At 38.2% G+C, this 576,716-nt stretch overlaps 1 protein-coding gene and 2 pseudogenes across 1 annotated transcript; 2 read left to right on the forward strand and 1 right to left on the reverse strand.

Moving 5' to 3' along the window:
* Positions 1-3,900: 3,900 nt before the first annotated feature.
* On the forward strand, positions 3,901-300,767 carry CHSY3 (chondroitin sulfate synthase 3). Its single transcript, XM_055428857.2, has 3 exons — positions 3,901-4,816; positions 7,412-7,695; positions 298,100-300,767. Exons 1-3 carry the CDS (start codon positions 4,015-4,017, stop codon positions 299,660-299,662), a joined length of 2,649 nt encoding a protein of 882 aa, XP_055284832.2. The 5' UTR covers positions 3,901-4,014; the 3' UTR covers positions 299,663-300,767.
* Positions 127,321-131,191, forward strand: LOC129558064 (RWD domain-containing protein 2A pseudogene; annotated as a pseudogene).
* A 136,290-nt stretch (positions 300,768-437,057) lies between the features above and the next one.
* LOC129558868 (PR domain zinc finger protein 14 pseudogene) lies at positions 437,058-443,288 on the reverse strand (annotated as a pseudogene).
* Positions 443,289-576,716: the final 133,428 nt, after the last annotated feature.

Below are 576,716 nucleotides of genomic sequence, written 5' to 3' on the forward strand. Positions count from 1 at the left end.
TTAGCAAGTCACCAACTCCCTTCCATTTTCAACTTATATTGGTCTCTCTGTTGTTCTAAAATTTACCATGTCTATCTCAGGCCTTTGCGTTGACTATTCTGTCTTCCTGGACAGTCTTCTCTTGGATATACTTAAAGTTTCCTCACTTTCTTTTGTTCTCTGCTAAACTTATCAGAAAGAATTTTGCTGACCAATACATTTAAAAAAGGCCTCATCTGAGCGGCTTTACTTTCACTTTTCACTTTCATGCGTTGGAGAAGGAAATGGCAACCCACTCCAGTGTTCTTGCCTGGAGAATCCCAGGGACGGCGGAGCCTGGTGGGCTGCCGTCTCTGGGGTCGCACCGAGTCGGACATGACTGAAGTGACTTAGCAGCAGCAGCAGCATCTGACACAAGTGCACATCCACTATCTCTTTTTTTCAGAATAATTATCACCTGGCATATTATATGTAGAACGGTGTGTGTGTGTGTAATCTTTCCTTAGTAGAATATAATCCCTACGAATTCAAGGGCTTTGACTGTTTTGTTTGCTGTTTCTTTAGAATAGTGTCTAGCTTATTGTAGACACTAAATAAATATCTGTTAAATAAAAAGTGGAACATCATTAAAAATAAGCAAGGTGATATCGAAGAGATTTTATTATGAAGGGTTAGAAAATGAGAACATTTCCTGAGCGCCTAAATGAACTAGACACTGTGCTAAGTATTTACATATAATATCTTAATAAATCCCCACAGAAATGTACTTACATTCAGATGAGAAATCTGAAGCTCAGATAATTTAAACAATTTTCCCAAGGTCCCTTAGCCAGTATGGAACATCATTTCTTTTCATTTTATTTCAGTATCTAAAAATTAATTCTCTGGCTCCCACACTGAATTAGATGATCTTGTCAATACCCTTTGAGTACTCCACACTTTCCTATCATATCAATTGTCATCACGGTAATTCATTTTGTATTGTGGTATTTAATGTCTGTCTTCTTCATGGCACTATAAACTTCAGATAGGTGGCAGTGAGTCTCTTGTGATATTTCTGTGTCTAGAGCCTCCCACCTTGTCTATTGTTTAGTTTCGTTCACATGCTGCTGCCAAGTCACTTCAGTCGTGTCCGACTCTGTGTGACCCCATAGGCGAAGCCTACCAGGCTCCCCCGTCCCTGGGATTCTCCAGGCAAGAACACTGGAGTGGGTTGCCATTTCCTTCTCCAATGTGTGAAAGTGAAAAGTGAAAGTGAAGTTGCTCAGTTGTGTCCGACCCTTAGCGACCCCACAGACTGCAGCCTACCAGGCTCCTCCATCCATGGGATTTTCTAGGCAAGAGTACTGGAGTGGCTTGCCATTGCCTTCTCCGTTCGTTCACATAGATATTGAATAAATGAAGTTCACTTTATCCCCAAATAGTGTAAAAGTTAACTAGTAATTTATCCGTGCCTGATGAGAATTAATGATTTTTTAGATCGACTACATGAACCGCATCCAGTGGAAGGATGACCAGCTAGATATCCTGGTGTGTTGGTGGACTCTTTGTTCTTCACAATGGACCACAGGTAGGGGGACACTAAATATCATGAATTTCCTCTTGAAATGTGCTGTCCAACATGGCAACCCCCTAGTCACATGGAGCTACTTAAATAAATATTAATAATAAATAAAATTGAAAATTCCTTTGCCCAACCATTTTAGCCAATGCTCATTGGCATTTGGCTGCTTTATTGGACAGCACAGATGAAGAAAATTCCATTGTAGGAGAGTTCTGTTGAACAGCACTGCTTTAGAAAGTTTAAAATGTCCTTGGGAAGATGTACTTTTAAATCAGAAGGGGCCTGTTTGTTTGATTAGTTTTGTATTCTAACATTAAACTTCGAGAAAGAGTTCAGTAATCTGTATTCCCAAGTGTTTCTGGGCAAGACCTAGACATGGAAAAGGAGCTTCATTGTCCAGCAGATGAAACATTTAGTCAGACGTGCTCCTGCACAGCCAGTGACTGGTGTGGAAAGAACCACCCCTCCAAGGGCTCCAGGCAGGCCTACTGTTCCAAGGACGCTGCCAGCACCTTGCTGGATCCAGCCCTATGTCTAACGCCATTCAATACCATCCCTTTGCATTTGATGTACAAAACAGAAGACTGAAATTTGGAGAAGAGGAAAGGGCTTGGGATGCCAAATATACCTCAGACTGTAGTTAGATTCACAATTTCTAGAGAGAAAGCTTTTAAATGTTCCCTTCTTCCAAATGTCAGTTATCTTCAGGTGATTTCTTCATAATATAACTTTCAAGCCATTTTGGCCAATACAGGTTCACCTTTTTTGAGATTCTGTTGCTGGAGATTTTCCCTCCCTAATTGGAGAGGTAAAACAGTTTCTGTCATTGCCTTAGTAAAGAAAATGCTTTATAGACACGAATAAACATTCTATTTTCTGTGGCTCAGACGGTAAAGCATCTGACTACAATGCGGGAGACCTGGGTTCAGTCCCTGGGTTGAGAAGATCTCCTGGAGAAGGAAATGGCAACCCACTCCAGTGTTCTTGCCTAGAAAATCCCATGGACGAAGCAACCTAGTAGGCTACAGTCCACGGGGTCGCAAAGAGTCGGACACGACTGAGCGACTTCACTTTCACCTTAAGTTCTGGGGTGGGGGGATAAGAATTTTCTTAGTTTCAATCTTCTGGGTGATGACTCTGTTATTTGTTCACATTTCTCCATCATTTGCCAATCCTTCTCAGCTAGTCTCTACCAAGACTGCAAATATGTTCTAGCCATGAAACCAAAGGAGAGCTGAGGAGTGGACCACTAGGCAGCCTCACATGCCCCAGCTACACAGGTGGGGAAGATGGAATGTTCATTGTCTTTAGGGATTAAGCCCCCACTCACTGTGACCTCCCCTAGCCTTTCAGGGTAGGTATTTCTAGTCCCTCCGAGATTTTCTTAGGAGTGACAATGGTGCTTCTGTGCATGGCTGGGGAGTAGCTTTGAAAGTGGTAAAGGATGCAGGTAGGGACTGGGGAGTTGGTAAGGCTGGGAGGAGAGGTGCTAGGGTGGAACAGATGGTTTCCTGAGCAGTGACCGGGATAAGAAGAGAGTAGACACGAAGTGGCAGCCTCCAGACTAAAGCGAAAAGGACCGAAAAACGCGAAGACCGGAGCCTAGGCGGACCTGGGCGGGGCAGAATGGGGAAGGGTCACGCCAGGACTTACGGCTGCGGGCCGGGGGAAACGAGTAGGGAGGGAGATGCGGGCGCTCGCCCGGGGATCTGGGACCCGAGCTCAGCCGATGAGGTCAGCGGAGCCGACGCGCTGGGAGGGGGGCGACGGAGCCCCCGGACGCGGGTGTGTTGCGAGGCGGCGGAGGGGCGGGACGGGACGGGAAATGGGACGGCGAACTAGGACCCGGGGAGGAGGCACGAGGGGGCGTTGGCGCTGAAAGCCGGAGGCGGCCGGACCCGGATCGTTTCCTTCCGGAGAGGAGGCCGGCTCTGGACCGAGGCGCGGGCGGGGGGCGTCCAAGGGCGGGTAACGGGGAAGTACCGCGGCCCGCGCTTCCCCACGGCTGGCGGCGGCGGGGCCGTGGCTCCTCCTCCGGGCCGGGCCGGGGCTCGGCCGCGTGGGGGTGGGGAGCGAGGGCGGGGGCTCGGGGAGGAGGGAGGGACCAAGCGCGCCAGTGACAGGGTGGCAGCCTAGGAGCGGGCGCGTTGCCGCCGCCGCCGCTCCACCTCCTCGTCCTCCGGCAGCTCCTCTCGCTGCCGCCGCCGCCGCCGCCTCCGCCGGGAGAAGTTTCACTCCCGACCCTCGCTCGGAACCCGGACCCGGAGCGGAGCGGGGAGCTCGGCTGGCAGCTGCAAGGCGCCGCCGGCTAGGCGCCGGGAGCGCTCCGACCCCGATCGGGCGTCGGAGCCTGGGCAGCGGGCTGCGGCAGGGGCTGGGGGCGTGGAGGCGGAGGAGGGGTGGGTGTGAACAGCGAGACCCGCGCGAGCACCGCAGCCACTCAGCCAGCGTCCGCTCCCGGGGCAGCCGCGATGGCCGTGCGCTCCCGCCGTCCGTGGATGAGCGTGGCACTGGGGCTGGTGCTGGGCTTCACCGCTGCGTCCTGGCTCATCGCCCCCAGAGTGGCCGAGCTGAGCGAGAGGAAGAGACGCGGTTCCAGCCTTTGCTCCTACTACGGCCGCTCGGCAGCTGGCCCCGGCGCGCAGAAGCCGCTCCCCGAGCCTCGTGCCCGGCAGTGGCCAGGGCAGTCGCCGCCCCCAGCGCGCCAGGAGCCCCGGGGGCCGCAGCTCCCTGAAGCAGCGCCCGGGGTAACCAGTTTTCGGAGCAGCCCTTGGCAGCAGCCACCTCCGCTGCAGCAGCGGCGGCGAGGACGGGAGCCCGAAGGCGCGACGGGGCTCCCCGGAGCCCCGGTGGCTGAAGGGGAACCAGAGGAAGAAGATGGGGGCGCGGCTGGGCACCGGAGAGGCGGCCGGCCGGGGAGTAGCCACAACGGCAGTGGGGACGGGGGCGCCGCTGCCTCTAGCTCGCGACCCCGCGATTTCCTGTACGTGGGGGTGATGACCGCGCAGAAGTACCTGGGCAGCCGCGCGCTGGCAGCGCAGCGGACTTGGGCGCGCTTCATTCCCGGCCGCGTGGAGTTCTTTTCCAGCCAGCAGCCCCCCAACGCTGGAGTTGGCCAGCCCCCGCCACCCCTGCCTGTCATCGCGCTGCCTGGGGTGGACGACTCCTACCCTCCCCAGAAAAAGTCCTTCATGATGATCAAGTACATGCACGACCACTACCTGGACAAGTATGAGTGGTTCATGCGCGCCGACGATGATGTCTACATTAAAGGTGACCTCCCAGCGCCGGCTGTCCCGCCTCCCCGCCTCCTTTCTCTGCAGCCAGCCCCAATCCCTGCCCAGCCCCGATCCCTGCCCAGCCCCTGTCTTGCTTCTCTGCCTGCACGTGCTCCGGGCTCCTGCAGCCCCCAGCTGTTCGCCCCCACCTCTCGCCTCCGCCCACAATTCCAACTCCGCTCCTCCTCCTCTGCTGCGGGTCTGGACCCTCCTCAGACCTGCCTGGCTTTTTTTTCGCCTTCCTCACTCTTGCTGCTCTGGTTTCCGCCCATCGCTTGCTGCTACTTCTTCCCGTGTAGGAAGGTGAGGAAAGGGACCTTGGGGTTAAACCTGAGGCTATTCCCATTCTACCCTGCCAGGTGGTGGTAGTTTCCCACGTTGGCCCAGAGGGGCGTGTCCCCCGTGGAGAAAAGGAGGATGGAGGATTCCGCGAGAGCCAGACTGGCGATCGGTGATCTTCGTTATTCCCCGACCCTTTTGTTTTAACCCACTCCAGTGTTCTTGCCTGGAGAATCCCAGGGACGGGGGAGCCTGGTGGGCTTCCGTTTATGGGGTCGCACAGAGTCGGACACGACTGAAGCGACCTAGCAGCAGCAGCAGCAGCTTAGTTTCGGGACTGGTGAGAGCGAGGAACCATCCTTGTCGTCCCAAACCCTTTTCTGTGCGTTTCCTTCCCTTTCGCATCACCGGGCGCGCAATGGGAGTCCTTGGGCACCCCAACCACTCCAGCGGGCAGCTCCTTCCAGCCACCACAGTGGAGCAGCAAACCTTTCCCTACCCCTTGGCAACAGCTCAGTAAACCCCAGAGGGGATGACTGTATTGACAGGAATTAGTGGTGGGGGGAAAGGGGTCGGTGCACTCGAATTATCCAGACTCTAGGAGCTCCAGCCTGTACCAGCATTCACTAGTGTGGATCCCTTCCCGTCTGTCTCGGTGGTTGAGGCGTTAAGCAGAGGCTGGAAGTCCTTCCCCAAACCACGCGCAGCCCCAGCTCGAAAAAACTTTGTCAGTTTTAAAAGAGGCGCCGTCCTTCACCCTGAGTGTGAGTGGCTCTGGCCAGAGATTGCTAAACTCAGCGAAAGAATGTTCCTTAGGGCAGGATGAAATCTTTCCAGCTCTGTTCTTTGCAGAGAGGTACACAAGGGAAGTAGCAGGCTTGTATTGAAGGAGGTGTTTCTTTCCGCATTCCCTAGCTTCTTGGTCAAAGTGGGGCAGCCCTTACTCAGTTTAACCCTCTCTACTTGCAGCCTCGTTGCTTTCTCCTGGTTCAGGTAGCATCATTTACATAACTCTTTTAGCAAAGAAGCACTGAATGTAGAGTTAATAACTAGAGATTTCCTGGGTTTGGGTTGAGAGGAATGAAATCCTTAGGGCTGGTTGGCAGAGGAAATATTGGTAATTAGATACGAAAATAAAGAACTGAATAATTTGATACAAAAATTTAAAAGAAATTGCATTCCTGGTGAACCCACTGTCTCATAGGTAGATACGATATATGTAGATATCTTTATCTATAATTGATAGATCCGCTATCTTACAGTCCCCATGTCTTTTCTGCCTCATTAAAATCACAAAGGTTTCCTGGCAGAAGTTTGCCACACTCTGCAGTTTCCAAAATGCATTAACACCATCCATGTCATATCTTTTAATGAAAGACTGTCCTTCAGAACACTGAAATGCCATATTCTTTCCATCTCTATTAAGAATGAAATGCATTTTGTATCAAGAACCCAATAATATAAAACTCATTGAGCTCCGAGGGGGCGTGGCATAGGATCAAGATAATGACTGCAGATTCTGTGCTCATCAAAAATGATAGCAGAAATGCTGATTGGGAAAATAAAGACGGCAACTACTTATGCCCGTGTATCACTTTGTAGAGTACCTAATGCTCTGGAACTGTTTTGGCTACAGAACCTTATTTTAAGATTGTTTTTCTTGATGAGCTTATAAACTTATAATTATATCAATTTTAACAAATGTTAATTTTTTTCCAAAAGGGTGCTTTCCAAAGTTCCAAAGTGTTATATTTCAAGATAAGTTTGATATTCTCACTCTCTCCCAGACTCCCTTTCTCTCTCTCTCTATATATATATATATGTATGTACATATGTACACAGACACATCTACATCTTTTGGGTTGTTTATGGCTTGTGTTTAATTAAGGATGAAGCAGTAAACTAAATCAATTATCAAGAAAAAATAATTCCTGGCTGTCAATGATCTTCCTATCGGTGCTAAATATTGATATTTGATATTATGTTTCTGAGAATTTAATCACTACTTCATACATATTAAAAAGCCTGTCTTTATTCTCAGCATTAGTTAAGCTTTAAAAAAATCCAATGACTGGTAGACTTACTAAGGTTTTTCATTGACTAGAAGGTTGATAAAATCTAATTTTAATTTAATACCTATGAATTAGTATTTTTTAAATAATGAAATATTCGAAGAGGTTTTTCTTCTTTTCAATTGTATGAGACTTGTCAAGAGTTTATGCACAATATTGGGAGTTCTTTCCCTTACTTGGTGTGTTATAAATGATTATGAAATTAGGAAAAGGAGTGATTGTTGGTTTTTTCTTTGTAGGTGATAAGTTGGAAGAGTTTCTTAGATCACTGAATAGCAGCAAGCCCCTCTACCTGGGCCAGACTGGCCTGGGGAATATTGAAGAACTCGGAAAGCTGGGGCTGGAGCCTGGGGAGAACTTCTGCATGGGAGGACCTGGCATGATCTTCAGTCGCGAGGTTCTCAGGAGGATGGTGCCACATATCGGTGAATGCCTCAGAGAAATGTACACGACTCATGAGGACGTGGAAGTAGGAAGATGTGTTCGACGTTTCGGTGGGACTCAGTGTGTCTGGTCTTATGAGGTAAGGCTTGAGCTGTGATGAAAATGTTCCCATTTTACAGGTAGGTGACAATTTATAGTCTGGATCAGTGATTCTATTTATTTATTCTCTCTGTATCTTTGTCTGCTTGAAAATGATAGCAACAGCCAGTGATGGACACACGGGCTATTGTGGGAGAGGCTGTTCTTAGAGCTAAGGTGTGTCTGAGGTTTTCTTATTAGTGTGGCCCATACCTTTAAGCAGTATCTTACATGTATAGTCTTATCTCTTGAAGAGGCTATTTCCTGTTTATTTGCTTTATTGGTGTTTAAATACATTTCCTGTCTCTTAACAAGAGGACTGATTTTATGCTCTTAGGCTGTAGCTTTAGCATTTTGTCCTTTGTGGTCATTTTGGTTAGGTATGTGATTGCATCTCTTTGTTTGCAAATAATTCAACTCTGAAATTTCTTGGAAGATGCTTATATGGAAATTTAACATGCAGTGTTTTTAAAGCATAGAAAAAGTTACCTTATAATGTTGTATCACTTTTAATAGATTTATTCACAACATTTTAAAAGGCATGTCTATCTGGTAAAACAGTTCTGAAGATGATAAGTTACTGCTTAATATTATGGCTGGTTCTTTAAAATTTTTTCTGTACCTTTATTCCATTTTTCTCAGTAGCAGCCATTATTTAAATAATCTGAGTTTATGAATTGTTGTTTCATTATAGTAATTAGTTTTACAAAATAATCTGAGTTTTTTTTTTTCTTCAGAAATTGGTTTTGACATGAAAAGCAGTTGTATTTAAAACAGTTTTCCTGAAAGTTAATCTGAGTAAAAATTACGTAACACTTAAATAAGGTACTGCAATTTTCAGTATACTTTAGTTTTCAAGTGGTTGGAATTAAATATGTTTTAGCTATCCAGTGCACACCTCTGTAAATTATAACTTAACTCACGTAGATATCTTTTCAAATTTTTCACGCTTTCTTAGTGTAGAAGAAATAATTTATGAAAACATGTTCCCTGTGAAGTTGTTATACCTCAAGATTACACAGTTCCATTCACTTTTCTTTTAGAAGTGTAATCCTACTTTCCTTAATTTAGCTTTATTTTTAATGATTCATGGTATCTACACTTTGGGAAGTATTTCTTATGTTTATTACAGAGAGTAAATATTAATAACAACCAGTTACTTGGAATATGCACTATACAAATTTAAAATTAGTATATACCTTATTCCTGTTATTGATAGAAATAGTAATTTTCTTTTATAAAACTGACTAATGACTACTTTTATAATAAAGATATAGGTGAGTACATTTTAGTTGAAAATAGGTAATATGGAATAAATTCAATGAAAAAGATTTGTCTCCATTTAATATAAAACTAGCAGGAAGGTGAGAATGAATATTTAACATGAAAATCTCAGGTGATTTTTGTTTACATGAAAATATCATTTTGTAGATGTTGACTCTATATGGATGAGTAAAAATATCATCCATATTTTAAATAAAAGATGGAAAATTATTGTGTTTTAACTGATACTGTATTGCCTTAATAGTACATAGACAGTTTTAAAAAACCTTTTGTTTCATGTCCTTCCATTTAAGTTTTCATTGATTCTGCTATGAAGGTGCAATCCTCAAAAAGCCGTCTACCCATTCATGATCCAAGACAGTAAAATATGCTCAGGTGACATACATGCTCAAGAATTGACTTAGTATTTTATTTATAATATAGGTATTTGTTTGCTTAAAAGGGAATTATCATAGATCTGTACCCTCTCTATTGGAATAAGTGGAACCTTAGGTATTTTCATTAATTGACATAAGAGAAGAGACAGAGGGGATGCCAAACCTTGTAGGATGTAACTTCATTATCACCATATTTACTTTAATGTTTGGTAATACATTTGAATTTTACACTGACAATTGTCCATCACTAAGTTCAGAATCTATTTAAAAAATAGTTTCTACATTTCCCCCTAGCTTTACAAAGCATTATTTTCTAAAGAAATATTGTTTCAGAATGTTGACTTGATGTTTTGCTAAGCAATTGTATAGAATTTACTTTATTTTAGGATTTCAGTCTTTAAAGGAGCAGTTTAAACAACATATATTTTAGAGCTGGCATTGATTTAACCCTAACTCTGACCCTGACCTAAACCACAACTCTGTCTTATTTAAAGGAATGATGGTAACTTTCATTACTAAGGAATATATTAAACAGTATCTGTTAATAAATTTAATAATGATAAGCATACAGTTAAGTTATATCTAAGTGTTTTAACATTAGGGTGTATTCTACATTTAATAGATACCTGAGTTAGGTGGACTGGGACACAGCAAAATTAGGGCTTTCCAGTTTGGATTTTAGATTACTTGAAATGTCCAACTATGCTGCTGTTTGCATTATATTAAAAAATTTATTTATTCCATTCTGGGTTGGCATTCACATAAAGATGAGATTTCACATCCAGTCACAGAATAAACTATGAAATTGCTCCATAATTTTGTTGCCATATTTCTTTTAAAAGAACCATCTGCAGAAATATTTTCTTAAAATTTTGAATTTTCTTTGCTGAACTTTTGATGGATTTCAGAATTTTGTTTGATCTTTCCTCCTCATAGAAGTTCTTGCAAAGTTTAGAGGACTGTTACCGAAACATGTTCACACTTTCTGAGTCTGAATAAATTAAACATGATGGAATGTTGTCTTTTTTATAATATTTATTTATTTTTGGCTGTGCTGGGCCTTTTTGCTGTGTGGGCTTTCATCTAGTTGTGGAGAGTAGGGACTACTCTCTAGTTGTAGCGCACAGGCTTCTCATTGAGGTAGCTTTTATCGTTGCAAAGCATGGGTTGTTGGGTGCTTGGACTTCCGTAGTTGAGGCTCTTGGGCTCCAGAGCACAGGTTCAATAGTTGTGGCACTCCAGCTTAGTTGCTATGTGGCTTGTGGGATCATCCCTGACCAGGGATCGAACCCGTGTCTCTTGTATTGGCAGGTGGACTCCTCACCACTGAGCCACTAGGGAAGCCTGAATATTTTAAAAATGATAAACAGGCTTGCAGATCGTGTGGGAAGAGAATTGAGAGAAAATATTAAAATTATAGATTGTATCAGTTCAGTTCAGTTCAGTCGCTCAGTCGTGTCTGACTCTCCGTGACCCCATGAATCACAGCACGCCAGGCCTCCCTGTCCATCACCAACTCCCGGAGTTCACTCAAATTCATGTTCACAGAGTCGGTGATGCCATCCAGCCATCTCATTCTCTGTCGTCCCCTTCTCCCCCCGCCCCCAACCCCTCCCATCATCAGAGTCTTTTCCAGTGAGTCAACTCTTCGCATGAGGTGGCCAAAGTATTGGATAGCATGTAGCTATTCTTGACTATAAATTACATTTTTTGAAACTCTCAGAATCTTCTAGTTTTCTTTACTGCTAGATTGAAGTCTACTTTCTCTGTAATATATATACAATTAAGCACAATATTGGCAAGGGGGAAGAGAGAAAAGAAGTGGCGGGGGGCGGGGGGGTGAAGAGACGGAGGTATAAACTTGAATTTGGATTTGAGTCACTAGTGTACCGCTCATTAGTTTCATTGTCTTTTTAAATTACTTCTCTGAGTCTTGTTTAATTCAGTTGAAAGTAGATATTGTAATGGTGTCTGCCTCATAGATTTTGTAGAAGATTAAGTGAATTGATGACATGATCCATGTATAGTTCTGTATAGTTTTGACAGTATATATCTGGCACGTAGTAAATTGTCAACAGATGTTAGTTATTATTGTCATAATGCTGAATAGATCATATTCTATATTACATACAACACAATTCATCAATTTTATTCATTTAATAATTATTAGTCATAAGTGATTCGGTTGTATCAGAAAAGTTAGACTGGAAATAAATGAAATTTTTTTCATTGAAGAATTCAAGTTTGAGGTTTTTTTTGTCAAAGGACAAGAATTCAGTATGCTTCTATAATATTTTAGAATTATAAAGAATCCAATATTAGTAAAACATAAAACATGGAAGACTTTAAAACACGCACTACAAATATTTGCTTCAGTCTTTGAACATCATATTAAATAACTATCTTAGGGAGACAGTGGAAAATATTATTTAACAAGTGATATTTAATATATGTATTTAAGGATTCCCATACAGATTAGACTGTATCTCCATTATAAAAAAATGACTGTGTGGCTTTCTAGGTTAACCTCCTTTTCTGAGTTTCATTGGAATTTTCAGTAGGAAGGGATTTCAGTATCTCATCCTGCAGTCAGTTCACAGGACCCACTGAGGAACTTATCTCTCAAGGCAACTAGAACCCCATCCTGGGGTTTCCCAGGTATTTCAGGAACTGATATATAGCTTCGGTTCTTCCTCACCATCTGGTTCTGGTGGTCTGGGAAAATGTCTTGCTTGTTGGTCCTTTGATCTGTTTCTTCCTCTGTCATCTCTACCTACTTTTTCTTTCTTCTGTCATTAACGATAAATAAAATAAATTACAGATGCATTTTGATATGCACTGTTCCTTATCAAGTTCTCAGTAAATTAAAGTGCTCATGACAGGCCAACCTTGATATTCCAAGACATCAATCATAGGGCCCAGGAATGGCTAGGCTTCTTCTGAACAGAGAGGCCATTGGTTGCTAATGGATCTTAGACTGGTTCTCTCTATACTTGAGACCATTGGAGAGTCAGAATTGAGATTCTTACTTTCCCACCTGGAGTTAGAAACATCTAGTTTTCAAGGACATGTGGCAGGTGTTCAAAATCAACAGATTTCATGAGTTGCCGTTATACTTATTTATACCTCAAATTGTGTAAGAATAGATGACTAACTGAAGCATGATCGTGAAAAATTATTCTATGCTTTACACTCTGTGAGTGTTAGAATTTATTGGCATCTACTCTCGGCTAAGTTCACATTTTTGGTTGAGCTCTATCTTGGCTACTGTTTTTCTAGTTATCTGGGCTGCAATCTGGCAGTTTAGGAGGCTGCATATGGCTCTTGAACGTTGTTTGGCATGTAAGTTGTTTTAAGGTTTTTTTAAATTTTGTTTTTTGATGCCGTTAGCAGAGGCAGGCAGTCTTGTCTCTTCACGTCTTATTGTTGTGCACCAACCTCCCCTTGCACTCTTATTTAACTGCCTGGCCCAGATATGTAAAAGAGGGTTATACTTTGAATCAATAATCCACATGTTGAAAATTTCATTAAAGTATTCACCAGGATATGAAGAAATTTTCTAGTGAAAATGAGATGTTTATTTTAAATAGTGTACAGAAGAATTAATTTTTTCAAACTTGGCCATTTAGAGTTGTACATCATATAATATAGTTATACTTTCTTTGTTAAGGGAATTTTTTGGTAAATAACTAGAAAGTTCTCACTGTTGAAAATTTCTTTATACAATTCATATTCATCTGTGTCTTAGTAGAATTGGAAGTTCCTTTTCTCTGGTTCTGGTTTTAGTAAGATCACTTACATTAAAGCATTAAAACAATTTAATTTCCATAATTCTTCTCCCTGTGAGGGAGTTTTGCATTTCATCTATCTAAGAGTCATTTTCAGAATAGTGTGTATTTTTCAATGTTTGCAGTTAAATGGAACCAAAGAATATATATCTTTATTGTCTAATTAAATGTTGTTTCAAACAAGGCAGAGCTCCATGTTGATAGCAATATTTCTCTGTGGTTTAAAAAACCATTTCTTATGACTAAACAGATTTTTATTAGATTTCTTAAAAGAGTTAATTTCATACTAAAGTGTCTTATGTCTTATCTTGGCCCCCTAAAGGCTATAAACACATAGAAAATTCCATTATTTCACAAAAGAAGATATTTTGGCAGAGTTTCCCTGGGCTTCTAATAACAGAGAGCTAAACTATAAAAAATTTAAGTATATATAAGTTCTTTGTAACATAACCATTAAGATTAAAATATGTGCCCCGTTCTTATAGGGCTGTTACACATCCTGCGTAGCTTCTTTCTCTTACTTATGAGCTTCCCTTTTCTAGAATTTTAATTTTACTGCATCATGAACACAGTTTATGCCCCCAAAGTATATTAGTATCTGTGGAAAAGTATAAGTCTGGGATTTTTATCTTAAATTCAGTCTTTCAAAAATCATTTCTTGGTTCTGATTCAGTCATATTTAGTTTTTAACTTCACTAAAAGCAGTAAGCTTCTCACACCTACTCTTCCCACCCCCATTCCACTTGTCAGATGAAATCATCACACACTGATTTTATGAAATCTCTTTCTGCCCCACTGTTTTCTTCATTGTACAAAATAAAATTACATTCTGAGTTGAAGGAGAAACTTGGTACAGATTTTCCATGTTTTGTAGCCTTAGGTAGTTCGTTTTCATTGTTAACTAGTGCCTTACCACCTGAATTATGAAAAATGTGTGCTTTTTAACAGTTATGGAAAATGCTAAGCTGGGAAGATGCTTCCATGCAATTTGAAATTAGCTCCATGATAACATAATTCTCACTAGTTTAAAATCTTTAATACTCTTCTTTCTTAATCAATCAAAAGTATTCTAATTTCCTGAAAACAATCCAAGTCAGTTTTCTGCTTGCACTTCCTTTGTATTGGTTTCCAAAAAGCTATGTGAGAAACATTTATTTCAATCTCTTTTCTATCTATTGAATTGATGAATTAGGGTTCAGCATACAAAGAAATGTAATTTCTCATATAACCGTACTGCACTTCACTTTGACTATAGCATGTTATTTCTTTTGCTCAAAATATAATAAGATTAACTTTTAATAAGGTGTTTAAGCTAAGCATAAACTTATTAAAATTTTAAAAATCTGTGTCTTGAATCATGAAGTCATTATTTAACATTATTGAACAATAGGAAGACATGTAAACTGAAAAGCTGAAGGGTTGCAGTTTCTCAGAATTCTAATTCTTTAAAGTCTTTCATTCTTCACAGTCGGTTTCTTTTCATATTCCTTTCTGTTTCTTTCATTTTTATTGTAGACCTGTTTATTTATAGAGTACCAGTACCTTCAAAAACTGATGGTTTAAAGAAATATACATATTAATACACATAACATAAAATAAGGGGAAAAAGGAAGATGTATAGAAAAAAAAATTTTTTTTTTTCAAAAAGGAAAAATGCATGTTGAACTCCTTTTTTCATGGCATTAAAGAGAACACTGGCTTGACATTATACTGATACCTAAGAGAAGTCTTCCCCATGGAGCAGACAGGGGCTATGAGGGATCATATACTCAGCACCACTTCTTTGATAAGTGGAATAGTATGATTGGCTTGGATGTTTCTTATGATTTCCCTTGATATAAACCTGGACTGTGGCACAGAAGGGGAATTCTTCAGGAGGAATTCTAGAGAGCTCTCCATGGGTATTTCTTACTTGACTGATCTATATTAGTTGACCAACAGGAAGTTTGATTTATGCACCTTGTTCTGTGGGAACCCAGAGTATAGGCACTGTGTCCTTGATTATGGGAAGCTTTATGTTTGTGCTTTGCTCATTAAGAGGAAGGTAGAGATGCCAGCTACAACTGGAGGAATAAAACCAGATCATGGACAGATAGTGGACCTTACACGAGGAGCCCAGGGTCAGGCCCAAGAGAATTCCTAACAACTCAGCCTAGAGTTACCTAGTTTTTGAACTGATTATTAGAAATGTCTTTTTTTCATGAATTTAATAAGTATTATATATTATATAAGTTATATAATTATATGTATCAGTAGCAGCAGCAAAATTTATTATATAAATTTTAATTTTAACATAAATTTTACATGCATAGATTAAAAGTTAAAGATCCACATTTTAATGATGAAATGGTATATTATAATAATCTATTATACAAGAATGAATCTTAAATAATGATATTTAATATTCATGATGGGTATCTTAAAATGTGAAAAATATATAAGGTTATAATAAATTGAAGTGTTCTGCCTTAGAATTCAGTTATCTTACATCTTAAAAGATGGCTCATTTCATTTGCTCAAATAGATCTGTTGAGCACTTTTTATCAGCAGTGGGCACACACACCTTCCTTGTCTTTATGGAGCTCCCAGGGAGGGAGAGTCAGTCTTCCAACCAATTTCTGCTTTCATATCTGATATAGAATTGAGTTTCCATCTCTGTCATCCTTCTCAGTCTTTTTCCTTCTAAATCATGAGTGCTCCAGTTGTGTCCAACAGCGGTGCTTGTCTTGGAACTAGAATCAAGTGATTCTTATTTTAATTTTCTTAAGTGAGCATCATCCTCTCTTGTTTGTATTACAGTCTCCTGAAGAGGAGAAAGCTAAAGACATATTTAGCAATTTTATTGCATATTAATATGTCTTAGGTCTGTTTTATGGGCTTCCCTCATAGCTCAGTTGGTAAAGAATCCACCTGCAATGCAGGAGACCCCAGTTCGATTCCTGGGTCAGGAAGATCCCCTGGAGAAGGGATAGGCTACCCACTCTAGTATTCTTGGGTTTCCCTTGTGGCTCAGCTGGTAAAGAACCCAACTGCAATGTAGGAGACCTGGGTTGGGAAGATCCCTAGGAGAGGGGAAAGGCTACCCTCTTGTATTCTGGCCTGGAGAATTCCATTAACTGTATAAACCATGGGGTTGCAAAGAGTCGGACACGACTGAGTGAAACGCAGATCACTAGAATTTTGTTTTTTAATTAAGTCTGGAGCTAAAGTACCTGGCTTCAAACCCCAGCTCTGCCATTCACTAGCTGTGTGACCTTGGTCAGGTTATTTGACTTCTCAGTGCCTTAGTTTCCTCATCTGTCAAGTCGATATAACAGTACTTACCTCACAACACTGAGGTGAAGATTAAATGAGTTAATGTATATGACAGCACTCAGAATAATACCTCACAGTGGTAAGCATTCTGTAACTATTAGCTATTTTTGCAGAAATAGATCAGCATACAATAGTGCCAACTTTACAGAGCCATTGCAAGGAATGAAAAGATCGATGTATTGGAAGCTGTTAGAATAATGCTTGACATATACTAATTCCTGCATAACAACTATCATTAATATTTTCCAATGTGCAATGTTAATATGCCTTTTTCCCCTCATGGGAAGGAAATCATGTTGATTGGAAAGTTGTATTGCAATTGCCTTTTGAAAGATGGACCTTGCTGTAGTAGGGAGGGTGCTGGTTCAGCGGCACTTTATCCTGATGGCACGATGGGAGCTCTGTGGGGTCTTTGAAAAAATTCTCACGCTGGAACACATCCCTGACTCATTATATCAGAATCTGTGACAAGTGAGTCCAGTAGCATGGATAGTGTTAAAAACTTGTGATTCTCATGTGGCTTATTAATTTTCTGTTTTCAAATATACAATCCATCTTTAACTATTCCTTGAAAGTTATATTTTTTCCTTTTGTTATATTTCCCTTTTGGGAAAAATCATAGGAGAAGAATCAGCACTTCTGCATTTCTTTCTATGTCTGTTTCTTGTCTGTTCCAAGTGAATATATGAATATACAAAATGAAAACAATTGTATGTTTTCTCATGGTTTGATTTTCATGGTTCATATATTACTCTTTTTGCTTTAGAAAAACACATGATTTAAAACATTAAAAAAATACATTGTTTATCCATGCAAGGCTTAAGGTGTTTCTGTTTTTATTTATTGTATTTGACTACTGTATAGTAATAGAGCTCTTAAAATACAGGTGAAAGGTTTCCATTGAATTATTTGCTTTAACGATGACTTTGAATTAGAGCTCGGCAGGGAGAAAGCTATTAATGATCTATTTCATTGAGTACAGAAACCATAACTTAAAGGGATGACTTTAATTTCAGCCTGTCATTCTCAAATATTTCCTTGTCCACTGCTATAGCTGACTGCTATCATGGAGGAAAGTATAGGATACACAGGGGGCTTCTCAGGTGGTGCAGTGGTAAAGAATCCGCCTGCCAATGCAAGAGACACTTGCATTGGAGACTCAAGTTTGATTCCTGGGTCAGGATGATCCCCTGGAGTAGAAAATGGCAACATGCTCCACTATTCTTGCTTGGAAAATTCCGTGGACGAAGGAGCCTGGTAGGCTACAGCCCATGCGGTCACAAAGAGTCAGATTCGACTGAGCACAGCCCAATAGCAGCAGCCTAGGGAACACAGGAATGTAAGGGAAGAAGTCCCCAAAGAGAATAGAAAGATGCAGTGCTTCCTCCAAATGAGGTCATGTATAGGGACATTGCCAAGTAAGTGTGGATATATGAGAAGTCGAGGGCAAAAGAATAGCATGGTAGTGAATAGTGTGTTTGATTCAATCATATCTAGTGGCAGGAGACATGAGGCTCCAAAGCTGTTGGTAGAACTTGATTGTGAAAGGCCCTGTATGACATCCTCAAAAGTTTAGATACCTTGTAGATGAGTGGTTCTTAGAGTTAGTGGGATTGATATAATAGATTTAGACTCAGTTGGTGGGGAGACCATGAATAGTTTGTTAAAAATCTTTCTGGGTGATTCTAATGAGCAGTGAGTGAAAAATCGGTTGCATAATGGAGAGCTTTGAAGAATTCTTCATACGTAGCCACGATCAGTTTACCCCTTAGTGGCCAGAGCACAGAAAGATGGATTGGAGGCTCTATTGAAGGACAGTGAAACAAGACAGTTAGGAGGCTATTGCCCCATACCCAAGTTAGAGATGAGTCTTAATCAAAGAGTCAAAGTGGAAGCGAAAGTGAAGAGATGGAATTGAGAGGTAGTGAGGGCAGAGAATTGACAGAGTAGGTGATTGGTTAGATGTAGGGGGGAAGGGGGTCTAAGGTGACTCCTAGGTTTTGGTCTCAGGTGAGAGTAGTATCTCTAGAGGGAGGGAGTAATGGAAGAAGGAGTTTTCAGTGATTGGTTTCTCTGAGGCATGGGCAAAGGAGAAATGAGTTCTATTTTGCGTATATTGAGTCTCACTCATCATTCATTTATTTAGCAAATACTTAAAAAGTAAGGCCCACATAACTTGAACAACTTTCCCAGATTATACAGGCAGGAGTATTTCTCTGCTGTATTATCCAACTATACATAAATGCCTTTTTTAAAAACAAGCTTCACTCATAGATTAAGCAGTTATTATTTAAAAATAAAAAAGAATCAAATCATAGTCATAGGATGAAATAGTTTAGTTTGTTTAAAATTTAATTTGTTAATGTTAGTAACTTATCTTAAAATTATTTAAAACGTAAATTGTAGTTAGTGCTCTGACCAAGTAATATTATAAAGTGGCTCAAAAAAAAAAACAAACCTAAAAGCATAAAAATACATACAGTGAAAAATTCTGTCTTCCATCTGCCTGGAGAAACCCTCCACCTATTAAGTATCCACTCTTTTCTTCCAGGGTTTGTCTTGGGTGTCAGACAACTGTGTATATATTGTATTCTCCCCAGTCACTAATTTTTGTGTGTCACAAAAGGTAGCCTATAGAAATATTGTTCTGAATGCTGCTTTTTCAGTAAAGAATATATTTTAGAGTTATTCTTATAAAATCATTTTATAAGGTTTCTGTTTGAAATGGCTTTAGTTCAGTGTTCCATTATCTCTTAGATACATGTCTTCCTTTGTCAAACGGGAGTTTCAGATTTATGAACATATAATTCTGTTTTGTGTCTTAATTAATTGCACTGTAGGTGCTTCTGTTACAGGTAGATTTAGAGCAGGATAATTTTAGATTATTGTGTAGCATATAAATCTATCATACCCATATAATTGCTTACATTAAGATTCATGTCTTTACCCCAAGGTTTTTTTAAAATTCTGCACTTCTCATATTTAATGTATAGCTTTCTTGCTTTCCTTGTTTTAAATTAAATATTCTTAAAGATTTAAAAAGTTGTAGTCAATCACATTATAGAAAGAGTATTTCCTAACTTTGAAAAGTCTGTAGAGAGACCCACCACAGTCAAATAACCTTTGTTAATCAATAGTTGTTCTTCTGACAATATATTTTATAATAGTGTTTGTGAATATTTATTTTCATTGGTTTTAAGTGTGTAACTGATGATTACTTTTGCTAGTGTATACATTTGTTACACATATATTACTGTAATATATATTCAATTGAGTAAATTCTACATATGGACTGTTTAACACTTAGTCAATTGTAAAAATAATTTCAAGTTCATTTTAACTGATGTTTTTTCATTTAAAGAACATTTAAGACTATACCATAAATTAGTGTTTTGAAACCTAAGCAATATAATAAATGGCATTGTATTAATTGAAATATATTTTTACTATAATTATGAGTTATGCAATAAAAAAAGTCATGAAGCAAACCCTATAAATGTAGGCATTTATCATGAGGTCCTATAAGTCTCTAATTTAAGTAAAGTTTATTTTTATAACCTTTTTCTTACCCAACTTTTAATTTTCTTAATCTTAAATTTAGTTAAAACTAAAATTTAACTTTCTGTCCTTTATTTACCTAATATTTCTGTTTTCTAGAGTTCATAGTGTTCAGCATGTGTTATCAGATTTTATTCTCCCTCAGTTCATTTTTAGAATGATTTCTAAGCTTACAAAGTAAACTTGACCTAATAATCTGGACACGTTATGAAATTTGATTATACTTTTCTTGTAAAACTTAATTGCCAGATTAAGAGAGAAAATATGACATTTCTGTTTGACATTTTTAATAAAGGGTCACATGCAGTGGGTTTTGTGCTCATAGATGCAAATAGAATCCTAGCAAGCACTTTCAAAATATTCAAGGCCTGTAAAACTTAAATCTCAGTTGAATTAGACCAAAGTTCTGGTTTGTCAAATACATCATTTTGAAGAATCACTTGAAACAGTTGATAATGGGTGTAGTTGATTTTTACCGAATATGACAGACAGTTGTAAAATGTGTATGAAAATAGCAGATCGGTTCCATTGCTTTCCAGGTGTTACTGTTTAGCAATTATCAGTTTTATGTAAAGTATGTAAGTAATAATACTGACAGTTCCTGCTTATGTAAAACATTTGTGCTTTTATTTTTTAAAGAGCTCCCACTTTCAGCTTATTCTTTGTCCAAAGATAAATTTGTGATTGAAAACACTATGTGAAAAAATATTTGGGGGGATTTGAGTGATGAATTTCTTTTTTGGTTTTCTGTTTCAATATCCTAGTTGTAAATTTCAGTTTACATGTATGTATTGATGTGATACAAACACAGACAGCCTCCACAATTCCTGTGTAAGCTGAATCAAGAATGATGTTAATGGCATATTATTCTTATTGCCATTTTATATACATTTGTTAGGCACAGATTTTGGAATATTAGAAAATTGTGAACACATTTTTGGGTTGGCATATTTACCATATTTTTTTTTTCTATAGAATAGAACCAATGTGGCTTGGCCAAATTAATCTAGATCTGGGTAAAATCAATTTTCATTTATTTAAAAAATTGATTAGTAGTGCTGGCTCATGTTATAGTGCTGTTTGATCAGATTTTTTTTTTAATGCTATCCTTACTCTTGAAGTAAATTTGGATTCATCTCTGTATCTTTTAATAGTTAAGCTATATTGCCTGTGGAGAAAATGGAAGTCAAAAGAAGGACTTATTGTAGTGTAAAAAGCAGTATAGACAGTGTGATCAAATGCTGGCCTGAAGCTTGGTGTGGTTTTATTAATTTCTACTTCATCTCATGAATATATGCTAGGAAATGTCTGAAATGTTTAGTATTTTATGATGTTTATGATAAGTAATAATCTGAGATATTTTAACTTTTCTAGGTCTATAATGTAATCAAATTAACCACCGATTTGATTTATATTTATATGAGCCATGAAAATAAATGATTGATCACTAGTTATGTAGTAGGCATTATACTGGCTGTAAGGGGGATTCAGTGAGATGAAGTTTACCTTGTCTTATGCTAGAAGTGGACAACAGGCTCAGAGCATTTCAGTAACTTGCCAAGGTCACACAACTAGAGAGCTGTCAGAGTTGAGCTTCAAACTCTGTTTTACTTGATTCCCAAGACCATATTTTTCTTGAAATGTTACATTCACCTTCTGCCTAAGGATTCAAAAATGGCATTTAATTTTTATTTTGAATCTATGATGTCATATAGGAATTGGCCAGTTCAAGTATATTCAGTATCAGAAAATTGGAAAGAAAACAGGTGGGCTACAGAGGTCGGACAGTAAAGACCCTGAATGGAGAGGCACTGCCCCCAGTCTCAGCATTCCCTCCCCTAGACCCGCTTGCCTGTTAGAGAGAGAGAGTCTCTTAATCTTTCTGGAAGAGATCTGTGAAGAGTGAATGAAAGGCACCAAACTTGTTCGAGTTCTTCCAGTCCTTAGCATTTATGTTTACGAGAAAAATATCTAACATTAAAGTTTTCATTCTCAGTAGAAACAGAAAATTGTATATTTTACTCTACCTCAGGGCAAGAGTAAAAATGTAGGCTGTCAGTTTTATCTAAATTGTTTTCCCAGCTGTACTGTTTAGAAATGAAGTACACATGGGCATATATATCACACTAGAATTTCAATTATTGGGGTGTATTCTGTGAGCTCATTTTATCTTAAAAATATTTCTTGTTTTGATAATTAGTTTATGTTAGAATGAATATTTCTCCCTTACTTCTCAAAAAAGCACGCACATAGAGGTAATATCTCAGAAATGGTAAAATGTATTTTTTTCAAAGAGTGAAGACTTTGTAAAAACCCTTATTGTTTCTGAGATTTTTAATATGAATGTTTCATAATTATTAGTTTCTAAGAGTGACTTTTACATGGACTTATATTGAATAACTTCTCACGAAAAGCCCTATGTGTAAATGGAGTTATTAACATACTTATTAGAATTATCAGAGTGAACTGATTGTGTTGACTGTCAGTCGTACACTTAGCTGTAGACATAATACAAAAATAAAGATGGTGCTTCAGATAACAGTTTTAGAAAGATATAGCTACTTCTTGAGTTTAAACAAAATGATGTTATACAGTAGAAATATCATGATATTAGACCATATCCTAGACAGCATATTAAAAAGCAGAGACATTATTTGCCAACAAAGGTCCATCTAGTCAAGGCTATGGTTTTTCCAGTAGTCAGGTATGGATGTGAGAGTTGGACTATAAAGAAAGCTGAGGACCGAAGAATTGATGCTTTTGAACTGTGGTGTTCGAGAAGACTCTTGAGAGTCCCTTGGACAGCAAGGAGATCCAACCAGTCCATCCTAAAGGAGATCAGTCCTGGATATTCATTGGAAGGACTGATGCTGAAGCTGAAACTCCAATACTTTGGCCACCTGATGCAAAGAACTGACTCATTGGAAAAGACCCTGATGCTGGTAAAGATTGAATGTGGGAGGAGAAGGGGATGACAGAGGGTGAGATGGTTGGATGGCATCACCGACTTAACAGACATGAGTTTGAGTAAACTCCAGGAGTTGGTGATGGACAGGGAGCCTTGGCGTGCTGCAATCTGTGGGGTCACAAGAATAGGACTGACTGAGCCACCGAACTGAACTGAACTGAGACCGTATCTGAATAAGTGCATTTAAAGCACTTAACCAAATATAAAAGTCCATGAATTGTTCTTCTCTTGAAGAAGTTAGAGTGCAGCTGGGAAAAAGGATAGTGAAATTGAGAATATTAATAGTGTTGAAATGAGGATGGAATTGATGAGTTGTATATAGATGAGTACTGTAAATGTTTAAAAGGCGCATCAATGGGGGCTATGCCATTTTGGCAGGAGGGCTTCATGGAAAAGTTGATCTTCACTTTAAAGAGTAGGCAGGTCAGTTTCCTCAGCATAGTCGAGCCAAGGTGGGCTGTGCCTGATGCTCTCTGGGTACTGTGTGGGCAGTCTGGACCCACTGAGGTCAAAGCTGTAGAAGAGGAGGTCACAGCATGAAAGAAGAAAATAGAGATATCGACCCACATGAGGCTGATTGTGTCAATGTGTAACTGAGAGCAGAACTGTTGCCAAAAAGTAGTACATAAGACTACAGACAAGAGCTGCCAGACGGACCCTGAAAAGTACGAATGACAGTCCTCTTTTCCCACAGGGAATTGAGGCTCTCTTCTGGTTTCGCATTTAAAGTCTTGGAATTCTGGGAAACCTTAAGCCACTAGGTTAATTTAATGTACTCTGAAAACTGCTTTATTCAAATTCCTGTGCAATGTGCCTCAATCTTTCCAAACTAGTTCATTTTGAAATGCCTCTATTTCAGCCTCCATAATCATGGGGTCACGGAGAGTCAGACACGACTGAGCGACTGAACTGAACTGAACTGAACTGAATCTTATTAAAACCTGCCTATAACCCTATTTTTTAGGGTCATATATCATGCTAAATAATTTTTTTTCATTTTTATTAATTCACCCAAAACAGTTTCTGATTCGTGCAACTTTGTAAATGTGTATTTGTGAAAAGTATATCTAGCCTGAAGATGTGGCTACATTCTTATTTATTAATCCTGTTCTAGAACTATTTGTACCAACGGGTGAACTGACTTCTTAGTCTTGCTTTGTGGGTATCAATTGATTAGCATGGCTGATTTCTTCCAGCATAGCTGTAAATGAGGCCTTTTAAAAAAGATACTCATTAATTGTTGTCTCAGATTTTCATTAAGGAAATCATTAAGTGCTTAATTATACTCAGGCTTCTAATCTTTTACTTTTTAAAATTATTTTTTACTAACCTTTTTATAAGGAAACAAATACTTACCAGTTTAATGCTATAAATATTGGGGTAGATCTGTAAAAGCCATTTTTTGAGTTATTATATCAGATACGAATATGTTTAACTAAAAAAACAAACAAAAAATCTTGGCCATAGTGGCTTTTGTTTGTCAGCTTTCCAGATATATAGGTGAGTAGGCCATGACTAAGTAGATACTAATGATCCATCATGGTCCCATGCTTTTACTGTCTTTCTGGTCTGCTTTTGCTAAGAGTGTTGACTCTGTTCCCATGCGTATGGATTTCATGCATCTAAAAGAAACTAACCCTAGTACCAGGTAGGAAGGGGGAATAATTTCTACTGGCTTGAGCTTAGTCCTTTTTCTCAGGAATTGAAGTCTCCATAGACGTCTGCCTCCATATACCTGGTTAGAGTTATTTGTAACTGCAGGAGAGGTGAGTAAATTGAGTACTTCTGGCTTCCATCGGAGAAGGCAATGGCAAGCCACTCCAGTACTCTTGCCTAGAAAATTGCATGGACAGAGGAGCCTGGTGGGCTGCAGTCCATGGGGTCGCTCACACGTTGGAGAAGAAAATGGCAACCCACTCCAGTGTTCTTGCCTGGAGAATCCCAGGGACGGGGGAGCCTGGTGGGCTGCCGTCTGTGGGGTCGCACAGAGTCGGACACAACTGAATCGACTTAGCAGCAGCTTCCATAGCCCAAAGAAAGAAAAACAGAAGGAGCTTAGGAATAGGTGTTAATAAATCTAACCTAGTGCATTAGGGTTCTCCAGGGAAACAGAACCAATAGTATGTATGTCTGGAAACAGAACCAATAGTATGTATGTCTGTCTATCCACCTATCTATCTATCTCTCTGTAGAGAGACAGAGAGGTTTTAGGAATTGGTTCACACACTGCGGGAGCTGCTAAGTCCAAAATCTGTAGAAAGTCTTGATAGGCTGGAAATTCTGGCAGGGGTTGATGTTGCAGCTCATATCTGAAAACAGTCTGAAGGCAGGATGCCTTGCTCTCTGGGGGACTCTTATTCTTGTCTCTGAATGCCTTCAACTGATTGGATGAGGCCCACCCACACTGTGAAGAGTAATTTGCTTTACTCAGAGTTCACTGATTTAAATGTTAATCACATCTAAAAATACCTTCATAACAATATCAAAGACTGTTGTTTGACCAAACAGCTGGGCATCATAGCCTTGCCAAGCTGACAGATAAAATTAGCCATCATACCTACATTACTTACTAAGGTTTGATAATATCCAGTGGTTTAGAACATTTGCATCCTCAAATCCTGCCTTACCCTCAGTGGATTGACATTTTTCATGGTGTAGTTCATGTTTATCAAATACAATAATTTTTTATGTATTGTAGAAAATTGTCTATGCTAATTCTGAAATGGATTTCAAACACTAATATTTATTTAAATAAGAGAAATCTCAATAAAAAAAAGATCTACTGAGATTTCTTAGGCTCTTGTATATTTTAAGGTGGTAAATGACAGATAATTTTAAGCAATAGATTATTTTTGCCTAAATGACCAGAGAATGTTAGAAGAAATAGTGGAATGTTGACTGTCTTGGACATGAAGAGACCTAGGTATTTATAATATCTCTAACATCAGTTATTTTATCATCTTATCTTCCTGAATCACCTATGAAAGAGGACTAAGATTTCATACATTTTCTATTGGATTGTGACAGTTACATGAGATAATGGATCTAAAAATGCTTTATGAACCACAGAGTGATAAAAATATATTGAGACACTAAGATATAAAAATAAATGTCTCATAACAACCTCCTCTTTGATTGGAGGGTGGCATGGCTGATGAGCTGTCAAATGAAAGTTAGAGCTGAATGCAGACTCAGAAATGGTCTGCTCCAAACTGATGGAATAAACTTTAGCCTAGAGGGCCTCAAAGGAACGTTCATTCCATGAGATTGTGATTCTTCGGAAAGCAATAGGAGGCCATTCCCTGGCAGAATGAGGAATGTTTCAAAATTAACATCAGGCTGTTAGATTTGGTAGCATGACAGCTGTTTCAATCCATGCTTCTCCTGCTCTCTCCTTTGGAAATATGCAATTGTTCAACTAATGCTGGAAAATATAATTCAAGGAATATTTCAAGAACAAATTCTATAGCTAAATATTAATTTAAAAAACTAAATAGAGGAGGGAATAACAGAAGAGTTTATCTAATGTTGCATTAATGAAGAGCAGCCTTTAAATAGTCTTGAGTGTTACTTAATTTTTCTTATATGTAGAATGGTTAGGCACAAGTAAAAGTCATTGACAGTTTCTTAATTCAGTGAGCCATCATTTCAAGCATATCAAAATCAAGTAAACTTTAAAAATAGGTGATAGTAAATCTATCTATGGAATGGGATTTATATAACCCTAACCAAATTTATCATTAATCTCTGACTTCTGTCATATAATTTTAAATGTCTTTGGGAGAATGATTTTTTAATGTGTTTTATATGTGATATGAACTTATTTATAAGATTTATAAGGTGAACCTAACAATTTGATTCCTTTAGAAGTATTGATTTTGAACTTCTTAAACACTAGCTTATAACACTTTTTCTTGAGGTTCATTTGAAATGAACACTTAAAGTATCAAAGTTGATTTCAAGTTTTCAATGTTGGTTATTTTTAATGTAGCCTTTGTCCTGGTAATTTCACTTTCATCCTTTTATCCTAAAGAAAGCAGAGATGACTTTAGATTTGTGAGTGTTACTTAATAAGTGAGAAAACATATAGAGGTAATGATGAAATTACTGTGCACCCTATGACAGAATTACAATCATTAAAAATGATTTCCTACATTCACTATATGAAACTGAAAAATACTTATGACATAATGCTATGAAAAAATAGGCTAACAATGGAGCATAAGTCATTACCTCAATTCAACATATAAATTATATATTGCAGTATAATTAGGACTTCAGGGACAGTACATTGCATGCTTTTATTCTTCACAAGAATATATTAATACATAAAATACTGTGAGTGCTCTCCTTAATGAAATGTAGAGTGATTTTTCACGCGGGGAAATGAATAAACAAATATGATACATTTATTACTAGGTAATAGGCATATAGTCAATATAGAAGGATTTAATGCAATATACACTATCATATATTCTTCAGTAATTAAGTTCCATGATTACAATAGTCTTTGAGGAAGATAGCTGAAGCACAGTATGTGGAAAATTCTAGAGGAGTAACTGGATTTGAAAGGGTAGATAGGAAGCTTTTGTTATTCATCTAGAATGGGTTGTTCATTGGTACTTGACTGTGAAAAAAAGAGCCAGCTTTAGTTCTTGGAAAACATAAAATTAAACTTAAGTATTTTACTTTGGTTTCAAAAAGTGATACATCTTTTTATTTCCAGTAAAGGTCTGATCTAAATGAGAGAAGAGAAGTGATGGGAAAAAAGGTTGCTTTAAGAGGTCTAGCTTTGACAACTGGAAAGCGTTTCACTGTTAACAACCTACTTGGGAACATCATGGTATAAACTTAGGAGCACGTAGTTTAAAGGTGGTGCTTAGAAATACAGAAAGAAATTCTTACTCATAATAAGAATTAGACCCTCACATTACATGAATCATACTGGGTTGGGCTATAAAAAGAAGACAAACTCCTAAAAAGAGCTATTTTAATTACTGTGCCAAGAAGTACATTTCTAGTAAAGATAGAATTTTCCTTGGTTGCAATATGTTTTTTTCTTGTGCAGTTCCCTCTTTTTTTATTGTAAGAAAATTTTAATTTGAATATTCAAATTCCTTTTTCTGTGGTAGACCTCTAAAATAATGTTTAAATAAGTCCCTTTAATGTTTAAATAATCTCTTTCTGATCATAGTCATGAAAGAGGTTGTCTTATTATGTATCACTTTTCCTCCTAGGAGTCACATATAGTTCTATGAGATATATGAAATAAGAAGATTTTTGTTTATTTTATCAATCTATATCCATTCTGTGTCCCTAAATTAGATTCACTGCAGAGCCTTACCTCAGCACACTCATATTGCGTGCTGAATAAATAAGGACAGACATTACTCTTGAGGCCACTTTGTCGTTCATCCAGTTAAAAGGTGGGTTCTTAACAATCTATCATTTGGACAAATATTAATTTGGCAGAGTGTGCATTTTCATAATTCATTTATGCACAACAAGAATAACAAAGGGAATTTCTCCATAAGCAGAATTGCCTGAATGAAAAGGTAGAATGCATGAGAAAGAAAACCTAAAATTGTTGGGCTTAGAAATGAGATGGGAATGTTCTTTTGATTGATTGATTTTTTACTGAATTCTGAGTTGATCACATGGAAATACTGCATTTTTAAAGTTAAGTGTAAAAACACAGCATTTTCAATTCTCAAATTCTAATCTGACGTGGCCACATTCAGGTGCTAACTTACATAGTTTATAAATTACTGACCACTGTTTAGACAGTATTTATCTGTAAAGTTTTTGCAGGAAAGTGTCCTCTTGAATGCTTTTTAAAAGCAGATTGCTGCAGAGAAGTTTCTGACTACACAGTTCTAGGAGTAGGGAACAACTTCTTATTTGTTGATTGAGGACAATTTTGGAAAAAAAGATAAAGGTTAAAAAAGTCAGGATTTCAAAGCTTCAGTAAAATACTAATAATTAAAAGATAATCTGTATTCAAAAAAGATGATCTATATCCATATTCTTTTTAACTATCAATTGAATAATACATATGTCCTTATGTAAAATTTTGGGAAAATTTGATCAACTTTATAAAATTCTTTAAAGCATAAGAGATAAACACTTCTAAATTAAACCCACATTGGAGAAAATTAACTTGCCTCTGACTGACTTTTGGTTCTATGAAAAAAAATGAAAATGTTAGTCGCTTCGTCGTGTCCAACTGTTTGCGACCCCATGGAGTGTAGCCTGCCAGGGTTTTCTGTCCAGGCAAGAATATTGGAGAGGGTAACCATTTCCTTCTCCAGGTGATCTTCCCAACCCAGAGATCAAACCCTGGTGTCCTCCACTGCAGGTAGCTTCTTTACCACTGAGCCACCAGGGAAGCCCCATTAGGTTCTATACTCTCTACAAAAGGGTCAAGAACTTCTGAATGGCATATCAGTCAGGATTCTTGGTTGAGAAAGGAAGTCCCTCCTCTGGATAGACAGAAGGGGACTTATTAAAGTATCTTGGGCATTTTACAAAATTCTGGCGGACTCTGAGAAGCAGGTTGAGGCTAGGGTGCCAGGGACAGGCCTAGAGTTATGCTCCAGTCGCAGTGTGGTGTGATGTTGTTTGCTTCTGTGGCTAAGCATACACCAGACCTCACTTACCAGACCCTGCCCTTGGATGCACAACAATCGTCCCTTGCAGGGAAACGACCTGCACAGCTTATGCTTCTTCATGTCACTAGCTTACTGAATCATGTGGGGCGATGGGAAAATCCCTGGCAGATTTCTGGACCCTAGCTCTAAGGAAGGTTGTGAATGTGGCTATGTTTCATTCCTTGCTTCTTGGATAGGCTAAAATGGAGGATTCCTCAAACACAGGAAAGGACTATAGATCATCAGAGTCCATATATAAAATATATATGGCCTGCAAGGTCTTCAAGTTTCAGCTCCATAGCTTACTCTCTTCCACCCTTACATTGACCCATACACTGCATTGTGGCCATCAACTCTTCAGCACCCCTTAGAATTTTCTGACACTGCGGTTTTGCTACATTGTTCCCTGAGCCTGAAATTTTCCTTTTTATGTAGATTGTCCTTCAAGGGCTGCCTCAGTAACCACATCATACGCAAAATATTCCTTTTTTCCCTAGAAAGAAATACTGTCAGTCAGTTTGAGTTCACTCTCTTGCTTTCACTCTTATTCTCTTTTTGGTTTCTGTCTTATTCCCTCGAGTGGAAAACTCCTCCAGATGGTGGAGCTTCAAGTCATACTGATCATTAGGCGGTATTCACTGGTACATTCTTTTGACTCTAGTCAAAAGAGTTTTTAATGGGACTCTTTAAGACTCTAATTTTGTAATAGTTGAATAAGAATTTACAATTTTACTTATTTTCTCCAAGCACTGTTTTGCATACAGCTTCAGGTATTTTCTCTACATGAAATTTGAAAAATAAAAAGTAAAACAAACCCAGAAATTAACATGTTTTGAATTTTTCTCCCCAAATACTAGTGTGTAATGTTATAAGTTGCTTTGGATTAAAACCAAGTCTGCCTGCCTGCTTGTTTAAATGTCGGTTCAGTGATATTGGTAGGCTATTATGTAAGGAATTTTTCAGATTAAAAATAAAAGACAAACAGAAACTGGGAATATTGCTAGATGAAGGCTTGAAATATGAATAGTCTTAATTTATCAAATGATGCTCTGAATTTATGCCATGCAGTGGGCTTTGTTACAGTGGTTGTGGATTTCCATTTGAGACATGAATAATCTTCAGCGGTATTAAAAATGATACACTGGAAACAAGGTGTTCATACTGTTTTAATGCAGAGCCCATAATATCAATTAACATGGGAAATCTTTTTATAAGTACTGCCTCACAATGAGATGATAAAGCCTGAGGATACGAAGACGTAAAGATCAAGCATATCAGAAGTTCTGATTATTTTGTTTCCTATCATAGGGGCTGATATTATTCCCATTCACTGGGGACCTTTTTCTGTTATCTGATTTATAGAAGTATTAAAGAAAGATCTTGCTACATTATCTTAGATTCTAAGTAGTTTATGCTAATCAAATTATGATACCATTGAAAGGATTCTTTAAAGGCTCAACATCAAATAGAAATGTTCTAAATTCCTTTTGCCAGTTTGGGTTACTTTAGTCTTTGGGGACATAGGGGATATATTCTCACTGCCTGCAGCATCACACATAGTCTCTGGACAAGGTATGTGTTAGTTGCTCAGTTGTGTTGGACTCTTTGTGACCCCATGAACTGTAGCCCACCAGGGTCCTCTGTCTTGAGGCAAGCATACGGGAATAGGTTGCCATTTCCTTCTCCAGGGGATCTTCCCAACCCATGGATCGAACCTGGGTCTCCTTCATTGCAGCCAGATTCTTTAGGCAAGCCTCCACCTTAAAACCATTTTCTAGATCTAAAAGAATGTGGGAGTGGCATGTTGCTTGCTTTTTAAAAGAGAAAATGATATCTTTGTTTACTACCAATATAAGATGAGCTTCTGATCTGAATTATTTAAGATGTGAGGAATCTTTTGATTCTTCTCACTCATTCTTTTCACTTTTAGTGATAACTTACATGTGAATCAGAAAGTAAAATTTTTCAGAGAAAGTAGTTGTCAAAAATATATCATTAGACTTTTGCAAAAAATTTTTTATGCATATAGTCTTTAGCCATTATGTTAACTTTTATCAAAATACATTGAGAACAAATCTACACATAAGTAATTCTATGCAGATGCTTAAAAATGGAAAAACATGCTTGGGAGACTGAAATTATCTGAAGCTGACCTTGTTCGTCTTTTTATAAATTCTGCTTTAAAAATTTCACTTTTACAAATTTACTAATATGAAATATCTATCAATCATTAAGTATTCATTAAACCCTGAATTAGGTGTTTTAACAAAAAGAATGGAGTAAGAGACATCGCATTGTGTCTTTTTATTTTCTACCAAAACAAAGTGTGGATAGCGATTGTGTTAAAAATTTTCTTCCAATTTATAATTACCAGAAAGTATTATATTAAATCATATTGCAAAACTATAAAAAGTTTTCACTTTTATGTTTTAAAAAATGAGGTAGGACATATCTGTACATATATCAGTTCAGTTCAGTCGCTCAGTCGTGTCCGACTCTTTGGGACCCCATGAATCACAGCACGCCAGGTCTCCATGTCCATCACCAACTCCCAGAGTTCACTCAAACTCATGTCCATCGAGTCGGTGAAGCCATCCAGCCATCTCATTCTCTGTCGTCCCCGTCTCCTCCCACCCCGAATCCTTCCCAGCATCAGAGTCTTTTCCAGTGAGTCAACTCATCGCATGAGGTGGCCAGAGTATTGGAGTTTCAGCGTTACCTAAATAGTAATTACAGGTAAATTTGTCTATATACAGCTTTCCCTGATGGCTCAGCGGTGAAGAATCTGCCTGCATTGCAGGAGATGCTGGTTTAATCCCTGGGAAGATGTGGGAAGATCCCCTGGAGGAGGGCACGGCAACCACTCCAGTATTCTTGCCTGGAGAATCCCATGGACAGAGGAGCCTGGCAGGCTACAGTCCATGGGTTCACAAAGAGTCAGATACAACTGAAGTGACAGAGCACACCCATATCCGTCTATCTGTCTGTATACATATATTTATGTCTGTAATTGTATATATGTTCACAGACACACATACACACACACAGAGCTTTAGTAGCAGACTGATTTATACCAGTGTCTTGATTATGATTTTTGTACCATGTTTCTTAGTGAAACTTTCCTATACACGTTTGAAAACATCACTTTTGATGTTTTCATCAAAGCAAGCAAGGCCCACTTAAATTCTAATAAGGTGAATTCTCGCTCATCAGTTCAGTTCAATATAACCCATCTAACATGTGAATATTACCAGAGATTAACATTTATTGAAACCATAAGAGCAGTTAATTTATTTAAATGAGTATGAAGTGAAAGTGAATTCGCTCAGTTGTGTCCGACTCTTTGTGACCCCATGGACTGTGGTCTACCAGGCTCCTCTGTCCGTGGGATTTTCTAGGCAAGAATATTGCAGTGGGTTGCCATTTCCTTCTCCAAGAGATCTTCCAAACCCAGGGATTGAACCCCGGTCTCCTGCATTGTAGGCAGACACTTTACTATCTGAGCCAACAGGGAAGTCCCTTTAAATGAGTATATTATTCTCTTAAAAATATCTCTAAAATTTCTATTGTTATTTGTAAATTATATTTGTAGTTTTCTGTCACTTTTCTAAAATAAGTTTATATTCTTGAGTATAAATTTTATTTTGGTACAAAAATAAAATCAAATAATAATTACTCAAAAATTTTCCCCAACAGAGATTATCCTAATAAACTGAAATAATGGAAAAAGTTCACATTTATTTAGCTATGCACAGTGCCTACCATGTTCCATATTATTTTGTTTAGTTTTTTTTTGTGACCCTGAGTGTATTTGCTTTTATCTCATTGTACAAATAATGAAAATTGATGCTTAGATTGGTTAAATAATCTTACTAAAATCTGACTTCAAAACCTGTACTCTTAGCATTCCACCTTCACCAACTGGGGCGAAAATACACATTTTGTTTTGAATTTTTAAAAATATCTTTTGTGTAATGATGGATTTTGGAGGAAGAACTTATGTGTGACTTCCTTCACTTATAGCATGTTGCAAATAGTGTTGATAACAGTTTATGAGATTAGCTTCATTTGATCTTTATCTTGCTTCTAATGGAAAAGTTCCATAGGGGTGTTTTGTTTGTTTTTTTTTTACCTTATGGAATCAAGAGTTGCTATTTTATGAGTCTGAAAGTTCTTCATGGAAGTTATTCTGTGTTTTTATTTTGATTATAATTAAAAATACATAGCAAAACATGAACAGATTCTGGAAGGTTTGGATGGTGTGTTATAATAGAATCTTGCTGGTGGTGGTTTAGTCGCTAAGTTGTGTCCTATTCTTACAACCACATGGACTGGAGCCCACCAGGCTTCTCTCTCCATGGGATTTTCCAGGCAAAAATACTGGAGTGGGTTGCCATTTCCTTCTCCAAATACAATCCTAAAGGATGTTACTATGCAGGATGAGTCTGTAGATTTTATACATAGTGATAGGTTTGTGATCCACACAGTCAAAGGCTTTGGCATAGTCAATGAAGCAGAAATAGATGTTTTTCTGGAACTCTCTTGCTGTCTCCATGATCCAGCGGATATTGGCAATTTGATCGCTGGTTCCTCTGCCTTTTCTAAAACCTGCTTGTACATCTGGAAGTTCATGGTTCACATATTGCTGAAGCCTGGTTTGGAGAATTTTGAGCATTGTGAGATGAGTGCAATTGTGCCGTAGTTTGAGCATTCTTTGGCATTGCCTTTATTTGGGATTGGGATGAAGACTGACCTTTTCCAGTCCTGTGGCCACTGCTGAGTTTTCCAAATTTGCTGGCATATTGAGTGCAGCACTTTCATAGCATCAAACTGGAATTCCATTACCTCCACTAGCTTTATTCATAGTGATGCTCTCTAAGGCCCAGTTGACTTCACATTCCAAGATGTCTGGCTCTAGGTGAGTGATCACGCCATGGTGATCATCTTGGTCATGAAGCTCTTTTTTGTACAGTACTTCTGTGTATTCTTGCCACCTCTTCTTAAAATCTTCTGCTTCTGTTAGGTCCATACCATTTCTGTCCTTTATTGAGCCCATCTTTGCATGAAATGTTCCCTTGGTATCTCTAATCTTCTTGAAGCGATCTCTTGTTTTTCCCATTCTGTTGTTTTCCTCTATTTCTTTGCACTGATCACTAAGGAAGGCTTTCTTATCTATCCTTGCTTTTCTTTAGAACTCTGAATTCAAATGCTTATATCTTTCCTTTTCTCCTTTGCTTTTCACTTCTCTTCTTTTCACAGCTATTTGTAAGGCCTCCTCAGACAGCCATTTTGCTTTTTTGCATTTCTTTTCCATGGGGATGGTCTTGGTCCCTGTCTCCTGTACAATGTCACGAACCTCCATCCAGAGTTCATCAGGCACTCTTAGCTATCAGATCTAGTCCCTTAAATCTGTTTCTCACTTCCACTGTATAATCATAAGGGATTTGATTGAGGTCATATCTGAATGGTCTAGTGGTTTTCTCTACTTTCTTCAATTTCAGTCTGAATTTGGCAATAAGGAGTTCATGATCTGAGCCATAGTCAGCTCCTGGTCTTGTTTTTGCTAACTGTATACAGCTTCTCCATCTTTGGCTGCAAAGAATATAATCAGTCTGATTTCGGTGTTGACCATCTGGTGATGTCCATGTGTAGAGTCTTCTCTTGTGTTGTTGGAAGAGGGTGTTTGCTATGACCAGTGCATTCTCTTGACAAAACTCTATTAACCTTTGCCCTGCTTCATTCCGTGCTCCAAGGCCAAATTTGCCTGTTACTCCAGGTGTTTCTTGACCTCCTACTTTTGCATTCCAGTCACCTAGAATGAAAAGGACATCTTTTTTGGGTGTTAGTTCTAAAAGGTCTTGTAGGTCTTCATAGAACCATTCAACTTCAGCTTCTTCAGCATTACTGGTTGGGGCATAGGCTTGGATTACTGTAATATTGAATGGTTTGCCTTGGAAACGAACAGAAATCATTCTGTCATTTTTAAGATTGCATCCTATTACCAGACCACCTGACCTGCCTCTTGAGAAACCTGTATGCAGGTCAGGAAGCTACAGTTAGAACGGGACATGGAACAACAGACTGGTTCCAAATAGGAAAAGGAGTACATCAAGGTTGTATATTGTCACCCTGCTTATTTAACCTCTATGCAGAGTACATCATGAGGAACACTGGGCTGGAAGAAGCACAAGCTGGAATCAAGATTGTGGGGAGAAATATCAATAACCTCAGATATGCAGATGACACCACCCTTGTGGCAGAAAGTGAAGAGGAACTCAAAAGCCTCTTGATGAAAGTGAAAGAGGAGAGTGAAAAAGTTGGCTTGAAGCTCAACATTCAGAAAATGAAGATCATGGCATCTGGTCCCATCACTTCATGGGAAATAGATGGGGAAACAGTGGAAACAGTGTCAGACTTTATTTTTGGGGGCTCCAAAATCACTGTGGATGCTGATTGCAGCCATGAAATTAAAAGATGCTTACTCCTTGGAAGGAAAGTTATGACCAACCTAGATAGTATATTAAAAAGCAGAGACATTACTTTGCCAACTAAGGTCCGTCTAGTGAAGGCTATGGTTTTTCCCGTGGTCATGTATGGATGTGAGAGTTGGACTGTGAGGAAAGCTGAGCACCGAAGAATTGATGCTTTTGAACTGTGGTGCTGGAGAAGACTCTTGAGAGTCCCTTGTACTGCAAGGAGATCCAACCAGTCCATTCTGAAGGAGATCAATCCTGGGTGTTCATTGGAAGGACTGATGCTAAAGCTGAAACTCCAATATTTTGGCCACCTCATGTGACGAGTTGACTCACTGGAAAAAACTCTGATGCTGGGAAGGATTGGGGACGGGAGAAGAAGAAGACGACAGGGAATGAGATGGCTGGATGGCATCACCGACTCGATGGACATGAGTTTGAGTGAACTCCGGGAGTTGGTGATGGACAGGGAGGCCTGGTGTGCTGTGATTCATGGGGTCTCAAAGAGTCGGTCACGACTGAGCGACTGAACTGAACTTAACTGATAGGTTTGTACATGTTTAGGTACAATAGAAATAAATAGTTCAAGTCAACAATCATGATCCTTAAGAATTTTTTTCCTATCACAGTGTTTTATACATAAACTTTGATGACGAGTTGATCTGGATACTCCAAATGGCTTGACAGCTACCAGGTCTTATTCAGAGCTCTAGAGAATAGATGTTTTCCATAAATTTGTGAAGAATTGTGAGGAGAAAGGAGCAGTGACCCCACAAGAGACTGACCCAGACTTGCACATGAGTGTCAGGAGTCTCCGGTGGGTGTGGGTCATCTACATGACCTGGTGACTTTGCACCAGACGTGGCCTGGGGTAGGGCTGGGGGCACTGACTGTGGCCGTGCATGCAGGGACCTTTTGAAGAAGGTCGCCGTTATCCTCATTACCTCCACCTATCTGACCTCAGTTCAAACAACAGGGAGGGAACACAGACCTGCCCCTCCAAAGAAAATTGGATTAAAGGTTTACTGAGCATACCCTGCACAAGACCCAGCTTCCCCTTCAGTTAGTCTCTCCAGTCAGGAAGCTTCCATAAGTCTCTTATCCATCAGAGGGCAGACAGAATGAACACCACAATCACAGAAAACTAATCAAACTGATCACATGGACCACAGCCTTGTCTGATTCAATGAAACCATGAGCTATGCCATGTAGGGCCACCCAAGACTGACAGGTCATGATGAAGAGTTCTGACAAAACATGGCCCACTGGAGAAGGAAATAGCAAACTACTTCAGTATTCTTGCCTTGAGAACCCCATGAATAGTATGAAAAGGCAAAAAGATAGGACACTGAAAGATGACCTCCCCAGGTTGGGAGGTACCAATATTGTTACTGGAGAGTAGTGGAGAAATAACTCCAGAAAGAATGAAGAGATGGAGCCAAAGCAAAAACAACACCCCATTGTAGACGTGACTGGTGATGGAAGTCCAATGCTGTAAAGAACAATGTTGCAAAGGAACCAGGACTATTAGGTCCTTGAATCAAGGTAAATTGAAAGTGATCAAACAGGAGATGGCAAGAGTGAACATCAACATTTTTGGAATCAGCCAACTAAAATGGACTGGAATGGGTGAATTTAACTCAGATAACAGTTATATTCACTACTGTGGGCAAGAATCCCTTAGAAGAAATGGAATAGCCCTCATAGTCAACAAAAGAGCCTGAAATACTGTACTTGGGTGCAATGTCAACAACAACAGAATGATCTCTGTTCATTTCCAAGGGAGACCATTCAATATCACAGTCATCCAAGTCTATGCCCCAACCAGTAATGCTGAAGAAGCTGAAGTTTAACAGGTCTATGAAGACCTACAAGACCTTCTAGAACTAACACCCAAAAAAGATGTCCTTTTCTTTATGGGGGACTGGAATGCAAAGGTAGGAAGTCAAGAGCTACCTGGAGTAACAGGCAAGTTTTGCCTTGGAGTACAGAATGAAGCAGGGCAAAGGCTAACAGTTTTACCTAGAGAACGCACTGGTCATAGCAAACACCCTCTTCCAACAACACAAGAGAAGACTCTACCCATGGACATCACCAGATGCTCAATACCAAAAAGAGATTGATTATATTCTTTGCAGCCAAAGATGGAGAAGCTCTATACAGTCAGCAAAAACAAGACCAGGAGCTGACTGTGGCTCAGATCATGAACTCCTTATTGCCAAATTCAGACTTAAATTGAAGAAAGTAGAGAAAACCACTAGACCATTCAGGTATGACCTGAATCAAATCCCTTAACGATTATACAGTGGAAGTGAGAAATAGATTAAAGAGATTAGATCTGATAGAGTGCCTGAAGAACTATGGACAGAGGTTCATAACATTGTACAGGAGGCAGTGATCAAGACCATCCCCAAGAGATAGAAATGCAAAAGGCAAAATGGTTGTCTGAAGAGGCCTTACAGATGGCTGAGAAAAGAAGAGAAGCTAAAGGCAAAGGATAAAAGGAAGGGTATACCTATTTGAATGCAGAGTTCCAAAGTATAGAAAGGAGAGATAAAAAAGCCTTCCTCAGTGATCAATGCAGAAAAATAGAGGAAAACAATAGAATGGGAAAGACTAGAGATCTCTTCAAGAAAATTAGAGATACCAAGGGAACATTTCATGCAAAGATGGGCACAATAAAGGACAGAAGTGGTATGGACCTAACAGAAATAGAAGATAAATTAAGAAAAGGTGGCAAGAATGTACAGAAGAACTATACAAAAAAGATCTTCATGACCCAGTTAACCATGATGGTGTGATCACTCATCTAGAGCCTGACATCCTGGAATGCAAAGTCAAGTGGGCCTTAGGAGAATGAAGCTAGCAGAGGTGATGGTATTCCAGTTGAGCTATTTCAAATCCAAAAGATGATGCTGTGAAAGTGCTCCGCTGAATATGCCAGCAAATTTGGAAAACTCAGCAGTGGCCACAGGACTGGAAAAGGTCAGTCTTCATTCCAGTCCCAAAGAAAGTCAATGCCAAAGAATGTTCAAACTACTGATCAACTGCACTCTTATCACACGCTAGCAAAGTAATGCTGAAATCCATCAAGCCAGTCTTCAACAGTACGTGAACCATGAACTTCCAGATGTTCAAGCTGGATTTAGAAAAGGCAGAGGAACTAGAGATCAAATTGCCAACTTCCGTTGGATCATAGACAAAGCAAGAGAGTTCCAGAAAAACATGTACTTCTGCTTTATTGACTATGCCAAGGCCTTTGACTGTGTGGATCTCAGCAAACTGTGGAAAATTCTTCAAAAGATGTGAAATACCAGACATCCTGACTTGCCTCCTGAGAAATTTGTATGCAGGTCAAGAAGCGACAGAACTGTACGTGGAATAACAGACTGGTTTCAAATCAGGAAAGGAGTACATCAAGGCTGTATATTGTCACCCTGCTTACTTAATTTATATGCACAGAACATCATGTGAAATGCCCGGCTGGAAGAAGCACAAACTGGAATCAAGATTGCCGTGAGAAATATCAATAACCTCAGATATGCAGATGACACCACCCTTATGGCAGAAAGTGAAGAAGAACTAAAAGCCTCTTGATGAAAGTGAAAGAAGAGAGTGAAAAAGTTGGCTTAAAACTCAACATTCAGAAAACTAAGATCATGGCATCTGGTCCCATCACTTCATGGTAAATAGATGGGGAAAAAATGGAAACAGTGAGAGCCTTTATTTTTTTGGACTCCAAAATCACTGCAGATGGTGACTGCAGCCTCCTTTGAAGAAAAGCTATGACCAACCTAAACAGCTTATTAAAAAGCAGAGACATTACTTTGCCAACTAAGGCCTGTCTAGTCAAAGCTATGGTTTTTCCAGTAGTGATGTATGGATGTGAGAGTTGAACTGCAAAGAAGGCTCAGCACCAAAGAATTAATGCTTTTGAACTGTGGTGTTGGAGAAGACTCTTGACAGTCCCTTGCACTGCAAGCAGATCCAACCAGTAAATCCTAAAGGAAATCAGTTCCGAATATTCATTGGAAGGACTAATGCTGAAGCTCCAATACTTTGGCCACCAGATGCGAAGAACTGACTCATTGGAAAAGACTCTGATGCTGGGAAAGATTGAATGCGGGAAGAGAATGGGACAACAGAGGATGAGACTTTTGGATGGCATCACCTACTTAATGGACATGAGTTTGAGTAAGCTTCAGGAGTTGCTGATGGACAGAGAAGCTTGGCGTGCTGCAGTCCATAGGGTCACAAAGAGTCAGATAAGACTGAGTGACTGAACTGATATATAGTATAAATATAAATAGTATGAAATGTACTATTAAAGAGACACTGGTCATCATACACAGAGAACATAGAACTCTATAATAATGACATCCATTGGAAATCTCATGAGTTAGATGAATGCTAACATGAATTGCGCAAAGCTGGGGAGCACACAAGTGTGAGTTATATTAAAGTTGCTTTCTATGAATATCTTTCTTCTGTTCAGTACTGCCTCTCTTTTATAGTGATAGCTCTTCAGGAATTCTTATTAAACTCAGGGTTTCCAGTTAGAAAGCAATAGTCAGGAAATTATCCCTTTTCCCCTGTGCTTCAACACTAAGTCTATAGCATCCCCTCCTATGGTGCTTGGAAGGGGGTTAGTTGAAATTAATCTGAGGAAAAGTCATCACCTTTAACCTAGAGGTCTCCTCTCTTGGACTAGGTAGCCCAACTGGATACCCATGGTATTATAATTAACTGGTGGTGGTGAGGAGGAGAGAGAAGACTAGTCGTTCTAGGCTGGTGATGTAAGATAACAAGGAAGATAACCATTTTAATTTCCTTAAATAGAGTTATAAACTGTGTGCAGATGGCCTAATAAATCACCTGTGTTAGAGGGTTTTCGGGTCACTCATTTGGGACAATGAAATTGGTTTAGTATTTTGAATTGTTGACTAGAATATATATTTGTAACTATGTGATCTAATTTTAAAGATCAATACACTTGCAAAAGTGTAACATGAAAACAGTGTTATCCTGCTTATAGATGTAAATTCCAAGTTCTAAAGTTTTTCTCCTTTTTTACATTGCAAAAGTAATACATGCTTCTTATTAAGTAAAATTGCTAATAGGTAAGTGGAACAAAGTCAGTCCCCTTTCTCTGTATCTTTCACAATATGTGTTCATTTTAAACAATGGATTTTTAATTGAAAAATGAATGGAACAGCAAGGATGATTTTGTCATTTTCTTATAAAATGCTGATGTCAAATGATAATTTTTGTATATTAATATTTCCTGATAAGATGTCTATTAGATTTTTTAAATTTCTTTATATTTGTCTTCACAAGTTAACTGGACTGGAAACTAACATGAAAGGAGCCCACAGGTTGGACCCGTTGTGCTTCAGTAACAACAGATGTCTGTTTAAATACCTCATTACTCCACTTTTCAAAGTCCTTGAATCATTCTGAAGCCTTCTTTGAGCTACTGCCTTGGGTTTAGTAGGTAAAGATGGGCATTCAAACACTCTGTGGGACAGGAGAAATATGGAACATGCATTCACCTACTGGGAGAAAACAAAAACCAAAATCACTGGCCTGTTCTTTTCAGATGGGCTTGAGCACCCTAAGAAAAGCCACAGGAGAAATATGGCATAGTTTCCTGAAGTATCAACTGTGCTTCAAGTTTTGAGGGCAAAAAGTTAAAATAAATGAGGTGTTAAGGAATAAAATTAAATGCCTAATTTGTAGGAATTGTAAAATTTTAGCAATAAGACAGGATAAAGTCTTTTTAAGCATTGAGCTTACATCTCTCTGAGGTTGTGTGTCCTGTCTGGGAAAATTTGAGTAACTCTATATGATGAGGATGTAGAGAAAGAGAGGAGATTCATGGATTTTTCATTTTGGGTAATATGGGAGAAAAGATGGGTCGATAAAAATTGAGGATTTCTCACAGTATGTAATAAAGTACTTTGCACACGGTGGGCATGTAAAAATACTTGTGGGATTTTAAATTTAGTTTCTCTTCTTATTAAGGAGCAGCAATGCTGGTATTGAGCACTAGCTCCCAAACTTTGCCAGTAATTTTTTCTTTAAAACTCTTCAACTGGCTGGTACTTTTTCTTCTTTTTTTTTTAAGTCCTGTGGATTTGAGAGGCTCTGACTTTCTCTGAGAAAAAAAGAACAAGACTTTGAGAGAAGTGAAACTATAAAAATATTATTGGAGCCACAAAACTTATTTTTAACAGTCTTCCCACACTTAGCAGTGACTTGAATAGCAACAGAGAAGCCCAACTTGACTTGGGGAAGTATAACACAATGAGAGTACTTCACCTTGATGAATATTCCTATATTATTCACCAGCTATTTCTTTTGCTTTTAACCATGTCTGTGTTTATGTGTGTTGGCTGATTTTAAATAAAATGATTGAAATAAAGTATTTCTTTTAGAAAACACAATGTTTCTAGAAATTTTTATTTCTCATTTCATATCTGCATCCTAGAGAATGGGGACAGGTTAGGGAATTTTGGTAAGCATATTTCTAGAAGAGATTTCTGTAGATTGAGGCAATTATTATCCAAGATAAGGTCAAGATAAAATATTAGGGTATAGGGTTAAAACTGAAATTTTTAACCTAATAATCTAAACACAATTATAAATTTATGTGAACTTTTTGTTTATGTTAGATTTTGCATTAATGTGTACCTTCTCCACTTTTAATTTAAAAAGATGTATTTAAGTTAAATACATGCAGTTTTTGATTTGATATAATTGTGAGTTACATTAAATACCATACTGTCTTGGTTTAAGTTGCTTTTTATTATTTCATCATTGGTATCAATAGGAGTATATTTAAGTGATAAATGTCTATATAAATAAATGTGATTGGGTAGAAAAGTTATTATGATAATTAATATAATATTTTTTTGTAATTTCATTTCATCACTTTGAGAGTTAATATTATTTCTCAGGTTTTTTTCTAATCTGTAAATTTAAATGTATTATGTTAGTACAAAAACTGACATATAAGGTTTTCAATGTGACTTGCATTTTTGAAAAACAATTGGAAGGGAATAAATAAAAGTGAAATCTATATTGCTTTAATTAATAGATATTATAGAATAACATGGATACTTTGAGAATAATGTTTGGAACATGGCTTCATTCAACAATAGTTAAATTAATACACATACACAAGATATTTTTAATCCTATCAATTTTCTTTTACCAAATCTAGTAATTTTGTGTAATCTTTGGCAGCTAACAGCTCAAAAGTGTCATTCTTCTTTCTGAGCTGCTACAAAACCTTTCTCCTAGTGTTCATTGATGCTATTTTAATCTTCATCTTGCTAATATATTATGTCCATATTGAATCAGACTCTTTTCTGCTATCGTTAGCTCATGATAATGAAGAGAACCCTATTTGGCTCCAGTGAAGGAGTAAACATGGTTGTAAACAGTTATAATATGCCGAGGTGTCCAGGTTCCTATTCATCTTAACATAAATACTTGTGCCCTTTCAATTTGGGATATTTTCCCACTATTGTGTCTTTGGTACACTCCTCCATTACATTTTTTCCCATTTTCCCCTGAAATTAATGCTTGTTATTCAGATCTTTTACCTGCTGATTCGATTCTCTGTTTTGTCTTTCTTTCATATTTTCCTCTTTCTTAGGTTTACATCTTGGGCAAAATATTCGAATTTATCTTCCAGACCTACTGTTGATCTTAAATTGACAGTCGTGTAACTTTCTGAGTTTTTAATGTTCTCAAGTGTTTCTTTTCAGAGCATCCAGTTATTTTTATGGGATTCATGTCCTTCTTGAGCATTTGGGTATTATTAATTTCTCTGTTTTTCTTTTATATCTTGAAATAGCCCTTTTATTCCCATTCTTTCTTGCTCATGTTGTTGATTTACCTTGGAAATCAGGCGAACTTTTGGTTGTCTGCCATATTTGAGTGAAAACTTTGGTTGCTTATTCTAATTAGGCTGTGTGGATTTCTTTCTAATGTCTCACTGGCCTCTCTCCTACTGGGCCTTTCTCTGGAGTAGACCATCTCCCTGGGACCCACATGTGTGTATGAGAGAGATGAGCTGACTGATGAGTATTACTCAGAGCGAGTAGGCAGGCAAGTGGATGACCTCCAAGCCTGCATGAGAAAGCTGTCCTCCGGATTACTTGATTTTTGGAACTTAAACGCTTTTGTTGAATCATTTTTGTTATCCATTAAGTTTCACTTTAATGCAGGTTCTACTTTCATGGAAATCCTACTTATTAACAAGTTCAGTCAATTATTTTTAACTTGCAAAGCAAGGTTGAAAGTAAACAAAGAAAGGTACTGTGATTTCAAAATTTCTGTCACAGAAACCTTAGAGAAAAATAAAGAACTTTATTTCTTATCCTTCATAAAGGACTTCATTGATTTATGTGTTTCCCTATTTTTCTAACCAGATTGCTTTCTTGTTTCTTTACCCGTAGATTTAAAAAAAGGATAAAATAATGAAAAAAGGTATGGTTAAAAGTGGGTGCTCTGCTGGACTAGAAGTAAATAGAGGATGGAACTATAGAATTTGAAAGAGTCATATAATCTCCAAGTTAAACTGTTTTCAATGCCTTCTTTCTAAAGAAAATAGAGAAGTAATTTCTTCTAGAGAGAGATTATTTTTGAATGGACAAAGAAACATACAAAGATTAATCCCTGAAAGAATGAAAGACAGAATTTGATATTTCCCTACTAGCCTAAACAAGTGCATTGTTACCCTAGTTTGTTAGCCAAACATAGCAAAGTCCAATTTATCATTCAAAGGTCAGCTTGAATCTTGCCCCTTTTAATGAAGTCTTCCTGGACAAACCCCAGCTAAATGTGTTCTTTAATCAGTTTACATAAACACATCTTTGTTTCCCTCTCTCATGAGACTTATGATATTTTGCTTCATATGCAGATTTGTGTGCTAATATTATAGTGTTAGCTGTCAATCTTGTTTGTGAAAAATATTTTATATTTTATTGTCTTTATATATTTCCAAGATATTTTTGCCTCATAGACATGCAAATAATATTAAGGGGTTGGAACTATTCCAGTCTTACCATTTTCCAATAATAATTTCTTACTTTTTTCTAAGCAAAGTCATTGTTCATATATGCAGAATATTGCTGCCTTTTGTTGCGCTCTCTTCATATTTCCTGTTTATCTATGGAATTATAATTTGTATTTTGATTATGGTTTACATCTTAAAATATGGATGTTACAAATAAAAATTTGAAAAAAATTACTCTTTTCTCTATTTTTTCACATTCATATTTATTATAACTCAGTAAAGCAAAGAAACTGCTAATTTGCATGTAAAAGGATGTGAGCTGTGTCATTTTCAATATGGATAAATAGAGAAAAATAACAATAAACATATATCTATGATCTGTAATAGTTGAGCTCATTGTTATTCAGCTTGAATATGCAGCTTAAAGAGGCAAGATTTTAAATATAAGTGGTTTCCATAGATAGCATTTTTAGGTTGATTTGCATTAAGATTTCTATGTCACCAGCATGGGAGAGATGCTGAGAGCTATACTAAATTTGAAAATTGTCTTCAGTCACAGTTGTACTTTCATGTACTTTTTGTTACAGTTTAAGGTATTGTTTTTCCTTTTATTATACTTGATGTAAATCTTTTCTTTTTTAAACTTCTTGACAGCATCTTAAAACTTGTTATCTTTTTTTTTTTTTTAACATTGCTACAGAATTGAGTCTTGTTGAATATTTAAGTATTTCTTTTGCTGGTAATGTTGTTTAAACAAACCTTCAGTTCAGTTCAGTTCAGTCGCTCAGTCGTGTCTGACTCTCCGCGACCCCATGAATCACAGCACGCCAGGCCTCCCTGTCCATCACCAACTCCCGGAGTTCACTCAAACTCATGTCCACAGAGTCGGTGATGCCATCCAGCCATCTCATTCTCTGTCGTCCCCGTCTCCTCCCACCCCCAATCCCTCCCAGCATCAGAGTCTTTTCCAGTGAGTCAACTCGTCGCATGAGGTGGCCAAAGTATTGCAGTTTCAGCTTTAGCATCAGTTTGATGAAAGTGAAAGAGGAGAGTGAAAAGGTTGGCTTGAAGCTCAACATTCAGAAAACGAAGATCATGGCATCTGGTCCCATCACTTCATGGGAAATAGATGGGGAAACAGTGGAAACAGTGTCAGACTTTATTTGTTTGGGGCTCCAAAATCACCGCAGATGCTGATTGTAGCCATGAAATTAAAAGACGCTTACTCCTTGGAAGGAAAGTTATGACCAACCTAGATAGCATATTAAAAAGCAGAGACATTACTTTGCCAACAAAGGTCCGTCTAGTCAAGGCTATGGTTTTTCCCGTGGTCATGTATGGATGTGAGAGTTGGACTGTGAAGAAAGCTGATCGCCGAAGAATTGATGCTTTTGAACTGTGCTGGAGAAGACTCTTGAGAGTCCTTAAAAAATCCCTAATCCTGAGAACTCTGAATAGAATTGGTTTTATGACAGTAGGCCACCATTTGATGAAATTAAAATGGCTTTTCTGGGACCCCATTAATGCCTACCTTTTTTCTGTTCCCAAAGCTCTGAGCACATCTTTCCAACAAGGTCATTATACAGCCTTGGTTGGTTTTATAGGCCTCTGTATCTGCTTGGCTTTGTCCACAGGAGGATAGTTAGGGCTTGGCATATAGCAGAGAGAGAGTGAATAAATTAATGAAACTTGCTTTCGTGAACACTGGAGGGCCTTTGAAGGTTATTAACCAAAAGTAACATGGTAAAAATGTGTCTCCAAAATACTTATTTTCAGAAATTAAATTGCCTTTTAAAATGCCATTGATCTTGTTATTTTATTACTGAATACATTTTTTAATAAATAAAAAATTCAAAAGTTTATTTTTTCATGGAATGACTCAAGTAAATTTATTTTTAATTTTAAAAGATGGCTGTAGTGAGATGAGCAAGGATTTGGACACTTTACTTGAATACATGAGAAAATGGAAATTATAAAAAGGGTAATTTTAACTCCAGCTCTGGTTTTGGATTTATCTGTTTTAATGTTTTAAAACTCTTGATGTAAAATCTGTGATAATTTAGATAGATGTGTAATTGCATCAGCATTGTTTTAGTAATTCCATTGTTTTATATACTGTCACTTTTTTTTAAACAATGAACTTGTTTCATTGTTTAAGAAATAAACTAATTTTTACTTTTCCCGAAGTCTGTTTGGTAGATTTTATGAAACATTTTATATCTACTCTACTTCCAGTGTTAGCATGATTAAGGAAGAGTGTAAGAAAGGACTGCCCTTGTAGTAATTTTACTTTGGGTCTAGTGTTCTGAGTTATCAAGTTATAATTTATCTTCTAAGATATTCTAAATACTGTGTCTACCAGTGGATATGCTCAAACCAGTAGAAAATTTCTGCAGCATGTTGTGAGCTGAAATTCTTCCCAGAGTGACTTGAATTGGAATGTTGGTTGATTGCGGCAAGTCTGACTGGCTTTTCACCATAAATGGTACAGACGTGAGTTTTCAGAAAATGGGCAATGGAAATTACAGCTAATGCATGGAATACACCAAAAGGGGTAATTGCTTACTTCCTTCCCTCTTTAAATTTAGTACTTCTGACATTACTAAAGTTGCTCAAAATGCTTCCTTTCCTAATTGTAACATATAAAGTCAGTAAAAGCAGGAGAGGTATGTGATAGTGATAAAAGGGTTTGAACTGAGAGAGAATAACAAATGTGTTCACATTGGCCCATTATCTCTTACAGTACTTTCATGTGAAACCATAGCAATATAGGGGAAATTTCTCCTCCAAATTGTCTGCAGTTCCCAAGTTGAACCCTTTCATTCAAGAGTAAAATTTTAGATTACTTACCCCTTTTAAGGAACAGTTGCCATCACCTCCTCATCTAATATCTGAGCAAACTTTACACAATATGCACTTAGCCCTGGGATGTTACACTGATACCAGGGAAGCCCTTCTCTGACACACCGAAGCCCTGAACTGTTCCAGACTTTCTCCTCTGTGTTCCTAATTTTAAACACCACCTCAGAGAGCCCTTTCTCTGGTAACATTTTCTTTCAGAATAATCATTCAGCTCTTCCCTACTTGTCCTTCCACTAGCCATTTTAGGGCCTTCCATCCTTTCACACCACCTGTGAGATATACATATATATATATATATGTCAGAATCTGCCTGTAATGCAGGAGACCTGGGTCGGGAAGATCCCCTGCTGAAGGGAATGACTACCCACTCCAGTATTCTTGCCTGGAAAATTCCATGGACAGAGGGGAGCCTGGTGGGTATGAGTCAATGGGGTCACAAAGAGTTGGACATGTCAGAGCGACTAATACTTTCTTAAGTATGAAAGGTGTTATATATATGTGTACACACACAGACAGAGAGTGTGTGTGTTATCCCCACAGCATATTCTACAGTTTCACTAACTCTTTGTTTTATCATGACTCCCTTTAAGCCCAAACTTTATTACAAAAATACAACCTGATGCCAATTTATAGAATGACTGTACTTTCTGTAATCAACACACTTTAACAAAGAAACTTTCAATAGCCATTCAAACCTCCTCTTATTTCTCATGTCATTTTCTACAGAAGACCCTGTTTCTTCTGTGCAAAAGAAAATGAATGGCATTATAGGATAACACAGCTTCCCTCAACCCAAATCAGGAAGCTACCTGCATCTGCAGCCATCCTTTCAATTTTCCCCTCAGTTACTGAAGAGAGGTTCTGGCCCCGTCATGCCAGTTCCTTCATCTGGGATTTGTTTCCTGTATCAACAGCTCTCTCAGGAAATTTCCCTTGTCAGTTAAACTCTCTTCTCTTTCCCAAGCTAGCTGTTTCATCTCACTAGGGATCACAAAAAGAATCACTGTAATCAAGCCTCAGAGTCAGACCTCCAGCATTGAAAGCCTGACACTCAACACCATCAACCCCTGGTCTCAGTGAGTAGCACAGCTCCAAGCCAATTGCACATAGAAACATGGGTCATTCGTGAGCTCTCGTCTCCCACTTCCTGAATTCAGTCTGTCACCAAGTCTTACTGCTATTGCTTCCTAAAGGTCTCCAGAATATTTACTTCTTCCCATGTCACCTCCCTAAACACCCTCATCTAGGCTAGGATCACCTGCTACCGGAGAGATTCCAAAACTCTCCTAATTCTTCAAGACTGTTCTCCAGTAGGAAGCTGTGTTTATCTTTTCTGATTGTAACTATGACCCATACTCTTCTGCTTAACACTCTTTAGTTACTTTGAATAACGAGCAAAATAAAAAGCAGAGTCCTTCCTGTAGCTGTAAGATCCCACCTGGACTGGACCCCACCGGCATTTGCAGCCCTGACATTTTCTGTCTGCTTCCCAATTTCCAGTCACACCAGCTTTCTCTCTCTGGCCCAGCAAAGGGATCCTGTTTCCTCCTCTTTGATGGCGACATCAGGTGTCTGGACTCAGGGTTTTTGTAGATGTTAACTCAGTGGTAGAATTCTGGCCTCAAGGATTGTGTTAAAAATAAGACTCCAGAAGTAAGAGAGGAGTTCTCTAGAATCATCTAAATGATCTCGAAGGATAAATTGACTCTGTAAGGTTAGAGCTCATGGATTGTGAACTAGATGATAGCTACGTCGGGTGATAGTAGCCATCCTGGAGCAGCTGGTTCAGGTGAGATTTATGGTACATGTTGTGCTGCTGGAGTTCTGCCAGCCTCAAGGTGGTTTCTAGGAAACTCAGGTGGTTGCTGTGGAGTTCCAGCTTCAGTGGTGAGGCCAGGATGACCATAGTTGTCCATTGCTTATAATCCTCCCAGTGAAACTATGGTGTGGTAGAGAGAGATGATCTCTGTGCTAAGTGGTTAGAACATTATTGATTATTAAAGGAAAATATGATCTTATTTTATTTCTCAAGCTAGGGAAGTGGATTATAGCTACTGCAAATAATTTACATTTCTATAGCATTTAGTGTTTATAAAGCTATGTTTAGCTGCTAACTTGGTTTATATCTCAGCGCTTGAAGTGGGCACAAGCACCATTTTGCAAATTCTTTTGGTATAGAGAAGGAAGCTAAAATAAAGGTTATAGATTCAACATGACTCATAAGTTTCAAAGCCAGAACGAGCAACCACATTTCATTTCTGTGCTGCACATAGTGGGGTTTGTAGAAAATTCAACACTATTCCGATCACAGTGTATGCTATTAACATATTAGTGAAGTGTAATGCAGTGGGAAAATAACTAGCAGATGACATTGAGGAGTCAATTTTCAGCTGCTTTTCACAATGCAGCCCTCTATTCAGCAGTTAAGATGACCTATTTTTAGTTGGGTTTGGGACGGAGCCCAGAGCAGCACTGAGCAGTGTCTACAACCTTCTACTTGGTGTTACTTGCCCTTAGTCATCAATTGAAAGTCTCTGATGTTTTCTGACTCAGAAAATACACATTTTCATTTTCTTCTACAGCATTGGCTCAGCTGATCTTGAGTCCTATAGAATGTCAGGATTTTCTAAATTTTCTTTGAGAATTAAAAAAACTAATAAATTCTGCATGTGTGTGTGTGTGTTGTGTGTGTGCCCTTTAATTCACTTGTGATTAACTACTTCTGAGTCATGGTGGAGCTTCATTTTTCTCTCCTCACCTCTCAGAATGTGGGTGCCATCAGCAGTAGATAAAATGGGTTATTTCCCCTTCAGGCCCACCTCATGGACCACAGAAAAGTCAAGGCTGGGTAGGAATGAGAAAATCACTCAGTTTCTCCCTCAGGAGCCAGACTTTCTATGTGGGCTGGAAGCTGCTTCAAGAGGAGAATCTGATGTGCCTTTTGGCATGTAATTCTAGAGTGACTGACTGCAGGTCTGATTTGACTCTGTGCATATTTGTGTAGAAGAAGGGGTGGGTCCTTTTTTAAGGTGAAATTCCCAGTAAGTACTGCCACCATGGACTTCCCTTGTGGCTCAGTTGGTAAAGAATCCGCCTGCAATGCGAGAGACCTGGGTTCAACCCCTGGGTTGGGAAGATCCCCTGGAGAAGGGAAAGGCGACCCACTCCAGTATTCTGGCCTGGAGAATTCCATGGACTGAATACTGTATATACTATATACTGTATAGTCCATGGTGTCGCAAAGAGTTGGAAACAACTGAGCAACTTTCTCTTCATTTCACTGCCACCATAACCTCCTTGGTCCCAACAGTCAGGCTCTTGCCTATCTTGGGGAGGAGGTCGGTGAAGGTGCTAGAGATCCAGGAAAGAGACTAAATATAACCTTCCTAGAAGTTTGGGACTAGTGTAGCCCCAGTGTGCGTCCATACACGGCTAGGGCAGTTCCCATAGCTCCTAATCCATCCCTGACAATATCAGGTGTCTCTTTTCTGTTTCGGATTCTACCTGGAAACAGTGCATGGTCTCCAATACTCCTTATTTTAACAGCCCCTATTTAACAGTCTAGGAATGAGTTATTTAGTATGATTTTTTTCCCCTGGTATATAGCAAATAGTAGGTACAGAATCCTAATCACTTTAGAAATAATCTTAATGACAAACATAAGATAGGTTATTAGGAATTCTGATATATTTAGAATTCAAATGCATATGAACAGTCTTTATTCCTCCCTGTACAAACTAACTCTTGAGCTATAAAGCTGCTCACACTGTAAACATTTCTTTACTTTTATTTTTTTTAACGTTTAGAGATGTGATTGAAAACACAAAATATTCTTACCTTAACCTTTCTTTCCACACACCCCCCAAATATTTTTTCTGTCATTCAAACACGGATATGTTTTTGAAGTATATTTAGTCTGCTATCAAAAATACAGGTTGAACCATTTAGAGGGTTTCATTTCTACCAATTTGAACTTTTGATTTTTGTAACTGAGAAAAGGTTTACATGTCTCATGAGAATGCTGTGTTGGTATCTACCTTATTACCAGTCTAAACACAGTGAGCTATGATTGTCCACCTCATCAGCATCAGGGGCTGTACAGAGGCTTTTTTTTTTTTTTGCCATCAGGACTCTAATCTTTGAGTGTTTTCTGGACTGTAGTTTGAAATAGATGTCAGTGCTGGTGGCTGTGCAGTGCCAGCAGGGGCGTGTGTGTGTGGGCGGGAGGTGAGGGGATGAAGAGTGCTGGGTACTAGAAATTGTCAGGCTGTTTGGCCACACACACATTAGGAGCCATCTCTGCTGGTATCTACTTCTGTTGCAACTATGTCATTTTAAAGTTAATAGTTCTCTCTTATTGAAGATTTTGGTGACTGGGATTGTGATTGTTCTTTTGGCAATTCATAATGTTAAGTTCATAATAGGAGATTTTAAAAAAAGTGCTTTGTTCACTGGCTCTTCAGATATCCATATCTGTGTGGGTTCGTAGTAAGCACTCAGTAAATAACTTTTCAATGACTGAATAAATGAGTGAACTGGCCTTCAAGGGAAAAGTTAAATACTCTGGAACTAATCCCTTTACTGGAGAAGGAAATGGCAGCCCGCTCCATTGTTCTTGCCTGGAGAATCCCAGAGATGGTGGAGCCTGGTGGGCTACCATCTATGGGGTCGCACAGAGTCGGACACGACTGAAGTGACTTCGCAGCAATCCCTTTACATTCGTGTGCTAATTGATTTAGGTCATTGTCTTCTAAAATTTAATTTTGATGTGATATTTTTGTAAGTATAGGCATTAGCGTGCTTATTTTCATTAATGTAATCAGTTCAGGTCAGTGGCTCAGTCATGTCCAACTCTTTGTGACCCCATGTACTACAGCACGCCAGGCTTCCTTTCCATCACCAACTCCCAGAGCTTGTTCAGACTCATGTCCATTGAGTTGGTGATGCCATCTAACCGTTAATGTAATAATTTTTATAAATATAAACATTGAAGGAAGGCTGATATGCTGAAATCCATGGGGTCACAAAGAGTCACACAGGTTGACTGGACAACAACAAAACAAGCATTAATGCAAGCTTTGAATGTTACACTTACTTGTTCAAAATTTCAGTGCCTATTATATGCCAAGAAGAGTTTTAGGTGCTAAAGATTTCAAGATGAAGAAAACCAAATCCCAGCCCTCTTGGAATTTGCATTTTAGTTCAGAAAGACAGACAATGAATCAGCAAATATTCTGTGTTAAGTGCCGCCGATTGCTACAAAGAAAAATTTTAAAAAATCTCTCTCTGACATAACATGTAAGCAGAGGCTAAAGCAAGTGTGGTAGCGATCCCTGTGAATAACGAAAGAAAGAAAGTTCTAGGCAGAGAAAGTACAGAGGCTTTGTGGCAGCCATGGGCTTGGTGTACTCAGAGGCTTAACAAGCAGGCCATTAAGACGAGAGATGTGAGCAAGGCTAAGAATAGTAGTATGGAATAAGTAAAATCTTGGGGTGCAAGCAGACCATTGCAGGCTTGGGATCCTTTGTAAGCACGTTGCTTTTCCTTTGAGTGAACAGGGAAGCCAGTGAAGGCTTGCTGAATGACTTAGTGACTGGAATCATCAAGAAGAGACAGTAGGACCTTCTCTGTCACCTCTGTGGGTGATTGGCTAATGAGGCCACCCCATTCTTGTATCCCTTTAGTGTCTTCAGTGTTGCTATATTTGCCCAGGACAATATACTTATAATCAGAGATAGGCCATGTGAGATTTATAGGTAAGGCAGGTGACACTCCTGATATCTTCAAGCTCTCAGCACACATTTATTTAAAATGTTTTTCCTTGAATTTTTTTTTTTTTTTAATTCCAAGGTTCTACATTGCTTTGAATTCTCTGGGTATGAGTATTAGCAAAAACTTAGGTTTAAGAGGAGCTTCCATTTTAGGATTAAGAGGCAAGAGATTGGGCAGTGGTGAGGATGCATGTTATATCTGTTACCCATGTAATGAGTATCAGAAGTCTGGTTTTCAGGTCAATTTCTGATAAACACTGACATTTAACTTTGGGCAAATGGTATTACTGCTTTAATACTTAAATTCATCATCTTAGGTACTTCCCTGGTGGCACAGTGGTTAAGACTTGGTCTAATCCAGGGGCTACAGGTTTGATCCCTGGTGAGAGAGCTAAGATCTCACATACTTTGCAGCCAAAAATTATCAAAACATAAAACAGAAGCAATATAGTAACAAATTCAGTAAAGACTTTAAAAGTGTTCCACATCGAAAAACAAATCTTTAAAAAATATTGATCGTCTTAAAATAAGCAGAATTTGGCTAGATCTATTCCAGGGCTTTTGATAGGCCAGAGACTTAGCTTGGGTTTCTTAAACAAAATAAACACAGGCTGGGTAGCTTAAACATTTGTTGTTGTTCAGTCGCTAAGTTGTGTCCTGGTCTTTACAACCCCATGGACTGCAGTCCACTGGGCTCCTCTGTCTATAGGGTTTTCCAGGGAAGAACACTGGAGTGGGTTTCCATTTCCTCCTCCAGGGGATCTTCCAGACCAGGGATTGAACCTGTGTGTCCTGCACTGGCAGGTGGATTCTTTAACCTTGAGCCACCAGGGAAGCCCAGCTTAAACAACTGACGTTTATTTTTCATGGTTCTGGAGGCTCGGAGTCCAAAATCAAGGTCCCGGCCACTTTGGTCCCAACTGAGAATTCCTGTCCTTGTCTGTTCCTGTAAGGGCACTAATTCCATCACGTGGGCTCCACCCTCATGACCTAATAACCTTCCCAATACCAATAAATTGAGGCTTCAACATATGATTTGAGGGACACAATAGTCAGTCCTTTAAAACAGCTAGTTTTAAAATCTGTGACACCATCATGTGTTCTTTCATTGTAGTCAAGAATTTCCATGTTACCTGCAGCTCATCTGAAGTTTGTTTTAGCTGTCAGTACTGACAGTTATATAAATATTGTGTGCACTTGCTTTGTGGAAGTCTTGATTTTAGTTATCATATGCCATTTTGGTGCAGAAGTGGGCCTTGCTGTTGTTCCATTTAAACTCATTGTAAATCAATACATTGCTTCTGAGAGTAGTTGAAGAAAAGTTTTCTCTCTACTATTTTTCATTGAAGTGAGATAATTGACAGTTTTCAAAAAGAAACCTAGAATAGTTGGGAGGTTACTAATTCCAACATATAATTGATAAGGGTAATTTTCCACATTTGCCAGACATTTTCTTCTACAGCAATTATTTGTTCCAGCAGTAAGAAAGGAAGTGTAGGGATGTCCCTTCTGGGGTCACCGGAGGCTTTGTTTTATATTATAAAACACTTGTTCATCACCCATTGTCACTTGTAAAACCTGCTGGTAGAAATGCGTATCATTTAGTGAGGTCAGAGTCTTAAATTCCTGTTTAAAAGCTATTCAGTGAGCAGTAGTTGACTGAGGAAGTCTTGTTATGTTCCATGCATTGTGGATTCTTTTCATCAGAAGTGTGTTTTGATAGGGGGAGATCTCTCTACACACATGTGAAAATTAATGGTACAAGCTGTTGCTGCTGCTGCTGCTGCTGCTGCTGCTAAGTCACTTCAGTCGTGTCCGACTCTGTGTGACCCCATAGACGGAAGCCCACCAGGCTCCCCCATCCCTGGGATTCTCCAGGCAAGAACACTGGAGTGGGTTGCCATTTCCTTCTCCAATGTGTGAAAGTGGAAAGTGAAAAGTGAAAGTGAAGTCGCTCAGTCGTGTCCGACCCTTAGCGACCCCACGGACTGCAGCCTACCAGGCTCCTCCATCCATGGGATTTCTAGGCAACAGTACTGGAGTGGCTTGCCATTGCCTTCTCCGGTACAAGCTGTTATGGAATATTTTTCTTCCAAGTAAATTTATCTTTGGAAATCATCCAGTGCCTTTTATTTAAAGGATATATATGGTGAATAAGTAACCAAGGCCTCATTTCTTAGTGCACAATTCAACAGGTAGACAGGTCATCTGTTCAATTTGCTGCCCTGGAGTGGCTTGCCTCCTGACTCTCCAACCTGCTTGTCCAATAGCCCTTATCTTGAACTTCTGTGTGTTCTTCGGAAAATGCGGCAATCATAAAACCCATGCCTTGGGGCTGTTAAAAGGATTAAATTGGATAATAAGATATAAACAAAGTAATATGATTTTAATAATAGATATGTTTATTTGGGACTTAGCACATTTTAAAGAAATCAAAACAGAAGAACTCCCAGGATATACCCATCAAATCAGTTTGGAGTTTATGAAGCCTGCAAATTCAGCAGAAATTCTTTACTAAATGGGAGCTTTTCAGTTCCATAAAAATGTCCAGTTTTATTCAGTGGCTTCTTGAAGGAGAGCCTGTAACTTGCTATTGAGGATCAGTTTTCTTGAAATGTGTTTAGCTCTGGCCTTAGAAAGGGAAAGAAAAAAGGCAATAAGAAGTAACAATAAGAAGGGAGCTGGGTCTGACTTTATTTTCTCTCTTGGTGCCCAGTTGCCTGTCTCACACTGTGCATGCTGTGAGTAATTTTATACTTAAAGTCAAAGGACTCCTTGTGTAGGATCTCAACGTGTCTAGTGTTACTTGAGTCGAAAGCAATTTAAGAAGGCAGTAAATGAATGATTCTGACCATCTTCTATTTATATGACCAATTTAGAGTGACAAGGTTGTAATGGAAAAAACACTCATCTTATAATCAAAGGACCTATGTTTAAAATCAGACTTCATTCCTCTACTGCCCTCTGTTTTAATCTGTAGAATAAAAATGTTATATTTCTCTTACTGATTCTCCAGTTTAATGTACTTCACATATAGTAGGTACCCCCTATATGTCAATATGAAACTTAGTCCAGTTATTTGAGGTTGGCTTGGTTCAAACATAGGTTTGCAGAAATATCAAAAATCTAACTTGAGCTTCTTTGAAATTGTGGTCATTGGGGTATTGCTCTGACCCGTGGTGTGTCACCAGCTGTGTAACAAAATGGTTCTTCTATATAGAGGAAGAGGAAATGGCTTAAATCTAGCTTCAAATAGTGGGGTTTACTTATTTCAATTTTCTTTATTTTTCAGAACTGAAAATCAATTATCTTTTGTTAAAATTGTTCAAAGTGTAAATACTTAACATCATAGAGTCTTTCACATTGCAATACTTTAAAATGCAATTTATAACAATTCTCAAAATTGGGGTTTGGATTTTATGTGCTGAAAAATTAATAAAAGATAAATGAATAAGCCATAAAAAGAATTTTTTCTATAGCTATTTGTAATCTTCCTTAGAATTCCCTTCATTTCATTTTTTCATTAAAAAGGGAAGGGAAATGGAAGGTTACCTCTCTCTTCAGATAATTGTATTTATCTAAATGAAATTGGCTGAATAGAATCAAGTTGAGTGCAAAGAAGCTACCTGACTCAGGTACCAGTGACCTGGGGAGGACAAAGAAATGGCTCTAGCTCCTGGAAGTCTTTAACATAATCAATAGGATTATGTTTGGTTTTATAGTAGAACTAAAAAGTGGTTCCTGGGCACACTGAACTCAAGTGTGGAGATATCTGGCTCAGACAGGATTAGTGAACACAGAAAATCCTAAGAGAATTCCAAGCAAAAACTTGTCCTCTTAATGCATGTGGGTGGATGGGAAGAGAAGAACACTTTAGGGCATGAGGTACAGTTCAGAAAGTATGAGTTTAGGAAGGATGAGAATGAGGCTGATTATACAGGATAGTGTATAACTTCCCTGGCCACATTTATGTAGGGTGAGAAAGAGTCTGAAGGGAGATGAAATCAGTAAATGGTGTTTTTTCCCAGTCTGAAGAGTGAACATTTGATCCAAGAGAAATCAAGTAATATGAATGAAAACTATTTTCAAATGATCCTGCTTGATAAAAAGTATTTATATGACATTTAAGTTATAGATGTGCACATTTATGTGTACCTTGTTTTCCTTTAAATATCTTTTGAAGATAATAAAACATTTATTTCTGTAGAAATTAAAAATAACTTTGTTCTTTTTCTGACTAAATATGGCATTTATTTAAAAGGTCTAATATTTACCACTGTCTGCTACTATTTGGTTCCATAAAACCCTCCTAATTATCCGAGAAAGCCAAATGTGATCTGGGCTTTCTTGGCAAAAGGATATTGACTTTCATTAAGACTGAATTGCAGTACAGACCTTTAGGCCTTTATCTGCATCTCATTAACTGGCATGTGATTTGGGAGAGTGGCTATTAATTATACAGAAGACGATGAGTGAATAGAAAGGATCATTCAAAGGCAAACCATGCTTAAACCTGACTGTGTCTTCAAGCGTTATTCACTTCCTCTGACAGGCATTAATTTGCCTAAGTATTTGGAATCAGCCAGAGTAAGGGTTTTTAAAGGACACATCTAGAAGCAGCATTAATGTCAAGTTTTTTCATTTAATTAAATTTACTGCTAAGTCATTTTTCTTGAGTTTGCATGAATGCTTGAAGTGGCAAGGAAAGAGCATATATGATATAATAATAGGAGTCAGTCCTGAGAAGCTGCAGATTAGTTTTTATGAACTAAATTCTTCCCTTAAGTAGAATGGTGCACTCTTCTAAAATCTATCACAGGTTAAAATAAAATGTTTCCTTAGTATGAAGATTAAAGAAGAGGCAATCTTCACACCTATTGTTAAGATATCAGCCAGTTGATTGTGTCGTATTAAATATAAACTGTACTGGAAATCTGCATTCTGCTTTCCTTTCTCTTAGAGTAGCATCTTCTCATAATATATTTTTATAAACTCATCGTGTATGCGTGCTAAGGTGCTTCAGTCGTGTCCGGCTCGTTGCAGCACTATGAACCGTAGCCCGCCAGATTCCTCTGTCCATGGGAATTCTCCGGGCAAGAGTACTGGAGTAGGTTGCCATGCACTCCTCCAGGTGATCTTCTCAACCCCAGGGATCGAACCCATGTCTCTTTTGTCTCCTGTGTTGTCAGACAGGTTCTTTACCACTAGCACCACCTGGGAAACCCTATAAACCCATTATATGGATCGATTGAAATGATTGTACAATAAGCTCTGTGGATTCTCTGTTTTCAGTTTTGATTGTGCAGCTGATGTTTTTAAAATGTGGCAATGTGCTCTCAAGTTTGGCTTCTTTTTGAAGTTAAACGCTTGTATTTGATTTTTGCATGCAAAATCCATATCATTTCCAATATTAAAATGATATGCCTTAATGTCATGTGGCAAACTTATATTGAATATGGTGTGCAAAATGCCTTGTGCTATATTTAATCATTCATATGTATATGTGTGTGTGTATATGTATGTATGTAGGCACATTAAATCATTCTGATGGGTGGTAGAAATTTGGGACAGTTAGCATTTACCTTGGAAAGGCAAGGAAAGAAAGAGAGGATTTTCCCACACCGCTTATGGTGTGGATGGAATGTTTAGTAATCTTATCTGACCACTTGGTTTCTCATTGGTTCCTTATAAGTAGAGATGTAACTATGTCTGTAAATGGCAGATATTTCTCACACTTTGAGCAAAAGCAAAAGGGAATCAATAATTTTGATTGTAGTTCAGTTCAGTTCAGTCGCTCAGTCATGTCCAACTCTTGGCGACCCCATGAATCACAGCACACCAGGCCTCCCTGTCCATCACCAACTCCTGGAGTTCACTCATGTCCATTGAGTTGGTGATGCCATTCAGCCATCTCATTCTCTGTCGTCCCCTTCTCCTCCCACCCCCAATCCCTCCTAACATCAGACTCTTCCAGTGAGTCAACTTGTCGCATGAGATGGCCAAAGTATTGGAGTTTCAGCTTTAACATCAGTCCTTCCAATGAACACCCAGGATTGATCTCCTTTAGAATGGACTGGTTGGATCTCCTTGCAGTCCAAGGGACTCTCAAGAGTCTTCTCCAGCACCACAGTTCAAAAGCATCAATTCTTCGGCGATCAGCTTTCTTCACAGTCCAACTCTCACATCCATACATGACCACGGGAAAAACCATAGCCTTGACTAGACGGACCTTGGTTGGCAAAGTAATGTCTCCTTTTTAATATGCTATCTAGGTTGGTCATAACTTTCCTTTCAAGGAGTAAGCGTCTTTTAATTTCCTGGCTGCGATCAGCATCTGCAGTGATTTTGGAGCCCCAAAATAAGAAGTCTGACACTGTTTCCACTGTTTTCCCATCTATTTCTCATGAAGTGATGGGACCAGATGCCATGATCTTCGTATTCTGAATGTTGAGCTTCAAGCCAAACTTTTCACTCTCCTCTTTCACTTTCATCAAGAGGCTTTTTAGTTCCTCTTCACTTTCTGCCATAAGGGTAGTGTCATCAGCATATCTGAGGTTATTGATATTTCTCCCAGCAATTTTGATTCCAGCTTGTGCTTCTTCCAGCCCAGCATTCCTCATGATGTACTCTGCATATAAATTAAGTCAGCAGGGTGACAATATACAACCTTGACGTACACCTTTTCCTATTTGGAACTAGTCCGTTGTTCCATGTCCAGTTCTAACTGTTGCTTCCTGACCTACATACAGGTTTCTCAAGAGGCAGGTCAGGTGGTCTGGTATTCCCATCTCTTTCAGAATGTTCCACAGTCTATTGTGATCCACACAGTCAAAGGCTTTGGCATAGTCAATGAAGCAGAAATAGATGTTTTTCTGGAACTCTCTTGCTTTCTCCATGATCCAGCGGATGTTGGCTATTTGATCTCTGGTTCCTCTGCCTTTTCTAAAACCTGCTTGTACATCTGGAAGTTCACGGTTCACATATTGCTGAAGCCTGGCTTGGAGAATTTTGAGCATGACTTTACTAGCATGTGAGATGAGTGCAATTGTGCGGTAGTTTGAGCATTCTTTGGCATTGCCTTTCTTTGGGATTGGAATGAAGACTGACCTTTTCCAGTCCTGTGTCCACTGCTGAGTTTTTCAAATTTGCTGGCATATTGAGTGCAGCACTTTCACAGCATCATCTTTTAGGATTTGAAATAGCTCAATTGGAATTCCATCACCTTCACTAGCTTTGTTCGTCGTGATGCTCTCTAAGGCCCACTTGACTTCAAATTCCAAGATGTCTGGCTCCAGGTCAGTGATCATGCCATCGTGATTATCTTCGTCATGAAGATCTTTTTTGTACAGTTTTGTGTATTCTTGCCACCTCTTCTTAATATCTTCTGCTTCTGTTAGGTCCATACCATTTCTGTCCTTTATCGAGCCCATCTTTGCATGAAATGTTCCCTTGATGTCTTTAATTTTTTTGAAAAGATCTCTTGTTTTTCCTATTCTATTGTTTTCCTCTATTTCTAAATGATTAAGCATTCTTACAATAATATCTTGGAGCAAATAGGCCAGAGTGTATTTAAACACTCTTCTTGAAATTTTCCAGGCTGTATAATTCAGGCTACTGAGAGTCTATCTGCATCTGAAATATACGTTAATGCGGATTTCTTGACCCCACTCCAGACTTAACTGAGTCAGAATCTCTAAGAGGTGGAGCTTGGAAATCTGCGTTTAAACCACTTCTTGGGTAATACTTAACCGCGGATTTAAGTTATCTTTTTAGCGTTTGGGGTGGTGAAGAATTTATTTCTCTGAAAAATGTTTATACTTAGTGGATATCACGTTACAGTTTAATCTGCGTTGTTATGTATTGATATACATTTTACAGGATTACTGTATCTTTCAAAAGATGGGAGAAGAGTGGGTCAGTGAAAGTAAATTGATGCTGTTGTGACAGATGTTTTCCCTTTTCTTATAAAATGATACTTCAAAACAATTTACTTTGTATGTGTACACATAACACACATGTGATGTTAACAGGTGGCATAGCCAGGGTTAAATAAGTTGGTACAAATTTGGGACCAGATTTCTGGAGTCGGTATAAATACCACTATATTTAAAGTAATTGATACTACTTCTGTTATCAAGGTAATGATTTACTCATTAATGTTTAATGCTTAAACATTACTTAATGTAATTAAATGGATCATGTTTTATGGTGCATATTTTCTTCAACTAAGCATTAGATAATTGTAGTTAAGTCATTAAGTATGCTGATTGCATGCTAACCACATTTTCTTGCTCTTTATAGACATTTAATTTGAAATACTATAAGAACAACTATCAGTTACTATTTTTTTTTTTTAACCTATGACTGAACTCAGGCCTAACAGAAACCTTATCCTAAAGCATTTAATTCATTTCTCTTTACACAGAGGATGTGCAGTTTCAAAGCATGGTGTAAGTGGATTTGCAAGATTCTTTGGAGTAGAAAATGTATCCTCCTCCCCAATTTTCAATTATTTTATTTCGCAGTGGAATCCTGTTGGTAAGGTATTCCTAGTGCTTTGTCTACAATAGCTAATGGTCAGCCAGCATTATAAGCTTGAACAAAATGTTCTATTTTAATTAATTCATTAAGACAGTTTATGTTGAATCAAGGGGAAAAAAAGAACTTACAACAAACCAACTATTAGTGAAGCACTGTGCATGTATTCAGCTTTAGCATCAGTCCCTCCAATGAACATCCAGGATTGATCTCCTTTAGAATGGACTGGTTAGAGTCGGACATGACTGAGCGACTGAACTGAACTGAACTGATGCATGTGTTCATTTGTTGAATAAATAAAATGAATACTGCAATTCTTTCAGTCTCCCCAGTACTCAGAGCCGTTTTCTGTCCTCGGTTCTTGTGCCTCTGCCTATGCAAAGGCCCCGTTTGCAAAGCTCCCTTCTCATCCTTTAGATTCTCACTTAAAGGTCATCGTCTCAGGCTGGCCTCATCTGACCACTGTATTTAAAGTAGATCTTTAGTTACAACCATTCCTTTGCTTCTTTCTTAAGACTTGTTACATTTGTAATTGTTTTATTTGTCTGTAGACTCCTTGATTGTCTTTTCCACTGGGCTGTAAGCAATTTGAGATTACTCTTTTAAACATTTGTATCCTCTGAGCCTAGCAGAAGGACTGGCACATAAGATGTACTCAATATATACATTTGACTTCAGGGTTGGATGGATACATGGATGAGTAGCTGAATGATATTGGGTTGAAAATGTTTATATAGAGAGATCTTAAATGGCATGCTAACATAAAATATGGCATCTGGTCCCATCACTTCATGGGAAATAGATGGGAAAACAGTGGAAACAGTGTCAGGCTTTATTTTTTTGGGCTCCAAAATCACTGCAGATGCTGATTGTAGCCATGGAATTAAAAGACGCTTACTCCTTGGAAGGAAAGTTATGACCAACCTTGATAGTATATTAAAAAGCAGAGACATTACTTTTCCAACCAAGCTCCGTCTAGTCAAGGCTATGGTTTTTCCCGTGGTCATGTATGGATGTGAGAGTTGGACTGTGAAGAAAGCTGATCGCCGAAGAACTGATGCTTTTGAACTGTGGTGCTGGAGAAGACTCTTGAGAGTCCCTTGGACTGCAAGGAGATCCAACCAGTCCATTCTAAAGGAGATCAATCCTGGGTGTTCATTGGAAGGACTGATGCTAAAGCTGAAGCTCCAATACTTTGGCCACCTCATGCGACGAGTTGTCTCACTGGAAAAGACTCTGATGCTGGGAAAGCTTGGGGGCGGGAGGAGAAGTGGACGACATAGAATGAGATGGCTGGATGGCATCACCAACTCTGTGGACATGAGTTTGAGTGAACTCCGGGAGTTGGGGATGAACAGGGAGGCCTGGCGTGCTGTGATTCATGGGGTCGCGGAGAGTCGGACACGACTGAGCGACTGAACTGAACATGAAATACTACTTACATTTGATCAGTGTTAAGGAATGGAGAAACCTTCAGAGTAATTTTGTGTTTATCTAAGCTATTTAAGTGGAATTGGGCTAATCAAGCTATAGCATTTGGTGGCTTGTGTCATTTTTCCAGAGATCCTTTGCTTTATTACTGTGATTTGGTTGATACTGCAGATGAAATTTTCTTTGTATGATGGTGGACATACTTTTTCTCTGTTTTGTAAGAGATATGACTTATGGGTATAATATGATTAATAATACCCTAGGCTGTAAAGCACGCTGTCAAAAGTCATGCTGTGATTTGAATTTGGTAAATGTCTAAACTTGATGATACATAGGATGGCACTGGAGAAAAAAGAATTGATGTATGTAACTCTAAATTATTATTGGCATTTATCAGTGTAAATGCCTCTACTATGCCAGATAAATATATGAATTTGGCAGTTCTTTTCCATGAAGGAAGAAAAAGAAACTTTCTTGCAGTATGTACCTATAAAATATATACTTAGCACATTCCTTAGTGTTCTTTTTAAAAATACATGAAAACATTTAGAGCAAAATAGACTTTTTTAATTGAAAGATAATGTAATGAACAGATCCCAGAGATTGAAAAAGAGAAGTTTTCAAAATTACTCTTTCCTCTAATGTATTCTAAGATGAAAGGAGCTCTGCGTGTATTTTAGTTTTGACAGTAAAGTAAGAAACTGTGCATTTTAGGTTTGGCATCATTTTGCTGAGAAAGATAGTAGATAATATGTTATTTAATTAGACAGTATATAAGTTGTGTTAAGGCATGCTGTTTTAAAGATATCCAAAGATAATAATAATTTGTGCGGTTGGTTCTTAATTTTATTTTCACATGCTAATCTTTTAGCTTTATAAATCTTCAACCATTGATTAATAAAGACTAGCATGGAGAAGGAAATGGCAACCCACTCCAGTGTTCTTGCCTGGAGAATCCCAAGGACGGAGGAGCCTGATGGGCTGCCATCTCTGGGGTCACACAGAGTCGGACACGACTGACGTGACTTAGCAGCAGCAGCAGCATGAGAATACTATACACTGTAAATGTAATTGTTTATTATATTATTTTATCAGGCTCTGAGCTAGATAAGTTTTTTAATGTATCTATCTTCCCAGCAACTCTGCAAGTTAGTATTATTACTTCTGTTTTACAGATGAGAAAACTGTGGCTTAGAGAAGGTTTTGGTCTAAAGCCAGATCACTAAAAAATTGCTGAGTCAAGTTTATCTGCTTTCAAAACCTCAGTTCTTTATGGTGTATCACATTGCTTCTAGAAAATAGCTTCAGCAACTTAAAATGATATTCAGAGATATTATTAATGTAGTTTGTATTTTCCATTAGACATTTATAAGGAGTGACCAGGTACTGAATGAGAATTAGGAGCAGTCTAAAATTGTGCATGAAATCTGTCCCCGAGGACTTTATTTTGGTAAGAAGAGATTGTCACTAGTGGCTATAAATTTCTGTACATGCTTGGGTTCTACTGGGAATTTAGCCGCACTGTTTCTTCATCTCTAGCTAATTCAAACTGGGAAAGGACTGCCTCCCCTAGAGCAACTCTCAATGTGCCTTGTTAACCAACAATGACTAAATCATTCTGGCAAGACAGATTTTCCCTTATGAATCAGATTGGAATTTTGACTGTATTAAAGTAGTTAATTTACAAAAATAAATTCAATATTGCTTGCTACCTATGGAGTAAATCTCAATTAGATTGACTTAAAAATACGTCATCAGTTTCTAAATGTAAAAACATTCCAAATTGTCTCTAGATTACCACTCTGAGTCCTCAAATCCGAAAGGCCAATTATCTTCCTCATATTCCCTAAATTTGCCCTGGTGGTTATTGACACTAATCCTTTCCTGTAGGGTTCTCTGTGCTTGGAGAGTTTTTGCTGCTTTGGCAAATCTTACTTGTATTTCACGTCTGGCTCAAGTCAACTTCCTTGGCAAAGGCATTCTCAACTATTCCCATCCCTATTAATCATTCTTTCCCAGAACTCTTTTAGCCCATATTGTTTCACAGTTCTTTGTTCCCTAACCTTTTGTATCCTCATTCATCTCTATACTCAGAGTGTGACTATATTTTCAAATAGATTGTAAACATCTGATGATCAGGGATCATATCATACATTTTGTTTGTTTCTGTAACACCCAGCTGGGACTGTGGACACAACTGACTTTTATTTAATGCATGTGGGTTCAATTAATAAATCCAGTTACTAGGCGAGGGTTTATAATTTCTAGTGATGACCAGCTGTAATTATTTAACTCCTTTCAAGGTGAAACTTTATTAGACTAGGACTAATTCATTAGCACTGAGCATTTCAGCTGGGAAAGATTTTACTTTCAAGAATAAGGGAGAAATTCTAAGCAGAGGTACTTACTTGCTACCATTGTCAATTGCCTGTGAGAAAGGGACCAGGGCACAAACTTTTTTAGCTGCGAGGAATCTGCAAGGAAAGAATTGGTATGTATACTTGGTTTGATTCTTTAATTTTGAAGATTCACAAAAACAAAATTGTTTCCATTTAAAAATGAGAAATCTCATGTTGAAAAACATTAAAGGCTTAATTGAACATAGGATGTGTTTACAACATCATCTTTGCTAGCGTGAGGACTGTCATATTGTTCCATGCAGTCAAATTGTCTCTCCAACAGTGTCATCATGGCCTGTATGCGATTGTGTTTGTTTTTGCTTTTAACTAGATAATAAAACTTAAATGTGTCTAATTTCCTGTAATAACCGACTGTCAGGGTACCATCTGTAAACTTGTATATTTTCATATTTTTCCAATCCTGTTATGATCTGAGTAACAAAATACACACACAGTATATATACACAAGAGTAATGCTTCCAATATTTAGCTTTAGGAATTATCATTAAAGCTGTGTGTCACGTAGGAGATGGGGAGAAGAGTTCCTCAGTGTCTGGGGTGAACAGTATCCTAAGAACATGTGCCTGTGATGTCTTTCAATTGGAGTGACCTCTAACCATACTTTCATTGCCTCTTCCTAAAAGTGAGAAATAATCCTATGCATATTTGTTGTTTTGTGTTTAGTATTTTAGTCCATGTTCACCTTTAAAATAACAATATAAAAGTATTTTTTCATTTAAATTCAGAATTTGTTAAGCACTCTTGTGGTACCTAAGAAAAGCATCCTAAGAACACCCCGGTGTCTAAAGGGATGTCAGAGTTCTAGAAAGATAAAAGGATGAAAAATCATGCAAGAGAGAGGAGATGACCAAAGGACACTTAACCCCTGTCCCTGGCATGTTTCCCTTCCCTCTTTCTATTTCTAGTATTCCAGGATGTGGTGAAACAAACCCAGTTTAGTCCTCTCAGCCTGTGTGTATATAGAAGGAGATATCGTGATTTTTTTTTCATAACCTAAAGTTCATGACCTTATTAGCTCATTAAAACTCTTCGTGTCTGTTTCAAGAGCTCTGTTCTGGGAAATCTGCACCATGAAAGCACACTCTAGCCTATTTCTGCAGTTGTGTTGTGTGTGTGTGTATATCTGTTCATCTTAGATGAATATGGGGAAAATGCCGCTTGACTGAACCGTTAAAGGCTATTTCTCCCCCACTCAGAACCTGACCTGTGACAGGCAAGAGATAAGTAGGGAATCTCTCCTCTTGGTTCTTCTCCCAGCGCGGTTCTTAGGGTTGGCCAACGTACGTCCTCTTGGATACCTGTGTCCTCTAGTCACCTATCTTGGTCACGTGTGGTGTGTCTTCTCATGCCCATCATGAGAAGTAGCCCTGTAGTCCTGTCTCGCCTACTCTGCCCTTTTCTCCCATGTACCACCCTGTTCCTTCTTATGTAACTTTTAGCTCATTGACTGGATCTTGTGAGGGGTCACCATCCCTTCTCATCTCAGGATGAGTCTCAGGCCTTCTGTTGCTCTCCGACTGTAGTTCTAACTCTCTCCACATGATGCTTCCTGCCCCTCCATCCCTTTTGAAGGCTCTTTTACTACATGCCTCTCTTGTGAGTTCTTTTTCCGATCTAGTGTTTGTGGTCCCGCCTGTACCAACCTTTGGAGCAGGAAATGGCAACCCACTCCAGTATTCTTGCCTGGAGAATTCCATGGACAGAGGAGCGTAGCAGGCTACAGTACATTGGGGTCACAAAGAGCTGGACACGACTGAGCGACTATCACTGTACCAAACATGTCTTATCATGACTTTAGTCCTGTTAAGCCATAATTGTTGATTCATCTGTTACTCAGTGCAAGATTGTCAGCTTTCTGAAAAGAGCTCGTTCCTATTTTATTTCTTCAAATTTTATGACACCTTTTATGAAGAATTTTAAAGAGAATCTAGAATCCTGTCATACTCCCAGGTTAACGACCTCTAACTGCACATTCAAGTGAACTGAGCGAATTTTGCCAATTTTTATATACCTCTGAATTATGTTTCTGTATGACTGGCTGTTTTCTGAAAGATAAAACTCTTGTTCCTATTCGAATGAATATAAAGTGTTTCTTTTTCAGTGTTTGCTAAATTTTTGAGGTTAAAATGTAACTTAGTTTCTTCAGGATTTCAAAATTTTTATTACTCTTCTTCTCTGTCTCTCTAATGCCCATGGCTGTTTGGTATGATTTCTGTTAAAAATTTTCAGCAGTCTGTATTGTCATTTTGTAAAATCTCTCTTCCATTTTTAGAGGCAGTGCTTTGATTAAAGGCTTCATTACCTCTCCCAGAGGATTGATGAGCTGCATCCTCACAGTCCTTCCCTTTTCCACACAATTGCTTGTACAGTAATCTTTCTAAAATGTGTCACTCTGGGTAAGGTGTTTTTATGCTGAGGGCTCTTCAACGTCTCCCTATTGACAAAAACCCAGCTCTCCAGCAAGATCTACCCCTGCTTGCCTTCTCAATAAAATTTACCCTACTTGCTGTAAAACCCAAACCACTTATGTTTTCTCTTAGAATGATATGCTATTACACAACACTGTGACTTTTTCCATGCTGGTTCCTCAGCCTGGAATGCTTTTATTTTGTCTATTTGGCAAATTCCGATCTGCCCCGCATTCTTCATAGATTGACCACCCCTGGAACTTTCTGTCATTGCAAAAATAACTCGTTAGCACAAGTACCTAGATATGACATGTTAGAAATACATTTCTAAGGAAATGGGGTTTCTTGGGCATGTAACTTCTTTCTAGTAGTCCTTCATGGGAAGGGGCGCCTTTTGAATTCTTGGTGCCTTTTATACTGATCTAGTTTCACTCCTGCCTGGACCTCCTTCCAGTTCACGTACAAGGGATGGAATGTGCTGGTCCGGGTGTGCAGATGATTACCACAGGATGGAGAAACTAACTAGCGCTTATGTGGACTGACTCTGGCTTGGAAATCCTGTTACTCTTAATAAGGATTGAACCGTCCGAGGAACAGCAGTTCCAATTGAAATGTTTAAAATGTGTTTATGCTCTCTCTTCTACCCTTCACTGCTCGTGATATCATTATTTTGCTCGTCTTTGAACTGGGATTCTGAAGCACCAGAATCTTTTAAATTATCTCTGGTGAGATAAAAGTACCATGGTTGAGAATAAAAAGCAAAAGCCACTGTGTAGTTGTGGTTCTTCAGGGCTGTTGAGCTGGGTTAGTTGGTGCACCTCACGGTTTCAGAGAAACTGCCAGGTGCCCCTGGGAACAGAAAGCTGAGCAGGTTTCCTTCACTGGGTGTCCAGGTGAACAGCACAGCAGATGGTGAAGGAGTCACAGCTGCCCTTACAGATTTCGTGCCACTGCGGAGTAGCCTATGTTCTTTTTGTAGAAAAGATTTAAATTTATAATTTATACTGGAAAATAGGTTTCTGGCATAAAATAAGAGTGTATACAGAAGTAATGTCAGGCATGATGATATTTAAAATCTAGTAAGACTGTTGCTTTCATTGTTTCTGATATTTTAGCATCTACTCAGAACTTTGGGGGCTTCCCAGGTGGCGCTATTGGTAAAGAACCTGCCTGTCAGTGCAGGAGACAGAAGAGTGTGATCCCTGGGTTCAGGAAGACCCCCTGGAGGAGGGTATGACAACCCACTCCAGTGTTCTTGCCTGGAGAATACCCATGGACAGAGGAGCCTGGTTGGCTACAGTCCATAGGGTCGTAAAGAGTCTGACACGACTGAGCAACTTAGCACAGGCAGAACTTTAGCTTTCAATCTATATATAATTATTACTTAAAAATGGTTACTTCAGAATTTATATGACAAAATGACTTCTCCTTGACCCTAGATTTCTAAAGGAAGCAGAGAGCTGAAAAATGTAAGCAAAGCATTGATAGTAAGTTGATTGTCAAGCTCTTTAATGTGAAGACAGTATTTTAATACCATAATGAATTATTAATTACTTCATATGTAACAAAGTTATTTCTTTTCAAAGGTGTCTCTGATGGTCAAATTTAAATGTTAAATAGAAAGCACTTTCTCTAATCTGATGATTTGATGATTGTGTTTCATTTTATAAAACAGTTTTGGCATAGACTATATGCCATTCTATGCATATTTAAATAGAATTTTCCTTTGAAACTTCCCATATGTTCTGCATAGTGAGGCATCAGTGTAATGAAGAAATTACTTTTGAACCACCTTCCTTATGAATTTTCTCTCTGGTGACAGTGATGATAATAGTGATGATGATGACAAGGTGATAGTTACTGTGTGAAATCTGAGCTCACATTTTATGCATATCAGTGTTCCCTGTATTTTGTGTAGGGCTGTTACAGTAATTGAAAGATAGTTTCTGAGGTGGTTGCCATCATTTTCTTCTTTGGGCAGGTAAGGAGACTGAAGCTTGGGGGTTTGAAGTGACTTACCCAAGTAAGTGGCTGTAGTTAAGAGCTGTATTCCAACTGGTCTGACCCAATTTACCGTTCTGTGTATAAAATAAAAGAAAATGAAAGCTTCTCTGATTGAAATTAGGGGCACAACCTAGATCCAGTTGCATAGCATCTGCCCTGCATCTGTAGGTTCAGTTCAGTACTTTGAATCAGTAGACTTGTCCGAGCTCTTTGTTTTGGAAGTTAAGACACTACCTAATTATCTCTTCAGATAGACTTAGTGACTGTCATATGCTTCCACTGGGTCACATACCTGTAGTCAGTTAGGAGTAGGATCTTATGACTGCAAATTAAGCATTATTTCTGCAATATGATTTGCTCTAAGATTTCGTTTTACTCTATTGCAGCTTGTTATGTGATGCATAAGACATTTATTAATTCAACATATAGCAAGCATTTGTACATTTACCTAAAGTGCACCAGAGTCATCTCTTTCTTCCTGAAAGTTGACTTAGACACTTAATAAGGCTGATCAGTAGTTAAAGGCAGGGACTGAATTCGCTGGCTCAGATGCCTGAAGCCATTACAGTAGCTCTCCTCTCCTCGGTTTGTGCAAGAAGGTCCCCAAGAGACGTGTGTCAGGACTGAAACAGTTGGCTGCAGTTTCATCTTGTTCAAGAATGTCTGCTTTATTTGCTCTCTTTTTGATACAGTCATTGGTTTGAAAACGCCTCTGTCTTGGAACCCCCACAGTTGTCAGAAATGAGCCCTGAAAGTCTCACAAAGAAGGAAGATGTGATAAGTCAGTTTGGAACTAGAATCCGTCTTTTATAAACTGGAAATTGTAGAGATAGGCAGAAAATTCCCAAGGAAGAAGTCTGAAACTTGGCCCCCCAGAGCACTACCTTCAGCTGTATAAAGAGCCAAATGAACCCTTTTCCTCCACCATCAACAGATGTGGTGTCTTTTAAACTTATCCCCTCCCCTTGGACTCAGAACATGTTCTCATAGTCAACTTCATTCAGTAACCATCTCATCTTTAATGAACATTTCAGATTCTTACATGTTGTATTTGGATGCCAGCATACTGGTTGATCTTACCAGTGTTCTGTTACCAATTCAGGTATTTCTGCTATTATAGCTGTATACCTGAAACTAACACAACATTGTAAATCAACTGTACTCCAATGAAATTAAAAAACAAAACAAGCTGAGGTGACCATCCAGTGAGCAAATACTTGTGAAGCTTCCAGAACCTCAGCAGGCCAAATTCTAGCTGATTGCCTCACATCCTTGGAAACCAGGGATTCCCAAAGTTGATCCTAAATAAAAACCTATTTCACACACAAAAAAGCCACCCTGCTTACCTGCCAACTGAGTCACAAGGGAAGCCCAAGAATACTGGAATGGGTAGCCTATCCCTTCTCCAGCAGATCTTCCTGACCCAGAAATTGAACCAGGGTCTCCTGCAATGCAGGTGGATTCTTTACCAACTGAGCTATAGGAAAGTATTCTTGGGCTTCGCTTGTGGCTCAGCTGGTAAAGAATCCGCCTGCAATGCGGGAAACTGGGGTTCAATCCCTGGGTTGGGAAGATCTCCTGGAGAAGGGAAAGGCTACCCAGTCTAGTATTCTGGCGTGGAGAATTCCATGGACTGTATAGTCCATGGGATCGCAAAGAGTCGGACACAACTGAGCAGCTTTCCACTTTCACTTACCTGCCAGGAAGGGCAAGATTCAAGAATTTACACTTTTAGAGAGTGTAGTCATCACTTAACTTGTCAGAACTTTCTATGGGATGACTCATGTATTTCCATATGTATTTATATAGGTATATTGCTGAGATATTAGGTAACTAGGGTTAAAGATATTGAAAAGTCTTTATGGATTGTCTTACTCATTCTAAAACATAATCATCTTTTAGTAAATAAGAGTATAATGCAAAAATAAACAAATTCTAAATATTTAGAGTGACATGCTCCAGTTTCTGTAATATGGAGCATAGTGTTTCCCTCTGAATTATTTGAGGAACATTAAGGACAGCATTTAAAGAAAAAAGGATAATCTGTAATCAACACTGAATATTCATTGGAAGGACTGATGCTGAAGTTGAAGCTCCAGTACTGTGGCCACCTGATACGAAGTGTTGACTCACTGGGAAAGACCCTGATGCTGGGAAATATTGAGGGCAGGAGGAGAAGGGGGTGACAGAGGATGAAATGTTTGGATGGCATCACCAACTCAATGGCCATGAGTTTGAGCAATCTCAGCAAGATAGTGAAGGACAGGGAAGCCTGGTGTGGTGCAGTCCATGGGGTTGCAAAAAGTTTGACACAACTAAGCAACTGCACAACAAAAGCCTATAAATTATAAAAGGTAAAATAAGGAAATATATAGTGATTTGAGGTCTGTAATAATTCCTGTTGTTTTCATATATAACACCCCTGTGATTGTACTCAGATATTTGCTGTGACACATGTCTGCTTAAAATCACAGAGGATTTCCTTGGAACATTAGAATCAAATGTTATGAAAGAGGGGTTGAATGAAGAGTATCTGAGGACCTTACCTTTTTTTTTGAAAATATATTCCTTTAGCAATGTTTAATATAGATTTTTTTTCTGATTTAAAGATTTACATGTACATAAAAGTCTTCACACATAGATCTTTGATTTTAATGGTGGGATTTCAGGCTATGTATGTAATACTTTGTAGCTGGAAGACTATAGCAGATTTTTAGGAACTGGCTACTTTAGGGGTTTTTAACCTCATGATGAAGAAATCTTTATCATAACATGAAAAGATTAGTTAAAAAGAAGAACAAAGTAAATCACTTTTTCTTATGATAGTCTCTAGGGATAGTTCCTTTGAGCAGTCCATAAAAAATATATATAAAATTTTCTTCTTTGTTGAGAAAGCAACATTCTTACATATTAGACATAGGCAAGTTAGGTATAAGATATTTTATATAAGTAAGATTTTCTTGTTTATTTTAGTTTTGCTTTTTGTTTCTCATTAGTCTAATAATCTATATCATTTAATTGAGTAGCTACTATGAAAGTCACTAGTGATTTTATATATATATGTATTATATATCACCTTTATAATCTGCAAAGAAACTACTTAGGGTAGAATTTATTAACCCTGATTTACTTACAAAAAAGCCAAAGTTCAGATAACTTTAAGTGAAGTAATATGTTCCAGAGGTCATGCAGGAGATGACACTGTTGCAGTCCAAACCCCAAGTCCCTTCACCCCAGAGGTTGCACCGTTTCCCTGGTATCACACCAACCTCCAAGGACAAAATGAATTAAAAAAAAAAGTATTTTCAAGGGTAGATTGTATTTTGACCTACTGATCAACAAACATATGATAAAGTCTAAGCAAGCTTGTAAGGACAGTGCTTTTATTTGGACGCAGATTTCTTGGGACTAACTGCCCTCGTGAGCCCTTCCTACTCACTCCTGTGGCAGCTCCAGGTAAAGGGGTCCTTTGTGTACATACATGGTGGTGGTGGTTTAGTCGCTAAGTCATGTCCGACTCTTGTGATCCCAGGGACTGTAACCTGCCAGGCTCCTCTGTCCATGGGATTCTCCAAGCAAGAACACTGGAGTGGGTTGCCATTTCCTTCTCCATGTGTACATACATAATGTGTCTTCATTAAGTTAATTCAGTGCACATTTGTCTAATGTCACCCAAGCTGTTTTAATTTATCTGTGAGAGTTTTAACAATGTAGGCTGAGAATAAATACATTATGCTGATGGTGCATCAAAATCTAGAAAAAGAGTGCAGTGAACATACCTTTGAAGCTGGTATCTGCATTTCTATGGTAATAATCCCCCTTAAGTAAATATTCTTTTACTTTGTGGGGAAATAAAAGATTGAAAAGTACCGTTTTTTTATGACCATAAAGCTGTCAAAGATGAATAATGATGAGATAATCTGTATTACAGTTTTAATTTAAAAGAAACATTTTAACAACATATGTGGAAATATCACACCATTTCCTTGATTTTGATATGCTTAGTATTACCATTGTATGTATGAGTAAAAACAAAACAATTTACTTCAGGAGAAAAAAAATAAAGGAGAGGTGGATTTCTAAGTGAGAATTATAGAAAGGCAGTCCTGAAAGAAATCCATCAGAACTTTCTTTCACCAGATTTCCCTAGTCCCTTTTCCTTTTCAGTTTTTGTTGTATTTGTCTCTAGTTTAAACACAGTTTTCTGTCTTTCCAGAAAGTAAATGTGTTAAGTACTTACAGGAGTTTACAGTGCTGTAAATTGAATATTCAGTTCAGTTCAGTTCAGTTCAGTTGAATATTAACATAATTTATTTTTGGATATTCCTCAAGTTCCAAGCTTGGGGTTCTGATTATATTGTTGACTTTCATTGTTGTTTTTTGCTTTTGAAAAGAAGATGATCAAAATTATGCTGCTGATGAATTGGTTTAATATTTATGCTGTGTCTTTGATCCCCAAACATGTTAATATCTAATTAAAATATTTATTTTAGTCATTCTAAGTTATTTAAAATATATTTTAGCAATGGAGATCATACTAATGTGAGTTTCTTAATACCTTTATTCATATTCTTCTCTTAAGGTAGATATATTGAAAGCTCCTTGAGTTTTAAGAGTTAATTCATCTTTATATCTCCACAGAAATTAGTACAGTTTCTAAAATGCAGCAGGCTTTCAAATGTCTGTTATGTTGAACATTAATTGTAAGAGTTTTCAAAGCAGTTGTATATTTATATCTTTGAAAATGTACTGATATATATGTGAAAATTCTTTGTGAATTCTCTCGTGAATTCTAATGTGCCTGCTTTTAGTACTGTAGTCCTTGTCTTTTACAACTTTCAAAACTAGGGGGAATTAAGCTTCACATCTTCCTCATCTGAGTGCATTCTCCACTGGACCAAATTTAGAGGTGTGTATGTATTTTTTTTTTTAAGTAGTAGTTTTGAGATATGTGATAAGACTGGATGAAATTTTTTAGTTTCTTTGCTGTTTTGATGTGGCTTCTTTGACTTTAATATGATAGATTTGAATGAGAGACTACATGTACATAGAAAGAAATCACATGGAATTGCATCTGTGTTAATTGTAACCATTGTGTGTATGTGTGTGCTCAGTCACTCAGTCATGTCTGATTCTTTGTGACCCCATGGACTGTAGCCTACCAGGCTCTTCTGTCCATGGAATCATCTTGGCAAGAATTCTGGAGCAGGCTGCCATTTCCTACTCCAGAGGATCTTCCCAAATCAGGGGTCAGTCCCATGTCTCCTGCATCTCCTGTGTCTCCTTCATTGGCAGGCGGATTCTTTACCATACCTGGGAAGCCCCATTTGTGACCACTGGTTGCATTCTTGCTGTCAGTTCAGTTGTCTCTGTGAGACCCTATGGACTGTACTCTGTCCTTGAGATTCTCCAGGCAAGAATGCTGGAGTGGATTGCCATGCCTTCTTCCAGGGGTATTTCCTGACCCAGGGATCGAACCCGCGTCTCTTATGTCTTCTGCACTGGCAGACAGGTTCTTTACCATTAGTGCCACTTTACCACTAGACCACATTATTTTGAATTAAACTGAGGAAAAGAGGATTGTTCAGATACAGAAGAAATGAGGATATGGAAAGTTGGAGGGAAGTTACAAATTATTACAAATTATGATAGGTACTGTCTCTTGGTGCTAAATAGTAGTTTAAAGTAGTAAGAGATTCTTGGGTGCAATGTCAATATATTTAAGGACAATCTTTAATCCAGAAATTTGACTCCTTGGTATTTATTTTCAGGATAAAACACATTGGCAGGTAATGTGAATGAAAGTATTTCTTGAAGCACTGTTTGTAATAATGAAAAAAATAGAAGCAGTCTATATGTCAATTACTGGGGTGTAAGAAAAAAAATCATGATATATTAATAAAATGTAACAAGGTACAGGCACTGAAAAGTATACTGTCTGTTACTTATATTCATTATCCTAGAAAGATCTTCTGATGATGCAATAGAAAAACACATGGTAAAACATGTTTGGAATTGTTTTATTTATAAAACATATGTATGTATATAGACAGGTCATCCTAAAGATAAGCTGATGGGATTTTCCTATGAGCACTGAGTATTTTGTCTTTTTGAATGCTTTTATGAATTTTCTACAGTAATTATATATTATCTTAGTTTATCTAAGTATATGAAAGTCTATCTGGCAAAAGAAAAAACACTATGTTTGATAATTTATTTTTTTAAGCCTGAAATTATGGTTAACTTCCCAACTACAACTGTATTTATTTATTTATGTATTTACTGACCTAAGAGGTCAGAGAATTGTGCGTTTGTATCACACTGTCATTAGCAAAATTATTGTTAGTTTAGTAGTAAGCAGTGTAAACCAGAAAGTAATATGGAAAATATTGCGTTAGAAAGTTAATTACTTCTGTGGCAGTCCAGTGGTTAAGACTTTACCTTCCAGTGCAGGAGTTGCAGATTCGATCCCAAAAAACCAAAACATAAACAGAAGCAATATTGTAACAAATTCAATAAAGACGTTAAAAATGGTTCCACGTCAAAAAGTCTTAAAAAAAAAGTTAAAATCATAAATGAGAATTAAAATGGGCTTAAGGTTTAGATCTTATATACTCTTCACTGGATGATATTATGTAGTATTTCAATGGTTCAGTTCATTAAAAAATGGTTCAATTAGAATGAGAGTCTTGCTTGACTTTTAATAGAATTTGAGTGCCATGTATATTTTAAATTTTACTGATGTAAGTACTGTTTTTTAGTAATCATCTATAATTTGCTTTGTAAGTCTTCTTTTAGGTTCTTTATAGTACACTATATACTTAATTCATTTATATGATGGGAAGTCAGTTTTCAAAGATTCTTTTTATGTATTTCTATATTTAACTTTATTCTTCTGATATAAAAGCACCGCCCCACACCACCACCACTCCTGCCATGATGACCTCTACACTAGAATGGTTGGCTTGGTTTTCTTTATAAACACAAATATTTTAAAACATAGGACAAAGACATAGTTTATCTCTTTCATCTATTTATTACATATAGATGTGAGCATATTGCTTTAATCATCTTTTCTTCTTTAGAGAATAGAATAATGTCTTAAAAACAGTTACATGATTTGATCAAAATTAGTATCTAGTATTATTAGCCCAGTGTGTAGTTTTCTTTTGAACAATTTAGATCTATGGTTTAAAAAAAAAATGGGAGAGAGACAGTTACTATATAAAATAGAGTGCCTTTCATTTACTCTTTCCAATTTATTTTAATAGTTTCATCAAATTCAAATGTAAATTAAACATTCCATTTCTAGGCTTTAGAAAATTTATATTAATCTAACTAAAGCAAAGTGTCAGAGGCAGCACTCAGCAAGTTCTATAAACATTAATAGAGTTAAATTTGATGTGGAGTGTATGTACTTTTAGCTTTTGATTTAAATGTGAAGTTTAATTCACTTATTAATGCTTCCTTATCTGATAGAAGCTAAAATGGTACCTGCTTCACAAAGCACTTTTAAGAATTAAATTAACCAATGTAGATAAAGGGATTGGCAAAATACCTGGCATACAATAAATGCTTAATAAATGGTAGCATTTATCCATAGTTATGTTCATTATAATTTTCTGATTGGGATTTGAATTTTATTTTTATCATTAACCAGTTTGTAACTTTCCATACTATATGGAAGCATATTTTTTTTAAATAAAAATTTAATTTTAAGGTATACTTTGAAAAAGACCGTAATACATCCACTGAGTTAAAAGTAAAATTTAGTGGGTATCCTTTGTGTATTTTCAGTTGTGTTTCTGCTTTACTTCTCTTCTCTGTTTCCTGAATGGAAAGATGAAATTTCTGTTTTCAGGGTCTCATTCGTCCTAAAGAGACCTTTAGTACTGAGCTATATTGTAATTATTTTAAACTTATACTCACTGAGACTGTAATTAAATCTATATTTTGCCTAGTATTCCTTGTCCTCCTAGAACCATCTTTGTCAATATTATAAATGTAAGCAGTGCAATATATTAATTATTATGAAAGAAATCAGTTTATTATTTGCTCCATTTTTAGAAGCATATCAACATTCTACTGTATACACTTAGATTAAGTTTAACTATTCTTTTGATCTCTGAGGAAGATGAAGTCTTTTCAGTTTCTCTGATGTGGGCTATGAATGACTGAGTTCAGCACATATTTATTGAGTACCAACTGTATACTTAAACCATGAAAATTGCCTTAGGATGCTTCAGTTTAGTTCATTTCAGTTCAGTTCAGTCGCTCAGTCGTGTCCGACTCTCTGCGACCCCATGAATCACAGCACGCCAGGCCTCCCTATCCATCCCCAACTCCCAGAGTTCACTCAGACTCATGTCCATCGAGCTGGTGATGCCATCCAGCCATCTCATTCTCTGTCGTCCCCGTATCCTCCCGCCCCCAATCCCTCCCAGCATCAGAGTCTTTTCCAGTGAGTCAACTCTTCGCATGAGGTGGCCAAAGTATTGGAGTTTCAGTTTTAGCATCAGTCCTTCCAATGAACACCCAGGATTGATCTCCTTTAGAATGGACTGGTTGGATCTCCTTGCAGTCCAAGGGACTCTCAAGAGTCTTCTCCAGCACCACAGTTCAAAAGCATCAATTCTTCGGCGATCAGCTTTCTTCACAGTCCAACTCTCACATCCATACATGACCACTGGAAAAACCATAGCCTTGACTAGACGGACCTTTGTTGGCAAAGTAATGTCTCTGCTTTTTAATATACTATCTAGGTTGGTCCTAACTTTCCTTCCAAGGAGTAAGCATCTTTTAATTTCATGGCTGCAATCAGCATCTGCAGTGATTTTGGAGCCCAAAAAAATAAAGTCTGGCACTGTTTCCACTGTTTCCCCATCCATCTCCCATGAAGTGATGGGACCAGATGCCATGATCTTTGTTTTCTGAATGTTGAGCTTCAAGCCAACCTTTTCACTCTCCTCTTTCACTTTCATGAAGAGGCTTTTGAGTTCCTCTTCACTTTCTGCCATAAGGGTGGTGTCATCTGCATATCTGAGGTTATTGGTATTTCTCCCAGCAATCTTGATTCCAGCTTGTGCTTCTTCCAGCCCAGTGTTCCTCATGATGTACTCTGCATATAAGTTACATAGCAGGGTGACAATATACAGCCTTGACGTACTCCTTTTCCTATGGTACATACAAAAACTCATTTCAGTGCAGTGTATGAAATGTTAAGACCAATTCATGCATAAAGTGCTAGGAAAATAAGGTGTCAGAAAAACACCTAATCTAGCTTCCAGGAAGTGAATTCAGCCCAAACAACTCTTCAGAAAGTAGAATGATAATTATATTCCTAATTATCCTTCTGAATTATCACTAAACCCTCAGTCATCAGTAAAGATTCACTTATGACCATGATAATTTCCTGAATATTAAGCAAAACATCCTAATGCACTTTAGTTAAAAAAAAATTTAAGTATGGTAAGCAAGAAGGGTTGTCTGCCTGACAATTAACTAGAAAATGCATTAGAAACCTCATTTTTAAAGAATTCTTACTAATAAAGCATTCACACTTTATTTGATTGAGACTGTCTTTTAGTTTTTAATATATTACTGAGTTTTTAAATACCAGCTTGATGGTTATTGCCACTTTCTGAATTATAAAAATTTTCTTATTAATGAATTTTCTTTGATTAAAGGAAATTGGAAAATAGATATAAAAACTGAAGCAATATTTTTCACTTATAAGTATTTAAATTGCTAAAAATTTGCTTTTATTAAAAGTTTATATTTTTCAAAGTTTGCTGGTTGTATTAGAACTTGATGTTTAACAGAATAAAAATATTAAAATAAAGAATGTAGAAAACATAAAGATTTACCCACTGCTCTAGAATTCAGTTTGTGGTGGAAGGGATTCGGTTCACCTATCTGCTCATAAGTTCTCTGGGTCATATTCTGGGGACTTAACTTTATGTTATCTGTACAGCTATTTGAAAAATAGAGGAATCTAATACAAGACTAATATCAAATATCATCCCAATTAATGATGTTGAGAATGTAAAATTCTGTCCCTATTATGTGAAGTGGGTATAAAATATTTTTATTGTAGTAAGGTTTTTTTTTTTTAACTAATTGGACCTTAATATAGATTCTGTATAATTAGTGATCGGAATTGTTTCTTGATATCATTTCCTTTATAGTATTGGCGGGGGGTAATGTCGAAGGACAGATGCTAAAGCTGAAACTCCAATACTTTGGCCATCTCATGCAAAGAGTTGACTCACTGGAAAAGACTCTGATCCTGGGAAGGATTAGGGGTGGGAGGAGAAGGGGATGACAGAAAATGAGATGGCTGGATGGCATCACCAACTTGATGGACATGAGTTTGAGTGAACTCTGGGAGTTGGTGATGGACAGGGAGGCCTGGCGTGCTGTGATTCATGGGGTCGCAAAGAGTCGGACACGACTGAGCGACTGAACTGAACTGAATGTCTTAATTGAAATATACTGAGTTTCTATAAAAGATATATATCACTCACGTTTAAGGGAATGACTTCTCAAGGAAAGTAATAATCTCATTCATAGATAATAGATATTTAATGCTATTCCCTGGCTTGGTTTTAGTTCTTCTCCAAAGAAGATTACCATGTTAACTCCCTTTTCTCCCCCTGTCTTGGTCATATGTATAAGCTAGCATATTTGTGTTATATATGAGTTGACCATAAATTATACCTAAATGATAGCTGGCCAGAAAGAAAAAAAATATTTTGGGAAGCATGATTTTATTTGGGGGCCATTTCTTTCAGTTGTTGTTAAATATGTGGAAAGAGTTGCTAACTCTATTAGCTGCATCTGTGGCTCTGAAGTCATTTAATGTCAACTAAGTTGGCTTAAAGCTCAACATTCAGAAAACTATGATCATGGCATCTTGTCCTATCACTTCATGGGAAATAGATGGGGAAACAGTGGAAACAGTGTCAGACTTTATTTTTTTGGACTCCAAAATCACTGCGGATGCTGACTGCAGCCAGGAAATTAAAAGACGCTTACCCCTTGGAAGGAAAGTTATGACCAACCTAGATAGCATATTAAAAAGCAGAGACATTACTTTGCCAGCAAAGGTCCATCTAGTCAAGGCTATGGTTTTTCCCGTGGTCATGTATGGATGTGAGAGTTGGACTATAAACAAAACTGAGTGTTGAAGAATTGATGCTTTTGAACTGTGGTATTGGAGAAGACTCTTGAGAGTCCCTTGGGCAGCAAGGAGATCCAACCAGTCCTTCCTAAAGGAAATCAGTCCTGAATATTCATTGGAAGGACTGGTGCTGAAGTTCGAACTCCAGTACTTTGGCCACCTCATGCGAAGAGTTGACTCATTGGAAAAGCCTCTAATGCTGGGAGGTATTGGGGGCAGGAGGAGAAAGGGACGACAGAGAATGAGATGGCTGGATGGCATCACTGACTCGATGGACGTGAGTTTGAGTGAACTCCGGGAGTTGGTGATGGACAGGGAGGCCTGGCATGCTGTGATTCATGAGGTCGCAAAGAGTCAGACCTGACTGAGCCTCTGAACTGAACTGAACTGAAAGATGTCATTACTTCCTGTTTCAGATCATTCTCAAATATCTTCCCTTTATATTTGTGCTATAGTTTATAATTAGCAGTTAGATTAAAAAAAAAAATAATCTGTGTGTGTATGTTAGTGAACCAAGAAGTGCAATAAAATTTTATAAAACATTTAGAGACACAGGTTGACATTTACTTCAAAATGACATTTGAATTCAGGGCTAAAACAGGTTACCGTTCTTGTCCAGGGACATTTACTCTCCTGATAACGGCATCTTGTTCCCTGAATTTGGATGAGTAATAACACCACAGCCATTTTACCTGTTCAGTTCAGTTCAGTCGCTCAGTCATGTCCGACTCTTTGCGAGCCCATGAATCACAGCATGCCAGGCCTCCGTGTCCATCACCAACCCCTGGAGTTCACCCAAACTCATGTGCATCGAGTTGGTGATGCCATCCGGCCATCTCATTCTCTGTCGTTCCCTTCTCCTCCTGCCCCCAATCCCTCGCAGCATCAGGGTCTTTTCAATGAGTCAACTCTTTGCATGAGGTTGCCAAAGTATTGTAGTTTCAGCTCTAGCATCAGTCCTTCAAATGAACACCCAGGACTGATCTCCTTTAGGATGGACTGGTTAGATCCCCTTGCAGTTCAAGGGACTCACAAGAATCTTGTCCAGCACCACAGTTCAAAAGCATCAATACCTTGGTGCTCACCTTTCTTCACAGTCAAACTGTCACATCCATACATGACCACTGAAAAATCCATAGCCTTGACCAGACGGACCTTGGTTGGCAAAGTAATGTCTCTGCTTTTTAATATGCTCTCTAGGTTGGTCATAACTTTCCTTCCAAGGAGTAAGCATCTTTTAATTTCATGGTTGCAATCGCCATCTGCGGTGATTTTGGAGCCCAGAAAAATGAAGTCTGACACTGTTTCCACTGTTTCCCCATCTATTTCCCATGAAGTGATGGGACCATAAGGGTAGTGTCATCTGCATATCTGAGATTATTGATATTTCTCCCAGCAATCTTAATTCCAGCTTGTGCTTCTTCCAGCCCAGCGTTCCTCATGATGTACACTGCATATAAGTTAAATAAGCAGGGTGACAATATACAGCCTTGACGTACTGCTTTTCCTATTTGGATCCAGTCTGTTGTTCCATGTCCAGTTCTAACTGTTGCTTCCTGACCTGCATATAGGTTTCTCAAGAGGCAGGTCAGGTGGTCTGGTATTCCCATCTACTTCAGAATTTTCCACAGTTTATTGTGATCCTCACAGTCAAAGGCTTTGGCATAGTCAATAAACCGGAAATAGACTCTTTTCTGTAACTCTCTTGCTTTTTCAATGATCCATTGGATGTTGGCAATTTGATCTCTGGTTCCTCTGCCTTTTCTAAAACCAGCTTGAACATCTGGAATTTATGTGAATAATTGCCAGCAAGTTAAAGTTTTGCTTTTTGGAACTTTCTGTATTTTTTTCCCCAATACTTTCAATCCTTGTTTGGTTGAATCTGTGGATGTGGAACCTGCAGATATAGAGGCCTGGAGAGTTGACTGTATTTTAGAAAGAGGATGAACAGCAGTGGGCTCTGCATTTCCTGTATCGCCACGTGTCATGCTTTGTCTACTCTATCCTCAGTGTCTGTAATCTCAGCATATAAATAATGGTCTGGTTGCTGACTCTCCTTTCATGTTGTTGGGCAAAAATTATCATCTTTCCACTTACTCTCCAAAGCTATAACTTTGACTTGAAAGAGTCCTTTTCTGACAAGAGGAAAAAAGTTAAATATTAGCATTTTAAGAACATGTATAAAAGTTTCAAAGGAAGAATCTAGCAAATAAGGCACAGAAAACCAGAATGAAAAGTAGTATTTGTTAGCAGTTACTGTCTTACGCCAACTGTATAAATGATAACACTATTTTACTACTCTTCATATTTTGACTTTGAAAGAGAAAAATGCATATACTGTAGAGTATAATTATGTTAAACTTTAAGTACGACTCAGCAGAAATTTTTATTAGTTTTGTTTACTGCTATATCTCCAACATCTAGAACAGAACCTATCATATGGTAAACACTCAATGTTACTGAATGAATGAATACATTATATATTTTCTACTAGAAGTGTCACTTGTGTATCAGTTAACTTTTATGAGATCATTTGGCTACAGTTGAAGATTTCGCCATTTGGAGGTACTTACTTCTCAAGAGACAATTCTGATCTTTGCAATAATTACATTATTTTAATTACTCATTAAGACATTAGAAAATGTGGAAGTATGTAAATGCTGCTATAGAATTTAAAGCTGGAAGGACTTTACAAACTGTTCTTCTGTACCAGTGTCATCCAAGGGGCATACCTCCTGGAAGGGCAATTTGGAACATTTCTGCCTGAAACATTTCATCACTGGCTGTACTACTTCACAGAGTTGCATTCCAGTGAGGGAAGCCTCCAAAGGGGAGGAAGTGCACAGTAAGAGATTTTGAAAGCCAGTAAAATCTGCTTGATATCATTGGTAATCCTGATACTTTCTAACAGTTTGGCCCCAAATTGTTTTAGAAGTGTGCTTTAGAAGCCACTTCCAAAAAGGGTATCATTGAAAGAAGAAAGCATCAGGGTTACCAATTACTTCCTCAGAGATTTTACTGGATTTCATAGCATATAGCATGACTCTGAAGAAAAGTGCTATATGTTTTACATAAATAATTACTGTTTATGAGATATGTATAGAAGTATTCATTATTTATAAAGCAGTTATTAATTTTAAAATTAGCAAAGCATTAAAGTGCATCAAGTTAACTTGGATTACAGACACTGTGACAACTAGGTTTCCTAGTTTGCAGATACAAGCTCTTCTCTCTTACGTCAGGTTTTGTAAAATTGATGTGTTGTAGTGGAAAATAACATAAAGAGTAAGCAACAGTCAAGAAAAGTGATTTCGAGTAGTGTTCTTTGCTTAGATTCTTTATATTATATTAACTTGACAGGCAGTGGTTTAAAAAGTGCCATTGTCTCAGCTCTGCCACTTGCTAACTTTGTGACTTTGGACAAATTACTTAATTTTTTGGTGCCTCAGTTTATCATCCATAAAATGGGAATAATCATGGTGCCAACTTTATAGTATTGTTTTTGTGATTCAATGACTCAATATAGGTAAAGATCCTCGAGCAGGGTTCAGGAAACTTTCCTGCCAAAGAAGAGATAGTAAACATTTCAGGCTCTTGCAGCTCCTCAGCTCCACTGTTCTGATGTGCAAGCATCATAGATTATCCATAAATAAATGAATCGACTATGTGGCAGTGAAAATGTATTTACCAAAACAGGCAGTCCAGAAGTCATTCTGATTCCTTTTGAGACTTTTCATCAATTAACCTATTATGGACACAAGAGTTGCCCAGTGTATAAAGAAAAGAGAGTGTACTTGAAGATCTAATTTTTTTTTTAAACAAACGCAAAATTATTATTGTGTGAAAGAATGTCTGAAGATTTCTGGCAGGAAACCTCAGATTAGTTGAAGGAAATGATTAGAAAATATTTTTTAAAAATGTAAATGAAATTGTCTTAGGGACACTTAGTGATTTTCTACAAGTCAAGAAGCTGGGTAACAGCAGGAATAGGGGCTGAGTTGGTGTGTGTACACTTTTGTGTGTGCATGTACATGTGTGTGTACACTTGTATGTGTGTGTGTACACACCTGCACGCACCCACTGCTTTCTCATTCTATGGCCTTTCTATCCGCTAGTCTATAATATGATTGGATTCAGAATATTTACCTCTTGGCCAAATAGAAATTTAATATGAAGCAATGTGTATATTTGAAGATGGGTAGGTAATATGTTTTCAGCTCAGACTATTGATTTTAGAGACCTTAATCTTTACTATCTGGTTGTAACTGACTTAGTATTAGAAATATTATCCCAGTCTCTTTTCCATTGAAGTTGGATTGATCTAATCAAACTCCATTGCTTATGCAGTAGTAGTTTTCACTTAATATTCATTTATATCTGGACTCAGTTTTTCCTTCATGAATTCATTTAGTAATAACTTACTGAGCACCTTCTCTCGGTTAGGATGTGAGAACAACAGAATGAATAAGAAAAAGCCCATAGTCCCAGCGATTAAGATGTTAGCAGTAGAATAAGAACAGTAGGGAAACGATAAAGTGACTGTATTTTGATGGACAAAGGCGCCATAGTGAGGCATCAGAGGGCTGTGATTATGCAGAGAAATGGCACGTGATGTATAATACGGCCTTCCCAAGGAGACCACACCTAAATAAGACCTAGTGGAGAGGTTGTTGTTATCGGGTTTAAGGATGCCAGGAAAGGCATTTCAGACAGGTGGAACACCAAGGTTAAAGCTCGCGGAGGGACACCAAGTGAACTCATTAGGGGTGAGCCACGTGAGAAAGGACTGAGAGGTTGCGCATCTCTGTATAATTACAGCGATGGTGGCTAAAGTAAGCTGAGGAAGAGCGTCATTGTATTTGTCCTTAGGAAAATATCTAGTGGCAGGTGAGGGGTTAATTGGAAGAAAGAACTGTCTGGAGCTTGATACAAATTAAGGGTTTTGTAGTGGTAATCCAGGTGAGAGATGATGTCAGCTTGGACATCTGAAGAAAATTTACAAGGTAGAGATAAAAGATTTGAAGACAGATTCAAAGTGAAAAGGAAGCGTGCAGATGGAATCAGGATGGCCTTGAGATTCCTGGCTTTTATACCAGAGTATGCTTGGCAACTCAAGTATGAGATTTCAACATACGTTAATTACCCTTTGTGTTCTAATTACAAAATAATGATAGTGCTCATGTGTTTGATATTTTGGTCCTTGGATAATGTAACAGTAATAAAGGTAACAATGGATGAGGCATTGAGAGCCAATCAACAATCTTCCAAGTTTTTTAAAAAGTCAAGTCTTAACCAGCTTCTGCCATAATGAAATTGATTGTGTTGCCGTTGTTACAGCCATGAATGTCAGATTCTATAAGTAATGTAACTTTGAAGCAGCCATGGGTAATGCAAAAACGTGCTTGCATGGGTAGTCTGTCACTGCAAGGAGTCGAAAGAAGAGAAGGAAGGGGCGAGGGGAAGAGGAGGAGCCTTATTCTGGATTGGAAATCAGGAAGGTAGGTAACCCTTAGCCCTTAGATTAAAACAGAATCCAAGGAACAGTGTTATCCCTGGGACTTTTAGCAGAGATAGAGTTGCTTCTTGCAGTTCGCTAGGTAACTGCATTATGGTAAGCACTCTCTCTGTTTAGAGTGTATGGACAGATCCATCTTATGGTACAAGCTACTGTCTGTTCTCCATTTAATTCTGTCTGGGAAGCACTGGATACAGACAATTGTGGATGAAGAGAGTCTTTTATGTAATTAATTGTTTTGTAGTTTTCCTCTGAAGTCTTCTTTTCTGGGTGCTCCTTTAGAAGTTCAAACCAGCCACGTGATGGTGTAAGTCAGCTTGCTGAAATTGAAGACCTGTGAGCATTCTCTTCTAGGATGTTATATGCTTTTGCTAAGACACATACTTTTTTTTTTTTAATCTTTTAGACACAACAACAATAAAAGCAGATTAAAATCTGACTAGAGTTCAATAGTACATTACCTTGGCCTCACAACTAAATGATTTCCTTGATTAAGCCAGTGTGGTTTTCAGAAGGAATAAGAATATCTCTCCTACTCATATTTCTTTTTTAATAACATTTGATTTTATGTAAACTTCAGAAACAGGAAATCACTGAGTTACTGCTATTTTTAATTATGAAAAGAAGATGAAGTAAATGACAAGTCCAAGATAAAATACAGAATGGAAATAATTGGCACTCTTTGGAACATAAAGACTACCTCGAGTTGTTGAATACATTTCAAAGGAAATGTATTTTTATATCATCCAGCCAAAAATGCAGGAAAGCAGTCTTGTTGTTTGTTATTGGCAGTATTGAAAGCGAAGTAGATAGATTGCAATCAGGAGTCCTGTCCCATCAGTCACTCCTGTGTTTTATAGCTGGAGTGACTGTAGTCACTTTTACCTTTTGTGGCTTTGGCTTTTCAATCTCTGATCTACCTAAATGTTTTGTTCAAAAGAACCAAGCCATTTCTAATTGCAGCCTGCTGGTCTATTTGTAGCAATTTCCTAGCAAATCCCCAGTCATGCCATGTTATGTCAAATTATGCCCTAAATCTATAGTTCTATGTTTAATTCTCACGCGTATTCTTTATTACTCTTATTAGAGATAAGTTAACAACAAAGGTTTGTTCAGTATTTTTGAATGTTCGGAGTTCAGTGTTTTGAAAAGCAAACTTTTCTTCAGTGTTCTAACACTCAGAACACTGTCCTGAATGCCTTATAAATATTACCACTTAATTTTCACCCCGAATATAAGAAGTGGGTATACTAGTATATGGTGCTTCAGGTGAGAAAATTGAGCTCAGAAAGTTGCACTGACTTGCTGAAGTTTATGTTGCAACTAATATGTATTGGAATCAAGATTCTAGTTTTAGTCATTCATTATGACTGTAGCACCTGATATCCACTCTACTCTGTCTTGTAAGAATGATCTGGTTCCATAGTATTTGTGTATGTTAAAAAAATGTAGTACATGTTCATAGAGGTTGCCTTTATTCCTTTTAGAAAGTGAATATACAGTAAGAGATTTCCACTGCATTCAATAGCCCTCTCAATTCACATGTTGGAAAACCCTGGATGTATGTGTTTGGGCATTTTGTTTCTTTTTTTGTTTTTCTTTTGTTTCTTCTTTCTCTTTGCTTGCTTCTTTCCCCCTCCCATCCCTCTCTCAACTTATAAATAAAGAGCATGGGGCTTGGAACCAAGCAGACCTCATTTCAAGACCTGGTCTGTCTTTAGTTCACCTCCTTGTTTTGAGAAAGATACTGAATTCCCTCAAGACTCAGTTTTCCCGTCTTAAAGAGAAAGTAATAATCCTTGTCAGAGTAATTTCCATTTAAATGATTTTGTGTCTGGGAAGTTCTTAACCATGGTAACTGTTGTTGTTATGATTAAGTATTGTTATTATTATCCGTATTATTATTTTAGGTCCCATTGGAGGGTGACTCTCAAAGCAGAGGTCACTGATACACTCAGTGTAGCCCAGTTTCTTTGTCACCTCTTAGAGCTGATGGGATAGTTTGCTCCTAAGATCTTTTGAGAAGCTGTGTTATTTCAGACACCATCTGTGAATGTCTTAACAAACTGTACAAGAAGCTAGTGGAACCGGATGGTGGTTTTGCCTCTTAGAACCCTGGAGTTGTTTGGATATGTGGGATGTGTTTACTGTTACATCTTCCTACATTTTAAAATGTTGTTGAACTAAATGCCAGCAAGTTTCTGTCTCCCAACCAGTATACTGGATTTTTAAATTTGATTTCCTAGTTCACTGTTAGAACTTGTCTTAAAAGTACACAGCCAGTTGATGAACATTATAGATAAATTTCATGTGGTCAAGTTTCTGAAGAAGAAGACTTCTGAACCAGATTGGATGTTTCAAAGAATTTCTTATTATCTTAATCACAAACACATAGCAGTCCTAAGGTCTGCCATCCCCGATACACACACACGTGCTCACACATACACACACATGTTCTTATATCATTGGCTTTGTTTTTCTTTTCTTTATAGCATTTATCCTGTATCCTGTACTATCTGTAATGGTCTTATTTTCCTCTTTATGGTGTTTCCCCCACCATACTCAAAGACTAATAAAAGTAGGGCTCTTATATGACTTGTTTTCAATATCCCTAGTGCAAAGCACAGCTGCTGAATTTATGAGTTTCGTGAACTAATGAATGAAACTATGTGAAGTGCCAATGTCTGGCTCATAACTGTGCCCCCGTAAATGTTTGTTAGTTTCTCTTTCTTGAATTGTCTTTGCATGAACTTCTGATGTTTGAAGTCCACCAATGGATGCATTTCTCAGATGACTCAAAGTATCTTTAAGAATTTATAGCTCTTTTGTTTCATTCTTGAGGATGACTTTTAAAAAAAAAGAACAAGTTAAAGAAAACCAGACCACTGTTTTCACTTACTTTGTAAAATCAGTTATTTGAAAACATATGCCATATATATGACCAATATATAACACCCATCTCATCTTCTCTTAGACAATAAAGTTCTAGGGGCAGCACTCCTCCTTGTTTAAATTGATTTTTCTTAAGCTAGCTTTTTTTTTTCATAAAAAATTTTATATCCATGTATGGATTTAAAAAGTCAAACAGTAACCGTAGAATGACATGAAAGTCTCTTTGCCACCTCAGACCCTTTGGCTTCATGCCCAGAAATGATCAAGTATTTGATTTGCAGTAACTTAACAGTAAAATATTTGGAAACATTTTTAACTCTTCTGCCAGCATCAAGGTGTGTAAATGAATGAATACTACATTCACTGTTATAACCGTTGGTTATTTTTCCCCACTTAAAAGTACGCATCTTTAAGGTGATACTATACTACTACATGAGGATTTGCTTCTTTTTAAAAACCAACTGTGGGGTGTTTCATTGTGTGGACATAATTTCATTTATAGATTCAGTCTGTAAATGAACATTAAGATAGTTTTAGCCTTTGGTTTAAAAACAATGCTGCAGTGTATATTACTAAAATACTTTTATATACAAATTTAAATATATCTATTGGGTGAATCTTTGAAGCAAAATGTTGGGTCAGAGGATTTGTGCTTTCTCAGTGATAATAGACCCTGCCAAATTTTATCACAAGCCAGTTGCCACAGTTTATGTTCCTTCCATGACTTTCTGAAAGCACCTTTCATGCCAGCTACTCACCAATATTGTTTATGATCAGTCTTTTTGAATTTTCTTAGTCTGATTAGTGAGAAGTGGCAGGTCCCTCTTCAGCTGTTTTAACTTGCATTTTTTAATTATGTAAGAGGCTTTTCTTACTCATTTGTAGGAAACCTTCATTCAGTGAGAAAGTTGGTCCTTTGCCATATGGGGCAAAATTATTTTTTCAGTTTGTTGTTGGCCTTTTAAATAAAGTTTCTATAATATTCTTCATGAATGGTTTTTAAAAGTGCATAGGTATTAATTTTTTCTAAGGCGTCTGCTCTGCTATCCCCTTCTCAGTGGTCTCTCAAGGCACCCAGTAATAGCACTTAGCACAGTATATTCCATCTTTGTGTGATTATTCATCTAATTTCTGTCTTGCTCGTTGGACTATAAACCCTACAAGGTCAGGCACTGTCTTTTTGCAAATCCCTGTCATGCCTATCACATAAAATAGCGCCTGCCTACTATTAAGAGTCTCTATGGAAATTTTTGTTGAAGGAATAAAGGAGGGAAGTAATAATGACATAATTCATTAACCTCAAGTATGTGAGTATGTTCAGAGTGTGTATTTATCACAGGCTCAAGTCCCATTGGCATATAAATGTATCTTTAAAAAGAAAAAAAAAACTATCCTCAATCCAGTTTATGTCAGTACAAATCTTGAAGACTATATTTGAAATCATTTCATATTCGCTGTAAGAGCTACTGGTTTTTGTAAGGCTGTGGCTTATTTGGTTGTCATTTCCCTCTTACACAGCATCACTTTGTTCATTCAGAAACCTAAAATCTTTCGCCTGCCAAGAAACTTGTGATGAATTTCAGCATTATGTCTCACTAGCAGCTAACTTTGAACAGTGGTGAAAAATATTTTTCATAAAGATGATCACTGTATTCAAAGAACTCATGACTTTTTAAAAGAAGAGACACTTAGTTTTCCAAAATAATGATGAAGAATAATAAATATTTTACCTTCTGTTGCTTTTTAGGAGAGATAAGGGCATGCTTCCTGGAAAAAGTCTCTTTTTCCATCTTAAGAGATGGAAACTAAGGTTTAAAAGCATTTTGGTATAAACTTGTGAAAGGTTGCACTATAAAATAACACTTTTACTCACAGGTCCAAATAACTAGGTAAATAGAGTGAGGGTGTATAATCTTTATTTGCCTGTCTGTAATTTAAGAGTTAATGACTAGAATTATCTCTGATTTTAAATTTCAGGTCAACCAAAATTTATACTTCATTTTAAAAATTCACATTATTTCTGTTAGTTTGAAAGATCTTTCTAACATGGATTATATTCAGATGTATTATGCCTGCTACCTTTTAATTATATATTCATTGTGTTCATTATGTTTTCATATTCTTTATCACCCTCCCTTCCCTTCCGCTCTTCTTCCCCAAACTAAGTGACCTGCAGCCTGACAGTTATTTTACAGGCTGTAGTAAAAGCCAGGTACACATCTGGGGTTCTTTTTGATGTGTGTGCTTAAAATTTAGGCAAAGGGCTCCACCTCTCAACCCTCAGTTTCCTTGGAGGTTGAATTTATTTTTACAGGAAAGAAAAGGTTATCTAAGAAATAGTCTTGATTCAAAAAATTTTAGAATTAGAGTTTCATTGGAATTCATTTTTTAAAAATTCTCCTTTTCTTTTCCTTTGAAGACATTCAGTAGGTGGGCCACTGAAGAAATTGCCAAATGATGGAGGTGTTGACAATAACACATTAGGCAATGTCCTGTTGTGCCTGTGGCAGAGATTGGTACAGGGGTCCAGTGAAGGGCCTGGGATGGGAACCAAGATAAACAGGACCTCACTGAGTATGTCTTTCCCTCCTTCCTTTATTCCACAAGAAGAGTACTAAGTGAGCATTCTGTGAGAATTGATGTGTTGTTGCTTCTAGTAAGAGGGTAAGGTAATAGGTATAGAGTAATTTGAAAGCTGTGTATTACCTGTTTTCCATAGTGATTTCATAAAAATTAATAGCATATTATTTTTAAAAGATCCTTATGCTCATAAAAAATGTCATCTCTTACTCTGAATATGCACTGACCAATAGTTTTCTGTGTTTTTAGGTTCAGTTCAGTTCAGTCGCTCAGTTGTGTCCGACTCTTTGCAACCCCATGAATAACAGCACGCCAGGCCTCCCTGTCCATCACCAACTCTCAGAGTTCACTCAAATTCATGTCTATCGAGTCGGTGATGCCATCCAGCCATCTCATTCTCTGTCGTCCCCTTCTCCTCCCGCCCCCAATCCTTCCCAGCATCAGAGTCTTTTCCAGTGAGTCAACTCGTCGCATGAGGTGGCCAAAGTATTGGAGTTTCAGCTTTAGCATCAATCCTTCCAATGAACACCCAGGACTGATCTCCTTTAGAATGAACTGGTCGGATCTCCTTGCAGTCCAAGGGACTCTCAAGAGTCTTCTCCAGCACCACAGTTCAAAAGCATCAATTCTTCGGCGATCAGCTTTCTTCACAGTCCAACTCTCACATCCATACATGACCACTGGAAAAACCATAGCCTTGACTAGACGGAACTTTGTTGGCAAAGTAACGTCTCTGCTTTTTAATATGCTGTCTAGGTTGGTAATAACTTTCCTTCCAAGGAGTAAGTGTCTTTTAATTTCACGGCTAGGGGAATACAAATGTCTGTATGCCTGCAACTGACATTCAGAGATTTAACCCATACAACTATAGTGTGAAAGTGATGTCGCTCAGTCGTGTCCGACCCTTAGCGACCCCATGGACTGCAGCCTACCAGGCTCCTCCATCCATGGGATTTTCTAGGCAAGAGCACTGGAGTGGCTTGCCATTGCCTTCTCCACCCATTATATACAACTATAATCCTATGTTAACCAAAAAGGCCCCCCGCCCCCAACAACAAAAAAAGGTAGCTCAAACAGTTAGTTAAAATTCTGCCTTGTTGCCTTTAGGTTATTGATATGTAAGCAAATCCTCATATGTACATTTGAATTACTCTCTATACTCTTGTTCTATTCTTTTTAACCCATGACTTAATAACAATGAAAGATGACATTCTATTGCCTATATATGAAGGTAGGGAAAGGTGGTTTCCTTCTATGTCTCTTAACTGTTGTCTCTTACAAGAACCATTATGGGTCTCTGCCTTTTTTTGCCCAGGGTTCAGGACAAATTCTACAAAGCCTTCTTAGTTAAGGAATAGACTTTATCTGGACAGTATACCTAGCCAGAGATCAACAAGAGAAGGGAAAGTGGGGCCCTCTCTTCCTCCTGTTCAGTCACTCAGTCGTGTCTGACTCTTTAAGACCTCATGGACTGCAACACGCTCAGCTTCCCTGGCCTTCACTACATCCTGAAGTTTGCTCAAACTCTTGTCCATTGAGTTGATGATGCCATTCAACCATCTCATCCTCCGTCACCCTCTTCTCCTCCTGCCATCAGTCTTTCCCAGCATCAGGGTCTTTTCCAAAGTATTGGCTCTTTGCATCAGTGGCCAAAGTGTTGGAGCTTCAGCATCAGGCCTTCCAATGAATATTCAGGGTTGATTTCCTTTCAGATTGATGGGTTTGATCTCCTTACAGTCCATAGGTCTCTCAAGAGTCTTCCTCAGCACCACAGTTCTAAAGCATCAATTCTTCGGTGCTCAGCCTTCTTTATGGTCCACCTTTGTACCTGATTACTGGAAAGACCATATCTTTGACTAGACGGACCTTTGTTGCCAAAGTGATGTCCTGCTTTTTCTTTCCATAGAGAAATGTGTCCAGGCTGGGTGCTTCTGGGGACATTGTTTAGAGGGGGTTACATAGGCTGATGGGTGCCAGAGAGTCTGAATTTAGGATGCCAGCCATTAAAAAATCTGGAAATGCCAGCTGCCCTGTGTTGCAGATGTTTCATCCTCTAAGATATCATCTAATTCATCCTCCATTTCTCTCTGTAGGTAGAGGTAAGTCGTGGGAAGCTGAGCCGCCTGGTCCCTCCTGTCAGGAGACAGGGGAACTCCCATCACAGCCAACTCAGTGTCTAAGCAGCCAGGATATTCTCAGAATCATTTTCAGACAATCCTGAGCCTCATACTGTAATGAAGGGGCCACTGAGAGCAGATTAGAGCCTAAAGGGGCAAATTTTAATAGCTGGAACCTTGACATATGTTGTGTTTTCTTTCTTTCTCCCTTCCCTCCCTTCCTCCCTCCCTTCCTTCTTTCTTTCTTTCTTGGTAGGTTTTTGTTTTTGTTTTATTAATACATACCCACCTTTCCAATGTAACTGATGTGCTCCCAAATGGTTTTATAAATGCTTTCATTTCTTTGTCTTTGAATTACTGTTTCTGATTTCTCTTTGTCTAAATTTCCTGTGTCCCGTCTCACTTTCCTCTTGTCCCTTTGCACAGGAATGTTATCTGGATGTCTCAGATAACTTCCTACTCAAACTGATTTGTTCTAAGCTGTCCTGTAACAAATGAACTCAGCTGTGTGTATTGTGAGAAGCCGTGCCCTGCTTTCTGATGTTGTGATGGGATCGTTGCCCGTTGAATTATTAGGACTCCAGATGGGAGGTCCGTGACAGTCCAGGTTCTTGTTTTCAAAACTGTAACGTGGTTATCAGCATGGTTACTCAGGTCACGAGTTTTTCATAAGGAACATGCCATGTGATAATCACCTTTGCTGGTATGTAAAGGGGATGTGTGATGTCCTTGTTTCCTTTGGATGGGCCTGCATGCATGCTAAGTTATTTCAGTCATGTCCAACTCTTTGTAACCCTGTGCGCTGTAGCTCACCAGGCTCCTCTGTCCAAGGGATTCTCTCCAGGTAAGAATACTGGAGTGGGTTGCCATGCCCTCCTCCAGGGGATCTTCCAAACCCAGGGATCAAACCCGAGTCTCTTATGTCTTCTGCATTGGCAGCTGGGTTCTTTACCACTAGTACCACCTGGGAAGCCCCATGGATGGGCACATGGCTTTAAAAGAGCCATACACTATGGTTCCTTATGGGGGTTAGTGTGGTTAGAGTGACCTTTCACCCTTGTATCTGGTAGATGATTACTCTAAATGGTGAACTGATTATAAAGGAAAAATTTGCAGGAAACCTTATCTCAGGGACCTTGTTGTGGTGGGGAGGCTCAGGTTAGATTTGGCCAAGGGTGGGGTAACTCTGGGCCCTGTGGGTGGCCGTCTTGCTCCTGGGAAAAGTGGGGGGAAAAGATCCCATTCCATTCTGTCCTTGGCTCGTGTGCTCAGGAGGCAAAATAGAGAAGGATAAGCCAGACAGCATAAAACAATATTTTATTAAAAAATAATCCCAAAGAATAAAAGGAGAAGAATTTTAAAGTTCTTCTGTGGGCAACTTGAGACGCTGTGGTCCAATTTTCCTGAACTTTGTATAAGGAGGAAAATTAAATGTCCCATGGTAGGGCTGGTTTATGAGCCTTGCGTGCATGCATGCTAAGTTGCTTCAGTCGTGTCCAACTCTTTGTGACCCTTGGACTTTGGCCCACCAGGCTTCTCTGTCCATGGGATTCTCTAGGCAGGAATACTGGAGTGGGTTGCCATGCCCTCCTCAGGGGATCTTCCTGACCCAGGGATCGAACCTGCAACTCCTACATTGCAGGCAGATTCTTTACTGCTAAATCACCAGGGAAATCCATGTGCACCTTAAAGCACCCAAAAGTTACTTCTGACCTATACAGATTTTTTTGAAATACCATCCTTTAGGATGTTATAAATCAATTTTTATATCTTTTATTTTTTTAGGATGATTTATTCCTTTACTCGTTGGAAAATAGATGTTAAAGAATTAGTACTTTTGATAACTTACTATGAAATTTCATATTTATCTCATGTTTAAATCAGAAAAGCATTGATGTAAGAGCTTTACCAGTAGTCAGTATAGCTATGATGAAAAGTAGTGACTTCAGAGTTACGGTGACAATTACTACAGTCATTTTAGTGCTGAGATTTGAGATTCAAAAAACATATTTCCTTTATTAAAATTGATATATAGGAAATTCAGTAATTTTTTAATAAGCTAGAGTACATTTTTTAAGCATCTTATTCTTGGTCCATACTGCATAGAAAAGTTCTTGTGTAACTGAGAGATGTTCACTTTTTTTTTTTCCTTCAGCCTTTATTGAGGTATAAATGAATGAAATTTTAAGATTTTTAAAGTATGCATATATATATATACACACACACACACACATTGTAAACAGATTTCCTCCTCTGTCACCTCACATATTTATCTGTGTGTGTGTGTGTGTAGAACATTTAAGTTTTACTTTCTTAGGAAATTTCAATTATAAAATACATATCATTAACTATAGTCACCATATAATACATTAAATCCTCAGAACTTGTTAATCATATAGCTAGAAGTTTGTACCCTTTTACCAACCTTTCCTTATTTCCTCTGTCCCCGACCTCCAACAATCCATTTTCTACTCTGTTTCCAAGGATTTAGCATTTTTTCTAAAAAGGATTCCACATATAAGTGATGGCAAGCCACTCCAGTACTATTGCCTAGAAAATCCCATGGATGGAGGAGCCTGGTAGGCTGTAGTCCATGGGGTCGCTAAGGGTCGGACATGACTGAGCGACTTCACTTTCACTTTTTACTTTCACACATTGGAGAAGGAAATGGCAACCCACTCCAGTGTTCTTGCCTGGAGAATCCCAGGGATGGGGGACCCTGGTGGGCTTCCGTCTGTGGGGTCACACAGAGTCGGAAACGACTGAAGTGACTTAGCAGCAGCAGCAGTAGCAGCATGCAGTATTTTTCTTCTTCTGTCTAACTTATCTCAGTTAGCATAATGTTTTCAAGTTCCATCATGACAACAAGTTCCGTGTTGTCACAGATAGCGGGATGTTGTTTCTGAATAATATTCAGAAATATAAATGGCTGAATGATATTCCATTTTGTACATACCACATTTTTTTGGTCCACTTACATTGTTTCTGAGTCTTAGCTGTAGGGAATAATGGCTTTTTAATGAACATGCGAGTACAGATATCTTTTTGAGATACTGTTTTCACTTCTGTTAGGAAAATTAGAGATACCAAGGGAAATTTCATGCAAAGATGGGCTCAATAAAGGACAGAAATGGTATGAACCTAACAGAAGCAGAAGATATTAAGAAGAGGTGGCAAAAATACACAGGAGAACTGTACAAAAAAGATCTTCACGACCCAGATAATCATGATGGTGTGATCACTCACCTAGAGCCAGACATCCTGGAATGTGAAGTCAAGTGGGCCTTGGGAAGCATCACTATGAACAAAGCTAGTGGAGGTGATAGAATTCCAGCTGAACTATTTCAAATCCTGAAAGGTGATGCTATGAAAGTGCTGCCCTCAACATGCCAGCAAATTTGGAACACTCAGCAGTGTCCACAGGACTGGAAAAGGTCAGTTTTCATCCCAATCTCAAAGAAAGGCAATGCCAAAGAATGCTCAAACTACTGCACAATTGCACTCATCTCACATGCTAGTAAAGTAATGCTCAAAATTCTCCAAGCCAAGCTTCAGCAATGTGTGAACCGTGAACTTCCAGATGTTAAAGCTGGTTTTAGAAAAGGCAGAGGAACCAGAGATCAAATTGGCGACATCTGCTGGATCATGGAAAAAGCAAGAGAGTTCCAGAAAAACATCTATTTCTGCTTTATTGACTATGCCAAGGGCTTTGCCTGTATGGATCACAGTAAACTGTGGAAAATTCTTCAAGAGATGGGAATACCAGCCCACCTGACCTGCCTCTTGAGAAACCTATATGCAGGTCAGGAAGCAACAGTTAGAACTGGACATGGAACAACAGACTGGTTCCAAATAGGAAAAGGAGTAAGTCAAGGCTGTATATTGTCACCCTGCTTGTTGAACTTCTATTCAGAGTACATCATGAGAAACGCTGGGCTGGAGGAAGCACAAGCTGGAATCAAGATTGCCGGGAGAAATATCAATAACCTCAGATATGCAGATGACACCACCCTTATGGCAGAAAGTGAAGAAGAACTAAAGAGCCTCTTGATGAAAGTGAAAGAGGAGAGTGAAAAAGTTGGCTTAAAGCTCAACATTCAGAAAACTAAGATCATGGCATCCGGTCCCATCACTTCATGGCAGATAGGTGGGGAAACAGTGGAAACAGTGGCTGACTTTATTTTTCTGGGCTCCGTAATCACTGCAGATGGTGATTGCAACAATGAAATTACTCCTTGGAAGGAAAGTTATGACCAACCTAGAAAGCATATTAAAAATCAGAGACATTACTTTGCAGGACGAGAAGGGGACGGCAGAGGATGATATGGTTGGATGGCATCATTGACTCAATGGACATGGGTTTGGGTGGACTCTGGGAGTTGGTGATGGACAGGGAAGCCTGGCGTGCTGTGGTTCATGGGGTCTTAAAGAGTCAGACACGACTGAGATGAACTGAACTTAACATTGCTAGAACTGAGATTGCTGTATCATGTAATAGTTTTATTTTTAATTTTTTGAGGAACCTCCATACTGCTTTCTGTAGAGACTGCACCAATTTACATTCTCATCACCAGTGCCAAAAAGTTCCTTTTTCTCCACATCCTCACCAACACTTGTCTCTTGTGTTTTAAAGAATAGTCATTCTTAGGGGTGTAAGGTCATACCTCAAGTAGTTTTGATTTACACATTCCTGAAGATTACTAATGTGGAACATAATTTTATGTACCTGTTGACTATGTTTATGTTTTCTTCGGGAAAATGTCTATTTAATAATCTGCCCGTTTTAAAATTAGATTGTTTAGTTCTTTTTCTTGTGTCATGTGAATTCTTCATATATTTTGATTAGTAATGCCTGTAATGCAGGAGTTACAGGTTCAGTCCCTAGGTCAGAAAGATCCTGTGGAGGAGGGGAAGTAAGTTAACATGATTTGCAGTTTCTCCCATTCCATAGGTTGCCTTTTCATGTGTTCATGCTTTCCTTTGCTGTGCAGCTTTTTAGTTTGATATAGTGCCACTTACTTATTTTTCCTTTTGTTGTCTTTACTTTTGACATGAAATCCAAAAAACTCATTGCCGAGACTGATGTCAAGGATCTTGTTTTCTTCTAGGAGTTTTACAGTGATAGGTTTTAAATTTAAGTTTTTTAATCCGTTTGCAGTTGATTTTTGTGGGTAATGTAAGAGAGAGGTGTAGTTTCAATGTGGCTGTCCAGTTTTCAGAACACTTTTTTTTGAAATTTTAAAATTGGCTCAAATCTCTCTTGCAATATGGATATTTATTCATTTAAAGACTAGTTTGATAGGATAGCCGTTATGTTTTCTTTTTGTTTTTCCTTTGAGAATGTTTTTATTTGAGATCTGTACCTGGAATATGTTTCAAAACATGTGAAGCTATTGAGAAGTTAAACATTTTCTGAATATATGCGATCTTTAAACTTGCTTTATACTGTAAACTTTGAAGTCCTGAAATATGGGAAGGAATTTGCCTCTTGTTTTTAGATTCTCCATATAGTGACCATTCAACCACTTTTCTTAAATTAAACTATCCTTTTTTCTTGTCTGATCCATAGTATGAGATTGATTGTGGCAAATAGTGAATATTGCAACATCTTTTATTAAATAAACTTATATTTTGCAGTATTTAAAATTTTTAGATCTTTGAATGTCAGTGATATGGTTATATTTACTTTGAAAATTTTAAATCCTCTAGAGTAGATAAGTAAATAGGAACTTGATATTTATTAATGACTAAATGATAAAGTAAAAAAGTGACTAAAACATGGAAGCTACAGTTACCCAGCTATTTCTGTTTTTCCTATTGTTTTATTTGTTAACAACATCTGCTTGAACAGGGAAGGGATAGGATGAGGAAAACATATGAGATTTCATTAGGTAAGAATGTGAAGACCTAAATATATTTCAGTTTTTTAAATTGGTTTTTGTGGATTGAGGCAGTTCTGAATTATTTATTTGCATACTTCTAAAAATGAATAATTTTCAATATGAATATTTTATTTAAAGTGATTTGAATACTGTTTAGGAGATGGGGAAATACAATTTATGAAACTAGAAGATAATAACATAGGACTTGAGTATATTTGTCACTTTAAAGTTATATTTATGCATGTTTTAATTTATTTTGTTACCTAATATCCTTCCAATCTCAATCTTATTTTGTATGTAGCATTTTTTTTATGATATATGAGTAACTTTATGCCATTTACCATTATATCAAGTATTGGATTAGGTGAATATTATTTGAATATTATCTGAAGATGATGGCTTGTGTGTATATATAACATTAGTAATTTGAGAATTATATTTCAACAACACATGTTAAAACTCTATATAAAACTTTTAAAAGATAATTATAGAGTCCAGTTTTGCAAAACTCACCATTATTTAGATTAATAATTAGCGAAGATTTTTAAAAGTTATAGTTTAAAACAAGCTATTATTAATATTGATAAAAGTTAATTTTCTTTTTTTTTTTTTTTTTTACCACCAGGGAAGTTCCAAAAATGGCTATATTATTTTAAACTTTCATTTTTCTTTTGGTGCTGAGAAAAGTTAATTTTTAAAAGGTCACTTCTGTAGTAAATATTTCTGTATATGAGTCAACACAGTACTGAATTTCAATTTCAATTTACATTAACATTCTGGAGATATGGAACTTTAAAAACCTATGATGTTTTAAAATTAATTTTTTCTTTCTAATTACATTTTTAATATGTAGATATTTCTGGTAAGATTTCAAATTAAAGTGCTAGAAAAGAGCCTAACAATCTTTATTTTATCTGTTCAGATTTGCAGTCAGATACTAATGAATAACTTCTGCCCTAAACAGTTTAGCACTCTCAACTGCAAATTGGAAATGTGGTCAGCTCTAAAGCTTTCTATTGAAGGAGGGAGGTATTGCACATATAATCCCCAAATAATTTATTTTTGGCTATAGAATACATTAAGTCATGCCTTTTTTCTTTTTCATTTATCTTCATTGTACTATCAACAGCACATGCTCATCTCCTCTGTTGCCTCTTTAGAGTATGCCTAAAGGTAACAGAAATCCCAGAGGATCAGGCATGGAACTTGGTCTGCTGGGCAAATTGTATTTGAAAAGATGAAATAAAAAACACATGATTACACACAGTAGTGTGTGTGGAAAATGTGTGCCCAAAATAATCTAAGTATTGTAGGAAGTAGGAGGTATTTGGGATACTGGGGTTTTTAGAGTGGTCAGCGAACTCATGCTCTTGGATTTTATACTTGGTTATCACCTTCAGGACTGAGCTCAATAAGGCAGGAAACAAGGAGGAACATTTTCCAAACAGTGAAGATTACTGAGCTCAATAAGGCAGGAAACAAGGAGGAACATTTTCCAAACAGTGAAGATTTGGGTTAAGATGTCGAGTTAGGACTGTGCATAAAATGTTTGTCTGGAAGAGGACGAGGTCATGCAGTGTGACACAAGGTGATAGAGATGGAGCAGTGTTAGGCTGCAGAGTTTGTTCTCTGGCTTCTGAAAGTCTCTGGGCTGAGGGCAACAAGTGCTAAAGAACCAGCTGTGTCATGGATCAGAAGGTGGTAAGCGTCATGAGGCTCTGGGTTGGGGTCATGTGTTTGAAAATGTTTCATGAGGTCGACAGTTTATGCTACAGATTTTGACAATATTTAAACTGTTAATAAAATTTTCCATTTTCTAAAATACTGTGCTGAATTACCTGAAAGGTAGATGAAGCACAGGGGTGGCACATCAGCAAAATATCCTCAAAAAATCTTATGAAAGACTTTGACATCTTTAAGAAAGGCATTGCAGTATTCATTAGTGGGAAAAAAATATCAGAGCTTTATACTTTAAAATTTTATTATTGTCATTTAAATTGCATATAGGAAGGGTTTATATTTTTATTGCTTGAGGCCTCTAAGAATTTATCTAATCCTGTGTAAATATAATCAGTAAGGAGGGGTCCCTAACCTATAGCGTTGGATGACCCATGTGGCTCAGCTAGTAAAGAATCCACCTGCAATGCAGGAGACCCTGGTTCGATTCCTGAGTGGGGAAGATCCCCTGGAGAAGGGAAAGGCTACCCACTCTAGTATTCTGGCTTGGAGAATTCCATGAACTATATAGTCCATAGGGTCACAAAGAGTCCGACACGACTGAGTTTCACTTTCACTTAAATGTTAATGTCATACTAATCAACCAGGAATCTTGTTAAAAATACAAATCTTGAGGACTTCTTTGGTGCTCCAGGGGCCAAAACTCCATGCTTCCAATGTAGGGGGCCTGGGTTTGTTTCCTGGTCAGGAAAATTGATCCCATACGCTACAACTAAAACCTGGTATAGCCAAATAAATAATAGAAAATGAATATTTTAAAAATGATCCCCTTTAAAGAAAAAGGATCTGACTCAGTAGGCCTGGAGTGGAGCCAGTGTGCCTTTCTAGCAAGCTCACAGGTGATACCAATGATGTAATCCTTGGATTACACTTTGAGTAATAAAATGGAATTTTCAATAAGTTAGTTTCTTAATGTAGTCATGAAAGGATATGAGAGTTGGACCAAAAAGAAGGCTGAGCACTGAAGAATTTATGGTTTTGAACTGTCATGTTGGAGAAGACTCTTGAGAGTCCCTTGGACTACAGAGATCGAGCCAGTCATTCCTAAAGGAAATCAACCCTCAGTACTCATTGGAAGGACTGATGCTGAAGCTGAAACTCCAGTACTTTGACCACCTGATGCAAAGAACTGACTCACTGGAAAGGACCCTGATGCTGGGAAAGATTGAGCGCAGGAAAAGGGGGTGATAGAGGATAAGATGGTTGGATGACATCATCAACTCAGTGGATATCAGTTTGAGCAAAGTTTGAGAGATGGCAAAGAATTGGGAAGCCTGGTGTGCTGCAGTCCATGGGATTGCAAAGAGTTGGGCACGACTAAGCGACTGAAAAAGTTTCTTAATGTGCAGTGCATGGACAACAATGTACACCTTGTTGCTGGTGTTAATTTGTATTGAAAATGCTGTCCTAAGATTCTATCCAGGCACCTTTAAATACTGTGAAAAATTCAGCAGTCTCTATATTTTTCCTTTATGTTGTTTGTTTAGTGACTAATCTGTTGTGAAGGGCAAAAAGTTGTAAAAGATGTTATCATCACCCTTACGAAATTTCCATTTAAAAGCGGAGATAAAGACACACAATCAGGAAATTAGGCTGTGCATAGATTGGATGATAGATCCTGTGTGTGGAGTGAGTAGATAAAGCTGAGTGGCATAGCTGATGTTTTTGTGTATCCACCATTTCATAAACGTTAATAACATTCGAGAGAGTTAGCCCTAGCATGCCTGAAGCATAGAGATCACACTGAGGATTGCTTAGACGTGAGGCCAAAAAGATGTGTTGGACCTAGGATTTCTGCTTGCATTTTATTTAGTAGGCAATGGACACCATTCAGTAAAGGCTCTTGAGGTTGTAGAAGAGTTTGGGAAGGAGGGCTGGTATGGGAAATATGATCAGGAGATACATCAGAATGGGGTGTGGTGTAGGTGATGTTGGCAAGGACCTGAAGAGAGTTGGGTCATAGGAGACTGCTGTAACCATCTGATCATGATAAGGAGGACCAGGATGAGGGCAAGAGCCTGAAAATTGAAAGACACTGAGATAACCCAGATTTACCTAGGCTTTACTTTTTTTTTTTAAACTAGTTGCTTTGTGGTATTTGAAGTCCTTTGAGGGAAAGCATAGTGTTGGCAGTGTCTCTGTTTGCGGTGATGCAGATACAGAGGTTTGAGTGTGAAAGGTCTGCATTTAGGATGCTTCCTGCCTCTAGATATTCTGGAGTTTAGTGGCTGCACCACATTAAGATTCCTGCTGCTTGTTTTTCCCCAGTCAGAAACCGAGACTCCCTATCAAGCTAGTCTGTTGGTTGCCGCAGGCTTTCTTGAGTCATGAACGCCCCCCACGGCCTCTCCAGCAGGTCTCTTAGTGTCTACAGGAACCGCCGGGGGTGGTGGTGAGGGTGGGGATTCATCCTGATGGCAGGAGAAAGCAATGAAAGTGAAAATTTTGCTTGGCCGAACTGATCTCCTGAGAAATCCTTATTATCTTTATTTTCTCCAATAAGAAAGTTTGACAGGCTCTCACAAAGTCTCTTTTCAAGGAAATCTCACCCCATATTCCTTTCTCTTGATCAGTGTTTACACTTACTTATTGTTTCCTTCAGACATCTTGAATGCTAAGGTTCTGAAACAAATTTTTAAAAAGCCTCTAAACATAATGTTGCAAAATATAAAGCGTCTCTAAACAATCTTTTGTTGCAAAATATAAAGCTTACTAAAATCGCTGCGGATGCTGATTGCAGCCATGAATTAAAAGACGCTTACTCCTTGGAAGGAAAGTTATGACCAACCTAGATAGTATATTAAAAAGGAGAGACATTACTTTGCCAACAAAGGTCTGTCTAGTCAAGGCTATGGTTTTTCCCTTGGTCATGTATGGATGTGAGAGTTGGACTGTGAAGAAAGCTGATCGCCAAAGAATTTATGTTTTTGAACTGTGGTGCTGGAGAAGACTCTTGAGAGTCCCTTGGACTGGAAGGAGATCCAACCAGTTCATTCTAAAGGAGATCAATCCTGGATGTTCATTGGAGGGACTGATGCTAAAGCTGAAACTCTAATACTTTGGCACTCCACCTCATGAGAAGAATTGACTCACTGGGAAAGAGTCTGATGCTGGGAAGGATTGGGGGCGGGAGGAGACGGGGACGACAGAGAGTGAGATGGCTGGATGGCATCACCGACTCGATGGACATGAGTTTGAGTGAACTCCGGGAGTTGGTGATGGACAGGGAGGCCTGGCGTGCTGTGATTCATGGGGTCGCAAAGAGTCAGACACGACTGAGCGACCTGAACTGAACTGAACTGAAAACATAGCTTTGGAACCCATTTAAATACAAAATTAAACAGGGACATTAAGTGGATTTAATTCAGGAAATTCAGAAAATAACAAAAGTAACAAAAACAGCTTTGTTTCCACTTCCAGTATTGCCAGAAGAGGAGAAAATCAATCCTAACTCTCTTCAAGCCTCTTGAACAAGGGAACTTACTCTTGGGAGAATGGGGCTGAAGGACATGCAACTCCTTTGTAGTAACTGCTATGTTTCCTGGGAAGTGGCCTGGGGGTTACAGCTGTGTGCCCGCTGCCTGGTCATCTCATGTGGGAATTGCCATTGAAGACAGCAGAGATGCTCTTTTTAGGTTCTCTTATTTTTAATTTTTTTTAATAGCAAACTTCTCCTACCTCAACTATTTTGTTTTTCTCCTTAAAGAGAGAATATGATTTGATATTTGTTTAAATAAGTCATATTAACTCAGTAGAAAGATAGCAGGTACTTATTTGCTAGATGAATCGCTATGTTTCTTGCCTAGATAGACATCTCCTGGTGTTTTAACGAGCATCTAGAAATGATACTGTTTACATTGAAAGCATCCATCTATTTCCAACTATTTAACATAATAAATAACGAAATGTAATTGAGATAATAAACACTTCTTTAGTACTCTGCTTCTGGTTCAGCCTGTACTTTTCACAGGATGCTGTAACTCTGTCTCTTGAAGAACGTATTTTTGTTATGAAAGATTTTGTGGTGATTCTATTGGGTCAAACAGATTTGTTGGAGTTTGATTATTTATAAAAATGATTTGACATCCTAACTGCCAGCCAGCCTTGCATTTTCATGCCTAATATTTTGTCTAGAAAATATTTTTTTCCTAAAATGTGTCATGTTGTCATTTAAATATCAGTCTCTACATCTGCTTATTAAAAAGCAGAGATATTACTTTGCCAACAAAAGTCTGTCTAGTCAAAGCTTTGGTTTTTCCAGTAGTCATGTATGGATGTGCGAGTTGAACTATAAAGAAAGCTGAGCACCAAAGAATTGATGCTTTTGAACTGTGGTGTTGGAGAAGACTCTTGGACTGCAAGGGCATACAACCAGTCCATCCTACAGGATATCAGTCCTGAATATTAATTGGAAGGACTGATGTTGAAGCTGAAACTCCAATACTTTGGCCACCTGATGCTAAGAACTGACTCATTTGAAAAAACCCTGATGCTCGGAAAGATTGAAGGTGGGGGTAGAAGCAGGCAACAGAGGATGAGATGGCTGGATGGCATCACTGACTCAGTAGACATGAGTTTGAGTAAGCTCCAGGAGTTGGTGATGGACAGGGAAGCCTGGCGTGCTGCAGTCCATGGGGTCTCAAAGCATTGGACATGACTGAGCTATTGAAATGAACAGAACTTAACATGTGCTTATTTGAGGAGTTCTTACAGCTACCATCAGCATGGAAATATTGTTAGACTATAACATACATTCTAGAACAACTCATTTTGCTCTTGTCTGGCGTTTCCCTTTTCTCCTCATGTGATCTTTATTTCCATGAATGGCAACATCAGCTACCCCATCACCAACCTAGAAAACTGGGCATCCTTTGCCTTCCAGAATGCATTCATCTCCCTCAGTTATTACCTGATTGATCTTATCTCTCAAATAACTCTTATTTTCATCACTTCTCCACTCGATTCTTTATTCCCACTTGGATCCCCTTTTCCTTAGTTCAAATCCCTATCTTTTCTCACTTAGATTATTGCAATTTCTATCTAATTAATCTATTTCCAGACTGGCCAGTCTTTCTACAGATTTATCCCACAGATGACAACCTGGTTCATGTTTTCCTGGTAGAACTCATTTTGGTTTTTGAAACTAAAGCATCATAGAATATTTTCCCTTGATCTTTGGATTGGAAAAGTTTATACAATTTTAATTTAGTAAAGATACCTTAGGTTGAGTACCAGCTAAAAGTTTGTGCATCTTTGATATCACTGAAATGAGAAGCTATGGTACTCTTCACAAAGCTTTGTGGTTTCACAATCATATTGTTCTATCTGGAAATATAATAATAGTCTGTAGTTATTTAAAATATGCTTTAGAAAGTCTGTAGTTATTTAAAATATGCTTTAGAAAAATGTTAAGGATTTGGGTTGATTTATTTATTATGCATTATAATTCTTTCCACTTGAAATAATGGAAAATAAGCTCTAATGAACACTTTACTGAAAATATCAGAACATCTTATTTTCATGGGTTATTGATGTTAAGAATGAGACGCATATACTTTCTCCACACTGTTGTCTTAGAGATCTTACTAAAACACAAGTTTGATCCCCCCTGTTAAATTTTTTCCAATTCCCCCACATCTTACTGATTAAAGTTCATAATCTGCTCCCTTGAAGAAAGCCTTCTGTACCTCCTTGAGACTTTTCACTTCGCCTTTCTGGTGGTCTTTTCCCACCTACAACCACGTGTGTCTGAGTCACCTGAGACGCATATTAAAATTATTAATTCCCAGGCTGTTTCCCAGATCTGCAGAATTAGGGACTCTGGGAGTGAGACGTAGGAATCTGGACTCCACCCCAAGCTCATCAACATGAAATCACTGACTTTCATCCAAGGAGTAAATAACTGTGGCTGATGAAGTGCTTGTGTTGTTCCCCTGGGAATCCCCTTGCCTCTTCCCCTGATCCCTGCCCGGGATGTTACATGTCTGTGCTCCGATCTGTCCTTGTACAGCCTTTTATCTACTTTCCTCCACACGATAACATTCTCAGTTATTTGCAGGGTTTTCCTTCTCAGCTTTCTTGTAGGCTCACAAGAAAAAGAGAAGGAGCTGTAACATTCAGTGTCCCCAGAATTTGCTGTGCAGCGAATATCCATATAGAAGTGACTCTCAAATATTAATAGATAAATGAAATTGTATAATTGTATTTATAAGGTGATAATCCTTGGAGGCAGCATATTTGTTTATTTGTTGCTATATTTATATTTATGTATTGCACTTATGTTTTCTTTATTACTCTATATATTACTTTATTAAGATGATGGGTTTAATCACAAGAATCTTGTCCCAATTCACACTCTAATAAGTATGTATTACCATCTACATAACCTTATTAATAGCTGAGGAATCATGGCTAAGTATGGGCTTCCCTAGTAGCCCATTGGTAAAAAATCTGCCTGCAATGCAAAAGATTCACTGAGAAGACTCGGGTTTGATCCCTAGGTTGAAAAAAATCCCCCGGGGAAGAAAATGGCAACCCATTCCAATATACTTGCCTGGAAAATTCCATGGACAGAAGAGCCTGGTGGTCTGCAGTCCATGAGGTTGCAAAGAGTCGGACACACTGAGCAACTGAACACCCACACCTGACTAAGTGCTGTACTAAGAAATTCTTGGTTTCAGTGCCTATAGATGTTGTAATGCTATCTTTTCTACCACCACCAATAACGTGCCCCCAGTAGTAATAGTACTTAACGAACAATACTGGAGCTTTTCATTACTATTATTTTGAGTCATAACTGAAATCCTGTTCTAACTACAACAGTGCAACCTGATTTTTTTCTTCATCTTGCTAAATATGAGAAAAGAATAAATGAAAAAAAAATTGCTTCTCTTGATGGTTTCCATGGTAATGGAGCCTTCTATGTGTTTAACCAGCAGAGAATGCTATCACAACCTGTTTTCTCTCTCTTTCTCATACATACACACAATATATAGGTATATATACATGCACACACACATACATGGTCACATATATAACATACACTGTAAAAATTTATTCTGTCAAAATTTGTCAAAACTAGAATCAATGTTAATACTTCTTTTTGCTTCAGTTAATTTGCCTTACCAATGCTGTTTCCCTTTTCAGAAAAGGGTAAACAGTATCTGAATTCATGTTATGATAAATATTTAGAAAGTAAGAAAGGAGCAAATGTGTCATATTTTCAAAATATACTACAACTTCTTAAAAGTTATGAAGACTTTTACTTCTCTAATTATTGGGGTTTTTAATAAAATTTGAAAATAAAAGTTTCTATTGCTATTGTTTACTTATTCTTATGCCAGTATGCATTTTGTTTGTTCATCATCTTACCAATATGCATTTTGTGTAATTGTGTTCCATCTCTCAGAAGAGACACATGGAGTTTGGTGGTAATTAACACATTATTCTTTATAGGTATGAATGAATTAGCTCATTTAATGGGGAAGTAGATTACATTTCTTCTGTCCTCTAAAAGGCTGAATTTGCTTTTGGAAATACCTCCCCTCATTATGGGACCTGGATAGATTTGGTAACTTGATTTATAGTGTTAATGCAGAAAACAATTTTAATTCTGTACCTGTGAGATTAGTGAATATCTATTTCTACCTATTCCAACTTATTATTGTCAGTGATTTGAATTTATTATGGCTACTAAAGATCTGTGCTGCCTTCTTCTTCTTCTTTTTTTTTTTTTTTGTTGGCTACTCAAAGGGTCTTTAACTTGGAAGACCAGTAAGTTTTCTAGAATAGCTCTGTTTTGACCTTTCTGAGCCATTTCCTCTTGGAGGATGATGTGTTCTTTCAGTTTCTCCTAGTAGTTTTTCTTAAATGGTAAATTCAGAATTATTCTGTTCTATTGTTTTGGTTTTCTTTGGAAAGACAAAAAAAGTAACCACTAGTTTGTTATCTGTATCTATGAGTCTGTTTCTTTTTTTGTTACATTCACTAGTTTGTCATATTTTTTAAATTCCACATGTAAGTGATATCGTATTATATTTGTCATTCTCTGACTTACTTAGCATAATACCCTTCAAGTCCATTCATGTTATTACTAATGGCAAAATTTCATTTTTTATGACTGAGTAGTATTCCACTGTTCGTGCGTGCATCTATATGCATATACATATAGATATATAAGTGTATATATATCAGTCCCATCTTGTTGATCCATTCATCTGGTGATAGACAGGTTGCTTCCATATTTGATCATTGTAAATAATGCTGCTATGAACATTGTGCTGCATGTGTCTTCTCAAATTAGTGTTTTCTTTTTTTTCAGATATATACCCAGGAGTGGAATTGATAGGTCCTATGGTAGCTCTATATTTAGTTTTTTGACAAAATCCAATCTATATATAGTGGATATACCTGTTTACATTCCCAGTAACAGTGCTTTGAAGTCAAATAATGATGGACTTAAACTTGAGATACTGTAAACTTGACTTGAAGTGGACTCATAAACTTGAGATACTGGAAGCCATAAACAGTGACTAGAATATCCCTGAATATTCCTGGAGAATACTTATAAAAATCCTTGAAAGACTTCATAATACCTCCTAGGATGTTCCAGGCTAGAATGATTTTCTCCAGGGCACACTCTTAGATAATGGGAGCCTCAACTCCCCCTTCAGAAATGGAAAAACCTCAACATGTAAACTGCATAGTCTCTGAGTTTTTTGCTTTCTGTTTCAATTTTTAAATTTCCCCACTCTGCAGAAAAAAAAAAAAAAAGAGTTTGTAGTTGTTGCCAATGCTGGTGAACTCAGTTATAGGGAATTTAGTAAATGCCAAGAGGTGTTGGGTGTATACATTACTTCTACGGAAATTGTACAGTGCACAAGGGACCCCAGTCAGGCCTTTGATTCTGACTGTGCCACGACTTAATTTCTCTGTGAGTCTGTTTCCCACTGTGTCTCACAATAGCTATCATGGAGCTAAATGTAGTACAATAATAGTAATAAGTGCAAAATATAATGGAAAATAAATTTGGGAAATGAATAAAGAGTGTTTATGAGAATTTCGTCAGCTGTTTAAAACCATTGTGTCTTATGCCTCCAATTTGCAAGTTTTCAAGAAAACATATATAAGCAGTGAATATAGGATGTTGAACTCTATCTTCACAGGATATTAAAGACCATCCTAAGAACAGTGTTGTGGAAATTGACAACCAGGTTGTAATGTAACACTCTCCACTCCCTGCAACTCTGTTTTTTATCTCCTGTGTTATTAAAATGTGCAGAGAGGGAAGATGAGTCAGGCAGTTTAACCTAACATAGGCGGATACTCTTGTTCTCTAAATACGCAGCATTAAAGTACACACTATTTAAATCCAGCGTAGCAAAACTTAAAAATATATATATATTTTTACACAAAATAGCTTTTTAAAGGGAAATGAAACTTTATGGCATGAATGACTATGATGCCTCATAGTATCACATTTTCCTAATATCAGGTATTATAAGCACCTCTCAAAATTTTTGAACAGTTTATTCCACATAAAATAAGTAATCAGTATAGATGCTTTTCCTGGGTCCCACTTATACCTCCTCTGTACTAATCCAGTGCCACCCCCATCCTACCCTGTAATAAGAGAACCATAAGATATTGAAAACTGCCTTTGCTCCATGGAGGGCTCTCTCACTGCCTGTCTGGTAACCCCAACCTCCAGGAGGATGTTAGGTCTTTCCACATTAGGAATAACATATCATCAAGGTTTTTTTTTCCTCGCTTTTCCAGCAGATATAGAATCCAATTTAAATGAGTTTGATAAAATTTCAAAATGACAGCAGTTCACCTAAATATTTTTAATACGAAAGCCCAGTGGGTCTCTAATTTATACTTGGTTAGTATAAGGGAAATGTCTTGAGTGCTTTGAACGTGCAAGCAGTTAGTTTGGGGAGGGTGTGCGCCGAGAGAGAGACTGTGTATAGACCCTGAAGCAGATTCCCTGCCTTGGGCACCGTGTGGCGGTCACATAGCTGCTCTCCATTTTAACTTCAGTCATGAGACAGCGTAAGACAGTCTTAATCACACCATAGTTTACAAAATGTATTTTTGCTGATTTCTTATAGACCATACAGAGAGTAAATTTTTTTCTACATGCCTAGAAAAGTGGTGAGAGATTAGATGGTCTTTCTTACCGTGGATGGCATGAAAGAAAATTAGATATAACGTTGAGGCAGTCAGTTTCCATTGAAGAATCTGCAGTTTTGAGATTGGCAAATTCTGACTGGTCCCTACCATTGCTCTGTCAACTACTATATATAAACTTGATTGACAGGGGAATTCGAAAGGTAACTGATATTATTTAGCACAGAAATAGCCTTCCAACCACAGCTCCTGTCCCCCCTGCAAAAGGAAATATGTGAGACCTCAGTAGGAATTCACTTGGCAAGTTGACGATGTTGACAAATAGTAAAAAGTATTTTACACAGGTAAGATACCTTACATATTCACCACCCAATTTAATCTTTGGTAAACACCATGAAGTAGGCTGGACAGCTATTATTTTAATTCCAGTTTGGAAAATAAGTTATCAGAAGTTCAGATCAGCACTGGATCAAAACTGAGAGTGGCAGCACTGTGATTGAATTGTTTTATGATTCTGCAGCAGTCATTAATTGGTTCAGCAGATGTCCGCGTCATTAATTTACAATCTGAAGCAAGTTTCACAGTGAAAAGGAAAACCAAGACTTTATCACTTGGGAAAAACTTGGATAAATACATTTTTTCTTCAGTCTGTAATACTCATTCCTGTGTCATCTTCGGGACCTTTATGGATTGGTCCCCTAAATATCCTTCCTGGCTGGCCGGCCCCATGATTTGGCTTTGCATGAGAGAAAATAACAGAAGGATCCTAAGTTGGGTTTGGTGGAGTGATCGGTGAAGTCTCTAAAGAAGTAACCTTTAGGTTGAAACCTGGTGAAGTCAGCCATGTGAAAAATCCACAGAAGTGTGCTCCAGGCAAAAGAAGCAACACGCCAAAGAGAACCTAGCTGAGAGAGGTGACCACTCTAGCTGCAGTGAAGGAAGCAAGGGAAATGGGGCCTCAGACAAGCTGGAGAGCCAAGAGGAGCCAGGTTGCGTGGGCCCTTTTGGATCACCAGAAAGCTTTGTCTTTTAACAAAAGCAGCTGAGGAGTTATTAAGGCAGAAAAGTGGTACGTTCTGATTTAACATCATCTGGGCTGCCAGGTTGAGAATGCACTGAAAAGGAAGCAAGGAGAGATCAGTTTCAAGGTCACTCACAGCCCCCTGCGGCATCTAGGTGAGAGTTGGTGGTGCCTCTCGGGACCAGGGCAGTAAGGAGGAAGTGAACGGATGTGCAGGAAACTGCTCACGGGACCACGTTGTCTCAAACCAAGGAAGCTTACTGTTCATCTTTTTTTTTTTGAAGGTTACTGTTCAAAATTTTTTCCTTAAAATTTTCCCCCTTTTTTTCCCTGTAACCCCTGCATTCCAGCCCTCCTTTCCTTGAACTTTCCATATTACTCTGAATTCCCTAGCAGTTTCCTATAGCATCTATAAATAGGAATTACTGTGTATCTGTAGTATTTCCTCTTAATTACCATTTTGAAAAACATCACATTTATTGGATAAGCATTAAAATATGAGTAATGAAGTGATTAAAATATCAACTGCTTTCACTATAATTAAATACTGTAGTAAAGGAGGATAATCATTTTCTAAATAAATTGCCTGCTGAAAACACTTGTAAGCAGGATTTCCTTCAATAGAATTCATTGCATTGTATCAGCAAAAAAAATATTATGGATTTATCAGGTGGGATCTATAAATAGAAGTGATATATTTTAGTGGTATTGTGTAAATGGATTTATGCTTTCTAATTTCTGGGCCTAATTTGCTAATTTGCATTCTTACAGGAAAATCACATTTAATAACCATAGTCCAGAACTAATTCTTAGAAAATGGAATTTTGCTGCCCTTAAAATTGTATGTAACTTTTTGGGCATTTTATATTAGACTGTGTTTTTGCAATTATGTTGTTATAAAGAAATTATAATTTAAAAATTACCTCCCTTCTGAAAGTTGGCAGATTAATATATTTAAATTTGTATTAAAGTATGGGAATGAACCAAAATGCTTATAACATTTTATTCTGTTATCACACTGAAAAAAATACTACCTAGTTCACTTGTGTTGTTTTTACTTTGTGAGAAGAAAATATTATTCTTCCCAAGGGCTTTATGTATACCAATCTAAAAGTAATAGATAGTGGGAAGGTTAGTGTTCTCTTTTCCTGCATTTATGGCCTTAATCAATGAGGAATCCCTACCTCATATGACTTACCCTTGCAGCCCTTTAAGGAAATATGTGCCCGAAGTACCATGGTAAATTCAGCCTTTGGGATTCTCTTGCACCTGGTACTTCTGGATAAGTGGGGAAGGAATTTTACACTGGCACTGACACTGCTTTGCGTCAAACTGAATGATTTTTATAACATAAGTCTAATGAACATAGAGGAGAATAAGGACCTAGTCTTTCATTTGCTGTCTAGAAAAGTCTAAACCCTAGACCAGTTTGGAGAGGAGGATATAGTGAGAAGAAAAGCCATGGCTCTGCTGGTTATTAGCTGGTCATTAAAATGAATGTGATACCAGCAGAGGCCCTAAACCTCTCTGAACATTTATTTTATTTGTAAAATAAATGTGATCATAGGATTAATGTAAGGATTAAATTAAATATGGCATGCAACAAAATTCTAGATGTGTAGCCGTTTTCAATATTTAAGGATGATGATGGTGGTGGTGGTGGTAGTGGTGGTGATGATTTGTTATTTACTTGAGCATCCAACATGCTGCTTGGTACATCAGTTCAGTTCAGTTCAGTCGCTCAGTCGTGTCCGACTCTTTGCGACCCCATGAATCACAGCACGCCAGGCCTTCCTGTCCATCATCAACTCCCGGAGTTCACTCAAACTCATGTCCATCAAGTCGGTGATGCCATCCAGCCATCTCATTCTCTGTCGTCCCCTTCTCCTCCCGCCCCCAATCCCTCCCAGCATCAGAGTATTTTCCAGTGAGTCAACTCGTTGCATGAGGTGGCCAAAGTATTGGAGTTTCAGCTTCAGCATCAGTCCTTCTTTGAAGTGAAACCCAATTTAAGTCTCTGTAATAAAAACTATAATATATTGTCTCACATTCCTGAAACATCCAGGGGTGGTACTAGTTCCTGATTCATTCAGAAAAGGCGCTGACAAAGCTCAATCAGTTTTCTCTCGCACGCGTGTCACCTCCTGTGACTCTCTTGATGTTTCTGTCTTTCTGTCTCTACTTTTCTCTCTGCCTCTGTTGCTCTCTCTGCCTTTTCTATCTCCTAAAAACTGTCTCCTTTGTCATTTCTTCCACCAGCTCTTTCCTCCTGCCTCTGTCGGCACCTCTGCTCGTCTCTTTTCTCTCCCTCTCGCCTTGCCCTCTCCTCTACCTCAGGTCCCTTCTCTTTCCCGCCTTCTCTCTGTCCCTCTAGATGCGTCTCTTTGTCACCTCCTCTATTCTGTCTCCCTCCCACCTACTTTCCTGTTTGTTGCTTATAATTCCTGGCAGCCTCTGGTGTCAGGATGGCTTCTGACAGTTTGTATGAAAGTCAGTGCTGGTGACCCCATAGAAACAAGAATACCACTTCTTCCATATCTCCAGCAAAAACGCATTTACGCCAGTCCCCCAGGAGTAAGTACAATTCTGTTTTGCCCATATCTGTATCCAGGAGCTTTGTTTCACCCAGATGTGTTAGACTCAGAATGGATTCTGTGTGACGATAATAAATGCTATGGTTTTGGGTATTTACTGTGTGGCAGAACCTGTGTTGCATGTTTATTATGATCTTGTGTCCTCATAACATCTTTGAATGTTTAGAACCATACTATCCCTCTTCAACAAATGAGGAGATTGTGGTTTAGAGAAAAATGAAGTATTGCAATCTCAAAAACAACAGAAGGATCTCTGTTCGTTTCCAAGGCAAACCATTCAATATCATGGTAATTCAAGTCTATGCCCCGACCAGTAATGCTGAAGAAGCTGAAGTTGAATGGTTCTGGGAAGACCTACAAGACCTTGTAGAACTAACACCCAAAAAAGATGTCCTTTTCATTATAGGGGACTGGAATGCAAAAGTAGAAAGTCAAGAAACACCTGGATTAACAGGCAAGTTTGGCCTTGGAGTACAGAAGGAAGCAGGGCAAAGGCTAATAGAGCTTTGCCAAGAGAACGCACTGGTCATAACAACCACCCTCTTCCAACAACACAAGGGAATACCCTACACGTGGGCATCACCATATAATCAACACTGAAATCAGATTGATTATATTCTTTGCAGCCAAAGATGGAAAAGCTCTATACAGTCAGCAAAAACAAGACCGGGAGCTGACTGTGGCTCAGATCATGAACAACTTATTGCCTAATTCAGACTTAAATTGAAGAAAGTACGGAAAACAACTAGACCATTCAGGTATGGTCAAATCCCTTATGATTGTATAGTGCAAGTGAGAAATAGATTCAAGGGATTAGATATGACAGAGGACCTGAAGAACTATGGACAGAGGTTTGTAACACTGTACAAGAGGCAGTGATCAAGAATGTCCCCAAGAAAAAGAAATGCAAAAAGGCAAAATGGTTGTCGGACGAGGCCTTACAAATAGCTGAAAAAAGAAGAGAAGCTAAAAGCAAAGGAGAAAAGGAAAGATATACCCATTTGAATGCAGAGTTCCAAAGAATAGCAAGGAGAGATAAGAAAGCCTTACTCAGTGATCAGAGCAAAGAAATAAAGAAAACAATAGAATGGGAAAGACTAGAGATCTATTCAAGAAAATAAGATATAGCAAAGGAACATTTCATGCAAAGATGGGCTCGATAAAGGACAGAAATGGTATGGACCTAACAGAAGCAGAAGATATTAAGAAGAGGTGTCAAGAATACACAGAAGAACTATACAAGAAAGATCTTCGTGGCCCAGATAACCATGATGGTGTGATCACTCACCTAGAGTCAGACATCCTGGAATGTGAAGTCAAGTGGACCTTAGGAAGCATCACTACAAACAAAGTTAGTGGAGGTGATGGAATTCCAGTTGAGCTATTTCAAATCCTAAAAGATGATGCTGTGATAAAGTGCTGCACTCAATACGCCATAAAATTTGGAAAACTCAGCAGTGGCCACAGGACTAGAAAAGTTCAGTTTTCATGCCAATCCCAAAGAAAGGCAATGCCAAAGAATGCTCAAACTACCACACAATTACACTCATCTCATATGCTAGCAAAGTAATGCTCAAAATTCTCCAATCCAGGCTACAACAATACATGAACCTTGAACTTCCAGATGTTCAAGTTTGATTTAGAAAAGGCAGAGGAACCAGAGATCAAATTGCCAACATCAGCTGGATTATCAAAAAAGCAAGAGAGTTCCAGAAAAACATCTATTTTTGCTTTATTGACTATGCCAAAGTCCATTCTAAAGGAGATCTATCCTGGGTGTTCATTGGAAGGACTCATGCTAAAGCTGAAACTCCAATACTTTGGCCACCTCATGCACGAGTTGACTCACTGGTAAAGACTCTGATGCTGGGAAGGATTGGGGGCCGGAGGCGAAGGGGACGACAGAGAATGAAATGGCTAGATGGCATCACCGACTCGATGGACATGAGTTTGAGTGAACTCCGGGAGTTGGTGATGGACAGGGAGGCCTGGTGTGCTGTGATTCATGGGGTCGCAAAGAGTCGGACACGACTGAGTGACTGAACTGAGCTGAACTGAAAGTCTTTGACTATATGGATCACAATAAACAGTGGAAAATTCTGAAAGAGATGGGAATACCAGACCACCTGACCTGCCTCTTGAGAAATCTGTATGCAGATCAGGAAGCAACAGTTAGAACTGGACATGGAACAACAGACTGGTTCCAAATAGGGAAAGGAGTACGTCAAGACTGTATACTGTCACCCTGCTTATTTAACTTACGTGCAGAGTACATCACAAGAAATGCTGGGCTGGAAGAAGCACAAGCTGGAATCAAGATTGCTGGGAGAAATATCAATAATCTCATATGTGCAAATGACACCATCCTTATGGCAGATAGCAAAGAACTTGAAGAGCCTCTTGATGAAAGAGGAGAGTGAAAAAGTTTGCTTAAAACTCAACGTTCAGAAAACTAAGATCATGGCATCTCGTCCCATCACTTCATGGTAAATAGAAGGGGAGACAGTGGAAACAGTAGCAGACTTTATTTGTTTGGTTTCCAAAATCACTGCCAATGGTGATTGTAGCCATGAAATTAAAAGACGCTTACTCCTTGGAAGGAAAGTTATTAGACAGCATATTAAAAAGCAGAGATATTACCTTTCCAACAGAAGTCTGTCTAGTCAATGCTATGGTTTTTCCAGTAGTCTTTTATATGTGAGCACTGGACTATAAAGAAAGCTGAGCATTGAAGAATTGATCCTTTTGTATTGTGGTGTTGGAGAAGAGTCTTGAGAGTCCCTTGGACTGCAAGGAGATCCAACCAGTCCATCCTAAAGGAGATCAGTCCTGAGTGTTCATTGGAAGGACTGATGTTGAAGCTGAAACTCCAATAGTTTGGCCACCTGATGTGAAGAGCTGACTCATTTGAAAAGTCCCTGATGCTGGGAAAGATTGAAGGTGGGAGAATGGGACGACAGAGGATGAGATGGTTGGATGGCATCACCAACTCAGTGGACATGAGTTTGAGTAAACTCCCGGAGTTGATGGACACGAAGGCCTGACGTTCTGCAGTCCATGGGGTCGCAATGAGTTGGACATGACTGAGCAACTCTACTGAACTGACCTAAAATATTTTAACCAGGGTATATTAAACAAGCAACTGAGCTGGTATTAGAAAATAGACAATCTGGCTAAGCTCTTGTGCTCTGAATTCTACCCATGTCAAAGCCTCACAAGGCATTTAAATTCTCTGGGTCTTCCTTTCCTCATCTATAAGACAAGATGTTTGATTTAGTTATTTATACTATTTAGTGCTTATAAGGCTAATGTTGCAGGTGATCTGAAATATATTGTAAATGTATTTAATCATGTTCTGCTCCCCAGTAGCTCTTATTTCCCTTTTTTTTTCTTTTTTTAATAACAATGCCTGCGGTTTTATTTAACACATTGTTTTAGATCATCCAGACTTCCCAGTAGTACAATCTCTTCTTGCTGTCAGAGAGCACATTTGCATCCATTGCCATTTTGCACACAAAGAAATCGTGCGCATTTCTATCTTTGCTTCAGGAATGGAGGCTGGAAGCCCCACTTCCCCTTCTCAACAACATGCCAAATCATATCTTTGTTGGACAGCTGAAAAGCATAAGAAGTAGTGTATTAGCCCTCTTTCCTCCGAATATTATAAATGAAAGCTATCACAGGCACAAACGTTTACATCTGTCCTGTTCTTAATGTTTTTCCTAAATTACTTTTCTGATTTTTCTTTCTCATTTTTCTATTTACTTTCCAGAGATCCTCTAATTTAGTCTCCAGTTTGATCTTTTATATTATTGTGGATACTTTAACAGTATTTGAATTTTTCTCTCTTAAAATATCTTTATCATAGATGATCTTTTGTTCTAGTCAACTGAAAAGGGAAACTTTAAATGTCACAGTTTTCCATTTCTGTGACATTTAGCTTTTTGTGCATTGCAGGTTTAGAAGAGCAATTTTTTTAAGACTTTATTTTACTTTTCTTAGAACAGTTTATGGTGCTTAGCAAAATTAAGGGGAAGGTAGCAGAGATTTCCCATATCATCACTGCCTCTTCATGCCCTATGCATCCCAGACTGAGTGGTATATTTGCTACAGTTGATGAACCTATATTGACACATTGTAATCATATACCGCAATCACCCAAAAGTCCCTACTTTGCATTAGAGTTTACTTTTGGTGTTGCACATTCTGTGGGTTTGGATAACTGTATAATGACATGTATCTACTGTTATAGGAGGAGAAGGAGGCAACAGAGGATGAGATGGCCGGGTGGCATTACTGACTCAATGGAGTTGAGTTTGAGCAAGCTCCAGGAGATAGTGAAGCACAGGGAAGCCTGGTATGCTGCAGTCCATGGGGTCCCACAGAGTCAGACATGACTAAGTGACTGAACAACAGCTGTTACAGTACCATACATAGTGCTTCGTCGCCCTCCAGATCCTCTCTTCTCCACCTGTATGTCCCTCCCCATCCTCTCCAGCTGATCTTTTTACTCTCTACATAGTTTTCAGGAGAGTTTTTTAAATGTGTATTTTTTTAATTTCTTCTAGCAACGGATGCAGCCTTGTTTAAACTTCCTTTATCAGGAAGTCCAATAAAGTTATTTTTATTATTAAAACTCTATTTCAAGGTTAACTTCCCCCAGAGGAGCCTGTGTCACAACTCTGATTCAAATACTCCTGCTTTTGTCATAGTTTAAAAAGAAAAATTTCAATGTTACTCTTTATTATTATTTTGTTTTCTGAAAATGTTAATTCAATTGTGGTCTTTAAATAGTTTTTTAAAAGTGTTATATTAGTAATAATTAGACATTTTAAATTCCAAATCCACCTTTGAAATACTGTTAAGCTCATATCCTACAGTGCCCTATGGGTGGGCTCTTTACTCAGAGTAGCTCTGTGTGGCTCTTGGGGATTCCATCTTACTCCCTGGAGGTGCTATTGAAGAGTGCCTGTGAGCCCAGGCTCTTTGAATTTGCCTTTGAAGGTTCAAAGAGGGTCTGAGGATGGTAGTTAAGGCTCATTAGCATTTTAGTTTCTTATAAAACATTTTGTTATGCAGAAAATGAAAAATTTTGCCTAATTGCTTGGAAATAGTTTTGATTTTCTTAATTTTAATAGCTAAATCAAATCTCTTACGAATATACAGTGAAAGTGACAAGTAGATTCAAGGGATCAGATCTGATAGACAGAGTGCCTGATGAACTATGGACGGAGGTTCGTGACATTGTCCAGGAGTCTGTGATCAAGACCATCCCCAAGAAAAAGAAATGTAAAAAGGCAAAGTGGTTGTCTGATGAGTCCTTACATATAGCTGTGAAAAGAAGAGAAGCTAAAAGCAAAGGAGAAAAGGAAAGATATACCCATTTGAATGCAAAGTTCCAAAAAAATATCAAGGAGAGATAAGAAAGCCTTACTCGGTGATCAGTTCAAAGAAATGGGGGAAAAGACAATAGAATGGGAAAGACTAGAGATCTCTTCAAGAAAATTAGAGATACCATGGGAACATTTCATGCAAAGATGGGCACAGTAAAGGACAGAAATGATATGGACCTAACAGAAGCAGAAGATACTAAAAAGAGATGGCAACAGTACACAGAAAAACTGTACAAAAAAGATCTTCATGGCCCAGATAACCATGATGGTGTGATCACTCACCTAGAGCCAGATATCCTGGTATGCGAAGTCAAGTGGGCCTTAGGAAGCATCACTACAAACAAAGTTAGTGGAGGTGATGGAATTCCAGTTGAGCTATTTCAAATCCGAAAAGATGATTCTGTGAAAGTGCCGCACTCAATATGCCAGCAAATCTGGAAAACTCATCAGTGGCCATAGGACTGGAAAAGGTCAGTCTTCATTCCAATCCCAAAGAAAGGTAATGCCAAAGAATGCTCAAACTACTGCACAATCACACTCATCTCACATGCTAGCAAAGTAATGCTCAAAATTCTCCAAGCCAGGCTGCAGCAGTACATGAACTGTGAACTTCCAGATGTTCAAGTTGGATTTAGAAAAGGTAGAGGAACCAGAGATCAAATTGTCAATACCTGCTGGATCATAAAAAGCAAAAAATTTCCAGAAAAACATCAACTTTTGCTTTATTGACTATGCCAAAGCCTTTGACTGTGTGGATCACCACAAACTGGAAAATTCTTCAAGAGATGGGCATACCAGACCACCTGACTTTCCTCTTGAGAAATCTGTGTGCAGGTCAGGAAGCAACAGTTAGAACTGGACATGGAACAACAGACTGGTTCCAAATAGGAAAAGGAATACGTAAAGGCTGTATATTGTTATCCTGCTTACTTAACTTATATGCAGAGTACATCATGCAAAATACCAGGAAGGATGAAGCACAAGCTGAAATCAGGATTGCTGGGAGAAATATCAATAACCTTAGATATGCAGATGACACCATCCTTATGGCAGAAAGTAAAGAAGGACTAAAGAGCCTCTTGATAAAAGTGAAAGAGCAGATTTAAAAAGTTGACTTAAAACTCAACATTCAGAAAACTAAGATTATGGCTTCTGATCCCATGACTTCATGGCAAATAGACGGGGAAAAGTGGCAACAGTGACAGACTTTATTTTTTTGAGCTCCAAAATCACTGCAGATGGTGATTGCAGCCATGAAATTAAAAGACTCTTGCTCCTTGGAAGAAAAACTCAGAGCAACATAGACAGCATATTAAAAAGCAGAGATGTTACTTTACCAACAAAGGTCCACCTAGTCAAAGCTATGGTTTTTCCAGTAGTCGTGTATGGATGTGAGATTTGGATGATAAAAAGGCTGACTGTCGAAGAAGTGATGCTTTTGAACTGTGGTGTTGGAGAAGACTCTTGAGAGTCCCTTGGACTGCAAGGATATACAACCAGTCCATCCTAAAGGGAATCAGTTCTGAATATTCATTAGAAGGACTGATGCTGAAGCTGAAACTCCAATGCTTTGGCTACCTGATGCGCAGAACTGACTAATTGGAGAAGACCCTGATGCTGGGAAAGATTGAAGGTGGGCGGAGAAGGGATTGACAGAGGATGAGATGGTTGGACGGCATCACTGACACGATGCACATGAATTTGAGTAGGCTTTGGTAGTTGGTTCTGGACAGGGGAGCCTGGCGTGTTGCAGTCGATGGGGTCGCAAAGAGTCGGACACAACTGAGTGACTGAACTGAGAGTAGCTTTTCTATAGGCACGTTCTGAGAGTAGGAAGTCTTCGTTCTTAATGTTTTCTTTGAAAAAAAAAAATTATTAAAGATAAAAGAGGATGTAATATATGAAGATTTGGATGCTGCTTCTCCCTGTGTGTGTCCGGATGGGTCCTTAACTTGTGCATCTTTATTGACATGAGGTAACCGAAGGTCTGTTCAAGGACTGATATTATTAGGCTCTAATTGTTTTGATTCGTCCAGGATATACTATTTTGCTGCTCTCTCATCCTTTAATAGATTTTATGCAATTTTGCATAATATAAACTTTGAATAGTATTATATATGATATTTTTGTCTCACTGTATGTACAAAATTTTTAGTAAGTGCACATTAACTCTTTACCTGTTAAAGAATTGCAGAATTCCAAAGATAGCTGATTAAGTAATATATATATTTCATTTATGATATTCCATGTGACATCATTGCTTAGGCTAGTAAACCAGTAAAGCTCTCGGTCATCAGGATTCATGTGAATTATGAAAGTTTTGAATTGGTTGAGATTTCCAAGGGTACATAATCATGGCAAAGCTTTGAACTGGTTGAGATTTCCAAGGGTACATAATCATGGCAAAGCAGAGACGCATATCATGCATAAATGTGAATACCATGTACATTGTTTTATAGAATATATTTAATACCATACATGGTTTGCAAACAGTTAACTTATTTTTTCAGCAATGTACCCAAACTATGTAAGATGCTGGTACACAAAAGTGAACCAAATAGATGCAATATTTTCCTTCATGAAGCATGCAAATTGATGTCACAAAGTGACATTTAAGTAAATATGTAGCAATCTGTTGTTTTCAGCTTTAAAAATAAATTCTCTCTATTGAGAGAAATTTATTTGAACAGAAGTATGCCCAAGCAAACACTCTGATATGTCACAAAAACAGGCTAGGAACTTTTAGGAGGAAGAAAATGATCTTTGACTCAGATGTACCTTAATAAATTTGCAATTTGAAAAATAAGAGAATTTAGGCATTTAGTGAACCACTTAGTAAATTCCAAGTGAAAGCAGACTTGTGTTTCACCCATGACTGACCCCCGTTCCTTTACTTATTTTCTGTAAATTCAGCTATATAACTGTGTATGCATGGGTTTGGAATGTGTCTGTTGCATCTCCGTAGTATGTTCTTTTCTCTATATATGGTCTCTTATGTGAGGTATTTGCAAATTGTTTTTCCCCATGTATCAGAGACGTGTGACAATTTTAAACAGCAAGAGAGTGTTTCCCTCCTAAAATAGTTATTGTATGAAAAATAGTATCCCTAGCACTTAAATCATATGTATTCCATTTCTAATAACGTAATAATATTTCGTTAGTGCTTATTTGTGTGACAGAGGGTTAAAATGGAAGCCTTGACAGAAACTCATTGTCAAGGCAGATCTTGCCTAGGCTTCCCTCAGGGAGAAACTGGCTCTGAGTCAACATCTCCTAGATCCAAAATGAGAGGAGTGCAGGATTTCAGCTCCTACCGGAGCCATGTGACACAGTCTTCAAGGAGATTTACCGGAGAGAGCTCTGCAGTGTCTTCTGGTCCCCCACCTTCTAAGGGGTGCTTCTCCCTTCACCTTGGGTTAAGAAAGGGAAGATTTAAGGAGACTACTCTAAGGGCTCCGGGAGTTGGTGATGGACAGGGTGGCCTGGCGTGCTGTGATTCACGGGGTCGCGGAGATTCGGACATCACTGAGCGACTGAACTGAACTCCAAGGGCATGAAATAAGTCCCCTGAAACTTAGAGTAAAATACTGTCTAAAAGACGCCTAAGAAATCAAGGTTGAATACAAGTGAAAGAGAGTTGGGTGCTATGGGGTACACCTGTACTCCTAAAGTTTGTTGGAGTTTCCTGAGGTGAATCTTCAGTAATTCTTACTGAAGGTTGGATTCTCCAGGAAGCAGACAATAGGATGGAGTTAGTGCAGAAGGATTTATTGCAGAGTTAACACATGTGAACAGAAAAGGAAAGGGGCAGGATTGATTGATTGAACCGGAAAGTCCTCAGTCAGCCGTGCAGACCTGATGAAGTCTCAGCCGGTCTAGCAGGAGGAGCTCTGAGCGGAGAGTACTTGAGAAACATCTCACATTGGGTGGAAATGGCCAGGCCCTTGTACGCAAAGCCTTGTTCAGTCATACACTGGGTACCACCCAGAGAAAATGGTGCCCTTGGCTTAAAAGCTGAGGCAGACCCAAGTCTGGATGCCAGTCATGCTCCTCATACTTAGGCTTCCAGTGCTTTCTTGGAGAAGAATCTGAATGGGGCGTCTCCATTTGTGAAAAAACCTAGTATTTCCGTTTGGAGTCATAAAGTCCTCCATGTACTTTTAGTCATGAAACAGTTTCATTTAAGTAATTAAATTTTATCAGTCTAGTGTAATAATTCAGAATTCTGAATTTTCTTCCAAGTTTCTCTTTTCCTTCCAACTCCAGCATGTGTTTGACCACACTGTTTCCTTCTCTTGCTTTTTAACTCATCTTCCTCCCACTTGCCAGAGGTAGTTTCTCACCCTTTCAGTTTAAACACAGAAGGAGAGATACTGATGGAAAGACGAGATACTGTGCGGGTCTCTCTGACCAACAGATGCACAATTACTGATTCTCTTTTCATGAAACTATTGTGTGATAAATGGAACTTTATTGAATGGTGAAAGTATTTAGATACTTTTGATGTGCTTTCACTAATCATAATACCTACCACTAATTTGGCAGACACTCAAACACTCTACTAAGCACTTTATTCATAACCCTGTTGAATGTTGCTGCTGCTGCTGCTAAGTTGCTTCAATTGTGTCCGACTCTGTGCGACCCCATAGACGGCAGCCCACCAGGCTCCTCCGTCCCTGGGATTCTCCAGGCAAGAACACTGGAGTGGGTTGCCATTTTCTTCTCCAATGCATGAAAGTGAAAAGTGAAAGTGAAGTCGCTCAGTCGTGTCTGACCCTTAGTGACTCCATGGACTGCGGCCTACAAGGCTCCTCCATCCATGGGATTTTCCAGGCAAGAGTACTGGAGTGGGGTGCCATTGCGTTCTCCGCTGTTGAATGTTAACCCTTGTATTAATCCTTATATATATGAGAACCAAAGCCAGCTGGTAAATGGAGGAGCTGGAATCTGAGTGTCTGAGGATCCCACAGTTCTTATTCGTAGGCTGCCCAAAGGTAGGGTAGACTTGTTTACTTTATATTTCCTTTTTTATTTTTAGTGCAATAAAACCCTTGGGTTTGATAATACTTATCAATTACTGCTCTTACTCTTAGTAAAATCAAGTGAGTAAATACAGTTAACTATATCAGAACAGAATGACTTCCTCACTGGCTCAGTAGTAAAGAACCTGCCTGCCCACACAAGAGACATGGGTTCAGTCTCTGATACAGGGAGATCCCCTGGACAAGGAAATGTCAACATAATCCCGTATTCTTCCCTAGGAAACCCCATGGACAGAGGAGCCTGGCTGGCAGGTTACAGTCCATGGGCTCGCAAAGAGTCAGACATGACTTAGTGACAGAACAACAACAATATCAGAACAGATTCATGAAGTTCAACTTGCAATTCTCTGCATCTTTGGAAGACAGCTTTACGGGAAAGATGTGGGTTTTGGCCTTAGGAAAATACATTTTAGTAAGTTTCAAAAAGAGTGAATTTTTAGGGAAGATGTTGTTGAGGAGAGTAACGTATCAAATTCAACTAAATCTTGCCTTTGGCTGTTGTTTAAGTGTGTCTAAAGTCTCCAGATGCTTGTTTGCAAATTGCTTTGTTGTTTACCACTTGAAATAGAATTTACATTAATTGTGGCTAGTTCTACTTTTCTTAGTTAGAATAATACGGAAGTCAAGATTTGTGGGGGTTGCTATTATTGTTTATAAAGAACATAAATGAAATGGAAGCACATTTTACTTTCTTTTACAATGAGTATTCTGATGAATTTTAGCTTTTAATCTTGAATGATTCTCCTATGGGAGACTCTAGCATTATTAATTTCAAGTTACTCAGAATTCATCTCTTCCATATTTATAAGAGGTACAGCTTTATATTTTTTAAAAAGAATGGTTCATTTCCCCAAATAGAATCTGAGCACTTACAATTTTAGCAACATTTCATTATAAGCATTTGTCACTATTCTCATCTTTGACATTTAATTGGTTTTCTTTCAAAACCAAGAAAGGATCCATTCCACAGATATTTATGGCACAGGCACAGATCTAGGGGCTGTGACTGAACTTTGAACAAAACAGACAAAGCTATTCACTGCACAGAGCTCATATTTATAAAAACGAGATAAACAATTTTTAAAAAAGAAAAATATTTAGCATACCTTATGTTAGTAAGTGCTATGGTGAAAAACTGAAGCAAGAACTCAGAGCAGAGAGGGCTGATGGGTGAGAGTGGCCCGTGTGTTGTAAGATTAAATCAGAAAGTGGTCACTAAGAAAATAACATTTGAATAAAGACTTTGTGGAGGTCAGAAAGCAAGTCAGATGAATACATAGAAGATGAACATCCCAGGCAGGGAGAAGAGCAAGTGCAAAGGCCTTGATACAAGAACTTCCTTGGTGTATTAAAGGAGGAGAAGGGAGGTTGGTGTGGTTAGTATGGTGTGGACAGAGGAAGGGACCAAAAGATGAGAAGGAGCAGGGACATGGTGGAGAAGGTCTTCTAAGTTGTCTGAGGAACTAGGACTTTTATGATGAGTGAGATGGGAATGCACAGAAGTATTCTGATCACAGGAGTGATAGTGTTCTGACTTCCATTTCAACATGTATTGAAAATATATCAAAACGAAGAAGCAGTGAGATCATGTAGGAGGTGGTGGTTGCAATCCAAACGAGAGGTGATGGTGACCTGAACCAAACATAGTAACAGAGGAGAGAAGGAGAAAAGGCAATTTTATGGATATGTTTTAAAGACTGAGCCAGTGGGATTTCCTAATGGACTGACAGCAAAACAAAAAGAGGAATCGGCCTGCCTTCAGGATCTTCCAAATGGGGACTTCCCTGGTGGTCCAGTGGTTGATTCCACGTTTCCAATGCAAGGGACGTGGGTTCCATCCCTACTCAGGAAGCTAAGCTCCTATATGCCACTTGGTGCAGCCAAAAGATTTTGAAATAAAAAAGATGAGTTATCACAATATGTGAATATCTGTGATCCAATCATAATCATGTCTACATTTGGTGCTGCACACTCCATAGTATTAGGTATTGCTAGATAGGAGAGAGAAAAGCAAATTAAATTGGCTATAGTACATAAAACAATGTGAGGCTTATAGATGATCTCAGGCTATACACAACACTGAGAAAATGCTCAGTGAAGAGACATGAGTGATACGTCACATAGTCCTCAAGATACAGGAAGCAGAAAATGAACTGAGGTCAGTAGCAACAAGTAGAGAACACTGTGTGAAGGGGGTAATCAGTTCTGTTCATGAAAAGCCTGATAGATCCGATCTTCACTTTGAAAACAATGGCTTCTTGCTAAATTACTTTCTTTTAAAATTAAAATGGAGATTACCTGGACCCAGATCGGAACCGGGGTCGGGGATGGGGGAAAAGAGAATCTGAATTTTAACAACGCATCTTGGGAGATGTGTATGCTAGATTTGGGGGTCAGGAAATAAAGCAGAAGAGTGTAAGTGTCCCGCTTTGTGCCCATAGCTCTCGGCGCGTAATAGCACTCCTGCAGAACGGCTACCACGGAGAGGGAACTGCAGGAAATTTCCCTGGACACCGCCGACGTTGTCAAACCCAGTGTCCCTGGGCCTTTCCAGTTTTCCTGGCAGGTTGATTTCGAGTCAGCATGTCGGCTTCAATGAAGGAATGCCTTCAGCTTCAGCTGCTGGAGATGGAAATGCTGTTTTCTATGTTTCCTAACCAAGGAGAAGTAAAACTTGAAGATGTCAATGTCCTGACGAACATGAAAAGATACTTGGACGGCGTAAGTGAGGCGCTGCCACCAAAAATTGAATTTGTGATCACCCTGCAGATCAAGGAGCCCAAGGTGAAAATTGACTTGCAAGTATGCAGCACTACAGATGTTTGCACGGTCACCAGAACTTGACAGCAGCAGCTGCTTCTCAACAAAGGCCTCACTTTTGATCCAGGGGAGCTCTGTGTGTGTGCGGCCATCCAGTGGTTACAGGACAACAGTGCCTCCTACTTCCTGAACAGAAAGCTCGTGGACGAACCATCGACACAGACAAAGCCAGTCAAGAATACCTTCCTCCGCATGTGGATCTACAGTCACCTTATATATCAGCAGGACCTCCGGAAAAAGATCCTGGAGGTCGGGTAAAGGTTGGATGTAACAGGATTTTGCATGACGGGAAAGCCAGGGATAATCTGTGTGGAGGGCTTCAAAGAGCACTGTGAGGAATTCTGGCACACAATCAGGTACCCCAACTGGAAACACATTTCCTGTAAGCATGCGGAGAGTATCGAAACAGAAGGAGATGGGCAAGACCTGCGCCTTTTCCATTCTTTTGAAGAATTACTTCTTGAGGCCCACGATGACTACGGCTTGAGGAATGACGGTCACATGAATCTGGGCCAGTTCTTAGAATTTCTCAAAAAACACAAATGTGAGCATGTTTTCCAGATATGATTTGGTATTGAAAGCAAAAGTTCTGACTCCTAGGAAGCTATGAAGAGGCCTACATAACTAAGCTCACTAAGTTATATTTCTATCAATAAGAGCAAAATAAAAGGACTAGTAGCTGGTTAGCATCGTCGGTGGGGAACCCAGCTCCAGTATCTTTCCCTGGTATTGAAACAAACACATAAGCCTTTTAACTTTATAACAGTGTGATGGCGATGTTACCTCTATGTTTTGTGTTAATTGAAAACTATTTCACGGTAAACTAATAAAAACCAGTCAGTCTAAAAAAATAAAATAAAATAAATAAAATTAAAATGGCATCTTGAAATCTCTGCAGCTATTTGATATCATAATGAAATTAAGAACAAAGTATGTGGCTGATGCTAAAGCTGAAACTGCAATACTTTGGCCACCTCATGCGACGAGTTGACTCACTGGAAAAGACTCTGATGCTGGGAAAGGTTGGGGGCGGGAGGAGAAGGGGACGACGGAGAATGAGATGGCTGGATGGCATCACCGACTCTGTGGACATGAGTTTGAGTGACCTCCGGGAGTTGGTGATGGACAGGGAGGCCTGGCGTGCTGTGATTCATGGGGTCGCGGAGAGTCGGACACGACTGAGCGACTGAACTGAACTGAACTGAACTGATGTGGTTGATCAGAATAGTGGCCTATGCAGCATAATTCTAGAGCCCCTTCAGTACTGCTTTACAAGTACTTCATTCACATCCTGGTGTCAGGCATGGTTGTCTTGAATTTAAAAGTTGTGGATGATTAAAATGTTCTAAGTCACTTTGCTCGACCCTGAGTGAAGACCACTGGCTTGATTCCAGATGCACTGCTGGTCTTAACCCAAAGGGGGAAGGTGGATTTAGCTTGTCAATATTATCCTGCACCCTGCCGTACCCTGACAATGGTTCATACTCACTTCTCTTACGCTGTTTCCAGGACGCTGTGAAGAATTAATTAGACAATGCTCATGAAGCATGCACTCCTTAGGGACTGTACTCAGCAAAACTCTAGCAGGCGCCTTCCCATACCCTCCATTAATTGCATCTCCTGTATCTTCTCATTTTGTCTTGAGACTACCAAATTTAGAATTTGCGTGCATTGTTAAGCTCTCTGGATAGTATTTTCCTAATTATATTTCTTCCATTTCACTGCTTATATTTCATAAATTATCCAGAGCACCATATTTCAAAAGTATCTTAAATGCACAAAGGTTACTTTTGAAATTGGTGGTAATTACCATCATTTTAGTTTGATTTGTTGTCAGTCTTCTTTTTTTGTATGTTTTTTCGAGTTTTTTTGAGATATGGTTGGCATACAATATTGTATAAATCTAAAGTGCATGGCATAATATTTGATATAATGTATCAAATATATATGCATATGCTATGAAATGATTAACACAATAACTTTAATGCTTAAAATATTCTAAATCATTGAGCGAAGACCATTGGCTTGGTTCCAGATGCACTGTTGGTCTTAACAAAAAGGTGGAAGATGGATTTAGCATCTCATTATTATCCTGAGGTTATTCATAACCTCACATAGTTATACACTTTTTTCCTGTGATGAAAACTTTTTAAGATGTACTCTCTTAGCTACTTTCATATATATAATACAGTATTAACTATAGTCACAATGCTATATTTATATCCACAGAACTTATCACTGTAAGTTTCTAGGTTTTGACTCCCTTCACCCCCTTCTCCCACCACCTACCCTGTGCCACTGGCAACCAGTCTGTTCTCTCATTCTGTGAGGTGTTTTTTGATTGTTGTTTTTCAGATTCCACATGTAAGTGGGGAGATCATAAAGCATTTGTCCTTGTGTAACTTATTTCGCTTAGCATAATTCCCACTGCTGCTGCTGCTGCTAAGTCACGTCAGTCGTGTCCAACTCTGTGTGACCCCATAGACGGAGGCCCACCGGGCTCCCCCTTCCCTGGGATTCTCCAGGCAAGAACACTGGAGTGGGTTGCCATTTCCTTCTCCAACGTGTGAAAGTGAAAAGTGAAAGTGAAGTCGCTCAGTCGTGTCCGACCCTTAGCGACCCCACGGACTGCAGCCTACCAGACTTATTCATATTGTCACCAATGGCAGAATGTCCTTTCTTTTTGCAAATAAACTGTATTTCATTCACACATACAACATTTTCTTTACCTACGCATCTGTCAATGGACACTGAGTTTATTTCCATTTCTTAGCTATTATAAATAATGATGAATCTCTTTAAGATAGTAATCTTGTTTCTTCTTATATATACCAAGATGTGGAATTGTAGAATCACTTGGTAGCTCTATTTTTAATTTTTTGAGAGATCTCTATACTGTTTTCTATGGTGTTTGTACCAATTTACATTCCCAACAGTGATTTGCAAGGGTTCTCTTTTGTCTCTATCTTCACCAGCACTTGTTAATCTCTTGTCATTTTTATAGTAATCATTCTAACAGGTGTAAGGTGATATCTCACATTGCATTTTCTTGATGATTAGAGATGTTGAATACCTCTTCATGAACCTGTTAGCCATTTGAATTTATTTTTTTTGGAAAAATGTCTGTTCAGGTCCTTTGCTCAGTTTTTTAAGTTGGATTGTTTGTGTTTTTGCTATTGAGTTGTTGAGTTCCGTATATATTTTTGGATATTAACTGCTTATCAGCTAGTTGGTTTGCAAATATTTTCTCTTGTCTGTTGGTAGTCTTTTTAATTTGTTGATGATTTCCTTTACGAAACAGAAGCTTTCTAAGTGTAAGGTTTCTAGTTTGAGGTAGTTCACTTCTGTGATATTTTATATAATAAAAACTAAATAGTGACTGTCTTACAAGAATGAGATGGAGAAAGTACTTTTCCTTTTCACTTCAGAATCTCCTATTTTGTTTTCTTTGTTAAGAATATGATTTACGCTTCTATTATTTAACATATTTTAAATGAAGGACAGAAGTAGATATTCCTCAAAGTGGCCAGCACAGTACTGGGTTCATAGTGGGCAGAAGAGTGTGTCCCAGAGTCTGATCTCCTGGAAGAAATAACCATCTTCTTGGGATGTTAGCTACTCAGCTATTTGAATCCTCCCTTCACCTAAAAGTAGTCATCTGTTCATGTATAGAGAAAAGAGTGTAGATTGGTTTTTAATCCCAGGGTCATTAGGATTGGTAATGAGATACTTATTTTTAGAATCACTTAACCTCTTGACCCTTAATTTGTCTGATATTTGACTGTTAAGGAGTGTCTGTGAGAGGGTGGTAAGTGAGATAAATATTATTAACCTGAACTTGATCTTTCATTAACCCCTGTGATATGCAATGCTGCTGAATCCAAAAGATACCTGTTTTGCTAGGTTAATTTCTACAGCAGAGGGAGTTCCTGAAATTTACATTTCCTTTGTATTTAACTCTCTGCAGGAAATGACTTTAAATACTTCTGCCTAGCAAAATGGCAGAATATTCATATGCTGTAATTATCCTGTCCTTTCTGTCCCCAGATCATTTGTCCCAGAAAAGGATTCAGTTAGAGTGAAAAGGACCCCTCTTTATGTTTATCTCCTTGCTGCTGCTGCTGCTGCTGCTAAGTCGCTTCAGTCATGTCTGACTCTGTGTGACCCCATAGATGGCAGCCTACCAGGCTCCTCTGTCCATGGGATTTTCCAGGCAAGGGTCCTGGAGTGAGGTGCCAGTTCCTTCTCCTTTATCTCCTTGAGAAGTTATAAATCAATATTGTTCTGTTATCTTCTCATATTATAGCTGATTGTTATTAAACTTGAAAATACACTTCTTACAGAGTGACTGTGCTGGTTTTGGTCATAATTATAACTTTATAGAAAAGGCTTTATAAACTTTCCCTGAAATATGACCATGAATTTGTATAAAAAATAAGTAATGTAGAGATTTTACATGCATAGATTCATACCCTGCATGCAGAGATTGGGAAAGAATGAAGTACATCAAAGCCTTAGTGATACTGGGAGGCAGCTAATTCAGTTGAGGGATTCTCTGCCTTCCTCTGCACAGTGCATTGTTTGACTGTTTTTGTCCTTTTGCCAAATGGTTATTTCCCTCTACACCTGCAACAGAAGACAATGAATGTTCTGTGGCCTGGATAGAAAATGTTTATCTGCACCTCACTATACAATATGTCAACCATTATTATGGTTAAGAATGAATGCCTGGTTTTAAGTAGAGTTATAACAGAAGACATTAGGAAAGAAGAAGCAAACTTAGTTTACAAGATTATCTTTACTTCCCAGGCTCTTTTCCTTTTCCACCTATGGTAATTAAATTTACTTGAAATTAAATTTTATTTGGCAAACAAGAAACAGCATAACATTAATGCCAAAATTAGGAGGTTTCTATAGTGGAATGGTTCCTCAGAAACTATTAGAGATGGAAGGAAAAAATCTGAAATATTTTCCAGATTTTCAAAATGAGTAAAATGTCATGAAGATGTTATAACTATAATTTCTTATAATATCTTCATGACATTTTTCTGATTTTGATTTATCTCTAATTAAAGATACACTAAGAGCAAGGTGGCAGTTGTGTGGCAGATACCCTTTCTAAGGACATCAGAGTGATTGAAAAGTATCTACCAGGATAGAATTCCAGCAACAGGATAGTTCATAGAATGAAAATAGATGATGAGATAGAAAGTGTGTGTGTGTGCACACGCGCGCTGGAGAGCCTACGTTAGGCAGGGAGTGGTGGAGCAGGAAAGACAGTTTTGTGATTATTTCATTGCATTCCTAAAGCTACTTGACTGAATGCTAAAGCATTTTATAAGACTGTTTAATATACCGGAATTTTGTTGCAGTCATTGTCTAGGATTTAGAGTTCCTCCCCGTGGCATAAACAGTTTTCTTTACCTACACACAAATTGTGGCAAAGGGATTTGTCCGGTAAGAACTTTACTGCTGCCCTTTTCTCTTTGTGATGTTTGATTTTCCAGCACTCCATTTTGAAATAGTCTGGATATTAGTCTGCTGCTACTGCTGCTGCTAAGTCACTTCAGTCGTGTCCGTGTGACCCCATAGACGGAAGCCCACCAGGCTCCCCCGTCCCTGGGATTCTCCAGGCAAGAACACTGGAGTGGGTTGCCATTTCCCTCTCCAATGTGTGAAAGTGAAAAGTGAAAGTGAAGTCGCTCAGTCGTGTCCAACCCTTTGCCACCCCACGGACTGCAGCCTACCAGGCTCCTCCATCCATGGGATTTTCTAGGCAAGAGTACTGGAGTGGCTTGCCATTGCCTTCTCCGGGATATTAGTCTAAGTAGTTCAAATTTTAACACTGACACTATGGATTTAGGGAGGTTGACTTGGTGAAATTAATCTATTTCTTCCATGAGGAAAGTGAAGAGTGTGGCTGTAAACATTCTGAACCTCAGTCCAGAGTTTTGTGATCTGTTGAACGCATCACTGATTGCTGAGAATCTAGATACTTGGAAGTTTGGGTTCATGAGCGCTAATTGAGGCCATTGGGTGTCTTTCCATTAAATTTAAGATAAAGTTGCTTTCAAAATAAATTGAATTTTCAACCACTAATCAGTGTCCATTTTCATGGAAACACTGAGTAATTGTCTTGCATTTAGAGTGTACTGTGAGCAATCAGGAGAAGGCAAAGGCAAGCCACTCCAATACTCTTGCCTAGAAAATCGCATGGACAGAGGAGCCTGGTGGGCTGCAGTCCATGGGGTCGCTACTAGTGGGACACGACTGAGCGACTTCACTTTCACTTTTCACTTTCACTCATTGGAGAAGGAACTGGCAACCCACTCCAGTGTTCTTGCCTGGAGAATCCCAGGGACGGCGGAGCCTGATCGGCTGCCGTCTATGGGATCGCACAGAGTCGGACACGACTGAAGCGACTCAGCAGCAGCAGCAGCAGTGAGCAATCAAGTCTCAGGGGAAGCTTTCTTTGTCCAGATGTCAGTCTTAGATTGTCATCAGACTTCCAGAGTACCAATTTCCATATCTTGTGACAAGATAGTCATTCTAAAATTTGCTCCCTCAAATTATTCAGACATGTAATGATATGTATTTGAGACTGTGAAAAGGTTCCCACTATCCAAATTGCCTTTCTTTGCCCATATTTGATTTTGAGGCAGTGGGGAGGTCTCAGACTAGCGGGGAATTTACTCAGTAGTCTATGATGAATTCTCTGTGGGTCTTACATTTTCAGTACTGTATTATGAAATGCTGTAAATTATAACATGCAGCTATGATGTTGAAAATTAGAAAGGCAAATAATTTGAGACTTCACGGGCACTCAAAATGAGGAAATGATTAGGTTTCAGAAAAATGGATTCTTCACATCAAAAACCTAAATGAACAGTTTTCAACCTAAGTTGACACAGTATTTCTTGAGGAAAGAGAAAAAGTGGTTCTTTCAAGGCTCCTTTTAAACATCCTCAGTGTATATACCATACAGATCATTTTTGGAGGCCAACTTATGATTAAATATACTAAGTCTGTTTGTTTTCCGAAGAAAAAATAATATTTAGTAAGATCAAGCAGAAAAAAAAACAAGTTTGGGTATTTCTTTAACAGAAGCAAATTCATATTGATGAGTAGATATGATGGCTAAGGAAGACCTATTTATCTGCACTATTGGAGCTCACATCTTCACCTGTCCTGTCAGTGAACCCATCTGGAAGCTGCTGCAAGGGCTGACTGCTGTCAACTCAAACCGTCTGCTTCTCTGGGAATTGCTGTTGGCACAACAGGCATTATCTTTCCCTTGAAGGAGGCATCCGTTTTTCACCCAGTGATGGACTGATTCAAGGGTATAGAAGAAGGCCGCCTTACTTCAAGGTGGAATATACCCTGATGTGTAGGTGGCATCCATTTTTCTCCAAGCAGTCACAGTGCAGCCGGACTCTACTTGAGGGATCTTCCCGACCCAGGGATCGAACCCGGGTCTCCCGCATTGGAGGCAGACGCTTTAACCTCTGAGCCACCAGGGAAGCCCTGGGCAACCCATTCCAAGACAAAGGTGAGTGCTGCGTTTCATCACCTCTGCTCTTAACTGTTGGTCAGAGACACCAGAGTGATGCACAAACTGTCGGTTGCCTAGCTCCAGTCATCGTACTAAACTAACAATGATCAGAATAATGAGTGTTTTCTGAGAAGTATGTTCTAATTCTGTAAAGATGAGGCTCAGAGAAAGAGAAAGGCACAGATAGTGAATTTAAGATACCGATGTATGGGTCATTAAATTTCCATTTTTGACATTTTAAAAGATTTGCTTATTTTGAAAGTCATAAAGCTATATTTTAGCATAGTTATAGGTAAGCAGTACAGAGACAGAGATTAAATGGATAACCATTGCATTCCAAAATTCAGAGAATGTAAAAGTATTTCTTACATCTTTTATCCATGCCTGTGTCTTTCTAAATTTTAAATTAGAAAGAGTGCGAAAAGGGGACCCTGATAGAAGTGATAAAATCTTTCTAAGAAACTTTAAGGAAGGCTGGCATTAAGATTCATGAATATCCTGTTACCAGATAGCATTACTACCTTCTAGATTCTAATTTGCATATGAATTATTGAAGCATAGCCTCTAACTAATATGCATTTCCCCCCAGACAGTAATTATTCAGGCAAATCTTTAATTAGATCAAGGGAAAATAAATATTAATATACCCTAACTTTGAATTATTTGCACCTTCTATTATAATTTTTAAATGATAAATGCTCATCATGCGATCAGTTCCTTTCTGTATACTGACTTGAACAAGCCAAGCTCATCATTTTGTTCCATCACCATCTTGTAGATATAACAGGGTTTCAATATTATTTGCTTTTTGTTGATATATTGTGTTTATGTTCTAAGTTTGATAAAAGTGCTCAATAAAATTGTGTTTTTAATTTTTCTAAATAACAGTGAAATCAATCTTTTGAGGTGAAATCAATCACTTTCTTCTCATGTAGGGACATGTTTATAGTGGTTACAGTTAGCAGGACTGTTATTATGGGGTAAAGTGGTACCCTGATGTTTTTAATCTTCCTCGCTCCTCATGTAGCAAATAAACATTAATTCCTTATTTTGTTTCTTGTGTGAAAAGCCCTCGAGCAGTTTGTGCTTGTTTTAATGGCACATGTTATCTAACTCTCATTAGTAGAGACACAGGAATGTGTTTAGAAAAGGAGTTTAAATTTCTGGTTCCTCAGCAAGCTCATGAGAATAACTTACAAAATTCTACCCTCAAGAACTGACAGCACCAAATTTGAACATAGAGAGCTAAGTAACTGACCTCAGGTAGTTATCCTAAAACCTGAAACCCATCTAGAGCTATGACTGACCTAGTAAGCAAGCTGAAATGTTTTTCTTAATCTTGATATAAATTTTAGGTTAACAAGCAGTCCTCTTGTTTTCAAGAGTACCTCTCCTAACTAGATCAGAAAGGCTAAAATCTTCCATGTTAGAAATTAACTTTTATTTATTTATTTTTTTAGTTAGTTTGGTTTTTGTTTGCTTTACTAAACTGTAACTTTATTTATTGTTAAATGTCTGCTGCTGCTGCTAAGTTGCTTCAGTTGTGTCCGATTCTATGTGACCCCATAGACAGCAGCCCACCAGGCTCCCCCATCCCTGGGATTCTCCAGGCAAGAACGCTGGAGTGGGTTGCCATTTCCTTCTCCAATGCGTGAAAGTGAAAAGTGAAAGTGAGGTCCCTCAGTCGTGTCCGACTTAGTGACCCCATGGACTGCAGCCTACCAGGCTCCTCCATCCATGGGATTTTCTAGGCAAGAGTACTGGAGTGGCTTGCCATTGTCTTCTCTGGTTAAATGTCTGCTGCTACTGCTGCTGCTAAGTCACTTCAGTCGTGTCCGACTCTGTGCGACCCCATAGATGGTAGCCCACCAGGCTCCGCCGTCTCTGGGATTCTCCAGGCAAGAACAATGGAGTGGGCTGCCATTTCCTTCTCCAGTGCATGAAAGTGAAAAGTGAAAAGTGAAAGTGAAGTCGCTCAGTCGTGTCCGACTCCTCGCGACCCCATGGACTACAGCCTACCAGGCTCCTCCATCCATGGGATTTTCCAGGCAAGAGTACTGGAGTGGGTTGCCATTGCCTTCTCCCGGTTAAATGTCTACATAATGTTAATTGTTCAAATAGGGAGGAGTCACCTATTTTCTTGTCTTATAGTCTATAATACCAGGTGAATGATTCACCAGATCTTTTCCTGAGGATAGATTTTAATAAAGGGATAAGGGATCAAAGGGCTTCACTGAGGGCCCAACTGGTAAAGTATCTCCCTGCAATGCAGGAGACACAGGAGACGTGGTTTGGTTCCTGGGTCAGAAAGATCCCCTGGAGGAGGGCATGGCAACCCACTCCAGTATTCTTGGCTGGAGAATCCCATGGACAAAGAAGCCTGATGGGCTACACTCCAGAGGGTTGCAAAGAGTGAGATACAACTGGGAGGCTAACACTTTCACTTCTCAAGGAATCAAAAGGAGATTTTGCATGGATTTGGATGTGTGGGATGGGGAAAACCCAGAAAGTGGAGATAGGTAGCAAAGTTATTTGAGATATTTCCCATTTCACAGTCTTCCCTACATAGGTCTGTTTTGGCAGACAGGAATAATGCATATGCTTTCTCTGAGTCAAAGTGTTAGAGCGTTAGCCATCTACAATCCCAAATGAAGGGTGCTGACTCTACGGTTACCTTTTGCAGTACTACTGCAGTGTTTTGCCTTCTAATTTGAAAATAAGTCACATATAACACAGATTATCCATTTGTTGCATTTGATATAATGTAGCAGAATCAGTTTAAGAAATCATTGGAAAATAACTGAAGTATGCACACGTTTTTACGATGTTTATGACTGTGCTAGAGATCATGGGACAAGAGCAGTCTTTCAAGACAAATATTAGCTTCTGAATTCAATTGCAATTTAGTTCTAGATTCAGGATCAGTGTATTTTTACAGTGAAAACCATTTCACCATGTAAGGCTTCTTTTATCAGCTTTGTGGTTTTGTAACAAATCTGTGTGCTATAAATGAGAATTTTGAACAGGAATTTGGTGATCTCATACATTCCTTCATTTTGTTCATTAAGCAAGTGTTTATTAAGTGCCTACCCAGTGCTCTTCACTGTGCTCATTTCTGGGAACACTGAGGTGAAAAGGAGAGCAGATACCTGCCCTAATAAAACTCAAGGTCTTTTAGAGGAGACAGATCAACAGGAAAATAAGCAAGGTAAGTATAAATCTTGAAAATGCAGTGAAGGGAGCTAAGGAGGTAATGTGAATGAAAGGAATGGGCAGAGAGGCAACTTTATGGAAGTTGTTTAGTAGTGAAGCTGCCATGGGTGACGGTTGGTGTATCTGAGGAGAGGTACAAAGGCCGGGCTTCCTGCTGTACATTGAGTGGTACTGCAAGCCAAGCTGCAGCATGAGGATGTAAAAGCAGGCAAGACCCCTGTCTCTGAAGGTCTTATAGACAAATGCGAGGGCTTTATTGTAAGGCAAGTGGAAAACCATTCATAGTATAACAGAGAAGCAATGTGATCTAATTGGGCTTCCTAGAAGCTCAGCTGGTAAAGAATCTGCCTGCAATGCAGGAGACCCCAGTTCGATTCCTGGGTTGGGAAGATCTGCTGGAGAAGAGATAGGCTAACCACTCCAGTATTCTTGGGCTTCCCTGGTTGCTCAGCTGGTAAAGGATCTGCCCACAGTGTGGGAAACCTGGGTTTGATCCCTTGGAGAAGGGAATGGTAATGTTTTAAGAGATTTCTCTGGAGAAATAGAATAGAGGCACAAGGTTGTAAGCTGGGAAATCAGTTAGGCTCCTGAGATGCATGTGTATGAGCGTGAGACCAGTGGAAATAAGTAATAAATGATAACAATTTTTGGAGATAAAACCACAAGAACCTGCTGATTTTAAAACAGAGAAGAAAAACAATAATTAAAGATATCTTCTATTTATTTTTTAATTTGAGCAACCTAGGTGAATGGTAGGGTCGTTTATTGAGATGACGGATACCAGCCTGGGCAGGCAGTATCAAGGTGGGGATCAAGACTTAGATTTGGCCATGCTGAGGTTAAAATTCTTGTTAGACATCCGATACAGAGATGGCAGGTATACAGCTGAATTGAGTCGATAGTGTAGATTATAGATCAGAGTTTAAAATGTTATACATATGCTAGAATGTATACATTTTCAGTGGCACTTAAAGGCCCAGGATCAGATAAGTTTGCTTCAAGCAGACGATATAGATCAAGAAAATCTGAGCTAGACTGATGTCAAGGAGTTCATTGTTTAGAAGTCAAGTAGAGAAGAAAGAGCAAGGAAATAAGCCCAAGGAGTTACTGAGAAAGAAGGATAAAAATCAGCAGAATATGGTAACATGGAGAACAACATAATTGGATATTTTGAGAAGGAGACAGGAGGTCATCTGTGGCTAAAAAATGAATCTAGAGACATTGTCATTGAATTTAATAACACAGAGTTTGTAGGTGACCTTGATGAGAAATTTCAGAAGTGCAGTAGACAGACGTCAGATTGAAGTATACTGAAGCATGATTAGTAGGAGAAAAAGGACAGAAAAAAAGTTAAGCCAAATCTTTTAAGGGCTTTTGCTTTGAAATAGGGACAAGAAAAATGGTTGCTGGAGAGAAGATGAGGTCAAAGGAAATGTATATTTTTTAAAGATAAAAAGCTGTTAACCATGCTTGTGCATACTGATGAGACTGACCTAATAGAAAGGAGAAATTCAAGTTACAAGACAAAGATAGTATCTTGCAAAATCCCAGAGGAGATAAGGCAGGGTGTGATGCAGAGTCAAAAGTTGAAAAGAGAAGAGGAGAAGGTGGCCGTTAGTAAGAAAAGAAACTCCTCCTCCATCATGACAGGAGTGAAGGCAGAGAGGATGTGTGCAGATGCAGGCAGGTCTGTAGATTCAGTGATAGGAAGGTGGGGAATCCTCACCTAATAGCTTCTATTTTCTCAATAAAGTAAAAGGTATAATCACGAGCCAAGAATGAGTAAGGGAAGGCATGGGACAGTTTAAGGGAGAAGAAAATGTATCGAATGATCTTTCTGAAGAGTAGGAAATTGACATTATTAGAAAACAAAAAGACTTCCTGGCACTTTTGAGAACCATCCGATATTGACTGCTGTGAATCTGATTTGGAAGCAGTCAGCCCATTGTGTGATTTCTTCCAGCAATATTAGATACTCAGATATAGATGTAGATAATGGCAGAAAATTGGGTCAAGGTTTTTATAGGGTGGCCAAGAAGTTGGAATTATTTATAAGGCAGCAACTATAATGATGGATCATGGAATAAAAGTCAGATGAGGAAATAAGTGGGCTTCCCTGGTGACACAGTGGTAAAGAACCTGCCTGCTAATGTAAGAGATGCAAGAGACCGGGGTTGATCCCTAAGTTGGAAAGATCTCCTGGAGAAGGAAATGGCAACCTACTCCAGTATTCTTGCCTGGAGAATCCCCTGAACAGAGGAGCCTGGAGGGCACAGTCCATAGGGTCACAAAGAGTCAGAACATGACTAAGCGAAGGGACCACAAAAACAAAGGAAATAATTCGAAGTTGAGAGAATGGTGATGAGCAGTGAAAAAAGTAGATGAGTTGGTGACAGTGATTATGAGGTAGTAGGATTTTTGAGTTGTGTGTGTGTGTAAATGAAAAGGGTGGGAAGATGTAGTTAGTACTGATACTTGTATACAAGATGAAAGCTGGTGGAGTATTCTCAGTTGAAAACTAGGACTAGGATATTGGGGGAGCTTTTGAACTGTGGTGCTGGAAAATACTCTTGAGAGTCCCTTGGACTGCAAGGAGATCCAACCAGTCCATTCTAAAGGAGATCAATCCTGGGTGTTCATTGGAAGGACTGATGCTAAAGCTGAAACTCCAATACTTTGGCCACCTCATGTGACGAGTTGACTCACTGGAAAATACTCTGATGCTGGGAAGGATTGGGGGCAGGAGGAGAAGGGGACAACAGAGAATGAGATGGCTGGATGGCATCACCAGCTCGATGGACATGAGTTTGAGTGACCTCCGGGAGTTGGTGATGGACAGGGAGGCCTGGCGTGCTGTGATTCATGGGGTCGCAAAGAGTCGGACACGACTGAGCGACTGAACTGAACTGAACTGAAGAAGAATAGGGAAAGGTTGTTAGAAGTGATGAAGTCAAGGAATTAAGACATCAGAGTATTAGATGGGTCATTTACAGGATGTTGATCACCCAGAAGGATGACAGAGGAGATACCCATGTTGTCAATGAATCACCCGAGTTTGATGAATGGCCCTAGTGAGAAAGTTTGATGTATGACATAGTTGGTTGGCATAAGGAAATAGAGTTTTTAATGGGATTAATTGTATTACAAGTATGAAAACGAGTCAAGTATAATTGTTACAAGTATAAAAGAAAATGGAAAGGTGTTCACTAGAAGAGGCTGGTTTAAAGAAAAAAGAACAACTAAACTGTGCTCAAATTTGGGTATAGCAAGGTAAAAGAAATAAAGAGAAATTCAGAGTTGAGGAAAGTTTGGTGATCATAGATATGGGATTTTAGAGGACACATGAAAATGTTTAGAGGCGAGGAAAATTAGAAAATTTGCAGAGAGTCAACTGGAGATGAAAATCCAAGTCAGAATGAGTGATTTGATCCAGGAAGTTTGCTTTCTGCTGGTTGCCAGGAATGTGCAGGATGACATCAGTCCTGAGCATATCCATGTGAAGGGAGGACCAATCAGTTCTGTCCGGATGCCTGAAGATTTCCCTGGTGTAGAGAAAGTGGTACTCTGCATGGGAGGAGATGGTAATGCGAAGGCTCTGTGAGTACCATTACCAGCTAAGGGTATGGGAATGTTCTTTAGTTTGCCTCAGCCTGGGTCCTGCTCAGTCAGGCAAGTCTTCTGAGACAGAAAATGTCACTCTTATGCATGTGCATGCTCAAAGTGGGTCATAGTTCTCAACCCTGCCAAGTGAAGTGAAAGTGAAGTCCCTCAGTCGTGTCCAACTCTTTGGGACCCCATGGATGTAGCCTACCAGGTTCCTCTGTCCTTGGGATTTTCCAGGCAAGAGTACTGGAGTGGGTTGCCATTGCCTTCTCCAGGGGATCCTCCCAACCCAGGGATTGAACCCAGGTCTCCCATATAGTAGGCAGATGCTTTACCGTCTGAGCCAAGTGTGCTTTAAACTTCTTGCTGTGGAAAATGCTCTGTGCTCAGTGGCAGGGCAAGGAGTGGAGCAAATTAACTGTCGTTGAGTTTCTATCTGTGCCGGTTCTTGACAACCTTGTCTCATTTATTTTGGCTTCAGTCTACTTTTCTGCACATTTTGTAAGAAGCAGCCCCAATTCTACTATGATCAGTAAGGCTAGAGAATGGGAAACAACTATTATAGCTCCTGTCATTATACTAACATCTTTAAAATTACCTCATTACAGGGGAAAAAGTACTGCCCAGGGAGGCCACTTTATTATTATCAAATTACATTTAAGTAGAAATGATCCTGCATTTAGAACTTGAATTTCTCTGTCCTAATCTTTTCAAAGGTTAGGAAGCAATGGGGCTTATAGTGAAGGTGAACTACATTATCCATGACAAAAATTAAACTGACTAATAATTAAATGCCATGTGTGCTGTACTGGTCTTTTAGTATATGCTAAAATAAATGGTTGCAGTTTGAGGAGATGGGAGGGATGTCATCATGAAAAAACAAAATTAAAAATTGTTTAGTTATTAAGGTACTTCAAAACTTGATGTTTTCGTTTTGACCTTAAACTTGTAGACTAATAGATTTAGTCTTGGGATTGTCCCAAATAACTGTTGACCAACTAATTTTGAGGGAAGCGATACCTGGACACACAGTATTAAATATGATGTATTTCCAGACTTGAATAAATTTCCCTTCTAGTAAAAGATGCAATTAGATGGCACCTTACCATCCTCATTGGAAGAGCAGGGAAGCTAAACCTGTCAGAACAGACTTCTCAGATGAATGGAGCTCTAAACATCAATAAATAATTTTCTCTGTGACCTCTGCATGAAATTAGAATCAATTTTTAAATTTACTATTAAAATGGTTATCTAGAAAAATCAGATTTTTGGTGACATCTTAATTGGTAGCAAGTTAGTTATAAATAAGTTCAGTGTATTCAGTTGTTATCTATATGGAAGAGATTAGATTTAGTTATGTAATTATTACATTAATAAATTAATTATAAAATTTGCTAAAATAAAAAATTTCTAAATAGTACTCTTTCTCCTATCTTGTTTCAGTGGGTACATGTTTTCCCATATTTTCTGTAAATATAAGAAGCATAAATAAGTATATTTGAGAAACTATGATATCTGATTCTGCAAAAACCTCAGGGTAATAAAAATAAAAGAGAAAATATTTTTTATTTTGTCATTGACCATTGTAAAATGTTTACCTGTTCAAGAGTGTATTCATATAACTTTAACTCAACTCACCTTTTATCTGATATTTCTTCTTTAAGATTTAACTACTTTTAGGAATAGTAATGACTCATTCATCCAACAAATATTTATTTTTCCCCTACGGTATGTAAAGTACCATGTGAGTTCTTACTATGATATGAAGATAAACTAGACAGGAACCTCTAGCCACATCATCTTACAAATATAATCTAATTACAAGTTAAATACAGTCATCTCTCAGTACCCTTGAAGGGTATTGGTCCCAAGACACCCCTTCCCATTCCAGGATAGCAAAGTCCATAGACACTCAAGTCCCTTAAAATGATGTCTATAACCTATGTGTTTGCCTATAACCTATTATTGTATTATGCATGTATATATTTTAACTACTTTTGTAAATTCAATTTTTAATATAATGTTTCCCTTTTGTAATGATTGAATAGAGTATATTTTCAGGAGGAGGAAAAAGTGAAAAAGTCAAGTATCTTTTAAAATATGAAGTGAAATATGTAGCACAGTATTCTTGCCTGGAGAACAGGAGCCTGGTGGGCTACAGTCCCTGGCGTTGCAAAGAGTCAGACACGACTGAGCTACTAAGCACACACGCACCTACTTCCTGTATTCCTACTCCTTGGAGACTATTTCTGTGTACTTTGTCATTCCTTGTCCCTATTTTATTTTTCAGTTTATGATTTTCAGTATGTGCCTCTGGACATTGAGCACTATATATAATTATTTCAGCAGAAGCAATTCTTGTATCCCTTCAAAAGTATGGAGTGCAGATTGGGGTGGAGGCACAATTGGGTGGACAGATTTATGTCTCTACTTGTCTCTAGGTGAACTCTCACCTTCAGTCAGGAAACAAACACCCCATGTCCAGACTGGATCCTACCCTTTCTTCTCCTCTATTTTTCTTCTTCTTTGATATTGCTATGTAAACTTTGTCCAGGTTCTGCTCTTTCTAAGTCCCCTTCTAATAGGTGAGATGATGAGCACAGATACCAGGATTTGCATTGTGAGCAAAACCCAGTTTTCTACCCTCTTTATTTTCTCCTTTACTAAAGTTGCAAGAGGAAAGATGGGATAGTGCTTACATAATGATATGTATAATTTGGCCCTAAGTCAGGAGATATATTGATACATTTCTGAACTGTCACTTTACAACTTGATGTGAAGTTTCGAAATAAAAGATGAGGTATGACATTTATTTGGCCAGAGTTGAGAGTTTTGGTTTTCATGATTGGCAAGAAATTCTCAATTCAAGAAGATATTTTTTTTTAATTATTTTATTTACAGAGACTGGAGCTTCTCTTTATGTCAGCTGGGAACATGCTTGCGTAGTACAAACCTGCTCTTATGAAATAAAATAATTCATTAAAGCTGTGTCCCCTTACACTTTGCCGACAGATAGCTGGCACATGCCATGAAAAGGAACAAGAAATCATTCTCAGATGTTCCCTTACATGGTGTCCAAAGCCAAAGGCCAGCATGCAGCAGCTCCTCTAAATTAGAAAGTCTAAGTAGACTTCTGGGAAAAACCTTTCAAGGTGTTCTGACATTGAATATATTATATATATATGTATATACATACATACATATTTTAATTAAAAGAGGTGCTATCAAAGGAATAACAGGAGAAGTTTGTTTAATAAAGTAGGAGGATAAACTCCACTAGAATTTGCTTTGTAAATGTCCTGATAAAATGCTGTTTGATGCACTCATTAATTAATGCCTACTTGGGTGATTCTCTTCGATGACCAACAATCAATGAATGATAGAACATTCCTGCTTATCTTCCCATGTCCTTAATTGAGAATGTCAGTAAGTGTGTTCTTCCCATGTCAATTCGCAAATAGGAGGAAGTAAAGTTCTTCTGCACCATAAAGTTGGTACAATGAAGGAATAAACTCGTCATCCCTTTGCCTTCTTGGTTGGGTAGTAAAATTCCTCCATGATTTGTATTTTTGTGAATGCCTTGCCAGGGGAATTTAAAGTAGAGCCTTGTATTAGTATCTTAAGAGTGTTTTTTCAACCCTTCAAAGGCACGTAAGAGAATCTTTTGTGAGTATGATGTGTGAGGTATATCTCCTTAATGTTTGAGCACTGAGAACCAAAATATTACTACTAAGCCACCTGGTGTCTAGTCCTTGTGTAGATATTCCAAGGAGAGGAATGAAAATGCAGCTGTAGTTGGATTGTTTTTGGGTGTGGCTCTTTTGGCCTGTGTATCCCTTTCCAGTGTTGTTCAAGTGCTGCCAGTTGCATGTCAGTTATCTGCTATTATTTCTTTTTAAAAGCTTTCATAAGAATAATTCAAATTAGCTTCCATTTGTTATGTTTTCTTGTTTAAAAATAATTTACATTTCATTTGTGGTCTTTCCAAACAATATATTATTGTTAAAAGGGGAATTTGTAAATGATACCATCTGCCAGCTAACGGAAAGCCTGGTGCTCTGTCTACACAAAGAATAGCAATTTTTTGTTAGGTTGCATAATCTTGATTTAACTGACTGCTTTTTTTAAATACCAGCAATTTCTAAAGAAATAATAATTTAAATGACTAGTATATAATAGCTAGTTATAGATACAACTTTACCCATTACAGAAGATTTTATAAGCGCTAACATTTAGGAACAAAAACAAACAAAAAAGTATGTATAAAAATTGGAAACCTGATAAATGAAAGAAATATGGACACTAGAATCACACATATTTGGATTCAAATTCTAGATGAGGACCTGTCTTCACTGACAAGGGAATAAGAATTGTAACTTAGCTTGTGTAAGTAGACTCATTTCCAATATTGGCATTCGTCTGCGGATACAAATAGGCAAGTGAGACACATCAAGGTTTGAGGAAAACCAACTGGTAAGATGGTCACCAAACTCAGCTGGCAAATGAAATCACAATTTATCTTTTTTCACTGTAGGATTGTTGCAATAGCAACATGGCTATGTTAATTGTTACACATCTGCCTTTGGACTATTAATATAGAAAAAATATGGTATATTTACGTGTATTACTTATTATAGAAAGATAAATATAAAATAAAAGGTCCGTCTAGTCAAGGCTATGGTTTTTCCAGTGGTTATGTATGGATGTGAGAGTTGGACTGTGAAGAAAGCTGATCGCCGAAGAATTGATGCTTTTGAACTGTGGTGCTGGAGAAGACTCTTGAGAGTCCATTGGACTGCAAGGAGATCCAACCAGTCCATTCTAAAGGAGATCAATCCTGGGTGTTCATTGGAAGGACTGATGCTAAAGCTGAAACTCCAATACTTTGGCCACCTCATGTGACGAGTTGACTCATTGGAAAAGACTCTGATGCTGGGAAGGATTGGGGGCGGGAGGAGACGGGGACGACAGAGAATGAGATGGCTGGATGGCATCACCGACTCGATGGACATGAGTTTGAGTGAACTCCGGGAGTTGGTGATGGACAGGGAAGCCTGGCGTGCTGTGATTCATGGGGTCGCAAAGCGTTGGACACGACTGAGCGACTGAATTGAACTGAACTGAAACAGAAGACAGTCAATTTTAGAGTTCTATAAAGCATGATCATTTTTTGTTAACAAAATATTGATGCAAAAATCATTCATATTTACAAGTAAATCTTCAATAAAAAATCTGGAACACTGTACATGAAACTCTTACATTGATCTGCTCTGTGGAAGGAGGTGGAAGGAGAAGGGGAAAGCGGCAGTGTACTGCATGAAAGGAAGCCTCATATTATATTCTGTACAAGTCCGTATTATTCAAATTTTTTTTTTACTTTATGCAAGCTTTATTTTAGTTGCAATACAAGAAGCAAAATAGAAATCAAATTTGATACCTCCCATGTTGTACTTTAGTGTCAAGAAACAGATTCTTAATATACACCTAGGTAAGAGGGAGTGTTCCTTCTCCTTTAATGATTTTTGTATTGGCATATAGTTAGTTTGCAGTGTTGCATTAGTTTCTGCTGTACAGCAAAGTGAGTCAGTTATACATATATACACTCTTAGATTCTGTTCCCATATAGGTTATTACAGAATACTGAATAGAGTTCCCTGTGCTGTCTATACAGTGGGTTCTTATTGGTTGAGAAGGCAATGGCCAGCCACTCCAGTACTCTTGCCTGGAAAATCCCATGGACGGAGAAGCCTGGTGGGCTGCAGTCCATGGGGTCCCTACGAGTCAGACATGACTGAGCGACTTCACTTTCACTTTTCACTTTCACACATTGGAGAAGGAAATGGCAGCCCACTCCAGTGTTCTTGCCTGGAGAATCCCAGGGATGGGGGAGCCTGGTGGGCTGCCGTCTATGGGGTCACACAGAGTCGGACATGACTGAAGTGACTTAGCAGCAGCAGCAGCAGTGTGTATATGTTGAATTTGTTTTTAAGGTAAAGATATATTCATATGTTGCTTCTGAAAGTGAAATATAAGGAATAGAATTTAAAATCACCAAAACCAGTAAGTTTCATTATTAAATCACTGTAGAATTTTTTTAAAAAGAAACTAAACTTCTTGAGATACTGTACATCTGTCTTTCAGTTCAGTTCAGTTCAGTCACTCAGTCGTGTCCGACTCTTTGCGACCCCATGCATCACAGCATGCCAGGCCTCCCTGTCCATCACCAACTCCCGGAGTTCACTCAAACCCATGTCCATCGAGTTGGTGATGCCATCCAGCCATCTCATTCTCTGTCGTCCTCGTCTCCCCCTACCCCCAATCCTTCCTAGCATCAGAGTCTTGTCCAGTGAGCCAACTCGTGCATGAGGTGGCCAAAGTATTGGAGTTTCAGCTTTAGCATCAGTCCTTCCAATGAACACCCAGGACTGATCTCCTTTAGAATGGACTGGTTGGATCTCCTTGCAGTCCAAGGGACTCTCAAGTAAGATCCTACAAAACTGTTATTCTTTCTAGCCTATTTTACATTCCTAATCTCACAAAGACATATATTTGAAAAGAAAGGTTACATTTCTTACTCAATAAACTGATTGGGAGCCCACAGTGAGCCTGAAGTATTCACAGTGCAATCATTAAATACCAGAAACTCATACCACGTGGATGTACATAATAGGACCCAAAAGAATGATTTAGCAAACTATCATATAGCATCATAAATCCCTGGGTGGGAGAGGGGAGGGACATTTTCTGAGGTGAAGGAAATCTTACCTACCTAGAGTGAGAAGTCACAATCAGGCATTTGAAGAAAGAGACGTTCTTATGGGCAAAGAGAGAGGTAGCATTTAAGGCATATTCACGGAGAAAGAAATGACAACCCACTCCAGTATTCTTGCCTGGAAAATTCCTTACTCCTGGTGGACTTTAATCCTTGGAGATGCAAAGAATCTGATGCAGCTGAGTGCACACACACACAGGATCCGAGATCAAGACAGATGAAATGCAAAACTGATGAAGCATTTTGAAGAATCTAGGGGGGAAAAACAAGTTGTGAATTGTGAATGGGCTTGTGAATCAATTGTAGAATTAGAGCTGCCAGAGGAGGTGACAAGTGGCATAAAAATAGTTGCCATACATTGAAATGTATGAGAGCAAGTTTGGAGTAGAATTGAGAATGACAACTGTGTGCATTAGGTTTTAGAAACAAAAGTGTAATATCCTGAAAGGATTAGAGCTGAGCCAACCAAGGACTATACTCTGCCTCCTCTTGGCTTTTCTAGGTGTATCTGTGTTATTCTTTTTTTCTTTCTCGGCAGATGAGTTTACAGGGACTCTCAGTTCACACTGCCACAGTCGGTCACTTCCCCAGCTCCCTCTCTGCATGGTGTACTCCCATACACAGAAGTACTGGGACCCCCTCTCACCCAAATCTCTCATCACAAAGAGAGAGGAGTCTGATTAGTCAAGCTTGCTTCTAGAACCCATGCAGTCACCCTCCAGTGAGAAGTTGTGAGCTGCTGCTTGTGCAGTCATGACTCCTGTGCATTAACCCCCATGTGAGAATGCGATTCTCAGAGAAAGTGGGAACCAGACACTTTCTCCCTCTAAAACTGTATTCCTATTCACCATATAATAGCCATTGTCGATATTTCCCTTTTGGAATGATGATTAATAAAAATAGTTCTAAGAAATATTTCGAGATGAAGCATTTCTCCCATTCCTCTGCTCACACCAGTTCACCACCAATAATCACTATTTTTATTTTAGAACTTTTCTGATCTGAGAGAAAATAAGCAGGGATTTTAGTTAAAAGGAAAACAGACTTCTGTCCAATCAAGAAAAATTGAAACCAATCATGGAATTCTTTTTCCAGTTTTCAAATGGAGCCTATGTCTTTAGCTATTGCTTTCTGTATCTTAATCTACTTGAATGTAATCAGCTAATATCTACAGGCTCTGATTATTCTTTGCTGCCCCTATTTCACAAGTGGAAAACAGAAGCACTTAAATTGTCTCAAAGTTACATGAGACTGAGAAAAATGGACTCGAATAAACAAACCCATCACTTTTAAGTAATGGAAAAGGCTCTGATGCTAGAAAGAATGCCTGGGAGAGACAAAAAGGTATAAACCATGACAAGTAAATGATATAAAAAGTTAATAATTGTGAAAGACAGCTAGTGAATGGGTGAACTGGACAGCATTGCACAATTAACTAGTGAGTCATTTGTATGGTGATAAACGTTATAAGTTCAGAGGAAAGTGATATTTAGAATGATTGGAGGTGTTTAGCAATTTATGTATTCCCGGGTAGAGACATTCTCCTTAAATTGAGCAATTAAAACAGAATTTGTTGTAAAAAGGAAAATAGCTGCTATTTATAAGACACAGTCACATAAGGGGGACTGGAATTACAGAAAGTGAGAGTGTTAGTCACTCAGTCGTGTCCAACTCTGTGCGACCCCATGGACTGTAGCCTGCCAGGCTCCTCTCTCCTTGGGATTCTCCAGGCAAGAATACTGGAGTGAGCTGCCATTCTCTTCTCCAGGGGATCTTCCTGACCCAGGGATCAAACCTGGGTCTCCTGTATTGCAGGCAGATTGTTTACCATCTGAGAAGTAAATAAAGTAAAAACTAGGAGATGTAATTGATTTGCAGTAACACATGAATGGTGTAGACAATGAGGGCAAAGACAAAGTAAGGACCAAAACCACAGAAATTCAAGGAAAGCAAGAACTGTAATTAAGCAGAAGCTGTTGCCGGAAGGGGAACCCCTTCCAGGGCCCCAAACTGGGCTCTTGTCTAACACTCAGAAATGAATTATCTGAGGAGACACATGTGCTGACAAAGCAAGAGATTTTGTTGGAGAAGAGTGCCGGGAAAGAGAGCAGGTAAGGGAACCCAGGAGAACTGCGCTGCCATGCTGCTTACAGTCTCGGGTTTTATGGTGATGGGATTAGTTTCTGGGTTATCTTTAACCAATCATTCTGACTCAGAGTCCTTCCTGGTGGTGCATGCCTTGTCCAGCCAAGATGGATGCCAGCGAGGATTCTGGGAGGTGGTCAGACATGTGGTGTCTCCTTTCGATCTTTCCCAAATTCTTCCAGTTGGTAGTGGCTTATTAGTTCTGTGTTCCTTACCAGGACCTCCTGGCATAAAACACAACTCATGCAAATAGTTACTGTGGTGCCTGCCAAGGGTGGGCGGTTTCGGTCTATCAGTGTGCTTCCCCTAACAGAGCTGCACAGAATGAAAGGTAAAAATTAGTGAATGTGTGGTAGGAAGCCCAAGTAGGCAGATTTATAGCAAGAATTCATAATGTGGAACTGAGTATGTTAAAATTGAAGATCATTCATGTTTTTATGTTTATCAGAGCCATAGGTGCTCACTTGGCTCGACAGCGCCTCGAATCTGCTACTGTCTTCCAGTTCCTCATGAGACCAGGCTGGTGATACCTCATGACTGTGAACGTCCATATGATCCCCTCACTTTTATAACGCCACATGTGTCTTTATAATGAGTCCTGGCCTGAGTGAGTCTCTATAACTGAAAGGCCCAAGTAGAATGAAAAATAAATATGGTCAATTTCTTAGCTTGGGTTGCCACAGCAAAATACCCATCAGTTCACAGTTCAGTCTCTCAGTCGTGTCCGACTCTCCACGACCCCATGAATCACAGCACGTCAGGCCTCCCTGTCCATCACCAACTCCCGGAGTTCACTCAAACTCATGTCCACAGAATCGGTGATGCCATCCAGCCATCTCATTCTCTGTCGTCCCCGTCTCCACCCGCCCCCAATCCTTCCCAGCATCAGAGTCTTTTCTAGTGAGTCAACTCGTCGCATGAGGTGGCCAAAGTATTGCAGTTTCAGCTTTAGCATCAGTCCTTCCAATGAACACCCAGGATTGATCTCCCTTAGAATGGACTGGTTGGATCTCCTTGCAGTACAAGGGACTCTCATACACTTGGTATAAACAACAGAAATTCATTTTTTCACAGTGCTGGAGGCTGGAAGTCTGAGACTAGGGTACCAGCATGGTAAGGTTCTGGTGAGAAATCTTTTCCTGGATTACACCTTCTCACTGTGTCCTTATGTGGTGGAGAGAGAGCAGACTCTTGGTATTTCTTCTGATATGGGCATTAACCTATCATGAAGGCCTAACCCTCACGACTTGTCTAGCCCTAATTAGCACCCAAATGCCCTGTTTCCACATATCATCACACTTTGGAGTGAGGGCTTCAAGATATAAATTTGCAGAGGACATACAACAGTGTATAACAGTCAGAAAAGAGAAAAAGTAAGGAAGGCATTCATTGAAAGCCTGCGTGATTGGAAGAATATTCATATTGGTGATAGATATGGTGAAATTAAGATGAGATGAACCTATTTAGATTCAGTTCAGTTCAGTTCAGTCGCTCAGTCGTGTCCGACTCTTTGCGACCCCATGAACCACAGCACGCCAGGCCTCCCTGTCCATCACCAACTCCCGGAGTTCACTCACAACTCATGTCCATCGAGTTGGTGATGCCATCCAGCCATCTCCTTCTCTGTGGTCCCCGTCTCCTCCCACCCCCAATCCCTCCCAGCGTCAGAGTCTTTTCCAGTGAGTCAACTCATCGCATGAGGTGGCCAAAGTATTGGAGTTTCAGCTTCAGCATCAGTCCTTCTAATGAACACCCAGGATTGATCTCCTTTAGAATGGACTGGTTGGATATCCTTGCAGTCCAAGGGACTCTCAAGAGTCTTCTCCAGCACCACTGTTCAAAAGCATCAATTCTTCGGCAATCAGCTTTCTTCACAGTCCAACTCTCACATCCATACATGACCACGGGAAAAACCATAGCCTTGACTAGACAGACCTTGGTTGGCAAAGTAATGTCTCTGCTTTTTAATATACTATCTAGGTTGGTCATAACTTTCTTTCCAAGGAGTAAGCGTCTTTTAATTTCATGGCTGCAATCAGCATCCGCAGTGATTTTGGAGCCCCCAAAAATAAAGTCTGACACTGTTTCCACTGTTTCCCCATCTATTTCCCATGAAGTGATGGGACCAGATGCCATGATCTTTGTTTTCTGAATGTTGAGCTTCAAGCCAACCTTTTCACTCTCCTCTTTCACTTTCATCAAGAGGCTTTTGAGTTCCTCTTCACTTTCTGCCATAAGGGTGGTGTCATCTGCATATCTGAGGTTATTGATATTTCTCCCGGCAATCTTGATTCCAGCTTGTGCTTCTTCCAGCCCAGCGTTCCTCATGATGTACTCTGCATATAGGTGAGCGCAATTTTAGACATGTTTTAGTTATGATAACTTCAAGGTGATCAAAAGCAGTGAGATACTAATGTTTCAAACTCTGGAAAGCTTATGTGTGATGTGTTATGATATGTTTGTTTAATTTTTTGTACTAAGCATTTATTGGGACTTCTACATCTGAAAACTTAAACCTGAAACTTCCCTCAGTTTTGGACATTTTGTCCTGTTATTGCTTTAGATTGCTTTATTTGCTTATTCTGTTTCTGGAAAGCTTTTGCCAAATATTAGAATCAGTCTTCCATACTGCTTGGCTTTTCTTTCATTCTTTCTATGTCTCTGTATTTTTAGCTGAGAATTCCTTAGCTGTTGTAGTTTGTTCTTCAGCTGTCGGTTACTCTGATTCAGCTTATCTGTTGCTGTTCTTTGTTTGTTTGTTGGTCTGTGTGGTTTGCAGGATCTTAGTTCCCCAACCAGGGATCAAACCATTCCCCCTGCAGTGGAAGCACCAAATCCGAAGCACCAATTCCTAACCACTGGACCACCAGGGAGTTCCCTTATCCATTGCAATTTAAATGTCAGTGATCATTTTTGTCATTTCTTGGCAAACTAATTGACTCTTTGTGGATGTTATAGGCTTTTATATCCCTGATGACATTAATTATATTTAATCTAAATTTTTAAGCAGTTTCTTCTGTTAACTTTGTTTCCAGATATATTAATATATATTACCTGTTTTTCATGGCATTGGCTTTCCTCAGATGTCTGTGCACTCACCTTTGTAAATGAGATTCCTTGTTAGCTCATGAAAAAGTCTGGTGAAGTGATTAAGGGTACAAAGTCCAGAGCCCCAGAGCTGGGGATGTGACTGATGACTTCACATTTCCGCACCTCAGTTTCCTCGTCTTTAAAATGAAGGCCATTATAGCCTTTACCTAGAAGGTTTTGTGAGTGGCTCTAGTTAAGTGGCTAAAAATGTGTCTTTTTATTTAAAAAAAAAAAAAGGTGACTTTATTTTATTTTTTTTTTTTGTAGTTAATTTATTTTTTATTGGAGGCAAATTATTTTACAATATTATATTGGTTGGTTTTGCCATACATTGATATGAATTTGCCCTTTAATTGAGCCACAATTAAGTGGCTTGTGAGAATTAAATGTTTAAAAATTTTGGAAGACCTCCTACCACATACCCCATCCTTAGCATTCAACTAGTCAGTCTTAAAGGAACTCAACCCTGAATATTCATTGGCAGGACGGATGCTGAAGCTCCAGTATTTTTTGGTCATCTGATGTTGTCAACAGACAACTCATTGGAAAAGTCCCTTATGCTGGGAAAGATTGATGACAGGAGGAGAAAGAGGCATTAGAGGATGAGATGGCTGGTTGGCATCACGGATGCAATGGACATGAAGTTGGGCAAACTTTAGGAAATGGTGAGGGACAGGGAGGCCCGGCGTGCTGCAGTCCATGGGGTTGCAGAGAGTCAGACATGATTAGGTGACTGAACAACAACAGCAGCACTCAATAAGTATTAGCTTTTAATGTTATGAGAATAATGAAGTGTTTATTATTAATAAATATTAGCTGTTGGTATTATGTGACTGCCGAAGTGTTTTACTGCAGCCAGACCCCAGTGATTGTGTGAGAAGCTAGGATGTGCTGCTCAGGGGAGTATACCAGTAGTTTGTCCTTTGAGTCTGGGGCCTTTCTGTTCCTAGTGAATGTAGTCATTCACCTGGGGCATTTACAGCTCCAAAGGGGTGGCTGGAGTCTGAAGATGTGAGTGGGCAAGCATGGTGGCTCTTTCTCACTCCAAGTTTGTGTTGAAGTGGAGGGCTACCAGCCACTCCAGTTTGACAGGACTGCTCTTCACTGTACTGGAAGTGTGTCAGCCTGTGGGTCTCTCTCTTCTGTCATTTGTAAGGATTTATGATGAGAGAGTGAAGCGAACCCTGTGCTCTGACCTGTTTCTTGAGCAGATCCTCAGTGGCTGCTTCTAATGTGAACTGCATAATCCTATTTGACAAACAGTTGTGTAATTTTGACATAACCTTTCTCTTCCACTCACTCTAAGTATTTGCCCCCTGTCAAAATGGTCATTTTTAGCTATGGACATGTGGCAGTCTACAAAAGTGTTATAAAGATAAGGTCATTTTTCCATTCTATAGTTTAGAATATGTGGCTGTAATGTCTAAACAGATCCATTAATACCACAGAGTATGGATTTTTCCTTGTGAGCTGAGGTTTTCATTAATTGATTTAGAAAGAAGGCTTGGGAAAAACTGGAAAGCATCTTAAGTCCTTGGCTTTTTTGATGAACTACTAGAAGAGACTTAAGAGTTCCTTCATTTGTTCCTTAGATGAGCTTAATTGTTTTCATGGAATCAAATAGCATCATCAAGGGCAGAGAATGAGAAGATGAGAAGACATAAGTACCCTGAGAGCATCAGTGTGTTCCCTCCACATCCCGAAGAATATTCTAAATAGGGGATTAGTTGCACAGCAGCAGCAGCAGCCGCCACCAGAAGCACTGGGTTGGGAGTGGACTCAATTTTCCAAGCAGGGTGTCAGCGAGGCTCTCGGGCATTTTGAAGGGATGATGTAGTCAGTGTCTGAGATCATGCAGGGTGATGGCGGTGTTGCTTTTGCAGAGCTGTCATTTCAGCAACTGATCAAAATGATGCTGGTGGAAAGACTTGAAAGGAAGATGAGAATTGATGTTGATTCTCTTTCCCTTTTGAGTTTGTAAGTGTTCTTATTGCCTGGAATTTGCTGCTCATTAAACCTCTCCTTGGTAGAGAGGGGAATGCCTGTAATGCCATATCTAAGGAGTGAGGTTTGTGTGACATGCTTTGAAAGCTCATACTGTAATTTCTTTTCTCTGGCGCATCTAACTTCTCTGAGTTGGATCTAAGTCATTGACCCAAAAAATATCTGATGGCATCAATTTGGCACTGGAACTCTCCGGCTCAGCTGGTTAAAGAAGGTTCTGGTTCATCAGAAATAAAAGTTTATAATTAAACAAAAAATTAAAAACAGAGCAATAAATTTGACAGCTCAGCATTCAGTTTGGTTTAAAATGTGCTGCCTTTTATTAAAATGATAGCATTTTCATTTATGATAGTTCCCATCTTCAGTTTTTTTTGTTGTTGTTGTTGTGTTGTTAAAGAAGAGGAATTTCAAAAGGAATCAAGAGATGACTTTTTCCTGATTACATGTGCAAATGATAAAGGGAACCTTAACTTTCACAATTAATCTTTTTGTTTTACAACTTGTTTCCACATCAATTAAAAGGGAAACTAAGTCATTCCACACCTATCACATTCTCCTAAGTGAAATAGAATGCATAAAATAGTAGAGTTTAGTGATTTGGATCATGAATAAAGTCCTGGCTCGTTTCCATCCTATCTCTAGGTGGCATGAGCAAGACGCTTACCCTTTCTGAGATTCACTGTCCCCATGCAACATATACTAGGAATAGTTGTATCTGCTTTACATACAGTATTGTTCAGAGGACCACATACGCCAGTATACACTAAGCACATAGAACAAGGCTTGTTGCATGGAAGCACATGTATGTGTTTGATATTGGTATTTCTTTTAAAGGAAACCACCTGAAATTATGGGGAAGCTTAAGTTCTTAGACTATCTAAAGTAAAATTATTTCTGAAGCTGCTTGTGAAAATATTTTATGTGTAGTAAATTATTACCAAGCAGCTTCCAAACTACAATTAGGATGCATGCTAATTACACAGTAATTGTTCTTATTGGTATCATTGTTTTCTGAAATTAAAATGTTTTCCTTTCCTTTGGATGACTCAGTATAAAAGTACAGAAAACATAATGTGTTACCTTTGAAAGGAAAATATTTGTCATTAACATTATAGGTCATTATTGATGGGGGGATTTTTGCAGCAACTAATGCCTGTGGCTGGCAATTTGTTATGTACATGAATATTGAAACACTCTGGTCAATAACATTTGGTTAACAAAAGGTGTATTGTATTAATACATCTCTGGTTAATATGTTGTTAATTCATTTTCAGAGCTGATAACAAAAGAAATAACATTAAGCTTTGGGTTTGTTAAATGATGATGACTTTTAAGGTAAATATAAAAAGACTAGTGCCAGAATTGGGAGAAGGCAATGGCAACCCACTCCAGTACTCTTGCCTGGAAAATCCCATGGGTGGAGGAGCCTGTAGGCTGTAGTCCATGGGGTCGTGAAGAGTCGGACACGACTGAGCGACTTCACTTTCACTTTTCACTTTCGTGCATTGGAGAAGGAAATGGCAGCCCACTCCAGTGTTCTTGCCTGGAGAATCCCAGAGACGGCGGAGCCTGGTGGGCTACCATCTATGGGGTCGCACAGAGTCGGACACGACTGAAGTGACTTAGCAGCAGCAGCAGCAGCAGTGCCAGAATCACCTATCATTCTTAGGCAGTTTTCTCTTTGTATCTATCTTATTAACTGTCAATGAAAACCAAGGTGTCTATCTAACCCCTCAAATTCAACACATTTGAAACATCAGTCTTAATCATTTATGTCTGTTTCCTTCTTTATCTACTCCTTCAGCTTTGCCCCCTGCTTCTCCACCCACACATGTATACCCATGCATCTCTGTGCAACTTCCTTGCCAGATGTACCTTTGTTTTCCTAATTCCCAGGCCCAAAGATTGTGCTTACTTCCTCAGTTGTGACCCCTAGGTCTGCAGCCCGCCAGGCTCCTCTTGTCCATGGGCATTCTCCAGGCAAGAATACTGAAGTGGATTGCCATGCCCTCCTCCAGGAGATCTTCCCAACCCAAGGACTGAACCCAGGTCTCCTGCATTGCAGGCGGATTCTTTACCAGCTGAACTACCAGGGAAGCCCCACAAAGAATAGATTGATTCATAATTTAATTTATTTGATTTATAATTTTTCGATATTGCATTCATTCAGCAGGCAACTAAATCTTAGTGAATGTACCTTTAAAATAGCCCTTGTTTATATTCTATTTCAGTACCATGGAAGGACTCTTGTTACTATCCCTTCTTCTCCATCACCTTTCATGACTTAAGACAGAACCCTCCGTTTCTGATTGTCTTCTTCCCATATTAACACTATATTCAGCAACCTGTTTTTGTTGATCGAATTATATTTTATTAGTGAATCCAGATGTCAAGTTTCTCATTGTCTTAAAAATGTTGCATTGGTTAATTATATGTTATGTATGGGTAGATGAAAAATGGACATGGGATGATAAAAAATCATATCATTATATCACAAAATAATATTTGAAGAAATTTAGATTGTGCTCAGCTGTGCTCAGTTGCTTTAGTCTTGTCTGACTCTTTGCTGTTCATGGACTGTAGCCCACCAGGCTCCTCTGTCCATGGGATTCTCCAGGCAAGAATACTGGAGTGGGTTGCCGTGCCCTCCTCCAGGGGATCTTCCCAGGAATCGAACCCATATCTCTGGTGTCTCCTGCATTGCAGACAGGTTCTTTACCCACTGCCACCTGGGAAGCCCCCTGTATCATACAATAGTATTAGAAGAAGTTTAGTTTAATTGGCTGATTGAGATAGATATTAATTTTCTATTTATAGCTAATGTATTAGTTTCCTTTGCTAGTGCCTTAAAACAGAAACTTTTCTCTTCAGTTCTGGAGGCCAGATTTCCAAAATCAAGGTGTCAGTATGGCTGTTCTCCCTGTGGGACTCTAGGAAAGAATCTGTTCTTTGTCTCTTCTAGTTTCTGGTTGTTGCCAGCTTTCTTGGCCTGGGCCACATTTCTCTGCTTTATGTTCATCTGGCCTTCTCCTCTGTATCTGTTCTTTTCTGTGTCTCCTACTAGGATACTTGCCTTTGGACTGAGGGCCTGTGAGGTTTCATTTTAAGTGTTAACCTGGCTAGGCTCTGATGCTCAGTGTTTGGACAAATGCTAGTTTAGGTATTTCTGCACAAATATTTTTTAGATGTAATTAACATTTATTTATAATCAGTTAACTTAAGAACATTATCCTTAATAATGTGGGTGGATCTCATGCCATTAGTTGAAAGCCTCAGAGTTAAACTGGAGGTTTCTAGGAAAAGAAGAAATTCTACTTTAAGACTGACATTAAAAATGCCAGCATTTCCAGTCTACTGGTCTGCAGTACAAGTGTGAGACTCAAGACTGCAGGACCTCTTAGTTAAATTTCTAGACCTAATATATGGATTTTAGATTTTCCAGTGAAACTCCAGTATTTTGGTCATCTGATGCGAACAGGAGACTTATTGGAAAAGTCCCTGATGCTGGGAAAGACTGATGGCAGAAGAGAACAGAATGTCAGAGGATGAGATGTCTGGACAGCATCCCCGATGCAATGGGCATGAACTTGGGCATGCTTCAGGAGGTGGTGAGGGACAGAGAGGCCTGGTGTGCTGCAGTCCATGGGGTTGCAAAGAGTCGGACGTGACCGGGCAACTGAACAACAACAACAACAATTGCATGAGCTAACTCTTTAAAATTCATCAGTTAATGTCTGTCTCTCTCTCTGTCTCCTGTTGGTTCTGTTTCAATAGAGAATTCTGACTAATACAGGACTGAGCCAGATAATCCAGGTTGACCTCATCTCCAAATTCTTAACTTAGTTCCTTTGCAAAGGCCTTTAATCCAAATAAGGTAACATTCACAAGTTTCAGGAACTTGATGTGGATATCTTTGGAGGGGCATTTTCCTTCCTACCACAACTACTCTGTAAATTAGGAATTCCTGATTCTACCCCACCACAGAATGTTAACAAGTTTTTAGGAGATGAAACAATTCCTAAAACAAGTACCAACACAAAACAATTTTATTTGCATCAGTGAATGAGTGTGTATGCCAGGTGGAATTTACAAGAGAGAAGAATGTCTTAAGATGGATTAATAGTTTAGTGAATTATAACTTTAAAGTTCATGCATATAGCTATATTTGTTAATTAAATCTAGAATCTGAGCCACATTAAAAAAAAGAAAGTAATTTACAAGGAAATCCATATTTCTACAAATCAGACACTCATTTCTAAATATTAGGCCTAGAGGTTAGCACATGTTATATTTGTTTTATTAATCTGCATATTTGCCAGAGGTTATGAAGAATTTTTTCCAGTGAATAAGTTACTCTGTCTCTTATGTATCAGATTGAAATATGACCATGCTTTTAAGGTATGTATTAATTCCCCTCTGCCTGTCCAATTTTTTTTTTTTAAAGCATGTTGAGAAAATACAGATTTTTTTTTCAGATAGGAGTCAGTGACCAAATAAAAAACAGATTTTCATTTAAAAATAATTTTGCATTCAGTGGGATAATAAATAGCTTTTGGATTTTGTTGAATGTGGCTTCTTTTTGTATTCTCTTCTTTCTTATTCAAAATCTCTTCTTTTGAGATTCAAAATAGAACTTGGTCTTCTATATGAATTAGCTGCATCTGGTTTTTAATTTTCTCACCTTTTGGAAACAACATATATTTTAGAGATTCTCTTGTTATGTTGAAATAATTAGAGCAGTAGTTTTGTGAAGAATATATGTCCACTGGCCTGAATTTCATCAGGTGTTTGATTTCAGGGTGGTATGGAGAGCAGCTGAAAATGAAGGGAAAAAAAAAAAGGATTCTAAGCATAAAGGAATAAGCCGTATGACTTTTAAAATAGCCTTTGGAGCTCAATTTTCATCCACAAACTTGGACGCATTTCAGTAGCACAATTTCCACTGTACTAAAATATTCTTCTTCTGATTTATTATTGTTGGGACATCTCAGGCATACATTTGTGTAGTACTTTTGTATCTCCTCTCTTCTTTCCCTAAATTTCCATCTTTATTCCTCTTGAGAACCTGTCATTTTTCTTATTGTTATTAAATATCTGATGAGAGCGTCCAATTGTTGCAGGAAGGGGGACCCCTTCTAGGGCCCAAAACTGGGCTCTTGTCTAACACTCGGATAACACTCGAAATTGAATTGTTTGAGGAGACATATGTGCTGACAAAGCAAGAGATTTTATTGGGAAAGGGTACCTGGTGGAGGGCAGTAGGGTAATGGAACCCAGGAGAACAGCTCTGCCATATGGCTCAGGGTCTTGGATTTTATGGTGATGAGATTAGTTTCTGGGTTGTCCTTAGCCAGTCATTCTGACTCAGAGTCCTTCCTGGTGGTGCATGCCTTGTTCAGCCAAGACAAATGCCAGGGAGAAGGATTCTGGGAGGTGGTCGGTCACGTGGTGTCTCCTTTTGATCTTTCCGGAATTCTTCTGGTTGGTGGTGGCTTGTTAGTTCCGTGTTCTTTACCAGGACCTCCTGTCATAAAACACAACTCATGCAAATAGTTACTATGGTGCCTGGCCAGGGTGGGCGGTTTCAGTCCTGTGCTTCCCCTAACACAATCTCTTTATAAAATTAGCATTTTCATTTTCCTGGTTAATTAGGGAAGTGAGTACTGACCAGGAGGGTTTCTAACAGTACAGGATGACTCTAGGAGAAATCTCTTTGCCTCTTTTTAGACTCCAGAGAAAGAGAAGTTCTAAGAGGCTTGCCAAATTAACACAGTGATGTGTTAAGGAAGATTTAGAAAACAACTGACTTGGCACTTGAGATGGAGACATCTTTACATTTAAAAATATTTCCATCATTAGCTGATAAGCTGCTAGATAGTCTTATCTAATAGTATTGCTAGCAATTATCTTTAGGTACACAGGCTCTGCCAGGAATTTTGCATATATTCTTTACTGTCCTCAAGTAGGGATAAGATTCATTTTACATAGAGAGATTAACGTCCACAGAGGGTATGAAATTTGCACCCAATTATACAGTGGTTGAGCCAGGCCTGGAGGTGAAGTCTGTTTATCGCCCCAGTTCTTCATTGGCCATCTATTTTGTGTTTGGGAATAAAGGTGGTGGTTTTGAAATGATCTTTACTTGCTCTAGGCATGTTTTAGGAGCAAACCTACTTCTGTGACACATGTTAAGAATTTAGAAAACAGTTCAAAGATTTTACTTAATTTGGAAAACAGATGAAAGTCTGCTATTCAATGACTTCATATTTAACATTATGCATATATGATGTTTAATTTTGCTTTTGCCTGAGTCTTCATCTATAATCAACTCTGAGAAAGTTTCCACAGCCAGGGCTTTTTCCAGAATTCTCCCAAATAATTTGCAGGGTCTAGAAAGTTAAGTCCAAAGTCATTTACCGTGAGATGAGAGGGGAAAACTGGGTAGATTACTAAATAAGCATGCTTCATAGAAAACACAGTTTTCTTTTCCCTTCTTTTGATGCTGCCTTTGTGTTAAGTTTAAGGAAGTATGCTTCTCTGGGTAGTTGCCTAGGAGGAGTATCTTTATTTTGGAACATCAGGGATCCTCATATAGTTTCTCCTTTGCACGCATTAGTTTGCAAGAACAGTTTCTGTTTTCTTCTTTTCTTTACTCTTTGCACGATGATTTCCTGCATATGCTGTGAACAGAACTTGTTTTCTGTAGTTCATTCATCTGGAAGAAGTCCATTATTTTGCTACTACTGAGTCAACAGATGCAAATGCCTCAGAACAATTGAATTTATTTAAAAATCTGTTGTTTTTTTGTGATGGTTGTTTGGGTTTGCCTTCAAATATGAACTTCGTGTTCATAGCTTTGAAAGAATAAATTCACTTTGCAGGAAGAACACTGTTGCTGACTAATAACAGCTTTGACATTTAGAACCAGTTTGTAAAGTTCTCTCTTAACAATGTTTGTATATTTATAGAAGAATTGGTAGTAGCTCTTAGCCTGTATCTAATGCTAATAAAAAAACAAACAGAAAAAAACAAGCCATGTAGGTCGATGGCCCTTCATCTCTTCCTTTCCATAGAAAATTCTGATTATGGGGCAATTTTAAGGTATTCGTGTAAAATGAGGTTGCTTTTGAGGATGGAGTTCACTAAACTCCATCCATTATATGACTCTTTGCTCTTCCTTGGAGTAGCTTCTTGTCCTTGGAGGCATCTGACAAATTGGTGGAGATCACAGTACTACCAAAGATTCTCCCTGGGAGCCTTACTCATTAATTTTATAGTAAGTCAAGAAAAGCTGGTTAAGTATAAGGTGTCTTGGCTTCCCAGGTGGCGCAGTGGTAAAGAATCCACCTGCAGTGTAGGAGATGCAGGAGACGTGGGTTTGATCCCTAAGTCAGGTAGATGACCTGGAGAAGGAAATGGCAACACACTCCAATATTCTTGCATGGAAAGTCCCATGGACAGAGGAGCCTGGCAGGCTACTGTCCATGGCGTCTCAGAGAGTCGGACAAGACTGAACCTGCATGTGTAACCTGTCTGAGCTCTCACTACTGTTTCACTACAGTGTAAAGGGATCAGAGAAGGATGTACTTTAACTCTTACATTGGACCCGATTTGTTAATATATTCCTAAATTTATTGTCTAACTTCATTGTTTAATCACAGCTATTCATCGACTTTTCCATTTTGGTGAGATTCCAAATTCCTAAACTGAAAGATCTGCTTCAGACAGAGTACCCTCCCTTGTCACACTGGTTCAGGGCCCACAATTTTCCTAATTCTAAACAATTCCCTTATTCATTCTGCTTTATATTATTAAAGTCTCTCCAATGTGCTTTTAGTTGAATTGCATTAACTCATTGTTCCCAAACACACACTGGCTCCTTCCATGGAAAATAAACCCAAAATTGGACACACAGTGTCCTGAGGCTGCACCAACACAGAGTCATGGATCTTTGCCCTCATTTCTCCATATTTCCCCAAGTCAGCCTTTTCTGTCACTTCTGTGAGAGGTTTCTGCTAATCATTCAGTTCAGTTCAGTTCAGTCGCTCAGTCATGTCCGACTCTCTGCGACCCCATGAATCACAGCACGCCAGGCCTCCCTGTCCATCACCAACTCCCGGAGTTCACTCAAACTCATGTCCATCGAGTCGGTGATGCCATCCAGCCATCTCATTCTCTGTCGTCCCCATCTCCTCCCGCCCCCAATCCTTCCCAGCATCAGAGTCTTTTCCAGTGAGGCAACTCTTCGCATGAGGTGGCCAAAGTATTGGAGTTTCATCTTTAGCATCAGTCCTTCCAATGAACACCCAGGATTGATCTCCTTTAGAATGGACTGGTTGGATCTCCTTGCAGTCCAAGGGACTCTCAAGAGTCTTCTCCAGCATCAGTTCAAAAGCATCAGTTCTTCAGCGATCAGCCTTCTTCACAGTCCAACTCTCACATCCATACATGACCATGGGAAAAACCATAGCCTTGACTAGACGGACAATTGTTGGCAAAGTAATGTCTCTGCTTTTTACTTCTGTTTTAATATCTCTATACGTATTTCTTTCTTTTATCATAATCTACATCGGTGATTATTGAGTTTCTACCAAAATCTTCTATCCCTTTTGATTTCACAGACAACTATGTAGAGTGTTATTCTGAAACATTTGAGTATTATCTTTTGTACCCCCATAACCACCACCCCCCACCAGCACCAAGATGATAGAGCATAATAAGCACATAGAAGCTACTTGGTCAACTTCCTTTCTTTTTTTTTTTAATTTTTAAAAATTTTTTATTAGAAAATTGAAATTTACAATGTGTTCATATCACTCACTGAGTACATGGCATTTAAAAACAACATCATTACACCCACTCCAGTGTTCTTGCCTGGAGAATCCCAGGGACGGGGGAGCCTGGTGGGCTGCTGTTTATGGGGTCACACAGAGTCAGACACGACTGAAGTGACTTAGCAGCAGTAGCAGCAGGTTAGGGTACCATATTCCTTTTTGTTATTGTTTAGTCACTAAATCAAGTCCAACTCTTTTGCAACCCCCTGAACTGTAGCTTGCCAGGCTCCTCTGTCCATGGGATTTCCTAGGCTAGAATAGTGATGTGGGCTGCCCTTTCCTTCTTGAACCTGGTTTCTCCCACATTGCAGGCAGATTCTTTACCGTTTGAGCCACCAGGGAAGTTCTAAAGTCTTCTCTAATTCCACTGGTCAAATAGTTCTCTTCCTCTTCAGTATTATAATCATTGAATATGTAAGTTTCTGTATGACTTTGATACTTTCTATCTTTTTATTAAATATGTCTCTATAATCCTGTTTTGTAATATGTTTTGTGTGCAGAGGCCATTTCTAATATTAGCATATCCTTTATAAACTTGGCAGAATGGTTTACATGCAGTGGACACTCGAATATCTTCTAATTGAATGACTCTTTGAGATAATGAAATTTTGTTTCCTCTCCCAACTTCTCAATTAGCTGTGTAATAAAAACTTGAGAAGAGTATTTATATTAAAACAGATGTTTTTAGTGGCAAAGATGTTCATTTAGAAGATTTAAAACTGTATCTAGTGTATAACCAGGAGGGAAATCAGAAGGAAACTAGTCTTTGAGTAATTAGATAAAATAATGGCTATTGTTAGGTGGAAATTTGGAATTATTTGTGTTCCCCTTCCATCTTTATCTTACATGCAAAAACACTGTGCTAGTCTAAGCATGACCAAAGAGATTATTTCTAAGTGTCATTTTGCTGTATGATTATTTTCTGCTTGAACAAACTACAAATTCAACAGAGTATGTGCCAGCCTGACATCTCAAACTCTTTCTTGAGATTTTCTTCACATTTGGAAATGGGAATAAGTCATAGTATGGGGTGAGGCAGAAGACACTGATGGGTGCCAATACAAAGAACCCCTCACAGGGGCTTTTACTTCGGGAGTTACCGTAACTGGATCACATATCCATTAATGTCAATGTTAAGTCAGTACATTGATGAAGAATCTTCTTGGATCAAAATACATTCACTGACACTGATGCCAAAATGCAGCTTACTAATTACAAATAATATGTACAACGTCAAGTCCAACATACTTACATCAGTGATCTCTATCTACATTCTTTGCCTGTAAGCGAGTATCTGGGATGCTCAATTGTAACAACAGTTGCTTGTTGAAGCAGTAAATTAAAAAACTTAATAGGGGCTTTGATATTGAAGTTACTTGTTGTTCAGTCACTCAGTTGCGCCCGACTCTTTGCAACCCCATGGACTGCAGCACGCCAGGCTTCCCTGTCCTTCACCATCTCCCAGAGCTTGCTCAAACTCATGTCCATTGAGTCAGTGATGCCATCCAATCATCTCATCCTCTTGTTGCCCCCTTCTCCTCCTGCCCTCTGTCTTTCCCAGAAATAGGGTCTTTTCTAATCAGTCAGCTCTTCACTTTAAAGTTACTAGTCAATTATGTACCAAGTAGAAAGTATAAATGACTAAATATTTTTATAGAGAGCTTGAAATGTGAAGGTGGTAAGTTGTGTGATTCAAATATTTAAAACCATCAGAATCAGACTGTGAAACTCTCCTGGAACCACCTATATTTTTGTCTATACCTGCCAATTAGACAGATCCTTGCAGGCGTATGATAGAATGTTCTATTTTCTGGATTTTTTTGTCATAGCTTCTCATGCCAAGTTTTGCTTTTGTGGCTTTACTTTTCACTCCTCCTAGCTAAATTGACCATCCTCATGTTTTTGCCATCTTTTCTTTAAGCAGTTCATAAGGTCCCACTTTCTTTGTTATGATAATTTAAATGCCGCATTGGGATTGAGATATACACATTACTATATATAAATAAGATAACTGATAAAGCCCTACTGCACTCAAATCTCTGTAATGACCTACTCAATAATCTGTAATGACCTCTACGGGAAAAGAATATGTATACACATACATATGTATAACTGATTCACTTTGCCATTCACCTAAAACTAACACACACATTGTAAATCAAGTATGCTTCAATACAAATTATTTTAAAAATTTATACGTCATCCATCCTGAGGTCATGAGCCATGTGGCTAGATGGGGAGAAGGCATTCCAGGCGCAGGAACAATTTAGAACAAAGGTCCTGGTTTATACCTGGATTATTCTGAGAATAAGGAAAAGGTTAGTATGGCTTTTGGGCACTGAGTAAGAGGGAGAATATTAGGAGATAAAATGTTAAAAATACCACAGGATGGCAATATAGGAAGCTGGGAATCTCTTAATCCATAGAGGAAATGATGAAACGTCTGCCTCCAATGTGGGAGACCCGGGTTCGATCCCTGGGTCAGGAAGATCCCCTGGAGAAGGAAACGGTAACCCACTCCAGTATTCTTGCCTGGAGAATCCCATGGACGGAGAAGCCTGCTAGGCTACAGTCCACGGGGTCGCAAAGAGTCGGACACAACTGAGCGACGGAATGGATGGATGGAATGGAATGGAGTAGAGCAGCACCAGTATAGGTGGGAAGAAGTAGTTAAATGGTGGTTTTGCTCTGAAGAGAATCAACAGGATTTGCTGATGGACTGAATGTGGTATGTGGAAGAAAGACAGGAGTCAAAAATGACTCCAGATATTTTGACCTGACCAACTAGCAAGATAGAAGTTGCCACTGAGATGAGGATGATGTGGAAATCAGTTTTTTTTCTCCCATCTTGTTCAGTCATACAAGCACAGAGTAAGTGGAGAGGAAGTGCAGACTGGATGTATTCACAGATGTGTTTTTTAAAAAGGAGTAAGTGAGGCAAGAGAGTGGCCATAGTTGAGAGTATGTTTTATTATGAGGGTTATATTAAGGGACCATGGGTCATTTAAGGAAGGAGGGAAGTAAAGACATAAGTAAAACACTAACAGGATCAATCATTGGTCCTATAGATGTTAAATAATTGTGGTGTTACTAAAAGAGTATATTGGAATGATAAAAGATGCTAGTCATAAGATGGGGTAATGGAAAATGAAATTATGGATGGGTTACATTTATTGGTAATAAGATGACTTAGAAGTGAAGGGCTAACATAAAGGGATGATAAGATTATTATACTATTTGAGGTGAAGAGGATAGAGATTTGAGAGGCCAGAGTATTATGAAGTTGGTTTTAGTGGATGTTGATATTACAAAGAATTATGACAGGATTAAAGATATTTTCAGAAACTCAAGAGCTTAAATTTTCAAGGATTCAGGGACAGTGGTCCAGATTTTCTGTAGCTTACTGTGATAGAGATATAATAATTTGATGACAGGAAATGCAAGATTGGCTGTTTTTGTAGAGAAAAGTCAGTGACTATGTATAGTGGCAATTAGGGATCTACCAAACTTTATGCTTGATGGTACTAAGCTTTAGAAGAGTAACTCCTTGTAAAGATTCCAGGGGAAGTGATGCCCTGTGGGAGAGAATTTAGAACAAAAAGATGAAAGGAATGTTCAGGTTAGAAGTTAAGAATATGAATTATGAATGTTGGCATATCAGCTTTTTTAACTCGATTGTGATCGCAGAGATGTAGACTGTATTTTATTCATCTTTGGGTTCCAAGAGTCTATCACAATAAAGCATGGTTGAATGATTTAATGTGGTATAGGTTCCCCAAAATAATCTAGAACTCTTTAGAAAATAAATCTCAGTCATAGTTTAGGTTTTTGAAAGTTTAATGTTTTTCAGTCTGTAAGTAACTGTCCCAGTGAATAACTGGACTCCCAGCTCATAAATATCCAGGCATTTATTGTGTGTAATTATTTAATATTTAAGTTGCCAACACCTCTTTTCACTCCTCTTGCAATGTAGCCTGTTCTCATATTGAACTTAATTTCATTTCTAATTCTTTATTGGTTTTCCAGCCAACAGCTAAGTGTCATTATCATACACAGAGCACCACCAATTCCTGTTAATTAGCCCTATAATTGCAAGTGAAAGAATTGAATACACTTGAGTTTCCCTTGAAAATTAAAAAATAAGATGGAAATTCACTAATTGCCTATTTCACTTTCAGAAGATTTTATAATTACTGAAGAGGCTCTCTGCTGCTTTGAATTGATGCCTCTGACTGTAAATTATGGTCCAGGTGCTCACAGGATGGGCTGTTTTCAGTTGTGCCAATTTCCTATTTGTTAGTAGTGACCAGGAAAACACTGGAAGGAAAATAGCACTCCTCTGAAGCAGGGAAGACTGTGGAACAAAATTTCTACTCCCTTTCCTAATATAAAAATCTCTGACGGTGGGAAATTCACTTAACATCCTTGGGTATATATTTGGAGGTTCATGGCAGGGCGAAAAGGATTCCAAGCACAAAAGTCTGGATAGAAAATAGGAAATAAGCTCCCACCATACTGTTTTTGTGTGAAACACAGTCTTGAAGAGTGTAATTCTATACAAATATTTTCTAAAAGAGTTCATCAATTTTGGTGGTATGTGATGTTTTGTTTTTGTTGTTCAGTCACCCAGGCCTGTCCGACTGTTTGTGCCTCTGCGGACTGCAGCATGATGTCCACTGAATCGATGACGCCATCCAACCGTCTCATCCTCTGTCCCTCTTTTCTCCTCTGCCTTCAATCTTTCCCAGCATCAGGTTGTCAATTAATTTATAGTTTGCCACAGTCAAGGTCTAGTTCAAAGAGCTGATCTTTCATTTTAGGTGAGCTGATGGTGTATTAAAATTAATGAACACTATTGACTGGCCAGTCTCTAAATGCCAAATACTATACTAAGCACATTCTATGCATTATTTCATTGAATCTTCACAATAACACTATGAGGTGGATATTGTCATTAAATATAATTTCCAGTGAAAGAAATCAGAATCTAGTTTCCTAAGGCCTACATTTGCTAAAGCTCTTTCAAATAGTCTTACATATATTCTTTCCTTGCTTTGTTTTGTTGTTGTTCTGTCTCTCAGTCATGTCTGACCCTTCGGGACTCCTTGGACTGCAGCACACCAGACCTCCCTGTCCTTCACCATTTCCCAGAGCCTGCTGAAATGTATGACCATTGAGTTGGTGATGCCATCTAACCATCTTGTCCTCTGTTGTCCCCTTCTTCTCCTGCCTTCAGTCTTTTGCACTATCAGGGTCTTTTCCAATGAATCAGCTCTTTGATCAGTGACCAAAGTATTTGAGCTTCCGCCTCAGCAATCCTTCCAATGAATATTCAGGACTGATTTCCTTTAGGTTTGACTGCTTTCACCTTGCAGCACACGGTTCTCTCAAGAGTCTTCTCCAGTACCAAAATTCAAAAAGCATCAGTTCTGTGCTCAAACTTCTTTATGGTCCAACTGTCACATCCATACATTACTGCTGGAAAAACCAGAGCTCCATAGATGGACCTTTGTTCTCAGAGGAATGTCTCTGCTTTTTAATGTGCTGTCTAAGTTGGTCTTAGCTTTTCTTCCCAGGAGCAAGCGTCTTTTAATTTCATGGCGGCAGTCACCATCTGCAGTAATTTTGTAGTCCAAGAAAACTAAGTCTGTCACTGTTTCCATTCTTTCCCCATCTACTTGCCATGAAGTAATGGGACCAGAAGAAGGCAGTGGCAACCCACTCCAGTACTCTTGCCTGGAAAATCCCAATGGGACCAGATGCCATAATCCTAGTTTCCTGAATGTTGAGTTTTAAGCCACCTTTTTCACTCTTCTCTTTCACTTTCATCAAGAGGCTCTTTAGTTCCTCTTGGCTTTCTGCCATAAGGGTGGTGTCATCTGCATGTCTGAGGTTGTTGATACTTCTCCCAGCAATCTTGATTCCAGCTTGTGCTTCATTCAGTCCAACACTTTGCATGATGTATTCTGCATATAAGTTAAACAAGCAGGGTGACAATATACAGCGTTGATGTATTCCATTCCCAATTTTGAACCAGTCTGTTTTTCCATGTCCGGTTCTAAATGCTTATTATGTCAGTATCAGAAATGATCTAGGAAATCAAGTAGCCCAATTCTCTTTGTACCCTCTTGCCCTGCAGCATTTCTCATACATACTTGGGAATATTAAGTGAATCCTCCACTTCTAGTCTTACATCAGAAAAATGGGTATATATTTTGTTACATAGATTTTTCAGTTCAGTTCAGTCGCTCAGCTGTGTCTGACTCTTTGTGACCCCATAGACTACAGCACGCCAGGCCTCCCTGTCTATCGCCAACTACCAGAGTTTTCTCAGACTCATCTCCATTGAGACCGTGATGCCATCCAAACATCTCATCCTCTGTTGTCCCATTCTTCTCCTGCCTTCAATCTTTCCCAGCATCAGGGTCTTTTCAAATGAGTCAGTTCTTCCCATTAGGTGGCCAGAGTATTGAGGTTTCAGCCTCAACATCAGTCTTTCCAATGAATATTCAGGACTGATTTCCTTTAGGATGGACTGGTTGGATCTCCTTGCAGTCCAAAGGACTCTCGAGAGTCTTCTCCAACACCATAGTTCAAAAGCATCAATTCTTTGGTGCTCAGCTCTTCATAGTCCAACTCTCACATCCTTACATGGCTACTGGAAAAACAATTGCTTTGACTGGATGGACCTTTGTGGGCAAAGTAATATCTCTGTTTTTAATATGCTGTCTAGGTTGGTCATAACTTTTCTTCCAAGGAGTAAGCATCTTTTAATTTCATATCTGCAGTGATTTTGGAGCCCAAACAGATAAAGTCTGCCACTGTTTCCACTGTTTCCCCATCTATTTCCCATTAGGTGATGGGACCAGATGCCATGATCTTAGTTTTCTGAATGTTGAGCTTTAAGCCAACTTTTTCACTCTCCTCTTTCACTTTCGTTAAGAGGGTCTTCAAGTTCTTCTTTGCTTTCTGCCATAAGGGTGGTGTCATCTGCATATCTGAGGTTATTGATATTTCTAGCTGCAGTCTTGATTCCAGCTTGTGCTTCTTCCAGTCCAGCGTTTCTCATGATGTACTCTGCATAGAAGTTAAATACACATGGTGACAATATACAGCCCTGACGTACTCCTTTCCCTATTTGGAACCAGTCTGTTGTTCCATGTCCAGTTCTAACTGTTGCTTGCTGACCAGCAAACAGATTTCTCAAGAGGCAGGTCAGGTGATCTGGTATCCCCATATCTTTCAGAATTTTCCAGAGTTTCTTGTGGTCCACACAGTCAAAGGCTTTGGCATAGTCAATAAAGCAGAAGTAGATATTTTTCTGGAACTCTTGCTTTTTCAATGATCCACCAGATGTTGGCAAGTTGATCTCTGGTTCCTCTGCCTGTTCTAAATCCATCTTGAACATGAGGAAGTTCATGGTTCACATACTGTTGAAGCCTGACTTGGAGAATTTTGAGCATTACTTTACTAGCATGTGAGATGAGTGCAATTTGCGGTAGTTTGAGTATTCTTTGGCATTGCCTTTCTTTGGGATTGGAATGAAAACTGACCTTTTCCAGCCCTGTGGCCACTGCTGTATTTTCCAGATTTTCTGGCATATTAAGTGCAGCACTTTCACAGCATCATCCTTTAGGACTTGAAATAGCTCAACTGGAATTCCACGTCCACTAGCTTTGTTCATAGTGATGCTTCCTAAGGCCCACTTGACTTCACATACTAGGATGTCTGGCTCTATGTGGGTGATCACACCATCATGATTATCTGGGTCATAAGATCTTTTTTGTACAGTTCTTTTGTGTATTCTTGCCACGTCTTCTTAATATCTTCTGCTTCTGTTAGGGCCACACCATTTCCGTCCTTTATCGAGCCCATCTTTGCATGAAATGTTCCCTTGGTGTCTCTAATTTTCTTGAAGAGATCTCTAGCCTTTCCCATTCTGTTGTTGTCCTCTCTTTCTTTACATTGATATCTGAGGACTCTTTTCTTATCTCTCCTTGCTATTCTTTGGAACTCTGCATTCAAATGGGCATATCTTTCCTTTTCTCCTTTGCCTTTAGTTTCTCTTCTATTCACAACCATTTGTAAGGCCTCCTCAGACAGCCATTTCGACTCTTTGCATTTCTTTTCCTTGGGGATGGTCTTGATTCCTCTCTCCTGTACCGTGCCAGGAACCTCCATCCATAGTTCTTCAGTCATTCTCTCTATCAGATCTATTCCTTTGACTATTTTTCATTTCCACTGTATAATCCTATGGGATTTGATTTAGGTCATACCTGGTCTAGTGGTTTTCCCTACTTTCTTCAATTTGTCTGAATTTGGCCATAAGTAGTTCATAGTCCGTGCCACAGTCAGCTCCCAGTCTTGTTTTTGCTGACTGTATAGAACTTCTCCATCTTTAGCTGCAGAGAATGTAATCAGTCTGATTTCATCATTGACCATCTGGTGATGTCCATGTTTAGTCTTCTCTTGTGTTATTGGAAGAGGGTATTTGCTATAACCAGTGTGTTCTCTTGGCAAAACACTATTAGCCTTTGCCCTGCTTCATTCTGTACTCCAAGGCCAAATTTGCCTGTTACTGCAGGTATTTCTTGACTCCCTACTCTTTCATTCCAGTCCCCTATAATGAAAAGGACATCTTTTTTGGGTGTTATATCTAGAAGGTCTTGTAGGTCTTCATAAAACCATTCAACTTCAGCTTCTTCAGCATTACTGGTCAGGGCATAGACTTGGATTACTGTGATATTGAATGGTTTGCCCTGGAAACGAAGAGAGATCACTCTGTCGTTTTTGAGATTGCATCCAAGTCCTGCATTTTGGAGTCTTTTGTTCACTATGATGGTTATTCCATTTCTTCTATACTCCATTTCTTTGATAGATTTATCCATATCCATCTAAAGAATACTCCATTTCTTTGATTGATTTATCAAAGGAATGCATATTGCAACTTCAAGGAGTCTTTTGCTTCCAATAGAAATTCGTTAAAAGTATATGATGAATGAGGGAAATTGTGCTATTTAGGTTAATAAAAATGTACAAATGTATAAAAGTAGCTACTAGCGAAATTGAAAATGAAACCAGTACAAACTCAGACAAGGCAAGAAATCTTTGGTACAAAAATAGTAAAATGAATAATCTGGTTTCTGGTGTTTTCTAACAAAGTTTAGAGTGGATACACTTTGAAGAAGTGGCTTCTTGAATTGTCTGTATACGTGAAAAAGAATGGTGCCAGTAAATTTGCACATATTCTTATGGAATATATATATGTGTATATATAACTGAATCATTTTGTTGTACTCTAAAAACTGACACACTGTAAATCAACCATACTTCAATAAAAAATGTACATATCCCCCAAAGCATCCAAGTTTCTGTAAACACTGAGCAGAAGAGCAAATGCATACTTATTTTAGAGCATGCTTTTAAAAAGTAAGGTAGATGAGATACCATTTCACACCAGTCAGAATGGCTGCTATCCAAAAGTCTACATGCAATAAATGCTGGAGAGGGTGTGGAGAAAAGGGAACCCTCTTACACTGTTGGTGGGAATGCAAACTAGTACAGCCACTATGGAGAACAGTGTGGAGGTTCCTCAAAAAAATGGAAATAGAACTGCCATATGATCCAGCAATCGCACTCCTGGGCATACACACTGAGGAAACCAGAATTGAAAGAGACACATGTACTCCAAGTTCATTGCAGCACTGTTTATAATAGCCAGGACATGGAAGCAACCTAGATGTCCATCTGCAGATGAATGGATAAGAAAGCTTTGGTACATATACACAACGGAGTATTAGCCATTAAAAAGAATGCATTTGAATCAGTTCTTATGAGGTGGATGAAACTGGAGCCTATTATACAGCGTGAAGTAAGCCAGAAAGAAAAACACCAATACAGTATACTAATGCATATATATGGAATTTAGAAAGATGGAAATGATAACCCTGTATACGAGACAGCAAAAGAGACACAGATGTATAGAACAGTCTTTGGGACTCTGTGGGAGAGGGTGAGGGTGGGATGATTTGGGAGAATGGCATTGAAACATGTATATTATCATATGTGAAACAAATCGCCAGTTCAGGGTCGATGCATGTTACAGGATGCTCAGGGCTGGTGCACAGGGATGACCCAGAGGGAGGATGAGGGGAGGAGGGAGGTGGGAGGGGGGTTCAGGAAGGGGAACTCATGTACACCCGGGGCGGATTCATGTCAATGTATGGCAAAACCAACCAATATAATATTGTGAAATAATTAGCCTCCAATAAAAAAAAAAAGAACAACCACACACACAAAAAAAGAGACCCTGAGCACCATAAAATAAACTTTTTCCTACCTCTTGTTTTTTACATAAAAAAAATAAAAAATAAAAAAAAAAGAGAAAGAAGAGTTCAGCCTTAGCTGTTTTCTGGCTGCTCTCGCACATACCAAATCTAAAAAGGGAATTGAAAGAAACTGAATTTTGGAGTCACAGAACATTGGTTTGAACAACATATCTTCCTGAAAACTTGGTTTCTGTATTTGTAGAAGAGGAGTAATAATTTCTTCTTTATTTAATTCTGATGACCTTAATGAAATAATTACATAAAAATTTTCAGTTAATTGTTATAGAAAAAAGAATAAAAAGTAAGGTAGAGTTTGATACGTATCTGAACAATGTTGAGTTTCTTAATTTGGGGGGCTGGGTTCGATCCCTGGTTTGGGAAGATCCCCTGGAGAAGAGAAAGGCTATCCACTCCAGTATTCTGGCCTGGAGAATACATGGACTATATAGTCCATGGGGTTGCAAAGAGTAAGTCACGACTGAGTGACTTTCGCTATAAATTTCACCATGGATCTAAATTTTCCTTTTGTGATTTGTTCTAAATTTACTCCTGATTCAGTATCAGAGATTCCAAGGCTCCTTATCTCTCTGCAGGTCTTTTGGACGCCTGTTCTTCCTCACACATACATAGTCTCTGTTTTTGTTATTGTTTCCAACTCTTTCAACCCCGTGGACTGCAGCACACCAGGCTTCCCTGGCCTTTACTGTCTCCTGGAGCTTGCTCATACTCATGTCCTTTGAGTCGGTGATGCCATCCAACCATCTCATCCTCTGTCATCCCCTTCTCCTCCTGCCCTCAATCTTTCCCAGCATCAGGGTCTTTTCCAGTGAGTCAGCTCTTCCCATCTGGTGGCCGAATGATTGGAGTTTCAGCTTCAGCATCAGTGCTTTCAGTGAATATTGAGTTGGTTTCCTTTACGATTGACTGGTTTGATCTCCTTGCATAGTCCCTATAGCATGACAAACTGTCCAAGTTAGCCTTTTCAACCAACCTGATTCTACTCTCTTTGCCCACAAATGTTGGTAGTGGGAAGAAGTTGTGTTAAAGATTTGACTATGTAAAACCCTAGAAGTTATTCCCTCATTCATAAAGAGGTATCTTCCTGTTTTCTTCCCAAACCTCTCTTACCATCTTCACGGTATTGTTTTTCTACAGTTGTGTAAAGCCTCAAAGTATGGCTTAAATTTAAGAAAAAGATTCTTTTTAAATACTTAAAGAGTATTTAAGTCAAATTTATACAAAGATTTTGTGTAGGAATGTTAGATGATTATTTGATATCATAATCTAAATTTTGTCTAATTTAGAAAAAACTCAAGTGACTTTTTTAACTTTTATAATCTTATAAAGTAGACTAAGAATTTCTTTATGTTGTGGTCGCTGCCAGGGTTGGAAAAGAATTTCCAACAGAGTGACAGGGAAATAAAGTTTATTAGAGTGGGAGCATTGTTAGAAGAGCAGGCCAGCTCAAGGGTGAACCGCCTTAGTCCATTTTTATAACCAGGGTACAAGGACTGTGATAGGGGTCTTGTGGGTCATTTGCTGATTGGATGAGACATGTATACTGGGTGTGGGGAAGAGTAAGGCAAATACCTTCTCCCTGCCACATAGGAGGGGAGACAGGTTATACTGCTCAGGAGCACCAGAAATTAGTTAATCATTACAGTGTGGGGGAGGGAAGGATGATAAAGATCTGTTTTTTTATTCCATTCCTGCATTCCAAGACCCTCCTTGTTTTGTTTGTTTGTTTTTTCCCTATACTTTTGCCCTTGGGACACCACACTTTATTTTTCAAACAATTTTTAAAAAAGCAAAGACACTTGGTATCTTGCTTCTTTTTCCTATTGGTGCTCTCATTCCTGTTAACATTTTTTGTATTTTCTGAACAGCCAGGTTCTTTAAAAGGTAATTGTCAAACCTCGATAAACATCTTCCCTTTCTATTTCTACCTGAGTATACTCTTTATGCAGATGTTTCTATTCATTTGAATCACATATATATATGAAGAGCATGTGTATGTGTGTGTGTGTGTCTATATAATTGCTTTTATTATTTCATTTGGATTATTACTTATCATTTAATGTTAAAATAGGACAACTGTTAAACCAACTGTTAAACTAATCAAGCAGTTAGAGTTGCCCCTAGGATTGATACTGTTTGATTGGATCATCAAGGTTCTTGCTAGTGAAGGCTGGAATGTCTGATTTTCAGTCAAAAATAAGTCAAGATTAGGGCACAGTGATTGAAAAACAGAGTTGGATGAATGAATCCTCCAACTCCAGATTTCCCTGGTTCATCACATTAAATTTTCCATTGATTTTGCTGTCTTAAAATCATCTAATTAAAAAAAAAAACTTCTAAGTACAAATGTACAGTTAATTATAGAAGTCATAGTTCAGTTTTGAAGTTTTTAAATGCAGTTGATTTTATTGAAAATTGAAACTGGATAATAATATTAAGGTCAGTACTCAATTATTTGGCTAAAGGCTGTACTCCTGGCTTATTTATTACAATTTTATAAAAATAAATTTAATTTTTACTACTTTGGTAAAATATAGTTCTTCAATATTCTCAATGTGTTAATAAAAGTAAGATAAATCTCAGTGGTATTAAAACTGTCTTCAGCAGCCAAAATAAAACTGGGTAGGAATAAAAACAGTTCAGATTTTGACTCCTTTCAAGCTCAGATCTGTTTTATTGTGCTTTGGTAAAGATTGGAAGTCACTTTTACATGATCTCTTTTTATTTGCAGTGGGAAGAGTTTGGAGGTTTCATAGAGAGGTGTTAAATGTTAATGTGTTTGTCTATTTGTCTGTGCCTTTTAACTATCCTATATATTTATTTTCAAAATGATACCAGCATAACCATGTGGAACCCAATCTTCCGCCCAACACTGACAATAAATTAATTCAGTGTTCTCTCAGTAATAGCGCTACTGAGATATAGAAAGCCCCACAGCACATTATTGTTCTTAACTAATTGTAAAATCAGTGAGACCCATTTTCATTACTATACCATAATAACACTTGTGAAGCAAATATTAACTAATTCTTTGTGGCATCGTCTTTTAAATTTAGATGTCTGCATGGAAATGAGTCAAAATTAATTTCCCAACCTGTTGTTCACATATTGTTAGAAGAGGAATTCGGGCCCATCCTTTGAGCAGTGTGAACAATATAAAGAGTGAAAACATCCATCATGTCTGTGTGAGAAAATGAACAGTTTTATTTCACCTCGTAGTGTGGAACAAAGTATAGCAGAGTAGAAAAATATCACCACTGGCAAAATTGTATTGAAATAAAATATAATAGTATTCCCTACAATTTTCATGTTAGAGAATATATTGTACATAGCTTCCAAAACACGTTCACATTTATTTCTCATCTCATAGCAGACTTCACAAATAGGAGAAATGAGATACCGAGATTGAAGTGACAAACTCAAGTTTGCAGAACTACTACATAAAGACCTCTACGTGGGGATTAGACTTATTTAGTTCATCTGACTTTTTGTCTCCTCGTCTCTGTTCCAGTAAAATGATATCACATTGGACAATCTAACAGCTCATTATGGCTGCTGCTGCTGCTGCTGCTGCTAAGTCGCTTCAGTCGTGTCCGACTCTGTGCGACCCCATAGATGGCAGCCCACCAGGCTCCCCCATCCCTGGGATTTTCCAGGCAAGAACACTGGAGTGGGTTGCCATTTCCTTCTCCAAAGCATGGAAATGAAAAGTGAAAGTGCAGTCGCTCTGTCGTGTCCGACTCTTAGCGACCCCATGGACTGCAGCCTACCAGGCTCCTCCGTCCATGGGATTTTCCAGGCAAGCGTACTGGAGTGGGGTGCCATTGCCTTCTCCGTCATTATGGCTACTATGCAGCTATTCATTGCATAAGTTTTCAACTCTTTTCTTTAATAGTGTTCTGCCTATTGGAAGTTATGGTACACATTTCTGAAAGACACGGCAACACAGTTGAATAAAGCTATAAACAACAAGAGGAAAATAAGAGGATAGATTTGGGTGTAATCCATTTGGATATAAATTAACGCTCTTAAAATCTAGAAACTGCTGAAAATAAAATATTGATAGAATGTGAAATTGCTGTATAATCCCACCCCATGGGGTCACAAAGAGTTGGACATGACAGCGACTGAAAAACAAACCCCAATAATATGTGTATATATATTATTATATATATATAAGATCCAACCATGTATGTATGGAAAATATTTGGAATACTGCTATTTATTGGTTGTGAAAATAGGAAACAGTTTGCCCTAGTAAATGTCTTGGGAAAATAAATGGTTTATTAAAGACTATAAGACTTCATTCTTTTTTTTTTACATTAACCTAGTAGTGCCCATAAATTTGAGTACTGCCATACAAAAATATCATTACTACACTTAGAATTCAATATTTTTTTAATGCATTGGAAGCTTTGATTTTATACTTTGATTTAAAAAAATTTTTTTAAAAGCTGAATTTCTGAAAGGAACCAATTGGAGTTAAAGAAAAAATAATAATAATAAAGAAGTCAGAATGTGGGACTCCTTTATCAAACTTGACTTAATAGCCACATAACTTCAGACAAGTTATCCTGAACTTCAGTTTCATCATTTGTAAATGAGAAAAGAATTCCTTACTTATTGGAGTGTTGTCAGTATGAAATAGAATTCAGGGCTTTGAGACCATTAAGTCTCACTTTGAGATGCTATAACTTTTATTTTAAAACAACTTCCACTGTTTCAACAATAGCAAAAGGATATTGTGGTAAGCATACTTTAAAGTGGCTTAAAATATTTCAGGCCCAGTGATACATCCAGCTTATTATTCTCTCCTTTCTTTGCAGAAAACATTCAAACACTCCTTTTTTATGCAATTAGAACTACCAAAAAATTATAAAATTTTTTGTAAAACAAATAAAAACCTAAAATTAAAATTATGCAGTAGTCTTCCCAGTTCCAGCCTTATCTGTCTCTCTATCAGCCTGATCCCTTGAATCTATTTGTCACTTCCACTGTATAATCATAAGGGATTTGATTTAGGTCATACCTGAATGGTCTAGTAGTTTTCCCTACTTTCTTCAGTTTAAGTCTGAATTTGATCTGAGCCACAGTCTTGTTTTTGCTAACTGTATAGAGCTCCTCCATCTTTGGCTGCAAAGAATATAATCAATCCGATTTCGGTATTGACCGTTTGGTGATGTCGTTGTATACAGTCGTCTCTTGTGTTGGTGGAACAGTGTGTTTGCTAGCAGCATTGTCTTCTCTTGGCAAAACTCTTGTTTGCCTTTGCCCTGCTTCATTTCGTACTCCAAGGCCAAACTTGCCTGCTACTTCAGGTATCTCTTGACTTCTTACTTTTGCATTCCAGTCCCCCCCTATAATGAAAAGGAAATCTTTTTGTTGTTGTTAGTTCTAGAAGGTCTTGTAGGTCTTCATAGAACAATTCAACTTCAGCTTCTTCAACATTAGTGGTTGGGGCATAGACTTGGATTACTGTGATATTGACTGGCTTGACTTAGAAACGAACAGATAAATTCTTATAGTGAGACTTCAACAGTACATGAACCAAGAGCTTCCAGACATTCAAACTGGATTTAGAAAAGGCAGAGGAACAAGAGATCAAATGGTCAACATCCGTTAGAGCATCAAAAATGCAAGAAAGCTCCAGAAAAACATCTACTTCTGCTTTATTAACTACGCCAAAGCCTTTGACTGTGTGGATCACAACAAACTGTGGAAAATTCTTAGAGATGGAAATACCAGACCACCTTGCTTGCCTCCTGAGAAATCTGTATGCAGGTCAAGAAGCAACCATTAGATCCAGACAGGGAACAGTGGACTGGTTCCAAATTGGGAAAGGAGTACATCAAGGCTGTATATTGTCACCTTGCTTATTTAACTTATATGCAGAGTACATCATGAGAAATGCCATGCTGGAAGAAGCACAAGCTGGAGTCAAGATTGCCAGGAGAAATATCAATAACCTCAGATATGCATATGACACCACCCTTATGACAGAAAGGAAATGGCAACCCACTCCAGTGTTCTTGCCTGGAGAATCCCAGGGACAGGGGAGCCTGGTGGGCTTCCATCTATGGGGTCACACAGAGTCGGACACGACTGAAGTGACTTAGCAGCAGCAGCAGCAGCAAAGAGAATCTTGATGAAAGTGAAAGAGGAGAGTGAAAAAGCTGGCTTGAAACTCTGCATTCAGAAAACCAGGATCATGGCATCTGGTTCCATTACTTCGTGGCTAATAGATGGGGAAACAATGGAAACCGTGACAGACTATTTTTTGGGGATCCAAAATCCCTGCAGATGGTGACTGTGGCCATGAAATTAAAAGATGGTTGCTCCTGGGAAGAAAAACTATGACCTACCTAGACAGTAATATTAAAAAGCAGAGACATTATTTTGGCGACAAAGGTTCATCTAATCAATGCTATGGTTTTTCCAGTGGTCATGTATGGATGTGAACGTTGGACTATAAAGAAAGCTGAGTGCTAAGAATTGATGCTTTTGAACTGTGGTTTTGGAGAAGATCATTGAGAGTCCCATGGACTGCAAGAAGATCAAACAAGTTAATCCTAAAGGAAATCAATCCTGAATACTCATTGGAAGAACTGTTGCTGAAACTCCAATACTTTGACCACCTGATTCAAAGAACTGACTCCTCAGAAAAGACCTTGATGCTGGGAAAGATTGAAGGCAGGAGGAAAAGGGGACAACAGAGCATGAGATGGTTGGATGGCATTACTGACTTGATGGGCATGAGTTTGAGCAAGCTATGCTAATTGGTGATGGACAGGGAAGCCTGGCATGCTGCAATCCATGGGGTCGCAGAGTTGGACACGACTAAGTGACTGAACTGAACTTTCCTCTATGAAAAAAACATTCCTTTCTGAATATACCAAAGTGCCTCTTTGTTCTTTTTCTATTGATTTTATTTAGATTCTCAGGACAGACTTGTTTCCTTCCTCATTCATTCAAGCTTTTATTTTTCAAGTGGTTGGTACAGAGAGAAGACCTTTTGCTAAGCACCGTGAAGAATAATGTGACAAAATATATAAATCTTGACCTCCAATTGCTTAGCATCTAGTAGGGTAAAGGTAATCAATAGACTATACATATGAAAGTACAAAATGCAAAGAAGACAATAATGCCTTGGAGAAAATGGAACAGTGCTTACTGTGCCATCTCTGGGAGCAGAGGGCAGTTCAGGAGCATAAGATTAAATAAAGCATGTACCACCCTAGGTCCTTTTCATCTAGACCAGTATAACTTATTCATACTACTTGTGATAGTTTCTGTTGCTCTCCTAATACCTCAAATTCAATGGTATACAACCTGAATTTATCATGGTTTCCAAAAATACTATTTTTGTTTAACCTGTGTTTCCCATTTCCTTCAAGGATGCCACCCTCATCTCAGGTCTGGAGGCTTAAAGTCTTTGTAGTCTTTAACCCTTTCCCATTCTCCACATCCAGTCTCTGTAAGGCCAGGATCTGTATGCCTTCAAACTGAGCTTTGTGTGTCTGTTGCCTTCCTGGTTCCAGCCTTGCTTTGAACTAACTATCCCCACTTTGTAACACACCCTATGCCACTGGTCTTCTGCAGCCTTGGATGTCTATTTTCTTCCACCTGGAATGCCCTTTCTCTACAAGTAATTACTAGAGGCTGTAAACAGCTGACTCAGATGCAACCTTGTCTGTGATTTTGCCTGTCTTGTCTCACCATGTGTTTTGCATCTGGTTTCAGGACATCCTGACCTCACAACTAAGAGTGACTCTCATTTCTCCAAAGCTGATGGACCCTTCAATTCAATTCAGTTCAGTCGCTGAGTCGTGCCTGACTCTTTGCGACCCCATGAATCACAGCATGCCAGGCCTCCCTGTCCATCACCAACTCCCGGAGGTCACTCAAACTCATGTCCATCGAGTCGGTGATGCCATCCAGCCATCTCATTCTCTGTCGTCCCTTTCTCCTCCCGTCCCCAACCTTTCCCAGCATCAGAGTCTTTTCCAGTGAGTCAACTCGTCACATGAGGTGGCCAAAGTATTGGAGTTTCAGCTTTAGCATCAGTCCTTCTAATGAACACCCAGGATTGATCTCCTTTAGAATGGACTGGTTGGATCTCCTTGCAGTCCAAGGGACTCTCAAGAGTCTTCTCCAGCACCACAGTTCAAAAGCATCAATTCTTCGGCGATCAGCTTTCTTCACAGTCCAACTCTCACATCCATACATGACCACTTAGGTGGGAACTTATTTCCACCTCTTTTATGGCTCCATCCCGTGCTACATCACATTATAATTATTTGAGAGTATTCTTTACCCCTTAACTAGTTTAAAAGGGCCTTAAGGAAAAGGATTGTTCCTTTTCACGTTGGTGTCCTGAGTCTTGAGGAATAGGCTAGTAATAAATATTTGTTCATGAAAAATGAATATATGAATGCATAACTAGATAATTTCAGACTTAAATGATAACATTTCTTGAGATTATTTTTTTGAAAATATTCCTACATACACACTTTCCAAGTTCTCTGAAAGAAAAATATATATTTAGATACACATACATAATAGAGTTTTACTTTTCTAGAAATGTGCTCAGTATGAAAATAAGCACATCTTCTAAGGAGGCTATGTTACTCCTGCTGCTAAGTCACGTCAGTTGTGTCCAACTCTGTGCGACCCCATAGACGGCAGCCCCTAGGCTCCACCATCCCTGGGATTCTCCAGGCAAGAACAGTGGAGTGGGTTGCCATTTCCTTCTCCAATGCATGAAAATGAAAAGTGAAAGTGAAGTTGCTCAGTTGTGTCCAACTCGTAGCGACCCCATGGACTGCAGCCTACCAGGCTCTTCTGTCCATGGGATATTCCAGGCAAGAGTACTGGAGTGGGTCACCAGTGCCTTCTCTGATGTTACTCCTGCTGCTGCTGCTAAGTCACTTCAGTCATGTCCGACTCTGTGTGACCCCATAGATGGAAGCCCACCAGGCTCCCCAGTCCCTGGGATTCTCCAGGCAAGAACACCAGGGCGGACTGCCATTTCCTTCTCCAATGCATAAAAGTGAAAAGTGAAAGTGAAGTCGCTCAGTCGTGTCCAACCCTTAGCGACCCCACGGACTACAGCCTCCCAGGCTCCTCCATCCATGGGATTTTCTAGGCAAGAGTACTGGAGTGGCTTGCGATTGCCTTCTCTGGATGTTGCTGCTACTAGGATTTAAATGTAACATTTGAGGTTGAGGAGTCAGTGGTCGTTCCTTGGAGTTAAAGATTTTAGACTAAGAAAATAGTGACAAAAATAGTTGGAAGATGGGGGAGACACATGTATACCTATGGCCAATTTATGTTGACGTATGGCAAAAGCCATCACAACATTATAAATAATTATCCTCCAATTAAAACAAATAAAATTTTAAAAAATAGTTGGAAGAGATACACAAATAGTGCCCACATGTGACTGGAAGAAATGAACAATCTGCTTCACAGAATATTCAAAATTCCACCACTATGTCCCTACTGATTTTGGACTTTGTTTTAATTTCAGTCAAATATACAGTAGAAAAGTATACTGGCAACTCCCACTAGGCATAATATGGCCAGTGTGACACAGCCAAGATGGGAATTTTTTAAAAGATTAGTTCCATTCTCATTGTGGAGCTGTTGGTCCAGCAATACCTGGATATGCCATATTCAAAAGATATATGAAACAGAATTAATAATCTCCAGTATTCAGGACAGTATGTTTAATTCAGAGAGGTAGGCAAGAAGAGTTGAAAAAATCTTATTATATATAATACCTTGCAAACCAGCAGAAATTCTGTACTGGTAAATTGAAATTTGAGATTATCAGGGAAATCTAAATATCAGGAGCAATAATTCAGAAGTACCTCTATTACCTGTTAGCAGATCCTTTAACCCGTAAAAACATTATGCCTCATTATTGTCTAACTTTTAAATTAACCTTTTAGTAGTTTTAACATACATAATACACATGCATCTATGTATATATCTCTTTCACCTAGAATTTATACTGAAGAAAAATTCTGTGTTTTATTACATATACCAAATAGAGACTGCCTAGTTAGACTCTTTCTAGGTAACATTGAAAATTAATGTGTAATGATAACAGCTAACATTCTTGAACACTCAGTATTTGCCAGTCACCTTGCTAAGTACTGTATATGAATTTTCTCTGTTTAATTTTACCACACTTTGAAGTATTATTTCCATTGTAGAGATGAGGAGGCTGAGATTTAAAGAGTTTAGAACTTATTGAAAGTGAAACAGCTTATAAGAAGCTGCAATAGGATTTTAAATCAGGCTAACTCCGGATCCCAAAGACACCACACCGGGGGACCATCCACAGAATGTTACCACCCATATATATATATGTGTGTCGCCTGAATCATAAATGCTTTCTTTCCAACCTCAGGAACACCAGATATTTCACAGGCTCCTCATGCTGTGATGCTCTTACTCCGTTGGCCTGCACAGTGTTTTGGGAAGATGAGCATTTGCCTATAGAGCTGCTACATAGAGAAATACATGTCGTGGGCCTTGCAAAGCTGCCACACCTAAATAATGTGATCCCTTTGGGATTATAAAAGGTATTAATTTCTGAGATCCTTGTTTGAGATTTTTAGAATTTAGTTCACAAGTCAGTTTTGTCACCAGTGGGCGCTGACACTTCAACTTTTTGTCTGATGTTCAAAACCATAGATATTATTTGGACTTATTGGCCTAACCAATCGTTGCTAAGACAGCTTGCTCTCCCAATCACTATTACAGGCATGATGTTAAAGGTGACTTGGATATAGGATGCATAGCTGGTTCTAAAAAGCACAAACTACAAAACCCCAAAGTAAATTCCCGTTTACTTCATCAAAGCAGCCTGATTGTTTTTGTTCAGTGCTTAAAGCTTTGCTGGGGCCCTTCTGGGATCCAAAAGGGAGGGTAGAAAACAGGTTAGGTGTGGAAAAGAACCCTGCCTCTCTGGGAGGCCCTGGGGAGGCTGTGCAGAAAGTAGAGGGTAAGATGGATCCAGTGGTTCCTGGCCGCAGCCCTGTCTCTCTCATCCTCAGCCTCTTCCTAATCACCTGCCCCTCGGGGCTCACTTGTGCAACGTGCTATAGTCATCAAAGCAGGACATTAAGTCCTGAGATTTCTTTTCCTCCAAAGTTATTTTGAGGATTGATGAGATTACATTTGTGAAAGATTCCAGCAAACATCAAATGAAAAGCGCTACCTGCATATCAGGAGCTGCTGAATTTGAAGCAAAACAACGTTCTTTTCCACATTTTTTTTTATCTTGTCTGCCTCTGAGACCCATGACAATATTCATCCATTGATTTTCCCAGCCTGAATATAGATCATAAGGAGGACAGAGTGCCAAGCTGAGGCCAGAGCTACTTTCCATAGGCATTTGGTAGTCTGACTTACACTGCTGCCATGTCTTCTAAGAAGACCATTTTCTTTCAAATATATTTTATGCCCCTGTAAATAAATGGAAATTTCTTTTTTTGAAAGACTTGAAACCATATCTCACAAGGAAGACTTTTTCCGCATATGGTCATTTTGTTTTTGGACATTGGGATAGATTTCAGGCTGTATGTATATAGAAAACAGAATGTTGTCTTGTTAGGTTTAAAAACAAATATTTTTGCTACTTACATATGGTTTCAATGATTGTTATCGAGAGTAGAATGAAGTACTCCTCTAGACTTAAAGAAAATGGTTTTGAGAGAAAGAAAAAAGGATAACACAGCTAAGAACACACATACAAATGTTACAGACTTAGTTCAAACACCAGATGAACCTGACACTAGCGCCCTGACTTCAGGCAAACATTTTAACCTTTTTATATCTTTCTTTTTTTCTATGAAAGTAGAATAATAACCATTTTTGTTGCACAGATATGTTATGCAGAAACCTGATATTCACATGAAATACTTGGTATAAGTGAGTACATCAGTGTGAGAACTGGAAGCCTAACATTTCTCTCTCTGACTTCCTTCTAATGATCCAAGTGGTATTGTGAAGCCATTAAATTTTTCTGTTGTTTTCTGACAAGCTCATAGTTGGCTTTACTCAGGGAAATATTTTTGGCCCTAAAGAAATATGCTTGCATATTTTAATACATATGCATGTACTTAACAACTTATTGACCAGAAACATATTAATACATCTTTTGTTACCTGAATATTATTGACTGGAGACATTGTAGTATTCACTAAAAACAAATGGGCAGCCACACGGATTAGTTTCTGCAAAAATCCCCTGGCCAATAATGTGTTAAGCATATACATAAAATTTCTGTATGTACTTATATCTGTCTCTCAGTCAATCATAAATCTGGTTCTACAAGCCAAAAAGAATCCAATCTATTTAATGGTTCTATGGCCAAAATTAGTCGATTGACCCCCAGTTTATTCATCTATAATGGGAAGATTTAAGTGGATGAACTCCCTACTTTAAATCTTTAAAAATTTTAAACTTATCCTTTTTTTCATATCCAAATCTAGTAAAATAATATAGTTTTATAAGTCACTTCACCAAGGAAGTCTTTTTTTTTTTACCTTCTGACTAGGTCAAACCTCCATTATGCACTTCCATTGCACTGTGTACCCATCCCTCTTTGTGTCCAAAGTCTATAATTTTTTATTTTTTTGGTCAGAGCATCGCATATTTATTACTACTTTTAAAATCGTTTCTCATTTAAAAAACATTTTATTGAAATGTGGTTGATTTATGATATTACCCTGTTCTGTACAATATATCCTTATTGCTCATATTATTTATTTCCCTTCCCCCTCCCCACTGGTATCCACTAGTTTGTTTTCTATATCTGTGAGCCTATTTCTCTTTTGTTATACATTCATTAATTTTTTTTTACATTCCACATATAAGGGAGAGCATAGGGTATGTATCTTTCTCTGACTGACTCATTTACTAGGCATAATATACTCTAGATCTATCCATGTTGTCGCAAGTGGCAAAATGTCGTTCTTTTTGTGGCTGGGTACTATTCCATTCTACTATATATATTACATCTTCTTTACCCATTCATCTGTTGATGGACCTTTGGGTTGCTTCTGTATCTTGGCTATTGCTGCTGTAAACATTGGGGTTCATGTATCATTTCAAATTAGCGCTTTATTTTCTCCAGATATATACTCGGGTAGAATTGTTGGAGCATGTGGTAGTTCTGTTTGTAGTTTTTTGAGGACCCTCCATACTGTTTTCCATAGTCTGTCTGTCTGTCAGTGCTGTGTGCTCCCTTTTGTCTGACCCTTTATAACCCCATGGACTGTAGCCCACCAGACTCTCTCTCCATGGGCTTTTCCAGGCAAGAATACTGGAGTGGGTTTCCATTTCCTCCTTCCGGGGATCTTCCTCTTGAACTCGCATCTCCTCTATCGCAGGCAGATTCTTTGCCACTGAGCCACCTGGGAAGCCCCATTTCCCATAGTGGCTGCACCAATTTTCGTTCTAACCAACAGTACATAAAAGTTCTCTTTTCTCCACATCCTTGCCAACATTTGTTATTTGTGAACTTTTTGATGATAGCCATTCTGACAAGTGTAAGGTGATGTGGTTTTGGTTTGCATTTCTCTAATAATCAGCAATGTTGAACATCTTATCATGTGCCTGTTAGTCACTTCATTGGAAAAATGTCTATTCAGATCTTCTGCCTATGTTTTTAATCACTTTATCTAGTTTTATTTATTTACTTTTAATGTTTTTGCTGCACTATGTCCTCGCTGCTGCACATGGGTCTTCTGTAGTTGCAGAGAGCAGGAGCTGCTCTCCAGTTGCAGTGCATGGGCGTCTCTTTGCAGTGCTTCTCTTGTTGTGGAGCACAGACTCTAGGCACACGGGCTTCCAAAGTTGCAGAATGCGCACTCAGAGTTGTGACTTGCTAGCTCTAGAGTGCGTGGGCTTCAGTGATTGTGGCAGAGGAGCTCATTAGTTCTGACTTGTGGGCCCTGAAGCACAGAATGTGGGCTCAATATTGTGGTTGACAGACTCTAGCGCATGGGGGCTCAGTAGTTGTGGCTTATGGGCTTAGCTGCTCCATGGCATGTGGAATCTTTCCGGACCAGGGATAGAACCAGTGTTTCCTACATTGGCCGGCGGATTCTTATCCACTGTGCCACCAGGGAAGTCCTGCCCTTTTTAAAATAGGGTTCTTTGTTTGGTATCGAGTTGTTGAGCTATATATTTACTTTTCATATTAACCCCTAGTGGGGATGACCCCTGTTGGTTGTATTGTTTAAAAATATTTTCTCCCATTCTATACATTCTGTACATTGCCCCATTCTCCCATTCTGTCCTATTCATTGACAAAATGAAAAGACAATGGTTTCCTTTGCTGTGCAAAAGCTTTTAAATTTAATTAGGTCCTATTTATTTTTGCTTTTATTTCTTTTTGATCATCTTTGAAGACAATCCCAAAAAATATTGCTTCAGTTTATGTCAAAGAGTGTTCTACCTATATTCTCTTCTAGAAACATTATAGTTTCTGGTCTTACATTTAGGTTTTTAATACATTTTGAGCTTATTTTTGTGTATAGTGTGAAGGGGCGTTCTTCACTGATTTGCATGTAGCTGTCCAGCTTTCTCAGCAGCACTTATTGAAGGGACTGTCTTTTCTTTATTGAATATTCTTGCCTCCTTTGTCATATGTTTAATTGATGGTAGGTGTGTGGGTTTATTTCTGTTTTATTCATCTATGTGTCTTTTTTTGTGTGTCAGTATCTTGCTGTTTTGGTCACTGTAACTTTGAAGTCGGAGAAGGCAATGGCAGTACTCTTGCCTGGAAAATCCCATGGATGGTGGAGCCTGGTGGGCTGCAGTCCATGGGGTCGCTAAGAGTCAGACACAACTGAGCGACTTCCCTTTCACTTTTCACTTTCATGCATTGGAGAAGGAAATGGCAACCCACTCCAGTGTTCTTGCCTGGAGAATCCCAGGGACAGCAGAGCCTGGTGGGCTGCCATCTATGGGGTCACACGACTGAAGCGACTTAGCAGCAGCAGCAGCAACTTTGAAGTAGAGATTAAAATCTAGGAGCACAATATCTCTAGCTTTTTTCTTTTTTTTTCAGGACTGCTTTTGGCAATTTGAGGTTTTTGTGGGAAGTCTTTGATTTTTGTCATATTTATTCTGCCCATCACCAGCAGGGCCTGAACATAGTAGGCACTCTGTCCATATTGATTATGGGACTGCCTTATAACTGGGCTGATTTCTATGAGTTGCCAATTGAAGCCCAGTAGAATTTGTTTCTTCTCACAATTTATTTCTGCAAGCAGGGTACTTTGTAATGAACTTATTATTTTGTTTACAATATATTGTCCTTGTTCTTAGGATATTAGGTAAAATATGGGAACGTAACCTCAACATTCAAAAAACTAAGATCATGGCATCCGGTCCCATCACTTCATGGCAAATAGATGGGGAAACAGTGAAAACAGTGGCTGACTTTATTTTGGAGGGCTCCAAAATCACTGCAGATGGTGACTGCAGCCATGAAATTAAAAGACGCTTGCTCCATGGAAGAAAAGTTATGACCAACCTAGACAGCATATTAAAAACAGAGACATTACCTTGCCAACAAAGGTCTGTCTAGTCAAGGTTATGGTTTTTCCAGTAGTCATGTGTGGATGTGAGAGTTGGACTATAAAGAAAGCTGATCGCCAAAGAATTGATGCTTTTGAACTTTGGTGTTGGAGAAGACTCTTGAGAGTCTCTTGGACTGCAAGGAGATCCAACCAGTCTATCCTAAAGGAGATCAGTCCTGAGCAGTCATTGGAAGGACTGATGCTGAAGCTGAAACTCCAATACTTTGGCCACCTGATGCGAAGAACTGACTCGTTTAAAAAGACCCTGATGCCTGGAAAGATTGAGGGCAGGAGGAGAAGGAGACGGCAGAGGATGAGATGGTTGGATGGCATCACTGACTCAATGGAGATGAGTTTGAGTAGACTCTAAGAGTTGGTGATGGACAGGGAGGCCTGGTGTGCTGTGATCCATGGGGTCGCAAAGAATCAGACGTGACTGAGCGACTGAACTGAACTGAATGGAAATGTAAACAAAATTTCCACAATTACTCAATGTAATCCTTGGAAAACAGTCAAAACCAGAAGTCAGTGTGTGCTGAGCTAAACAGATTGTCTTCTCTGTAAAAATGACCATCTATATTGTTTCATTCCATACTGCCTTAAAATTATGGGCAGCACCCAAGCAGAAAAGAGCGGAAAGGGTCTAAGATGCTTCCTTTTACTGTGGATCTTGGTCAGTCAGAGTCTCTAAGCCCCTTTTTCCAAATTGAAGATTATATATCCCATGGGCATGGTGCGAGGATTAAATTAGGTATGTTGTGTAATGTCTCAAAAGAGCACTTTCCATCCAACATATATTCTTTTCCTCCCTTTTAAAATACTTGCCCCAAAGACTTAATAGGAGAATTAAGAGAAACAATCCCAAGTTATCGCTTAAACTAGAGAGTATCTCTATATGTCTTTAATCAGAAGTGCATCTCAAAAGATATTCTACACTGAACATAATCCTTTTCTAAGGAATACCCACAGACTGGTGTTCACATTATATGAATACAATGGAAACTTGTATTTATTACTTCAGTCCAGGATAATACAACCCTAACTGTTAGCGTTAGTCATCTCCATTGGAGAATCATGGAATTTTTATGATAATGGCCCTATTTCAAAAGTCCAACAGAAATGAAATTTAGAGTAAATTGCTGAATTTTTGTGTATGTGTTACATGATGAAGAGCTTTGATTTTAAAAAGAAACAATTACTGACAATTATCAAATGATTCATTACATTTTTAAAAATATGAATTCTCTGGAAAAATTAATATATGAGATTCTGGATATGACAGATTTGAGAAGCAGTTATTATTATTTTATTCAGAGATAAAAAAAATCACAATAAAGTTTATTTTCAAATCATATATTTGATCTAATAAGACATTTCCCCACAATGATTTATCCTTGGTAGTCAGTGCTGTCAAGGGAATCTTTCCTTTTCTATTGTTAAGAGAGATTATCTGACTAAATCTCACTAATGCTGATCCCTAATTTAAAAATCTGATCAAATTTCCTGCCTGACTTGTTTTAAATGACTGTCACAACAAATTGTGGAAAATTCTTAAAGAGATGGGAATACCAGACCACCTCACCTGCCTCCTAAGAAACCTGTATGCAGGTCAAGAAGCAACAGTTAAAATGACATGGAACAATGGACTACTTCCAAATTAGGAAAGGGGTACATCAAAGCTGTATATTGTCACCCTGCTTATTTAACTTCTATTAAGTGTACATCATGTGAAATGTTGAGGTTGGATGAAACACAAGCTGGAGTCGAGATTGATGGGAGAAACATCAATAACCTCAGATATGCAGATGACACCACCCTTATGGCAGAAAGTCAGAGGAACTAAAGAGCCTCTTGATGAAAGTGAAAGAGGAGAGTGAAAAAGTTGGCTTAAAACTCAACATTCAAAAAACAAAGATCATGGCATCCGTCCCATCACTTCATGGCAAATAGATGGGAAAACAATGGAAACAATGAGAGACTTTATTTTCTTGGACTCCAAAATCACTGCAGACAGTGACTGCAGCCATGAAATTAAAAGACACTTGCTCCTTGGAGAAAAGCAATGACAACTCTAGACAGTATATTAAAAAACAGAGACATTACTTTGCTGACAAAAGTCCATCTAGTCAAAGCTATGATTTTTCCAGTAGTCATGTAGAGATGTGAGAGCTGGACAATAAGAAACGCTGAGCACTGAAGAACTGATGCCCTCGAACTGTGGTGTTTGAGAAGACTCTTGAGAATCCCTTGGAAAGCAAGGAGATCAAACCAGTCAATCCTAAAGGAAATCAGTCCTGAATATTCATTGGAGGACTGATGCTAAAGATCAAGTGCTAATACTTTGGCCATCTGATGCAAAAAGCTGACTCACTGGAAAAAGACTCTGATGCTGGGCAAGTTTTAGGGCAGGAGGAATAGGGGATGACAGAGGATGAGATGATTGGATGGCATCACCGACTCAGTGGTCATGAGTTTTAGCAAACTCTGGGAAATGGTGAAGTAGAGAGAAGCCTGGTGTGTTGCAGTCCATGGGGTCGCAAAGAGTCAGATACAACTGAGTTACTGAACAGCAATGTTTCCCTATTGAGCATATTGTGTCTTTTCCCGAGGTATCACAAATGGTTGATTTGGGGTGGAACAGGGTTGAGAAGACATGTTTACATGTTTTTGGCCATGCTTACAAAAAGTCTTCAACAAACACATGATAAACCCAAGTTTCCCTATTACAGAAATGAAGTATATTTAATAACTTGCACATGCTTGGCTGAAAGGAGCTCTCCCAAGAGCCCTGGCAGTCAATGATCTTGAGAACCTTTTTTATAAGAGTAGGAATTATGTTAGTCATAGAAACAGAGGTGACAGAAGTAGGAGCTTCAATTATTTTCAGTGTTGCAAGTTCCCATTGAATACAGTGTAGAAACAACTTCCCCAAGACCTGAATACTTGTCTCTCCCTATTACATATGATTACTAGTCGGACACGACTGAGCGACTTCACTCTCACTTTTCACTTTCACACATTGGAGAAGGAAATGGCAACCCACTCCAGTGTTCTTGCCTGGAGAATTCCAGGGACGGCGGAGCCTGGTCGGCTGCCATCTATGGGGTTGCACAGAGGCAGACACGACTGAAGCGACTTAGCAGCAGCAGCAGCAGCACTGTGCTTGAAAGCACTGTTTGGTCTCATTTCATTTTTTCATATTTGGAGGTTGTCCATTTTATCATCAGTAAAGCTAATTCATTTCTCTATTCTTCATCTTCCTACATACGTACTTATGTTAGAACAGAGAAAGTATTGAGCTGGCAAGGCATTTTTTTTTTCACTGGATCCTGTTCTATTATTTTTAAAATATCTCTGCTAATGTTAGCATTTTATGGAAATGTGTGCATAGGAAAATACATCCTATCTTTCTCTTTTCTCAAAACTCATTTCCACTGCCCTAAGGCTAACAATTCTGTGTTATCAGGAGGTACAAGTATTATTACTTAGCCATAAATATGATAAGAAAACTATTACAATCAATTTGAATTATCACATGTGGTAACATCTGATTTATGTGGCATTATTAAGGAGCTAGATAATAAATATACATGAATATTTTATATAATAAAGGGTTATTTTATTCTGTGCTTTTCCATTTTAGCAGGTTTTCTCCAGGGTATCTTTCTAATATGAAGTTACATTAGTATGAGTTCTTAAAATACCTTTTTCTAATTGCCAGCAAACATTTTTATGATGATTCAAGATCATTATCATAAAAATATTGTTGTTCTTTTTGCTTGTTTCTATCTGTATTGAAATTCCTCAGAAGCTTTTGAGGAGTATACTTTTTGGGGGCATTTTTATAAAAAGATTTGTGCTGATATTTCTGTTTTATTTTTATTTTACTTTTTAAATTGGAGATTATATTTCGTTTTCCTCTCTCTGAATATGAAATGTGAATTTTATTAAATAACCCTACTACCCAGCACTCATGTTTACCTTTCTTCTCTTTAACCAAATAATTAATCGTGTTAAACTAATTGATGTAATTTAGTCAGAACTGAAGTTTACTACAAACTGAGTATTTTTTATAGTTGCCTTAACATGATTTATGTTAGTTCTATATGATAACCTAAAAGAGGCCTTTTCTCTACATTCTTCTGCTTTGAAGATTATGTTACAGATATCTGGAATTACTGAAAATTTATTCTCTTCAACAGTGGGAACATTTTATATCAGATTTTTAAACAGGAAAGTGTAACACATATTATGAACCAAATAGTGAGTAGGAAATGTTGATATGTAATGGAGCCTCGAAAACATCACAGACAAGATAATGAGTCAGCTCAGTGTCAGAAATTCTGTCTATAATTATGATGCATTTTAAATCAGAGCATTTTCTATCTTGGGTGATATAGAGTTATTTTATTCAACAATAGAAAGCTCATTTAGTTAATTAAGCATCATATAATGACCAAGAGAAGAAAAAAAATGCTGCCTTCAAATGAGTATTAAACTTTTGCTTATCAGTAATTTCAATTTGCAGATGGTACAAAATGTGTTTAGTTGTATAAACTTGACTTGAGTTTCCAGTATCCAATTAGTTTGTAATAGTGAAGATACAAGTATTGGTTGAAAAATATTTGCTGAACTGATTTTAGAGGAGTCAACATTGCCTGACTTGAGTATGATCGTTTGATTTCTTCTCATCTATTTAGAAAACTGGACTCCTGTTACTTATTTGTGTGTGTCTAATTATATATTTCTCCCTGTGTGGGTATATGTAGGCAGATGGGTAAAGGAAATGCAGAGCTCTGTAAATTGGCATCCATGTAGTTCTGATGACAAGGGAAATAGAAGCTTATTATTGTCAGCATGTGTCCAGATAACAGCTGTGGGCTAATAAGGTTGTTCATCCAATATTTACACTTCAGTGTGAAAATGCAGTTGTAACTGGTATATTGAACTCATTGAACACAGTAGGGGACACACATCTTCATTCTTGCATGCTGATGTCTTTCCTTCATGCCCCTGGCTAAAGTCCCTTACAATCACCATGGCTTTCGCATTTACTTTAGGTATCAAGTGGTTTTGTTTTTCAGGCAGTAAAATGTTCACTGCAGCCTAATGTCAAATTTTTACCAGCTTGAAATTTACTGTCCTCGCCTGCTCAGGCCTGCCTTAGCTTCTTCACCCTTTGCCCTCAAAGGTGACTCAACCACTGCCTGTGCTTCAGAAAGCTGGATGAGGAGGAGAGAAGGTGCGATAAGCGGGCAGAAAAGGCTGGGATGGTGTCATCCAACTGCACATTCATTTTCTTGTGAAGCGCTTTTGTGTGTTCCTCCAAGAGCCCTTCACTGGAGTCTCCTGATTCCCTGGAATGCTGAAGTCCCTCTGGTTAGCCCCCCGGGCTGTCAGTGCTTCCTTTCTGGTCACTTCTCTTAACGTGTGTCCACTTGGGTGGAATCACTTCAGGAAAAATGCAGTGTTGGCTCCCTTCCTCGAGGGTCCACCTCTGTTCTGTCTCTCCTCTCCCCACTGTTACTCTCTCCTCATTTTGGGCTCTAGAAGGTCTATTGAGCATGCAAACTTTTCAGCTGTGAGCTTGTACTGATCCCTGCATCCTAAGTCTGGGGAACATGTATCACGTTGCAGGGCCCACCCTTTCCCTCCCCAGTGATTACATTCAGTGCTCATGAATCTCAATGCACATAATATTTTTACTCAGGATACATATAGAAAACATGGAGTTGTTCCCATTTAAGACTGTTGTGCTTGTGATATTAAAAATATCACAAATAGTTCAGAAGAAAGCAAGTGCTCCCTCTCAGACAGGTACTTCCCAACATGTGGTCTTTATAAATCTTCTCTGAAAATAAAGGATGCCTTACTTGGCTTTTGCCTATGAAACAAGTGAATGAATACTCTGGTGAAGAATGTTGTTAGTAGAGCCTGTTAGAAACTATCTGTCCGCCACGTGGGTGCTTTCTTCTCTTTCAGATCTTTTTTCTTTTCATTTGGGATGTTCTGTTTATGAAGTAGTTATAATTCCTGTTTACCAGAAATGAATCTGGACCATTGCCAGAAGCACCAGGTCTGCTGTTTCTGAACTTTAAAGAAAAAACTTCTTTGCTTTTGTTCTGTTTAATTATGTAGGCTTTTGCTCTCTTGTTATCAGCACCATGATTCAGTCCTTCTAGTGTGTAATTATCCCAAGTGTCCTCGATTTGCTAAAGTGAGACTCTATATTTTTGTCAGAAATCCAAGGGTTGCTCAGCTTTGGAAATCTTTTTACAGCATTTTGTTTTCAGTTGTGCCTTTTTGATCCTGAATGTAAACCCATGAATTTGAATTCCTACTTGGTAGAGAGAATTAATCTTGAAATAAGTTAACCGAAAAAAAAAAAAAAGGAAAATTTGAAGCATCCATTGCCTTATCTGCAAAACAGCTGTGAATAACTTAAATGTTGGATGGCAGGACTAAGCCACATAAATGTTCATTTGAAGATCTTTCTGAAGATGCTAAAAAGTTTTTTTTTTGTTTTTTTTTTTTACTTTTTCAGTTTTCATGTTCTTTATCTGGAGAATTAAGGTAACTATACTTCATAAAGTTCATAGGAACATTGTATGATGTTAACAATGCCTACAACAGAACATGAAATAAATACTGTTTCTCTAATAACGTATAACATTTAGATATTTTTTTAAAAAATAGACTTTTAAAACTGTCCTTGAAGAAAGGTTTTTTTCTTTTTGGGAGGAAACTTCTTTTCTGAGGAAATTTTGGCAAAATTCCAATTTTACTGGTTTTGTTGTCCATGGGGATTGTTTTGGGTTTTTGCACAGATAATTGATATTTCTAGGTCCTCCATGCTTCGTAAGGTTAACTAGCCTGAAGAACAAAAGGAATTCCATTCACAGAGAAGATGCCTGTTTTGCTGACACTGCCCATGTAGGTCCCCGGCAGTTAGTGGGGAGTCCCCAGAGGGAATGTGCTCTCATTTGTCTGCAGCAGCAAACCCCGAAAGTGCCTGTTTGGAGTCTGTTGTCTTCTCCCTCTCTTCCTGTGGCTTTGAGTGAGGTCTGTTGTGAGCCCTGTGTGTGAAGGCCCCACAGTGTTTCTGATCCTTCCTTGGGACCCTCCACTCCTGGACTCCATTGTCGCACATCATCAGGAAGGTAGAGAGGACCTATCATTTTGAAAACCTAAAAGCCCTGAACCCACCTTTGCTTCTTGCATATAACATGAGAAAATGTTTTTTCCCCATCCTGCTACATTTTATCACACTACAGAGAAGAGGTTAGTTTAGGGAAAAATCGGAGTTACAAATGCCATAATATAGGAAGTACTGGCAGACCTCCCCTACTAGGAAGCCAGATTGGCATAAATTGGCCAAAACCCACTATGAATTTGGCACAGTCTTGACCTGGAACCACTACTATGATGATGTTTAGGTTTGAGCCTCTTCCCTGGCGACTCTGACAGTAAAGAAACTGCCTGCAATGCAGGAGAGCCGGGTTCAATCCCTGGGTGGGAAAGATCCACTGGAGAAGGAAATGGCTAACCACTCCAGTATTCTAAGACTGAGGTGACTGAGCACATGAGCACCACTTGGAAAGTTCATGCACAAATACTGCTACTACTACTACTAGCTATTGTTATTACTGTATTCTGCTTTGTTCTAGGTGCGTTCATATGCTTTAACTTAATTATCACAACAACCTTAATAGTTGTATAATATGTGGGTATTTTTCAAAGAAGGATATGCAAGAGAGATTTGTTAGGTTTCACAGATCACACAGCTGCTGGTCCAGGGCAGCTGTAGGGTCTGTGCTCTGCTTGATTGGGCCGCAAGGAGACAGCATCCTCTCCAAGGGTGGGTTTCTTTTCCTCCCTGTATTTATTTGTAACCGCCAAGAAACACACTTTGAGAAATTTCTATTTAAGCATAGAAAAAGTCCACATCGTAATTTAAAGTGCTGCTGACTAAAAGATATGACTACATATCTCCTTTACTGCCTTCTCTTAACATCCTGCTCATCATGCTCTTCCATCCCATTTCACCATGATCCACAACTGCCTGCAATAATAGCAGAGTAACGGGACGCACTGAAAAAAAAAACAAAACAAAAACTCTGGTCCTCTCCACGTGGGCCATTTGGTTTTAGCACAGTCTCTGAAGGGGCTCGGTGGTGACACGAACGGTAATCCTTCTAGGGCTCTTCAGTGAGTGCCTGACTGCTTTCCTGAACTGCAGTCTTTCACCATGTGGAGGAGTAAAAAAGCAGGCAGGGTGTTTTTTTTTATTGCTTTTCTATAAATAGTGATTCTGGACTCTGGGTGCCTTGGGAGATTCCAAATGTAAACATCCAAGGAAGGAAAAATTAACAACAACAAAAAATCCATGGTGTGATTTTTTGAGCTTGTTTAGATCCAGTTAAAGTTAGACTCTAAGCACTGATGTAGGCCGCAGCTTACAGCTTTACAGATTAGGCTTTTTTGCTCTACTGACATTAGATGCATTATTATTATTACATGCCTAAACTGCTCTATTTAATTCTAATTAATTCCAAACCATATACCGGGATAATTGAAGCATAAGCTTGCTTTGATAAAGGTTTGGGGCAGAGAGTTTTCTATACAGAGTTAGCACAGAGAAATATGGGGGGTTGATGAAACTGTTCTATATGGAACTGTGGAGGTAGATACACAGTTTCATGCTTTTGTTAAAATCTAAAGAACTGTACACCGCACAAAGCAGATATTGCTCAGTAATTAAAAAGGGGAAAGGAGATGCAGGAAAAATAGAATACAGACAAGTGAATCTACCTGTATTACATGTGAACCACATACCTATACTGAAGAGGCTGGGGAAGAAAGGGCCCGATCTGCACGACTTTGGAAAATAGTGCTTTGACAGGGATGCTATTTGTAAACAACCAACCAAACTGTACACAAGCACTGTCATAGATTTGTTTCTCATAGGCATATTAGTAAGGAATTCTGTGTGCTAGAGATGAAGAAATACAGATGATAAAGGCCAGGTTTCCCCCTATCAGAATAAGGAGTTACAAAAAGGAAAAGAAAAAGGGAAAATGAACCCGGTAGTACAGGGTTAGAGGCAGAAGTACCTGTATGGATGCATAAAATATATATACACATCATGTGTACACACATATATTTGTTGTTCAGTTGCCCAGTAATGTTTGATTCTTTGCGACCCCATGGACTGCAGCATGCCAGGCCTCCCTGTCCCTCACCATCTCTGGAAGTTTGCCCAAGTTTATGTCCATTGCATTGGTGATTTCATCCAGCCATCTCATCCTCTGATGTCTTCTTCTCCTACTGCCCTCAATCCTTCCCAGCATCGGGGACTTTTGCAATGAGTCAGCTGTTCGGTGACCAAAATACTGGATGTTTCAGCATCAGTCCTTCCAATGAGTATTCAGGGTTGATTTCCCCTGAGACTGACTGGTTTGATCTCCTTACTGCCTAAGGGCCTCTCAGGGGTTTTCTCCAGCACCACAGTTTGAAGGCACCACAGTCCTTTGGCGCTCTGCCTTCTTTATGGTCCAGCTTTCACAACCGTATATGACCACTGGGAAGACCATATCCTTGACAATGAGGACCTTTGTCGGGAAGAACATAACCTTGACTATGCAGACCTTTGAATCAGAGTAATGTCTCTGCTTTTCAACCCACTGTCTAGGTTTGTCATAGCTTTCCGGCTAAGAAGCAACCATCTTCTGATTTCATGGCTGCAGTTACCATTCGCAGTGATTGTAGAGCCCAAGAAGAGGAATTCTGTCCCTGTTTCCACCTTTTCGCCTTCCATTTGCCATGAAGTGATGGGACTGGATGCCATGATCTTAGTTTTTTAAATATTTAGTTTTAAGCCATCCTCATCAACAGGCTCTTTAGTTCTTCTTCGCTTTCTGCCATTAGAGTGGTATCATCTGCATATCTGAGGTTGTTGATGTTCTTCCTGCTTATCTTAATTTCAACTTGTCTTAATTTTCATCTATCTGGCCCAGCATTTCTCAGGATATGCTCAGTGTATAGGTTAAATAAACAGGATGACAGCAGACAGCCCTGTCATACTCCTTTTTCAATCCTAAACCAATCAGTTATTCCATACAGGGTTTTAACTGTTGCTTCTTGACCCGCATATACAGGTTTCTCAGGAGATGGGTAAGATGGTCGTCTCTTTAAGAGCTCTCCACAGTTCATTATCATCCACACAGTTAAAGGCTTTAGCGATGAAACTGAGGTAGATGTTTTTCTGGAATTCCCTTGCTTTCTCTATGATCCAGGCAATGTTGTCAAGTTGATCTCTTGTTCCTCTCTGCCTTTTATTCAGTTCAGTTCAGTTCAGTCGCTCAGTCGTGTCCGACTCTCCACGACCCCATGAATCACAGCACGCCAGGCCTCCCTGTCCATCACCAACTCCCAGAGTTCACTCAAACTCATGTCCATCGAGTTGGTGATGCCATCCAGCCATCTCATTCTCTGTCGTCCCCTTCTCCTCCCGCCCCCAACCTTTCCTAGCATCAGAGTCTTTTCCAGTGAGTCGACTCGTCGCGTGAGGTGGCCAAAGTATTGGAGTTTCAGTTTTAGCATCAGTTCTTCCAATGAACACCCAGGATTGATCTCCTTTAGAATGGACTGGTTGGATCTCCTTGCAGTCCAAGGGACTCTCAAGAGTCTTCTTCAACACCACAGTTCAAAAGCATCAATTCTTCGGCGATCAGCTTCCTTCACAGTCCAACTCTCACATCCATACATGACCACAGGAAAAACCATAGCCTTGACTAGACGGACCTTTGTTGGCAAAGTAATGTCTCTGCTTTTTAATATACTATCAAGGTTGGTACACACAAAAGTAGATACAGAAATACAGAGGCTTGTGCATACATGAGTTTATGTACATACACATATTCCTTAGTTCTCTTCAGTGAAGGGGCTAGAATCAGTCATTTCCTCAGTGGCAAGGAGCACAGTGAGTGCTCATATCATCCTCTCTAAATATTCATATGTCCTACAGTGAAAAAATGAGGGATCCTTGGAGACCTGATTGATTCTAGGATTGGAGCAGGGAAAATGCAAGATGAGTACTGAGCATCTTGTGACTTCTGTGATGCAGATAGTAAAATGTGCTTAAAGTAAGAGGAGGTGAGGCATATTGAAAGTGGCATAGGAGCCAACCAGAAAGAACTTGAGCAACAATGATAGTACTGGATTATAATTTAACCATTTTATTATGAATTATAATATTCATTCACGAAATGAATAAATATTCATGATCCTATACTGATATAAGTAATTGAATAAATAAGGGGGATTAAACAGCAACTCTCTCCTGCAGTTATAAATGTAGAAGAAAGGACTTTATTAGAAATACATAAGCATAAATAGAAAATCACTAATAGGCTATCACAGTGATAACTGGTACAGAGAGATCCATAAATGGATGCTAAAATTAGTTTAAGCCAGGTGGCTTAGTGGGTAAAGAACCTGCCTGCAGTGCAGGAGACTCCAGAGATATGGGTTCAATTCCTGGGTTGGAAAGATCCCCTGGAAGAGGTAATGGCAACCCACTCCAGTATTTTTGCCTGCAGCATCCTGTGGAGAGAGGAACCTGGCAGACTACAGCCCATGGGGTCACAAAGAGTCAGACATGATTGAAGCGACTGACCACAGCACAAAGGATCTCCCCCCCCAAATATTTGGCAATTATAAATAGAAAAATAGTATTTTTACCATGGACTATCCTGGTAGCATATTAAAAAGCAGAGACATTACTTTGCCAACAAATGTCTGTCTGGTCAAGGCTATGGTTTTTCCAGTAGTCATGTATGGATGTGAGAGTTGGACTATAAAAAAAGCTGAGTGCCGAAGAATTGATGCTTTTGAACTGTGGTGTTGGAGAAGACTTTCCTTGGACTACAAGGAGATCCAACCAGTCCATCCTAAAGGAGATCAGTCCTGAATATTCATTGGAAGGACTGATGTTGAAGCTGAAACTCCAATACTTTGGCCACCTGATGCAAAGAACTGACTCATTTGAAAAGACCCTGATGCTGGGAAAGATTGAAGGCAGGAGGAGAAGGGGATGACAGGGGATAAGATGGTTGGATGGCATCACCGTCTCAATGGACACGAGTTTGGGTAAACTCTAGGAGTTGGTGATGGACAGGGAGGCCTGGCCTACTGCAGCCCATGGAGTCGCAAAGAGTTGGAAACGACTGAACAACTGAACTGAACTGATCCTGGTAGCGTGATCTTAGCCAAGGTTCACATCACCATCAATAATAAATGGTCATAATGAAACCTCTGATATGATGCATAGAGGACACACCTGTGTGGTGTCACTCCAGGTAATGCATAGTCTCACTGTTATCACGAGAAAGCATCAGACAAAGCGAAATGGAGGAACAATCTATAAAATAACCCAAACAATCCTCAAGAAGTATCAAGGTTATGAAAGATGAAGGAGGTTGAGGAACTGCTCTAGCCTTGAAATGGCTTAAGGAGACATGACAATTAAATGCAATATAGGATCTTGTACTGGATCCAGAAACAGAAAAATTACTTTCTGGAGAAACTGGAGAAATCTAAATAAGTTATTTTCTGTTCTTTAGTTATTAGGATTGTATCAGAGATCTTGGTTTTTATGTCTCTTCTATGGTTATGTAAGACATCAAGAGAGGAGAAGCTGGGCAAAGGGTATATGGGAATTCTCTGTACTATTTTTGCAACTCTTCTGTGAATCTAAAGTTATCTCAGAATAAAAAGAATTTTTTAATCCTTCTATCCATAATATAGTATAAAACCTTTGCCAAACATTTTTTTAGTACCTATTTTAAATGAGTGACCACCACCTGCAGTGAGAAGCAGTTGTGCCATCTTTCATTTGTTGTAAAGTTCAGCTTCTTCATCCCAAGTATAGAGCCGGTAACTTCTAAATGCTTTTAATGGAGAGAAGTACCTGGAAGAATTACCTTAATGGAGATCATGGGTTATCCTCAAGTCATCTTTTCTCCTTAAAGTACTAACATTTTTGCTGCTTTCTTTCTCTCTCTTTCTTCTATTATGATTTGTAGTCGATAATATTTTGAAATTTAAATACAATATTTCAGTATGCTGCTTTCAAAGGCCAGATCTGGGTTTTTGCTCCCCTTTGGGGTGCATACATGTGCACACACACACACAGAGGTTTTCTCTGATAACTTTGTGACTTAACTATAAATTTGCTAAGAAATTTGGAATTACTGATTGCCCATGGAGCCCTAAGCTGCTAGATAGTATGTCAGGTGGAGAATAGTACATTCTCTTCTGCTTGCAGAGTGGCCTCTTCAGAGTCCCTAGGTCACCAACTATTCTGTCATTTTCTGAGTGGTTCCTTTTATAACCTTGACACCAGCTATTGGGTACATCTATTAGCAGGCTTCCCAGAGAAGCCAGTCAGCCCAGAGGGCCAGACAATCCTTGGAGAAAGTCTCCCATCTCTCTGCTTGTCTCCCTCTGTGAGCAGACCTAGGAAGGAACCCTACAAAGACTGGCTGCCATCGCTCATTTTCTCCTCTTGGACTGTCACAGAGGAGCCTCCAGCAGGGACTGAGACTCTCTTGCTCCCTGTGAGGATGACTGAATTGAGAAAGTGCTTCTGCGGGGTTTCACTCCCTACCCCTGGGTGCTGTATGGGCTTCTTTCCTGGGTTTGGATTTTCAAACACGGACCTGGCTTTGTAGTTTTATTTAGTTTGTATTTTATATTAGTTTTGTGTAACTATGTGGGAAAATGCCTGCACCATGTTTAATTAAATGTTTTATTTTGAGATAATTGCCAATTCATATGTAGTTTTAGAAAATAACAGAGAGAGATCCTGCATATCCATTACTCAGTTTTCACCCAGTGGAAATATCTTATAAAACTAGAAGGCAATATCACAATGAAAGTGTCTCAATCCATTCAGACTGCTCCGACAAAAAGTACCATAGATTGGGTGGCTTAAATAACAAACTGTTCTGGGTGCCAGGGAGACCAAGATCAAGGCATTGGCAGATTTGGTGTTTGGCGAGGATCTATTTCCTGGTTCATGGCAGGTTTTCTTGCTGTGTCCTCACATGAAGGAATAGGCAAGGGAGCTCTCTGGGGTCTCTTATAAGGGCACTAATCCCATTCATGAGGGCTCCACCGTCATGACCTAATCACCTTCCAAAAGACCCACCTCCAGATATTACGGGGACTAAGTTTCAGCATATGAATTTAGGGGGTTGGGGGGACAAACTTTTAATCTATTGCACGGGTGTTGGCACAGTCAAGATACGGAACATGTCTGTCCCCTGAAGGATCCCTCTGTTGTCCTTTCACACCTACCTTTCCTCCCCTTCTGCCCCACCTCCTTCTTAATCCCTGACAGCCATTCTTCAGTTCTGTATTTCTGTAAGCACTTAAAAAATAATTAATAAAGAATAATTGATTTGCCTGCTTCCCAGTGAAAGGCAATCTTTCTCTCATAACCTGCCAGGGTAGATACTACCATGTTTATAGACCTTAACCTGTAAGGTTGGGTACCTGTGAGAGTTGTGCACTGATGAGTTGGTGGTAAATTCACAGAGATCAGCAACCAACTACCAAGGATAAAATCATCATGTCTCTGCCTCTTACTGGCTCTGTGACCTTGGACAAACTGGAGACTTCTCTGCAGCAGGGTGGATCAGAGCAGAATAATGATGCCTACCTTAAGGTACTGAGGACAGAACTATAGCAAGTGATTTAAGTAAATTACTCAATGTAGCAACTGTAACATACTAATCCTTCTGATCCATCTGGAACTCTTACCTGATGGAGGTAGCTCTGACAGAGTTCAGAAAGTGAGGGAAAGGCAAGTGACATCTGAAAACCCTAGTTCCTAACTCTATTTTCTCAGGCCCAGGAGAAAAATTATCAAGTTTACATGAGTTTATTTCCTCAAAGGAGCCATCAGGATATTTAAAAAATACAAAATTAAAATTAGAACTCTTGATCAGTATTTTAACTTTGGATAACAGTGACATTTGCTTTTCATCATCTATAATCAGAGCCTATCCATTAGTGTCTCTGAAAATTTTTAAATGTTTTAGAATGCTCCCTTAAAACATGCCTTTATTTTATAGTGTGGGCTTGACTTGACTCTGCAGCACAACCCTAAATGTGCACCTGGACAGATTTAAATTCATTCTCTACTAAGCATGCAGAGCTCAAGAGCAGTTAGGCAGAGCAGTGCCTGTAATTGATACAACATATTGGTAAATCAACACATTCATTTTCCCCCCAGTGAGTCACGCAACTGTATACATCTAAAATGTACCTTGACTCTACCTCCCACAGACTGGTTTGGAGACTGTCTGAAAATGTTTATTTGGTAGTTGTTAAAAATGGAATAATTGTATTGAATTTGTTTTTCTTACTGGCATTTCCAATGCTTTTTTCCAAACAAGTCTCTTTGAGAAAATATTTGAAAGGCAGTGCTTTCCGTTCCTCCACACCTCCTTTGGCATGCTGGTTAATGATATGGAGGCAAGCAGATATGTTCATTGTTAGTAATATTTTAACTAAAACTGGACCATATTTTGCCACAGCGGCTAGGGATGTATAGCCATATAAAGTCTTAGATAGTTCTCAAAAATTGCATGATTTATTGATGACAATGAACTAGGAATTTCCCCTGCCTTTATAAGTAAAGGGGAACATTTCATGTTGGCTCACACATGAAATGTGTGAGAATAAATCTATTTTGAACATAATTTATTCTCTTTATATGCAAGTAATTACCTATAAATGTTATGTTAAGCATTCCATCTTTTCATTTATTTTATACCCACGTGAGGCGATGTCTGTTATTATCAACTGGATTTGTGATTCTAAAGTTAGGTCAGAGTCAAATGACAAAACATTCCCAGAGGATCATCCTTGCACACATTTTCAGGTTAAAATCATGAGTTAATCTGTGGCACATAAGAGCTATGTCAATCTATTGAAGCCAGAGCCGCCAAGCTTTCAGAGCTGACTGGATATTGTAGCAGAAACTTTGGTACAGGCTAAATCAGACTCTAAAAAGCCTCTTGATGAAGGTGAAAGAGGAGAGTGAAAAGGTTGGCTTGAAGCTCAACATTCAGAAAACAAAGATCATGGCATCTGGTCCCATCACTTCATGGGAAATAGATGGAAAAACAGTGGAAACAGTGTCAGACTTTATTTTTTTGGGCTGCAAAATCACTGCAGATGCTGATTGCAGCCATGAAATTAAAAGACACTTACTCCTTGGAAGGAAAGTTATGACCAACCTTGATAGTATATTAAAAAGCAGAGACATTACCTTGCCAACAAAGGTCCATCTAGTCAAGGCTATGGTTTTTCCCGTGGTCATGTATGGATATGAGAGTTGGACTGTGAAGAAAGCTGATCACCGAAGAATTGATGCTTTTGAACTGTGGTGTTGGAGAAGACTCTTGAGAGTCCCTTGTACTGCAAAAAGATCCAACCAGTCCATTCTAAAGGAGATCAATCCTGGGTGTTCATTGGAGGGACTGATGCTAAAGCTGAAACTGCAATACTTTGGCCACCTCATGCGACGAGTTGACTCACCGGAAAAGACTCTGATGCTGGGAAAGGTTGGAGGCGGGAGGAGAAGGGGACGACAGAGAATGAGATGGCTGGATGGCATCACCGACTCTGTGGACATGAGTTTGAGTGAACTTCGGGAGTTGGTGATGGACAGGGAGGCCTGGCGTGCTGTGATTCATGGGGCCGCGGAGAGTCGGACACGACTGAGCGACTGAACTGAACTGAACTGAACTGAAATCAGACTCAGTCATAGACTCTGCTCAGATCGCTAAAGAGTGCCTGGACTCATTAGTTATCTACCACTTATTGTTCATTTTATTTAAATATGATCACGAGAAATAGAGAAAGCATTGCAGGAGAAACTTGGAAAATACTTACTATATTTGGGAAAACCCCAAGCGTTGGTAGGAGAATGTTTTTATGAGTACAGGGAGAAGGGATTCATGGAAGGACAGAGAGAAAAATAATGCTTTTAGTGTGCTGTTTCAACATAATTTGAAGATTTAGATATATAATTCATTTATATGTTTTATATTTTTATGTACCTATTTATCAAAGTATCTGGTAGTTATTAATTTTTCTCTAGATTCCACCTAAAGCTTGAATAGAAGAGTTAAATTTAAGCCCCTTAGTGATAGTAGCTAAATAATGTAACTGTTGTTAAGTGCTAATTATTATTCTCCAAGCACTGGGTCAGTGCTTTGCAAGACTTGTGTGATTACTGCTAGGGGATCCAACCAGTATTCTAAAGGAGATCAATCCTGGGTGTTCATTGGAAGGACTGATGCTAAAGCTGAAGCTCCAATACTATGGGCACCTCATGCGAAGAGTTGACTCACTGGAAAAGACTCTGATGCTGGGAGGGATTGGGGGCGGGAGGAGACGGGGACCACAGAGAATGAGATGGCTGGATGGCATCACCGACTCGATGGACATGAGTTTGAGTGAACTTGGGGAGTTGGTGATGGACAGGGAGGCCTGGCGTGCTGTGATTCATGGGGTCGCAAAGAGTCAGACACAACTGAACAACTGAACTGAACTGAACTGAATCCTCAGACTAAACTTATGAAGGTGATATTTCTTATAAACACATTTTTTGCAGTATAATTGATTTATGGTGTTGTGTTAATTTCTGTTGGACAGAGAAGTGATTCAGTTATACATGTATATATGCATTCATTTTCATAGTCTTCTCCATTATGATTTATCACAGGATATTGAATATAGTTCCCTGTGCTATACAGTAGGACCTTGTTGTTTATGCATTTTACATAGAATAGTTTACATCTGCTGATCCCAAACTCCCCATCCATCCCTCCTTCACCCCTTTCCCACTTGTAAACTTGTAATTAACATCAACACTCTTAAATAGACTTTAGAAAAAAAACAATTGATTAACTTTTGATTTAATCAAACATCAACTGTACCAATCATGAAAAAGCTCATCTCAACTTTGCCTTGAAATATAAAATTTTCATTTATTCGGTATAAATTTCTCTGGTTGAGTTGCCCCAGAACTGTGAACAATCTTTTTGAATCTAAATATAATAAACAATCCCTAAAGTGCTCTTTAATTGAAAACTAAGACTGCTAGCAATTATCTGACAGCTGGAGAATCGCAGACGAGCTGGTATTCAGTGGACTATTTCTTCATACTCCCATTTTCTCACTAGTGATCACACTGCTGCAAAATCTTGAAATACACCTCATGATTTTGATTTGCTTTGTCAATTTAACATTGTCAAAGAATAATTTCAGCCAGATTAATGACCAAATAAATGCCATTTTTTACTTTATCACTTCCCCCATAGAATAATATACATATATTTCTCATCATTATTCAGCAATTATTATACACCTCTGAGAAACACTATATGGCCCAAAAGTTTTTCCTGGGGAACAAAATTCACCAAAAACACATGGCCTTGTCAGTCAAGCCAGTATTTTTCATAATATTTCATTCTTAAAGGAGAATACTGGGTAAATAGCTCAAATAATCCATATATTTAGAAACTCATAGGTACATAATTCTGTCATTGTACCATAACAGAATGTTGGGAAACCACCTAATTGCAATTACTTTAGGTATTTTGATTTAGGAAGCATTTAAAATCTGCTACTGGTTGAAAATTAAGCAATATTAACTCTACATCATTCTTTAATTTTTAATGAGGCTTCTCAAAATTCAGTTGCTCCCTCTGAGTTTATTTTAAAGGATCAGACTATTTCCAAGCACCATTTTACTTTTGCATTTCACAGCTTGTAGTGAATGTTGAAAACAAGACTATACTAAGAAAAAGGGCATTGTTTATGGTATTATTATATTGAAGTGCTTCATTATTACATTTAAGTGTCATTTTTTTCCCACCAAGATGTTAGTCAAAAGGTACAAACTTCCAGTTATAATATGAATAAGTCCCGTGGATCTACTGTAGAGCACAGTGACTATAGTTAACCATGCTGTATCATATGCTTAAAATTTACTAAGATTGTAGATCTTAAATGTCCTCCCCCTAACACAAAAGTAATTGTGTAAGGTGATAGAAATATTAACTAACCCTATTTATAAGAATCTTTTTGTAGTATGTAGAAACCATCGTATTGTATACTTTAAACTTATACTGTGTTACTTGTCAATTATATCTCAATAAAGCCAGAAACGTAAAACACATGTACACGCTGTGATTCATGGGGTCACGGAGAGTCGAACACGACTGAGTGACTGAACTGAACTGAACTGAACTGAACTGAACACACACATGAACACAAAGAATTGAGCTCAAAATCTATCACATGTGTGAATTCTAGTATATTTTTGTTATATCCTATCAATATATCAGTTTTAAAATATTTCAAAAATTATCTTTTGTTATCAATCTTGAATACTGTTATAATTAAACAACATTAAAATGCTTACTGTTAATGGGCAAGCATGCTCAGTCGCTTCAGTCGTGTCTGACTTCTTGTGACCCTATGGCTGTAGCCTGCCAGGCTTTTCTGTCCACAGGATTCTCCAGGCAAGAATGCTGGAGTGGGATACCGTTTCCTCCTCTGGGAGATCTTCCTGACCCGAGGATGGAACCTGCATCACTTAGGTCTCCTGCATTGGCAGGCAGTTTTTTTGTTTGTTTGCTTTTACCACTACTACCACCTGGGAAGCCCATTACTATTCATCAGTTCAGTTCAGTCGCTCAGTCGTGTCTGACTCTTTGCGACCCCATGAACCACAGCACGCTAGGCCTCCCTGTCCATCACCAACTCCTGGAGTCCACCCAAACCCATATCCATCGAGTCGGTGATGCCATCCAACCATCTCATCCTCTGTCATACCCTTCTCCTCCTGCCCTCAATCTTTCCCAGCATCAGGGTCTTTTCAAATGAGTCAGCTCTTCGCATCAGGTGGCCAAAATACTGGAGTTTCAGTTTCAACATCAGTCCTGCCAATGAACACCCAGGACTGATTTCCCTTAGGATGGACTGGTTGGATCTCCTTGCAGTCCAAGGAACCCTCAAGAGTCTTCTCCAACACCACAGTTCAAAACCATCAATTCTTTGGTGCTTAGCTTTCTTTATAGTCCAATTCTCACATCCATACATGACCACTGGAAAAACCATAGCCTTGACTAGACAGACCTTTGTTGGCAAAGTAATGTCTCTTTAATATGTTGTCTAGGTTGGTCATAACTTTCTTTCCAAGGAGTAAGCGTCTTTTAATTTCATGGCTGCAATCACCATCTGCAGTGATTTTGGAGCCCAGAAAAATAAAGTCAGCCACTGTTTGCACTGTTTCCCTACCTATCTGCCATGAAGTGATGGGACCTGATTCCATGATCTTAGTTTTCTGAATGTTGAGCTTTAAGCCAACTTTTAATAAATCAGTGTAATTTGAAATCTTTTAATATAACTCAAAAAACTTACTGGGTGTTAACTACCAAGGAAGACACTCTTTGTGTTTTTTAACTGCTCTCCTCCTACAAACAGAAATTCAACCTAGCAAGCAGTAATATCGTTAGTCATTTGATCAGTGACTATGTTTGCTTGCTCTATGGCAGGAGCAAGGTGATTTCACTCTGAGTTGGGGCCACTTACCTTCAGTTCATTTCAGTTCAGTTTAGTCGCTCAGTCGTGTCCGACTCTTGCGACCCCATGAATCACAGCACGCCAGGCCTCCCTGTCCATCACCAACTCCCAGAGTCCACTCAAACTCATGTCCATCGAGTTGGTGATGCAATCCAGCCATCTCATTCTCTGTCGTCCCCATCTCCTCCCACCCCCAATCCCTCCTAGCATCAGACTCTTTTCCAGTGAGTCAACTCTTCGCATGAGGTGGCCAAAGTATTGAAGTTTCAGCTTTAGCATCAGTCCTTCCAATGAACACCCAGGATTGATCTCCTTTAGAATGGACTGGTTGGACCTCCTTGCAGTCCAAGGGACTCTCAAGAGTCTTCTACAGCACCACAGTTCACTTACCTTGCTGGTGTTTAAGCCCATGCCTGATATTTTATCTACTAGATTTAAGAAAATGATTCATAAGATGAGATAATGTTGGTGACCACAAATAATTCTTGAATCTAAAGCCAGTGCATGTCTTATGAACATAGTTTAATTAGAATTTAAGCTTCTGCATATTGGCCCAATTATGGAGAAGGAAGATGGAAACAGGGGCCAGATATTTTCCAACCCATGTTATTTCAGAACTTTGTTCTCCCTTCTCAATGGACTGTCTTGCCTTCATGTTTTCCTAGCAGCTTGTTCTCTGAAAAAAGTTATTAAAATGGCTCTAGCAGAGTGTTCCAGTTGAAGAGGAAAGTATTTACCAAGGAACTCAAAGGGCAACAGCACAGTTATTTATTTTCCTAACAAAAAATGAATCACATGCCCGCCTAGGAAAATAGAACTGCTCAGACTCCTTATGCCTAGATGCAACTATGGATATAGCCAGATGAACATATGGCAGAGGCTAATTAAGAGACTCCTATCGGGAACAAGCCATGCACTAGCAGAACCATTTCTAGAATGTAGAAAATTTCTAGCAACAGCATATACTCTGTGGTCTTGTTTAGCCTTCTGGCCATATTTGAAACTTGTGAGGCAAACCTACTTATGCAGGAGAAGGGTTGTATGCAATCCAGAAGTGAAGGGATCTGTGGAATTCTGAGATTAATGTATTAGGAAGACTATATTAAAGTGATTCCATTGAGTCTTGTGCTTCTATGACATTGTACCACAGTGAGAGGAGAAAGTAAGGTAAATGTATGAGGCCAAGTGTGTCTTGTAAGGCGTTCATAAATCTTCCCTTTATATGCTGCAGTTTCATTATTATAATTATCTTCCTTTTATATTTTGGTCCATTCACGTTCCATCTTTTTGCAGAGCATACTTGAGACTTAGAAAATGGTAGCATTGTGTTATCAGATAAGAGAGGAAAATCTGACTGGTAGAAGAAAAATAGATATGTGTATGTATATATGTATATGGATATATAAAAATATTTACTGAAAATGAAATATTTTTCTCTGTGAACAATTTTATAGTGCATAAACATTTGCTACTACAAATAGGGAATTCTTAATATTATGCATAAGTTTGCCTGAGGGCATTAGCTTCTAATATACAGGCAAATTTTTCTTTTAGTATTTGCACTTCACTGTGTTTATAAAATACCTTCCTAATTCTGACTGTCCTTTGTACCTGCCAAGAAGCACATTTCTTGAGCTGGTGAAGATACATTGTTTACTCTGAGATAATTCATTACTGATAGGGTTGCCAGGAGTCTCCTATATCCTCAAAGTGTCTTATATTTTAAAAGCAGCAGCTTGTTCTAGGCAGACAGTAAATGGACTTTCAATTTAAGCACTCCTTTTTCATAAACGGCCAAATGCATCTGCTCTTTTGTTGGTTAAACTTGAAAGCACATTTTTATATTAACTTTGGATTGTTTTTTTTTAAGTTGATTTTTACTTTAGGAGCTTACCTTTTACGGTTTATATCACCAGTCCATAAAACTCAGCGGAGGCATAGATAGCTTGCTTATTCACATTAATAAAAGAAATACTTCTGCATAGTTGCCAGCAGATTAAAATTGAAGCTGTTGATTAAACACATATTTCAGTGCATCTCAGCTGTGATGTTTTCTTATGGGAATCCTTTCTCACCAAAGAATACTCTCACACAAACTTCCGGAATGAATTTGCACTCTTGATCAAATTAACTAAACGTGTTTTCAAATACCACCTTACACCATGATGATGTGCTTTGTTGGTGAAGCATAATGAGACTCAAAAAGAAAAATTGGGAACTTGGGAACTGGAGGAAGAGATTACCTTCGTTTCAGAAGAGACTTCATACCAAAAACCCCAGCAGAGGTCCAGGGCTCCTGGTCTCATAGCTTGAGATGTCAGGTAACCAGAGAGAAGGAAGAACAGTGAAATAGCAGTACCCTGAGCAAAGGCATGAGTTTTCTAGGACCTCTTTTTTAAGATGCTATTATAGATGCTACTGTGAGACTAATATGATAAGTCCAGGCTATCAAAGGCCTCAGTTGATAAGGAAGTTTGAATTTGATGCATCAAGTCAAAGCAACCATACATACTATTTGAGCAGGTGGCCTTAAGTAGTTTTTAGGGATAATTAATAAAGCTGAAACTCCAATACTTTGGCCACCTCATGCGATGAGTTGACTCACTGGAAAAGAGTCTGATGCTAGGAGGGATTGGGGGTGGGAGGAGACGGGGACGACAGAGAATGAGATGGCTGGATGGCGTCACCGACTCGATGGACATGAGTTTGAGTGAACTCCGGGAGTTGATGATGGACAGGGAGGCCTGGCGTGCTGTGATTCATGGGGTCGCAAAGAGTCGGACACGACTGAGCAACTGAACTGAACTGAACTGAATGTGACAATAATGTGGCAGTCAATTGAAGTAGAAAATATGAGTTTGAGATTAAGGAAAACAAAGTTCAGATCTTTACAGCAACACAGCCCTATGCATATCCCCTTTCCCCACCTTTTATCACATATGTCCCATTATAATTCTGTCAAAATGTCTTTTCCAAGCATTGCCCCGAGAACTGAAGTGTTGGTCTTTTCTTTCTACTGAACAGAGCTTTAGGGTGTTATTTTTGGCTTCAGTTTTTTTGTTGTTGTTGTTGTGAATACGTGAAAGTGTTTCACTCTGAGACTTATTCAGCCTCTCAAAACAAACAAGCCCACATGGATTTAGATTTGAGAGTAAGTGTCTCAGGTTTCTTTTAGAGAAATAGGTACCAGGCATGTTATTTTACTGCACCACACGATACATTTAATCAACCACAATAATTGAAAGGGAATCATATTTTATTAATAGTATAAAAAGACATTGCTTAGCTTTTCAATAACCTGAGTATATCACCCTGTCATGCACTTATGCTTTTCATTAATTCACACAGTTTTACTGATTTTGAATGCTGTAAAAGAACATCCTTATCTCAAAATACTTTGTGTTTAGGGCCTGTTGTCCTTAGCAGTGCAGGAGGACAAACCATACCCTACAGGTCCATCAATTACTTAGAATCCTTGTAAATGGAGAGCACTGGGGATACATTAGGGAATAAAGTAGATCAAGTCCCTGCCTCCAGGCAGCTTTTATTCTACTGTAGATGTACAGACTGGTGGCTCAGAGGGTAAAAGAATCTGCCTGCAATGCAAGAGACCTGGGTTTGATCCCTGGGTGGGGAAGATCCTCTGGAGGAGGACATGGCAACCCACTCCAGTATTCCTGCCTGGAGAATCCCATGGACAGAGGACTACAGGCGATGGGATTGCAGAGTCGGGCACGACTGAGCGACTAACACTTTCAGGTTAATTCAGTTCAGGGATACAGACTGTAAACTTATTACCAAATTAATAAGTGTGATGGTAAACTTACATAAAGGAAAAGAAAGTGAAATTGGCCTAAGAAGGGATTGTTGGCAGGAAGGTACTGAACACAGCTTAACCTGTCCATCATCTGCTATAAATATTCCAGATTGTATGACATATTGGTATGGTTGTTTGTCTGTCTCTAAAGACAGTTTTCTAATCTCAACTGTCACTGTTCTAGGGGTCATGAAACCATCCTTAAAATGCGTCACTTACTATATTTATTAGCTGCATGGACAATGAACCTGATTAGAAAAATTACAATAAGAATCAATCCATCTTTGGATGAATACTCAGAAAGGTTGATGATTTTCGTCAAAGCAGCTTTTATGTGGCATATGCTCCAGAATCTCAGTGACCTCTTTTATCTATGCTTTGATTATGCTTTGAAGAGCTGAGATTGAGTGACAGTTAATTATTGCCATTTTGTCCCCATAACAGTCCATTTCTGGCTGTGCCATTGAAGGATCTTAGATCTTTTACTAAAATATGAGTAACTGAGGTTGCTAATATGCTTAATACAGCATAACATTGATAATGGTTCTTCATTTAATGTTGTGTTTTTTTCAAAGAAAAATGATTTCTACTTGTGTAGCTTGTATTATTTGGATCAGAGCCTTAATTCTTTACTCTTCATCTGTAAAAACAGAGGTAAAACTGATCTGAATTGCAGTTTTACTATCCGAGCATTATATAAAGGGTAAATTTTCCTGGCTTCTTCATAATGTTACAATAGCTTATGTTAGTAATGTAGAGTTCCACTAGCTCAGCAAAATGCATAGTGTATATATATATTTTTTTTTAAACTTAATATATTTATTTTAATTGGAGACTAATTACTTCACAATATTGTAGTGGTTTTTGCTACACATTGGCATGAATTAGCTATGGGTGTACACGTGTCCCCGATCCTGAACCCCCCTCCCACCTCCCTCCCCATTCCATCCCTCAGGGTTGTCCCAGTGCACTGGCTTTGAGTGCCCTGTCTCATGCATCGAACTTGGACAGGTGATCTATTTCACATAAGGTAATATACATGTTTCAATGCTTTTCTTTCATATCATCCCACCCTCACCTTCTCCCACAGAGTTCAAAAGTCTGTTCTTTACATCTGTGTCTCTCTTGCTGTCTTGCATATAGGGTCATTGTTACCAACTTTCTAAATTCCAAATATATGCGTTAGTATACTGTATCGGTGTTTTTCTTTCTGACTTACTTCACTCTGTATAATAGGCTCCAGTTTCATCCACCTCATTAGAACTGATCCAAATGTGTTCTTTTTATTAGCTGAGTAATATTCCATTGTGTATATGTATCACAGTTTTCTTAACCATTCATCTGCCACTGGACATCTAGGTTGCTTCCATGTCCTAGCTATTGTGAACAGTTTTGCGATGAAATTGGGGTACACGTGTCTCTTTCAATTCCAATTTCCTTGGTGTGTATGCCCAGCAGTGGGATTGCTGGGTTGTATGTATCTTTAAATAAAGGTGACTTGCTCTGAGTCCCTTTTACTGGATATTAATAAATTAAGCATTCCTAGAGGGCTATTGTATATCTACATAAAGAGAAAGGTACCGATATTAAAATAAGTTTGAAAATCAGTTGGTTTTCTTCTGCTTTATACATACATATGTCACTTTTACAAATGTGTTGTTTGGTAGCCTCCACTCATAGAATTACATAATGTGTTGTGAAAATATGTTTTGGCAATTTATACAACAAATTCTGGTAGGACTCAGAAATTAAAAATTAGACTGGAATAGATACAGTGTAAAACTTTGTGATAGTTGACCTGTCCAGTCAGTTCAGTTTAGTAAGTAGGTCTAATCATTGGTATCCTGCATTCAAAGCAACCTCTAGCCTCTCCATCTCTATTCACAATTAATGAATTAACTAGTTTATTCTCTCATCTCTCTGACTTCCTTTCACCGGAAGCAGAAGAGCAAGAGGTTATGTTTGTTTCACTGTTTGACACACTCTTTCCTGAAGCTGGTAGATTCCTATAGCACTTACAGAATGAGAAATGTTTTTTATTAAGAAAATAAGAAATATTTTTTTATTATCAGAAACAGTTTCATTGTCAGAAAACAGAGAACAATTTTAGTTTCAGAAAACAATCTGATACAAGCATAACAACTCCTGAGAATTTTATAATTCTTTATAAAAGACTTTGATACATTCTTTTTTTTTTTTTTAATTTTGGTACTCCCAAACGTCTTGAAAGCTGGATCAGACAAAAATTAATATCCCTTCCTTATTTCTAGCTTATACACTGTAGTTATTGGACATTTAATTTTAAAATGCTTGCAAACACTTTTTATGTAATGATAATTCACACAAATGCATATATATTTAAATGTGTTAGTGATATATTTGAAGTTATCTGTAAGCATCATGCTCCTGTTGGAATTTCTGTGATAATTCCAGAGAAAAGTTTTAAGAAATTATCCTCCTGCATTAATGTTTTATATTATAGTTTTACATTTGTGTGTACATTTTACATTTTATAGGTCAATCCAGAGTCTATGTAAAGTATCTTAATACAAATAATTTTCCCTTTGGCCAATTGATTGTAAGTGGTAATTTCCAGTTATATGAGATTGGATTTTTATTCTTCAGGAGTAATGCTTGTCCTCAATATTCCATAAAATGATAGAAAAATATAAAATTAACACTTAATCTAAGTTGTAGTACATTGTCATTATATTGTCCTAAAAACACAGTCATACATACATGAGGTTGTGAGGTTAATATGAGGTTTGGCCAATTTGTTGGGACTTGCTTTGTAAATGTGGTAAGGTTTTATGACATTTAAAAGAATAACTGCATTGGTACTTAGACTTTTCATTATAACATTCATGTGCTGTATTATGAACTCAGAAGTGGATTCACACATAGAGGCAATAATTTTGCATTTTTATCTAGAAGTATTTTTAAAGGTTTATTAATGAAATGGCATCTGTCCAGCACCCAGAGTAGTCCTGATACATGGCATCCATTCAGTAAAAAGGTAAATGTTTATTTCATATGCTGTGAACACTTTCTTCTACAAATGGGTCCAAATAATCTGAAGAATGAGTGTTACTCATTTGCCTATGTCTTAAACTCAAGTTTCTTGGGCAGAAAGATGATAACAACCCACTATGGTTACAGTCTATATGTAACCATTCTTTGAAAATGAAAAATAATGCTAATGAAAATGGATGTTAACTTGTGAATTAGGATGCACATTGGTGGTTCAGATGGTAAAGAATCTGCCTGCAATACAGGAGACCCAGGTTCAATCCCTGGGTTGGAAAGATCCTCTGGAGAAGAGAATGGCAACCCACTCCAGTATTCTTCCCCGGAGAATCCCATGGACAGAGGAGCCAGGCAGGCTACAGTCCATGGGGTCGCAAAGAGCTGGACACAACTGAGCGACTAACACACTAAGAAATTTTAAAACTATTTGTCTATTGTTATGCAAATGCAGACTTACTATAATTTTGAAATCTATGTTGATTACATAGTCCCCCTTCAGTCTTTGCTTTGGAGTATAAACGTCATTTAAAGTGACATGGGTTTTCTTTAAATTTACAGAAATATATACTGCATTTCCACTAGGGGGTGATCTATTGAAAGTAATAAGAAGAGAAGATTTGAAAACACACTGCGGACCTACCGTTGCAAAATGGAAATTCTTGATGGAAAACTCACCAATAAAATGTTTTTAGTAAAAGTAAGAGACAGATTAATATGTTTGAAGTTGGGTCCAGCAAGAAGAACGCTAAACTCTTTATTAAGCATAAACAAAGCACACAGTTTTGAGACTTAAATGTAAATATGTTGGTCAAGCAATTTTTTCTCAATTTCCAAATTTCACTTCAAGTTTGTTTGTTTGTTTGTTTTTTTCCTCAGCAGTATTGAGTATAAAGAGCATGTCCACCAAAGACTTTATCTTTGCTTCTTTAAGAACAAAGTTTCCTGTTGTGGAGGAAGTAATTTTCAAAAACAAAACTTTGCATATGTAATACTTTATAAAGCAATGTGGAAATGAAAATACTGGGTGGGAACTTGATAAGAGATTGAACTTTGATAATTATCTAGAATCTAATCAGAGCCATGCATGGTGGTAGGCAGGTTTCATACATCATCTCGTTTAGTCTTCACAGTCTTCTTGTTTGACTTGTGAGTGGTTTGAAAGCTGCAGAGCCTCAGAAGAGGAGACGGCCTAGAGACTGGATATAGAGTTAGGACAGAGAATGGGAAGTTTAAAATTTCTTGGAAAACCATTGCTTATAATTTCCGATAGTAAAAGGCTTTTAACTATTGGGGTTGGAGATACCATACAGTCTGCAACTTCTTTGATGAAGAGAAACATTGAGAGATTGTGATTATCAATAGCAAACCTAGTTGCTTCTGAATTTTTTTGCTGGGATTTGTCTACAAGAAATGCTCCAGAACCTTATTTTCGTAGTGATTTTGAAAATTGGCCTTGGCTTCGAGTGAACATGGGTTTGATTTAGTCACTAGTGTTTCTCATTTAATTTCTTGAGAAAAAGTTGAATAAATTTTTGCTGTTAGTTGAACTTCCACCACAAAGAGTTGTTTTCAATGCGATAGATACCTCAGTTTAGGATTAAGAAATATATATCTTCATCTGACTTTCTTTATCCTTTATCTTTATCCAGCATGCCCACATTAACACAGAGAGGGAGCAGAAATGTAAAACTGTTGCTTCTTAAGCTTTGATAATTCATTAGAAACATGTTCTAAAATTTCTCAAGGGAAAACCCAGGTAAACCACAATCTAATCTGTGGCCTTTCTTCTGCCAGCTTCACTGGCAGCTGTGAAGCTCAGATTTCGTAAGAGCTGTCTTGAGGCTTAGGGAGATACAATCTTCATAGTAGATGGACACGTACATGCAATTTTTTCCTGACTTATATCAATGCATCTAACTCCTGTTTTATGTAAGAAGTGTTGTTTCTTTCCATTTCATTAACTTGGAGGATTTATTAAATCTAAGTAAAATATGTGGTATTATAAGAGATCCTTAAACTCTGTATACACTGTATCCTTGATGTCTTCAAAAGGAATACTTGTAAGACTTTTAGAAATCTCCAGAATTGGGAACATGAAAGCGTTTGGACAGGCATCTGCTCTTGTGAAATACTGATTTTTGCTGTGAGTAGCTTTTTATAGCTGTCATTTCTACTTTCATTGAAACTTTTTTTTAAGCCAAGAATTTTATTTTTCACTTAAAAAAATTAATTTTATTTATTTATTCTCTGTGCTGGGCCTTGGTTGCTGCATGGGCTTTTCTGTAGTTGTGGCAAGAAGGGGTGACTCTCAAGTTGCAATGCGGGGGATTCTCATTGCAGTTTCTTCTCTTGTTGCTAAACACAGGCTCTGGAGCATGCAGGATCAGTACTTGCAGCTCCCAGGCTCTAAAGCACAGGCTCAGTAGTTGTGGCACATGGGCTTAGCTGTTCCTGAGCATGTGGGGTCTCCCCAGACCAGGGATCAAACTGTTATCTTCTACATTGGCAGGCGAATTCCTTACCACTGAGCCACCAGGGAAGCCAGACTTTTTTTTATTATTTTTTCGTATGTTGCATGTTGTTGTTAAGTTGCACAGTTGCATCCGACTCTGCAACACCGTGGACTACAGCACGCCAGGCTTCACTGTCTTTCACCATCTCCTGGAGCTTGCTCGGACTCATGTCCATTGAGTACTTGATGCCATCCAACCATCTCATCCTCCGTCATCCCCTTCTCCTCTTTCCTTCGATCTGTTCCAGTATCAGTCTTTTCCAGTGAGTCAGCTCTTCACATCAGGTGGCCAAAGTATTGGAGCTTCAGCTTCAGCATCAGCCCTTCCAATGAATATTCAGGATTTATTTCCTTTAGGATTGACTGGTTTGATCTCCTTGCAGTCCAAGGGACTCTCAAGAGTCTTCTTCAGCACCACAGCTCAAAAACATCAGTCCTTTGGCACTCAATCTTCTTTAAGGTCCAACTCTCACATCCATACATGACTACTGGAAAAACCATAGCATTGACTATATGGATCTTTGTCAGCAAAATGATGTCTTTGCTTTTTAATATGCTATCTAGGTTTTTCATAGCTTTTCTTCCAAGGAGCAAGCATCTTTTAATTTTATGGCTGCAGTCAGCATCTGCAGTGATTTTGGAGACCAAGAAAATAAAGTCTGTCACTGTTTCATTTTTTTCCCATCTATTTGCCATGAAGTGATGGGACCGGATGCCATGATCTTAGTTTTTTGAATGTTGAGTATTAAGCCAACTTTTCCACTCTCCTCTTTCACTTTCATCAAGAGGCTCTTTAGTTCCTCTTCACTTTCTGCCGTAAGGGTGGTGTCAGCTGCATATCTGAGGTTATTGATATTTCTCCTGGCAATCTTGATTCCAGCTTGTGCATCATCCATCCTGGCATTTCGTATGGTGTACTCTGCATATAAGTTAAATAAACAGGGTGACAGTATACAGCCTTGATGTATTACTTTCCCAATTTGGAACAAATTGCTGCAAGTCCAGTTCTAACTGTTGCTTCTTGATCTGCATATAGATTTATGTTGTTTTCTTCTATTTCTTTGCATTATTCAAATAACGCTTTATCTCTCCTTGGTGTTTGGAAGTCTCCATTCAGTTGGGTATATCTTTCCCTTTCTCCTTTGCCTTTTGCTTTGCTTTGCCCTTATCTATACACAAACCTCCATATTTTCATCAATGAAAACGTGATGTGGGATGCTGGCAAAGGATGCTGCCCCATCAGCTATGCTCACTTGCTAAAGCAGTTCAAATCCATTTTTCCAGCTCCATGGCATGACTCCTTTGAATCTGTGTTTCTGTAAAGTACAAATCCCTCTAGCTATGGACTTTCAGGATGAAAAACTGATAACTTTAAACCCTTAAATGCCAAGAATTTGCTATATTTGTGTTTTCACTAGTATTTCCAGGATTGAAGAATCACTTCTTCAATCAATAATCAGGTGTTTAAAATTCTGTACACAGCAAAGTGAATTGCCTGAAAGTATACATTTTATCACCCTGAATATACATGGTTTATTTTATCCTGAGGCCTGAGAAACTGAAAGCCTGAGATATGTCAAGATCCAGGTGTTTTGGGGTTTGTAAGCATATTACACAATCAACCTAAGTTTTCAAACAGCCCTATATGTGGCCCTAGTTCAGTTCAGTTCAGTTCAGTCGCTCAGTCGTGTCCGACTCTTTGTGACCCCATGAATTGCAGCACGCCAGACCTCCCTGTCCATCACCAACTCCCAGAGTTCACCCAAACTCATGTGCATCAAGTCAGTGATGCCATCCAGCCATCTCATCCTCTGTCGTCCCCTTCTTCTCCTGGCCCCAATCCCTCCCAGGATCAGGGTCTTTTCCAATGAGTCAGCTCTTTGCATGATGTGGCCAAAGTATTGGAGTTTCAGCCTCAGCATCAGTTCTTCCAGTGAACACCCAGGACTGATCTCCTTTAGGATGGACTGGCTGGATCTCCTTGCAGTGTGGCACTAGAGCTTTGCTCTATTCGGTATAAAAGTCTTTATGTTGATTCACAAAGGATCCGAAATATGACCAATGTATTCTAGAAACGTACCACTTATTTATAAGTTAAGGTAATAGTTTTTTAATCCTAGTTGAACATTGGAATTTCCTCCAGAGCATTTAAAATATTCTAATACCTGAACTTCAGTTTAGATCAAATAAATTAATATAATGAAATCAGTAAATTTCAAAAAAGATCCCCAGATGATTCTAGTAGTTGATAGTTACTGGAAACTACTGGGTTAAACTGACTTCCTTCTGCCATCTGGAAATAAATGCTGGCAGAATATAAGCAGGTAAACTGAGTTGAGTGTGTGAGTAAAATATAACAAATGCACTGGATTTCACACACTTAATTTTTTGGACTTAATAAATGTCAAGACAGTTTGAAGTGGTTGTTTCATTTAACCCCTGATGCAATTCTGTGACATATTCACTACCTCAGACCCATTTACAGATGAGAAAATTAAATTCAAATTCTTCAAGCTTACAGCTGGCGAAGGACTGGGCATAGCTTCAGAGTCTGTGTTCTAATCCATCAGCTCCTAAGTGTGATTCCTGAATCAGGTACATCAGTCTCAGCTAGAAGCTTGTTAGAAATACATCCTCTGATCTCCTCCTTGGAGTTTCTTACTCAATAAACGTGGGGTGGAGCCTGAGAATTTACATTTCTAAGTTTCAAGGTGGTGCTGCTGCCCATCTGGTAATCAACTGGAGAACCACCAAGACTCACTATACTCTCCTACACCACCTCTCCAAATTGTCCCGTGATCTTCCACTCTAGTATAGTCTTTTTAATTAAGAATAATATAAACTTAAAAGTTCGAGTCTCATTATAAATATTTTTCCACTCAGAGTCACCTTTGCCTAGTTTGTAGAGGCGTGGGCTGGCATCGTCTGGAGGCGATAAATCAGTGTGCTGATGGCACAAGCTGCATTGGGTTCTTGATTAGAGACTGAACAAACAAAAAAACAATGAAAGAGAAAGACTGTAAATAGAGAGTATCCTCATTTCACTCTTCCTTTTTTTTTCCGCCACAATTCAACTATTTCCCCTTTTAGGCATTGTGTTCCACAGCATCCTTACTCCATTTCCTTTGGCTCGATAATTCGGTGGTTAGTAATTCAATGTAGAAAATTTCTGCTACAGACTCATTTGTAGCTGATATTGAGAGACAACCACAAGTCACTTTTAAGCTAGTTGTATTAATCTTTTCTTGGGGTGGGAGATATATTAGAATTCTGTGATTATGAGTCATCCTGTAAATGACACAATAAAATATGTGTATATACACATATGGGGAGAGAGAATTTCTGTTAAGAATATGAGATAGAATATCAGCTAACATTCATAGCAGGGAAAATGACAAATGATGAATTTATAGATTATCTTTCTGGTAATATTTCAGCCCCAAAACATTAGTGTTTGTGTAAATCAAGCATAATGTCCCAATAAATTTTTTTGTCAAGGCTTAGATCTTTAGTATGCCCTTGTCCAACACAAGTCTGAGTTCTGACTTCTGTAAGAATGTATTTTCTGGACAATTTTATGCACTTCATTATCTCTCAGTCAATAAATGTCACAATATATATTTAATCTCAGAAGCAAGATGGAGCTATTAAAAGAACATTTTTATCCATTCAAAGAATCATGTTTTCTTTAAAACTAGTAATCCAGAATTAAAAGAAAAATAACCAGAACTAGCAGTTCAGAAGCATGGATACACTTTTATTCAGGGACTTGGCAGAGAGTAGACATGGATGTCTGATGAGTTCTGCTCCTACTGCGTGGTTCCTTTGTGTGGCAGACAGCTCACTATCTCCTTTTGCTCAGTCTCTCCCCTCCAGTCTGATGCAGCCCAGGAGTTGCAGGAAAGGTAGATCTACAGGAGAGAGCATGCACGCACGCGTGCACACACACACACACACAGAAGACACTGCACCATCCAGCTGTTTCACCCACCATATCTATCACCACCTGGAGTCATTTTTATAGTGCTCCTTAAAAAAGGTTACATAAAAATCAACTATTGTTTATTAAAACATCTTCCATCTGAAAATACCACTAGGAAGCATAAAAGTGCTAAAAGTTGTCTCTCTTAATGGAGTCAGTAAGAATTAAATATACAGTTCCTATAATTATACTCTCCTTTCTTCATTGCCAACATGAGAGCTTCGTTACTACCCCTACTGTGGTTTTTCATCATTTGTATCATTTTGAGACTCAATTTTTGTTAATAATCTCTCTTTCTTGTTACCATAAATCACTTGTATGAAATAGTCTAAGAAAATGTCATTGTAGGTTTGAAAATCCCAGATGATGGTTTATCCCAAATATGATTGTTGTTTTAATTGTGGTTCTTGATATTGGCTTACAAGGACAGCAAAACAGCTAGAAGACTGGAGAGTTTTCCAACTAGAGAATTGTGATTAAAGATGTGAATGTGATGGTGGTTGATATAGAAGGCAGGCTTGGGAAAGTGTGTATAACATGCATAGTATAGTAAAGTCCTGTTGGACATTGCTGTTCTTCTGGCTTCTTAAGATCTCAAAACTCCTAAGTGAAGTTAGAAATGTGAAAACATGTAGTACTTTTTAATTTCCATACTGAGAATAATAATAGCATCCACTTCATGGAGGTATCATGAATACCTAGTAGTGCCATGGAAGTGCTTGATAAATACAATAATGAATTAACCAGAAGCAGACTTCTTGAAAGCTTCTTCATGTGATGTTCCTGTAGCAAAAAGCTTTATCCTTTTATTGCCCTTGCCATTTTCGAAATAGCTGCAAGGACTCTTCAGATGCTGTCCCTTTCTAGCTGTCCTTTAGGATGTCATCTCACAGTCCCAGGCTGAGTGATGCAAGTGATCCTCCTCCCTTTCCTAGTACCTGTTTCTCTTCCTGTCTTATTGCCTCCAGGAGCACCTGTCTTTAGCTGACTCTTGAAGATGCTACACTTGTTTGGCACAGTTCTCCTCCAATAAGTCCTAGGTCTTTCAACTAACAATGGCATCTGTAGCTATCACTTTGCAGTGTGCAATTGACATGTCAAACTCCAAATAAAGCCAAAATATTGTGTGTAAAATATGATCACAACTATGAAACATTGTGTGCTGTGTGTGTATATATGTGTGTGTGTGTCACACATATATACACACACAGCACATATATATGTATGTATAGGGTTTCCCTGGTGGCTTAGTGATAAAGAACCCACTTGCCAATGCAGGAGATAAGAGTTCGATCCCTAAATTGGGAAGATCCCCTGGAGAAGGAAATGGCAATCCACTTCAGTATTCTTGCCTGGGAAATCCCATGGACAGAAGGAGCCTGGAGGGCTATAGTCCTTGTGGGTGCAGAAGAGTCGGACATGATGTAGCAACTAAATAAGAACAAATATGTGTATATATATATATATATGCAGGAAAAAATTAAGAAATGTTAAAGTTTATTAAAATGTAGATCATTTTCTTTTCTCAACTTTTTATATATCTTCTATAGTGAAATTGAAAAATTATAATATGAATGACTGCAGAGAGGATTTTTTTGTTTTCAAACCTCATCTCACATCCCCCCCAAAAGAAAAGTTTAAAATTTTTTTCCTTCCATGTCTTTACTTCCATAAATATAGAGAACAGAATCATTTAGTAAGCAAATAAACTTTAATGTTTTGATGATAATGTTTATATTCTTAAATTGCAATATGAGATCTGAAAAAAAAACCACTTCAGAGCAATGCATGAATTTCACAATTTCCCAGTTTCCGTAAAGTGTTTTTCCATGTTGACATTTTCTAATATTTTTGCTTATGTTTTATATCTTCATGTTCCCACAGCTTAGCACATCAAATTCTTTTCTGCTTCTGATGATCCTTGGAAGTGAAAGCCCTGATCATTCTGCCTAAGCCAGAATTTGACACTTTTCTGTCCTCTCCCCCTCATATTTCTTAATGATTCAAGGTTTTCTCTATTCCTACAGTATCTTCCACTTCTGCATGATTGTCTGTCTTGATCTTTATTACATCACTGTCTATTTCTTATTTAAAGTCCAGCTGTCGATTTTTCATGTGGGATGATTGTAGCATGGTCTTTGCTGACTTCCTGTCTGTGCCCAGATTGTATTAGTGAATTTCCAGCAACTAATAATACAGTGCATGCAGCCTTTAGTCCTAAATAACATTTGATCTGAGCTCGGTCAGGTTACGTGCTGATCCGAGGACAGTTTTTAAGGCAGCGCTACTCTTTGGAATGGCAGCATCCTGGATTTTTCTTCCAGACTTGTAGCCTAGGGAGGCCCAGGATAGCCCACCATGCGGTCTGTCCATGTCCCACGTCAAGCACCTAGTACCGCATCAGACACTCCTCTCCTCTTCTTCCAGTGTCTTCTCACTAATCACACCAGTTTCTCATTTCTTGCCGAGGGGAACTTCAAACCCTCAGTTCATTTTCTATCCCAAAGTGACTCAGCCAGAGTGCCTTGGTACCCCTTCATTCTCAAGAATCTCCCTGGTGATTCCTTCATTTGCCTCCTGGAGTTATTTTTGAAAAATCTTTCTGGGAAGTTTTAAGAAATTTGACCCAAATAGCAACAACATTTCCAGCACTTTAAAAAAAATGTTAAAAAGGAGGGTTATACTCCCACAGCCTTAAGCAATCATACTAATTATCTTAGAGGAGCTCTCAAAATGTGACAAGGACAGAATGGTAATTGTAATAGTCATTCTCTGATACAATCCAGCAGTAAATACTGTCTTCTAAATCAGAGTAAGCACTGTGTTTTTAAATATGTTCTTGAAATAAGTTTGTCACTTTTTATATTCAGTGTTTAATTCTTCTGGAATGTTTGTTCCTATGGACTAAACAGGAGTTCATATGAATTAAAGAGAAGGAAGATTCCCGGGCAGTATTAATCCTGTTAGAACTTCATTGGCACATGCTTTTCTTTATCCTGATGGAACAATCGCTGTAATTGGCTGCGATGAATTATGCAACCTCTGTAGGCAGTTGGCTGGTGCCAAGTGGAGTGGTGCATCCTGATTTCATTAGCCCGTCACTCTTCCTGAAATGGAGCATTTGCTACCTCTATGAATTGCCTAGGGTTGCACAAAGCCCATCTGTGTGCCACTTGGAGGAATGTCAGCCTGAAGGCAGCAGTAGCAGGTAAAGGTCAGATGATCCACTGTGACTGTTGAAGCCAAACTTATTCAAAATTGGTTCTCCTGAAAACTCACTCAGGAGTATTATGAGGGAATTGACTAACCTACCCCAAGTAGGAAATCATCTTTCAGCTCTAGCTTAAATGGTTTGACTGAAGAATTCATTGTGCTAAAAACAGAAGTATTGACTGACTGGTGTTATATTTTTGCAGTTTATATGAATCATTTGTCCTGGGGAGATGGACTGCCTTTTGGAGGATGGGGGAGAGGGCTGAGATGGGAAAAGAGAGCATTCTAATTCTTACAGTGTGTCCCTCCCCTTCCTAGCAGCTCCTTGTCTCTCAAGTGAAACTAGAGGGGAGCAGGTCAAGGAGACTGCAGAAACCCTCCACAGGGGTGTGATAAAGAAGTGAAGAGATGCCAGTATGGGGACCTTCTTGGTGGAACATAAGGACTTGGTGGGAATGGAAGAGTGATGGTGTTGATGTGCCTCCAGAATGCAGAGGAGCCTGGAAGATGTGTCATATGTTGGTAATCTCTACACTAAGGAAACATACAGTCATGGAACTTGGGTGCTGGAAAGAATGTTGGAAACAGAGACTCCCAAACTATTTAGTCTATAGCCAATGAAACTGAAGCCCAGAGAAATCCCCTTGAGATCTCATGGCCAGAGAGTGACAGAGCTAGGAGTAAACAACTCATCTAGTGTCACATACCCCGTACATCTGTGGAATACTGATGTTTTCAGATCCTTTTCCTTGGTGCTCAGTAAAACATTGTTGTGTTTCCTTGATATTCTCAGGCATTAATAACTGATAGTTCATTTCTGTTTTCAACATATATGAATTAGGGCATTTACAGTGTTTTAAATGCAAATATACTTACCAAAACATTCAGAATTTGCCAAGATGTCTTATCATTAAACCACGTTGTTCTAAGTAGACAATTGCTGCCTCACCCAGGATTCCTACCTGTGTTAATAGTGATGATCTACGTTGACTTTCAGCTTTTGCTCTGTATGTGGAGAGGGTGGATTGGAGCAGCTGAGCATATGCTGCAAACTATGAAACTTTCCAGCAGTATTTTTGCAAATTATCATCAATTTCCTTTCTCCACATGTAACTTTAAAGTGGAGAATTGGCCTTTTCTTTTCATGGAAGTGAAATTTTATTCCCTAGATTACCATGGTCAAGGCACTTTGCAAAATGATTCTTAAGTGTCCATGAAGTAGGAGTGCTGTGATGCTTTTGTGTTTCAGGTGTGTCATTAGGTGGGGCTTCCTTAATGAAGATCTGGCCAATTTCCTTTCTTTCATGCACAGATAGGAGGGGGGAAAGTGATGGCTAGAAGTCTGGGTTTGGCTTTCCACGCATCTTTTCATTTAATGTCCCCATGATTAGGAGACGGCATACCATTTTCTTTCAAACTCACACACCTGAGAATCAAAGGGAACACTTAATAATTAATTGGGAGCAACAGCTGTTACAAAAAAAAAAAACAAAATTGTCCTGGAAACATGGGGAAATGTGGTCATCCTATCTTTGACAACCAGACAGGAACATCAGACCCCTACCTCCATTGCACAGGTAGGAAAACAGTTTTAGAGAGAAGCACTTTGCCCAAGGTCGTATTTAGAAAGTGGAACATCCAGAATTCCAAGCCTGGACTGACTCCGACCATTTGCTGTTTGCTCTCTGCTCTCTTTTTCTGCCATTCAGCAGTTCCCAGATTATTTACATAAACAGGCCATTTTGTGGCCGTGATTGCAGGAGTAAGGGCTGAATGCATGAGGAAAATGGAACTCTAGCTATTGCTTTGTGCCGTTTATTCATTGCGTGGGTGTTCAGTGTGTTGGAATGCCTCTGCAGGACCTCCGACCTCAGGGAGGGGCTCCCTCTTGGACACTCATATGCCCTCTCCCACGCAGAGCAGCATGGGCTCCTGAATTTCCATCTTTATTGCAGGCCTCTGCTTGACACATTCAACCTGATACTCCCAGCAGAAGGGATTATCTGCCTCTGGTGGAAGTTCATGGCTTGTATTCTTGACTCATTGTCCATGTGCTTTCCTGGATTAGAAATATCCACTCTTCCACTTCCCACCCCCACCCATTCGTCCAGAGAGCCTTCCAGTCGTGGTGACCTTGCTCCTTGGTGACCTTCACAGTCTTCCAGGGCCTCATTACCTCTTGCTTAGATACTCTGAGGGGTTTCCCTTAAATATCTCTGCTCTGTTGTTTTTCCTTCTTACATTTCTTCCATTGCTTCTTACATCATCTTCCTGGAAACAAATCTGAAAACCTGATTGTAGTGTAAGTTGGGCAGCTCCTATAGTGTCTTCTTTTGTCTATAGTTAATGTTCATTCTTCCCAGATACAATCTATTCCTTGGGGTGTGCTGGGAATGGGGGCTGTCAGTCTCTCTTGAAAGAGAGAAAGAGAACGAGACAGGGAGAGAAAGAGAAGAGAGAGAGGGAGGAAGAAAGACCAAAAATGTGACTATCTCACGGACACACTGTACAATGCTTCTAGATGCACAAGTCACTCAGTTGCTTGAATCCAGCCTGCATGCTGCTTCCTGCAGCCCTGAGTCCAGGTATGTGGATGAGACTGCCTGGAGGAAGAGGCTCCTTTACCTAATTTGCATGAAAATGCCTCTATTTGCCCTGTCACGTGCCCACCACTCTTCAGCCATAAGGGGATCAGTACCTTTTAAAAAGTATCTAGGGCCTTTTCCCTGGCAGTCCAGTGGTCAGGACTTCACCTTCAAGTTAAGGGCATGCAGGTTCAATCCATGGTCCCATATGCCTCACCACCAAAACACCAAACGATAAAACAGAAGCAATATGGTAACTAATTCAATAAGTACTTTTTTAAAAAACAGTGTATTGAGCTATCAGCTTCATATATTAAAAAAAATTGTGTCCAGCTGCTCTGTTCAGGCAGGCTGTGGCCCTGTCTGTTTCCTGACAGGTTTTGTAAATCTCAAGGATGGGGACCATATCTTCATGGTACTTCATCAACTTTAATTTGAGCATGGATCACTAGGGGTCTTGTTAAAAGGCAAGTTCTGTTTGGTTCTGATGCTGCTGCTGCTAATCCACACTTTGAATGCTGTGCTAAGTTGCTTCACTCATGTCCTACTCAGTGCAACCTTATGGACTGTAGCCAGCGAGGTTCCTATGTCCATGGGATTTTCCATAACAAGGTCCTAAAATCTAACAGTGTTCATGGCATGGAGTAGCGGCTCCATATCTAAACACTGAGTAGATAGGTAAATGGAAGGAACGAAGAGAGAAGGAGGGATGGAGGGGTGAAGCCATATTTCACACAGACCAGAAACCGAAAGATCCACTTTTCTAATGTATTTAGAGAGAAGATGTCAAGTCAAGGTAAATTGATGGAGGAGACTGGTGAATTTCTTTTCCTTAGGTAGTTTTTCACAATTGAAGGCCAGACTATAAATTCATTAGAGGGGTTCTCTGTGATTTCTTTGCGAGCTTCACTGTAACTCTAGTCATAAAGCTTGGACATAGACATATATAGATAAAGAGGGTACAGCCCATGTTAGATAACCACAATAGAGTGTTTGTGTGCTGTGAGGTATATGTGGTTTAAGAGGAATTTAGGGTCGTGATCTTGTTAAATAGGCTTGAAATCATTCATTCCAATATTTATTTGTTTTCTTCTAAGAAATAAGTACATTCTTCATCACTGGTGAGAGGCAAGCAATAAGGGTAAACCCACTGTGTTTTGTTGGGCCATATAAACCTTCAAATTGCTTATCACATTTTAGAATTGGGGAAAGTAAGGCTGCTGAGATGGAGAAGGCAATGGCACCCCACTCCAATACTCTAGCCTGGAAAATCCCATGGACAGCGGAGCCTGGTGGGCTGCAATCCATCGGGTCACAAAGAGTCGGATACGACTGAGCAACTTCACTTTGACTTTTCACTTTCATGCATTGGAGAAGGAAATGGCAACCGACTCCAGTGTTCTTGCCTGGAGAATCCCAGGGACGGCAGAGTCTGGTGGGCTGCCATCTATGGGGTCACACAGAGTCAGACATGACTGAAGCGCCTTAGCAGCAGCAGCAGCAGCAAGGCTCCCAAGAAGGATGAGACTGACTGATGCTTCATGGCTGCGTGACCCTGGATAAATCTGTCTAGGCCTCAGTGCTCTTGGCTGCATGTTCCATAGATCCAATGTATATTTGTTATGTGCTTACTGTGTCTTAAGACTCTCTACACAAGAGGATGTGTGTTGAATTAGGTGACCCCAAGCTCCTTCGGTTTGTCACTATTTTTGTTGTTCCCCCCTTTCTCTATAATTAGTAGACCATATTTTTTCTTGAAGTTGAAACAGACTTTTTTTTTCCAGATTTTAAGATAAGATTTGTACAGAAGAAAAGATGGAGGATCTTTGTTTAATCTAAGGAGAATTCTTGGTTTGTATTGCTCTTTAGGTCTTAATGGTGAATGTTGTTCCACACTTGGACTTTTTCTTGAAGCCTTTCTGAAAAAGGAAAAGCAAAAGAAATAGGAGTATATATTTTTGTTCCCTTAGCAGCCAGTGGGAAGGAGCACAAAGGCAGCACTCAGCTTCCTGACAGCATTGTCTTGAAGGATGAGTGTGTGGCAGTTTTCAAAGGGAGGCATGCAGACAGTTGCGTGATCGTGGATACATGACAGCCAGTGTTTGCTGGTGGGTTGAAGGTGGTGCTGTTTATGCTGCTTCCAAAGTTTTGAGTATTTTCTGGGGAAACTCAGTATTTTGGCCTGCCCACGTATTTTAAAAATACAAAGGAAAGAGATTATCAGCCAGCCAGCTGTAAGTTTTTAAACTGCTGTGTGCTCTTCCTTCATGTCCATTGCTGCTGCTGCTAAGTCATTTCAGTCATGTCGGACTCTGTGTGACCCCATAGACGGAAGCCCACCAGGCTCCCCCGTCCCTGAGATTCTCCAGACAAGAACACTGGAGTGGGTTGCCATATCCGTCTCCAGTGTGTGAAAGTGAAAAGTGAAAGTGAAGTCGCTCAGTGGTGTCCGACCCTTAGCGACCCCACGGACTGCAGCCTACCAGGCTCCTCCATCCATGGGATTTTCTAGGCAAGAGTACTGGAGTGGCTTGCCAGTGCCTTCTCCGGCATGTCCTTTACAAATGTGCTTTCACACCGACACACATGACAAGCAGTGGAGAGCGTGAGCAAACGACCGCTTAGGGGGTCATTTCTGATGTCTGTGTGCTCAGTTCAGTGGTCAAGAAACATGATGTTGACTCACCCCATGGCAGTATTTCTGTGGTACTCGATGCTATCCTACCTTTAGATTTCAGACACTTGGAGCAAATAAATATTCTGGATCAATCCTCCTGACCGTCTCTTGAATTGATAGGTGTGACCCCCCTTCACCCCCATAACATGCAGAATTAAAAGATTTGTTAAAGGCTCAGTAGCAAAGAGAGCCAGTAACTAAAAACATTTCCATCAGATATTTATAAAAATAAAAGATTAATTTTATAGAGTGGCTACTATGTTAAAAATAATTTTTTTTTTTTAATGATGTAAAGTATTTCTGTTGAGCCCAAATAGGGAGAGCATTTCAGAAGAAGTGTAGGTTTTAAATTCACCATTTTCAATCTGATGAATGTGCTGATTTGTTTTTCAAATAAATGTTTTAGGGCACATAACTTACTGCCCTTTATTGCTTTTTATCAAGTTCTCAAGTGACAATACACACATATCCATACACACAAATTTGTACACAGACATAATCAGTGCTCAAAAACAGTTTGTTGCCGTGATGACAAAAGTTAATATAAAGAAATAAACAGTTCTAAGAGCCCTGGAAGAAAAGCATAGAATGAATTAAGCAATAAAGATTCAGTAAAGTAATTTGCCGGGCTTCCCAGGTGGCTCAGTGGTAAAAAAAATCTGTCTGCAATCAAGGAGACCTGGCTTCGATCTCTGGGTCAGGAAGGTCCCCTGCAGAAGGGGAATGGAAACCCATTCCAGTATTCTTGCCTGGAAAAAATCCATAGACAAAGGAGCCTGGCAGGCTAAAGTCTATGGGGTTACAAAAGAGTCAGGAACGACTTAACGACTCAACAACAGCAATGTAAGTCACATGACGAAATATAAGACAGAATTTCCCGATGGCTTATAAATGATGTCAGTAGGATGTGTGCCCTGGTGGCAAAACAGTGTGTTAAAGGGTTGAAATAGCTGCACTAAGCCAAACTCATCCTGCATCAACTTACATTTCATATCTTTCTTCCGTATTCCTTGCCCCTGAAACCTCTACCTAGGAATATGCTACTAAGATTGAATGAATAAGCAGTAGTCATCCTCGTAATCGTGTCTATAAAATAGGAAAACAATGGGTCTTGCAAGCATGTCAATGCTTCAGTTAGCTAGAAAGTTATTTCTGTGAAAATATTAAAAAAAAAAAACATGCATGTTGAACTTTAGTTCAGTTGCTCAGTTGTGTCTGACTCTTTGTGACCCCCTGAACTTTAGCACACCATGCTCCCCTGTCAATTACCAACTCCCAGAGCCTACACAAACTCATGTTCATTGACTCGGTGATGCCCTCCAACCATCTCATCCTCTGTCATCACTTTCTTCTCCTGCCCTCAATCTTTCCTAGCATTAGGGTCTTTTCAAATATGTCAGTTCTTCACATCAGGTGGCCAAAGTATTGGAGTTTCTGCTTCAGCATCAGTCTTTCCAATGAACATCCAGGACTGATCTCCTTTAGGATGGACTGGTTGGATCTCCTTGTAGTCCAAGGGACTCTCAAGAGTCTTCTCCAACACCACAGTTCAAAACCCAAAACCATCAATTCTTCACCACTCAGCTTTCTTTATAGTACAACTCTCACATCCATACATACTACTGCCAAAACCATAGCCATGACTAGAAGACCTTTGTTGGCAAAGTAATGTCTCGGCTTTTTAATATGCATCTAGGTTGGTCATCGGAGAAGGCAATGGCAAGCCACTCCAGTGTTCTTGCCTAGAAAATCCCATGGATGGGGGAGCCTGGTAGGCTTCCGTCTATGGGGTCACACAGAGTCGGACACAACTGAAGTGACTTAGCAGCAATAGCAGCAGTTTGGTCATAACTTTCCTTCTAAGGAGTAAGCGTCTTTTAATTTCATGGCTGCAGTCACCAATCTGCAGTGATTTTGGAGCCCCAAAAAATAAAGTCTTATACTGTTTCCACCGTTTCCCTATCTATTTGCCATGAAGTGATGGGACCAGATGCCATGAATTAGTTTTCTGAATGTTGAGCTTTAAGCCAACTTTTCCACTCTCCTCTTTCACTTTCATCAAGAGGCTCTTTAGTTCTTCTTCACTTTCTGCCATAAGGGTGGTGTCATCTGCATATCTGAGGTTATTGATATTTCTCCCAGCAATCTTGATTCCAGCTTGTGCTTCCTCCAGTCCAGCATTTCGCATGATGTACTCTGCATAGAAGTTAAATAAGCAGGGTGACAATATACAGCCTTGACGTACTCCTTTTCCTATTTGGAACCAGTCTGTTGTTCCATGTCCAGTTCTAACTGTTTCTTCCTGACCTGAATACAGGTTTCTCAAGAGGCAGGTCAGGTGGTCTGGTACTCCCATCTCTTTCAGAATTTTCCACAGATTATGGTGATCCACACAGTCAAAGGCTTTAGCATAGTCAATAAAGTACAAATAGATGTTTTTCCTGAACTCTCTTGATTTTTTGATAATTCAGCAGATGTTGGCAATTTGATGTCTGGTTTCTCTGCCTTTTCTAACACCAACTTGAACATGTGGAAGTTCATGGTTCACATATTGCTGAAGCCTGGCTTGGAGAATTTTGAGCATTACTTTATTAGTGTGTGAGGTGAGTGCAATTGTGCAGTAATTTGAACATTTTTTGCCATTGCCTTTCTTAGGGATTGGAATGAAAACTGACCGTTTCCAAATGTGACCACTGCTGAGTTTTCCAAATTTGCTGACATATTGAGTGCAGCACTTTCACAGCAGCATCTTTTAGGATTTGAAATAGCTCAGCTGGGATTTCTCCAAGCCAGGTTTCATTCAGAAAACGAACATCACGGCATCTGGTCCCATCACTTCATGGGAAATAGATGGGGAAACAGTGGAAACAGTGTCAGACTTTATTTTGGGGGGCTCCAAATTCACTGCAGATGCTGATTGCAGCCATGAAATTAAAAGATGCTTACTCCTTGGAAGGAAAGTTATGACCAACCTAGATAGTATATTAAAAAGCAGAGACATTACTTTGCCAACCAAGGTCTGTCTAGTCAAGGCTATGGTTTTTCCCGTGGTCATGTATGGATGTGAGAGTTGGACTGTGAAGAAAGCTGATCGCCGAAGAATTGATGCTTTTGAACCGTGGTGCTGGAGAAGACTCTTGAGAGTCCCTTGGACTGCAAGGAGATCCAACCAGTCCATCCTAAAGGAGATCAGTCCTGGATGTTCATTGGAAAGACTGATGCTGAAGCAGAAACTCCAATACTTTGGCCACCTGATGTGAAGAACTGACATATTTGAAAAGACCCTAATGCTAGGAAAGATTGAGGGCAGGAGAAGAAAGTGATGACAGAGGATGAGATGGTTGGAGGGCATCACCGAGTCAATGAACATGAGTTTGTGTAGGCTCTGGGAGTTGGTAATTGACAGGGGAGCATGGTGTGCTAAAGTTCAGGGGGTCACAAAGAGTCAGACACAACTGAGCAACTAAACTAAAGTTCAACATGCATGTTTTTTTTTTTAATATTTTCACAGAAATAACTTTCTAGCTAACTGAAGCATTGACATGCTTGCAAGACCCATTGTTTTCCTATTTTATAGACACGATTACGAGGATGACTACTGCTTATTCAATCTTAGTAGCATATTCCTAGGTAGAGGTTTCAGGGGCAAGGAATACGGAAGAAAGATATGAAATGTAAGTTGATGCAGGATGAGTTTGGCTTAGTGCAGCTATTTCAACCCTTTAACACACTGTTTTGCCACCAGGGCACACATCCTACTGACATCATTTATAAGCCATCGGGAAATTCTGTCTTATATTTCGTCATGTGACTTACATTGCTATTGTTGAGTCGTTAAGTCGTTCCTGACTCTTTTGTAACCCCATAGACTTTAGCCTGCCAGGCTCCTTTGTCTATGGATTTTTTCCAGGCAAGAATACTGGAATGGGTTTCCATTCCCCTTCTGCAGGGGACCTTCCTGACCCAGAGATCGAAGCCAGGTCTCCTTGATTGCAGACAGATTTTTTTTACCACTGAGCCACCTGGGAAGCCCGGCAAATTACTTTACTGAATCTTTATTGCTTAATTCATTCTATGCTTTTCTTCCAGGGCTCTTAGAACTGTTTATTTCTTTATATTAACTTTTGTCATCACGGCAACAAACTGTTTTTGAGCACTGATTATGTCTGTGTACAAATTTGTGTGTATGGATATGTGTGTATTGTCACTTGAGAACTTGATAAAAAGCAATAAAGGGCAGTAAGTTATGTGCCCTAAAACATTTATTTGAAAAACAAATCAGCACATTCATCAGATTGAAAATGGTGAATTTAAAACCTACACTTCTTCTGAAATGCTCTCCCTATTTGGGCTCAACAGAAATACTTTACATCATTAAAAAAAAAAAATTATTTTTAACATAGTAGCCACTCTATAAAATTAATCTTTTATTTTTATAAATATCTGATGGAAATGTTTTTAGTTACTGGCTCTCTTTGCTACTGAGCCTTTAACAAATCTTTTAATTCTGCATGTTATGGGGGTGAAGGGGGGTCACACCTATCAATTCAAGAGACGGTCAGGAGGATTGATCCAGAATATTTATTTGCTCCAAGTGTCTGAAATCTAAAGGTAGGATAGCATCGAGTACCACAGAAATACTGCCATGGGGTGAGTCAACATCATGTTTCTTGACCACTGAACTGAGCACACAGACATCAGAAATGACCCCCAAGCGGTCGTTTGCTCACGCTCTCCACTGCTTGTCATGTGTGTCGGTGTGAAAGCACATTTGTAAAGGACATGACGGAGAAGGCAACGGCAAGCCACTCCAGGACTCTTGCCTAGAAAATCCCATGGATGGAGGAGCCTGGTAGGCTGCAGTCCGTGGGGTCGCTAAGGGTCGGACACCACTGAGCGACTTCACTTTCACTTTTCACTTTCACACATTGGAGAAGGAAATGGCAACACACTCCATTGTTCTTGCCTGGAGAATCTCAGGGACGGGGGAGCCTGATGGGCTTCCATCTATGGGGTCACACAGAGTCGGACACGACTGAAGTGACTTAGCAGCAGCAGCAGCAGAGTACATCATAAGGAACGCTGGGCTGGAAGAAGCACAAGCTGGAATCAAGATTGCCGGGAGAAATATCAATAACCTCAGATATGCGGATGACACCATCCTTATGGCAGAAAGTGAAGAGGAACTAAAAAGCCTCTTGATGAAAGTGAAGGAGAAGAGTGAAAAGTTTTGCTTGAAGCTCAACATTCAGAAAACGAAGATCATGGCATCTGGTCCCATCACTTCATGGGAAATAGATGGGGAAACAGTGGAAACAGTGTCAGACTTTATTTTGGGGGGCTCCAAATTCACTGCAGATGCTGATTGCAGCCATGAAATTAAAAGATGCTTACTCCTTGGAAGGAAAGTTATGACCAACCTAGATAGCATATTAAAGACATTACTTTGCCAACCAAGGTCCGTCTAGTCAAGGCTATGGTTTTTCCCGTGGTCATGTATGGATGTGAGAGTTGGACTGTGAAGAAAGCTGATCGCCGAAGAATTGATGCTTTTGAACCGTGGTGCTGGAGAAGACTCTTGAGAGTCCCTTGGACTGCAAGGAGATCCAACCAGTCCATTCTAAAGGAGATCAATCCTGGGTGTTCATTGGAAGGACTGATGCTAAAGCTGAAACTCCAATACTTTGGCCATCTCATGCGACGAGTTGACTCACTGGAAAAGACTCTGATGCTGGGAGGGATTGGGGGTGGAAGGAGAAGGGAACAACAGAGAATGAGATGGCTGGATGGCATCACCGACTCGATGGGCATGAATTTGAGTGAACTCCGGGAGTTGATGATGGACAGGGAGGCCTGGCGTGCTGTGATTCATGTGGTCGAAAACAGTCAGACACGACTGAGCGACTGAACTGAACTGAACTGGGATTCCATCACCTCTACTAGCTTTGTAGTGATGCTTCCTAAGGCCCACTTGACTTTACATTCCAGGATGTCTGGCTCTAGGTGAGTGATCACACCATCGTGATTATCTGGGTTGTGAAGATCTTTTTTGTACATTTTGTCTGTGTATTATTGCCATCTCTTCTTAATATCATCTGCTTCTGTTAGGTCCATACCATCTGTCCTTTATTGAGCCCATCTTTGCATGAAATCTTCTCTTGATATCTCTAATTTTCTTGCAGAGATCTCTAGCCTTTCCCATTCTGTTGTTTTCCTCTATTTCTTTTCTCTGATCACTAAGGAAGGCTTCCTTATCTCTCCTTGCCATTCTTCAAAACTCTGCATTCAAACGGGTATGTCTTTCCTTTTCTCCTTTGCTTTCCCCTTCTCTTCTTTTCTCAGCTATTTGTAAGGCCTCCTCAGACAGCCATTTTGCTTTTTTGCATTTCTTTTTCTTGGGGATGGTCATGATTCCTGTCTCCTATACAATGTCATGAATCTCTGTCCATAGTTTATCAGGCACTCTGTCTATCAGATCTAGTCCATTAAATCTATTTTCCACTTCCACTGTATAATCAAAGGGATTTAAGTCATACCTGAATGGTTAAGTGGTTTCCCCCACTTTCTTCAATTTAAGTCTGAATTTGGCAATTAATAGTTCATGATCCTAGCCACAGTCTGCTTCCAGTCTTGTTTTTGCTGACTGTATAGAGCTTCTCCATCTTTGGCATCAAAGAATATAATCAGTCTGATTTTGATGTTGGTCTTCTGGTGATGTCCATGTGTAGAGTCTTCTCTTATGTTGTTTGCTATGACCAGTGTGTTCTCTTGGCAAAACTCTATTAGCCTTTGCCCTGCTTCATTCTGTACTCCAAGGCCAAATTTGCCTGTTGCTCCAGGTGTTTCTTGACTTCTACTTTTTCATTCTAGTCCCCGATAATGAAAAGGACATCTTTTTTGGGTGTTAGTTCTAAAAGGTCTCATAGGTCTTCATAGAACCGTTCAACTTCAACTTCTTCAGCGTTACTGGTCGGGGCATAAACTTAGATTACTGTGATATTGAATGGGTTGCCTTGGAAATGAACACAGATCATTCTGGTGTTTTTGAGATTGCATCCAAGTACTGCATTTTGGACTCTTTTGTTGACTATGATGGCTACTCCATTCCTTCTAAGGGATTCATTACCCCCTTGGAGCTTAAAACCAATAAAAAGATGAATGAGTGTACATTAATAAAGAGATGACTTACAGAATACATCATACAGGAAAATGGCTTACTGATGAGATGTATGAATTATGATCAGTAGGAGATAATTACTCAAAGCTGTTCCTATCCTTGTAAGGCAGAGGGTGTGGCATGTACCAATGTCGTGCAGCGCAAAGAACCACAGTACATTAGAAACACTGGGAAAACTCTATGTGGCTGCAGTGCTGAGAATGAGAGGGAGCATAGTGTCCCTTCAGCATATGGCTGAAGACACAAGGTTGGGGATACATAATAAAGAAGCAGTCCAGAAATAAGCTGAGTGAGTTAGAAGTGCCCTTCAGCATCTCTGGCATAGCATAGTTCTTAAGTCACCTCTCACATTTTCCTCTCAACATCAGTAAGAATCCTAGCAGAGAAAATGATTATTAAAATAAAATAAATGGACTGAGTATTAGCTATGCTGCATTTTTCTTCTTTTTCACTTCATCCCTAGAGCCCAAACAGGAATAAAGGTTAGAAATGAAATGCTGAGCTGTAAATAATAAAATTTCAATATAGAGACAGTGATGAACTCCAATAAATATCTAATATAAGAAAAGAATAATGGGATCAAAATGTAGCCTCTTGATCCCCATTTTGATCACAAATCTGTGCACTGCTGTGAAGGTCACTTGAGAACAGGTTTGTTTGCCTTTGAATCTGTCGAATCGATGGTGGCAAAAGAAAAAGTAGGGGAGAGAAGTGACCCTGAGAACTGCTCTTGTAAGGATGGTGCTGTATTAGGTTTTCTTAGGTAACAAGCATGGATTTTACATTTTTTGACTCTCTTTCTCCTGATTGTGGAAACTGGCCCCAGAAATGTCACCCCTCTTACTCTATAGCCAATAAAATGAGTACAATTAATTGGAACATTGAAGCTGACTAGATCCCCCCAGCTCTCAAGGTGTCTTCCTTACAGACTTTCCTGATTTACTTCATACTGATTATCATGATAATACCTTGGCTTTATCTTTTGCAAATGCCTATTTATATTCTTGTTTTCTCATTGTTCTTTGGCAAATGCTATTCTAATTAATACTCACATTTTGAGGTGGCGTGAGAACTGATTTCATGTCTTCTCCCCATTTAGTTTTCTTCACAATACAGAATCCCTAATACATTACAGTTAGTTGATAAATATGCTAGTATTGATTTCCTGCTGAGTGGTCTCTGCTGGGCTCATTAACCTTACCTGAGGAAGAAAGACCAATGGTTACTGGTTATATAGGTTTAGTAACAAATGCCAAGTCTTAGGCTGTCACATTAGATAGTCTGCCTCTCTGCTTCCAAATCCTCTTGTAACATGTTGGACTTGTGTTTATAGTGCTTAAGTTACCAACTCTGAATCAGTGAAGACATAACTGTGCTTGTGGTATTAAGTAGAATTTCCTAGTAAGGATGGTGCCCACCTTTTAAATTTTTTTCCTGTAGTAATAAGATTGGCCTGTAATTTTATCATGAAGGAGAGAGTCAGAAAATGAGGGAGCTGGGAAGAGAGAGAGAGAGACTTTGTCTATAAACTGAGTGCATGTTGATCTTATGAATTTATGATGTCTTTGCCCTTTGTCTGGTTAGCCAGAACTTGAATGGTCAGATTGTTCACATTTCATTTATCGGCTTTTTTTTTGTCATATGATTTAATAGTAGCATGACCTTATGGTAGAGCATATGAACCAAGATGTTTTGAGAATAAAAGGGGCACTTCTGTAATTATCTAGAAATGAAAAGTACCATTGGGAGCTGTGGGGTCACCTTGTCATTATTGTCTCTTTTCCTTTAACTTCTTACTTCGCTTGGGAGCCACCCTGTCTGATTTCCAACAGAGGCAATAGGGCTTTGCCGTGGCTCTGTTGCTCGTGGCCTGTGTGGCTCTGCTAAATGTTTTCTGGCTTTGTATCAGTGGAACATCACTCCAAGAGACAAGAAAGATGTTGTCGTCTCCCAGCAAAGGCTCTGTCTGTTTTTCTGTGATATGTTTGCAGACACTCTTCATGGAAGCTAATCTGAATCAAGCAGCAACTTTGTTCTCCAAGTATAAGTCATCATCATACTGTGATGATACAAATGCTGTAGCATTAATCCATATGACTTCATGCCGTGTGCTTCTCTCGAGCCAGTCCTCATAGACTTAGACTTTTTAAAAAATCTCAACTTATGGGTAACTATTCTAATATTTCCAAAGTCAGCCCCTATTCCATGCCATACATTCTGCTGCTTTCTTACATTATATTTAATAATTTTTCTAAAATCTGTAACCTGAGTGTCATCTCCCCATGTGAAATCTGAAGTAAAAGAAGAGCAGAGAGATTAAGAAAATTGCCTCATCAATAAAATGTAGGTTCTGGTTTCCATCTTATTATAGAGCTCTCTGCCTCTAAACCCATGTTCTTTCTGCTAAACCCTGATATCTCTTTAATTAACAAGTACCATCAGCTTGTAATAATAATACAGTAACGTCTCACTTTTAGTTGTTACCTCAGAGAAATCATATTCTGTAAATCAATGAATAAACCATGGTGGATCAAACGGTAAAGAATCTACCTGCAATGCAGGAGATCTGGGTTCAATCCCTGGGTTGGGAAGATCCTCTGGAGAAGAGAATGGCAACTCATTCTAGTATTCTTGCCTGGAGAATCCCATGGTCTATGGTCCATGGGATCACACAGTTAAACATGACTAACACTTTCACTTCACTTTCACTGTCATGAATAAACCTTTTTATTTATTTTCACATAACTTATGACCATTACCAAGTCATAAATTAGGAAAACTCGACAGTCAAAAAATTAGTAAGTTCTCAAGTTTGGGTAAATAATTGAAAAATCATTGATCCTGAAATTGTCAACACAGCAGCAGCTGCAAAAGGGTTAACCTGTTTCCCGTGCTTTCTCTCCATGAAGATGAACTAACAAGGTTTTGTTCTTTTCTAAAAAAGATTATTTCAGAGCGTAGGATGCTTTATTATGATTATACACTATTAGTGTTCTCAATTCTATAAATAGATGCTTTGAAATATAGCAGTGAGGTAGACTTTCAGCACCTTATCAACCAAGAAAGGAAGTATGTACCTAAATTATCATCACCACACTGACAATTTGCAACTTTAAATTATTCACAAAGTTTGAAAGAAGTCGATTCAAACTTTATGGAAAATTTAATATGAAAAGTAATGTTTTTATCTTACTGCAAGGAAATGTTTCCAGTTCTAATACTGAACACATACTGAAGAATGAAAATAGCAAAATCCCAGAGTGAAAAAAAAAATGCAAGTCTCTTTCAACATTTCTGCTCTCAGAAGTGAGCAGGATTAAAATATATTTCCCCAACAACCTTTATTTCTCATTAAAGGAGGGGCACATGCATGTATATATTAAAGAAACTATGAGATCTTCCCCCCCAACCCTTTTTCAACACCTCTGACTGGAGAATGCTCAAGCAAAGTTATGACTATTCCAGTTGATCAGTTCTCTAGGGAAATTCATGCAGGCAAACACTCATCCACTCAATACTAGTGATATACATCTCAACAGCAGTGGACACTGGAAAGTCCTCTGTATCAAGTTTCCTTAAGATAATCAAGGCCAGGATTTTCCTGGTGGTCCAGTGGTTAAGACTTTGCCTACCAATGCAGGTGGTCTGGGTTCGATCCCTGGTTGGGGAGATAAGATCCCACATGCCTCAGGGCTAAAAAACCAAAATGTAAAACAGAAGCAATGTTGTAACAAATTCAATAAAGACTTTAAAAATGGTCCACATTAAAAAAAAAAAAAAAAGACACCTTAAAGATAATCGGGGCCAATTATGTGGATGGTCCTCAATTCTTTGTTGTATTGCTCTCCACTCAGTTCAGTTCAGCTGCTCAGTCGTGTTGACTCTTTGCGACCCCATGGACTGAGCCTGCCAGGCTTCCCTGTCCGTCATCAATTCCTGGAGCTTGCTCAAACTCATGTCCAGAGTTGGTGATGCCATCCAACCATCTCATCCACTGTTGTTCCCTTCTCCTCCTGCCTTCAATCTTTCCCAGCATCAGGGTCTTTTCTAATGAGTCACCTCACCGCATCAGGTGGCCAAAGTATTGAAGCTTCAGCATCAGTCCTTCTAATGAATATTCAGGACTGATTTACTTTAGGATTGACTGGTTTGTTCTCCTTGCAGTCCAAAAGACTGTCAAGAGTCTTCTCCAACACCACAGTTCAAAAGCATCATTTCTTCCGTGCTCAGCTTTCTTTATGGTCCAACTCTCACATCTGTACATGACTACTGCAAAAATCACAGCTTTGACTAGATGGACCTTTGTTGGCAAAGTAATGTGTCTGCTTTTTAATATGCTGCCTAAGTTTGTCATACCTCTTTTCCCAAGGAGAAAGCCTCTTTCAATTTTATGGCTGCAGTCACCATCTGCAGTGATTTTGGAGCCCAAAAAAATAAAGTCTGTCAATTTCTCCATTGTTTCCCCACCTATGTGCCATTAAGTGGTGGGACCAAATTCTGTGATCTTAGTTTTTTGAATGTTCGGTTTTAAGCCAACTTTTTCACTCTCCTCTTTCACTTTCATCAAGAAGCTCTTTAATTCTTCACTTTCTGCCATAAGGGTGGTATCATCTGCATATCTTAGGTTATTGATATTTCTCCCGGCAATCTTGACTCGAACTTGTGCTTCATCCATCCCGGTGTCTCATGTGATGTACTCTGCATGTAAGTTAAATAAGCAGAGTGACAATATACAGGCTTGATGCACTCCTTTCCCAATTTGGAACCAGTCCATTGTTCCATGTCCATTTCTAACTGTTGTTTCTTGATCTGCATACAGATTTCTCAGGAAGCAGGCAAAGTGAACTGGTATTCCCATCCCTTAAGAATTTTCCAGTTTGTTGTGATCCACACAGTCAAATACTTTGGCCTAGTCAATGAAGCATAAGTAGATGTTTTTCTGGAACTCTCTCACTTTTCCTATGATCCAACGGATGTTGGCCATTTGATCTCTTGTTCCTCTGCCTTTCCTAAATCCAGCTGGAACATTTGGAAGTTCTCAGTTCATATACTGTTGAAGCCTAGCTTGGAGAATTTTGAGGATTACTTTACTAGTGTGTGTTCAGTTCAGTTCAGTTCGGTTCAGTCGCTCAGTCGTGTCCGACTCTTTGCGACCCCATGAATCACAGCACGCCAGGCCTCCCTGTCCATCACCAACTCCCGGAGTTCACTCAAACTCATGTCCATATAGTCGGTGATGCCATCCAGCCATCTCATTCTCTGTCGTCCCCTTCTCCTCCCGCCCCCAACCTTTCCCAGCATCAGAGTTTTTTCCAGTGAGTCAACTCGTCGCGTGAGGTGGCCAAAATATTACAGTTTCAGCTTTAGCATCAGTCCTTCCAATGAACACTCAGGATTGATCTCCTTTAGAATGGACTGCTTGGATCTCCTTGCAGTCCAAGGGACTCTCAATTGCACTCATCTCACTGGTGTGTGAGATGAGTGCAATTGTGTGGTAGTTTGAACATTCTTTCGCATTACCTTTCTTTGGGATTGGAATGAAAACTGACCATTTCCAGTCCTATGGCCACTGCTGAGTTTTCCAAATTTACTGGCATATTGAGTGCAACACTTTCACAGCATCATCTTTTTGATTTGAAATAGCTGTAGCTTTGTTCATAGTGATGCTTCCTAAAAGTTCCACTTGACTTCACATTCCAGGATGTCTGGCTCTTGGTAAGTGATCACACCATCATGGTTCAACCATGTCATTAAGATTGTTTTTTTACAGTTCTTCTATGTATTCTTGCCACCTCTTCTTAATATCTTCTGCTTCTGTTAGGTCCATACAATTTCTGTCCTTTATTGTGTCCATCTTTGCATGAAATGTTCCCTTGGTATCTCTAATTTTCTTGAAGAAATGTCTAGTCTTTCACATTCTAATGTTTTCCTCTATTTCTTTGCCCTGATCACTGAGAAAGGCTTTCTTATCTCTCCTTGCTATTCTTTGGAACTCCACATTCAAATGGGTATATCTTTCCCTTTCTCCTTTGCCTTTAGCTTCTCTTCTTTTCTCAGCTATTTTTAAGGCCTCCTCAGACAGCCATTTTGCATTTCTTTTTCTTGGGGATAGTTTTGATCACTGCCTCCTGTACAAAGTTATGAACCTCTGTCCTTAGATCTTAAGGCACCCTGACTATCAGATCTAATCCCTTGAATCTGTTTGTCACTTCCACTGTGTAATCATAAGGGATTTGATTTAGGTCATCCCTGAATGGTCTAGTGGTTTTCGCTACTTTCTTCAGTTTAAGTCTGAATTTAGTGGTTCAGACAATAAATAGTCTGCCTGCGATGTGGGAGACCCAGGTTCAATCCCTGGGTCAGGAAGATTCCCTGGAGAAGGAAATGCCAACCCATTCCAGTATTCTTGCCTGAGAATACCCATGGACAAAGGAACCTGTGGGCTACAGTCCATGGAGCTGCAAAGAGTTGGACATGACTGAGCAACTTTCCTTTCCTTCCCTGGGCAATAGGGAGTTCATTATCTGAGCCACAGTCAGCTCATGGTCTTTTTTTTTTTTTGCTGACTCTACAGAGCTTCTCCATCTTCGGCTGCAAAGCATATAATCAGTCTGATTTCGGTATTGACCATCTGATGATATCCATGTCTAGAGTCTTCTCTTGTGTTGTTGGAAGAGGATGTTTGCCTTGACCAGTGTGTTCTCTTCGCAAAATCTGCTCTCCACTAATGAATACCTAAAATATAACACCAATAAAAGAGGCCGTCATTTTAACTTGAATCTTCCCTTGACTAAATGGCCATGTAAGGTGGCTAGATCAAGGTTTGACCACCCTGAAATGTGGACTTGCTCTGAAGAGTTGGTTAAACAGGGCTTCGCAGCTCTGTATACACCATGTGCTGCTAGCTGCACATAGTTAAGGATCCAGAGCTTTTAGGTGAGCAATAGAATTGCTGTCTTTGTTAGAAATACTCCCTTGTTTACATGGCCCAAATTAATTTGCAACATACAAGAATTTCATTGTTCTGTTTATCTTTCTAAGTTTCAAAAGAGAATGATAACCTTTCCTTACATGGTTATACATGTACTGTTTACAACACTAATAAAATGTTTAGGTCTTTACCTTCTTTAGAGATGCAATGAAGTAAATATACATAGAAGTTTAGGAAAGTGAGTATTTAAGTTAATTTTAAATTTTGTCCTGAAAGTATATTGTAGTTGAAAGAGCATGTACGGTCTGTTAGAAGCTCTAACTCTGGAGCTCTCACTGCGTCTTACTGGTTGTGAGTGCCTGTGTATTATGTATTTGTGTGTGTGTTTGTCACTCAGTCATGTCTGACTCTTTGTGACTGCATGGACTGTAGCTCACCAGGCTCCTCTGTGCATGGGATTTCCCAGGCAAGAATATTGGAGTGAGTTGCCATTTCCTGCTCCAATGTATTATGTATAATAATACATAATTGTAATGTAATATGACATGATGTTATTGTAGAATAACCCACTTTTCATATGATTTAAGCTGCAGTACCAAAATTCAAGTTGATATAAGTAGCTAGGCTATTTTCCAGTGGGATATATGGATATAGAAGGCTCCAATACTTTGGCCACCTCATGCGACGAGCTGACTCACTGGAAAAGAGTCTGATGCTGGGAAGGATTGGGGACAGGAGGAGAAGGGGATGACAGAGAATGAGATGGCTGGATGACATCACCAACTCGATGGGGGTGAGTGTGAGTGAACTCCGGGAGTTGGTGATGGACAGGGAGGCCTGGCGTGCTGTGATTCATGGGGTCGCAAAGAGTCAGACATGACTGAGCGACTGAACTGAACTGAACTGAAGGCACATGTTCTGTTAACTGACTTTGTTGGGGTTAAATTGTGTATGTCTTTCAATAGGAAGATGTCCTTTGGCTTGATTTTGACTTTCCTCATAGAATAAGTAGCAACTTGCTTGGCTCACTGTATTGCTTAGTGATTCTTCCTGTTGGGAGCTTTTTCTTAAATGCTGACTTCTGCCTCAGCAAAAATAACCTCACAGTTGAACTTTTCAAGAAGGCACCCTTTCTCCCATTTATGCTGTTCTCCAGCCTTGTTCACATTTCTTGTAACTCTTGTGTCATGATTTCTTGTATTTCTCTGTTTAATTTTATTTTGTTCATACAGCATTGGCCCCTAGTTCTACAAAGGTCTGGTTTTGCCCTCTGCAGGATATCATACTTCCACTATAATTAAATTTTCTTATCTTTATTGTCTTTGGTTGATCAATAATTGTTCTTAAAAATTAAGCACCAAATATCTGTTGAGGGATCACAGCAGATGTCAGTCACACAAGATCCTTCACAGGAACTGGTGCCATGTCCAATCTCCCTGCACTCTGCACCACAAGCTTTCATACAGGTGTGTGAATGTGTGGAGGGGGTATGTAAACCACAGGTGTATCTGCCTATGAAAATATCAAGATAGCCAACACAGTAGATAAGATTTAGAGTGGACTGAAGTCGACAGTGAGAAAATAAACAAGAAAGAGAATAATTATTACAATGGTGATGAATACATTGTCCTAGTTATTTATGCCAATCAAGAAATTAAAGCAAAACAAAATCAAATAAGCAAACAAAAGCTTTATTATTCAAAGTTTTCATCCTCCTAGCATAACAGGTGGCAGCATGGGTTCATGAATAAAGTACTTCCAAAATATAATTCTAGCTGCTGATCATTTCTTTAGAAAAAGAATGAATAAATTGATGAAGTGAAAGTGAAAATCGCTCAGTTGTGTCCAACTCTTTGCGACCCCATGGGCTATACAGTCCATGGAATTCTGCAGGCCAGAATACTGGAGTGGGTAGCCTTTCCCTTCTCCAGGGGATCTTCCCAACCCAGGGATCGAAGCCAGGTCTCCTGCATTGCAGGCAGATTCTTTACCAACTGAGCTATCAGGGAAGGAGTAACTATGTTAGTTATCAAACAGTTTAAAAAGATCATACCTTCCCTCACTCCCTTGAAGGAATTAGACATGTAATATGTGCACTCCTTTAGAAAGTGAATAGGCTTACAGAAGCAAGAATTGATTTGATTAAAACAGGTAGTGCAGTGTTTCCCAGCTGGGGCATTTTTACCTTCCACTCCAGGAGGCATTCGGCAAAGTCTGAAAACATTCACGATTGTCACACCTAGCAGTTACATCTAATCAGTAAAAGCCAAGATGCAACCAAACATCCTACGTGTGTAAGTTGACCCCCTTCACACATCTGCACAAACACATACACGGACACACACACACCAAATAATTTTCCAACCCCAAATGTCAATAACGCCAAGGTTGGAAAACCTGAGAGAGCCCAATTCAGTCCTCAGAATCTGACTCTGTAGTCTTTCCCTAAAGGCATCATAAAAATTACAGTTAATATTTTCTAAGCCCCCTTAAAGGGTAAATTCATTCAGAAAACCTTTATTAGAAATATCTATGGGCGTGTAAGAATGTTCCTTCTTGACTTCTTCTGCAATATAATTGGACATGTTGGAGAGATGTTGTTAGTGCTGAGTCCTGGGATTTTTTTGTAAAAGATTGTATAACCATTTACCCATTTACCAAAAGTTCCTCTTGGTAGACACAAGAAGGACTCAATCTCAACACTGTGACAAGGGCCAGAGTCAGAAAGTTTTAATAATTTTGCTTCCATTAAATTCTCAGTCATCGGTGAGATAATTGTGCAGATTACTTGCAATATATTTTTTCTCCTCCAGTCATTCTTGAAATTAACCCCTTGCTGTGTATAGACATGCATGATTATTGGGTAGCTTTGGGTGCCATCTGGGACACATAATTTATACTTTTAGCTGTCAGGAACTTGGAATTAGTGGAATGTTATGATTTCTACCATATCTCAGAAAGTAGGTTTCAGAAGAGGTTAAGCATAGAGATAAGACTAAGGTATGGAAGCAGTGAAAGGGTCTCCTAATGAACTGCCGCCCTGATGGAGAACAGCGGTAGAGATAATTGTTTAGGTTTTGCTCCCAGACCACACTCCCTTTACTTAGATTACTTCCTCTCCTCCAGTGCTTGATTCTAGTTCTCGATTTCCAGTTGTTTCATGTGAACAATGCTCTGTGTGTGTGGGTGTGTACTCAGTTGCTCAGTTGTGTCTGACTCTTTGCAACCCCATAGACTGTAGCTCACCAGGCTCCTCTGTCCATGGAATTTTCTAAGCAAGTATACTGGAGTGAGTTGCCTTTTCCTATTCCAGGGGATCTTACCAACGCATGGATCAAACACACATCTCTTGCGTCTCCTGCGTTGGCAGGCAGATTCTTTACCACTGCACCACCTGGGAGGACCGCATGAATAATACTATTGATATAGTATGAGGATTAATAACTATTATAAGTATTAGTGTTACCTTATTAATGACATTTGAGCATCTACTAAAGGCCATTTGCTTAATGTTTTATTTATATTTTCCCAAAGAGAAATGTTTTAAACAACACAAAGAGACACGTTCTCTTTGTTATTGAAGGAGACAATGCTAATGTGTGCGTGCTCAGTCATGTTTAACTCTTTGTGACCCCGTGGACTATAACTGGCCAGCGTCCTCTGCCCATGAGATTCCCCAGGCAAGAACACTGGAGTGGGTTGCCGTTTCCTTCTCCAGGAGATCTTCCTGACCCAGGGATCGAATCCGGGTCTCCTGAATTGCTGGCAGACTTTTTACCATATGAGCCACCAGGGAAGCCCCTGAAGGGGACAGTGAAGCTTTTGTAAGCTATTTTGCTTTACAGGGGTTACAGAGCTTGTAAGTGGCACATTTTCATTCAAGCTTAGATTTGTCTGATTCTGTACACAGGCAGTGGTCCTTATCTCTAAGTTATTACTATACTAGAGTTCGTGGTGATTTATTTGAATATTCCAACAGTTTTTTTTTTTTGGTTTTATTTTTTTGTTTCTATCAGGCAAGTCTTAAGTTTTGTGTAAACTTTAGAAAGGGAGGCTTAGAAATCAAAATATTATATTCCAGTTATGTATTTTGGTAAAGGCACAATAAGGATTAGGATCATTAATTTAACATTGGCAGATAGCCGTCAAGAACATGTAACATTTTTCTGAATCCTGTTGACAGTCACTGATTATAATCTTTAATTATGAGTTCACGTGACACCCCAGTTACATACATATGTTGAAGACATTTACTCTCTTGGAAAGGACCTTTACCTCCTTGGAGGACAAACTTAGCTAACTTTACTGTTCCTAAAATTATCAAATCCTCTTGAAATTACTAATTACTATTAATACTCCTATACTGATTTATTTAAGATCTTATGATCGAAGTTTTTAACTTTTAAAATATATATAATTTTATATATTGCTTGCAACGTTAGTGTACACACAGTTGAAATGTCACAGTTCAGTGTTTTAATGGTAAGGATAACTGTGGTACAGAGTTTCTTTAAAACAAAGTAAACAATTAAATTGCACGGTCATCTCTGGTTTCTTTACTTGAATGTTCTTCCACATTTTGTGTTTTTTCCCCTCTGATGATTTTGTGACTAAACATTCACAAGCTACTGCAAAAGGTAAATGAAAAGTGTGTTTCTCTCCATCACCAAACCCTAAAGAGCATTCCCTGGAGTTACCCATTTGTGAATCTAATCTTTCCAGAAATATTTTTTGTATATAGATATAGATGGGCATAGATATAGTCATAGATATACACACCTTTACATATTTATACACACTTATACACATATATTGTATATTATATGTTCTCTTCCTTTTGGCTATGAATATGAGTATATTATATAACTACTCTCTTGTACTTTAGTATTCTTTCACTTGGTAACATCTCTTAAAACACTGCATACTGACAGATTCAGAGTTATTGCATTCCTTTTGAGGGCTGCAGGGTGAATTGCTGAATAGACATTGAGATTTTTCTTTGGAAAACCAGACCAAGAAGCATTGTAGCTGTTTAGAATGAACTTTAATTCCCTTTACATATATTTTCATTTGTTTCAGTTTGTAGCTTATGCCAGTCATGTTCTTTCATGACTCTCCATGCTCCAAAATTTGATTTTACTTGTTTGTTACCATCATTTTTCTCCATCTCCTCATATCACAATGAATTAGTTTCCCTAAATGTCAAAACTGTCCCTTAAATGCTGTTTAGAAAACTCTAAGGCTTTGCAAGTAGTGTTAAATGCATTACTCATTTCTCTGGAAATAGTGTTTTATGCAAGTGACTATGTCTTGATTATATATTTCCTAGCAAAGGTAAAAAGATAGAAGATTATGTTGCTGCCCTCATTAATGTTCATACTCAAAAAAAAAAAATCAGAAACAGCAGTTGTTATCTTGCTTATATAATTGTTTAGAGGCCATATGTTATCAATAGATTAAAGTTAAGAACATTCATTTTTCTCCTGTTCTTAGCAATGTTTATGGAAGGCCCTCCATTTCCTAGGCATTATGCCTTGTGTCAAGGATTCATTTTAAGAAAAATTCCAGACTCCTGCCTTCCATGAAGCCGATGAAGGAAACAAGCAAGTCAGTGAAAAATAATAGCACATGGTTTTGTATAATCCAGGTATGCACTGAATACTGTGGGAATCTGAAGAGGTGTGTAGCCAGGTAGGGGTCAGAGGAAGGCTTAAGGAAGGAAGGAAAGTCGCTCAGTCGTTTCCGACTCTTTGCGACCCCGTGGACTGTAGCCTACCAGGCTTCTCCGTCCATGGGATTCTCCAGGCAAGAATACTGGAGTGGGTTACCATTTCCTTCTCCAGGGGGTCTTCCCTACCCAGGGATCGAACCCGGGTCTCCTGCATTGGAGGCAGACACTTTAACCTCTGAGCCACCACGGAAGCCCACTAATTAGATAATACTTGATTTGAATCTTAATGGCTGAGTCCTTTAAGCCGGACAGAGAAAGGATTGGGGAAGGAGTGATGTAAGAGGTAGAGAAGAAATGAAAGATTGAGGCAGAGGAATTAGTTTAGCCCAAAGCAAGAAATAAATTTGGGAAACTCCAAGTTGTATAACTGAAGTGTACTGCGTGTGTGATGGCTACAAAGAAATCCAGGGAGAGTCATGGATCTTCATGCCAAGGAGCTTTGAGCAGCTTAAGTTTTAAGGCAGGGAGCAATGTGAGCGGATTTTAACTCTGGCAGCTGTATGGCAGCTGGACTTGAGAACGATGAGAGTGGGCCATTTCAGAAGCTACTGAAATAGTCCAGGCCAGATCTGATGAGACACACATCTGAGCTTTGGCAGGGATGATGGGGGGAAAGAAAGCTTGAGATTTATCTAGAAATTAAACAGACAGATCTTAATGCACTTCTGAGTCATTCAGCAAGAAGGTAGTCACAACCCACAGGCTAGTAGATTCTGTCCTAAATATGGAGGATCGATGGAAGGTATGAAGGAAAGAGGCAAATTATCAAATAAGAGCAACAATATTTTCCATGCTGCACTGGAAGTTTATACTAGTGCAATGAGGACAGAGAGAGTAATGATTCTCTCTGGGGAACTGCCAGTCTCAGTTCGGCTGGAGCCCTGCATGTGAACGGCATGGAAAGGAGTCAGGGAACAGAGCCCAGAGGCTTTACATGCCTCATTAAGAGTTTGGACTTTATCCTCTAGGCAAGGCAAGCAATTGACGAGTTTTAAGGCAGACATGCCCTTTAAAATGTTTCCTGTAAGAATCGTGTGCAAGACAAATTAGAGGTGGGCAAGACCTGAGGCAGGAAGAATAGCAAAATAGACCAGTTTAATAATTATAGGTGGGGTGACAATTACTAAGGAAATGGCAGGAATGGAGGTCAGGACACAGATAAGACATGTTATGAGTTAGCATCAGTAATACTGTCATGAACTCGAGGAGTGAGTGGAACAACACAATTGAGGCTGACTCCCAAATTCTGCAGTGATCAACTGGGTGAGCAGGGGCAGGGACCCCACAGAAGGGGCTGTGTGGCTGAGGAATGTGTGAGATTTTGGTTTGGTTGAATTTTAGGAATCTGTGTGAACACCAACTGGAGAAGCTGGCAGGCTGAATTTATGTGCCTGTCAGCAATGTTGTCTGGTAAAAGATACAAAAAGATATGAGAATTACGGTGTGTAGTTGGCAGTTGTGTCTATGGAGGTGTTATCACAATGTGCAGGGAAAGTGTGTAGACTGTAGAGTGAGGCCCAAAGAAGTTGATCAACAAACTTCCCCATGGTGGGCAAGGCCACATGACCTCCGCCTAAACTCGCCTTCAACTTCATGGCTTCAGCCAGATCAATCTGGTTCTGTTTTTCAGATACGCCAACTTTGGTCCCATTCAGGGCCATTGAACGAACAGATTTTTTTCCCTCCAGAAAATGTTCTGCTTAATGGCTACTTCCTCAGAGACGACATCTCTGACCTCCATGTATCTATCACTTGCCCCCTTTCACAAACCTGTCACCTTCCCCCTAGTTTATTATCTTCATGATTTTGATTTATCACTTACTTAGTATCCTATTGCCTCTCCTAATTCTCTTCATCTTAAGTCACCCTGAAATAGGATCCTGCCTATCGATTTTGCCGTGTATTTCCAGCCACAGATTTGTTCCTGAGATATGATAGCTTGAGAAATATTTGAACTATGTTAGAATGCCAAATTCCTTACACCAGATGTGGCTTTATTAACTAGTTAATGAATGAATCAATTATATATATTGAGCTTTTTAAAAATGGTGCCACACTGTACAGAACTCTCTGCAGCTTGCTTTTATTGCTCAAAGTTACTTTTCTAAGATTCACTCATATTATGTTGTATTATTATAGTCCATTAATTTTTACTATTGTTTAATATTCCATTGTGTTAGTATACCATAAGTTACTTGTCTGCTGCTGCTGCTGCTAAGTCGCTTCAGTTGTATCCGACTCTGTGCGACCCCATAGACGGCAGCCCACCAGGCTCCTCCATCCCTGGGATTCTCCAGGCAAGAACACTGGAGTGGGTTGCCATTTTCTTCTCCAATGCATGAAAGTGAAAAGTGAAAGTGAAGTCACTCAGTCGTGTCTGACTAGTAGCAACCCCATCGACTGTAGCCCACCAGGCTCCTCTGTCCATGGGATTTTCTAGGCAAGAGTACTGGAGTAGACTTCTGCTAATGGTCTTTTTTGTTAATTTGTTGGTTTCAGTTTTAAGGTTTTTACTGTTATTGTTTTGCTATCACAGCAGTATTGACATGGTTGTTCTTGATAGCCTCCCTAGTGCAAAAGCTATCTAGGGTCAAAGTATCTTTGTTGAATGATCACTTTCACTTTTCTTTTGTTGTTTTATTTTTAGTACTTCAAAGATTTAAAATATTCTTTTCTAAAAGAGATAAAATTAATTTTTAAGAAAATGAAGAATATATTAAATCCACCCTGTTTTTTTAAAGTCTTTATTGAACTTGTTACAATATAGCTTCTGTTTTATGTTTTTGCTTTCTTGATCATAATGTATTTGGGACCTTAACTCCCTGACCAGGGGTTAAACACACTTCTCTTGCATTGGAAGGCAAAATCCTCACCAATGGACCTCCAGGAAAATCCCTAAGCCTGATTAGGTTTATCACAAGTAAATTTACTCTGTCAACTTGTTATTAAAACATGTCAATACCAAGCTCCCTATCTGACCTTCCCCTGCCCCACCTTCGTAACCATAAGTTCATTCTGAATCTGTTTCCGCTTTATAAGTTCATATTTTTTAAGATTCTGCTTATAAGCAATGTCATACGATATTTCTCTTTCTCTGACTTACTTAACTCATTACGGCCATCTCTAGGTCCATCCGTATTGCTGCAAGTGGTATTATTTCATTCTTTTAAATTTTATTCCATTGTATGTGTGTACATCTTCTTTATTCATTCTTCTGTTGATGGACATTTGGGTTGCTTCCATGTCTTGGCTATTGTAAACAGTCTTGTTTATTATTCTGTTTGGGTTATACTTTTTGTGTATACTCTATGATAAACATTTCACTATATGTATTGCAGATATCTTCTCCCAGTTTGTGACTTGCCTTTTCACTTTAAAAGGCAAATTTTTGAAATTTATTTATTTATTTATTTTTGGCTGTGCTGGGTCTTTGTTGCTGCGTAGGGTTTTCTCCAGATGTGGCAAGTAGGGGCTACTCTGCTTTGTGGTGCGAGAGCTTCTCATCGTGGTGGCTTCTCTCATTGCAGAGGATGAGCTCTAGGGCATGCAAGCTTTAGTAGTTGCAGCACATGTGCTCAGTAGTTGCAGCTCCTGGGGTCTGGAGAAAAGGCTCAGTAGGTGTGACGCACGGGCCCAGTTGATCTGCTGCAAGTGGTATCTTCCTGGACCAAGGATTGAACCCATGTCTCCTGCATTGGCAGACGGATTCTTTACCACTGAGCCACCAGGGAAGCCCAGAAGGCAAGTTTTATTGCATCAAAAGATATTCATTCTCATACTTCCAATAAATTCTCCCTTTCTGTGAGAAAGCATAAGATATCGATGATATTATAGCTATGAGTATGGTGTCCAACAGATGGAAATTTTACACATTTTTAAAAAATATTCAGATAAGCAAAATAGTATTTTTTTTTCTTTTTAACAAATGAGGAAGTGTGGACTCAGAGACAGAAAGAATATAGAGCTCAACTGGTTTTTGAGATAGATAGATAGGTAAATGGATAATCCCACTGTCTCAAGTAATAGTGTACAGATACACTGCAAAAAAGGACTAGCTAAAACATTGTATAACCAGAAAACAAAGTCTTGGAATTCCCATGGAGACATCAGTCCTCAAGACTTAGGTATGAGAGTGAAGGCTGTAGGACTGGTAATAAAATGAGTTTTTCCCTTTTGTCTTTGACAATATATTTTTTTCTATTTTTATATTTTCCTGACATTCCCTCCTTCAAAAACAAGAAGTTATAACAGAAAAACAAACAATAAAACTGTGTAGAATGTGAATGGTCTCTGAAAGATAGCAAAAATAGAGTGTTATTAAAACCATCTATTAGAAACTCTGTTACTGTGTATATCCTTTTGAAGAGTCTCACTCATCACCCTGGGCACAGGCTGGTCTCCTGGGAGAGTGGCTCCATGTTATAGGCTGTGACAAAGCACCAACCACAAAAATCAGATGCATTCCAGACTCAGTAAAGCATTTTCATATCGTATTGGAGAGAATTCAATTTGTATAGCTATATATTTTGTGAAGGTAAATTTGTTTTTCTTACAATTCTTCCGATTTAGAAAACATATTAAATGCTTACAATGAAGTTTCATCCTAATAACTGATGATCTATGTAATATATAATATTCTGCGTGAGTGAAATAAGCTTTGAGATGTTAAAGTAACCCATAAGTATATGGGGATTTTGAGAACAAAACAAAGTCGAACAACTGAAATTACCTGGAGCCACATGTAAAAATGTTATCAGGGTAGTTATATAAATTTCTTTAATAAATCTGGTTGATCTTTCAGCAATGCTTATTAAACTACCCTTTCTACATGACTTTGGGGTGTCTGCTACAGACCCAGAGGAGATGTACACCTTAGCCCGTAAAACTTAACTTATATATAAGGAGAAAAAATAAAATGGAAATAATTTCATTTAAAATTTTCCATTTCTTTTACTGAACAAAAAGTATTCTAAAGTAGAAGATTTAATTGATATGTGCAGAGTATTTTCATAGGGATTATTTTCAAAGACAAGAATATGTTTGTATTTAAAATGACTATAATTAAAAAGAGATATATTATTTTTGATGATCCTAGCGTGTGCCTTGGAGAAGGAAATGGCAACCCACTCCAGTGTTCTTGCCTGGAGAATCCCAGGGACGGGGGAGCCTGGTGGGCTTCTGTCTATGGGGTCACACAGAGTCGGACACGACTGACGTGACTTAGCAGCAGCAGCAGCAGCAGCGTGTGCCTAAAGGAAGTGTGAAATAGCCTTGCTTTGACACTTAACGAGTACATAAGTGGTAGGTATCTTTATGATTAATCACCTTAGAGTTTGTTCCAGGAATTTTTTTCTCCTGCGGAACTTGTACCTTATAATAGGAAGGTAAAGGTGTATTGTCTCTGAATTAAAGAGTTTGTTAGTGCCCAAAGCCTTATAGAATCTTCCCTGGTGGCTCAGAGGTAAAAGCATCTGCCTCCAATGAGGGAGACCCGGGTTCAATCCCTGGGTTGGGAAGATCCCCTGGAGAAGGAAATGGCAATCCACTCCAGTATTCTTGCCTGGAGAATCCCGTGGATGGAGGAGCCTGGTAGGCTAGAGTCCACAGGGTCACAAAGAGTCGGACACGACTGAGTGACTTAACTTTCACTTTCAAAGCCTTATAAGCCTCAGGAGGCCGAGTATGCCTTCACAATGCTTGGGATTTTTAATCTTTCACTGGCTCCAACAATACTCTGTATTTAAAACTGTTACCTAACTCTCATTCTTTCTTCAGTTTTCCTTATACACATCCTTTATCCAGCCTCCACTCTTCAGAGAAAACTGAGGGAACCACCATTGTTCTTAATGCCTCCTGGCATTTAAAAATCATAGCCATTTGGGGCTGAAAGAAAACTGGAGTCTAGATGTTCCTACAGACCCTGGTGACACACATCCAGGGATGTAGAATCTTATTGTATCCTGTTGTTTTTCATACTATTTAAAACAGCCCCAATACATCTCCCTACAAACCCTTCCTCATTACTGGCCCTCTGGAACCACAAAGACAAAGTTAGTGCTTCTTCGGATAGCTATTCAGACATGAAAAGGTTCTAAGTTTCTAATTTCAAGTTTTCTCTTTTCCAGCTAAATATCCCACCAGGTATTCTCAGTATTTCTGCTTGATTTTGAATCCTTTCACCATCTGAGCCTTTTCCTTAAAGCACTCTATTACATGGGTTAAACATTTGAATGCGAACAGGAATCAGGCAGTTAAGGTGAATGTGTGAATTTGACTAGAGGCATATCAGAAATGTTGCACATTAAACATTTAGGAATGGAATGGTCTTCTCTTCCCTTAATAGGTATGTATCCTCTCTCTGCGCCTCTCTCTCCCCCTTTCCTCCCACCTTTGTGCTGTGTGCTAAGTCATTTCAGTCGTGTCCAACTCTTACAGTCCCATGGACTGTAGCCTGCCAGGCTCCTCTTTCCATGGGATTCCCTAGGCAAGAATACTGGAGTGGGTTGCCATGTCCTTCTCCAAGGGGTCTTCCCAACCCAGGGATGGAACCCAGGTTTCTTACATCTCCTGCATTGGCAGGCTGGTTCTTTACCACTAGCGCCACCTGGGAAGCCCTTTTTAAATTAATCAGAAGAGACAGAGGTAGAAGAATATATGAACTTTCCACTCAAATCTTCCATATGAAAAAAAGCAGCAGTACAAACGTGACCACAGACATTGACATTTGACTGCGGTTGAGAGAGACAACGGACTACACATCAGTGGTAACATCTGGAGAGAGAAATAACACATCCTGAATAATCAAAGATTGCTCATTTCTGGTAGAAGATTGTTATGTGCCAGTGTGGACCCAACATATGTTATAGCTTCCACCTTCCACCTTCTAACCAGCCTGGAAGCCCAGTTTTTGAATTTTTTTTGTTTGGGGTTTTTATGTGAAAATTTCTAGTTCTTAAATGTTACTAGTGAGTTTTTTTTTTTTTTTAAAGGGGAGAAAAATCTGTGTATCAACACTGTGCTAGCCAAACAAAATACATAAATACATCTGTATGCCAGACATGGCAGGTTTGTTACTCCTGCTTACCAATCACTGCTGCAGATGTTGTTTTTCAGAATTGAGGCTCATTTGGCCGAATTGTGGAGCCAAAGAGGCACAGCTGGGCTGAGAAGGCTGTGTGAGGGCCAAGCCAGCCCCAGGTGCCAGGGCATATGTAGATGAGCCAAGGGCCGCATTTCCTTAGGAGTCAAGAGGCAGGCTGCGGCCAGAGGTAGACACAGGCTATCAGCAACAGCCAAGAAATCTCACACCCACCTAAGGGTAGGCAAACTTTCCCTCTAAAGCTGGTAGAACAAGCAAGGGAGGACCCTGTGTATACGGGGCACTGGTAGTGTGCACAGCTTAGAGGTAGGGAATTCAGAGGCAGTCAGCCAGGCAGAGAATCTGAAATGGGAATCCATTTACATAGCAGAAAGTGAATATAGGTAACTGAAAAAGGTAACTGATTTTATGATTTCAACATTGATAATCCCACTAAGATTCTGAATCCAGCTATATGAAAAGGGAAATAGCCTAGTGAAAAGTCTGAAGGGCAGTATCATGTCACTGAGTTTGCTTCTGTGTACCTAGTCTGGTATGGTACATGGTGTATATTGGTGCTTAATTAATATTTGTCAAATGAATGAATTTTCACATTGTGACAAGTGGTTTATGGTCTTCGGATGGAGGAGCCTGGTAGGCTGCAGTCCATGGGGTCACTAAGGGTCGGACACGACTGAGCGACTTCACTTTCACTTTTCACTTTCACACATTGGAGAAGGAAATGGCAACCCACTCCAGTGTTCTTGCCTGGAGAATCCCAGGGACGGGGGAGCCTGATGGGCTTCCGTCTATGGGGTCACACAGAGTCGGACACGACTGAAGTGACTTAGCAGTAGCAGCAGCAAGAGAAAGATAAAGGAAAGCTCCTTCTTAATTTGTGCTTGTGAAATAATTTTTATTGTTGAAAATGATGATAAATAACAGGTTGAGATGATTTTGTTTTATGGCAAAAGACTTTCCAAGGTTAGCATTTATGTTGTTTTTCCTTGCAGATCCAAAGTGGTTAGGCTAATCCATATTAAAATGTAAACTATTAAATCATAGTCCTAAATCAGCACCCTTTAGAAAAACTATCTTTTGGGGAGTAATCATATGTAACAGATATGTTCCAATTTGACTCCATTTCATAATCATTGGCAAAGATAATGTAATAGAGATAATAGAGGCCACATAAAGAACAAACCCTCAATCTGCTTTAACAATCAGCAAGATTTTGCTAAAATAGTCATGAATTATGAGATAAGGATATATTAACTCAAGAGCTCATACAGTTCCTGTTGGAACTAAATCACTTTTGTTAAACTAGAGCAATGATGAGATTCTCAAAGAAATCTATCCAAACAGTAAATCAGCCAAGGCTAGTCAACAGTTGGCTCAAGGAGATCCCTCGGGCAAGACACATGGAAACCAACCTTGAAGAGAGAAGTAGTGATAACAGCAGGTGATGATTTTTCCTACTTTGTAAGTTCAGAAGCTGAGAGCAAGCTGTGTGGGTTCTGTCATTCTTTGGCAGGACACTGAAGTCTTAGTGTGAGCTACAGGTCCGAATGAATATGATAAAGTTACATCTTGACACCAGTCAGGCAAAAAGCTGTCAACCATAATAGTTGAAGCAACACTTTGTTAGAAAATCTGCACAAAAACAGTTGTTTAGAATAGGATCCTCTTCATTTTGAGTTTGAGGTTTTCTTCTCTCCTGGCTTTGGGACATTTGGCTGCCTTCTGAGTTTTTAACAATAGAATATCAAAACCATGCAGTTCTACTTGAGTATTATATATTTGAAATGTGGCAAAGAATACAGTTATCATAAGATGTGTCGTTAGAATAGATGCTGACTATTGTGAAGCAACTGGAAGCAGAATGCAATATTTTGAAGGTACTATATTACCAGAATGCTTAATAGTATGACTGCTGCTGCTGCTGCTGCTGAGTCACTTCAGTCGTGTCCGACTCTGTGTGACCCCATAGACGGCAGCCCACCAGGCTCCCCCGTCCCAGGGGTTCTCCAGGCAAGAACACTGGAGTGGGTTGCCATTTCCTTCTCCAATGTGTGAAAGTGGAAAGGGAAAGTGAAGTCGCTCAGTCGTGTCCGACCCTTAGCGACCCCACGGACTGCAGCCTACCAGGCTCCTCCATCCATGGGATTTTCTAGGCAATAGTACTGGAGTGGCTTGCCATTGCCTTCTCCGATAGTATGACTATTTTTTAATTTATTGGAATATAATTGATGTACAATGTTGTGTTAGTTTCAGGTATATAGCTAAGTGATTCAGTTATACATATACATATATTCATTCTTTTTCAGATTCTTTATTCATATAGGTTTTTACAGAATATTGGCTAGACTTTCCTATGTTATGTAGTAGGTTCTGGTGGTTATCTAATTTATATATAGTAGTATGTTTGTTGGGAGAAGGCAATGGCAAGCCACTCCAGTACTCTTGCCTAGAAAATCCCATGGATGGAGGAGCCTGGTAGGCTGCAGTGCATGGGGTCGCTAAGGGTCGGACATGACTGAGCGACTTCACTTTTCACTTTCACACATTGGAGAAGGAAATGGCAACCCACTCCAGTGTTCTTGCCTGGAGAATCCCAGGGACAGGGGAGCCTGGTGGGCTGCTGTCTATGGGGTCACACAGAGTCGGACACGACTGAAGTGACTTAGCAGCAGCAGCAGCAGTATGTTTGTTAACCCCAAATTCCTAATTTATTGCTCCCCCTCTCCCATGTTTCCCCTTTGGTAACAATAGGTTTGTTTTCAAAGCCTATGAATCTATTTTGTAAATAAATTCATTTGTACTAATATCATTTTAAAAGTTAGATTCCACATATGAGTGATATGTAATATTTGTCTTTCTCTGTCTGACTTACTTTACTTAGTATGATAATCCCTAAGTCTATCCATGTTGCTGCAAATGGCATTATTTTGTTCTTTTTTATGGCTGAGTAATATTGCATCTTATATTTGTACCACACCTTCTTTATCAATTACTCTACTGATGGACATGTAGGTTGTTTCCATGTCATGGCTATTGTAAATAGTGCTGCAGGGAGTGCTGGGGTACATGTGTCTTTTCAAATTATGGTTTTTCTCCAGAACACGCCCAGGAGTGGGATTGCTAGATCATATGGTAGTTGTATTTTTAGTTTTTAAGGAAATCCATACTGTTTTCCATAGTGGTTATACCAATTTACATTCCCACCAACAGTGTAGAAGGGTTCCCTTTTCTCCACACCATCTTCAGCATTTATTGTTTGTAGACATTTTGATAATGGCCATTCTGACCGGTGTGAGGTGATACCTCATTGTAGTTTTGATTTACATTTCTCTGATAATGATGTTGAGCATCTTTTCATGTGCTTTTTGGACACCTGTATGTCTCCTTTGGAGAAATGTCTATTTAGATCTTTTGCCCATTTTATGATTGGGTTGTTTGTTTTTTTGACATAGAGTTACATGAGATATTTGTGTATTTTGGAGATTAATCCCTTATCAGTCGCTTCATTTGCAAATATTTTCTCCCATTCTGTGGGTTGTCTTTTCATTTTGTTTATGGTTTCCTTTGCTGTAAAAAGTCTTTTAAGTTTAATTAGATCCCATTCATTTATTTTTGTTTTTATTTTCATTATTCTAGGAGGTGGATCAAAAAAGATCTTGCTACGATTTAGGTCAAAGAGTGTTCTGCCTATGTTTTCCTCCAAGAATTTTGTAGTGTCCAGTCTTACATTTAGGTCTTGGATCCATTTTGAGTATGATTTTAAAACAATTTTTAGCCAATGACTGTGTTTATAACAGACCTGACCTCAAAAGTGTAAATGCTTCTCACAAAATTTAGTTGTGAAGTCAGGTGCAGTGACAGGGTTTGAAGCCTTTTTTAAAAACATTCCAAAGTAATATGGTTTTCACATCACTAGACTACCAATCATTATTTCCTGAATCCACTGGCTTATATGGCCAAGCCACAAACTGAGGAAATAGGAATGTTAGCGTACTTTGCAACATGCGCACACACACACATATGTAATGATTTATTTAAAGTAAATCACGACTTCGTTTGGTAGCAATGATTTTATTTGCTGACTCTCAAACGTATTCTCTGATGTGAGAGTCTTGGCTTTTTGCTTATATTTTTTATTTTCCAGTTGGTGAGTTGAAACCTTTCTTTTCTGAAATGTTACTCTTCGGTTCTGTTCCGTCGCTCAGTCGTGTCCGACTCTTTGCGACCCCGTGGACTGTAGCCTACCAGGCTTCTCCATCCATGGGATTCTCCAGGCAAGAATACTGGAGTGGGTTACCGTTTCCTTCTCCAGGGGATCTTCCCGACCCAGGGATCGAACCCAGGTCTCCCGCATTGGAGCCAGACGCCTTAGCTAAATAAGAAATAAAATATTTCAATGTGATTAAATTTGAAGAAAATATTTTGAAGTAAGGCATCAAAATCCATCTTGTTTTAAAGGTTTTTATTGTTGTTGTGGGAATTAATTACATAATGTCAAGAGACAATGAAAGCATAAACTCAGTATCATCAAACTCTTACTTTTAAAGATGTTTCTGAGCAGAAATTATCCTGGCAGTTGCTGCTGCTATTAAATGTGTAGGGATTTTTTAGACCATCTGGTTGAAAGTCTCAAATCTCTACTTTCCAAGGGTGGAAAAGCAGCTTAATAGCTGCTTTGGTGAGTTTTCAGAGGGGCCATGCCCCAGAGGAAACAGGGCAGAATCAAGTGATCCTGTGTGGGTAGAGCTTAAGATTTCTCATCAGCCAGAACACAGGAGATAGGAGGAAGCAGGATAGACAGAGGAAAGGGAGCGATTGTGAAAGAAACAGAAGTAGTGTACGTGAAACTGACCCTGCGTTCTGTCTTCTGTAAATGTTTGGAAATGTGTGACACCTCAACATACAATCTATTACTTGCTAATACTGTTTTCTTACTAATATGCATTGCTATGAATTCCGCGTGTACTAAAAACAAAATCTATAATTACAACAGAGAATGTTTTTGTAGATAAAAGTACAGTGATAGCTAAGCATAAAAACTAGCTAGGTCTTCTTCAGACTGTTTCTTTCCTTTGATCATTGTTACAGCTGGTCTGATGACACTGGCTTGAATTCATCAGCTGAAACAGAAAGGGACTACTCCTCCAGAGTTAGTTAAGTGTGAGAATTGTTGTAGTAGCAAGACATAATACTGAATTTACTAATAAAAATAAGCCAAACAGAAAAAAAAAAAAAAGACCCTTTAAGGTTCCAGAGTTCTAAGCAGGCCAAATTAATCTCAGCTGTTTGAACTTTATAAAGTTATGTAGTTATGCTTTTTTGTATCTGGCTTCTGTCATTCAGCGTTGCATTTGTGACAGTCACCTATATTGTTGCATAGAGTTATAGTTTATTCATTTGCATGATACATTCATTCATTCTAATGGTCGATAGATACTTGGACTCTTTTCAATTTGGGGCTATTGCTACTCTTGGCAGCTATTACATACCATTGCTCTTATGAAAAAGTTTATACATGGCTTTTGGTGAAAAGATGTACATTTATTTTTTTATATAGATTAAGGAGTAGGATCAGTGGTCATGGGATATACATATACTTAGCAGTACTGTATACTACCAAACAGTTATCCAAAGAGGTTGAGCCAGTTTTGCAGTCCTACTAGTATTTTAGGAAATTAAGTATGACCTTTATATTCAGGGAAAAATAATATCACAAAATAAACATCACAGTGGCCCCTTTACATTGCTCTATCTTCTTTTTTTGAAGTCAATTTAAGTGTAACTAGATACTGGTGAAAATGACTTGTAGGTAAACATAGGTCACTATTGCTTAAAATATTCTAAAAGTGTTTCTTCTACAAAGATATGTTTTCCAACCTGAAAAATATTTAGAAGCACTTTCATATTTGCTAACGGCAGTTTTAATGACTTTTTATATAAGTAATAGTACTTCAGAACACAGAAAAATCTTCCCCAAACCTCCGAAGTTTTTCACATATTGTTACCTAATGATAATACTGTTTGCCCCATTTTCACATAATGCAGCTTAGATCCAGAGAAGTTAAAAGGTGAAGATCTTTGTTTGCAGAGTATCATTCCACATCAAATCTTGGCCAATGATTGAGATTTTTGTAGTATAGCCTGAGATCCTGTTTTTCTCAGATACGGACATAGTTCTATGAGCCAGTCTTAGAAGTATATGTGAATTGTGATTGTTTTAGCTGAACTTTATTTCAGGTAGTCAGTACCATTGCTGATTTGCATGACAGCTTTATCTTCATTTATACATCATTTTCCCTTTTTAAAAGAAATTAGATATCAAGTCATATGGAGAAGGAAATGGCAACCCGCTCCAGTATTTTTGCCTAGAAAATCATGTGGGCAGAGGAGCCTGGTGGGCCACAGTCCATGGCACTACAGAGAGTCAGACATGACTGAGTGCTCACACACATTCATTCCTTACAGTTACTGATCTATCATTTACTGAGAAATCTACATTAAACTCTCCTACCGAAAGTGTGGATTGCTAAATGGGTCTTGTAATTCTTTCAATTTTAAATTTCATATGTTTTGAAGCAATAGAATTAAATGAAAAGATTTTTGACATTTTATTTAAAGAGAATAAATCAAGTCATAGAAAGATGAAGTGCTTTGCTTAATGTTACTAGTAGGTGATATTCTATTTTTGAAGTTTCAGTTAAATTGTCTTTAACTTCTAAAACATCCAACATTTTAGCTGCACGTGTAATGGCTTCTCATTATGATAGATCATCATGTTAAACAGAACTGATTTATTTGAAGAATGAGAACTGCATTATGGACAAACAGCCTGGTGTATAAGGGTCAGATCTATTTCTCAGGATTGGGGTTATACAGAGTTGCTGCTTTGCATTTATTGCTAAATACATCAGTATCTGTGCCCAAGTTTCTTTAAGGAATTGGGAAGTTACAGTAATTTTTAAATATAAATTATGATTGAAATTTTTTATGCAACCATTAAGATGTTTATGAACTATTTGAACTAGCTAGCTTTAAAAGTAGATTGGGAAATTGCATATGCCTTGTATACAACTATATACAAATAAATAGAAAAAGATTGAAAGTATGTATATAAAAATATTAATGGTGATGCTCATGTGATTTTGGAAACATGGATATTTTGACTACTTTTTCATTTCCCACATTTTGTAAAACAAGTGTTTATTATTTCAAAATGAAAACTGGAAGTAACATGCTATAGAAACCATTGAACATACTGTCAATAAACATAGAAGTATGCAGTCAACCAGTATTGATAAATAACAATGCTTGAATATATACTATCAATAGAATTCTAATGATTACACAATATTTAGGGCTAAAGCAATCTCAGGATTTTTTTAGCCTGGTGTTAAGAGCACTGTGAACTTTCATGCTAAGTGTGCTAACTTGCAGAATAGATTAGGACCTCAGAACTCTAAACTCTATTAGTGCTTATGTCCTTACAAATGAAAAGCACATTTGAAGTAGCACTGGATCAGCTCCAGTGGTTAATGCCATGGGTTTTCCATCCCTTCTGAATCTCTAAGGAGGAATAAAACTTGCAACTGTATTGGTTTCTTCCTCTGTGTTTTATGTAACTTGAAGTTTCATAAAAATATTTCCATGTGCCCTAGAGAAATAATAAAAGATTTTGTAAAAGAAATCATGTGTTGGCCCAACCCCACCCCCTTCACCTCCAGTTGCAGTTGCAACATCACAGCAAATTGGTTTCAGAGCATGACTGAACTAATGCAGAAACATTTCACAAGCTCACAAGATCTGGAAAAAAAGAACCTCTGTGGTTCAATATCATTCAGATGTACACAGCATTGAACTAGGACTATGGGTGCCATATCTTATATGATGTGTTAGAGAAAGCGTTGGGAAAACGGATGCTGATGCATCATAATCCACCCAGGTGTTGCAAGTTTGTCAGATATATTCTCATTTTGTGAGTGGTCAGAGAAGAAAAGTAATCAACATAAATGTCAAGACTGCTAATGACTTTGCAGAATGTCACCATTCTGAGCCTGCCAATGTGTCTTTTGATGAGCAGGCTGTGACATGACTCCATTACCTGACTGATGTTTAATTTGAGACAGAGGACCATGTAAAGGGCATGGAATCTAGAAGCAACTGCTGACATGGTCAATTCATTCTTTCATGAATTCACTCAACAAATGGTTATGGAGTCCCCGTTCTGTGCCAGGTGCTGACCTCAGCACTGGGTACATGACTGTGAACAGGTCAGACAAGTCCATTCCCTCACGGAACTCTCATTCACTGGCATGATCACTGTGGATATATCTCAGGAGTTTTTTATTTCCTTGAAGATTCTTTTGGGCCAGACACTCAGTGCATCATCAGCCTAGCATCGTTTAAAATGTAATTCTGGGGCCATTTGCATCAAAATCACTTAGGGCTCTTTTGAAAAATCAGAATTCTATTGTATTTAGATAAGACCTGGAAATCTGCATTTTTTTAAACAAGTGCCTCTCCCCCCAGCAGCATCTTCACACTGAAGTTTAAAACTACTGATCCAAGAGGGTAGTTCTTTTTTTTTTCCTTAATTTTTAATTGGAGGATGATTGTGTTACAATGTTGTATTGGTTTCTGCCATACATCAATATGAATCGGCCATAAGTACACATATATTCCTTCTTCAACCTCTCTCTCCACCTCCCATTCCATCCCACCCCTCTAGGTTGCCACAGAGAAGCATGTTGAACTCCTTGTGTTAAACAGCAACTTCCAAGAGGGTAGTTCTTCAGTTCAGTTCAGTCCAGTTCAGTCTCTCAGTCGTGTCCAACTCTTTGCAACTCCATGAATGACAGCACGCCAGGCCTCCCTGTCCATCACCAGCTCCCGGAGTTCACTCAAACTCATGTCCATCCAGTCGGTGATGCCATCCAGCCATCTCATTCTCTGTCGTCCCCATCTCCTCCCACCTCCAATCCCTCCTAGCATCAGACTCTTTCCAGTGAGTCAACTCGTCGCATGAGGTGGCCAGAGTATTGGAGTTTCAGCTTTAGCATCAGTCTAAGTGCCCTTAATATACATTACACACTGTGCACACACAGACTATAATAATAATATAACAGCACCAACAGGGATGGGGGAAACCTTTGGGAGATGATGACTCTGTCTGTGACCTTGATGGTGGCCTTGGTTCCATGGATGCATCAGTCAGTTCAGTCACTCGGTCGTGTCCGACTCTTTGAGACTCCATGGACTACAGCGTGCCAGGCTTCCCTGTCCTGAACTTCTCTGGCAGCTCAGCTGGTAAAGAATCCATGGATGCGTATACATCAAATATGTACAGCTTTTTACATGTTAATCACACCTCAGTTGAGTGAATCAAATTTTTAAAACCTTTTAAATTTGAAAACTCAAAATAAATAAAGAGCCTTTGTTGTAGACATTTATTTCTAATATTTACTATGAAGAAATTTTAGCAAAATATTTGAAGGTCAGAGAAATTTGCAAACCTTGTGACCGAACCAAAATCGTTGACTTGCCTTGAAAGCTGTGGTCTTCTCATTCTTACCCTCTGTATTCAAAAAGAAGCAGCTGCAGACTGACTACATTAATGATTTCCAGAGCACACTTTGAAAAATTAAATAAAATATGCTTAACAACATGTTTTAATACTCTAAACATCATTTCTTTTCTTTTCTTTCTGAAATTTTTGTAGATATTTTTGTGTTGAGCTTTTTCATCATCAAAGAGCATTTCTTTTCTTTCTGAAATTTTTGTAGATATTTTTGTGTTGAGCTTTTTCATCATCAAAGAGCATTTAATTTTTTTTTCTATGATAGTAAGTAAGAGGCAGAGAGCTATTTAAGTTCCTAATCAATGCTTTCTCACTAATATTGGAGGTTAAATAAATAATTTAAAATCACAGATGAAATACTTAAAGTAAAATTACAGATATAGCAAGACATAAAAGTTTCCTTTAAAAAGCAGCAAATAAAAGAATCACAGCTATTTTTAAAAGCTGTTTAAGAAGAAATATGAAGTCAACTTGATTGATAATATTTAATGTCCCTTGAACATCTGTTAAAAGTCTTTCTTTCATTTTTTGGTAATGTAGGGAAGGCAAAATAATTTCCCTCAACTCTGCTATGTTCTTAGCTGAGACCTGCTCCTATACTCACCCTCACCCCTCAGGACAAAAGACAGATTAACAGGAGAAAAGTAAGTAGAAGTTTAATAACATGCATACCTCCTGTATACATGGAAGAGACCCAAGAAAGCTAATTGACCCAAGTGAGCGTGTTCAGTTCAGTCTGACTCTTTGCGACCCTATGGACTGTATAGCCCACCATGGGATTCTCCAGGGAAAAATACTGGAGTGGGTTGCTATGGCCTCCAGGTGATCTTCCTGACCCAGGGATCAAACCCATATCTCCTGAGTCTCCTGCATTGCAGGCAGATTCTTTACCACTGAGCTACCAAGGAAGACACAATTGGTCCAAGCCACCACCTTAAATACCATCTCCAGGGGTAGTGGTGGGGGCAGTGGTCAATTATAGGAGAATACCAAGAAAAGTACAGAAGACAAGGGCAGATTGGCATACAGATATAAGTTATGCTTTCTCCATTGATACAGGTTTCCAGAGATTTAGTCATCCTCCTCTTCAGAGGTCAAGAGAGGGAGACACTCTAGCAAATGGAGCTTTCTCTTATAAATGTAAATGTCTCTTACAAAAGAGTAACTTCTTACTTGGTTTTCAAAGCTTTTCCTACATTGCTCTTTCTTAATGTGAGTTCTTTGGATTGAGAGCATGTCTGTTCATTTCCTAATGAAAAGCACATAGTAAGATGTTCAATAAATAGCAACAGGTTCATTAACTTTGACGTGAGGTGTCAATGGGGTACAGCTTTGTGACTCTCAGCTTAAATTCTTTCTTATTCAATATCATATTGTAGCTATTCCCTTCTCCAGGGTTTCTTCCAAACCCAGGGACTGAACCCAGGTCTCCCACATTGCAGGCGGATTCTTTACCAGCTGAGCCACCAGGGAAGCCCTATATTGTAGCAGGAGGATTCAAAATTATTGTTAGGACTGCGACATAATGCAGTTGAACTACTAAGGGAATTAGAAGTCTTACTAGGGAAACAGAGAGTTGGACTAAAAATGACTAACTCTGTGCACCTAAAACTTGACCTTGCATCCAGGCCACTTGGGAATCTTGAGAAACTGTGGCTTCTGATTCTGTAGGTCCAGCATGGGACCCAAAAGTCTGTATTTCTAGCAATCTCCTAGGCAAAACCTTGAGTGCAAGTCTGACATATTTGATCCTTTAATAGAGAATTTCAGTGTTGAATAAGTGGGAGACGCCCTCTCCAGGACACATTGCTATCGGAATTAAGAGCTGTAGGAGGCGTTTCCATGAGTTTATTTTGCTTGTAATTATTCACTGTGCTGAGAAAACCTAGTACCGAACTCTGGAGAGGAAGTTCGTGATGAGGCAACGGATTCCCTTTGTGTACTAAACACGGAACCTTTACATATTTAGGAAGTCATCACTGTGAAAAAATGCTCACATAAAAGAAGGCCCTTTTATTTCAGTTCAAGGGCAAGCCATCTGGCCCTGTTCTTACATAGTAATCAGGCTAATAGTGCCAGTGGCTTCATTGGAGAAAGCATAGAATGGCACTTTAAAATCTGTTCAAGGGCCTATTTTTAGATTCTGGCAGCTCAGGAAGGCATGTTTACTTCATGTTTAATGCAACCTTCCACTTCAAACTAAAAACATTGCTTTTCCTCTACTGAGTTTGTATCAAGTCTCCTAAGAAACACTGCCAGCTTTGCACATCCCTATTCTCTAAGATGATTAACCGTTTAAAATTGAAAAGCTTGGAAAATACAAATCCTGCCATAGGCCCCTGGTGGGGTAAAAAGACAACTCAAAACGTTTCCAGATGGTTCAGGCATTATGTTCTATATGTCCTGGGAGCAAGGGGTGGGGGGATCCTACGCTGGATGAGTTGGTGAAAAGTCATTTGGAGGAATATTTAGCAGCTTCCTTTTCAGAAGCCTCTGCAACCCTTCGCCTAGTTCCTCGGGTACCAGTGCATTAGTGAGATTCTGCTAAACAGCTGTTCAGCTCCAGTAAGGTCTGCCTTAGCAGAAGGCTGAGATAACTCAAGTTGTCTCTTGTTTTTAAACCACTTTACACTCCTAATCTATTTGGCAATCCCAAAAATGTTTTCTTACCCTGACAGTTTAGAATTTGAGAGCAAGTTGTATCTGTTGATCCAAATCAATGGATCTTATTGCATGAGTAGAGTACTGTTAAACCTGTATTGGTAATATTGAGTTTTTACAGAAAAGATTCTTGAACTGTCAGATTTCTTAGGATATCATATTCTACCTGGAGTCATTTTATTCCCGCCTGTGCAATTTAGTAATTTCTCTTTCTGACAATCCTTGAAAGTACATCCTGCACCTTTTAGAAAGAGAGACATTCAAGCTACTGTTTATTTCTAGCTTTCAGTCACAAAATCCATAAAAATTGTGTTGATTCAAGATAGAGTGAGGGTATGGATTTTGAGCAGGTGTCGGATTGTTTATAAGGTTTTCCAGTTTGAGCAAGACAAGACTATTGCAGCATCTTAGACATGTTACTCCCAAGTCACACTTGTCCTCTGTTGAATACACATATTTAGCCTTTAAATAACAATTTGTGTTTTTAAAGGGTTTCATGAACAGTAATTAGCGTTTCTTCACAGCCTGCCTGTTAGATGGGTCAATATCATTATCACTATTTTGTAAATTAGAAAAGTGGGACGGCAGAAGCTGAGTGATTTGAATGAGGAAATATAACATGTCAAAGTCAACCAGGGATAGATTCCTAGCACCAGCCTGGGAGATCACACCACATATCACACTCTGAGCATCAGTGCCCCTGCACCCAGTGCTCAGAGGACAGATGATGTTATTACATGCGAGGATAGTTTTGTTTAAGTAGTGAAGAGACAAATTATTAGAGAGTTTAGTTGATTACTACATGAGCTAGGTGTGCCATATGCAAGCACACTGCATTGCAGGGAGAACTCCTGACTGGAACTGGAACCATGGACTTTTTGACAGTCATCTCTTGTGACAATATCCTGGAAAGCTTTTTTTTTTTTTAAACAGCAAGTACTTTTTCTTAAACATCTACTCTGTGTGTAGATGATCTTAGAATCTACAAATGTCATTGCTAAGATGTCTATGTGGAGAAGGCAATGGCAACGCACTCCAGTACTCTTGCCTGGAAAATCCCATGGACAGAGGAGTCTAGTAGGCTGCAGTCCATGGGGTCGTGAAGAGTTGGACACGACTGAGCGACTTCACTTTCACTTTTCACTTTCATGCATTGGAGAAGGAAATGGCAACCCACTCCAGTGTTCTTGCCTGGAGAATCCCAGGGACTGGGGAGCCTGGTGGGCTGCCGTCTCTGGGGTCTCACAGAATCGGACACGACTGAAGTGACTTAGCAGCAGCAGCAGCAGCAAGATGTCTGTGAGGAGGCACTATCATTCCCAACTTGAGAATTTATAAAACTAAGTTTAATGGGTTAAATTTCCTTGTCCAGATCACTTGTCTGATTGAAAGTGAGGCTTCGATTCAAACCTGAATTTGTGAATGGTTGTTTACCTGTGGTACCCAGACATGCCGATGATGACATTGTTGATGGAGAGAGAGAGAGAGCTTTGTAGGCATGCTACCAGTGTTGATGTCTCTCTCTCTTATTCTTATGAGAGGCTCAGGTGGAGCTATAGACAGGAAGCACATCGTGTTTAGGAACCCTGCGAAGACTAAGAGCTTAAGTGTTAGTTAAGAGAATAAGTACACAGCACATTTTCAAAAGGCCAAGACAGGGAGCCAAATGGAATGCTGTTCTCATCAGGCCATGCTTGGAGTGCGGTTGGTTGTTATACTTGGAGAGGACTAAAACCCAGCAGAACTATGTTTGGAGGTGAACTGGTGTGTCAGTAGGATCTGTTTAGGGTGCGTTGCAGCAGCCTGAGTCATCATGGTCATCATTCATGTGAAAGGATGTTGTGTGGAATAAGGAATCTCATCTGCATTTGGCACTAGAACACAAGATATTAGAACAAAACACCAGCAGTTAAGAGTTAAAGGGCCAAAGACTAGCAGAGAAAATTTTTTGGACTCGGATCTGTTCAAGAAATAAATCAGATAGCCAGGAAGCTATCTAATCCTAATCATTAAAGTTTCATTAGACTGGTTGAGTGGGAGGAGCATACCTTTGTAGTCTGACTTGCCGGAGTTTGAATCTCAACTCTACCATCTTCTCTGATGCTATCTTGTTCCTAAAGAATCGAATAACAATAGGGTCTATTCTATGTTAAATTTACTGGAGTTCTTCATGGCCAACAAGAGCACGTAGTAAACATTTAATGTCAGTTTCTCAGTTTAGGTGGATTGAGGCTTAGACGAGGTATGTTCTAAAGAGCTGGATGACCTTTGATTTCTAAATCAGGGGCAGTCATTAATCAGGGGAATAAATTTTGTAAATGGTGATGTTTCATAAAGCAAAGTACAAATGAGTTGAAAGTTTGTTCTGAAGCTTTTGCAACATAACCTGGAAAGTATTACTTAAGTGTAAAGGAAGAAAGAGAAAATTATAGTCAGAAATTTTCAATGTATTAAAAACCATTTATTCCTTAATCCTGTATTCAGTTCAGTTCAGTTCAGTCGCTCAGTCGTGTTTGACTCTTTGCGACCCCATGAATCACAGCATGCCAGGCCTCCCTGTATTAGGATGTTCTAAAGAAGGTTTCACACAAAAGTTGTTATTAAGATGACTTTATACGTATTTATATATTATGATGACATATACACATGGAGAATATTATTCAGCCATAAAAAGAAACACATTTGAGTCAGTTCTAATGAGGTGGATGAACCTGGAGTCTATTATACAGTGAAGTAAGACAGAAAGAGAAAGACAAGTACTGTATATTAGCGCATATATATGGGATTTAGAAAGATGGTACTGACGATCCTACATCCTGGGCAGCAAAGAAGACAGATGTAAATAACAGACTTTTGGACTCAGTGGGAGAAGGCAAGGGTGGGATGATTTGAAAGAATAGCACTGAAAAATGTACAGTGCTGCTGCTGCTGCTGCTAAGTCACTTCAGTCGTGTCCGACTCTGTGTGACCCCATAGACGGAAGCCCACCAGGCTCCCCCGTCCCTGGGATTCTCCAGGCAAGAACACTGGAGTGGGTTGCCATTTCCTTCTCCAATGTGTGAAAGTGAAAAGTGAAAGTGAAGTCGCTCAGTCGTGTCCGACCCTTAGCGACCCCACAGACTGCAGCCCACCAGGCTCCTCCATCCATGGGATTTTCCAGGCAAGAGTACTGGAGTGGCTTGCCATTGCCTTCTCTGAAAAATGTACATTACCATATGTAAAACAAATGACCAGTGCAAATTTGATGCATAAAGCAGGGCACCCAAAGCCAGTGCTCTGGGACAACTCAGAGAGATAGGGTGGGGAGGGAAATAGGAGGCAGGTTTAGAATGCAGGGGACACGTGTATACCTGTGGCCGATTCATGTTGATGTATGGCAAAAACCATCACAATATTGGTGAGTAATTATCCTCCAATTAAAATAAATCAGTTAATTGAAAAAAAAAACTGTAAAAGAAGATGATTTTAAGTTACAAACACTTTTGTTTTACATATTATATTTCCCTTCCTTTCATTTGAGGCATAAGTAAATGAAATAAATGCTTGAATGCAGTATCTTAATTATAAATATGAATTTTCTCTGTGAGATGGCAAATTAAATCTAATAACTTTACACAACTAAATTAGCATATGTCACTTATACTTATTATAGCAATTTTGCACACATGATTAGATGTGTGAGTGGTGAGACTTAGGATATTGGTAATGATTGAAAGGGCAAGTAAGAACAGGGATGGGCATCATTAATTGCTATAAGGCAGCCAAGTAATGCATCCAGCATAATCTTTTCCTGGGGACATTACCATGGGACAGCTTCTTGGTAGGTGTGCCCATTTAATGTGACATGGGACATTTCCAACTAAAACTCCATATTAGTAGGCTTGGGTTTTTTCCCTCTAAATCATAGGCAGCACAGTGGTTTGAAAAGAGTTTGAAGGTGTCACCCTGCTTTCAGAAAAAAAAGAGGCATATGTTTTGGAGATATACTCTATTTTGAGATTTCATTAGCACCATTTAAAGACAACTTCATCTTAGAAGATGATTTCTGTCAAATCTTTCATACCATTTTGGATCTAAATCTGGAACAGATTGAATTTTTGCATCCTATTTTTGTTCAAGGGAAGATTATGAAAGTTAGAACTACAGCTTTACTCATTTCAACCAAGAAGAGTTAAATTGTGAACAAGCAAGTTCTCTGACCTTCTTACTCCCAATATTCTATGCTACTTAGAAGTAGTTACTTACAAGACATGGCATGGGCAGTCCCTTTTCCACCATCTGACCCTCAGTCCTGCCTGATTCTGCAGCCTTTTCTCCTCTTTCCCTTACTGTAACACAGGAAATGTCTTTTATCCTAGTAAAGGCCCATCCATCGCTGGCGTTTTGCGCCTCATTTCTTCTCAGATGCCTGTCTCCTTCCCCTTCTAATTTCCTCCCTTTGCCTCTTGCTTCCTTCTCTCAAAATCCATTAAGCAGTTTGGCAAGCACCTACTATGTGCCTCCTGGTGTCTTCTGCATTTGGAGATGCTTCTTTGAGCTGCTGCTGCTGCTGCTGCTGCTGCTGCTGCTAAGTCACTTCAGTCGTGTCCGACTCTGTGTGACCCCACAGACAGAAGCCCACCAGGCTCCCCTGTCCCTGGGATTCTCCAGGCAAGAACACTGGAGTGGGTTTCTTTGAGCTAGAGAGTTTTAATTCTTTTATTCTCATAGAGGGGAGGAGTCATGGAAATCTCCTTTCTGTTTCTGGCATTAAATGCACCCCTTAGTAGCAGAAAGAAACCTACACTGGCTTCAGCTCTGTGCTTCCAAAAAGGAATCTTCAGTTTAAAGGAAGGTTGTCATCTAGATGGTGTTGCTCACTTGGCAAATGAAGGTAGGAGTAGAGGATGAGAGGCATTGCCAGCAGAACTCACAACAGCTACAGTTCAACCTTTGGAGGGAATACCAGGAGCACCTCCAGAAAGTGGAATGAAGTCCAGGTTGTTTTTATCATTACGTTCCAGGGAACATAGTCTATGGGCTGTCTGAGATATTCAATCATTCCTAGTATTCATGGTGAAATATTTGTTGAGTGATTACTGTGTGCCAGACATTCTCCCAGATGTGTCGTGTATACTAATTAATTTTCATGATCACTGCAATATTTTCTACCTTTTACTGGTAGGAAAATTGGGATAAAGGAATACTGAATGGTTTATGCTAGATCACAGTAGGTAGAGCAGGATTCAAACCCAGATAGTGAAGGACAGAGGAGCTTGGTATGCTTCAGTTCATGAGGTCACAAAGAATCCAGCACAACTTAACAACTAAACAACAGTCACCAGATCTCATAACCAGTCCTCTCACCCCTGTGGCAAGATTCTCCATAATCCATTTAGGAAGACAATACCAAAAAGTCTGAACAAATAGTTTCCTGCCTTCCCTCAGGCAAATATATTCAATGACTTTGATATAACTTACTTAAAAGAACAAAGAGTGAAATTTATTCATCTGAGTCTTACGAAAATAAAGTCCCAAAGTGGCAGAAATAAAGAATTCTTGGGTTCCATTTGGGGCTTTTTCCCGTATATACCCTTAACATATGTAGTCTTTTCCTCTTTGAAAATCTTTTCTCTCTTTATTTAAAGTAGGCTCTGAAGTTTACCATTTTTTTTAAAGATAGGGAGGGAAAAAGTAATTTATTCTAATACATCTATAGTTTTGTATTTCTGCATATAGATTATTAATCATCTAAAACTTATATTTCTGGGTGTGGTTTATATTAGGAATCAAATTTATTTTTCCTACATGATGGACAATTGTCCTAATAACAGTTGTTGAATGATTTATTCTTTACCTACCTATTAAAATTACTAAATTACTATCTTTAGTTTACCCAAATTCTGAATATATGTGAGACTCTTTGTGGATTGTTTATTCTACTCTGTTGATCTATTTGTCTATTCTTATACTATTACCACACAATTTAAGTGACTCAAGGAAATTTGATGTCTTCCTTTTCAAGCCTTTCTTTGTTAGCTAGTCTTATTCAACCACCATAGATATTTTAGGATAAGCCTATCAAGTTCCATTTTTTTTAAGCTGATAAGTTTTCTGGAATTTCATTGTGTTTTAAAATAAATTATAATAAATTTAATTAATTAAATGGAGAAGGAAATGGCAACCCGCTCCAGTGTTCTTGCTTGGAGAATCCCAGGGACGAGGGAGCCTAGTGGGCTGCCGTCCATGGGGTCGCACAGAGTCGGACACGACTGAAGCTTAATCAGTTTTTAACTAACTTAGAAATTCTTTTTTAAAGAATTGCTTATTGAGGATTATGATCGGTTGGGCAATTTATTCAGAGTTTGCTCTTATGTTATTAAATTCTCTTTAGTTGTTGTATACGTTTTTATTAGGATTTTAAAGGTACATCATAATATTTATCATAAAGTTGGCATGGTTATTTTGGAAAGGATATCAGTCAATTATACAGTTATTACAAACTCGTTGCAGTAAAAGAAGGCTTATTGCATTTTCTCACCACTTTGGACTTAGCATAATGTTTTGATGTAGAACTGAATGATTTTATTTCCCTAAAATGTAGTTTGATTATTTTGCCTTACAAAAAAAAGGAAACAAATTATTTCAGGGATAAAAAAAAAAGGAAAACATCTAATTTAAAACCACTGTTACTTTTCCTGATGGAGTTTTAAGAAACCCAAAGTTCTAAAGCAAATTACTGAAATCCAAGTTTCCTGTTTTTTTTTTTTAAACTAACTTACTCATCTGATGTCCTTCTTTGCTGTTATTTAAAACTTTAGATGGAAAAAGTGTGATAAAAATAATGAAAGCAGTGATAATTTTAGATTATGTTTTATTCAAACCATAGTATCTGTATACTTTACCCCAAAGTCTAGTATACCGTTATTCCATTGAGGATTACTGATTTCAATTGAACATTCAATTTTATTTTACTTGAAAAATACTAGCTGAAAACTTAAAAGTTTCCTTGAATAATATTTAAGATTTATACCAAAAAGGATTTGATTTTACTCCCCAATAGATCTTTTATCTATACATCAGTTCAGTTGCTCAGTTGTGTCTAGCTCTTTGCGACCCCATGGACTGCAGCATGTCAGGCTTTCCTGTCCATCAACCACTCCCGGAGCTTGCTCAAACTCTTGTCCATTGAGTTGGTCATGCCATCCAACTAATTCGTCCTCTGTTGTCCCCTTCTCCGCCTGCTGTCAATCTTTCCCAGCATCAGGGTCCTTTCCAATGAGTTAGTTCTTCACATCAGGTGGCCAAAGTATTGAAGCTTCAGCTTCAGCATCAAGTCATTCCAATGAATATTCAGGACTGATTCCCTTTAGGGTTGACTGGTTTGATCTCCTTGCAGTCCAAGGGACTCTCAAGAGTCTTCTCCTACACCACAGTTCAAAAGCTTCAGTTCTTCAGTGCTCAGCTTTCTTTATGGTACAACTCTCACATCTATACATGGCGACTGGAAAGATCATAGCTTTGACTAGACGAACCTTTTTCGGAAAAGTAATCTCTTCTTTTTAATATGCTGTCTAGGTTGGTTATATCTTTTCTTCCATGGAGCAAGCATCTTTTAATTTCATGGCTGAAGTCACCATCCACAGTGATTTTAGAGCCCAAGAAAATAAAGTCTGTCACTGTTTCCATTGTTTCCCCATCTGTTTTCCATTATGTATTGGGACAGTATGCCATGATCTTCATTTTTTGAATGTTGATTTTTAAGCCAACTTTTTTACTCTCCTCTTTCACTTTCATCAAGAGTCTCTTTAGTTCCTCCTCTCTTATCTATAGATAGTTCTGTGTTTATATCATTCCTTTTCTTGTTGGGACATTTATTAAAAATTAACATTTAATCAGAGATAAATTTTTCTATATCTTTTCTTTTAAGCTGCTTATTTAAATAATATGTATAAGACTATATTTAATGTTTTCACATAATTGTTCTTTGACCTTCACACCAATATTATATATTTGAAAGGCAATGGTTTATTCTCACCATTTAATGGGTAACAAGATTGACACAAATAAAATTGCTTGCTCACTATCACATAGTTTATTAATAGATTACCAATCCAATGGTCTTTCTTGTAAATCAACTCCTTCCCAGTAATCCTTTTTAAAAAGCCATGAAACTACCTCTCAAGATTCCTGTCTTTGTTTTGTTTCTTTTTAGTTTGTAGTTATTTCTCATTACATTTTCTACAAGTGCCAGTTTTGGAGCAGAGCTGTGAGGACACCGTAAGAAGGGAATCTTGAGGGGTGATAGAAAAGCCACATAGCAATTATAGTGTGGATCTCACAATAATACAGAAGGAATAAATTACAAAGCTGCAATCAAGTTAGATCTAAATTCAGGTGATGTGAATATAGCAATATTGTACCTTCTGTATGTAATTGCAATTACTTTCAAGTTTATTTTGTCATCAAACAAGCAATTTTTCAATCAGTGCAGCTTCTGCAGATCAGCACTCTGGTATATGAATTATTGAATTCATTTATCAAGCACTACTTAATGCTTAGCCCCACCCTTCCAAAAAGAACAAAGGATCAAGAAGTTTGAGGAAGGATTACATGAAAAGCAAACATTTGGAGGACAAACGTAATATCACATTTGAACACGTAATATCACATAATACCACAGGGGTTCTCATTGTCAAAAAAAAAAGTTTAAGTTTGAGAAGAGTAGAATAAATCTTTTAGTGTCATACATGATAATATTATATAGAGAATATATTTGTCAAAATGCACATAAAGTATATTTTATGCTTGGTTAATTTTTTTCCTTCAGATAACTTACATAAACATACATATGAACTATTTGTTTTGACAAAGAAGACATTTAAGCAGAAAAGTGTGCCTCACATTTCATGTCCTTACACAAATGACAAAGTCAGTCCAATGGGACTCACTCCGAACTTATCAAAGCACTTTTCTCTTCAACTTATGAGACATTCTCAACTTATGGTCCCAAAGAGCTACTCCCATTTGTTCTAAATTCTGTGGTAGGAAAAATCTATTTATTTTTTCTAAGTAACATATTTATTTTTTTCATCATTAAAAACATTATCATTTAATCAGATTTTGTCATCCTTAATTACCAAACACTAGTCATAGTTAGTTAAGTTCAAAATCTGCTAGGTAGTTTCTTTGCCAAAATAAATTTACAATCTAACTTTGGATAGGAAAGGAACGAAAATAAGTAAATAGCTAATTAGCTAAATGAGTGAATCTCTAATTGACAAAAGAATAAATTAGAAAACCAAGTATTATAGTAAATACTAAACTGTGTGATACAGTGAGCTCTGTCATACCTTGCAAAAAAGAGTCAGGCTGTCCTGGAATTAACAGATGATACATTTGTGTGGTAGACATTTAGCTAGATTTAAAAGGATGTATAGTGTTTGAATTGGCAAGGGTGTGCAGAAAGGGCAACTTCAGGTAATAGAGAGTAGTGATTTTTCAAATTATTTTTTCCTTTTTGCAGAAATTTTTTTCAAATAAGCTGTTACTTTAAAACTTAATGTATAATAATACAAAGCAGAGCTGCTCTGATTGAAGTGAGGAGAGAAATGGGCTCCAGAGTCCTGTGAAATTTGTCCTCTTGGTTTCTCCTGGAATTCTGATTTAGGCATGTTCAAAAGGAACGCTGGGCTGGAAGAAGCACAAGCTGGAATCAAGATTGCCGGGAGAAATATCAATAACCTCAGAAATGCAGATGACACTACCCTTATGGCAGAAAGTGAAGAGGAACTCAAAAGCCTCTTGATGAAAGTGAAAGAGGAGAGTGAAAAGGTTGGCTTGAAGCTCAACATTCAGAAAACAAACATCATGGCATCTGGTCCCATCACTTCATGGGAAATAGATGGAAAAACAGTGGAAACAGTGTCAGATTTTATTTTTTGGGGCTCCAAAATCACTGCAGATGCTGATTGCAGCCATGAAATTAAAAGACGCTTACTCCTTGGAAGGAAAGTTATGACCAACCTTAATAATATATTAAAAAGCAGAGACATTACTTTGCCAGCAAAGGTCCGTCTAGTCAAGGCTATGGTTTTTCCCGTGGTCATGTGTGGATGTGAGAGTTGGACTATAAAGAAAGCTGATCGCCGAAGAATTGATGCTTTTGAACTGTGGTGTTGGAGAAGACTCTTGAGAGTCCCTTGTACTGCAAGGAGATCCAACCAGTCCATTCTAAGGGAGATCGATCCTGGGTGTTCATTGGAAGGACTGATGCTAAAGCTGAAACTGCAATACTTGGGCCACCTCATGCGACGAGTTGACTCACTGGAAAAGACTCTGATGCTGGGAAAGGTTGGGGGCGAGAGGAGAAGGGGACGACAGAGAATGAGATGGCTGGATGGCATCACCGACTCTGTGGACATGAGTTTGAGTGAACTCCGGGAGTTGGTGATGGACAGGGAGGCCTGGCGTGCTGTGATTCATGGGGTCGCAGAGAGTCGGACATGACTGAGCGACTGAACTGAACTGAACTGAAAATTATACACTTATATTTCATCTTTTCTGTATCTTCTGTGGCATCTTTGAGTATTACTGCCTGTGTCCATAATGGAGATGTTGCTGCTGCTGCTGCAAACTTGAACCAGGGTCCAAGCAGTAAAAGGGAGGAAACAAAAGGATAATTAGGAAGTGGTTGTAAAAGAAATACATACAACCTGTTGAGAGGGATTGCTGGGAAGAGGAAGAAAGGAATCTGCAACATTGCTGAAGTAATGAGTGTATATATCAGGAAGAAAATCAGTGGTACTAGGCAGAGAACTAGAAAGTCAGGAGAAGAGGCTACATTTGTTTCTTTTAGTATGTATATGTTTTATTCATTTTTTCCCTTTCACTTTATCACTGTGCTGAGATAGGCTTTAAAGCAGAGACTTAAAGACCAGATTTATTCTAGTAGGATCTGAGAGTCTCTGTCTTTTCTGAAAATCTGGAATCTACTCAGAGGCATGTGATTACAGACAGCCCTGGTCCTGCATTCCTTACAGCATAGTGTGAAAGCGTTAGTCACTCAGTCGTGTCTGACTCTTTGCAACCCATGGACCCCACCAGACTCCTCTATCCATGGAATTCTCCAGGCAACAGTACTGGAGTGGGGACCTTCTCCAGAGGATCTTCCAGACCTAGGGATCGAACCTGGGTCCCCTGCGTTGCTGGCAGATTCTTTACCATCTGTGCCACCAGGAAAGCCATTTACACCGTACCAGAGACTGAAGATGGAGTGAAACTATGACATGCTCTTAGACTTCAGAAAACTCCCAAATTTGTGGCAGAGACATATATTTAGATGAATAAACTCATGTAAAATTAAAACTGAGTCAAATCTTGGGGAAGAATGGTACCTGGTACCAGAGGAATATATACCAGGCCTAATCTTTTCAGAGAAGGTATCCATGAGGCAGTGATATTTAAACTGATAACGGGAAAGCATGTGCAAAGGCAATAAAGAGAGAAAGGAAGCCAGTAGGACTAGAGCATAGAGGGTAGGAGGTAAGAGAGAAAGCTGGAGAGGAGTGCGTGATCATTCTAAGAGCTTTGGCTTCATCGATGGGGAAAAGGAGGGTCACGTGGTCACATATGCATCTTGGAAAGTTGACTCATGTTGCATCATAGAGAACCGTTTGGAGAGTGGTCAGATGAGACATAGTCAGAAAGGTGATTAGTACAGAAATACAGAGAAAGTTCTTGTTGTCTTGGACCAGAGTGGCCATCCTGAAGATAGAAAGAAGAGAATTAAGATTCGGGTGATAGTTGGAAGATGGAAGAGATTGAAATTGGAGATGAGGGTTAAAGGAGAGCAATGATAGATTAATGATATATTAAGGATAATAACTCTTGACATGGCATCATTATTGCAAAAGTCACTTTTCCAATTTAATATTGGGTTTTAAGTTTTATTTATGGAGTTTTGACATGGTGATGTTTTACAGTTAATATAATACTACATGTAATTTTTATTTATGTTTTGCTTGTGGTTTTGTTTTTGCTTAAGGATTTATCCATGTGCTTAGAAAATGTAAAGGCTTACCTACATTTTTCTGATTCTTTTACAGTACTTTATCTTGTTTTAAGGGATGACACTAGTAGCATTTAGATCATTAATACATCTGAAATGCAGACATATATATACACATACATGTATATAATGTATTCAGTATAAGATGTGAGGTAGGTGAGGATCTAAATTTATTTTTCCTTGTAAATAGCTAATTGTTCTATAACTCATATATTAAATTGTGATTCCAAGTCATTTACCTTTTTATGAAGTATTTTTACAATGAATGTGCCACTGAGATTAGCCCTGCTGCTGCTGCTGCTAAGTCACTTCAGTCGTGTCCGACTCTGTGTGACCCCATAGACGGAAGCCCACCAGGCTCCCCCATCCCTGGGATTCTCCAGGCAAGAACACTGGAGTGGGTTGCCATTTCCGAGATTAGCCCTACAAAATGCTAAAAAATTACACATACTATTCATTAAATAAGTGATCTATTTTCTTAAATAACCCTATAAAAATTATGCAGAAAATATTTTAAATGCCCTTCAGTATTGGGAGGAAGAGCACTGAATAGTCATGAAAACAAACCTCAAAGCTAGTGGGATTTGGAGTGTATAATTTTGCTTATTTTTAAAATACATCTTTTTAAGTCATTGCTTGTACTAAGCATAGTTGTATTGCTCAGCTCTCATCTGTTTTCTTATTGGAATTCTACCTTTGCTTCTTAGAACTAAAAAGTCATTTATTTTATCTGCTCAGACAAGATGACTTTTTAAAAATACTCCTTTTAACCTAGCTTGAAAGATAACACTGCAACTTGAAACCCAAATTATCCTTTCTCTTTTACTAAAGCTAATGAGTGTACTATGACACTAACTGGATCTCATGAAATAATTGTATCAACCCCTAAAGCAAATTACATTTTTCTGTTGTGTCAACTTGACATATGTGATACAAAAATGCTGTATACCCAGTCTCCAGTAAGGAAATATCAATGTAATTAAAAAGGTCTAAATGACTCAAATCGTTGTCTTTTCATTTCCAGAAAACTTGACTTTTAAAAGATGATGCTTTACTTATTTTTAGTTTAGCACCATCTTGGAAACACCTACCTGTTAATTAGAGCTGTGATTCCCTTCCATTCCCGCAGCAGTGCTGAGCCCATGCAGAAGTCTACAGAACTATAATTAGGAATTTTCTTCTAAGAAAAACATTATAATAGACATCCTGCCATGCTTATTTTATTTTAATTGGATGTTTAGCTCTAGGGATCTTCATAATTTTTCATAAAACTTTAATGTTAATAAAATCAGTTGGAAGGAAGCACTACTTATCTCCTTGATTATACCATAAGGAGTAGGATCTTAATTTGAGTCTTTCTTTCTTTTTTTTTTTTTTAAGCTAATGAGAGCAAAGAGTTTTAAGTGAATCAACACAATGCATCACCAAGTACTGCTTATGACCTATGTGAAAGAAAAATTACACATGACAGAGTTAAGCAGGGCAGGAAGACTTTATTCAAAATTGTTGCAATAGAGGAGAGAGACTGAATTCAACTACCTCTGAAACACAAGGCAGGAGAGAGTTTGTAAGTACTGGGATGAGGTCATGAAAAAGTTATGGAGGACTTTAGCATGGACATTGGTCAGTGATATCAGACCACCTGTGTCTGCTAATTGGTGCTTATGGAAGTAAGCCTCCTACCCTCCCCTTAAGATAGGGACATAGGATTTGTGTTCCTGGATGATTACATTTCAAAGGGCTACTTGATTTCACAGGGATACCAGCTACTTGATAAAGAGTCCTGGGTTATAAAACTGGTAAGAGGCTGAAAGATTTATGACTAAAAGGAGCAGAGGCAGCATTTACAATCACGAGTTTTCTGAAGTGAATATTCCAAGAGAAGAGAAGTAAGGGACCTTAATCAAGTAGAAACATGTCTAGAGTTTAGTCCAGCTAAAGGGAGAATCAAGGCCATTTTGGTCACCCATTGATGATCTACTAGATTTTAGCTGATGATCTGGAAACTGATCTAAAAGTACAAGTCTTTTCTTTATAGGCAAAATATATACAATTTTAAAATCTTTACAGTTTATGTATACTAAAAGCTACTCATGAGTAACCTATCAAATTAGATGTTAGCATATAGCAGGAAAATCTTTGAGTCTGCTTTAAAGTGCCAGAAATTTCACTGTCTAGAGTTTACAAAATAATAATAATAAAGATACCCATTGATGCCAGACACTATTTTAAGCATGTTTTATATAATGTACACAACAGTCCAGGAGCTCTTCTTTTCCCAGAAGTTGTAATTTGTCCGGGGTCAGATGGGGAATGGAGGAGCAGATCTCAAGCCAGGGCCATGACTCCAGAGCCAGGATCTTGGCTCAAAATAGACATGCATGAGCACAAGCTGAAAGAATGAGAGAGGAATGAGCAAGAGAGGTTCATTTTTCTTCCCTTTAAGTAGCTGAAATGTATCCCTAATCCAGTTCTCACTCCACCCACTTTTACCTTAGTTGTGTCCTATTTCTTGAAAGGAAGAGTGCTGTGTCTCTATGCAGGTGTCAAAGACCTTCTTCCAGTTTTGCTTTCATTCCCATTTTCCGTGGTCTCTCAGCAGCACTTCATTTACTTGTGCAGGAATTATTAATGTGACAGAGGCCAGCCTGACTTAGACTCAGTTTGGACTCTTACGATCATTTCACATTCCAGTGGCACAAAGCAGGAAAGATGATGGGTGTCCTCAACCTTTCACCCTGCTTGGGTGACTACATCAATTATGAAAATAGTAAAAAGATGTATGGCCACCATCAGTCACGATCTAGCAGTATTGGAGTGCAAGTGACTACTTAAGTGAGATATAAAAGCTTTACGATATGTGCCAAATCTTGTACAACACAGATGTGTGAAGACTTCTGTCACACTGCATTTTTAAAATTAAAGAAACATTCAAAAACCTGAGAAATAATGCAGAATGCTGAAAATTTTCCATTAGAGTTCTTACAGTAAATGTTTTGATTACTGTTTTGGTTACCAACTAGTTTGGGAGTGAATATGTGAATTTATTAAAAATTAATTATAAATGTTTTATTAAGTACCCAGGAGACCCCTGGGAGCAGGTTATCTAGAAAGGCATATAGTCAAGTAATATAACAGGTTACCAAATGGCATAATTAATACACTTGTCAAAATTAGACAGCTGTTTATATATTTAGCACTTGTCTCCCCCAGTAGGCAGTCAACTCCATGAGGGCAGGGACTAGGCTTCTTTGTTGCTCTACCATAGCAACTGACATGTTGTAGAAGCACAATGAATAGTTTTAAATGAATGAATGTGTCATTCATTCTGCAGTTATGAGAGGCAGCCAAAATGACGGAAGGGATTACAGCAGGAATGGTTTGGCCAGGGAAAGTTACTGAAATTGTCATACTTTCATAGATCTGTTATCTTTCTCATGTTTTCAAAAGTTTTAATTGGATTCCACTAGGTTTCCTGAGCATCTGCTATGCACATAACATTGCACTATGTTCTTCTACCCAATTTATCCAATAAGACTATACTCTATAATGTACTGACAGCCTCAGTAAACTTTCTACATAATGAATATTAAATTTTCATTCTTTAATCTTGAGAAAAAATATCTAATTTTTATTTCAGAGCATATTTAAACATAGACCTACTGACATTAAACACAGACCTACTAACATAAACCAGTTAACATTAAACTGCATTATGCCTTCCTTTTATTTGTTGGAATAAACTTATAGCTTCTTACAAATGGTACTCCAAATTACCCTGAAGTTACTTCCCTGGTGCTCAGATGGTAAAGGGTCTTCCTACAATGCAGGACACCCAGGTTTGATCCCTGGGTTGGGAAGATCCTCTGGAGAAGGAAATGGCAACCCATTCCAGTACTCTTGCCTGGAAAATCCCATGGACAGAGGAGCGTGGTAGGCTATAGTCCATGGGATCACAAAGAGTCGGACATGACTGAGCAACTTCACTTTCACTTTCTTTACTTGAGGAACATTAATGATGATCACTAAAAATGGTCTTGTAACCTAAGTTCATAATTATAGAAGTACACGTCATTCTCTAAGTAAAAAATCATAAGTCTGCTCCATTCTTGTACCTTCTACCTTAGTGGATAATATGATATTCATTTAAATTAATAAGCTTATGATCAGTCTTTTGGGCTTCCCTCATGGTTCAAATGGTAAAAAATCTGCCTGCAATGCAGGAGACCTGGGTTTGATCCCTGGGTTGGGAAGATCCGCTAGAGAAGGAAATGGCAACCCACTCCAGTGTTCTTGCCTGGAAAATCCCATGGACAAAGGAAATCTCTCCTACCTGGAGGGCTACAGTCCATGGGGTCGCAAAGAGTCAGACAGGACTGAGCAACGAACACTTTCACTTTCAGCCTTTCATGAGGGTAAATGATTGGTAGGTTGAATTTGGGGAGAATGGAAATAACAAATCAACAGCAACAAAAAAGTCTTTAACTGTAGCTTTAGCATCTTTATAGTTAAAGAGGAAACAACTTGGGCTTTCAAAGCTTTCATAACTGGAATAAAATTCATGAGCTAGAAAATAGACTACTTTCTTTTCTTTATTTGGAAAGCAAGGTATAATTTTATGCATGATCAGTTCCAGCATATAGTTAATACGTTTCCTTCAGAGGATAAGATTCATTAATTGTGTTCATGTCTTTCAAAATTCCATGCAACAACTGTCTTTCCATTTGTTTTTCAGAGGTCTTGAAAGTCTAGTTTGGAAGTGATAACCTCCTTCTTTCCCATTGTCTCATATAAGTTATTGTGTGGTAATTAAATCACCAGTGAAGGGCATAGTTAAATTATATTGGTATGAGATCAAGAAAGAATGTGTGGAGGTTTGCAAAGAGGCAGCTTGAAAATTTCTTCAGAATTCTTCTTTGCTCTTCACTGTAATAAACTGTGAATAGAATTAAAGCTTTAAGGTAATATTGAATGCAAAATATTTACTTGACTATTTACCAGACTTAAAAATATCTACAGAGGAAGTGAATTGTATAGGTTTCAACAATCATCTGCTATTATCTTAACTATAATATCAGGAAGCATTTGTATGATCAGTGCCTGAATGTGGGTATGTCAGGCTAAATCTAGCAAATTGATATGCAATCAAGTTCAATTATCATTAATTTCATTTAATCATAGTATTACTTTATTTCTAACAGGGTAATTTTAATTAAGGTATATGGATTTATTTAAACTAACAATTGATTATGTGCCATAATATTATAAACTGAAATCTGATGAACTTGGTGATTTTTTTTAAATTTTAAATCCCTTTGAAGTTTGTCTATAATGACATGTGTCCAGAATATACCCTGCTGGGAAATCTGTATCACTTGATTTTCTATGTTGTCTGAAAGTATTTTTAAACTGTTGCAAATATATACTGCTGAGAAAACATCACAACTAGGAGTATCTGGAAGCTATTTTCTGTGTTGTCTGACAGGCTGTTTTTTCATAAACTAAAATAGCTAACGAAATTAAATGTAACAGAAAAAAAAGTACCAGTTTTAATGGTACAGATTGCCCATATGAGATTGTTTAGGATTTCAACCAAAATTAAACTAGCTAATTAAACAGAGGCAAATCATACAGAGCATTAATACAGAGCTAAAATTAAAACACATCCATTTGCCAGATTGTTTTGACAGGATTCCTTTGGTTGCAAGTGACAGAACCACAGCTAAACTACCTGAATGAGAGATGAAACTACTGTCCCCGGACACCAGGAAGTCTGGGGGTAATCTTAGGTACAGCTCAGTTCAGCGCTCTCAACAGTGCTGTCTTTCTTGTATCGCTTCTCTTCGCTTGTCTGGGTGCAAGGTCTGCTTTTCTTTCTGAGGAATTACAATATGCAAAATCTAAGCCTGTAGCCAAAGGGAAAGATTTTTTTGTTCATACCCAGGATTGAAACTAATCTGCCTGCAATGTAAAGAGTCTGCCTGAAATGCAGGAGACCCAGGTTTGATCCCTTGGTCAGGAAGATCCCCTGGAGAAGGGAATGAATGCCAACGCACTCCAGTATTCTTGCCCGAAGAATTCCATGACAGAGGAGCCTGGCAGGCTACAGTCCCCGTGGTGCTGCAGAGTCAGACATGACTGAGCCGTTCACACTTTTCACTTACTACATACTAACTGGCCAGATTGTGATTTGTAATTGACCAGATTTCCTGTTTAGGAAAGGTGAGGCTCATGTGGAATAAAAGGAAAAGGTTTTTTTACCGTCTTTATCACTGTCAAGGGGACAGTTTAGTGCTGTCAGCTATATGCACATTGTTGTGCAACAACAGAACTTTTTCATCTTTCAAAACTGAAACTCTCTACCCACAGAACAATTCATTTCCTCCTCCCCCAGCCTCTGGAAACTACCACTCTAGTTTCTGTCTCTATAAGTTTGACTACTTTATAGATCTCATAAAAGTAGAATCATAGTATTTGTCTTTTTGTAACTAGCTGATTTCACTTAGTGTAATGTCTTCAGGGTTCATCTATGTTGTGGCATGTGACAGAATTTCAAAAGGAGAAGACATTTTTGATTTTTTTGTTACTTTAATTTAAAAGTAACATTAATTTAAAAGGATAGTCAAGAACACAAATGCCCTAAGGCAACTTTAAATTCATAAAACAAACTTAAAGAAACTTTATGGGACTGAAAATTACTGGAAAATGCACAGCTCACTTAACATTTTTCAAGTGTATTCAAAACACTGGGTTTACCAAGTAAACAAAGGCAAAGTCACAGTTTTGGACCCACAACTTTTGAACTACAAGATTTAACACCTTCTTCTAAGTAAACTTTGGGATGATTTTTTTAAATGATATGATTTTTAATTTTTGCACATACGTTTATTAAATCTTTTATTTTCAGATAATTATTGATTCACATATAGCAGCTAAAAAATAATGCAAGGAAATTCCATGGATTTGTTAAAGCAGTTTCTCCCAGTGGCAAAATCTTACAAAACTATAGAGACATATCCCAGCCAGGATATTGGCATTAATGTATTCCACTTATCTTATTTAGATTTCCCAAGTTTTACTTATGTTTATGCATGCAGTTTCATGCAATTTTATTATCTGTGTACATTGAATTTTTTAACTAGAATTTGTGGATTCGATGTGGCTATTGCCAAGGTACTATTATTTTTATAAATCTTTAGTGGCAAAATATGTAATGCTCTCAATTTTATGTGACAAGCATGAAGAAGGGTATGCTGCTGCTGCTGCTGCTAAGTCGCTGCAGTCGTGTCCAACTCTGTGCAACCATATAGACGGCAGCCCACCAGGCTCCCCCGTCCCTGGGATTCTCTAGGCAAGAGGACTGGAGTGGGTTGCCATTTCCTTCTCCAATGCATGAAAGTGAAAAGTGAAAGTGAAGTCGCTCAGTCGTGTCCGACTCTTAGCGACCCCATGGACTGCAGCCCACCAGGCTCCTCCGTCCATGGGATTCTCCAGGCGAGAGTACTGGAGTGGGTTGCCATTGCCTTCTCCAGAAGAAGGGTATATCTTATCATATTTAAACTAGTTCTTTGCTGTCAAATTCCAAAACTTATTCAAACTGTCTACCTTTAACATTTTTTCATTCTATTTATAATTATAGAATGATACATGGATGTTTATTTTCCCCAAACTTATATCTTCTCCTTAATATTTAGAATTAGGTGCTGTTTTCATTGTGTCATTATTACCAGAAAGGCAGGACATAGTTTAAGAACTTTACTGTTAATATGTGAAGATTATAATTGAGGAAAAGTAATAGTGTTAATTCAAAAATTCACTATTTTGTTCAGAACCTTTATATCTACTAGTCTTAAAAAATGAAAAATCACTAGGTATTTGCATCAAGGGTACTAAGACTCTCCCTTTAGTTATGTACAACTGCATAACTAAATCATAGTGAAATGAATTAAAATATTTGCAAGGCAAATTTCCCAGCCCTTAGGTACCTAGTCACCATTATATTTTACACATCTTTAATGATTTATTATTTCCTTGTTCACCTTCATGAATTATTCTAATTTGAGTCTGTACTTCCTCGAACAAGAATACCTTCTTTTCCCAAGTCCTCCTTAGTCTGATATGAAAAGATTTAAAGAGAACTTTCTAAATTAGGGAATCCTTTTTATGAAAAATGAAGTACCCTAAAGGGGACAAAAGAACTTATAATAAATTGAAATAGGTTCTTTATATAAATAAATTAAAGATATTTTCCCTTTCATAGAGAAAAAAATAAATTATTTTCTTATAACACAAAGCTTTCTGATAATGGCATGGCCTTTTATTTCCACTTCACTTGAACAAAGACCTCTTAAAGACAATTTAGTCTTTTAGTTTTTAGATGATGATCTGAAGTTAAATGATGGCTGTACTGTGCATATTTGAGTTCTTTTCTAAGGAAAAGGAGGCCATTCCCCTTTACTCATTTATTCAATACTTATACTAATGATAATAGTAGTAAAAAAAAAAAGTAACAACAATAGTAATAATAATAGCTTACTCTTATTATAACTCTTATTAATAGCAGTTACTCTAAACAAAGTACTTTTCTAAGTCCTGAATTATTTCTCTCTAAACCATCATAACTTTATTTATTAGATTATTAGATTATTAGATCATAACTTTATTTTTTAGATTTCTTAATTTCTATCTTTTTCCCCCTTTACTGAGACTTCCACAGTATTTATTCTTTATTTTTCCTTATGATTTAATTTTCACATCTGAGTTTATTTTGTATAATATACAAAGATACTATATATATATATATATATATATAACAAAGATATATAATAAAGATAGTTTATCTTTATTTCTTAGTTCTGTGAACTGACATTTCATCTCTACCATCACATCCCTGAGATCTTATATTTATACTTTGTTGTTTTCCAAAAGAGAGGAAAATTCTTCTTATGACTTTTAGAACTGTCCCTTAATATTTTCCTCGGTTTCATGAATTCTTTTCTTGGTAGGGTGAGGCTATTTTTCATCTAGTCTTTTTCTCTTGTAGAAACTTTGAAAAACAGAAACTTACAGAAACACTGAAATCAGTCAGGACCCATTGATGTCAGTTGCTTCTGTAATTTTGTTAGTGTGAAATGATTTTTACTTTCAGTATAAGGTTGTGGAGGTACCATGAAATCAACTGAAAATTCTGTAAGGGAAAGGAAATCCTGCATTATTTCAAACAAGCTAATATAATTTTAAATGTGTATTTTATACTTTTTCTTAAAACAATTTTGCTGTATTCAAAATTTTGTGTGATAAGTAGCAAAGGTGACTGCTTATTCTAGTTTTGGTCATAATCTCATTACTCTCAGTAGACCCTTGGTTAAATCACTTAACCTTCTTGAACCTTGGTTTCCCCAAAACCCCCACAATACCTTATCTCTCTTGTAGTAAAATGTTGAGGATTTTTGTTAGCAGAAGGTTCCTCAGTGGTATGCTTGATACATTGAAGCACTGAGTGTATGTGGCCAAATTATTACTGTTCCCAAGCATTTCTAGAAATGAACAAAGACGAAGCAAGCCTAGAGAGTGCTGCTCTCCTTCTCTGATAGCTCCTAGTTAAAAAGAGGAATCTCAGGAGGAGGCTGGCAAGTCCTTGTCTTGGCTGGTACCAGACATAGTACTAAGCAATGTGTGTGTATATATATATATATATATATATTTCTTATTGAGCAACATTTTAATATACATTGAGGTGGTTGGCATTTTCTCTATTATAGATTACGAGACTGAGCTTTAGATAGATTGGCTAGTAAATGACATAGAAATGGTGGACTCAGCATGCAAGTCTAGATCTGTAATTTCACAGCCAGGCTCTTAAACATTCTCCTGTTTATGCTGCAGAGCTTGATCCTCCCTACATATAAACAGAAAATTTGGATATACTCTATGGTTCTTAATGGAAAATATAACATGAATTCAAGATGATCTTATCATTACCACACTGCCTAGAGTCTGTATGAGTGTGCTCTTTATAAATACTGCCCCCCCACTGACTTTGCTTGTAATATTTCTGCAAAGGAATACACTAGAAAAATAAGCACTATATAGGGAACTTGTATTATAATGATATGAGTGATGCAAGTTACTTAACCATTTTAATACTGATAATTTTTGTTCTATAACAAATGTCACCTTTATCAAGTTGTGCAGTATTAATCACTTCAGTATCACTAAAGGAGCTAGATAAGTCTGCAATTTAACAATTCACCTCTGAGCAATGTCTCCTATTTAATATAGCATGTTCCTGTTTTGTTAGTAATGTAAAGCAGGCCTTAAGAATGAATAGTTTCAAAGAGCCAATACTCTGTAGAGGTGGTAAAATTAGTACTCTATATGCCATTAGAATTTTTTATCTTGTTGCATACCAAAAAAACCCATGGAAAACTACCTAAAATAATATGTTGAGGCAATTTCAGGTGAAGGATAATATACAAAAATAGAGACATAATAGCCCATTCATATGGATTTAATTTGATTTAACATCAAAGTTTCAAATAAAAATTGGGATATGTTTTTAGGAAAAAATATTGGATGTAACTAAACTCTCTTGAATCAAGTCCAAATCCATCTCAGAATATCTGCTATTACACTTCTTCCAGGTCAGATGATGTTGATTTGAAAATCTGTGGAGTATAGAATAAGAACCAGGCGAAATACTGGAGAGAAAGAATCTGCCATGGTATTGGTCTTACATTTTTTAGGTCACCTTCGCTAGGATAATTCTGATATTCATATTCTCTCTCTTCTCACATATCCACACACATTTATGTACCTACATATCAAAAAACCTACCTGGTTTTACATGCATGTATATGCATATTTTTTAAAAGAAAGTTGTTTATTAATTGGGGGTAGCAAATACATCTTAAGTAACAGTTGAGTGAATATTCACAAATTAAATGTAATGTGTCACCATGACTTAGATCAGCAAATACAATACTGTTAACACTGCAGAGCTTCCTGCCCCCTTTCTGGATTTTGATCAGTATTCTTATAGCTAACTGCATCGGTTAGCTATACCTATTTCTTAATTTCATATGAATAGAATCATATAAAATGTATTCATTTGTACATAACTTCTTTTACTTGTTTGTGAGTTTGTCTGTGTTGTTGAGTAGTAGTATTTCATTTATTTTAATTGCTGTATTATTTTCTATTAGATTTATTTATCAATTTTTGATGTACATTCAGGTTGCTTTCAGTTTGGGTGTATTATGAATAATACTGCTTTGAAAAATATATATATATTTAGGTAAATGTATGCATGTATTTGTATTGGGCCTATTTCTAAGAGTAGAATTACTGAGTAACAGGAAATGCATATGATCATTTTAGTCAATACAGTTTTCCACAGTGGTTGAACCAAGTTACATTCTCACCAGCCATGTATGAGAGTTCCAAATCTGCTATTAATACTTTGACAGTGCATTATGTATCACTAGCCATTTTTGTAGGTTAAATATCATATTGTGACTTTAAATTTCATTACACTGGTGATGAATGAACTAGAGAAATGTTTTGTATATTTATCAGGCATTTACATATTCTCTTTTGTGAAGTGCCCATTAAAGATTTTTTTCCCATTTTTCATATCATTTTTGTTATTAAATGCAGTATAAGTAATTCTTATTAAATATTTTAGTTTAAATGTTTTATTGCCTAGTTTCTTTTTAAATTTATTTTAACATCTTGATTTCCTTCTACTTTGCAGATGCAGCAACTGTTCCATGAAAATTATGAACACAATCGCAAGGGTTATATCCAAGACCTTCACAACAGCAAAATCCATGCAGCCATAACACTTCATCCAAACAAAAGGCCTGCCTACCAATACAGGCTTCATAATTACATGCTCAGCCGCAAAATTTCTGAACTGCGCTACCGCACCATCCAGCTCCACCGGGAGAGTGCGCTGATGAGCAAGCTTAGTAATAGCGAAGTGAGCAAAGAGGACCAGCAACTGGGAATAATGCCTTCTTTCAACCACTTCCAGCCTCGGGAGAGAGATGAAGTGATAGAATGGGAGTTCCTGACAGGGAAACTCCTTTACTCAGCATCTGAGAACCAGCCTCCTCGACAGAGCATCAACAGCATCCTGAGAACAGCGCTGGATGATACCGTCCTACAGGTGATGGAGATGATCAATGAGAATGCCAAAACTAGAGGACGGCTCATTGACTTCAAAGAAATTCAGTATGGCTACCGCAGGGTTGATCCCATGCATGGGGTGGAGTACATTTTGGATTTACTTCTCTTATACAAAAGACACAAGGGGAGGAAACTGACTGTGCCAGTAAGACGCCATGCCTATCTTCAGCAGTTGTTCAGCAAGCCTTTCTTCAGAGAAACTGAAGAGCTAGATGTCAACAGTCTTGTAGAGAGTATTAACAGTGACACTCAATCATTCTCCTTTATATCTAATTCTTTAAAGATACTATCTTCTTTTCAAGGTGCCAAAGAAATGGGAGGGCACAGTGAAAAGAAAATACACATTCTTGTTCCTCTCATTGGAAGGTATGACACATTCTTGAGATTCATGGAGAACTTTGAAAACATTTGTCTTATCCCAAAGCAGAATGTAAAACTGGTCATCATCCTTTTCAGTAAGGATTCTGGCCAAGATTCCAACAAGCATATTGAGCTTATACAAGAATATCAGAACAAGTACCCCAAAGCAGAAATCACCCTGATCCCCATGAAAGGGGAGTTTTCCAGAGGTCTTGGTCTTGAAATGGGATCTTCCCAGTTTGACAATGATACTTTGCTGCTATTTTGTGATGTTGACTTGATCTTCAGAGGAGACTTTCTCCAACGATGTAGAGACAATACAATTCAGGGACAACAGGTGTACTACCCCATCATCTTTAGCCAGTATGACCCAAAGGTAACCAATGGGGGGAACCCTCCAACCGATGACGACTTCGTCTTCTCAAAGAAGACTGGATTTTGGAGAGATTATGGATATGGAATTACTTGTATTTATAAAAGTGATCTTCTGGGTGCAGGTGGATTTGATACCTCAATACAAGGCTGGGGACTGGAAGATGTAGATCTCTACAATAAAGTCATTCTATCTGGCTTAAGGCCCTTCAGAAGTCAAGAAGTAGGAGTGGTGCATATTTTCCATCAAGTTCATTGTGACCCTAACTTGGACCCTAAGCAGTATAAGATGTGCTTAGGATCCAAGGCAAGTACTTTTGCCTCAACCGTGCAACTGGCTGAACTATGGTTGGAAAAACATTTGGGTGTCAGGTACAATCGAACTCTCTCCTGACAATCCAGGCAACACATATTGCCTTTTTAAAGGGGAGTTTACCTCATTGTTGGTTGTTGTTGTTTAATTTTATTATTGTTATTTTTATTATTATAATTATTATTGTTATAATTTTATTTTGTTGTCCAGGTCTTAAACTACTCTTGGTTGTCTTCCAAAGAGTGTTTGTTGACCTCAAACAAGAAGAGTCTGCAGTTCACTGATATTTCAGATTTCTACTGAAGTCAATAGGCATATTACTTTTATATATCTTTATTTGGGATTGAGTTAAATCGTGGCAATCAAATGACTTTTGAAGCTCATTCAACATGAGAGACAGCTTAGAAGAATGTTCTCTTGGGGCTTTAAGATGCAATATCGACTTTTCTTTCATTTGTCAAATTCAATGTGATACAAATATTTACTGGTGAAAGGTACCACAAAAGTGCTTTATGCTTCCTATGGGGAAGGGACTCTGTAACATAAACTTGAGTTTTGTAATTTATACAAGGACTTAAATATATAGACAATAATTTTCTTCATCTTTAGGATTTTTAAAGTAAATGAACACTTATGATTGTAAGTTTATTTTTTAAAAAAAGTTTTAAAAATTTGAGGAGTTTTGTTCCACAAGCAACCGGTACTGGCTACCCTGGTCTTATGACAATTATCTTACTCCTCACAACTGTCTGCTATAAATGCGAATGAACTTTATTTTCTCAAGGAAATATGATTTAATTAAATATTCATGTACATTTTAGAAGCTTTATGAAACAATGTCCTTCATTTGCTGGCAAGAAGATAAAATATGACAGAACCTGGTTATTTATAATAAAACAGGTATGACAGTATTCTTTTTCAAAAACACTGAAAAATTTGTGTTGTTTCCTTTTGGTCAAATTTGATGTATTTCTTAATGGTCATGGTCACCAAAGCATGCTTGCTACAAAGGCTGGAAACATTAATAATGGATTATGGGCATGATATTTATATCAATATGCTTTAAGTTCTAGCTTTCATAAGCGATTAAAATGAGCAATTTTTTAGTCAATAATTTACAATTTGGAGGAAGTATTCCTCTTTGATCTCATTAGCTTTGTGATCAAACTGAACCAAGAACAGGTCAAAAACAGATTTTAATACAGGTTGGCAGATAGCACAAAGATAAACAATAAATGCAGAAATTATAAATATAAAGTTAATTTTACAATTATATTGCTATTTATAAAACACATAGGAAAATGTTTCATTTCTATACCATTCTTTCTCAAATCTGAATCAGTAGTGCCCAGTTTGTAGAAAAATATAATCTTATTCAATAAATATAAGAAAAAATGAAAATCTATATAAGAAGCTCTTGTGAAAGCATATTTTTTAAATTTCATCCTGTAAATAAGTAATATATTTGCATAGTTCCAAAATCAAACAAAAATTTCAAATGTCTACCACTGTCAGTCTCACTATTCACCCAAATCTGTCCTTAACTGCACATAACCACCATTTTAGGTGTATGTATGTTTGTGTGCATGTTTTTCTACAGTTTCATAAGCAGAAAAGACATATATTTATTTTCTTCTCCCTTGATGCACAAAATGTAGCATATTATACATGCTGCTTTATACTTTGGTTTTCTTTTTTCAAACTAGAACACTAAAATGGGCATCAAAATTGATTTGAAAGCAATTGTAAGTTATTACCATTATTTGGAACTGATTGTCCTGGGGTCATATAGCATTCGCCTTAGTAATGACTTTCTTACGTGGCAACCATCTATTTTAGCAAAGACCTTTTAGGGGTTTCAAAAAAATAACATTGCTTAATATTGTGACAAATATGTCACTTTCCTTGACTAAAGCATATCATGTTAATAATGTAAGATTCATTAAAGAGGAATTAATGGCACTTTAGATGTTAAAAATCTTGACAAGGCCGACATTGCAGAGTTGATCTTTGCTCTCATCTTGTCTCTGTCCTTCACAAGCTTCTAATAGCTCTTTTCCTGCATTGCATTCTTAGCTCTTTTGCAGATTTTATTTTCCTTGTAATAAGTATACTTATATTCAGTAAAGATAGTCACTTGGGAAGGTTTATTACTAAATAATAATTATTAATGATGTTATTAATGGAGAAAAGAAATCAGGATCTCCTCTTTAATTAGGGCAACTGAAATCGCAGAGTTTTACTGAGGAATAAATGCAAAGGCCTCATTTAAAACCCCTCCAAGTGTTAGAAAGTCGTGAGGCACCTGCCCCGGGGTGAGGTGGCATTCTCCACTTTCATCATTTCTCTGATGAAATTCTTCTGATGATGAAACAAGGGAATGCAGAGATCTCATTTGGACTTAATTACACCCATGCATGCTGTACTGAAACTAATATAAATGTACTTAAATTCTATTTTACAATTTTGCATTAAGCTTTCCTATGATTTTTTCAGGTACTGCAATATTTCTTGACTGAAAATTTATTGAAACGATACTAGCAAAACTCAGAGTGTTTTTCTGTCCATGGAGTGTCTGTTAGTTAAAACCCCATGGTTGAAGGGTAACACAATATGAATGCAGCCTGAAGCACAGTATGTGTGTGTTATTGGCATAACTTTATTTGGACAGCTATGGATGTTCTATTTAAATATCAGCTCAATAGCCATTTCATTAACCTTCAGTATCATCTTATTGATCACCTTCTGTTCACTCAATATAACACTGTACATTTTACTTATATTATCCTTTTATATGTAATCCTCTCGATAGCTCTCAGAATATTGATTCTCTTTCTTCATTCGACAGATATGGAAACTGAGGCCATGAGTCATGAAGTAACTTATCCTGAATTCACACAGTTGGCTTGTTTCAGCATTAAGAAATGTTTGCTCATTACTGTCTGAATCGAAAGCCCCCGTCTTTCTACTGTAATCCATGGCTTTTCAGTTGTTGGGGAGAATATAGGGGACAATGGGGGAGCAAAGATCCAGCCGACTCCATAGCCACATTTGATCTGTTATTCAGCTTGATTTGCTCTTTGCTTGTTCTCGACAGCGAGAAGTTTGCTGGTCTTTTGCTGAGTTAGCGCCTCTTTAGGCTTTGATCCCAGTCTTTGCCCACTTTGCCGGCTCTCTCTGAGTAGCACTGTGTTGGAGCAAGATTTCTTCTATCTACTTGTTTACAAGTCATTGGACCTCAGCTAGCAGGAAAAATTTTTCAGAATTCCCAATGCCAGCAGCAGCCCTTCTACGTGGGTTCAACCAGCTAAGAGCAGAAGCTGTCCTCAATGAATGCCACTGCATAATTGCTTGACGGTTTATGTCACTTTACCCTTACAGACTTAGCGTGATGCAGCTGACATATTTCTGAATCTCAGAGTTGAGCCCTTTGTGCCTAGTTAATAGATGGGAACTACTGGGATGAAATATCCAAGTGTGTGAACTGATAGTCCAACCAAGAGACTAAATGCTCACTGGGAAGGTAAGTTAACAACGTCCCCTTGTTTTTCATATGAGAAGGCTGAAGCCCATCTCTAGTCAGCAGCCCCATAGCGGGGCCACTCTGACTTTTCATGGTTGCATTTTCAGATTATCCCTGGGCAATTCCTTCTTCTGGGAGGAGGACTCACAAGATGAGGCCCTTTTTCTTTTCTTTTTCCTGGTTTTTAATTTATTTTTAATTGGAGTATACTTACCGTACAATGTTGTGTTAGTTTCTGCTGTACAAGAACATGAATCAGCTATTAGTGTCCATGTATCCCCTTCCTCTTGAGCCTCCCTCCCACCCCTCTGGGTCATCGCAGAACACTGAGCTGAGCTCCCTGCGTTACCCAGCAGCTTACTACTAGCTGTCTGTTTTACACATGGTAGTATATATAAGTCAGTGCTACTCTCTCAATTTGTCCCATCTTCTCCTTCCCCCACTGTTTGCACAAGTCTGTTCTCTACGTCTGTGCCTCTATTCCTCCCTGTAAATAGGCTCACCATTTTTCTAGATTGCATACATAAATGTTAATATTGCTCAGAGAGAGGTGATAATGCTGCCAGGCCTATAGAGCCCTCACCTAGGACTGCCTTGTCCTGGAGGGAGTAGCCTAAGGTAGACCTGGACCTTGAAAGAGACTTAGTATCTTCCTTCATCTCCTCTTTTTTACCCAAAAGGACACATGTTTAATCGGGTAAAAACAATGTTTAGTCAGGTAAAATACATCAAGATGAGTCCCAAATAGCCAATAAAGTATTTGTAGCTTCGTCTGGGCCACAATAATGAGATGTGCATGGGGGAATGAAGGTATCACCATGCTTTTCATTGTGTGGTCATCTACCTTTCCTTCCCTACCTCCTCATGCTTTCTGAGTCTCTGTATCCATGCTTCTGCACCCCATAGGAACTGAGTGTGAATATCTAAGAGGGGACTGTAGGTAATCTGGGGAATTGGCCACTTAAACTCCCATTTGTTCTTAAATATTGATGACATATCTCTTCAGAAGTAGTCTGTAATTATGGATATTATGGGGCAAAGTAGTGTCCTGAAGGATAACAAATGGATCTGTTCTCAGTTTTTTAGTGCTGCTGACTTGCCTACCTTCATCTATACTTTTATTAGCATCCTAATCATTGTCAGGCATGTAGTACAGATAGTTTGTGCTGAGGCCAGAAGCCTCTTAGGCCTTCCGTTTAAAGCAGCAACAGTAGAGACATGATGGAGTCCCAGAATATACCAGTGGACTCTGCCTCCGTACCCCACAGCCTCACTCAGGCACCAGTCACGCTGCTGGGCTTGACCCAACAGATGGCGGGATAATGAGTCCTCAGCAGTAATTCATGCCCCTAAGTGATGACACGGCCACATCTGCAGCAGGCAGCAAACCACCTGGTGCTGGCACAGTGAAGCCAGGATATTCTAGTATTGCCTGCAGTTTGACATATAGTTGTTAGTCTCCCTTTTCCTTCTCTCATCAGAAGCTGCCAACCTCTGTGCCATATTTGGAATTCTCCCCCATGCAGGATTTTATTTCAGTCAAATTCAACCACTGTTTATTTGTCCATAGGTTGGTATAAAAGCTGAGAGTGCTGAGTTTTGATTATCCATCATGCATTGGTAAGCATTCTTGCTATTCTATCAGCACCCAACCTCAGTCTTTATTTATAGAATCAGTTCTGAAGGAATCAGTATGTCTAAGATTAGAAGGATACATTTTTATTTAAATTGGAACATACATATATATATATATATATATATATATATATATGTAAGAAAGACTTCAACAGGAAAGGGTTTTTTTTTTTAACTCCTAGAATATTTGCTCTTATCTGTATGTTAATTGATTAGCAAACATTTATTGAGACCTTGCTTGGGAATAATGTTCTCCAGTAAAAAATTTAAGACTGTGATAATATACATTACCTGAAAGCAAACCTCTCCCTAGTATTAGGGTTGCTTCTGTGGGGCTGGTCTCCATCTCATTCTCAGTTCTTCCTCAAATTCTATTTCCTAAATTCCCACAAGCATCACATTTTCTCATTCTCTCTTAATGGGTAGAAGTAGGTGTATACCTAGGTGAATTTCAAGTACAGACATACAAATCTGCCTTGATTCTTGTTACTGGATCTTGGCATCAAGTATTCAACTTGATGAAAGTCAAAACTAACTCAGTCTAAAAGTTCATATGAAAATGAAAACAAATACAACTTAAGGATTAATCAATTGATCACTTCAGTTGCTCTGTTGTGTCCAACTCTTTGTGACCCCATGGACTTCAGCACACCAGGCTTCCCTGTCCATCACCAACCCCTGGAGTTGCTCAAACTCATGTCCATTGAGTGGGTAATGCCATGCAATCAACTCACTCTCTGTTGTCCCCTACTCCTCCTGCCTTCAATCTTTCCCAGTATCAGGGTCTTTTCCAATGAGTCAGTATCGCCCATCAAGTGGCCAACGTATTCAAGCTTCAGCATCAGTCCTTCCAATGGATATTCAGGACTGATTTCCTTTAGGATTGACTGGTTGAATCTCCTTGCAGTCCAAGGGATTCTCATGAGTCTTCTCCAACACCATAGTTCAAAAGCATCAATTCTTCAGCGATCAACCTTCTTTATAGTCTAACTCTCATATCCATACATGACTGCTGGAAAAACCATAGCTTTGTCTAGACAGAACTTTGTCAGCAAAATAATGTCTCTGCTACTTAATATGCTGTCTAGGTTGATCATAGCTTTTCTTCCAGTAAAAATGTTTTAATATCATGGTGGCAGTCACTGTCTGCAGTAATTTGGGAGCCCCAAAATATAAAATCTCTCACTGTTTCTTTTGTTTCCCCATCTATTCATCTTGAAGTGATGGAACCAGATGCCATGATCTGCGTTTTTTGAATGTTGAGTTTTAAGTCAACTTTTTCACTCTCCTCTTTCACTTGCATCAAGAGGCTCTTTAGTTCTTCTTCACTTTCAGCCATGAGAGTGGTATCATCTGCATATCTGAGGTTATTGATATTTCTCCCGGCAATCTTGATTCGAGCTTGTGCTTCATCCAGCCCAGCATTTCACATGATATTCTCTGCATATAAGTTAAATAAGCAAGGTGACTAATATATAGTCCTGATGTATTCCTTTCCCAATTTGGAACCAGTCCATTTTTCCAGGTCTGGTTCTAACTGTTTCTTCTTGAACTGCATACAGAGTTTTCAGGAGGGAAGTAAGGTAGTCTGGTATTCCCATCTCTTGAAGAATTGTCCACAGTTTGTTGTGATCCATACAGTCAAAGGCTTTGGCATAGTCAATAAAGCAGAAGTAGATGTTTTTCTGGAACTGTCTTGCTTTTTCAGTGATCCAGTAGATGTTGGGGACTTGATCTCTGATTCCTCTGCCTTTTCTAAATCCAGCTTGAATCTGGAAGTTGTTGGTTCATATACTGTTGAAGCCTGGCTTGGAGAATTTTGAGCATTACTTTACCAATGTGTGAGCTGAGTACAGTTGTGTGGTAGTTTGAACATTCTTTGGCATTTCTTTTCTTTGGGATTGGAATGAAAACTGACCTTTTACAGTCCTGTGGCCACTGCTGAGTTTTCCAGATTTTCTGGCATATTGAATGCAGCACTTTCACAGCATCATCTTTTAGGATGTGAAATAGCTCAGCAGGAATTCCATCACCTCTACGAGCTTTGTTTGTAGTGATCCTTTCTAAGGCTCACTTGACTTTGCATTCCAGGATGTCTGGCTCTAGGTGAGTGATCACACTATCATGGTTATCTGGGTCATGAAGATCTTCTTTGTATAGTTCTTCTGTGTATTCTTCCACCTCCTCTTAATATCTTCTGCTTCTGTTAGGTCCACACCATTTCTGTCCTTTATTGAGCCCATTTTGCATGAAATGTTCCCTTGGTATCTCTAATTTCCTTGAATAGATCTCTAGTCCTTCCCATTCTATTGTTTTCCTCTATTTCTTTGCACTGATTCCTGAGGAAGGCTTTCTTATCTCTCCTTGCTGTTCTTTGGAACTCTGTAATCAAATGGGTAGATTTTTTCTTTTCTACTTTGCCTTTAGCTTCTCTTCTTTGCTTAGCTATTTGTAAGGCCTCCTAAGACAACCGTTTTGCCTTTTTACATTTCTTTTTCTTGGGGATGTTGTTGATCACTGCCTCCTGTACAATGTCATGAATTTCCATCCATAGTTCTCCAGGCACTCTCTCTATCAGATCTAATCCCTTGAATCTATTTGTCACTTCCTTTGTATAATCATAAGGGATTTGATTTAGGTCATACCTGAATGGTCTTGTGGTTTTCCCTACTTTCGTTAATTTCAGTCTGAATTTGGCAATAAGGAGTTTATAATCTGAGACATAGTCAGCTCCTGGTCTTGTTTTTGCTGACTGTATAGAGCTTATCCATCTTTGGCTGCAAAGAAGATAATCAATCTGATTTCGTTATTTCCATCTGGTACTCCTTGGAAGGAAAGTTATAACCAACCTTGATAATATATTGAAAAGCAGAGACATTACTTTGCCAACAAAGGTCCGTCTAGTCAAGGCTATGGTTTTTCCCGTGGTTAAGTATGGATGTGAGAGTTGGACTGTGAAGAAAGCTGATCGCCGAAGAATTGATGCTTTTGAACTGTGGTGTTGGAGAAGACTCTTGAGAGTCTCTTGTACTGCCAGGAGATCCAACCAGTCCATTCTAAAGGAGATCAATCCTGGGTGTTCATTGGAAGGACTGATGCTAAAGCTGAAGCTGCAATACTTTGGCCACCTCATGTGACGAGTTGACTCACTGGAAAAGACTCTGATGCTGGGAAAGGTTGGGGGTGGGAAGAGAAGGGGACGACCGAGAGTGAGATGGCTGGATGGCATCACCAACTCTGTGGACATGAGTTTGAGTGAACTCCGGGATTTGCTGATGGACAGGGAGGCCTGGCTTGCTGTGATTCATGGGGTCGCGGAGAGTCGGACACGACTGAGAGACTGAACTGAACTGAACTGAACTGAACTGAATGTCCATGTATTGAGTATTCTCTTGTGTTGGTGGAACAGGGTGTTTGCTATGGCCAGTGCGTTCTCTTGGTAAAACTGTTAGCCTGCTTCATTTTGTACTATAAGACCAAATTTGCCTATTACTCTAGATAGCTCTTGACTTCCTACTTTTGCATTCCAGTCCCCTATAATGAAAAGGACATCTTTTCAGGGTGTTCACTCTAGAAGGTCTTGTATGTCTTCATAGAACCATTCAACTTCACCTTCTTCAGCATTACTGGTTGGGGCTTAGACTCGGATTACTGGGATATTGAATGTTTTGCCTTGGAAATGAATAGAGGTCATTCTGTCGTTTTTGAGACTGCATCCAAGTACTGCATTTTGGACTCTTTCATTGACTGTGAGGGCTACTCCATTTCTTCTAAGGGATTCTTGCCCACAGTAGTAGATATAATGGTCATCTGAGTTAAATTCACCCATTCCAGTCCATTTTAGTTAACTGATTCCTAAAATGTTGATGTTCACTCTTGCCATCTCCTGTTTGACCACTTCCAATTTACCTCGATTTAGGACCTAACAGTCCAGGCTCCTATGCAATATTGTTCTTCACGGCATCATATTTTACTTCCATCATGAGTCACATTCACAACTTGGTGGCGTTTTTGCTTTGGCTCCATCTCTTCATTCTTTCTGGAGTTATTTCTCCACTGATCTCCAGTAGCATATTGGGCACCTACCAACTTAGGGAGTTCATCTTTTAGTGTCATATCTTTTTGCCTTTTCATACTGTTCATGGGGTTCTCAAGGTAAGAATGCTGAAGTGATTTGCCATTTCCTTCTTTTATACTTAAAAAAGAAAAACCTTTTATCGGTGATAAAATTCTAATTAAAATCATAATACTTGGACTTCCCTGTTGTTCAAGTGGTTAAGAATTCACCCTCCAGTGCAAGAGACGTAGCTTTGATCCTTCGTCCAGGAATATTCCACACAACGCAGAGCAACTAAACCCGTGTGCCACAATTGTTGAGCCCAAACTCTACAGTCTGTACTCCGCGAGAGAAACCACCTCAATGAGAAGCCAGTGCACTGCCTCTACAGAGTAGACCCTGCTTGCCGCAATTAGAGAAAGCCCACGTGCAGTGATGAAAACCCAGCACAGCCAATAATGAAATGCATAATGCTAGGAAAATGAGAAGGGGGGGTGAGGGGAGATAGTGCATTGTATACGTTTGCATCATTCTTTGTCACTTGCCTTCTAGTTTTCACGCCATTCCAATGTACTGATGACCCACTTTTCCTTTTAATAGTTTCCTTCCTTTTACTGCTAGTAGATTCTTCCCTGTCTCCCACACTTAAGAACTACTCAGTACAAGCGATGTAATGTTTAGACTACAAGTTTCTGGTGTTGGTTTTGAGAAATTCAGTGAATCAGTGAAGTCGCTCAGTTGTGTCTGACTCTTTGCGACCCCATGGACTGTAGCCTACCAGGCTCCTCCGTCCATGAAATTTTCCAGGCAAGAGTACTGGAGAGGGTTGCCATTTCCTTCTCCAGGGGATCGTCCCGACCCAGGGATCGAACCCGGGTCTCCCACATTGCAGGCAGACACTTTACTATCTGAGCCACCAGGGAAGCCCATTACTACTGTATAAATCATGATTTTGAAGGCCGAAGTGAACATGTTTTTCAACTCTTTTTTAATAGCAACCCTGGTCAATTTAAAGTATGCTGGAATTATTTATCCATCTTGTTAGCCAACCGGAATCCCAAGGGTATGGATCTTATGCTGCCTCTTGAGTATTTAGACTGGAGGCAGAGAAGTTTGAAATTCTACTATCCCCTAGGAGTGCTTCCAAGTGCTCAATTAATCTGTTCAACATTAAATTCAGGTTTCTACTTTAATAGGAAAAGCATTTCATCAAAATATTTATTGAATTAATTTTCAGTCATTTACAGGAAAGGAGACTTTATGAATAAACCTTACTGTGTATTTTTAGAAATCATTTTGCTTTTGCATATATTTTATATTATTTTTCTGGTAAGATTAGTATATGGAGATTAAGAATATCAAATAATTGTATGATTTATACAGTTACCACTATGCTTTCCTAATATCAGTAATGTTTATGTTTTCATATTCTATCTAAGACAAACAGAATTCTTTTTAAAGGCTCAGAGTTCAGAAAGGGCTAAGAAGGAAAAGGACGCATTATTGTTCTCATTCATCTTTTCTCTTACACTTGCCCCTTAGACAATGTGCAGTTTGTTTAGGGAAAGTTCCCTCTGTCCCCAAACATTTCTCCCATTTGTCACTTCATACAGGAGGCCATTTTAATAAGGAAGGGGTAAAGGCAACATGATTTATGTTATTTGACTTACCATTATAACAGCAAAACAGCTACCATTCATTAAATGCTTATTTACTCTGCACTGTTATTTGAGCTTCGTCACCTCTAAAGTATGTACCACATCCTCATCTTACAGGTGAGCAAAGTGAATGTCCCTTCCTCTTTCCTTCGATAGTTCGTCACTTAACAAACATACACTAATGACTTATTGGAGACAATATGTCAAGATAACATCTCATTTTCTTCAAACCACTGCCTTGATAGCATCAGTCTCCACCAAATGACTGGGTTGTCCATAATACTAAAATTCATGTTTTCGAAACATGTTAAGTTCAGTCAGTCAGTCAGTTCAGTCGCTCAGTCGTGTCCGACTCTCCGCGACCCCATGAATCACAGCACACCAGGCCTCCCTGTCCATCACCAACTCCCGGAGTACACTCAAACTCATGTCCACAGAGTCGGTGATGCCATCCAGCCATCTCACTCTCGGTCGTCCCCTTCTCCTCCCGCCCCCAACCTTTCCCAGCATCAGAGTCTTTTCCAGTGAGTCAACTCGTCGCATGAGGTGGCCAAAGTATTGCAGTTTCAGCCCCAGCATCAGTCCCTCCAATGAACATCCAGGATTGATCTCCTTTAGAATGGACTGGTTGGATCTCCTTGCAGTATAAGGGACTCTCAAGAGTCTTCTCCAACACCACAGTTCAAAAGCATCGATTCTTCGGCGATCAACTTTCTTCACAGTCCAACTCTCACATCCATACATGACCACGGGAAAAACCATTGCCTTGACTAAACGGACCTTTGTTGGCAAAGTAATGCCTCTGCTTTTTAATATACTATCAAGGTTGGTCATAACTTTCCTTCCAAGGAGCAAGCGTCTTTTAATTTCATGGCTGCAATCAGCATCTGCAGTGATTTTGGAGCCCAAAAAAATAAAGTCTGACACTGTTTTCACTGTTTTTCCATCTATTTCCCATGAAGTGATGGGACCAGATGCCATGATCTTAGTTTTCTGAATGTTGAGCTTCAAGCCAACCTTTTCACTCTCCTCTTTCACTTTCATCAAGAGGCTTTTGAGTTCCTCTTCACTTTCTGCCATAAGGGTAGTGTCATCTGCATATCTGAGGTTATTGATATTTCTCCCAGCAATCTTGATTCCAGCTTGTGCTTCTTCCAGCCCAGCGTTCCTCATCATGTTCTCTTCATATAAGTTAAATAAGCAAGGTGACAATATACAACCTTGACATACACCTTTTCCTAGGAGAGATTTAATATAAAAACGAGACTCACAAATAGTGGGACAAATATCTAAAAGAAAGACTTTAAAGCTGCACAGAATGAATAGTTTTTGGAATGAAATCATGTACTTTTATACATGCTTTTAAATTGCATAATTAACTGTTCTTACTCCTTAAATAAATGAATATATCAAACATACTAGTTTTTGCTTCTAAGACATGCTTCATTGTGTCCCCTCTAATAGCTCCTGGATATTCTTTTAATTTTATTAGTATTATTTCATGAAATAATTTTTAGTCTCTGAATCATATGGGAAAATGTCAAAGTCACTTATGAAACAATAGATATTCTGGGAGAATTCATAACATTTTTGGTTTAAAAAATCCTGTTTTGAGTCAGTTGCAGGTATAATTTCTCTGCTGCTGCTGCTGCTAAGTCACTTCAGTCGTGTCCGACTCTGTGTGACCCGATAGATGGCAGCCCCCCAGGCTCCCCCATCCCTGGGATTCTCCAGGCAAGAATACTGGAGTGGGTTGTCATTTCCTTCTCCAATGTGTGAAAGTGAAAAGTGAAAGTGAAGTTGCTCAGTCGTGTCCGACTCTTAGCGACCCCACGGACTGCAGTCTACCAGGCTCCTCCATCCATGGGATTTTCTAGGCAAGAGTACTGGAGTGGCTTGCCATTGCCTTCTCCAATAATTTCACTAGGCATTCTCAAAAAAGAAATGTCAGTTTAAGAAATTCTTTATAAAAATTAGCTGCAAGGAAATGGAAGGCCATTTAGAGAAATTTGCATGGTAATGAGTCTCTTTCTCCCGTGCATTTGTGTGTACTTTTGTATTTCCTTTATTCTTTGACCTTTTTGTTTCTAGCACTTTTCTCTTTAGATGGGAACTTGTTCCTGAACCAGGAACTCTAATCTGCAGCTCATTATTTCTTCTTTTCTTCATAGCAGTCTGTCTGTCACATGGGCAGAACAGCTGAATTCATTTCTCATTCTAATTGATTTCTTTGGTATATTCAGAAGCTTGAATATTATATTACACATTTTAAAACTTTTTCAATGGATATTTAATAAAATGTTTTATTAAACACTAGGTACTTTTTGAAAAAATATATTTAATCTCAAAATTGATCAAAGATGCATAGTACCAACCTCTTTTTCCTTTCCATTGAATTCAAATGTAGTTTTTTAAAAAGTAGTTTGAACACCTGAATTACTTTAGAAATTACAAGATTCATCTTTGGTGTTTTTGTTTGTTTGGTTTTGTTTTTATTGAAGTACAGTTGATTTACAATATTGGTATGGGTGTATAGTGATTCAGTTATATTTGTGTGAATAAAGAAAGAATATATATATATATTTCAGATTCTTTTTCATTATAGATTGTTACAAAATATTGACTATATAGTTTTCTGTGCTATATAGTAGGAACTTATTTTTAATCTATTCTATATAAAGTAGCGTGTACCTGTTAATCCCAAACTCCTGATTTATCCCTCCCCCACCACTTTCCCTTTTCTTTTCGAAATCTGTTACTCTGTTTCTGTTTGTAAATAAGTTCATTTGTATCATTTTTTTTTAGATTTCACATATAAGTGATATTCTAGATTCATTTTTTGTTTTAAAATAATACATAAGGACAGTCTGTATTTCCGTAAGAATCTTCACTGACTTTAGAAGACCCAAGTTGTTGCTTGAGTTAGCGTGTTATACAACTCCAAAAATAAGCAGAATTTTGATTATGTATAGTTATGTATAGTTTCTATATGTGTACACATACATATGCATATGTATACATATAGATTATGTATAGTTTCATTGCTGTTTCTCTTTTTAAAAGTTTCTAAAGTTTTCCAAATATACTTAGAATAAAACCTAAACTCCTTACTCTGTCACATAGCACCTGCCTGGCATTATCCGCCCCTGCCCCAGCCCCTCGCTTACACCCAGCTTCTATTCTGTTCCCATTACTGGAGCCTCTACTTGGACTTTGAAGCTTGCCAAACTCCCTTCCATTTAGGCCTCTGCTGCTCTTGTTCCCTGAACTTGGAAGGCGGGTCCTAGAGATCTTCTCCTAGCTGACTCCTTTTCGTAACTCAGGTCTCACTATAAAGGTCGCTTGGTGAGTGAAGCTTTCCTAACCACGTAGTCTTAAATCTCTTCCTCTGACCCTCTCCCTCCAAGTTATGTTTCTTGACCCGTTTATCACCAGTAGATAATTTTCATCCCTCTGATAGAGCAGCTCATATACCTTTATCTAGCATATTCCTTCACAATGAACCTGGTATTCTCATTGTTTAGTTTTTCATATACCAATCTTGTCTTCTTCTCTGAGATAATGCACTCCATGAAAACAAGGACAGTAATTGCCTTGCTCAGTGCTGGGCGCTTAGGCTCTGGAAAAGCATGGAACTGAATTCATGCACTGGCTCAGGGATCTCAGTGCCAGAAGCATGAGCCCAAGTAGGGTTCACTAGATCATCAGTTCACAGATCACTTCTATTTCCTGCTCAGTCTCAGCTCTGTTCTTTTTTCCCTTTTTGGTCTTCTTTACCCCCTGCCATCTTTACTCTTTTCTCTTCTTTAATTCACCCTTTTCACTTATTTTAGCTTTGTGGATTTCTAGCTTCAGCATTATTTAGTGCCATGCAACATTTTACTGCTTTACTTTTTACCCCTCTGCCCATTCATCAGCAGGTTGTCCATCTTTTAGTATATCTGAGTATTTGTTAAATACTAAGCAATGGAGGTAAAAAAAATAATAATCCCCTTCTTATGATAATACCAAGACACACACAAAAAAACCCAAATCTTTAATTAAAAGTGTCCTTCAGGATATCAACAGGGATACTATGGCTCATTTCAATCTTCTACTCTGCACAACTGTGGCAGGGGTTCCTTTTTTGCTTCTAGAATGTTAAAATAATCCTTGTCTCTGGCTGTCATTGTACCATCTCCTAATCCTATGATCTCTCAAATCTCTCCTAGGTTTGAAGCTTCAGATCAAAGATTGTGACTTAAGAGGGTCTACACTTTTATGGAATCTGAATAGCTCTGGGTTTACATCAGTGACCCTTGTGGGTTCAGCCTCCATCTTATTAAGGGGTCTTGAGCAGATTTTGAGAGGATTGATCTGTATTAGCAAATTGTACAGGGCACATTATTCCAACTGGCTTGCCAATTTAGAGATGACAGCTGCCAGTTAATTCACAAGGGCATATTAGTTGGCCTTGTATTGTTATCTTTCCAAATTCCAAAGCCTTCTTAGAAGCAAAATTCAGGGTGAAAGTTTGTCTGGTAAGCACAAATTTGGAGTTAATGGAAATAGATGATGGTTTTAAGCCATGCTGCCATCAGATTTTAAGAGCTTGAAAGTCCGAGGAGCCTTTACTTAGTAGGAAAGTAGATACTGTTTCCCAAGCACGGACCTCCCTAGACCATGAGCCTTTATCCTAGGTAACAGTATTCACCCTTACATGGCTGCAGGAAGTTTCAGGCTCTTCACTCAATACAGGTTAATATATTTCTGCTTCATTCATAAATGCTATTAAATGAACTATCTAGTCTTAGTGTGTATGTATCCACCATTTTATTTAGAGGGTGAAATGTTTTAGCCTATTTCACTTTTGGAATTTATTAAACTATATTTTGTGAACTATCAACTTGGGCAAGTTAAAAACTTGCCTTATATGCAAGAGAAATTATTTAAAAACTTCATTGTTATGAATGAACATCAGTGGCTAATGGTCAGCCTGGGGAAAAAAAAAGAGAATAAACGTAATCCGAAATCTGCAATGTCTTGATCTTCTGTTACATAGGCAGTTATTCTTTTTTTTTTTTTTTTAAGTATAGTTGATTTACAATGTTGTGTTAGTTTCAGGCATAGAGCAAAGTGATTCAATTATATATCTATTCCTTTTCAGATTCTTTTCCATTATAGGTTATTACAAGATGCTGAATACAGTTCCTTGTGCTGTACAGTTGGTCCTTCTTGCTTATCTATTTTATATATAGTAGTGTGTATTTGTTAATCCCAAACACCTAATTTATCCCTTACCCACCCCCTTCTTTTGGTACCATAAATTTGTCTTCTATGTCTATGATTCTATTTCTGTTTTGTAAATAAGTTCATTTATATCATTTTTTAGATTCCACATATAGTGATATCATATGATATTTGAGATAGTTATTTTAAGTTAACTGTTTGAACTTTACAGTTATATATATACTTTGCAAGAAGTAGTACATGAAGGTTGTATCTTTTGGGTAGTCAATTGAAAAAGTGTCTAGCTACAGCTTATGACTAACAGTTAATTGATATGTTATATCCATCACACAAGTATGAATCAGTGAAAGAAAATTGAATTATGAAAAATAAAACTGTTTGATATATATCCTTCAACTTAGCATTTCCTAACTCCAGCTCTATTTTCTTCACTGTGAGCATTTTAATTACCAAGCAGCCCAGAAAATTCTAGTCTTCAAGTCTCCCAAAAGTGATGGAGGTACTGGAAGAAATTCTTCTTACTCTTTTAAGCCTCCATGCAGACCATTCTTATTCTTTAATGACATCATAGTTTCATAATGGACATATTAAATATGGATAGATTGCATGCGTGCATATATGTGTGCATGCTCAATCACTTCAGTCATGTCTGACTCTTTGTGACCCCATGGACTATAATCCACCAGGCTCCTCTGTGCATGGGGATTCTCCAGGCAAGAATACTGGAGTGGGTTGCCATGCCCTCCTCCGGAGGATCTTCCCGACACAGGGATCAAACCCGTGTCTCTTACATCCATCCTACATTGGCAGACAGGTTCTTTACCACTAGCACCAAATGGGAAACCCATGGCTTGATTCAGTTCAGTTCAGTACAGTTGCTCAGTCATGTCCGACTCCCTGCAACCCCATGGACTGCAGGATGCCAGGCCTCCCTGTCTATCACCAACTCATGGAGTTTACTCAAACCCATATCCATTGATTCAATGATACCATCCAACCATCTCATCCTCTGTCATCCCTTTCTCCTCCCACCCTCAATCTTTCCCAGCATCAGGATCTTTTCCAATGAGTCATTTCTTCACATCAGGTGGCCAAAGTATTGGAGTTTCAGCTTCAGCATCAGTCCTTCCAATGAATGTTCAGGACTGATTTCCTTTATACTGGTTGGATCTCCTTGCTGTCCAAGGGACTCTCAAGAGTCTTCAACACCACAGTTCAAAAGCACCAGTTTTTCAGCACTCAGCTTTCATTATAGTCCAACTCTCACATCCATACATGACTAATGGAAAAACCATAGCCTTGACTAGACGGACCTTTGTTGGCACAGTAATGTATCTGCTTTTTAATATGCTCTCTAGGTTGGTCATAATTTTTCTTCCAAGGAGTAAGTGTCTTTTAACTTCATTGCTGCAGTCACTGTCTGCAGTGATTTTGGAGCCCTCACCCAAAATAAAGTCTGTCACTGTTTCCACTGTTTCCCCATCTATTTGCCATGAAGTGATGGGACCAGATGCCATGATCTTAGTTTTCTGAATGTTGAGTTTTAAGCCAACTTTTTCACTCTCCTCTTTCACTTTCATCAAGAGGCTCTTTAGTTCTTCACTTTCTGTCGTAAGAGTGGTGTCATCTGCATATCTGAGGTTATTGATATTTCTCCTGGCAATCTTGATTCCAACTTGTACTTCATCCAGCCCAGAATTTCTCATGATGTACTCTGCATATAAGTTAAATAAGCAGGGTGACAATATACAGCCTTGACTACTCCTTTCCCAATTTGGAACCAGTCTGTAGTTTCATATCTGGTTTTAACTGTTTCTTCTTGACCTGCATACAGATTTCTCAGGAGGCAGCTCAGGTGGTCTGTTATTTCTATCTCTTTAAGAATTTTCCACAGTTTCTCCAAGCCAGGGTTCAACAGTATGTGAACCGTGAACTTCTAGATGTTCAAGCTGGATTTAGAAAAGGCAGAGGAACCAGAGATCAAATTGCCAACATACGTTGGATCATTGAAAAAACTAGAGAGTTCCAGAAAAACATCTACTTCTGTTTTATTGGCTAGATTACAGGTTATTTTATGTTAGTTTCATCATTACATTGAATCTTTGTGATTTGGGATGGGTCTCTAGTCACTTATAAACTATCACAGGACAAATTACCTATTTGATTTACCTCCATTAACGTGTACTGATTACCAGCTAATACAAGGCACAGTTCCAAGATTGTAAACTAGGCAAAACCTGCACCCCACTCCCAATAATCCCACCCATTTTGGGTAAGAGAAATAATTTTCCACTTTACTAGTGACCACAATTCTGCATTTGTACTCAAATTCTAGTGATGCACAGAATTTGGGGTCTAGCTAATTTTTTTATGCAGTTCTATTAAAATAAATGCTTAATTTCACTTTAGTAATATTTCTAACACATAATTAGCCTTTATTAAAATATTTTATTTTTCAAAGATTATAGAGGAAAAAATGGTCTTCCAAGGTGGCTCAGTGGGTACAGGATCAGCCTGCAATGCAGGAGATAAGGGTTTGATCCCTGAGTCGGAAAGATCCCCTGAAGGAGGGCATGGCAACCTACTTCAGTATTCTTGCCTGGAGAATTCCATGGACAGGGGAGTCTGGCAGACTACAGTCCTCAGGGTTACAAAAAGTCAGACACAACTGAAGCAACTGAGCACACACACACAGAGAGAAAAAATAGGGTGGAAATTTGATTAAGAGAACTCAGGGATTTCCAAGCCCTAAACTTAGTTTTCACCACAAATATGGGAGATTTTATCCTATAGACCCCAGTCCTGTTATGTTTTTATAGCTATATTTGCTTTGTCCTGACAAAAGACATGAGTTTTCTCACTTAAATAACAGATTAATTATTTCTTTACACAACATCCTGCACTGATTTCCCATACCCCAACCTCCTACAAGTTGAGGCAGTACAAGCAGATAAACCTGACAGATGCAGAGTAGGGCTTAGTATCACAGGACAAGAATTCCAAAATTATGAATCTCAGAGCTTTCATAGGATGCCTGGTAGAGCTGCCCATCCTCAGGACAAGGAGAAACCTTATCCTTCTCTGAAAAAAATCATCTCTGAGGAAATAAGGACAGAGGGTCTCTAGAACCATTACCCTTGTAATCTATTAAGTAAACGAGGCCAGGTGAGGTAAAATGTAAAACATTCTCTGAGGTATCTGACTTGAATTTCCTAAGTGTGCTCACCATTCCTGCACTGTTAACCCAGGTTACTAGCACTCTTGGCTCAGTAAGCTCTGACCATGAAGAGATATGAAAATATTCATGGAATGTTGACTCCTGAACTCATGTACTCTCTCTTAAAAATCACTGAGTGATTTGATCGTATATGACATGCTTGGCAGTGTCTGGAGCATGAAACTGGTTTTCTATCAAGGTTGGGATTTAACCATACTTTCTCTTAGTCCCTGTTTCAAAATGTTTTATTTTAATTTCTGGCTATTAGTGTATCTGGGCTTCTCTTTTTCTCTTAATTATCTTAACTGCCAATGACTCAAGAAATTGGTTTTTTGAAGTCCCACTTTTATATTGATTCAGAAAACTAAAAGAAAGCAACATAATGCTTTTTTTTTTTTAAAGGGGGTAAAAATCAAGGCTGACTCAATACTTTTGCCTCAAAAATTCCTAGGTACTTCCTCCTGAAAGAAATAATGCTCACTTGTATCCAGTGGGCATTCTTTCTTATTTCACTTTACAGTCCTCTACCATTCATTGGGATTTATTGATCAGGCAGAAATGTGACATTTTTTTGTGTGTTAAATATCCTGGCCTTTAAGTTAAAAAAAAAAAAAACTTCATCCCAAATGAAAGTTTAGCGTTAAAGGCTTATTTTCAATGGGAATGGAATTTCAGCATGAGAATTTTATTTAACTTATTCCTCAAATGAAAGATTTTCTCCTGACAGAGATTAATGCATCTGTTTATGACAGAAGCATTTGTCATTTTTATGAACTTGACATCCTCTTCACTCATCAATTTCCAACCATGTCAAAAAAGCACAAACTGTTCTGCAGAAATTTTCAGGTAGTTAGAACTGCTAACACTTTATCATTCCTTGGGGAAAAATTAAGTAAGGGTCTGAAAAATATCAATTTTTGTTATTGCTATTATTTCCATAATTAAAGCCATATTTTAGTTGAACACTCTCTGAGTGACCTATTACATACAAATTAGATAACTTTTAATGTAATTATTGTTTTGTTATTTATCCAGAATTTCTAGTGAAGCGGAAGTAGAAAGCAAGATTGATTTTACAAAAACATCTTAAGCTTTTGGTAGATTCCCAATTGTTCTGGTTAACTATTGCTACATAACCAACTATTCCCCAAATTTTGTGGCTTAAAGCAGACATTTTTTATTCTTCATGATTGTGTGGGCCAGGAATACAGGAAAGGCTCAGCTGATTCCCATGGCGTCTGCTGGGATGGCTGGGGATGGAGGATTCATTTCCAAGATGGCACCTTCACTCACTTGTCCGGAGCTGTGATGCTCTTGGTTCTATGTCTCCCTCTCCCTTCTTTCCCTCTTTTCAGTGCATGGTGTATCATCCTCCAGAGCCCTCTTCGTGTGGCTGCTGCTGCTGCTGCTAAATTGCCTCAGTCGTGTCTGACTCTGTGCGACCCCATAGACGGAAGCCCATTGGGCTCCCCTGTCCCTGGGATTCTCCAGGCAATGGAGTGGGTTGCCATTTCCTGCTCCAATGCATGAAAGTTCAGTTCAGTTCAGTTCAGTCGCTCAGTCGTGTCCGACTCTCCGCGACCCCATGAATCACAGCACACCAGGCCTCCCTGTCCATCACCAACTCCCGGAGTACACTCAAACTCATGTCCACAGAGTCGGCGATGCCATCCAGCCATCTCATTCTCCGTCGTCCCCTTCTCCTCCCGCCCCCAACCTTTCCCAGCATCAGAGTCTTTTCCAGTGAGTCAACTCGTCGCGTGAGGTGGCCAAAGTATTGGAGTTTCAGCTTTAGCATCAGTCCCTCCAATGAACATCCAGGATTGATCTCCTTTAGAATGGACTGGTTGGATCTCCTTGCAGTATAAGGGACTCTCAAGAGTCTTCTCCAACACCACAGTTCAAAAGCATCGATTCTTCGGCGATCAGCTTTCTTCACAGTCCAACTCTCACATCCATACATGACCAGGGGAAAAACCATTGCCTTGACTAGACGGACCTTGGTTGGCAAAGTAATGTCTCTGCTTTTTAATATACTATCAAGGTTGGTCATAACTTTCCTTCCAAAGAGCAAGCGTCTTTTAATTTCATGGCCGCAATCAGCATCTGCAGTGATTTTGGAGCCCAAAAAAATAAAGTCTGACACTGTTTCCACTGTTTTTCCATCTGTTTCCCATGAAGTGATGGGACCAGATGCCATGATCTTTGTTTTCTGAATGTTGAGCTTCAAGCCAACCTTTTCACTCTCCTCTTTCACTTTCATCAAGAGGCTTTTGAGTTCCTCTTCACTTTCTGCCATAAGGGTAGTGTCATCTGCATATCTGAGGTTATTGATATTTCTCCCAGCAATCTTGATTCCAGCTTGTGCTTCTTCCAGCCCAGCGTTCCTCATGATGGACTCTGCATATAAGTTAAATAAGCAAGGTGACAATATACAACCTTGACGTACACCTTTTCCTATTTGGAACCAGTCTGTTGTTCCATGTCCAGTACTGACTGTTGCTTCCTGACCTGCATACAGGTTTCTCAAGAGGCAGGTCAGGTGGTCTGGGATTCCCATCTCTTTCAGAATGTTCCACAGTTTATTGTGATCCACACAGTCAAAGGCTTTGGCATAGTCAATGAAGCAGAAATAGATGTTTTTCTGAAACTCTCTTGCTTTCTCCATGATCCAGCGGATGTTGGCAATTTGATCTCTGGTGCCTCTGCCTTTTCTAAAACCTGCTTGAACATCTGGGAGTTCACGGTTTACATACTGCTGAAGCCTGGCGTGGAGAATTTTGAGCATGACTTTACTAGCATGTGAGATGAGTGCAATTGTGCGGTAGTTTGAGCATTCTTTGGCATTGCCTTTCTTTGGGATTGGAATGAAGACTGACCTCTTCCAGTCCTGTGGCCAGCGTTGAGTTTTCCAAATCTGCTGGCATATTGAGTGCAGCACTTTCACAGCATCATCTTTCAAGACTTGAAATAGCTCAACTGGAATTCCATCACCTCCACTAGCTTTGTTAGTAGTGATGCTTTCCAAGGCCCACTTGACTTCACATTCCAAGATGTCTGGCTCTAGGTCACTCATGAAAGTGAAAAGGGAAAGGGATATCGCTCAGTCGTGTCCGACTCTTAGCGACCCCATGGACTGAAGCCTACCAGGCTCCTCCGTCCATGGGATTTTCCAGGCAAGTGTACTGGAGTGGGGTGCCATTGCTTTCTCCGCTTCGTGCGGCTAGCGATTCTCAAAGCACAATTGCTCCAGGGTAGTTGAGCTTCTTACAAGACAGCTGAGAGCTCCAGGAAAAGTTTTAAGTTCCCAAGGCAGAGTATGGAAGTCTTCTTAAAAGCTAGCTTCGGAAGTGTGCCACGTTCTATTCATTAATCAAGTCATGAAGGAAAGGGAATTCCACTTTACCTCCCAATGGGAATAATTACAAAGGATTTGTGACCCTTTTAAAGCTATCACATATTCAAGATACTTAGAAAACTGCTGAACTCTTCCTCTCCTGAAATTTGGGAATTAAAATTAGGGAAAGAAATACTGACTCTCTTCAAAGCTTGAAAGTTCTAATCTCAATACAAGAGAAACTGAAACAACCTAAGTGATACACTTATGAAAGGGTCAAGAGTTAACTGCTATTATTTTTCTCAAGCAGAAGACAGGTGTATGCATGGAAAGCGGGTTTAAAAGGCACTTCACAGAACACTGTCAATCTCTCAGAGACAAAGAATTTCTAGTGGGTTGGAAATGCCACAATAGGAAGACGTGTCAATCAAGAGTTTTGATTAGACCAAAGTGTTAAATTGACACAGGAAACTGAAATCTCAAGAGTATGTTTAATTGGTTCCTTTACCTCTCCAGTGATTTTCAAATGCTGTGAAGAACTTAGCACGTTCACAAAGGCAAACCCAGCATTTTTATTGACCACTGGTTCATTAAATAACCTAAAAAATAAAAAGAAAATCTTTTTATGTAAGAGAATGATAGATACAATATGTATTTTAAATTTTTCTACAACCAAACAAGATCATTGGTACTCCAATAGAAAATATACACTTAAAAAAAAATCTAGCAATTTTTCTCATCATTGTTTCTTTACTTGTGTCACCCTCTTCTCGTCCCTGTTTTTTGATTTTTTAAAAATAATTTAGAACAGTTCTGATTTATATGCATTTCAATATTCCTGGTTTCCAACAGTTTTAATTTTCAAGGATGGAATTTTAAAATTATTTTTCTTCTTTCCCTTGTAGTACATAATAATAATAATAGCAACAATCTTTTTTAAACCTTAAGCTCATCACACTTCATTATCATCATCTTTCTTTTTCTTAAGTAATCTTTGATGAGTGGCTCTAAATAGCTGCTTATTGCTCTGAAAATGATAAATGGAAAACTGTTGCTGTATCTTTATTTCTCAGTATCCTTTCCTTAAGCAGATGCTCACTCTCCTGCTCTTCTTATTATACATTAATGTATAGAGTGACTGTTCCTGATAATTTTAGACAGCTGTGTATGTTCTCTGACTTTCCCCTGCCCCGCCCCCCCCTTTAGGCTTCTAAGTAGTTATTCATTCAGTAAATGGTTTTTAAGTACCTATTGTATTCCTCGAATCACGGTACTAATTTCTGGTCAAAGCTGATTAAAATAAGGCTGGTGTTCTTAAGGAACACATAGTCTAGGAAAAAAGGAAGAAGAGCAAAGAACTACTGCAAAACATGTGAATGCCATGGTCCAGGAATGCACTAGAAGTTCAGTGGAGTCAGGGTAAATTTTTTGTGTATCAAAGACAGCAGGTAGGTTTCATCTTAAAAAAAAAAAAGCCTTAATAAATACCTTTCCAGTCATACTAAGGACTTTGGAATTTATTCTGTAAATGAAGGCTAAATGGCAAATGACAAATATGCATTTATGATTCTTTCATAATCAAATGTTAAAATCCATGACCTTTATCTTCAATTTTGTGATAAATTTCAGCATATTGTTTATAAAATTGTCTCCACACATGTATATATGTGTATAAAGTGCTCTCCCTTCCTCACATCTTTCCAGATGACAAATCTAAATGAGTTTGCCTCACGAAATATCTTTTCTTAATTTTTAAAATAAACCTTCAGAAATATTTTACTAAGAAATCACTATTTGTTATTTATGGCCTTCCTTACAACAGACACATGGGCTATTTTTAACAAATATTTATATCTGAAAACGATACAGGTTTGGATAATGCTACAAATAATAATGATAATACACATTTGTTGATATCTATTCATTTTCCAGGCACTCTAATAATTATATTTTCTCATTTGTCATCTGTATATTGTCCTACAATAATACTATCAGGTAAATACTATTGCTCTCTCTCTTTTACACACGAGAACACAGAAACACAAAGATTAAGTTACTGTGCCCAGATCCCACAGCTAGGAGGCGGGGCATCAATGATTGTAACATAGACATGATTCCAGAATGTATAAACAATTTCAACAGCCACTTAATATATGTTATCCTATATTCTGGTAACTGCTAAACAAATCATATTTACTATTTTCTTATTAGTTTTATTTTTTATTTAGCTGTATTTTCCTGAAAATTCTAAAACATCTTATCTTGCTGTAGTAGCCTATGTTAAATATATCATTTTATTTATTGCAATATAATTTGAATTCAGTAAAGTACACAAATTATACTGTACTGCCTGATGAATTTTTGTGTAATACACATATATTAACTGCACCCAGATCAAGACATATTCCTTTTCCCCAGTGGTTTCCCTATGAAGCCTTCTAGTAAATATACAGCTATGTACCCAGAGGCAACCATCATCCTAAACTCTATTACCATAAATTAGTTTTGTTCTATTCCTGAATTTCATATGAATAGAATCATTCAGTAAGTACATTTTTAGTCCTATTTCTTTCACTCAGCGTAATGATTTTTATGATTTTCGTGTAGTTATATGTACCAGCATTTTTTTCTTTTTCTCTGCTATGACAGACATATCCTATTCTCTGCTACATAGTATCCTATCAAAATTTTAAAGTAAATTATACTATGGGTAGATGTTTCAAATGATTTCAGTTTGGAACCATGGTGAATAAATCTTCACATTATGTATGTGTGTGTGTGAACATGTTCTTGTCCTTTGCTAAGGAAAAGAATTGCTAGATTGTAGACTAGATGTATGTTTAATTTCGTGCAAAGGGTTGTTCAGAGTGATTTATTATTTTATTTACACTCCTACCAGCAATGTATGAAAGTTATTTTTCTTTACAATGTCTCCAGTACATAGCTTTCTAATTTTAGCTTTTCTGATATTTCATTTTGGTTTTAACTTTTCATTTCACTGAGCCATCACTGAATCATGATAAAAGAGCAGATTGGGTATTGCAAGAAAAAAAACCAATCCACTGGAATTTTTATTTCAGTTATTGCATTTTTAAGATCTAAAATTTCTTCTTAGTTCTTTTTTAGAGTTTCTGTATTTTTCTTGAAGTGTTCCATCTCTTCACAGATTATATCCATGTTTTCCCTTAAACTATTTAACATATTGTTAATAATTGTCTTAAGACTCTTGCCTGCTAATTTCAATAACTTGCCTATCTGCAAGTCTGCTTCTATCGACTGTTTCTCTTCGTTCTGAATCATATTTTCCTCCTTCTTCATGTTTGTAATGTATTTTATTATATTCTGAGAATTGTGTATAAAGGAATATTGGAAAGTGAATATTTATTTTTTTATTTCTCAGAGAGTGCAAGCCTTTGTGTCTCCCAGCTTATTTGAGGACTGATCATTCATATTCCTCCCAGGAGGATATGTCCAATAGGTTGAATATGTAAATCGATTTTCACTTGTGATTAACTCAAGCCCCAGTTTCCTGAGGTGCCACCTCTTTGATATATTCAATATTTGTGTAGGCACAGGATTGGCAGAAATTTTGGATATTTTTGGCTCACCTTTAGATTCAACTCTAGATGTGTTACAGAATCCAATAACCTTGTTCTGCTCATCAGCCCCCTCCCCTAACATTGTATTCTGAGCAAAACTAAAGGATGATGGAGGAGAATTAATGACCGCTTGTTTGTTCTTATGTTTGACTCTCTTCCAGGTGCAATCTATCTTCCCAGCCCATGTTGTTGAAAGCCCAGATGATTTCACTTTCTGCCTGCAGATTTCTCCAAAGTCCTTTGCATTCCCACCTGTATCCATAGCAGGCACCTTTCTCGAAGTATAAATGCTGATATGGCTCTGCTTACCTATAAAAAGCTTGCTTTAGTCTGGACTTTAGTGCAATACTATGTCTGCTAATGATAGAAAACTTAATTATGCCAATTCAAGTGACTTGGTCATGCCTGCTTTAGAATTCAGTCACATTGGGTAAATACCCAAGTCAATTCAGGTCCCACCCCCTCTTTCTCATTTTCATCTCATTGGTTATAAACCCAGTATCTAACGTACTGGTTAGCATTCTGGCACTGAGAGAAAAGTATATCATCACATCACTCTGGTCTTGGTTCTGGCTTCTGTTAAGGAGAAGCATCTTATCTGATCCCTGTCATTCTAAGCTACAAGATAATGCTAATGATTTACAGGTGTCAGATCCTTGTAATCTGTATCTTCTCTACCCTCCTTATTCTCTCTCAGTCATATCGCATTCCCTCTTGGAACTCTAAGCTATTGCTCTCTTCACTGCTATAGGAATCTATTCTCTGGACCGTCTGTCTACATTATTCAGTCAGTCACTCCTGAGTACTGTTTAGATGCACATTCCTCTAAGGCACAAGGACCTTTTTAGACTACACAAAGTGAAGAACAAGCTTGTCTGTTCACCCAAGCCTATGTGAACTTCTTTCAACTTGACCCTGGGGATCTCAACCCAAAGAAGTGGAAGACACGATTTCTATTTGCATCTATGTTCTTTTCTACTTCTTATATGTCTTTCTCTCCAAATACCACCTCATCCTTCCCCTTCCAGAAAATCTTTTCTCAAATTATAATCTGGAATATTTTCCTGTATTATGGTTTATGTTACTAACCCATATTTAATTTGCTCTGGCTCTCGATATGAGGAGTCAACCGACTGGAATTCAAGAAACTCTTTTCTCTAGCTTTTGAAATTCAGTTGTTTTTAATATTATTATTTCTGTTAAGAGCTTAATTTTTGTCTACCTATATTTGCCATTCACATTAAGCAATGATTAATACAAAGCTAGCATCACCGACTTGATGGACATGAGTTTGAGTGAACTCCAGGAATTGGTGATGGACATGGAGGCCTGGTGTGCTGTGATTCGTGGGGTCACAAAGAGTCGGACAAGACTGAGCAACTGAACTGAACTGATTCTGCTAATGGAGCAGTGGGATAGGTTAGTTAATGGTGCAAAGAAACATGAAAACATTTCATAAAACTTCAATATATTATCTCTATTGGTCAGGTTTCTGTCAGGAAAGAGATGGCATGCTCAAAATGCAAAAATGAATTAAGTTTAAAAGAGGATGTATTCCCTATGTATGAGCATGGTTGAGGGACTCCCACCTGAGATGATGAAAGGAGAAATTATCATCACTGAGTGAAGCGAGTGGTTTTTTTAAGAGAGAGCTGCTGTGTTCTTTCATATAGTTGTGGGCAAGAAATGAACATGTTTATAAACTGCAAGGAGTTTACTATAGCTAGAGATCAGTCTTAAACTGGATTTGAGAACTATTGGCATCATATTCAGACTTTAAAAGACTAAGAGATCATGGCAAATATTAAGGGTTTTTATTTCAGAATCCTCAATTTCTCTAAATTTAATGTGCCTGAGAATGTGCCTTCAAGTCCTCACCTCGAGTTGAATGGAGTCTTAAGCTATTACAAACTATGTTGGAATGTTCTAAGTTCTAAGGTATCCTGATACTGAGGCAGAGGGAATCCCTCCACATGGACGGCACTGTCTGGGGTCTTCGGACCCACCCAAGACTTACTGAAAGGATGTGTACTGTGTGTGAGTCCTTGAGGTTCAGAGAAACCAGAGATCTTAAAGAACTCAAGGGTCGTGAGGGGCCTAACTGGAGCTGGTTCATGGGGGACCCAATACAGCTACCTAATTCCAATCCCAATCCCACCGAACGTCGCCTATTCCCCATGAAGGGGAGAGCGGGGAGGTGCTGGGGGACTCAAAAGTCTTGCCGGGGAATGAGGGTGAGGGGAGCGGCTGGCTGAGGGATCTTTGAATAAGAGACACCACCTGGGAAATAAGAGACACGTTGCCGTGGCGGTCGTGGCTCGGGGAGGCCAGGGAGAGACGAATGCGCCTGCGTGGCTTGGGCAAGTCCCCGGAACGAAGGGAAAGACACGCGGAGGAGTCAGTCCTGGCCGGAAGCCGTTCGGAGGAGCTCCGGTTACTCTCCAGGGACTTGTGGGAAAGAAACCGGGCATCTGCCAGTGTCCGAGCTCACACTTGTACCGAGCCTCATTAACTCTGAAGCTGCACGTTTTCGGGAACACCGAGGCCCTGAGAGGTGAGACGGACCCGTCGTAGAATGAGAATCACCTGGGAGTCTTGGTTCATGGTGAGGCCTAAGGACCCCATCAGCAGCATGATCTAATGGGGACTAGTTGGCGTCACATGGTAACCCCAGTATTGCAAACAGGGATCCTTCTCCCCCATGACAGTATCCAGGTGGTTTTGGAAAGGCCATGGCCACACTGACATTGACGGCCTGACAGTCCAGGGCCAGCCGAACTGTAGCTCACTGCTCATATACCTGCTGTTAGGTGGTTAATGCGTCTGGTCGCAGTCATTTACTCAAAGATGCTGGCGATACCACCCCTTCCTCAACATTGGTCTATGGCCGCATGTCAAGACTGCCAAGACGCAGTTGACTGAGGAGGAACATAGCTGAGCCTGGTTTGCAGGTAAGTGCGCACAGTTTGATGGTGGTAACCGGAAAAGAACTGTTGCAGCCTCCTATCCTTGGACTACAGTGAGGAAGCCATAGTGTGCTGTTAGCTGTGTCTTCAGATGATATATCTGGAGGGTGTGGAAAAGGGTTGGCAAGAAGTATGACTGTATGCTGATTGATAAATAGTGGCTCAACTTTGGCTGGAATGGTCAGATGATTGGAAGGACCGGCAACAATATTTAAGCTGATTTGAAATATGGTCTCCTCAAAATGTGCCTGGAGTATAGAATATATGTGTCTTGTATGAATATTCATGAAAGACATGTTACAGACCAGGCTTTCCATAATCAGATAGACTATAAGATGTGCTCTAGGGATGTCTGTGTGACTCTTATCTCAATGCTTGAGCAAAGTGCCCACAGTAGCAAAGATAGCAGGTTATATGCATTGTAAACAACCTTGGCTTTCCCTCACAGAAGTTCATCCGGCTAACCCCACTGCTCAGTGCCTCATATACTAACAGCAAAGACCAAAACAGACCCTTTTCCCTCCAGTTAGGGACTGGAGGGTTGAATAGTCAGCCATGTCAGCATTGATGGGGCAGAATTCCACCACCCCTGCTGGAATAAACTTTTTTTTTTTTCCTGAATATAGATTGTTAGACATCCTGAATCCCATATTTCTCACAATTGTATCCCTTATACATTGTTTTTAACAAAGAAACTCTTTTATGGTGAAGATGACAAGACAGCCTGATACTTAAGGGATTTATTATAAAATGGTTCAGTGGTCAGTAAATTATTCGGTATGATACCAGCTGGTGACAATGACTTGTAAATTTGAGGTGCTATCCTATGGGATGCTCTCTAAACCAATAATCAGTATCTATTTTTTTTTTTTTTTTGCTTTCCATAGCCAGAATATAGCCACCAAAGTCATGGTACTTCTCATTATTTCTCTTAATGAACCTTTTGTCAAGATTGGCTTTCATTCTCTCTAGCTGTACTTTTGGCAGTTTTAGATTTTTGGATTCCAAGGCAGGAAATCATTCACGAGGCTATAAAATAAGGATTCACTGGACCTTGATGCTGAGGTTGCCCGTTGACTGTTGGGGCTCTTCCTGCCCTTGAAGCAATGAGGAAAGAACGGAGTGGATAGATTCTCTGTAGTGACCGACCAGAGGTTGAATATGATTGATATTATTACACAGTAGAAGGGGGAAGTATATCTGAAGCCCACAAGTTTCTCTAGGATGCTTGTTAGCACTTCTGCTTCACTTAAAAAGATTCATGGAGTTTAAAAATAAGCAATAATAATAAAAACTACTAAGTCTCATCCCCCACAGGGAGAAGAGTTTGTGTCACTGTATCACCCTGCGCTACCAACTGAAGAACACAGAGGTTATAATACCAACTATCACTTCAAGATTAGTTGAAGAAAGTTATAACAACCACCTATGGTATTTTTGTTTGCTTGTTTGTTTTTGATGTTGCTAATTCTCTATGTATTTCATCAATTTCCACTTTTTCTTCCTTTCTCTTACTATTTCACCCAAAATATGTTGGTAATGGTTAAAATTAGAACTTAACCTGAGTTTTCAGTATAATAGAGTAGCACTATAATGCAGTATGGAAGAAGAATAAAAAATATCCAGACATGGAAATGGTTAATAATGGAATGAAGGATATATTTGGATATTTAACAGAGTTGTGGACTTGGTGGAAAAGTTTTATTCAAGGCATAATGATAAATAAGAAAAAGAGTACTCTTTTAAGTGATGAAGTGCATGCAGTCTAGAGTAAGGATATAACTTTCAAACATCTTTATTTACCAACTATCACACCATAAATATACATAAAGTAAAAGTGCTTGTAGAAATTCACAGTAGTTGTAGGTGAATTTAAATAAACTGTCAGATCATGATTGATGAAGCAGACCAAATTATATAAGAGTTCTTGTAATATAATAAATCATATGGTTGACCTAATCAGTGTGTCCCAAACATAATACCCTAACAGTACAGAATACTGTTTCTTTGTGTATTCCCATGGAACTCTTAAAACAACTGATTACATATTAGACCACCAAGGAAACTTCAGTAAATTCAGAAAGATAGAAATCATGTAGATCATATTGATAACAAATAATCTAAATATTCTCTTTTGTTTCATATTCATCTAATCCCCCTGTCCCTTTTAGCAAACATTTTGCTATTAAAATACTTAATAGAGGACTTGGAGAAAACTAATGGAAATGCATATGAGGAAACTGCTTCTGGTTTCTGCAGTGGAAAGAGCAGAATCAACTAGTTGCATATTTTCCCCCAGGGAATAAAAATAATGCATTCCTCCTCTTACTTAAAACAAACAGAACCTTTTACAAATCTTTCATTTTCTCTTAATAAGCCTTCAAATCAATTCAGACTAGTATTAAAAAACAGAACTTTCCCTGGGGGAAAATATTTCAAAAAATTATTAACTTAATCCTATTTTGTTCTTAATTATTTTATTCATTATAAACCAAGTCTCATAATATCCTAGACTAAATTAAACAGGCTTCAATTATAAAAATGGAGCATCCCAGCTACTAAGATGAATCACATAAAAGAAAGAAAGAAGAGTCTACTTCAGTTCAGTTCAGTTCAGTCGCTCAGTCGTGTCCGACTCTCCGCGACCCCATGAATCACAGCACGCCAGGCCTCCCTGTCCATCACCAACTCCCGGAGTTCACTCAAACTCATGTCCACAGAGTCGGTGATGCCATCCAGCCATCTCATTCTCCGTCGTCCCCTTCTCCTCCCGCCCCCAACCTTTCCCAGCATCAGAGTCTTTTCCAGTGAGTCAACTCGTCGCATGAGGTGGCCAAAGTATTGCAGTTTCCTCTTTAGCATCAGTCCCTCCAATGAACATCCAGGATTGATCTCCTCTAGAATGGACTGGTTGGATCTCCTTGCAGTATAAGGGACTCGCAAGAGTCTTCTCCAACACCACAGTTCAAAAGCATCGATTCTTCGGCGGTCAGCCTTCTTCACAGTCCAACTCTCACATCCATACATGACCACGGGAAAAACCATTGCCTTGACTAGACGGACCTTGGTTGGCAAAGTAATGTCTCTGCTTTTTAATATACTATCAAGGTTGGTCATAACTTTCCTTCCAAGGAGCAAGCGTCTTTTTTCATGGCTGCAATCAGCATCTGCAGTGATTTTGGAGCCCAAAAAAACAAAGTCTGACACTGTTTCCACTGTTTTTCCATCTATTTCCCATGAAGTGATGGGACCAGATGCCATGATCTTTGTTTTCTGAATGTTGAGCTTCAAGCCAACCTTTTCACTCTCCTCTTTCACTTTCATCAAGAGGCTTTTGAGTTCCTCTTCACTTTCTGCCATAAGGGTAGTGTCATCTGCATATCTGAGGTTATTGATATTTCTCCCGGCAATCTTGATTCCAGCTTGTGCTTCTTCCAGCCCAGCGTTCCTCATGATGTACTCTGCATATAAGTTAAATAAGCAAGGTGACAATATACAACCTTGACGTACACCTTTTCCTATTTGGAACCAGTCTGTTGTTCCATGTCCAGTTCTAACAGTTGCTTCCTGACCTGCATATAGGTTTCTTAAGAGGCAGGTCGGTAATCCAGGCCTATGCCCCAACGAGTAATGCTGAAGAAGCCGAAGTTAATCGGTTCTATGAAGACCTACAAGACCTTTTAGAACTAACACCCAAAAAAGATGTCCTTTTCATTATAGGGGACTGGAATGCAAAAGTAGGAAGTCAAGAAACACCTGGAGTAACTGGCAAATTTGGCCTTGGAGCACGGAATGAAGCAGGGCAAAGGCTAATAGAGTTTTGTCAAGAGAATGCACTGGTCATAGCAAACACCCTCTTCCAACAACACAAGAGAAGACTCTACACATGGACATCACCAGATGGTCAACACCGAAATCAGATTGATTATATTCTTTGCAACCAAAGATGGAGAAGCTGTATACAGTTAGCGAAAACAAGACCAGGAGCTGACTGTGGCTCAGATCATGAACTCCTTATTGCGAAGTTCAGACTTAAATTGAAGAAAGTAGGGAAAACCACTAGACCATTCAGATATGACCTCAATCAAATCCCTTATGATTATACAGTGGAAGTGAGAAATAGATTTAAGGGACTAGATCTGATTGATAGAGTGCCTGATGAACTCTGGATGGAGGTTCGTGACATTGTACAGGAGACAGGGACCAAGACCATCCCCATGGAAAAGAAATGCAAAAGAGCGAAATGGCTGTCTGAGGAGGCCTTACAAATAGCTGTGAAAAGACGAGAGGCGAAAAGCAAAGGAGAAAAGGAAAGATATAAGCATCTGAATGCAGAGTTCCAAAGAATAGCAAGGAGAGATAAGAAAGCCTTCCTCAGTGATCAATGCAAAGAAATAGAGGAAAACAACAGAATAAGAAAAACAAGAGAGCTCTTCAAGAAAATTAGAGATTCCAAGGGAACATTTCATGCAAAGATGGGCTCGATAAAGGACAGAAATGGTATGGACCTAACAGAAGCAGAAGATATTAAAAAGAGGTGGCAGGAATACACAGAAGAACTGTACAAAAAAAAAAAAAAAAGAGTCTACTTAGGTCCCCCAAATTTCAATATATTTAGAAAGTTATTGACCACTCTCAACATTCTGGATGAACTAAGTGGACAGAAGATATCGCTGTATATGTCTGGTTTTGCACAAAAATGTATATTCTTTATTCCTCTCAGTATTCTCTTACCTGAGAATGCATTATATTTTTATGTAACAATATGTATTTGTTTATCCATTTAATTTTTTCAATCTCATATTAGGGTTCTGCATAATCTCGGGTTCTGCATAACCTCATTACTCAAATGTGGCAATGTAATATACAAAACAAACGAGATGTGAATGTCAATTGCTCTGCAAATCTGAGTGTAATGAGCAGCACAGGAAAGTATGAAATGCCTTAGGAATTCAATCTTGCAACAATATTTAATGAAGACCTAGTAAGTGCTATGTATTATTCTAGGTATTGGAGATAAAACAGTGGCCAAAACAGAGTACTGTGCCCACATTCCACTAGAGGAAACAGAAAACAAAACAGGCACAAATGTCAGAGTTTATTATGTGCTCTGAAGAAAAGTAAAGCAAGCTAGGGAAGATAGTGCCAGAGGGAGAGGAGCTTGCTATTTTATACATGCTAGCCTAAGAAGGCCTCTCTAAGAAGGTGACTATTGAGCAGAGATTTGAATTAAGAATAGACTGATGTGTGAGATAAGAATTTCCCTGGCAACGGGAAAGCACGTGCTGTGTCTTAAGGTGGGACTGTACTTGAGGTTGGAGGAATAGCAAAGAGACACATATGGTTACAAAACAGTAGTAGGGGTGGAATGTATGAGAAATGAGACTTCAGTGGTAGTTAAGAGCCAGGTCATAGAGGGCATTGCAAGATGTAATGACTTTGGCTTTAACTCAGTGAGATGGGAAGCCTTTTGGAGAGTGTAAGGAGAGAAGTGATGTGATCTGACTTAGGTTTTAAAAGACTTCAGGAAAGCTCAAATAGGTGAGAGGATGTACAGATATATCAAATTTGCCTGAATGCTGTCATACTGTATAATGGCAAATACAGTGGACAAATGAAGTAGTGGCTTTAGTGGAAATAATGTGGGGTCAGTAACTTTTGAATGGAACCGGTGAGAAAGAATGAAAGATTGGGCAGCAACCAAAGTCCTGGTTGTAAGGCTAAAAATTAGACCTGTGGAATCAGAGCGTGTGGTGACTGTTGTATTATAGGCAGCTTTAGCATTCAGTCCTGAGCGGGTAATCAGGTGGTTCTCCTTCCTAACTCTTCCAAAAAAGAGAAAGTCACTCACCACATGCCTGAGCAGATGGAAGACTGTTTCAGAAACAAAACTGAATAGGACTTGGGGCCAGATATTGGTGAGATGGTTACCTGTGTTTGATGAGATACAGGAAAATAAATGAGTCATCCTATTGAAATTGGCAGCCAATGACAAGCTGAGGACATTTCTTCTCTGTAACTTTCTCCAAGATCCTCACACCATATAAAACTTGTGAAATGATTTTGTTCCATTTTTGGACCTTGACAGCATTTCCACATATCTCTTTTAGAGTATTCTGTGTATGTTGACATGTTGCATTACAGATATTTATTGATATATCAGTCTTCTGCACTAAATTTTGAGCGAGTTAGATACTCAAAAACCATGCCTTACTACCTTTGTATCTCACTAGTGCAGCTTTTGGCATGTAGGATTTACTACTAAATAAATAGTTATGTATTTCTAGGAACAAAGAAGCAAATAAATGTAACTTTTTCCTGCAGGTTCTACTTTAAAAAAAAAATCACCTTGTTTTTAGTCACTAAGTCATGTCTGACTCTTTTTTTTATTTTTTTTTAACTACAGCCAATCTAGACTTTATTTATTTATTTATTTTTGATATCCATGCTTTTATTTTTTTTTAATCTTTCTGGATTTAATATTATTTTTTTTTCAAAAACAATTTTAGAAATCTTTACTTAAAAACAACCTTATCTTAAAATGGAGTAACTTTGGTTTTACGAGCAGCAAGCAAAGTACAGAAGCAAAAATGCATTACAGGAGCATTAAGTTCTACATTAGGTCACAGCGTCTAATCTGAAATCACACCCATAATATCATTTTTCAGGATATCTGGGAAATAGTTATTTCCCAGGATGTCTGAACCATAGCTACTCTATTTTGACTTTTAATTGTAAAAAAAAAAAATTTTTTTTTTTTAATAGCCAAAGCAGCTTTCACCATTAATGACGTCAGTGTTTTTCTAGGTATGAGAAGATGCAAGAATTGGAACTCATAAAACCTTTTTCTGAAAAGATCTAACTATCTGAAGGCCTATTCTGCCAGTTTTTTTTTTTTTTTTTTCCAGAGCACAGAGTGCCTCATTCCTGATTTTCACCCTGAACTTCTTTCAGGGGGTGTTGAAGGTCAGCAGCTTGCAGTGGTCATGATGTAATCTTTGTAGAGGCAGCTGGCAAGAACCAACTTCCAGTCAGCAGGATCCCTTCATAGCCACATATCTGACCATGTGACACCATTTCATGGCCATTGTGTCTCGTGGTGCTGGGAAGGCTCATTCCCAGGTCTAGGGAAGTGATGGGCCACTCAGTGTGCTAAAATTGGACCAGGCCTTGCAAGTAGCAAAAGTCTCTGGACCACTGTCTTACTCTCCTCCTGGTCCAGGAAAATATTTCCTCTTGTTGCTTTTTCCCATACCCAGAGTCACATTATTACAATTATTGAGCTCATATGGAACTTCAGTTCAGCATTATATCACAGGCTTAGTGAAACAAGTGACATAGAAAATAATATAGCCATAGCTAGCAGAAATTAGTAAAATAAGAATTATAAGTCAAGAACTTTCATTAGATAAAGCCTGGTATACCCCAAGTCACCTGACTTCGTTCATTAAATGATTATAGTCTGGTGTTAATCTCCTGGTTGTACATTATGGAGCATCCAACCTTTATCTGAAGATTGGTTACTAAGATAAGCCTTAGAAACTAACCTAGAGTGTCCTTTTTAATAACTTAATTAAATCTTTTAGCAGTATCACGTAACAAGGAACTGTCTCAGCAGTGAGTCTTAGTAAACACTAACTAACAAAACTAGAAACTTAATTTAACAGTTTACAAAACTTAATATTCCGTGATTTTTCATTATGGAGGCCCTGTAGCCAGGGAGGCTTTAACCCATCAAATAAAAAATGAGGTTTGTCAGGGAGCTGGGAAAAGCCAAGCAGCCATCTTGGATTTCCCATAGCCCTGACTCTGATTTCCAGCTATTGTTTTTAATTTTCCAATTTAGAAGCAGACTGTTGCCATGGTTTAAGGACATTAGGATGGCACAAGTCTAACAGAGTTTTTGTATAAGCAGAATGAGCTTTTACATGTCTACAAACCCGACAGTTGGATTAATTTCTAAAACTAGCATAGGATCAGGCCTATGGTAGAAAAGCATTTGCTTTATATGCAGAGGGCTAAGAAGTCAAGAAAACATTATAAATGATCATACGAATCAGGTCCAGCATCTTGGGCAAGCTGTCTACCTCTGATGTCATCGTCTTCTCGTCCTGGTGTAGTGTAGTTTCTTCTGAAAAAAGTCCTTCCATCCAGGTTGGAGACAGTCCTTTAAATTATGTCCTTTTTTTTTTTTTAATTTAATTTTATTTTTTTTTGTGTGACTTTCTCAAAATTTATTTATTTATTTATTTTTTATAATTTTTTTTTCTTTACAGTTAAAAGTATTTTTATTAAAAAAGCACAAATGCAAAGAAATGAACAGAGGAAAATTTATGCGTCGAACCTGGACTGGTCACTTATGATAATATACATGCTATAATTCCATTCTCCCCAATCATTCCACCTTCACCCTCTCCCACAGAGTCCCAAAGACTGTTCTAAATGCCTTTTTTTTTTTTAAGTCCTGGTGGCAGGTCACGAGACATCTGATCTTCATCCAAAGATAGATCACTGAGATAAGCTTCAGAAACAAACTTAGGGTGTTCTTTAAGAATTCAATTAAATTTTACATTGATATCACATAACAGCAAGGAACTATCCAAGAAATGAGTCTTACTACCTCCATTGGTAGACCGCCATTAACAAACTGGGATTTAACATTTATTGAAACATCCTTTTCTCCCTAAAATCACCCTCATTTTTACCAAATATAACCAAATTAAGACTTGTTTAAAAAATAGATCTGTTCTCAATAAACTTGACCTGATTATTTATATAACCATAGACCCTTTTTTTTTTTCATGTCTGACTCTTTTGTGATCCCATGGACTATAGCCCACCAGGCTCCTCTCTTCATGGGATTTCTTAGGCAAGAATACTGTAATGGGCTGCCGTTTCTTTTTTTAGGGAATCTTCCAGAGCTAGGGATAAAACCAATGTCTTTTGCATCTCCTGTACTGGCAGGCAGATTCTTTACTTCTGAGCTTCTGAGGAAGTCCCTAAAACTAGTTCAGTTCAGTTCAGTTGCTCAGTCGTGTCCGACTCTCCGCGACCCCATGAATCACAGCATGCCAGGCCTCCCTGTCCATCACCAACTCCCGGAGTTCACTCAAACTCATGTCCACAGAGTCGTTATCCACCCTTAATTGGATAAAAACTCTACATTGCCGTTATTATAGAGGATTTGTAGGATTTCTTTCCCTAAAAATTTTGAATGAGATAACTAAGTTTTTCACTAACAGTTAAGCTTTCAAATGAGAACAAAATTGCTTTAAAGGGGCAAAAAGGTCTTCTAGGTCTGTATAATTTTAAAAGAACCTGCCTGAATATACACACACGTGTGTAATTATGTAGAATAGATGACAATTATAAAAATATACCTGTAACACATCAATTAATAACAATTTTTATTGAGTACTTTATGACAGTTATTCTAAGTTCTTTATGTACTTTTTATTACTTAAATCACTTAACAACACTATTTTCAATTTTGTGTGTCAGAAAATTTATAAATATAGAAGTAGATCATTTTCTATGAAAATCAACATTAATATATCCATTTATGGATTGATAAATATGGTATGAGAATTTGGAAAACTAGTGAAAGATCTATTTCCCAAATTTTATTTAGACTCAGAGGAGTGAATTTTACTCAGTCTCTAAGTAATAGGTAATCCTTGATTCAACATTTCTGAGAAAGAAAACTGAAATATTTCCAACTCATTTTATGAGACTGACTAAACTCAGGCAAGGATACACAGCACAAACTAAAAACAGCCCTTAAATTTCAAGTACAAATATCCTAAATTCAAGCAAATTAAAATCATTACATATTAGAACAAGTTTTTTTTTTTTTTTTACAGAAGCCCAAGATGGCTCAGCATTCTGAAATTTGCTACTGTAATTGACTGTATTTTCGATGTAAAATTAGATTTTTACATTGTACATTATCAATATCCAATTTGATTATATGGATAGGTTAAAAAAAAGCTGATAAAGACAATAAATCTTAATTTGATAAGTAAAGGGCTTCCCTAGTGGCTCAGATGGTAAAGAGTCTGCTTGCAGTGAGGGAGACCTGAGTTCAATTCCTGGGTTCGGAAGATCCCCTGGAGAAGGGAATGGCAACCTACTCCAGTATTCTTGCCTGGAAAATAAGTAAACAAAACAGTTAGCAATCTAAAAGTAGAGGGAAAGACCCTTTCCAAACTGTGTTCTAGCAATGGTATAAGCAATGATATAATGATAAGCAATGATTTCTACTGTATAATATCCTACTGCATTGTAGCCACTGTGGGGAGAGAAAATGATGAGGTAAAAATATTGGTAAGAAAATATTTCACTGCTGAAGGGTTTTTGTTAATATCTATTCCACATTTCCCCCAAAGGCAAAATATGAAAATATGGATATTAATATCAACTTTACACTGTTTTTAAATACACTCGATATTTTTCCCTGTAAAGCATTTTGTAGATTATCTTACACAGAAGAAGTACTTAATTCCTATCATCATCATTGTCACCATTTACTCCCTGAGTCTGCAAGTTCAAAGACCCAACCAAAACCATGGTAATTTCTAATATATTTAAGAGAGTTAATCTGCATCGAGTTAAAGGTGGAGATTAAACCTACCCATCTATAGATATAATAGGTATAAACTCACAAGGACATGGAGAATAGGAGAGAAGACAGTGTTTGAAAGCTGGAAATTACTTGAATAAGTCAGACATTTAAGCAGAATAGAAAATTCCCCAGTGATTTGGGAATTGTTGGGCTAGGAACTTCTAGAAGAGGGTATGTATGGAGTATGGGATTGAGGTAAAGAGACTTGGTTAAAAGAAGTTAAGAAGTCAGATATTTAAATTCTCTGCCTCATACCCCAGCTCCTTCACCTCTCTCCACTCCTCACCACAAGATGTTGGAGATTTTTTACTTGTGAGAATAATTTACTTGAGAGACACCACCAGGCACCTTTGAGGTTGGGGGTGCCGTGCTGCAAACAGGGGGATTAACTTGACGTGTGCATTCCACATACAGAGACCATAAAACCTCTTACCTTCTTCAGGTGCAATGCAGATCTTTACCTTTTAGGCAGTTTAGAAGAATTTCTTCTGGGAAATCAGAAGAAATTTTTTAAAATACAGCTAAGGTTTTCTAAAATTAACCAGTTCGGTCAGATCACTTTGTTCAGTTGCATTCATGTCCTCAGAGCTTCCAATCTAATTTTATACTAGTGCACATAGATACAAGCAGGTAAACAAGAACTACCAAACATCCAAGGAAAGTTTCTAACCTGAAAGAGAGAAAAAGGCAAAAAAAATAACCAGAGAAGAAAAGACTTGGAGGAAACAGAAAATAACAATGAGAAGAAAGCTACAACAACAAGACCAAAATCCATGAAATGAATGAAGTACAAGTTACCATGAAAAGGAATATTCAGAAAGTCAAGCTCTTGGAAATTTAAAACATCATTTAGCTAAATAACTCGCTAGAAGGGCTGGAAAATAAAGGGGGATTTTTAAAATAAAGGAAATGAGATGATTCTATAAGCTTCCAGACAGAGGAAAAACAAATGTTACAAAGGGCAAAGAAATCAAATGACTTCAGAATTCTGAATCCTAAAAGATAACGAAATGAAGCAATAGCCTCCCTGAGGAAAAATTATTCAAAAGTTTCCATGCTCAGACAAGTTATCAGCCAGGGGAAGGATATTCTTAAGACATTTTGATACACACACGATCTCAATCTCTCACTCATTCTTAACAAGCTGCTAAAAGAGGTGCTCAACAAAATAAGGATGTAATTGGAGGACAAGGAAGACGTGAAATTACGGAAGCTTCCAATTTAGAAACATAGTGCATTCCCAAGGGATAGGAATGCGTACTAGTTTTTTATGATTTGTACAGTTTTAAAAGTTTTAATTGGGTGTCAGAATCTAAAATTGGGAGTTTCACATAAAAATATGCCTTCCAGTTTCTGCTGAAAATTCAGGCTGGCAACACGCTCTGTGGTGGCGGATGTGAGCGCAAGTGAGGAGCCACGCCCACTGTGCCTGGGTCTCGGCCTCTTGCGCAGTTCTCTCCTCTGCAGGGCCCCGCCCGTTCTTGCTGTTTGTTTGACAGTGAAACAAAGTGTCATTTGACATTTATCATTGTACTTACTTGTGCTCTTACTTTCTTACTGTGGAGTTCAGCGAACTATTTCTCTCCCAAAATTGAAATATAAAAGAGGGCAATATATTTTTTAAAGAAAAATAGGAGAACACATATTTCTTATTCTGATTGAAGAGGATGCTGCTTGTTCAGTGTGCAAACCAAATGTGGCTGTGTTATAAAACTGCAGAGTAAGTCATTATTATGAAACACAATTATTTTGGACAGAATTATGATACATATTTGAAACTGTTCATGAATAAAAAACCTTAATGCCCAAGATAGCAAAGACTTATTTAAAACATTCTTTTTCCATGTCAAAAAAAAAAAAATAGTAGTACTGTGGAATTGAGTTGTCTTAAGTAAAATTATTCTCCGTGTATTCAAAGCCTCTGGCAGATGAGTGTGTCTATTGAATGAAACGGTGATAGTGAACTGAGACCACAAATAATAATTTCTAATTTAATTCTTACAGAATTAGTACTCATCAGTATGTTGAAGAGTTAGCTGAGAATTTCCCGAACAATTGTGTGAAAACGTCAAATTGTTTTTTGCATGTTTCTACTGCAGGTTTTGAGAATGTAGATATAAATAATTCCACCTAGACAACAGTATTTATTATGACAGATTGTAATATGATCAAAAAATTTTGAACATGGTACCCATGACAACACAGCATTAGGAACCTATTTAAACTTTGTTTTACAAAGCATCTTATGAATTTTAGTATAGACTGGTCAAAATTTATAAGAGTGCATACAGATGGTTCAGCTAAGGAATGGTTCTTCAAACCATTAGATCTCTTATAGGGCATAAATTTAAGGAGAAAACATTTTGCAGTGCTGAATGAACATAAATTCATTGTATCATTCAACAGGATAGAATTATGTTCAAAAGTTCAAAGTGAAACTTCACCCATATCATACAGAATCCTAACAACTGCACAGAATCGAAAATTTCAACTCAAATTGGCTTAAAATATGAAAATTAATAATTTTATATGTAGAAAGTTAAGACCGAGGGAAGGTTTAAGGTTGATGGATTCAGTATCTTTGATGTGTCATTAAAGACCATATGCTTCCTTCATGTCAGTTTTACATGCAGGCTGATGAGATGCTGGACACATTTTTCAAAAACTTTACTATCCAGTGGAAGATGTGAAATCTTTCCTAAAACCAGTTGCTGGTAAGAGGAATTATATTAATACTAGTAAAGCCTACCCTGGAAGCTGGAAGTTGAGTCACTTTCCCTGAAATACATGAGCAGTTAGAAGAGGTTGATTTTCTAGGGGAAAAAAAAATCGGGATTCTACTGGGATTAAAGAAAAGGGATAGAGATAGTTGGTAAGAACAAATACTATTATCTTAGTTATGTTCTTCTGGCTTGAACTGGAGACAGTTCTGTCTTGATTGATGAACTGCAAGTACAATGTGGTGGCTGGCTCTGTTAAACTGAGGTTAGGTGGTTTTCTTATGAAGTGGTACTGAATCATTTTATGGAAATTTTAAAGCAGTGAAAATCAGCTAACCAAAGAAGACTAGATCAAACATTTTCTGATGAACATTTTAACCTACTGAAATTCCTTTGACTGTTCTCAGAAAGGACTTCAAAAGAATTTATATCATTACACCAATGTATGTTTTAATTTGCTCTTTTCTAGGGAAATTATGACTTCGGGAACTTCATAGGCAGGGCCTAATTGGTCTGCTTTCCTAAGCAGAGATTGGTTTTCAACAGGAAGTAATGGCTTGAGTTGCTGTCTAAAAATTTGGAGGTTAGAAAACAATTTCAAAGTAAAATTCTTTAATTTCAAACTTTATGAAAATAAACTATTATTTTCCAGTTCACTTTCCTCTCCTAAGTTTGAAAATGTGAATGAAAAGTACTAATGCATGTTACTGAATTATAGCACCATATAGTACTAAAACTAAGTAGAATATTAGAAACCAAAATTTTATAAATATCCTAGGAATTGATTCCCTAAATATAAATCATGTTGCAAGATTTTATCCATGTTCATGAGTAACTACATTTGTGTACCATTCTTTTCAATCAAGAAATTGCTTAAAAATAAGAACTACCAAAAGATCAAAATTAAAATGATACTTGATTTTTATTTTATGGTACCACAGAAATAGGGCTTCCTAGGTGGCACAGTGGTAAATAATCCACCTGCCAATGCAGGAGACTCAGGAAACAAGGGATCGATCCCTGGGTCGGGAAGATCCTCAGAAATGGCAACCCACTTCAGTATGCTTGCCTGGAAAATTCCATGGACAGAGGACCCTGGTGGTCTATAGTCCATAGGGTCGCAAAGAGTCAAACATGACTAAATAACTAAGCATGCATGCACCACAGAAATATGTGAGGTTTCAGATTGGAAATCAAAATAGAAATACATCATTAAGGAAAAGTTTTAAGAGTTTAATATTTCTATAATTAAAATTTTAATATTGGGTATTATTCAAGTTTTATTTTGCTGAATGCTTACACTGAGTTGTTTTTCTAGTAGTTGGATTTTTTTTTTTTAGCACATGTTCTGCTTTTTGTGTTTCAGTTACTGCTTGTAGACATTTAATTTGCTATCTGTTTTGGGTCTGAATGAGGTCTTTTAAAAATATTTGCTGAAAATTTTATGTAGGACTGTATAAAGGTTCTGCCTTGACCCTATGAAGATTTCTTTCTTAATCTCAGGGTGGTAGTGAAACTGTCTCTTTAGTGAACTACCTTCATTTAATTCTAGATCTTATCGGGTATAATGGAGACTTTGATGTGGCAGTTTTGTCTGGTCAAGAGTTCCCAGGTACTTGGTCAAACATTATTCTGGGTGTGCTTGTGAGGATGTTTCTTAGTGAAATTAACATCTGTATTGCTAGACTGAGTAAAACAAATTGTTCCTCCTAAAGTGGGTGTGCCTCATTCAATCTGTTGAAGACCTTTAATGGAACAGAAAGGCTGAGTAAGAGGGTATTTCTCCTACCTAACTGCCTTGAGCAGGGACTTTGAGTTTTTTCCCTGCCTTCAAGCTTAAATTGAAACATCAGTTCTTCCTAGGTCTTGATCCTGCTGACTTTCAGACTGGACTATACCTTTGGTTCTCCTGGTTCTCAGACCTTCAGACTTGGACGTAAACTGAGCTTATTGACTTTCTTGGGTCTCCAGCTTGCCAAATGCAGATTTTGAGACTTGTAACCTTTATGACTGCATGAGCCAATTCCTTAAGGATATCTATCAGTTAAAACATATATTTTGAGAGAGACAGAAATTTATTAGAGGATCTTGGTTTATACAGTTAAGGAGGCTGACAATGAGAGAGAGCCAATGTCATAGTCCAGCCTGAAAGCCAGCAGGTTCAAGACCCAGGAAAAGCCAGTGTTTCAATTTGAAGATAGACAGATAGACAGGTCTATCAATTCTGTTTCTCTGGAGAAACCTGGCTGATACATTGGAAGTCTCTTTTTTTTTGTCCTCTTGCTTCCAGCCAAATTACCTTAGGTAAGGATTGATTTCATGCTTCTTCTCTTGACTTTAGCTAGATCCAACATCTGTACAGTCTATCAGAGTATTACTTTTCAAAGTTGGGCATCTTGTTAAGATGCAGTTCTGGTATTGTAAGTCTGGAGTAAGGCATTTGTTTCTGCATTTCTAGGAAGCTTTCAGCTGATACCAATTTGAGGATTGTATTTTTACAAGCATTTGATACCCCTAAACTTTGGCCATATATTAAGGCTCACTTTATCTGTAGCCTTTGTCTACAAATTTGCATCTTGGCATTTCAACACAGAAGTACCTTAAATGAGACCATGTCTTTCAGAACCATCTGTTGCCACCTAATGACAGCTTAGAAAAACAGTGAGGGTGAAGTCTTGTTAGAAAATCATACCATACATATAGAATAACTGTATTGTTATAGAAAGATAAATATCTTTAGAGGAAATTATCAAAACTGATTTCCCACAAAGTTTCCAGAAACATTGTGACTTCTCCAATAGAATTAAAGATCTTAGAAATTTTTCTTTTGTGTCCTTCGCTTTACACTCATCATTCACCATCTGTGGAGTAATGAAATAAACAGAGGCTTCAGAGTTAGACATAGCTTAGGAAATAACTTCTTTGGATTTCAATTTATTATCTGTCAAGTGAAACGTACTCTTTACTACCACATAACTCCTATTTTATTTGGAACCCTTACTAAAAGTATAAGGGCTGCATAGCAGAAGCAATAGTTTGTAGAAAACTTTGGATATTTTCGTTTATTCATTTGGTATTGCCAAATTCACAAAAGCAAGAGAGTATCTAAGACCAAGTCTGACTTGGAGAAAGAGTCTTAAGGCTGATTTTTTTCACTACAGATAAGTTCTTTAATTCTTTTACTATTTCACCCCCCTCAAACAATACTCAACTGTTACCATCTATTTCCATATGAAGGGAATATAGAGGAAGAAGTAAGGTAGAAGAAACCTTACCAGAGATTTTTTACTATTTATGATTTGTTCTGAAACTCCTGTTCTCTCTTAATCTGACTGAGATTATAACGCTTCATAATTTTCATTAGTTGCCAATGAACTCTGAAGAAATCTGGCTTATCATAGTGCCCTGAGTCAAACCATAAAATCTATTTCAATATTACTCCTTAGCATCCGTTCCGTTCCGTCGCTCAGTCGTGTCCGACTCTTTGCGACCCCGTGGACTGTAGCCTACCAGGCTTCTCCGTCCATGGGATTCTCCAGGCAAGAATACCGGAGTGGGTTACCGTTTCCTTCTCCAGGGGATCTTCCCGACCCAGGGATCGAACCCGGGTCTCCCGCATTGGAGGCAGATGCTTTAACCTCTGAGCCATCAGGGAAGCCCGATAATTAATATTATTTAACTCAGTGGTGATCTCTCTTGAAGTTTACTAATATAAAGAAGGGTTTTAATTATTAAGGAAAAGAAATTAAGGAAATAGACACATTTTTACAATGATATAGTGTGTTTTTTCCCTCTGATACCAGATTCTAAGAGTGTGTGTGTATAAAAAATTATGCTATGACGATGCACTACTGCCTTTGCCTGGTCTTCTAAAGTAGAACTGGAAGCAAGAATTCAGTTCAGTTCAGTTCAGTCGCTCAGTCGTGTCCGACTCTCCGTGACCCCATGAATCACAGCACGCCAGGCCTCCCTATCCATCACCAACTCCCGGAGTTCACTCAAACTCATGTCCACAGAGTCGGTGATGCCATCCAGCCATCTCATTCTCTGTCGTCCCCTTCTCCTCCCGCCCCCAACCCTTCCCAGCATCAGAGTCTTTTCCAGTGAGTCAACTCGTCGCATGAGGTGGCCAAAGTATTGCAGTTTCAGCTTTAGCATCAGTCCTTCCAATGAACACCCAGGATCGATCTCCCTTAGAATGGACTGGTTGGATCTCCTTGCGGTACAAGGGACTCTCAAGAGTCTTCTCCAACACCACAGTTCAAAAGCATCAATTCTTCGGCGATCAGCTTTCTTCACAGTCCAACTCTCACATCCATACATGACCACGGGAAAAACCATAGCCTTGACTAGACGGACCTTTGTTGGCAAAGTAATGTCTCTGCTTTTTAATATATTATCAAGGTTTAGGTTGGCAATAATTTGGGAGGAGAGTACAAGCTTTAGGCATTGAGAGTGAGGAAAAATGAAAGTGAAGCAAGGAATATAATGTGATACATGTAGCAAGTCACTAGGCAGACTTGTTTACTTGGGCAAGTACAGTACTTCTAAGGAATGACTACAAAAGGAATTGAACTTGGAATAATCTATAGGAGAGAGAAAAAAGAGGTGAATAACTAATTCACCTGGTTAGTTCCTTCCTGTTTCCCATTTCCTAGTGGTTCCATGGGGGCTAAGTTTCCTGGGTTGCATCATCTGGTCTTTCAGCAGCCACTGAAATAATGAGGTTCTGTAATCTACAGCGGAGTTTAATCCAAGTTTGAAAATGTATAGCAGGATTACCTGGTATAGGTGGGACACTGACCAAGACAGAGAAAAGAAAGAGGCAGTTGCTGGAAACCTACTGAGAACTCCACCTTAGAATATCCAGGTATTACAGGCTGTTTCACACAGTAATGTGTATAGCAATTTAGTAACTTATCCAGAGTTTTAGTTAAAATCAGACTTTTTAATAATCATAACGTCATTTGTTTATCCATCTGTTAAGAGCTATTTCTATTGCCAAATGCTTTGATAGTGTTATCTATAAGATTTCTGGGATAATTCTACATAAAATGTGTGTCTGAAGACAAGCATGAAAATGCTCTTTTGGTTAGCACTATATGGCAAATGAAAATAATTTTAAATACTTTAAGAATGCTGAACATTATTTTAGAAATGGAACTAGTTATTTTCTGGGTAAATACTTTATAAAAGTTTTGCACCTCAGTGTAGGTAGTGAGGAATGAGGATGCTGACTTTGAGGTTTCCTTTGATGACTAAATGACCAAACTGAGTGACAGAAAGGACCCAGTTGATAATGCATTTAATCTGTTTTAAGCCTGTGTCATTTTAATATGTATAATTTTTGTATACTCCATCGGAGAAGGCAATGGCAAGCCACTCCAGTACTCTTGCCTAGAAAATCCCATGGATGGAGGAGCCTAGTAGGCTGCAGTCCATGGGGTCGCTAAGGGTCGGACACGACTGAGCGACTTCACTTTCACTTTTCACTTTCACACATTGGAGAAGGAAATGGCAACCCACTCCAGCGTTCTTGCCTGGAGAATCCCAGGGACGGGGGAGCCTGGTGGGCTTCCGTCTATGGGGTCACACAGAGTCGGACACGACTGAAGTGACGCAGCAGCATGAGTTCTTAATGAGCTGGTCTCACAATTTTACGAGCACATTTGTTTGTGATTTTAGCAGAAACCTAAGATTTCAGTGTTAGATTTTTATTGTGCTTCTGTAATATTTCAGACTGAATACAGTCCACAAGAGGTCTCTGAGATTAAACAAAAATAAATGGTGTAATGTAGTGAGATAGACAACAAGCATCTATTACCTGGTTATAGAATGGAGCACTGTTTTTAAGAACAATCAAAACTTATGGGAAAAGCTCTGAAGTAGAGACATCAACTTCTATAAATTGTATGAAATTAGACATGCTAATGGTTCTGCCACATACTAACTGGGAGAATATTCTGCCAACTTTGAAATTTGCTTAAAAAATGAATACTTCTAACTTGAGAAAAACTCTGCTATTTGAATTTAGTGTTCATGCAGGGTAGAAAAAATTAATGATCTTTATTCTACCAAGATATTTTAAAAATTAATCACATGATACTTTACCTCTTCCAGAATGGTAGACTTGGTTGTTGATGAGGAAATTATCACAACAGAACAATGCATTTTAAGGAAGAGTAAAACCTGAAATGTGAAGGAACTAGTGAGAAATGAAATGGAAAATATATATAAACCTAAACAAATACTGTGTGTGTGTATATATATATATATAGAGAGAGAGAGAGAGAGAAGAGAATGAAAATACAGAATAGCAATAGCTTGTACATTAGATAAGGGATGATTATATTTATAGTGGTTTATGAGTTGTGTCTTATTCTGAAGAGGAATTAATAAATTGTCCAATATTGGAATTTGGGTGTAAAGTTCAAAGATAAAAGGTAAAAGAAATGAAAGATACATGTTGCTAAAACAGTAAAAAGAAAAGACAAAAGAGAAATAATATAGAAAAATAGGACAAACAGAAAAAGTTAAGATTACAAGTATGTTTGAATAGATTAACAACCACAGTAAAAATGAATTAATTATACAGAAATCTGCAAAAGGGAAGAGCAGAAATTAGAGTTGAGATATATAATCTGGAAGAGCACCAGTAGGCCTGTGAACAATGAATAACATAGGGTGTTGCTCACCCACAGTTCTATGATGGATAAGTTGTACCCCACTGCCATCGCTGACTGACAGTATACTCAGAGAAGATACTAAGACAGTAACAGGTGCTTTGGACAAGCAGGCCTTTGGTTATATATGTATCTCAGGAAGAATTTTAATGAACCCAGATTCTCGCATCTTCCAGTACATACGAAAGCATGAAGATCTTGTGATAGCTGTTCTTTGCGAATAGCAGTAATCTTTTACCAAGATGTATGCATGAAAAGTGAAAAAAGTGAAAGTCACTCAGTTGTGTTTGACTCTTTGCGACCCTACAGACTATAACCCACCAGGTTCCTATGTCCATGGAATTCTCCAGGCAAAAATACTGGAGTGGGTAGCCATTCCCTTCTCCAGGGGATCTTCCCGACCCAGGAATAGAACCCGGGTTTCCTGCATTGCAGGCAGATTCTTTACTGTCAGAACCACCAGGGAAGCCCTTGACTACATGTATTTCCTAGCTAAAAATCATATATAAACTGGCTTTCCTCTACCTCTTTGGAACAGTTTCCTTATAGCTGAGTGTTCTCACCTAGGCTATAGTCCTCAGCAAGGCCCTGAATACAACTTAAACTCACAACTCTAATGTTGGGCATTTTTCTTTAAGTTGACCAGTGATCACGATAATAATAAACCATTAGTATCCAGATAAATAAGAAGCATATATTTTTGAAAAATATTAAAGAAACTCTAAATAGATATGTATGCTATCTATATTTATGGAAAAAAACACAAAATCATAAATAGTTAAATTCTCCTCTGAAAGTTTTAAATTCAAGGCCCTTCTATCAGAATTACAGCAGATTTTATATGGAACTTAAAAATCTCTTCTGCAGTTTATATGGACATACCCAAAGATTGGCAAAGACCTCCTGAAGAAAGGTTATGTAACAACTTTCCCTATGAGTTATCACAATACAAATTATAATAATTAAGATAATATCTCTTAGTTCAGGCTGGGATGACATATGACATAGTTTAATGAATCATGTGATGCAGATACTAACAATCAGAATAGACTCTGACCATCAGAATACAGATCTATCAAATCAGAACAAATAAAGACAGATATCTTGTACTGGTATATGTTCGCTGAATAACAGTAATGCCTTTGACCCAAAATTTGATACGACTTCCTGTGTCAAAGGAAACATTTTGGAAGGTGGGGGCAATCAATGAAGATCTTCCATCAAAAAGAGCTGGACGATCTTTCTGGCTTATCACAGGAAAAACATGCTTATAAATATTGACTGTGACTGTCCCCTGTGACTTTCCCAGATTTCTTATCTTGTCCTTTCTAATCCAAGAACTTCTTTCTTAATTTAAACTTAAGTATTTAGTTATAGTCCTTTATTTGTCCTGCGGCAGTTCTAAGAAGGACTTTCATTTAGACTTTGCAGATTGAAGAACCATGTAATTCTGGGGAAATCCTAACTATTTTATTTAAACAGGTCGAATTGATACATTTTTCTAAAAGCAAGCGATGGTCCTCTCCTCAGTTTTCACACAGCATCCAGCGGTTCTTGGCAGGTATTGTCTTGTCTCAGGAAATAGTGATTGACATATTAGGACATGGCTTTGACAATAGCCTAGAGTGGAGCATGTGAAAGTGAATTGCCTCTGTAATTTTCTTTTCTTATTCCTTTATTATGTGGTTTCCAGGAAATGGTAAGGATAGAAACACTACCAATTTCTACTATTCAATGATTAATGAAATTTAAAGTGAGGCAGTTATAAAGAGTCAAAATTAAAAGTATCTCCAAGGTTTAGGTTAATGTGAAAATGACCAAACATTTTGAGTCTTAATATAAAAATAAATATTGTAAATATTTTATTTAATTTTAACCACGTACACCTATCACATAAACATACTTGTAAAAACATGTTTCTGTTTCACAAGAAAGCAGTGAACATAAGTATGAAATCTAGTATACTATGATTTGATTGTACAAAATTGCAAAGAGAAACAAAAAATCAGTTAGCCAAGCTAAAACCACTTTTTCAGGAACTCCCTTTTACCTATAGTTTTGAATGAGGGTTGGCCACAGGAGATATGGTGAGATTTAGAGGGCAGAAATGGATCAGCTGCCATTAGCTCCTATGGTCAGTGTAGGGCACCACATGTAACTGGCACATGTTACTGTTAGTCTCTAGCCCATGTCGGTTTGGGATGAGGCAGCAACCAATAAAGCTGCTAACCTTGACCACTATATTTGACCACACTTCCTTTGCCAGTAGACATATTCTTTCCCTCCTGTGAGAGGAGTTTAGTCTCCCTTTACCTCCTTCCCTGGCGGCGGTTTCCTTAGAAGGGACTGTGGATCTAAGGACTTCTCATTGTTTTAGAGCTGTAACTCAGGTACAAGTCCCAAAGGATAAAGTATATAGTATAATTTGTGAGGAGTCTCAAACACCAAAAATTCCAAGATTTTGCTAATTTATATTGATAACATGTCTAAGGGACATATATGAGAGTGGTCACCAAGGAATATTGCATCAGAATAGAAGGAATATAAAGCTGGACTTGGCTGAATTTGTTAATATGGATGCACTGAGCAGAAGTTCTGGATTCAATGTGTTAACCTGGACCACTCAGAGTAACTCTCACAAGTTCTTCTGTTGGTTGATGGAAACTTGGACCCAAAGTTGACCCACTGAAGAAAATGTTGAGTTGCCAAACTTTTTGCAGTAGAGATAAATATCTAAAGGTGTAAGGATATCAGAACTCTAAAGTGGATTTTTCATATGTTAATAACTCCCATGCTGCTGCTGCTAAGTCACTTCAGTCGTGTCCGACTCTGCGTGACCCCACAGACGGAAGCCCACCAGGCTCCCCCGTCCCTGGGATTCTCCAGGCAAGAACACTGGAGTGGGTTGCCATTTCCTTCTCCAATGTGTGAAAAGTGAAAGTGAAGTCGCTCAGTCGAGTCCGACCCTTAGTGACCCCACGGACTGCAGCCTACCAGGCTCCTCCATCCATGGGATTTTCTAGGCAAGAGTACTGGAGTGGCTTGCCATTGCCTTCTCCGAATAACTCCCATACCTAGCTCCTAACCATTTCTTTCAGAAGGGTCTGACGAACCATCCCTTCAACAAGGTTGTGAGAAATAAGCATCAGCATCCTTGAAGGTCTCTGTTGCAGCTGTTGTTGGTAGGTGATACGTGACATTAGAAACTGCTGTCAGTCAAACTCTGGGCTTGATTTCAGAGGAGAAAAGAAGACCCCAGAGTGCTAGAGGTCAAGTGGTAGCACAAAATTGCAAGAAAGAAGTTGGATGTGGTCACTATTAGCAGGCAGCAGAGAGTGAGTAAGTATAGTGGTTTGATCCTTAGAGATTGCTGGTATTGGCTAATTGATTCAGCTGTTCCAGGCCAATTCAACTATACCGGACTATTGAATGGAAGAGAGGACCCTGTTATATTACCCTGCACTATTAACAGTTATACTGATAAAGACAGGTTCTCACTTTGCCCTTGTAATACTCAGCCTCGACTAGTGTTACATTAATCCCTGTTGTATGCTATCTTTATGTAAAATTTTGATATTTTATTCATCAGAGTGTTACAGTAATTTGATTTTTAAAGTAGTTTATTAAAATGTTTATCTTGATTACTAAGCATTTTGTTTGTGTGTGTGTGCATGCTCCATGGCAGAGTCATGTCTGACTCTGTGACACCATGGACTATAGCCTGCAAATCTCCTCGTCCATGGTGTCACAGAATATTCCATGGACACCATGGAATTTTCCAGGCACAAATACTGGAGTGAGTTGCCATTTCCTACTCCAGGGAATCTTCCTGGCTCAGGGAATCAAACCTGGGTCTCTTGCATCTCCTGCATTGGCAGGCGGATCCTTTACCACTGCGCCACTTGGGAAACTTCTTGGCTCTCCATGAAGTTTTGTACCAAGGACTAGTGTCTCACGCAGTTCCCAGCCTTGTATCTGGCTCTTTCCAGATCTCTTCCAGCTTTTCTACTTCTGGGCCAGACACATGCACAGTTCTGTAATGAAGGGTACCAATTTCTTCTGGAGCTCTCCTGCATGGTTGAGATTGGAGGTGGTGAGAGAGAGAGAGACAATTGTTAAATTTTGACCATGTGATTTCAGTTTGTTGGTGTTTCAGGTTCTATTTATCCTGATTCTCCCCTGCTTTATCTTGTGCGTTTCAAGCCAAATTCTGGTCCTGCCGGCTGATGGTAAATTCAGGTCCACCACCAGACATAGAAGTAACAGCTTTTCATAGATTTCTTCACCAGATCCCACAGTTGTGTAAGATCTAATCTCTGTACTAAACCCTTTATTTCGTATTGCTCATAACAGTCCTGCTTCTCTGCTTCAGCCCTAACTAATGCACCCTCAGAGTGCCTGGTGCTTTTTCTTTAGATGTTTTTTCCCCTTAAACATTCCTCTGTATTTCCTGAACACTGAATTTTTTGGTTCCACCCTGATAGCTTGCCAGATATGTACTGACGTCTTTGAACTTCAGCAGCTTATATTGCTTGAGTTCTTTGCCAGCAGAATTTTTAGCGCTCATTTACATAAGCATCTGGCAGATTCTTTCTGACTGTTCAACAGATGTGACCAGGCATATCTGGCTTTCTTTTTGTCAAGATGTAAACCCAGACTACCTAATATTTCACAACTCTTTGAAATGCAACCCCAATTAATAAATAACCTAGGGTATGTCCTCTAATGCTACTCAGATAAGTAGATACTCTTTCCTAGGTATTGCCCCACCAAGGACTTGAAAGTTGGTTTTTAATGTTTGTCTGTAATCATACTTCTCACCAACATATTTTTTTTGTAGGTGGAAGATCTGGTCCTCAAAAAAATATGATTTTCTAGACTTACCATCTGTATTAACTTCCTTGGGTTGCATAACAAAGTGCTGCAAACGGGGTGGCTTAAAACAAGAGAAATTTATTGTCTCATAGTTCTGGAGGCTACAAGTCCAAAATCAAAGTGTTGGCAGGCCCACCCTTCCTCTGAAACCAGAGGAATCCTTCCTTGCTTCTTGGTACTCCTGGTGGCTTGCCAGCAGTCATTGGTGTTCTCTGGCTTATAGCTACAATCTACGTTCATCATCACAAGGCTGGCTGTGTGTGTGTGTGTGTGTGTGTGTGTGTGTGTGTGTGTGTGTACGTACACGTGTACCTAATAGCATCACTGTCAGCCTCATTAGCCCTATCTTGCAGCATCCTTAAAATGTGGTGCTAAGTATCAAACAAAATACTCTAAAAAGTTTTGATCAGAGCAGAAAATAGTAGAATTATTATTCTATTATCTTATTCCCTTCATTATTTCACTTATGCGATGAATATTCATTGAGCTTCTATTCCATGTCTCATGTTTTGCTTATGTTGAGGATTCTCTATAGTGGAAGAAAGACAAAGCTGCTGTCTTCGTGGAGTGTACATTCTAATTAGGGATGGTAGACAGTCAGCACCCAGACTTATGCTAGAATTGCAATTATCTCAAAGTGCCATGAGCAGGGTAATTGAAAAGCAGTGATGGGAGTGTTATTTGAGAAAGGAATGTCTTTGAGAAAGCAAGCAAAAAGACTCTCAGGTGGGAGTGTGATGTATATGGGGAACTGAAGGAACAGCAGGGAGGCCAGGCTGGCTGGAGTACACAAAGGGATGACAGGAAAGCAGGAAGGAGAGGTCATCACAGCCTCATCCACAGCAGGACTGTGGACTTTTGTCCTAGACGTGAATTTAGTTGAAGGGTTTTAAGCATCTGAGTCACATGATACAACATTTTAAAAGATGACTCCAGCTGCTGTATTAGAATAGGCTTTTGTAGAACTCTGAAGAGAAAGCAGACACATCTATTTTGAAGCCATTTACAATAGTGCAGTTGAGAGATAATGGTCACATGGACTAATGTGATAGCCGTAGTGGTGATAAAGAGGTCAGATCTGGGATGTGGTTTGAAGACATAGGCCTTCAAGATTTGCTGATGGATTCAAGCGTAAATGAGGGAAAAAGGAGAGTGAAGTTGCTCGGTCGTGTCCTACTCTTTGCGACCCCATGGACTGTAGTATACAAGGCTCCTCCGTCCATGGGATTTTCCAGGCAAGGGTACTGGAGTGGGTTGCCATTTCCTTCTCCAAAATGAGGGAAAAGATGATTATTAAATAGACCTCTAGTACTTAGAGGTTTCAAAGAAAAAGAGGTCTCTTTGGAGGATATTGAGAAGAAGTGGCCTATGAAGCAAAATGAATCTAAGAGTGAGGCAAATAGCAAAAGGCAAATAAAGAAGATGTATTCAAAAGGAGGATGTTGTCAGCTGGGTAAGTGCTTCTGTTCGGTCAGGTAGCATAAGGACAAAGAAATGACCATTGGAGGTCATTGGTGAGGTGGCATGAACAGTCTCTGTGGAATTTGAAGAGGAAGTGTGAGCTGAGGTAAAATTGTGAATGAAGACAACCGTTATTACAATCATGACTGCAGTCCAAATTATTGTCGAAACACATACCCATGAGTTTCATTTCCACAAGTTAACTCCTTTCAGATTGTCTACCAGCTGTTCTTGAAGCTTTCCAGATGGCTGATGGGCATGTACCCAGGAGCAATTTCCTAAATGGTTGTCCGCTCAGCCGCCTTATCTGTTCTCTGCTGACTAGTTATAAATATTAGTTTTCATAAAAACTAGATGAAACACAACATGTTCCAAGATACTTTATATAAATTTTGATAAAAACTAGAATATTAGATTCAATTCAGATTCCGCACCCCCCGCCCCAGCTTTCTTTGCCATGATTACTTCATAGGTAGTGTTGTGTATTGATACTTTCTTCAGGGGGTATATATTTGGTTATTTCTTTCTTCCTAATGTTGCAGCAGAAAACTGTTATTTTTGAGTTGTCCTGTTTTATTTCCATGATTTGGAGGTGTCCAGGAGTTTTAGTTTAATGACTAACTTAATTTTATAATTCTTTAAAGTGAGGTGTAGTTGATGTAAAATATTATGTAAGTTTCAGGTGTACAACACAGTAATTCACCGTTTTAAAAGGTTATATTCCATTTATACTTATTATAAAATATTGGCCACATTCTGTGTGTTATATTATAAATCCTTGTAGGTTATTTATTTTATATACTAGTTTGTCCCTCTTAATCCTCTACCCCTTCTCTGCTTCTCTTCCTTTCCCTCTCCCCACTAGAACCACTAGTTTATCCTCCGTATCTTTGAGTCTGTTTATGTTTTGTTATATTCACTAGTTTGTTGTATTGTTTAGATTGCACATAGAAGTGCAATATCATACAGTATTTTTTTTTTCACTCAGTATAATACCCTTCAAGTCCATCCATGTTGTTGCATCAGGCAAAATTTCATTCTTTTTTGTTTATGGTTGAGCAGTGTTCCTTTGTGTGAATACACACACACCACAGCTTCTCTATCCATTCATCAGTTGAAGGACACTTCGATTGCTGCCATATATTGGCAACTGTAAATAATGCTGCTATGAACATTAGGGTGTATGTATCTTTTTGAATTGTTGCTGTTATTTAGTTGCTAAGTCGTGTCTAACTCTCTGGCAACCCCATGAACTGTAGCCTGCTAGACTCCTCTGTTCGTGAGATTTCCTGGGCAAGAATACCGAAGTGGGTTGCCATTTCCTTCTCTAGGGGATCTTCCCAACCCACAGATTGAACCCAGGTCTCCTGCATTGGCAGGTGGGTTCTTTACCACTGAGCCACCAAGGAAGCCCGTCTATTTTAATTAGTGGGTTGTTGTTTTTTTTCAGAATTTATACCCAGGAGTGAAATTGCTGGGTCACATAGTAGTTCTATTTTTACTTTTTGAGAAACCTTCATACTGTTTTCCACAGTAGCTGCACCAATTTGCATTCCTGCCAACAGTGTATGAGGATTCCCCTTTCTCCATATCCTTGCCAACATTTGTTATTGTGGTTTTTTTTATTATAGCCATTCTTACAGGTGTGAGGTGACACCTCATTGTTGTTTTGACTTGCATTTATCAGATTACTAGTGATATTGAGTGCCTTTTTATGTACCTATTGGCCAGGGAGGCCTGGCGTGCTGTGATTCATTGGGTCGCAAAGAGTCGGACACGACTGAGCGACTGAACTGAACTGAACTGAACTGATTGGCCATCTGTATGTCTTTAGAAAAATGTCTTCTGCTCATTTCTTTAATGAAGTCTTTTTTCTATGTTGAATTTTGTGAGCTGATTACATATTTTTGGATATTAACCCTTATTGGTCATATAATTTGCAAATACTTTCTCCCCTTTAGAAGGCTGTCTTTTCATTTCACCATTGGTTTCCTTTGCTGTGCAAAAGATTTTAAGTTTAATTAGGTCCCATTTGTTTTATTTTTGCTTTTATTTCCTTTGTTTTAGGAGACAGATCAAAAAAATATTGCTACAATTTATATCAAATAGTGTTCTGGCTATATATTCTTCTAGGAGTTTCAGATCTCACATTCAGCTCTTTAATTCATTTTGAATTTATTTTGTGTATTGTACAATTTCATTCTTTTAGATGTAGCTGTTCCGTTTTCCCAACACACTTATTGAACAAACTGTCTTTTTTCCACTGTATATTCTTGCATCCTTTGTCATAGATTAATTGACCATAAATGCAAGGATTTATTTCAACTCTCTATTCTGTTTTATTGATCTGTGTGTCTGTTTATGTGCCAGTACCATACTGGTTTGATTACTGTAGTTCTAAAGTCAGAGAGTGTGATACCTCCAGCTCTGTTCTTTCTCAAGATATTTTTTGGCTATTTGGGGGCTTTTGTATTTCCATACAAATTATAAAATCATTTATTCTAGTTCTTTGAAAAATGTTCATGCTAGTTTGATAGGAATTACATTGAACTTGTAGATTGCCTTGGGTATTATGGTGATTTTAACAATATTCATTCTTATAATCAGTGAACATGGAATATCTTTTCATCTATTAGTGTTGTCTTCAATTTCTTTTATAAGTGTCTTGAAGTTTTTTGAGTACAGGTTTTTCACCTCCTTAACTGGGTTTATTTCTGGGTATATTATTCTTTTTGATGCAATTGTAAATTGAATTGTTCCCTTAATTTCTCCTTCTGATAGTTCATTGTTCTGTTCTGTTCTGTCGCTCAGTTGTGTTCGACTTTTTGCGACCCTGTGGACTGTAGCCTACCAGGCTTCTCCATCCATGGGATTCTCCAGGCAAGAATACTGGAGTGGGTTACCATTTCCTTCTCCAGGCGATCTTCCCGACCCAGGGATCGAACCCGGGTCTCCTGCATTGGAGGCAGACGCGTTAACCTCTGAGCCACCAGGGAAGCCCTAGTTCATTGTTAGTATATAGAAATGCAAGAGATTTATGTATATTAGTTTTGTATCCTACAAGTTTACCAAATTCATTGATGAACTCTAGTGGTTTTTTTGGTGACATCTTAAGGATTTCCTGTGTAGAGAATCATGTTATCTTAATGCCATGTCAGATTTTCAGTGGATGCAGACTACATTTTCTTGGTTTGTATACATCAGTAAGTCACATTGCTCTATTTTATCCAGAAGACTCTGGAGAAAATGCTTTGGTAAATCAAGATGGAGTATTTCAAAAAAATTTCCTCTGCTTTACATATTCTAGCCAGTTAATCTCTGCTGGTGTTCAGTAATCAGTGCATCCTTTTCATAAAGATTTGTTGTTATTGTTGTTCAGTTGCTAAGTCGTGTCTGACACTTTGCAGCCCCATGGACTGCAGCACACCAGGCTTCCCTCTCTTTCACCATCTCCTGGAGTTTGCTCAAATTCATGTCCATTGAGTCCTTGATAGAACCATTCTATTTGATATTCATTTCTAGAGTGCTAATCAGGATCAACAATTAACACATTGGTGTAAAGCTTCAGGAAACCACTTTTCACCCCAATTTAGAAACTTTTGTCCAGTTTCCCAAACTTCATTTATCATTATAAAAATGTAAAAAGTAGCTAATGACTTATAATTACATCTGCAAATCTTTCCATTTTTCTTAAATATGATTTTGTGGGGAAGGTCACTTCTAATCTCTAATTTCATATCTTCTGACCTATTACTGGCTCTTTATAATGTGTTCTCTATGCTTTCCAATTTTAATATGACTCTTTGTAGGCAAAAGAAGGAAACAAAATAGGAACAGAGTAGTACTTGTTTCTCTCTCCAAGTTCTAATGTAGCAAATTATCTTTCCTGTGTGTTGTTGACAGTCTACTTTGCTCACCTCCTCCCTCCATTCTCCTTCCAATATGAGCATCATGCCTACAGGAACTTTTCCTCATCCCTTGCTGCATTTTTAGCACCTGGGTCAGTCCAGCCACCAGTAGAAGCTCAAAGAATAGTGAAGGAATGAAACTCTTATAGCCATTTTGGTTATGCTTTAGAAATTTTTATTGTATCAGAGAAATTTTGCAATATAATTTCCTGGGAAATCTGGAAACCTTGTACTGCTGTTTCTCATAAGTTCCATACATAATCCTTCCGTGTGAAACTTTTCTTATTTAAGAACATATTTTGACTCTATTAATTATAGTAAATAACCCTAAAAGATATTAGTAACCCCTAAATGAATTTTTAATAACACCTATTTGATTGCTGAACATGTCATAGATTTTCCTCAGTTAGCTTCAATCCAGCCTCAGATCCTGCTCTGTGGAGAGTCTTGGAAAAATTCTCTAGGGATTGTCAGTTTGACTTCTAGCTCAGATATTTATTTTGGCTGCTTGTCTTGTCACATCTTTTCTGACAACTTTTTAAAGCCAGTTGTTCAGCAGTTCAGTTGTACTGCAAGTATTTTTGTTGATTTAGAATTCTTATCAAAAGAAACTTCAGTTTCACTCTGCAGATCCAACACTGCTTTTCCCTTTATCTCCATTTATTTGCACTTATTTCATAGTTCTGTTTTCTTTATATAGTTCTGTTTTCTTTACTCACCTTGAAATAGTTGAATTGTGCTCTTTTTCTTATAAACACTTTCTCCATTTATTTTTATAAACACAATCTCAGAATTGATATACTATTACTGATTTAAAAACACAAGAGTCTCTCAGTTGAGTCAGTAATGACAAAAATGCTTCAAGGATATATAAGAAACTTAAGAGAAGGTAGGTAGGTGGGAACTATCAGGTGGAAAACAAGGCTGAGAGAAACTTTTTTTTTGCCATATACTTTTCTGTGTACTTTTATATTAAGAACCATCTGAAAATGTTACATATTTAAGAATTAAAGAGAAAAAAGCCAAGTAATTTAATAGTTTACAAAAATACTTTTGTTGTCCAAGCTCTTAAATGATTAACAATAAAGGACCTAGATTAGGACTACTGAGGAAGTTTAGAGTCTTAACAGTTGATAAAGGATAGCATCAGAGGTAAATCAGTCACTTAGGGATTCAGTCTCAGAATAGTTCAATTCCTATGAGGCTGTTTTTTCTTCATAGTGTCACTCGCTTTGAGCTCTTCCCCTTTATCTCCCAGAGGACCACTTCAGCGGGCACCTGTTTCCTCATACCTGTATTCCCTTCTTCCATGTCCTTGTCCATTAGCTGCATCTCACTTCTCGCCAAGTCATTGTTAGGATGATTTCATTGTGTCACCGGCTGATTTAACATCTCTAAGGGTTCTTTGCTTCCATCTACAATAGACTGAACTCCTCTAATTTAACTTGGCCGGGGCTTCTCAACCTTGGCATTATGACATTTTGGTCTAGAAATTCTTGTTTGTGGAAGGCTGTATTGTGTATTGCAAGATGTTTAGCAGCAAACCTGGCCTCTACCCACTGAACTCCCAAAATGTCTCTAAACATTGCCAGATGTCCCTGGTGGTAGGGCAGGGGTGGGAGGGTGAGGGGAGAGGAGAGGCGAAATCGTTCCTTGTTGAGAGCCACTGATCTAACCCTGTCCTGTTTGTTAAGTCAGTTTCTCACTGGTTAGTCTCTTTGCTTTTCTATTAATAGACTATGTTCACTGCAAACTTGGTTCAGATGGTTCCTGTCCCCATCTTGGAAAGTTTCCTTTTCTTCTGATTAAATAGTAGCACTGATTTCATAAAAATGTTATGGCCCTTACTTATGAAGTTCTTTCACCATCAGCAATGAATTAATATATTTAAAAATAGTTCATTTTGCTTCGCCAACTTCAGTAAATCTGTTTCTTTAGTTAATAATTCAGGCCAGTGACTTAGTGTCTAGCAGTAAGCTTGCTTTTTAGAAAGAACTCAGTGATTTTTTTTTTTTTTTGCTACTGATTCTTATATACATCAGAGCAGTCTTTTATTGGTAATCTGAGTTACCTCAGAGCAATCAAAATGATTATTCATCAGAATATTTCTGTCTACTTTTAGGTATGATACTATCTGAACTATAATTTTTTTTTTTTTTTTTTGAAACTTACGAGCCAGACAAAATGATCTGGCCGTTTCTCTAAAATTACTTCATGTGGTTACAATAGGATTCTGTACTGAAGGTTAAAATTCAATAAATGGATTCAGAATCATCTGCAGCAGATGCTTCTCCTGGTTCATACCAATTTTCCTCTGTGTTTAATATGCTTACTTCTCTATGGCTTCTTCTTCTCCATTTTAGAATAAGTCCTAGGCAAGCAAGCAGAAATGACATTTTTGTCATTGCAAACTTTACCCTCAATTTCGCTGCACTGTCCACTTTTATTGGAAGGCAGTCTACTCATTACGAATGCCTACCATGAACCTTCCCCCCCGCAGCTTGCCACCAAAGAAGTTCATTCTGTTGAAACTAACTTTACTGTATTAGCAGAGACCTCATAATTGATAGATCTACCGGCTTAACATAAGTTCTTCTCAAATAAGTAATAAAATGAGGTATGTGAATCATCACCTTTTATTCTTTTATAAGTGTATCAAATATTTGGCCTCCAGATGGTCAAGTTTAACAGAATAGCCCATCTTAAGAATTATTTAAGGAAGTCTTCCCCTTCTTTTTGGACAGGACAGAATCCTGGCGCCTGAACTATTAAAAAAACTTACAAAGGGCCTTGGCTCTTTCACTATGATTGAAACTTGTCACCATCTACACCATTTCTCATGCTAGATATCTAGTGTTTCACAGATATTTCTTCTTCAGTTCTCATACTCAGTCGATTAGAGTCTACCTTGAAACTGTTGACTTTCTAGCCACATTGTCATTTTCTTAATTTAGACTCTTAGCAACTCTTACCATTTCAAAGTCCTTGTTGTTGGTTGTTGTTCAGTGGCTCAGTCGTGTCCAACTCTTTGCAACCCCATGGACTGCAGCACGCCAGCCCTCCCTGTCCTCCACCATCCCCCGAGCTTGCTCAAACTCACGTCCATGGAGTCGGTAATGCCATCCAACCATCTCATCTGTTGTCCCCTTCTCCTCCTGCCTTCAATCTTGCTCAGCATCAGGGTCTTTTCTAGTGAGTCAGTTCTTCACATCAGGTGGCCAAATTACTGGAGTTTCAGCTTCAACATCAGTCCTTCCAATGAATAGTCAGCACTGATTTCCTTTAGGATGGACTGATTGTATCTCCTTGCACTTCAAGGGACTCCCAAGAGTCTTCTCCAACACCACAATTCAAAAGCATCGATTCTTTGATGCTCAGCCTTCTTTATGGTTCAATTCTCATATCCATACATGACTGCTGGAAAAACCATAGCTTTTAATAGATGGACCTTTGCTGGCAAAGTTATGTCTCTGATTTTTAATAAGCTGCCTAGGTTGGTCATAGCTTTTGTTCCAATGAGCAAGCGTCTTTTAATTTCATGGCTGCAGTCGCCATCTGCAGTGATTTTGGAGGCCAAGAAAGTAGTTTGTCACTGTTTTCGTTGCTTCCCCATTTATTTGCCATGAAGTGATGGGACCAGATGTCATGATCTTCATTTTTTGAATGTTGAATTTTAAGCCAGCTTCTTCACTCTCCTCTTTCACTTTCATCAAGAGGCTCTTTACTTCCTCTTCACTTTCTGCCATAAGGGTGGTGTCATCTGCATATTTGAGGTTATTGATATTTCTCCCAGAAATCTTGATTCCAGCTTGTGCTTTATCCAGCCTGGCATTTTGCATGATGTATTCTGCATATAAGTTAAATCAGCAGTATTTATACTACTGCTTGTATAAATATACAACTACAACCTTGACATATTCCTTTCCCAATTTCCATTGGTTCAAAGTCCTTAAAATAATAAAATTTACCTATAATATAATATACCTATTTTCTCTGACCTTTATTCTCTCTTCACACACAGTTATACTTTAAAAGTAAAACTTGAAAAGAAATAAAAATAAATAAAACTTGGAGTCTAATGTTTTCTCCTGTATTATATTATTAACAGAGTAAATTGGACTGTTCTCTATCTTTTGCCCCATACTTCAAGCTTCAGATGGTTTCTTAAGACTTTTCTTTGATCTCATCTGTATAAACATGGGCCAGTGATCTGATGCATTTCTGTGTCTAAGCATCCTAGAGTCCATGGCTAATCAAATATTTGATCTTAGTTTCAGAGAATCCAACAGGCATGAGAAGGGGTTGCTAAAGCCTCTACAGTGAAGGACTCTTTGAGTACACTAATGGAAGAGCCTGTTCATTTTAATCTAGGTGAATTCTAGAGCCTTTTGCTAAAGTGGGCTCCCTTTTGAAGCGGCTGATTCATTAGTAGCTGTATCTGTGAGTTTAAGTAAAATTTGCAAATGAGGAATTGATTGCCTCCATAACCCAAAAAGAACTAAAAGTTGTTGCACTTTCATGTCCTTGATGACTGTGTGTATCAAAACTCCTTGGAGAAAAGGTGGATCAGTATAATGTTAGACCTGTGCTCTGAAGAAAGACACATGCAGTTTAAGATCTTGCCTATGAAGTCTGTGTGGTGACAAAGCTGCTGAGGTCTTCTCTGGCAGCCTAGTGGAGGTGCATTTTGCCTTGCACCTGAAGATACCTCTGTGAAGGCATAAAGGTGCCTTCAGACATGAGAGTGAACATTGACAAACAAATTGTTGAAACAGGCATTGAAGAAGAACATCTAAGCCAAATCTGTAATAACAATGTATTTTTCAGTTATTAATTAGATGAGATTAATAATTTTAATATTATTGGGCATTGGGTTTGGGGCCTTAATGGGTGGGACCACAGCATTAAGGTGGCAGTGATCCACCAAGAGGCACCATTTATTTTTTCACATTTTAGAGCAAATAAAATCAGCTTTCAAATGCACAAGGAGTGGTCTTAAGGACCTGCTAGTTAATTAGGTCCTATTTAAATGTCCCAACCCAGGAAAGTGAGGCTCGAGAGACGTATCCTTCTATTGCCCTGAGATGGGCCCCCGCTTGGACTGGTCTTAGGCCCTGGAGTGTAACTGGTTAACCCAGCTCATTTTGAATATGCCACAGAGAGACCGGCAGTCTTCTCTGGTAGACACAGCAGTAGGAAGCAAGGCTATCCAAGTGGAAGCTCAACTTCAAGTCTAAGCCACTACTCTCAGGGTGCTTGAGAACCAATGAGTGAACCAAGAGCAGAACCCCAGAAAGTTATTCAAGAGTGAGCGGTCTTGACCATGCCAGCCTGCTCACAGTGTTGATCGTCTCATATGACTTGCAAATTATTTTGATGTTGAGATGTAGCACATTGACAGTTGGATAGATGAAAGACAGAACTCTTGCCACTTACGGCTCCAGAGGAGAGAGAGCGGCCAGGTAGGACCCCCAGTGGGTTCCAGGCTGGGACAGCGTAACGGCAAGCTGCAGCACTTGAGGGCAGCTCTCCTATGGCAGGTGGGACAAGATTAGTAGGTTTGAGAGGACCTGGGGGATTGGCTGACTTGAAGAACTTGGAGGGTACCAGGGTTTTGATGATCTGCGTAGTTGTCTGTAACCAGGTCCTGAAGCAATTGGGGTGGTGGTTAGTTGCCCAGAGTGTGAGCTTCAATGAGGAAAGTAATTGGGGTATAGACTTAATCAGTTGCTCGGAAAAAGGAATTGACAGGCCTGTAATCAGAACCTCAAAACTGGGTCAGTATAGCATTGAGAAATGAAACAAAGCAACACTATATTAATCTTGCTACTGGGCCCCTCTCCAGACCTCCTGAATTGACTTTCTAAGGCAGGACTCTATGACTGTTAAGCTAATTTACAGTAAGATTTCTCATTGTTCAGGTTGGGCTCTGGAGTTAGCCTGTTTGGGTTACAGGCTATATCTGCCAACCCAAGTCCCTGGATTTGGATTTGTTACTGCACCTCTTTAGGTCCCAACTTCCTCACTGTAAGATTGCATGTAACAGTAGCACCAACTTCCTAGGGTTGTACTGAACTAGCATAGTGTCTGCCTCATTGTAAGGGCTTATGTTAACCTTCAAGATGCATGAATTTTAAAAATTCTTTGAAAGAGAAGGGACTATAGATATTTGAAATCTTAATTTATTGGAAAAGATTGTGACAGTTGCATCTTTTTTTAATAGTAACACACACTCCAGTAATGTTATAATCTTAAGACTCACTGATCAGGGTAGCCATGAGAAAATCATCTCCCTCCATTCTAGTTCATCTTGATTTAAATAAATTGTCTTTAAATTTTGAAGCACTTGTATCTTCTTGACATCTTTAACCGTGTTGATACTTTTATAACCAAAAAAATTGTTTTATTAAAAGCCTTTAATGTCCATTCCATCTTGAGAGAACTGATTATACTACATGCTTGCAACTTTAGAAACTAGAATGATCCTCTTGGTATTTCCAAGATCTGTTTTTCTCTTTTTACTTTTTAGCCACACTGGAAGCAGAATTGTCCAATAATGCAAGGATAGTGGTCTGCAAGAAAATCTGAAATGACATATCTCCATTAATAAGTATATTCCTTTCTCAAAGGACAAACCTCCTTGACTGTTGAAGGGAGTCTGATATTTTTCAGTTAATCTTAAAATAGTGATATTTACTCTTTGTTCTGTTAGCAAAGTAATTTGCAGACTTCTACCTGTCCTATTAACTTTTAATTATAATTTTAGTTTGTTAGAATATAATTGTTAGTACAAATAATTACAGTTTTAATGTACTAATTTTACAGGAGCTCCCACTGAATAAGTAGAACGCTATATTTTTTCCTAATTAATTAAATTATATAGAGATTCCTTTAATAAATTCTTTATACTTGTTAAAAACAGTGTCTATTTAGTAGTTTTACTCATTGAAATTAGAAAAATGAGTAACATTTGACTTCTTAAATATTTACTAACTTCAAATAGTTGATTAAAGTAAAAGGAAACAACAAAGTTTAGTGAAGGAATTTTTACTTTCTTATTGGTTGTAGTCTGCTGCTGCTGCTAAGTCACTTCAGTCGTGTCTGACTCTGTGTGACCCCATAGACGGCAGCCCACCAGGCTGCCCCGTCCCTGGGATTCTCCAGGCAAGAACACTGGAGTGGGTTCTATATGATTTAAAGTTTTATAGGCTACATGCTTTTAGAGAAGACAAGTATCTTTCTCATATCTTAATGAGTAAACATTCCTATACTTCTTTCTATACCAAAATTCTCTCTGGGATCATATTTGCTGTGTTTTTTTGTTTGTTTGTTTTTTATAACTTCAAAATCTGTAATTTTTCAAAACTCCAGAATTTTTAATTCTCATCACAGTGCCTGGAACATGGCTGGTGTTCAAAGAATATGTTTACTATATTCTATATCAGAATAGAATTATTTTGCTATATTCTATATGTTTGCTGTACATTTTATATTTTTCATCTTCAATGTTACCATCATTCATCTAAACCCTGTAGATGTCTAGTTCTTATATATCAGTAATCATCATAATAGGATACAAGCAACATAACCAGCATTTATTTTGTGCTCACTGTGTACCAAGGAAACAGCCTAAGTGTTTTGCATAGCTGCTATTTCATTTATTCCTCAGAACATTCCTAGGATAAAAAATAACATAATCTTTTTCCAAAACAGAAGGGTGAGGAATTAGATTAAACAATTTGTCCAGGGTCATATAATTCTTAAGTGGAAATTGATGTTCATACCCAAGCCCTTAACACTGAATTCCCTTATTTTCTTTAATGTTATTTATGTACTTGTGGCTGTGCTGGGTCTTTGTTGCTGTGCGGGCTTTTCTCTAGTTGCCGTGAGTTGGCGCTACACTAGCTGTAGTGCACGGGCTTCTCATTGCGGTGGTTTCTCTTGTTGCCGAGCTCTAGGCACATGGACTTGCAGTTGTGGCTCCTGGGCTCTAGAGCGCAGGCGCAGTAGTTGTGGTGCACGGGGGTAGTTGCTCTGCAGCAGGTGGAATCTTCCCGGATATGAGGTCGAACCTGTGTCTCCTGCATTGGCAGGCGGATTCTTTACGACTAAGCCATCAAGGAAACCTACATTCCCTTCTTTAAATCATCATTCAAAATAGTTTCCTCTGTGGAGAAAGCATCCTTCTCTCAGGATGCCCACATCCAAGTGATAAGATTTGCTACCTGTTTGCTCTAAATACCAAAAGCCTCTATTCTTTCTGGCTTTTGATTTGAATGCGCATGGCTTACTTTATGGTAGAAATATAAATGGCCATATTAAAAGAAACACAAAATAAATTTTATTATTATATTTTAACTTACCCAGTATGTTCAAAATATTATTCTTTCAGCATGTGTCACTAGCTATATTTCATGCACCCAGTAGCCTCTGTGGTGGGTAACCATCTTGGAAGGTACAGTCTTCTTCAAACTAGACTGTTCAAGGAACTGTTGATATAAATTGCCTTATTACAGATTAAGGAGTTGAAATGATCACATTTAAAAAATCACAGGTCTATTTAGTAACAATTTGGTATTCTTTGTAAAAATCTTTCGATGACCATTTTAATATAAAATCCATTAATGAAGATAGCAAATCACCTATTCAAGAAAATGCTGATCACAGAGGTTGAAAATAAGTACAGCATTTTGGAGGGAAGAACTATGAAAGCTCACCATATTCTGGAGCAACTTCAGGTTACCCTTCCTGGGAGCCCAAATGGTGATATGAGGCATCATTGTCATTGGGGGTTACACTCAGGACACTGCAGGCGTTTCAGCATTTACAACTTAAGTGTTTCTTGTTTGATTATCTTCAGAAATGACCTTTTTTTTTTGCTTTTGGCAGTTATTGGTGCAGTAAAAGTATTAATAGGAGAGAGTTTATTTTCAAATAATCTGTATGGAGAGCAGTAGTTTGATAATTCATTTGCTAGTTATTTCAGAAGTATCTTATGTAGGTTTAAAGTAAAGAAACATCAGATGACTTCACCATCTTTAGTTTATCCTTTTTTGTGGTTTCTTAGCCAATAAGCCTCACCAAAGCTTTTAGTGAAATGCTGCATGAAATTTAATATTTTAAATAATTAAAGATCACCTTAATTTTAAAAATGTCCAAAATGGCATTTAGTATTATATGCTATTATTGGATGTTATTAATGAAAACTGAGTTATACTGAATATAATTACTACACCATGTTTATTTTCTGTGACAGGTTGTGTTTTCTATATCCCTCACTTTCCTCTTAATCTGTAAAAGTCAACAATCAGTTATTTGTCCCCTTCTGGCATCAGTAAAAGAAAAATATGTAAGTGGAGCTAATGAACTGTCAAAATGTTAAAGTGACATTTTGCTTTTTGTGTATTCTAAATATACACTGTAAAAGACTGATGCTGGGAAAGGTTGGGGGTGGGAGGAGAAGGGGATGACAGAGAATGAGATGGCTGGATGGCATCACCGACTCTGTGGACATGAGTTTGAGTGAACTCCGGGAGTTGGTGATGGACAGGGAGGCCTGATGTGCTGTGATTCATGGGGTCGCAGAGAGTCGGACACGACTGAGCGACTGAACTGAACTGAAATATACACTGTAAGGAGAGAATATGAAAAAGTATTTTTTATAAAAGAAAAATTCTAATTTATGAAGATTATCTTTTATGACAGTCATTCTCTGGCTGTGAAATTCCTCAAATTTTTCTTACTTCTCATCTGTCCCATGGGCTGATTTGTTAAATTAAACAAAACAATGCATATGAAACTCTTACACATTACTGATAATATAAGCATGTCTCAAGCTGGTTTCTCTTCTTTCTTCTCCTCATCAGCTTTTTCTTTATAATTGTCATCATAATTATAATGGATTCTGCTTAACACCCATTTCAGTGGTGTAGCATAGCTGACTTGCAAATAATTGTTAAATATGAGGGATTTTGTGAACCTGCTATTAAAATAGCCATTATTAAAAGTTAAACTTTACAAACTTACAATTAAATTATACAAATGTATTAAAACTTACAATTAAATTATGCAAATGTATTAAGTACTAAAAAGATGTCTTTTCCTAGTTATTTTTATTGCATTTTATATTATTTGTGCTCTTGAGGTTGCTGAGGTCCATTGCAACTATGTGGTAGAAATACAATATAACAGTGTGCTACCCAACTCTCCATACAGTGACAGCATTTTGGTAGCTTGAAACTGGCAATAATAAAGTATTTATAGCACAGGAAATGGCAACACACTCCAGTATCCTTGCCTGGGAAATCCCATGGATAGAGGAATCTGGTGGATTGCAGTTCATGGGGTCTCAAAAGAGTTGGATGTGACTTACTGACTAAGCAACAACAGCAAATGCCACAAATTGAGGCTTTTTCCCCCACTAGAGAGCCATTTAAAATTTTTACCTGGGGCAGGAAATATAATAAATACTCCTGGAACATCTTATAGTTCCAAATTCTATCTATCCATCCATCCATCCCACAGTGATTGAAGTATATCAGAGTGACACAGACCCCCAACTGAAAGAGCTCTCAGCAGCCAAAGCTGGAACAAATAGAACAATAAAATTAAGTAGTATTGTGTTACAACACCAAGTATAAAATATATATTCATGCATCCATACTGATATAAACAGCTGATTGAATAAATAAATCACAGGGAGAGAATAGACAAATCTTACCTGCAGAAGAATTCCAAATAGCTTATATAGATACTCCATTCTCAAGGAGATGCAAGAGAGTTTCCTGCTACTTAACTGTGGGCTATACATGGTGACTTCCTTCCAAAGAATGCAGTTTAAAAAGGGGTAGAAAAACAGTACCTTTAGAGAAAACTGACACACACTACTTGAGCCAGCTGATTAAGGTCAACATCATCAATGATAAGTCATGTTAACAGTGTATGTTCTTTATTGAGGTGGTGGAAGTGGTCCTATACCTCTTTTGATCTTCTTCCCAAATCCAATAACCCCTCCCTTATCATGAGAAAACATCAGACAAATCTCAGTTGAAGGTCATTTCACAAAATATCTGACCAGTATTCCTCATAACCTTCAAGGTCATCAAAACAAGGAAAGTCTGAGAAATTGTCACAACTGAGAGGAAGCTTATGAGACACAGTGACTAAACATAAAATAGTGTCCTGGAAAAGATCTTGGAGCAGGACAAGCACATTAGGTAAAAACTAAGAAGATTCAGGTGAAGTGTGAATCTTTGTTAATAATAATGTATCAGTATTTGTTCATTCATTCTAACACACATACCATACTGATGTAAGATTTTATTAGTAGGAGAAATTGAGTTTGGAGTGTATAAGAACTTTGTGTTATCTTCACAATTTTTCTGTAAACTGAAAACTATTCTAAGATGTTCATTTAAAATTAGAAATATTTACTCACACATAAGTGATCTACCTAGGTTATTATTCAAGGTTCTGTCCTAGGTGTCACCTACTTAAGTTTTATGTGATGCCCAGAGCTCAATAACTCTGGACAGACATCAAACCATTTTGCTGATAGGCCCCTGGCTTATCCCTCAAGTATGTCACGCTGAGAGGACAGAAAGGAAACTTTGTAAACCAGGCACTAATTGTTAATTAGTTCCGTTAAACAAATTGCACATTCACATCACATAATTTTAATTTTTGTCAAATCACTATTGGTCTGGAATAGAGAAACCCAGGATGGCAAACAGAAATAAACTAATTTTAATACATGTATGTGAATGCATAGGCTAAAATTCCCTGCCTTTGGCCTGTATTTTATTCACTGTAACCAAATTAGGATTCTAAAGTTGGGGTACAGATGCAGAACCTCCAGGATTAGACTGGTAAAAGGGTCGATTACCAGGGTGAAGGGCTTCCCTTGTGGCTCAGCTGGTAAAGAATCTGCCTGCAATGCGGGAGTCCTAGGTTCTATCCGTGGGTCGGGAAGATTCCCCTGGAGAAGGGAAAGGCTACCCACTCCAGTATTCTGGCTTGGAGAATTCCATGGATTGTATAGTCCATGCAGTCACAAACAGTCGGACACGACTGAGCGACCTTCACTTTCATGTTCACTTTCACCAGGGTGAAAGACAATAGGGCCTGGTAGAGCTGTCCATCACTCTAGAGAGCATATCTCAACTTTGACGTGTTCAAGTCAGATGAGTAAATGCCTTTTAGACCAAGCACAATTTGTCTCTATTTTGGCAGGAGCCTCTGTTTTTGTTGTTGTTGTTTTAATTAAATGAAAGATTTTAAAGATTCTATGATGCTTTATGATTTTGAAACATTTCTCACACATAATTTCATTTAATGACCCTTTTTTCCCCCTCTGCTTCTATATTGTCCCTCCCCTCTCCCCTCTGCCTGTTGGTAGACATTAGTTTGTTCTCTGTATCTCTGAGTCTTCTTTCTGTGTTTTATTCACTAGTTTTATTTTTTTAGATTCCACATATAAGTGATATCATACAGTATTTGTCTTTCTGACTTATTTCACTTAGTATAATGTTCTCCAAGTTTTTCCATGTTGTTGCAAATGGCAAAATTTTATTTTTATGGATGAGTAATATTCCATTGTGTGTATGTGTGTGTGTGTGTGTATGTGCGTGTGTGCATGTGTATCACAGCTTCTTTATGCTTTCATTTGTTGACGAACACTTCTTAGCTTTCTTCCATACTTTGGCAATTGTAAATAATGTTGCTCTGAACATTGGGGTGCATGTATTTTTTTTGAATTCCTGTTTTTGTTTTGTTCTGGATATATATATATTCAAGAGTAGAATTGCTGGGTCATATGATAGCTCTGTTTGTGTTTTTTGTTTGTTTGTTTTTGAGACACCTCCATACTGTTTTCCATAATGGCTGTACCAATTTAACATTCCCACCAGTAGTATACAAGGGTTCCCCTTTCTCCAGAGCCTCACCAACATTTGTTATAAAGGAACCTCTGCTTTAAATTGTCAGTTAAATTCCAAAGGAATTCCTTTAACAGCCTTGAGTGAAATTATGATTTATTTTGTTCATAGTTCATATGAAAATGTAGATCCTGAGAAATTTTACTACATACTAGTGAACTGCTCCATTTTAAATATAATTTGTTCAGTGTGTTGATAAGTAATGTGCATTTTTATACCAACTGGAAAAAAAGCCACTTTACTATCTTTGTTAACAAAGTCTGTCTCTAAGGCATATATTCTTAAAAATTGATTAGCAAAATTTAGCTTATTTTGAGCTTCATATTATTGGAAAGTCAGTGGTTTTTCTGTTTTGTTTTTTTTAATAATTTTGTTTCTTAGTTTAGCGCTCCCTTGGGCCTATTTCCTCAAATAATACAATTGACAGTCTTTTACCAGAAAGTCTTAAAAATAATAAATTCCTAAAATGATGAATTAATGCCTAAATACACAGCAATTATTTTTCTTTAATTCAAGTGCAGTTACTAAAATCTGTTAAGGAGAATATACAAGCTAAATATAAATCGTTATTATAAAAGACTAGTGAATTAAGATTCCCAACCATGTCTTAATACTACCAAAATATTCCAAAAAAGAAAATTCATTGGCTAGATTCCTTTGTGATAAAACAATATTTCCTATTATAGGAGCTTCAGGGGATACATAGAAATAATGATTTAAGTCTTGTGAAAAAATAAATCCTTTTTTAATGCTTGCACTGGATAAGATTCTTTGTGTTTGGGAGCACCTCAAGATAATATCTTTTAAATTTCTTAGTAGTTTAAGATAGACTTACAAAGTCCTGAAAAAAAAATCACCAATGACCTCCTTGTAACTAAATGCAATTGATACAGGTCAGTTCTTGCCTTACTTTGCTCACAGCAGTATTTGATTATATATTTTTCCTTCTTAAAATACTCAGAACCTGAGTTCTGACATTTAATTTGCCTACTACCTCTATCTTCTGTCACCATTAAGTTTTATGGCTCTTTTCCTTCCTGGTCTTCTCAGTACTGATATTCTTAAAACTTTCTTTTTCTCTCCTTTCTTTTTCTTTTTCATCTAGCCATGGCTAGATGGCTTTATCCATTTTTGTGGCTCTCCAACAAAAAATATATTTAAACATTGAAATTGTTTTCAGTTTCCTGTGACCAAAGATTTTAAGAGTGAAAATATTTATTCTGAATTAAACTAGCAACATAGCTATTAGTAGTAAGTAGTCAAGCAAAGCAACATATATGGACAGTTTGATAGTACGTATCTGACTTAAACATTAATTGATTGGAAACACATCCCGTAAATATATGAATGGCATTTTCTTTTTTTCCTATAGATATATAAGCTGAGGAGCTTCATTCTCTTGGATAAGTAGAGGGAATGAAAGAAATTTTGTTGGTCCAAAGTCACTCAATGGTTCGAACTCTTGAGCTAGATGACATTATTGTTGTTTAGTTACTAAGTTGTGTCTGACTCTTTCCAACTCCGTGGAGTATAGCCTACCAAGCTCCTCTATCCATGGGATTTTCTAGACAAGAATACTGGAGTGTATTTCCTTCTTCAGGTGATCTTCCTGACCCAGGTATTGAACCTAAACCTCCTGCCTCTTTTATAAAAAGTTTTCTTTTATTTGAAAATATAACCTTGATCTTTCAGAAATAAAATTAGATTTTTAACCTTTTCGTGATAAACACAATGCAAAACATGCACGACACTGATGTTTGACAGTTCTCCCCCAACTTTTTCTTAGTGAGAATTCAGTATTGAGATTATTTACTCCTCGTTTTATAGGAGACTAGGGAAATCTCATTCTGAGACAGATGGACAAGGCACAGAACCTTGCCATGGGTGTGTCATAAGGAGACATTAAAGTCCTGCTCCGTTCCATATTTCTTACTAATTCTCTCCCTCAGAAATGATATATTTTTAGAAAGTCTAATAAGAAAAGCAGCAAGATATTTTTATGAAAATTGTCATTATTCCCTCTGCCCCACTATACAATACCTTGAACTTTAGAGGATCCCAGGACAGGCCATAATGCCCCAAGTCTTCATCCGTTATGGGGCCTTAAAAAAAATGGTGCTTTCTCAGGCACATCTGTTTTCTGAAAACAACTTTAGAGAATTGAGGATATTAAATCCCTTAATATTTACCATGTGTTCATATGCTTTCAAAGTCTAAATACTCAGCCAGCAATACCCACATCAGGTTTGCAGACCACAGTCCTAGCTATAGCACACTACTTGTGGTTTATGAACATGGCCATCTCTTTCCCATGGCTGGTTGTATAAAAGCACAAGCTGTTCTCTGCTTTTAAAAACAATCACTTCACCCTTTCAGCTCACATTTCTTCTTTGTGTGGAAACACTGGAGCAAGAGGAGCAGGGGTGTTTGTTAATTTCATCTTATTCACCGTTCTCAATATTCTTTGCACATAAATTTTTATGTGTTTACTGTTGGGATTTCTTCCTCTATCCCTCTTGAGTTCTTATGGCTGGACTAATAATAAAATTGACACAAGACAGATTAAAGGGAGAAAAAGAGATTCATGTGTGTATGGTGGTCTCATGGAAGTAGAAACTAAGAAGTAGGCAAAGTAGACAGCTTTTATGCTTTTTAGATGAAGATACTATAAAATTGAAGGAATTGAAAAAACAAAGAAATTAGATGGGGGTGCTTAATTAATAAAGAATTCAAGCAAAGTTTGGGCGTGGATGGCAAATTACTAAAGCTGTAACATGATTTGTTTATACAGGCTTCTTGGCCCTAAATTCCCATCTCTGATGATAAGGACATCTTTCTACCTGCTGGTACAGGGAGGGCATCTTTCAATGGGAGTTTTATTTCCTGCTGTCAGGGAGACAGAGAGGGAGGTCTAAGTGCTTCTCTTGAATCAGCTATTTCTTGAGTAACTTTAACTCAGATTAAGAGGAGCTCAGTCCTGGGTGTTCATTGGAAGGACTGATGCTAAAGCTGAAACTCCAATACTTTGGCCACCTCATGCGACAAGTTGACTCACTGGAAAAGACTCTGATGCTGGGAGGGATTGGGGGCGGGAGGAGACGGGGACGACAGAGAATGAGATGGCTGGATGGCATCACCGACTCTGTGGACATGAGTTTGAGTGAACTCCGGGAGTTGGTGATGGACAGGGAGGCCTGGCGTGCTGTGATTCATGGGGTCGCAGAGAGTCGGACACGACTGAGCGACTGAACTGAACTGAACTGAACTGAATCAATATGCGATCGAGGCATACTTAGCAGCAACTTGCCCTGGGTCCCGATATTATCTTTACTATGCTAATAGTCATTTTGTGTGTCTGTCTCTAAATTAGGTTCTAGACCGAGTTGCACTGGGAGGAAGTGGTTCCTCCATATACCACCAAGCAATTCTCCGGATGGTAGCTGGGTGTCCTACAATTCATCTCAATTCTAACAGTGTCTACTTGGAGATAGCATCAGATTCCACAGGCTGAGGGCTCACTCCCACGCACCTTCCCCCCTCCCACTCAGAAACCAACTGCAAGTCCAGATTATCACCTGTGCTTCTGATTCAGTTCAGTTTAGTCGCTCAGTCGTGTCCAACTCTCTGTGACCCCATGAATCACAGCATGCCAGGCCTCCCTGTCCATCACCAACTCCCGGAGTTCACTCAAACTCATGTCCACAGAGTCGGTGATGCCATCCAGCCATCTCATTCTCTGTCGTCCCCTTCTCCTCCCGCCCCCAACCTTTCCCAGCATCAGAGTCTTTTCCAGTGAGTCAACTCGTCACATGAGGTGGCCAAAGTATTGCAGTTTCAGTTTAGCATCAGTCCTTCCAATGAACACCCAGGATTGATCTCCTTTAGAATGGACTGATTGGATCTCCTTGCAGTCCAAGGGACTCTCAAGAGTCTTCTCCAACACCACAGTTCAAAAGCATCAATTCTTCGGCAATCAGCTTTCTTCACAGTCCAACTCTCACATCCATACATGACCACGGGAAAAACAGCCTTGACTAGATGGACCTTGGTTGGCAAAGTAATGTCTCTGCTTTTTAATATGCTATCTAGGTTGGTCATAACTTTCCTTCCAAGGAGTAAGCGTCTTTTAATTTCATGATATTGGAATTTCCAGAGACTCCCTCCTTGGATTTGATTAATTTGCTACAGCAGGTTACAGAATTCAGAGAAAAAATTTATTTACTAGTCAGTTCAGTCGCTCAGTGGTGTCTGACTCTTTGTGACCCCATGGACTACAGCAAGCCAGGCTTCCCTGTCCATCATCAACTCCCGGAGCCTACTCACTAGTTTACTGGTTTATTACTGAATAATATAAATCAGGAACATCCAGATAGAAAGCATGTGTAGGGCAAGATATGTGGAGAGGGTACAGAACTTTCATGCCCTCTCTGAGCTCACCAAAGTCTCAATATTTCCATGTGTTCACCAATCCAGAAGCTTCTGAATCTAGTACTTTAGGGTTTTTTGTTTTGTTTTTTTCTTTTTCTTTTTTTTTTTTTGAGGCTTCATTATATAGACATTACTAAATAATTTGCCACTGGCAGTAGATTCATCCTCCTGCCCCTCTGGCCTCCCCAAGGTTGGGGGATGGGAATGAAAGTGACAAACCTCTAATTACAACTCTGGCTCCTGAAGCAGCCAGCCCTATCCAAATGTAACAAAAGACATCTTTATGGCACTCTTCACTTAAATGCCAATGGTTTGGGAGCTCTGAGCCAGGAACTGTGGAGGAAGACCAAATATCTGATATCTGTTTCTTACTAGAAATCACAAACCACCATCTCTCTCCTCCATTTGATTCAGAAATTTTCTGTGAGGGAGACTGAATAGCACATGTTCCTATGCCCAACATTTTGTACCATGCCTATCTTAATATTGATGTTCGGTACTTAATATTGGTAGCATGAGTGGTTGTGGCTACTAGCATAGCCTCTCAGTTCAGTTCAGTTTAGTTCAGTCACTCAGTCATGTCCGACTCTCTGCGACCCCATGAATCACAGCACGCCAGGCCTCCCTGTCCATCACCAACTCTCGGAGTTCACCCAAACTCACGTCCATCAAGTTGGTGATGCCATCCAGCATAACCTCTAGAGTAATGTTAATTGTTCATCAATAAAATCTCTTTCAAAGCATTCTCACATATAGTACCCAATTTTTGCCCAGAGATAGATATAGTTCTGTTACCACTTTCAGTTGTTACTGTCATTATTTAGAATTCAGGCGTGTATCAGTGTATCTTTAACAATATGTCTGAGTTCTGCTATCTGGATAAATATACAGACCAGTGCTTTTTTATGGAATTTGTGTTTTCTTTTACCCTTTTCAAAAAAGTTACTTTAAGTTCAATCTTCCTTACTTATTTCAAATATGTCACGTTAATCAAACAATTCTGGACAATTGCTACTGTGTCCTTTTTCACATAATCCTTTTGAAATATGACAGAGGGATTGAAAATATTATTTTAGATATGAAGTCATCAGCCTAAATTAGCATGGTGGCTACATGGTCTCCATAATTTTGGTTTAGTCATTCTGTTATATGGCCAAATGACAAATATTGAACTAATGTTCAGTTCAGTTCAGTCGCTCAGTCATGTCCGACTCTTTGTGACCCCATGAATCACAGCACGCCAGGCCTCCCTGTCCATCACCAACTCCTGGAGTTCACTCAAACTCATGTCCATCGAGTCGGTGATGCCATCCAGACATCTCATTCTCTGTTGTCCCCGTCTCCTCCTGCCCCCAATGCCTCCCAGCATCAGAGTCTTTTCCAGTGAGTCAACTCTTCGCATGAGGTGGCCATGTGAAGTCAAGTGGGCCTTAGAAAGCATCACTATGAACTAATGTTACTTACTGCTTAAAATACTACCACATCTTAACTTTGTTATCCATGCCTGTTATGATGGCCTTTAAATTAAAATTAAAATGTAGGTGCATTTTTAGAACCAAACCCTCCTCTCATCCACAAGCTCTGGTAATTACTGATCAGTTTTCTCTTCTTGTAGTTTTACTTATTCCAGAATGGTGCATAGTTGGAATTAAACAGAAATTTGGTTTTTGAGTCTAGCTTCTTTTTTAGCCTAGTAGATTTGAAATTCATCCATCTTGTTTCCTGTATCAGTCTGTATCTTTCTATTGTTGAATATCTTTCTGTTGTATCACTATACAATGGTTAGTTTATTAATTTACCAGAAAAAAAATTTTGAATTATTTCTAATTTTTGGTAATTATGAATCAAGTTGTTTTAAATATCCACACATAAGTTTTTTTTTTTCACTTGAGTACATTCCTAGTAGTAGGAATAATGGATTATGTAAGTGCATATTTAATTTTACAAGAAATGCTGAGCAGTTTTCCATTCTGTTTTCTCATCAGCAATGCTTAAGAATTTTCCTTGTTCAGTTGGAAGATTCTAGTTGCATAGCAACCTCATTAGCATTTGATATTGTCAGGGTTTTATTTTACTAACTTTATTATAGTCATTTTAAATTGTGGGTAGTGGTATCTCACTGATTTTAATTTATATTTTCTTAGAGTTTAACTCTGAGCAGAATCTTCTCTAGTGTTTATTTTCCATTCATGTATCTTTCTGTCTGTTCACATCTCATCCATTTATATTCTGGATATATATTGTGTTTTTTCAAATATGTGTTTTGTAAGTATTTTCTCAAATTCTGTGACTTGTTTATTCATTCTTTGAACGCTGTCTTTCAAAGAGGAGAGGTTTTCTAGTTTCCATGAAGTCTATTTTATAAATTCATCATGTTTTTTCTTTTATGGATTGTTCTTTTGATGTAATAACTAAGAAACAAATTTTTCCTTCATTTTCTCTAGAGGTTTTGCAGTTCATGTAAAATTTAGGTCTTTGATCTCTGGATAGAGGTTTATTTTGCATATGAAATGTTCAGTGTCCAGCACCATCTGTTAAAAATTGTTTGTGTCCATTGAATTGCCCATGTCAAAAATTAGCCTTTGTCAAAAATCAATTGACCACTTACATGTGAGGCTTATTTTGGATTCTTTATTCTGTTACATTTATCTATATGTTCACCCCTTTGCCAGTATTGCACTCTTGCTTTAGAGTAAGAAATAATAGCTGTTGGTGTCATTCTCTGCCCTTGTTCTTCTCCAAATTTATTTTTGGTTATTCTGGATAATTTGTTTTTTATTTTCATATAAATTTAGTAACTACTTCTCAGTTTATGGGGAAAAAAAACGGGAAAATTACTGGAATTTTTTGTTGGGATTACATTGTATCTGTAGATCACTTTGGGGACAAATTATGATACTGAGTCTTCTATACATGAATGCAGTCTGTCACATGGTTAATCGCCTTTGTTTTCTTACATCAGTGTATTGCAGTGAACAGCATATATATTTTATAAAGGATTTGTTATATTAACACCTAAGTATTTAATGTTTTTCTATGTTTTATAAAAATATATTTTTTCAATTTTTAATTTCCAGTTCATTGCTGGCACATAAAAATACAATCAATTTTGTATCTTGACTGTATTTTATTACCTCTTTAAAACTGCTAATTAATTCTAAAAATATTTTGTAGTTTTATTGGGATTATTTACATAGGCAATCATATTGTCTGTCGAAAGAGGCGGTCATATTTCTCCTTTTCTTTCTTTGTGCCTCCTTGCATTGAGTAGGCTCTCCAATAAAATGTTCAATAGGCATGATGAGCATGGGCAGGATACAAGGTTAGTACTGAGATGTCAAAATATAGCAAGAAATTATCAGAACATTTTATTATAATCTAACTTGGAGTACCTTTAACGTCCCGATCCTGTATGATTGCTTTCATAGTTTCTTCCATTTTACTTCTGGACATTTTTTGTATTATCTGTTATCCAGATGTGAGTCTCCTTGGCATGATTCTTTAAATCTCTTTATTTTTCACTTTTATCCCACCTTTTATTGTTTTCTTTTTGTTTCACTTTCATATCTATTTATTTTTTCAGTATTTATATTCTACACTTTGCACATTTTTACTTTGACAATCCTATATTTAATCTTTAGAAAATTTTTTAATGACTTTTTCCCTTTATATTCTTTTTTTACTTATGTTTTCTTTGGGGCTTTTTTCAATTGTCTTGGGCTTTTTCATTTATTCAACTAACTTTCTTTTATTCTTTATTGTTCCTTCATATATAAAACTATCAGTAGAGACTCTGACAAGGCGCTCAGTGTAGGTAGGCAGAACTGGCCATTTTACATGAAACTCTTCTGCACTCTTCTGCAATGGAGAATTTTGCTTTTGAGCTCCAACATTACTCTCTCTGCCCCAGATTTTGCTAGATAATAAATTATATCTTCTTAAAGGAATATGACATTTTTTCCTTTTGCTTGAATTCTAGGTGAATGACTGCTGCACACTGAGAAAGAATTGTGCGTTGTTTTCATGTAGAGGCTTGCAAACATTCGTTCTGCCTTCAGCTCGTGACTCACTGTGAGCCACAGTCATACCTGCTGTCTGACTAGAGTATTGCTGTGAGTTTTTCCAGACAACCTATTCCCTCACCTGCTATCCTCTCCTCACATATTCTAGGTTATTATTTCCCATGCTCTGTCATCACCCATCTATTCCATTTATTGATGCTTTATGTTTTGGGATGGATCTCCCTCCTATTGCTTTATTATGATGTCTTATAAATTGTTAATCTAACTATCTTCTTTAATGAGGCCGTAGAGAAAAGTGTGAAAGCTTGTTCCCATATCAAACCAAGAGCTACAGATCACGATATTTGTAAATTCATAATTAAAATATAAGAAGAGATAATAGCTGAAATTGCTTTTATATGGAATTCTCTCCACATTGGACAAAAATAAGTTGAAAATTTTTATGTATACTAAATTGTCATAAGAAATGTTAAATAGTGACATAAGGCAAAAATATTATACTTTGGCTCTTGGAATGGTTTAAAACAGCATATTTTTACTATTAAACTAAATTTTTATAGTTTTTTTAAGTCTTTGACTTCATTTATACATGCTAATTGGAAAACTGTGACAATATCTAAAAAAAAACCTCAATGTTTAAAACAATTACTTTAGATAATATGAATATCTTTTAAAATGAGATTAGGTTTTCAGGTATCTGCCTATCTGCTACAAAATATTACTTTACACTGTAAATTTTGTAGAAGAATATTGACTTAGATTTTGAGTAAAAACATTCCTGTGAAATTTTGAATGAAAATTTTTACAGGGAAGAGTAATTTCTTTAATATAGTATATATTTATTAATAGTGAGTATTTTAGTGTAATGGACTGGTTGGATCTCCTTGCAGTCCAAGGGACTCTCAAGAGTCTTCTCCAACACCACAGTTCAAAAGCATCAATTCTTCGGTGCTCAGCTTTCTTCACAGACCAACTCTCACATCCATACGTGACCACTGGAAAACCATACGCTTGACTAGACGGACCTTGATTGGCAAAGTAATGTCTCTGTTTTTTAATATGCTATCTAGGTTGGTCATAACTTTCCTTCCAAGGAGTAAGCGTCTTTTAATTTCATGGCTGCAATCAGCATCCGCAGTGATTTTGGAGTCCCAAAAAAATAAAGTCTGACACTGTTTCCACGTTTCTCCATCTATTTCGCATGAAGTGATGGGACCAGATGCCATGATCTTTGTTTTCTGAATGTTGAGCTTTAAGCCTACTTTTTCACTCTCCTCTTTCACTTTGTAAAGGAGATCAGTCCTGGGTGTTCATTGGAAGGACTGATGCTAAAGCTGAAACTCCAATACTTTGGCTACCTCATGCGAAGAGTTGACTCACTGGAAAAGACTCTGATGCTGGGAGGGATTAGGGGCAGGAGGAGAAGGGGACAACAGAGAATGAGATGGCTGGATGGCATCACTGACTATGGACATGAGTTTGAGTGAACTCCGGGAGTTGGTGATGGACAGGGAGGCCTGGTGTGCTGTGATTCATTGGGTCGCAAATAGTCGGACACGACTGAGCGACTGAACTGATTTTAGTGGAAATGGTAAAATACTTAATTGAAATTGCTTACAATTTTACTATAAGCTATGTTAATAATCTCTTACAGTTTTTAGAAATATGAAAAATTGATATATAAACATACGTTATTTTGGATCAGATCAATTATTTTCTAGCCATTTTTTAGCATTAGGAAGTGATTTCAAAATACATTTTATACAAAATCCTTTTTAACTATGTATTTTATCTTCTCTGGTATGGAACTCTTGGAGTGCCTAAAGAAAACCACTGATTGACTCTGTGCTCAGGAAAACATTCGTGTGCCAAATATACCCTTCTGTCTTAGTCAATGCAGGAAGGTTTAGCCACTTAACCTTTTATACAAAGAAAACAATTGGAATATTACCTCCAAAATGTTCATATTTGAAATAACATTGAAATGCTTTCTGTGGGGAAAACAGACTGTCAGTGTACTGGCAGGGGCAAGCCCTCTGAGAATGGGAACTGTCAATACTCTGCCTTCAGTGACATCACAGATGTGACATTGGAAATAAATTTAGTAAGGAAAAATAATGACTGGGTGTCCGGAAAGGCTGTAATATGTGTCTAAAAGGTTTTGAAAACACTGACCAGTTATAAGCTTTTTTATGATGTATATTATCAAATGCGCTTAAAACTAACCTAAAATATCATTAGCAATTAGTTATTGCTGCAAGCTTGGAAAGGATTGCAAAGCAAACCCTTACATAGCTATGTATTCTTTTATCCTGCTATTCATAAACAAACGGAACACTTCTTATGTTTTATCAAACATCTATGCATGTATTTATCTCGAGTAAAACAAAATGGACAAATGAGAAAGAAGTGTAAAATGGCAAAATTGAAAAATGGAGAGTTGAGTAGTAGTAACTCCCATGCAAGATCATCATTATCTAAAACATATATTTTAAAGTAAACTATTTTAGAATGATTTTAGATTGACAGAAAAGTTTCATAGAGAGGTCCTTCAGGTAGTTTCTCCTCGTGTTACTGTCTTATATAACCATGATGCATTTGTCTAGATAAAGAAATGAATACCTAAGCTGAGGACATCATTTGGATTTCAACAGTTTTTCCACCAACATCCCTTCTCTGTTCCAGGATCCAGTCCAGGGAACCACATTGCACTCAGTTGTCATGTCTCCCTTGTCTCCTCTGATGAGTGACAGTTTCTCAGATTGCCTTGTTTTTCATGACCTTCACTGCTTTAAAGCCTCAAACAAGCTTCCTTGTTTTTATGAGGTTGACAGACTGAAAAGTCAAGTTTGCAGACTGTGCCTCTCAATGTGGTATCTTCCTACCATTTAACTGGGTCTATGAGTTTTGGGGAAGAATACCACATAGCTGAAATATTCTTCTTACATCGTATTAGATGACATCACCCGTGATCTTATACTTGGCCACTTGATCAAGGTAGTGTCTGCAAGTTTACTGTGAAGTTACTATTTTCCCTTTTCATACTCTGGTTTTTGGAAGCAAGTCACTAATTCTAACCTATGAAACATATTTTAAATATGAGCATCTTGAATATTTTAAAAACTTCACTAATATTGAATAGCTCCAGTATATTCACAGCCATCTTCAAATGGGAAAGGAGAGCAGAGACACATTCCTGATCCTTGAAAGTTAAGGTATTTTACAAAAGCAAGGAAGGACTAGAATTTTTACTGTATGACTTCTCTTTGTCATGGTTACTGTCTCAGGTTTTGGCCATACTTCTAATGAGTTTGCCAGTAACTCAGAAACTCTAATAAGAGTTTTAGGACCGGACACTCAGGATCCCCATATGACAGAGTGTCTGTCCCATAGTAAATTAAAAAATGAGTCATTTTATCATTCACTGTTTCACACTGGGCACTACTAGGCCTTTGAAGTAAATAGTGCAGTAAGTAAATCTGTCTGGGGAGGAAACAGAAAAATAACAGAAGGCCATTCTGTGCTGTAAAATGATACATATATTTTTTATTAGACCAGATGTCTTGAAAATAAAAAGTATTCCACTGATAAATTTGAATGTCCGATGCATAGCTCTTATGGTTAAGTATGCTTCCTCAATATTTTAGCCAATTTCTGAAAATATGGCAAAAATTACTAAAACTTCATAGAAATTATATATATATTTCAGTCATAAATCATCCAATGATTTATTAGATGGTTAGATGGCAGGAGCTAATGATAATTCATTAGTTTAATTGTTTCATAACATATCCCGTTTTCATGATCTTTTTATGAAATGCCAATTTACATTAAATCTGTGGTGAAAATAATTGGTTAATAGAATTAGGTAAGATGTATTAATGATCCATAAGATTTCTTGACTTAGTATTCTAGTAACATCGTAAAAGAAATGTTAAGACTCAAATGGTCTCAATAATAATACATGTGACCAATGATAGATCTCATTCTGTAGTTTCTCTATTGTTGTTTAGTTGCCTGGTCATGGCCAACTCTTTTGTGACCTGATGGACTGTAGCCTGCCAAGCTCTTCTGTCCACAGGATTTCTAGGCAAGGATACTGGGGCGGGTTGTCATTTTCTTCTCCAGGGGATCTTCCTGACCCAAGGATCAAATTTAGGTCTTCTGCATTGGCAGGCAGATTCTTTACCACTGAGCCACCAGGGAAGCCCATGGTTTCTATAGTTCTACAAATAACATTGTTCATAGCATTAAATTTGCTACTTTTCAAATCTATATATCAATATCATTCCTTAATTAAGTGATAAAAGAAATATTAAAGAAAAAGCTTCCAGAAGCTTTGTGATCATTAGTCTCTTTGATAATTAAGATATTACTTTAAATATCACTGTAACTCAATCTAGTGCTTCTTTAATGAACTATAATGTATGCTGGAAAGAAGTCATAGCCTGTCAAGACACTCTGCTGTATTCAGATCACATCTAAAATACCATGTTATGTCTTTAGATGATTATGAGAAGAAAAAAACTTCTGTTCACTTTATAACTATTCTTTTTCTGAAAAGACTCACTCCCACCTTCAAACCACAGCTGAATTCCTGCTATCAGGCCAAATTGACTGAGTCAATAGATGTCATTCCACAGTCTAAGCTAATTATATGTGTTCTCTGGGAATTTGGTATTAGGACACAAAGACTAGTTTATTTATCGGTTCATCTGAGTTAAACATGCTGGGCCAGAGAAATGAACTCTTTAGAGAGAAAGGAAACTGAAGCCAATCCACTAAGAGAAACAAGGTGAAAGAAATCCCAGTGGTGACAGTAACACACACACAGGGCATAGATGCCTGTATTCCTGGTGACTTTTACTCCCTGTTACAGTATGTTGAGGAACTTGTCTGCCCTTCCCTTGAAGTCTCTGATATATCCCTATAACTCTCTTTAAAAGTGTCATTTTTTTTTTGTTTAAACTAAATAGATTTTGTCCTAATCTGTGCTACTAAAGAAATCACTGCCTAGAGAAATATAGACCAATACATTTATTCCCCAAGCAATGGAAAGTGATTAAATCAAAGTTCAGGATGAGGGAAGAGAGTGTGATGACTGTACTCTAATGGTTAAAAGGCCCACATTTGCAAAAAAATAACAAAAGACAGAAGTCTAATTAGAGGAATAGAAGAACTCAAGGCTTAGTATAATGTAAAAATAAGCAAAATATTTTTTGAAAATTTTGCTAATTAAAAAATGAGAAAGGCTTCCTTATGCTCTCCAAAATTTTCCTCATCAGGACTCTTCCAGAAGGGACCTCATATATCCATCCTGGAATGTTTTGCATTGAGTGAGAAGCGTGTTTCAGTGCCTTCCATGTGTGCTGTGATGTTAAGTGTTAATGAAATGATTACTCTGTTTTGGCCATTATTCAGTTCAGTTCAGTCGCTTGGTTGTGTTCAACTCTTTTATACCCCATGGACTGCAGCACACCAGGCTGCATTGGCCATTATTGGGGGATGCTTAATGATGTTGCATATGAAATGTCATGATACTCTAAAAATAAGGACTCTATTTTCATTTCAGGCTACAAGCAAGAAAAGATCTTTCCCTCCTTTTAAAAGCATACCTTCCATTGTAACTGTATGGAGAAAATATATCCATTGCAGCAAAGGTTGCTCATTATCAAACACCAAGCTCAGGGAGCCAGAACTGAAACATGGTGTCATCATTTCCAGAGTGAACTTTAGTTCTGTAAACCTGTTATTAAACAAATCTTAAGAATTAGGTGATGTAGTAATAAAAGTCATAAGAGTGAAGTATCTATTCAGTAAAGTCCAGGATCTGTATAAATCAAGGGCATTGTGGATCCCCCCATACCTCCCCAGTTAAGAATCCAGAGACTCTTCACCTAGCCATTTCAATTAAGCATTGTCATTGATGCCTGGGTGCTGAATGCCTAGATGTTGTTAGCAGAATCCATTGGGTATTTTTTGTAACTTGAATTCATTCGTATGTACTGATAAAATGTATGTAACTCTTCTTACATAAAATGGGGTTAGTCTGTCTATCAATAATTAAGCCTTCACACATTCCTAAATCAATCAGCCATTGTAAATTTTGTTTTAAATACTAATGATTGATCACCAGTTTCTTTTTGTGTCTCTCTGTGTGTGTGCACGCATGCATGCATGCACACAAGGGTAGTGGGTTCTCATACAATCAAGCAATTCTCCAACACCAGGTGGATGTTCTACAATTCAACTCAATTCTGACACTATCTACCTGTAGATAGTTTCAGATCCAATATTAAGGGTTTCATCCTACAAAATTGTCTGCTCTCCCCTGCAAACACAAGTTGCAAGTCCAGGTTATCACCTGTGCTTCCTGCCAACTAGCTATAGATTGAAGGTTCCAAAGATAGCTCCTTGGGTTTGATTTACTTGGAAGAACATCTCACAGAACTTAGAGAAACATTTAACTTACTAGTTACTGGTTTATTACTAAAGGAACAGCAGATGGAAGTGATACATAGGAAGAGGGTTTGAAGCTTCCATGCTCTCTCAGAGTGCCTCACTCTCCCAATATGCCCATGTGTTCATCAACCTGGAAGCTCTCCAAGCCCCATCCTTTTCAGTTTTGTGGGGTACTTCATTGCAGTCAATATTGATTAAACCACTGGCAATTGATTTAAGTTCTACCCCCCTCCCCTCTCTAGAGGTGGGAGTGGGAGATGGGGAATGCAGCTGGCCCCCATCCTTAGGTTACCTAGGTGCTTTCCCCAAATCACCTCATTAACATAAGAGAAGACACCTTTATGACTCTCTTCAGAAATTCTAATGGTTTAGCAGCTCTGAATCAGAAATGAAGACAAAAGTCAAATATATATTTTATTAACCTAAAACACATAGATTGACTGCCAGATGTTTCTCCAGTGAATATTTGGGTGGTTTTTTTTTTTAACTTTTTATTTTGTATTGGGGTAGAGCCAGTTAACAAAAATGTTGTGATAGTTTCAGGTGACCCCCAAAGGGATTCAGCCATACATATACATGTATTCCCCAAACTCCCCTCCCATCTAGCTGCCACATAACATTGATCAGAGTTCCATGTGCTATTCAGTAGGTCCTCGTTGATTATCCATTTTAAATATAGCAGTGTGTACGTGTCCATCCCAAACTCCCTAACTATCCTTTCCTCTCATTTTTTCCCCAATCCTGGCAACCATAAGTTTGTTCTTTAAATCCGTGAGTCTCTTTCTGTTTTGTAAGTTCATTTGAATCATTTCCTTTTAGAGCCCACATATAAGGGATGTCATATAATATTTCTCCCTCTCTGTCTGACTTACTTGACTCAGTTCATATAATATTTCTACCTCTCTGTCTGACTTACTTGACTCAGTATTACCATTTCTAGTTCTATTCCTGTTGCTGCAAATGGCATTATTTCATTCTTTTTAATGGTCGAGTAATATTCTATTATATATATGTACCACATCACCTTTATCCATTCCTCTGTACATGGATATTTAGGTTACTTCCATGACTTGGCTGTTGTAAACAGTGCTACAGTGAACATTGGGGTGCATGTATCCTTTCATGTTATATTTTTCCCCAGATATATGCCCAGGAATGGGATTGTAGGGTCATATGTTTAGCCTGTTTTCAGTTTTTTAAAGAACCTTCATGCTATTCTCCATAGTGACTGTACCAAATACATTCCCACAAACAGTGTATTTTTTGTGTGGATTTTTTGATGCTAGCCATTCTGGCTGGTGTGAGGTAATATCTCATTGTAGTTTTGGCTTGCATTTTTCTAATAATTAGTGATATTGAACATCTTTTCATGTGCCTCTTGGCCATCTGTATGTCTTCTTTGGAGAAATGCCTATTTAGGTCTTCTGCCCATTTTTGGGGGGGTTGTTTGTTTTACTACTGTGAAGTATCTCGAGCTGTTTATAAATTTGGGAAATTGATCCCTTTTCAGTCACATCATTTGCAAATGATTCTCCCAAACTGTGGATTGCCTTTCATTTTGTTTATTATTTCATTCCAGCAAAGATTTATTTGGGATCAGGAGAGAATCACAGTTTAGGGTCTGCAACCACGGTGAGTCATGTGCAAGTACTCCATATGCAAGTTCTCCGCACAGCAAGGAAACCAGAACACTTTTAAAGAGGGTGAGAGGAAGCTGAGAAGGCTAGAGTAAACAAAGAGTCCATGGCTCTTCATTGGCTGAGTCATTTGCTGGGAAAGAAGGGGAGTCTTTCTTCTTCCTATTAGTCTTGGCTAATGTTGCAGGGCATAAGTGTTCCCTCCTCAAGTCTCCTGAGTCTGTTAGAGGTTTCTGTTCATTATTATTATTTTTTTTTTTTGCAATTTCTTATTATAAATTACAATATCACAGATACTGTCTGCATTGGCTGGACCTTACCTGTCTGTTAGATACTATCTGTGATTTACAAGAGTAGGCCTAGTCGTGTAAGGAGTATCCTAGTGGGACTTTGGTTCTGTCTGGTGTAAAAAACTTCAGAAAACCATGAAAAAAGGTTTTGTGTTAAGTCAAAATTTTAAGCCAGTGGGGTGTAGGAAAAGCTTAATTACAATAAAGAAGGCATTTCTAAGAGTATTTCCTTTGGACATGCTAACTTTTGTCCTCAGGCAGCTCTCTCATTGAGAACCAGTCTTGGATTAAATGCTGTTGAAGCAGGGTCACTATTTTGGTTTAAGTTCCTTGCTAATGGTATTAACCCTATTTCCTCCAATTTTCTGATGAAATGTTGCACAACTTTACTTTTAGGGATATTTAATTACACTAAGCTGTGACAGATTTGATGTGACTAGGTTAATCTCTACTGATATATATATACATATATATGTATATATATATACACATATATATGTATACATATATATGTATGTATATATATCAGTGAAAGAATTCAATTTTCTGAAAAAAAAAATGGGGTACTATGAAAGGATTAGAGAGTATCAGTGACTTCCTTAATCAAAAAGCCACAGAATAATAGGGAATTACTATGAGCATGGTGCATACTGATATCAGGTTTCATTTAAATAACATAATCACCTAATTCTCCTGGTGAGAAAGGGGAATGAAAGTGGTATAATGCCTCTTATAAATAATCACCTATTAACCCAAGAACTCCTCTGATCCTGGTGAGCTCCCAACTCATAATTTTAACTTCTGAATGTTTCACTACTCAAAATTTTTGTGAATTTCAAAGTCTGATACTTGTTTTTCTTTCTAACCCAAATTTCATTGCTTTAGGCACCTTGTGACAGCACTGGGTAACAAACAGGAAATGTGACAGGAGCAAGTATTTATTTAGTTCTAGGCACAGAATTTTAGGATGACCTTTGTTAGATGAATACAGGCTCCAGTTCTTAGGATCTGAAAGTGAAGAAACAGGATTTGATAGTGAATATATTTGATTAACTTTAAAGAGTGATATGAATGCTTTGTATTATTTATTTTTAAATATTTGTGGTTATCTCTTCTTCATAAAAGAAATCACATTGGCAATTTAGTATGTCATCTATCTCAGTCTTCTTAATACGTTTATTTACATAAAATAAAATTAACTTCATTATCTTGATTTGATATCCTGTAATTTATACCATATTTATACTCCTGTCAGAATTTCCATCTTCACTCATGTTGGTTTATAGACAGTATGAGTGAGAGAAACACATCTGAATATCTATCGCCTTAACTCTTGAAACTAGGACACATGTTTTCTTCTTCATCTCCTTGGAACCTGACCTTGTTTCTACCCCCACATAGGTTCTCATTAAGAGTATTATGAATAAATAGACAGTGAATCATTTCTACTGCCATTTCATCTCATGGATGAACATGATCAGAAGTGCACATTTCTGTGGATTTTAAAATTTTGTCGCTACTCTCTAACTCCTGGGGCAACGTCTTAAAATGTTCTTGTTCTTACACAGCAGTAGTGGAACAGGCAATGTCGTTAAACACAAGGATGATTCAGATTACTGCAGTATGACTATGTATGGTGTTGGAGTGGGCATGTAATACAGAGGAGTGTTTGGTCAGAAGTTTGTCATCTTGGTATTGATTAGTAAAACATGTGAAACAGAGGATGGCTGAGAGATGAGGAGGACATAGAAAAAGGCTGGGGATAATGAGTCATTGTGATATAAAATAAATATTAGAATTTAGGGCCTAAGAAAACTAGGACCTAAGGAAAGTTAGGAAGAGATGAAAGAATGAATTGGAGTTTAACATTTCCTGATGGGATGTGATTAATGTATTCTTTTATGAATAACTATTTAGTTAAGTATCTGATATGTACTAGATGCTGTGCTAATGGATGATGATGCTGTTATCAACCCTAGAATAACTGCCCCTGTCCTTAAGCAGCTTGCTCTGGACGCTGTTCTGGATAATAACTAGGTTCAAAGTAAGGGCATGTGTGTGAGGCTACAGTAGAGTGGAGCTGCAGATTTCTAGAGCTGAAGAAGTGAATACATTTGAGGTCGATGTTGCATTAATCATCTCATCTCTAGAGCAATAACAGAATTAACAGGGGGAGCTGCTCAAAATACAGGTTATGTCCAGGACAGAAACATAGGAGGGCTTTATGCCATTTGGACCTGATATAGAGGCTCAGAAGTGCAGATTTTAGCATGAGGCATGGGCCACCTCATGCGACAAGTTGACTCACTGGAAAAGACTCTGATGCTGGGAGGGATTGGGGACAGGAGGAGAAGGGGACGACAGAGAATGGAATGGCTGGCTGGCATCACCGACTCGATGGACGTGAGTTTGAGTGAACTCCGGGAGTTGGTGATGGACAGGGAGGCCTGGCGTGCTGTGATTCATGGGGTCGCAAAGAGTCGGACACAACTGAGTGACTGGACTGAACTGAACTGAACTGAACTGATGGACAGTGATCTGGCAAGAAATGAGTGTTAAACGAGAAGACTAACCATCTTGTCCTAACCTGACCCTCAAGGTAAATAGAATATAGAAGGCTGAGGGGCCATTTCAGCAGAAAATGCAGAGTAAGTAGTATTCATTTAAGCCAGCAAAGGGCACAAAACATTCAGTGACATGAATAAAGATGGCAGAAAAGGAAATCTTAGGAAGGTAAAAGGCAATGGCAGAGAAAAACAATGTGTTTTGTCTTCCATAAAGTACAAGGTGCTGGATTTTTCCAACTAGCATATATTTTCAGTATTGAACTATATGACTGCATCTAGTTGACTCCGTATATTTTTGTTTATTAGTTACTTCTGAATTGAAGTCTTTGTTAGAGTTTCTTTCTTTAAAAAGAAAATGTGCTGTGCATTTCTATCAACATGCCTGTCCAATATATTCTTCAGTTCAGTTGCTCAGTCATGTCTGACTTTTTGAGACCCCATGAATCACAGCACGCCAGGCCTTCCTGTCCATCACCAACTCCCGGAGTTCACTCAAACCCACCTACATCAAGTTGGTGATGCCATCCAGCCATCTCATTCTCTGTTGTCCCCTTCTCCTCCTGTCCCCAATCCCTCCCAGCATTAAAGTCTTTTCCAGTGAGTCAACTCGTTGCATGAGGTGGCCAAAGTATTGGAGATTCAGCTTTAGCATCAGTCCTTCCAATGAACACCCAGGACTGATCTCCTTTAGAATGGACTGGTTGGATCTCCTTGCAGTTCAAGGGACTCTCAAGAGTCTTCTCCAATACCACAGTTCAAAAGCATCAATTCTTCGGCAATCAGCTTTCTTCACAGTCCAACTCTCACTTCCATACATGACCACGGGAAAAACCATAGCCTTGACTAGACGGACCTTGGTTGGCAAAGTAATGTCTCTGCTTTTTAATATGCTGTCTAGATTGGTCATAACTTTCCTTCCAAGGAGCAAGCGTCTTTTAATTTCATGGCTGCAATCAGCATCTGCAGTGATTTTGGAGCCCAAAAAAATAAAGTCTGACACTGTTTCCATTGTTTCCCCATCTATTTCCCATGAAGTGATGGGACCAGATGCCATGATCTTAATTTTCTGAATGTTGAGCTCCAAGCCAACTTTTTCACTCTCCTCTTTCACTTTCATCAAGAGGCTTTTTAGTTCCTCTTCACTTTCTGCCATAAGGGTGGTGTCATCTGCATATCTGAGGTTATTGATATTTCTTAGCATTTCCCAAATGCAAATAGGATTTAAAAAAACTGTACAATTTTGTATACTAGGTGATATTTGGGACTGCATGATGAGGCATGACTATTTTAAATATAACAAAATTTGCCTTTGACCTTTTGAATATTTTACCTAGTCCTTGTCCTTTTCAAAATGACTACCCATTTTTAATTGCAAAATTTGCTAGGGTTAAGCTATATTCTTATATATCCAACTCATTCTTGTTAGGGTTATGTTCCAAAGTTCAAGGCACTATAGTAGCTAGTTAAAATTATAATACTGTGGAATTTTTTTCCCAGATTTAGGCCATCTCCCCAAACACTTTCAGAAAAACAAGCAGTGCAATGTGGGTGGTATTTCATTTTCTAGACTTTTTTGTTTTAAAACACAGCTTGGGGGACAAGTGTATGGGGAAAGCATCTGCTAATTATTTTAATTTAAACAGAATCGCATTTCAGTTTAATTGATATAATTAATTTTTAAAAGTCATTTTACTAACTATAGCTGTAGTGAATCTTTGCCTTAGCATGGCAGCTTGCTATAGTGATTAGGAGAACATATCAGGAGACACACTTGTGTGGGTTATAATTTCAGCTTCATTTCTTGTCTGGTGTAAGAAATATCCCTATATCTGGTTTTCTTCTGTACTAAATCATGGTAGTATTACCAACTGCATGGATATTGTGAGGTTTAAATAAATTACTTTTAAAAGAACATTTAGAATAACACTTAGAACCTAACAAAAGCCATAACAGGGTCACTATATATACTATATATATATATATATATATATATATATATACACATATTTGTGTATGTGAGCTATTAACATAGAAAATACTTTTAAGGTTTATGATTTAATAACTCAGGTCTTTTAAAAAAACATGTAATAATGTGTAAATCAAAGAAAGTAAGTATAAACATAAGGAAGGAAAGAAACCAACTTTTGAGTGCCTAACATGTGTAAAACCTATATGTTATGTTACATGGTTTAACTTTCAGAGTAGTATTCTGAAGTATGATTATCTCATTTATCAAATTAGAAAACTGAGGGTAAAAATTTATTGTTTCAAGGTCTCATGCTAGTCACTGGCCTAGATAGAATTCAAATCATAATCTGAAAAATGCCAAAATGTATATATTCTTTTCACCATTCCACATGAACAAACCTTGGCTGTATAAAATGTAACATTTTAAAATTGGTGTTTATTAAACATCAATTAGGTAAAATATCACAGGGCTTCTTGTTCAGCTTCTATTTCATTCTAATATTTTTATAATAATGGAGATATTCACAAGGAGGAAATATTTCTTTCCTATTCTCTAGTTAACCTTCAAACAGAATCACATTCCTTATAGTTTTTTCACTTCCACTTCCCACTACACCTATAGTTCCAACCATGTCAGGGACAGAAAGACAGAGTGGAAAACCCTTGCATTCCTGTTTCAGGGACACCTACAGGGTGACGCAGAAATATGAATTCAGAAATCACCAGTTGCTGGGTGGATAGGATAGATTTAAAGAATCCCATCAACACGAGGCAGTCTTTCACCACCCTCTGAATCTGGCATGGTCATGTCAGATTAGCAATATTAGCAAACATGCCATGTCAACTCAAATAGTCAATAAGTTTTGGGATGGTGTGTCATGGAGCAAAGGCTTTCAGATACAGTAGACATGTGCTAGATACTTTGCTTGTCACTTTGAGGGGTTTAGAGACAAACACTTGTCACTACCTTTTCAATACCCTTATGGATGTCATAGTTGAAGGAGGAAGTCAAGATAAAAATGTCATAAAATTTGTCACAAGAACAAATGATTAAATAATACCGCATCCTAGAAAGGAGAAGGAAATGGCAACCCACTCCGGTGTTCTTGCCTGGAGAATCCAAGGGACGGGGGAGCTTGGTGGGCTTCCGTCTATGGGGTCACACAGAGTCTGACACGACTGAAGTGACTTAGCAGCAGCAGCAGCAGTACTAGAAAAGATAATAGCAGTAAAACAAGCTCAAATTCACCTTGTATTAGGAATCTATAGAAAACTTTTTTCCCTAGGAATCTCAAAGTCAATGTAAGAAAAGAATATTTTCAAGGAATTTTGGAACTAAATTTTTAAGGCACAAGCAATCTTAGTCTAATTCTCACACTCTGCAGATCGGAAATGGAGAGTCATGGCAGTGCAGGAGCCTCATCCATCCAAGAGCTTAAAAATTTCTGTATATGGGTGCCATTAGATGACTGCCTTTGGATAAAGGAAGAAATCTTTCTCCTTTTGCTTATACCCAAGTCGTTCTTGGGAAACCCCACACTCCACCCATCTGACTAGGCCCTGGACCATAGTATTCCCTATGGTAGGTGGAGGAGCCAGCACCCCAATCCTAATGTGCTGACAGGTTCAGAAGCAGAGAGCAATGCCCTTAGACTGCTCTTCAAGTCATTTTTGCTTAGGAACAGACAGAGATGGTCTCCTGGGATAAACTTTAGATCCTTTCACCAGCAGGCAGGAACCGTGACAAAGGTGTGCATATAAAACAGCACGTTAGGGGTGCCCTGGCTTTGGAAGATGCAGATATCATATTGGTACTCCAGAATTCCGCGCCAGAAGCTTAGTCACTGCCCTGAACCGCTCAGAGTCCTTGGAAGGCTTTTCACTTGTTCAGCCTGAGTGGCTACGGTCTGCTGCTGCTGCTGCTAAATCGTGTCGGTCGTGTCCGACTCTCTGCGACCCCATAGACGGCAGCCCACCAGGCTCCGCTATCCCTGGGATTCTCCAGGCAAGAACAGTGGAGTGGGTTGCCATTTCCTTCTCCAATGCATGAAAGTGAAAAGTGAAAGTGAAGTCGTTCAGTCGTGTGCGACTCTTCGGGACCCCATGGACTGTAGCCTTCCAGGCCCCTCCGTTGTCTATGGGGTTGTAAAGAGTGGGACGCGTTGGAAGTGACTTAGCTCAGCACAGCACATGCACAGTTCCATCCCTGGTCTGGCCTTGGGTGGTTCTTCCCTTGCACAGCATTTGAGTCAGCGTGTGTTCCTCCTCACCTGGGCAGACGTCTGGGCCCAGGTGACACCTCAGGGTTTGAGGAGTCCACAAGCATTGGGGATTTCATGATAGGTGGTGTGAGCCAAACTCCTTAGAGTGGCGCCTGGGGAGAGGAGCATTCTGCAAGTGGGCACCCAGATGTTTCTCTCCCGGGCCTCCCCTATCAACCGGGCCCCACCCCGCGCCGAGATCTCGCAAGATTCCGCGAGATCGCGTTTCAGCTGCTGGGCCTCTCTGGCTTGGTTCCACCATTCTATGGGCCAGTTCTGAAGCTCTGTTCCTTTCAGCCCATCCACTCCAAAAGAAAAAAAAAAAGTTTCCTAGTAATTCGGTACTTTATTCACTTATTTGTTTATCCTCTTCAGATTCCTTACTGTGCGTTATAAATGTTTCCATGGTCTGGTTACGGCTCTTCTCAGCCGCCTTGCCTTGTCCCTTCCTCCCTTTGTCAGGCGTCTCAGCGCCTGTACTTACTGTGCCCTGTGCTGGGGACTGTCAGCCCTTTCCTCTCCTTGACCAGCTCCCAGAGGCCCATGGACCGAGAAGCTAATGCCTAAGACCTAGGGGTCCACACATGCACCGGCTTCCTTCAAGGAATTGTGCATAATTTTTGATGTATATATATGTAATTTTCCCCCCAAAGAAGTCCCCAAGAATTGGTGAGGAAAGTACCTGACACTGCTTTTCCTGCTCCCCACTTGGTGTCTCAACCTGCTAGAGGTAGGAAGCCTCAGGGTGGGTCGGGGTAAACAGGGGAATTAGAGGAAGGAGTATATGGAAGATTTAATGGTTCTGCTGCATCGTCAAGTGATTTGGCTTCTTATTCCATGCTATAATTCTACAGCTTTTTATTTTATTGTTTTGTAATGTTTTCAAGTTTAAATTAAATCATTTCATAGCAATATAGTTTAAAATACAAAAGCATATTTTTAATGAAAAAAATGAATGCATCATGTTTGTTAGTCAATTTTAATATTGTAGGTTTGACTTAAAATGTTTGTGGACATTTATCATCCACCAGGGGCACGATAGTGATCATGTTGACTCTCAAAACCAGAGAACACAGCTGCTTAAAAAGCGTCCCCAGCTTAAAACTTAATAGTTATTTTAGGACTGTGATCAAAGACAGTGATTTAATAGCTACAAAGGTCAGTTTGCTTATCACTCCAGAAACATGACTTTTCATTTCAGTTATATAATTGTTCTTCATCAGTATTAATTTTGCTCATTATGACTTTAGATTTTCTTGTATGTGTACATAGAATGAATCAATGGATATTAATGCATTCGCAAAAGGAGAATTGCTCAGTTATATAGATTTTATGTCAACGTCATCAGTTTGCTTGAAATAGAAACCAGTGGATTCTAACAGTGGTTCCATTTTTAAAAATCCAATTCATGGAAGAAAGTAAAGCTTTCAGAAGTTAAATCTGTCAAAAGTGACATTATTAAAAAGGGATATGACTTTATTTAGTAGTTAAAATGGTGTTTTAAAAGAGTTTCTTGTGTATTGATAATATGAATAGAGATTTTGGTAGCTCAGAACATTATAGTGGAAAAAGGGTTATTAGTAAAGTGTTTTTGGAACATAAGTCAGTTTGAAATTGTTTGAGATGTATAATGCATCCAAGTTAAGTGGAAATGCACTACCAATCTTCACACAAGCAAAACATTAAAATCTGCAAGTCACGTTATGTACGGTAACTGGACTTCAAATTATTTCCTAAGAAAGCCATATTGTATAAAAATAAATACTTCAGCATGGCTTTGTTTCTCTCTGCTGCCCATCATCAGGCAAATTTTAGAAATACCGAATCTTTGGAGAATATTTAAATTTCAATAGGAATGTTCTACAATAGTGTAGACCATTACTACAAAATAAATTTTGATTACATTTTAGAAACAAGTTAAAGGTCTTTAATAAAAGTACTCAACAGATGGAACACCAAAAATTTAATTTTATCAAGTTGAATTTTTGAAGACAAAGCTTGCAAACAGAGCGATTGAAATATATCCCTGCGACAGCGAGGGAGGAACTAAAAAAATTAGATGATGGGAATTTAACTGAGGTATAGGATAAATTTTGAAATTCAATAACTGTGTTTGGGAATATCTTATGAGAAGAACATTTGATTGAATTTCTATTTATAGTTGTATAAATTGATATTCTATTCTAGAATGGGTTGAAATTCAGAAAGCCTATGATTCTTCAGCACCTAAACTTGTTAAATAAATTTTAGGGAGTTTTTCCCCTTAATCATCACTTTAAAAAGACTAATTTATGTGGCAACAAAATATTTAAGAAATTATATAAAATTGTTTTCACTCTCAAAACTGTCCTGATGTAAATGAGAACTATATGGTCACCCCATATATAAGGTACGAGAAGGTTGCCTGAGTGTTCCCCATAGAGTGATATGAGTGTGTCTTGCAGGCATTGGCTTAGCCACTGGGAATAGAAAAGTGGATAAAAACTTTCTCTTCCTTCCAGGAGCTCACACTCCAGTGGAACACACACACACAAATCTTAAGTTAGTGTTAACTGGTTTTATTTTGGAGCTGGTGAGACAGAATTGGGGGTATAATGGCTGGAGTAGGTATTACAGGGGTTTTTGACAATTTGATTGTAGAGTAGAAGGTAGAGCTGCTAGAAACTTGACCTTACAGCAGTGTATTTCTAAAAGAAGTTCCTCTGAGATGTCAAAGAAAATTGCACCTGATGGAGTTAAATAGGCAAGGTAAACTTGTGAGTATCGCCAGAGGGGAGAGAGCTTGAATTCAACTCCTGTTGAAAAAAAAAGGTGGGAATGTTTTTAAACACTGAGGTGCTGACTTAAAAAAATGAACACCATGAGAGTTGTGAGTTGAGTTTTATTTGGGGCAAAATGAGGACTATAGCTCAGGAGACAGCATCTCAGAGAGCTCTGAGAAACTGCTCCAAAGAGGTAGGGGGGACCATCAGTGTATATGTGATTTTGGTGAAGGAGGAGTACATGCAATCAAGCACATTTTTTTTTATATATTTTTTAAAAATTAATTAATTTTTTATTGAAGGATAATTGCTTTACAGAATTTTGCTGTTTTCTGCCAAACCTCAACATTAATCAGCCATAGGTATACATATATCCTCTCCCTTTTGAAACTTCCTTCCATCTACCTCCCCATCCTACCCATCTAGGTTGATACAGAGCCCCTATTTGAGTTTCCTGAGACATACAGCAAATCTCCGTTGGCTGTCTATTTTCCATATGGAAACCATATGTAAGTTTCCATCTTTAAGCTTCCATATTTAAGTTTCCATCTTACTCTTTCCGTACATCTCACCCTCTCCTCCCCCTCTCCCCATGTCTGTAAGTCCATTCGCTATGTTTCTCCATTGCTGCCCTGTAAATATATTCTTCAGTACCTTTTTTTCTAGATTCCATATATGTGCATTAGAATACAATATTTATCTTTCTGCTTCTGACTCACTTCACTCTGTATAACAGGTTCTAGGTTCATCCACCTCATCAGAACCGACTCAAATATGTTCCTTTTTATGGCTGAGTAATATTCCATTGTGTATATGTACCACAACTTCTTTATCTTCATCTTTCGATGCACATCCAGGTTGCTTCCATGTTCTAACTATTGTAAATAGTGCTGCAATGAACAGTGGGATACCTGTGTCTCTTTCAGTTTTGGTTTCCTCAGGGTATATGCCTAGGAGTGGGATTGCTGAGTCACATGGTGGTTTTATTCCTCGTTTTTTAAGGAATCCCCATACCACCTTCCATAGTGGCTGTATCAATTTATATTCCCACCAACAGTGCAAGAGCCTTCCCTTTTCTGCATACCCTTTCCACCATTTATTGTTTGTAGACTTTTTGATGATGGCCATTCTGACTGGTGTGAGGTGATGTCTCATTGTAGTTTTGATTTGCATTTCTCGAATAATTGAACATCTTTTCATGTGTTTGTTAGCCATGTATGTCTTCTTTGGAGAAATGTCTGTCTTTTTCCCACTTTTTTTATTGGGTTGTTTGTCTTTCTGTCATTGAGTTGTGTGAGCTGCTTATATATTTAGGAAATTAATCCTTTGTCAGTTGTTGCATTTGCTATTATTTTCTTGCATTCGGAGGAAGGATTGCTACTCCAGCTTTCTTTTGCTTCCCATTTGCGTGGAATATATTTTTCCATCCTCTCACTTTCAGTCTATATGTGTCTTTAGGTCTGATGTGGGTTTCTTGTAAACAGCATATATATGGGTCTTGTTTTTGTATTAATTCAGTCAGTCTGTATCTTTTGTTGGAGCATTTAATCCATTTACATTTAAAGTAGTTATTGATATATACATTCCTATTGCCATTTTCTTAATTGTTTGGGGTTGGTTTTGTAGATCTTTTTTCTTCTGTTATATTTCTTGACTATATAAAGTCACTTTAACATGTGTTGTAAAGCTTTGGTGGTACTGAATTATCTTACTTTTTGTCTGAAAAGCATTTTTTTTCTCCATTAATTTTGAATGAGATCCTTACGAGGTACAGTAATCTTGGTTGTAGATTTTTCCCTTTCAGTACTTTAGATATATCCTGCCATTCCATTCTGGCTTCAGAGTTTCTGCTGAAAGATCAGCTGTTAAGCATACGGGGTTTCCCTTGTACGTTAATTGTTGCTTTCTCCTTGCTGCTTTTAATATTCTTTCTTTGTGTTTAGTTTTCGTTAGTTTTATTAGTATGTGTCTTGGCGTGTTGCTCCTTGGGTTTATCCTGTATGGGACTCTTTGTGCCTCTTGGACTTGATTGACTGTTTCCTTTACCATGTTGGGGAAATTTTCAACTATAATCTCTTCAAAATTTTTCTCCTACCCTTTCTTTTTCTCTTCTTCTGGGACCCATACAATTTGAATGTTGGTACATTTGTTATGGTCCCAGAGGTCTCTGAGATTGTCCTTAGCTCTTTTCATTCTTTTTACCTTATTCTGCTCTTGAGGAGTTATTTCCACTATTTTATCTTCCAACTCACTAATTCATTCTTCCGCTTCAGATATTCTGCTATTAATTCCTTCTAGAGTTGATGCTTTTGAACTGTGGTGCTGGAGAAGACTCTTGAGAGTCCTTTGGACTGCAAGGAGATCCAACCAGTCCATTCTAAAGGAGATCAATCCTGGGTGTTCATTGGAAGGACTGATGCTAAAGCTGAAACTCCAATACTTTGGCCACCTCATGCAATGAGTTGACTCACTGGAAAAGTCTGATGCTGGGAGGGACTGGGGGTGGGAGGAGACGGGGACGACAGAGAGTGAGATGGCTGGATGGCATCACCGACTCAATGGACATGAGTTTGAGTGAACTCTGGGAGTTGTGATGGACAGGGAGGCCTGGCGTGCTGTGATTCATGGGGTCGCAAAGAGTTGGACACGACTGAGCGACTGAACTGAACTGATCTGAACTGAGAGTATTTTTTCATTAATTTATTTATTTTAATTGGAGGCTAATTACTATACAGTATTGTAGTGGTTTTCGCCATACATTGACATGAATAAGCCATGGGTGTATATTTGTGCCCCTTCCTGAACCCCCCTCCCACCACCCTCCCAATCCCATCCCTCAGGGTTGTCCGAATGCATTGGCTTTGAGTGCGCTGTTTCATGCATCGAGCTTGGACTGGCAATCTATTTCACATATGGTAATATACATGTTTCAATGCTATTCTCTCAAATCATCTCACCCTCGCCTTCTCCCACAGAGTCCAAAAGTCTGTTCTTCATATCTGTGTCTCTTTTGCTATCTCACATATAAGGTCATCATTACTATCTCTCTAAATTCCATATATATGTGTTAATATACTGTATTGGTGTTTTTCTTTCTGACTTACTTCACTCTGTATAATAGGCTCTAGTTTCATCCACCTCATTAGAACTGATTAAAATGCATTCATTTTAATAGCTGAGTAATATTCCATTGTGTATATGTACAACAGATTTCTTATCCATTCATCTGCCAGTGGACATCTAGGTTGCTTCCACGTCCTAGCTACTGTAAACAGTGCTGCGATGAACATTGGGGTACATGTGTCTCTTTCAATTCTGGTTGGTGTGTATGCCCAGCAGTGGGATTGCTGGGTCATATGGCAGTTCTATTTCCAGTCTTTTAAGGAATCTCCACACTGTTCTCCATAGTGGCTGTACTAGTTTGCATTCCCACCAACAGTGCAAGAGCATTACCTTTTCTCTACACCCTCTCCAGCATTAACTGTTTGTAGACTTTATGATAGCAGCCATTCAGACCGGCATGAGATGATACCTCATTGTGGTTTTGATTTCCTTTTCTCTGATAAAGAGTGATGTTGAGCATCTTTTTATATGTTTGCTATCCATCTATATGTCTTCTTTGGAGACATGTGTGTTTAGTTCTTTGGCCCATTTTTTGATTGGATTGTTTATTTTTCTGGTATTGAGCTGTATGCTGCTGCTGCTGCTAAGTCGCTTCAGTTGTGTCCGACTCTGTGTGACCCCATAGGTGGCAGCCCACCAGGCTCCCCTGTCCCCGGGATTCTCCAGGCAAGAACACTGGAGTGGGTTACCATTTCCTTCTCCAATTCACGAAAGTGCAAAGTGAAAGTGAAGTCACTCAGTCGTGTCCGACTCTTAGCTTGTATATTTTTGAGATTAATTCTTTGTCAGTTGCTTCGTTTGCTTTATTTTCTCCCATTCTGAAGGCTGTCTTTTCACCTTGCTTATAGTTTCCTTCATTGTGCAAAAGCTTTTAAGTTTAATTAGGTACCATTTGTTTATTTTTGCTTTTATTTCCGTTACTCTGGGGGGTGGGAAATAGAGGATCCAGCTGTGATTTGTGTCAGTGTTTTGCCTATGTTTTCCTCTAGGAGTTTTGTAGTTTCTGCTCTTACATTTAGATCTTTAATCCATTTTTAGTTTATTTTTGTGTATGGTGTTAGAAAGTGTTCTAGTTTTATTCTTTTACAGGTGGTTGACCAGTTTTCCCAGCACCACTTGTTAAAGAGATTATCTTCTCTCCATTGTATATTCTTGCCTCCTTTGTCAAAGATAGGGTGGCCATAGGTGTGTGGATTTATCTCTGGGCTTTCTGTTTTGTTCCGTTGATCTTTATTTCTGTCTTTGTGCTAGTACCATACTGTCTTGATGACTGTAGCTTTGTAGTATAACTTGAAGTCAGGCAGGTTGATTCCTCCTTCTGGGGTATTTTTAATTTCAGTAATTGTGTTGTTTGTCTCTGCATGTTTATTATTCTTCTAGGTCTTTGTTAATTGATTCTTACATTTTCTCCATTTTGTTTTCAAGGTTTTTGATCATCTTTACTATCATTATTCTGAATTCCTTTTTAGGTAGTTTGCCTATTTCCTCATTTATTTGGACTTCTGTGTTTCTAGTTTGTTCCTTCATTTGTGCAATATTTCTCTGCTATTATTTATTTATTTTTTAGTTATTGTGTTTGAGGTTTCCTTTTCCCAGGCTTCAAGGAAAGTTGAATTCTTTGCTTGAAGAAGGTTGAATAATCTCTTCCTTTTAGTTTCTGCCCTCCTAAGGTTGGTCCAGTGGTTTGTGTGAGCTTCTATAGGGTGAGATTTGTGCTGAGTTTTTGTTTGTTTGTTTTACCTCTGATGGGCAAGGCTGAGTGAGGTGGTAATCCTGTCTGCTGATGATTGGGTTTGTAGTTTTGTTTTGTTTGTTGTTTAGATGAGGCTTCCTGCACAGGGTGCTATTGGTGGTTTGGTGATGCTGGGTCTTGTATTCCAGTGGTTTCCTTTGTGTGAGTTCTCACTATTTGATACCGCCTAGGGTTAGTTCTCTGGTAGTCTAGGGCTTGGAGTCAGTGCTCCCACTCCAAAGGTTCAGGGCTTGATCTCGAGTCAAAAACAAAGATTCCACAAGTGGTTTGCTATGGCATTAAGTGAGATTACAACAAATATCCAAAAACGAGAAAGCAAAGATGAACCCCAGACAAGTGGCAGTTGCAAAATCAGGCAAATAATAATTAAAATAATGGAATATGTACATGTACACCCATGAGCAAAGTGAAAACAGTCCAACAAAAGTAAAGTACAGTAGACTCACCCGGAGAACTAAGGAAATCAAAAATTGTATTTCCCAGTTAAGAGCAAACCTAACTTAAGCACAAACTGGAAAACAAAACTAAGGCAAGGTGCCAAGTGGAGAATAAAGCAATGAAATTAAAAGTAACAAATATGTTGAGAGGAAAGGAAAGAAAGAAAGAATAGATATGCAAAGTTAAATAGAGGTGGATGAAGAAGAGTTATATACATTAAAGATTAACTGCAGTGGGAGTAGAACAGTAGAAAAGGCAAACAAAGGAATAAATGTAGAAAAAATATAATAGATTTAAAAAATTAAAATTATAAAAAGGAGAAAAGAAAAAAACAAAAGAAGAAAGGAAAAAAAGGGAGAAACAAAGGAAAACTTGACAGAACTGCAAAAGCCCAACGTAGAGGCAGAGGTTTATAACAATAGGAAGTGTGACTGAATATGCACATATACACATCACCCATAAGCAAAATCAAAACAGTCCAATGAAAATAGAGTACAGCAGATTGACCTGATGAACAAAGAAAACCAAAAATCATATCTACCAGAACAGAACTAATTCAAGCACAAACTGGAAAACAAAACTAAAGCAAGGTGCCAATTGGGGAATAAAGCAATGAAAATAAAGCTAAAAAATATGTTGAGAGGAAAGGAGATAAAAGAAAGACAGACTAGATATGCAAAGTTAAATAGAGGTAGATAAAGAAGATTTATATACATTGAAGATTAACTGTAGTGGGAAAAGAGCAGTAGGAAAAGCAAAAGAATAAATGTAAAAAAAAAAATAATAGGTTTAAAAAATTAAAAAAGAAAAGAAAAAAAAAAAGAAAAAAAGAGGAAAACTCCACAGAACTGCAAAAGCCCAATGTAGAGGCAGAGGTTTATGACAACAATAAAAAATGTGACTGAGGAAGAAAAAAAAAGCTCAAATGCTTAATTGGATTCCTTGCTGCTGCTGCTAAGTCACTTCAGTCGTGTCCGACTCTGTGTGACCCCATAGACGGAAGCCCACCAGGCTCCCCCGTTCCTGGGATTCTCCAGGCAAGAACACTGGAGTGGGTTGCCATTTCCTTCTCCAATGTGTGAAAGTGGAAAGTGAAAAGTGAAAGTGAAGTCGCTCAGTCGTGTCCGACCCTTAGCGACCCCACGGACTGCAGCCTACCAGGCTCCTCCATCCATGGGATTTTCTAGGCAAGAGTACTGGAGTGGCTTGCCATTGCCTTCCCCGATTCCTTAGTGCCAATAAAATCAACAACTACAACAGATTGAGGAGGGGGTTTGCGGGGGAGGGGGAAGGAAAAGAAAAAGAAAAATCCAAAAGAATCTACAGAACAAGTCAAAAAATAAGAATAATAAATGTTTTTTCTTGAGTCACTGCTATCAGAGTCCTTTCCCTCACTGGGAGACCCAGTCCACCTCACCTCCCTAGGATGCCCTGATGTGCTGATCTCTGGACCTGCTGTGGGGGCAGCTCAGATTCTAATCGGGTCCTACTCCTCTCTGTGTTCTTGCCTCCAATGTCCACAGCTATTGGAACTAGTGCGTTTTCTTTTGTGGGAGCTCTCAGTAGACTTTTATATATTCCATAGACACAGAGTCTGCCTAGTTGACCATGTGGATTTAATCTTCAGCTTTTATAGCTGATGGGAAGATTTTGGGTCTTCTTCCTTAGACACACTGCCCCTGGGTTTCAATTGTGGTTTTATTTCCACCTCTACATGTGGTTTTATTTCCACCTCTACATGTTTAGCTCCTGAGGCTGCCCTTGGAGGGCTTGGGTTTGCCCTTGTGAGGGCCAGGTGTGGAGGCTTTGCAACTGCTTGGGTCGCAGGGGTTCTGGAAGCACCAGGTACTCAGAGGGGTTGGCAGCTAGGGCAGCAGGAAATATAGTACTCTAGAAGGGTATGGCAACCAGTATTGGCCAATACGCTCCAGTATTCTTGCCTGGAGAAGCCCCTCTCTGACAGAGAAGCCTGGCAGGCCACAGTCTACAGGGTTGCAAAGAGTAGGACACGACCAAAGCAACCCTGTATGCATAGACGCAAGACTTTTTTGCCTGTGGCAGCTCTGCCCCAGTGAGAGTTGAATGTGAAGGTGCTTCTGCTTGACTTGTGGGGACCCTAGCAGCACCAGTGTGCAGGGACACGGACTGCCTCTGCCATAGAAGTTACGGCCCTATCAGAGTCTTTTTTATGAGCCTCTTATAGGTGGAGATCAGAAGGCCTCTTTGGCCAGTCTTTCTTAACAGCTTTGCCTGTTCAGGCACTTAGGGGGCTCCCTTGCCTGGATTCCTTCTCTGTTGTTCAGCGTCTCAGGCACATAGAGGGCCCCCCGTGTCTGGGGTCCTATTCTGTAGGTATATTCCTGATGTTTCCATGGAGGGAGATGTACTTCACATCCACCTACTCCTCCACCGTCTTGTTCTCATCCAAGCACATATTTTTGCAGAAGGTTTCTGCTAGTCATGTGACGATTACTGCTAGTCACAAGGGGCAGACATCACAATGAAGGGTTTTAGTGCTTTTCTAGATATGAGGAGATATAGTTTGACTAATAAAATTGGCTTCTGAAAATATCTATCTGAAGACCTGTTCTGCCACTTTTTCCAGTAGCACAGAGTGCCCCATTTCTTCTCTGCATCCTGAACTCTCTTCAGGTGTTGAAAATCACCTTGCCAACAAAGGTCCGTCTAGTCAAAGCTATGGTTTTTCCAGTAGTCATGTATGGATGTGAGAGTTGGACTATAAAGAAAGCCAAGCATGGAAGAATTGATTCTTTTGAACTCTGGTGTTGGAGAAGACTCTTGAGAGTCCCTTGGACAGCAAGATCAAACCAGTCAATCTTAAAGGAAATTGGAAGTTCATTCGCAGTCCTTAATGTTCATTGGAAGGACTGATGCTGAAGCTGAAAATCCAATGCTTTGCCCACATGATGCGAAGAATTGACTCATCTGAAAAGACCCTGATGCTGGGAAATATTGAAGGTAGGAGGATAAGGGGATGACAGAGGATGAGATGGTTGGATGGTATCACTGACTCGATGGACGTGAGTTTGAGCAATTTCCAGGAGTTGGTGATGCACAGGGAAGCCTGGTGTGCTGCAGCTCTTGGGGTCACAAAGAATCAGACATGATTGAGCAACTGAACTGAACTTAAAATCAGCAGCTGCAGCAGCACATGATTTAAATCCTTGTAGAGGTAGATGGCAAGTTCCAGTGTGTGGTTGACAGAGAGGTAAACTGGTGGAAAAGTACTAGAGGATGTTGGAGAATGGGAGATTGATCAATGTAATTAGACCTCTTGTGTTTGCTATCTGGCTCTTATGAGAATTTGACTCCTATCCTCCCACAGAGACTGAGAGTTAGATGCTAGGGCTCTGATGATTACATTTCAGTGGGAGAATTGGCTCCCTGGGACTTTAGAAAGACTTCCCTGGGTTGTGAAACAGGAAGGTGGGAGAAGATTTCCATCTCAAGGAACAGAGAAAGAATTTAGAATTCTAAATATTTTACAGTAAATTCCCTAGGAAAAGGGAGTTCAGGGTCTTATATAGGCAGGAAGCAACTTAAAGTTTGGTCCAAGGGGAATGTTAAGTCTCTCATTCAGTGGATCTGTAAGCATCGCTGTATAACTGACTGCAGCTTAAACATAAGGAAAACTCACTCAGCTGGGTTCCCTCTTCATTGGTTTTCTTAGCTGGGGCAGTTTATTCTTGTCTGCCAGGATAAAATCCTGTTTGGCCCTTTAAAGCCTAGTCATAAGACTTTGTGGCATAGTGGTAAAGAATCGGCCTGCCAGTGCAGGAGACAGATGCTGTTTGATCCCTGGGTTGGGAGATACCCTGGAGGAGAAAATTGCAACCTGCTCCAGTACTCTTGCCTTGAAATTTTCATGGGCAGAGAAGCCTGGTGGGCTACAGTCTATGGGATCACAAAGAATCAGACACAACTGAGCACATGCATAAGACTTTAAGATATAGCATAAATAAATACTTTTCATGCTGTTTTGGTCAGCTTGGGAATAGGTTCTTTCCCTTGGACAGATGGCCTCTAGGGTTCCTCTATTAGAAAAGAACTTACTTTTTCACAAATTAAAGCCAAAGGAACTGTATTTTCCTGCAAATATGATATTGACAGAATCTAACATCTGCTTTATAACAGACAGCTGCAAACAGTAGCTTCACACTAAATTTAACCTACCCACTAAATCTTAGCTGTGTTCCTGAGGAAACATGAATAAAACCATTGCCTTACCTCATTCCGAAAGATGGGAAGTCTAGTAAAGATGCCAAAAATATTTTAGTGTTATTTTTATCTTTGACATTTGAAAGCAAACCACATTTACTGATGTTTTAACATCTTTACTAATTGCCTTCAGTGTGCTAAAAATCTGATTTTTAGCAATTATCTTTCCTTTAGAAGGTATTTGTGCTAATTACTGAATTCAGAGTAACCTATACAAGAATAAAATGAGGCTCTATATTATTCCAATCACATGCTTTCCTTTTCTTGTTGTACAAGTTTGCTGAAGTTCCTTAACTTCTATTAAGCTTCTCCCTGATAAAAGGGAAATAATGGCAGTTCCCATGTAGGGTTGTTATTATGTTTGGGGATTGTGTATGTGAAATTCTTGAAACATCGTAAGTGTCCAAAAATGTAGCATTATTGATATGAAATGTTCATCTGCAGTTTGGTTATCAGAAGGGCATGCTCTTGTTTTACAGCTGTAAGGCAATTTTGAATATACCCAAAGGTTTTCTGAGCTCAGATCTTGTCAGTGAATTTTCTGTATTCTTTCTCACGTTCTTAGAATAAAAAAGAAATATTTTGAAGCTGCCAGTACCAAGCCATGACACTAAGTTATTCATTTAAGAGTGGAAGGATCATATCTATGACCTCAAAACTCCAAAGTCAGAACTCTTCAAGAGGATACAGAGATGATGTCTATACCTTGATGCAGGATTAAGCAGCACTAATACTTGGCTAAATTTTTGGTAGGCAGTGTCAAACCTTGAATATCTGTGATGTGATGAAACCAAAGATGATATTGGGATAACTCTAGAAGATTTAGTCATTCATTTGTGCATGCACAACATGCATTTGTTTTAAAAATATGTATGAAATGCTTTCTATTGCTATCTAACAAGCACTGGACAGTTGTTAGAAATAAACAGGAGTAATAATAAACTGATTCTTCTTTAACACTGCTAGTACCAAGATTGGAGAAGGAAATGGCAATGCACTCCAGTATTCTTGCCTGGAGAATCCCAGGGATGGGGGAGCCTGGTGGGCTGCCATGTATGGAGTCGCACAGAGTCGGACATGACTGAAGTGACGTAGCAGCAGCAGCAGCAGTACCAAGATATGGTTCGAGTGTTTGTGTTTTAAAAACCCATTTACTCCTTAATACTTCTCATGAAGTAAATGTTATTGCTGTCCCCATTTTATAGATGAAAACATTGAGACAGATGTTAAATAACTTATGCATGGTAACATAAAGTAGGGAAGTCAGGTAGTTTGGCTCCAAAACCCATGCTTTTGAGTACCACTCCATCTGTTCTTCTCAAGTAACAGTAAGCAAAGTGGACGTGGTACTTGGCCTTCACTAATGATGGAGAAAGAAATTAATCAAACAATCACAGTAAATATATTATTATTAAATATTATAATGGGGTAAGTCCAGGAGTAGGAACTGTAGAAGCATAAAGAATATGAAAAATTGAATGAAGGCCAGCATGACTGGAACATGAAGAACTAGGGGACAAATGATGCACAGTATGGCTAGAGAGAGATTTTTTGATCCTCTGCTGCTACTGCTAAGTCACTTCAGTCGTGTCCGACTCTGTGTGACCCCATAGATGGAAGCCCACAAGGCTCCCCTGTCCCTGGGATTCTCCAGGCAAGAACACTGGAGTGGGTTGCCATTTCCTTCTCCAATATGTGAAAGTGAAAAGTAAAAGTGAAAAGTAAAAGTGAAGTCACTCAGTCGTGTCCAACCCTTAGCGACCCCATGGACTGCAGCCTACCAGGCTCCTCCGTCCATGGGATTTTCTAGATCCTCTAAGCCTTATCTTTGCTGTCCCAAAGGCAGACCTGTGTTCTGGTTCCATTTTGTCATTTTTTGGCTGTGTGCTTTGGGCTAGATACTTAATTTCTCTGAAGTTGTTTCTTTATTTTACAAATAGAGATAATAGAATCTAACTTACAATGTTGCTGAAAGCAACAAATGAAATATTTTATCTGTGGTACTTAGCATAGTACCTGGCATGTTTAAAAACTACATAACATTTAGTTATCGTAATTGTCTCAAAAACTAAAAATATTTACAACTTCTAGTTCTTTATATCTTATCTAATTTTTTTCTTACCTTGAATTGATGTTCTATAATTTATACTCTTAATATCCATAGAGCAAGATGTGAGTTAAAATGTTTTCTCTTAAACAGAGCTTGATCTTGAAAAACATCTTGAGACAACCGAATTTCGTAACTACATAACCTGTATGTATGCACACATGCACATACGTGTATGTGTGTGTGTGTGTGTGTTGCAGACTTTTTATATCCCAGTGGGAACCAAACCTGTAAGTCTGACATAGTCCAGGTCACCCATGTTATTCCCTAGAGAACAATTATGTTGAAGTCCCAATTCACTATCTTTACTGCTCCAGACTTGTTAAAACAATCCAAGGAGAACCAGGCAAATGAATGAATTTCCAAATTTAGCTTTAGTGATTGTTGAGAGAAATGACTAGCATTCTCAGGAATGCTGTGGTTTAGTGCAGTAGATTGCCAAAGTAGGTGGCACATTTTATCCTTATACAAGACTGAGGCTGTTAGTGGGGTCATACAAACTCATTGGTAATACAATTCTTCATTTATTTTGTTCCATGTAAGTAGGAGAAAGGAGAATTTATCTTTTGTGATCAAGGGAAAGGTAGCAATTATGCTAAAATCACTTCTCAATAAGACAAGTGTCCTGAGCTAACCCGGTAGCAGAGGTAGTGGAAGTCTACCAGGCAACCCTGAACAAAAGGCTTTTTTTAGTGGATGGAAAAATCAGATGACTTCCTGTACAGGTTATTGCCTTACTGGGTCCACTGTAATAAACACCTTAGGAAAAATTTATTGATAGTCAGCACAAAGTAATAATAGGCAGAGGCAGCCAGCTAAGTAGGTGAGGAAGGGGAGTCTGAGGAAATACAACACTTGTAGATAAGGGAGGAGGGCTAGCAAATTGGGCACCTGGGAAGATGCCATAACAAGATTTGGCCCAGGGCTGTAGCATTAAAAAAAAAAAAATAGATGCCTCATTTGGGAGAAGTTCTTCCTTTCTTGATTCCTGCTATTGAAGAAGGCCTCTCATGAGGCTATTGCCATATGGAGTCACTTCATTTCAGGAGCCTGTAGCAGCACTATGCGGAGAAGGCAATGGCAAGCCACTCCAGTACTATTGCCTAGAAATCCCATGGATGGAGGAGCCTGGTAGGCTGCAGTCCATGGGGTCGCTAAGGGTCGGACACGACTGAGCGACTTTACTTTCACTTTTCACTTTCCACTTTCACACATTGGAGAAGGAAATGGCAACCCACTCCAGTGTTCTTGCCTGGAGAATCCCAGGGACGGGGGAGCCTGGTGGGCTTCCGTCTATGGGGTCACACAGAGTCGGACACGACTGAAGTAACTTAGCAGCAGCAGCAGCACTATGAAAAAAACCCACCAAAAGATGGGTATTAATTGTTTCTGACTGGGCATATGGTCTAAGCAACAAGCTGTGCAAGTTCAAGAACTTGACAGTGCCTCCAAGGAAGATTTGCTGATGCCTTGTCTCCCTTTCTAGTCTCTAAATCTTGAGTTCTGCAATGCAGCTGTTCACATCAGCTTGCTGTCTCTATGTCACTGGACAAGTCGTGGGAGAGACCGTGGAGTGCAGCTGAGGATCAGGTTCCTCAGTAACTGCTCCAAATCCAAGTATGACAAAATTTGTGTTTGGAATAACCAACCAGAAACTCCTGGTGTCAACTTTTAAGTAGTAAACATTTACGGATTGTTGGCATAGTTCCAATTAAAGTGTTCTTTTACTTTGTTAAAGAGGAAAACTTATTTTTCCGATGTGTTTTCGAAATTTCTGATCATTATGTTTATCTGTCCAAGTTGTCTATATAGAGTCAAACAGATCAGTCTTTTGCTACAGTTATTATTAGTAGTGTACTAAATGTTTGAATATCTGATGGCTTTCTAAATGCATGCATGCTTGCTCAGTCGCTTCAGTCATGTTCGACTCTTTCCTGCGCTATGGTCTGTAGCCTGCCAGGCTTCTCTGTCCATGGGATTCTCCTGGCAAGAATACTGGAGTGGATTGTCATGCCCTCCTTTCCAACCAGGGTGTCTCCTGCACTATACTTTAAAAGTGAATATGATTTTAACAAATAGTCTGCTATTGGTAATATTTGATGTTCCACTAAGTTGAAGATAATGGATATTCTTGCCTTTAAAAAGGGCTGTAAGTCTATTGAGGATTTGAACTTCATTCTTTCTGAAATGTGTACTTACTGATTAATTCAATTTTGAATTGAAGTAATTTATCACTTTTATAAATTAAGTGACTTTCCCCTTTCCTCTCTCACAGTGAAGTTGTTAATCTAATGGTGCTGCAATGTAATGATCTCTCTAGAAAGAACACTTCAGGCAGTTTTATTCTGATATGCTCCTAGAGCCCAGGAAATTTGATTAATTTACAGTGCTCATATAAGTGACCTGTAAAATTATGAAAAGAAAAAAAAGTACTCAATTTGCCACTTTGGCTTTTTATTATTCTGTCCAAAAATTCATTTGAACATTCCTGATAATATTTTAAAATGAAAAAAATCTTTCTTGACTCTTATCATGACTCAATATTTCTTATGTAATTTTTAAAATATTATTAGTGACAATGATAGTGACCATTTTTGAGGAATTGATATAGGATAGATACTATATTTAGTAATTGATAAAGAGCAGCATTTAAGTACATTGATTTTAAGTCATAAAAATGTTTTTTCATTGCAGCTTTAAGAAGTACATCTTTATCACAGTACATAGTTTTAAGAGTATAGCATATTTATGTTTCAGGTGAAGCCTGTGTAATCCTTTGTAACTCAGTTTCTTTATCTGAAAATTGGAGATGATAACACCTACTGTATAGGATTGTTTCTTTGATAGGGAATTTATGCACAACAATAAGCGAAGTTTTTAGGAAATGAAATTAGTGAAAGACAGACCAAGTCTCTGTTTTTTTAAAGGTGAAATTGAGTTCAAAAGCCATTTGCTTATGAAAGAGACAAAGTAGTATTTTGGTTTCAGTTGTTCAAATAATGACAGTACTCTTCCATTTCAGTTCTTTTACACAGCATGGCATTTGGCAAGTAGGCAATTTCAAAGTGTTAAATTACTTGTTGGAATTCACTTGTGTCTAATGATATGCTGAAAACTTGTCCAACTCAGTAGTATTAAGTTGGTTAACCATATGCCTGCTGTCTGGAGTAATTAGTATATATTTTGGGCAAGAATTTATATAGCCACTCTATATATAGGCACTGTTAAAATAATAATAATTATATACTTATAATAATTAATTATTAATAATTGAGACAATTATTAATAAATTTCTTCATGCTGAAACTGAATACTGTAAGCAAAGAACATATGATAATATTGCTATACCTTTTCAGTATAATTGTACTAAACACAATTTTAGTGAGACTCAAAATTATAAGAAGTACACAGATAATATTACCCCTTTTTTTAGATTAAGCCTCTGAGGTTCAGAAAAATAACAACTGGTCTGTTATTTAAGAACTAAGCAGAGCTGACCAGTTGGCTCCATGTCCAGAGCTTCTTAGCCCCATTGTTTGTTTCTTCATTCTTGGAAGACAACTACAGCAAGAAAGTGACAGAAAGAAACAGAGAAAACAACAAAAAACAGGGAATGGGCAATTTTTTGTATAAAATTGTAATCATTAAAACTATGAGCCACACTACGTTCACAGTGTGTACAGAACAGATATGTCCTTTGGTTCTGTTCATAGGCTTTTTAATGAGGACAGTACCTTTCCTTTTCCCTTCCCATCTCATAATTTGCTCAAAAATTATAGATGGCTGATCTAGAGATCAGAGGCCGTCAATGCAACATCCTAATTATGAGAAAATGTATGATGGTGTGTGAAACAAATTACAAGTTATGTTTTGCACTTTTGGTTTCCCTTTGACTTTATAATTTTTGACTTCCATGATGATTGCAGACTTTTAAATGTTGAAATATTGCTTATATATAAGCAAGACTAGGATTGTCATTAAGCAAATAAGAACAGGTACATCAATCAGTCACATATGTTTTCATTTTCCTGTTGGACTATTTTGTTTTTGGTATTTAATGATATGTAAACAGAACTTGTATGAAAAGAAAATTTCCTCATTTTAAAAATAAATTTTAATGAGCTTTGAAATATTTTCACCTCAGCTTTGGAACAGACCAAGAAGAGGCAATCATTGTTTTCTGAAGTTTTATTGAAACTAAGTATAGAAGGACTAAGAAAATTTAGACACACTTTTAAAATCATTAATATTTAGGCATGTATTAAAACTGTGAGCCTCATACATATTAATTTGCATAATTAAGAAAAATAAAATTCATGACTCAGTACAAAATGTAAGGAATTCAGTAGATCTGTACGCTCCAGCTGTGTTAATTATACTAGACTCCTTACTTTATTTGTATGCATAAAAGATAGTAGATACAGATAATATTATTGTATTGTGATTACCTTTATTTTATTACTTACATAAGGAAAGACTCTCAATTAAAATAATTATGTAAAAAACGAGGAGCTCTAACCAAACCTTCCAAATTATATGATGATACCTGACAAAATTTATGAAGAAGGGAGCAAGCTCATTTCCAGGGATAGGTTGTTTTGGACTTATTTCAGTTGTTGGTAGCCTAAAACACTGCATTTGAGTGTTGTGGAGTTTTTTTGTAAGCTGACACATGCATAACACTCTTTTGCCTCTCTTGTATTTGTATATGGTAGTATACTTAACTTTATCTTGATTTAAGAGTATACAAAAAATATGGAGTATAGCTATTGGGGGAAGCAATGTAATGTCAAATAATTCAATTAATTAAAGAAAAATAGCTGATGTTTGACTTGGGAGAATAGCAAAATGATTATTTGTTATTTCTTATTGATCAACTAAATGTATTTGATTTATTTAAATCCAGGCTAAAGAGGGAGCAAGTGAGATAGAAGCTGAGGGGACTATAAAATAATCTGTCTCAAGAAGAGATAAGTAAATAAAGGAATATTAGATAGTATCTGGAAAGGAAATTAAAGGGACACTTTTACATAACCTAAGTGAGCCTAAAGAAAACCTTACATTTTATACAAATAAAGTATGCTGTAAGATAAATTATAAATAATTTTTAAGATACAGGAAAATATAAAGAAAAGAACTATATCATTGGTGTCAGCTCCTAAAGAAGACTTCAGTAACTGTTTTGATGTGTTTCTGTGCATAGATTGTGGTTTACTTTACATAGTTGTGATCAGACTTTACATGTAAAATTTTTTGAGCTAATTTTTCTTGGTTAATCATTAAAATAGTTTAAGATTTTCAAATTACTCTAAGTTTAATAAGCATCTTTAATTCCTGTACCGTATTTCTTTGAGGATATCCACAAAGATAATTTGGTCATTCCCTTGTTATTTAGATTTTTTTCTCTATTCACAAAGATAAATAAGGATATACAGATATACCAGTTGAATTCATTGGGGGAAATACTGAAAATTTTCTTCACACTCTTGTTCTTGACACCATTATAAGCTGTGCACTATAATCACTAGGAGGTGAAAGTACTTCTAGTGATATGCCATTTAATAGTATGACTTTTTATTCTTGCTCATTTGTACAGTGATTAATTTCATCATTAGATTGCGGGGGCATTTCCTGTCCTTATATATTTCTTATCTTGCTCTATTTTATTATTTATCTATAGTCTGTTTTGTGTTTTCTTTATTCATCTATTGAGGAGCACTCTTTACTTGCACCTTTATATTTCCCACTCGTATTCTGAGACTTTTCTTTGGAAAACTTGAATTTATCAGATTTGACAAGTTTTTACTTGAAATCTCTTTTCCAGATTATAACAATATTTGGTGCTTACTGAGCTTCCAGTTCTGCCAGAGGCTTAGAAAATCCATCTAGATAATTCTTAATTAACATGAACCAGAACTTCTATACGTTCTGATGTATGTAGTCAGATTTTCCTATTTTCTTGCATTAAGGCAGAAAGAAAGGGAAACTGTCTGTTTTGATATTCATCTCACTTTAGGTTTGTGTTGTTTCATTCAGCCCTCTTTGGAAAACATCCACCTACAATTACTAGTTAAAAAAAAAAATACTCTGCTTAAATATCCTTTAAAAATTTTAATTTTTTCGAGGTCATCTTTGGAAACTTTAGTTTTGTTAGGTAGTTAGAATAGGGAAAAGGAGTCCAAAATGGCAGTGGCTAAAAGACAAGGATGGGAAAAGCCCGCAAAAATAGAACAAAGGAAGATCAAAGAAGGGTCTGAGGACCGGAGTGAGGACTTCAGGTAGAACAGCACTCCTGACTGAGCCCAATTTGCATAGGGCAGGCCCAGGGGGAAGAAAACATATAAAAGGAGGAGACAAGTGCTCTCTCACTTGCTCAGTCTCTCTACCCCGCCACCCTCCCTGCGCGCTGGCACGCTCCTCCACTCTCTTCTCTTCTTTGAGGATGGTTTCTCCTGCTATCTTCTAAATAAAATAGAACTGTAACACTGATTTGTCTAAGAGCTATGACAGGTTTGTTCAAGACCCCAGAGCTGTGATGTGCCGAGGGCTTTAATGTCTGTTGCCCCAAATCATTGTTGTGACGAGACAAGAACCAAAAAACATACACTCGCCTGACAGTTTGATCCTATTGTATGTATATATTAATTCATACACATCATTGGGAAACAAGGAGGAAAAGCAGTATCTCTCTGCTATGAAGAGTCTCTGAAAAGTCATGTGTTTTTGCAAGGATAGTGTTTATGGTGTTTTTGAAATGTACATTCTTGTGACATAGAAGGATCTTCAACAAATGGCAGCAAACAGCTCAAATTTGGGGAGATAAAGCAGGGATCAAAGTCTAATTGCATCTAAATTTAAATTATATCAGTGGCACCAGTGACATTTCTTGACCTATTCTGAAGGGCAGTGAGTGTCTGTTACACAGATTGTTAGTTTTAATATGTTCAAATGTGTTTTCATTACCAATTGGTACACAGGTGGTGAAGGGAAATAGTCTCTGGAGGCAGAACAAATGAACAAATGTGTTTTTTAGTTCCTTCTACTGGCAGCTAGTTTGATACCCCTAAGGAAATGTTTCTTGACAATAATTGTATGAAAAATACCAACATTTGATTTCCAGATATTTGACAGAATGGAAACTTTTCTATTTGCCAGGAAAATGACTGATGGGCCTTCTAATCTCCATATTTAATAGAGGTTTTTAAGAAAAGGCTATAAGGGAGCTAATACATGAATTGTGTCCCAAATAGTTTGTAAAGTTACTCTAACAGATACTCTGGATTTGTCAAGACCTATTTATGGGTTTTCTTTGAACTTTGAGGGTTTTTTTGGTTTGTTTATTTATTTTTCCTCCATTTCTCTAGCTCATTGAGTCTTCTTTGTTCTTTTCTCTTTAGTAACGTGGAAATTATAGATTTAAAAATTCTAATAGTTACTGAATAAAAAATTTAAATATACTAATTTTGGTATCAAGCTAGCCTGAAATTTTAAAACAGTTCAATAAAATAAATTTAACACATGGAATTAAAATTACTGTCACCAATTCTTGGAGTCTTTTCTTTTTCCAAGTAAATGTTAATGAGAAGAGTGGCAGGAATAAAAGTAACTACAACAATTGGCAGATCTAGTTATTTTTCTAGCTTATAAAGTTTATTTTAAATCAGTTCGGTCAGTCAGTCAGTTCAGTCGCTCAGTCGTGTCCGACTCTCCGCGACCCCATGAATCACAGCACGCCAGGCCTCCCTGTCCATCACCAACTCCTGGAGTTCACTTGAACTCATGCCCACAGAGTCGGTGATGCCACCCAGCCATCTCATTCTCCGTCGTCACCTTCTCCTCCCGCCCCCAAACTTTCCCAGCATCAGAGTCTTTTCCAGTGAGTCAACTCGTCGCATGAGGTGGCCAAAGTATTGGAGTTTCAGCTTTAGCATCAGTCCCTCCAATGAACAGCCAGGATTGATCTCCCTTAGAATGGACTGGTTGGATCTCCTTGCAATATAAGGGACTCTCAAGAGTCTTCTCCAACACCACAGTTCAAAAGCATCGATTCTTCGGCGGTCAGCCTTCTTCACAGTCCAACTCTCACATCCATACATGACCACGGGAAAAACCATTGCCTTGACTAGACGGACCTTGGTTGGCAAAGTAATGTCTCTGCTTTTTAATATACTATCAAGGTTGGTCATAACTTTCCTTCCAAGGAGCAAGCATCTTTTAATTTCATGGCTGCAATCAGCATCTGCAGTGATTTTGGAGCCCAAAAAAATAAAGTCTGACTCTGTTTCCACTGTTTTTCCACCTATTTCCCATGAAGTGATGGGACCAGATGCCATGATCTTTGTTTTCTGAATGTTGAGCTTCAAGCCAACCTTTTCACTCTCCTCTTTCACTTTCATCAAGAGGCTTTTGAGTTCCTCTTCACTTTCTGCCATAAGGGTAGTGTCATCTGCATATCTGAGGTTATTGGTATTTCTCCCAGCAATCTTGATTCCAGCTTGTGCTTCTTCCAGCCCAGCGTTCCTCATGATGTACTCTGCATATAAGTTAAATAAGCAGGGTGACAATATACAACCTTGACGTACACCTTTTCCTAATAGGAAAGGCAAAAATATAGTTCAAATAAGTACCACCCAACTAATGAAGCACATTTGAAAAAATCACAGTGACCTCAAGTCTTCTGTCACTTGGTTATGTTAGACTTTGCTCCTTTTTCTATTACACTTGATAAGGCAAATAAATAAGATACACAAATTGAATGTGACTCAAGAGAAGGTTTTTTCCATAAATCAGAAATCACATTACATTCTGCAGAACTCCTTCACTGGCTCTATATAATTAACATCTCCCTGTGTGTGTTAGTTGCTCAGTCATGTCCGACTCTTTGCAGCCCTGTGGACTGTAACCCATCAGGCTCCTCTGTCCATATAAATTTCCAGGCAAGAATATTGGAGTGGGTATCCATTCCCTTGTCCAGGGGATCTTCCCAACCCAGGGATCAAACCCAGGTCTCCTGCATTGAGGGCAGATTCTTTACCAGCTGAGCCACCAGGGAAGTCCAACACCTCACTGGAAAGTTCTAATTTTTACAAGTCTGATAATTTCTTAGCATCAATAGAAGACTATTAAGTTTGCAATTTTATTGTATCAGAAATTAGCAGTGAATGGATATTAATTTATTCAGCCAGTTCATAATTATTTAGTTCATTTCTTGTTAGAAATATTGTCTCAGTAAACAAATTTTACTGATTTTTCCCAAAATACTTGATAAGACATTAAACCTTTAAAGTGGGTTATTCAGAGCTTGTCACCTGGGTGATCTCACAGTTGTTCCTTTTCTACTGTCAGTGTGATATAAAATCCAACAATGGCCATCCTTTGTTTTTAATACCACATTGGGTGATGGTTCTTTGTGGTAAAGAGAGGCCATTAAAAAAAAAAAAAAGAACATCTAAGATACTATACTAATTCCACATGATGAATATTTACTGCATTTGCTATTTAGATGTCTCGGAGGGTTTTCAGATTCATTTTATGTAACATAGGGAGACTAGCAAACAACATCATTCAGCTTGGAGAAAACACTGATTAAAATAACAAAAATCAAAGACAAGCCAAAAAAGGGGACAAGAAGGGTAATGCTTTCTCACAAACTTGTTTTGGAAATTTCTACAAAAACATTCTGACCATTAGTCAGGATAGCAATGTTTTTCAGATTTTTTTGGATCCTTACATATTTACCCAATAAAATCATGCTTTTATTTTTAAAAATTGGTACATGATGATAGATCTGTACTTAAAGCAGGAAGAGTAATTTCCTGTTGTCCGTGCTCATTCACATTTTGTGACAGACATTTATAATTACCAGGGAAGTACAAGGTAAATGAATGTGACTTAAAAAATGGTAAGTTCTGTAGAACGATACTTGGACATTTTGAAAATATGCATTAATTGGTCGGAACACCAAACTGATAGAAATATGGAATCAATGCAAAAAAGTAAACACAATTGTTTTACAGCTGCTTAAAAATTCAGTGTGAATGTTAGAAATGTTAAGTTTTATTTTCAGTCATGCTACAAATATTCTCTGAATATGTAGAAAGATCTTGGCACTGTGCATGCATTAGGACTACAGAAATGAATAAGTTATGGCTTCTGTTCTTTAAGAGTTCAGTATAAATGTAGGGAAATATCAATCTCACTTAAGTTTAGTCTAAGTTGGAAATTTGGTACCACACTTTTAAAGACTCTTTCCTTTGCATAGCTTCAATTTTACTTTCCCTAGAGTATCACAAATTAAGCTAATTTCACCAAATGTTCTTCAGACAAATAAGTATGTAATGGTCTGCTGTCAAAGCCATCACCAGTGGTTCATTTTCTTTTCTTTTCTTTTAAGGTCACACATTTTTATTTAGCAAATTAAATCCATTTCACTAAAATAAGTTCTATCCCATCCATGATAATAATTCATAATTAGGTAACAAGGAATCATTGTCCTAAAATGGAAGAGCTTAAGAGCTGCTGCCAAAGTCATAACAAACGCTTAATATATCCAAGATCTATTGACATATTAGTAAATTGTGTATGTTATTTAGAGGCTTGAGTATGGAATGGTTTAAGGAATACAAAGCTAAAAGCAAAAGAATGACAATAAGTTTAAAGAAAAATGCCTCTAGTATCTTGTTCCCATGTATGACTTTTGAAATTGTGCCAATCTGCTTCAGTCCGGAGATGAGATGGCTCGTTTTCTTTTAAATATATAGTGGGAATCACTCAGACTGTACTTAATGATTATCTGATCAAGATATCATATTGAATATGTGGTATTAGCTTTTCTTTCTGTCTCTAAATTCCTTTTGAAATAATAAAACACTGCTAAAAAAAAAATGAAATCCATGACCAAAAAAATAAGAGGAAAACAGGAATAGCTGTCTTTTGAAGAACTTTTGGAAAATAGTAAAACTATGGTTTGGGATTGATAGGGAAATTGAAAATTTATGATTATGAAATGATCTTTTTCCCAGGTAATATTTTGCTCTAAAATCTAATTTATGGTAAAATATCCTCTCTAGTCTACTTTGATTACTGTTAACTGAGCATTACATGTATTTTCTCATCAATTTTCAGTTAATTTCTTTGTAGCTTTTTCATTAAAGAGTGTTTCTTGGGTAGCATGTAGTTGAGTGTCACCTTTCCATCCAAACTGACTGTCCTTGCTTTATAATTAATAAGGGCTTCCCTGAGGGCTCAAGCGGTAAAGAGTCCACCTGCACATGCTGAAGACCCAGGAGATTCAGGTTTGATCCCTGGGTCAGGAAGATCCCCTGGAGGAGGAAATGGCAACCTACTCCAGTATTCTTGCCTGGGAAATCTCATGGACAGAGGAGCCTGGTGGCCTACAGTCCATGGTTATTGGAGTGATTAGAAAATTCCCATTTAATATGATTACTGGTATGTTTTTATTTAAATCTATCATCCGACTGTAAATTTCCTATTTCCCTTCTGTTCTTGTTCCTTTTTGTTCTTCATTGTCTTCTTTGAATTACTTAATTTTATTCTATTTTTCTCTTAACTTTCTACAACTTTTTGGGATTATGCTAGTGGTTCTTTTGATACATAGTTAATGTATCACAATCAACCTTTAATTGGTATTATGCCACTTCACAGATAATATAAGGACCTTACAGTTAGATATGTTCATTTCTCCTTGCCTGATTTTGCTATATGTTTTATTTCTTTGTGTATTAGTACATTGTTATTCCTTTTGCTTTAAATTCTCAATTATCTTTCAAAAATATTTTAATAATAATAAAAATAAATTTTAATTAAATCTTGAAGATACCATTTCCAGTGTTCATTCTCCCTTTGTATACATTTGTATTTCCATCTGACACCATTTTCTTTCTGTCTGAAGAGCATCTTTAAACATTTCTTGAAGTGCAGCTCTGTTAGTAATATTTCTTTCAGATTTTGTATAATGAAAAAGCTTTAGTCTTCCTTAGTTTTAAAAAAATATTTGCTAGAAATAAAAGTCTAGATTGAAATCTTCCCCCTGACCCCTCACCTCAACCACCCCAGTACTTAAAGAAGTTGCTCTTCTTATTTGCATTGTGTCCAGTGAGAAATACACTGTCACCTGTATTTATTTTCATCTGTACATTTTGTATTTTTTCCCTCTGGTTGATTTTAAGGTTATTTCTATACCACTAGTTTTAAATAATTTGATTAATATGTGCCTTGATGTAGTTTTGTTTTTTGTGATTGCAGTTACTTGAGCTCTATGGGTCTGTGTAGGTTGTAATTTTCATCAAATTGAAAAATTTTTCAGCCATTATTTCTTCAACTATGGGTCTTTTCTTCTCATCAACTACATGTTATTTCTCATCTTTTCTTCATGAACCGTGTATATTAAGCAACTTGAAGTTGTTTATTAACTCACTCATGCACTGTTACAATTTTTTTAAGTCATTTTCTTCATGTGTTTTATTTTGTAGTTTCTGTTGGTTTTCAAGTTCAGGAATCTTATTTGGCTTCAATATCTGATTTGCCATTAATCGCAGTGTGTTTATTTTTGACATTATTTTCATTCTAAAAGAACATTTTGGGTCTTTTTTTCTATATCCTCTTTTTTCCCCTAGTTTTTTGAAAATATGAATTACAGTTATAAAACTAGTTTAATGTCCTTGTTTACCAGTTCTGTCATCTTTATTATCTGTCATTTTCTTTTGATTGATTTTCCTCCTTATTGTGGGCCTTATTTTCTTTCTTTTTTGCCTCTCTCATAATTTTCTGGAAAGTGAAAGTGAAAGTCGCTCAATCATGTCTGACTCTTTGCAACCCCATGGACTGTATAGAATTCCACCCCATGGAATTCTCCAGACCAGAATCCTGGAGTGGGTAGCCTTTCCCTTCTCCAGGGGATCTTCCCAACCCAGGAATCAAACCCAGGTCTCCCACATTGCAGGCAGATTCTTTACCAGCTGAGCCACAAGGGAAGCCCCTTCTTACTGGATGCGAGATATAAATTTTATCTTATTTAGTGCTGCATATTTTTGTATTTGTTTATTTTTGTTTGTTAAGCTTATCACTTTGTCTAGAATAAGCTCAGTACTTACTCTCTACTTTTTTTCTGGTGATTCTTTTCTCTGTCTTCAGACAGTTTCTTCATACAAATATGCTGATCAAATAGTCCTCAGCTAAAGACTTGAGGGGAACCTCTGCAGGTCTTCAGAGTCTCTTGTTATTGCCGTCCTCTTGTTTCTGGGATACTGCCCTATATATAAAGTTGTCTAGGATTCCCTGGACTCACAGCTGTGTCTTCTCACCTTGGGAAACCAGGATCTAACTGAATGCCTAGTCTGCCTTGCTTGTGATTGTTGGAAAAGAAAGTTCCATTGGCATTCTACCTTTTATAAGTACATGTGACCCTTTCATAAAAATAAATTTATAATTAAATACTTTCAGAAATAAGTAAATTTTACTTGACCCAGAAGTAGAAAACCTCTGTAAGTTCTAGTTCAAGGTAGAGACATGAAGAAAATATTATCAGTTTAGTAGGAAAGCAAGTTCCCGTTCATTTCAGTTCAGTTCAATCAGTCATGTCCGACTATTTGTGACCCTATGGACTGCAGCACCCCAAGCCTCCCTGTCCATCACCAACACTCGGAGCCTACCCAAACCCATGTCCATTGAGTCAGTGATGCCATCCAACCATCTCACCCTCTCTCATCCCCTTCTCTGGTCCTCAGTCTTTCCCAGCATCAGGGTCTTTTCCAATGAGTCAGTTCTTCGCATCAGGTGGCCTAAGTATTGGAGTTTCAGCTTCAAAATCACTCCATCCAATGAACACTCAGGACTGATCTCCTTCAGGATGGACTGGTTGGATCGCCTTGCAGTCCAAGGGACTCTCAAGAGTCTTCTCCAACACCACAGTTCAAAAGTATCAATTCTTCGGCACTCAGCTTTCTTTATAGTCCAATTCTCACATCCATACACGACTACTGGAAAAACCATAGCCTTGACTAAATGGACCTTTGTTGGCAAAGTAATGGTTCTGCTTTTAATATGCTATCTAGGTTGGCCATAGTTTTTCTTCCAAGGAGTAAGCGTCTTTTAATTTCATGGCTGCAATCAGCATCCACAGTGATTTTGGAGCCCAAAAAACTAAAGTCTGACACTGTTTGCACTGTTTCCCCATCTATTTGCCATGAAGTGATGGGACCGGATGCCATGATCTTAGTTTTCTGAATGTTGAGCTTTAAGCCACCATTTTTACTCTCCTCTTTCACTTTCATCAAGAGGCTCTTTAGTTCTTCACTTTTTGCCATAAGGGTGGTGTCATCTGCATATCTGAGGTTATTGATATTTCTCCCAGCAGTCTTGAATCCAGCTTGTACTTCATCCAGCCTGGCGTTTCTCATGATGTACTCTGCATATAAATTAAATAAGCAGGGTCACAATATACAGCCTCGACATACTTCTTTTTCTATTTGGAACCAATCTATCGTTCCATGTCCAGTTCTAACTGTTGCTTCCTGAGCTGCATACAGGTTTCTCAAGAGGCAGGTCAGGTGGTCTGGTATTCCCATCTGTTTCAGAACTTTTCATAGATTGTTGTGATCCACATAGTCAAAGGCTTTGGCATAGTCAATAAAGCAGATGTTTCTGTAGAACTCTCTTGCTTTTTCAATGATCCAGTGGATGTTGGCAATTTGATCTGTGGTTCCACTGCCTTTTCTAAAATCAGCTTGAACATCTGGATGTTCATGGTTCACATACTATTGAAGCCTGGCTTGGAGAATTTTGAGCATTACTTTGCTAGCGTGTGAGATGAGTGCAATTGTGTGGTAGTTTGAGCATTCTTTGGCATTGCCTTTCTTTGGGATTGGAATGAAAACTGACCTTTTCCAGTCCTGTGGCCACTGCTGAGACTTCCATATTTGCTGGCATATTGAGTACAGCACTTTCACAGCATCATCTTTTAGGATTTGAAATAGCTGAAGTGGAATTCCATCACCTCTCTAGTTCCCATTAGTCATGATGAAAATGCACCTACCCATAACAAATTCTGAAGACATATAATTGTACTGTTTTTTTTCAAGGGAGATTCTTATATACAGTATTTAAATATAATTTTTTGATACTGAATATTTTAAATTATTGAGTTTGAATATTTCTTTTATGATATATGTATATATGCAAAGCTTTCTAAAATGTTATAACAATATATGGTGAAAATCATTTTACTGCCTTGGCCAAACACATTTCATTAATAATGTCAAATAAATTTCATGTAAATAATTTCATATAAATGTGTTGGGAATATAAGCTACCATTCAGTTCAGTTCAGTTCAGTCGCTCAGTTGTGTCCGACTCTCCGTGACCCCATGAATCACAGCACGCCAGGCCTCCCTGTCCATCACCAACTCCCCAAGTTCACTCAAACTCATGTCCATCGAGTCGGTGATGCCATCCGCCATCTCATTCTCTGTCGTCCCCTTTTCCTCCAGCCCCGAATCCCTCCCAGCATCAGAGTCTTTTCCAGTGAGTCAACTTTTCGCATGAGGTGGCCAAAGTATTGAAGTTTCAGCTTTAGCATCAGTCCTTCCAATGAACACCCAGGATTGATCTCCTCTAGAATGGACTGGTTGGATCTCCTTGCAGTCCAAGGGACTCTCAAGAGTCTTCTCCAGCACCACAGTTCAAAAGCATCAATTCTTCGGCGATCAGCTTTCTTCACAGTCCAACTCTCACATCCATACATGACCACTGGAAAAACCATAGCCTTGACTAGTCGGAACTTGGTTGGCAAAGTAATGTCTCTGCTTTTTAATATGCTATCTAGGTTGGTCATAACTTTCCTTCCAAGGAGTAAGCGTCTTTTAATTTCTTGGTTGCAATCAGCATCTGCAGTTGAAAACACATCTGTCCCATAACAAAAGAGTGTTTTGTAAGATTTTTTTAGTCAGCCTCTACTATATTTTGGCCCTACTCTAACTGCTCAACATAAAGCAGTGAGCAGAAAAGAGAATGTGCTTCCATAGAGAGCTCACATTACAGGTTTATCCCTGTAAGTATCCAAAAAAGAAACAAAAAAAGATAACTCATTGTTAGGGATTGTACTTTTACTTTCTTAGAGAGTGAATGTCACATATAAGAAATTTCAAGGACATTGTTCATAATAGTGATTATGTAATTTATTTTCTAAACCAGGGCACTTTAGAGATGAACTGAACTGAAAGTAATTTATGCAATTAAAATTTAATTAATGAAATATAGCTGATTTATGATATTGTTAGTTTCTGGTGTACAACATAATGATTCAACAGGTTTCTAGATTTTGCTCCATTTTAAGTTACTGCAAAATATTCACTATATCCCCTGTGCTGTAAAATATAGCCTTACAGCTTATTTATTTTATTCTTAGTGCTTTATACCTCTTAATTCCTTACCCCTATCTTGCCCTCCCCAGTTCCTCTCCTCACTGGTAGCCACTAGTTTGTTCTCTATATCTGTGAGCCTATTTCTGATTTGTTATATTCATTCATTTTATTTTTTTTTAGATTCCACATATAAGTGATAGCATACAGTATTTGTCTTTATCTGTCTGACTTATTTCACTAAGCATAATACCCACTAAGTCCGTCTGTGTTGTTTCAAATGGAAAAATTTCATTCTTTTTATGGCTAATATTCTGTTGCGTGTGTATATATTTATACCACATCTTTATCCATTCATCTGTTCATGGACATATTCATGGCTTCCATATCTTGACTATAGTAAATAATGCTACTGTGAACATTAGAGTCCCTGTATCTTTTCAAAATGTTTTTATTTTCTTCAGATACGTACTAAGGAGTGGAATTGTTGGATTATATGGGAGTCCTACTTTTAGTTTTTTTGAGGAATCTCCATAAAGTTTTCTATATTGGCTGCACCAATTTACCCCCCACCAACAGTGTACTAGGTTTCCCTTTTCTCCACATCCTTGCCAATATTTATTTGTAGACATTTTGATGATAGCCATTCTGACAGGTATGAAGTGTTACCTCATTTTTCTTTTGATTTGCATTTCTCTGATTATTAGCAATGTTGAGCATGTTTTCATGTGCCTGTTGGCCATCTGTATGTCTTCTTTGGAAAAACATCTATTCAGGTCTTCTGCCCATTCTTTAACCAGGTTTTTTTGTTGTTGTTGTATTTTTTAAATTTGACTTGATTTGTATATTTTGGATATTAACCCCTTATTGGTCATATCATTTGCAAATATTTTTCCTTCAGTATATATTTTTTGGTATGGGGAGTGGATTTCTTTGCTGTGCAAATGCTTATAAGTTTAATTAGTTCTTATTTGTTTACTTTTGCTTATGTTTCCTTTGTCTTAGAAGGTAGATCCAAAAATTATTCCTGCAATTTATGCCAAAGAGTGCTCTGCCTAAGTTTTCTTCTAGGAATCTTATTGTTTCTGGTCTTACGTTTAAGTCTTCAATCCATTCTGAGTTAATTTTGTTATATAATGTGAGAAAATGTTCTTATTCATTCTTTTACATGTAGTTGTTCAGTTTTCAGAGCAACATTCACTGAAGAGACTATTTTTCCTCTACTGTGTATCCTTACCTTTTTATCATAATTTACCTAAGTGTGTGGGTTTACTTATGGATTTTTCCATTGATCTATATGCCTGTTTTTGTGCCAGCACCATATTGTTCTGTTTACTGTAGTTTTGTAGCATGGTCTAAAGTCAGGTAGCATGTTACTTCCAGCTTTATTCTTTGGTTATTATGGGTCTTTTGTGGTTCCATATAAATTTTAGGAATATTTGTTTTAATACTGTGAAAACTGTTATCAGCATTCTGATAGAGTTTACATGAAAACTATAGATTTCTTTTGGTAGTGTGGCAGTTTTAGCAGTATTAATACTTCCAATTCATGAATATGAGTTCTTTCCATTTTTGTATCATCTTCAGTTTCCTTCATCAGTGTTATAAAGTCTTTGGAGTATAGGTCTTTCTCTTATTGTTTAAGTTTATTAAGTATTTTATAATTTTTATATGATTTTAAATGGGATGGTTTTCTTGCTTTCTCTGTCATTGTTAGCAATATAAAAAGCAACATATTTCTGAATATTTGAGTTGTATCCTCCACCTTTACTGAACTCAATTTATTCTAATAATTTTTTGGTGGATATTTTAGGGTTTTTTCTTTCTAGTATCATATCAGCAGTGACAGTTTTACTTCTTTTTTTTTCTTATTTGAATACCTTTTCTTTCTCATGTCTGATTGCTGTGGCTGAGACTTCCAATGTTATGTAATCCTATGATCTTATCCTTTCTTTTGTTGGTGTGGTGTATCACGTTGGTTGATTTGTAGGTATTGAACCATCCTTGAATCCCTGGAATACAGCTCACTAGATCATGGTGTATGATCCTTTTTGTATATTGTTATTTGGCTTGCTGATATTTTGATGAGGATTTTGACATCATTATTTAAATTGGCAAGTAATTTTATTTGTAATTTTTTTGTCTGGTTTTGGTATCAGGGTAATGTTGGCTTCATGAAATGAATTTGGGGGTGTTCCATCCTCTTAAGCTTTTTGGGTTGTTTGAGAAAAGGATAAATTTAATTTTTAACAATTTATTTATTGACTACAAAATTAGTTTTATTATATGTATGGATGTATAAGATACTTTTTCTCAACAATTATTTTTAAATATAATTTTCTTAAAATGAAACTAACATGCATTTATGTACCTAAAACCATTTTTTAAATCATTGATGATCCAGCATTAAAAACAGCATAATTTAAATACTTATTCTTGACACATATTCATCTACTTTAATTAGTTTGAAAACTTTACTAGTCTCTAATAGCATGTCACTGTTATTCAGCTGGTCTTATTTTTCCAGATAATTCAAATACTTTAAAAATTTAATTTTATTGTTAGTAGTTTTGAAGATACTTGACATTTTAAATGAGCTCTTCTTTGAATACCATACTATTTTTAATGGAGAAAATATTCTTTCTGTATATGGTTTTTTGTTAAACATCCAAGCAATATTTTTTTCTAAATGACTGATATTCTCAATTTTTATTATTTCCACATTAAAATTTACATATATTTTAACCCATGTATTTCTCCCCATACTGCATTTTTGCTTCCTTTGGAATATCTTTTTTCAATAAAAAAATTTTTTTTCAAGACTACTCTCATAAATTCTCTCTATTTATAATCCTTCTGAAATTTTACCAAATGCATATGCAAATCATAGGCCTTCTCATGTAAATTTTTCCAATTAAAAATAGAAATCCTGCTAAAAGATTCTTCCAAGAAGTCAATATATCACACAAAATACAGTTATAAGAATTTCAGAATTAAATCTTATATACTACATGATCTTTCATCAGTTTTTTCACTTCCTCACTCCTGTATAAATAATTTTTATTTTCTGATTTCCAAATTTGTCAATAAGTGTTGATAGAAGTCAAAATAATAGCTGAGTGTTGAGTAAAGGAGTGAACAGGAAAATTTCTGTAGTTTGTATCTCATTGGGATAATCCTTATAGAAATGAATCCTTTTATCAAAACTCATCAGTGGACACTTAAGATCTGTGTATTTTTCTGCGTGTAAATTTTACCATGATCAAAAATTCAACCAAGAAAAACCACTCCAAACTATGTGCTTATATGAGAAAAGTTAGAAAACACACCAGAATAATTTATATAGCCTAATATATCTTGTAGAGATTAAAAATACATCACCTTAAAATAAGAATACATGTTTTATAAACTAATACTGGACATGGAACAACAGACTGGTTCCAAATATGAAAAGGAGTACGTCAAGGCTGTATATTGTCACCCTGCTTATTTAACTTACATGCAGAGTACATCATGAGAAATGCCAGGCTGGATGAAGTACAACCTGGAATCAAGATTGCTGGGAGAAATATCAATAACCTGAGATATGCAGATGACACCACCCTTATGGCAAAAAGTGAAGAACTAAAGAGCCTCTTGATGTAAGTGAAAGAGGAGAGTGAAGACGTTGGCTTACAGTTCAACATTCAGAAAACTATGATCATGGCATCTGGTCCCATCACTTCATGGCAAATAGATGGGGAAACAGTGGAAACAGTGGCAAACTTTAGTTTTTTGGGCTCCAAAATCATTGCAGATGGTGACTACAGCCATGAAATTAAAAGACGCTTTCTTTTTGGAAGAAAAGCTATGACCAACCTAGACAGCACATTAAAAAGCAGAGCCATTACTTTGCCAACAAAGGTCCGTTTAGTCAAGGCTATGATTTTTCCAGTAGTCATGTATGGATGTGAGAGTTGGACTATAAAGAAAGCTGAGCACTGAAGAATTGATGCTTTTGAACTGTGGTGTTGGAGAAGACTCTTGAGAGTCCCTTGGACTGCAAGGAGATCCAACCAGTCCATCCTAAAGGAGATCAGTCCTGAGTGTTCATTGGAAGGAGTTATGTTAAAGCTGAAACTCCAATACTTAGGCCACCTGATGCGAAGAACTGACTCATTGGAAAAGACCCTGATGCTGGGGAAGATAGAGGGCCAGAGAAGAAGGGGATGACAGAGGATGAGATGGTTGGATGGCATCGCTGACTCAATGGACATGAGTTTGAGTAAACTTCAGGAGTTGGCGATGGAGAGGGAGACCTGGCGTGCTGCAGTCCATGGGGTCGCAAAGAGTCGGACATGACTGAGCGACAGAACTGAACAAGAAAAACACAACCCTCAATGGTACAGAATGCTTGCTTGGTTGGGAGGTTTGGGTTGGAATGACAATCAGGGGAAAACAATTAAACGATTGAAATAGAAGTTTTCTTATACTTTTCTTTAAGATACAAGCTTCTTCACAGAAGTCCAGTGTTTAAAGAAAATATGTTGTTAGAATTGTATGAACAATTTTTTAAAGGAAATTTCAAAACCATATTGAGAATTTGCCTGTTATTCCAGTTTACTTGAGAGTAAAATTTCTTATGAACATTCTTCTCAATGTAATCAAAAGTCATAGTCGATCAATAGAATAACTCTGAGAAGATTCTAAAATACAAATGACTAATCTTTTTTAGTAAGACAACAGAATGAGGAAAAATCTGTCAAACTATAACATGAAAATGTGGAATATCTAAATGACAGTTTTGTTTAAGCTTTCAGGCACTATTGAAGCACATTTCAACCTTAAGTGTTGATCCAGGCAGAGACCTTTGAAGTCAATTGTTTACATTGATTTGCAATCCAATAAGCCTTTGTAGTAAACTATCCTCTTTGAATTTACAACCTTGCTTAATTCAGCAGAAAATTGCTCTGCCTGTTTCAGAGACCCATGTAGATGACTTGAGCACAATTTAAAGAATTAAACTTGTGGTGTTGCTGAAGGAAGGCCTGAGAATCCCTTTGATGACTAGCCAGACACATAGAACAGTTGTTGCTTGTGAAGAACTGAGTCTGACTGAAGGAGTTGAGAGGTCAGAAAGTATTTACCTCAGCACCTGGCGCAGGATAGGCACCCAAACTCTCATTGCTGTAAAACAGCAGCAAGGAAGCCTACCTCCACAAAAACTCATCTCTAGTGAATGGATACAGGACTTAGATTCTTCTGGTGTTTAGGCACTTCTTAAGTGGCAATTTATGTACTTTCAAAAGATCCATTATGTCAGAGTAGCTTATAACATGTAGAATTTAAAAAGGGTTACAAGCAATATCCTAAGAATACTTAGAAGATAAGAAGCACAGCTTTTATGAAACCAGATGTGCTACTGGAAACATTTTTTAAGAGTTTTAAAATTTTCTTCAAATTTACCCTCCAAAAGATATGAAAGTGAAAGTTGCTCAATCATGTCAGACTCTTTGCGACCCCATGGACAATACAGTCCATGGTATTCTTCAGGCTAGCATACTGAAAAGGGTAGCCTTTACCTTCTCCAGAAGATCTTTCCAACCCAGGGATCAAACCCAGGTCTCCCTCACTGCAGGCAGGTTCTTTACTAGCTGAGCCACCAGAGAAGCCCAACCTTCTAGTATTTCAAGATTAAGAAAATACACAAGGTCCTTCTTTTATCATTCCTACAGTCCTTGGTGTACTTTTCATTCTTTTCGTTCTGGAAAGTCATATTGAGAACCTTCTACGTACTAAAAGAAAGGCAGTTTGTAGAGAGGTGAATTTGCCCACTCAGCAGCAGACAGCCCTGAGTCTAAACTCCAGGCCTTCCATTTACTAACCTCTTAAATAGGAATGCTAATAAAAGTTACCTCATAATAGTTGTTATGAGTGTTAATAAATCAATGTATGGCAAGTACTTAGAATCTGGCATGTGACAAACACTGAATAAATGTTAACGATTATTAGTATTTTGTTATTAATTCACAAATTTTCCACAATTTAAGAATGTAAGAGCAAAACAAAGAATCTTTTATTTTTTAAGCAAGTACATACTTGAGTTTATGCACTGGAATTTCCTTCAAATGTAAGAGATTTGGGAATTGAGAGATTAGGTTAATCTTCTACTTTTTAACTTACAAAATTTCAGCTTAAAGAAAATAACTGGTTTTTATCAGGTGATGGCAATCCTTGATGCCATCTCTTTCAAGACTTTTCTTTTTGTTTTTTATCCCATCAAGAACATTTACTATTTTATCTGACAAAGGTAATTTCTACCTTCTTGTAAGTTAGATCCTTTGAAACTGTCCCTCCTTGACAAAGAGACCAATCATCGTCCACCAAACTTGAGAAGGGTAATGTTATCTATGACTGGCAAGGCAGACGATGTATTATCTGAATGTTAAAAAAATAAATTAATAAAGGCTAAGTGATGGCATATTAAAAAGCAGAGACATCACTTTGCCAACCAAGGTCCGTCTAGTCAAGGCTATGGTTTTTCCAGTGGTTATGTATGGATGTGAGAGTTGGACTGTGAAGAAAGCTGAGCGCCGAAGAATTGATGCTTTGAACTGTGGTGTTGGAGAAGACTCTTGAGAGTCCCTTGGGCTGCAAGGAGATCCAACCTGTCCATCCTAAAGGAGATCAATCCTGGGTATTCATTGGAAGGACTGATGCTGAAGCTGAAACCCCAGTACTTTGGCCACCTCATGCAGAGTTGACTCACTGGAAAAGACCCTGATGCTGGGAGGGATTGGGGGCAGGAGGAGAAGGGGACAACAGAGAATGAGATGGCTGGATGGCATCACCAACTCGATGGACATGAGTTTGAGTGAACTTGGGGAGTTGGTGATGGACAGGGAGGCCTGGCGTGCTGTGATTCATGGGGTCACAAAGAGTCAGACACGACTGAGCGACTGAAGTGATCTTTTATGTGGGAGTTAATATATAAATAATGGATGATAAAGGTGTATTTTACTCTGAGATCATACGCTGGCATCAGGTAAACCTGAGGCTGTCTGCAGTATGGCCTGTAGCTCAACAACAAACTAACACAAGAACACAAAACCCCCAAACAATCTGCTTTTAAAAGGGCAGAAGAACTGAATAGACTTTTTTCCAAAGAAGAAATACAGTAGGCCAACAGATACATGAAAAGGTGCTCAACATTACTAATCATCAAGGAAATGCAAATTAAATCCACAGTGAGCTATCACCTCCCACTTTTTAGACTGGCACATTTGTTATCACAAAAGCAAGAAATAAGAAGTGCTGGGGAGGATGTGGAAGAAAAGGGACTAACTCTTGTGCCCTCTTGGTGGGAATGCAGATTGGTGCAGCCACCATGTATAGAAATAAAGAGTATCCTCAAAAACTAAAAATAGAACTAAATAACTAAACGGCATTTCCACTTGTGGGTGTATGTCGAAAGATTTGCAAACAGAATATCAAGCAAATACCTGCACTCCATACTCATTGCTAAGTCACTTCAGTCGTGTCCGACTCTGTGCGACCCCAAAGACGGAAGCCCACCAGGCTCCCCCATCCCTGGGATTCTCCAGGCAAGAACACTGGAGTGGGTTGCCATTTCCTTCTCCATAGTTATTGCGGCTTTATTATTCAGAACCACCTGATGCTCTACAGTCCCCTATGCTGTGTTACACAAGGAGTAATTTTCTACATTAACTGCTTTTCACTGGGATGAAGTTTGGGGCAGATTAGCTCTCTTTCACCATCACAGTTTGTAATTTTATATTGCCATTTCACAGAAGCCAACATGACCTTTTAGGTTGGTTATTGGGGACAAGGATAAAATCTGCATGCCAATTGCCAAGGAACATAAAATACTCAGATGATGCCTGGATTCAAAGTTCTGACTAATAAAAATTCTGCTCTTGGTTGTTAGGTAGCAGAGTTTGTAAGAGCAAAATTGATAGAGAACAAATAGAGTTTCAGTAGTTGAATTGTCAGAGAAATATGAGGCAGGCATCCAAGGCCCTCTGATTGCTCAATACCTCTGTTGATTTTTAGGCCATAAACCTGGCAGCAACAACATCTGGACTGCTGAACTGGCATGATCACCAGCAGTGGTAGTCTTTGTAGTATACCTCTCAAGTATCAGAAAGAGATATTTACAGTAAGCAGAGCAAGAGGCAGCCAGTTAGGCAGAATAAGTCACTCGTACTACATCCAGAGTAGGAAACCTCGGTGTCTCAGGCCCATCTGGATATGATGTAAATCCTGGACCCAAATCACTACTACCAGGACCTATTCCTCCGTTTCTAAATGAGAACTTCTCAATCTTTCCTCCCATTGTGGTTTGAATTAGTGGGATCTCAAGAAACCATTTCTGAATCTGTTCAATTAGAGATCCTGAATTTGGAACTGGGTAGCAGAAGATATAGATGGGGAAACAGTGGAAACAGTGTCAGACTTTGTTTTTGGGCTCCAAAATCACTGCAGATGCTGATTGCAGCCAGGAAATTAAAAGACGCTTACTCCTTGGAAGGAAAGTTATGACCAACCTAGATAGCATATTAAAAAGCAGAGACATTACTTTGCCAACCAAGGTCCATCTAGTCAAGGCTGTTTTTCCCGTGGTCATGTATGGATGTGAGAGTTGGACTGTGAAGAAAGCTGATCGCCGAAGAATTGACGCTTTTCAACTGTGGTGCTGGAGAAGACTCTTGAGAGCCCCTTGGACTGCAAGGAGATCCAACCAGTCCATTCTGAAGGAGATCAATCCTGGGTATTCATTGGAAGGACTGATGCTAAAGCTGAAACTGCAATACTTTGGCCACCTCATGCGACGAGTTGACTCACTGGAAAAGAGTCTGATGCTGGGAGGGATTGGGGGTGGGAGGAGACGGAGACGACAGAGAATGAGATGGCTGGATGGCATCAGCGACTCGATGGACATGAGTTTGAGTGAACTTGGGGAGTTGGTGATGGACAGGAAGGCCTGGCGTGCTGTGATTCATGGGGTCGCAAAGAGTTGGACACGACTGAGCGACTGAACTGAACTGAGAGGAACATATGTTATTGGATAATAACTAGATACTACTGGATAGAGAAACTGTTTGTTACCCTTTGATGAGGGAATAACTGTACTTTCATTTATATGTTAAAGTTAGTTGGGACATTTTTGAAATTACAGGTATGCCTGTAAGGTTCAAGAAGGAAAGAGAAATTGAAAAGACACAATTTAGACAGTTCAGCATTTCCAGAAATAATCAGAACACACACCCAAATTAAGAAAATGAAATAAAAATCATAAGTATATCAGTTCTTTCTCATATCATACATCAGCAGAATTCAAATTCCATTAGGGATTACAATGAAACTTGACCAACTGATTTTAAAAAAAGAAAATAGTAAACTGTGTAAGAATGACAAATTTTTCTCCATTAAAAAAATTAATAGCTTTATTTAAATATATTGACATATGATAAATTGCAAATTTTAAGTGCATATTTTGATACATTTTGACATAGGTACATACCTGTGAAATAACCACCATCAAGACAATGAACATAGTCATCATCCACAAAGGTTTCTTCCTTTCTGTAGTTTTGTCTCCTTCCGGAACCTCCCTGCCCCTTGCTAAGTATAGATTTCTGTTAATAACTTGATTTTTTTTTTAGTACTTTAAAAATGTTGCTCCACTATGAATAGGTTCATATTGCTTCTGATAAGAAATATTTTGTCATCCTTATCTCTATTCGTTTGTATGTAATGTCTTTTTTCTCTGGCTGCTTTTAGTATTTTTGCCTTTATCACTGGTTTTGAGCAGTTTGATCATGATGTGCTTTGGTGCAGTTTTTAAAATGTTCCTTTTGCCTTTGTAAAACTTCCCGCTGTGCACTATACTTTTCATCAAATTAGTAAAATATTGAGCCATTATTCTTCATATGTTTTTTTCTGTACCCCCTGTTTCTTCTCTACTTCTGGGACTTTAATCACCCATATATTAGGTTGCTTGAAGTTGTCACATAGCTTGCTAATTCTCCTCATCATTATTTTAGACTTTCTGCTCTCTTTTTCATATTCTATAATCTCTGTTGCTATGTCTTCAAGTTCATCAATTATTTGTGCTGCAATATCCAATAAGCCATCAATCCCATCCAGAGGATTTTTCATTTCTGACATAATAATTTTAAGCTCTGGGATTTTGGTTGAGTATTTTGGATCTTTTTTATATTTTCCATGTCTCTATTCAACATGCTCAGTTATTTTATTTAACTTATTAACCATCTGGAATATAGTTATGACAACCAACTTAATATCACTGCTAATTTTCATATCTGTGTTCTTATTTGCTTTTTTTTAAGGCAGAGGTTGCATCCATTTGTTTCACTTTTACTTTATTCTCTGTGAGCGAGTGAAGGGATACAAGAAAAAGTTTCCTGGTAAACAGAAGTAGGTTCAGCAGCTTTGGAAAGACGAGGACATCTTCCTCCATCTGGGTAATGGCCATCTGGTTAGACACACCCTTGGTTTTGTGTTCTGCTTTAGAGTTGAAAGGGAGAAGTTCCATAGGCAAGTGGGAAAGCTACAGGAAGGTGTTGTGTTGGGGAAAGAGCCCAGTCCTTCCACTAAGAGGGCCTCACAGGGTACGGCGAAGATGTGTCATCACCTTTGGAGGACCCGGATGCCTGCTTCCCCTGCTTTACAACCTGCAGGCTCACCGGAATGTCCAAAAACGTATAGCAATCTCCATACCACAGGAGGAGCTCTTGATTCTGGTAGGTCTCCTTACAGCTTTCATAAAAGATCTGCCCTTGACATAGTATGGCCACAAGGTTCTGCTCCAACGGGAAATGGGCACAGCTGACATAGGACGTCCAGTTCCCTGCACCTCCTTTTCCATCAATAAAGTGGCTCAAATGACCATCTTCAAAGATCTCCCATGTATTAAAGAATTGTGTGTCTTGACTTTGCTGGTGTTGACCACTTTATGCTGAAAGGTCCCAAACCTGACTCCTGTGGCCCCAAGGCTACTGTAGAACACCCCCAAATCTGTGATTTCACTGAACTTCCATCTGCTGGAGGTGGAGAACTTCTAGTAGCTGAAGGGAGTCGTTACTGAGTCTGAGGAAGAAACTCAGACCTGGAGCTGTCGGTGGGGATAACTGATGAGGAGGCTGGAACTTGCGTGGTGCAGGTGGGCTGAAAGCTGCGGGCTGGGGATGACCCAGTACAGAACTAAGTGCGGGTCTTCCTGGGTAAAGTGGTAGCGGTGAGATGCCTTCCCCTCTTGGTTCACGAGTTTGGGCTGGAGGATTACATGAACAGAGGAGCCTGGTGGGCTGCCGTCCATGCGATCACAAAGAGCTAGACACAAGTACTGAGCAGCTAACACTTTGACTTTCCAGAGCTCATTGGGGGACTCAGGTAACCGCAGGGAGGGCTTTGGCCTCTCAAGTAATAGCAAAGCATCCGTGGGCGGCAGTGAAATGAAAATTTCAGGTTCCCAGCACTGTCCACCATCACAACTGCCACCAGTGTATCCCAAGTCTTCGCTGGTGGTGACTGCCATTCTGGAAGTGTGCCACCTCCTTGGGGAAGTGGGGAATTGGGTACCAAGTTGGCAGCTTGCTGTACCAGGGCAAGTCATAGAGCGGCTCCCTTGGCAAGGCCAGGCCAGTGCACACAGCAAGGGAGGTCCTGTCCAGAAGCCTATGTGGACAGGGCCTGCAATTGCTAGAAAGGTTGGAAACCCTCTTCTTTGGGGATCAGGGTGTTCCTGTAGTGGCCACAGTGGGGGGTGGAGGGTAAAGGTGCATAGTAAACAGCTGGGTGTTGGGAGCTGCTCTGGAGCCAGTCAGGCAGGCCAGGACCCTACAGGTCCATCCCAGGCTACCCCAGCATGGCGAGTCCCTGCCCGGAAAGCTCACCACCTCAGGTGTGCTGGTCTTTTCAGACCTTCTTGTTTGCTTTTGATTGGTATTATTTTCCCCCTAATTTGGGGTTGTCTTTTCCTGGGTTTTCCCAGTGTCAGACATTGTGAATTTTGCCTTAAGTACTGGACATTTTTTGATAATGTGTATGATTGAGCATTGTTCTGAGATGAAATTAAGTTACTTGGAATAGTTCCTAATTTTGAGACTTGTTAGATAGTAACAGAGTAGCATTTGGGCTAACTATAGCCAGTCAGTTCCCATTTCCATCATCTCAGGTCAGGAAATCTTCCAGGCTCTGCTGGGTTTTCCCTCCCTGTTCTGTTGCCTAGAACATTCAAGGTCATAGAGCTGTGACAGTTGTAGGCCTAAATTTTTTTCCTTTCTCTCAGTGATCATTTTCCTTTTTTGCTTGATGTTCAATGTCTTGAAGACTATTGTTTGTGTATTTTGTCCATTATTTCTTCTGGGAGGGTAAATCCAGTCTCTGTTCTAGCTCAGTTGAAAGTAGAAAGCAACTGAGATGTTTTAGAGCAAAATGTTTGAGAGAATTTGCTCTAATATAAAATAATTAAGGCACTGGTTATTTGGTACAGATGTAAAAAACTGATCACTTTGACAGAAAGTGACCTATCTATACGGAAAGTTATTTATAAAAATAATTTTAACTCTTTTGAATTGTCAGAGAACCTTTAAGCTACTTAAAGGTAGTGCTGGAAATTCTGATAAATATTTGGCAAAACTACAGTTAAAGATCTTCTTCACTTGAGTTGTAAAAATAAATTCTAGTTGGATTAAAGTTCTGAAACATAAAATTATTACTTTTAAAGAAAATAAATCAAAATAATCTGGGGACTGTGGGTTATGGAAGCTCTCTGTAAACCAAAATTAGAAGCCATAAAGTTAAATTGGTAAATTTGACAATATAATATTTTTAAAGTCTCTGCAACCAATACACTTCATTATAAGCAGTATTAGAAAGCACGTGACAAATGGAAAAGAATATACAAACAGTGAACACTGGATTAATAGTAAAATATGTAAACGGATAGCCAAATAATGAAAATCACAGGCTAATGGAAAACAGGGAAGAAAATATAAATACAATTTATACAATTTCTTGTTATATACCCAGTTTTAATACTATACTTCAGAAGAAGGCATAAATGAGTATTTTCATTGCAGTATTATTTATTACTGTAAAATTGGAAGCAGCCTATATTTCCATTAGTGGGAAAATAAACTGCAAATAGATTATGGTATATACAGCCATGACATACTATATATCAGGTTTGAAAATGACATGGCAAACTCTCCAAGGGACTTATTGTGGTGGGCAAGAGGGAGAGGGATGGGAGCAATTTTTATATTACATGAAGTGTGACTTTTCTGTGGAAAACACAAAGATATGCATGCATACATCAACACTGTATGTTTCTGTAAAAACTTAAGTGTATAGGTGTATGTGTATTTAAAGAAAAAAAAAGAACCTGTAGATAGAATCTGGTAAACAGGGATAAAAGCAGGGATTGCTTGGTGGTAGTTGAAGTAGGTTTTTCCTTTCATCTGTTTCACCTCCTAACACTGAGAATGCATTCTTCATTTCTTATAATAATTGTATAAATAATGCTGAGCAAACACTTAAATGAATTGTACTTTTGGAAGGAAGTATGTATATAGCAGTTTGTGTGTGCATGCAAGGGGGCCGGTCAGTGGAATGCAGTGGGTACCTGCTGTTACTGGAGCACAGTATCCCTTCTTCTTTTTCCAGTTTATACAGTCTTTTAGTTCCTTTTTGTTTTATTTTGTTTTGTTTTGCTTAAACTAGTTGAAATTGAGTTTGTGTCACTTGCAACTGAACAAATTCTTAATTTTCTCACAAGGGCATTTTTTTTGTTCTGTTGTTCATTTTGTTTTAAAAAGTACATAAAAACAGCATGTTACTGTATAAACTCCTACTTCTCTTCAAGCAATGAGCCACTAACCAAGTACGGGGCATAATTTTAATATCATGGAATTAGAAGGGTAGATTGGGGAAGGAATGTTGTTTTGGAAATTTGCTTTTAGAAATGTCTTCATGATTAAATAAGAACAAAGATTTTGTTTCTGGGCTACAGATCTGAGCCATATGGAATTAAAATGATAGACTAATAAATTTAAAGGTGTTCAGTTCAGTCACTCAGTCATGTCTGACTCTTTGCGACCTCATGAATTGCAGCATGTCAGGCCTCTCTGTCCATCACCAACTCCCGGAGTTCACTCAAACTCATGTCCATTGAGTCGGTGATACCATCCAGCCATCTCATTCTCTGTCGTCCCCTTCTCCTGCCCCCAATCCTTCCCAGCATCAGAGTCTTTTCCAGAGTCAAATCTTCGCATGAGGTGGCCTAAGTATTGGAGTTTCAACTTTAGCATCAGTCCTTCCAATGAACACCCAGGACTGATCTCCTTTAGGATGGACTGCATGGATCTCCTTGCAGTCCAAGGGACTCTCAAGAGTCTTCTCCAACGCCACAGTTCAAAAGCATCAATTCTTTGGCGCTCAGCTTTCTTCACAGTCCAACTCTCACATCCATACATGACCACTGGAAAAACCATAGCCTTGACTAGATGGACCTTTGTTGGCAAAGTAATATCTCTGCTTTTTAATATGCTATCTAGGTTGGTCATAACTTTCCTTCCAAGGAATAAGTGTCTTTTAATTTCATAGCTGCAGTCACCGTCTGCAGTGATTTTGGAGCCCCCCAAAATAAAGTCTTACACTGTTTCCACTGTTTCCCCATCTATTTCCCATGAAGTGATGGGACCAGACGCCATGATCTTAGTTTTCTGAATGTTGAGCTTTAAGCCAACTTTTTCACTCTCCTCTTTCACTTTCATCAAGAGGCTCTTTAGTTCTTCTTCACTTTCTGCCGTAAGGGTGGTGTCATCTGCATATCTGAGGTTATTGATATTTCTCCTGGCCATCTTGATTCCAGCTTGTGTTTCTTCCAGCCCAGCATTTCTCATGATGTATTTTGCGTATAAGCTAAATAGTTAGAATAGGAAAAATGAGTCCAAAATGGCGGTGACTGAAAGACAAAGAAGGGAGAAGCCTGCAAAAATGGAACAAAGAAAAGTCCGAGAACCAGAGTGAGAAGTTTAGGTGAAACAAACACACCGCCTTCTTGGCTAACACAGTTTGAATAGGGCAGGCTCAAGGGGTTGGGGAGAGGAGACAAACATATAAAAAGATGGAAGCAAAGATGGATTGAGGCCTCTTTTGGGCCGGTCCGCCCTCATGCCTGAGGTTGTATTTTCCTTTGCTTGCCAAATAAAACCGAGCTGTAACACTGGTCTGCTGCTTCAAATTTTTGCTGCAGTGAGACAGAACCAAGGAAATTACACACTGCCCCAACATATCTGGTGCCGTGGCTCAGATTTAATGTGGCTGAAACAACCTCGGTTTGGCCCCTGCGAGGGAGAGGCCAAGCACAGCAGAAGCCCAGCTTTGTGAAAGCTCCCGCAGTGGAAGCTGAATGCAAAGAAAACCCAGTGCAGTGAAAGTGACAAGAAGCTCAGCATGCCGGAAACCAGGACTGCGATGACAAATTTGGCATCAAGCTCACACAGCTCAGTCTCAGATTCCAGTAGACCTCTGGTTAAGGTAGAAGGTCCTTGCTCATATGGCTGGAAGGACATATGGCTAGCAAAATCTTAATTCCTTTACAATCTCTTGATTCTTGTTTCTCGAACCCCCTGCAAACAGGCGAGTGGCAGTGGGTGCAGTGAGGGACTTTGGCAGGGGTTACTCCTCAATGTGTCCCAAAGACTCTACTATCTGCTGCGCCTTAGTAGCTGTTGCCCAAGCGGGTGAGGGTTCCTCTTTCCTTAATCTTCTTTGTGCCAAGGATCAGGCCAATGAAAACTGTGAGCACAGGTCAGGTACTTAGCAGATTTTCTGGCAGATTATGAAGGGGATTCCTCGGCATGTTTTCCTCACTGCTTTTTCCTCCCGTCCTTCAGCTCCTCTCTCCATCTGTGCCACTGCTTACAAAATATTGGGCAGGTTATCATCGTTCCTGAAGGGGAAACGTTGTGTTTGAAACTGTTTAACTAAGATTAGGACCCAAAGCCACGTGGCAGGGACTCTGTGCTATGCTTAGTCACTTAGTCGTATTCTACTGGGTCTTGAGCCCAGCCAAAACCCTCGGTACCTGATTTTAGGACCTAATGAAGCTCAGGTTCTTGATGTCTCATTGCAAAAAAAAATTCAGTGAGAAACACTGCGATAGGTAAGAGGTGAATTTGTTCAGATTCAGAGAAAGGCACACTCCAAGAGTGTGGGCCATCACAGGGGGCTAGTGCGATGGCCATGGAATGTGGTGTGGTTAGTTTTTTATGGGCTGGGTGATTTCATATGCTAATGAGTGAGAGGTTCATTCCAACTCCTTTTGACAGTGTCTTGGAACTGTCCTGGCACCTCTGATTGTGTCATTTAGCTTGCAGATTGAGGATCAAGATTTAGTTGAATTTGACTGGTCATCTTGGACCCATTTGATTTTAATCAGTTTATGTTATGTCCTTGGGGTATGTCATTCTTTCAAAAGTTGTGCCCTGCCCTCTTCCCTCCTATTTCATGCTCTTTTACTGAGCCCCTTTCAGGCCCACAGTGTTTCCTCTACAATCTTCTGGAAGGACAACCATAAAATAGCTTGCCCTTGGGAGGGAAATACTGTATAATATCCAATCCCTCTAGATATTCAGGCCTTCATCTTCCATGTTTCCTACAACATGTGTAACAACAGCATCTCTCAGTGACCCCTCTAGGGTGGGTGTCAGGCACACAGTGCCCACTAGAAGTCCATCTGTTGGTGCTATCCCCTCACGGAAAATTGAGCTTCCAGGGGTAATATTTGCCACTTGGGAATTAGCCCTGCAAGCCATTTGGGCCCAAACCCTTACTACCCTTCTCCTAAAGTTACAAATGTACCCCCCGGGTCAAATCTCCACTCCACTTTTATTGAACATCTGGTCTGTTGTCTCTTATTGATTTGATCTTAAGCCACTTCCTAACTCTTCCAACCAGGACCCTGCCTCCTTGTAGACAACATCGCTCCACCCCACTTATTATTAAAATACTCTTAATGCCCCTAACAGGACCAGATAACCCACTCCTTTGTCATACTTCTGTTATTACCTAAAGTGGGTCTATGACAATAAAATGTTTACCATTGGAAACACCCTTAACTGCTCTTATGGAGGACTAGGGAAGAAATCAGTTACCTCCATTCCCTCAGAGCAATAAGAGGATAAGGCTTATGACTGTTGCACCAGGTTCTCAGTCTCAGGGCACAGGCTTGGACTGCTTTACATCATGGTATCTATTCCCATCCACGGTGGACAAACTAGCATTAAGTAAGATTCAGTTCAGTTCAGTCGCTCAGTCATGTCTGACTCTTTGCGACCCCATGAATCACAGCACGCCAGGCCTCCCTGTCCATCACCAACTCCCGGAGTTCACTCAAATTCACGTCCATCGAGTCGGTGATGCCATCCAGCCATCTCATTCTCTGTCGTCCCCGTCTTCTCCCGCCCCCAATCCCTCCCAGCATCAGAGTCTTTTCCAGTGAGTCAGCTCATCGCAGCACTGGTCACACTGGAGACCTTGGGGATGCCCAACTCCAGCGTGGGGGTCCCAGGAGGTCAACCTGCCTTGACCTGTCTAGGGATCTGGTCCTCAGGAGGTTGTCATGCCTCAACCTGCTTGGGGATCCACCTGTTCACGGGTCCCAGGAGGTCGACATGCCTCAACCTACCTAGGGATTCGATCTCCAGAAAGTTATCATGCCTCAACCTGTCTGGGGATCTGCACCCTGACTCAGGGACGCCCAGCTCTCAGGTGGCGACAGTACTGGGTAGGATAAGATTCAGAAAGACTCACCCCTAAGGAAGTCCACCCATGGAAATAGAAGGATGCCTATTAGTTGTGGGACTGTGCCTGGTCTCAGCAGTAACTCAAGCCCAACAAGAACTCCATTGCCTTTCTGGAACGTCTAAAAAAGGCCCTTCAAAAGTTTAGCAATCTGGACTTAGACTTTTATGAGGGACAGCTGATTTTAAAGAACAAATTCATGTCCCAATGTGCATCAGACATCAGGATAAAGTTACAACTGCTACAGCAGCAGGACCCTGCTGCCTCTTTAGATGAGATGGTCCAGAGAGCCACCAATACCTTTTATAATAGAGAACAGGAGAGGGAGGCCAAGGCCCAGGAAAGGGAGAGAAGGAAAGAGACAAGTCATGCCCAGATGCTAGCCGCCTTCCAGGGAAGTCCTATGGCAAACCCCAAGTCCTTGAAAGACAAGGCACAAGGCAAATGCCTAATCTGTAGACAGGCAGGCCAAAGAATGTCCAAACCATGGCAAGTCTCCTCAAACGGCTTGCTACAAATGCCATCAACTGGGACATTGGGTGGCACTCTGCCCTTGGGACCAAGAAACCTCAAAGTCAAGCACCAAGTCTTCCCTCACTGTGGCTCAACAGGACTGAAGTGGCCCACTCCAGCCAGCCCGCCTGTCACAGATAACCATCACAGGGCTTGAGCCAAGGGTATGCCAACTGCATGTGGCAGGTAGATCCGAGAATTTTGTGTTTGACACAGGGGCTACCTACTGTGTCCTGACCTCCTTCTCCAGAGCCTTCTCCTCCCAAACCTGTACCGTTTTGGGTGCTATGGGAAAGACAATTACAAAAAGATGCACCAAAGCACTTTGTTGTTGGGATGGACAAATATTTTCCCACCAGTTTCTGGTGGTCCCTGAGTGTCCTACTCCTTTATTAGGAAGAGACCTTTCCCTGCCTTCAAAATCTTGCAGCTATTGCAGTCCTGATAGAAGATGCTTTAAAACTCTCTCTTGGGGGCAAACTATTTTTGGCAGCCACCAAGTGAAACAACTCCTGAATGGGAGAGGCCATTTATGGATGTCTGATCAAAGGATCCTCAGATAACAAGTAGTTCTGATGGAAATCCAGGCCTGGCTGTATCCCTTTGTGAGGTTCTTAACCCAGCTATGTTCCTGACTAGCCCTGAGGGCTCTCTCCCCTTGTACTCTTGCCTAGAAACTTTGGGCCACTGTACAAAACCCCAAGAGGGATTGTCAGAAGATCCTCTGACCAATCCTGAGGAAATCTGGTACACTGATGGAAGCAGCTTTGTCCTGGATGGAAAAAGAAGAGCTGGGTATGCAGTAGTCTCCAACTTTGAGACCATAGAGGCTAAACCTTTGCTATCAGGTACTTCAGCCCAATTGGCTGAGCTCATAGCCCTGACTTGAGCTCTAGAGCTGAGAAAAGGAAGAGTAGCCATTTACTCTGACTCCCAAATATGCCTTTCTGGTGCTACATGCACATGCTGCTGTTTGGAAAGAAAGAGGCCACTTGACCATCTGAGGGCCCCCAATCAAATATGGTGATCAAAGCCTTAGACTCTTGGAGGCAGTCCATCTGCCTGCCGAGATTCAGTGTCCCACTGTAAAGGACACCAAAAAGGGAGCACGGAAGTGGCACGAGGGAACCAAGTAGCTGATCAGGCAGCTAAGAGAGCGGCACTACAGAACCATGACCTAATAGGGGTTGCCACCTTAGTTCCACAGACTAATTTGCCAGAAACCCCTTCATATACTGAAGGTGAGACTCTTAAAGCTAGGAGTGAGGGCTTTCAAGAAGATCATATGGGGTATTCCAAAAGGAGGGACTCCCTTTCCTGCCTGGGAACCTCCAATGGAAGTTGGTTAACTCCTTACATGCCACCACTCATTTAGGGGAAAAAGCCCTCCAAAAATTACTAGAAAGTTCCTTCAGAGGAACAGGCCTCCAAATGACTATAAGGCAAATGGTCTCCTCTTGTTCCACTTGCCAGTTAAACAACCCCCAAGGAGCTCGAAGACCCCAGCTAGCCCAGCCCATCCAATGGCGTGGGATGTATCCAGGAAAGGACTGGAAGATGGACTTCACCCAGATGCCAGTTTCTCAAGGGTATAAATATGTACCAGCCATGACAGATACATTCACAGGATGGACTGAAGGCTTTCCCACCCAGACTGAGAAGGCTGCTGCTGCTGCTGCGTCACTTCAGCCGTGTCCGACTCTGTGTGACCCCATAGACGGAAGCCCACCAGGCTCCCCCATCCCTGGGATTCTCCAGGCAAGAACACTGGAGTGGGTTGCCATTTCCTTCTCCAGGTGGTAAAAAAAAAAAAAAAAAAAACTCCTCCATGAAATCATTCCAAGATTTGGTCTGCCCAGGTCATTACAAATTGACAATAGGACATCATTTACTTCTAAGGTCACCCAAGGGGTCTCTAAGGCATTGGTCTTTACTTATTATCTCCATTGTGGCTGGAGGTCTCAGTCTTCAGGAAAAGTAGAAAGAGCCAACCAATTCTTAAAATCAGCGATAAAAAAAGATAACCCAGGAGACCTCCCTGGGTTAGGAGGAGGCTTTACCAGTAGCTCTCCTCTGCACTCGTATTGCCCCTAAGGAACAGGTTGGTCTTAGTCCTTATGAGATGCTATATGGCAGACCTTTTATTTATGTCAGTGACCCCTTCCCAGATCCAGAGCCTTAGAGCCTCCAGTCTTAAACCATGGCCACTGGGCAATTCCAACAGGATATATGCTTGTGAAATGTCAACCAGGACTCAAAAGATTCTAAAGAGCCACCGCTGTATGCTCCAGGGACTCAAGTCCTAATTAAAGTCTGGAAAGATGGGTCCCCAAAGGCTCAACTCCAGTTCACATGGAAGGGTCTCTACCCTGCAATACTTTCTACCCCCACAGCAGTCAAGGAACCAGGACACGACTCCTGGATTCACTACTCATGAGTCAAGCCATGGAAGAAAACAGAACACTCTACCCCTGTGAGCCCCTGGGAGATCTCAGATCCTATTCAGAACCGAAAATGAGTGCCATTCTAATGAACACTCCCAAAATTAAGTTTCTGGGGATAGGATTTCTCAGGATAGCTCTAAAGAGCCAACACAACTTGTCAGGGGTTGTCCTCCAAAATAGACAGGAGATAGATCTCCTGATTTCTGAACAAGAGGGGACTTGAGTCATCTTGAATGAGACATTTTGTTTCTGGGTAAATGCCTCCAGCTAAGTTAAAGTCTCACAGTCCTCAAGAAAAACATTTAGATCCTATGGGATCTCAAAGCATGAGCTGGAGTATTCTCAGTGTGAGGAAACCAATAAATCACACATTTTTTGGTTCCATCTTGAATTTAGAACCAATTGAGAAATAAGACATGGAAGAGAGAGTGACAGAGATCAAATACTGGCTTTAGTATTAATAAAGCTAATTAGAGACTATGACTTTCATTGCTGACCAAAAGATCTGCTAAAACTTACCAAGGGAAACTGTGAGTTAACCAGATATACCGACCTGGGAAAACTGTCCTGAGTGGGAAAAAAAGAAAATTCATCCCCAGAGCCCACAGATGTTTAATAGATGAGCCCTGCTAATTAAAACACATGAATCAGTGCCTGTCATACCCTTGCCCAGTCACCCACAAACACTTCTATATGAGATGGAATAGAGAGGGGATGAGGGGAGAGGACTGGGTATTACATGGTTACTGTCATTCTGTATGGAAAAACCCAACCAGAGGAATGGAGGTTCCTTCCTAATACTGCATATTAGCCACTACATGAAACCTCTTATAGACTAAGTGCATATCTAAATGTTGCTGTACACTATAATCAAGATAGTTTTAACTTAGTGGTTAAAAATCTGTGATAATCACTTATGCCTATGTATAAAGTGATGTAATCATCCTCAGGATATAAAAAAATGAACTATTAAGACACATTAATCAGCAGTTTGGTGATCTGTATAAGCATCGAAGTATTAATCATTTCTACCTTTCAAATAGACTTTATTTAATAATCTGATCCCAAACTTCCAAAAATGTGCATTTCTCCTGCAGTTAATGCTGAGTAACTCTAAGGTACTATGCAGAAACAAAAGAAAAAGCAGTTCTGATATGTACACTCTGCAAACCAGAAAACTTGGCCTTTTTTCCTGGCTAAAATTTAAAATATATTATTATGAGGTTGATATGTGAGCAACTGGGAAAGGAAACAGGATCATTAAAGCCAGCATGGCCTCATTAAAACAAGTTATGTCAGAGTAACTACAGTTTTTTTCTTTTTCCTGACAAGGTTACAATTGGTTATAGAACTGCTAAGGACAATAATAATAGAAACAATAATTAGAAGGAAAACAACAAAAATTGCAATGCAGTGTTCACTTTTCTTTGAGTTCTTATCACATAAATCAATAGATTTAAGCTTGGGAAAAATGCTGCCTAATACATAATAACATCTGGAATAAAATAAGCTATTTTATGACTGTTGCCATTGTTTTAAAAGAAGCTTTAGATAAAATATACTGGGCGCTTCCCAGGTGGCACAGTGGTAAAAGAATCCATCTGCCAGTGTAGGAGATGTAAGAGACTCAGATTTGATTCCTGGGGTGGGAAGATCCCCTGGACTGGAAAATGACAACCCGCCCCAGTATTCTAGACTGGAAAATTCCACGGACAGAGGGGCTTGGGTGGCTACAGTCCATGGGACTGCAAAGAGTCGGGCATGACTGAGCAACTGAGCACATATACACAGGGTGCTGTAGGCTAAATATTTTTGTGGCTCTGAAGTTCAAACATTGAAACCCTAATGCCCAATATTATAGTTAGTATTAGGGGTTGGGGCCTTTGAGAGGTGATTAAATCACTGGGGCAGATACCTCATGAATGAAATTAACGCACTTAAAAAATGAGTTCCCTTGCCTGTTCTGCCAAGTGAGGACAGAGGAAAAAGTTGATAGTCTGCAAATTGGAAGGGGGCTTTCACCAGGTACAGAACATGCCAGCTCCCTGATCTTGAGCTTCTCCACAACTGTAAGAAACAAATTTCTGTTGTTTATAATTTCCCAATTTATGGTATTTTGTTATAGTTGCCTAAACTATAACGTTTTGGAAAGTTTTCAATATTATCTAAACTGATTAAATGGTGAACTTGTAACTGAGTTGATATCAGAAGAATTTAGTGTAAAGAAATGTTTTCAGTGACATAGAAAATGTCTGTGATCTAGATTTTTTTTATTAAACATTTTCATTAATGATTTTCTGAAGACACATCTATTCATTACTAGATGAAGTAAAACAGAAGGGTAGCAAATCAGGACCCCAAATATTTTGTCATTCTAGAATAGGCTAAATAGAATGAAGTCAAATATGGTAAGTAGATTGAAGAACAGTGTGCTCAAGTGAAAAAGACACACAGAGAACACTGTCCATGTGCATGAAGTGGGGAAGCATTAGTTAGCATCAGTGTTAGAGGCTTAGATACTAGGTGAAAAGAAAGCTTATTATGAGTCAAAGTGTCAGATGACTTGTCAATAAAACAACACAAATTTTGTGTTTCACTAAATTCTAATTTGTTATATATGTTAGAGGTACAGAATGAGCATCAGTTGAAAGAAGTTGAGGGAAAACCAATTTTTGCTCAGTCACTGAAATTGATCTTTCTAATGATCAGTTGGAGCTAACCAAAGGGGGATGCTCAGTCTTGAGAAATAGTTTAGTCTCAATCTTTGGAGTATTTTCAGCAATAGCCTGAGATCCTGTAGAGTCAGAGTTTCATAATCAGAGATAACACACAGAAAGGGAGGTTGTTTAGAAAATATGAATAGCTAGAACCCACTATTTTATATTCTGATCCAACAAGCCTGGGATGAACCCAGGCATCTGATCTGGATTTTCTTTTTTTCTTTTCTCACTTTTCTTCTTTTTTCAACAGTGTCCCTGCTGATAACCCAGGCTTGCATATTTGATCTTGACTATGGATCAAACAAGATTTTCCTTTTCCTAAAGCACTTAATACTCTTGATTGAGATCTGAAACATAGTAATAAAGAGGAGTAAGATGACTGTTCCAGACTGATGGAGTAGCATGCACTAAGGCTTTGTGATGCAAAAAGCAAAATAGAATAAGTAATTCAGTGAAAGCCAGAGTGGCCAGAAATTGGAGCATGAAGGAGAAAATAGTGAGATGAGAATGAAGAGGTATATAGGAATAAGAGCACCTATGGCCGTGTAGCTCTTAATAGTTTTGATATTTGCCTAAGAACAGTGGGAAGCCTCCGAACAGTACCAAATAGCAGAGTGACATGATTCTATTATAGCTTTGAATTCATATCTTCAGGGTGGTAAGAAGATGAGAGAGGGACAAAAGATGACACCAGAAATTCAGGTAGGAGGCTGTCTCAGAATCAGAGACTCTTAATCTCAATTAAGAGATTAATGTTATCTGGCACGGTAATAGAGGAAGTGGAAAGAAGTAGATATATTCAAAAGATATTTATAAATTAATGCCAACAGGATTATTCAACATTAAAGCAGTAAACAACAGTATTCAACAGTACAAGGTTGAATACAGGATTGGAATAGTAGGAAATTTCAAGCATGTGTTCATTTGTTTATGGAGTCACTACCATTTGCTGGGCATTCTTCAGTAGCTGAGGACATACCAGTGAACAGGATCGACAAGGTCTCTGCTCTTGTGAAGCTTACAGTCCAGTGGAAGAGATAGACAAACAAGAAATGAATAAAATATATGAAAACGATATTTATTTTGAGGAAAATAAAATACAATGATAATAGTGGCTGAAGAAATATTTTTACTTAGAAATGTCTAGGGAGTAGGTGAGGGTTAAGTTGACATATTAATGACAAAAATGACCCAGTCACAAGAAGTAGAGTTGGAGTATTACAGATCACAATAAAAAAGCCAGTGAGGATGCTCTAATTTAAAAAAAAAAAAAAGAAAAAACCTAATATCATCAAGTAAATAAAGGCCACTTTATCTGGAAACTGGTGAACAAAAGGGTAATAGAAGAAATGAAGTTGGAGAGGCAGGCATGACTAAATTGTGTCGGACCTCGTGTACCAAGTTCAACAGTTTACATTTTATACAGTGCCTAGGAAAAGGCATAAAATTGTTTTGAAAAGCAAGGCGATTAGATTCCATTTGCAGATGGGAGATGACGATGGTGACTAGTATGTTATTGATAAAGATGGAGGAAACAAATATACTTTTCGGGTTACTTTTGAGATAAACAAGGAAGGATTTACTGTTGGATTAGATATTGATTATCAAGAAAGAGATCTGTCTGTGTTTTTGGTTGAACAACTGCATAGGTCATGTTCTTAGATGGAAGGAATAGACCTGGGTGGGGGAATAGATTTTCCAAGGATAGAAGGGAGAGAAAAGAATTTTTGATCATCCGAGATTTTGTTTGTTTTTTTAAAGATACTTATTAAATACCCATGTGTACATGCAATTTTGATGAGGGTTGGGAATATTCTCTCGTTTGCACATATACATAAATAGTGGTTCCATTTATTCAGAAAAGAAATTCTGTCTAAAGTTTAACTGAATGACAACTTGTGGTCCAGTGGGGTGAAAGTGAAAGTGTTAGTGGCTCAGTCACGTCTGCCTCTTAGTGACCCCGTGGACCAGGCTCCTCTGTCCATGGAATTCTCCAGGCAAGAATACTGGAGTGGGTTGCCATTCCCTTCTGCAGGGGATCTTCCTGACCCAGGGATCGAACTCTGTTCTCCTGCATTGCAGGGAGATTCTTTACCATCTGAGCCACTGGGAAGCCTAGTCCAATGTGACACTAAGTAACAAAAGCAAAGTATTATAAGCTACTAAATTCATTAGCCACAGCCCTCCTATAGAGCTTTCGTCATTCCTGGAGAAAGAAGGCTACTATTCCTTTGGAGCTATTAACTTACCATTTCTATTAATTAATTTCTCCTCTAACCTTTATTAGGGCTTCCCAAGTGGCACAGTTGATAAAGAATCCACCTATTAATGCAGGAGATACAAGAAATGTGGGTTTGATCCATGGGTTTGGAAGATACCCAGAGGAGGAACTGGCAACCCTCTCCAGTATTCTTGCCTGAAAATTCCATGGACAGAGGTGGGCTACAGTCCATGGGATCTCAAAGTCAGACATGGCAGAGCACACACACACAGACACACACACACGCGCACACACACACACACACACACACAGACACACACACACACCCTTTATTATTTCTTTCCTTCTGCTTGCTTTAGTCTCTTTGGTTTCTTAGTGTCTTATGTAGAAGTTTAGGTTATTGATTTGGATCTTTCTTAACATAGGCATATAGCTCTACATTTCTTTCTAAGCAATGTATTTGTTGTACACATACACAATGTATTCATGTATTTGTTGTGTCTTGTTTTTGTTTATCTCAGTGTATTTTCTGATTTCCCTTTTGAGTTCTTTTTTAACCCACTGGTTATTTAGGAGTGTGTTGTTTAAACATATTAATGAGTTTTCCAAGTTTTCCCTTACTACTGATTTCTAATTCCATTCCATTGTGGTAGGAGAACACACTTTGTATTGTTTCTAGCCTTTTAAGTTTATTGAGTCTTGGTTTATGGCCTAGCATATAGATTATCCTGGAGAATATTAAATCTGCATATATCCTCTTGCTGTTGTGTGGAATGTTCAATAGGTATCTGTTAGATCTAGCTGGCTTAGAGTTGCTGAAGTCTTTTATTTTCTTGTGGGATCTTCTGTCTAGTTGTTTTGGTCTAGTTGTCTGTAGTTATTCTCTCTTAAAAATTACCCAGCCTACTGGTTTGAAAGTGAAAGTGAAAGATGCTCAGTCGTGTCCAACTCTTTGTGACTCCATGGACTGTACAGTCCATGGAATTCTCCAGGCCAGAATACTGGAGTAGGTAGCCTTTCCCTTCTCCAAGGGATCGTCCCAACCCAGCGATTGAACCCAGGTCTCCCGCATTGCAGACGGATTCTTTACCAACTGAGCCGCAAAGGAAGCCCAAGGATACTGGAGTGGGTAGTCTATACTTTCTCCAGTGGATCTTCCTGACCCAGGAATCAAACCCGGGTCTCCTGCATTCCAGGTGGATTCTTTAGAAACTGAGCTATCTTGTCTTAAATTTCCTCCCAGTTGCCTTTCACTGCAACTTCCACTGTTTTTGAGAATGCCCTTAGGCTTGACTTTCTCCAGGGAAATCAGTTCAGGAAGTGATTCGGAGCTGATTTACAGTTTTTCTACCCCAGGCAAAATCTCTAACCTGGGGCTCAAGAGTTAAACTGGAGACAGTGGTGCTTCTCTTTGAGTGACCCTTCTCCCTCTAGGACTGGAATCCTAAGAAGTTAGGGTAGAGGAGCCAGAAGTCCTCAGGTGCTTACCTCACCTAACATAGGACTACTGCTTCATGAACAAAGATTAAAAGAGCCTCCACTCTCAGGCTGACAGTATCATGTAGTAAAGTCGCTGTACCATGAGAGAGGACTGGTCAGCAGCCCCTCAATGACATTCATCCAGGATATAGCCTCAACAACAGGTACCTAGGGGGTGGGGTGAAACATCTTACTCTACCCTAAGGGGAAATTGCTTTGTGACAGGGAGCTGGGGTCAAGGAGGCCTGTGTTCGAAGCTGCAGCAGTTTGGAATGGAGTCCCCACCTTGCTCATTTGGGAGGTGTAGTGAATGAATACTCTTCGAATACCACCAACTCTTGTCCTTTTATTTAAACCCAAATTTCAAAGTTTTCTTTAGTTGATGTTTCTTCATTTACTGTTTGTCTTTAGGTCCATTTCCATAGTTTGTTTTTTTTAAAAAAATGTTTTTGTTCAATATAGTTTTCACCAGTTTCAATGGGGAGCGGGTCAGCACAGCTTCTCAGTTGTCATGTAGACAGTCCATCTCCAAAATTTTAAGCCCTTTAACTGTGGTATTCAATGTTTATGGCTATAATTCTGTTGGAGTTGTCTGAATAAATGTTGCTTGGCCCTCAGATGAAATAAGAATTCTGGGTTAAAAAAGTTAAATTGAATTTGTTTTCAGTCACTTAGCATAAGTCTGGGGTGGTTCATATTATTTGAATTTCCGCTTCATCACCTTAATGACACGTATGTGCTTTCTTTCAGTCTTGGTATATTGGCTGGTAAGAGGTTTGCAAATTGCAGCCAAAACAGACCTTTCCTTCCTTGTTTTAAAATTCTTGCTGAAATAACTTATCTTTCTAGATTTTTGTGGTTGATTCTTGCCAAGTGTTTTGTTGAGAAAAATAATGCTAAGGTAGGCAAGTTTCTTCTACTTTCGTCCTTGACCATAAACCCAGGGAGTCAGTTAAGAATATGTTTGGCTTATTGATAATCAATTGCCCCTACCAAAAATGTGGCTGAATTGCCAGCTCTTCTTGCAGTGAGTTAATAGCAGTGTCTTCACAAAAGAAGCCAGCAGCACAATGTCAGAATCATCATGATCACTTGTCCTCTGTCAGGGAGAATCTCCTCCATACAAGGACCATTGTCACTGAATATATGAGAAAGACATCCTGGCTTCAGAGATGATGCAACATAGTAGAGAGAATACTGGAAGTCTGTGTTTTCACTCTAAGTTTGAAATTAACTCTGTGACCTCTAGAAAGTCATTCAAATTTGTAGGTCTGTTTTTTCATCTTTAATGTGAAGGTGTTGAATGACAGGATCCTGTCAGCCCCAGTAGTTTATGACTATGTGTAATGTTAGTTGCTATGGTGGAACACTGGAAAATAGTACCGATGGTCCCTAAGCACAGACTGGAAAGATATAATATGATAACAAAAAGAATATTTAAACATACAAGGGAGTATGGTACATGTTAAATAAACATTGTAGAAAATAATTCTCTCATGGACAATTAATTATGTCCTGGATGTAAATCACCTATAAGCTCCACTTCTCTGCTTAGCTTTCATTACTATCAACTAGTTAAATGATCAGAGAAATCACTTTCCCAATTACAAAACGTGAGGCCTGAGGAAATCCCCAGGATAGGGGGACAGATTCCTAACAAGTCATAATATTTCAGAATATGCAAGTAAATTAAGGTATATAATTGTAATGACTTAGAAGCAGAATTTTAATTCAAGAATCTAACTGCAGTGAAACATCTAGCTGAAGCGTAATTCAATACCAACACCTTAGCCAATAACACATGTAAAATGAAGCAGCAAAAAAATTGATTTCTAACTGCAGCTACCTTGGGTTTCTCTTTTATTGGTTTAGTGATGCAGGTACAACAGAATCAAACAAATAATTGCCGACATCCTCAACGAGCAGCTTCCAGTACCTCCAAGCAGTCAGAAACGGAAATAGTTGCTCTTATGGGTAATGGCATATATGGGACCATTTGTCTGCTTTGAAAGCTTTATGAATCATTTTCAAGTGATTTCCCTTGATACTTTGTAATACCAGCAATTACAGCTATTCTCTCCTTGTTGACTTCCTTTTCTGTGCTTATTTTAACATGCAACTAAGTGTACTAAGTGTGCCACAGTAAGTCACTTTTCATAATTAGGTTAAGAGAATACCATTTTAGTGGCTTTTCCTGTAATTTATTTTCTGAATAATATGAGGGAGAGATTTGAATGTGGTGCAAATTTTTTAGATGCAAAAAGCCAGTGTAGTTGACTCATGCAGTTAGAGGAATTTGGTGCTAGGATCTAATATAAAACTTTTTTATTGCATGTATAGTATAATTTACATAACAAAAACATTTTTGTGGAACTATTATCTATATTATAATACCTTAAGGGCTTATATGCAATTAAACAAGGACAGAAATAAATGAGCTAGAAACAATGAGTAAAACCTATCTTTTAAAATAGAAACTTGCCAACATCTATATTTTGTTATGAGTATCTGCCCTATATGCTGCAGGAAAAATACCCCACTCATTTGGAAGTAAAATCCTGAGTCAAGTTGATTATTCACTGTATATGTTTTTTTAATAGTCCTTTTTTTTAAGTTAATAGTTTGAATTCAGTTAAGTTAGTATGTTCTGAGTATGAAAAAAGAAAGAAAATGAAAGTGAAGTCACTCAGTCGTGTCCGACTCTTTGAGACCCCATGGACTGTAGCCTGGCAGGCTCCTCTGTCCATGGGATTTTCCAGGCAAGAAAAATGGAGTGGGTTCCCATTTCCTTTTCCAGGGGATCTTCCCAACCAAGGGATCAAACCCAGGTCTCCAGCATTGGAGGCAGACTCTACATCTGAGCCACCAGGGAATCCCATTCTGAGTATGAAGGCACACTTTTTTGTGTCTGCAGAAATTCAAAATATATAGACTAATGTAAAGATACAATTCCGTTGGCCTATAAGATCAAATGTCTAAAAATGGAGTCTTAACATATTTTATAGTAAAGCTCTAGGCTGCAGGCAACTCATTCTAGATATTTTCAGGAAATTCAGTTCATTTCAAAGATTTCTTGGCCAAAAATAAATTCTGTCCTTCTTCTGTTAAATTTATTCCTATATCTTTTATTGTTTCTGATACTGTTGTAAATAGAATCGTTTCTTTAATTGTTATTTTTATTATTCTGGAGTCGTTCTTGGTGGTCTTAGACCCAAGTCATTCAGTTCTTTGAATGTTAGTTTGATTATTTTCATTAAACCCCTTCCTTTTTAAATACCTTGAATGATATCTATTCCCTGCAGTGAATTCTAAATGATAAATGATGGCATTGTTGTGTTGTAATTCATGAGTGATATTAATTTGTAATATTGAGAAGATGTTTATTTGTAGGAATTTGGATTCTATGTCACTTAAGACAATGGGAAAATAACAGCCCATTAATTTCATGCATATATGTTAAGTATTGCCTGGAAGATGTGATGTGAAGAAACTTATTTCAAGATGCAGACAGTGTCATATCATATCAAACCAGTGGTAAAACTCATTTAAATGTTTTTAAATGGACCTACGTTGGAAGAATTTAATCATGTGGCAACTGTTCTCATACATCCTGTGAATACAAGGAATGTTTAGGAATGTTTATACTCTTTGATGTTTAGGAAAAGACTGGGTGCTGTAAATTGAAGACACTTGATCTTATAAATAAGCTTAGGAAAGCTGAACTTACTTGAAGATGAAACAGCTCTATAGGATAATTTCAAATCTTTCACTGTATACTAAGAGAAAAATATAGAATGGAAGGTTAGAAATCCCAAGCTGTATTTTATTTAATTAAAACATTTTACAGACCAGATAATTTTAAGCTAAAAAGTTGGATCACATTGTGCTCAGGTGCTTTCACTACCATGCTTCAGGAGTTTTTATAAGATATATAGTAGATTTAATAACAGGCTTCCCTTGCAGCTCAGATAGTAAAGAATCTGCCTGCAATGCAGGAGAACCGAGTTCAATCCCTGGGTCAGGAAGATCGCCTGGAGAAGAGAATGGCAACGTACACTCCAGTATTCTTGCCTAGAGAATTCCATGGACAGAGGAGCCTGACAGGCTACAGTCCACAGGGTCCTAAAGAATCGGCCACGACTGAGTGACTATCACTTAAACACTTACTCTTGTTAAATGGTATGTTTATCCTTCAAATGTGGAAACTGTCAGACTTCATTTTCTTGGGCTGCAAAATCAATGCGGATGGTGACTGTAGCCACAAAACTAAATGATGCTTGCTCCTTGGAAGAATAGCTATGACAAACCTAGACAGTGTATTAAAAATCAGAGACATCACTTTGCCAACAAAGGTCCATATAGTCAAAGCTATGGTTTTTCCAGTAGCCATGTATGGATGTGAGAGTTAGACCATAAAGAAGGCTGAGCACCAAAGAATTGATCCTTTTGAACTGTAGTGTTGGAGAAGACTTTTGAGAGTCCCTTGGACTGCAAGATCAAACCAGTCCATCCTAAATGAAATCAACCCTGAATATTCATTGGAAGGACTGATGTTGAAGCTGAAGCTCCAATACTGTGGCCACCTGATGAGAAGAGCCGACTCATTGGAAAAGATCCTAATGCTGGGAAAGATTGAGTGCAAGAGAAGCGGATGACAGAGAATGAGATGGTTGGATGGCATCACTTACTCAATGGACATGAGTTTGAGTAAACTGAGAGACGGTGAAGGAGGGAAGCCTGGCCTGCTGCAGTTCATGGAGTTGCAGTCAGACATGACTTAACAACTGACCAACAACCAGTTATCCTGTCTTCTTTTTGTTTTAATCCTGTGTTCTCATTCATTAATTAGATTGGTGAGGTTATCATTTATGTTACATACTAACGTTTCTATTAACATACTTTTTAAAGCAAAAAATAACAGTCAGGTATCAGTTTTAGGATGTCAGATGTTTCTCAAAGGGAAAGAATGTTATTCAATCTTAAAACATTTTATAAAAAGTACTAACTAAAATGGTATGGATATTAGATTGATTTTTATACCACTTATGCAATGGCAAGCCACTCCAGTACTCTTGCCTAGAAAATCGCATGGACAGAGGAGCCTGGTGGGCTGCAGTCCATGGGGTCGCTAAGGGTCGGACACAACTGAGTGACTTCACTTTCACTTTTCACTCTTATGCATTGGAGAAGGAAATGGCAACCCACTCCAGTGTTCTTGCCTGGAGAATCCCAGGGATGGGGAAGCCTGGTGTGCTGCCGTCTATGGGGTCGCACAGAGTCGGACACGACTGAAGCAACTTAGCAGCAGCAGCAGCATGACCTGTGAAAGATTTGATTAACCTGCCTTTTTTAACATGAATCAGAAAAGCAGAGAACATAAAGAGTTCACTGTATTCATTATTATTTTTTTACTTTTTGGGTTTGTTTTTTTTTTTACTTTTGGGGTTTTTTAAATTTTATTTAATAAATGGTACAAAGCACAATGCCAAAAACATTGACAGTTAAAATTTCACCAAAAGAAAAAATACTATAGAATACACAGTTGTAAAAAGTTACATTAAGTTATTTTACAACTGCCTCAGGCTGCAAAAAGAAAAAAAATTGGTTTTTTAAAATTAATTTTTTTATTGAAGGATAGTTGATTTACAGTGTTGTATTAGTTTTACAGGTGTATAGCAAAGTGATTCAGTTTTCATATTATTTTCCCTTATTGTTTATTTCAGAATATTGAGTATGGTTCCCTATGCTATGTAGTAGGCCCTTGTTTGTTATCTATTTTATATATAGTAGTATGTATATCGGAGAAGGCACTGGCAAGCCACTCCAGTACTCTTGCCTAGAAAATCCCATGGATGGAGGAGCCTGGTAGGCTGCAGTCCGTGGGGTCGCTAAGGGTCGGACACGACTGAGTGAGTTCACTTCCACTTTTCACTTTCACACATTGGAGAAGGAAATGGCAACCCACTCCAGTGTTCTTGCCTGGAGAATCCCAGGGACGGGGGAGCCTGGTGGGCTTCTGTCTATGGGGTCACACAGAGTCGGACACAACTGAAGTGACTTAGCAGCAGCAGCAGTATGTATATATTAATCCCAAACTCCTAATTTATTCATCCCCTCTTCTCTCTTTTGTAACTATAAGTTTGTTTTCTATATCTGTGGGTCTATTTCTGTTTTGTATATAAGTTCATTTTTATCATGTTTTTTAATATTCCACACGGAAAAGATATCATGGTATTTGTCTTTGGCTTACTTCACTTAATATGATACTCTCTAGGTTCATCCATGCTGCAAATGGCATTATTTCATTCAGTTTAATGGCTGAGTAACATTCCATTGTGTAAATATACCACATCTGCTTTATTCACCTCTTGATGGTCATTTAGGTGGTTTCCATATCTTGGCTGTTGTAAATAGTGCTGCAGTGAACATTGAGGTACATGTATCTTTTCAAATTACAGTTTTCTCCAGATTCATGCTTGAAGGATCACAGGGTAGCTCTAATTTTAGTTTTTAAGGAACCTCCACACTGTTCTCCATAGTTGCTGTACCAACTTATATTCATATGAACAGCATGAGGAGAGTTTTCTCTGACATATGCTATGAGATCCTGGTTAAGGACCTGGAGGTAAAACTTGCCCCCCAACCCCCAAATACTGAGCCCTCCTGGACTTCTAAACTATAAGGCTTGTCCACTCTGAGCCTCTCACAGTTTGTCAGCTACAGTTATTTTCCTATCAGAAACTGGTTCCCAGAGAGCTTTCAGCTCATGATTTCTACTCACGTGAGTTGTGATTCTCTGTATGTTCTTGTTAGTCTCTCCAGTTTTGAGAGCAGCAGTTTGCCTGGTGACCTCACTTCTCTTATGGCTCTAAGAAGAATTTTTGAATTTCCAGTTTTCATCTTTTTACTTCTTATAATGGAGTGGCAACTTCCAAACTCATTACATGAGAAATCAGAGCCTGTATCATATTTGAAATCCTCAGATTTGGGATCTTTTTGTAAAGATTTGATTGATAGAGTGAGCTCCTGATAAGGTAGTTTTGTTAACCATAGCCTCTAAGGTTCCAGGGAAAAAAAAAAGGAAAAAAGAAGCCAAGAATCAGTGAACAATTGTGTCAGGCAGGAAAGGAGTTGCTAGTTTTCAGAATGGCAGAAGTAGTATGAAGTTTGGGGTTCTCTGAGTAATCTCAATACACCTGCATATCTCCATTTTAATACCAAGGATGCCACTCTTCCAACCATTGTTCTGATTCTCCCATAAGATCCCAGGGGATATTTCAAATTAAATTGATATAATTTAGCAGTTTACCAAAAAATATGATTTGTTTTTGTTTTTAGTTACTTAAGCACTGTGAAAGAAAGAAATTTGGAAGTTTGTTTCTTATCAGTTTATTTGTCAGTGTGTTTCTTTAATCTCTCCAGTATACAGAGGAAGAGTCTTGTTCCTTTTTTACTGTTCATAGGTAGCAATTACAAGGTCTAGAAGTCTTATGGGTTGCCAGAGTGCATGACCAAGTGTTAATTCTCATTTCCTTCAAGTTCTGCTTTCTTCTGAAACTGTTGGTACCAATTACTACATTAGTGAATTTTCTTGATTTCAAATGGCACAACCTGTTATAGGTAGTTCAAACAGAAAATAATGTCATTTTCAGATCAGACTATATGTCAGGACTGAACAGTCAGATTTGGAGGCATTGTAAGGAGCAGCATGGACAAATTATTTCATGGAGGCAATCCTGCATCACGTTGAACACAATGTGATATCAACTGAAGCCTTCCTGCTATCACATAAGAACACAGTCACCAGAGTGTGTCTCTGTATTCTCAGCTCTTGATGTTTAAACTTCTGCCTCTTCTCTCACTGAAGCCTGGTGAAGACTGAACATCTCTGCCAATGCCTTATTAGAAGGTTTTGACTGCTTCTGTACATTATCTATTTTCAGGTCTTATAACGCTGTGTCTGTATGGCAGAGTCTGCATCACATACATGGCTGAAAGGGAAGCTGGAGAAGTGAGTTGGAGATTTCTGTTTTGGGGATACAGATTCAGAGACAAAAACTCCAAGCATAACAGGGATGTACAAAAGGTTTAAAGCAGTTGAAAAGCATAATATTTGTCTCCTGTGTGTACCATTTTCTAACATAAAATTAACTACTCAGAGTATTATTTTTCATCGTGACTTTCTTGTACAACTCTCCCCATTCTGCACCCCTGTAGTTTGTAGATGATGAGGAAGATAAGAGTTATCCTCTTTTTCTCCTTGATGAGAAGAAGAGGATAAGAATTTATCCCTAAGATTGTGCACCATATACATCTTATTATTTGTTACAGTAAGTCTACTTTATTTTTAAAGTATTCTTAAAATGTTAAGACTTCCCTCATCCATTTTGGACCAGTTATTTTTCAGGCTTATTGCCTAGCTATGTATCCTCACATTTCTTCAGTTTGCTCTTGTGGTCTTGTTTCTGTCCTGTTTCTTGGATTTTTATATACCTTCTAACTTGGATATCTGTTTTTATAGAATGTACTCAATAAATTTCCTCAAAGAGTGCATGGGAGGAAAACTTTCTGAATTCTTAATATGTCTTGAAATCATTTCATTTTCCCCTTTAACCTGATTAAAAATTTGTCTTTTTATAAAATTCTAGATACAAAATTCTTTTCCCTCAGTGCTGCTAGAGAAGAGAGACAATGTAAATTAGATACATTTATATACACATACATACCTATATAAATATATACATATTTATCACAGGTAATTGGCTAACATAATCAGACTGGTTAAGTAGTCTTTTTAAAACTGTATCTGTCTCCACATCTGTTACTGGAGCTTGAAGTTCATAGTTGGGCAGTTAGGAAGGGAAAATCCCAAGTGTGAGGTGGAACCTGGTGAGAATATGCTGAAATACCTGGAAGATGAACTGAAACTCACGTCCATTCTTGTTTTCTCTGATGTTGGTGAAAATTGTATCCTGCAGAAGAGATTATAGAGCTAAATACACACCTGGCCAAAAACCAGAAAAAACTGAAGGTGAATCCAGAAAGAGTAGAGAATTGCAGGTTAAATTCCTGCCTTTTACCTTTGAGATGAATCAGCCAATCAGCTATAAGAGTAAGTGACAAAATAGCTGCCTTATGTTCCTAGTTCTTCTCCTGGTTTGCCCTAATTGGAAACTTACAAAAAGGGGAATTCTGGGTAATATAGTTTTCAGCTTTTAGCCAAGTGACCCATTACATAGCCATCAAAGTTTCCCCCAAATGATAAATAATTTATCCTGAAATTTTATCCACCACAGGTAGAAAAAAGAGCTTAGCAAAAGGTCATTAATATGATTTCTCCACGTTTAGTAGAATAGTTAATGCCAAAATTTTCTATATGGATTTGTTTAATTCTGGCTTTTAAAATATTCATCAATGGAAATCATTTTTGTTGAACCCTTTTTTGTATCAGTAACTTTTGAATCATACAGCTTCCATTGGTTCAAAACCTTGAGAAAAACCAGGTTGTTAGCATACAAAATTTTTCTGCTTTTTATTCGCTGTGATAGAAGAGCCATCTTTTGATTTATCTAAAAGTGTCATCACATTATTATCAGATAGTTTAAAATCACATTAAATTATAATCTCTTTAGTTAAGATACTAGTCTTGATTTTTCCTCCTCTGATGGTGTCATAATCACCAAGACTTTATAGAAGTATTGATAATTAGACTCACAGCTGGGTCTTGTCAACGCAATCAAAGACTAATAAAAGTGAATTAAAGCTGAAAGCAATGGTTGGAATGGTTCTGGAATCATTCTGCTACTGCTCATATAGCCAAAACCATTACATGGTGCTCCAAATGTGTAGTCCAAAATGGAAGAGAAATGAGATTCAGCTGGTTTTCAAGAGACACAGGGAGCTTGATGAAAGCATTGTAAACAAACCAGTGGACTAGTGGAGTCTATCACAAATTGTAAGACATTTTTTACTAAAACAAAGGACCTGGCAGAGGAAGTGCCAAAATGCTGTTCTTTAATAATGAGATGAAGCTAATAGTTTGTTCAATTTACACATCAATTTGCTCAAAAGCTTTTTCTGAAAGGCAAGAATGTTTGAATACTAATCACTTATATTTGGAAGGTGCCTAAATCTTCAGTCATAGTGTGTTTTGAAGAGATTAAAATGTTCTTAATTTGGTAAAGGCTGAATTTACATTAGTGGATTTGGAAAATAAAATGTAATCTCCTATGGATAAGGCTGTCATTGAGATATCAACATGATTATTTTAAGGCCTTGACTTGTCACCTCTTGTGTTGGTTTTGATGCAAAAAAAAAAAAAAAATTTGAGAGTTACCCCCTGCCCTGTAGGTTCTAGATAAATTTAATTGTACAAAAAATAACTTGTATGCTTTTACAAAAGTGATTTTATGGTTCGTTCTCTCAAGAGATAATTATTTTAGTTGGTATTATGAAGCTAAATTTCTTGGAAAGTCTCTTTGAATACCTTAACATAGTAACTAATACATTTGTTTAGGGGGAAATGTGAGAGCAAACCAGGTGTTGAGCCACATTCAAAATAGCTAGTGGAGAATGGGAACTTTAGTATATTTACCTTCACCAGATTAATTAGAAACTACATTTTATTTATTTCAGTATTTTTATGGGTAACTTTCATATAAATTTATGATTCAGATGGATGGCAGGTCTGTAGAGGGGGTTCAGGATGTCATCAAATCAATTTGAATTTTATAAATACATTTATACTGTTAAAGGTATAATTTAAAACACAAATGTGCTATGTAGCATGGTTTAGCATATTAAAGATGATCAGTATGTTAATTTTATGTTGGATTTATTCATATTTATGCAGTTTTCAAAGAGAAAAATCTTTTCTTGCCAATTCTTCTTAACTGAAGAATATCCTAAGATTTCAAGATAGACAATTAAAAACATTCTACCATAACCTCCCATTTGCCCATGTGAATAAGTCCAAATTTTAAATGCCTGTGTTCATCAAAAACTCACCTTGTCATTTCACTTACTTTCTAAATAAGTAAATATTATCGATATACCCTACATTGTTAAATAATATTAATAAAATTCTGCTTTTTTCTCTTGATTTTTGGGATCCCACTCAACATTTTTTCTAAAATAGGATTTATGCTGCTGGGGACTGAAAATTTGTGTTTCAAACTCTGTTAATGTTGAGTAAGTCTCTTATTCCTTTTTATGCTCTGGACAAGAAAAAGCCTCTCTTCCTGATTCCTTATGCCTTCATGGCACTGGTTATACCCTCCATAATAAACTATAGCCCTTTACATCCTTTTTAGCTATACAGTAGTAGGCCAACTAACCAGGGCTGCTGCTGCTGCTGCTAATTCACTTCAGTCATGTCCGACCCTTAGCGACCCCACGGACTGCAGCCTACCAGGCTCCTCCATCCATGGGATTTTCTAGGCAATAGTACTGGAGTGGCTTGCCATTGCCTTCTCCGAACCAGGGCTAGCAAATCACTTTTGAATAACCGAGAGCTTTGATGAGGAGGGGAGGCCATATTAACCTGAGAGCTCTTCTTCATAGGCATAGGCATCCACCCAGGGCCCACAGAAAAGGCAGGAGAATGGAAATTGCCCTCTCTACCATGCAGGTGCTCAAATGATTATCCGTTGCCACTTGAGTCACACAAAATACCAACTGCTTTTCTAAATACTACTTTCACATAAATGAAACCATAAGGACCTTGAGAGAGGATTTCCTCACACCTTTCCAATCCCAGGACCTAGATAAAAAATACTGCTTCCAGGGAAGGGCAGATCAGAGGACTTCTGCCTTGAGGGAGAAGGAGGAAAATAACTTGCTTTCAGGCTCTGCCATAAACAAAAAAGAAGTCTGCTCAATTAGAGCAGGAAATCTTGTGTCCAAGACCCAGCACAAATACAAGAGCTTAGTTGTCAAATAAAAAAGGAGAAGAAATGCTTAAAAGGTCTCATTTCCAAGACCCAGCAAAGGTCTACACAATACTGAAACTGAACAACTTCAGTAGAACTGAGTACTTCCTTGGTGCACCATCATGAGCCCAGTAGTCTATTAAATAAGAATTAGAAAATGCCCTCTCTGTGGCAGACATTCAGGACCTATTAAAAGTCAAGGGTGAACAAAAAAGCACAAGGTGATAAAAGACACATAATGATCAATCCGAAAATAAGATATAACAATTGTAAATATATATGCACCCAATATAGGAGAACCTCAATATATGTCAGATGCTGACAGCCATAAAAGGAGAAATGGACAGAAAAACAGTAATAGTGAGGGACTTTAACACACCACTTATGTCAACGGTCAGATCATTGAGACAGAAACTCAGTAAGGAAGTTCAGTTCAGTCGCTCAGTTGTGTCTGACTCTGTGACCCCATGAACTGCAGCACGCTAGGCCTCCCTGTCCATCACCAACTCCCGAGTTCACCCACACCCATGTCTATCGAGTTGGTGATGCCATCCAACCAACTCATCCTCTTTTGTCCCCTTCTCCTCCTGCTCTCAATCTTTCCCAGCATCAGGGTCTTTTCAAATGAGTCAGCTCTTTGCATGAGGTGGCCAAAATATTGGAGTTTCAGCTTCAACATCAGTCCTTCCAATGAACACCCAGGACTGATCTACCTTAGGATGGACTGGTTGGATCTCCTTGCAGTCCAAGGGACTCTCAAGAGTCTTATCCAACACCACAGTTCAAAAGCATCAATTCTTCGACACTCAGCTTTCTTTATAGTCCAACTCTCACATCCATACATGATCACTGGAAAAACCTTAGCCTTGACTAGACGGACCTTTGTTGGTAAAGTATGTCTCTGGTTTTTAATATGCTGTCTAGTTTGGTCATTACTTTCCTTCCAGGAGTAAGAGTCTTTTAATTTCATGGCTGCAGTCACCATCTGCAGTGATTTTGGAGCCCATAAAACTAAAGTCAGCCACTGTTTCCACTGTTTCCCCATTTATTTGCCATGAAGTGAAGGGACTAGATGCCGTGATCTTAGTTTTCTGAATGTTGAGCTTTAAGCCAACTGTTTCACTCTCCTCTTTCATTTTCATCAAGAGGCCCTATAGTTCTTCTTTGCTCTCTGCCATGAGGGTGGTGTCATCTGCTATCTGAGGTTATTGATATTTCTCCCAGTAATCTTGATTCCAGCTTGTGCTTCCTCCAGCCCAGTGTTCCTCATGATGTACTCTGCATATAAGTTAAATAAGCAGGGTGAGAATATACAGCCTTGATGTACTCCTTTTCCTATTTGGAAACAGTCTGTTGTTCCATGTCCAGTTCTAAGTGTTGCTTCCTGATCTGCATACAGGTTTCTCAGAGGCAGTTCAGGTCGTCTAGTATTCCCATCTCTTGAAGAATTTTCCACAGTTTATGGTGATCAACACAGTCAAAGGCTTTGGCATAGTCAATAAAGCAGAAATAGATGTTTTTTGGAATGCTCTTGCTTTTTTGATGATCCATCGGATGTTGGCAATTTGATCTCTGGTCCCTCTGCCTTTTCTAAAACCAGCTTGAACATCTGGAAGTTCACAGTTCACGCATTGCTGAAGCCTGGCTTGGAAATTTTTAAGCATTACTTTACTAGCGTGTGAGATGAGTGCAGCTGTGCAATAGTTTGAGCATTCTTTGGCATTGCCTTTCTTTGGGATTGGGATGAAGACTGACCTTTTCCAGTCCTGTGGCCACTGCTGAGTTTTCCAAATTTGCTGGCATATTGAGTGCAGCACTTTCACAGCATCATCTTTTATGATTTTAAATAGCTCAACTGGGATTCCGTCATCTCCACTAACTTTGTTCGTAGTGATGCTTCCCAAGGCCCACTTGACCTCACATTCCAGGATGTCTGGCTCTAGGTGAGTGATCACACCATCATGATTATGTGGGTCATGAAGATCTTTTTTGTACAGTTTGTGTATTCTTGCCACCTCTTCTTAATATCTTTTGCTTCTGTTAGGTCCATACCATTTCTGTCCTTTACTGAGCCCATCTTTGCATTAAATTTTCCCTTGGTATCTCTAACTTTCTTGAAGAGATGGCTAGTTTTTCCCATTCTATTGTTTTCCTCTATTTCTTTGCATTGATGCTGAGGAAGTCTTTCTTATCTCTCCTTGCTATTCTTTAGAACTCTGCATTCAAAAGGGTATATCTTTCCTTTTCTCCTTTATTTTTCACTTTCCATCTTTTCACAGCTATTTGTAACGCCTCCTCAAACAGCCACTTTGTTTTTTTGCATTTCTTTTTCTTGGGAATGGTCTTGATCCCTGTCTCCTGTACAATGTCACGAACCTCCGTCCATAATTCATCAGGCACTCTGTCTATCAGATCTAGTCCCTTAAATCTATTTCTCACTTCCATTGTATAGTCATAAGGGATTTGATTTAGGGTATACCTGAATGGTCTAGTGGTTTTCTCCACTTTCTTCAATTTCAGTCTGAATTTGCCAGTAAGGAGTTCATGATCCTAGCCACAGTCAGCTCCCAGTCTTGTTTTTGCTGACTGTATAGAGCTTCTCCATCTTTGGCTGCCAAGAATATAAACAGTCTGATTTCGGTGTCGACCATCTGGTGATGTCCATGTGTAGAGTCTTCTGTTGTGTTGTTGGAAGAGGGTGTTTTCTGTGACCAGTGCATTCTCTTGGCAGAAATTTGTATAGAACTATTCAAACACAGGCCTTAATGACTCATTAGAGGAGATGGGTTTAATTGACGTTTACATTCCATCCAAAAGCAGCAGAATACATATTCTTTTCAAGTGCACGTGAAACATTCTCTAGGATAGATCACATGCTGTGCCATAAAGCAAGCCTGCTGCTGCTGCTAAGTCGCTTCAGTCGTGTCCGACTATGTGCAACACCATAGATGCAGCCCACCAGGCTCCGCCACCCCTGGGATTCTCCAGGCAAGAACACTGGAGTGGGTTGCCATTTCCTTCTAGATAAATTTAAGAAAACTGAAATCACATCAAGTATCTTTACTGACCACAATGCTATGAGATCAGAAATTACAACTGTACTGTAAAGAAAAAAAAAGAAACAGAAACACATGGAGGCTAAACAGTATGCTACTAAAACAACAAATGGATCACTGAAGAAATAAAAAAAATAACCTAGAGACAAATGAAAATGAAAACATGATGATCCAAAATCTATGGGATGCAGCAAAAGCAGTCCTGAGAAGGGAGTTTATACCAATATGATCTTACCTCAGGAAATAAGAAAAAATTCCAAGTAAACAAACTGACCTTACACCTAAAGCAACTAGAGAAAGAAGACCAAAGAAAACACACAGTTAACAGAAGGAAAGAAATCATAAAGATCAGAGCAAGCAGAAATAAATGAAATAAGAGACAAAATAGTAGAAAAAGATCAATGAAACTAAAAGGTAGTTCATTGAAAAGATAAAATAGATAAAACTTTAGCAGATTCTTAAAGAAAGCACTGGGAAAGATGAAATCAAGGTAAATATAAAAGACATTTTTCTTCTGATTACTCTGAAAGATAATTAACAATTTAAAGTTTAAAGAGAACAATGTATGTGAGGGTTATGTTATACCAGTGAATGGGTATTTTGTTTAGTAGCAAGATTATTAATATGTTTGCTGGTTGCTCCATCCCATGTAATTGCCCCAGACTTCAAATCCTCAGTGAGGCCTTGAGTTTTTAAATTTTTGTTGGATTTTAGTTGATTTACAGTGTTGCATTAGTTTCAGGTGTACAGCAAGTGAGTCAGTTACACATATACGTATATCTACTCTTTTTGATTCTGTTCCTATATAACTCATTACAGAGTATCAGGTACAGTTTCCTGGCTCTATCAGTTCCTATCAGTTATCTGTTTTATATATATCAGTGGGTAGGTTTATCAACCAGTCTTTATTTGTTGTATGAATAATTACAGCCTTAGCTACTCTTTGTAGCACTTCTTCCCCTAAAAATTTTGTTATTAAGACATCTTCAATATAGTGTGTTGAATTGTTTTGGATAATGCAAATTGTTGCATAATGATAGCATACTGATAAAGTCAAATAACCCTGTGGCAAAAACATACATGTATATTAAACACCATTTAATAAAAATCCATATTATGTTTGGAGGGACTCTGAGATAGAAATGGAAAAAAAAGATAATTGTCAAACCCGCTATAGTATATCTACCAACTTGCCCTGTTGTACTTCTTTTATAGTCTCTATTATGTGGCTACAACTGCATTAATAGGAACCACTATGATTCATCCCTGTAGTCTACTTCCTGTCTCCAGAAGGTGCCTTGAGTTCTGACAACACAGGACTGTTAGAGAGTTTTTGGAATCAGTATTCCACTTTCAGGCATTTTCGCAGTTAGGGCTGCTAAGTCACTTCAGTCAGCTATCTGTTGTTCACTTCTGGAAATCCATGTTTCTTACGCAAGGAAATTGGAATAAAGTCATTAGCATGTTTCTAAGGCCATCAGGTGCCCCTTCTCCGTTTGCCAGGGTGGAGTCACGCACACCTCTCTGCTTTATCCTTGCTTCCTTCCTCCATGCCTCCCCTCTTGACCCCTCTTCGCCTTCATCTTTCCTTTTCTCTCTCTGCGCTCTCGCTCGCTCACTCGCTCTTCCCGCTCTGTGTCTCATCATTCTAGTACAGTGGGTAAACTTTGAGATACCCGTCTGAAGATCCCTGCCAGACACAGGGAAATCTCACGGGTTTTTGTTTTTCGTATCCAGCTGTTGTACATGCATGAAGCTATGGCTTTTTCCTTCATTCTCTCCTTTTCATCTGTAACTAGAAGGATTAAAACAAATGATGTATTTTTCATATAACAAGGGTACAAGTGTGTTTTTCTTTCCTTTTTCTTTCTCTTTGCCAAACATTAACATCTTTCCTACATGCTCGTGTAATGTTCTTTGGCAAGTTCAAGCTCTTGTTTGCACTTAGTCGCACACTTTCAGATGCATTTTTGTCACAAAAGTGTGGTTTCGCTTTAGAGAGACCATCCGTCCTAGTGATCAGGAGCTGAGGTTGGGGCCCCATTTTTCTATTCCAGCTCTTTCTGGAGCATTTTCAGCAGTTTTATTCCTAACTTATTATTTGTCTGCATTTTGCCAAGAGTTGTAGAAACTATTTTCAAATTTATTTAACTCCCAGGACACCATAGAACATAGTCTGTGTTGTGATCTCCATTTTGTACTTGGATGAGTTAAGTAAGTTGCTGAAGATCACACAGTTAATAGAAGATTTTAGGGGAAAAGGCATTTTTGTCACCGAAAATGCATTTACCTCTCTCTAGTAATCGAATTTAATTTTCAGATCATGTATTTTTTTAAGCTCTGTAAGCCTGTCATCTTCATGGCTGGATTTTACTCATGAAAGAATATGGAGCTTTAACCATTTTCCACCAAATAGATAAAATCATCGTGGGAAAGAGAGAGAAACATGCCAAATGGTGAAGAAAATTCAGTCCTGTTTAGCTCTATTTGATCACTGAATTCAGCTGAGCCTAACTCCTCCCCGGACTTGTTTTTAGCTTTTTGAATATAATTTACAAATGAAAATTGTTTATATTTAACATTTGTGAATATGATGTTTTGATACACATATCCATTACCTCACATAGGTACCTTTTTTGTTGTTTTTGTTTGACCATTTAAAATGTCTTAGGAAATTTCAAATATATAATTCAGTTAACTATGGTCACCATGCTGTATGTTAAATCTCCTAAATTTATTCATTTTGCAGCTGAAACTGAAAATATGGTAAATATGCAATAGAATATTATTCAACTTAAAAAAGAAGGAAATCCTACCATTTGTAAAACTACGGGTGAACCTGAAGGACCTTATGCCTAGTAAGATAAGACTGAGGAAGACAAGTACTGTATGACTTCATTTATATGTAGAATCTTAAAAAAATCAAATTTGGAGAAGCAGAAAGTAGAACATGCCAGGGCCTACGGGAGGGGGTCGGGGTGGAATAAATGTTGACCAAAGGGAGTAACCCTGGTGGCTCAGAGGTTAAAGCGTCTGCCTCCAATGCGGGAGACCCGGGTTCGGTCCCTGGGTCGGGAAGATCCCCTGGAGAAGGAAATGGTAACCCACTCCAGTATTCTTGCCTGGAGAACCCCATGGACGGAGAAGCCTGGTAGGCTGCAGTCCACGGGGTCGCAAAGAGTCGGACGTGACCGAACGGAACGGAAAGGGAGTAAAGTTTCAGCTATGCTAAATTTTTAAAAATTATTTGCACAAAGAGATTTTTAAAAATTGCTTAAACTGTATTTTTGTCACTTGTAATGATCCAGTTTTGGAGCCAGAATTTGAACCCATATCTGCATGGTTCCAAACTTTTACTATAATCCATATGCTATAATACCTCTCAATGAGCATTATACTGAGAACACTGGAAGTTCAAGGGAATCTTCGCCAATATCTAGTGACTTGAAAGTGAAAGATACTCTATGATTTCCTTCTTCATTAAAATAATGAGAATTTTGTCTTGTACAAATTCAAATGCATTCTGTGTGACAAATTTGTTGAGGAAGTGCAAAATAAGATATCTTTTGCAGAGAGATATGAGTAATTTTTTCATTATGAATGCCACTATAAATTTTCTGTAGATTTGCGGTATATTTTACTTTAAAAGTCTTCCGTGAAGAGAGATCTCAGTGTCCCTCTCATCTTTTCCCTGAAAGAATCCTCTGAAATGTCACCATTTTCCCCTCGGTTGAATTATATCATGAATTTGCTACTGCTAAGCAGAGATGCTCTAGAGTGTCATGAACAGTAACTGAGCATGGTTTACATGTTCTTTTCAATATAGAGTAATAAGAAATATATTATTTTGTGTCCTGAAATTTTTTATTCATAGCAAGTAGAAAAATCACAATGAGGTTTGTCCCAGAATGAGGAGCAGTTTTGAAACAGATTAAAATCCAAAATGTCTTTCTATAGTGTAATTCATCCACAGCATCATTTTTTAGGATTTGAAATAGCTCAACTGGAAGTCCATCACCTCCACTATCTTTGTTTGTAGTGATGCTTTCTAAGGCCCACTTGACTTTATATTCCAGGATGTCTGGCTCTAGGCGAGTGATCACACCATCGTGATTATGTGGGTCATGAAGATCTTTTTTGTACAGTTCTTCTGTGTATTCTTGCCACCTCTTCTTAATATCTTCTGCTTCTGTCAGGTCATACCATTTCTGTCCTATATTGAGCCAAACTTTGCATGAAAAGTTCCCTTGGTATCTCTAATTTTCTTGAACAGATGGCTAGTTTTCCCATTCTGTTGTTTTCCTCTATTTCTTTGCACTGATCACTGAGGAAAGCTTTCTTATCTCTCCTTGCTATTCTTTGGAACTCTGCATTCAAATGGGTATATCTTTCCTTTTCTCCTTTGCTTTTCTTTTCACAGCTATTTGTAACACCTCCTCAGACAGCCATTTTGCTTTTTTGCATTTCTTTTTCTTGGGGATGTTCTTGATCCCTGTCTCCTGTACAGTGTCACAAACCTGCAACCATAGTTCATCAGGCACTCTATTGCCGGGAGCCAGCGAGGGAAATCCTACCTGTGCAAAGGTCAACTGGGGAAGAGGCCTGACGGGCAAAGGCTAATCAGGGCTCGAGGAACCCCCTGGACTTACCTGAGCATCTACCCCAAAGAAAACTGGAGTCTGACTGCTTTACTATCTTACGCCTCTTACCAAGTCCTCTAATACTTACAGGGGCTTCCCCCCAACCACCTTTCTCTGAAAACATTAATTCAGAGCTGTAGTTTAAAAGTTCTCCTCGGCTTAATAGGAGTGTTCCAATCCAAGCCCCTCTGATAGCTTTCTAACTTGCATGACAAGTTTGTCCGGGCTCTTACAACTATGAGTGTGACTGTTTATAGCCTCCCAGCCATGCAAGGACAGAAAGCCTATATTCTAAAATACAGGAATCTGTTGAAGAAGTTAAAATCATTAGAATAGTACTAGAAAAGATTTCATTGTTGAATCAATGCTTGCTGCAGTTTCCTCTATCTATTGTATCCTTGGAAATATATTAATCCTTTGATTTAACCACATCAGATCTTAAGTTAATAAATTCCTTTCTTGCAGCTCACTACACCGGTGCCTTATAGGAATGTAACTTTGTTATGTGTCTAGCACCTAACTTTAGGAAAGTCACCTTAAAAGAATATAAGCCTTTTACTTGCTAACTAACCTATTGTCAGGAGAGAGGGCCATAAAACTGTTAGCAGGCCCCCTGGCCAGAAGATGATGTAAATCACCTAAAACTTTTATCACACAAAAATAAGCCCTGATCCTGATAAGGGTCAAGACTGCTGACCCCATGTGATTTTGGTGTGAATCTATACCTCCCTTTCTCTGTTTCTTATGCGCATAACTTAGGGTATAAAAGCAGCACTGGAAAATAAAGTTTTGGGCCTTGCTCACTGAAGCTTGGTCTCCCCGTGTCGTTCTTTCTCTTTTTCCGTCTTTTTCTCTATTCTCCTTTTTCTGGTTGAGATCCTTGGAGCGCTGGGCCCTCTGCGTTTACTTATCTGCCTGGGCTTCTAAGACTCACTCGAGGGGGTGCCCTGGTGGGGTGCCTCAAGTTATTCGAGAGGGCGCCTGCGGCCTACGTAAACAGAGCAAACCCCATGCTGGGGTTTTATTGGTTTCCAGCGTAAACCAAGGAATCATCAGCCCCTGTCTCTCTCTCTCTCTCTAACGCCGACGCCGTTCATCCCGAGGATACCCTGGGTCATATCGGGGCTGGACCCCGATACTCTATTAGATCTAATCCCTTAAATCTATTTCTCTCTTCCACTGTATAGTCATTAGGGATTTGATTTAGGTCATACCTGAATGTTCTAGTAGTTTTCTGTATTTTCTTCAATTTCAGTCTGAATTTAGCAATAAGGAGTTCATGATCCTAGCCACAATCAGCTCCCAGTCTTGTTTTTACTGACTGTATAGAGCTTCTCCATCTTTGGCTGCAAAGAATATAATCAATCTGATTTCAGTGTTAACCATGTGGTGATATCCATATGTGGAGTCTTCTCTTGTGTTGTTAGGATAGGGTGTTTGCTATGACCAGTGCATTCTCTTGGCAGGAATCTGGTAGCCTTTGCCCTTCTTCATTCTGTACTCCAAGGCCAAATTTTTCTGTTACTCCAGGTGTTCCTTGACTTCCTACTTTTGCATTCCAGTCCCCTATAATGAAAAGGACATCTTTTCGGGGTATTAGTTCTAGAAGGTCTTGTAAGTCTTCATAGAACTGTTCAACTTCAGCTTCTTCAGAATTACTGGTCAGGGCATAAACTTGAATTACTGTTATATTGAATGGTTTCCATTGGAAATGAACAGAGATCATTCTGTCATTTTTGAGACTGCATCCAAGTACTATATTTCGGACTCTTTTGTTTACTGTGATGGCTACTCCATGTCTTCTAAGGGATTCTTGCCCACAGTAGTAGGATATAATGGTCATCTGAGTTAAATTCACTCATTCTTGTCCATTTTAGTTCACTGATTCCTAAAATATCTATGTTCACTCTTGCCATCTCCTGTTTGACCACTTCCAATTTGCCTTGTTTCATGGACCTAACATTCCAGGTTCCTATGCAATACTGCTCTTTACAGCATTGGACCTTGCTTCCATCACCAGTCACATCCACAACTGGGTGTTGTTTTTACTTTGGATCCGTCTGTTCATTCTTTCTAGGGCTTCCCTCATAGCTCCGTCGATAAAGAATCTGCCTGCAGTGCAGGAGACCTGGGTTCAATTCCTGGGTTGGGAAGATCCCCTGGAGAAGGAAATGGCAATCCACTCCAGTATTCTGCCTGGAAAATCCTATCGACAGAGGAGCCTGGCGGGCTCGAGTCGGACACGACTTAGTGACTAAACCACGACCACCACCTTCATTCTTTCTGGAGTTATTTCTCCACTATTCTCCAGTAGTGTATTGGGCACCTACTGACCTGGGAAGTTTATCTTTCATTGTCCTATTTTTTTGCCTTTTCATACTCTTCATGGGGTTCTCAAGGCAGGAATCCTGAAGTGATTTGCCATTCCCTTCTTCAGTGGACTACATTTTGTCAGAACTGTCCACCATGACCTGTCCGTTTTGGGTGACCCTACATGGAATGACTCATAGTTTCATTGAGTTAGAGAATGCTTTGGTCCATGTGATTAGATTGGTTAGTTTTCTGTGATAGTGTTTTTCAGTCTGTCTGCCCTCTGATGGAAAAGGATAAGAGGCTTATGAAAGCTTCCTGATGGGATAGACTGACTGAGGGGAATACTGGAGCCGAAGTTAATCGGTTCTATGAAGACCTACAAGACCTTTTAGAACTAACACCCAAAAAAGATGTCCTTTTCATTATAGGGGACTGGAATGCAAAAGTAGGAAGTCAAGAAACACCTGGAGTAACTGGCAAATTTGGCCTTGGAGCACGGAAAGAAGCAGGGCAAAGGCTAATAGAGTTTTGTCAAGAGAATGCACTGGTCATAGCAAACACCCTCTTCCAACAACACAAGAGAAGATTCTACACATGGACATCACCAGATGGTCAACACCAAAATCAGATTGATTATATTCTTTGCAACCAAAGATGGAGAAGCTGTATACAGTTAGCGAAAACAAGACCAGGAGCTGACTGTGGCTCAGATCATGAACTCCTTATTGCGAAATTCAGACTTAAATTGAAGAAAGTAGGGAAAACCACTAGACCATTCAGATATGACCTCAATCAAATCCCTTATGATTATACAGTGGAAGTGAGAAATAGATTTAAGGGACTAGATCTGATTGATAGAGTGCCTGATGAACTCTGGATGGAGGTTCGTGACATTGTACAGGAGACAGGGACCAAGACCATCTCCATGGAAAAGAAATGCAAAAGAGCGAAATGGCTGTCTGAGGAGGCCTTACAAATAGCTGTGAAAAGAAGAGAGGCGAAAAGCAAAGGAGAAAAGGAAAGATATAAGCATCTGAATGCAGAGTTCCAAAGAATAGCAAGGAGAGATAAGAAAGACTTCCTCAGTGATCAATGCAAAGAAATAGAGGAAAACAACAGAATAGGAAAAACAAGAGACCTCTTCAAGAAAATTAGAGATTCCAAGGGAACATTTCATGCAAAGATGGGCTCGATAAAGGACAGAAATGGTATGGACCTAACAGAAGCAGAAGATATTAAGAAGAGGTGGCAGGAATACACAGAAGAACTGTACAAAAAAGATCTTCACGACCAAGATAGTCACGATAACGTGATCACTGACCTAGAGCCAGACATCTTGGAATGTGAAGTCAAGTGGGCCTTAGAAAGCATCACTAGGAACAAAGCTAGTGGAGGTGATGGAATTCCAGTTGAGCTATTTCAAGTCTTGAAAGATGATGCTGTGAAAGTGCTGCACTCAATATGCCAGCAGATTTGGAGAACTCAGCAGTGTCCACAGGACTGGAAGAGGTCAGTCTTCATTCCAATCCCAAAGAAAGGCAATGCCAAAGAATGCTCAAACTACCGCACAATTGCACTCATCTCACACGCTAGTAAAGTCATGCTCAAAATTCTCCAAGCCAGGCTTCAGCAATATGTGAACCGTGAACTCCCAGATGTTCAAGCAGGTTTTAGAAAAGGCAGAGGCACCAGAGATCAAATTGCCAACATCCGCTGGATCATGGAGAAAGCAAGAGAGTTCCAGAAAAACATCTATTTCTGCTTCATTGACTATGCCAAAGCCTTTGACTGTGTGGATCACAATAAACTGTGGAACATTCTGAAAGAGATGGGAATCCCAGACCACCTGACCTGCCTCTTGAGAAACCTGTATGCAGGTCAGGAAGCAACAGTCAGAACTGTACATGGAACAACAGACTGTTTCCAAATAGGAAAAGGTGTAGGTCAAGGTTGTATATTGTCACCTTGCTTATTTAACTTATATGCAGAGTACATCATGAGGAACGCTGGGCTGGAAGAAGCACAAGCTGGAATCAAGATTGCTGGGAGAAATCTCAATAACCTCAGATATGCAGATGACACCACCCTTATGGCAGAAAGTGAAGAGGAACTCAAAAGCCTCTTGATGAAAGTGAAAGAGGAGAGTGAAAAGGTTGGCTTGAAGCTCAACATTCAGAAAACAAAGATCATGGCATCTGGTCCCATCACTTCATGGGAAATAGATGGAAAAACAGTGGAAACAGTGTCAGACTTTATTTTTTTGGGCTCCAAAATCACTGCAGATGCTGATTGCAGCCATGAAATTAAAAGACGCTTGCTCCTTGGAAGGAAAGTTATGACCAACCTTGATAGTATATTAAAAAGCAGAGACATTACTTTGCCAACCAAGGTCCGTCTAGTCAAGGCAATGGTTTTTCCCGTGGTCATGTATGGATGTGAGAGTTGGACTGTGAAGAAGGCTGATCGCCGAAGAATCGATGCTTTTGAACTGTGGTGTTGGAGAAGACTCTTGAGAGTCCCTTATACTGCAAGGAGATCCAACCAGTCCATTCTAAAGGAGATCAATCCTGGGTGTTCATTGGAGGGACTAATGCTAAAGCTGAAACTGCAATACTTTGGCCACCTCATGCGACGAGTTGACTCACTGGAAAAGACTCTGATGCTGAGAAAGGTTGGGGGCGGCAGGAGAGGGGGAAGACCGAGAATGAGATGGCTGGATGGCATCACCGACTCTGTGGGCATGAGTTTGAGTGTACTCCGGGAGTTGGTGATGGACAGGGAGGCCTGGCGTGCTGTGATTCATGGGGTCGCGGAGAGTCGGACACGACTGAGCGACTGAACTGACTGATTCTGATGGGTGGGGCCATGCTCAGTAAGTCTTTAATCCAACTGATGGGTGAGGCTGTGTTCCCTCCCTGCCTGCTACATGGAACAACAGACTGGTTCCAAATAGGAAAAGGAGTATGTCAAGGTTGTATATTGTCACCCTACTTATTTAACTTATATGCAGAGTATATCATGAGGAATGCTGGGCTGGAAGAAGCATGAGCTGGAATCAAGATTGCTGGGAGAAATATCAATAACCTCAGATATGCAGATGACACCACCCTTATGGCAGAAAGTGAAGAGGAACTCAAAAGCCTCTTGATGAAAGTGAAAGAGGAGAGTGAAAAGGTTGGCTTGAAGCTAAACATTCAGAAAACAAAGATCATGGCATCCGGTCCCATCACTTCATGGCAAATAGATGGAGAAACAGTGGAAACAGTGGCAGACTTTATCTTTGGGGGCTCCAAAATCATTGCAGATGGTGACTGCAGCCATGAAATTAAAAGACGCTTGTTCCTTGGAAGAAAAGTTATGACCAACTTAGACAGTATATTAAAAAGAAGAGACATTACTTTGCCAGTCTTCTCAAGAGAAGACTCTTGAGAGTCCCCTGGACTGCAAGGAGATCTAACCAGTCCATCCTAAAGGAGATCAGTCCTGAATATTCATTGGAAAGACTGATGTTGAAGTTGAAACTCCAATACTTTGGCCACCTGATGTGAAGAACTGACTCATTGGAAAAGACCCTGATGCTGGGAAAGATTGAAGGCGGGAGGAGAAGGGGATGATAGAGGATGAGATGGTTGGATGGCATCACCAACTCAATGGATATGAGTTTGAGTAAGCTCTTGGAGTTGGTGATGGACAGGGAGGCCTGGCGTGCTGTAGTCCATGGGGTCGCAAAGAGCTGGACAAGACTGAGCAACTAAACTGAATGTAATTTTTTACTATAAACACTACTTTGCCTCATAATAATACAATTGTTTACTAGATTCTAAAGAAGAGAGAAAAATAAATGTGTAAATGTTAAGATTTATCCCATTTCACAAGAGTGAAATACTCTTTCACACCTTGTCTAGAATGGTTTGTTCTCAAATTACTACTAACATAGTGTTTTTGCTAGCACTCTTTCCCCAAGAGATTGAATTGTAGAGGTAACACTGATTGGAATGAATTTCCATTTTAACTTAAGGACAGATTCTTCCATCTTACAATTAAAATCTGCCCAATATACACTGAGTCTACCCCCAAAACAAAGGAAAAAAATGGATTTAGACTTAAAATTTTTCCTGTTTCTATCACCTGAAATTTTTAGCCAGAAGAAAAATCTTATTAAGACCTGAGTTATATTTGATCTATTGTGTTGTTTAATTTAACCCAAAGCCAAACTATGAAAAATAAGCATGTCTAGAGTAGCTTTTACCTTTCTCAGAAATCTTGACTATTCTTTCATTAGATTGGAAAAATTTGAAATACTCTTTCACACTTTGTTTCAAAAATGAGCAAATGCTATTTACAAACATATTTTTGATCAATAATCCACTGGCAAATAGAAGTCAATTTTGGATTATGAGGTTAAATGTGAAATTAATAGATGAAGTTTGATATTTTAAGCAGTTCATTTTTCTGAAATTAATTGTAAAGATCAACCTGGTTTGAAAGTAGCAAGTGTCTTTTACCATCCTAAGGACTGACATTTTGGAAACCTTTGTTCTTCTCTGGTATATCAGAGATTACTACGGTCTGCAGAGTAGTGTTATATTGAATTATATGTTACCTTCACCATTTTCCAGCATTACTGAGATATGATTGACAAGTAGAAATATATATTTGAATTATACAACTTGATGTTTTGGTATATGTACACATTGTGAAATAATTCCCACAATCAAGTTAATTAGTATATCCATCACATCAAATAGTTACCAGTTTTTGTGATGAGCATACTTAAGATCAATTTTCTTAGCAGGTGGTGCTAGTGGTAAAGAACCTGCCTGCCAGTGCAGGAGACATAAGAGATGCAGGCTCAGTCCCTGGGTCAGGAGATCCTCTGGAGAAGAAAATGGCAACCCACTCAAGTATTCTTGCCTGGATAATCCCATGGACAGAGGAACCTGGCAGGCTACAGTCCATAGGATAGCAAAGAGTCAGACATGACTGAAGTGACTTAGCACAGCACAAATTTTCTTAGCAAATTTCAAGTATACAATACAGTATTATTAATATTCAGTGTAGTCACCATGCTATATCTTAGATCCCCAGAATTTGCTCATCTTATATCTAAAAGTTTGTAGCTTTTGACCAGTATCTCTCCTTTTCGCAATACCCTGCAACCCCTGACAATCTCAATTATATTCTTTGGTCCTGTAAATTCAACTTTTTAAGATTCCACATATAAATGAGATGATACAATGTCTTTCTATGGTTGGCTTATTTCACTTAACATAATGTCTGCCAGAGTCATCTGTGTTGTCACAAATGGCAAGATATTTCTCTGTCTGAATAATATTCCTGTGTGTGTGTGTATACGTGTGCATGTGTGCACATACATGCACAGGCATGTGCCAGATTTTCCTATCCCTATTTTTCATTCATCTTTCCAGGGACACTGATGTTTGCACATCTTGGCTATTGCAAATGGTGCTGAAATGAACATGGTTGTGTAGATATTTTTTGAGATACTCATTTCATTTCCTTTGATTATATACCCAGAAGTAAGATTGCTAGATCATATGGTGGTTTTGTTTTCAAGTTTTTGAGAAATACTCATACTGTTTTTCGTTATGGTCATTTCAATTTACCATCACCATTGAACCTAAAATTGTATTGATTGATTGTTTCTTTGTTTAAATACTAATGCTTATATTCCAACTTGTCTCAATAAAATTTTAAGAGGAAACATTAATATCAGTATGATTTACATTAAAGTATTTTTTCAAAGTACTTCAGAGGGCTATATATTGGTAAATGTACCCAAAATCTGCTTATTTGATAACAAATATTACTTGAGTACCTGTTATGTTCCAGGAACCATGCTATTTGAAGTAAATATAGTAGTGAATCGAAAAGGTGTGGTTCCTGTTCTCACAGAATATAAGAAAAAGCATAATAGCTAGCAAATGAAAGAGACTTTATAAATTGTGGTAAATACTATGAAAGCAATGAAAAAATGGGTATGGGGTGAAACAGCTACTTATATGAGAAAAAAACTTATTTGAGAAGTAGATGTTTAAATTGAGAATTGAGTAATTAGAAGGTGATCACTGCAATACTTTGGCCACCTCATGCGACGAGTTGACTCACTGGAAAAGACTCTGATGCTGGGAAAGGTTGGGGGCGGGAGGAGAAGGGGACGACGGAGAATGAGATGGCTGGATGGCATCACCGAATCTGTGGACATGAGTTTGAGTGAACTCCGGGAGTTGGTGATGGACAGGGAGGCCTGGCGTGCTGTGATTCATGGGGTCGCGGAGAGTCGGACACGACTGAGCGACTGAGATGAACTGAACTGAACTGAACCCACTCCAGTGTTTTTGCCTGGAGAATCCCAGGGATGGCGAAGCCTGGTGGGCTGCCGTCTATGGGGTCGCACAGAGTCGGAGACAACTGAAGCAACTTAGCAGCAGCAGCAGCAGCCATGTGAAAATTGGAGTGGATGACAACAAAAGAACTCAGGAAAGAAAAATGTGGCAGGAGCATAGTGATCAGTGAATGTGTATTAAATGATAAGGATTGAGAAATAAATCAGGGTGAATGCAAGAAGGATCAGGAGGTGCATGAAGTCGTTGAAATTTTTGTTCCAAGTGTGATGGACACCTTTAAGGGGTTTTAAGGAACAAATGAACAGGATCTTCTTTACATTTTAAGATAATATATAGGGAGAGATTACTGGTCACAAAGGAAACAGTTGAGGGGTGGCTGTAAAAATTCAGATTAGAAATAAGATTGATAAATGCCATAGGTATGAAAATAGGAAAGTAGAGTTACTCATATTTTTAAGGTAGATTAAAACTTGCTGGCAAATTGGATGTAAAAGTAAGCAGGGATTGGCAACCAACTAGACAAAAGTAGACTTCTGCCTTGAAAAACTAGGTATATGGTGGAACATTTAGTGATATGTGGATATTTGAATGAAAATGAAGGGTTCTCATATACATATTGAGTTTGACGAATTTGAGGCATTAAATTATAAATGATAAGAATTCATGTAGAAATGGCAATTTCGAACTCGAATGATTTGGGCTACAAATACATTGTTTGATACTGTAGTAAGTAAGTTGCTTTTTCAGAATTACCTGTTTTCGTTATTTCCAAACAATATTATTGTCTCCTGTGTCCCACTGTCAACTGATTTAATCAGATAATTGGCTAATATTTGGTTCTCATGAGTTAAAATGTCATGTTAAAGCAGGTATTTGCTTGTTCTGATCTGCATGGCTCCAGTTGTGTTACCTCATGTAGGCAGCCATGATCTACCTCAAGCCCTGAGTCCTCCAAATTCCTCTCCCTCTTTAACTTATTTAAATACAAGTTTCAAGACCCACACAAGCATTTACCCTTCTGAAACCAAATTGTACTGATGTCCTTCTTTCTAAATTTTCCAATGCCCTTGCTGAGTACTTATTTAATTATTGCTCCTTTTTGTTTTCCTAAATGTGTTTGGTTTAATTTTCTTGGAAATCTTTATGATTTGGATAATGATTTACAACTCATTATTTCACTTGGAACCTGCATAACAAGCACAGTGCTGAGTTTAGAAAGATGTTCAACAAAGAGTAACTGAACAGAACTTGAATAGATGCTTAGACTGAGCGACTGAACTGAACTGAACAAATATTAAATTGAGTGATATTTAGGCAGAAATTTCACATTACTGTAACTGGTAGAAATAAATATTTAGCAGTTGATAGGCTTCTTGACACTTTTTCATTAAAACTGTGTTTGTGGTTATGGTGATGGACAGGGAGGCCTGGTGAGCTGTGATTCATGGGGTCGCAAAGAGTCAGACACGACTGAGTGACTGTACTGAACTGAATATTTTCACAAGAACAGTTTTACACATAATTATACAGAATAGTGCAAGGCACTGTTTGACGCAAAACAGTACAAGACACACAAAAATGGAGTTTTTCCATTGTTTTTATGGTAGATAATGAAGTTATGCTACCCAGTATAACGTCTCTATGCTGCTGCTGCTACTAAGTCACTTCAGTTGTGTCCGACTCTGTGCGACCCCATAGACGGCAGCCCACCAGGCTCCCCTGTCCCTAGGATTCTCCAGGCAAGAACGCTGGAGTGGGTTGCCATTTCCTTCTCCAATGTGTGAAAGTGAAGTTGCTCAGTCATGTCCGACTCAGAGATCCTATGAACTGCGGCCTACCAGGCTCCTCCATCCATGGGATTTTCTAGGCAAGAGTACTATAGAATAGCCTAAAAGATAAACTTCCATTACACCATTGCTTTTGTTTCTGTTGTCAAATATCCTCTTGATTCTGAGGCCTTGTTGAGTTCAATAATTAATCAAAATTTTTGGAATTATTAATTTTATCTTAATCTAGCCATATTTTTATTTTCCCTTGTACTCATATGCCAGTTAAACAAATAGAGTATCATACCAACAAAACTCTCAATTATTCTGTAAGACATATTTAGAGTAGCAGCTTTCTATAACAAGGATACTACACAATAAATTTATTTGGGTCACCCACTAATCAGCTGAAATAAGAGTCTTAAATTTGTTTAAATAGATAATATGTGATCACTGTTTAGGTTGAAAGAAATCATTAACATCTGTCACATGACAATTTAGTATATGCACAGGGAAAGGCACTAGGGATACAAAAATGGAATAAAATATTTCATCAGCACTCAAGGACTCAAAGGGAAAACAGATAAACAACTGTAGTATCATATAAGTGCAATAATAGAAACATGTGTAAATTGTTTAAGAAATAAGAAGTATGCCCAGGAAGCTAGTCTTGAAAAGTAAGTCAGAATTCACCAGGAGCATAAGGAGAACTGCAGATAGGAAGAGCAACATGAGCAAACGTGTAGATATGTCCACGTAAGAAAAGCTGCTCCCGGGCCCACTTTCCTTCTTTTCCCTCCTGCACCTATTCAGCCTTATCCAGCTCCATTCTTTCATATAGCGTCTCTTCCTTAGTCATTCCTGTAACCTAGGGATGATCACACTTGAGATGTGATCTACATTCTGAAAGGTGGGCCTGGGGAACAGTTAGTACAGGCCTTGGAGTAGGCTTGGTACCATTTGGACAGGGAATTCCAACATCTCAGGCACCAAAAACATGGTGAAGAAGTGGGGAAACATACAGTATCACCATGAACTTGCCCCGTGGCCTCCTAGCTCTTTTCCCTGACGGCAAAATGAAGGGACGACAAGGGAAGGGCCTTCTCAAGTACTGTATCCAGCCCTGGGACCCCTCTTGCATTGGTTCAAGGATTGTACTGGCTGCAATCATCTGTGTATTCTCCGCTTATGGGAAGTGTCTGTGTAAATGCAAATCGTCATTCCTGAAGACATTTTCCCAGGTTCTGTCATTGGTATTACTGTATTCTCCAAAACAGAATGGTCAGTAATGGATAGCTTAGTGAGACAATGAATAATGAACAAAGTTATTTGAAATAAGTGAAGAAAATGTAGCCCTGCCAGTAGTTTATCTTCATTTTGTAGAGTATGTTTAGTTTTATCTGGTAACTTAATAGGACTAAATATAGTAAGATGCTTTTCCAAATTTCCAAATAGTGAGAGAGTGACACTTTTCTCTAAAAGTTCTGATAGTTAATAATACTATCTGTGACCTTAGTTGCAGGAAAACAGTTCAATTAACTGCTGTATTAAAAAGTCATTTGCTGTGAAAAGATAGTACTCATCTTGATTCCATCCCATTTTCATAATTCTTTGTAACACCTTACACATAATGGAAAACAAATAAATACACCAGACAATTTACTGAACCAAACATGAGTTTGTCCTCTTTCCTCTCATATATTTATCTTGCCGTTCCTGCTTAAACATTTTATCCTTTGGGTGAATGGTTTATTTTTAAATTATTTTGAGGAAAGCTTAACAGAGATAGGAATAATCCAATTAAAATACTCTTGCTCCTGTAACTTTGTTACCTATTGTAGAAATGTAATTCTTGTATAACTTTGGTGGATAAACATGTTAATGTCTCATGTTTATACAAGAATTACACTTCTACAATAGGTAACAAAGTTACAGGAGCAACCAAGGTCTAGTCAAGGCTATGGTTTTTCCAGTGGTCATGTATGGATGTGAGAGTTGGACTGTGAAAAAAGCTGATCGCCGAAGAATTGATGCTTTTGAACTGTGGTGCTGGAGAAGACTCTTGAGAGTCCCTTGGACTGCAAGGAGATCCAACCAGTCCATTCTAAAGGAGATCAATCCTGGGTGTTCATTGGAAGGACTGATGCTAAAGCTGAAACTCCAATACTTTGGCCACCTCATGCGACGAGTTGACTCACTGGAAAAGACTCTGATGCTGGGAGGGACTGAGGGTGGGAGGTGAATGGGATGACAGAGAATGAGATGGCTGGATGGCATCTCTGACTCGATGGACATGAGTTTGAGTGAACTCCGGGAGTTGGTGATGGACAGGGAGGCCTAGCATGCTGTGATTCATGGGGCCACAAAGAGTCGGACACAACTGAGCGACTGAACTGAACTGAAACATGTTAATAAGAGATTTTACTGAGAAAAATGAAAGCTTATGGAAGATATATTCCCTGTACACAATAGCCTTCTCTATAAATGATAATTTTTTACAATTTGCTTCATGAAAATTCTAACATGTCCCTAATAATTAAATTCCATGGTTCTCTAATAAAATATTTTATCTTTGCTTTAATATGAATTACCAGAGAGGCTCCACATATGTCTAACCCTGTCAGCTAACATTTAGTTTTCAGATAATGGCATCTGTTATTATTGGTTTTAAATATCTGAGCGTTTTTCCACATTGATAGTTAACTAACAATAACAATTAATTGATATTAACTAATGGTTACTGTCCAAATCATTATTTATAAAATTTATTTCTATGTGAAATAGAATTTTTATATGCACTCACTGATTTTTACCTTTGACCACTTATAGTATGATGAAAATTATATACATATCTTGAAAAAATGTCCTGTACCTTTTAATATAAATAGCAAGCACAGGAAACAGACACACATGAACGACAAACATGTGGAGGACAGGCTGTCAAAACCAGAAAGTTACCTTGATTTGATTGATTCTTAAGAATATTTTTGTTGCATTCTTTTGATTTCAGCTATTCATGTGAAAGGCCCAGAGCTGCTGGTAATAATGTTCCCTGAGTAGTTGCTGTTATTTAATACAAAGTTGTTGAACCATCTATGAGCTGTATCCTGGCAAAACACACTATGAGGAACACCTAGTTTATATTTCTTTGGAGTTGTTCCCATATCCTTGATGGAGATCTGCCCATGATTATCAAACTTCATCTGGGGAAATGAACTCTATTTTCAGTTCACAGTGTGATGGATTTGGAGAATGAACAAATCTGGAAGGATTTATAAACAGATTCTGTTTTAAATCACGGGCATGTAGCGGGGGATAAAGTGGCAATAAATTCTAAGCTTCTGCATCACATTTGGTATGATTGTGAAAGCTAAAGCAGAAGGAAAGTTTAACATTTCTAAGAGAAGGCAAAGAGAAACAGAAGGCAGAAAACCCAAGGATTAACACCATGTAAAGGACAGGCTGAAAAGAAAGCTCTAAGAACCAGGACTGGGGGAGGAGAGGTTTATGTGAAGGAAGGCGTGGTGACTGGTGTGAAATGCCATTGAATGGTTAAAGAGGGATTGAAGATTTTCCTCTTTGTTTATGAATTTGGAAATTTGAGTGACTGTTTAAAGATATTTCAGTGGACTGATAAACCACAAATATAGAATAACTAAGGGCCTCAAATGACATAAGAGCGAGTGCACAGTCAAGAGACTAGCTTTAAGTTTGAAAAAATTAACTCTTTGAGTGAATTAGTTTCATCATTCTTTTTAACATTGACTCTATTATAGAACTTTACATTTTTAACAGAAAATTTTAATTTTTACATGAATTTTGCTAGATGTTGTATACTTTTTAAAAAGTTATACTGTAAATAGACAACTACTCTGTTTCTTTTTCAGTTTGCATGAAGTTATTTAGCAAAACTTTACTGACATACATACCTTATCTAATTAACACCATATCTAATTAATTTTATATTTTTTAGTAAGATCTAGCTCTGATTCAAATGTTTTATGATTTGTTTGCTTACTTACAGTGGACTTCCCTCATGGCTCAGACAGTAAAGAATCCACCTGCAATGTTGAAGACCTAGGTTCGATCTCTGGGTTGGGAAGATCCCATGGATCCCATCTACTCACTCCAGTATTCTTGTCTGGATAATTCCATGCACGGAGGAGCCTCTCAGGTACAGTCCATGGAGTCGGAAAGAGTCAGATACGACTGAGCAACTTTCACTTTTCTTAGAGTAGTATTAGTATAGTAAACATCCTGAAAAATAAGAAAAATGTGTGTCTGGCTAAAACATACTTTCTGGTGTGGAATATACTTAGAGTTGTAGACATCAGTGATCTTTATAAACTCATTAGTGTATCAGTTTTTAAAAAATAAAGATGGGTATCAGAGTTTTTCCCATGCCCTCAATGCCAAAAGCTTCCTGCAATTTGATTCTAATGATGTATTATGATTCACACTTTAATTCTGATACTTTTGTCTTAATTTATAACAGTGAGAAAAGCATTGTTCTAAAGCATAAGCTAGACCTTAGGTACCAAACTATTTATTGCTTCCCATTATATGCCTCACTCAAATTTCCAGAAATTAAATGATTATTTGATAAGGTTAAGGGCCATACAGTCTCACTTGGTCATTATTGATGTCTGTGATCTGAAAGGTGGAGGGGGAAGGAGGAATCTGTGATTTCATTCAGTCTACATGTCTGAGCCCAGAGAGTCTTAGGGAAAAAAAGAAAGTCACTAACCTTCAAAACAAAGAACCCCAAGTTTTTCAATAACAAGAGTCATCTCTTACTCTGTCAGTGCATCAGATGAGGAAGGAAGACAGACAATCAAGATCTACCATTTTGCACTCAAGAATCTGGATAACAAAGTGTTGTAAAGAAAAGATTTTGAGAGAAATTCCTCATTAAAAAAAAATCCTCAGTCTGTTGCTTGAGGAGCTAGAGCAGACAAAGTCTTGGATTTGTGATGAGTGGACATTGGATTGAGGATATATGGACAAAATAGATTGCAGATTGCTTGCATTTGAACAGTATTCTGAATAAAAATATGAAAAATAAGTACCTAGGCAAAGCTAAACAGGACAGGTTTCCTTAGGTATCCTGATTTTAGGTGAAAGGAGATCAATCCTAGCTCCAGTTTATCCTGAGTCAAACAGTGCACTCACCAAATGGCATTGATTCTTGTGTGACCAGTAGAGCTATGGGATTGTCCAAGGGGGTTTTAAATTACATTTCTATATGTTTTAGGACATAATTTTGCTCACACTATATCTTAGTTTTTTATATGCAACATAAATAGTGCTTCCCTGGTGGCTCAGAGGGTAAAGCGTCTGCCTCCAATGCGGGAGACCCGGGTTCGATCCCTGGGTCGGGAAGATCCCTTGGAGAAGGAAATGGTAACCCACTCCAGTATTCTTGCCTGGAGAATCCCATGGACGGAGAAGCATGGTAGGCTACAGTCCACGGGGTCGCATAGAGTCGGACACGACTGAGCGACGGAACGGAAATAGTGCTAGCCACTGTTTGTTACTCATTACTGATTTTTGTCATTATTTCATCTAACCTAAATGTTTATACCAGTGAAAAAAAGCAGCTCTATCATATGGGAATGAAATGAGGGAACCTCGGTATGATGAATGATATGTGTTCTTTAGAAAACATGTGTGTTCTGAGGGAGGAACAAGATGGCGGAAGAATAGGACAGCGAGACCAAATCCCCCACAAATTCATCAAAAGAACATTTGAACGTGGAGTAGAGTCCACAAAACAACTTCTGAATGCTGGCAGAAGACATCAGGCACCCAGAAAAGCAGCCCATTGTCTTCAAAAGGAGGTAGGAAAAAACATAAAAGATAAAAAGAGAGACAAAACAGGAGTCCCAGAAGAAGAAGACAAAAAGAAAGACCATGAGAGAATACTTGAGGAGATAATAGTTGAAAACGTCCCTTAAATGGGGAAAGAAAGAATCACCCAGGTCCAAGAAACCCAGAGAGTCTCCAACAGGATAAACCCAAGGCGAAATACTCCAAGACACATATTAATCAAATTAACAAAGATCAAACACAAAGAACAAATATTAAAAGCAGCAAGGGAAAAGCAGCAAATAACACACAAGGGGATTCTCATAAGGATAACAGTTGATCTTTCAACAGAAACTCTTCAGGCCATGAGGGAATGGCAAGACATACTTAAAGTGATGAAAGAAAATAACCTACAGCCCAGATTACTGTACCCAGCAAGGGTCTCATTCAAATATGAAGGAGAAATCAAAAGCTTTACAGACAAGCAAAAGCTGAGAGAATTCAGCATCACCAAACCAGCTCTCCAACAAATGCTAAAGGATCTTCTCTAGACAGGAAACACAGAAAGGGTGTATAAACTCGAACCCAAAGCAATAAAGAAGATGGCAACGGGATCATACTTATCAATACTTACCTTAAACGTAAATGGGTTGAATGCCCCAACCAAAAGACAGAGGCTGGCTGAATGGATACAAAAACAAGACCCCCATATATGTTGTCTACAAGAGACCCACCTCAAAACGAGGGACACATACAGACTGAAAGTGAAGGGCTGGAAAAAGATATTCCATGCAAATAGAGACCAAAAGAAAGCAGGGGTAGCAATACTCATATCAGATAAAATAGATTTTAAAACAAAGGCTATGAAAAGAGACAAAGAAGGAAACTACATAATGATCAAAGGATCAATCCAAGAAGAAAATATAACAATTATAAATATTTATGCACCCAACATAGGAGCACCGCAATATGTAAGACAATTACTAACAAGTATGAAAGGGGAAATTAACAACAATGCAATAATAGTGGGAGATTTTAATACCCCACTTACATCTATGGAAGAAGTAAAACTTTCACTGTTCGCTGATGACATGATCCTCTACACAGAAATCCCTAAAGACTCTACCAGAAAACTACTAGAGCTAATCAATGAATACAGTAAAGTTACAGGATATAAAATCAACACACAGAAATCCCTTGCATTCCTTTACACTAATAATGAGAAAATAGAAAGAGAAATTAAGGAAACTATTCCATTCACTGTTGCAACGAAAAAAATTAAATACTTAGGAATATATCTACCTAAGGAAACAAAAGACTTGTACATAGAAAACTATAAAACACTAGTGAAAGTAATCAAAGGGAACACTAATAGCTGGAGAAATATACCGTGTTCGTGGATTGGAAGAATAAATATTGTGAAAATGAGTATACTACCCAAAGTAATTTATACATTCAGTGCAATCCCTATCAAGCTACCAACGATATTTTTCACAGAACTAGAACAAATAATCTCACAATTTGTATGGAAATACAAAAAACCTCGAATAGCCAAAGCAATCTTGAGGAAGAAGAATGGAACTGGGGGAATCAACCTGCTGGACTTCAGGCTCTACTACAAAGCCACAGTCATCAAGATAGTATGGTACTGGCATAAAGACAGAAATATAGATCAATGGAACAAAATAGAAAGCCCAGAGATAAATCCACGCACCTATGGACACCTTATCTTTGACAAAGGAGGCAAGAATATAAAATGGAGAAAAGACAGTCTCTTTAACAAGTGGTGCTGGGAAAACTGGTCAGCCACTTGTAAAAGAATGAAACTAGAACACAACCTAACACCATACACCAAAATAAACTCAAAATGGATTAGAGAGCTAAATGTAAGACCAGAAACTATAAAACTCCTAGAGGAGAACATAGGCAAAACACTCCCTGACATAAATCACAGCAGGATCCTCCAAGACCCACCTCCCAGAATATTGGAAATAAAAGCAAAAATAAACAAATGGAACCTAATTAAAATCAAAAGCTTCTGCACAGCAAAGGAAACTCTATGCAAGGTGAAAAAGACAGCCTTCAGAATGGGAGAAAATAATAGCAAATGAAGCAACTGATAAAGGATTAATCTGCAAAATATACAAGCAGCTCTTGCAGCTCAATTCCAGAAAAATAAATGACCCAATCAAAAAATGGGCCAAAGAACTAAACAGACATTTCTCCAAAGAAGACATAAAGATGGCTAGCAAACACATGAAAAAATGCTCAACATCCCTCATCATCAGAGAAATGCAAATCAAAACCACAATGAGATACCATTTCACACCAGTCAGAATGGCTGCTATCCAAAAGTCTACATGCAATAAATGCTGGAGAGGGTGTGGAGAGAAGGGAACCCTCTTACACTGTTGGTGGGAATGCAAACTAGTACAGCCACTATGGAGAACAGTGTGGAGATTCCTCAAAAAACTGGAAATAGAACTGCCATATGATCCAGCAATCGCACTCCTGGGCGTACACACCGAGGAAACCAGAATTGAAAGAGACACATGTACTCCAATGTTCATTGCAGCACTGTTTATAATAGCCAGGACATGGAAGCAACCTAGATGTCCATCTGCAGACAAATGGATAAGAAAGCTTTGGTACATATACACAATGGAGTATTATTCAGCCATTAAAAAGAATGCATTTGAATCAGTTCTAATGAGGTGGATGAAACTGGAGCCTATTATACAGAGTGAAGTAAGCCAGAAAGAAAAACACCAATACAATATACTAACGCATATATATGGAATTTAAGTTCAGTTCAGTTTAGTCGCTCAGTCGTGTCCGACTCTTTGTGACCCCATGAATCACAGCACGCCAGGCCTCCCTGTCCATCACCAACTCCCGGAGTACACTCAAACCCATGTCCATAGAGTTGGTGATACCATCCAGCCATCTCATTCTCTGTCGTCCCCTTCTCCTCCCGCCCCCAACCTTTCCTAGCATCAGTCTTTTCCAGTGAGTCAACTCGTCGCATGAGGTGGCCAAAGTATTGGAGTTTCAGCTTTAGCATCAGTCCTTCCAATGAACACCCAGGATTGATCTCCTTTAGAATGGACTGGTTGGATCTCCTTGCAGTCCAAGGGACTCTCAAGAGTCTTCTCCAACACCACAGTTCAAAAGCATCGATTCTTCGGCGATCAGCTTTCTTCACAGTCCAACTCTCACATCCATACATGACCACGGGAAAAACCATAGCCTTGACTAGATGGACCTTGGTTGGCAAAGTAATGTCTCTGCTTTTTAATATACTATCTAGGTTGGTCATAACTTTCCTTCCAAGGAGTAAGCGTCTTTTAATTTATGGCTGCAATCAGCATCTGCAGTGATTTTAGAGCCCCCAAAAATAAAGTCTGACACTGTTTCCAGTTTTCCCATCTATTTCCCATGAAGTGATGGGACCAGATGCCATGATCTTTGTTTTCTGAATGTTGAGCTTCAAGCCAATCTTTTCACTCTCCTCTTTCACTTTCATCAAGAGGCTTTTGAGTTCCTCCTTAATTTCTGCCATAAGGGTGGTGTCATCTGCATATCTGAGGTTATTGATATTTCTCCCAGCAATCTTGATTCCAGCTTGTGCTTCTTCCAGCCCAGCGTTCCTCATGATGTACTCTGCATATAGGTTAAAGAAGCAAGGTGACAATATACAGCCTTGACGTACTCCTTTTCCTATTTGGAACCAGTCTGTTGTTCCATGTACAGTTCTGACTGTTGCTTCCTGACCTGCATACAGGTTTCTCAAGAGGCAGGTCAGGTGGTCTGGGATTCCCATCTCTTTCAGAATTTTCCACAGTTTATTGTGATCCACACAGTCAAAGGCTTTGGCATAGTCAATAAAGCAGAAATAGATGTTTTTCTGGAACTCTCTTGCTTTCTCCATGATCCAGCAAATGTTGGCAATTTGATCTCTGGTGCCTCTGCCTTTTCTAAAACCTGCTTGAACATCTGGGAGTTCACGGTTCACATATTGCTGAAGCCTGGCTTGGAGAATTTTGAGCATGACTTACTAGCGTGTGAGATGAGTGCAATTGTGCGGTAGTTTGAGCACTCTTTGGCATTGCCTTTCTTTGGGATTGGAATGAAGACTGACCTCTTCCAGTCCTGTGGCCACTGCTGAGTTTTCCAAATTTGCTGGCATATTGAGTGCAGCACTTTCACAGCATCATCTTTCAAGATTTGAAATAGCTCAACTGGAATTCTATCACCTCCACTAGCTTTGTTTGTAGTTATGCTTCCTCCCAAAGGCCCACTTGACTTCACATTCCAAGATGTCTGGCTCTAGGTCAGTGCTCACGTTATCCTGACTATCTTGGTCATGAAAATCTTTTTTGTACAGTTCTTCTGTGTATTCTTGCCACCTCTTCTTAATATCTTCTGCTTCTGTTAGGTCCATACCATTTCTGTCCTTTATCGAGCCCATCTTTCCATGAAATGTTCCCTTGGAATCTCTAATTTTCTTGAAGAGATCTCTTGTTTTTCCTATTCTGTTGTTTTCCTCAATTTCTTTGCATTGATCGCTGAGGAAGGCTTTCTTATCTCTCCTTGCTATTCTTTGGAACTCTGCATTCATATGCTTATATCTTTAGAAAGGTGCAAATGATAACCCTGTATACAAGACAGCAAGAGACACAGATGTATAGAACCATCTTTGGGACTCTGTGGGAGAGGGTGAGGGTGGGATGGTTTGGGAGAATGGCAATGAAACATGTATATTATCATATGTGAAACGAATCGCCAGTTCAGGGTCGATGCATGTTACAGGATGCTCGGGGCTGGTATGCGGGGATGACCCAGAGGGAGGATAAGGGGAGCAGGGAGGTGGGAGGGGGGTTCGGGAGGGGGAACTCATGTACACCCAGGGCGGATTCATGTCAATGTATGGCAAAAACAACCAATATAATATTGTAAAATAATTAGCCTCCAATAAAAATAAAAATTAAAAAAAAAGTGAGTTCTTAGAATTTCTAAACTAACAACTTAGTATGTTTCCTAGAATTTGAGTCTGACAACCATATTGAAAACTGTAATTTTATCAGTATTTATTGCTCTTTTTTTCCCCTGTTAATTTATCAGAGTGGCTTAAAACACTAGTGCCAACTGGTTTTTTTTTTTATTTAATTTTTAAATGTATTTTATTTATTTTTGGCTGTGCTGGGTCTTCGGTGCTGTGTCCAGGCTTTCTCTAATTTTGGTGAGTGGGGGCTACTCTCTAGTTGCAGTGCACAGGCTTCTCTTATTATGGAGCACAGGCTCTAGGGCATATGGGCTTCAGTAGTTGTGGCTTTCAGGCTCTAGATTGTGGGCTCAATAGTTGCAGCACGCTGGCTTAGTTGCCCTGTGGCATGTGGGAGCTTTCCAGACCAGGGGTCAAACCAGTGTCCCCTGCACTGCAAGGCAGAGTCTTAACCACTGGACCACCAAGGAAGCCCTGTTTTGACTTTTTTAATGCCTGATACAAGCAAGATTAAAAAAAAGAAGTGCAGTGCGTGTGGCTTTGTGTTTCTCTCCTTTTTAAGCCTGGATTTATTGTGATACTTCTTAATCTGTCCCCCAAATTAGGACTCTGCTACTTATCATATACTGAAATTTATATAAATAGAACATGCAGACTATTTCTCAATGTTACATCTCCATTTAATAGCAATAGATCATGTGGAAGCTCAAAGCATTGAGTTGTGAAAGATATGAACTGTTTACCGACAGTGGTGACAAGACCAGTGCTTGGAAAACCATGTGCATGTATTCTTAACATACTTTGTAAGAAAATGAGGATTTAAGTGCCATTATTGTTTGTGTTTTAATTAGAGCAAAGTCTTGGCCTTTTAGTATGCCCTCCTTTCTTTTATACAGAAGGAACGAACTTTTTGCTTTTATTCTCTTTGAAGAAAATTCACTGTAGGAAACCTATGGAAAATTAAACTTGTTCTCATATACTAAGCTCTCTTATAGTTGTTCATGTCATTCTCCTGAGCATAGCCCAGTGTACTGTGTACAAACGAGATGATTTTTAAATTTTAAGTAAAGGATGTGATGAGATAGTGTTTTGCACTGAATATGGGTGGAAATCTAGTTCTAAGTATACCTAGGGCATAGACAACTGGTAGCAAATGTAAGAACATTGACATACTGGGAATTTCTATAGATTTTATTTTAACTGCTGGTTCTGGTATAACTTCTTATGATGGAAAGGGAAAGTCACTCAGTCATATCCAACTCTTTGTGACTCCAAGGATTATACACTCCATGAAATTCTCCAGGCCAGAATACTGGAGTGGATAGCCTTTCCCTTCTCCAGGGAATCTTCCCAACCCAGGGACTGAACCCTGGTCTCCTGCATTGCAGGTGGATTCCTTACCAGTTGGTCTATAAGGGAAGCCCAAGAATACTGGAGTGGGTAGCTATCCCTTTTCCAGCAAATCTTCCCGACCCAGGAATCAAACCCGGATCTCCTGCATGGCAGCCGGATTCTACCTATTTTTACCTATTCCCCCAAAATGTAATCTTTATTTTTAAATTAAATAATCTGAAATACTTGTTGTGAATAGGAAAATAATGCAAATTCTAATCACTCACGTAAAATAATTTATCTTGTCTCACTACTACTGGTTGATTTTCTAAACCCTCCCCAACTTGCCCAGTAAGTATGTGGTTTCTTCAGCAGGTGTGATCAATAATCATAATATAAAAGAGTCTACAAAAATAATTCACTGCTCAGAGAAATGTTCCCTGTACTCAGTTTTAAAGTATAATTCCAAAAAGTTTAAACCATTGCACAGCATCAACTTTGCCTAATGAAAAAGAAAAAAAGTCAGGAAATTGGATTGATATGCTTGAAGGAAGCATATTAAGTTACAATCTAGGGAAATGTTTCAGAGAACGCAATGGCAGCCTACTCCAGTATTCTTGCCTGGAGAATCCCAGGGACAGGGGAGCCTGGTGGGCTGCTGTCTATGGGGTCACACAGGGTCGGACACGACTGAAGTGACTTAGCAGCAGCAGCAGCAGGGAAATGTTTCTTCTATTTTTAGTGATCATATAGCTTTTTCTTTTAGAGTATTTAACTTTTTACTTGATTATGGTTTGTTCTTTACCAGCTATGTTCCAGAAAACTGACAACATATTGGACATAGTAGAGATTTATTATATATCTCCAAATTCATATTAAAAGTGTTATCCTTTTAATACTGGGCTTCCCTGGTGTCTCAGTGGTAAAGAATCTACCTTCCAATGCAGGAGACATGGTTTCAATCCCTGGGTCAGGGAGATCCCCTGGAGGAGGAAATGGAAACCCACTCCAATATTCTTGACTGGGAAATTCCATGGACAGAGGAGCCTGGTGGGCTACAGTCCATGGGTTCTGTAAGAGCCGGACATGACTTAGTGACTAAACAACAACTACCTTTTAATAATTTAATTCTCAAGTAAGCTTTGTAAGATGTTTCAAAGTACAGCTACGTTTATTTTTTTCAGGGAATAACTTCCATATGAGTAAAGATATTTTCTTTATTTAACATTTAAGGGAAAAAATGAGCTATACAATTTAACTGATATGCAACTTTTATCTTGAAATATTGTGATCAAAACAGTTGTGATATATAAAGTAAGAGTAAATAGTGAAACTATCATCACCATATTTGTTGCAGTTGAGTTTTTGTTTTTTTCCCAAAACACTTTTTATGATGGCTCTTCCAGGACATTTTAAGCTCTTCTGTCCAGGTGGTGCTGTTGGTAAAGAATCTGCTTATCAAAGCAGGAGACACAAGAGATGTGGGTTTGATCCCTGGATTGGAAAGATCCCCGGGAGTAGAAAATGGCAACCCATTCCAGTATTCTTGCCTGGGTAGAGGGACCTGGCAGGCTACAGTCTATGGTATTGCAAAGAGTCAGACATGACATGACGGAGTGCACACGCGTGCACACACACACACACATCTGAAAATACTAATTTCTGGGATATAGTAATGGTTGTTTACTAGAGGAATCTGAACTGCCACCTTCATTTTCCATTGAAACATTCATGAAAATGCACATACGTATGCAACACCACTAAAGTTCTAAAAATTCAATTTAATTATCTGCAAGATGTAAAAGGAATCGAATCACAAAAAGGCTTCAACCGTAGGAAGAAATCGAATATTTCCATTACCCCTTGCAGAGGGGCTTTCAGGAATCAAAAACTTATATCCTTCCAAATGGAACGTCTTGGTACAAGAGCCAGAAAATGTAGTAACAAAACCTCATAAACGGAAAATTTACATATATAAACAGAACGCTCATATATATACCTTTATGTTTATAAAGGTAACAAATAATGGTAAGATATATTATCTGTATATAAAATCCCAGATTTTCTTAATGAAATGTAGAGCTGAATGGGTGAGTGAGGTCGAGTAAAATGATGCCTGATTCCTTATCTTATTGAAATAAAATGTAAATGAGTAAGTTATTCTTTATATTACTGACTGATAAAATTTATGTATTTTAAAAAAATAGAACCTCTACTAGGAATTAAGATTTAAAAATATTTGTACATACATGCAGAGAAACAGCTTTGATTTAAAAATGAAATCTTAATAAAAGTTGTTTCCTGAGGAAAAACTACATTTTACAAAATTGAGCATCAAAAGATATGCATGAAAAGGCAGAAATTTGAGGACTTTGTAAAAATACCTCTTCTAAGATAATTGTATTAATTTGTTTTTTTAATTTAAACATTCTTAATGTAAAACTTACGATTTCTTGGTAGGAATACTGAAATATCCTTCATTAGTAGTTTTCTACTATAAAAATGTGATACCACAGACCATGTGGTCATGATTCTCTAGTCACTCCAAACAAATAGGAAAAAAAAAACCTCCTTAGGAATTAGGAATTATATTATGTCATCCTTTTTTCTCCCCCTACCCCCGTAACTTGAAAACATTTAGCCAGAAGAAAATGTTATTAAAGAAAACACATAATTATTAAGAGGAACATATCCTCAGTTGTTGCAATTGGGTGCTAGATTTTATTATATAAAATCAAGAAATATATCTAATATTTCCTTTTGATAAAAGAGTTTATATGTTTTTCTAAAAGAACTTGCATTCCTATATCTTCTTCATGATGAAACATGCAAATATCGTCAAGTATAGATAAAAATATCCCCTCAAAGTACTTACCATTCATCTGTGTCAAGAGAAAAGAAGTAATGCTCACTCAAATAATTTCAAGGACATAGAGATCCAACTGAGAAATTAAAAGGGCCTTGAATATAACTTGCAGTGATGCACATTAATAAGGTTTAGCTTCAAATTTTTCATGGTACAGTAGAAAAAGCAATATTCTAAATGAGAATTTTGGAATGCTTTTTTGGTAGCAGAGGACAAATTGTTTTACCTTTCATCTTTCCCTGGTGTCTATTCCAAAGTTGCATGATACAGTGTAGCTCCAAAGAATTACATTTTATTAAAAGTTAAGATTTTCAGTGGAATCTACCATAAGCAAAATTTATAAGCTTATACAAATATGTCATCATGTAGTAGTAAAAACAGTTTAAGGAAATGATATGATCATTCATTTGAAGGAAATTAAGAACTAAAGTACATAAGGTCTTGTGAAAAAATGCCTGATGGTTAATATCAACTGTATTTGAGATTCATTGTTAATTTTTGAAAAGAATAAGTAAGGACTATTTAGTTCTTATAATAAGTTATCACATAAAATAAAGACCAAAAAAAGAAAGAAATCTTGAAATTGATAGTAAAGAAAATGTACCTGTAGTATACAACACAGACTGCCAAACTGTGTCCCACAGCCCCAATCCAGTCTGCCTCCTGATTTTGAAATGAAATTTTGTGGTAACAGATCCACTCATTTGTTTTGCATAGGACTTCTTTCCTACTGCAACTTTAGAATTGAGTAATTATTACGGAAACTGGCCCACGCCTAAACTTTTTTTGGTGTATGGCCGTTCATAGAAAAAGCTTGTTGATATCTGGTATAGAAAAAAAATCAAAACCAAAATATTAATTAATGCCATACTAAAATATAACCACCTAACTCTTACTTTGATTAATGTCTTTAGGCTTAAGTATAAATAAATAAATAAACCTCTTATGATTAAGAGATCTTGATTAAGATCACCAATTTGGATCCCTAATATTTTAGTAAAATAGTGATTCCTTAGAGATGTAGATGTGGAACAAAAGTGAATTTAATATTATTTTTGTTTCACATTTACAACAGTTTTTAATACCTCACTTTATTTAAACCATTAAAAGTCAGAAGATTTTACATTATGCGTGGTATAAGATTGGTCTACTTCTGAAATAAGTTTCATAGTCATAAATTACAGTGAAAATTCATTTTTTAATTGCAAAGTCTTCACTGTCATTTTTTCTCCCATAGAGAAGCCTTTCATTCAGGCAGAATCCTGGTATTTTTAGTGCCTAGCCTGGCATTTAGCAGATGCCCTATACATATAAGTTAAATAAATTTCTTTTGATAAAATTTTATGACCTTTGTCTCATTATCTATGAAGGGAAGATTTTGATAGCTATTCAGTTTTCTGCAGACAGCATTTGGCAAGGAAATAAAAACAGGGCATGTAAATTATATTAATCATAGCACACAATTTCCAGAGATTGCCTTTCACTTGGAGATAATGAAACAGCCATGGCTGGTTAGCTTTTGATTTACTTGAAGTTTCTATGGCTGATCTTTATATTTAAATAGATTTGTGAGTCTCTTCCTTAGACATTGAATTTATCCAGAAACACTCTCTCTTTCCATGATGTTAAATTAATATTGATTTTTCTTTTAGTTTTAAAAGCCATCGAGTTTTAAAATGTATCAGTGATTATTATGAGAATTAAGCAGTACAAGTAAAATGACCAACTTTAATTAATCTAGTTGAGCAGTTAATGACCACATCTTTTACATGAAGCTCCGTTCCCTTGTTTAGTTAGTCTAGTGGCATTTTGTCAGGAAGAAGTGCTCTTGAAATAGTACAGACAGTCTGCATAAAGAGATTAACACAGGGACTCTCTAACTAATCTTTCCAGAAGCTGAAAGAACAGAATCAAGGAAGAATGAAGACAATGGGTTGTCCCCTTTAAAATAATTTATAATTCAGGAGGTAAAAAATTAGCTTCTTTGTCTTCGTATCCCAGAGTTTTTACATTTGAAAACTAAAAGGAAATACTAACCAGTGCTTGAGGGATGTGTCATAATTATTGCCATTTAAAAAATGAAACAGCAGTGGATTTTTTTTGTTTGGTTGGTTTTTTAAATTTTATTTTTATTTTTTAACTCCAAAAACATTTTGTATTGGGGTATAGACAATTCACAATGTTGTGACAGTTTCAGGTAAACAACAGAGGCACCCAGCCATACATACACATGCATGCATTCCCCCCCTAAATCCTCCTCCCATCCAAGCTGGCACATAACACTGAGCAGAGCTCCATGTGCTATACAATAGGTTTTTGTTATTATCCATTTAGACTTAGCAGACATCCCTTATATGTGAAATCTAAAAAGAAATGATACAAATGAACTTACAAAACAGAAAGAGACTCACAGACTTAGAATACCAACACAGTTGCCATGGGGAAGGGATAGTTAAGAACAGTGGATTGTTAATTTTACTCTATTTTCTTATACTTTCTATTATTGATATATTCAAATAATTACCTGTACTTTTCCCCTGAGAATCAGCATTTCTTGCCTTTTCATTTATTTAAGAGTGAAAATTGGTCCATTAAGAGCTTTTATTCCAAAACCTAGTTGAAATCAGATCAAGTCGTGGGTGCAAATATCAGATTCTTGACAAGACCCTGATAAATTTGAGATGGCCCTTACAGCTTCTCCGCTAGCAAAGGGGTTCAGAAAGTTAATGCATTGCCTTATAACCTTGCCTTTTCAGCCAGAAGTAGAAATGATCATGGATTAAAGATATATACAAGTGTGGCTGTAATCTAATAGAGTGGATTATAATCTAATATAGAGAAAGTCAACAAAACATTTAAAGGATTTGCTGTATTTTGGACTGAAAAGGATAGAGATTGTTGAAAATGAAAAGAGGACTCTTTGCCCTCAGCCCTCTAAGGGGAGAAAGCAGTACTATAGAAGTGCTCAGATGGAAATATAAGCCATTTCTCATAGAATAAGAATGAGTCGCGAGGACCCAAGATTACAGAGTCAAAAACCCTGGGGAACTAGTCTCGAGAAGCCAAACTAGATTCTAATCAACAACATTTCCTACCTCCAGCATTGTGGAAGTTGCAAAAAAGCATTTGCTTTCAATATATGATTGCATATATAATTATAATACAAATAGAACAAACAGTAAATTAGAAATAGATGGGAATTTTATCATAAATACAGAACAAACATCATCTTAAATAAAATAACAGTAGAAGTAACCCCTTAAAAATAATGTATAAGTCAAATATGTCCATTACCACCATATCTATTCTGTGTTTTATTGGAGGCCCTAGATAGTATAAGAAGAAAAAAATATATATTAGGGGCATAGGATAGGAATTTTAAACAGTTATTTGGAGATAATTTTTATCATTCACATAGAAAATGTGAATAGCTTTGTAACCCTTTTTTAGAGTCTACTTAAAGCGATATCCTATGATACTTCTCTTTCTTTGTCTGACTTACTTCACTCAATATGACAATCTCTAGGTCCATCCATGCTGCTTCAAATGGCAGTATTTCATTTTTTATGTCTGATTGATATTTCATTGAGTTGAGGTGAAATACACAGATTTTTAAGTGTTCAGTTTTGAGCTTAACAAATACATACACTCATGTATGTATGCAATAAGAATACAGAATATTTCCATTGCACCAAAAAATTTCCATTGTCCCTTTGTCCAGACAGTGTCTTACCCCATAGAAACAAGAGCTTGATTCCTGTCACCACTGGTTAGTTTTGCCTGATTTCAACTTCATTCAGATGAAATCATGTGATATTGACAGCATGTACTGTTTTGTATCTTGTTTCTTTCTCTCAGCATAATGTTTTTGGGATGCACACATTGGTAACTTGATCCCTTGTATTACTTGGTACTATTTTTTAACTCTATAGAGATTTCATGAATTATCAAATGTCCTGTTGAAGGACATTTTACTTGTTTCTAATTTGGTGCTAATTTTAATAAAGCTACCAGAACAGTATTGTGAAAGGCTTTGTGAGGGTATATGTTTTTATCCCCTTGGGTAAATATCCAAGAGTTAAATTTCTAAGTTAAAGAATAAATGTGGGTTTAAATTTATAGGAAATTGCCAAATAATTTTCCAAAGTGGTTGTTCCACTTTATACAACCACCAGGAATGTATAAAAAGTTTCTGTTGCCACATAGTCTTACTAATATTTCATCTTGTCTGACTTCTAAGTTTTAGCTTTTCTGATGGGTTTAAAAGTACTGTCATTGTGGTTTAAAAATTTTTTTCCCTGAAAATTAAAAGTGCTAAACAACTTTTGGCATACTATAAATAGCAAATCTGTATAACATGCAAGTTGACATCTTTGCTGCCTATGTGCATCCATGAGGTCTTGACAACAATCAATATAACGAACATTTTGCTGTTCAGTTAGTTGCTCAGTCACATCCGCACTTTGCAACCCAATGGACTGCAGCATGCTAGGCTCCCCTGCCCTTCAGCATCTCCTGCAGTTTGCTCAAACTCATGTTCACTATGTTAGTAATGCCATCTAGCCATTTCATCTTCCTTTGCGCCCTTCTCTTTCTGCCTTCAGTCTTTCCCAGCATCAGGGTCTTTTCCAATGAGTCGGCTCTTCTCATTAGGAGAGCAAAGTATTGGAACTTCAGCTTTAGCTGATATCAGTCCTTCCAATGGATTTTCAGTACTGATCTCCTTTAGGATTGACTGGTTTGATCTCCTTGCAGTCCAAGGGGCTCTCAAGAGTCTTCTCCCACACCAAAGTTTGAAAGCATCAATTCTTTGGTGTTCAACCTTCTTTATGATTCAACTCTCACATCCATTCATGACTACTGGAAAAGCCATAGCTTTCACTATACAGTTGTTTGTCAGCAAAGTGATGTCTCTGCTTTTTAATATGCTGTCTAGGTTTGTCATAGCTTTTCTTCCAAGGAGCAAGTGTCTTTTAATTCCATGGCTACAGTCACCATCCACAGTGATTTTGGAACCCAAGAAAATAAATTCTGTCACTGTTTCCATTTTTTCTCCTTCTGTTTGCCATTATACTCGTTTTTTGAGTGTTGAGCTTTAAGCCAGCTTTTTCACTCTCCTTTCTCCTTCATGAAGATACTCTTTAGTTCCTCTTCTCTTTCTGCCATTAGCATGGTGTTATCTGCATATCTGAGGTTATTGAAATTTCTCCTGGAAATCTTGATTCTAGCTGTGAGTCATCCAGCCTCGCATTTCATGTGGTGTATAGAAGTTAAATTAGCAGGGTGACAATGCACAGCCTTGACGTACTCCTTTCCCAATTTTGCATCCGTCCATTGTTCCATGTCTGGTTCTAACTGTTGCTTCTTGACCTATATACAGGTTTCTCAGAAGGCATGTATGGTAGGCTGGCATTCAATCCATCTCTTGAATTTTCCACAGTTTGTTGTGATCCACACAGTCAAAAGCTTTAGCATAGTCAATGAAGCAGAAGTAGATTTTTTTCTGGAATTCCCTTGCCTTTTCTATGATCCAGTCAATGTTGGCAATTTGATTCCTGGTCCATCTGCCTTTTCTAAATCCAGCTTGTAAATCTGTAATTTCTTGCTTCATATAGTGTTGAAGCCCAAGTTGAAGGATTTTGAGCTTTACCTTGCTAATGTGAAATGAAAACAATTGTACAGTAGTTTGAACATTCTTTGGCATTCACCTTCTTTGGGATTGGATGAAAATTGACCTCTTCCAGCTTCTGTCAGTTCAGTTCAGTTCAGTCGTTCAGTCGTGTCTGACTCTCTGGGACCCCGTGAATCACAGCACACCAGGCCTCCCTGTCCATCACCAACTCCCGGAGTACACTCAAACCCATGTCCACAGAGTCGGTGATGCCATCCAGCCATCTCATTCTCCGTCGTCCCCTTCTCCTCCCGCCCCCAAACTTTCCCAGCATCAGAGTCTTTTCCATTGAGTCAACCCGTCGCATGAGGTGGCCAAAGTATTGCAGTTTCAGCTTTAGCATCAGTCCCTCCAATGAACATCCAGGATTGATCTCCTTTAGAATGGACTGGTTGGATCTCCTTGCAGTATAAGGGACTCTCAAGAGTCTTCTCCAACACCACAGTTCAAAAGCATCGATTCTTCGGCAATCAGCCTTCTTCACAGTCCAACTCTCACATCCATACATGACCACGGGAAAAACCATTGCCTTGACTAGACGGACCTTGGTTGGCAAAGTAATGTCTCTGCTTTTTAATATACTATTAAGGTTGGTCATAACTTTCCTTCCAAGGAGCAAGCGTCTTTTAATTTCATGGAGGCAATCAGCATCTGCAGTGATTTTGGAGCCCAAAAAAATAAAGTCTGACACTGTTTCCACTGTTTTTCCATCTATTTCCCATGAATTGATGGGACCAGATGCCATGATCTTTGTTTTCTGAATGTTGAGCTTCAAGCCAACCTTTTCACTCTCCTCTTTCACTTTCATCAAGAGGCTTTTGAGTTCCTCTTCACTTTCTGCCATAAGGGTAGTGTCATCTGCATATCTGAGGTTATTGATATTTCTCCCAGCAATCTTGATTCCAGCTTTTGCTTCTTCCAGCCCAGCGTTCCTCATGATGTACTCTGCATAGAAGTTAAATAAGCAAGGTGACAATATACAACCTTGACGTACACCTTTTCCTATTTGGAACCAGTCTGTTGTTCCATGTCCAGTTCTAACCGCTGCTTCCTGACCTGCATACAGGTTTCTCAAGAGGCAGGTCAGGTGGTCTGGGATTCCCATCTCTTTCAGAATGTTCCACAGTTTTTTGTGATCCACACAGTCAAAGGCTTTGGCATAGTCAATGAAGCAGAAATAAATGTTTTTCTGAAACTCTCTTGCTTTCTCCATGATCCAGCGGATGTTGGCAATTTGATCTCTGGTGCCTCTGCCTTTTCTAAAACCTGCTTGAACATCTGGGAGTTCACGGTTCACATACTGCTGAAGCCTGGCTTGGAGAATTTTGAGCATGACTTTACTAGTGTGTGAGATGAGTGCAATTGTGCGGTAGTTTGAGCATTCTTTGGCATTGCCTTTCTTTGGGATTGGAATGAAGACTGACCTCTTCCAGTCCTGTGGCCAGCTCTGAGTTTTCCAAATCTGCTGGCATATTGAGTGCAGCACTTTCACAGCATCATCTTTCAAGACTTGAAATAGCTCAACTGGAATTCCATCACCTCCACTAGCTTTGTTTGTAGTGATGCTTTCTAAGGCCCACTTGACTTCACATTCCAAGATGTCTGGCTCTAGGTCAGTGATCATGTTATCGTGACTATCTTGGTCGTGAAGATCTTTTTTGTACAGTTCTTCTGTGTATTCCTGCCACCTCTTCTTAATATCTTCTGCTTCTGTTAGGTCCATACCATTTCTGTCCTTTATCGAGCCCATCTTTGCATGAAATGTTCCCTTGGAATCTCTAATTATCTTGAAAAGGTCTCTTGTTTTTCCTATTCTGTTGTTTTCCTCTATTTCTTTGCATTGATCACTGAGGAAGGCTTTCTTATCTCTCCTTGCTATTCTTTGGAACTCTGCATTCAGATGCTTATATCTTTCCTTTTCTCCTTTGCTTTTCGCCTCTCTTCTTTTCACAGCTATTTGTAAGGCCTCCTCAGACAGCCATTTCGCTCTTCTGCAGTTCTTTTCCATGGGGATGGTCTAGGTCCCTGTCTCCTGTACAATGTCACGAACCTCCGTCCAGAGTTCATCAGGCACTCTATCAATCAGATCTAGTCCCTTAAATCTATTTCTCACTTCCACTGTATAATCATAAGGGATTTGATTGAGGTCATATCTGAATGGTCTAGTGGTTTTCCCTACTTTCTTCAATTTCAGTCTGAATTTGGCAATAAGGAGTTCATGATCTGAGCCACAGTCAGCTCCTGGTCTTGTTTTCGCTAACTGTATACAGCTTCTCCATCTTTGGTTGCAAAGAATATAATCAATCTGATTTCGGTGTTGACCATCTGGTGATGTCCATGTGTAGAGTCTTCTCTTGTGTTGTTGGAAGAGGGTGTTTGCTATGACCAGTGCATTCTCTTGACAAAACTCTATTAGCCTTTGCCCTGCTTCATTCCGTGCTCCAAGGCCAAATTTGCCAGTTACCGGCCCCGGCGGCACAGACGCGACGCGAGAGACGCCGGCCCCGGCGGCGCAGACGCGACACGAGAGACGCTGGCCCCGGCGCAACGAACCACGCAAAGAGGTGCGGCCGTGAGGAGCTACCCCATGCCTGAGGCCAGGGCCGGCGGCTGAGAGGAGCTACCCCACGTCCAACAGGCGGTGGCTGCGCGGGCGCAGGAGGGCCGAGAGGAGCTACTCCGCGTTCAAGGTCAGGAGGGGCGGCCTTGAGGAAATACCTCTCGCCCAAGGTAAGGTACAGCGGCTGCACTTCGCTGGAGCAGCTGTGAAGGGATTTTCCACGACCAAGGTAAGAGAAACCCAAATAAGACGGTAGGTATTGCTAGGGGGCATCAGAGGGCAGACAAACTGAAATCATAATTACAGGAAACCAGCCAGTCTGATCACATGGACCACAGTCGAATGTGGTCCACTGGAGAAGGGAATGGCAAACCACTTCCGTATACTTGCCTTGAGAACCCCATGAACAGTATCAAAGGGCAAAATGATAGGATACTGAATGAGGAATTCCCCAGGTCGGTAGGTGCCAAGTATGCTACTGGAGCTCAGTGGAGAACCAACTCTAGAAGGAATAAAGGGATGGAGCAAAAGCAAAACCAATACCCAGTTGTGGATGTGACCAGTGATAGAAGCAAGGTCCAGTGTTGTAAAGAGCAATATTGCATAGGAACCTGGAATGTTAGGTCCATGAATCAAGGCAAATTGGAAGTGATCAAACAGGAGATGGCAAGAGTGAACGTCGACATTCTAGGAATCAGTGAATTAAAATGGACTGGAATGGGTGAATTTAACTCGGATGACCATTATATCTACTACTGTGGGCAGGAATCCCTTAGAAGAAATGGAGTAGCCATCATGGTCAACAAAAGAGTCCGAAATGCAGTACTTGGATGCAATCTTAAAAATGACAGAATGATTTCTGTTTGTTTCCAAGGCAAACCATTCAATATTACAGTAATCCAGGCCTATGCCCCAACCAGTAATGCGGAAGAAGCCAAAGTTAATTGGTTCTATGAAGACCTACAAGACCTTTTAGAACTAACACCCAAAAAAGATGTCCAGCTTCTGTAGAACCTATCAAATCAAGGCACTAAGATTGTGGAACTGAGAGCTTTGAATTGCCTCATAATGAATAAGAACCAGAGATGTGAGCCAAAAGATAGAAATATAATTTCATGACTTATGTTTCACAAAAAATGCCAATACTTCATGTATATTAGATTAGAATTTCAAAATTACAGCTTTTGTGAACTTTCAGAATTGTTTCAGAATATCTTCATTCAGTTTCATAGTGAAAATTACAGTTTGTGAATGAAAAGTCAGAGAATATGATTTTGTTGAATCAGTGGCAGCAATGCTATTATCTCTCAAATAAATCTGATGACAGCTTCTTCATTAGCAGCTAGAATGTCGGTATTTAAAACTTTCATTCTTGGGTCCATGGAGATACCACCCGTTTCTACGATATCATGACTTGTAACCTTGGAAGTAAGATATGTGTATTTTGGTCTTCACTGAAAGAACAATTATTTACTAGGCAAGTGGTCACATTTGGACTCTTGTTAAAGATAGAAAAGTAAACTCTGCATGCTTTTGCTTGAGAAATACCAAAAGTGAGAATGAAGACAGCAAACTCAATTACCTATGAAAAAATGGAACAGCTATGCTTCCAAACCATTATCTATGAAATGCTTTTGCCAAAAGGGAAAAAAAGGTAAAGTTGGGGAAGAGCTAACCCAGTAGAATCTTCTTTGAATTCATAGAAGAACTTAATCATTAAAGAAAATAATAATTCTTCCATCATTAAGTCTCTGGGAAGTCAAACCCAGAGATTTAGAATTCTATTAGTCAATAGCCAACCTTTAAACCAAATTTCTGTTGTGCTAAATGTGGTATGTTTGACTGCCTTTTCCCCCCTTGTATTGTTTCTTAAGGTATTACTTGGATTCTTGACTCCATAAATGCATTGGTCATGCTTCATACCCATTAATAAAATTACTACTACTATAAAATACAGTGTATAAAATCTCATGTATTCTCACTGATCTTCTTAGCCTTCCTCTTTTAACTCACAAAATTGTATGTGGCCACTTCACATAGCTGTATTTTAACTATCTAAAAGGAAATTTCTAATAGCTCATATTGTTGTCTTCCAATTTAAAAATTTAAGAGATTGACTCTCAAGGGGTTCTTGGATCCAGTTTCCTTTGGGGAAAATAACTTAATAGATTGTGGATCCAAGATTTATCATTTAAAATACATTCTTTTTAATAAGGGTTGACTTTGACTTCTGAGAACTGGTCTCCTCTGAATCATCTCCCTTTTTAATTCTGTCAACCTAATAATCTTCCAGTTTGCTATCTTATTTTCTGAAGTTCAGTTGTATCCTGAGATAGTTCTTTATTCATGTAAAATAATATTTGAGCTCTCTTCCTACTATACTAATCCCTGCTAATCAAAATACTGTCCTTAGATTGACATTGTCAGTATTATATGGGCATTTGTTGGAAATTAAAATTTTCAGGTCTTTCAGATTCAGTTCAGTTCAGTTCATTCGCTCAGTCGTGTCTGACTCTTTGCGACCCCATGAATCACAGCACGCCAGGCCTCCCTGTCCATCACCAACTCCTGGCGTTCACTTAAACTCATGTCCATCGAGTCGGTGATGCCATCCAGCCATCTCATTCTCTGTCATCCCCTTCTCCTCCCGCCCCCAATCCTTCCCAGCATCAGACTCTTTTCCAGTGAGTCAGCTCGTTGCATGAGGTGGCCAAAGTATTGGAGTTTCAGCTTTAGCATCAGTCCTTCCAACGAACACCCAGGATTGATCTCCTTTAGAATGGACTGGTTGGATCTCCTTGCAGTCCAAGGGACTCTCAAGAGTCTTCTCCAGCACCACAGTTCAAAAGCATCAATTCTTTGGCAATCAGCTTTCTTCACAGTCCAACTCATTAGACCTACTGAATTGGAACCTGAACTTTTTAGCATGATCTCCAGGTGATTTGTATTTATATTAAAGTTTGAAAAGTACTGATCCAACCAAATCAATTCTAATATTTAAATAATTTATAACCTTAGTAATTGCTTTTCTATTTAAACTTATAATAATTTTATTCAGTTTTTTCCTCCATCTCAGTCCAGTTTGTAGTCATAAATTACAAGAGTCTCATAAGCATGTTTCTTACCTTCAAAGAAGGGGTGGCGATACTAGTACTTTCTGATACTCCTGGAGTTAGGAGTTTGAAGATTGCCAACTTTGATACTGGCTGGATGAGTGAATTAATATAAAATCTCTGGTAGGTGGGGTTGTAATAAAAGTGATATACATTAAAATTGGCTGATTTTTTAGATGTATAGACATAGTACAGCACATCTATCATCTTACTAACACATTTACTCATTTTTTCCCCATCTTGTTAAATGACTACATCAGTGTGTGTTCTGAGTTCTTAGCTCCAAAGCAATTTTTAAGATAATTTGCTGAAGCTTGGTTAATCTATTGATACAAATTTCAGTTGTATTAAAATATTTTTAGGAATTTTGCAATAAGAGATGCTTCTGGGAACTTATTAATATTCCCTTATGCCTAAATCATTGGGTATAAAAATCTGTCATTAATAGGACATTATAAGTAACCTTCTTATCAAAGAAGTGAACAAGAAAAAAAGTGTGCATTATAGTGTTAGAGAGAAAGCACCTTTGGTTTGTACTTGGTCTTTTTAAATTTTTTTTCTGTAATATTTGTGTTTAAGTCAACATCAGTTACCCTGAAGTGAAGCAAGAGTGAGAAAAAAGAGATGGGAAGTACAGACAAATTTTGATGACTCCATTAGAAGTTTCATCTCCATTCAAAACCTTTATACATTTTAGTAACATGTATAGTCTGAGTTGGTGAGTCTGGATGAAATCAGAGTTCAAAAGATTTTGCCAGACTTATCTGTAACTCATAAATTATAGGTTAACCATTACATCTGTAAACATATGTTCATATTTTTTCAGAAAAGGCAACTTTATACTCAGGCTGAGAAGTGGATCCTATTTTTGCATCTTAATCTTATTTTGAAGTAACTTTTATTGCATAGTTTTTGTGTTATCATGCAGTGTTAAACTTTTTACAAATCTATGTTATCTATATTTTATAGAAGTAATTTCTTATATTTGAGTGTTTAACTCTGGGCCAAGCACTGTTCATTTCATTCTCCTATAACTTTTATAAGTTGTAGATAATATCATTAGCTTCCTTTTACAGGTGAGGGAACTGAAATAAGGAGGTTATATCACTTGACAGTATGTGATTAAATAAAGATGTTTATCTCAAGCTATATGATATGTGCTATTATTAAAAATAAATTCAATTAAAAGAGAAGTGTAGTAAAAAGAACAAATATTCTGTCATTTTCCTTTCCTCAATTCCATTTTTAGTAACAGAAGTAGGCACTACTAGTTGTTTTGCCAAAATTTTTAGACCTTTTTAAAATATTAAGACATAACCACATTATAAACACAATTATGTATGTTAACATTTTCAAATATGATTCATTTTCAGCCATACATTAAATATTCCTGGGAAGCAACATGACACAGTCAGAATAGATGACCCATTTTTAATGTTTTGTATAAATACTAAATCACAAAAAAGTAAAAAAGCCATTTCTAAAAATACATGTCAGGTTTAAAGAAACATCTTGGTACCCATGCCCAGTTACTTTAAAAGACCATTACCAAAAACCTTTTAGAGTTCCTTGTATCCTTCCCAGTCCCACTTTTCCTCTTTCTAACCTAACCTAAATTTTGTGGGCTTTTTCCTTTTGGCTTTATTTTTTTTGTTTTTGTAATTTATTTATTTATTTTTCATTAAAGGATAATTGCTTTACAGAATTTTCTGTTCTGTCAAACCTCAACATGAATCAGCTATAGTTATACATATATATATATACATACACACACATATGCTTTACTTTATATTTTAACCATCTCTAAAATAATAATTACTTATGAATGTCCATGTACTGTATGTAAGCACAAAAATACAGTGTACATTTTTTCTGTGACTAGCTTTTCTAAATGATCCTTGTGTTCCTGTAGTTCAGTCATATCATCTTTTTCATTTCTGACTATTAGTAGAAAATTCTTTATCCACTCTACTGGGTAAAGTTGAGTGGTTTGGAAATTGTTCCCATTATGAGAAAAGTCACTGTAAACCTTTTTATGAGTATCTCCCAATACTTATATATATATATATATATAAGATTTTTTAAGTTTATAAGCTCTTTTAGGATTGATTAATTGATGAATATCAAGTTATTTTCATAGTGGTTATACCAGTTTATTCTCCCACAAGCAACGGACAAGAAATCTCTGCTCTGTGTAACTTAACACTTGGTATTATTTGAAATTTTAGTTTTGCCAACTTAGTTGGTGTGAAATGGTTTTCCATTTTATTTCAGTCAGTGTGTCCCTGATTATTAATTTAGTTCAGAAGTTTTTCTTGGTTATTCATAATTTTGATTTCCTCTTATGTGAAATATCTATTAAAATGTTTTACCCTTCTCTCGTTTTTGATGACTTGAAATTTTTATTATATTTAAGATACAAAATATATCTTAAGATACAATATATATTTTTTATTTTCTGTGCTATAAATATTCTCTCTCAGTTTTTGGATTATCTCTCAACTCATATAATTGTGGCTTAGATAAACATGTTTTTTGTTTTAATGTAATTAACAAATTTTCTGTGTATATATTGATTTTTTGTGTGTATAGTTTGAACTATCCTTCCTTTCCCCAAGTATCTAAGGATAATCTCCTATATTAATTTTTAAACTTTTACAAATACTGTTTCACAATTAGGTTTAATGTTCTCAGAATTGATTTTTGTGTATCCTATGTAGTATGAGATGTGATTTTATTTTCCCCTATTGACTAACCATTGGTTGAGTAACATTTACTGAAATTTCTATTTTTCACTGATCTGCTTTACCAACTGCATTTGGTATTTGTCTGCATTTACCCTTGATAAATGTTCTGTCTTTGGCCAGACTCCAATCAGGCTCCTGAGAGCTCTTTTACAATTAGGTCCCATCTTTGGGTATGTCCTGAAGAGACCCTTTCAGCAAGAATCCTGCTAAGTGAGTTTAGCCAGAATCCCGCACCCTGGATATCTGATCACCCTCAGTGGCTGACCAAATTCTTCATCCCTCACCATCTCCCAGGTATTAGCCTGATGATGCTGGCCAGTCTTCAGCTAGAATCCTGTTAGATCAGTTTAGCCAGAATCCTCCCTTACTCCTGGTGTTCCCTTTTAGTAATTATCCACACTTACATACATACCCCTTATACAAATGGACAGAACACACACACATGCACACGTGCATGCTCTGCACCTTAGTATCAATTCCCATTTTCCTTGTATAATATTTGAAGTTGAGCACAGTCTCTCTTCCCTATTGCAAAACCCTGTTACAGTAGTCCTTATACCTGTATTGCATGGTGGTCTTGAGTAAAATCTGCCTTACTATTTTAATGTGTCACTGTAATTTTATCTTTAACATAATCTATGTAGTGTGAATTTCTATAGCAATATATGTAAGGAGCAGCCTATGGTTATGAATTCTAAAAAGATACTTTTTTCCTCCTACACTCAGTGCCAGAATTTGAAACAGGCAATTTTCTTTAAGGGTAAAATTTAACCACTAAGTTGTAGATGTAACCTTAGGCATCTTGTTTTATAATTGCGATCTTCTTTTACACATCTCAATTTGGATGAGCCCTAGGCTTAGTCTAATAACCTTTGAATTCTGAAATGCTTCAAAACTTCAGCTCAAATTAACCCCATCTTGGTGAATGTCCTAAGGAGAAAAATCCGTTTTCATGTACACTTTTATCAGCAGCATCAGATTATTACTTATATTTTGATCAGTTCTTAGCACATTAAGATGATTATAAAATATATTTTATTTTGCATTTTTAGTTACTTACAGTAGTTAGGTCTGTCCAGAGAATGTACTGCCATATAATGGACAACCATCCATAATGATATCTTAACTTGGGATAGGAAATTGTTTTATTGTTTGAGTCTTTGATGTTGGGAACATAGCTATAAGATTTATCTGAATACCAAATGTGTGACTTTGTAGATGTAATACTTTGTATAAGTAAAATTTCATGTGATTTGATTACTCACATATATAGACCTTGTCTTTGCTTTTGCATCTCAAACTCTTCTTGTTTTTACCAGTGTCTTGGATATTTTAGTACTCTTAATCAACTCCATTCAAATATAAAGGGAAATAGGGAAATGAAAGAGCAGCAAAGAATAGCACTTGCCAGCTTAGACTCTAGGTGGCTTGGATTTTCTACTTAATAGCTGTGAGATCTCAGAAGTTATTCATCTCTATATACCTCATTTTCTTCATTTGAAAGAAAGAACGGAATAATAATGATATCTAAGCCATAGGATTTTTCTAAGGATTAAGTGGGTTAATATGATTAATGTTTTCAGAACACAGTCTGGCGCATAGTAAGTACTATGTAAATACATAGTGTCATTATTACAAAGAAGAGCATTTTAACCCCCGAACATATTTTTCTAAACTTTTAACAATTAAAAGGGGAAAAAATAAACTAATAAAGTTACTTGTTTACTCTTAGATTTTATTATTCATGGCTTCTCTTCCCAATAATAAACATGATGAGAAAGTTAGCTACTGGAAACTATCTTGCATTTGTTTTTTGACTCTTCTCTGGTCATTAACGTAAAGGGTCATTGTGACTTTGTATTGGAGGTGCTACTGGTGGTTATTTCATTATGGAACTTCTAAATGTGGAGACTGCTTGCAGAACATCCCTGACAAATACTCCCTAAACCTCAGATTTTCTGTAACGCTTGAAGAAATGGAAATAACTCTGCTTTTAAGGCAGTCTGCACTGTTGTTGCTGGATGATTGTAATTTTTATGAAGTTCTACTTTATTTTGTATCAAGAATAATGCTCCCTTTAACTTCTGTGCAGTGTATTTTGTTCTGCCACCTAAATAATGTGTCCACTACATCTTGTATCAAAAAGGAAGCATACTACTTCCTTTACAAATACATGAATCAACTATTTTAAAAGTGTTTTATTTTAGCAAAGCTCATTGGACAAAATAGATATTTAAAATATTAGTTCCCCATCTTCAACTTTCTGCTTCTTTTTAAAATATGTCTTTCTGCTCATTCCTTTCTATCTCCTGCTCTCCTTTCCTCATTTTCTTATTCCCACTGAAGTCCTAGAAGATATATATTACATGCCTTCAAAACTTTCCTTCTGTACAGTGTCCAAGCCTTACCTTTATAGTGTGGTTTCACTACTAATTGCCATCCTGTCCTGACCTTTCCTTTCATCACTTGAATTTCCAATTATATCTTAACATGTAGCTCAGAGTACTATAGAAAGCACTAATCTCGTTTCCTCCATTGTGCTAGCCATATACCATGATGCTGGACACCATAAACCTTCACTTAGATTTTATTTACCTAATTTAGGTTGTACAGTGAGCTTGGGGTCCTTCAAAATCTGCAAGGGCTTTTACATCAATTGCTTTTATTTAAGGATTCCAACTTTCAGATTGCAGTTGCACAATTGAATATTTAGCCTAAAGTCAAGTCTTTATATTTATTCCTATTGAATTTTAATTTTATTATTACTTCTGTCTATAATTTGGGCCTGTCAGGATATTTCCATCTTGATTTGACAATTCTTCCCGAGATATGCCAACAGGAAATTTGAAAAATCTGACTTCCATTGCCTTGTCCAAGTTATTGAGCAGGTTTTCCAAATACACATTTAGAACCAATCTCAAAATACCAACCTATACATTGTTTCAATATATTTATTTAAGCTATTATGCCTCTGCAAGCTCTGTTATTACTACTATGTGAAAACATTTTGCATGCTTTCAATTAGGATGTATAGAAAGGCTTTACATGTATGGCATTCATCAGACCTGCTAATCTGGAAGCTGCTTTCAAAAAGCAAAGTATTTAAATTTTCCATGACATTCTAAGTCAATTTATTCCCATTCCTAGAAAATGTATCTTTATTTAAATGTTCACAAGCCATCTGTACAAAACTCTTTGCTAGAATTTTGCCAAAGTATAATTTAGAGGTATTTAACAGTAGCATATGAAATCCCCCTTGCCATGTCTGAAATCTGGAGCAACATGTGCTAGTGTTTAGCTATCTGGCAGATCTCCTATCCTCAGTGGATTCCCAAAACTTATGAAAATGCTTTTATGTTCATTCACATTTGATGAATATATTTTCTCAGGACCCTATTACTTAATTCCTCCGAATGTAGGTGCTTTGAATTTGTTCAGGAAGGTACACCACCTCACTGTCTCATTTAGTAGGTCATGTTTTAATCACTCTATAATCTTCATAAAATCTTTTCCACTCCTTCCAGTTTGAAGATAATTCTGCCAGATGGAGAAGATGAAAGCAAATACATCTTATATAGTATTATTTCTTTTTCTCTCATCAGTCTTTAACTTTATGAAAAATTGAGGTCATCCCTTCTATTTTTATTTTTTTTTAACCTTACTCCTATGTGTGTAACATTGTTTTTAGCCTCCTTAGTTTTTTCTTCAAAGCTTCAGTACATTGTGGGCTCTGGTCTAGTGAATTTCAGCCTCTTAACGTTGGTGTTGCTCTTTGATCACGTGCCCTCTGTTTTTCAGTAGTCATGTATGGATGTGAGAGTTGATTCCTCAAGAAGGCTGAGCATCAAAGAATTGATGCTTTTGAATTGTGGTGGTGGAGAAGACTCTTGAGAGTCCCTTGGATAGCAAGGAGATCAAACCAGTCAATCCTGAAGGAAATTAACTCTGAATATTCATTGGAAGGACTGATGCTGAAGCTCATAGTACTTAGGCCACCTGATGTGAAGAGCCAACTCACTGGAAAAGACCTTGATGCTGGGAAAGATTGAGGGCAGGAGAAGGGGGTGACAGAGAATGAGTTGGTTGGATGGCATCACTGACTCAATGGACTTGAGTTTGAGCCAACTCTGGGAGATAGTGAAAGACAGGGAAGCCTGGCATGCTGCCATCCATGGGGTTGCAGAGTCAGACATGACTTAGCGACTGAACAATAATGTCAGTTTTCTAATTCTTCAAATCTTAAGTTTATTAGCAGTTTTCTTATTTGGGTAATTTTTAATTAATTGGCTACTTTTTATCCTCTATATTTTATAAAATTTTATTTGAAGACTTCCCCACCTTCAGTCAAACTATACTTTCGAATTTCTTGTCATGAAATAAAACATAGCTTTTCTCATATTAAGCATTCATCTGATTTCCTAAGGCCTGGCATCTGTGTCCCTATCTGAATGTAATGAACTCAATTCCTTTATTATTAGAAACATTAAAATTGTATCTTAATTTTCTTCCAAGCTTTCTGTACTTTATTATAAGCCATTTCTTCTTTAACTCCAGAAACAAGTCATGATTAATAAAAACCCTTGGTCCTTCTAACTTATGAGATCACTTTTGGCAGAAGGTTACTGTGTCCAGAAAGTTGATATTTTTAAAATCACAGATTTGTTTTTCTGCTCTTCATATTATCTATATGTCTAGAATATCTGTAATCTATTAATTTTCCCCAAAACACTATACTTTCTTCTGCAGAATTAACTTGAATATAGCTTATAAGTGCCATTCATACTAAACCCCACAAGTCTTGAATTTTTGTACAGATAAATACAGTATTTTTCCTTTTCTAAGTGATTTTATTAAAAAGAAGAATGAACTTTTAGTATATATTTCTATAGAAATACCTATTTTATCTAACAGTGTGATTGTTATTATCCTCCACTGCCTGTGTATTTCCGGTTCTTATATTCAAGCCATAAATATTGTTGCAGAAGTCTCAGGCACACTCATGAGAACATATACATTTTTGTTATTTTAGAAACAAGTATAGTTCACCTTCTACATTCTTTGCAGTGAGACACAGATATATATGTATGACATAAGTGTTGTATGTATGCATATCTGTGGCACTTGTCTAACATGAAATACATGAGTATTGTTCCTGACCATCATCTTTAGTTTCTTCCTGATAATTCCTGAAATCTTTTCCATAGATTTTTTTTTCCTTTTTTATAATCCAGCTTTGTCCTACGTAGTATATAGTTGCTCAGTATAATTTAGAATTGTGTGCTCTTGGTTTTAAATTTCACTTTGATGTTTTAAAAAAAAGTTCACTCTATTGCCCACCAAAAATATTGATGCTAGTTTTCTGAGGAGTACTTTCCGCTTGGATATAGGCCACCATTTAATATTCATCAATGAAATAACCTTGTCTACAGTGTCATATATGTATTTTAAACACTACTAATTCAACAAATGATATAGTAGTTTCTGGGGATGCAGTGGTGTCAAGATTAACAGGGTTCCTACCCTCATGGAATTCATGCTCCTGTGAGGGAGACATGTAGCAAATAACTATACATATAAAGCAACTATTGAATTTGATCAGACCATAAAGGACATATGCACGCTGATGTGAATGGAAGAAACTGAAAAAGGGCGAATTATATTACAGAAGGTTGGGACTGCCAGAATAGGTCTCAAGTAGAAAAAAAAGGAAGAGAAAATTAGTGTTCTTATTCTACTCTGTTTCCTTCCAGGGATATTAAAGAGACTAGGGGTACATTTGTTACCATGTAAGTCAGCTAAAGTCAGTGAGTTTGAAAATTTCAGACAGGGTTCTTGAATATGTTAATAATAAAGACAGCAACCATTCACTATTGTATCTACATCTACTTCCATATCCATGTTAGAGACGCATAGGCAGTGAAAACCCGTCTCTTCTCTGTGGGGTTGTTAAAAGGATCTAACCATTGACTGCTTGTTCATCTTAAGGTTATATTAGATACTTGATGCTGTTATTTCCTCAAAACATTCCTACTTATTGCTCTGTTCAGTGGGAAAATACAAAGTTCAAATAGTGTTACTTTCCTCCTCTTTTCTTCTATGTTATCTTATTTCCTTCATCAGTATCTTGATACTGGCTTTGGCTTTCTTCTGTGCCTTTAGATTTTTTCTTTTTGTAAAATCTCTTCCCCTTTGTCTAATAAAATTCTTCATCTTTATTAAAAAGTGAAGGATAGAAATGTATACCTCGAGGTCACTAATTATATGCACAGATAGTTAATGATTCTCATCTCAATAATATGGGAGGCTCACAAAGAATCTGTACCTCTGCTTCTATGCATTCCCACCCTCTGGAAAACAGCCAGTCAGGTAACTGAATCAGGGCTAATATGGGTCTTTCAGTTCAAAGTTGCATGTTCTTTCCAACACACAACACGGTATGAAGTGGAGATTTGGTAAGTTTCCAGTTTAGCAGACTGTGTACTGAAACTGGATGGTTAAGATCCCCCCAATTCATGTTGGGTTCTTATTCATTAGTTTGTAAACAGATTAAGTACAGTAGGTGATTTCCAAACTTTATAAATTTTTTGCAACATGGAAGAAGTTCATGGCAAAAAAGGACACAGCATGTAATGATTAAATGAATAAACTTGGGCATCTGATTAAAGTTCTGAAATTATGGTTCAACAAATTATGATATCGAACAGTTAAAATAATTATAAGTTAAAAGCCTTATTTTCTTAAGACGTCAACTCTTTTATTTATTATTTCTTACCATGTATTTGTTAAATAATTCTGGAGGTCAATATGTCATGTGGACCTATGCATATCAAATCCAAAGCTATGGTGATTTTTCAGTTTATTAATATTATAAAGAACTCTCAAAATTGAACTCAGGATATTTTAGTAGTCAGTTCAGTTCAGTCGCTCAGTTATGTCTGACTCTTTGTGACCCCATGAACGGCAGCACGACAGGCCTCCCTGTCGATCACCAACTCACGGAGTCCACCCAAACCCATGTCCATTGAGTCAGTGATGCCATCCAACCATCTCATCCTCTGTCATCCCCTTCTCCTCCTGCCCTCAATCTTTCCCAGCATCAGGGTCTTTTCAAATGAGCCAGCTCTTCGCATTAGGTGGCCAAAGTATTGGGGTTTCAGCTTCAACATCAGTCCTTCCAATGAACACCCAGGACTGATCTCCTTTAGGATGGACTGGTTGGATCTCCTTGCTGTCCAAGGGACTCTCAAGTGTCTTCTCCAGCACCACAGTTCAAAAGCATCAATTCTTCGGCGTTCAGCTTTCTTCACAGTCCAACTCTCACATCCATACATAACCACTGGAAAAACCATAGTCTTGACTAGATGGACCTTTGTTGACAAAGTAATGTCTCTGCTTTTACTAGTAGAAATATGGAATTCTATAGATCCTGAGATAATCATTTGTCCCCTGTAATAAACACTAGGTAGATTTATCTTTTTATGGCTTTGGAGATCTGACCCGAAAGCTTAATGGCTGTGGTATGTTTTTCTATGATGTATATTATTTTCTCAGGTTATGTGTCTAGGTTACTTGTAGGGAATTTTAATCATAAATACAACTTTTAAGTGCAATAATAATTGATAAATTAGTAATATAAAGTTAGAAAATTTAATGTTTCCTACTATGAAGAAAAAAGTTAATTATCCCATTAAAATTGTATTTTTGATTTTAATGGCTTACTACTTTTGCCTAGAGGTTTCCCACCTTTTCAGAAAATTGGGCATTATTACAGGCAGATGTATGCCTGAAGAAAATTTGATTTATTATTAATATCTGTTTTATTATTTTTTTAATTTCCCCATTTTAGAAAAATAAAACATCACATCAGTATAACTAGTGTTCAAACTAAGTGCATGTCAGATTGTTCACTGGAAAAGATAAGATAACTGAAAACTCTCCTGTCATTTTGCGAGACACAATATGCAGGCAATCTTTCTACAGGATGCTGTTTGCAAGTATATAAGGGCACCTTGTGTGAACTCTAACTTACTTTCCTTGCTCTGCTTTTTTTCAGGTAAGTCCTACTGTCAGTCAAAAAGCATAAATGTGTTGGGATCACTCGGCCAGTTGATATACTGAACTATAAGGTTTCTTTCTGTGTACTGACAGTTTTCTCAATATTGATCAAGTGCCAGTAAGAAACCACTTGTATGTATTAAGCTCCATAATCTTTAGAATGTTTTATTATTACATAATGAATGATACATGTCCATTAAGAAAATTAGAAAATATTCTATAAACACAATGAAAAAAATTAAAAGGATTTTTGTTTTACCAATGAAATATACCATTTTGGTGTATATGCATTTTCATTATTTTATTTTTTTAACTTATGTATTTTTAATTGGAGGATAATTGCTTTACAGTGTTGTGTTGGTTTCTACCATACATCAGCATGAATCAGTCAAAGTTATGCATGTGTTCCTTCCCAATTGAAGCCCTCTCCCAGCCCATCCCACCCCTCTAGGTTGTCACAGAGCACCAGGTTGAGTTCCCTGTGTTAATCAGCAATTTTCCATTAGCTACCTGTTTTACAAATGGTAACGTATATATTTCACTGCTACTCTCTAAGTTCATCCCACCCTCTCCTGCCCCTGCTATGTCCATAAGCCTGTTCTCTATGTCTGAGTCTCTATTCCTTCCCTGCAAATGGTTCATCAGTACCATTTTTCTAGATTCCATATGTATGCATTAATATATGATACTTGTTTTTCTCTTTCTGACTTATTTCACTCTATATAACAGGTTCTAGGTTCATCTACCTCACTGGAACTGATTCAAATCCATCCCTTTTGATGACAGAGTAATATTCCATTGTATATATGTACCCCACTTCTTTATCCATTCATCTGTTGATGGACATTTAGGTTGCTTCCATGTCATGGCTATTGTAAATAGTGCTGCAATGAACATGGGGGTACATGTGTCTTTTTAAATTATGGTTTTCTCAGAGTATATGCTCAGTGGTGGGATTGCTAAGAACTATAAAAATGATAGTTTTATTCCTAGTTTTTAAAGAAACTTCTTTAAAAACTTCTCCATAGTGGCTGTATCAATTTACATTTCCACCAGCAGTGCAAGAGAGTTCCCTTTTCTGTACACCCTCTCCAGCATTTATTGTTTGTAGCTTTTTTGATGATGGCCATTCTGACTGATGTGAGGTGATACTTCACTGTAGTTGTGAAGTCTTTCTCTAATAATAAGTGATGTTGAGCATTTTTTTATGTGTTTATTAGCCATATGTATATCTTCTTTGGAGAAATGTCTGTTTAGGTCATCTACCCATTTTTTTTATTGGATTGTTTGTTTTTCTGATGGTGAGCTGCGTGAGCTGCTCGCATTTTTTGGAGATTGATCCTTTGTGAGTTGCTTAATTTGCAGTTATTTTCTCCCATTCTGAGGGTTGTCTTTTCATCTTGTTTATGGTTTCCTTTGCTGTGCAGAAGTTTTAAAGTTTAATTATGTCTCATTTGTTTATTTTTGTCTTTATTCCTTTATTATACAAGGCTGGTCATAGACATTTTATTTTTTAAATATATTTAAAGTAATTTAGAATTTTTATCTTAAAGTATTTTTTCCCTTTCTTTTTAGTATTGCTCCTCTTTTTCTCTATCACCATCTCTTCCATGTAAAAAGATTTTAAAATATCTAAATGCTGGTAAGAAAATGATGTTAATGGTCAATGATAGAACCTAAAATATTTTTTAAACTACATAATGGTGACAACATTTACTGAAAATATATTTAAGCATTACTATTTAGAAACGTCATAGAAATAGGAGCCAAGCAAAAGGCCTTGTACTTATTCTTCATATTGGATTAAGTAACCTTAGGAACACACGAAATGGTGAGATGACTTTATACATACAAGATGGAGGAGTAGAAGGACGTGTGCTCATCTTCTCCTGCGAGAACTCCAAAATTACAACTTGCTCCTGAACAACTGTTGACAGGAGACTGCTTGACGTTGGTTTAGACACTAAGTCATATCTGACTCTTGCAAACCATGGACTGCAGCCTGCCAGGCTCCTCTGTCCATGGGATTCTCCAGTCAAGAATACTGGAATGGGTTGCCATTTCCTTTTCCAGAGGATTTTGCCAACCCAGGAGAATGTTGGATCCCACCAAAAAATGATACCCCACATTCAAGGGCAAAGGAGAAGCCCCGGCAAGACTGTAGGAATGGCAAAATCATGTTTAGAATCAAACCCCATACCTGCCCGAGAAGCTTGGAGGGCTCAAACAAACCTTGTGCTCACCAGGACCCACATACCCCACAGAGCCTGAGCCAGAACTGTGTTTGAGTGTCTCCTGTGGAGGTACATATCAGCAGTGGCCTGCCACAGGAGCCGGGGCTCTGGGTGCAGCAGACCTGGGTATGGCATAAACCCTCTTGGAGAAGGTCACCATTAACCCCACCATAGAGCCATCAGAACTTACACAGGACTGGGGAAACGGACTCTTGGAAGGCATAAACAAAATCTTGTGCACATCAAGATCCAGGAGAAAAGAGCAGTGACCCCAAAGAGGCTGACCCAGTCTGACCTGGGAGTGTCCAGGAGTCTCCAGTGGAAGTGTGGGTCAGTGGTGCCCTGCTTCAGGGTCAGGGAACAGCGCATGCATGGGACCTTTTCAAGGAGGTTGCCATTATCTTCATTACTTCCACCATAGTTTGGCCTATCACAGCCCCACCCATCAACTGAAAATTGAATTAAAGGTTTACTGAGCACATCCATACATGACCACGGGATAAACCATAGCCTTGACTAGACGGACCTTTGTTGGCAAAGTAATGTCTCTGCTTTTTAATATACTATCAAGGTTGATCATAACTTTCCTTCCAAGGAGTAAGTGTCTTTTAATTTCATGGCTGCAGTCAGCATCTGCAGTGATTTTGGAGCCCCAAAAAATAAAGTCTGACACTGTTTCCACTGTTTTTCCATCTATTTCCCATGAAGTGATGGGACCAGATGCCATGATCTTTGTTTTCTGAATGTTGAGCTTCAAGCCAACCTTTTCACTCTCCTCTTTCACTTTCATCAAGAGGCTTTTGAGTTCCTCTTCACTTTCTGCCATAAGGGTAGTGTCATCTGCATATCTGAGGTTATTGATATTTCTCCCAGCAATCTTGATTCCAGCTTGTGCTTCTTCCAGCCCAGTGTTCCTCATGATGTACTCTGCATAGAAGTTAAATAAGCAAGGTGACAATATACAACCCTGACATACTCCTTTTCCTATTTGGAACCAGTCTGTTGTTCCATGTCCAGTTCTAACTGTTGCTTCCTGACCTGCAAACAGGTTTCTCAAGAGGCAGGTCAGGTGGTCTGGGATTCCCATCTCTTTCAGAATGTTCCACAGTTTATTGTGATCCACACAGTCAAAGGCTTTGGCATAGTCAATGAAGCAGAAATAGATGTTTTTCTGGAACTCTCTTGCTTTCTCCATGATCCAGCAAATGTTGGCAATTTGATCTCTGGTTCCTCTGCCTCTTCTAAAACCTGCTTGAACGTCTGGGAGTTCACGGTTCACATATTGCTGAAGCCTTGCTTGGAGAATTTTGAGCATGACTTTACTAGTGTGTGAGATGAGTGCAATTGTGCGGCAGTTTGAGCATTCTTTGGCATTGCCTTTCTTTGGGATTGGAGTGAAGACTGACCTTTTCCAATCCTGTGGCCACTGCTGAGTTTTCCAAATCTGCTGGCATATTGAGTGCAGCACTTTCACAGCGTCATCTTTCAAGATTTGAAATAGCTCAACTGGAATTCCATCACCTCCACTAGCTTTGTTCGTAGCGATGCTTTCTAAGGCCCACTTGACTTCACATTCCAAGATGTCTGGCTCTAGGGAGGTGATCACGTTATCGTGACTATCTTGGTCGTGAAGATTTTTTTGTACAGTTCTTCTGTGTATTCTTGCCACCTCTTCTTAATATCTTCTGCTTCTGTTAGGTCCATACCAGTTCTGTCCTTTATCGAGCCCATCTTTGCATTGAATCTCTAATTTTCTTGAAGAGATCTCTTGTTTTTCCTATTCTGTTGTTTTCCTCTATTTCTTTGCATTGATCACTGAGGAAGGCTTTCTTATCTCTCCTTGCTGTTCTTTGGAACTCTGCATTCAGATGCTTATATCTTTCCTTTTCTCCTTTTGCTTTTTTGCCGGGAGAAATATCAGTAACCTCAGATATGCAGATTACACCACCCTTATGGCAGAAAGCAAGGTAGTACTGAAGAGGCTCTTGATGAAAGTGAAAGAGGAGAGTGAAAAAGTTGCCTTAAGTCTCAACATTCAGAAAACTAAAGTCATGGCATCCCATCCCATCACTTCATAGCAAATAGATGGGGAAACAGTGAAAACAGTGGGAGACTTTATTTATGGGGGCTTCAAGATCACTGCAGATGGTGACTGCTGCCATGTAATTAAAAGGCGCTGTCTCCTTGGAAGAAAAGCTATGACAAACCTAGACAGCATATTAAAAAGCAGAGACGTTACTTTGCCACAAAGGTACATCTAGTCAAAGCTAAGGTATTTCCAGTAGTCATGTATGGATGTGAGAGTTGGACTATAAAGGAAGCTGAGCACTGAAGAAATTATGCTTTTGAACTGTGGTGTTGGAGAAGACTCTTGAGAGTCCCTTGGACTGCAAGGAGATCCAGGCAGTCCATCCTAATGGAGGTCAGTCCTGAATTTTCATTGGAAGGACTGATGCTGAACGTGAAACTCCCAATTCTTTGGCCACCTGATGAGAAGAACTGACTCACTGGAAAAGACCCTGATGCTGGGAAAGATTGAAGGCAGGAAAAGAGAACGACAGGGGATGAGATGATTGGCTGGCATTATCGACTCTATGGACATGAGTTGAGTAAGCTCCAGGGGTTGGTGATGGACAGAGAAGCCTGGCATGGTGCAGCCCATGGGGTATCAAAGTCAGACAAGACTCAGCGACTGCACTGAACCTTAGTAAATCTTTCTGAAATTAATTGATCTTAGTCTTTAACATTTCAAATATATAAAATTTATGATGGTTATAATGGAAACAAATCATCCTCAATTCCACTAAGCATGAAATGTAAATGGTTATGTAGTGTGCTTGCTGTTGCTGTTGCTTCACAACTTCAGTTGTGTCCGACTCTTGGCGACCCCATAGACGGCAGCCCACCAGGCTCCTCTGTCCATGGGATTCTCTAGGCAAGAATACTGGAGTGGGTTGCCATTTCCTTCTCCCATGTAGTATGCTTATTTTAATTATAAATAGTAAATGTGTTCCTTTTTAATATAATCATTTTTAGGGAGCCCTCCATTGCCCACTGAGTACATGAAAAGTTTTGTGACATAGAAGGCAAAATAACCAATAGTAGTTTGTGCTGGCCCCATTGCTTTAGGAGTTCAATCAATTTCCTCAAATCTCAGTAAGTTTGAGTTACCAGAATTATGAAAAATGGAACACATCCATTCATTTACAAACTAAATTTCGAAACACAGCATTATCTATACTCCACAACCCTCATGTCCCTTCCTAGTCACTAATAACCCTGCTCCATTCCTCAGGTTTATTTCTGTGTTTTGACATCTGATACCAAAGATAAGTTCTAAACTTTATATCAATAAAGTCATATGATATATATATTTCCATCCTTCTTTTATTTATATGCATGTATTTTAACCAAATTGCTCCAAGTGGCAGTAGTCTATGCATTTTCATCAGTGAATCATATTCTCTTTTATGAATATAGCACAGTTTATTCATTCCAGTAGGAATAATGCTGTGTTGTATATTTTGGTATTTTTCTTTTCACCACACATGTACCTGTTTCTTTTGGATATTCACCTAATAAACAAATTGTTGGACTATAAATTATGTTATGTGTTCAACTTTAAATTTTGTAAAATGGAATTGATAGCTAATCGTATCAGTTTACATTTCCAGCAACAGTGTAGGAAAGTTTCAGTTGCTTGATGTGTTTACTAGTATTCTTCAATATTTGAAAATTTTAGCCATTATGGTAGATGTAAAGGAGTATTTTATTCAGATTTTAATTATAATTCCTAATGACTCGGTTAAGTACTCTTTCATTTGGTCATGTTCTTTTGTAAAGTGCATGTTCACATATTTTCCTGTTCTGTTGGTTTGTCCATCTTTTTTTCATATTAGCTGTAGGAATCTTTGTATAGTTGGATAAAAGATTACTGTGGGTTTTATGTTTTGCAGGTATTTTCTCCCATTATACTGCTTGACTTTTCATTCTTAAGGGTAGCTTTTTGATGAGCAGATTTCCCTAATTTTAATGTAGTTCAGCCTATCAGTCATTATTGTCTGTTTTGTGCTTTGTGTGACCTATTTAAGAACGTTTTAGTTATTTAAAAATCAAGAAGTTATTTGTACATGTGATTTTCTAGGTGCTTTATAGTTTTATCTTTCTTATTTAGATTTATAATCCCCCCTACAATTGACTTATATAGTATGAGGAATGGATAAGGTATAATTTTTATATTTAAATATCCACTTGACCAAGGTTTTTGTTTAAAAAATTACTTGCTTCATTTCTCTGCAATGCCAACTTTACCATAAATTAAATGTATGTAAATATGTTAATCACCAGAATCTTTTCTGTTTCATTCGTCAGTCTGACCATCCTTATAGAAATACCAAAAAATTTAAAAATAATGTGGCTCTATTTTAGGACTAGCTATTCAGTAGCACACATCTTCAATTTTGTTCTCCTTCAAGAATGTCTTTGCTTAGCTTGCTAAATGGGAGAAGATGTTTCCAAATGATATATGTCATAAGGAGTTAATTATACAAACAACTCACACAATACAGCATCAAAAAAATAATCTACAATGAAATTTTGCCTTTTGTGACAACATGGATGAGCCTAGTGGTTATTATGCTAAGTGAAATAAGGCAGACAGAGAAAGACAAATATATGATATCACATGTAAAATCTAAAAAATCAAAACAGAAAGAGACTCACAAATACAGAGAACAGATGGATGGTGCCAGAAAGGAAGGGGTTCAAAATAGGTAAAGGGGATGTAAGCGGTACAAACCTCCAGACATAATAAATACAATAAATGGGAAATAGAAAGGGAAACAGTGGAAACAGTGTCAGACTTTATTTTTGGGGCTCCAAAATCACTGCAGATGCTAATTGCAGCCATGAAATTAAAAGATACTTGCTCCTTGGAAGGAAAGTTATGACCAACCTAGATAGTATATTAAAAAGCAGAGACATTACTTTGCCAACAAAGATCCGTCTAGTCAAGGCTATGGTTTTTCCAGTGTTCATGTATGGATGTGAGAGTTGGACTGTGAAGAAAGCTGATCGCCGAAGAATTGATGCTTTTGAACTGTGGTGCTGGAGGAGTCCCTTGGACTGCAAGGAGATCCAACCAGTGCATTCTAAAGGAGATCGATCCTGGGTGTTCATTGGAAGGACTGATGCTAAAGCTGAAACTCCAATACTTTGGCCACCTCATGCGAAGAGTTGACTCACTGGAAGACTCTGATGCTGGGAAGGATTGGGGGCGGGAGGAGAAGGGGACGACAGAGAATGAGATGGCTGGATGGCATCACCGACTTGATGGACGTGAGTTTGAGTGAACGCCGGGAGTTGGTGATGGACAGGGAGGCCTGGCATGCTGTGATTTATAGGGTCGCAAAGAGTTGATCACGACTGAGCGACTGAACTGTACTGAACTGAACTGAACTGTAGGCATAGGGCTATAATAAACATCTTTAGGAATATGGCCATAGCATTGTAATAAGTTTGTTTGGGGACAGGTTGTTCCTAGACTTATCGTGGTGATCATCACTTCATGATGTATGCAAATATCAGATCACTATAAGGTACACCTAAAACTGATATATATCAACAGTATTTTAATAAAAGCAAATAAATCATAAGTAAATACCTTTGTTAGCCTTAGCTCTTGGTATTTCCATATAAATTTTAGAAATTTAATGTTAGTTTCTACAAAGAGCCTTGCTAAGATTTTAAATGTGATCTTATTTAACCTGTAGATAGTTTTGAGATATTTTACAATCTTGAATCTTTTATCCATGAACTAAGTAGTCTGTCAGGTAAAGACTAAACATGTTACCTTTACTAATTTTCTGGCAATCACCCTGCTTTTTAGTAGGTGTTAATAATTCTCTTGTCAGAGACATGTATCCTAATGATCAGGATTAAAAATATGGCATGCTGAAATGAAGCATCATAAACCTCATGTGTTCAATATAATTGTGTTCTTAAGCAAATTTAAAAGAACAAATATCAAGTTACAAAATCTTTCATTCAACGGGGTAAAGGCTAGAGAGTTTAGACTTGGAATGATGTCGTCATTTTCCCTGTATAAATTTCAACTGTTAAACATATTTGAATAGTTCAAAGTGTTGAGCTATAAAAAAGCAAACATCACTATTAGGTAATCTTCTGTCTGATTACACAGAGCTTTTGCTCAAGAATTATGGACTCCATTTTTCTACCACCGTAAGCAGTATTATGAGTTCATGCCTCTTATCAATTTTGTCATGCATCGAAATGGATAAACACAGACAAAGCCACTCAGAAAAAGCAGTCTCTTTTTCAAATGCAACATTTCCCTTCACGTAGTTAGTCCCTAATCTTGAAGTTTCATTATCTCATTCATTTATTCATCAAATATTTATTGAACACGTACACCAGTTTGAACAATATACCATGTAATGAAAACATAGTTACTGGCTTATAGTCTGGCTGAGCAAATAAAGTTCACATACATGAACAAATAATAAAATATTTCTTTGATTAATTTACTTCACATTGTCCTCTCCATTTATTCAGACTTCTTTACCCACAGCCATAGAGGCATGTGGGAATCTTTTCCAGCTCTTCACTTTTATACAGTGCCTCTCATTTTTATTTCCAAAGTGTACCCTACCATCATCTGTGAAAGACTATATTCAGTGAGTCCACTTACAAGTGTCCTTTTTGTTGAGTTCCATTTCCACATATCCTCATGCTTCTCTGTTATCTCTACTGAGAAGTTCCACAGTGACTTTGAGCTCAGTAAATGCTATGCTGAACTTCCTATATTTACTCTTAAGCCTTCTTACTTCTAATCTTAATGTTGGTAGATAAGAACATACTCCAAATAATTTTACAAACCAGACTTGGAATTGAATCTGGATTCTTTCTATCCTCTCATTCCTATATTACTACTCTTAATGGTTTAAATCTTCACCTTATCTCACTTTATTACTGAGTATTTTAATATGTGTAGACAGAAACTGACACAAGAACTAGAGAGAATCCTGACACCATTTTTTTTCAATAGCTTCTAGTTCCCATTCCTTCCAGAATCCAAACTGCTTTTTCATTTATGAACATTGGAGGTGTCAATCCTTCATTTTTAACTTAAGCTAGCTAAGGCTGATACCTAAAATTTAAAAACAAATGATCCTACCTCATCCATGTTCCAAACAGAATGAATTGGAGTCTTTCTCTAAGACCATTATGTCTTTATGCAAATACTTATGGCACCTATAAAAATGTTGCCTTTTCCCTTTCTGTGTTTTTATTTATCCATAGTAAAATTCTACTGGAATTCTTGAGGACAAAGATTTCCTCTATTTTTTATGTCCCCAGTACCTGCCCCAGGTCTCAATAAAATATTTCTTTAATTGATAAATGTGTGGATGAATATATAGATAAGTCATTCAATTCAAATTATTTTTTTCTGGAAGTCTTCCTAACCTTGCCATTATGTTTTTATCTCTAGTACTTTGAAGAGATAATATTTATTATCTGTGTTCTTCAACAAGTAATACTTTGAAACTTTTTATTGCTTCATAATAATTTTTATACTGATTCTGGAGCAGATTTAAGCACAAAATTTTCCATCTTTAAAGTAATTAATACAGTATTATACTCAGGGGAAAAATATGGTATTTATAAAATCATTCTTAGGTTGTTAGATAAGAGTCACAGAACTGACAAATACATAACCATATAGTTATACTTAATAATTTTATAAATATTGACAGTGGATTCCAGAAAGTTTTTCAGTGTCATGTCCAGGGAAACAGGGCTGGTTTGTAGAGCTGAACCAACATTGACAGTCAGCTAAATGAAGGCAAAACATAGTTTTTTTCCCCTTAAAGTAGGTGAATTATTTTACATCCTCACCAACATGTTATGTGAATCTAGACACTCAGGAATCCACTTCAACAATTGCTGTTGCCATAGGGATGGTTGTATAGTGCTAGTTCATTGTCTTTGAAGCATGGGCTTTTAAAATAACAATACTTTTAATATTGCTATGCTTGACATTTTAACTAGTGCTTCATGTAAGCTATATCTGATACAACTTACGGCTTGATAGGATACATGAAGTTAAGATGCTTCTGTTCCGGGGAAGATGGGAGATGATGAATAGTACAACAATGAATTGTCTCAACTAACATGAGGGATGGAGACAGAAAGGAGACTGGTGTTGAAGGAGGAAACAGAAAGAACAGGATCCATTTTGAAATCCATCGTCAGCCGGACTGTGGACTTTGAGCTATATTCCCAGTATCTATGGAAACAACATACCAACTAGAAAACCAGACCCACTGGATGGAAGAGCCCAAGGACTCATACCTAGACTCTCCGTTGCCTAAAAGAATACCCTAATTATCCATGTAACCAAATAGAATCATAAATTCTATTATGCTTATTGGGGTATGACCAGAGGCCTATTGATAATTGTCCACTGTTAACTACCTAGGCTTAAGGCATACGAATCGCGGGTTAACTTTGTTGTTCAGACTAGTTTCAGGTAATTTGGGAAGGTGGGCTGCTGCTGCTGCTGCTAAGTCACTTCAGTCGTGTCCGACTCTGTGTGACCCCATAGATGGAAGCCCACCAGGCTCCCCCGTCCCTGGGATTCTCCAGGCAAGAACACTGGAGTGGGTTGCCATTTCCTTCTCCAATGTGTGAAAGTGAAAAGTGAAAGCGAAGTCGCTCAGTCATGTCCGACCCCCAGCGACCCCACGGACTGCAGCCCACCAGGCTCCTCCATCCATGGGATTTTCTAGGCAAGAGTACTGGAGTGGCTTGCCATTGCCTTCTCCAGGGGAGGTGGGCGTGGGCAAGTAACTTAGAGTATATAAGGTTTTCACAAAAACTGGTTGGGGTCCTTGGCTAAGAGGAGACTCTGCCTTGGGCCCACCAGTGAATAACTGCACTCCACTATCTGCATTGTCCTGAGTGAGTTTGTTTCCTGGAACCTGTGGCTATGACAGTGTTTTTGGAGGGCAGAAATCAGAAAACCAAAGTAGAATTAACTAAGATAACAGAAAAAATTCTCTATGAAATGAATTAAGAATGAGTAGTCCATGGAGATTTGGCAATGGCCAGAAATCACTGCTTAGCCATACTAGTTCTAGATAGGAATTCAGAGGGTCCTGAGGTTTCTGCTTATAAAAATTGAAGTGAATTTCCTAGAAATTAATTACAGTTCATAAATTAATATAGCCTGTGGGCTCAAAACAAGAAAACTGAAGGTCAATGAGGGAGTTCAAACTGCAAACTTGAACAGTTTTCAATAATAATAGAAAATACAGTTTGTGAAATGTAACAATTCTCTGGACTGTTGATGCTTGCTTGCTGCCAAATTACCTGTCATTTTTAAAGAACTGAATTTGTTTCTTTTTAAATGAAAGAATTTTTACTTTTATTTTTTACATGATGGAGGATAGATGTGTGAGCAAATTTAATTTTTCAAATATATTGAAAAGAAATAACTTCTTTTTAAAACTGACCTTTGTTTTCAATGTACTGGGTCTTTGTTACTGCACTCAGTCTTTCTCTTTTTGCGGGGAGTAGGGGTGGCTCTTCGTTAGTCTACTCAGCCTTCTCACTGTGGTGGCTTCTCTTGTGGAGCGCAGGCTCTAGGTGCATAGGCTTCACTAGTTTCAGCATTCAGGGCTCAGTAGTTGTCGCTCGCAGGCCCTTGACTGCATGGGCTCCAGTAGCAGTGGTGCACGGGCTTTAGTAGAATCGTCCCAGACCAGGATCAAAATCATTTCCCCTGCATTGGCAGGCAGATTCTTATCCACTGTACCACCACGGACTGCATCCCTCCAGGCTGCTCTGTCTCTGGGGATTCTCCAGGCAAGAATACTGGAGTGGCTTGCTATGCCCTCCTCCAGGGGATCTTCCCAACCCAGGGGTCGAACCCAGGTCTCCTGCATTGCAGGCAGATTCTAAACCAAGTGAGCCACCAAAGGAAGCCCCTCATTATCTAGTCATCGAATGTAAATTCCATGACAGTTTTGGGAATATTCCACTTGATCTTATTCTTTCCTGCATTTAGTAACATTTTTATTTCTTTGCTCACATGCAAGAATGAATGCTTTATAGTTTCATTTATATGAAGTTCAAAATAAGTCAAAAATTAACCTACTTAGGAAAATTAGAAACAAATTTCCAAATTAGCTCATGCAATATATACCTCTTTGCAACTTAATTTTTTCACCTCAGTTCAGTTGCTCAGTCGTGTCCGACTCTTTGCGACCCCATGAATCACAGCACGCCAGGCCTCCCTGGCCATCACCAACTCCCGGAGTTCACTCAAACTCACGTCCATTGAGTCGGTGATGCCATCCAGCCATCTCATTCTCTGTCGTCCCCTTCTTCTCCCACCCCCAATCCTTCCCAGCATCAGAGTCTTTTCCAATGAGTCAACTATTCGCATGAGGTGGCCAAAGTATTGGAGTTTCTTAATAACTCTTAAATTCTTTCCATATTATTCTTTATAGACCTGCATAATTATTTTAATGTTTATTGAGCAATTATATAAATGAAATCAACTAATTTCTTTTAATTTAAATTGCAAAATATGGTTCACTTGATAGAATGTCACTGGCCAAATTAGAGTTAATATTCTAAGAATTATCCAGTAAAATATTTTTCTTTCAAGTAATCACATTTATCTTTTCAGTTATCTTCTGTGATTTTTCTAAACCGTAAAACTTCTTGAAAAACATATGTAAAATTTTTAATGTTTATAGTTTTACTTTCTTTTTAAAGTAATTTTTAATTTAAAATTTTATCAAAGTAAAATAAACATCAAAGAGTACGTAAATTGTAAGTATTCAAAGAAGTGAAATTTTTGTGTTAATTTTTAAAATGTGAACATAATCATGAAAATTAATATTCCTATAAGAACTAGAATATTACTGGTGCTCCCAGGGCTCCTACCCAATCATCAGAAAGTTTACTTGAAAGTAAAAATACTAAATTAGCCATATCTTCAGTCATTTTTAATTTGAACAGCTGGGAATAGAAAGTAGAAGGAAGCTTCTGGCTGTATTTCTATTTTGATAAACATGCATTAATTAATGAACAACTTTAATGATTGTCTGAAAGAATTATTCTCAGTGTTCCCTATAAAGTAGGAGAATTCATAGTAGTCAAAGGGAGAAAGATATCAGACCCATGAAAAACAAAAAATGATACAATATTTTGGAAACGAGAATAGGTATGTATCTAATGATTTTTAAAATATGCTGATGCATTGTCCTTCCAATGAAATGTATGAGTAGATTATATGAAGTCAGCTAGCTCAAGATGGTATATAGGATATATCTGTCTCTAATTTCTTCTGAAATTATCTTAAAAACAATAAAAGAATCAAAAAGGATATTAAGAGTCAACTTTTTGGAAGTCTTTTCCTTATCTGTGCAATGAGAGTTGTAATAGGTATTTTCTAATAGCCTACTTTACTTTGGCACTGAATTTTGTTATTTTTAAAATACTATCTGATTTATATTTGCATCACTATGGAAAATAGGTGAGAATTATCTATATTATATGAATAGATTGAAGCATTAGTAACAAGAGGGTAAATATTGTGTTGAATCATTTTATGTGCATAGCCAGAAAAAACATCTTGATATAAATAAATCTTCCATACATTTTAAAATCAAATATAAGGCATCTACAGCTACCTGATAATAATGAAAGATAATTTCTAATTTTAAAACTTCTATGAATATGTCTAGCCATTTATCCATTAATAGTAGCTGGAGAAGAAATTTTAGTGTCCACTGTGTGGGGTACTTATCAATTCAGACAGGGAAGTGAAATGGAGGGTGAGAATTAGATGAGAGGAGGGAGGAAGGAAGGGAGAGGGGAAAAGAGAGAGGATCCTTCCTAGAATCTGATTTTAAAAGTTTGAACCAAACAATCTTGGGTTCATCATGGTGGGTGTGTCACAGTCTAAACATCCTAAGTCACTCTCTATGCAATTTTTTCTCAATAAACATATACACTCACTGCTTTAGATGCATTATGTCAGTTGTTTATGGTAAGAGCCAATGAGAGAGGCCTTTGCATCTTGAAATTAAGAAACTTAGGTTTGGAGAGGTTAAATCATTTCCCAGCATCATCAGGATGAAGTGACAAAACTGAGGATGAAATCCATGACTGACCTCTGAAGGTCGCACTGCCATCTGCTCTGCTATATGTCTCTTGTCTTCCCAGTTAACAGACCACTCAAAGTGATTACTGAGGAGGGACAAAGTGAGACTATTTTACAAATACTTTAGGAAGAGATATGAAATATCAATGAAGTGATGTCAGTTATTTCTAATTTAAAGATTATTTCTCCCTGTACTGTATTCTTTTTATGTTCCATTTGACAAACTAAAAAGTTGGGAAATTTTTCAAAATTAAAGCTATTAGTAACCAGTGATGTTCAAATGACCATACCTCTCTATCAACTGCATTTGTTCTTTAGTATTTATTAAAAATACAGATTGGTCCAGAAAGATAAAACTGCATAAATTGATGTGTTTTGTGATTTATAATACCTCTTTATGTGAAATCTTTGTTTATAAAGCTTGTTACCCAGATGTAATTTATTTTAGTGATTGTTATATTAGTTGTGGTCAAAGTTAACAGAGGAAGTCTAAATGGGACTGTTGTATGCTGTCCTGGGTGACCACGTTAAGGAGCAATGTCAAACCATCAGTAAACTTACCACAGCAGCCTTGGCCTGTTTGCCCCCTTCTGTTTTCCTTTGCAGTGGACAATTTCTTATCTACTAACACCCACAATTTCCTTTTGTTTTAGATTATTTTATTGTTGTTATTGTTATTGGGGTGTATTTGTATTGGGGTGTAATCGGGTAGGATTCTTTGGAGTCACACAGTGTTTTTATTGGATAAATATTTTGTTTTTTTGTTTTTGGATTTTTTTTTTTTTTTACTAATTATGGTTTTTGTAATATATTTTAAATTCTCCAAAGGCATTAAATGGTCTCTAACATAAAACCTATGGTTGTTTTATTTATTTATTAAGTTAATTTTTATTAGCATTGAATTACAGTGTTGTTAGTTTCTGCTGTATAGCAAACTGAAATATATATATGTATATATATATATATATTTATCTCCACTCTTTTTTTAGATTCTATTCCCATATGGGTCATTAAGAGTATGGAGTAGAGTTCCCTGTATTATACAGTAGGTTCTTATTAATTATATATTTTATCATTAGCAGTGTGTATATGTCAATTCCAATTTATCCTCAAACCAGATTTCTCTCCTGGTAACCATAAATTGGTTTTCTACATCTATGATTCTGTTTCTATTTATAAATAAGTTCATTTGTACCATTGTGTTAGATTCCACATATAAACAATATATGATATTTGTCTATGGCTAACTTTGGGTGAAAGTAGCAAGATGCCAAATTAGTCCATAATTTCCCAAGGTGATATAGAATTAATGGTGGTGCTCAGACTTAAATCCGTGGCTGTCCTATTCTAAGTGGTCATACTTTATCATGAGATAATGAGAGCTCCCAGGAGACAAAATCACCAGATGGGCCCCTTGAGTACTGGAGCCTGTGGTTGGGGACAGTGTTCAAATTCTCCTGTTTTTCTGAAAATACTCTGAATGTCTTTAATGGACTGTAGGTTTTTTGTTCTCAGTGCAGTAAGGCAATTGAAAATATGTTGCAAAGTAGATGATTTTATATCTTTTAGCTAAAACTGTCATACTGAGTCAGCTACATCTAGGATGTCCTGTGACAAAATACGTTCATAAATTCTGAAGGATCTGAAAGTGAGAATGATATCCACTCTCTTGCTTAATTACCTGGGTGACCTGAAGAAGGTCACAGACACTAAAGTAGGTCACAGTTTTCTAACACTTTTAAGAAAAAAATTACAAATTTATAATTAACTTCTAAACACTTTTTTAAACTGCTTTCATTGGGTCAGATGCACACACACATAACATACACACTCACACACACATACTTACACACACAAACACATAATTTAATCCAAATTTAATGTATAATGACAGCAAATCAGTGGGTGCCTGGGGATAGAGGTGGGAATAAGAGAAGGATTACAAAGGAGTATGAGGAAACTTTTAGGGGTGATCAATATATTCATTATCTTGATTACGATGGTGAAGTCACAGATATATCCATATGTCACAACTTATTGAATTGTACACTTTAAATATGTGCAAAGTTTATCTTTTATCATTTATACCTCAGTAAACCACAGGACTGGAAAAGGTCAGTCTTCATTCCAATCCCAAAGAAAGGCAATGCCAAAGAATGCTCAAACTACCGCACAATTGCACTCATCTCACACGCTAGTAAAGTCATGCTCAAAATTCTCCAAGCCAGGCTTCAGCAATATGTGAACCGTGAACTCCCAGATGTTCAAGCAGGTTTTAGAAAAGGCAGAGGCACCAGAGATCAAATTGCCAACATCCGCTGGATCATGGAGAAAGCAAGAGTTCCAGAAAAACATCTATTTCTGCTTCATTGACTATGCCAAAGCCTTTGACTGTGTGGATCACAATAAACTGTGGAACATTCTGAAAGAGATGGGAATCCCAGACCACCTGACCTGCCTCTTGAGAAACCTGTATGCAGGTCAGGAAGCAACAGCCAGAACTGGACATGGAACAACAGACTGGTTCCAAATAGGAAAAGGAGTACGTCTAGGTTGTATATTGTCACCCTGTTTATTTAACTTCTATGCAGAGTACATCATGAGGAATGCTGGGCTGGAAGAAGCACAAGCTGGAATCAAGATTGCTGGGAGAAATATCAATAACCTCAGATATGCAGATGACACCACCTTTATGGCAGAAAGTGAAGAGGAACTCAAAAGCCTCTTGATGAAAGTGAAAGAGGAGAGTGAAAAGGTTGGCTTGAAGCTCAACAGTCAGAAAACAAAGATCATGGCATCTGGTCCCATCACTTCATGGGAAATAGATGGGGAAACAGTGTCAGACTTTATTTTTTTGGCCTCCAAAATCACTGCAGATGCTGATTGCAGCCCTGAAATTAAAAGATGCTTACTCCTTGGAAGGAAAGTTATCACCAACCTAGATAGTATATTAAAAAGCAGAGACATTACTTTGCCAACAAAGGTCTGTCTAGTCAAGGCTATGGTTTTTCCAGTGTTCATGTATGGATGTGAGAGTTGGACTGTGAAGAAAACTGATCGCCCAAGAATTGATGCTTTTGAACTGTGGTGCTGGAGAAGACTCTTGAGAGTCCCTTGGACTACAAGGAGATCCAACCAGTCCATTCTAAAGGAGATCAATCCTGGGTGTTCATTGGAAGGACTGATGCTAAAACTGAAACTGCAATACTTTGGCCATCTCATGCGACGAGTTGACTCACTGGAAAAGACTCTGATGCTGGGAAGGATTGGGGGCAGGAGGAGAAGGGGACGACTGAGAATGAGATGGCTGGATGGCATCACCGACTCGATGGACATGAGTTTGAGTGAACTCCGGGAGTTTGTGATGGACAGGGGGTGCTGGTGTGGTGTGATTCATGGGCTCGCAAAGAGTCAGACACTACTGAGTGACTGAACTGAACTGAACTGAAACCTATTTTTAAAATATCCTTCAAAGACCACATTATATACACTCCCTTTTGGAACAAATACTCTGTTTTTTCTCCTTTTAATGTTATCCTAGAACTTTTCAATGCATGTATCACAAGGAGTAAATATTGTTTTTTTTTGGCAGCAAGGGGGGGGATATTAATGTATGAGAACATCTTAATATGCTCCAAATTATTTTTAGTCTTTATTATTTTCTATCAACTAATCCTAATACAAATTCTGCCCTATTTTAACATGCTATTTATAGCCAGATGAGTGAAAACTACAGCATTTTCAATGGAAGTTTAACCTAATGACTCCTCATAGAGAAGAGGGGAGATTTATAGAAGTTGTCCAATCATCTGACTTCTCACAACAGCTGCTTTTTTGATAAACCAAGTGTCTTGTCCCCTGTTCCTAATTAAATGAGCAGTTCAGTTCAGTTCAGTCGCTCAGTGCCTTTCATTTTCCCTCTAGCTTCACTTTGAATCTACCTGAGTAGAAAGTAATGCATTTGAGAAAACAGAACATCTAGAAAACAATTTTAGTTCTATAATAAATTGGTGATCTCAGTAAAACTTTATGTCCCTGTGAGACTTGTTTTCCCTATAGGTAAAGTAACAATAGTCATACTTACTCTGTAACTGCTTCACTGGTTTGATTTAAATGAAGGTACAAAGAGATAAAGTTTTCCTTCAGAGTTTTCTTCTCAGAGCATTAGGAAAGTCTGGACTCTGCTCTGCTATTTCTGGCAAATTTATCTTGAGCCTATTAATCTGCATTATAATTTCTTTTCTTCCTCTATTGGTAGGTATTTAACATGACTAAGTTTTGGTTATATCCTCTATAATTTTTTCTTTAAAGGCCACATAAACTTCCAGGACATCTAATATCACTGATGTACAGTTGAATTAAAGTCTAAAACTCAGACTGTCTAGAATTCTATTCATGCATTTCAGTGCTCTAGATTTTCCTTTGGATATCTTGGTGTCATTCAGATGTGACAAATAATGCATATTTCAACCTAGTTATTATTCTCGACATACTATTTCCACTTAGAAAACATAACTCCATGCTCACCACCTCAACGTTAAGCATTGTGTTAGGCCCGAAAAAGAGTCTCAGTAAATATAGCGCCTCAGCATATTTTGTTTAGAGCACCACATGACTTTGGATAGAGCTAAAATGCTAAGGGAAATTAAGAGTGAAAATCATGAGTGTTGATGGTAAGAGATTATGTCTATGGGGAAGCCTACATCAATTAATGGAGACGCTGGAATGTGTCAGTGTAGACTTTCGACAGAGAGGACACAGTTGCAGAGAGACATCAATGTTGTAGGTCTAAATAATGTCCACTGAGTATAACTGAGAATTAAGAAGGGCACACTCATCACCGTATATTTCGCATATTAGTTGCAGAGAAAAAGAGTGACAGATAGCTTAAGAGCAAAGCTGAGGGACTCAGAGAGAAAGTTGTCAGCTGCAGCAAAAGATAAAAGGAAACTGAAGAAGTGTGGCTAGGTTTCTCAGAACAGAGAAGAAGCTGGAACATCATTGAAGACTGTTAATCGGGCAGGCTAGATAAATTTTGTTAGTTCAAATGATTTTTTAAGGCTATTCATAAAGCTGACTCTTAATATGCCTTATACCTTAATAGGGATTCATTAAGGAAATGGCTTGTTACCACTCATATGTCTAATGATTATGGCATATTTCCTTAACCGGGTATGCAATTCATTGCTTTAAATACCCAGCACTACAAGACCGTTTCTGTACTTTGCTGCATGAGATAAGCTTTCTTTATAGAAATGTTTCTATTCACTGGGGAGTAATAATATTTAAACATCTAGAGTTTATAAAATAAAAAGAGCACACACTAAACACAAAGACAGTAACTTGTACTTTGCTGCATGAGATAAGCTTTCTTTATAGAAATGTTTCTATTCACTGGGGAGTAATAATATTTAAACATCTAGAGTTTATAAAATAAAAAGAGCACACACTAAACACAAAGACAGTAACTTTTACTATTAAAGCTATGATTTTTCAGTGGCCTTCTATTTCATTTCTTTACTAAGTGATGCCTATGCATGTCCTGGTGGGAGATGACATGAAAATTAATACAGACAAAAAAAAAAAAAGATTCAGAGACTTACCAAGGCTTGTGTATTTTTCTGTCTTGTTATTTTCCCTTCTTAGCTTTATTAATGGTTTTTGTCCTGGTGACTCCCATCAGTGAGCGTGTAGTCAGCAGCAGACATCAAGTATTTTCACACCCCCTGTATGTTATCTGGAACCATCTCCACATTACATGTTGACTTACTTGAGAAATATAAATGCTAAAGAGAGGCATTGTTATGGAGTGAAAGGAACCTAGACTGGGGGTCCAAAGATACCAGCTTTAGCTCTGCTTCTGCCACCTGAGTAAGCTTGGAAAATCACTAAGAACTGCCTAAGCCTGTATTTTGCTACCTCTAATATGGAGATAACACTTTCACTATCTCACAGAGTTATTGTAAAAATCATATACATTCATTTTAGCCAGTATTTGTTCTCCTGTGCCTATCATACGGCCTGGCACTCATGACAGCATATATGATATTTAGTATAAAATTTTAAATATTTTATGACATCATACTAGGTTTGCTGTTTTAGTGTCGGTTTTAATTTTAACATCTAGGGATCTGGCAGTCCCTTTAATTCTTTCTGGCCAATAAAGGACGTTGATATTTGCAAATCTAAGTTTCTCATATTGTTCCAGTAGGACATAGGAAGATTGAAAGTAAAAATGTGGAAAAAACACCAGACAAATATAAATGAAAATAAAACTGATCTAACTATGTTAATATAAAGAAAGCTTATTTTAAGGCAGAAAAATATGGCTAGAAATTAAATATTACCATACATTGTTAAAAGGTTTAATTAAATAGAATATGTTGCTGCTGCTACTGCTAAGTCACTTCAGTCGTGTCCGACTCTGTGTGACCCCATAGACGGAAGCCCACCAGGCTCCCCCGTCCCTGGGATTCTCCAGGCAAGAACACTGGAGTGGGTTGCCATTTCCTTCTCCAATGTGTGAAAGTGAAAAGTGAAAGTGAAGTCGCTCAGTCGTGTCCGACCCTTAGTGACCCCACGGACTGCAGCCTACCAGGCTCCTCCATCCATGGGATTTTCTAGGCAATAGTACTGGAGTGGCTTGCCATTGCCTTCTCCGAAGAATATGTAATAATGCTAAATTCATTAACACAGGAAACAAATCATTACAGATACAAAGGGAAGTGGATAAATCAATTTATAAATAAGTTTGATATTTTCTTTGAAATTTTAAACCTATTTCTCTTGGTAAATGATAGATGAAGGAGACAAAATATTTGGTAAGCATATAAATTTGAAAATGTCCTCCTAAATGAGTATGTAGAACCATGTACTGAATATTTGAAAAATAAAGAGTATTTCTCAAGGTCATATGGAACATTTATAAAAATTGAATAAATTAGAAGATAAACAGAGTGAAAAATAATTTCAAAGAAGCAATATTGTTGATTACATTGTTTTACAACAGTAAAGATGTAAATTGATAGCAAAATAATAATTACCTTTTATATATTTTGAAAAATAAAATGCCACATAAGTCTCAAGATAAAGAAAAATTATAAAAGAAATTTAAATTTATTTAAATTTATAAGGTAATTTAAAATATATAAGCATGTCAGCATTGCATTGAATATCTGTTCTGTGTCAGGCAGTGTTCTAGTATAGGTGAACAAAAGGGATAATTTTCCTGCTTTCTTGGAAGTTTATTTGATGGTACAGAGGGCTGGATGGCATCACCGATTCTGTGGACATGAGTTTGAGTGTACTCCGGGAGTTGGTGATGGACAGGGAAGCCTGGCGTGCTGTGATTCATGGGGTCGCGGAGAGTCGGACACGACTGAGCGACTGAACTGAACTGAACTGAACAGAAGAACAGATTATAATAAAGAAGATGCCAGAGGGTGGTAAGTGTTAAGGAAAAAAATTAAGTATGGTAGGTGGTGACAGAGTGCTGGAAAAGATGGGGGGAAGAAAACATTCAATTTTAAATTGAGTGGTTAGAGAAAATGTGGCTGAGAACGTGACACTGAAGTCAAGTCTTAGAGGAGATGAAAGAGCAAACCGTGCCAAAGTATGTGCAGGGAAAGTGATATCTGACACACGTGTTATGTCCTTGCGCCTTTTTGCTTCTGATTTAAATCAAATTTTCCTAGAAACAGGATAAAGCTGCGATGAAAGAGGTAAATTCCTACAGTATGTCATATCCATTTAAACTGAAAATGTCTTAAAGTCATGAATAGTTCGCCTTTCTTCTCTTTTAGCATTCTGTGCGTGATTCAGCTTATAAAAATGGAAATTTTTATGCATTTCCTATGATGCCATTTTATCATTTCACATTTCTAAAATAGAATATGCCATTTACTTTACATTTGAGTTAATATTGACCGGGAATATAAAGCAGCAATTGTCTGGCTAGCCGCCAAAGCAAAAGCATAGTTAGAAAAGTAATAATTCAGGAATGTACTCATTGTTAAAGGACATAACAATTTTTTATTAGTCCAATTATCTTTTTCTTAATACACATTGTAAAGAACAAGTGACCTGCCTCTTTTGCATTTCATGAATGCAGAGTATACAATTTCTCAAATCAGACGTTTCTGTCCGTGGGAAAAAAAAAAGCCAAATAACAAAAAATACATTTCACCAAGATCAGCTACTTTGACCCTGAATGTACTAGATTTTTAGCATTCAGGATAGAATTTTAATCTTCAATAGTGCCTATTTAAATATTATGGTGAAATTTAAGGTTATAAATAAAACCTAACTGAATGCTGGTGGTATAAGAGAAAATTATGTAGGGTTGTTTTCTCTGTATGTTACAATGCAGCTTTCTAAAATAAGGGACCTGCCGATGTAGGATTATTGCTACTTGAAAACAAATTAATATAGATTTTCACCTCAGAGAACTGAATCCTTACCATTAATTAGTATTGTTATTTTAGGCAAATTACTGACTTCTCTTAAAGTTTGTTTCCCCCCTCTGTAAAACTGGCATAATAGTACCTACTAAATAAAGATAAATGTGAGGATTAAGCATGAAAAATATTCAGAATACTTAGCATATTATAACATATTCAATAAATGTTAGTGTAACATGTTTTTTAAATGAACTGGGCTTCAGTTCAGTTCAGTCACTCAGTCGTGTCCGACTCTTTGCGACCCCATGAATCACAGCACGCCAGGCCTCCCTGTCCATCACCAACTCCCAGAGTTCACTCAAACTCATGTCCATCGAGTCGGTGATGCCATCTAGCCATCTCATTCTCTGTCATCCCATTCTCCTCCTGCCCCCCATCCCTCCCAGCATCAGAGTCTTTTCCAGTGAGTCAACTCTTCGCATGAGGTGGCCAAAGTATTGGAGTTTCAGCTTTAGCATCAGTCCTTCCAATGAACACCCAGGATTGATCTCCTTTAGAATGGACTGGTTGGATCTCCTTGTAGTCCAAGGGACTCTCAAGAGTCTTCTCCAGCACCACAGTTCAAAAGCATCAATTCTTTGGCGATCAGCTTTCTTCACAGTCCTGAAGTACAAATAGAAAAAAACAACTTATTTACTACTTGGGGTTTTTCAGAGAAACAGAACCACTGGGAGGTGTGTGTGTGTGTGTGTATGTAAAATTTATTAAAAGGAATTGGCTTATGAAGTTTTGGAGGCTGAGAATTCCCAAGATCTATAGTTGGCAACCTGAAGATCCTGGAGAGGTAATGATGTACTGTTAGTCTGAGTCCAAAGGTCTGAGAAGCAACAAAGGGAGTCATTTAAGTTTCAGTTCAGCTATTCCCCACAGGCTCAAGCATGAGCCAGGAAAGAGGGCAAATTTTTAATTAATGATAATAATAACACTTTGATTTAGGCTTGACTTTTATGATACCTCTAAATGAACAAAATCCATGAGGTTTATATAAAATATTCAAATGTAGGACGGAGACATCACAGGAGGTATGAGGGCAATATGGGTAAAGGGGGTTATGACATTTAATTTTAAATGTTACTTTGACTGGACCATGGAATACCCAGATAGCTGGTTAAACATTACCCTGGTGTTTCTGTGAATATGTTTGTGAATGAGATAATATTTGAATTGGGTAGACTGAGTAAAGCAGATTGCTGTTCCTAGTGTAGGGATGCCGAATCAGTTGAAGGGCTGAATGGAACAAAAAACACTTGAGTGAAAAGAGCACCTGGGCCACTTTCCCACTGTCATGCTCCTGGCGGCTGTAACATCCAACTCCTGTGGGCTAGACATAGGAATTAGAGAGAAAGGGTAACATGATTTTATTTTGCCTCATTGATTCTGCTATAAGGAAATGGCAGCCCACTCCAGTACTCTTGCCTGGAGAATCCCATGGACAGAGGAGCCTGTTGGGCTACAGTCCACGGGGTCGCAAAGAGTCGGACACGACTGAGGGACTTCACTTTCACTGTTGTTCTCTCTTGGCTCTTGGATGACCTCTATCTTGGTAGACATCCAAGAAACCATAATGGTAAATATTATTGATACATTTAAATACATTAAAAATAAGTGATATGGATAACTCCCTAAAGAGCATGGACTTTATTTAAATAGCAAATGCCAAAATAAATACAAATATTTTTTTCATAATGCAGGAGAAATTTAATCTTTAACATTTAAAGGTTTTTAATATACGGACATACATATATTCACACACATATATATGTATATATAGATGTGTGTGTATATAGGTATGTTTGTGTTTGGTATTGTGTGTATGTATGATCAGTGTATATATTTTCGCTGGCGTTTTCTGCTGGGAAAGCCTAGAAGCAATGACATCCCAGTAAAGACAGGCACAACTAGCACACAGGAATTGTGTATACCTATTGTAAATACTGGAGGAGGGCACGGCAACCCACTCCAGTGTTCTTACCTGGAGAATCTCCATGTACAGAGGGGAGCCTGGAGGGCGGTAGTCCATGGGGTTGCACAGAGTCGGACACGACTAAAGCAACTAAGCAGCAGCATTGTAAATACTATTTTCCAATAAAAGAAACCAAGACTTCTTAGATTAGTGGTTGAATCCAGGGCTGACAGAGAAAAAATACTTTATGAAACTGGAACATCTTGTGGAACCAGGAAGTAAGGAAACCTTCAGAACATGATAGGAGCATGTCAAAAGAGTATAGAAGCTGATTTGAACACGTGCCTGATGACCAAATTTGGAACAATTTAAGATAAAATGCAAAACAAAAATGATGAGTTATTTCCCATCAAATAAAATAAATACTCATGGGTATTTATTCATACTGATATAGATAATGTAATATGTAAACAAATGAGAAGGGGCTGATCCTTCTTCACAGTGTAATTCCAGTAAGTATAGAAATGGTGAGGGAACTTGAAAAATCACCATTTATCAAACACTAACTACATCAGTTTGATTTTTTAGTGTTATAAGTTACATAAGGTTATTTATGGTTATATAAAATGCTAAAACTGGGGAAAGTTGGGTAAAGAATATAAAGGAATTCTGAGTACAAAGAAAATTTTATTTTTGTAACATTTTTGAAAAATTAATTTAAAATTGTTTCCCTGCTGGCTCAGATGGTAAAGAATCTGCCTGCAATGTGGGAGACCCCGGTTCAGTCCCTGGGTCAGGAAGATCCTGTAGAGAAGGAAATGGCAAGTCACTCCTATTTTCCTGTCTGGAGAATTCCATGGGCAGAGGAGCCTAGCACACGATAGATAGTCCATGGGGTTGCAAAGAATTGGACATGACTGAGTGACTAACACTTTCACTTTAATTCAAAATTGAAGGAAGGATATGCAGGGGAGGGAAAAAAAAGATATGCGTGAAAGAAAATGAAAAAGGATGAAAGAACCCACTGTAGGGTGGAGGTGAGTTCTGAAGGCTGAGTAGGAGTTCATTTGGGCATGCTGAGTTTTGATTCAGTAGGTTCCTAAAGTGGAAAAGACTGGGCAGCAGTTGCATATAAGCCGTTAGGACTGGAGACACATTTAAGAGTCTTTGACTACCAGGAGATAATAGAAGCCAAAAAGTCAGGCAAAATCAACCAGGAAGATTGTATGCAAGTAGAAGCAAGGAAACAGAGTCTTCGGGAATACAGACTGAGAAGAAATAGCAAGAAAAACAGTTTAAAAACCAAGAGAAGTGGTATCAAAGAGCAGAGAATTTAAAGGAGGAGGAAGTTATCTGCTTGCCAAGTGGTTCAGTGGAAGAAGAGGAGGAAAAGGAAGACGGAGGAAGAGGAGGAGGCATGCTCTCCAATATATACCATGGCTAAATGTTTCAATTTCAAGCATAAGAACAAAAAACTAAACATGCAACTAGTATATGATCTGGCAGTCATATTCCTGGGCTTCTATCCCAGAGAAATGAAAACTTATATTCACACAAATTTTGCACACAAATGTACAGAGCAGCTCTTTTTTGCAAAAGCCCCAAATTAGAAATAACTCATATGTCCTTGAGTGGAATGAATGCATAAATATATTTATGGCATATCCCTACCATAGGATACTGCTGCTGATACTGCTGCTGCTTCTGCTGCTGCTAAGTCACTTCAGTCGTGTCCGACTCTGTGTGACCCCATAGACGGAAGCCCACCAGGCTCCCCCATCCCTGGGATTCTCCAGGCAAGAACACATAGGATACTACTCAGCAAAAAAAAGAAACAAACTGTTAATACATGCAACAACCTGGAGGAGCCTCCAGAGATGTATGCTGAGTGAAAAAAAGCAAATCCCAATAGGTTACATGCTGTAATATTTCATTTACATATTCTTGAAATGACAAAATTATATAAATTGAGATTAGTGGTTTCCAGGAGGTATGGATGTGGAAAGACAGGAAGAAATTGTGTGTGCTGACAAAAGGGCAATTATAAGGAATCCTAGTGGTGATAGAACTATTTTTGTATTCTGCCTGTATCAATGTCAGTATACTATAATATTGCTCTGTAGTTCTGCAATATGTTACTGGTAGAAAAACTGGATAAAAGTTCAGATCTCTATAATTTCTTATAGCTGCCTGATAATGTATAGTCATCTCAAAATAAAAAGTTTAATTAAAAGAGGAAAAAATAAGAATAAAATGTTACAAGCATCCAGACAGAAACACTTCTTTAAAAAACCATTTAAGGTAAGGAATTTGTATCTTTGAAATATACAGTGAAAGCTAAGATACTGGTTAATTATCTACAGATTATTGAGAGCAAAGGATTGTGATTCAAGAAAACTGTATCCAGCTGAGATACAATTTATCTGTCAAATAGAAACATTTTGAGCCTGAAAGAATTTAGCAGGTCTACCAGCCAAATTATTTATGTGAGAAAATGCTGAAGAAAACCTTGTAAACATTAAAAATTAAACACAGATCTAATGGGAAGACAGATACAAAGTATGTGAAATAGTATTTTTTTTTGCATTTAATTCTAAATGGATTGTAAAGTTAATAGAATTTTATAATACATGTGTTAATTATATGTGAAATTGAAAAATAGATGAAAGATACAGAATAATAATAGTATATAGCCAAAACTTCCTTACTATCTCTAGAAAGCCCAAGATTTGAATAAGGATGAGGATAAAGTGAAATCAAAACTTTCACTGTGAAGGAAGAGAACAGAGGTACAGGAAGAATAAAACATCAAGTGTCTCAAGAGCAGTGCTATTCTTGTATAATTAGATACTTTTTATATAGTTACAAATTAAAAAAAAATTGAATGCCAGAGACGGGAGAATAATTATCAGTGGGACAGAAAATCTTTGTATTAGTGAGAAAGATAGGGACTTCCCTGGTGGTCCAGTGGTAAAGAATCTGCCTTCCAATGTAGGGGATGCAGGCTTGATTCCTCATCAGGGAACCAAGATTCCACATGCTACAGGGCAGGCAACTAAGCCTGCACACCATAACTCCTGAGCCTGTGCACTCTAGTGCAAGTGTGCTACACCTTGAGAAGCCCACACACACAGATCAACCAGAGAGAAAATCCATGCACTGTAATGAAAACCCAGCACAAACAAATCCTTTAAAAAAAAAAAGGAAAATAAAGAAAATTAAGATTTTCCCAACTTGGCAAAAATAAAAATGGAAGGAGATGCTTAGAATTTGATAGCTTTATTTAATCCATTTAAAAATAAAAATATAGGTGTAGAAAATGAGTCTTCCCCTGAATAGCAAAAAAGCATTTTGAAGAACAGCGTACTTCTTTGAAATGATCAAAGTTAGATTTTTGTTTGCCCATGATCTTTGATGCTCTCAGTCAAGGCAGATTTCTTATATTCCTCTCTCCTGTCTACTTTCTCATTCACCAAAACTGTGTTATTTCCCATTCTAAGGAAATAAATATTTCCCATGGCCCAAATGTATCAAAAATAGTTATTTTGCTCATTTTCTGCTTAATGATTACTTGGGATTAGCCTTTTCCTGTTTTCAAATATAGACATCCTATTTTGTATATCATTGCTTTGATTATTTCCCAAATACTATCTCACATAAATTGCTGGAGGGTGATCCTGTCCTTGCTCACTCAACTCCTGCCATTCTGGTAGCCTGTTAATGGGTGTAAGACTCTGAGGAGAGACTCTTCAGAAATGTGAGCTTGAAAGAAGTTTAAGATCTTCATGATTCTGCTTATTCTTTGAGGGCAGAAGTTTTTATTAAAAATTTTAAAATGTCCATTTGGAAACATGATGTCTTTGTAAAATATAAACAAATAAATGTAAAACAAGACTTATACCTCAAACTAGTTATCAGCCTATTTCCCTCATAAATATGATGCTAACTATCATACTCATATAAATTTTGCCTAAGAGAAAAATTTTGCTTCTCTTCCTCAAATGTGAGTATCCAGAAAATCTCCATAATTTCAGCATGTTGTTTTCACTTCACACTTCAAAGCAGATATTTTCCCCTACCGAGCTAAAGGGAACTTAACAGTCAGTTACTTCAATCACCCTGTCATTCTTCAAGCTAAGACTGCTTTGCTTCACACTCACCTATAATAAGGTCACAGATTGGGCATTTCAGCTCATATCAAGAATCATAATTCCTCATATCAAGAAATCTTTCCATAAAATTAAGAGCTCCATGAGAGAAGGTATAATAGCATATTTCATTCAAGCTTCCATAAATTCACAGTGCTAGGCACAGTGCTTGGCAACAGAGAACAGTCAACAAATATTAATTGAATGACTGAACAAGTTAATAAATGAATAAAGTAATCTTTATTTAATGTTTCCAATCAGAAAGCAATAGGAGTGAGAAGAAAAAAGAGTAATCATTTATAAAACATTTTTCTTACCATTCTGGAGTCAGTAGTATTCTTGATTTACCTTTTTAGTTTACTATTTTTTTGGGGGGACGGGGAGGTTGAACTCATGATTTCCACTGCAGCCTTGAAAACTAATGTAAAACCTAAAAGTAACACCACTTTGACAGGAGAAATGGCAAAAAAAAAAAAAAAAAAAAAATTGAAAAGGCTATTTATCATACCGTTTGATATTTTCTTGTTTTACTTCCCAAAATAGCAATCTTATTTTTCTAGGAAGAGATCATATCTGTTTATTTTGATTTAGTAAATTGTCTTTAAATATGAATCCCACTGTATCTTTCCTTGAGGAATGATAGAGTGATGCCTTGTTGAAGAGGGATTCTTCTGTGTACCTAATTAATTATTTCAGTAAAATTTCTTCACAAACAGCATCATTCATACTGACTGCTTATGAAGCCATTAAATCCTGGCTCTATGTAACTTTTGGACATTATGCAGAAGTGTCATATCAATCTTCTCACTGGGCTTGAAACAGTCCTTAGAAAACCATATAAACTTCAGTGTATTTTTCAAGGACTTGTTTGGATTTGATTAACGAAGAGCACAGAATTGAGATATAGTATTTGGCGTTGAAAGAACATTTAAAGTGAAAAATTCAAAGCTGAGGTGCCACAAAATGGGTACCAGAAAGTCACTTATTGAATAGAAAACTTAAAGGATTTTTTCTCATTTATGCTAAGTTGACAAACAAATCTGTAGAGAACATACGCAGGAGAGTGGAGTTCTGTTTCTGAGCTTGTTAATTGTGTTCAACACTGATTGGTGATAAGGTCTTAGCTCCACAGAAATATTGCAGTGTTGCTATTTTCTCTCATATACACAGTTCTTTGGCATTTATTTTGTATTAACCAAACCAAGAAGATAATGTTATTTTTGTTTTCTCTAATAAAAATCTCAAGTCTAATACTGTAGTTATTCCATAAGTAATATGGATATCCTTTCACAGGGATATGGACAATGAGTGAAGCCTGACTGGTTAAGACAAATAACTTTGTTGTTTATATGGACATTTAGTCAATACTTGGTAATAAACAGCACCCCCACAACCCAGACAACACAATGGCTTGGCATGGAATCAGTGCAGTTGCCCACCTCATTGGTAACCTCCATGATCTGCCAGAGAAAGAGAATAAACTCATCATTCCATTGTGAAACGATGTTGTAATAGTAACAGGTAATTAACGTGTATTTTTATAATATTTTAGTTGCTTACTCAGCGGTTTGAGAACAAAATTTGACTCTTAAAAAAGCTCAGCTATAATCTCAACAAATTATCCTGCTAAGTGTCCAGATACACGTCTAAAATGCCATCAATTGAAAAACAACCCACAAGCTTCCCAGATGTGCCCAGGCAATATAATCCCCTATTCTAACTTGTCCCAGAATACGAGCACAGCAGGATTACCCCTAAAATGTGGAAATGCTACACAAGCATGGTGAAATTAGTAACAGGAAATGACGTGGATGTAGAAAATGGTGTAAGAATGGTGGGTTATGACTTAACTAGTTATAAAATTTGATAGCAATAAAGTATGGTATTTTAGCAGCAAGGAAACTGAGCCATAGCAGATGCCCCCGATTCTGGTACAGGCATGTGGAAGTATTGATAAATTCATATTAAAATAAATAGAGGAACTTCCCTGGTGTTCCAGCCATTGACTTCACACTTTCACTGCAGTGGGGCATGGATTTGATCCCTGGTTGGGGAGCTAAGATCCTGCATGCCAAATATGTGAATGAATGAATGAAGTAGAAATTGAGTCTTCAGGCTATAACACTCCTAAATGTACAATTATACAGGTTCAAGTATCATAAAGTGATACCTTTGAACTGTGGCGTTGGAGAAAAAGTCTCAAGAGTCCCTTGGACTGCAAGGAGATCCAACCAGTCCATCCTAAAGGAAGTCAGTCCTGAATATCATTGGAAGGACTGATGCTGAAGCTAAAACTCCAATACTTTGGCCACCTGATGCAAAGAACTGACTCATTGGGAAAGACCCTCATGCTGGGAAAGACTGAAGATGGCAGAAGGGGACGACAGAGGATGAGGTGGTTGGATGGCATCACCGACTCAGTGGACATGAGTTTGAGCAAGCTGTTGGAGTTGGTGATGGAAAGGGAAGCCTGGCGTGCTGCAGTCCATGGAGTCGCAAAGAGTCGGACATGACTGAGCGACTGAACTGAACTGAAGTATCATAAAGAGATAAAGGTTTATAAACTTGTCCTGGATCATCAAAAGGAGAAGGTGGTTCAAAGTGTTTCATAGTGACATTTTCAAAACATCATTCACAGGGGATTACCACTGAATAGACATCTCTTATGACAGATGAACTCACAATAATGCAAGACAATGAAAAATACTGAGGAAGGGTCAACAGATTCAAGAGGACAAAAATTAGCACCCCCAAAGTCAAGGCATTGGTTTTTCCCGTGGTCATGTATGGATGTGAGAGTTGGACTGTGAAGAAAGCTGATCGCTGAAGAATTGATGCTTTTGAACTGTGGCATTGGAGAAGACTCTTGAGAGTCCCTTGGACTGCAAGGAGATCCAACCAGTCCATTCTAAAGGAGGTTGATCCTGGGTGTTCATTGGAAGGACTGATTAAAGCTGAAACTCCAATACTTTGGCCACCTCATGAGAAGAGTTGACTCACTGGAAAAGACTCTGATGCTGGGAAGGATTGGGGGCAGGAGGAGAAGGGGATGACAGAGAATGAGATGGCTGGATGGCATCACCAACTCAATGGACATGAGTTTGAGTGAACTCCGGGAGTTGGTGATGGACAGGGAGGCCTGGCATGCTGTGATTCAGGGGGTCGCAAAGAGTTGGACATGACTGAGCGACTGAACTGAACTGACTGAAAAGTGAAAATAATAGGAAATTCTGAAAGAGACTATGATATAAATATATTTCACATGATTAAATAAACTGAAAGTATAAATTCTTAATAAAATAGAACAAATAGTTTTATAAAAATAAGCAAATAGAACTTTTTGATTTTAAAAATGTACTGAAATGAAAAGCTTAATAGATTAAGATAGCAACAAACTAGACACACCTACTGGCTCAGTTGGTAAAGAATCTGCTTGCAATGCAGAAGTCCTGGGTTCGATCCCTGGGTTGGGAAGATCCCCTGGAGAAGGGAAAGGCTACCCACTCCAGTATTCTGGCCTGGAGAATTCCATGAACTGTATAGTCGGGGTCACAAAGAGTCAGACATGACTGAGTTACGTTCACTTCACTTCAAAGAGATACTAGAGAAGTAGAAGATAGATACAAGGAAATCACACAGAGAAAACAGAACGTATTTAAGAGACATGAAAGACAAAATGAGTAGATTAACATAAAAATACATCGGACACGACTGAGCGACTGAACTGAACTGAACTGAACCTTGTTTTGGGAGAAAATGTTGACTATGTGAGATAAAATTAAAGCTGTAACATTTAGTAATTACCATTCCATGAAATTTATATACTAATGTTTCTTCCATATGTGCACAAAAACAGACATATAAAAAGATGCTCACTGAATCTCTTATAACAAAAAAAATTAGAAATAAAAACATTTATTAACTGGGAAATACATAAGACTTAGAGTACATAATGAGTACATTATGATAATCCAAATTTATTTGAATTATATGTATATGTGCATTCAGTTCATTTCAGTCGCGTCCGACTCTCTGTGACCCCATGAACTGCAGCACGCCAGGCCTCCCTTCCATCACCAACTCCTGGAGTTTACCCAAACTCATGTCTAAGAACAACAGTCCCCAAAGCTATGAATATCTGCAGACATGGCAAAGTCCTACCAAGGACACAACCTAGAAACTACCCATTATGTAAAACATTTCAAATCAGTTCAGGTCAGTCACTCAGTCGTGTCCAACTGGGATCCCATGGACTGCAGCATGCCAGGCCTTCCTGTCCATTACCAGCTCCCGGAGCTTGCTCAAACTCATGTCCATCGAGTCGGTGATGCCATCTCACCATCTCATCCTCTGTCGTCCCCTTCTCCTCCTGCCTTCAATCTTCCCCAGCATCAGGATCTTCTCCAATGAGTCAGTTCTTCGCATCAGGTGCAAAGTATTGGAGTTTCAGCTTCAGCATCAGTCCTTCCAATGAATATTCAGGACTGATTTCTTCCAGGATGGATTGGTTGGATCTCCTTGCAGTCCAGGGGATTCTCAAGTGTCTTCTCCAACACTACAGTTCAAAAACACCAATTCTTCTGCACTCAGCTTTCCTTATAGTCCAACTCTCACATGCATATGTGACTACTGGAAAAACCATAGCATTGACTAGATGGACCTTTGTTGGCAAAGTAATGTCTCTGTTTTTTAATATGCTGTCTAGGTTGGTCATAACTTTCCTATCAAGGAGTAAGCATCTTTTAATTTCATGGCTGCAATCACCATCGGCAGTGATTTTGGAGCCCCAAAAAATAAAGTCAGCTACTGTTTCCACTGTTTCCCCATCTATTTGCCATGAAGTGATGGGACCAGATGCCAGGATCTTAGTTTTCTGAATGTTGAGCTTTAAGCCAACCTTTTCACTCTCCTCTTTCACTTTCATCAGGAGCCTTTTTAGTTCTTCTTCACTTTCTGCCATAAGGGTGGTGTCGTCTGCATATCTGAGGTTATTGATATTTCTCCCAGCAATCTTGATTCCAGCTTGTGCTTTATCCAGCCTAGCGTTTCTCATGATGTACTCTATATATATCAAAATGGACAATCTGTACACTTCACAGATGAGTTTTTAAAAGTGAATCATGAAAGGGTCAGTAAAAATTTGATAGTAACAATGTAATTGTAAAAAGCACAAAAAGTATTTCCTCATTATAAACGTAAAATCATAGGAGGAAAACAAACAATCCAGGATACTCATTATACATCAGGGAAGAAGGCATAGAAAAAGGAACACTCAGATTTCAAACTGTATTGTTATTTTAGAAACAGACTTGAAGCAAGTGAAAGCAGAATGTTAACTTTATCAAAAAGGAAATTGAGAGATAATTCTATGAGACTTTATCCTCTATTGTTAAAAAAAACAAATCCTGCAAAAAAGTCTACAGTAAATTCTAAATGGAAAATACCGTGGTTACTTGGCAGCCATCTTCTTGACCTCTCAGCAACAGTTGGCACATATTACCATTTGCTACTTCTTGTAACTCTTGATTTTGAGTGTATTATGTTGCAGTAAACTTTGAAGTGACTTTCTGACCAATATATTGGGAAACTCCAGGGAATAGGGCTGTCTGCTCTTCTTTATGTATAATAATTCTTGAGTGATCTGTTTACTATTGTGCCCTTAAATGCTATATTCCCAGATGTACCTTCTAGTCTTGATCACTCCAGAACTCCTGATTCATGTGATGCCATAGTTTACTCTACATGGCAAGTTGTGTATATCTACGCCCATACTCCAGATGGCATGCAGAATAATGTAATGTCATTTCAATGTGGCAATCTCTATTGTTGTACCGTGATTATAAAATAAAATCTTAATTCCTTGCTATCGTTTCTTGGGCTTCAAATGACCTGGCCTCTAGCTACTTTTCCAAACAGCTACACAGCTATCACAAATGCTCTTAAGATTTTTGTTAAGAGTAGTTTGTTCTGCCTAGACTTCTCCAAAGGTATTTTTAGTTTAAGCTTTTGCTTAAATGTCATCTCTTCAAAAATGCAGTCTCTAATTACCATGTATGATTCTTTGTAGTCTGTACTCTTATCTTGCTTTATATTTTCTTCATTATCACTTTTAACCCAACATTTTATAAGTAATATACGTTTTTGTGTGTTTCCACTGTGAGAATGTGAGTTCTTCAAGTTCAGAGATTTTTGTCCATCTTGCTCACAGCCATGTACAGTATCCTGAGCAATCTCAAACAAAGTTCATGTTCAATAAATATTTACTGATTGATGGATCAGTTATTTCTCTATGACCATTTTTCACTATGTTTTAACTCTTCCATTAGGAAAGAAAATAGCTGTCTTAAATAGAAATAAGATTTGCTAGCACTTTTTTGATCAAAAATTGTTTTCCATAGTCATTTATTGAATATGTTTGTCTGTAGAAAGGTAACTTATCATTAGACTCTCAATTCACCAATTTCAGCAAACTGTTGCATGAAAATGGGGAGGACATTGTACAGAACAGATGGCATTAATCTTCCTGTGAAAGACTGAGCAAACAATTCACTCTCCAAAGCAGATGGATTATAATTTAACAAAAGCCTGTCAAATGTATCAAATATTACCTTTGTATATAGGACTTGTTTAACTCTAAATGGGAAATACCATAGAAAGGATGATGAGTCTTTTTTTTTTTTTTTAGTTATCAATCACCCATGGTATATGAGTAGCAAGTATTGAAAACAAGCTATATATGTAGTATTTACTTTAATAATCCAGAAAAATAACCAAAAAAGGAGAGGTAGAGTCCAAACAGTCTGATCCTCTGGCTAGTAGCAAATTTATATCTGTGAATGTCTAAAGAACGGTGACATTCAGAGTCAGCCTTAGGAACAATTTAAATGGAACCATGAGAATTTCAAACCTTGATCCTCCACCCTCATTCTTAAAAACTTCTTGTGACATGCTGGGTATGCAATTAGATAAACATGAGAAAATGCTTTTAATACACTAATTAGTTTAAAGCTAAAGGGACCTGTTGGAAATAATCTGTTAGAAGCAATGATTTAGCCAAAGGACAAATAAATACAGATCCTTCAGAGTTTTAATTGATGTAAATAAGCATAAGACTAGAAAAGAGCAGTAGTGAACACACGTATGGCTGATTCTCAGATGCTAATCCTTGAGTCCCTTCTCTTGCAAAGTTGAAAAGGAGCCAGGAACCTAAAGGATAGAGGGGGCATTGCTGATTGGAGTGTGTGTAAAAGCAGTAACCAAAAAGATGCCATTTTCCTGGGTAAAACAAGTGTGAGTCATAATATGAGTTCTTAAAATCCTGTGTGGCTGAGGATACTGAGCACCTAGTCTGAACTATTGCAATAAGGCTGTTATTTTCTAAAGCTATCAGTCTCGGTCTAGAACTCGGAAGGTGAAAAGCATGCTGCATTCAGAATTTTAGCAACCTCCTCCCTCTGGAGACCAAGCATTGTTAATTGTTTTGTTCCTCTATTCCTCTATTAAAGGAAGGATGACATAATTACAGAGGGAAAGGACTGCATGCCTGCTTGGATACAGATCTGTGTTTATGGACTTTGAGGTCTAATCAGTCAATTTCTGGCAGAGAAGCTAAAAGAGACTACAGCTGAGAATTCTTAGTTGAAAACTAGTGATAATTGTCACCAATTATAACATGCAATTGCTAGTTATATTCATAAACGATGGTCCCACTTTTGTAGCATAACCAATAATGTCTTATAGCTTTCCTTTAAAAAACCTCATTGTTAACCTTTAATACTATTTTGAAAGTTGCTAGGTTGCCACCTGGCTGTATTTTGTTCATCTTATTAGTTACTTTAAAACAGATGATACACAGTAACGTAAAGAAGGCTCTGTGTTATTATATTTCCTTTGTGTGTAGCTTAGTGCTTAATTTTCTTCATACTGTTATTGTAGAACAATGTTACTGTACTTGAACATATACATTATTACTGGGAATCATTTCTTCTAGTCAGTCTTGAATGATGAATTTTTCTCTGTAAGTCATTTTAACTTAAAAGATTCTAAATAGTTTGTCCAGAATATGTTGTGAATATTTTTCAAAGAGTTTAACAGAAGTGAAAATTTCAGGTAAAGCAATATATCTATTTTTTATTAATTCTGATTAGCAAAATAAGAAGTATGTGTTCAATCAGTCAGGAGTCAAGTAAAGTGAAGTTCTTGGAGGTAGGAGTGTTGCTATCATTTCATTGACAGTGCATAATTAACTGACCCACTTAATTATGGAGGATTTGGTTGATCCCTGTAGGACTGCAGTGGATGCTATTCCATTGTGGTTAACTCCAGTCCGGCTATTGAAACTCAGAACTTTAAGAGTGCTACTTGATTTCCTGGCATTTCATCAAAGGCTGAAAGTTGAAAAAAACAAATACTTTCTTAGATAAACTATGTTACATCTTAACTTCCCCAAAATGAATGCCTCAAAATACAAACACATGAAGAAACCCACTATTCTAGGAAAAAAGTGACTTAGAATAATCTGAGCACCAGCTCATTTAATTCTTAAAGCAAATCGCTGAGAAGGGTAATTATTATCACTATTTTACCAATGAAGAAATAAATGCATAGAATTTAGGCGATTTTCCTGAGGTCACATAGGTAATAAGTGGCAAGGGTGTGATTACAACCTGGATCTAATTTGATCTCAGTGCCAAACAATCAGTGACTGCATCAGAGAAGCAGAGCAATACATGAAGCTCTAGAGTCTCATTGCCTGGAGGCAAACCCCAGCTTCACAACTGGCTACCTGTGTAACCAGTCCATTTATTTTCCTACCTCTAGAGAGCCTTCAGATGCAAAATAGAGAGGATAATGATACAGCTTCAGAACAACACAATGAGATAAATTGTATGAAAAAAGGTATGTAAAGTGCTGAGCACCATATCCAGCACATCCTAAGTGATCAATGAATATTATTTATCCCGATGTGCACAGAATTCGACATTCTCATAGGGAGGAGGGTTTCCTGGATCTTTCTGAGACAGTATTGGTGATAGGGTAAAGGAAGCTACAGATGGAAAGTTTTTCCTTGAGAATTTAATTAGCATATATTCTAATCAATAATGCAACATGTATTTATGGAAAATCTGATATTTTTCAGTTTACTTACAAATGACCTAGTGACACCAAAAAAGAAATTGCATCTGTGTCCAAGTAGATCATGCCAGTTAGGTTGAAAGAGAGGCAAATAATACAGAAAATTCAAAATAAAAGGTATTACTAAAGGAACTCCTGGATTCTAAAAACACCCAAGAAAGGGCTTCTCATGGAACATGTAGACGATAATGCATGACGTCTCAGAAGTTTGCAGGTCATTTTATTTACTGGTGAGGGATCTGAGTTAGAGAAATGACTGAGGGCATATGAAAGAGTCATCAAGAATAGTAAGTGGTAACCTAAAGAATTTCAATTTTATTTTTTAAGTAATAAGTACTCAATGAAGTATTTTAAGCAGGAGATGGACTCAGTTACATGCACACTTAGAAAGTACCTCTAAGGATGGAGATTTCATTGAAGATGCACTGTATTATCTGAATTAAGTTTGGCTGCACTTAAGTTTTCTGCAACAGAAATCATAAAAAAGCAGCAAAATTCAAAGGTAGGCAGACATGAGATGGCATTGTGGCTCCACCATCATCAGGGATTGGGCATCTTTCTGATGTCATTTCTTAGTATACGGCTAAAATCCTCAAGCTCACTTGAAGGGACAACTCAAGATTTACTTATATAACATCTGTATTCTAGACATCAAGAACTAAAGGGAAAGGCGAAAAAATAAAGGATGAGCCAATTGAGTCAGCCCCTTTTAAAGAACTTGCCAAGGATCCCACCTGACATCACCTTATTGGCTACTCCAAAAGGGAGCAAATTTATTTTACACTACTGTATTCAATAAGATAGGATCTCATTTACCATAAAAAGGGGAAATTTATTGAGTAGTTAACCAAGAGTAACAATGTTAAAATAATTGAGTTCTAGTAAAAACTAGTACAAAGATAGTATATGTGGAAGTACAAAGAAAATACATTCTTACTTCTAATAACAAAACAATCTTTCTAAGAATACAGTTATTTTCCCCATATCTTCTTTATTCTTCCATATGAACTAAAATTATTTGTCTAATTCTTCTCCCCCTAAAATATCCTGTGGGAGTTCTATTTGAGATTGCATACAATTTCTAAGGAAACAGTACTTTTATGATGGTAAGTCTTCTTATCTAAGAATATGATAGAGCATCTCTAAAACTTACTTTACAATTTTTTAATTTGTATTTTCTTTAGTTAGCTCTGGTGGTTTAATTTGATAGCATAACATTTCATAATGTTTTCCTAATTTTCTTATATTATAATCCAATCTTGCAAATTAACTTTTTCATTATGTTATCTAGGAGAATAGAGCTTTATATAAAGAAACCATGTTAACTTTTTTATATCTACCTTGAATCCATCCACATTATTAAAATATACTGTTAATTCCAGCAGGGTATTTCTAAAGTCTCTTGGTTTTTCTCAGCATAAAAGTATATCATAATAAAAGGAAATCTTTCACCTCTTTGTTGCCTACATTTTTACTCATTTCTTTTTTGTCCTACTGTATTCACTTGAACCTACAATACAGTGGTGAAATGTAGTTGGCATATCTGTCTGATGATTTCTGCTTTTTGTTCAATTATTTTAGCATTTCAGTATTCAAAGCTTTTATATTGTTTTCTAATTAAAAAAAAACACTGAATATTCCTTCATGAATTATATACATTTTTCTGTTTCCTAGAGCTATTCTTATAAGTAGGTGCTGCTGCTGCTGCTACTGCTGCTAAGTCACTTCAGTCGTGTCCAACTCTGTGCGACCCCATAGATGGTAGCCCACCAGGCTCCGCCGTCTCTGGGATTCTCCAGGCAAGAACACTGGAGTGGGTTGCCATTTCCTTCTCCAATAAGTAGCCGCTAAATTATCTTAAATACCTTAAAGCATTTATTGGGTGGATTTTATTTTCTCAGTTGGCTTGTAATTAAATTCATTACTTTAACATATTTCTGATACTTAAACTCTTCTTGCCTTTCTGTAGTAGATTATTGTTCTTTTCATATATTGATGGACTTTTAACTTAAATTTCTAATCTGTTTTCATATGGAATTTTGGACTTATAGTTATTTTAAAGCTATCTTCACTGCATTTTGTTGTTATTTTACCTTATCAAGAAAACTGGGGAATTTTCTGTAACTTTCTATGACCTAGATTAGTTTAAATAACTCTATAGAGTTGTCTGTGTCTTATGGATTAAATTTGAAAATGGTGAACTGATCTGGTCTCCATGCCGTTTTCAGTGATAAATTTTAGTGATCTTTTCCCTACCTGTGTTCATTGAGCAATTCAAAGGTAAACAAGGAATGGAGCCATTGGGCTTTAAGGAACAAGTGGGCTTGGGCAAGTGAAGACCAGAGCTAGGAATGACTTCTCAAATATCTGTCACTACAAAGATATTCAGAATCTTTCAACACAGTTGGGCAAAGGCATGGGCAAGAGTCCTAAAAATGGCTAAGATACAATTGTCCGTCAGCTTGGGCAGATATAAGGTAAAATTAAGTCAGACTGAAAGAAATGGTAAAAAAGAAAAATGACCATGTCCATTCTTGAATATTCAAGCTCGTGAAGTGATTTATATACCTGCATTCATTATTAACACTTTCCTAAGTTAGATAACAGACTCCCAGAACTCCTAACCTTAGTTCTGTCTGCTGAGCCAGAGTTATTTCCATTTTTTATAAAACAACCACACCACAGACACAACAACATGCATGCAGCCATACATACATGCTTTGTCACTAATTCCATGTTATTTTGGAATTAAATTTCTGTTCAGTTCAGTTCAGTCGCTCAGTCATGTCCGACTCTCCGCGACCCCATGAATCACAGCATGCCAGGCCTCCCTGTCCATCACCAACTCCTGGAGTTCACTCAAACTCATGTTCACAGAGTCAGTGATGCCATCCAGCCATCTCATTCTCTGTCGTCCCCTTCTCCTCCCGCCCCCAACCTTTCCCAGCATCAGAGTCTTTTCCAGTGAGTCAACTCTTCGCATGAGGTGGCCAAAGTATTGCAGTTTCAGCTTTAGCATCAGTCCCTCCAATGAACACCCAGGATTGATCTCCTCTAGAATGGACTGGTTGGATCTCCTTGTAGTCCAAGGGACTCTCAAGACTCTTCTCCAGCACCACAGTTCAAAAGCATCAATTCTTCGGTGATCAGCCTTCTTCATAGTCCAACTCTCACATCCATACATGACCACGGGAAAAACCATAGCCTTGACTAGACGGACCTTGGTTGGCAAAGTAATGTCTCTGATTTTCAATATACTATCAAGGTAGGTCATAACTTTCCTTCCAAGGAGTAAGCGTCTTTTAATTTCATGGCTGCAATCAGCCATGGAGAAGGAAATGGCAACCCACTCCAATGTTCTTGCCTGGAGAGTCCCAGGGAGGGGGGAGCCTGGTGGGCTTCCGTCTATGGGGTCACACAGAGTCGGACACGACTGAAGTGACTTAGCAGCAGCAATCAGCTTCTGCAGTGATTTTGGAGCCCAAAAAAATAAAATCTGACACCGTCTCCACTGTTATTAGACCCTAAAGATGCCTAAATCAACAAACTAACATCTCATAATCCCTAAAATATATTGCCAGTGTCATACTTGAGAAATATTTTAAAACTTAGAAATAATATCCTATATCTATCTATCCTTTTTTGGTTTCATCTCCTTATTTTAATTCCAGTCTCATTTATTTCCTCAGATACTTCTAAAATATTTCCTGCTTGTTTACATTGATTATTACAGGATTTGTATGCATAGGCCATAAGAGACAAAGAATGAGGTGACATGGGTCTCCACTGTGAACATAACTGGTTTGCTCCAGTTTGTACCAATTGACAAATTGTATGAAACAGAAAATCAGTTCAGTCAACTTGATTATGCATTCAAAGTGTTGAGTCTTTCTGAAAAGAATAAACCCTTACTTTACAGAAAACGAAAGAATTGCCACTCTCTACCCCAGAGCCATATACTTCCTAGAAAAAGTGACAGTGTTTTAAAAGGCCTGTCACTGCTGCTGCTGCTAAGTCGCTTCAGTCGTGTCCAACTCTGTGCGACCCCATAGACGGCAGTCCACCAGGCTCCGCCGTCCCTGGGATTCTCCAGGCAAGAACACTGGAGTAGGTTGCCATTTTGTAGCCTTAATGAGATTTGTGGAAATTGACACAATGGCTGTAGGATCTCTCACAGACAGAAGAAGCCACATTTTCTAATTCTTTTTCCAAATCTAAATCCTTTGATGTAGTCATTAATACCAAGTCTTATTTCTATGAAGCATAGTAATCATTTCTATTTAGGGAAGTTTGTACAACAGTCTCAAAATTAACATTCTTAAATACACATATTGTGCCAAGAATTGTTCACAGCTTTACATTTATTGACTCTGAGCCCTTGCAAGAATTCTATGCAGCATATATGTAATAAGTGCATTATTAGTATTATTATTATTCATAATTTATAAACAAGATCATTTAGCAAGTGATTTGAACAAGAAGTCAAACCGACTAGTCTGTTTTGAGTGTGTGTGCTAGATCAATATCTTATCATGCTTATATAGACACTAAGAACTGGTCTAATGACTAAAAGACCTACCAAAATTAAAAGTTTCTGAAACCTTCCTTGGGATTAGCTGCTAATGTGTGCAATGAGGGCTTCCTTGGTTGCTCAGCTGGTACAGAATCCACCTGCAATGAGGGAGACCTGGGTTTGATCCCTGGAAGTCAAAATCTCTACTAAAACAGTAATAATAGCAGCAACAACCAAACCCCATTATTATAAATACTTAGTGACTTTGTAGGAAAAGGAGAAAAAAAGATATGCATGCCTAAACTGCTAGACAGTTTGGCATAGTCTTGATTTTTCAAGGTGCCTGTTAGAATTTACATTGTAATGGGAGAGATAGATAACAAATAAGTAGATAGACAGTTTAGTATATTGTAGTGAGAAGTGCCAAAAAGGAAAAGTTTGAGATAAAGGGATAGTAAATACTGAAGGGAAGACTGTGAGAAAGTGACTTGTAAGTAGAAACTCAAATTTTAAGAAGTAAAGCAAATAAAGATTTTTTTAAAGAGCCATTCCAGAGGGACAGAAGAACAAACATAAATCAGTTTCAAAATATGGGAATTTGTCTAATACATCTAGTGCAGCTGCCTCGAAGGGCACCTCAGCTGCAAAGAAGTAAGGGAGAAGAACAGTAAGAGATGATGAAGTCAGAGAGATTGTCAGAGAGCAGACAGGTGTGGACTTGGGAGACCTGGTACAAATAAGGGCTTTATCCTTCAGTGTATCACAGGAGAGTTTCAGTCAGTACCATGATTTGATTAATTTTTAATATGACTGCTATGCAAAGACAGAACCATAGGGGACAGTAGGATGCAGGCGAGCAGTCAAGCCGGTGCAGGCACCCAGGCTGGAGATGAAGTTTTTGTACACAAGTGTTAGCGACAGAGGTGAGAAAAGTGGAAAATAAGAATATATTTTACGGTGGAGAAAATAGGACTTGCTGATGGATTGAAAGTCTAGTGGGAAAGAAAGAGCAAGGATGATTTGTCTGCTTCTTTCAGTCTGTGTGGAGGATACAGGAAGAATAACCTGAACACTCAAACAGCCTAAATTCAGATTACATTTATTAGAGAACTGAAAATACAAGTAACTTGTAACCATCATACTGTTCATTTCCCATGAAGTTTTTATTTCCAAACAGGTTTTCAACAAGATTTCCATTGATTTCTCCTCTTTCAATTCAATAATTTCAATATATTCTCCTTGCTTGAGAAGTAACCTCTAGACATTTGAATCTAACAGTAATTTTTCACTAGTCCATCTGATTTCTTCCTGCTAAAGTAACTTTCAAAACATTTGCTAAAGTGAACAATCTCAGTAATCTTTAATGCATTTCACCTTTTGTTTTTCTTTAGCTGGTGCCTCACCTAATGAAATTTTCAGAAGGATATTGTTAAAAATTTTGAGATTTTGGTTATATAGATGTTGATCTTTAAAAATAAACTGCTCCAATGGAAGAAAAAAACACATTGTTTCTAATCATCTAGAATAGTGAAATTCCTAAAGGAAGACATAAAATAAGGGATGTGGTTGTCTTTAATCCTGATCTCAGAACTGGACTTGTGATTCAGCTGTAGTGATAAGGTCATATCATTTAGTACATGTGACAGTTGAATGAAAGCATGTGCCACCAGGAACCTGAGGCTGCCCTCAGATCTTTAATGTACTATTTATTCTATGCCAGAGACTTGGAGCTTGTCATGTTTAATCACGCAGCTCAATTGTACTGAGAAGTTAAAAAGCATTTTGGTCTCTTGCATTGGCAGGCAGATTATTTACCACTGAGACATCTGGACACAGGGTGGGAAGGAGAAGGTGGGACAAGTTGAGAGCATAGCATTGAAACATACCCATTACCGTATGTAAAATTAGATGACCAGTAAACATTGCTGTATGAAACAAGGAGCTCAAATCCACTACTCTGTGACGACATAGAGGAATGGCCTAGAATGGGAGGTAGGAGATGGGAGGGAGGTTCAAGAGGGAGGGGACATATGTATACCTATGGCTGATTCATATTGATAAGTGGCAGAAACCACAATAATGTAAAGCAATTATCCTCCAATTATAATAAAAATAAATTTAAATTAAAAGAGCATATTGGTTTAAGCATGAAAACCTGTAAAACAATTTCCGTGATAATCTCAAAGCAGAGAGATGCTTCTAATATGAATGCAATCGCCTTTTGCATCTATGCCCAACAGTCTCTGCATATTGAATGGGTTTTTACTGCTCATCTCAAGTCAACCAGGGAATTAAGTCAGATTCTTTTTACTCAAACAAGGAATTCACTTCAACTATTCCTGAAACTGTTCCTCTCTGCAGGGGAATGGGCTAGATTTCATTTTCTGGGAAGTAAAATCGATTTTTCTAAGTGGCATGACACTATAGCAACAAACAAGGCTGCTATAACTTCACATGGTGCCTCAATACCTCTTTTAGCTTGTGAGAACTGCATTTCACAACCAGATGAAAGTTATTTACATTAGACACCCATCCCCCCACCTCTGCTGTTTAGTCTGGAGTCTGACCAATTCTGCCCTCGTCATCAGCTTCTCAAGCTTACTGACCTCATTGTAAGTCTCAAGTCTTCTAGATGTTTGTCTTACCTGACTTATTTCATAATTTTGGCCAAGATCTGCAAAGAAATTTTATATTTATTAGGTAAGAGTAAGGCTTGCAAACTGAGTGAATTTATCAGGAAAAAAAGTCCCTCAGTAAGGGCTTTCTTGATGACAAGAAATAATTTTGTGGGTTTCCATTACTCAGAGACTGTGTAATAGCAGGATAGGAATTGCAGGAACAAACAAAGGGAAAGATGAAATCAAAAGAGGAGAAATTGTGCCTAACACAAAGGAGAAATATCACCTGTCAAGTGTATTGATATTCTATGCACCTGGAGTGTACCTGAATAGCATTAATTAATAATGATGTATTTTATTAAAATAACTCTACAGATATGTACCATTATGCATACATTGTCAATTCAGTTATAAAGTTGCATTGGAATATCTGTTTGAATCCCTTTGTGCCTTATCTTCAAGAGAAGGAATGAAATAAAAATAAATATATTTGTACTGTTGTCTTTGAATAATTTTAAACTGTGCTAAAATGACATTTTGTTATATATCTTACAGATAAAAATTCTAAATGAATATTTCACTTTATATATTAGAGAAAAATTATTTTAAACAGTTCAGTATATAGGTTTTTAATTGAGGTATTGTTAATTTACAACAGTATATTAGTTTCAGATGTATAGCACAGTGGTTTGTTACTTTTGCAGGTTATACTCCATTAAAAGTTATTATGAGAATATGGCTGTAATTTCCTGTGTCATACAATGTATCTTTGTTGCCTTTATATTTTATATATAATCCCATGCTCTAATCTTACCCATCCCTCTTTCCCTCTCCTTACTGGTAACCACTAGTTTATTGACTATTTATGTGAGTCTGTTTCATTTTTGTCATTTTCACAAGTTGTTTTATGTTTTTAGATTCTACATATATGTCATAGCATGGCATACTTGTCTTTGTAAGTATTATTTCACTAAAGAGAATACCCTCTAGTTCCATCCATGTTGTCACAAATAGCAAAACTTCCATTCCTTTTTATGGCTGAGTAGTATTCCGTGTGTGTGTGTGTCTGTGTGTGTGTATTCCGTGTGTGTGTGTGTGTGTTAGCTGCTCAGTCATGTCCGACTCTTTGTGACCCCATGAGCTGTAGCCCACCAGGATCCTCTGTCCATGGAATTCTCCAGGTAAGAATAACTGGAGTGGGTAGCCATTCCCTTCTCCAGGGCATCTTCCCAATCCAGGGATCAAACCCTGGTCTCCTGCATTGCAGTCAGATTCTTTACCATCTGTGGAGAAGGGAATGTTTACCTACTCCAGTATTCTTAGCTGGAGAATTCCTTGAACAGAGGAGTCTGGAGGGCTACAGTCCATGGGTTGCAAAGAGTCAGACATGTCCAATAGACTAACACTTTCACTTTACTTTACCATCTGAGCCACCCAGGAAGCCCATATATATGTATATGTAAACACACACACATACATACACAGTACATCTTCTTTATTGATTCATCTGCTAATGAACACATTTCTTTAATATCTTGGCTATTGTAAATAATGATATTATGAACATGGGGTACATATATCTTTTTGAATTAGTGTTTTCATATTCCTTGTATATATACACAGGAGTGGAATTGCTAGAGCATATGATAGCTCTATTTTTAGATTTTTTGGACCCTCCATATTATTTTCTTTAGTGGCTGTACCAATTTCAAGTTCTACTGTCAGTGCGCTAGGGTTTCCTTTTTTCCACTTCCTTGCCATCATTTGTTATTTATAGACATATTGTTGATAGCCATTGTGACATATATGAGATTATACTTCATTGTTTGATTTGCAATTTTCTAATAAGCAGCACTGTTGAGCATCTCTTCACCTGCCTGTTAACTTCTTTAGGGGAGAACTCTATCCTTCATATATTCCCAAATTATTATAAAATGTTTGCTTAGATGTTATCTAGGTTTGGAAATTAGTTCATAAATTCAAGACAATTGCTTAGTGATATGAAAGGTGAACATTCTTCACAGATGGTTTATCAGGTGTTATAAGAATGTGGTAATCATGCTAACCATTTACATTCCCACCAACAGTGTACAAGATTTCCCCTTTCTCCACATCCTTGCCAACGTCTATTATTTGGGTTTGTTTTTTTTTAATGGGAGCCGTTCTGACAAATGTGAGGTGATATCTCATTGTAGTTTTAACCTCTGATGATTAACAATGTTGGACATCTTTTCATGTATCTATAAGCCACCTATATGTCTTTTTTGGAAAAAGCTATTCAGATATTCTGCCCATTTTTTCATTTGGTGGTTTGCTTTTTTGATATTAAGTTGTATGAACTATGTAATTTGGATCTCAACCCCTTGTTGATCAAGCAAATATTTTCTCCCACTCTGTAGGTTATCTTTTCATTTTTTTTGGTTGCTTCCTTTGCTATGCAAAAGTTTTTAAGTTTAACTTGGCTTAATGGGACAAATAAGGTCCCATTTGTTTAATTTTCCTTTTGTTTCTTTTGCCTTAGTGGACAGATACAAAAAACTATGACTGTGACTAATGTCAAGAGTGTTCTGCCTATGCTCTTTTCTAGGAGTTTTATGGTTTCTGACCTTACATTTAGGTCTTTAATCCATTTTGAGTTTATTTTTGTGTATAGTGTTAGGGACTGTTCTAATTTCATTCTTTTACATGTAGCTGTCCAGTTTTCCAAGCACAACTTATTGAAGAGACTGTCTTTTCTTCATTGCATGTTCCTGTCTTTTCTTCATTGCATGTTCTTGCCTCTTTTGTCATAGATTAATTGATCATAGACACATGGGTTTATTTCTTGGCTCTCCATCCTGTTCCATTGACCTGTGTGTGTGCTTTTGTACCAATACCATGCTGTTTTGATTACTATAGCTTTGTAGTATAGTCTAATATTTTGCTTCTTTTTAAATTGATGAATAGGAAGTGTTGAATACTAAAGTAACCATTATTTTCAGTCACTTAAAAGTAAGGATCCCTTTTAGAAGAGAGTAAACACATAGGCTGGCATTTTTAGTAAGAGAATTAGTAAGCTTAGCTTGATAAAACCTGGGTAAGCATAAAACTAATGTGAATATAATAATCACTCGTTGACATTTTATATTCCCTGGTATATAATAAGATGATTATCTATTAAATGCTTTAAGTTTAGTCTTCAGGGAGAATTGGCTTCTAAGCATCAGTAACAAATCAGTCCTATGTATTCCCATTCTCTCGGCACATGGTAATATAGCCCTGGTGGTATGCTTGCTCTACTTTGAGATGCACGATGGAAGACTGAGCATTCTGGATACCCAGATTTATATAAGAGACCTTTCCCTTTACTGCTTTCTCTTTTTCCTACCCCCCTTACCTCTTTCCTGCCACAGTCTATCACTCCATCCCCATCTTATTTTCCTTAATCTATTCTTCTCTCTCACTTTTATCACTTTGAGATGAAATACAGCATAGCAGCAATGAGTTCAAATAGAAACATGAATGTGTGCCATCAGAGCATTATGGACAGGGAGATTTTTTTTTTCTGGATATGGGATTTGAGGTGTGCTTTGAGCTATCTTTAAAAAAAAAGGAGAAAGAAGTAGGAAATTTCTAGGCAAAAGCAACAATTTTTACATTGATAGAGATGAACACAAGAACATGTTATTTGCTGGAACTGGCAAAGATGAGTATGTGTGTGAAGTTTGAGTTTCAATGAATAGGGGATAGACTTTATATCATAATAATATATTTGAATTTTTTGATGGTAACAGTGAACTGATGGAGTTTTTGGGTTTTGTTTTGTTTTTTGTCTTAGATTGTAACTTAAATAATCAGATTTGCCATCAGGAAATATAACTCTGATGTTGGTTTAAAGGTATACAGGAGAGACGTTCCTGAGTGACCCTTAGTGTACCAATATATATCTGTTGCATAGATACTGAATATATGCATGAATGGATGCATAGTTCATTAAGGAAGTTATTGACACACTGAAATACTTAGCTCCTGTAGAAGAGAATATTCATATATTCCCAAATTATTGTAAAATATTTGCTTCTATACTATTTAGATTTTGAAATTAGCTCATAAATTTAAGATAATAAGTCAAAGGAAAGGTGGATATTTATTACGTACAATCTAGCAAGTATTATAAACATGTGGTAGTCATGGAGTATGAATCAAATCAGAATATTTTCATGGCTCAGTGTCAGTGAGAGAGCATGTTAACCCACGTGAGCCTATTTGTTTAGAGTCGAGTCAGCTGTGGCCTGCAAGGAACTGTTCACAGAGAAATTTGGAGGATTTCTTTATGTTGCCATCAAACTCTGAGGCTAAAGGTAGTGGTAGCATTAGTAAGGAATTCTCAAAGAAACCTCCTGAAGTCCTACCGCCCCAGCATAGTTTCCTGGGCCACTCATGTAGTCAAAACTGTTATGCATTTTATAATACCTGGAGGTCCAGATAGGAATGTGACCTCTAGCCTAGGTGCCATGGCCTCTCCGTCAGATGTGGGTGCTACCTCATGCTGCCACTTTGATAGTCAGTGATGGCTACCATTTTTTAACCAGTAAGTGTCCATCCGGAGAAGGCAATGGCAAGCCACTCCAGTACTCTTGCCTAGAAAATCCCATGGATGGAGCAGCCTAGTAGGCTGCAGTCTGTGGGGTCGCTAAGGGTCGGACATGACTGAGCGACTTCACTTTCACTTTTCTCTTTCACACATTGGAGAAGGAAATGGCAACCTACTCCAGTGTTCTTGCCTGGAGAGTCCCAGGGACAGGGGAGCCTGGTGGGCTTCCGTCTATGGGGTCACACAGAGTCGGACACGACTGAAGTGACTTAGCAGCAGCAGCAGCAGCAAATGTCCATCAGCCTCCTTGTTAAGTGTGTGCTTAGCAAACCTATTTTTATTTGAACTTCACATTACTCTGTGAAATATCTATTACTACTCCCATTTTATTGAAGCTTGAAAAGGTTAAATGACTCGATAATTGTTTCAGAGCAACAAAGAGGTAAAGTAGGCAATAAAAACCCAGGTCGAACCAATTCCAAATGCCTTTCTTTTTTTGTTGTTTTAATTTATTTATTTTAATTGGAGGCTAATTACTTTACATTATTGTATTGGTTTTGCCATCCATTGACGTGAATCTGCCCCAGGTGTACTGGTGCACTCTTACAATATGATAGATGTTCAAATAAAATTTTAAATGTCAAATCTTGGGAGTGAAAGATATGCAGATTTGGGCAGATAGGGTAAAGCATGAAAGTATGAACTATATCTCACCATTCAAAATATGAAATAGTAATAAAATATACAACAGTACATTCCTACTTTGCCTGTCATTCCCCACTCACACTAAAAATACTCACATACATTCCAATAAAACATGTTTCATGTGCAGAAAGAAAGTCAGCCTTCAGGCTTTCACTGCTGATATGGAAATTTGTTTTGTGGGTATAACCATTACCCTGACAAGTGAAACTGCCCGTGTGATTACAAAGCAGGAGCTACAGCAAACATCAGAAGAGATAATCTACTTGTTTAGGCTGCAAAAATCCAAACAACACAAATTACTACTTGTAAAGAAATGGAAATTTTGTTTTTCTTTTAATATAGTGTAGGAAACATTAAAAAGCAGATGCATGGCAGCAAAATAACTCATAATTTTTAAAATGGTAGCCATGTAAGAAAACCCTGTAGCTTAATCCAATATGTAGGAAGACTTCAGGAAAGCTTGTGGAAATTTATAGAACTTCTTTAACATTTCCTGCTTTTTAAAAAGTAAAGAAATTGTACTTTTAAAAAACATGATGACAGGCTAATGTTTTATAGATGACAAGTAGGTAAATAACTTACTCAAGACTATTTTGATGCTGGGAAGTGAGGCTACTATACAGAAACTCAAAAAGCTATTATAGGATTTATTTGTATGTCTGTAAAGTAAAATGGAAAACTTGATTTTCCAAGAATGTCATTTCAATTGACTAGAGCATCAAAGTGTTAAAAGTAACCCCACAGTTCTGAATAAACTTAGCAATCAGAAATTAGGAGTGTAAAAATCATCAGTAAGAAGATTAATTGATGATAAGTAAATGGTTTTATTGGTATTATTAGAACTAATATCCCATTAAAATGGCTTGTGATAGTCATACTCAGCTGTTTGCTTTTGTTTCCAAATAATAGTAAACACAATAAAATTTCTTCAATGATTTATTCAGCTTATATTTATTAAGTGCTTATCATGTGCCAGGCATTTTTCTGGGTCAGTAATACGGGTGAATCAGTGAACGTGAAAGAAAACTCATTGACCCCTTGTGGCTTACATTCTAACAAGAAAATATAGAAAAACATTTTTTATCAATAAATACTATGATAGGTGGAGATAAGAGTATCAGGAGTGGGTGCCATTTGATATAAGATAGGCAAGGTGAGCTTCTCTGATAAGGTGATATTTGAAGAGAGGCCTGAATTACATGAAGAAGCAAGCTATGTAGGCATCAGGAGAAAATATGCCAAGGAGAAAGAACAAAAAGCACAAAAGCCCTGATTCCTTAGTGAGTTCAAGAAAGAGCAAGGGAATCAAGTGTTGCTGGAACACTATAAGTAAGGGAGCAATTAAATGAATTAAGTTGAAAAGGCAGTGTGGCCAGATCTCATATATCTTCCTAGGTAATTGCAGAAGCTTTGGCTCTTACTCTGAGTTTAATAGGAAGCCAAAAGAAGTCTGGGCAGAGGGTTGATGGGATCTGAATTATGCTTTAAAAAGGCTTTCTAGCTACTCTTGTGTGGAGAATAAATTATATTGGAGCAGAGAGGCCAGGGAAAATGGCATAGCCCATATTATAGTTAATAATGTTCTATGCTAAGGTAAGAGTCAAGGCAGTGAGAAGTGACTAGATTCTGGATCTATCCTAAGGGCAGGGCCAGTGAGATTTGCAGATGTATTCAGTACTAGGGGTGAGCAACAGAAAGTAAGTATGACATTAAGCATTTTGGCCTGAGAAACTGGTTGAATGAAGTATATATTTGCTGATATGGAGCAGATCATGTTGTGAAGGTAGGAATATCAGTGTTCAGTGCTGGGGATTTTAAGTTATGTCTTACACATTCAATTAGAGATGCTAACTAGGCAGTTAGGTATGTGAATCTGGAGTTCAGGAAAAGTCCAGAATGGAAATATGAATATGGAAATAATCAGGAAAATGGTGTTTAAAAGCAAGATATTAGATAAGGTCATAAAGGGAGTAAATGTAGACTTTCATCTAAATTTATACATTCTTGTTATTAGAAATTTAGATTGTTACATATGAAGTGATACTCTGGATATTTATTCAAAGTTACTAATATTTAATATTGGTTTTTATAATATACTTTGTAAAAGTTACTTTTAATATTCAAACACTTTTATTACTTTTGCATGTCTTAGCTTAATGAATGAATTTTAAGATCCATTATGGTACTGTGATGCCTGATTCTGCATCTTCCCATGATGCTTAGTAAAATACTTGACATGAATTTCAATAAACGTATTAAATTCATAAACTTAAGGATATGAAAAAAAGTAAGAATCCAGGTAATTTATTATAATAGACTTACAGCTTGGTGCTCTGATTAAAATACACATTTAAAAATATGATATCACCTCCACTATAGGAATTTCTTATTTCTTATAATCCTTTGCAGATTCTATTTAAAAATAGAGTAATTCAGTTTCATGATAGAATTCCATCTGCTGCTGCTGTTGGGACACTGAACTGCTGTTGCTGCTTCGTATTAGTTGCCTAGTCATGTCTGACTCTTTGCGACCCCTGTAGCCTGCCAGGCTCCTCTGTCCATGGATTTCTTTAGGCAAGAATACTGGAGTGGGTAGCCATTCCCTTCTCCAGAGGATCTTCTTGACCCAGGAATCAAACCTAGGTCTCCTGCATTGCAGGCAGATTCTTTACCATCTAAGCCACCAGGGAAGCCAAACTTATAATTGAAGTGAACATTTACTGTGTATTTGATTTGCATCTTTTCTAATTTTTATAACAATCTAACAAGAAAGGTTGTATTAGGTCCATTTTACCATTTTAAATTTGAAAACTAAGAATAAAAGAAGGTAAATTATGTATGAAGACTAACAAAACTGCAGAGTTTAGATTCAAACCCAGATCTGTTGACCTAAGAGAATAGAATTTTATTTTGTTCTGCCATCACTCTAATCTAAGCAGTCTGTGTTTAAAACATATACTAATAGATGTGTGAGACTGAGATAGAAAACACATTTATTTTGAGGAAATTCAAGGGAAGAAACAAGAAAGAAATTCAACCATATAGACCATGTAGAAAGTTGTCCTGATTCTTGGAAACATACGAAAAGCAGAGTGAAAAAATTTCCCTTTGTTCCTTAAGATTTTGGAGATGCCTCAAATTTATAATGGATTCCCTGATAGTTCAGTTAGTAAAGAATCTACCTGCAATGCAGGAGACCCTGGTTCAATCCCTGGGTCAGGAAAATCCCCTGGATAAGGGATAGGCTACCCACTCCAGTATTCTTGGGCTTCCCTTGTGACTCAGCTGGTAGAGAATCTGCCGGCAATGCGGGAGACATGGGTTCGATCCCTGGGTTGGGAAGATCCCCTGGAGAAGGGAAAGGCTACCGACTCCAGTATTCTGGCCTGAACAATTCCATGGACTGTATAGTCCATGGGGGTCACAAAGAGTCAGACATGACTGAGTGACTTTCACTTTGAAATTTATAATAGCCAGGTTTACAAAATGAAGTCAAGTCTTTGCTTTTATGACTCACATCTCACGTATCGATTTAACATTTGCCAAATATCTGCTGGATGCTGACAGCACAGATAGATATGTAAGTCATCGTCCCTGTTCAAAGGCGCTTCCATTTTATTGAGGGAGACAAATGAATTAACAAAAATTATAATAAACTGAGATAAATGCTTATATAGGAGGCATATGCAGTTATTATATTACATAGTAGAGGGAACTAACACTTCATTGAAAAAGGTAAAAGTGAAAGTCGCTCAGTCCTGTCCAACTCTTTGCTACCCCATTAACTATACAGTCCCTGAAATTCTCCAGACCAGAATACTGGAGTGGGTAGCCTTGCCATTCTCCAGGGGATCTTTCCAACCCAGGGACTGAACCCAGGTCTCCTTCATTGCATGCAAATTCTTTACCAGCTGAGCCATAAGGGAAGCCCAAGAATACTAGAGTGGGTAGCCTATCCCTTCTCCAGAGGATCTTCTCAACCCAGGAATCAAACTGGGGTCTCCTGCACTGCAGACAGATTCTTTACCAACTGAGCTATGAGGGAAGGCCCTAGAAAAATGTGATGTCTGAGTTAAATCTTGAAGAATGAGAAGTGTTAGCCAGGCAGTCAAAATACTCCTGGAACAAGGATGGCACAACCAAATATCTGCTCGGGAAACTATAAATGACTACTCTGGCTGGACCAGACATCCAAAGAATAGGGGTAGGGGAAAGAGACGGGGGAGTTAATGAGTAATCAGGAAAGGTACTGGACAAGTAAATAGGTGATAGATTATGAAGGTCTTTGTAATTTATGCTAAGGAACTTAGACTTTGACCCTGAAGAATTTCTAGCTTAGGAATGACATGATAAAATTCATAATTTAGAAAGCCACCCAGCTATAGTGTGCAAAACTTATTGAAGAAAGGACAAGGCCCTTTGTCAGTAGGAGGGCTATAGTCTACTGCAGTAATCCAGGTGAGCAGACAAAGGGAATGGAACTGCTCTTAACACTTAGAAAGTTTAGAATTGATCAGAATTGTTGACTTGATGGGTATGAGAGAAAGGATACAGATCATTTTCTCGACTTTGGTGAAAGGTGGTGCCATGCTGTAAAGTGGCAGGTCAAGAAAAACAGCCATTTGTTAGATAATGATGAGTTTCATTTTTGACATGTTCTTATTGAATGATATATAAACTGATTGCATAAGGCCCTTAGCAATTGTATATATAAGACATATCTGAACTAATACATATACTTATCTGAGCTGATACATATACTTATCTGAGCTGATACATATACAAATTCATGTATTTACGTGGCATTTGAAACTATAAGAGTAGATGAGCTCACCTCCTAAGGATGATCTGAAATCACCTTTTCTAAGAAGAGGAGAAAAGAAGACAAAGAGGAGGGGAAGGAAAAGGACAGTTAGTGAAAGGGAAGGAAAGGAAGGAAAAGGAGGAGGATGGAGACGTGGGAAGTCCCGAGTGGAAGCTGAATGCTAGGGGCCAGAGAAGGGAGGTTGGAATGATATATTTGAAAATTCAAAGTGTAGTGTCAGCAAATCTAGGGAGGAAATGATTTAAAAAAGATAAGAGACAGGTGAGAGATATATCTTTCAAAGATTTATTAGTTCCTCAATTCAGATTATATCAACTCATCCTTAAGAGCTGATAATGTATAAAATTATCTCTAATAAGTTATATATGCAATAAAAGCTCTGGAGAGGAAGGCACATAGAGGAGTACTGAGTTCAAAAGATAGTTTGGACTGAATTCAGTAAGCCTCTGAAACATCTGAAAATCATGAATTTAAAGCTTCAGACCAATTTGTTTTTAATAGAGCACTGAGCTTAACATTCA

The sequence above is a fragment of the Moschus berezovskii genome, chromosome 8 (assembly GCF_049115385.1).
Source record: "Moschus berezovskii isolate FMDL1 chromosome 8, NW_MosBer_1.0, whole genome shotgun sequence".
In the NCBI taxonomy this organism is placed as follows: Eukaryota; Metazoa; Chordata; class Mammalia; order Artiodactyla; family Moschidae; genus Moschus; species Moschus berezovskii.

Coding starts and splice junctions, on each gene's coding strand:
- CHSY3 (XM_055428857.2), top strand. CDS start 4,015: ATGGCCGTGCGCTCCCGCCGTCCGTGGATGAGCGTGGCACTGGGGCTG. Junction 4,817..7,411: donor CGATGATGTCTACATTAAAG/GTGACCTCCCAG, acceptor TTTTCTTTGTAG/GTGATAAGTTGGAAGAGTTT. Junction 7,696..298,099: donor AGTGTGTCTGGTCTTATGAG/GTAAGGCTTGAG, acceptor TCTACTTTGCAG/ATGCAGCAACTGTTCCATGA.